Raw genomic sequence first — 442,122 nt, forward strand, 5'->3', positions numbered from 1 at the left:
AGCCCTGGTTAAACTAATTAAAATCTGAAAATGGATAAAGAAGAATAGGCTACGGAATATTATAAATAATAATATTCATAAGTCTCATTAAAGGGCTATTATGCTCTTTTACAAGGTCTTGATTTTGTTTTCGCGGTGTAGGCTACTTGTACTGGCTCTTATACCAGGTTGTTCTAAAAGCATTATTTTTCACATATTTTACATTATTAGGCTACACCTCTCTCCCCAGTCTGGCATGAACTGACCTGTATCATATGAAGTCCCGCCTTCTGAAATACGAAACGTGCTGTGACTGGTTAGCTGGGCCAGTGTGTACTGTGATTGACAGCACTCAGCGCCTGGTCAGGAAATGACACGCCCCTTACCATAGCCACCTGTGAGCTTCAGTGTAAATACCTAAATACTGCGTCAAAATTTGAGCGAGTTTCAAACCCGGATGATTGTAACCTTCTATGATTGTAATACGTTGCCTTCTCTAGTGCAGCCCAACCAGGTCTCGTTCCTTTCGTTGAAATATCACAAATCCCGGAAAATATGTATTATAGTTCAAACCGTCGTTCGTTGTAGGTTTTTTTTTTTTTTTTTTTTTTTTTTTTTTGCTTTCTGTTAAATAAAATATCTTCTTTTGAATTGGACTTTGAGCTTTGTAACTTTACAGATCTTTTTCTATGCTCAAACAGCAACACTATAGTCTAACTAAAACTGAAAAAGTGAAAAGGCATAATAGAACACCTGTTTGCATGTTATTCCATTACATAAAAAACGGATAAGCAACCGATGCTTATTATTTCTCAGAATTTACAGGTGCTTTGATCGAATGCTGTAATTCCTGCTGTGCTCTAGATGGCGTTTATTTACCAGACAACCGCCAAACTGCAGACGAAGAAGAAGAACCTCGCACATAAACAGAAAGAGGGATGCTCACTTCTTAGTGCACTTTGTGATGTTCTGCTGTCCAGAATGATTTATCAGAGCCTTCACTCATTCAGAGCCCATGTCCGATATATTCGTAGAGCGAGTCTCAGACAGATGTGAGCTGTAGTAAGTGTAGCGTTTGTGAAGCTAGAATCAGCTCAGATCTGTGCTGAATGATAAATGTTTAAACTGATTGACAATAATCACATTCACTACTTGTTCACTTACACAAGTCTAATAACTAAATTAAATTTGCAAGAATGATAAATATGGAAGACAGATTCCCAAACTGAGCTGCTTGGAAAGATTTTAACTATGCATATTGGTTTATAAAAAATAAATTCTGAACTTACAATATCTGGGCAGAATTAATCTAATAAAAACAACAACAATACTACTACTACTACTACTACTACTAATAATAATAATTATTATTATTATTTTATAATTAGAACACTGTCTCTTTAAATATCTAACCGCAAAGATGTATGTGTAAATTGTAGCAGATCTGTATATTTCTATTTATTTAATGAACATTTTATTTTAGCATCATATGTAACAAAATCAATTATAGATTCAGTTCAGAGGAACACGTTTATATATATATATATATATATATATATATATATATATATATATATATATATATATATATATACAGTTAAAGTTTTTTTTTTCATACTTCAGTGGAATATGTATGTAAATTAACTAAAAATTTATGGAAATCTGATGGAAATACAACTCTTTGTTAGCTTCCCAGACATTTACATTATGAGAACATAATCATTTATGTTTGGTTTTTCCTCAAATCCTTCAATTTTTTTTTCTTTAAATGTTCTTTACTTGGTCTTAAAAAAGTCTTTAATTCACCTTCATAAATAAAACCTGCACAAACCCTGTTTATACAAATGTTAAGTCTTGAGATTTAAAAAAAGAATAAAAGATCCAAAAAACACACTGCTTGCTATAGGATATTAAGCTGATTTGTCTTAGTGTGAAAGTAAAATGTTAAACAAAACTGCTATAATTTGAATATCCATTCTAATATGATGTGTGTTGTAGATGGCAGTCCCGTTCATGCCGTCAGGTTCATGCAGTCTCTACTGTCTCGACTGCAGGACAGTAACTCAAAAGAGGCAATGATGGCATCGTCTACACCAGGGGTCTCTAAACTCGGTCCTGGAGGGCCGCTGATTCCAGGACTGGATCTGGAGACCCCTGACACTAATACATAAATGTCTAATTAGCAAATAAAAGGTGTTATCCATTTAGTCCCATTACAGTCTCTTTGTAAAAATCTAATCAAATCTTTCTTGTCTCACAGAGGCAGTGGGGTTCAGTCATTATAAATGGAAGAATGTCTCATAAAAGCAGTTCTAAAGGAAATACTGCTAAAAGATGTTCGGAGGAGTGAATCAGTGAGGTAAGACTTTAGAAGACCCTGCTCAGGATGCTTTGATAGTTTAGAAACTGTCACTAGATGGAGCTGTTTGTTCACTTTGTAAGTGCTGTGTGCTTATAAGACCAGCTCCAAAGTTTGGAATAATTAGGATTTATATGTTTTTGAAAGAGTCTGTGCTCTCCAAGGCTTCATTAATTTGATAAAATGCAGTAAAAACATTAAAAATTGTAATATATTTGTACAATTTAAAATAACTGTTATAATAATATAATATATTGTCAAATGTAAATTATTGCTGTGTTCGAAGCTGAATTTTTTGCATCTTCACTCCATTCTTCAGTGTCACATGATCCTTTGTGATCCTGGCTCAATTATTATTGGTGCTCAATTATTAATAACGCTCCATATTATTAATGCTGAAAATTGCTGCCTCATTTTTGTGAAAACTAAAATACATTTATTTTTCAAGCTCATGTAATGAATATAAAGTTTAAAAGAGCATTTATTTGAATTATACACATTTTGTAACGTTATAAATGTATTTACTTTCACTATTAATGAATTTAATACCTTTTTGCATTTTTTACATTTATTTTTTTATTTTAAGTTCTGAATGGTAGTGTTCCCACAAAAAAATAAAAAAAATAAAAATAAATAAATAATAATAATAATAATTAAATAAGAACAAATGGTTCTTGAACAGCAAATCAGCATATTAGAATGATTTCTGAAGGATCTTTTGACACTTAAGACTGAAGTTTTGATGCTGAAAATTCAGGAATAAATCAATTATATTAAAAAATATATTAAATTAATATAATTATTTTAAATTCTAATAACATTTCTAAATAGTACCGTTTTTTTTTTTACTCTATTTTTGATCAAATAAATACAGACTTAAAAAACATGAACTAATCTTAGTTATTTGAAACAAATTCCTAACCCGAGGTATTCAATTGTGCATCTTTTGAGCAGCCAGACTTGCATTTTGTTTTATTTTTTCCAAGCGGATGATAAAACAAGTAAAAAACTAATTGTGGATTTATATTTGTAACAATAATCTGAGACACAATTAGAGAGAAAACATCATTAACAGTTGCATAACAGCACATTTTATATTTAGTATTTGTGTTTTGTGTTTGTATTGCAGACCCGTCAGGCCGTCTCTCAAGGCCGTCTCATCAGGCCGTCTCTGACCGAGGAGATCTTTCACCACACTCACACACACCAGGCCGTGGCACACACACCTGCTCAGATAACAGTCCCAAAGGAGCTGCACGTGGAGTATTCAGTTTTAAAATGAACAAACATTCAAACACAAACACTGTTCATGTGAACGGGACACCCAATAAGGTGTCCGAGACCCCCGGTTTCAAAGCCCAATGTCAATCTCCCTTATAGATTTGGTACGTTCTAGTGGGTTTGATAGCATATATGTTTATTTGTTTCAGATGGAGACCCAAAAGGGCATCAGATGCTCTTCTCTGCCATGATGAGAACCATACGGGCGCATCTGAAAGCTGTTCAGTCAAGATTCATAGAGGTACATCCATGTCTTAAGTATACGTACTATTTTATTCATAGAAATGTATTAATATTTAATAAGATTTATTTTTTATAGTTTTCCGATTGCATTCTATTTTCAGTTTAATCATTTTAATGCATGTTTTGGTTATTATTTTTTATGTTTTTAAACGTAATGTTTATTATTGTTATTTATTTATTATTTGCTTTAGTTAATTTTTTTTTAAGTTTTACTAATTTTAGTACTTAACTAAAATAAAGTTAGAAACGTTGCTTCGGAAATGTTTTTGTTTTATTATTTTATTTTATTTCAGATAACTTTTTATATTTACTACATTTATATTACACGCATAATACATTTATAGTACATACACAGTAGCACATTATTATTATTCATTTAGGTTTTATTTTTATTTTCCAATTTAATTAGATTTAGTACTTAAACTAAACGAAAGTTAGAAATATAACTTTGGAAATGTTTTATAACAATACAACCAAAACATTTATTGTAATGTTGTTTATTTCAGTTAGTGTGTGTGTGTGTGTGTATAAAATATTATTATTATTATTATTATTATTAATTTATTTCTTCTTCTTATTATTATTATTATTATTACTCAACTATTTATAAAACTATGGTGCTGAGTATTGCATATGCACACACCACTCACATTTTCTTCAGAAAACATGCAAATCTGAAATAAAATTAGCTGTATAAATAAAATAAAATAGTCAACTTCATGCTGATTCTTGCCAAAACCACAAACACAATATAGCATGACTATTCCTATGTAATTCAGAAAGTAAACTGTAAGAAACTCCATACTGTAGATGATCAAGAAGCTAATGAGGGAAAATGCCTCATTTTTGGCTTCACTAAGTTTCTGCATCTCTAAATACCTCAGTGATCAGCTTCGTCTCTCTGCTCTTTCCCTCTATTGTGCTTCAGGCAGTATGTGTAACATCTCGCAGCCGTCTCCTTTCCTTTGACCCTCCTTCACTCCCTGCTCTACATCATATTGGACGGCATCAGAGTTTTCCTGGCTTCGGATCGATGATAAATAAACAAATGCTTAACTTTATGGATCTGTTAAAATGGTCCTGCTGCTCTCTTTCTCATTGGCTTTCTCTCTTATACTCTGTCTAGTTCCACGTCTCCGGGGAATTGGGCGATTTAGCCCCGTTTCATGGCTGATGTGACCTCCACCGAGGTGGAGGAATGATATTTGGTCATTAAGGCTGTTTTATACGTACTGGGGACTGTGTTAAGAGAGCAAAAAAAAAAAAAACAGTTGTTAAGAGAAGGTTAATGTGCTGCTTGTAAAATCCCTGAGTTTGTTTATTATTATTATTTTTTTTTTTCTATTTCACGTGTGGGCTTTTCCATGAGGAAGAAGAAACAGAAGGGACACAAGGCCATTCTCAGGTGAAAGAGACACAAGGATCGTCCCCTTTGGAGGTCATGTTCACGTCCTTCATTTAAAGTTCAAGTATATGGTATAATATAATATACTATAATGGTAATTAAGTGATGTTGCTTTATTCTAGCCCTGGAGCTTCCAGTCATGCTATCTAAAGTGAAGTGAAGTAACGAGTCCTTCCTACAAGTCATACATATTGATTATATATTTCTGGTTGTGCTGGATCATCATACTAACTTGAATAATGTCTTGTTTCATAAAAATAAATTAGCTCACACCGACCAACCAGTCATGTTACCTAATACATATTCATGAAGCACACTTTTATCATAGAAGGACTTATAGTCTTGGCTCGTGAATATACAATTGGTTATATTGATGTTGCCTCAAAACCTTCCAGGAGAATTCAATATGTTACTTAATATTCATGATTTGAGACTTCACCATAGTAGGGCTCATAAATATTAATTAGTTCATAATGTCATCTGTACACTAGTGGTGCCTTTACAAATCTTACTATGGTAAATAGTTGGATCTTAAATAATAAGTAAGTATTATGTTGTACTATGACCACCCTTAGAGCATCCATAGTCACCATAATACAATTAGTACCTATTAATTTAGTCATACTGATGTTGGTACTGAAAATGTAAGATTTCAACTATGTTTAAGTGTTCGGTCATAAATATTAATGACTTTATTCCTAGGTTTCTTTGTACCTTTTCTGAAGTGTTTATGTTAACTAATTAATATTAAAGAACGGAAGCTTCTCCAGTTTTGGAAAGGGTGTTGTTTCACTCAGCTAGGGTTAGCTGTAATCTTTTTTTTCATTCCACCACTTCTCAAACATTCCTTTGAGTGCAAACTTGCCTTATTTAAATGTTCTTACCCTCCAGGGAGGTGGGTATTGCGTTTAACAGCTTTTATATGCTGTGTAAGCCAACTTACCCCATAAATGCTTAAAAAAGGGAACGTGCTGCCTTTGTTTTAAATGGAAGACTTATCTCTTAAAAAAACTGACTGGCAGAGGCACCAAACCTTGTTCTTGGAAATGGTCAGAAGGTCAATATAACTCAACCAGATCAACCAGATTTGGACATTTTCTGATAAAAATGTGAGTGGTCCTTGCCTGTGCAAAATCGTAACCACAGGGTGGTTTCCAGGACATTGCTGTGCAGTTGCTCACTGGCCCAAGACTAAAGAGTCCACGCTCAAGTCTGTAGATCTGGCCATCAGAGTCAGGGACTTCGAACCGAGTTTGGTTGCCCCCCTGCCCCCGCTGGACTGTGTTATCATTATATTATTTAGGCCTGAACCGTGGTTCGTTTACGTCATCAAGCCAGCAGCTGTTTACCCCAGAAGGCAGAAGGTGCCAAAATGCGTAGCATTGCTCTCTTCAATGTTACATTTATGTTTTTGAACCAATGGTTTTGTTTCCAAATTAGCTTCAGTACATAACTCAACTTACGTCTGTCTTACAAATGCTCTAAGAACTCTGAAAGTGAACAGAAATCAGATGTACAGGCCTGCTTGCAACGCATCAGTCACACTCATCAGGAAAGTGAGCTAAACTCACAAAAACATTTTTATTGAATAATACATCGTTAATAGTGGTTCAGTTCCATGATTTGGTAAGATTACTTTCACAATAAACCATACTGGAGATCACTTGAATCGTACCCCTTTTTAATTGGACTCGGTGCGGTTCGCGGATGTGCACGCGAGTTCAGAAGACTGCGTTCATATCATCCAAACTTAGCAAAGACGTCTGTGGACGTCAGTGGAACCTGGGTGTGCACCAAAAGTGCTAGTGTGAAAGCACCTTAAGTCACTGTTAGATGACGGCAGAGGTAATCCATATGTTTAAATAGAGGAAATGAGCATTCACAAATACATTTACGAGAACGTTATACCCCGCTTAATTAAAAAAAAAGAAAGAAAAATTATAAATCTGGATTAAGAAATGCAGATTAAGTATAAGTATAAACAATAATAGAGAGTGAAACTGAATTAACCCAACAGGTTACCAATATGGGTACAGATACAAAGTGCATCCCTAAATTAAATTTAAAAAAAACTCTCAATATTGGACAAAGTGCAAACTTGATTGAAAAATGCAGATGGAATGCGAACATAAAAAGAAAGTTGAAACGAATGAACCCAACATGTTAAAAAAGGAGTCTTTTTCCAAACCAAATTAACCAAACGTAAAAAAAAAAACAACAACAACAACAACAAAACAAACAAGAAGATACATTTTGCATCCTTAAATTAAATAATACACTTCCAGCAATGGACGAAGTGGAATCTGGATAAAGAAATGGAAACTGAGTGTAAACAAGAGATTGAAACCAAATTAACTCATCTGACAAATAGCAGCCGTTTCCATGGCTATATTTCTGTCCCATTGTTATGGAGGTGGCGTAGGTTCTTTGCTGTCAATGGATGAAGGATGTCCTTATAAAGATTATAATATCTAAGTGTGTGGTGTGCGGAATAGCAACATTCACTCTCACAATCTAGATTAGTGCAATCCTGACCTCAAGCTCTGGGTAAAGCCCATTACACCTCTGCCTGCTCGAAAGGAACAAAGATGTACCATCCTCCTCCTCATTATCAGCCGGGACTTGCTCATTCTAAACAGCTTATTTTCCAAGTACACACATTCACGTTATCCTCTAAAGTCATAGGACTGGCCGAAACTTTGTTCTTCAGTGATAAACTGAAAATTGATCCATTGAAAAGATCTGGCTCAAAAGAACTATTCATTGAAATCTCGCAACAACAACTAAAGTATGGCTTTGGAAAACTACGTTTATGGTGTTTTTGGTTCTTTTTCCATCCCTAAAACCTTCAGTTCCCATTCATTGTAGTTTTTCCCTGTATTGATGATCTGACAACGAAGATTTGATCAGAACGATTCGAATAGTTAACAATCGGCAGCTTGGTTTGCAAATATGTCCAATTGAAACCATTTTTAATGTAGCAAAAACAGATGGGCAGCATTGAATTTATTGTTTTCTGATGGATTGGTGGACAGGAAGAGGAAGGGAAGGAGGTGAAGGATGAAAAAAAGAGAGAGGATTACCCATGTCCCTGCTTCTCTCTCAAAGCCCATTATGGGACGACCCAGCCAAATAGAAGCCTCTGCGGCAGAGAAGAAGGGAAAAAGATAAATACATTGGCTAAAATTAACACTCATCAATCGCCAAATGCAAGAAAAACTGGACGATGGCTTTATTAGAAACATGATACAAGCAAGAACACAATGTCAAAACTAAATTTGACCCGCAATGATATTAATCATGTGAAGTTGTCAAATACACATACAAACTGTTTACTGAAGCAAAAATCTGTCAAGACCCGCGTTTACCTCACTGGAAAATGTAGCATCAGAAGTTTATCTAGAAGGCCTGAAGTTTGTTTTTCCTCCAGAACGTTTAGACATGTGCGGTACGGTCCAGACGTCTGAAACCACAGCCGAAAAATGCTTCTATTCTTCATTTGTTCCTAATTTAATATAAAAAAGTTCATCTCAAATTATATTATCACGCACCACCTGACGAATTTTGTTCCAAGGAACATCCTGTGCGCTTCCATGGAAGAACGTTTGACCTTTTGTACAAAGGCGTTTTAATGGATAGTTCTGATTGGTCAACACACATCTGTCTCTCTCTCCTTCAGTCGTGCTGTCCAGCCGATGAGATGAATGACGTGTCTGGAAGTTTGCAAGAGCAGCGGATCTCTGAGGGGATCAGGGACGCTCAGGTAACGGATACAGAATGGGGGTAGATTTCAAAAATATGCCCCTAATGACTACATGTCATAAACATTTACATTAATTCATTTAACACATGCTTTTATCCAAGTCAAATTACTAATGGTAAATGTTTAATGCTGTTTGTGGTTATACACCCACTCACTCGCCTTTATTTATTTTACAAATAATTTATTTTAATCAAACCAGACAAGATGCTAAACAAAAGTCATTAAATGTCACTCTGGACCACAATTATTTTATTTTATTTTTTTTTATTGAGAATTATCCTTTCCTTGAAAGCAGAATAAATAAGCTTTCCATTGATGTATGGTTTATTAGGGTCGGACAATGTTTGGCCGAGATACAACTATTTGAAAATCTGGAATCTGAGGGTGCAAAAAAAAAATCAGCTTTAAAGTTGTCCAAATTAATTCTTTGAAGTTCATATCACTGATCAAAAAAGAGTTTTTAATATGTTTATGTTAGGAAATTTACAAAATATCTTCATTGAACATGATATTTACTTAATATCCTAATGATTTTTGGCATAACATTTTTTTTTTTTTTTGGCTGTTGCTAAAAATATACCCCAGTGACTTGAGACTGGTTTTGTGGTTCAGAGTCACAAATGTGACATTTATTATTAAAGCTCAATTAATCAATGGCGAAACACTAGTTCACAGGAAAGTGGCAGAAACATGTGAAATTAAGTTAAGTCCATAAAGAGTGGGTAAACTAAATACATTAACATTGATAACAAAAATATATTACAAGATAAACCATGATTATTAAAATATTGTATTATTTGGCAGCCGTAGATATGATGAAATAAGTATTCAGTGGTTTATGTCCATTTTTTCTTTTTATTAATTACAGAGAACCATGCTAAACAAATGTTGACTCATTTCAACAGTCTTCATGCACATCTGTCTTTTGAAGTCTAGATTTGTTCAGTATGGCTGGGCAGTTTTAAGTTCGCCCTTGTTTACAAGTATTCATCAAACTTTTCAACGAATTTCCTTCGTCAGAATCATTAGTATTACTTGTCCAAGCTGGACACATCTTCAGTTTGCATTGTTTTTCGTGACAGTAGAACAAATTCAGTATTTTAACTTTATATTCATCTAAAAATGCTGAAAGAACGTATCATGAATTACACACAGCTATTAATTTGATTTCAACATTGATAATAAGAAATATTTATTTAGCGTATAATCTGTATTTTCTGAAGGATCATGTGACACTAGAGACTGGAGTTATGATGCTGAAAATTCAGATTTAATATCACAGGAATGAATTACATTTTAAAATATTTTCAACTAGAAATCAGTGTATTGATATTTCACAATACCACTGTTTTTAAGGTTTTATTTATTTTATATTTTTTAATCATATAAATGCAATTTTGGTGAGCGAAAATGATGTCCATAAAATCTGGGTGAAGTTGTTTTATTGTTGAATTACTGCATTTTTAAATTTCCAGTGCATTGATGTCAATTTGTGATTTCAATAATGTGGTAAATGTATAGTTTTCTTAAACGAGAAGTGACTTTAATATGTGAAGAATGTAGAATTTACTAGATTAACCATGATTAAAAAAAACTATTTAAGAAAAAAAGAAAAATCTATTTAAATTTAAATTAAATAAAAATAGTATGAATTCATATTTTTACTTTTAATTGAATGTGTTAATTATAAATAAATAAATAAATATTGAGAGTTTTGTCCCAAAAATCAGTCTAATAATAAAAAAAAAAAACATTTCCTAAACCAAATGCATTGTGCACCTCTACTTCGCTAAAACATGTTCTGTTTTATTTATTTTTTAAAAAAATTTTTACTTGAAGGATATTACTGATAACATCATTTCTAATCAAATTTAATTATAAAAATGGTTCAGTAGTGGCCACAGACTCCACTGTGTTTTACATCGGTCTTAAGATCTTATTTCTTGTATGTGGTCACATTGGATTAGGCCTCTTGGTTCCATCTCCTAGATCAGCATGGATGACTTTCCAACGTATGGTTCCAGCTCTTTCATTCAGCCAATCACGCAATTCGATTTTTGTTGTTGTTAGTATAATCAAGGACATCTGTTATTCCAGTATTTTAATTGGCCATTCCTGCTACAAACCACAAAGCAACAGCTAGCCGACATCGAGCTGCAGATGTGATTAAGAGACCAACGAAAGTTTGTTTGCCAAAGAAATTCCGAAAGTTAACCCCCAAACACTGCAGAGCGGCTGAAAGCCATGTTTATTAGAACAACAACAACAGCTGTAGCTTAAACTGGCCCTGACACGGAGTACAGCACAGCTTATCACTGTTTGTCCAGTAACACTTCAAAAGCACACAACGCACATAACGTGTTAGTTGCAGGTGTTTATATGTTCTTTTTACCAGCCGTTAAGCAATAGATCTGGTTTTGTGAAGGGGGTGCTGATTTAGGATGTTTAATGAGTGTAGCTGGAGGGACGCGTGCATAACGTGTGAATGTGATCAACAAATCAGTATATCTGTTTGCAAATATATATATATATATATATATATATACAAGTATCAAATATTTTCACTATATGTTTGAATATTTTGCTTGACGTGAAGTCAGTCGATTTATGATTCACTTTGGATTTTTTACTAAATGATTCAGTTTAATACACAATTGTGTGTTGCCTTCATTTTGCACATTATACCATTTTTATATGAGTTATATAATTCAACTTTTGTGAACTAACAAATCACATTTTTTTGCATTTTAAGGTCGTTATTGTCTGAGACGAACAATTCAACATTTACGTTTTATTTCAAGATTGATAAACATGAATGGTAGGCATTTTAATCAAGACACTGAATGCTGTGTTACAATCTATATTATATTGTATGCTTCACAGATATTTATTACACTTCCTTTGGTATATTGTGAGTATATCCAGTCTATGTAGACTGTTCCAAATTACCGTTATGAGGTTGATTTCGGTTAGGAGGCTGCCTTAGAAAAAACTGCAAATGTAGGCAAGTAAGAAAGCAGACTTTTTGGAACCGAGAGAAAGTGTCAAGTGTTTGTTGTCTTTATCGGAACATATCCCAGCAGGAACGTCCCCTGTTCTGGTTCGGGTTCATTAACCACTGTTTTATGAACTGTGTTCTTTTCTGATTTTCCATAATTATATATATATATATATATATATATATATATATATATATATATATATATGTGTGTGTGTGTGTGTGTGTGTGTGTGTGTGTGTGTGTGTGTGTGTATGTGCATTTAATTGTACAAAAAAATTTATTTATTTTAAAGTTAAAAAACTACAGATTTTAAAGTCAATAAACATTAATACCTTTAATAATAGCTAATACCATATTTAATAGCTAAAAAAGTATAATAACGTTTATATCTAATTATATAAAATATATATTTTATTATTTGAAAATAAATATATAAAAAACATGTAAATGTAAAATAATTTATCATATTTAATAATATACTACATGTAATTATACAGAATTAAAACTGTTAAAATAATTTTGATATAAATATTAGTTACATTAATTACAAATGTAAATAAATATCAATAATAACTTCATTGTTTAATAATATATTTACATCTATATTTTATATTTTTCTACATTTTAGTTATTATAATATTATAACTGTAAATATGAAATTATTTTCATACAAAATTGTAATAGTATATTTAATATATTTATATCTAATATATTTATCTTAGTTTACAAGGCCAGAAACATACTTAATGCAGGCATTGATTTGAACAACGAAATGTGATCAATTTGGTTTATTTCTCTTTATGAAGCCTCTCAGTAAATTGCTGAAAGTTAAAGCATTAACACAAGAATTAGCTCTAGTGTGTGTGTGTGTGTGTGTGTGTGTGTGTGTGTGTGTGTGTTTGAGACCATTAAAGGATTAATTTATTCAGTCTGGTGCACATGCTAGGAAGAACAGTGAACAACTAGACTCATTCAAACAGGTGTTTCGCGTTATGTTGCACAACATGTGCATGTTAGCGAGACGTAGAGCAATTTAGTGTGGTATTGACATAAAATTTGGACACCCAGTGAGAAAATCTGATCATTTATAAATAGTCTATGTATAAAATATCCAATGCTTTGCTGTGGTGCTGCCCCATGTGGTAAATATGTGTAATTACACCCGATTGGCTCATTAGATGGGCGAGTTCTTTGACCCTTCACCCTGTTTTGTCCCAGGTCACGGCTCTCCTCAACTGTCTGTGACCCTCTGTCTCTCCCTCCTCTCTCTTAGTTTCACCGCTAAGACGGCTCAGATTAACACTCTATTTATACGTGTGAGACAGAGGAAGAGCAGAGAACTTGTTTGCCTGACTTCAGTCATCCCCGTATTACTGAATGTGTTCAATAGAGCACCTGTGTGTGTATAAGATGCTTATGAGGATTTTAGACAAGCGTATTTATATTCTTATCTTTCTAGGGTCTAAGCTACCCACTCGAGAGACATTAAAACAACTCATTTGAACAAGGCCTTACTGTTTCAGAAGCCAAAGAGAGCATTTTATCAAGCCTTTGTGATACGTGTGTGGCTGTTAGCTACTAGCATTGATGTAGATATGTTTGTTTCATCATTTGTTGTTTTGTCCATCCATCCATTCATCCATCCATCCGATTTCTTTATCCATTATTTTGTTTATCCATCATCCATCCATTTCTTTCAGTCCATCCATCAATCTTTCAGTTTCTTCATCCTTTCATCTATTCTTTAGCGTTTTCATCTTTAATCCATTCTTTTTTATCCATCCATCTGTCCGTCTGTCCATCATTCCTGTTTCTGTCTATTTATTTATTTGTCCTTTCATCCGACCATCCTTCATTCTTTTGTTTACTTATACCTTCATTATCCATCCATCCATCCTTCATTCCTTTGATCATTCATCCATCCATCCTTCATTCCTTTGACCATCCATCCTTTGTATCCATTATTTTGTCCATCTATCTAACCATCTTTTGTTCCTTTGTCTATTTGTCCCTTCATTTGTCTATCTGTACTTCCATCCATTAATTTGACCCTCTCCATTGCTTCCTTTCACAGCATTCAATGGGTTGGCCAGAAATTGGCAGGAATTTGTGGTTCAGGCATGAAAGGGGCACCAGTGGAATCATGCGGCCCAATATAAGAGCAGGAGTGAGGATAGCCATGGTCCATGGAGGCTGTGCTGGTATGTAGATATGGAGCAGAGAAAGAAACTTGGCTGCTTTTATGGATAGTAGCTGAGCAGTTCCCCCTCTCATGGGTTCTGTTGAAGTGGCCGTTGTGTCACTCTCTCCAGAGTCTTTATGACATGGGTGGGAGCTCATGGCTGCTGAATTTTGGGGGTACTACAACTTTAGTACATATGTGGGCCTTTTTTGGGGCCCCATTTGCATGTGGGTGTCAGGACTCTTGGGGCGTGACACGTTTCAGTTCCAGCTGGCAGCAATGGAAGTAGGCCACCTCAGACTCATTCTCCTTTCTTTCTTTCGTTTCTTGCATTTTATGCGCTGCCTCAGCTCTCAACAGAGATGGAGCATGACTATCCATCCCAAAACAGGCAGCACATGGCGTTGCTCTTCTCACTTTTCATTTTTCTTCTTCTTGACCCATATCGTCCTCAAATCTACTGGCACTTTGAGTCCATCATGTTTGCTCTCTTGACATTTTCCCAACCTGTACTTACAATCCTCTTTCCAATAAAATCCAATGTAATTTGCACACTCAAACAGAAACCGTAGCCAATGAATGAGAAGGTTGATAGGTTTGGACACTCCAACCACAGCCTGCTGGTTTGATATCTCTAAATGTTTAGAATGTAAATGTCTAAATGTCGGACCTGGTTCACATCTCCCCAGCAGGAAAACACGAGTGAGACCAGCATTTGGCTAAGAGAGCCAAGAGTTAGAAGACCCTCCGGAGCCACAGCCTGCAACAGAGCTCACCACGCAGGTACTGGATTTGATGTTTCATGTCAACAAACCCAAATATGATGATATTGTAGCCCTTTCCCAAAATATAGTACAGCACCTTCTTCAGTTACCCAGATAAACCTGTATTATCAGCTTTTCCTGTTCATCATGATGACATTTAATGTCCCAAACAGCCCCTGTAGTGCCATTTAGACTCTTATTAGCAACCGCCATTTTCATTTTCACAAGTAAAACTTTAGAAAAATGATGTGGTATTACTGATTAATTTTATTTTGTAGAATAAAACGTGACCATATATTCAGTTTGTGTTAACCACAGAACTTCGGACATTAAACCAAAAACCAAAAACCAAAAAAAAAAAAAAAAAAAAACATATCCATTTATATTGATTGGCTTTGCAATGGAAAACAAGAAACTTGTTGTACTTGCCATTATTTTTGCAATCCTCTTTGGTGCCACTAGAGGTGCAGAAATGACACGTTTCACCTTTAATTTCATATTTGAAAGCAATGATTAAGCCATAAGCTCAGCAGTTGGAACCCAAACACTGACGTTCCCTGGCTCTTCTGAGTGGTTTCCATACCGCTAACTTTCCATCAAGTTGTTGAAGTTTCCAAACAGGCAGTGAAATTTAGATTTAATTTGTAAGTCAATATCGATACGCCATGATTATGCATAGGATTGTATTTTTGGAAGCTGAACTTACATTTTCTTTGAGGAGCTTGTTTGAACTTTTTCCACCAGGCTGATCCAGTACCCGCCACCCCATTACCGCGACAACCGAGGGCCTGGAGTGCCTCAAGGATGGCGAGTTTCTCAACGACGTTATCATTGACTTCTACCTCAAGTGAGTCTGAGAGTACTTCTGAGGGTTTCAGCTTGTTAAATTAGATCTGATATTTTCCCTAAAAATGAAATACTCCCTCCAGGTACCTTCTGTTGGAAAGAGCCGACAAAGATGTGGCTGAAAGATCTCACATCTTTAGCAGCTTCTTTTAAAAGCAACTTTCTCGAAAATATACTAGCTGTCCAGAAGAGACTAGCAGCATGTAACAAATCACCCTTTACACTGGGTTTAAAGAGATAGGACAACCAAAAATGAATGTAATATAACTATAACTATATATAAATATATGTGTGTATTGGACGGTAGTGTATGTTTATTTATAATAAATATTTCAAGAGTGTCACCTGTGTGAAATTCTGTCTTGGAACGGAACAGAACAAGATTTAAACACTGAAAATGAGACAAAATGAACCACCAGCTTAGTGCACTTTCAACGTCATAGCGCATCGTAAACCTTCGCAAATGGTTACGACATCTCAAACGCACTTTACAGAATGTCCTTTTGCTCAGTAGCCAGGATGCATGTTGAAGCCATGTGTAGCTGTTTGATATCCGACGACATCAGAGCATGTTGGATTGAGCACTGCAACAAGGTAAACGTCTATAATGCCAAACTGCGAGAAAGACTCTATGTTCCCATAAAAGCAATAACTACGCAGGACACACACTGTACGTGCACACACTCGCACAGTACGACATGGCACAGATGATTCACAAACTCGGGAATGTCCATCGTCCCAGTTCGAGGATTATCCTGTACTAGGACTTGGTGATAAAGTATTTTTATGATGATGTTGCTGGTGATTATGAATTGAAGCAACATTGAGTATTAATACGTTAACGCACTTCTATTTGGCCAGTATAAGGGTATCATTAACTTTATGTAAGTTGGTAAGTTTCCATGAAGTTTCCAAGGCTTTATCACAGATCACTGACTGTGATTTCCCGCTCTGTTTGCTCTCTGTCCAGGGCTCACTGGTACCTCAGGGTGATCTGTTTTCCCGGTCTGGAATGGCCTGAGTGTGTGCCGTGGAGAAACAAAGGCCTTGTGTCCCAGGATGAGAGTCAGACAGCCAAAGCGAGCTCTGCAGGTGACTGTCAAAGAGGTCTCACACACACATCAACAGGGTTCTTATAGGGAACTAAAACTAAAACCAGAAAACATATTTGTTACTTGAAATGACATATATATATATAAATTACCTGTCAAGGTGACATTTCGCTTTTTTTTTTATAAATTAAGTACCAAAAAAATTCTAACAAATCAATAAAACTTTAAAAACAGTAGAAACGTATAAACAAACAAACAAAAAAAAACATTACATTTTGTAATTAAACATTACAAAAACTAACAGAAAATGTAAAATAAAATTTATTAATAAAACCAAATTGTTTATCAGTAATAATGACACAGCATATAAATACACAACTTTTTATTTTATTTATGTGTGTGTGTGTGTGTGTGTGTGTGTGTGGGTATATATATATATATATATATATATATATATATATATATATATATATATATATATATATATATATATATATTAGGGCTGGGACTCGATTAAAAAAATTAATCTAATTAATTAGAGGCTTTGTAATTAATTAATCGCATTTTAATCGCATATAAATATTTGACCTGAGAACAGTGAGAAGTATTTTTTTTCACATGGATTTATTGTATACCACTGAATAATGACAGAATACATTAGCTTAAGCAACAAAATATTGTTTATTTTTGTTCAACCAAGTCTAGCAGACCAGTGCAATTTTTGCCATGAAGTGTAGCAATAGCATATTTAGAAACAATTTAGAAATAGTACATTTCAGAAATTCAGGAAACTTATAGGTGCTGGAACCTTCTGTGAAGAGTTTTTTAAGTAAAACAAAATACTGTCAATTACATTCAGAACATTGGAAACACTGACTATTAGAAAACATTTCTCTGTTGCTTCAGAGGCCATAACATACTAAGTCCAACTCTAAATAACCTTGGCCAAAATAATAAAGAGTTCAACATTAACTGTTGCAACAACAAAATAATACATAGTTCAACATAAAGTGTAAAGTCCACGCTAACTGCTATATGTTTTGCGTTGAGGTGATACTTGAGGCTCGATGTGCTGCAGTGATATGAGAAGCGAACGCTAGCTGGTGCTTCAGTATAATCGGTCCGCCATAACAAATCCAGTGAGAAACGTTCCGCGGTGCAAAAATAAGTTATTAAAAATGCGGGAATTTTTTTTTTTTCTGTAATTAATTAATTTTAGTTAACGCGTTATTTTTTGTGTAATTAATTAATCTCAATTAACGCGTTAAAGTCCCGGCCCTAATATATATATATATATATATATATATATATATATATATATATATATATATATATATATATATATATATATATATGTAAAACTTTAATAAAAGTGTCCCAAGATTGATGGATAATTGAAGCAATTAACACTATACAAAAATAAATATCTATTAAATACTTAAAAAATATTAGTAAATAAATAATTTTCATAAAAATATTTTATATTTTATTCTTTCAGATGTTCTTAGGTCAAACTTTAAAGGAAATTTGTGAAAGGGTTCCATTAAAATATGGAGAATGTGTTAATGTTTAAAAATATTTCTCAAAGTTAATTCTATAAAAAAGAAGCAATAATAGATCATGCAATATTTTGACTAATTTTGATATTAGTTTATATTTTAATACTGTTATTTTTATTTTTTTATCAAATATTTTTTGCCTTTTAAATTTAAAGTGAAATAATTTTTTTCTTTAATAAACCAAAAATGTTGAGAGATTCCTGCAGGTGCCTACATACAGGCTTGATAGCAAAATATTGGCCTTGTCCCGATACCTTGTGATCCATGGTACATTTTTTACCGGGTCAGAGCTTTTTTCGTTTCCACAGTGCTAAATGTCAGAAACGTTAGTCATCCAAGTTACCTGACATTTCACGGCCTGTCATTCAGTGGGATTTCCAGTAATGCAAGAGATTTGGATCTCCGGAACTCAAGTTACACCTGTTTGCTTTGCAACCTTTAGTTGAATTCTGGTTTGTATTAAATCACATACTTGAAATGCTAAACTGCATATTTTATGTATAAAGTCAGCTGGTATGGTTCTGTGACAAAAACAAAACTATAATTGCATTATATATATATATATATATATATATATATATATATATATATATATATATATATATATTATTATTATTATTATTATTATTATTATTATTAACCTGTCAGAGAAAACCATTCCTGGTGGAAACAAGATTCTGGATAGATTCCTGGATACAGACTCCAAAAGTTGAGTTCTTGTAATTAGACTATTTGACCTTTTGAAATAGTAATAGTGCCATCACTACAAAAAGCAGTTGAAGCATAGAAGATTTATTTAATCCATTAAAGAAAAAAAGAAAGATTATAAAAGCATCCCTTTTTCCAGATGTACTAGAGAACACAAGTGTAGAACACACAGCCGGACCCCTACTAAAATAATAATAAACGTCATAAATTTAAATATTTATCCAGTGCCTGGCATATTTTTAAAATGTTTTTTTATTTTTATTTTATTTTTTTACGTGCAAGGAAAGTAATAATACATTTATACATGCATTAATTGGATTGATGACAGTGAAGAATTAAGTATTTAGTGGTAAATGGAAATGTTTTCTAACTGTGGAATTTATGGGAATTTCATAGGAAATAAAAAAATACATAAAACACACACACACACCTTCCTTGAGTAGGGTTTCTCATGAACGCACTGGGATTTAGACGAGAAGTGGGAGTGTGTTTCTCGGAGCAGATGGGTGTTCTTCAGATGGGAATGGGATTTAAAGGGTCCTCTCTTTCTCTCACTAATTCAAATGTTGTTTACTGGAAGATTATTGCTCGGGATAGTGAAGGATTCCTTAAGGAAAATTAAGAGATTATTGCTGTACAAGACTGGCCAATTGTCATCTTTTTTTGTTTGTATAAAAATGTCCCCTAAAAGGTAGTAGACCTTTCCATTATTTATAGGATTTCTATTTTATTTAATTGTATTAATATTATTTTAAATCATAGTGCAAATAAGCTTTTAATGCACTTTTCATTCAAATTGGTTTGTTTCTATTATAATGTCTTAATTTAAAACAAATATATAACTTAAATTAGTAAATGTCAAATAGAAGATGTGGATGCCCACTGTATGTAGTGTATGATAAGTGTTTATTAATAGAAGTACTGAGCCTCCCGCAGTGTGTGGCCTTCAACTCTCGCCTGACTGGGATGCTGGGATTTAGGATCAGTGTTGGGTTTTCCCCTAATCACGTCTGACAATGGAAGTAGCCTGACTGAGCCGATGTCAGGCTCACTGCTCCAACTTTACACTATACGGCCCTAGATTAGTTCATCTGGACTAGACTCGGAGATCAGAGTTGAATTAGCCTCTGAAACGAGGAGATTTCACCCCCAAATGTGAATGCAAATGTGAATGGAAGTGACTGAAGATGAAATCCTTATCTGATTCTCTGGATAGTCGCCCAGATCTCTGCCGGGCGAGCGTCCTAACGACTTACCATTTTATCCAATAACTGACTTCTAACTATTAAACATTCGCAAAATATCGCCCTCACTGTCTAGCGCTGACTTGGATGGCAGATATAGTGTTGTAAAAAACAAAGCAGAAGGTTTGTTCAGGTCTGTCTGAATTCAATAGGTCAAGGTGTTGGAGCGCTGCCATGATGACCTGCTCCAACCCTTCCTTTCCTTTTCTAGCTATTTTAATTCAGGACACCAAATGATACACAGGCGGCGAAGCCAAAGTTACCTAAACGCTTACGCAACTTACTTCTGAAGTAAGGAGTTGTGATAACTGAACTTGTGAAGATGTCTATTTCCTGAATTATTCTTCAGCTTTTTAGCTTGATCATCATCATTTTTGAAAATCTTTAAAATTAAATAAATAACTAAATTAAGGTCACATGAAACCATTTTTAAGCTCCCATGCAAAAATCTAGCAATAATATTAAAAAAGTGTTCAATAATTGAAATAAAACACAGTATAAATAGTATAGTCTATTGAAACATTGATAAATATTGATACTGAATATTGATGAACATTTTAATCTTATAAAACCTGGTAACTGATATAAGTTAGAAGTTTAAGTTCTACAAATAAAATACAAGTTAATTAAATAATACAAAAATAGAATGAAAACTAAAACATAAGTTAATAAAAAATTATAAATAAAACATAGTGCTAAAATAAATATCTTTAAATTAACCATTATAAACTACTTTTTCAAAAGCGTGAAAAAAAAACTTCAAAAGATCTTGAGTTGATGTGTGAAGTAACAGAAACATCAAAGAAAATAACATTTGTCTATTTTCTTTTTCTTTTTTTTATATAACTTCCAGTCATTTACAATTGTCAAATAATTTAATTGCACACCTTTAGGATGTATCAAATTGTTAGTCTTAGCAAGACAAAGGAGTATGTTACTTTTTTCCCAATAACATGAACAAGAACAAGAACAAGAAAAAAATTTAATAAAATCATCACAGGATGAATAGCGATTTGAGATCTGGTGGAAATGAGATTTATTCCCGACAGCAGAAAAGCATGAGAAATATCTTCAGTTTTGGTGAAGAATACCGAAATGCATTTTGGTGTAGCTTGGGCGCTGTTCGTAGGATAAGTGAAAAGAATGAAAGGAGCACAAAGTGAAAAAGAAAGAGAAAACTAAGCTACAGATATGGCAGATGTCACACAGGGTTTGATCTGTCACATCCACTGTCTGCTTCCTGTCAAACACCCTTTACCATCAAACTCAACGGATTTAAACTGGAATCAGTCAGCTCAGTGTCTGAACCATCTGGCAGTCTTATCATTCAAACTTCCCATCTATGTAATCATTCTTAGTAATTTAATCTCATTTAAGCTTCCATTCTAGCTAATATTTCTATCTATCTATCTGTGACCAATGTGCTAAACTTCAAAACTTGCTTCAAACTGCCGAAGTATCCTTTGTAAACTGACCTTTCAGACAGGCCAGCATTACGATTTTCTCTTTACGAACACTGATTTAAAATGACTTCAACTCAATATATGTTGAATGAACACATGTTTGAATGATCCGCGGTTTTAATATCCTCCACCGAACCAGTGATACCTTACGAAACCTGGAATTGTTTGGCGCGTGCTTGTGCCATCTGTTCATACGATCCCTGCCACGGTGGAATGCAACCAAAACCCAATAAGGATAAAGTCCCTGTAAGCTGCGCTCTCACAGCACGTGGCAAACTTGTATACAAAGGGATAACCCTACAGGATGTCACATCTAGTTAAACACTTGGTCTTAGCAAGAGATCTTACACAGTAGATTGTGCAATTAATCGTGTGTAATGATATCACTGCAACTCTTCAAACTGAAATCCCATTACAACCAATGGCAGCAATGGAGACCAAAGAAGCCACTCTCATAATTGAACTCCTCAACGGATCAGACTGCAAATTACAGGACTGTATTCTGACATTTCGGCTATCCAGACGGATCGTACAGGTGGGAAATGAAAGAGTATCGCTGACTTCTCGACAAGCTTCCTCAGAAGAATTAACAAATAGGATTAGTGGGGAAGAAAAATCTCCCAAAGAGCTATCTGCTAAGCCGCATGAGGAGACGTCAGCTCAAAGCTACATGATCGCATCCCTCTGTGACAAGGAAAGGATGTTCTGACAATGCAGACTAATTATATCAACTCTCCACAACTTTTTTGGGGGGCTGTAATGAGGGATGCCTAACTTATATCAGTCGGTGAACTAAAAATTTAAGACTTATTTCTCTACAGTGACTCGGAATAAGGAATCATTATGCCTGATTTGTCTTTTAAATGCATTTGGTGGGTTTTGGTATTGTTGTTGACCGGACATTGTTCCTTAGATGCAGGTATGTATCTACTCTACATGAAGGCCTTGTGGAGTTTTGTGATGCTTGCAATCTTGTGACCCTGTGTTCTTTGTTCTTAATCAGATTCTGGAGCTCGCAAGGATTATTTACCAAATGGATATACAACTTTTTTGGACGCCAGTGAAGTTTCGAATCACTTGTTGCTGCCAGTTAAAGGGAAAACTGTGAGTTACGTGTCTAGTGAAGGGAAAACGGCTATTTCTAGACGGAAAAGAGACCTCCTGTTTCCCAATGGAGTTAAACTTTGCTCCCATGAGACGGTGCAACAGGCAATACAGAATCATCTCAACTACTTTCACCTGCGAGGTAAGAACCAGACATTTCAGTTTTATTCTGGATTCTGGGATAGTCGCCAAGAATGGTAATTGTAAGGTACAGTAGGCTGGAGATGATTTCTATAGTGCAAATGGATGCTCATTATGCGCGAAAAATGAGCTCATAGTTCTCTACTTTTCATCAATAATAAACTAAGCCAATCTGACTGATTCCATTAACGTCCAAGTAACCCCATATTTGACCGCAGTCTCGAAACGTCAGAAACACACTGTCTCTTTGTCTTACATATAATTGTGCGCAAATATTCAAACGCACTCAACACACTTTTCCACATCACGCTCTTTCTAAACTTCAGATATTAGCCTGTGGAGTTAGATACAATCAAAGTATTAAACTATTGGAGACCACCGCTGAGAATAATGTTTCTCGCTGGTGCATTAATAGGACCCAGATGACCCTACTGAATTGAATTACGACAACTTGAGAATCAAGTGTTGCTGTTTTACATACATTATTCTTGCAGTGTGTCAGTGGAAAGTTGATTACGTTTAGCCATGGAACCCTATTAAAGGGCATTCTGATGCTTTATTACATGTAGAGCGTGGTCAAAATGTCAGAGACTACTTGTGAATGTGTCTGTTTGTGTGAAACATATGGTGTTCCCCCACTGTATATGCCAAATGAATTAATTAATCCAAAAATTAAAGCATATATATATATATATATATATATATATATATATATATATATATATATATATATATATATATATAGCTTACTGTACACTCTTAAAAAAAAATGTTCCAAAGGTATTTTATTTTTTTTCGCAGTGATGCCATAGAAGAACCATTTAAAACCAAAAATCTAAAGAAACTTTTGTTCAATGTTTTTCTTCATGCAACCATAATTGGTAATACAAAAAATAAATTATATTAAAAAAATATATATTTTTAAGGGTGTATATAGCCTGAACATTCAATTCAATAACTCCTCTAGAGTTCCATGGATAAAGAGAAACCATATGGAAAATGATAAAGTAATTTTTATTTTGGGGTGAACTGTCCCTTTAAGGCTGTTACTGAAGGTGTGGCTGTCAGCAGAGGGCTTGAGATGTCCAACAAAGCTGTTAAAGTCAAATGCTGTCAACATGTATCGTTCTAGTAGGAAAGGCCAGAATTCCCATTTCTACCACATTGCTACTGAATCACTGTAGACGGTGATCAGATCCTTCGCTCTGCCAGGAAAACTTGTGACCTTTGCCCTCCTACACACTTGAGTTCTGTAAGTTGTCATACTGTACATAGTCGGTATGGCGGGCAGATGTAGGTGGAACATTTTGACTGGAGGCGGAAAAAGTTTAGCAAGGGTTAACATCCCGCATCTGCGCATTTAATTTTCCACTTGCAGGGTACATTGAGAAAGTATGCTGCACGTACTGAAATAGTAATTCTGGTTCACAAATTGAGAAATAAAAGAAACTATGTTTGTCTGGAACAACTGACGTGTGAGGATAAGGATAAGAGATGGTTCCATTATGTTAGTTATTGCTTATTCTTTATTTAATTTAGAAATGAAGAAAATTTCTGTATTTCTGTCTTCTAAATGAAAGGGGTATCCATTCAAAGTGATGTCAATTTCCACTACAGCAGAGTTCATAGCTGGTGTTTTGGCAGATTAATTCTTCTCCACTGTTTATAGTTCACTAGTTCTTTTCCAAAACCTAGCAAGCTGCATTACTGTCTGCTGTCTACACTGGCATCATCATCATAACTGCAAATAAACCTAATAAGTGGCTGATCTAGAGTGCACTCATAGACAGCAACTCTACAAAGTGCATGTAGTTCAAATTGCAACATGTGTTAGCATGTCGCTAAAGCTAATGCAGTGATGCACTAAATAAAAGACTGTTTTATACACAATTGTATTGATAATTTGTCAAAATATATTGTAAAGATATTGAGAATTGTCAAAAATAGGTCAATTTTCCTCAATGTTTTGGCTGTTACTGTTCCTGTCCCCCCCACCCCCCCCCCTACATTTACGAGGTTGTGTGTGTTTGCATATGGGTTGGAATGCTTATTGGTATCTGTAGATCTGTTTGCATTTGTGTGTGTGTCTTAGTGTGCCAGGAAACAGTTTGGGAGGCTTTCAAAATCTTCTGGGATCGCTTACCTGAGAAAGAAGAGTATCAGATCTGGATGAGGAAATGTCAAAACAGTAGTGTTAGCGTGTTTGATATTGGCCGGAGCTTTAGCCAGTCAGCCGAGCACCTTACTCTGATTTCAAGTGTAAGTATACTTGTTTATGTCATGATACTTAACAAATAGCTCTTAAATTAAAAGAGAGAGAGAAAAAAATACTTTATGCTATTTTGCAGAGGGTAGGAGTGGCTTCGGTGACATCATCAAGGTGAGAACTGCTTACAAACATTACCATCATAAACGCATTGTTTTCTGTAAAGCACTTTATGACATGCAGTATGATAGGAATATGATAATATTGCAGCAAATACCTTTTACGCTTTTACACTGTATTACATTGCATCACATTTCGCTCCCAAACTCGAGTCAGCACATTTATCTTAAATCCATATTTCATTTAATTATGTGCTATATAGAAAAATACAGGAACCCACATTACATTTCACTGTTTCTAAAGTAACAGTGTAATCACGTCATTCCTATATTTGTCTTATGATAGTGCGGCCACCAGCCCATGGCAACCTGAATGCAGGTAGGACTTCAAGCTCCCAAGCTACTTATAGGCATGGAATAACATAATTAGCATACAGTAGTACAGCCCTGCAGCCTAAATATAAATGAATCTGAAAATGTACAGTGTGGAGCTCAGATTGTAACATATGTAACATAATTCTAACACTATATAAATAATTGAAAACACCAATTCTTTCTTTAGCAAGGCAGCCAAGGTAGCTAATTCAGAGCACACACTGGTGCTTTGCAGACAAAACCACCTATTAATAATAAAAGCTGGATACAGAACTCTGGCTTCAGACTGCAAATATTTCAGTCATACCTTTAGTCCCTGCTCAAGCTAGTTTACTTTCCACTAGCTTTAGAGACATAGCACTGATTATGATTCAATTCATATCCTGAAGGGGGGAACTAAACTTTAAGAAAATACGTTAATATTTTGGGTATTTTCCTGGCCTTAAAAAAACATTCGTAATTGTTGTTTCTTTCGCAGACATCAGACAATGAATACTACGCCAACACAAGCAAACGTGGCCACAACCCAACAAGGTCAGTCTAGTTTACTACATTGTTTGAAAAAATATGCTTCGTAACAATGAATCTGTGTTTCCACTCCGTGTTTATGAATTCTTCAAAATAAGTAGCTAAAGTCTAGAAAGTATTATTTCTATTGACTGAATTTTGCAGTATGTTTATATAAGTTAGTCTCTGATTAATCTGTATTGTTAATGTCTGTATGAGACCCTGCAGTCATTTCAACAGAAACCTAGTGCTCTATGGTTCAGGATATACACTGCTATCAGAATTGACTAATTTTTAGGTATTCAGAGGCTTGTAATGCAGTAGAGGTGTCAGGATCATTAGTCAAGTGTAACTACTTATTTATGCATGGACTTAGCCTCAATGATAGGCTACATGTTTGACCCAGATATCCTGAAAACAAATGAGAGCATGCAAATAATGGATGCAATTATCAATATGAAACTCACAATTCATTCAAACCTCTTCTTATGACATACGTTTACCTTTTCTGCCTCTTCCTCACTCTCTTTATTTCTCTCTCCTCACCCAGGCGGTATTTTGGCTCCTAAGGCAGTAATAGACTCACATGACATCGCACCGCAGTCAACTACAGACCAACTCTTAATCACCACTATAAGTCCAGAGGTTCAGATGACAACTGGAATCACTCCTGAGCCTGATCTCATCACGGCCTTTGAGGACTTGACAGGGATAAGCACTAGTTCACCTAAAGAACTTACAAGGGTGGCCACTGTGAAACCTACTTCAGAAGCAGAACTGGAGGTAAAACTGGATGCTACTGACAGTCCCATCAAAATATTAAATTTTACCATTCAACAAGAAGATGCTGAAATAGTGTTAGAGTCTAAATTAATGACAACTGAGAGAACTCACGAGAAGTCTACTTCAAGAACGTATGATTTTGAGAATCCCACGACCTTCGAGGACTTGCTAGGAATAACAACTTCTCCAACAGTAGTCGCCAGTAATGAGGCTGATGTTGTCTCAGAGTCTACATTATTGACCACTGATAGAACTCTAGAAGATTATACTTCAGAAAAAGAGGCTACACCTCCACTAAGCACCAATACTCCTATGGTAATCATCAGCGAATTCACTGAAGAGCTTCATTCAGAATCAGAACTGGGGATAGGACAGGATGCTACTCAGGATCTGGTTAAGACAACAGGCGTTACAATTCAACATGAAAAGGTTGACATTGCCTCTGAGTCTACATTTATAACCACTGATAGAACTCCAGAAGATTCTACTTCAGGAAAATATGAGTATGTTATTCCCACATCCTTTGAAGACTCAATAGGGATCATCGCTATTTCGCCTACTGAGCTCACAAATGACACCCCTGTGAAACAAGACGTTTCTGAGGGTCCTGTTAAAACGGCAGATGTCACCATTCCACATGAAGAGTTTGACATTGTCTCAGAGTCTACTCCATTGACCACCGATAGAAATCCAGATTATTCTGCTTCAGGAAAATATAACTATGATATTCCCACATCTTTTAAGGACTCGCTAGGGCCAAGTACCATAACTCCTACAGAAATAACTAGTGAATCCACTGAAAATATTATTTCTTTAACTAAATTGGACACGGGGCATGGTGCTACTAAAGATCCTGTTAGATCAGTAGATGCTACAATTCAATATGCAGAAACTGATGTTGTGTCAGAGACTACATTGTTGCCCACTGGTAGAACTCCAGTAGTTTCCACCTCGAGAAAGTACGAGACAGGTCTTCCCACAATCCTTAAGGACTTGCCAGGAATAGGTACTAATGCTTCAGAAGTAGACACCAGCGAATCTACTGAAAATTTTATTTCAAATATTGAGGATGATGTTGGTTGGGGTGTTACTGAAAGTCCAGTTAATTCAGCACTTGTTACCATTCAGCATGTAGATGTAGACGTCTCAGAAGATACAATTATGTCTCCTGACAGACCTCTGGTAGATTCTCCTACAGAAATATCTCCTGTTCAGAATGTCTCACCTGAGGAACCAGTGCAGACAACTCCTACAAAACTCAAAGAGGTTTTGCCTAATCCCCCCACAGAAGGGTTTCCAAAAGCTCAGACAGATAAGGATGTTGTCGAAATCACATATATGACCACAGTGCCAGAAATTCTGTCACCCACTACTCCTGTAAATACCTCACCTGATGCTGTATCAACGGAGGATGGATCCAAAGACATTGAAACTGTTACATTACATGGCAAAGATGTGGAGGAAGAGACACCCTACACTAAACCTACACCAGAGATGACAACAAATGAAGAACTACTGGGTACCATGACAGAGAGCACTCATGAAGTGTTTAAGGAATCACATGAGCCTATCAATGTCTTAACTGAGTTTGAAGAGAATCATTCAGGTAAGGAAGAGGGCATTATAACTGAGTCCCCAGAAGCTGCTGAGGTCACAGCTGGAGAGACATCTAGATTTACACAGGAAACTGCAGGAGGTACTGAATCTGTGTTTACTGAGAAAGACATGCATGTTGATGAGGACTTAACTATCACTGTGAAACCTGGTGAGATGACAACAGAGGCAACACAAGTTGCTGGGGTTGAATTTGAAGACATTGGCTCAGACAAAGTAACAGTTCTTGAAAACACACTTGAAGATTTTGTTGGAGGAACAAGTGAAGCTACCGCTGAATTAAGTGATGTAACTGAAGCTTTCATCTTAGAAGAATCATCTGTGGAAAGTTCTGAAGAAAGTTATACTAGGAGAACAGAAACTACTAAGACCACAAGTCAGACCACAACTGGAATCACACCAGAGACCATGCTTGATACTTCTTTTAACATTGGTACCTCTGAAACTGACATTCTAGAGTTTGTAACTAAAGGCATGGAAGACAAGCTAGAAGATACAACTAAAATGGATGAAGGGGATGAGGAAACACTTTTGGAAGTTTTTGAAGGCACAATGCCAGATCTTACTATTAATGGGATGGAAAAAGACATGTTGACAACTGCCATAAAGAAGGACATACTTGAAGTTACAGAGCCACCCAAAATTCCAAAGGACACACATACAATTGCAGTGGAAATCACACATGAAGTCACAGATGGACATGAGACCAGAGACTCCTTACCTGAGACTCCTGAAGTTGCAACAGAGACACCTAAAGTCATTACAGAAGGTGATGTCATAACAGAGACAACTCATGTCATATCTCAAGCACCCAAAGTTATACTGAAGACAAGTGGAGCCATCTCAGAGACATATGACGTCACATCTCAGACACCTTTGTCAATATCTGAACTTTCAAAGGTACCTGAGAAATTACCTGAAACGCCTGATATACACGTGGTCCATCCAGAACCTTCAGAGGACGATATCCCAACACCTATCTTGAAAGTGGAGGATATCACAGTTGTACTAAATGACTTGACAACCACTATACAAAAGACTTACCACTCTACCACATTACAAAACTTGCCACAGGACATTTCTAATGATATTTTAGATGAAAGCAGCAAGGTGAGCACATACAGTTTATTATAGACAATTATTTAACTTTAAAAATACATTTGTGAATATATTTTTAACTCAGAAATTGTGGGTTCCTCTTAAACGTTTCTTATTTCTTCTTCTTATAATTATTTTTGTATATAGATTGGAAATGAAGTTGATGACATTATAGTCCGACCAGCACGTCCTGTCGGTGATCATATTGTGGAGTTGAGTATTAAGATAAGAGGTGAAAGCTATGATGATGCTCTGAGAGATCCATCAAGTTACTACTATCAGTATCTATCAGAACTGTTCATCGATAAGGTAAGTAGCATCTATACATTTATGTATTTGGCGAATTAAATAATAAAATAATTAGAATCCATAATGTCATGCCCATCAGGAAATATATATACAGTACTGAACATTTATTGCATCTCTTTTCTTTTTTGAAGATTGAAGACGTTTTTAAACGGCTCCCAGGTTTTAAGAAAATACTTGTCCTTGAATTCAGGTATGCTTTTTATATAATTTTTTTATATTATTTGGGCTGGGCAAATTAATCCGTTATTATTGTGTTAATGCATTAATTAATTAATGCCACCAATTATTTTTATTGAGCATTAATGCAGTTTATTATTATTATTAAAGTCTGTTGCTCACTGGCTCTAAATACACATAAGGCTGATTTATACTTCTTCGTCGGACCCATGCCGCAACCTTTATGCTGTAGGATATGCAACAGTTTTCATTTATACTTCTGCGTTGTTGTCCACGTCAACGTGCAGTACACATGCAGATCGCTAGTCTGCAGTGTCCACGGGCATGTTGCTTGTGGACCAGACCAGGGGTTCTAGCAGACCAATTCTTGCTCCAATTCGTGTATAAATAAAAAAAACCCACCTTATTTGTTTAAAGTGTTTGCAAACCAAATGTTACTGCACTTGTGTTCATATAGTAGTACAAGTGTGCAATAAACTACTTTCGAATTCATTATTTAATTTTGTGCATAATGAGATTTATTACGATTAGTCGCGTTTAGAAAATGTCATCGTTGCACAGCACAAATGATTATTTATGCAAGCAATAGCATATATATATATATATATATATATATATATATATATATATATATATATATATATATATATATATATATATATATATATATATATATTCTGTGTGTGTTGTTTTATTAATATCATAATTTTTTTTTCTTCTTCATAAAATATCTCAGGCCACAGAAGGATATTGAAGGGTAAGTGTCCTAAATTTTATTTAGCTCGAATGCTGGGTCTAAATACATTGCCATTAAAAGTCACAGTTAATCACATCTCAAAATGAAGAAAACAGACATTAATGTCATTTGGTCTATCACTACTAATATTTCTGCTATGCTTCACCCAGGCCTGATAAATCCATCTCACCACCCTGCCATATCACACAGCTGCGTAACCCATATCTTCTCCAAACATCTAATGAGAAATTCATGTGCCTGAATTTTCACTACCATATGTAGTGTTTTATAGAGCATTGCTCTGAAATTGATTTCACAACGTTTTCTTGGTAAGGTTATGTGCTTGCTGCTTCATTAACCTTGTGAAATCAATTGATTGATAGGGTTGTCACAATTGTCTTGGTGTGGCATATGTGTGTGTGTGCGTGTCAGTGGGCTATTTTGTCTGGCCAGTCGCCACCTTAAGTGGGATAAGTGCTAAACGCATGCCCAGTTGTTAATCATGATGGGATTAAATGCTAAATGTTCTTTGCTCTCAAATGTCATTGTGGCAATGTTTCCCAAGGCCTTGGTTAAACCACACAATGGATAACTGCATATTGTACGGCCCCTTATACAACCTGTGAATAGCCATGTTCTCCCTTAAAGCCATATAGTCAAGTCACCTTTATTTGAAGTGTTTTATACAGTATTGGTTGTGTCAAAGCAACATTATGTGTTAAACAGGAAAATAGTTTGTCAATAATGCAAGAAGACAATAGCAGAGTAATTTTCCAGCAAGTCAGTTCATTAGCATTTCTGGTGTACCAAAGGATTGAATCCACTTGTATATTTTGTCTGTCATAGGAGACACAATTGATCTGTTCATGAACGCACTAGGATTATTCTTATTTTTTTAACCATCTCAGAAAAATATGTCGCAGAAATAAAAATAAAAATCTGGTTAAATCATTGTCTTTTAGCCTATTCATGCTGATTAAGCTGTTTTGGTGATTTTAGAGAAATTTAGAGGTAACCAGCACATTACTGCTGGTTAGACATGGAGACCAGGTGGCTGATGAGTTAAACCAGCTTAACCAGGAGGCCAACCAGACAAGCGTGGTTGTGCTAGAAGAACAACTACACCTTAATCCATCTAAAAACACCAAGCCACCTTAGGCCATTTATGGAAAGCTTTACTACTCAGAATTTATTTTAATGTACAACTGGGCATTTGAATTATGTAAACAAAGTTGATCAAACACTATGATCAAATATGATAAACTGACAAAATAGATGGCAGGCTCCAACATGACAAACTCCTGCAGTACTGAAGGTGAAACTCCACTCTTGAGGCCAGTTTATACAGCCAGTAAGGCCTTTGATGAAGCAATTAATTATTAATAGCCTTATTATTTATTTATTTATTTATTTTTACTGCAAAGAGTCATTGTTTTCTTTGCATTCCTCAGTGGCCTGGCAGTGGTGGTGCACTATGCTGTGGTCCTTGAGGGCGATGGCGTGGGCATAAGTAATGAGACCATGGATTACATAAACCTACATTCCAACATGGTTGAGAACTCCTTCCCAGATCCCGATGAGCTACCTACTGTTGTCTACACCATCACTGACTTCCGAAACTACATCAGTGAAGCCCTCCACAGGGAGAATTTCATCAGAAACACCACTCTGGAAGTGGACCCTGATTCTTTACAACTGGAAAATGGTAGGACATTGTGAGGTAGAGACACATTGCGACTCCATTATAGGGAACCCAAGACATCAGGGTGTTGAGCCGAGTGCTTCTTATGGAAGTTTCATAGAGACATTCGGGTTCAAGTTTGTATTCTGTCACAGTGGTATATTGTAAATTGTAGCTGAAAGAACCCAAAATGCAGTGTGTTGACAATGTTGGTATATCCTCTTACACTGCTTGGCAGTATACAGTTTTAACAGAAGAATGGAGGCTTCAGGGTTCTTATCTTTGGTTTTGGCAGACTAATCTTGACGCCCTCAGAGCCTGTCTCTCTTGAAGAAATGCCAGCATGGGTATGAATGAACTGTGCTTGAGCAGTTTTAAGTATAATTTGATACGATTTGTCTTTGTTTTGGCTTCATAGTGGAGACATTGCTGCCTTCCAAACCAACCAGCAGACCACTTGACTCCAGTGACATGATGGTGAGTTAATGGTCATTGGTATGACTTCCCAGTAAACGGGTAACCACGACTTGGACAGATCTGCAGTTAGGGATTTAGGTGTTTTTCACCTGATTGCAGTGCAATCAATTAAAGTGTGAATGTGAATCCTTCCAAAGCTTTTAAATGAAAAATTAGTCACAGTAATGGCAATCACATGTAGTTTTATGTTGTTACATGATAAGAAAGATTACCTTGCGCGTAAAATTGGTTTTAATGGCATGCCATTAAAAAAGATTATAGCATAGCTTTGGGATAATACGGTAGGTCTGTAAAACTATTCAAGTCAATTTTCCAGCTCAAGTATTCTCTAGACACAAGTAAGCATACTGTTTTATGAAAATTGTTTTGCTCAGGCACTATGAAATATTGAAAAGAATCTGTTTTTAATCTCAGTATGACACATATTTATTCCAGAGGTCAGGCAGCTTTCTTCACAGTCTGTAGTTTAATTAGAAAGACACATTGGATACCGAACATATAATTAATCTAAGAATTTACTCTCAGTTTTTCCTTTTACATTTGACAAAACTGGCACTTTTCTCAATACCCTAATTAAGTAGATTTACTGTCTTGTTTTGCACTATGTCCATGTCTGTATCTGGAAACATGTGTTCTCACTCAGGTAATAGTATGCTTGCCTCCAAATACACGTTAGTTACTTGAAGTTGATGTGAGAAGCTTCATCTGATCTGCCCTGTTTAAGATGGATGTTTGTTCGTGTGATCAGCTAGCTGTTGATACAAATTATAACTATAAGAGTGCATAAAACTAGTTCTATGGAGAAATTGGTCTATCCATTTGTTCTATATTAAATGGTCAGTGGACCGAGTTCAAGAAAAACGAGCATAGCTAATTTCTGTGTAAAGTGTTTGTTAAACTATTCTTATGTAAATTGTCACACTTGATTAAAAGTGACAGTTTACGTAAGAATAGTTTTACAAATGATTTACACAGAAAGTCGTGCTGCTCGTGTTTCATGAATGAGGCCAGTGTGTGCAACTGACGTTGATCTAGTTTCAGTAGCACCTCACTATAATACTTGCATAAAAATAAAATGCTGTGAATAACTCATAAATGTATATACATACAGTTGTTATATATACAACACAACATATTCCAAATCTAAATGAAAGGTTAAATGTAAATATCTGGTGTATTGAATAGCTAAAAACTGTCTTCTCGTCAAATATGCATTAGTCAATACCCCATCTAGGACCAGAATGTCTATGCAATATTTCCACTGACATTTCTCTGGAAAAAGTTACTTTGTTTGATGGTCAAACAGTTAGACATAATTCTAACAGCTGAAACATTAGGGCATTCAGTGGACATAGTCCTTAGTATGGGAAGTTACAATGTCTTTTGGTTCATTTTTTTTTTGTCAGCAACATTTATGTAGACTTACCTTAAATATATTTGTCGTAGGATAATGTTCTTGCTTCTGAGAAACCACCAGACGTTACCAGGCAGGAATTATCCAACAATGACATCTTCATTACAAATCATGACTTCCTCGACCACATTCCCATGACAGATCCATGGATGGAAGGACAGAGTGAGGACACAAATGATGTAATAATCTTTGAGGAAAGTCCCACTCTGTCTCACACAGATGTATCTTTGAAGAACTTTGACATTGACCTTACCTCTAAAGTTGAGACATCAAGCAGTGCACCTGCTCCTGGTATAGAGAGTGAGTCTACTGTAATCTCTCCTGAATTATTTCCCACCTAAAGGCAGTAATATGGTTCTAAAATCATGTGTTCTTGTTTCAGACGATGGTATTATTGAAGAGGAGGGCTTTTTACAGACTGCAACTACAGTCAGTCCTATCACAGGCATGATAGCTGTAGTTGCCTTACCTACAGAATCACTTCACAAGTTGGAAGAGACCTCAGTTTCTCCAGTGGACCCTCCTGATGTAGAGTTGACTACTCAGAGTGACTTGATAGACCTGGGTTCAGGCTCAGGTTTCTCTGGAGACCATATAGGTCCTGACTTTTGGCCTTGGGAGTCAGGAACACCAGAAGAAATCTTGAAGGAAAGTGAGGTACACCAACCTCAGGATGATCAGGAATCTATAGTGGAACAGCTTGAGCATCCCCACCAAGATCTGACACCCGAGGAGCCATTCTTGGACAGGGTTCTTGTGACACAAGACATAAGTACTAATCCTCACTACACAACAACTGACCAAGCTCCAGTTTTTTGGACTATGGAGACATTGACTGTGGAGCTTTCTATGCAGACCCAAGTAGCTCCTGAACAATATGATGACTATTTTCCAGATGAATCTACCACTATGGTTACACATGTGACCAGTCAACCCTTACTTCATGTCTATAATTCAGCAGAAACCCAAGATGTGGATGCATCAAAACGTCCTGATACAATCAGTTCATCTGTTGATAAGGACTATACAGAACGACTTGTTACACCCACTGTGATCCCACCAAGCACAGCAGTGGACATGGATGACCAAACTACTTCATCAGAAAACAAGCAGAGTCAGGGAACACAGGACTCCACAACAAAGTCAAATGAGATGCCTTCAACCACCCAATTACCTGTAACCCTAGAAATTGATACAGTTTCTTTGGAAGGTCCTACCACTTATTCAGAAGCTGTTGAGCATTCTGTAACCCAAGTTATCACAGAGTTACCTGCACTCTTATTGTCAGAGGCAGAAGGGTCAGATGAAGAAGTTAATATTCTAGATGAGGAAATGGAAGGCATCAAGCTTATACCCACAGAAAGCCAAGTAACTGAACTTTCAGAAGAGGATTTAGCTGGGGATGAGATATTGGTCGCAACAACAGACCCAACAATAGCTACTGAGGAACCGAGTTTAAATCATTCAACTTCCCTGTTTCCCGAGAAGGACTCTCCGTTCACTCGGATATCACATTCATCAATAGAAGATGAACCATTGCCAGAATCAACCACAGAACCTCTACCTGCCCAATCATCTACTCATTCGACGACAGCAGAGACTCCAACTGATGTGATACACACTGATATAGCAACTGTTGCAAAGGAGCCTGTTTTATCAGAGAATGCTGAAGATGGAGTCTCAACTATAATATTTCAGTCATCCACAATGCCTGTCATTCCAGATGTTTCAGATCATTCAGAGTCCCTTAGTTCCACTACTGTACCATCATTTTATCAGCCAACATTCAAATCTACCAATCAGATAATTTCAGATGACTCTGTACAAGAGCACACAGTAGGATCAAGCCCTGACATCACAGGCCTCATCCTACCTAGCAAACCAGTGAACTCTGACAGTACCACTTTAAAAGTTCCTGTTCCAGTAAATCCCAGCATAACAGAGTTTGATGTATCATTTGATATATTCCCATTTGATGGGCCAAACCATGATGAAGACAACGGTAGCGGATTTGCTCGTGGGGCTGACTTGGCAAGTATTGCCTTGCCAGCCAGTCCTGGAAGGGCATTGATAGTGTTTTTCAGCCTCAGGGTCACCAACATGATGTTTTCTGAAGATCTGTTCAACAAGAGCTCTACTGAATACAAGGCTCTTGAGCAGCGATTTATGGAGCTGGTAAGATATATTTGTCACATGCATTCTTACTGTGTTGTAATTTTTGGAAAGCAACACATCATTAAGAAGGCCATAAGTTATTAATCACAACTATTTTTAAACATGTTCTTACTTAGGCACTAATTGAGCTTTAGGAACCCAAAGGGATATTAGACAGAATGTTTGGGACGTATCACATTAATTGAACTTTTTTTTCATACAATAGTAGTGATTGGTGACTGGTGGAATATTTGTGTTCCATGAAAATCTTCAATGATGATAAAATTTTCATTTTGGGGTAAACAATTCCATATTCAATACAGCATATTCTAAAGTTTCACCGAGGACACCGTCAGTTTATATTTGTTGATGTTTGTTGTTGAAGAACCTTTGTTTGTTAGGAGCTTTGCATACTATCCGTTAACTCCATTAGCAGCTGTCTTTATGAACACTAACTAATGAGATAATTGGAATGGAATTAGAATCTTCAGTCACCTTCTTGACTTCCATTAAGGTAACTAGGCATGTGAGGTTCTGGATTCCTGCTTATTGGAATATGCTTTAATTTGTTTCCCCTCTAGCTCGTACCATATCTGCAGTCCAACCTCAGCAATTTCCAGAATTTAGAGATCTTGAACTTCAGGAATGGAAGCATTGTGGTAAACAGCAGGATGAAGTTTGGCAAGCCAGTTCCCCATGGTGTAACAACAGCAGTGTACCTTATCCTAGAAGACTTCTGCAATACTGCTTACCAAACTATGAATCTTGCAATAGACAAGTACTCATTGGATGTTGAATCAGGTAACTCAAAGGATTTACATATACACAAAAAAACGGTTTACGGTTTAGTGTATTTTCAGTGTGCTACAGGGAGGCTATAGGACTCAAATATGTTACAGGAGCTAGACTGATTGTCAAAAGAAGCATTTCTTCAACTTATACCACTACTAAAAGGCTACTGAACAATTGTAATTAAACAGGCATTAAAATGGGCAAAACATATCCTAGACTTACTTAGGGATAAGAATATAGGAAATGTTAAGGAGACAGGTTTTTTGAATTTGCCATTATGAAAATAGCAATCCTAAAATTGTACCAGAAAGATGGATAACTACATTCACTGTGCATTTTGCTGGCGCACCTCCGAAACATTAGATCTCAAACGTTTTGAGCAATATTGAGCAGGCTTCTTCTGTGCTAGAGGACACAAGGTTAGGGTTTTGCAGTCTGACTTTGGAAAACATTAGGCCTTGTTAGGATGAGTGATAAGAGATTGATTCTGTACTGGAGACAGATTAGAGGTGATTTATTCTAGTGAGACATGCAGAGCTCAATGCGTCAGGCAAGTGAGTCATATTTGTTTGTGTCCCTGTGTAAATTCTTTCTAAGCTCCTTTGTCAACACATCTCTAATGACCAAATGCTGATGCCTTTGAAATCAGAAAATTATCTTTGTTTTGATGCCAAATTTGTAATGAATGGTAATAATGCTTATATTATAGCAATTGCAGCAAATGCAAAAATAGTCAAATTTATAAACTTCCATCTAAACTTGTAACGTCATTGTATTCCATCTTGATTATATATGATGGTGCTCAGGTTTGTATTATTTCAAAAGAATATAAAAATGCAGTTCATATAAACAATGATTTGATGAATTATTATATATTTTTTTTCTATAAAGTTTTTTTATTTGCGAGTGGGATTAATTAATTTACATTCACATTTAGTTTAGAACTACATCATGTTCACACAGAGCACGCAACACCTCCGTATTTCCAATTTTTCCCAATATGGGGACATAAGATTTGTCAGTCAATTAATGGGAAAACAAAGTAACTGCCATTACTTTTTTGGAAAAGTAACTCAGACATTTTCTTGTAAATTAAAAAGTAATGTGTTACTTTACTAGTTACTTGAAAAAAGTAATCTGATTACATAACTTGCATTAATTGAAATACATTACCCCCAACACTGCTTATTTTTTATATTATTAGCTTTTATTTTTTACCTTTTTTTTTTTGCTGTATTTATAATTTATTCTTTTTTTTTTCTGGTAGGTGACCAGGCTGATCCATGTAAGTTCCAAGCATGCAATGAGTTCTCCCAGTGTTTAGTCAACCGCTGGACAGGCGAGGCAGAGTGCGTTTGTAACGCTGGCTATTTTAGCGTGGACGGGCTTCCTTGTCAGAGTATCTGCGACATACAGGAAGACTTCTGCCAGAACGATGGGAAATGTGACATCATACCTGGCAAGGGTGCCATATGCAGGTGTGTACTGTAAAAAATCTCCTAAAGCAATGATACGGCCAAAACTGAAATTGACTTACCTTTGTTTTTAGGTGTCGAGTTGGTGAAAACTGGTGGTATCGAGGCGAACACTGTGAGGAGTATGTGTCAGAACCGCTGGTGGTCGGCATCGCCATCGCCTCAGTCGCAGGGTTCCTCCTTGTGGCGTCGGGCATGATCTTTTTCCTGGCCAGAACTCTGCGAGACCAGTATGACACGGATGATTCAGAAGACCCTTTACGGTACAAACTGTGCTTAATAAACTTACTCTTAATGCTCAACTCTTAATGTTCCTATTAAGAACAAGCAGAACTCCTTAGTGGACTACAGATCTGTTAAATGGATCATTAATAAGTTCAATTGAACAACTTGAATGGTGCATGTGTGATGTCTCAATGGCATTTTTAAAGCATTATGTCCGTTTTTTGACTGAATGCTGTAAATACAAGAACTCTGAAATGTGATTTGGCCCTAAAAGACAAATCAATGTTTCATATCCCAACTTGTTAAATGACATTTGTTTTTTGTACCGAGTTGAAAAGGAACCAAACAATCTCAGCTGTAATTGTGGTTGAAACCACTGCATTCTGGAACATACATATGGAGCACACTGCAATATTTTACAGCCCAAACATGCGTATTTTGTTTTTATGACCTTGTTGCACGAATGAGCCGGAACACACAATATGTTCTCTTTGGTCATTACGAAACAAATGCTGTTAAGCATGTGCAGGTTGAATCAATTATAATTTCTCAACAAGTTCTTCATGTCTTAATTTTCATTTTGAACAAACAAATTTTATATCCAATACACACGTGACATCCCTCAGCTCTAGATAACTTACATACACAATATTATACAATACTTAATTTATTTTGCATCTACACTTTTGTCTGTAAACTTAAACACAGCAGACTTAAACCTGTTTGTTTCGCCAGCACCAGAGCAAACAGGGAAATCCTGGCAGACGCACAATGACGTAACGTCTATGCAGGGGATCTATCAGTGATCCTGATCAACAGGTTATAGAGGAATGAATGCCAGGATGACAGAACATTGAGCCGCTCTCACTCGGCCTGAGATAATCCACTCACTTTTTCCGTGGCTCCACCCTTGGGCAGATATAAATAGATGGGACGATCTGCTACTTTTACAAACCCACGGCAAGGGCATGTTTGATTCCAGATACAACCAAAGGTTTATTTCATTGCTAATTTAATTTGGTGACATGCAGAGACAATAGAAAAAGATGACATTATGCAAGGAGTGAAACCTATTTTGGATGAGAATCAAACATGTCTTTCCAAAATATTCTTTTTTTTTTTCTGATGTTGCTGTCCAAAATCTGACTTTTAATTCCTGACGTTTTTCAACAGATATTCAGAGAACATGCCATCTCTAGAAAGAGCCACTAAGTACAATCCCATGTTTGAAAGTGAAGCTAATACAGGGTATAATAAATACTACCGCCGTTACCCAGATGCCCCTGCGTACAGCACTGCCAGCGCTGAGGCCTCCACGGACTTCAGCAGCGAGGAAATACGACACATTTATGAGAACAGTGAACTTACGAAAGAGGTGTGTTTGAGTGCATGTTAACCTCTTAGCATTCGAATTCGAATTAGACCTTAGAAGACACTAAATTAATTTGGACAAGAATCAAGGTTTTGTGGGGAAGATTTAAGACCACTTGATGTGGTATATCGTACCTGGTTGTTGATTGCTCAGTTGGCAAATTATTAAAAATACATCTTTCGGACCTAAAAAGACAACTTCCGAAAGTGGCAAGTGGCAGCAATGCAGAATATCTTATGTCAAAAAGAAAGCTAATATAAATGCAATTAATTTAACTGATTATGAATTGAATTGAAAAAAGTAAGCACTACCCCAAGCCTAACCATCAAATAGAGCGCAATTATTTTTACAAGGTGATGATTTCATATGAATAAGTACTATATTATTTATATGAAAACATATGCTTTTTATAAAAATTGTAAGCATGAGGGTCCACTCCAAAATGTAATGCCTGTTCACACCATGGACAATAAAGATAAAGATACAGATATAGTTCTAAAAATCTTTCTTAATATTAAAGTATGGCAAGTCAACACCACAGTCACAGAGAAACGCTATCTTTGGAATCACTTTCAAAACGATTGAATTTTTTCAGTTGATGAATGATGATAACTTTGACAGCCAATCAAAATCAATCCTACTATGATGAGCTTGAGAATTTAAAGTGCCAGAAGTGTGCGCTTGGAATGAACAGACGATATCATCCGGACACTAATATAGTTATCTTTATAGTTATCTTTCTTGGTGTGAACGGGCCTTTAACCGTCGAATGGGGGTAAGTAGATTGTACGACGACGTATGAATGTGATCACACAAATTAACATAAAAATGTCCACATACTAAACTGAACTGATAAGAAAGTGAATAGAGGTGGTAATTTTGTATAAAATTTTGAAGGTCTTACCCCTACACTTAACTATTAATTTGAATTTAAGTAGACTGAATGACGAATTTACAAATTAACATAAAAAAGCAAAATAGTTACGAACTTCCATGAGAGAGCGTTGATAATTCGTGAATAATTAGGTGCTCATGATACACATTGTCCGTAGAGCTGTACCGCTGTGTGTGTTTCTGCAAGTGGTCTGCAGCATTACTTAGTGTTTTAATGACGTTCACTGTGCCACATGTTTGCGTAGAATATTCCTAAAAATACATGTCCTTCAGCTTAAGCACTGTTCCCCGTGGCAATGAAACTGTCATAGCCTGAGATACTGATATATGGTCACAATGGAGAAAATTCTGGCAATGCTGAACAATGGAGAATTGTCAAGCATGTCCTCATTGGGAAACAATACTTTATGGGGAGATAAATCATATTTCTTATGTAATGGTCAGAACTGAATGCACTAAACTGTTTTTGAGGCGAGATGTCTTTTATTCACTTATTCCTGCAATCCATGAAACATGAAGTGGATTGTTGATGGATGCAGAAATACTACTACTATTACAGTAACAGTTACGCAATTATCTAAAATATGTAAACTGCAACAATATTTTTTACAGTGGATTTCATATTTTTAAAAATAATAATCTATGTTTCTGCCTGTCTCTGTGTGTGTTTATCTATATATTTATCCTATATAACTTTCTGTCCTATCTATATGTAGTCTATCTATCTGTCTCTCTGTCTATCTGTTGGTCTTTTACTCTGGATAAAAATCAATCCCGTAAAAGTGCCACATAAGAGTGCCTATAATTAAAGAGATCCTTCCTAAGATTCTGTGTTTCACCTTTGCTCTTGGTTTAAATTGCCAAGTTGGTCTAGACATCTAGAAGTAAAAGGAGGACTGGGGCAGAGAGGTCAGCTGATTTGTTATGTAACTGTCTTCTTCTCTCTCTTCCACCTTCCCGCTGTCATGACAGGAAATCCAGGACCGCATTCGCATTATCGAGCTGTATGCCAAGGACCGCCAGTTTGCAAATTTTGTCCGACAGCACCAAGTGTAAGTGTTTGGTGATAATAAAACCAATGATAATAGACCTGACACACACCATCACTATGTTCTAGTTTCCATAAAACCCAAACTCAGTGGACAGCATCTGTGTGAATATTGTCGATGACCATGAACAAAAATAAATAAATAAATAAATATATATATATATATATATGTATATATATATATTATTTATTATTATTATTATTATTTTTTTAATTTATGGATGTATAGTGAAAGTCTATAGGGCAAGATATCTGTCCATGATAAAAAAAAAAAAAAAAAAAAAAAAAAAAAAACATTTTCAATAAACCATTTCTGCATGGATGAATTCCATTTTAAGAATTATATGAGCTGCATGCTCCCCTGGAATGTCTTTCCCCGTCGACTTATTGCAAGTGTGGTACTATAAACTCCATTTTTGTTTGTTTAAAAAAAACTGACAGAAAAGTCAGCATCAATTTACATGGTAACTGACTGCATATCACAGATGCTGCAGATAGGGCTTAACTTGTTTTGAACACAGCACTTTTGTTTAGCATGCACTGTGGATGCCAGTAAGAGGCCGAGCCGAATAACCACTAAATGCACCACTTACTGGAAAGCAAACTTCCCTTGTCCTTCAGTGAAGTATGACCTCAGCTGCACATAAACATAAATCCATCAATTCTATAGAACAGGGGTCAGCATCAATCCATCCATCCATCTATCTATATCTATCTATCATCTATTCGACTCCAAGTCAGTTCATCCATCCATTGTTCTATCTTTCATCCATTCATCCATCCATCCATCTCTGATCAACCACACCTATAGGGTTGCTTGAATATTACATGCATTTTAGCCATTTTGAAACTCTGAAACCACATCATGTCAAAAATATTGCTTTTTGAAAAAGTTTTTGTATTGCCACATTGGAAAATATGGGACACAAAGTGCTCTGAAGTGTCATAAATGATCACTGACCAGATCTTATGAAGTTAAAATGTATTAAGGCAGTTTTAAACACTCAAAACTGGTGCCACTGCTCACATCCAGAAGCAATATTTAATACTAAATTGAAAATTATTTTCATGCTTTTGAAGGGCACGGATTTGTTTCTTTTGAATCATAAAGAATGTCTTTTCGAGACAGTCAATTTCTGGATATGAATTTAACTCCTTGTGCAGTGGTAGTTAATATGTCTTCAAAAGAGCTCAATGTTCTAAGCTACAATAGCAAGGCAAGACAAATCTAGACAGAAGGCCCATTCGTGGGTGTTCTATATGTGCCAGGTTCCGTATAGAGTTCCAGAAAGGTGGAGAGTACCAGACTGAAAAATGAACGCTAGGGCTGAGTAATGGTTAACTGTCATACCAGCTGCGAGCACAGGGCAGATCACTCACTGGAGTTTGGAGCCAAACCAAAACCTAGTGAGCTGCCTACGTAGACATTTTAAGTCTTGGTAGGTGACCTCCTGATGCGAGGGCTGTTCCAATTGGTAGTCAGCCTAAATTTGTTGCTGTATGTTCCTATTGCCAAATTTATTTATTTTGGCAAAATTCTATGGTAGCAGATTTTTTTGTGCATCATTAAGAAAGCTCCTGAAAAAAAAATAAAAATAAAAATAAATAATAATAATAATAGTATATATATATATATATATATATATATATATATATATATATATATATATATATATATATATATATATATATATATATATATATATATATAAATAAATTACATGTTTTATGTGTATTTATATATATCTTTGGTTCTTAGAATGAAGCCAGGCAAAAAAGTTTCAGTTCATAGTTCAATTCAAGCCAAAGCCTGACGTCTTTATTTGATTTAGTGTCACATTAAACAGACTGCTTTTCTCAATCAGGAAAGGCTGTCATTGTGATGAATGAAGTTTTATTGGTTTGTGTTCATTTGTGTTTTTTTTTATGTTGAATGTCTTCATTATAGGGCACTTGACAATAGACAAGAGAGCTCTTCCAATTAGTGATGCAACCCACAAAACCAAAGGTACATGTGATTCTTATTCTTATTATGCTTCTGCATTTTTTTTCACATTATAAAACATATATACCAATGTACTTCTGGTCATCTTTTGCCCAACAGACACATGCCTTTTTTTCTTGAATGCAATCAGAGGTCCTCTTCTGCCATGGTGGACTATGCTGGGAGATAGTTTGTGGAGATGAAAATGGACTTTTGATTTTATGTGCTTATGGATGAGTGTGCAACCATCACGATGATGGATTGACAGATAGTGATCTGATGTAGAAAAAATATGTATTTGTGATTATGTTTACTATTGTTACTGATGGCCTGAATTGTTACTGCATTGTCAAGGCCATATTCATAAACAATTGTAAGTGATACCTATCCGTATCAACTGAACATACCAGATAACGCAACTATATATACAGGCTTCATGTTGGTTCTTCTATTTTTTTTTTTTTTTTTGGAAAACCTATATTTCTTTCTTATGGTTTTGAATTTGTCAGTGCCTTCACTTTGATTGTTACTTTTCGTTTTTTTATTTGCGAAGCGAGACATAATTTCTTGTGACGTAAAATACGGACTGACTGAAGAGAGAACGTTTGACAATAGTTTTACTATTTTAATGAATACAGAGAAGAGTAGTTCTATATCTATATTTACAACTTTAGTGTTTAGCCCTCATGACTTTTTTGTTGTTGTTGTTAAAACAGCTTATTGACTAAGAATTTTCCTTATACAAAATATATATGATTTTAAATTTTCAATGTTTCTTTTAGTAATGTGTTTTGTGTTTAGTGACTGTCCTGAAGTTAATTTTTTCTACTTTTGTAAAACACTTGCCACACACAAGTTATTTGATCCAAAGTTAATGTCCACTATCATTACAGATTGTATTTATGTATATTTTTAATATTGTTGATTTCCACGATGATTTTCATCGTCGTCACAGCACAAGTTCTATTTTACGAATAAAGAATAGTGCACAATGTTGTGATTTATTGTTTGATTTGCAATTTATCAACAAATTAATCATCTATCAACAAATGCCTTTGTACGCACCAGAAAGTACATGTACAGTACAAGTAACCTCAACTGAGTGCAATTTGCTTTACAAGTTAGATTAGAACAGATTTTATTCGCAATGAATGTTCCGAGATTTAATTAGCTTTTGTTAAGTAATTTGTTTGTAGGCATATTTTATTTTCTATGAAAAGCTCTTTCAGACACTGTGATTCTTTGTCAGATTAGCCTCTGCGCTGTTCAGGTACTCAATATAACGTTGGCGTATTTGGCTAAACTCTTAAACTGTCTACTATATTAAATAATGTAGTGGCACATCAAATCCCTGCATTCTATTGATGACATATTGACACAAATTTTAAGTGATTTTCACTGGTCGCTTTGTCTCTTCCAGTGAAGACAGACTTCAGCTGTTGCAGCGCGGCATGGTGTAGACACGCTGTTACCGCTACTAGGCATCTGCAAGAAGTATATTATAATGACAAGTTGCCTTAACTGATGCTTATCCAATGGGATAAATTCAAAAATCCTATTCTGAAGCAGTCTTAACCTCAGGCGACATAACCACAGATTCCCCACAAGTTAGGTAATTGGATTTATGAAAGCTACTAGTGGTTAACTATAACTTTACCACCTCATGCTAGGTTATTTACTAATTACTTATTTGTAATTTAGTTAATATTTTTAACAAATGGGAAAAAATAAAAATAAATAATCCATAGCCCCCTGAGATCCAGTCAGCAGGGATGACCCACATAGAAAATTCTGGTCTGAAACCAAAATGTCAGGGTGCACTTGGCCAAAAACAGAAACAGAAAATGCTTTGTAATCATTATTTATTATTTTTATTAGCACCCACTTTCTTTTTGTAAATGCTTACATTAGTTTGTTTGGTTGTTCTCCGTATAACTATTATCTGAAGACATTAGGCTCCAAGGTTTTAACTGTTGGTACTTGGCCAATTCTTGGCCACATTTTGCTGCCAAGTGGACCAAACTTTGTACCAGTTGTCTGTGCAAAATTAACTTAAATTTGTGTGATGTGTACTAGGACATAATGTCGATAGTTCCTGGATTGCCCCTTGCAAGTTTAAACCTACAATGTTCCAAGAAACTATAAAAAGGCAAATAGCCTCTTTAGCAGGGTTGTCGAATCCTCTTTCTGGAGTTCCATTGAGTTTAGTTAAAGCCTGTTCCAAGACACCTTACTGTAATTGTTAAGCAGGGTTTGAAAACCCTAATCCAAAGCAACGTTGACTACACTTATTGGGGGTATTTTGACTGAAGTAACTTCAGTGCTTTGTTTAAGGGCACAATGGTGATGGAATCCCCCAAAAATACACGGATTTCCTCTGTCAGTAAAGTTCCCTTGATTCCTCCTGTTTTGGGCAATGTGATGCATAATAAACACAACTTGGTTCACAGTGTCAACTCACCAAGCCGAGGTTATGCAATATTGGTTTGAACCAATGGTCCAATTACTCCCGTTCCTGAGATGAACTGGAAAGTCAAGGTCAAGGAGTGGATAAGGTTTCCTCGTACACCTTTTTTATCTCCCATTTTCTGTTCATTTGTGCTGTCTAGCCTTCTTTTCTTTCCTCACTCTGCCAACTCTTTTCAAACGTTGTCCAGAAGACACTCAACAAGAGGCATCAATAAAACAAATCATTGTGCCAGTACCGGCGGATAAGTTAACTCCAGAATGGAACAAGTGACTTAACCTTTGGATGTACAATGCCTGTGATGTATGTCTCCTTGAGCTCAGCCCATACAGCTGGAGAAAAAGAGAAAGAGGGAATCACCCGCTTCTCAAGAGGAGAGCCACTGTTATGTGGAAATGGTGAGGCATCTTGGGATTTCTTATGAGCCAACACTCTGTCCTCATCCTTCATGAAAACCTTAAGTAACTCAGCTGTTGCATGATTCTGGAAAAATGGCAGGCCTTATGGTGTTGATCTGAGCCCTCACTCAGTGCTGGCCCTGCCGGCAATTGCCTCCAGTGGATGAAATGCAAGAAATGTTGCCTGGACCTCCAAAACCACAACACGTTTACAGTTAGCCCCCATCCAAGAAACGGCCTCCCCCTGTGATCCATTACAGCAGAGCCATGGAAACACATGCACAACACAAGCCGGGAGTGGCTGAGAAGTGGCTGCGTTTCAAATCAGGCACCGCTAAAAGTGGACAGTGACATCAGATCAGTGTGTGGGAAAGATAAATATTCACCACAGCAACTGGACGGGTGAATCATCCGTTTATGTGGCGTGAAAATGTTGTGGGGTGTAAGGCGAAGCTGACTCATCACGACCTTAGCGCTAGGATTAGTAGCCACATTCCCTCGGCTGTTTATTTGTAAAACTTGGAGATGTTTTGGCTTCTCATTTGTTGATTGATGTGCATTGTGCACATGTCTGAATCTTGACTCGCAGAAGTTAAGGTCGTGAATGCTGAGTTTGCTCAGCTGAGGATCCAGTGAAATCCTTGAGGCAAAAGATTTGCTTTTTGGGCCAGCAATCAAAACCTGGCTGCATGTGTGATTGATCCGTAGTCACTTTGCACAAGTGTGGACGGATATGTTTGCAGTGCACATCCCATGAGTTGATTTACTCAAACAGACACTCTTTAGCATTCTTCATGTATGTGGAGATTGATGTGTGATGGATTGAGCTCGGTGGGAGCCTCTGGAAAGTTTGGGAAAGCCTGTTCTGAATGGTGCCAGCATGTGGTGCCGAAAGATGATTTTTAATGCACAGGTGAATGATGTATCTCTCTCGCATCCTCTCCATCCTGTTTCCTCTGCTCTTGTGCTCTGCTGAGACTGAAGTTGATTTAGCCATCACTGCAAACCATAAATGGAGCGTAGCTTTTTCCATAACTTTCTGGAATTTTCTTAAAGAGCCTGGTTTTTAAAGGTGTATTTATGCAAACGTGTTTTCACTGCAGCAAAGCAAAGTAAAATAAAACAATGGTTGGAAAAAGTGTTAAATTACACAAACTGCCAATATGTATCCAAGATATTTTATTAAGTATAAGTATATTTATATACATTATTTATTTAAATTCATTAATTGAAGTTGATTCCATCATATTAATTTGCAATGTGCAAACAATTCTTGCCACCAGGGGGCTTTGTATTTACACAGTTTAGTGTGCAACTTACTGTACAACCAAACTGAATTAGTTGGTGTGCACCCATTATCACATGCTGAGCACTCAATACACTTTAAGTACAGCAAAAGCACAAAACCTCAGTCCACGTTTTCCAATATGAAAATGACCGCATACCTGATTTTTTTGTGTATCTGTGTTTAAGAGCAGTTACTGAAAGACGCGTCTCCACTCTGCCTGTTTTGGGTAGTAGTCATCCAGGTGTTTTCATTGCATGGAAGCAATTATCTCCAAGTACAGTTACTTAGTAATTTGGCACGCAAGGAACAGAGAGGACAGAGACAGACAGACAAAGCTATGGCAATAAACACAAGCTAATCTAATTGCAGAAATAAATATTTTTTTGATATTTGTTTGCCAACTGTCCCATATTAGTCGAGATGTCCCATATATTGGGCTTAATTGATGTGTCCTGTAAATGACCTCCCTTGTTCTGTTTATTGACTGCTTTTTTGACACTTATTCTTGAAATACAAAATGACCAATAAAAAAGTGTCAAAAACCCAAAAGCAGCCCATATTAAATCAATAAGCTCTCCTTAATTGAAAAATATTCATTTTCATATATACCATATAGCCTAATGTATATACATTATAAACCACAACTTGCCTGTATTTTCCTTTTCTGAAGTTGACAACCCTAATTAAAGAAAATGCAGTCTCTAGAAATAGTTCCAATGTATAGCTGTTTAAACGTTAGAAGATGGAAAGTGTTTCGATGGATGGACGGACAAAATGGCCATATGGAGGTATCATCTGTCGAGACGTCTAGTCCTAAAAAAGGAAGAAAAAGAAAGAAACAAGGAAACACATGAAAAAAGTACATATTTTCAGTTTGTGATATTAAGCAGATTTACAGTGCTGGGGCTGAGAGTGAGACGCAGAGCCAGACAGCAGCACGTGGCTGAACTATTTCTCTCGTTTCCCTCTCACGTGCCTGTGAAGAATCAAAGCTATGAGCCAGTTTACTGGGCGAACGGATCAAATGACATACAGACTTCCCTCCTCAGACCTTGGACAGGCCTGAGTTTTGTGTGTGCGAGATTCTCTTTGATTTGAGGAGGGACTAAACAGCAATGTCTGTATCCATCATTCAGTGCTGACATCCTTGTGGTCTCATGCAAATATGTGTTTGTGTGTACATCGCCAGCACAAATAGGTCTGTTTGTGTGAGCGCTTCAACCTGCTGTTGACATGTTACAATTGATCCGTCAAGGAACCATGGTGTGCCGTGAAGGAAGAAGTGTTGATGAAAGACTGCAAAAACATCTTTCTGTGTCTCAAACCTGCTGAAAGATGCTGTTTTGATGCCAGTCACCTTCACATCAGCCCATAACCAACACCACATCACGACCAATTTACCAAGAAGTGAGTATATAATGGAATACATTCGTCAACAAGGAAAAACTTAAACAATAGTTGAGTTGTAAAACACCCGGTGGGATTTATTGTTTTTCTGCCACTCAATACAGTAACAGGGTGAGCCGAGAAGGAGTTTAAATGCATCGCTCAAAAAGAAGGATGTTTTGAAGACCCGTGGGGACATTTCCTGTCAGTGTAGATTGTTCTGAAAGGCCTGCAGAACCTCCTCTGAGAAGTAAAAAAAACAACACATCAGGATCAAATGACTGTATAATTGTAACGTTGTCGAATGAAGATAAGTGACAGAGATTTACCCATTTTTTTTATTGTCGGAAAATAGGTTTAGTCATAAATAAACTCAGCAGAGCCCAGGCTAATGAGAAAATAATTTGTGCACAGCTACAGTAAGCTAGAGCAGACCTTCCGAAAGGCCTTGAATTTGTTTAATGGACTAATCGCACATAGTCACACCAGCGATCAGTCTGCGGTATAACGGCGGCGGCTGGGATCCAAGCAGGAACTCTTTTTTCCACCCTGGTACTCATTAGATCCCAGAACGATCTGCGTCGAGACAGTTTGGAAGGAATCCATTGTGACGGTGGCGCACGCGTTGGGAAGCACCAAATGTGCAGTTGTTTTACTACCTGAAATAAAGCAAGTGGGTCAATGACATGATGACCTATTATTTTATGAAAAATACGTTGTTTGTGTTATGAGCTTTTTTTTTAAATCACTGAATATAAAAGAATAAAAATATATAAAAAAAGAATAAAAACAGCTTTAACCAATTATAATTAAATCATATTAAAAATCGAAGTCTGTCGCAATTTGATGATAGCGATGTTGGATTGGGTTTTAAAATGTCATCTGGTGCGACTTCCCATAAACATAATTAAAGTTATAATATAATTCAAAAGATTTTTCCAAATCATCTCATGCCGCGTTTCCACCGAAAATTAACTTTTTTACCCAGGAACTTCCCGCCCCCCCGGACCTGTTGCTTTCTGCATTTCCAGCGCGGTCTAAAGTACCGAGAAGATTAGACAAATAGACTGGTGACGTAGGTATGTGCGCGTTCCTCAATGTACAAAGTACGCTAATTTTGGACGTGTATCCTTGGTAGTTCAGACTTTTTGCATTCGACTCGGGAGTGTGATGTCTGCGAAGACTCAAATACGGTAATTCTGCAAACAGCAGCGTACTTGATAACTTCAGTCAGCTCGCCTTGGCTACTACAATTTTCCTCTCTGTATATTTACAATAAAACAAATTATGATATCAAATATCACTGCCTTCCTCTGTTTTAATTTAAACAAAATAACAGCTGCAGAAATTTACTTAGTTCAGGGATATGTGTGTGTGTGTATATATATATATATATATATATATATATATATATATATTTATATATGTATATATATATATATATATATATATATATATATATATATATATATATATATATATATATATATATATACAGCTATTACAATGAAATGAAACTTTTTTATTTTCATTTTAACATATAGATAAATTCAATACAGACCAAAGATAACCTGTTAGATTTACCCAAAACAAATGATATTTTATGTTAAACCACTCAAGAGACATCAAAGCCAGCGGCACATATCAGAAGGTCTAGCCGAGGTGAGGCTGCTCTTAGCGGATACATAACCACTGTATCGCGTGGAGCTCACCGTCTCCGAGATCGGCGAAAAACATTTTTAAATAGGCGCTGTCTCTATAAATTAACCACAGATTTGAGTTTTAAATATCTACATTCTCGGCTGAAATACTTTAAAAATTACATTTCATGACACAATAACAGTAATATTTTGAAAATTATCCGAATAAATGGTGGTTGAACTCAACCAATGCTGCGTGAACTCAACCAATCAGGATGTTTAGCGCCCAAGTCCCGCCCCGAATGTTACTGAACTTTGAAAAAGTACGACCTCACCAGTAGGGACTTTCTAATGGGCATTTTTTTACCCGGAACTTTATTTAGTTCCTGCGGTGGAAACACACCAAGGCTGCATCCGAAAACTTAGGCAGGTGACTTGCTGCCTCGCTGTCGTATCAGGCAATGACTTTTACAGGCAGCATTTTTGCAATGAGGCACCTAACGATACTGATTTAGGACAGGCTTCTGAGGCAGTGTAAAGGTTTAATGATCTACAGCAATATATAGAGAGCTTTGGTGATAACTAAGTGGATATTTAATTACTGCAATATTAATTTCCCGCTATAATATATATATATATATATATATATATATATATATATTGTTTGGCATCATTCATGTTCATAGCCACGTGTGGGATCAGTTACGAGTTAAATTTTAATACTTAGAGTGTCTGGTTCAAATCCCCAACCATAAGAGCAATAGCAAAAGAATAAATTTGTTGAAGTTATTAATAAAAAACTATAAAGCATTACCAGTAATTGCTTTTCCAGATATATATCTGGAAGCTTTAAGAATTTAAATGCCAGGATGTCGAACTTTGGAATGGCTAAAATCCATCGTCTCATTTAATATGTCGGGTCTCTTTTCTTACTGTGAGCAATCTCTAGCATTTAAGCGTCTCCCTCAGAGGGACTGGTGCTGAGGTGTAAAGCTGCCAAATTCAGTAACATAATGATACTGCCGAATAGCTCCAATTGCAACCATCAGCTCGCAAGTGTATAAGAGCTTTGCTAGGGAAAACACACACAATCACACACCTCTGGACTGAATCTGTCCATCGCTCTGCCAAAGCAGGTGAATGTGTTTGAAACCGATTAAACGTGAAGTCTGGAATTTTCCTCCATGGGGCAGAGGGAAATTATGGGATGGGAAACCCATGGACCAAAACAACACAGGGAAAAACAAGAGAAACAGTGATGGAAGGAGAGATTGATTAATTTGGTGGCTCTTAATTTTGAAATCTCATTCACTTCCTCACATTAAAATGTCACATTGGTTTGGTATGTTCTTTTATTATTTTTTTTTTTTTTGGAGCCAGATGACTAGAATGACTCAAACTATAGTGCACAAGTCACCTACTTTATTGATTATATATGTGTATTTCTGATCATCCCTAATGCTCACCCTGTTGTGTTCCACAAATTAAACAAAAAATGCACCTTCAAAGACTTATCTGCATACATTTATAAAATCAACTTGTTACATTTTTTTATAATATATTCTCTTTCAGTCGGTCACCCTCGATGTCACATCGTTGACTGACAAAATTGGGATATCACTGCGATAGACCAATCTACTTCAAGTGTAAACTAAATGAGCCAATGCTCATTGGCATGCAATTATTGCATCCAGCTGTCGCTGATCACAGCGTAAGTATAAGAGAGAAGTAGGTGCAATGCATACCAGCTTTTTGCTTTGGAGCCGAGTGACAGTATCGTTCTGCTCAGCTGTGTCTACGGTGAACTACGAGTTCAGCATGATCTCCGAAGCTTTCTGTGTTGGCGAGACAGCGCTTCAGCGGCAGTCGTTCCAGTGTCAAGTGGATGGGACACTTCGGGCTGCACTACCCCTTGTCATTTTGCAAGTGGCCATCTCCCCTTGGCGCCTCAGCACTAAAAAAGCATTTCCCAGAGAGCAATTTCCTCTAAAAGTGCTCCACGGGTGCATCTTTTTAAAGACGACGGATTGTCCTTGTAAGGATGCCGTTTCACCCGTGCATTTCTGGGTGCAGTCGTTAACTGGCACCGGGTGATGGACATGATCGCTGCCTCACTTGTCTTAGCATCAAGCACGCTGAGGCGGCCTTAGTGGATGCATCATGTCCCCATTGCAGGAAGATGACCATCTCGGAGCTGCGAGTTTGCTGGGTCGTTTGATGTCCACGCTAGTGGTCCAGGAGCGCCAACTCTGGCTGTGTCTGGCAGACATCAGGGACCCCGACAAGGTCTGGTTTCTCAATGCCCCTGTGCCCCAGCCTGCTCGTCGCCGAGGGCAGCCCCCTGCATCCACCCCCACTCCCATGCCGCATCTGCAGCAGCCTCCAGCAAAGCAGTGTTGTGGAGCCGCACTCAACTATCTAGAAGATTGGCTGACACTAGAAAAATCTTGGGATCAGTTGTGAGAGCTCGGAAACTTGGTGCTCCGGCACCTCAGCCTGTTGTGCCTTCAGGTCAACTGGGAAAAGAGCAAACTCTCTCTGATGCAGAGAATCTCTTTTCTCAGTATGGAGTTGGATTCGGTCGGTGCTAGCCTGCTTGAATACATTCAAGGGCAGGACAGTGGTCCCACTGAAACTCTTTCAGGTGATCGTGGGGCATATGGTGGCTGCAGCGGCACTTACACCACTTGGCCTGTTACATATGAGACTGCTCCAGCACTGGCTTCATGGCCGAGTCCCAAGATGAGCGTGGAAGTGCGGCACTCACCCGGTCTAAGTTACACTGGCCTGTAGCCAAACCCTCACCCCGTGGTCAGATCTTACGTTCCTCCGGGCAGGGGTGCCCCTAGAACAGAACTCCAGGCATACTGTGGTTTACACAGATGCCTCCACCAACGGCTGGGGAGACGTACAATGGGCATGTAGTCTCAGCTTCATTGGCACATCAACAGCCTAGTGCTGTTAGCAGTGCGCCTTGCATTAAACTCTCTCAAAGGTCACTTATGAGGCAAGCACGTGATGGTCTGAATGGACAACACAGCAACCGTGACATACATCAACCGACAAGGTGGTCTGTGCTTCTCATACAGACACTTTGCAAAGTCCTGGAGCATTGGGCTCCAAACTAGTGCTCCTAGTGACAGCCCATCAAAATCATTCACGGCCCCCCTCTATACCTTCTAGGGACATGACTCTAGTGCTTAAATCACTATAGCAGGGCCCATTCGAGCCATTGCAGTCAGTTGAGGTAAAGTTATTTCATTGAAAACTCTGCTCCTGCTTGCAATGGCCTCCATCAAGAGGGTAGGGGACCTGCATGCATTATCGGTCGACAATTCATGCCTAGAGTTTGGGCCGGCTGACTCCCAGGTAATCCTGAGTCCCAGGCCCAGCTACGTGCCCAAGGTTCCCACTACACCCTTTATAGGCCAAGTGGTGAACCTGCAAGCCCTGCCCCTGGAAGACACAAAGCTTCAGGTCCTCAGACCAGCTCTTTGTCTGTTACAGAGGCTGCCAGAAGTGGAATTCTGTCTCTAAGCAGAGGATGGCCCACTGGATTGTGGATGCCATAACCCTGGCTTATCAGGCGCAGGGTGTGCTCTGCCCATTCAGATTGCGAGCTCATTCAACTAGAAGTGTTGCATTCTTCTGGGCGCTGGCTCATGGCGCCTCACTGACAGATATTTGTAGAGCTGCGGGCTGGGCGACCCCTAACACGTTCGCTAGGTTCTATAGCCTTCATGTAGAGCCAGTATCCTCCTGTGTCCTCAACTCAAACTGGTAGTGGCACTGAGAAGCCCTGGTTAGTGTCAGCTTTCTAAAACTACTCCAGAGTGTCCATACTGTAGACCCTGTTGTGATCCTTCATCACCCTAGGCAGCTGGACACGGCTGAACGTCTGGCGCCCGACCTTCATGATGAATCCATGAGAACCATTGAAGGCTGGGTTTCATATTGAGCCTTAAGTGTTACTCATATGTATATAATCCCCATATAGCCTTAGAGCATGTGTTTCCCCCGGCAGACTTCTGCCTTCCCAAAATGGTTTTAATCACCTCAAATTTATCCATATATGCGTAAAAGCATGCTGTATGTGTATTTGCCTCCGAAAACTCCTTTGGGAAGGATAGGGCTTCCACAGAGTCCCTGTTCCAAGCGGAATGGGTACATTTTCCCAGTGTTATCCAATCTTACCCAGTGAGGTAGTGCTTTGGTAATGGTGAGTGGAAATACTACAGTAGTTCCGAGCCCCGGCCTACACCGAGGGGCGTATGCACCACGCACAGGGCACTGGAAGGCGCAGCACCCATGAATAATAATAAAAAATTGTGCCTTTTCTGTTTTTCTACAGATTTTTTTTTCTTACAGTGTAATATAATTCCATTTCAGAAAATATAATTATATATATATATATGTATATATATATATATATATATTTATACAATATTAACTGTATTTAGTATAATTTTTATTAAAATAATATTACGTAATTATATTTTATATAATAAGCCTATATTTAATTTTTTTATTTATATTTTTATTATGCAATTTTATTTATTTATTTATTTATTGATTGTGAAAATGGAACTAAACAGGAAATGTGAACAATGTAAGCCCTAAACGGACACAACATTATGTTCTAAAAAAAACAAAAAAACAAAAAAAAACGCTGGTTTCATTATGACATCTTTTTCTGTTTATCCTTCAGTAATGTTGTTCTAGTTTCATGACCAAAAAATGGAGAATGGAGACTATTTTGGATGATTTTCAGAAAAGCCAGAAAATTTACAGTGTGTTGAAGACTCTTGGTGACATGCAAGAGCTGAATATTCCACTACAGAGAATGAACAGAAGACACAGTCCAACAGCGACACAATTTCAACATAAGGGAGCATAATAAATCATTCTCAGCCAGACCCGAGACGTGCACTGAAGTGTCGCTTCTCTCACATTATTGCCTAACGTCTTTCACAACAGGCACTTTGATTCACTATTTCTGAACCTCTGCTTTACCTCAGTGTGAGGTGTAGCTGGCGGCACAAGCGTTCAGTGAGTCTTTGTGTGTCACAGTTTCGCATTTCAGTTGTCAAGTCTCTGGGCCCCACTGCCCTTCAAAACCAGAGTTCAAAGTACAACATCACTCCGAGCTCTGCAATATCTGGATAAGAGAACAACTAATAGAAACCACATTGAACCGGAGCCATTATACGGTACGTTGACTCAAACAGCAGCAACGTTAGCAGCAGCTGGTAGTGTCACGTTTGTACTACGACCCTCTATCCAGATAAGGTAACAGAACAGCCTCTAAAACCACCTCCCAGCACAAATGTTTATTTCCATAGTGATTACATTTCCATACACTGATGGAAAGGTTGTTTCAATGTATTTAACCAGCTCTTAGCTGGGTTGTATCAAATGTGTGAAAAACCTGATCCCGTCAGAGAGCAGAGAGTGTAGGGCAATTTCGCCTTTCCAGCACAACTGATTCTTGAAGAGAGCCGGATTAATTATATATATATATATTTTTTTTTAGGTATTTGTTTTGTTTTAAGCGGCTGACAGCATTTAATGTTGTATTGTTGCAGAAAAGGGCTGGAAAATTTCACCGGATCCTGACTTTGCTACCTCTCAGACTTCCATGTTTGGCCATCTGCTCTAATCCAGTAACAATCATTCTTTTATAATAATGAGCAGTGAATATTATTACTTATGAAGTCTTTCTTAACAATTGGAGGTGCTTTAACAACAGTATGACAGAGTTTAATGTACTAATGGTGGCTATAAAGCCAAGATAGCTGTTTGAAAAGTACACTAAAACTAATGTTTTGAAGCTTGGTCTAAGCTTCAAGTTGAATACTAGGGTTGGAAATCGGGAAGAGTTTTTATTCAGTCTGATTCCACTTTGTAAAAAAAAATACTGGAACCGGATCGTTCATGATGTTTGGATCTGTTTCTGGTTCTACAGATGTGGACAAAACAGAACTAAAAATAGTCTTGACAGTATTTCCTGAAATGCTATTCAGTAGCAAAGCAGTGTCCAATTTACAGTGTCGGACAAAAGTTTGATTTATTTGTACTCAACATACAATGCAATATTCTAGTTTCACTCACAGTCATACTGTAGAATAGAATCACAATATATTTATTTTGACGGAATCTGAAAGAATTTGATTTACTCGATCTCAAGCCATCCTAGGTGTATATAAGAAAAATATCCATATTTAAAACTTTATAAACAGTAATCTCTTGCTTCCGCTTACTGACGTACATGCGTTCTCAAGAAAGTGGCGTCTAGTGGATGACATAGGCACATAGCGTAAGCTCTGGTGAGAATACGCTTAGTCTCACAAGAACCAAGTTTTGTTTACAACAAAGAAAAAAACAGTCTCCTTTTAGCGTTTATGAAATGGCACAAAAATAACTGTGTCCATGCCTTTTCAGCACTAATTCTTCACTGTGTGTCTTTTGTAAACCCTGACAGAACTATTGTTAGTATAACACAAAAAAGATGGTGCAAAATGTGCTGGTGCAAAATTTTTGAAAATCTAGCCAATAGTCATTAATTTGAGTCATGTTGATTGTTAATTTAAGACTTGTGAGGAATACTGCCTGAATCATTCTTTTGAGTAGGATTGAATGAATCAGTTTTTCTAAAATGTTACTGTCAAATGGGGTTTCCAACAACATGAAAGAAATAACATTTTTTAGTTATTTTCTCATTTAAGTAAAAAGATTCAGATGATTTGTTAAAGTAAACAGTATTTTATTTAAAATCAAAAATATATTATCAAATATAGTATTGTTTATAGCAGGGATGTCAAACTCAATTCCTGGATGGCTGGAGCCCTGCAGCGTATAAATTCAACCCCAGTTTAACACACCTGACCCAACTAATCAAGTCCTTCAGGTTTATTTGAAAACAACATGGTATGTGTGTTGAACCAGGATTGGAATTAAACTCTACAGGGTTCTGGCCCTTTAGGAATTGAAAACCCCTTGTCAATAGTATTTGTGGTATACAGGTGCTGGTCATATAATTAGAATATCATCAAAAAGTTGATTCATTTCACTAATTCCATTCAAAAAGTGAAACCTCTATATTATATTCTTTCATTACACACAGACTGATATATTTCAAATGTTTATTTCTTTTAATTTTGATGATTATAACTGACAATTAAGAAAAATCCCAAATTGAGTATCTAAGAAAATTAGAATATTGTGAAAAGGTTCAATAACTGAAGACACCTGGTGCCACACTCTATTCAGCTAATTAACTCAAAATACCTACAAAGGCCTTTATATGTTCTCTCAGTCTAGTTCTGTAGGCTAACCAATTATGGGGAAGACTGCTTACTTGACCGTTGTCCAAAAGATGACCATTGACACCTTGCACAAGGAGGGCAAGACACAAGAGGTCACTGAAAAAAGAGGCTGGCTGTTCACAGAGCTCTGTGTCCAAGCACATTAATAGAGAGGCGAAGGGAATGAAAAGATGTGGTAGAAAAAAAAGTGTACAAGCAATAGGGATAACCACACCCTGGAGAGGATTGTGAAACAAAGCCCATTCAAAAATGTGGGGAGATTCACAAAGAGTGGACTGCAGCTGGAGTCAGTGCTTCAAGAACCACTATAAACAGACGTATGCAAAACATGGGTTTCAGCTTTGGCATTCCTTGTGTCAAGCCATTCTCGTACAACAGACGGCATCAGAAGCATCTCGCTTCAAAAGAACCGGACTGCTGCTGAGTGGTCCAAAGTTATGTTCTCTGATGAAATTATATTTTGCATTTCCTTTGGAAATCAGGGTCCCAGAGTCTGGAGGAAGAGAGGAGAGGCACACAATCCATGTTGCTTGAGGTCCATTGTAAAGTTTCCACAGTCAGTGATGGTTTGGGGTGCCATGTCATCTGCTGGTGTTGGTCCACTGTGTTTTCTGAGGTCCAAGGTCAACGCACACGTATACCAGGACATTTTAGAGCACTTCATGCTTCATGCTGCTGACCAACTTTATGGAGATGCAAATTTAATTTTCCAACAGGACTTGGCACCTGCACACAGTGCCAAAGCTTCCAGTACCTGGTTTAAGGACCATGGTATCCCTGTTCTTAATTGATTAGCAAACTCGCCTGACCTTAACCCCATAGATTGTGAAGAGGATGAAGCGATATGACAGACCCAACAATGCAGAAGAGCTAAAGGCCACTATCAGACAACCTGGGCTCTCATAACACCTGAGCAGTGCCACAGACTGATCGACTCCATGCCACCAGCATTGCTGCAGTAGTTCAGTCTAAAGGAGCCCCAACTGAGTATTGAGTGCTGTACATGCTCATACTTTTTATGTTCATACTTTTTAGTTGGCCAAGATTTCTAAAAATCCTTTCTTTGTATTGGTCTTAAGTTATCCTCTAATTTTCTGAGATACTGAATTTGAGATTTTCCTTTAGTTGTCAGTTATAATCATCAAAATTCTAAGAAATAAACATTTGAAATATATCAGTCTGTGTGAAATGAATTAATATAATATACAAGTTTCACTTTTTGAATAGAATTAGTGAAATAAATCAACTTTTTGATGATATTCTAATTATATGACCAGCACCTGTATAAGGACCAATTACCAGGTCAAATATTTTCTCTAAAAGTATTGATTAGGAACTAGAATCGTTACACAGAATCAAACATTCAAAAACTTCCACATTTGCTACATTCATAAGTTATAATTAATGTCCACTTTTATCATCAAAACTCTTCTACAGCTCGTTTGGATCTGTTTCGCCCTCTCTTTCCCCTCCACTGGTTCTCTATTTGGCTTGTGGCAGACATTAACTCTCGTCTGTCTTCTTTGCAACATCCTATTTAGATTTTTTTTTTTTGAAGGATGCACATGGGCCACACCAAAATTAACTCTGCTTCCTGTGGAAAGAAACATTTGAGAGGTCTCAACTTTTTCCCTTTCTCTCTCGCACTCGTTTTTCCTACCCTACCCTTCACTGCCCCACCTTTGTCCACATGAGGAGACTGTTTATGAACTGTTGTGACACCCACAACTCTTTTGAAAGACAGCACAGAACTCTCGATTGGGAAAGCAAAAGTGTACATAAAGGCCAAAGCAACAGGAAGAACAACAAACTCAAATTTCGAACATCAAGGGCCTCTTGAATCTAACCGAAGGCCCTCAGAGTTCAAATATCCCTGAACTGCTTCCTTAATTGCACTGAACTGCTTTTTAATGACTCGTATTTGAAGAAAATTGCTTATGAGACTTTGATCGCACTGACTGATGTGTGCTATGAGTTTGTGCAGATAGCATTTCCACTGGACGGGTGCCTGTGGAAAAGACGGTGCAGCGTGACAATGGGGGCCTGCAAAAGCAATGTTCGCTCTACATGCTGTGCGCATTTCTTCTATGTTCCTTGGCTTCCAGTATCCTTGATTGGAGGGCAGCCGAAAAGTCCAGAATCCAACCTAAAGCATGCCATCACACTGGCAGCTTTATGAAAACTATTTATCTGTATCTGCTGCATATGCATATAAGACATGCCACTGTAAATGCCATGACTTGAAGTAACTGCTTCGTTCAGAGGAAACAGGATGACGATAATGTAAATGACAGCTGTTAAGCAGATGTATACTCAATGTTTTGTTAGATTATGTAATGCGTTACTGTTGTGAGGTCATGGTTTCAGAATTACATAAGATGACAGTATCAGGGTCAATGAGAACTCTTTTTAAAATCACATTATGTTCCTAGAAATGTACTCTGCATTAAAGTTGGTTTCTATTTTTTTGATTTCTTCTTTTTTTTTTTTTTCTTTTTTTTTTGGAAGTTGCAACTTTAAAGTCAAAGTTGAAGTTAAAATATATATTGACTTCATTCTTCCAAAAATACCACAATAAATTTAAAAATATATTTATATTACTAGAGTTGTATTCAAATCATTAAATGCATGAATTGCATTTGAATGTATGTTATTATTAAATCCACTCATTCATTGATCACATTGATCATCATTTTCCTCACGCAGGAGAATCAGGTGATTCCTGTTGCTTTGAGGTTTAAACAAGTGGCTCTTATTCAAAGAGGTGTTTTTATCAGCCCCTCTGGGAGAGTGGTGTCTTATGTAATGTCAGATTATACAGAGACTCAATGTAAACCTTATGGTGGGAACAGGGCACTTTTCATTCAGCAATCACTGTTGTTCATCACTGGTCCCTCAGTGGGTAATATCTGTGGTATCCCAGCATAAATTAGCTATGATCTCACTGCATACATTTCAGTGCTGGGGTTTGATGCTCTGTTACAACATTTTAGAAATTTCGGCAATCATACAGTAACTGACCAACCTGGTCTACATTAACAGCCCAAATGCATGATAAAATTTCAGACACAATTGTTCAAGAGACAAAAAAAACTAACAAAACAAATATTGTGAGGAACTTACATACATTATTGCGTAATGGTCTTTAATCTGCTGTGCATTGCTATTGGGGCCTGGCCAGTCCGGGGCAGCCATAATGGCTCCTGCAGACACCTCTATAAACTGGAAGCTGGAGCGGGCCAAACGTCTGGAGCTCAAGCTGACCGTAAAACCCACTGAACTGGCAGCACATTGTCCTGTCAAAAAGGCATAAATGATGAGAGAACGAGATATGGGAATTATGGTAAAGTAAAGATGTGAAAGGCAACAAAGAGTTTCAACTGATTTTCAACGTACGACGCCAAACAAAATCAGACATTATACAGGTCCAAGTCCACAGCCATACGTTTTCTCTCAAGATTGACACACTGTATGTAGATCTCATGACTTCAGAAAGCACGGATGCCTGGTCTATACTACCCGATACCCCCATAAATCAAGAATGAACACATCCCTGGAGAGACGTTTCAGTTTGGCACTGATCTGCTAGCTTCTCTTACACAAATCGTGACCTTAAAGAAACAATTCATCCAAAAATGAACATTCTGTCATCATTTACTCAACCTCATGTCGTTCCAAACCTATATGATTTTTTTGTGGAACATAAAAGATGATATTGTACAGAACTGTTTCTTCCATATAATTATCTATATAATGTTATAGAAATCCATGTATCTTCACAACGATTATACAAAGCTTAAGACAATTTCATGTACACTATCTTCTATCTGGCAAGCCTAACCCTCTTAATTCAAAACAAGCCTTTCTTTAGATCCTAGCACCAGAAAGGAGTTACACATCTTGAAAACGTTGTGTATGATCGTAACAGCTCCAAGAAAAGTCTAAAATAAGACTTGACCATGATCTCTAACACCTTTTGTTTCTGTTCTCTATTAAATCCAGACATGAATGAATTCATAACAAAACATCACACCTTTACACTGAGACTGCATGGAATGGATAATTAGCATGCTAAGCTAAGCTAATCATCATTTAAGTTACATTAGGGTGACCAAATGTTCCATTTTCCCAGGACATGTTCTGGCCATGATTTCTATATTGTCTAAAATATAAAAGTTTTGGCTTTGTTTGAGCTGCACAGACCAATTGTTGTATGACAAAGCACCGAGAGAGCGCTAGAGTGCAGACGGCTTCTTATGCTTTTGAAGTGCTCTCACAGTACTTTGATGTCATACACCGATCTGTCTGCTCAGTGCTGCTTCAAGTCAAACACTAATGTGTACATGTACTTGCATTGCTTTGACCGTTCTCTGTAGATCCCAACTTCTCCCAACTTTGGTCTCGACGCACCACGACTGGTCAATTACTATACGTACAATGTCTGCATGTTATTGGTCAAACCATTATTACCTTCATTGAGTAATCACTTTGAGGTTGTGAAATAGTATTGTGCAAATATATGCACATAAAAAAGCCTTTATTAATGTGCCCCTATAATAATTGTTGGTATTTTACTGCTACAGTAGTCATTTCAACTGGAAACTGCAGTGTATTATTGTATTATGAATAGGTATGTTTTCTCAATGAGCATATGTTGGATTGTTGGATTAGTTAACTAGACTTCAAGGGGGATATTTTAAAATATAGATCTATTATATATATATAAATTATGAGCAACTTGGCAAGCTACATTTCAAATTAGCTTCCACAACACTAATAGCTGTACTTGATAAACTTTAACTGAGTATAACATATACCTCATCCTGGGAAACACATTTTTTCTTGACTATCTTTAGATGGAAACCTGGAAATAACAATGAAAACCTTTTTGCACAGCAGCAGGATAATCTAAATCTCATAAGAAAACATCAGCTGTGTAAATACAGTACTTGCAGGACATCTCTGTGGAATGGAGGTATTACTAAAAGTTGGCTCCAGAGCAAATAGGCTTCTTTTGGAGACCACCGTTTTCCCCAGGAACAAGTTGTTTTTATTGGCATTTGAAATTTAGAACATTAACATCTTGTGGTTTCTCATATTATCATATAAGGTTGAATGGTTTTGGTATACAATACACCACCAAGCCTCTCTTAAAGGATATTACTGTCACTAACATAATAATCTTAAATTTGGATATAGCAACAGAGACAGTTACATGTTAAGAAGAATGTCAAATGGAAATGAACAGTTTGGAGTCGGTAAGATGTTTTTAAAAGAATTGTTTTATGCCCATCAATCAATGCTGCAGTTCTTTCATCAAAAATAAATAATACAGTAAAAACTGTAATATTGTGAAATAGCATTACAATTTAAAAATAACTGTTTTATAATTGAATATATTTTAAAAAGTAATTTATTCCTGTGATGCAAAGCTGAATTTTCAGCATCATTACTCCATTTTTTTTCAGAAATAATTCTAATGTGCTGATTTGCTGCTCAAGAAAGATTTCTGATTATTATTAATGTTGAAAACAGCTGTGCTGCTCATATGGATTCAGCTTTGTGGTGCAAGTTCCTGGTGTCCAGTTGTTCTGTAGCAAAAGATACAGTTTTTTTTGACATGAGTGGCTTTTTTAACAGCTTTACAGGTAATTAAATATGAAAAGTCACAAGACAACAAGCATCATGTCATTTACAGAACAAAATTCCCTCACTTACCCTGGTGTGTTTTGATTTCTGTGACCTTTCTGCTTGTCAAGAAACATCTTATAAACATCCAATCGCATATAAAGACTGTTTATCTTTGTTTACCTCCACTTAATGTGTATGTCAAAGTCTGCAAACACTCATTTCCATCATATTCTGGTCCAATAGACACATATATGTCCAATTGCCTGGTACCTGTAAAGTGTGGTAAGTCTTGTATTGATTGTTTTCCATTTTTCAGGTTTCACGTCTGAGATCACTGTAAGCATATAGTCTCCAGACCTACTTCATTAATGTTACGTAATACAAAATGGGGAGAAAAAATCTTGAATTGATTCCAAAGAGCACATATGAGAGAACACCTTCCATGAACCCAAATATGAGGCCTTTAAGAAGTTTGCCAATCAGCCACATCCATCCAAGTGAAACCGACAGTGGCTAATGTTCTGGTGTGACAGCCGGTTGAAACAGGATTGAGAATTTGTTTAAGTAAAAAGACAAAATCCACTGGCTGGAGCAGGTGCTACACTTGGACATTTCGTATCAATCTTACGGTGGTTGGAAACTATCTACCACTGGCAGGTTGTTCTCTTTGGAACAGGAATAATGAAACTGCAAAAACAAGCGTCCTTCTACATCCTCACCCTGGAGCGATGATAAAAAAAAAAAAAAAAAAAAAAAAAAAAACATGGATTTGGATCAAAACTGTCATCCAGCTTCAGCTGCATCAACACTTGGTGCCAAAGTTGAATAATTTCTTCTGAACACATTCAAACAGCCAGAGGGTCTTTCCCTACCAGGTCTTCTGTTGTTCATGAACACAATGTTACAGAGAACTAAACATTTGCAAAATGCCTGTTCTAATGTACAGAGCCCCGCACATGAACCGCAGGAAAAAAAAAATAAGGCTAAATCGTGTGCACGATTTATTAATTTGTTCTGTCAATGTACTAAAACGTGCACACGATTACTATAGCGTTCCCTTTATTTACTATTGCGTTTACTCAATTTATAAATTGTGCCCACAATTTACTAATTCGTTCCCACGATTTGCTAAATAGTGCGCATGATTTAGCAAATCGAGTGAACGCAATAGTAAATCGAGGGAAGGCAATAGTAATAGTTTACGTTTTAGTAAATTGAGGGAACGAATTTGTAAATTGTGCGCACAATTTATTTATTTTTTCTTGCATATCATGTGCGGGGCTCCGTATAAATGAGTATGTGCTTCTTCAGATTTATAAGCCAAGTGGATTTTAAAAAAAATTACATTAAATTAAGATATTAATATTGCAGGCAAAAACATCTTTTTCGAAAAATACTACGGGTGTAAACTCGCAATCAGTAAAATAAATAAGCAAATAAAAAATTGCTTAGTCATGTATTAGGTTGAGCACTAAATGATCCAGGACTGTGAAGCATTACATAACATAAAGATTTTCAATATATATATTTTTGAATGTTATAATATATATATATATATATATATATATATATATATATATATATATATATATATATATATATATATATATATATATATATATATGTATGTATAAAAATTTCATTTAAAAATGTACACCCACATTTTTCCAAAAGCAGGCAAGCCTGAAATAGCAACTTTACATAAACTGGACTGTAACGCAACTATTAAATTTGTCAATAATTCCAACTTCATCACAGCAGGCATTTAATAAGTGGCTTTGGGCTCACTCATTGACATCCACTTACATAACTTTCTGGGTGCACTGCAAGGAAATCTATGGTAGCTAATAGTAATCCAAGCCTTGATCCTAAAGTCTCTCTACAGCTGCTGAGGGGTTAGTCATGGCTATAGATAAGAAAAACACACATTGTGGGGTGAACTGTCCTTACTTCAAAAACACTTCAACATAGTGGGTTTCTGTTTCTCTAAAAGGAATATAATAAAGTGCCTCTATTATGCCATTTTTAAGGTTTCTAATATTGTTTTAAGAGTCTCCAACAATAGGTTTACATTCATGCAAGGTAAAAAAAAATGTTTTTGTTTTTTCAAAATATGCATTTATTATCAACTAGTTTTACAACGATTCTCAAACGAATTGTTCAAAGCAGTTCTAAGATTCAACCTCCTTTCTGTGAGCCTACTCTCCTCTGATTGGTCAGATGGCTCAGTCTGTTGAGATTGGTCTACTGCGTACAGCGCATGTCAGAAACAATACGCCCATTGCCATAGTTTTGTATTTTGAACGTTCAATAGGAAATATAAACATCTATCATTAATCATACTTACAAGATATGATTAAGTGAAGCCAGTTAGTCCAAATAAACTGGGTACTGAGCCATCTTTCAAGAGCAAGCATATCCTGCGTTAAGCTCACAGAGATTTTACTTTCACCGCATGGGACACAGCGTCTTCTTGACTTGAACAAGCTACAGTGTTTGAGGGCGGGGTCAAGTTGTTTGCGGCCGGCTGATCTGATCATATGTGGGTATTATGCAAATGTGTTACCACATGATGTGTACCCATCACAAAAGTGGGATTCTAATTGCTAACGACTCGTTTAGGCTGTTCAGAGTTTACTCTTTCTTTTGGGCGGCAATGACTTTATTTATTGTGCACTTTTGGATTTACAACTTTGCAGATCATTTAGATTCACATACAGCTACATTACACACTGCATGAAAGGCAATATTCAAAATGGCATAATAGGGGCACTTAAAAGGAAACCAAAAATGTCAATTCTGCCATAATATATTAATCCTTGTGTCATATAGAAGATATTTTAAAGAATGTTCACGCTGCTCTTTTCCATACAATGAAAGCATAACACAACATGAGAATGATTAAGTGATTAATGAATTTCATACACTAGAAATAGCATACTATAAATGCATAGCCACTGTTTTACTAGCAGTGTGCACAGAAGCTCAGCTTCATCACAGCTGCCGTTTAACAAGCTTCTGACGGAACAGAGCCCATTCACTGACGTGAACCTGCATCACTTACTGGATCCACCGCAAGGAAATCTATGATAGCTAATCGTAATCCAAGCAATGAACTACATCTGCAGATCAGCAAACAGCAGCTGAGGAGTTAGTCATGCCTGCAGATAAGAAAAACACACATGATAGCAATGAACCATCCTTTCCTCAAAACACTCCAAGATAAAAAGTTTTTAAAGTCGTGCCTGGATTTATGATGGTAAATAGATTAAAATCACTTCCTGATTCTGTTTTTCACAGAGAGATTTAAAGGGATAATCAAGCTAGTTACAGCTAGAGCAACTTTTTTTTTGGTGGTATTTGTATCTTGACAGGGAAAGAGAAACCCAAACACCCCTTAAAGTCTGCATTAAATGGAAATTCACCCTAAAATTATTCTCATAGATCTTATTGTGAACAGTATACTGTATGTGGATTTTTTTTTTTTTTTTTTATGATCTCATAACTTTTCTTTCTTTTTTAATAATCCTTTTCACTCAGATATACAGTATATTGCAATATGAAAGAACAGATCTGTTGCTACTTCCATGACATTATCAAGCGCAGAAGAACATAAAGTTTGCCAGAAGACACTAATATAGTTGGTTTGTTGTTTGTTGTTGACGGCTGTACTGCGTTTGAGCTCCGTCACTATATTCTTTTCATTGACTATTTTTAACTTAAAAATCAATGTTATACATCATCGTTTCCGTTTATATAGCGCGTGAATATATCCTCTATTGTATTCTACAACAAAAACAATCAGCTGAGGACGCGAGCTGGGTCCCGGGCGACGACTTCTCCCCCTCCTGCCTTCGAGATCTCCATCCAGAACCGCTTCGCTCCCCTCCGCGAGACAGGACGCGACGCTGTGATCATCGGAGACTCCATCGTCCGACACGTAAGTGCTACGTTAGCCGAAGGTAAAGTGCACACTCATTGTTTGCCTGGTGCTCGTGTTCTCGATGTTTCTGCGCAGATACCCGCGATCCTGAAGGACGGCGAGAGCCCCAGAGCGGTCGTGCTTCACGCCGGGGTTAACGACACCACGCTGCGGCAGACGGAGACGCTGAAGAGGGACTTCAGCAGCCTGATCGAGACGGTTCGCAGCACGACGCCCGCGGGTTAAACTAATTTTACTTTGTTGGATCAGCAGCTATGCTAATGATGTCTGTATTTTGTTTCTATGTTTCTATGTTTTTGTTTCTATGTTTCTATGGTAACTAGGATTTACACAAGCTCCAGTCTGGATCCAGAACACCTGAGAAGAGATGATGCTGACCCCTCAGAGGACCCCAGATGATGCTTACCCTGAATCAACAAACATAACTAACAATTATTGCTAAATGTGTGACTGAATCATATAATAACTTAATTATTAATATTGATAGTTCATCGTCTAGCTGACTACGTCTTTTATTATTATTATTTTTATTTTTTCTAAAATCCTGTCAAATGTGCACAAACTACTAGCTACTACTAAATATTGTAGAAACATAATTTTCTGTAAAGTTGCTTTGTAACGATTTGTTTTGGTAAAAAGCGCTATACAAATAAACTTGAATTGAATTGAATTGAAAGTTTATTAAGAGGAAACATTGTGCAACCAGACTACATTTCCGATAATTCTCTGCTGCAGCATGGAAATCATAGAATAAGACATCAGTTCCACCAAATGTGCACCTATTTATGCTGCATTAGCATTTTGGAAACGTTAAAATGAGAGAGAAAAGTATAAAATAGTCCAGCAAGCCCATTTTATTCAGACAAAAATCAATGAATGAACATCATGTTGTAATTTCCGAACTCGTAAGTAGGAACTTCCCTGGAGCACTTGGAAGATTACATGGCTTATTCCTTAATTCCTTGAATATGCTTTTTAATCTCTCTGCTGTCATAAGACTCAAAGGTGAAGTATGCTGGATAAGTAAAAGCCATTATTATTTTAATATATATATATATATATATATATATATATATATATATATATATGTTAATGTTTATTGCATCAGCAGTTTTTACTTTTCCATTGATAATGTAGGTTTTGCATATCATGACTGATCAATTGATCTTAATTTCAAACAAGCAGTATTGACAGTACTGCACATGTTCAAATACTTATAACAGTGAAAATATGAACTGTCCTTGGTCGTTTCTATATTCAACAGACATCACAAAAATAATTGATCATTATAGCTGCACTTTACATCCTTTAGTGTTTGCTTCCATAAAGCTCCAGAAAACTTTTGAGAGAATTCTTGGGTTGAGCGAATGCTACTCCACAAATTTAACTATACAAACTGATGTTCAGTGTTATTTTAATTGATAGAGAACTGTTCTGGTGTAACAAGACGTACCCAAATAATTCCTAGAAGTTGTTTCGTAGAAGTCATTGCTGTGTTTTTAGTACTGCTAGACCCTGGCGAGGAAATCTAAACCTTTAGTGTTTCTTGATTGTTAAGGTGGGAACATGGAAGAAAGTTGTCAACAGGCCATTGGAAACAAGAATCTTTAGCCAATGGAATATTATGACAGCTGGTTTGACTGAAACCAAAAATATGTTAGAAAGGTGTGTATCCTTCATGTTATATCCTGAATCAACAGAAGAGTTAAAATTACAAATATTAATTTTTTTGCTAGATTAAATAACATGATTGAAATTCTTCAGCATTCAGTATTTGTGTATTGTGTTTTGTAACATTTTTAGATGTATTCAGTATGTGGACCGTAGGGTTGGGACAGGGAACTTTGTAACTCTGGGTTGGGAGTGTAGGACTAGAGGGGAAATATTTGTAATTGTGAATGATGTTTGTAACATTAATGTTTTTTTTTTTAAATAACCAATTTTGCCTTGTTATTCAGTAAAACTGTTTAATCTTGTAAAACAAAACCAATTGACAAAATTAATTTGGTTGGCTATGCGCAAAATGTTTGAGTTAGTAAGAAAAAATGTTAATGAAAATATTAAGCAGCACAACTGCTTTCAATAGTGATAATAATCAGAAATGTTTCTTGAGCACCAAATCAGAATATTAAAGTGATTTCTGAAGGATCACGTGACACTGAAGACTGGAGTAATGATGCATCACATGAATAAATAGCATTTTAAGATATATTATAATAGAAAACTGTTATTTAAAATGTTAATTATATTTTATAATATTACATTACATTAGAAATGTCTTTAAAAAACATTAAAATAATAATAAATAATCGCTGATTTTTTGAGCAAAAGTATTTGCTGTATATATTTGAACTTTGGTTCCTCAAACAATGTGATTTATGACTCTCAGAAACCACTGCTAGCTGCTTCCACAGAATTAAGATGTTTTAGCAGCGGATCATAGATAAGGGATTTGCCAGCATTACAGGAGAAATGTGGGGAAAGTACAAATTTGAGGCTAGATTCTGTGTCAGTGCTTCCATGGAGTTGTTATGAAGCTTCTGTACAGTATGTGAGGTGGACTATTTAAACTTATGTTTCAGTAATACTGAAATCAAGATCTGATGATTACATAGCACTAAATGGCTCGGAAGTATCATGGGATGGCTGTGGCTTAGTGGTAATTGGTAATTGTAAGGTTGTTGGTTTAATCTCTAAGTGTGGTGCATGGGTTACAATCATTGTAGTCTTGTATAGCCAGACCTTTGATGAATGTCAAGAGGTCTGGTCCAAAGTGTATGTTATTAGGAAGTGCCTCACTCAAAACTCTTCAACAAAAATCATACTTAATTGTACATTATCACTTGCAGCAAGGTTGCTTAAAGCTATTTCCATTTATGTTAAGGAATAGATAATCTAAATGAAAGTATAACAAGTCCAGATGTTCCTCAACAAACTGTCCAAAATATTACTTGCAACTGGAGTTGTTGACAGGACCTACTTTGGGAGCATCTAGATGTGGTGTGATGGAGATTCTAGGTCACCACTAAATAAAAAAAGGCTGAATTTTAAGTAAACAAATGCTTCACTGCTCCAGTTTTGGTAAGAACAACCTCATCAGTGGTCTACCAACAGAGCACCACAAGAAAAGTCAATATTCAACAATCATAAATGAGGAGGTTGAAGCAGATTCGGACAAATTGTTCAAGACCAGACCATGTGGGTTAGCCTGCATCTGCAACTAAACTGAAAAACCAGTTAACCATGAAAATCATTTCCTGAAATTTGTTTCTTTTTATTGCCTGCTTACAAGATCCAGTTTTGTCATATGCAACCAATTCTTTAATTATAATATAAAATATTATAACATAATTATTTTATCTGATTATTATGACTACAATAGTTGATTAATATCTCTTCCTAAGGTCATTTACTTTAACTTATTTTTCTGACCCTACTGTAAGAGGGTTTTAACCACATCATATATATGTATGTGTGTGTGTGTGTGTGTGTGTGTGTGTGTATTCTGAAATGAGGTACCTAAGTCCTTTATTTAAAATCACTTGTTGAATCGTGGGTTGAAGCGACTCCAATAACATGATCTGTATCCCCTGGAATGTGTATTTTAGAAGGTGAACCCCACCAACGTATTTTACCCCCACGGAATGCAATTTTTAACTTGGGACCCCCTTGAAATATGACTTGGCTATAGGTTTGATTAGTGGGTTGGTTTTCCTGTGAAATCCTGGCAACCCTGCTAGCGGGCCAACTACCCTACTGAAGGTCCGGACTAAAAGGTTGCGCCCCTTGAGCGGGGCTCCAGCACAGGAGGTTGGGTGAGTATGTAACTCTCTCTGTATATACTTTTGTGTGTTAAATTGCTGGTGGTTATGTGTCTACTAATAAACTCTGTGAGTTTCCTTTATCCTGCTTCATGTTCTGGTATTAGGCGGCTGAGAACACACGTTTCTGCGGAAGCCTTCTTGATCATCAGGCCTGGCACAGCACTGCAGGGAATTTCATGGATGTCCGGACAGGTCACCCTGAGGGGTCTCCTGGCCGCTTAGTGGTGCTGTCGCATATAGCGGAGGTGGAGGTGGCAGTTACAGAAGTCTTCTTGTATAGGCTGCCTCAGATGATGCTCCCCTCGTCCTAGGTTTGTAAAATTTGAGATTGCCTCTCCCGTGCAATTTAGCGCCTCTGCGATGCTTAGGAACCTTTTGGTACACATGCTTAGCTATGTGTATTTTCTCAAAACCACATGGTTGTCAGTGTGCACGTGAACACTTTGCACACTTTCTAAAATCCACTTAAGTGGTAAGTGTGCATGCAAGAATCACTTTGCGCACTTTATGAAATCCTGTACGGTAAGGGTTACGTGCTCTACCTCATTGCCTCTCTTGAGATGATTAGACCTTGGTTCCTTGTGCTCCATTCTGCCAGTGTGTATTTATTTATACACTTCAAGCATCGCTTCCCTCAACATGAGGGGCTATTTGGGTGATTATCGTGGTAGTTAAGCAGCACTCCCCTTTTTCCAAAAAGGGTCGCCTAAGAGCACACTACTCTGAGCTCTGAGTTCTCCTCTCAAATGAGACTGAGATCTCTGTATTTTTCCGCAGAGCGCTCCAGTATTTTTCCATAGATCGAGTTGATGACTCTCAAGCATACTGTTTTGAGATGTACCATTCCATCTATGAGCTGCTCTATCAGAGTGCCACGAGAGCCCCTCCTTAGAACAGTATTTGAAAATCTATGCTATGTTAAGTGTGCATGTGAAGTCTCTGCACACTTTCTGAAATCCACACTAAGGTAAGTTTGCACGTTAGTATTCTGCGTTCTTTCTTAAAATCATATATGGTGAGGGCTTTGTGCGGTTGCTTCGTGCCCTTTCTTGAGTTGGTAAAAGCCCTGTTCATCTTGGATACCTATCTAAACAGGGTGTTGCTACTAGAGAACTGTTAAGACAGCTCTTTCAGCAAGCTTATGCGAAAGCTAGCAGTAGCCACTGTGTGACAGGCAAGACCTGGTATAAAATGCTAGGTTCTTAGCCGTATCCCTTTAAAGGAATCTTTCCTGATTCCAAGCCTTCAGCTCTACCCTAGGCCAAGGCCCTAACAATTAAGGTGGGTATTTAGCTTAGGCCTTTGGCCGTAAGGGGTACTGTCACAGACAGCCGTCTAAACATCCCAGGGGCAACTCCCGTGGAAATGGTAGAGTTGGTACTTAGTGTTCGCCATGATTCTGGCCTGCACTCCCCTCAGCATGGCGGTGTGGGTATACTGTTCCCCATAGCGCCCCCTAGAGGACGTTTGAAGTTCCCTTGAAAGGGAACGTCTCAGGTTACGAATGTAACCATGGTTCCCTGAGTAGGGGAACGAGATGCTGCATCCTCTAGTTCCCTGCTTGCGGCGTTGTTGCACAATGTTTATTTAGAAAAATGAGTGGTTTTTACACTTTTTAATGTTATATTTTGTAATCTTGTCATTGATTTAATTTTGTACTATGATTTTATTTTTCTCATTCAATATTTTTAGAAGATTACCTGCTTGGAGGAAACATGCCTGATATATGTGTCACTTGTATGTGATGTTAAAGGCTACAACTGCTACAGACCTCTACCTATAAACATACATTATACGTTAGTGTAGTTAATGGCAATAGGCTAAGGTTTTATGTGTCAAAATGATTCTCTCTTACCTCTTTCTGACAAATTTGGCACTTGCAGGACATCTTCATAAGACAACACGTCACCGTTCTTCACTGGTAATAACAACTCATAGGTGACATCTAGTTTTGCATATGAATGAAATGCACATTAAACCAGTGCATTTCAAAGAGGTGTTATTTAGTTGAATATTGAGAATGAAGATGAGTAAAGTGATAGAAACCATCTGTATTTCACTGCATGTGCACATGTTTGGACTTAAATCCCCATGAAACACCTCACATGAACAGGTGAATCTGAATGTGCTTAAAACTCTTCAGTCCAGTTTTTTTTATTTATTATTTCTGTCAAAGCGTACTTTCACCTGAATATTTCTTTCTTAAAAAAAAAAAAAAAACATGACCACATATTAAAGCCAAAGCCTTATCCTATTATAATTATGTATAGTTTTGTAAAGATTAATATGTATTTTAACGGTATAATGTGTGTAATAAATGCAAACAATCCTTGGGGGTTGGGAGTAATCTGTCTCTAAGCAAAATATATAATATAATATAATATAATATAATATAATATAATATAATATAATATAATATAATATAATATAATATAATATAATATAATATAATATAATGCATTTCTATAATTGTATAGAAAGTGTATGTTTTCTAGGCAGTATCTGGTCATTAATCATATTTACCATTTACCATCATAATTTTGTAGTTGATATAAAATAATCTATTTAAAATTTTTAAAGTGTTTTAGATGTAATCTTTCCATGAAATGTGTCTTGTCAGCTGGCCACAAGCTTGTTTTTACTGAGCACTCTCCTGTATAAAGTGTTAAGGCTGCTAAGAGTCTTGGTGTGATCCAGGCCCCTCAAGCGAGAGAAATTAGTCTGATGCACTGCAGCCTTTTTAACTATGAACATGTGGAACATGTAATGTCCACACATTTATGCACAAGATGTCCAGAGCATTAATAGGCATTAAAACCCAAAAAGTTTCATCTCATCTCATCTGGATCACTAAAGTTGAGCGAAAAGACGCTCTGACCTACATTCACCCAATGATCTTCTTTTCCTCTTAGACATGCAAATAAACTGGTGGAAAATACCCAGCATGCTGTTCCTGCAAAGGAGCTTGCGACGTTTCTCTTCTTCAGGCTCCAGATGTACAGCTGGTCCTCACAATGTTCACTGTTGAGAAACCCCATGAGACATTCGAGCACTGGCTGGTCCCTACAAAGTCCTCTCATTCTCATTGACCAAAACAAAACATTAACCTCTATCACGGCCTCTATCCGCTCACACAAAATGATTTATGTCCAACAACTTACAGCTAAAAAAATGTAACGGACTGCACTGTTCTAATCCTCACTCAAATCTCAGCAGCCCAGGGTGATCTCTAAGGTAACATATTATGAGTTACATGCTGGAGAACATGTCCTGTGATTCACTTAAGCAAAGAGAATAAAATGATTGATGGTTTAGGAATAGAGGTTAATGTCCATGAGCACATGCTGAAGTTCTTTGAGATCAATGTGCTTCTAGGTCAGAGAGGAAAACATAGCACTGGAGGGTAGGAACAGACAGATGATGAATGGATGTTACAAAACAGGTAAGTGTTTTTCCTCTGAGGAGGATGATGATGATGATGGGTAAGAAATTATGGTTCATGTGACTCAGCAGGGAATTTCAGAGGGGTTTTGGTTTTAAAAAGCCAAACGCGCACATTAGAACCATGCCAGATCATAAAAGCAAACTGTTTCCTGTTTTGACATCAGTGTTTGAACTTACTGGACATGTGCACTAATATTCAGTAAAAGTTCCCCTGTCAAATCAAAAGTGAGACCAGAAAAAAAATAGAAAAATAAACTTTGTAGCATTTAGCATTTAAAAGTCAGCTCTGCAGCTTCTCTTTTTTTTTTCTAGATAAATACATCTACTTGTAAACCAAGTGTCTGGAGTTTGATGAAAGTCAGCAGAGAGTGTTGTGGAACGTTTGCCCTGGTAATTCAGGGCCGCTTTGAGCTGGGCTTCATTTTAGCATGAAATGTTTCACAGATGGGACCAACAATGCTTCTATGTACACATATCAAACAGGCCTTGAAATCCAAGGAACTGCTTGATGTGTGCAAACCGAATGTCAGAATACAGTTTAGAATCAGAAACGTGCCATTAACTTGATGTGACATTTTCATTGGCCGTTTGTGCCGTAATATAAGCCACGCAGTTCAGATGTTTAGAGCAAAACCAGCTTTAACTTCTCATCCATGTGGAATACAATGGAACAAGCCCAAACCTGAGCAGCATTAATATGGCCTGTGTCAGTGATACCTGTGAGGAAGGCAATTCAGCCTGACAGGTAGGTCATGGAACATCTCATTTATATAATCTGTTAAATATGTATAGCAGGGGGTGCTGGAGGGGAGGCTTTAAATGTTTGTTTCCTTTTTAGAAAAATTTCATAGATTCGCGTCACACTCCTCTAACTGATGCCATTTGCTCAAGGCTAAAAGACAATGGCTGCATTGTGAAGCTAAGAATGATTTTCCCTTCTAAAAGGCTCAATTTGCAGGCTAGACATGGTGAAGCTGTTATATAAGCCGTGATTTCAATGACATACAAACTGCAAGGAGCCTGTCAAGTCTTTCCTTTAGTTTCAACACTCATCACTTTGATATTAAGTAGGAGAAGCCATGAGCAGATTGTGTGTCATATGTGTGTGTTCCTCTGTTAGTATGGACATGTACCAAAATTTTGTTCGTTGATACCAATTTCACTGTTCTTGATATCATAGCAAAGTCAACAACAACACAACTTGTGCTATGGAATTTATTTTTTATATATTTAAAATAATTTGATCAATTTTTGCATTATTTATTTTAGTAATTGATTTAATGAAAAGTAATGTATATATAAAATATGTTATATATTTTTTATCTGCAGGGGCTAGTATTATTTTGAAACATACTTTATCTTATGTATTCATTTAGGAGCTTGTGCGCAATTCAATTTGAGGATTCCAAAGATAAAATATTGTTATTTGCATTGTTATTAGTTATGCTGTCTATGCTGGTCAATCAATGAATGCTGATCTAGTTTAAGATTTCCAGTAAGCTTTATTTAATATGCTTTAAATGAACTGCATAACCAAGAAAGGTATTGGCATACCATGCATTCAAGCTGAAACATTGTAAAATCAATGGCTCAGTTAAAAGGTGAGCTGCTTGACCTCAGGGTGATGGTCAAGAAGTTAAAAGGCTGCATGACAATTTGAGGCATGCTCCTAGGGAGGGTTACAGGTCAACATGTTTTCAGGCATGAAAAACAAAGCAGTAATGAACTGATTCTGGTCTACAAGTCTTCTCTAATTTGTCCAATCCAGCTCTGTCTTTTGAAGTGACTCATTATGAATTTACGAGGCAATCACAGAGACACAGAGTAGTACCACCTGTTGAAACCATATATATATATATATATATATATATAGTATGTTTGTGTGTTAGTGTGTGTGTGTGTGTGTGTGTGTGTGTGTGTGCGCCTGTGCGTGTGTGTGTGTGTGCGTGTGTGCGTAGGGTTAAAGCTCTAGCCAAAAGCATCCCATGGCCTGATGAGTTAGTTAGTTTAGAGCTTTATTAATCCCTTGGGAAAATTAGTTCAGACTGTTGTGGTGCTACACAAATTCAATCAAACCTTAACAGGCACACATACAAATAATCAAAATACATTTAAAAAAAAAAAAAAAATCAACTAAATTTATTACATAAACATATTGCTTGATTCTGGCAACTCACTTGGTTGTAAACTGTTGTATTGGTAAAGCAAGCAGCTGTAGACATGTTCACAGCTATAAATGAGTGACGTTTTGTTTGAATCATGATAGGGAGTGGTTTTCCAAAATTGTTCTTTTTTTTCTCTCTTTTGAGTTTGTTTTGCTTGTTATGGTCTTTAAAAAAGCTCTTTTTGGAGCACGGGACGTCCTGGAGTAGAGCTCTTGTTTTATGGTGCTCTGTGCTGATGATGTAGTAGGAGACACATGCTAAGCTGTAGTTGCATCATTTTTAGGTTGCTTGATTCATGAATATGTCTTTGTTCACATCCTGTTTGTCAGACAAGGCTCACTGGAGTGAGTGCTTCCCTTTGCACGTTGCATGCAGTGGCACGTGTTGGAAGCACTTGTCATTATAATCACTTTCCACTCAACCACCTCCCCAATTTTCGCCTATGGCCCTAGAGGTGAGGTTATTTTGGCAGAGAATGTGTGGCTGGACACCCTTCTAGACAAGATGTAATGAACAGTGGTTAGCAATGGGCACAGGCAGACAAGTGCCGCTGTGATGATGAAATAGAGGGATACTATATCTGCACCAGGTTATTTCACTGGAGGAAGGGAAGTTTGTGTCATCTTCCTGTCCATTTCATGTCCTGCTTATGTACTTTATCAGTCATTGTCCTCTTGGTACTCAGACACTCTTTGGGCTTTTTGCCATTGTAGGGGTGCCCCAAGTCTGTGTACTAGGTCCAATCAAATTTTGGAGGGAACACTCTGACACAAGCACAGACTTGCACACCCACAAACACAAAAGCTGCAGGGAAAAATCCTTGATGGAAGAAAATGTGAGAGAGCGCTTGGTCGAGCAAGACCAGTAAATGAAAACCATGCTCACCCCCCGCAAATGTGTGTGTGGATTGGTGAGGGTGGGTGTGCTTGAGGCATGCATCAGCAATCTCCTCCCTCCCTGGTCACTATACATCCTGGAGGACTTCTCGCACTGTCTATCACTCAGCAGAAGCACACGGTGAGCTCAAGACGTCCTGACTTGACACTAGCACCAGCAGCAACAGACTTAGAGAAATCGGTCAGCATCCCTTCTCGGTTCGGAGCAGAGCACCATGGCAGGCAGCACTGTCCTTCACTTGGGCTTCCTTCTGAAGCTTGCAGGAATTCTCCTCCTCACTTGCAGCACAGCACAAAGAGTCAGAGGCAAGTTCAGCACCATGGTGCCGCATACTCACAGTGTCATGCCCTTCAGCACGGGGCACTCATGTCTTTTGGTGATCAGTGTGTTTTTTATGATGCACCTGTTTGTGTTTCTGAATGTCATGCATTTATTTCTGCAGTAGGTCTTGTAAAATTAGGATTGTAATGTGATCCTAAAAAAAGATTTCTGTAGAGTTGCAGGTGCATGATTAACCTGTTGCATTTGCATTGCAAGATGCCCTGAACAAGCCATTGGTTTTATTTTTCATTCATTTTTAGGAACATTCCATGCATTTTGCAGGTGCATTTGGGCATGCGTGAGCAGATTAGTAGCGAAATTATATGCAACATGATTACATTTGGGGTGTAGCGAAACTCTGCAAAGGGAAAAAATGGGGTTGGAGCCTGAAAAAGTACTGGAAAATGAGGCACGTGCAATTTGTCCAGTGTTGTCCAGAATCCAGCTTCAGAAACCAACCAGGCACTTGCGAGATGCAAAATGGCAGATAGACAAAAATTTAAAACAGTGCTAATGGTTACCACATGGTGTATGAAGCTGGCCAAAATCAAGTTGTATTACTTTTTTTTTTTTTTTTTATGTATGCATATGTATGTGTGTGTATATATATTCCATGATGGTGCTTGATTGTGTGTTTTAGGGCTTGTTGAATGAATACATTGCACCTAAGTATTCTGTTCATGGTGCATTTTTGTCTGTGTCTACATATGTTCCAGCACCTGCCTCCTCTGTGCCAGCAGTGTATGTGTGTATAAGCATGTATCTTTGCAAGATCTCTAGCTCCCAGCGTCCCTGAGTGCTTAGATTAGCTATGACATTAGTAATACAAGCTCTCGGTTCACTATCAGTCCTCATTTATCAGCTATTAAAAACCACCTCCATCTCCGGAGGGGAGGAATGTCTGCACTGGCTCAGATCCCTGTCTCTTGTACCGAGTTTCATTCAGCACAGCTAGTCAACCAGCCCAGGAGCGTTCTGTGTTTATCTTTCGTTAGCCAACTTCGTTTCTTGAAGACAGAGTTTAAATTACCGGGTGGGGCTGAGTTCAACAAGTGTGAAGATGCATTGAAAATTGATCTTCTCATCCCTGCTGTAAAGAAACACACTTATCTGGTCCGGCTGGTCTGGATTGCTGGTTTTAGGCTGGTTTTGGGCAATTTTAAACTGGTTCCGCTTCACTGAAGTAGCTGAACATCAGTTTGGTCAGGCTATGCAACCAGCTAAACCAGGTAAGACAAGCTTGATCAGGCTGAGAGACCCTCCAGACCATCTTAAACCATTTAAAACCAGCAAACCCTCTTAGGCTGGTTTAAGTGTTTGGGTTTTTTTTTTTAAGCATGGATGAACTTGATTGAAAATTGACGCCTTAAAAGCACACAGCAGTTCACGTGGCTCAGATGTAGCTTCTACTTGTTACTGTACTTCAACTTGCTGCAGGGCAAAGGTGGCTTAACAAGTCATGTGCAGGCAGACGTACTGTAAAAACAAGCACTGAAGGCTCACAATGCACACTCAGAACCGAAGCCAAACAGTATCAGAAAAAAAAAGAAAACCTTGAATTGTGAGAGAGTATGTGTTTAGGATTGGTGTTGACAATGAAGGGTTGTGTGTAAGCAACTAATACCGGTTGTTTTAATATTAAAATGTGTCTAAGTGAGCACCGGAGTAAAGTCAGAACAAGAAAAAGAGGATGAAAGGATTTGGGAGGTGAAAGGAAAAGGAGAGCAGCTGTTGAGTGCAGAGATCAGAACTGTTGTAAATGTGCCTGAAAGAAGAATGATTTGCAGAAGTCTGGGAAAACAGTAGATTTACACTCTCTTCGTGCCCTCAGGTGATTCGCTTCTTCTGAAGTTTAGTGCCATTTTTTTTTTTTTTTAAATCATCTCCTTGGATATTTGGGTCATGTTTATCGTGTAATGTGGTGTGCAAGAGCCTGGAGTTCTACATAAGGACTAGATTTCTGGATTTTCCATGAAAATTGCTGACTTAAAGGAATAGTTCACCCAAAAACAAAATCTGTCACAATTTACTCAACCTCATGTCATTTCTTTACTGCATTGTTTTATTATTATTATTATTTGCTTATCCTCTACAAATTAAGAAATTGTGAACCTCAACAGTGGAAATAATTGACATTCATTTTTTTACACTAAAGTCACTTGGTGGCTGTTCATTGTAAAGCCCAGAGATCTCTTCTAATTTTCTTGAAATTGCTTATTTAAAGTCTTAAACATGACAAAAAGTAACAGAGCAAAATCAAGTTTGATTTGATAAAGCAAATTGATTTTGAATGCAGACTTGGCAAGTGCTTTGTGTTTCATGGCATGTGTCCAGGAGAAATGCTGTGAATCAGACTGACCCTTCCAGAAACCAATGCGTTTGTAAATTATGTTTCAAGTGGAACAAGTGCCAGATGTCCACCTTATTCATGCACAAGCTAAAAAACGAACCATATCTGACAGAACTGAGCTTGGGGCAGGGCAGTGGATGGGGGCTGATTATTCGGAGTCTAGAAGTCATTCAACATCAGTGCCAGGAAAGAGCATGCATGATTACGCTTGTCAGTGGTGTCAAATGAGATATACCTTTGCCCAACCTTTGCTATTTATCCATCCTTCAGATTTTTTTTAAGGTACAACATCAAATCTTTGGATTCAAAAACCCAAGAAAGAATTACTGATTAAATGGATTTATTTTCTTTTGCATACATCTTCAATTCGATAATTTAGCAATAATTTTATTTAGTTCACAAAGTAAGGTGCACAACCTAACTTGTCTAAAAATCACAGTATTACCAAATAGGCAAACCAAAAACACCACTCTGCCGCCAATGTCAACCTATCCATGACTCACAGCCTTGGCCCCAGTCTAAAGCTACAATGACATGGTTAGGAATTGAAAAAGACATCTGAATGAATAGGTGAAGAAACAAGACTGTGCCTGCCTTTTAATTATAGTTAATCAAAGTGATACGGTGCACTGTTGTGTAGGGAACACCTAAAGTAGAGTTCATTTTCAAGTGTTCTTCACTGAGCTGTTTATTTTACAGTGATCCCAGTGATTCAGTGGTTTGTAGTTATTTCCCTCATACAAATCCAGCCGCTTCCCTGACCACACACGCTTCCTCTATTCTGTTTGTTTAACTGATTTCAAAAGATTAAGACGACGAGTTACTGAATTAGCCTGTTGACTTTCCACACGCCTATGCTTCAATGTTGTGTGATTCTTCACAGACAGTTCAGAAAAAAAATACAACTACAAATCAATCTGTCATTATTTACTCACCTTTGTGTCTTTCCAGACCCATATGTTGCTATGTTTTTCTTTTTGAACATGAAAAGCACTAGCACCCATGCATCTATTTTCCAAAAGTGACCACTGAAATTCACAAAACAACAGTAAAACACCAAATTATCATTTAATTATCATTCAAGTTGTCCAGGAAATTCATTTACTTAATACAAGTTTTCTGAAGTCATACAATAGTGTGGAACAGATTGAATTTAAATCATTATTTATTGAAATTCTTCCCCTCTGGTGTGCTGTTGACTCAAGAAGCACTGCAACTCTATCAGTTGTGTCAAGAACTGGATCAATTCATTATTATTATTATTATTTATTAAGGCTATATGTTTCATTACACTGGCTGTTCCGGTTCACAATCAGACTGAGTAGTTTTTGAATTGAATGTCTAGTTCATCCAAAGAATAAGCTCAAAAGAAAAATTCATTTTTTCAACTAATTGACTCAATGATCTGGTCACAGCAGTTCTTGAATTACCAACTCACTAAAAGACTTGACTTTCTTATACAAAGCTGTCATATGACTTAAGGTAACTTGAAATGTGTAATTTAGTGCTCTATCATGTGAACAATTTTACGATGTATATCGGTGGTCAATAGGAACTGTTGCTGTTCGAAAAGATTTGCATCAATATTTTTCAGAATCTTTTTTCTCTACCGACGTCGAATAGTTTTAGGTTGGCGAGTATGTTATGGATTTTCATTTTTTTGGCGAACTGCCTGTTTAAAGAGCTTGATTAATGAGAGCTTTGGCTGAAATGGTGCTTCGTCGAGACTTTGACAGATAGGGGCGATGAGTTTGACCTGCCAAGCTTGCAATTACTTTTAAAGTTAAACACCTACATCACTTTCCAAAGGCCCAGACCAACCAGTTTAAATCAGTTTAAGGAGGACGTCTTGTGGCCTCTTTAACTCAGCATTAAACTGTTCTGATTGATGGAGAAAAGGTGGAAGCGAAAAAAATCTCTGCTTAGCCTGGTGGCTTGTTGAATTTAGAATGGGCCTGAAACGGACTCGAGACATTTTCCATGCTGCAAATTATCCACTGAAATGGCAGTGAAAGACTACACTGCTAGAAAAGAAGCTAATTTATAATGAATTGATTGGTGTGGGATTGAATAGATAATGATCAGATAACTTTAAATGTGGGTCTGTGTCAAATTCTTGAAACTGTACAGAGCGTCAAATGCTCATAATTCCTCTGACTGTAAATCTGCGTTACTAGTCCATAATATTGGAGGTCCATATGCTACTGTGATTTGAGTGAAGTGATGGGAAGCTCAGCTGTGAAATCCATTGTCCTTGATTTACCTCAATGATGATTTTCATGGCACACAGTATTGTGCTCCTCAAAAGAGCCCTCCTCCGTCCCCCTTTGGCCTCAAAAATCAACAATCTCCATTCAATACCCGGAAAACATAAAGACTTACTCTTTAAGTAATTAATCATTTATTCATTGCGGTGTTCTGAAAGTAACTCTTTTTGTACATTTCCTTTTTACTGCCATTGAATGTAAAAACACAGAAACAGAAAACATTTGAATAGCTGCAGGTCTGTTTCTTAACCCAATTACAAGTGTTTCAAACACTTCTTTTTGCAGTAAGAAGACAGAATATGAAGGTTCGAATCAACGCGAGTGGGGATACCATAGTTCTGAAGTTCGTTCGACCCAACCCTGACATCAAACTTGAAGGCTACATTTTAGGATATGGTTCCAGCATGTTCTCCAAACAGTTCATTCAGCTTCCAGAAAATGGGGAACCCTATGAGACCGAGATTGGTAAGTCCGAGTTTAACCACAGGCAGCCATTATTTCACTTAAGAGCCCAAATGAAGCCCACAAAACAATCATTAATGTTGTTTTATGGGTTAGCATGGGAATGGAGGAGTAACCACAAATGTTGATTCCTTGCCCCTTTTAAACCACTGTCTTGATTTGCACACCCATGTTTGTGCCAGCTCTGCCATTATTTGAAAACAAAAACTGTAACTGAATCCCAAATTAATGCTATTTGTTAAAGGTTTGGTAACCACAGTGTTTGTCATCACCAAAAACCCACACATCACGCTTGACAAGGTAAAAAGGTCACATATTACTCCAAAGAACACTAACCACTTTTTTTTTCGTCTGTAAAATAACTTCCTGTTGTCCATACATCATGTCGTTCCTAGGAGCTACAATCCTGGAGTTCATTCTGAGAAGGATAGGGTCAGGTCAAAGGGACCCTAAAGCTAATGTTAGTTTTTAAAAACCGGCTCATGCCAGGTGTATCATTTTGCTTTTTCAGGTTTAACAGAGTGCGGTTGATTGTGGATTTCACTGGATTTTGCAATACCATATTGGTTATTTGTCAATATTTAAGAAGTTTGTCTAAATTCGGTATTGGCCGATATTGGATATTTAATTGGTCATAACCATTTCTCAAATTTTTACATTTTGGATTAAATTTGATGTTATTTAACATGAATTTAAAATTTATAAAAAAAAGAAAAGAAAATATACTAAAAAACAAATTAAACTTTTAGCAAATCTCAATATGAATATACATGTACAAATTGTACATTATAATGCTGTGACATGTAAGTTTTACCTGTAGCAATTGAATTAATGATTTTAGTTTTGGTGTTTTATTTGAACAAAATTGGATGGAATTTTACTTTTGTCTATTTATCGGTTATCGGCTATAACATGAAAATAATTATCAATGTTTTGTAGAATTTTTATATTAGCTTTTTATCAGTTATCAGCCATAACATGAAAATAAGAAATTTGTTATATGTCACCTTTTAATACTGACCAATTAGCTGTTAAAAGCAATTTTGTCTAAATAATCATCAGCTTATTAGTGTCGGACAGAATTTTAAAATAATAGAAAATGCGATTTAAGATTTAAGACTGAAGTGGACAAGGTCTCAAACTTTGATGTTTTATAAACAAGTTTCGGGAGGAGCATGCGCAGATAAATAACGCGGCCAATTCATCATCATTAATCACATCCATCTATCCAATCAGCGCAAGAGAGAACCCCTATAAATAATCAAACCAGTCCTACCTTCGTTATTCTAGATTTTCAGCATCACTCAACCACCCCAACTTCTCACCTTCAGCTCGTTCCTAACCTAGCACAGGGAAGAACACTTGGGGGGAGTACTTGGATCTGGGGTAAACGCCGAGCTTGGACCCCTCTCCCCGGTCAGGGGGAGTAACCCGGGCTCGTGAGTAAGTACCGAGTTTGGAGTCCTCTCCCCGGACAGCACGCCAAATACGCATAACCGTTTACTCAGTTTATTGTATGTACGTGTGAACTCGTGAAGTCAAGGTCTTTGAGGTTCAGCTCAATGGAAAGCACTGACACAAACAAAAAAATATAATTACACATTGCTGATTATGCACTTATCCAGAAGCTTGCAAACAAAGCATTTTTTGTTCCAAAACTAACAAAATCCTCTAAGTTGTTGGCTGCTTTACATACACAGTCCAACACAGGAACACAGAGTCACATTATTATTCAACATTGGCTGCAAGCAGTAGGATCATTTCACTTGAATTTACAGTGTGTGCTGAGATTTCAATATGATACATGTGCACAACAGATGGTCAAATGGCAAAAGCAGTTATTGGCATCTTCCCAACTTGACATGCCACACACACATATACTTATAAATGTCCAGACTTTTGTGGACTTTGGTACTGCCCATCAATCCAATGGGCTTTTTTGCCTAAATGAGTTTTCCTGTGTAGATATTCATAACTGCTAGAAAGGCATAATTGACAAACTTGTCACCCCAACAAATCAAATTTTGGCAAATGTGCAATCTAATTATGTTACAGTGGTAACACAGATGTTTAGCAACCTTTGTCATCATAGCTATAAACTGTGTGAAAAGCTTCACATTAAACAACTCAAGACATTTTACTGAACAGAAGTTTACCATAAACGTTCAGAATTGTGGGCCAGTGACAATCAGAGTGTTCTTGTTACAGAAAAAGACCATTTAAAAAAAATATCTATCTTAAACCACATGTAATAACTAATTAGTAAAAAAATAAATACATTATACCATTTTTAACAAACTGTTAAATTTAATGGCTCATGGTATAACAAACAAAACATTTCCCTAATACTTTCAATGTGTAAATATCCTAATAATTTTCAAATATATTTGTTAAAGTAAGTTTATTGTTTACAACCAAAACTAAACATGCCATGTCAGAAAACAGTGGTTCCCAATCCTGGTCCTGGAGAACACCCAGCACTACATGTTTTTGATGTCTCTCTTGTCTAACATACACACCTCTTGAGGTCTTGGAGTCTAATGAGCTGATGAGTTGAATCAGGTGTGTTCGATTATGGAGATATCTAAAATATACAATGTTTTTTTTTAGGTTATTTCCTTCATGTTGGATTGAATTTCTTGTAAGGATGGTTTTGTCTGAACCCTTAAATAACTTGAGATGCTTGCTTTCACAGATGCTGAGCCCAAGTATCTGGTAGCTGTTCAGCCCATCCCAACCAATGATGTGAAAAAGCACTGCACAGGTAGGGTGCAATATATATATATAAGAAAAGTATTGGCAATGGATTAAAAAAAAAAATAAAATCCATGACGGTATATTTAGTGGAAAATACACCACAGATGTGCTATTGAGCCAGCGGGAATCTTTGAAGACCTTCTGTTAGCATTGGTTTCTCATAACTTTGAATAAATCTGGGCTTGAAACAGGTAAGGTGAACCTGGACAAACCTCTTCACCTGGTGATCGATTCTGTCACACCGACATCTGTACTTCTGTCCTGGGGAACCTACTTAAAGACGCCCTACGAGGGAAACATCATGAACGACTGCTTGGAGGATGGGTGAGTTACACAAACAACATCTGGATTTTACTTTTTCCAAGATGTTCCATATGAATGTTCTAAATCCCAGAGGAAGACTTAATTTACTTCACCTCATATTTAGGGACCATTTAACCCAAAAAACATTGGGAAAACATTTTATGAAATATCATGGCACCCTGTCTCTAGTATTTAGGGGTCCCGTCCTCAGATGCCTTACAGTGTATTGCAGGTTTTTCTTCAATGTTCTCACTGCGCTGACAAGAGACTGGATTTATGTTGCTTAATCGAGAGACCCATTGCATGAGTGCAATGTTTTTCTACACAGATGAAGAAAAAAAATGTGTGGGATATGGAAACCTGCCACTGCAGGTGTGGTGTGTCTACATTTAAATGCTTTTTGAGGATTCAGGCACTGTTGGGATGCACTGACATACTCTCAGCCCCCCAACTCGCTCTGGTTTTCATTTGCAGAAGTATGTGAACATTTTTCTTCAATAAAGAGAGACTTTTAGAAAGGCCATTGGAAATGTTGACCTGGACCAAAACAATTGGGAACTAAAGTCATGAACCAGTACTCTTAATAAACTTAACATAAGCCCTTCTGTTTAACCCCTGATCACTGTTATGGTGACATAAAACCAGTTTACTAAAATTGTAGAACCTCTAACATGCCAACATTTGATATACAACATACTTTTTTATAACTAGCCAAAACTAGGGTGTAGAAATGATTCTTGAACTTTTTGTCCACTAAATACAGTACTTAACCAATGTGTCTTTGAACCAGGCATTACACCATCCGCTATAGAGAAAGGAACAGGAAGTGGATCTACCAAACCTGCCCCACCTCTGATACTGTGATCGACAACCTCAAGCCCAACACACCCTATGAATTTGGTGTCCGATCCAACAAAGACGACCGTAGTGGAATGTGGAGCAAACCAGTCATCCACAACACGAACATGGGAGGTAACATCCATTTAATTTTATTTATTTATTTTTTTTGATGAGAAATTAAAAAAGATGATCAAGTGTAACTTGCACTGCTATCATTTTGTTTTCAGACAAAAAAATGCAGACAACCTTCAAGTCCAACCGCCCCTTTGTCAAGACTTTGGTATGTAGTGTTGTTTCATGTCAACTACAGTAGCTGTATATACTCTAGTATAGAAGACTTACAGAACAACTGACTTTATCAGGCAAAACCACATGCCATGCACAACATTTAGTGTTTCTCTCATGTTTTTAATGTAATTTAGTAACGCTCTTTTTACAGGTTGCACCCCACAGCAGTCTGTTCCCACCTCGACATGGTAAGACCATCTACTACTACTTTTAAGAATTGCCCTATATGTAGTAAAGTAAACAAGATAATTCTGTCATCATTTACTCAGCCTCATGTCATTCCCAACCCGCATGACTTACTAACTTCTGTAGATCCCAAATAACTTGACAATAGCACACTGTTCTTTGCCATACAGTTAAGGCATATAGTGATAAAGGGCAGTCAAACTTGTCAAATGACAAAAGAGCACCTAAAAGGTATCAACCATAGTAGTTTTGGGACACCTGAAGAGGTTAGGTAGATTTGAGTGTGGGACATACCAAAATTTGAAGGTGAACTGTCACTTCTGCCATTGGTCAAATAAACGGATAACTCCCACCCAAACTCACAATATTGGTTGAGGCACTGTGCTATGCTAGGCTGATTGGAACCCCAAAAACAAACAAAGGAATGTTTTGATAGAAGAACCAAGTTTACATTGCAGGGTTAAGTAATTTTTGGCAGAATGTTTTTCTTTTAATCTTTGTGTAGAATGATTTTTTTTTTTTTTTTTTTTTTTTTTGGTCTGATCTTTTTGAAAGCATTTTCTGTCGGTTTCTTCCTTCACAATCATCTTTCTAGCTCTCCACAACATAAGCCAGCCAGGACCGCCCAAAAACACAGGTGTTAATGGAGGTCCCAAGACATCTTTTGGTAATTTTCCCTCTAACTCTCTCTGCACTCTTCTTTCATGCAGGATTTGGTTTTATTCCAGTCATTTGCTTTAAATTTGCATTTGAAGTCACAGTAAAGACATTGAATACTTTCTCCCTCTCAAGAGTCCTGTTGGGGATGCCTGCATGGTTTTTCTCAGTGTTTTTTTTTTTTTTTTTTTTTTTACAAAAAAACATTGCATTATTTTCCACAGTGCCACCAATGGTCCAGCAAGGAACTGTGGCTGCTCCAAGAGCCAATGAGCCAAAATGGCCTCAGCTCCCATCCGGTAACCAAGAGACGTTTTGTTTTAAATCGCTCTGCTTATGAGCAGTCAGTTGTTAGTTGCTTTGCTGGGCATGGGTGGGGATTAAAGACATCCACTGTTATGATTGGCTGCATGCTGGCATGCCTTGTAAGACATTGAGTTAGAAAGTCCTAATTCCACCGTGATGAGGATTCCTGACCAGTCGGCTCCACAGTGAGGAGCAAGTGTGAGAGTAAGTTTTCCCAGGGATGTGCACAGCAAAAGCCCCTCTGTGGTCACGCATGGTCACGCATTGGCGCGGATTCTGTAGGCCTGCTCACGCTCCACCCATCAGCACCATTCAGACTCTCTGTGTCCACCAATCAGCTCTTTCCCTGTCATGCTCATCTATGTCCATCCAATCCCCCATCATTTAATCACCTGTCAATCACATCATAACTGTTATAAATGTTTGGTTTCCCAAGTCCCTCATCTGATTTATTACTGTGGACATAAACGGCACTCTGCCTTTATTTTTGTCCTTTCCCCTCTTTGTCCCTCTTTGCCACTATGAATTCTTTGTTTATACAGTATGTAGTGTTATAACAGCAAATTATGTCTCAATTAAGGCTTATCACACTAAATAAAATAATATGACCATGATTTACGGTAAATGTGCTATTTACACATGGTTACCATAAGAGAACGTTTGCAAATATCAGAGTACCATAATGTAAAGCCACCACTGCACCATGGCAATGGCAGAGTACATTTTTTTTTAAAGTTCCATTTGTCGGTCATTATGTGGTATTACCAATTTGTAGAAATCATCATTACATTTTTTTTTTTTTTATCAACTTGGACTATTTTTTTATAGTTTAACAGTTTAGCCTCTTTTTCTTTTCTTACATTTTTTGATCTCTAATCTTGTTTTCCATCTTCTAAGCTTCAAACCCATCTCTCTTTTTTCTGATTTCATCAACCCTTTCATTCATTTGCAGTGTTTTTGCACTATGTTTTGCACCTTCATTCAGTCTGCATGAAGTCACTGCACGCAGAGAAAGAATCAGTCCCATGACAGTTCTGGCAGGGAAAGGCAGAATTCTGGGAGTCCCACCTCCTTTCCTGTCTTCCCCTGTCTCTGAACTCTGGCTAAGATTTCTCTGAGCTTTTCCACTTGGAGCCAAACTGATTATGAGACCAAAGTCATCAAGTTCATTCTCAACCCCCCTGAAAAATAAAATCATAAGAATAAACGCTCAGTGTTGGTAATAAGCACTCAAGCATACGTACCATCAAGAATCAATAGTATGAAACTCAGTAATTGTTACAAACGTGTTTACTATCAAACATTTTTTTACAAAACACTCTTAAAAATAAAGATTGTTAGAACTGATGGCTCCATGTAGAGTCTGTAACATCAGTGGAAACTTTCCATTCCACAAAAGGTTCTTGATAGTGAAAAAATATTGATCTTTATAATGTCCTTCAACATAATGTAAAACATGGTTCTTTTGAGAATTAGTCACTGAATGGGTCTTTGGATAACCTTCTATGACATCACTCCAAACCTCTCCCTTACCCATTTGGATCCTTTAGTTTTAGGAGTGCACAGTTCATCTTACTGGGACTCTTCTCCAGTCATGGTCTCAATAATCAGTCCTGCTGGAAAATCCAGATGAAACCAGTTTAAGGTGGTCCAAACTGCTGGTACAAGCTAGATGGATTCTAGATGGATTATCAGTGGTCCTACCACCCGGTGGGACCTCTAATTGACCTGGTTTGAGATGCTAGTCCACTTTGGCTAAGTTGCTGATCCGATTAACCATGTTCCATCTTCAACTGGTTGACCAACTAGACCACCTTGAGGTGTACTGACTTGGTTTTTCCAGCATGGAGAGCTCATCTGCTCATTTCTCCTGAACAGATTCAGACAGTCATGTTAGAAATGACTCCTCTCACCTGGTGGAGTTCCGTCCCATCCTTCCCCAATTCCTATCCACTAAGCCCTCCCATCCTTCAGTCACCCCTACCCCCTATTCCTTACCCAGCAGTGCCCGGACACCCCTACATGGACACCCCCAAACCAGGGCACCTAGTGCCACTCAGATGCCACATAGTTCCTCCGGTAATTACTATGTTTCCTTCTTGTTCTTTTTTAAAGTTCTTAAAAAAATACTTCTTTCAGGATCTGATGGTTGACAGGTAATGAGAAAATAAGATACTGCTTCAGTGAGTCACTTTTTACCAAATATATACTTGAGTATTTTTATTTTGCCATAAGCCGTTCAACCTTTGGCTTTGCGTTCTACCACTGCAAACTTAGTCTAAACACAGGAATATCAGACTTCAAAGCTTCATTCATTTGAATCTCTGCTTTTTGAGGTGGTTTTGGAGAAAAGTAATATGCGGGAAATTAATGGATGTTCAAACCGTGTTCCAATCGAATGAAGTAATTCGGTAACTTCAGCCACAAACAGACATTTTTTCACACTCCAGCTCAATGGATTACAGGAAGAGCTGTCTATAGTCTATGTGAGCAAGACCGCCAATAAAAACAGCAAGAACCGGTGACATCAGTTCACATAATCCTCTCATTTATTTGCTCTGTCAGGCAAGCTATCACAACTGTCCCATCGGTGTATATCATGTCTGTGTTACTGTCTGAAATCCGCTTTCCTGTATCCTCCTCTACACCATGCTTTGTCTTCACAGGACAGGAATGCACTGCTGCACTTTACTGTAATCATCAGCACATCAGATTTAGTCTTACCACAGTCAGAACAGACATTATGTATTGTTAAATTCTCACATCATTCGGTTTTCTATAAACAATAGTTTCTGTTCCAAACCTTGGAAGCTACTTATACTTATTGTTAGGCATCATAGGTTTTCCAAAGTGCACGTAACATGATTATCGAACGCATCCAATGTAGGAAAGCCAATCCCATTATGCATTGCTACGTATGTTCAGTAATAAATTTCATTCAAAGTGGCGAATAAAGCGGAGCAACTTTTAATTATAGATATAATTCTTCCAGTAGCAAAATGTATCAATTTAATTGTGAATTAATTAACTTATTTAATGTTATACAAAATGTTCAAGTGTTTACCAATTTTATGCCTATTAAAAATGTTGGGCTGTTAGTTTAACAGCATGCTAACACAAAACAATTGAGATTGGAGGAGCATTCTTTTGAGTTGCTAGCTACAGAAAGTGTTCCAAATCATTCACTCAAGAGGGTGATTTTGGTTAGGATGCTGCCTATGTATGCAGCAAGGCAGATAACTTGTTTTTTAAAAGAAGCTCTTACGTTGTCCTTATGGTGATTATACTGTACTGGTACTTTTAGTTCAATTTAGATATCAGAATTGTTACCTGAAACATGACTAGCTAACTTTGACATCTCTCATCAGCCCGCAGATGGCAAATCTTTTTAACACATAACAGTACCTGCCTCAGCATGCAATGCTTCCCAGAGTAACCAAAGTTGCTGCTGTTGTTGTTCTTTAATCTAGATAAGAGCATCCGGAGAGACTCCATCTCTTCTCTTCCACCCAAACCTGTCGATTCAGTCCTAACAGTGACCACAAGGAATCAGACGTCCATGGGCAGATACCATTTCTCTCTCTCTAATGGCATGAGACCTTCTTCCCCCAGGCTTGGTGGTGACTCGTCCAGAAGATATGGGGGTAAAAGACATTACTCTTACCCCTCTTGCTCCAGTCTTTTTCTTTCTTTCTTTCTTTCTTTCTTTCTTTCTTTCTGATTTTCTTTTATGTTGTATTTATTTATTCATTTAGAGAACTTGCCTCCTTTACATCAAAATAATTATATATATATATATATATATATAGTTTTTCAAACAAAAGACAATTTTATAAAATTGAATTTAAATAAATGATAATTAGGTTTAATTTCAGTGGATATTTCAGTGGATATAAAATTATGATTTAAAATATATTATGTATATTATGAATTTGTAGTATTAATTATTATTTTATTTTTTTTTTTACTAGAAAACAAAACAAACTAACTAAAAATACTTAAGATAATATTTTTCCCCTCTCTGTTCTCCCCTCTCAACTATATATATCCTCCCCTCTTAGCTAAGTAATTTTTGTTGCAGTTCTCTTGGGGCAGTTTCTCTTCAAGAGCCAAATTTTCTCCTTTGCAACATGTGGTTTGTGTGCAAACTGGCCATCATACTCTGTCACTACTGACAGTTTTACTGTCAGTGAAATATGTGTGATTTAGCCCCATAGGCACTCAGACCACCAACATTTGCACTGATATGATCTTGAAAGCCTTCTCTTTTCCTCAGGCAGTTGAACGGCAGCCTATTACTCTATGTAAACCCCCAGTTTCCTTCAGCTTCTGTGCACCTTAGCAAAACAACAATATGATGCTACCTTAGTCTTCCTTTTCTCCATAACACCCACTCTTTTCCCCTCCAACAGCTAATGGTGAGCTCCATAAGGGACTTTCTCTCCCCAAACCAGTCATGTGGTCCACAGCAAAAATCGGTAAAAAGAGCCAACTCGTCCTCTGTTTGTGTTAGCCATCATTAACCTGCAGAAAGTCTGTTTGTGACGCAGCCCATGTGCACATGTTGATGTCCTTCCCATCCATAATCTCCTGTAAACTCATATCTGTCCATCCATCCATTCATTCACCAGTCAAGCCATTTGCTTGCAAATCTGCCATGTTGTCCATTGACATTTGTTGTCGTTTTGCAAGCTTCTGCAGATCCCGTGCTGCCACGAGATTTGTGTTAAAATGGTCAAAGCTTTTCCCCAGATGGGTTCCTTTAATTTCTAAAACATCATGGTGCCGTAGGACATTTATTTTCAAGAGAAAAACATGTCTTTTTGAAGGACACACAAACCCACCCCATTGTCCTAAACTGTCTCATAACATTCTGTGGCTCTTTTAATTGTGCATTACAGCAATAATGTTTGAAACTTCTGCAGAGGACTGTAGCTGCTTCTGGTTAAAGTTCATTGTGTGCATGACAACTTGCATGCTTTGATATATTCTTGAGCTTCCATGCGGTATGAGGGCTTTTTAGTCTGCCAAATTGTTTATCTGTGTAGCAAAATCAAAAACAGCCTGAAATTATACTACTTACCATTAACTATTAATTCTCATTACTTTTCTTTTCAACAAAGTTGACATGGCAAATGATGCTGGAGAGCAGCTTACCGAGAATTGGTTTAGCATCATGAATAAAGCTTCAAAACAGAATTGATTTAGTGCCTAGATGACTAGCAAAATCATAAAATTAAGGTATCAGCAGAAAAACAGCCAAAGAATATGTGCTGAATCCGCATAGCATATCAATTCTGACTAGTTTTGGAAAATGCAGCAGATTCCACAATTTGGCATACTTTGTAAAGACTGTACAGCACCACTGCAGGTCAGATACTGAAGTGACACTTTACATTTCCAATAGGATTTTTAACTGCATTGAACATCTGGATATTTGTCTGGTTGTAACACTATTCCCTATTATTTGATCATTTGATTAATTATTGCTGCCGTGATCAGTAGAAAATCTACACAAATAAAACAATCACAGACAAAATAAAGTCTGCAAAATGATTGCCACAGCTTATTACTTACAGCTTGTGCAAAAATAGTGAAATAAAACAAAATTAGCACAAACTGTTTACATTCGTTTTCTTCTACTGACCAATAGTTGGAGATCCGAGGAGGCCATGGCTAGCTGGCTTTTACTGAAGAGAGATCCTATGGCAGATTTGTTTGACAGTGGCTGCCTGAAATCGTCTAACCACAAAAGTTTTAGATCACCCAAAACATCGGGCAACACCACCAAAAATCTCGGCTAGCTCTCTGGAAATTACTTTCCCTCTGCAAAAGTATGACATCTGTTGGTCCTTAATTTTATTTTGAGCAAAGTTTGGCTTTTTCGCCACCCAGCTTTGCAGTTTTGACTTGTCCCACAGGGTTTAGGGAGCTGAGCTTCTTTTGATTGCCCTGTGATGAACTTGAAGGTTTCACAACTGGTGCCTTGGATATAAATTGAATCAGTTTTCCTGGGAAGAGTCCACTTGCTCTAGCCTGTTTGCTTTTGGCTCGACTGCAAGATGGCACTGAGAACTGAAGCCTTGAAAGGCAGTTGAAGTGCCAATGTTTAGACTTCATCCATGCAATCAGAAAGAAAACAGGGAATTTTATTCAATTTGCCATTAACTTCACAAGTGAGCTTGACCTCTCAATTTGCTACTCTCGTTTAGAAAAACATCGAAATTGCCGGTTCACAAAAGTAAACAAGAATTTTGTTCAATTTTATTATTTAGAGTATGAGATGCTCCAATTCCCATAAATCAGGAGAAAGATTTTAAAACCTGTGTTTTCGTCTTAGGAAATTTTATGCTTGACCACATTGTGGTTCAGAATGAGGGCATTCCATCTATTGTTCCATATTTTGAGTTAAGTTAGAAACTTGCTGCTGTTTAATTTGGATGTATTACTTGATTGTTAGATATTTGACACTGTAACAGACATGGTTAATGGACAACTGGTATTTTTAAGGCACACATTTTAGGTTCTTCACTAAAATGTGAGAGAAATTCAACAGCAGTGATGTGTTCCACTATTTTTTATTTTTATAAAACTTAAATCATGAGTTAAGAGAACATGATGAAGATGTGGGAATATTATGAGAATGTGTGGTGTCTATTTTTGACCTATTATAGTGCTTTTGGTATCATTTTTGACTTACCGTGTCCATGTTAGTTAATAGTGGAAACAGATGAAGGAAATGGGAGAGTAGGATATCTGAATCTAGCAGGATTTCACTTCACGACTTTTGCTTCCATCATTACAGGTTCTCCAGCTGCACGCCTTCCTATTCCAGCAAAAAAGCCCAATCTTGTTGGCAATCCTGGAGGATTAGGTGGGTAAAATGTTAATTAAATGTCCATCTCTTGTAACCCCATAATCTGCCAAATGAAAACTATAGAAATATTGATGTAAAAATGTGTTTTGATATACTTTTCTCCCAGTTAACACTAAACAACTTGAGAAGATGCTATGTTTAACAAATATTTAATGAATTAATTTGTGTAAACAGGAGACAAGATAACAGACTTGAATCAGGATAAAGCTTCCATCTTGAAACCCAAGCTGCCACCTGTAACAGCAAAACCAACCAAACCAAAGACAACAACATCTCCCACAGTGACAGGTTTGTCTTCATGTGATGGTTTGTATTATTCTTCAATGTTATGCTGAAGGTTAAACATCTTTGGAATACATTTTTAGATGATGTATAAAACTATGCTGGTTGAAACAATCGGTTAACAATAGTTTTGATATAGTCGACACTGTTTGTTCATATGTTTGGTGTCTTAGCACCCCGATTTGAGACATGGGAGAACTCTTCAGTATTCAGCTCTGTTCCTGCTTCTAAAGTTGATGCCATGGGCAAAGAACGCTACATTGGTAATAAGACTTCTTAACTGCTGTAGCTGTACATTCCAAGGACTCTAAATGATGCAAATCTGAGTTTCCGAGCCAAAGCAAAGAAGAGCCTGTATTTAAACATAAATATGTTGTTGTCCAGCTCCACATGTGGTCTATAAGACGGATAAGAAGCCAGATGAACCCTGCTCCATCACCACCTCTCTGAGTTACTTCCCTGAGGCGGAGGCTGGAGAACAAAATGTCACCAACCCTCCAAGAACAGCCCCATCCAACCTCACTGTTGTAACCGTGGAAGGATGCCCCTCCTTCATTATTCTTGATTGGGAGAAAACAGATAATGAGACGACAGGTAGGATCGAGGGATGAACTGTGAAAGGAAAACCATGGTCTAATATCGATTGGTTTCTATCTGAGGAATGTAATGTGTGATATGTTGTGGTGTTAAAATGAAACTGATCCTTGTCTTCAATTAATCAAAGTGAAAGTTTAGGACATGACTCAAAAACCATTGCCTTTGATCAGTCAAAAAAAGAGTCAATCAAACACTAACCATTGCCTTTGATCTGTCAAATACTAAAGTTCTACTTTGAATACTCAACTACTAAACCTTGACTTTGGTCAAACACTGTCCCTTGACCTTTATCCGTCAAACACTTACCCTCTAATTTGACTGGTCAGCCTTGATTTTATTCAGTCAAACACTAACATTCGACCTTGATCAGTAAAACACTATTCATCTACAATGAGTGAGTAAAACTCTATTTCTCAATTATGATCAGTTGAACACTAAATCTCTACTTTGACTGGTCAACTTTGGTCAAATTCTTACCTTCTTCTAGTCAAGCAATACCTTTCAATACTCAGTCAATCAGTCCCAAATCCATTTCCTTTTCTTTCTTTTTTTCACAGAATATGAGGTTATCTCAACTACTAAAGGTCCTGATGGTGAACAGGTTTCCATTTTGACCACCAACCAGACTCATACAGCTGTGGAGAACCTCAAGCCAGAGAGAAGGTACAGTCTCAATAGAGAACTCCAATCTCTCTATTTAAGGAACCCTGTTGAATTTTGGTAGATGTATTTTAGTTGATGTGGGTGTCAAATACCAGGGGTGGACGAGGTGAAAAGGTGAGGTTTGGACACGTGCTCTGTGGTCTGGCTCATTTGCTAGCTTTTTAATGAGACTGAATTTAGGCTCAAGAACTGGTGACAGAATATAAACCAGTACATCCTATGGACTGCATCTCAAGGCACGTGGGCCTTGGTAATGTCTCTACATCACACATGGAGGATCCATTAAAGGGGGCCACAGACGTTGAGTCTTCAAACTGCAGAATAAATATATCAAGTGTCAGGGCTTAGAAGACGGGAAATGAGAACCTCATTTTGCTCAGAATTTGACAACATCCCACAAGGTTTCCGATAAAGAAATCTTTTTAAAATACTTTTGAATTAAGCAGATTCACTGCCTTGTCAGGGGCATATCAATAGAACTGAAATGAATATACCTAATGGTTTTATGTGGATCAAAGCAGAAACGTAATGTCCCATTACCTGTCTTTATCTTATCGTATAGTTATGAATTCAAGGTGAAGCCCAAGAATGAACTCGGAGAAGGGCCGTCCAGCGAACCAGTGACCTTCAACACAGAGTCAGGTAATGCATTTTATATTCTTTTTTTTTTCTTGTAGAATTACTTAGAAAAAGAAAAAAAAAAATGTGAAAACTTCTTTACTGCTTATTTGAAAAAAAAAAAAAAAAAAAAAAAAAAAACATTTATCCCCAAAATCAAAGTGATGTGGTGCAATCAAAACATGTAATGTGGTGCTTTATTAAAAAAAAAAAAAAAAAAAAAAAAAAATATATATAAATATATATATATATATATATATATATATATATGTTTAAAAACTCGATATGTGTACACTCACATGTACATTACGGTGTAAAATGTACATTTGTAAAATGTGCCATTTTTGGGCACATGTGGTTTAAACTAGAAAATAATTGAATCTTGAACTTATCTTGTCATAAACATTTTTTAAATATATGCTATTTAAATGTGAAAGCAAGGTCCTGGAGCTATCTGACTGTTTGTTTATTTTAGTCATAGTTCAACCATAAATCATTCCTATATTCTTACATCCCAAACAAATCCTAGTACTAACATAAAATATGTTTGAAAGTGACACATTAGGCATAAAATGCAAATATCCCCAGGGAAGAGCTGCAGATTGGGTTTGCATGCTGTCTGTGCAAGTCCACCAATATTTATGACCTCTTCTTTATCTCTTAGAGATATATCTAATGAATTTGTTTGCTGGTAATATAATGACTTCAGCATTGTTTGGACCTATCACTGCCTGCAGATGCACCCCTGGAGTGCTGTCACACAGCCAACCTTTTCCCGTCTTACAAGCTCACTAGCAACATATCATAAAAAAGGAACAAATAAAGACTCATATCATCACCATGTTTTACGGGAGGGGGCTTTAGTTTTTAACCTTGTCTGGCCTGCATAAAAAAGAGACTAGCGACATAATGGAAAGCAGGGCAAAGGCAATGAGGAATTAAAGAGAGACCATATGTGCGATGATGGGAAAGAAATAGAGGAAAACTGAATGATGAGCTGTTACCGCCAAAGCCCATGAGGCTCAGTCTCTCCCCTATAGCTTTGGCAGATCCGGCAGGTTAGTTCATGCCAGCTGATCTCTCTTCATAAGGGATATTCAAAATCCACTGGAAAGCACAGTATTTTCTGTCTGTTGGAATTTATTGTATTTTTTTTTTCACGTAAGGCATTCTGCCCACCCATGGATAGCCAATGCAGAGTTGGCTGATTTGTGTCAGCAACTTTCCTATGGTCCACAGATCATTATGATTGTCTCTACGACCAGGTGGCTCTAAAACAAAACCATAATTTTTGATTTCACCTCATTCTTGCCCTGTTTTCTCTTGCAGCGGATCCGCGTGTAAGCGAGAACGTTTCAGGTACGCATTTCATCTTTGCACACTATTGCTCTCAGGTGATAAATTCCTAGCTGTTGAATGAATGGATAATGTAACGAGCAGTCCTAGTAGAGGAAAGTAAGAAAAAGAATGGGTAAAGGAGCTGTGGAGACTTCCTATGAATTCACTTCTTCCATACCAAGTTCTCAGCCAGACATAACATTTACCCAAGAGTGGCAAATGGATAACACCATCCTCCTCCATTTCTGCTCTCAAATAAGGGCCTCGTTACTTTCTTGCGCTCATTTAGCTGCAAGAATAGGCCAGTTTGATATCAGTCTCCCTCGATTTCTTCCTGTGTATTTTCTTTTCCAGATGAAAATTATAGAGTAATGGAACAATTGATATAGGGAGCAAAGTTAGCCAATAGTAAGACGAGGTTATGAGAGGAGCTAATAGAAACATAAATCAATTGAGGAGCCCCTCAGCTCTTCATTCCCAGCAGGCCTTTGCTAATATGTGTATAAGCAAAAATGGTGCCTGTACTTCAGTTATCTTTTCAGAAGACCACTGAAAATAACAGTGTTTTATACAGCATGTGTCAGAACATAATATATGGCCTTGACAGTTGATAAAATAACATCTTGGGGTTTCTCGGCATGCCGTTCAGGTAAAGATGCCATTTGGACCCAGTTCCCATTCAAAACCGACTCCTATTCTGAGTGCAACGGGAAGCAGTATGTCAAGAGGACGTGGTACCGCAAATTTGTTGGCATCCAACTCTGCAACTCCCTACGATACAAGATCTACCTGAGCGACTCCCTTAATGGTCAGTCTTTCGAACACTGAAGCATACTATATATTGGGTTCAATTGAAGCTAGAATAGATCATAAATGGCCAACTCCTTTCATCCTCATCCCTTCAGGTAAATTCTACAATATTGGAGACCAGACAGGTCACGGTGAAGACCACTGCCAGTTTGTGGACTCATTCCTGGATGGAAGAACGGGCACTCAGCTCCCTGCAGACCAGCTACCAAACAGGCCAGGTATTTCAACTACAAGAAACCCCAAATATGATGTTATTGTGCTTTCAGTTGACATATGCAATAAATCTGATTATGTATTCAACGTTTTGGTGTTCCAACCCTAGAATGAGTATAAGTCGATCCAATGTAAAAAGCTATTCCAAATGATTCATTCTTGGATTGTATTGAGCAGCTTCTGAACTCAAAATCCACTTGTAGAAGTTAAGAGTGCACTATTCACAAAAATCTTATCGTATGATATATGTCATATATACTTTTACCTGCTTTTTTTTTGAAGCTTGAAATCTCTAGTCCCCATGTAAACTAATTGTATGGAAAAAAGCAACCGGCCAGATCAGGGGACATTGTAAAGGTTTCAAATACAAGTGTGAGTAAATGATTATTGGTTGGAGTCTAATGCTTTTCTTGATGATTTTCAGGCTTCTACAGAGCAATGAGACAAGAGCCAGTCCACTTCGGCCAGATAGGTGGAAACTCCCATATCACCTACGTCGCATGGTACGAATGCGGTACGCCAATCCCAGGGAAATGGTAGGACCGGAGCAAGTGTCTGCAAGGAACCCTTAAGAATAACTCTCATTGGTTGGGGTTGGTGCCTGCTAAGGTCACATGACAGGCTTCTTTTTTTTACTGTTTCCCCCCCACCAATGATGGTGAGTTTGGTCACTCCTCAGCCTACGTCACCAAAGTTAATACCATGTATATAAGTGTATAGGATCAAAGTCAGGGAATACTTTTGAGTGCATTTGTGACATGAAATAGCAGAACAGTGCCTCATATTGTTATTTATCATGCAATAATTAGAACAACGGAAAATAAATCAATAAATACTTAATTATGAGAAAAACACTTTGGATACATTGATGTGATGAACGAAACAAAACAATAAAAGAAAGAAAGGTAAACGTACTTGTTTAAATATTGGGAAGCTGGCTCCCTGAAACTATTTTGATATTTTGTGTAATATTATTTATCAAAGTTTGTGGTTTCTTCATTGGCCTTCTTCCAGTGAGAAAGGGCCAGGTTTTTATTAAGTGCTTTAAAGGCAGCCTGGGCTTTTGTCTACCACCAGAGGCAGCTGTATTAGTTTAGGTCTCTGATATGTGAGATGATATGTATAGCTGGGACTCTTTGTAATGTTGCTTTTATGGACACATTGTACTGGCTCAACAAGTCAGGTTGCCCACACTAGAATAGACACAATGGACTCAAGACAACGACACGTCTTTGTTTACAACGGGTTGGGATGAACATAATCATTTCCTTTACAAACACACATGCAAATACTATTCACTCAGATGCTTTGTACTATGGCTATAGTCTTCCAATGTAAGTCCTGGTATATTTTATGGTTCTAGATTGTAAGGACAGCCTTACACTTGCAATTTGCACAGCACAAATATATTTATATGTATATGGAGAGAGTATTTTTTTTCTGGAAACCTATGAGAGAATAAAAAATCCTTCCCCTTTAAGCTTGTGAACTATGATACAAGTTGAAAACATAAAATAAAAAAAACACTTTTTTTGAGTGTTATCCCACTGAATACTTCAAGGAGTCTTGAAGATCGTAATACTTCAAGAAGAGCTTATCTGGGTCCCATACTTTGTACAGTTGTGTTTTGAGTTTCTCTGACTTCTCCGTATTTTCATGGAATTTGTTTGTAAGATGAAACTGTTGGTTGTTGTTCTGGATTTGTTTTCTTCTGTATGTATTTTACAATAATAATAAAAAAAAAAACTAACTGAAACAAACTAAATTTGTCTCTTTTTTTATCATGTGCGTCTGTGCCATTGTTTTTTTTTCTTTAGATAATACAATGAAACAGTCTTTCAGGTGGGTCTGTTAACACTTGGGTCTCTTTGACCGCTGGGAATTTGACTACAATTAATCTCCACTTAAAGGTGCTGTAGGGAACTTTTGTAAAAAAAAAATATTTTTTACATATTTATTAAACCTGTCATTGTGTCCTGACAGTAGAATATGAGACAGATAATCTGTGAAAAAAATCAAGCTCCTCTGGCTCCTCCCAGTGGTCCTATTGCCATTTGCAGAAAGTCATGCGCTCCCGATAAAAAATAACCAATCAGAGCTGCGGTCCGTAACTTTGTTTGTGTTCAAAATGTAGAAAAAATGAACATAATAAGCGAGTACACCATGAATCCATTTTCCAAACCGTGTTTAGCTTGTCCTGAATCACTAGGGTACACCTATAATAAGTGTTTATATTCGGACTATTTTAGATTGCTTCGGGGATACCGCGGCGGAGTAACCCAGTACCTTTGTGATTCTTCATAGACATAAACAGAGAGAAGTAGTTCCGGCTACAATGTTCTTCCGCAAGACACAAGCAGTTCTGTTTATTAACCGCTAGAGCGTCAAAAGTTCCCTACCGCAGCTTTAACTTGCCTCTTCTCACCAACTCAAATGATAAAAGTAAACATCAATACATGCTTTACTGCATTACTATACTTTTCCAGAACTAGACAAAGAGAGGGGTTTGCCCTGCCAAACCAAATACAGGGACATTCTTCGAAAACCACAATGCTAGAAAAAAGAAAAAAAAAAGACTATAAAATTCAAAATCCCTCTTGGTGACTTTATTAGCTTTACAACCAAAAGAAAGAATGGGAGAGCGTATAAGAAAGCAATCGAAAGATATAAACATTAGTTTGGGTTGACAACATAATTAAAGAGCGACATACTGTGTCCAAATATGCACAAATGTCAAAACAATCTGTTTGGTCACAGTTTTCCACAACTTTTACATAAAAACAATGCCATTATGCAACCTAATGTTGTAGCCAATTCAATGAATTATGAGTGGATATATACTTTGTGGGGAAATGGGTCTAGAGTCCAGATTGGGATTTTAAGGGCATGAGATTTTACGATGATGGAAAGACTTTAAATGGGGTGACAAGGTCCTGAACAGAGTATGAGACGCTTTACCGAAACTCATTGATTGCAGGCCACCCTCACAACTTCACTTGGCTGTTTTAGACAGCAAAGCATTCACACAAATCAACAACTCTCTCTCTGCAGACTTTACAGCTTACTTTAATCTTCGCACAGCTGCATTCAAAGTAGCCATTGCACGGTCCATGTCTGGCGTGTCAGCAAGAATGCAGCCAGGAAGAATTAAGCTTCCTACGACAAGTCCAGTGTCCAATTTAGGTCCCAACACGTGCTGGGAGGACCTCGGGAACGTACACAAATGCACTTTGGTTTGTTGTTAAAGGGGCTCTGGGTTTACTGACGAGAATTTAGTTACAAATTTGATCATTAGTTAAGGTTGATCAAGTGCTAAGACCTTACAGGAAAATGCTAAATTTAGCATTGCTCTCATTTTATGTGCATATATATATATATATATATCACAGACATACATGCACATCCACACAATAACCAATTCAATGTATTTTCAATGATATTTATAAAGTCACATCTGCTTTCAATGGCTAACAAAACATGCAAACTAGCCAAACACTGACCCTTTGACACTGACTCCAAGACTTCATGGAAAACCAGTGGATTTGATTGAAGCCTTCAATAGGTAGCACATGGTCTATGAACCACAAGATAGATGAGCACTAAAAAGATTCAGTCCATAACACAGAACTATCCTTCACTAGTTTTGTTATTTATCCCATTCTCTTTTTGAACCCCCACCCCATTTTTTATTTCTTTTTTTTTTTTTTTTTTTTGGAGGCGTATAGTATCCATTTGTTTTCATCTTTTTCCTCTTCAAAGACTGAAAACCAGATGTGCATTTTGTTCACGTGATGCTTCAAAACCAAAATGATGATATTTAAGTGGAAGTGAGAGTGTTTTTTACAAAAAGTTCAAACGTTTTAATAACAGTGCTTTTTGTTTGTTTGGTTGGTTGGGTGGTTTTTTGCTCATAAGCACCACAGAAATTGTGTTAATTCCTTGGAATTAAATAAAAAAAAAAACAATTTAAGAAATGTTCTAAAGCCAGAGGAAAACATGGTGCACCACATAGTGTTTAAATTATATTTTCTCACTATTCTCCTAAAAATGTAACCCTAGTCAAACAAAGATCACAAACAAAGATGTTAATGTAATATTGGGAATTTGAAATAAATGGGTCATAATAATAAAATTCCTTGTATAATTATTAGTATTATAAACAAATGATTATACTACTACCACTACTATTACTACTACTTTTATTATTATTATTATTATTATTATTATTATATAAAAATGTAATTGTATAGCGTTTTTCACAATTTACATAACATTGTTACAAAGCACCTTTAAAGAAAATGCATGTGTCTACCTCAATTTATCACAAGTGAATGTTTATTTCGCAAATTAACAGTTCAAGATAATAGTCGCATGCTGCTAGCATGTTTCTAACATGATTATTATGTTTCTAATATGTCGTTAGCATGATTCAGCACACTGCTAACGTTTTAGCATGATTTAACACATTGATAGCATGTCCCAGGCTAGTGATAGATAGATAGATAGATAGATAGATAGATGGATGGATGGATGGATGGATGGATGGATGGATGGATGGATGGATGGATGGATGGATGGGTGGGTGGATGGATGGATGGGTGGATGGATGGATGGATGGGTGGGTGGATGGATGGGTGGATGGATGGATGGATGGATGCATAGACAGACAGTGGATGGATGGAAGGATGGATAACAGATAGAAGGATAAAATAGAAACAACAAATCTGTTAAAATACAATAAATCTGTACATCATCTTGTTGTTTGTGTTAATCATTATACTAATAGTAGTAGTAGTAGTAGTTGTAGTGAAAGAGTCAAATTTGAGTCCCTTCTGATATTCCAAATGCCCACTAAAGTAAATCATCCCGGTCAGAATCTGGACCTTGTAATGCTAAATGAACTGAGAGCTGGAAGAAATAAAAATAGCAGAGTGACTGGTATTACCATTACCATCCTGATGAGTGTAACTCACCAATAAGCAACAGAGACAAGCACCATCAATCTTGTTTCTTCTCTGTCTTTCTCTCACACGCTTTCTTGGGAGCCAGGCATCTTCTCCAAGCAGGCCGTGTCTCCATCCAGCTCCCTCACTCAGGGAATCCCAGCACCGAGAAGAGCAGGGTATTTCCTCCATGTGATTTGTCAAATCTCAACCCAGTGGGAGAGATACGTTGACCTCAAAGAAAAAAAGACAGTCAGTATTTCCAAAATAATGTCTTGAAATTCGCCTCCAGCAGAGAAACGGTACACACAAATACAGACGCAATGTTATTCGCTTTCAACACCAAACTTATTTCCATCGATCCACTATGTGATTTATTGAAGCCAAAACACAAACTCCTATAGCACATTAATCAGGTGAAAGAGAAAGACAAGGGAAACCGCTCTTTTTTCTTGTCTCTCTCACCTCAGATGTCTAATAGCAATATGCTAGCTCTGCGTTTAGCATCCACACTGAACGTCAGCAGATAAAGATGATTTGTGCAGTCAAATGGTACTTCAGCTATGGAATTAAGAGTGGTGGAAGTGACACTGTAAAATTATTCGGACTAAAATGCCTGCCATTGCTGTCTTGCTAAGGCTCATTTTATATTTAGCATTTTACACTGTGTATGCAAAATTGACTTACAGTTAACAATTAGCACTTTATGCCTAATTTGACAAAATGTCATTGTTTGCTACACATATCGCATCTCAAGTCTCTTTATGTACACTGTTGTCTTCTTTTTGTCTTCAAGTATACAACCTTTTTTGATGCCAATGGTTGAGTGTGGTGGAAATGACGCAACGACTGTGAGACGTGGTCTGAGTCGTGGTTTTTGGACAACGGATATCAATTATTTTCACACAATCAGTATTGAAATGGTTTCTGATTATTTTACTTATTCTGATTATTTTATTTTTGTGTGTTTTATATATGTAATAATATTTTATGATAGATTTTCATTTAGTAAAACTACAATTATTAAGGATTTTTTTTTTAACTGAAAGCTGAAATAAAATAAAATATAAATATTAGGTGAAAAATTTCAACAACTTATTTCATTTAGTTGCCATAGAAACAGTTATAATTTTCATTTAAGTATTACAATTACACTTCAAACTGAAATAAAAACTTTATTACAATTACAAAATTCCTTAAAAGTTAGACTAAAGTTAAACTGAAGTTTAAAATAATAATAATAATAATAATAATAATAATAATAATAATAATAATAATAATAATAATAATAATAATAATAAATACTATAATAGTATATAAGCAATACTTAAATTTATAAATAAAACAATAAAACAGAAAAAAATATATATCAATAAAAGGCATTTGAAAAGTAGTACAAATAAATAAAAACACAATAAAATAAATAAATAATAAAATATTATCTAATTATTCTTCAATAACTCAAAATATACAACTTTTCACAGTGAAATTTGATGTGGAGAATGCAATGAGGGTCCTTGTGTACCAATGGACGAGTGTTGAAAAAAAAAAAAAAAAAACCTTTGTCTTCCACTTGTCAACAGAGCAATATTGTGTTCATAAAGATCATTTGGTGACCTGATTACTGAGCAAAACAAAATTGCTTCTGACCATCTTTCCATCAGACTCTACAAGACGATCTTCATTTCAATTTATTTAGCTGACATGTAGGCCAAGAGCTGTCTTTGTAGTTTTTCCTAGCGTGCTTTCATTTAAATTACTTACTGCCCAAAGTATTCCCTGAAAGCTTGAGTGTCGAGTGTCCTGCTAAAAAGATCAGTTTTTATGCTAGTCCAGGTTGTTTATTTGATGCTTTCCATACATCAACATTTTAAAGCATTTCTGTCAAATTATCCAGGTAAATTTACTTTACAAAATATAAATGTACTAATAATTGTTACGATTACGTTTAGTTAAGTTCCTGTCTTGTCTGTTGTGAGCTCTCATTAGTTTCCATGGTTTCTTATTAGTTAATCCTTGTCCAGCTCTTCCTCCTTAGTGTTCTCATTGATCATGTGTGTACTTATAGTCAGAATCAGAATCAGAATCAGAATGAGCTTTATTGCCAGGTATGTTCACACATACAAGGAATTTGTTTTCGTGACAGAAGCTCCGCAGTGCAACATAACAGTGACAGAACAAAAAACACAATAAGGAATAAAAAATACAAAAAAATTCAAATAGGTGGGTAAGGAATGACAATATAAAAATCACAATGTATGGCAGGTATATTTCAATGAGCATTTAAGTATGTACATGTATATTATGTGCAAAAAATGTAAGTGTACGCTAAGTATGTGTGTTAGATAAATAAGTGTATGTGTATATAAATATAAATAGTGTAGTGTGTTCCACAGTTATTATCAGCTGTTCATAAGATGGATTGCCTGGGGGAAGAAACTGGTTCTGTGTCTGGTCGTTCTAGTGCTCAGTGCTCTGTAGCGTCGACCAGATGGCAACAGTTCAAAGAGGGAGTGTGCAGGATGTGAGGGGTCCAGAGTGATTTTGCCAGCCCTTTTGCTCACTCTGGATAAGTACAGTTCTTGAATAGATGGGAGGGTTGTACCGATGATTTGCTCAGCAGTCCGGACTACCCTCTGTAGCCTTCTGAGGTCCGATTTAGAAGCTGAGCTGAACCAGACAGTTACTGAAGTGCAGAGGATGGATTCGATGATGGTGGAGTAGAACTGTTTCAGCAGCTCCTGTGGCAGGTTAAACTTCCTCAGCTGGCGAAGGAAGTACAACCTCTGCTGGGCCTTTTTCACAATGGAGTCAATGTGAATGTCCCACTTCAGGTCCTGAGAGATAGTGGTGCCCAGGAACTTGAATGACTCCACTGCAGTCACAGTGCTGTTCATGATGGTGAGTGGGAGGAGTGCAGGGTGGTTTCTCCTGAAGTCCACGATCATCTCCACTGTTTTGAGCGTGTTAAGCTCCATGTTGTTGAGAGTGCACCAGACAGCCAGCTCTTTAACCTCCTGTCTGTAAGCAGACTCGTCACCATCCTGAATAAGGCCGATGAGTGTGGTGTCGTCTGAAAATTTCAGGAGCTTGACAGAGGGGTCCTTAGATGTGCAATCATTAGTGTACAGGGAGAAGAGCAGTGGGGAGAGAACACAGCCCTGGGGAGCTCCGGTGCTGATTGTACGGGTACTGGATGTGTATTTACCCAGCCTCACTAGTTGCTGCCTGTCCGTCAGGAAGCTGTTGATCCACTGACAGATGGAGGTGGGCACGGAGAGCTGAGTTAGTTTGGGCAAGAGGAGGTTGGGGATGATCGTGTTGAAGGCAGAGCTGAAGTCCACAAACAGGATCCTCACATAAGTCCCCAGTCTGTCTAGGTGTTGCAGAACATAATGCAGTCCGATGTTTACTGCATCATCCACAGACCTGTTTGCTCTGTAGGCAAACTGAAGAGGATCTAGTAAGGGTCCAGTGATGTCCTTCAGGTGGGCCAGCACCAGTTTTTCAAATGACTTCATGACTACAGACATTAGAGCCACAGGCCTGTAGTCATTTAGTCCTGTAATTTTGGATTTCTTTGGGATGGGGATGATGGTGGAGCGTTTGAAGCATGAAGGGACTTCGCACAGTTCCAGCGATCTGTTGAAGATCTGTGTGAAGATGGGGGCCAGCTGGTCAGCACAGGATTTCAGACAGGCTGGTGTAACACAATCTGGGCCTGGTGCTTTTTTTCCTTTTCTGCTTCCGGAAGACCTGGCACACCACATCCTCGCTGATCTGAATTGCAGGTGTGGGGGAGAGGGGGGATGCAGGAGGTGTGAATGGTGAAAGTGCTTGATTGGAGAGGTGTTCAGGGCGGGCTCCAGAAGTTGTGAGTGGTGTGAATGGTTGTTTGGAGAGGCATTCAGGGCTGGTTGCAGGACTTGTCAATGGTGTAAATGGTTGTATGGGGAGTCATTCATGGCAGGTGATGGGTGTTCTTTCAAACCTGCAATAAAATTCGTTTAGATCGTCTGCCAGTCGTTGATTCTCCACAGTGCTGGGGGGTGGTGTCTTGTAATTGGCGATCTTCTTTAGACTTTTCCACACTGATGCGGAGTCGTTGGAAGTGAACTGAGTCCTTATTTTTTCAGAATAATTCCACAATTTAGTTGAGTCTTTGTAGGAATACACATATCCTCACAGAAATTGATATATGATGTTACGGTCTCTGTGAGTTCATCCAGATCGGTGGCAGCAGCTTCAAAAACACTCCAATCAGTGAGGTCAAAACAAGATTGTAAATCCTGCTCTGCTTCATAAGTCCATCTTTTTACTGTCCTTACTACAGGTTTAGCTGATTTTAGTTTCTGCCTGTAGGATGGTATAAGATGAACCAGAAGGTGATCAGAACGTCCCAAAGCTGCTCGTGGAACAGAGTGAAATGCATCCTTTATTGTTGTGTAACAGTGATCCAATATATTACTGTCTCTTGTGGGACAAGTAACATGCTGTCTGTATTTTGGCAGTTCACGGGAGAGATTGGCTTTATTAAAGTACCCAAAAAAGGTTAAAGCAGAGTCTGGGTGTTGTTGTTCTGTCTCTGTGATCTGGTCAGTGAGTTTCTGTAAAGCTGAGCTCACGTGCGCTTGCGGAGGAATGTAAACACTGACCAGAATGAACGAGTGAAACTCCCGCGGCGAATAGAACGGTTTGCAGTTAATGAAGAGTGTTTCGAGATTGAAGCAGCACATCTTCTTTAACACAGTTACATCTGTACACCACCGTTCATTGATGTAAAAGCATGTCCCGTCGGCGCGCGATTTCCCCGTTGATTCTGCGTCACGGTCCGCTCTGAACAGCTGAAAGTCCGGCAGATGGAGCGCGCTGTCCGGTATGTTGTCATTCAGCCAAGTTTCTGTGAAACACAGAGCAGCAGAGTGAGAGAAATCCTTATTTGTCCGAGAGAGCAGAAGCAGTTTGTCCGTTTTGTTAGGTAGAGAGCGGAGATTTGCTGGATGGATGCTAGGCAACGGCGTTCGAAATCCGTGTTTTCTGAGTCTCACGAGCGTGCCAGCTCTTTTTCCCCGTCTGCGCATCTTCTTGAAGCATGTGATCAGCGCAGCCGCTCCGCCAACAAGAATGTCCAGCAAAACATCAGAATAGTTGAAAACCGGTGATATATCGGGAGATGTGTGTTGCCGAATGTCCAGCAATTCGTCCCTGGTGAAACTGATTGCAGGAATATAACTAAAGACAGGACAAACTAACAAAAACACAAAAACAACTGCAGAGCACGTCACGGTGGCAGCCATCCTGTATCAGTGCCAGCAAAGTCGAAGTAACCAACCACATCGAAACAAATGGAAGGTATGGACTCACCAGCATTACGCCTCCTCCTCAGACCTGAAAGCCGAAGGTGGCTGGAGTATCTGGGCTGGATGCTCCAGCAAGGCGGCCTCTCCTTCACAGTCAGCGAGCCCAAGACACCAACAGGGCACGTTCAGGAAACAGAGCCCACCGAAGCCAAGGAAGCGAAGCACGCTGATCAGTTTAACTTAAAGTCAGAAGCGGACATGAACCTTATAGATCTGTGGTCCGCAGATCCAATTCCCACCCTAGTACCCACCCTCAAACCTTTGTCTTCTTCGCCAGTCCCGTCCAGATTGTTAGAGGCTCCAGTCCCGTATGGATATCTTCCTCCCCCGATGTCCCCTTCAGGTTTCCTGGTCCCATCTCCTTCATTGGTTTTAGCGAGTCCCCTGGATTCGTCGGCCCTACTTGTGTCGTCCTGCACTTTGGCTCTGCCTCTGCTGCTATCTCCATGCGGCTCATCAGCCTTGCCTCAGCCTTCCCCTCCCCCAGCTTGGGATTGCGCTGAGTCTCCGGCTGCACTTTGGCCCTCCAGACCCATGTCTCCACCTCAGCCTGTCAGCCCGCTGGCTCCACTCCGGCTCTGCATTCCTTTGGCTCCACTGACACCTGTCTGCCCTAGGACTCCTCTGGGCTCCCTCGTACATCCGGACAAACATCAGTTGTTGTCGCTCATCTTCCGCCACGGACTTCCGGGTCTCCTGCTTTGCCTCGACCCTCCAACCCTTCGGCTTCACCAGGCTTCTCCCTTCATCCGGTTTCCCTGTCATCCTCGCTTGCTCCATCGTCGCCCTGGTCCGCCGAATCCCTGGCTCTGCCTCAGGCACGCGAGCCAGCCCGCTCCCCTTTGGGCTTCCAGGCCATTGTCGCCCTAGTCAGTCGATCTCTCTGCTCCGCTGGTTCCTCCATATACCCTGGTTTTGCCTCCGTGGATCAGCCTCTGGGTCAGTCTCTGGATGTCGCCCAGTCCTTCAGCCAAAGCTCCTCCCTGGTTCCTCCCACTGTCTGCTCCACCATGGTGTTGGCCTCCTCAAAATTCTCCACACCCACCACCTAACCTATGCCTTTATTTGAACAAAGGTACAAAAATATGAAAGCTTGTTTCTACCACAGGAAAAACAAAATGGTAATTGCGACTTTTTAGTCTCAAAATTCAGACTGTTTACTTCACGCAATACTGAATTTGTATCTTACAATTCAGACTTTTATTCTCGGAATTAACAGTTTATGTTTTGCAATTGCGAGTTAACTGTGTTAACATCTAGCAAATTTTGCGCATTTTCATAATTGATTATATCTCGCAATTTTCATTTTTATTTTTTCAAGAAATGGAAGGATCAGCGCAAGTTCTACTAGGAAGACTTTTGTATGTCACAATTTATTTATTTTAAATAACACAATTGCAAATATATATCTCAAAATTCAGATTTTTCAGAATTTGCAATTGTAAATTTAGATTTAACAATTCAGACTTTTCTTCTCAGAATTACCAATTTATATAGTTATAAACAACTGGGTTAACATCTCACTTTTTTTTTTTTTTTCACAAGTTTAATTGAGCAATTCTGAGGTTTATATGTAGTTTATATCTTTTATAATTCTTAGAAAGAAATTCAGAATATTGAGAAACTAATTCCAAATGGTGAGAATATATGTCATGAATGGGCCACAATGAGGGCCATATTCTTCAGAACTGTTATGGTATGGTTCGCCACTGATTCGAATACTTGATTGAATACTGATTTGAATAATGTCTTTGTGAAGAGCAGCAGTAAGATTTTTCTGATATTTCCAATCCACTGGGGTCATTTCAAAGTGACTGCATCAGTCATTTTCCTTCCTCCCTCTTTATTCGCTTGACCCCTTCAACTGGAATGAACGAACACTCCACAGATTCTCATGTATTTGGACACCTGCGGTTTTGAAATTACATTTGAGAGAAGGAATAGTTTCCATATTGCACTTCATCGAGAACATACGCTGTGTTCAAATCATTTAGAAAGAAGGCCTCCACTAACAGCTAAGTTTGGTCCTTTAAAAAGGTCAATGCTGTTAGCAAAGCACTGGCTTTTGGTATGATAAAAAAGGGCATTGGGTTCATTCATACTTCAAAAATGTTAAATCAAACATATGGCACAGAAATCACTGGAGAGAAGGAGTGAGAAATGTAACAATCAGTTTTAAGACCAGGCTTTGTGTCAAACGTTTTGTTCTGCGCAGGAATTTCCTGAAAGACTTTCTCCATCCTGTGCCCGTGTTGACCCAGCCCTGCCTTCACCTTCAGTGCGGTTCTGCGCGCCACATGGCTCATTTTCAAGTATGCAGAAAGCTAAAGAGAAAATAAGGCTGCTGGAGATGGCTTCACCACCTGTTATCTGGCCTGGTCTGAAGGACAAAAGTGGACAGCAATTCTTCACAGGACCTCTGGAGCCAGAAATCCAGAGAGGATGATGGAGAAGAGTGCTGGGTTACATTACACAAAGTGGTGGGAGTAGGTTCCGAAATAGACAAGGAAGCTGGAGTTATATCATCCAAGTCCAAAATGCAAGCACAGATTTGCTGGCAAATGCCAGTGGATGTAAAATGAAATGTTTCATGGTGTGCTTTAGTAAAATAAATGAAAAATCTGTCAAATTCGTCATCAAAATTGTATGACTTGCCATCTTCCCTGGAACACAAAAGGTGAAGTTTTAAAGACAATCTGGTCTTCTCTTTTCAAAATAATAAAAATGAATGAGCTCTAAAATAATATATAAAACTATCAAAAAAGATTTATACATGAGTGATATATATTGTTGTTTTAGGTCATGGTTTCTATTCGATAATAATTATTTGTTTTTATACTCAAATAAGAACTTCTCACGGAAATTACATCTGCCTAATTCACAACTCAGTTCAAAAGTTAACAAATGTTCTGTGCATATAAATAGCATATTCACATTTTATGCAGAGGAACCTCACAGCTACAGTATATAATGCACATTTTCTTTAATGCAAAATATCTTTGTGAGGCAGTCGTGGCCTAATGGTTAGAGAGTCAGAGTTGTAACCTGAAGGTTGTGGGTTTGAGTCTCGGTATGGGCAGGGATTGTAGGTGGGGGAGTGAATGACCCATGCTTTCTTCCACCCTCAATACTATGACAGAGGTGAGACCCTTGAGTAAGGCACACCGCTGCCAACTGCTCTGGGTTTGTCTTCACTACTCACTGCTATATGTGTGTGTGCGCACTTCCCTTACGAAAATTAACCATGGTTTTACTACAAATAAAACCAAAAAACCATGGTTACTGTAGTTAAACCATGGTAACCACAAATTAACCATGGTTTTGCTATATTAACCATAGTTTTACCATGGTATTTGTAGTAAATCTGTGGTTTTACAAATGGCAGTCAATACGCCAAAAAACCATGGGTTACTACAGTTTTACTATAATAAAACCATGGTTATTTTTCGTAAGGGTTGGATGGGTTAAAAGCAGATCAAGAATTCCAAGTATGGAAATTTTCCATTGCACAAAAGGTTATTTACAGTGGAAAAATGTTCTTCAGATTATTAAGAAAATGGTTCTTTAAGGAACTGATCGCTGAAATAATTTTTGAGGAACAAAAAATGGTTCTTCTACTACAACATTTGGATACCCGTTCTAAGAATGTACGCTAAAATATAGTATGAATGAAATTTTTGAAGTTTCCATGGCTACCCAGAAATGTGTGATTCTTGCGGGTATGTGGTTTTGACACTTCCTACATTTTTCATTAAACCGATGATCCAGCTGCCAACTGTTAACATCTGTTAACATCTCAATAGATTGGAAGACTATCATTGTACTGTATAACAACTCAAAGAGGTTGTTCCAAACCTGTATGAGTTTCTTTCTTCTGTTGAACACAAAAGAAGATATCTTGAACAATGTTTGTATTTTGTTTTCCGTACTATGAAAGTCAATGGCTACCATCAACTGTTTGGTCTAATGATGTCAAAATTTGATGACTAAATTTTTTAATCTTGGGTAAACTTAAGAATATCTTCTTCTTCTTTATTTTTTATTTCTTTATTTTTTGTTTACAAAAAGTTTCATATGGGAGATTGGGAATATAGAGTATGACGTGTTCTTGATAGCTGTATGGTGCTTTTGTGCATTTTTAGAAGCTTGAAAGGTCTGGGCCCATATTCACAAACCATTTTAAGGCTAAACGTAACTCATAACTTGTTGATTTATGAGAAAATCTTAAAAATAATGGGCCTGTCAGTCCTAAATTTAAGACTCCTACGCTTTTGCTTGAAAATACTTGAAAGAGTATTTCACAAAGTGTTTTAGCACTGAAACTAGCTCCTAAATCTGTGAACAAGTAGTGAAGAGGACTCCTCAGTCACTAAGATCAAACCACAAACTATCCTCTTAAGACCGTGCGGCCTCATATGAGGACATTATATTTTAGTTAATTTCTCTGAGACTGTACATGCCACCAGTTTAAGTCCAGATGTCTTGTACAGAGCACATTCAGGGCTTTTCAAAGATACCAAATTATTTGGATGTTTCATGACCACTCCCTCTCCTTGGTCTTCAAAAATGTCTGAAATTAATTAAGTGACAATCTTATGGAAATATGATCATGTTTTGTAATTATCATTAAAATATGTCAAATTTTTAAACTGTGTATCATAAGTCAACATCTCAGGAAAATTTTATGGGGTTTCAAATCAAAATATGACTTTCTGTTATGAAACAGGATGTTGATTTCATACATGTCCTCTTAGAGAAAAACAGGACTAAAAGCATTTTATATTATGCATTTTTTGAAGACATAAAAAATTAATAGGGATTAATAAATTCAATTATATTTCAATATTCTATGAAATGTTATAAATGACTCCCATTACTACACTTCTTTTTTCATTACATGTTGCCCCAAAACACATTAATATGAAAACTAGATTTAGTTTATACCGTACATTGTATATAATGAGAAAACCCGTTTATGGTAATTTTACAAACATTTTGCAGAAAGAAAAAAATTTTATTGAATCATTCTGTTATAACATAGGTGAAATCATCTTTATACAAAGTTGGGTAAAAAAAAAAAAAAAAAACTTGAAATCTACAAATTTATTTGTGATTTTTTTTTTTTTTTTTTACTATTGTTTTTGCCTATGCATGTTCATTCATGTCTTTTCATTTTCTTTTAAGGAAATTGAGTCCCGATGTCCTCTAACTTATTAATGAAATATCTTAAAAAAATAACATAAAATTACATTATTTTTAATGCTCTAAACAATCTAAAAAATCTTTTTACGCCAGTCTTAAGAGGCTATTTCTAAAATGGCTGTTGATGGCAATCTGCCTCTGAATGTAATTATTTTAGATAATGATTTAATTTGATGATAATTACCTTTTAAAAAGCTATCATCATGTTTGTGATAGTTTTAAATAGGGATTTTTTTTTTTAATATATTTTAATATTTTTTGTGCATCCCTGTCTTTTTTGTTGCTTGTTGTCTGTTAAAGAAAAGTCTTCTTTGTGCTGCCTTCTTGGCCAGGGCTCACTTGTAAAAGAGATTGTAATCTCATGATTTTCTTCCCTGGTAAAATAAAGGTAAAAAAAATACAATATCGTCTTTGGTCTTGGAGGTTATCCCAACTCAAAATTTTCCTTTCCCATGAGCCAATCACTGTATGCATAATTTGCAAAGCATGCTGAAATCATCCATAGCAACAAGTTCAACCCAGCCCTTACTCTCAGCTTAAGACTTCTGTCTATTCCTTAGTAAAGGTTTGTCTCAGCAACTTTGTGAATAGGTTTTAAGAGAAAGCTCTTAGCTAAAAACTTTTACTGCCATTTAGGAGAACTCTTAGTTGTAAGATAAAAAGTTTCATGAATATGGGCCCTGGTCTCTATTGTAAATGCACAAAAAAGTTTGAAACATGATACTGATTGAACTTTCCCTTTAAAGAAAAATCTCATTTTATTGCAGTCCCTGTACATAAAAAAAAAAAAAAAAAAATGAAGCAAACCTTCACATTAGCCATTTTCCAGCCATATTTAAATAGACCAATGAAAAAAATATTTGCATCATTTGGCTCTCTACAACTGAATCATTTAGACTCTTCCTGATCTATAAAGTAAAACATCTCTGGAAGCAGAAGCCGTAGATAATCTGACATGATTATTGGACTCGCGATTGACTGGAGTGCAACGCTGCAAGTTTCTTAGGTCGCAATAAGAAGGAAAAACACTCAAATATTCTGAAGGAGTTGGAAGATCAGCAGTCCGTGATGAGCCCTCTGAGGTTTCCTGGAGAAAACGTCTCACCTGTCTCTTGTTTTTACTCCTGCCTACCCCACCATCTGCTCTGGTGGAGATTTTCCTTGGAGCCCAAAACAAAAGAAATAACTAAACCGGCATCGGCTCCAAAAGACATCACTTAATCACGGCTGGAGCGGGATCTTACGCCAGGGACCTCGAAGGGGACTCTCGTCCAATTCTCTGTCATGTCCAGGCCTTAATTGTTTAAACAGACAAAAGAAAAGGGAAACGAACCCTCCGAATATCTTTCCACCTGATGAGCTCCGCAGTTGCAGGCCATCATTGTGCCCGCCAAGCTGGCGGTCATACAATCAGGCAACGAGCCCTTTGAGCGATTGTAATCTCAACTTTTGGCGCAAGTCATAGATTTATGCATAGAAATGACCAATTCGGCATCACTACAGGTGCAGAAAGGCATAGGGCTTGGTCAGGGTATCTCCACATATGTTTGTGATTCACCAGGTTGTTGGTTTCTGATCGTTTCCCAATAAAGAAAACAGATTTTCTAAATTGCGCTACTCTGGTCCGGTTCAATTACACATTAATCGAGAAAAGCTGCAGTCCGGTTCCAAACTGAAGATGGCTGTCTGCAGATCCAATTAGAGGTTTGTCAGATGGGAAAGAACAGGATGCTGGAATCATAAAACGTAAGAACAAATAAAGGATACGCAATCGTAGATTCTCTGCCATCGTATACAAAACTGAAGTGGTTGAGTTCGTGACTCGGGAACAAGGGGGGAGTGAATACGCTACCCAACAAAAACATGCTGTCCTGTGTTCGCAACTAGTCCTTGTAATGTTGAATGACAATGTTTATGAGTCCTCAACATCAGCGAGATTGCATACATACATTTGTGGTTCTCATTTGGCCACAGAAAGAGAGAGAATGACCGTAAGCGAGAGGGGCCTCGCAGATTGCGTGCTTGTGATGTAATGTGATTACTGCTGATGAATGGCCTGCGTTCACTGCCTCGCCATCCTTAGATCGGTCATCTTTTTAGTGCCTTGAATGTTTCGGATACCCCTGTGGTTGATTAAAGCAGCGTACATGAAATTTGGCAGAAACATTTGGTTATATGTAAGGCATAATGTCCTTACTGCAAAACAAACCGATCTGATTGTTTTGGATTCACACTAATAATAATTATATTTATTAAAAGCATTTTAAAATGGCGAAGATGATAATGCTGATAAAATATGTATTTGTTCATAATTTTCATTAGAACATATTATTATTATTATTATTATTTATTTATTTATTTATTTATTATTTTTTATTAATGATAAATTATTATTCTTATAAAAAATGTTTAAAAACTAGTATTAAATGTAATAATAATAATAATAATAATAATAATAAATATTTAAACAATATTTATTACACATTTATTATTATTATTATTATTAGTAGTAGTAGTAGTAGTAGTAGTAGTATGAATGTGGTAATAATACACATATCATAATATTATTACATTATAAATATTGTTAGAATATTCGATCTTTTAGACTAATAAATAACATTTTAAACATCCATAATAATAATAATAATAATAATAATAATAATAATAATAATAATAATAATAATAATTTGTAATAGCACTTTTTATTATTATTGTTATTAAAAACAACAACGCAATAATACAATTATAATTATTATTCTTACATTAAGGTTCTTATGATTATTGAAATATTAAATACTACTATTACTACTACTACTACTACTACTAATAATATATAGCGTACAACGCGCAAGTATTGCACTGGAGAGTAATGAGATGTTAATATCCCATTGGAGAGCATATGCAAACCTTGTCACTACTCTCCAGTCAAAAAACAAAACAAAACAAAAACAACAACAAAGAAAACTAAGTGAGAGCATGCAGGAGAACAGACCATCAAGCATTGCGTTTGGCAGGACGCATGGACTCTCAAACTGTTCAATGAAGGATCTCATTTCAGACATCTCATAGTCATATTGACTACTGGCAAGCAAAAAGCCATGTGTGTGAGAATTCAAAGTCTCAATTTACGAGGCCAGTAGCACTGAGGTGTGAAGGGAAAATGGTTTGTTGATATATACTGGCCAGTCTGATTCATTTAACCCTCCATCAGCCCTTTATCCAAACGTACAGTGAGAGAATCATTTAATCGAAGGTGAAGGGTAAAGTCCCTTAGCATTAAAGCGCCTTTGTTTCAATGTTTGCTATGAATGTCATCTTTGATTTCAAAATTATCCTGGTGCTTCACTTACATCTATCTGTGCACCAGATTAATGGGTGACTCTCTCAGGAAGAACTGAAACATTTGGCCAACTCGACTGTCTTCATGCCACCATAACCATGAATCAATTAAACAATCATTATCATAGACTCCATGCCACTCTACCACTATACAGGTGCTAGTCAAATAATTATAATATCATCAAAAAGTTGATTTATTTCACTAATTCCATTCAAAAATTGAAACTTGTATATTATATTCATTCATTACACACAGACTGATATATTTCAAATATTTATTTCTTTTAATTTTGATGTTTATAACTGACAACTAAGGAAAATCCCAAATTCAGTTTTTCAGAAAATTAGAATATTGTGAAAAGGTTCAATATTGAAGACACCTGGTGCCATACTCAAATCAGCTAATTAACTCAAAATACCTACAAAGGCCTTTAAATGGTCTCTAAGTCTAGTTCTGTAGGCTACACAATCATGGGGAAGACTGCTGACTTGACAGATTTCCAAAAGACGACCATTGACACCCTGTTTTAAGGACCATGCTGTTCTTAATTGGCCAGCAAACTCGCCTGACCTTAACCCCATAGAAAATCTATGGGGTATTGTGAAGAGGAAGATGTGATATGCCAGACCCAAGAATGCAGAAGAGCTGAAGGCCACTATCAGAGCAACCTGGGCTCTCATAACACCTGAGCAGTGCCACAGACTGATCAACTCCATGCCACTCCGCATTGCTGCAGTAATTCAGGCAAAAAGAGCCCCAACTAAGTATTGAGTGCTGTACATGCTCATACTTTTCATGTTCACACTTTTTAGTTGGCCAAGATTTCTAAAAATCCTTTTTTTGTATTGGTCTCAAGTTATATTCTAGTTATATTATTTATTATTATATAGTTATATTCTTTTCTTAGATACTGAATTTGAGATTTTCCTTAGTAATGAATAGTAATGGTAATGAATTAATATGATATACAAGTTTCATTTTTTGAATGGAATTAGTGAAATAAATCAACTTTTTGGTTATATTCTAATTATATGACCAGCACCTGTATAAGACGCAGTTCCAGACAAAAGGTTAAGGTTTTAGGCAGCCATTCATACGTAGCCATATTCGTTGTTTTCTTTGCCAAAATTTTGCGATCTATAGATTTTAATGAAGCACACCAAAGCCGGTGCGTAACTACAGATGTTTTACACTTGTCCAGTCCATCTCATGAGGGACTGTCGTAATGAACAGACCAGATCCTGTCACAAGACATCAAACTCAGTAAGGAAACCTTCAACATGACACGTCTCTCAGGAACAGCATGTACAGAGATGGAGAAAATCTCTGGACAACATAGAATATATTTTAAGACTACAAGGACCCAGAGCAAATCACTCCAAAATAATCCTTCATGTTGATACTGCAGACATATCTATCCAGAAATAAACACACATCTTGTTTAGGCCCTTGAGTTACAGAATAGGTACCGAGAGTCTTTATGTCCCTCAAATAAATCTAGGCAAAATGTACATTTTAGTTGATTTCTCTTATTTTTATTGAAAAATATGTTTGGCCTGTTCTCAACCGTGTTTAAATAATATTAACATTTTCTGTTCATGAAAACAAAATGTTGTCCTTATTCACTCTCTATATTTGAGAATGTATCATTAAACTTAAAAGACACTTAATAGATTTAAAGACTTATGTGTGTTACTACAGCAGGTTACGTCAACCCTTGGTGGTAAAAACAACATGTGGTTTTATTAACAAAGTTCGGGAGAAGCACGATCAGATAATCATCCAATTTGGCACAGGTGCATCTCGTTTAGCTAATCATCTTAAATAGCACACAAGCGTATATATATCCAGTCTTCTTACCTCCTGTCCCACGACAGTTTTTTTCGGCATCCCTCCTCCACCCCAGCTCCTCACTTCTAATCTATTTATCCTAAATTGGGGATAGGGGGAGTTATTTGGGTTCGGGCTGTGGTCCGGGCCTGGACCCCTCCCCCAGGACAGCACGCCAAAATATGCCTACTATTCGCCTTCAGATTAGATGTAAGGGTGAACTCGTGAAACCAAGAAAGGGAAAAGAAACCAAAAAAAAAAAAAAGAGTATTTCTGTTCATATCAGTATTGTATCAGTAACAGTATTTTATTTTATGCAAAATGCGATATTCACAGAGTTATTAGGTCATGTTTTCTCCCTTTTTTTCCAAACCGTGACAAATGCCAGTCTCCCTTTTTTGCTAAATGCAAACCAACCAATCACAGCGCACCATTCCATGCACTGTAAACGGTAACAGCTGATCACAGCGCACGATTCCACACACTCTACACACTAGTGGCAGAGCTCTGAATAAACCCAGCATTATTCATCTACTTTGTACTTTGTGATCAACTAACAAGAGCTGCATGATAAATTATGTGTGATTGCCATGCACATCTCATCAGTAAAGCTGGTTCTGTGATTAATAGTACCAATAAATATCCATCAAGTGTTTTCAGATGTAAATTATTCAGATGAATTTAATACACAGAGCTGTAGATCACTGACAAGCTACGCAATATTGCAAAATATTTATAAAAAAATATGTCAGAATTTTTCATCGACTATAACTAGACGAAAATAGTCATGGATAATTCTGACTAAAATAAGACTCAGATGCTCAGACTCTTAGTTGACTGAAACTTGACTAGACCAAAAATAGTATGAACATTTATCATTCCAATTTATCAAAATGGATTTATTGCGTTTTTGAACCAAACTCTTCATATATATATATATATATATATATATATATATATATATATATATATATATATATATATATATATATATATATATATATATATACACAGTATACAGTGTTCCAAAGGAGCTAGCAGGATGGCATGGTCCACAGTGTCAAAAGCAGCACTAAGGTCTAGGAGCACTAGCACAGCATGATCTCCAGAGTCACCATATATATATATATATATATATATATATATATATATATATATATATATATATATATATTATACACATACATACATACATATATATAATATATAAAAACATAAAAAAAATGTGTTATTAAATTTTGCAACTGACATCTGGAAGGTCGATATTTACAATGCAATAAATATTTGGCTTGAGATGGCACAATGCAATTAGATAGAAAATTGTTCATCTCAGAGAATGTTTAAAATCATTGAAAATGCACTTTTAAAACGTCACCTTTTTAAACTGGAAAAGATGCCCATTTCATCACCCGACATATGTTTCTTCAGACTGATTCTTTCCAAGGTACTAAAAGGCAAAAACTGTCTTTCTGTTCCTCTTCAGTCCTTTTGTCAGCTGCCAAAGAAAAGACAGGAGGACAGAAACAGAAAAACCTTAGTGAGCTGCTTAAAATAATATATTATAGACACGCAAAGCAAGCATGTCCTTAATAATGTGGATGGGAAAGCAAATGAGTTAACCAGGACATTTAATCAACACCTGTAGGACAAATTAGCATGAAAGTGGAATGCATTAATCGCAATGTAGGAGTGTGTCCATATACGCAGCTATACCAACAAGAAATCAGCGTTTTTTTCTGTTTTTTTCTATTCGTATTAAATGCATCAACTTCTTCCTATATGGATGTGTCCTCAATTAAAATACTGTAAGCATCCTAAAATTAACTCCTTATAGATTAATTTTAACATGTCACTGGGACCTTTTGTATACGGTAAATAAACTGCATGGAAACTGCATCTTGCCATTGGCAAGAGTACTACAGACTGAAAGAAATAAACATCATTTTTAAACCCAGTATGTACTTAATTATTAGCTATTTAAGTCAGTTAGCTGACACTTTCTTATCCAAACACTGGGATAAGAATATATCAGTCCCAGACTGAAAATATCAATTTCCTATCAGTTTCCTGTCAGTCACTACAAGTTATGTTGTGATGACATTAGGGGTCTAACTTGAGAGCTCAATCATTTCTGAGTTAAAGAGAAAAATGGCAATGAAAATTGGCTAGTGAATTCTGCATACTGACCAACTCCTAGTGCATACAAAGTATAGCGACAGCGCACATCCATTCATTAGATTTTTTCTTCTGAGCTGAGTGGCTGTATGAAAATCTGTTATACTCCATAAAGCCATTTGTCTGTTGTGAGTTGGGAAGCTTTTCTAGTTGGTGGTAAGGCGCAAAGAGTGGTGTTCCTTTCAACGTTTCCCCTGGGCGCTTCTGTTGCCACTGCTGAATTGGACCCAGAGTTGATGGCCATGGCAGTTATGAGCATCAGACTGAAGGTGAATACACCACCCACCCCTGAGTACTCACGGCTGGTTGATTGGTTTCTCGGTTCAGAGCGAGGCACACAACTGCATTTTCCTCTGGTTCCTTTCGATCCCGGAGGTGCATGAGGAAGTGATATAGTCGTGGACGGCCCCTTATATAGATAGAAGCCACTACACGATGGTGGAGTGATGAAGGGGTGTGTCGACATTCCCCAGGTAGAGGAAGTGGTTGCGATGCACCTGTTCCAGCAAAACGCCACCACTTGGACAAATTGCCCCCGCTCCCCCACCCGGTTAGTGGGGTTATCGAGGTGCTTATGTCTTGCACGAGTATATTGCTATCCTATTGGTGAAGAATGCAATTGAGCCTGTCTCCCTAGCTGAGATGAGGAAGGAGTTTTACAGCCCTAACTTAATCTTACCCACGAAAAGTGGTGGCCTTTGATCAATCTTGGATCTGCGAGTCCTGAATCAGCTCCCATTCAAGATGTTGATGCTCACAACTCACCTGCCATCTCCTCCTCTGGAGTCAGACACTGCTCAAGTTACTACATGGCATTCACAGTCCAGGGGAACTCAAGCATGCAGTCGATGCGCTCTGACGACAGCTGACATTCCCCAGAGAATGGCAAATCTATCTCCATGTGGTTCGGCTGATTTGGATTCAATTCTGTGAGTGATGTCACTTCCTAATACAAACACGCCTCTTAGTTTAGTCCCACACTGATTGACAGCTTTCTGTGTAAGGCATCAGCATCAGTTTTGACAGGTTACACAGTGAGAGTGATAAAGGAGACGTGGTAATTAATATTGCTTAAATATGGCAGTAACTGAACCAGTTACACTACTTATTACATTTTAAATAGTGTAACTTGTAATCTGTAACCTATTACCTTCCCCATAATGTGAACATAAATCATTTCTTAAAAAATCTGATAATGGAGCCCGAAACATGTATTTATAAAGACTCACCTAAACCACATCAACTTCTATGAAGCTCGCTGAGCTGACAGGGCCGTGAAGAATTGAACACAGTCACGATACAAGAAGAAAGCAATTATAATCAGGATGGAATGAACCTCACAGTCATGGCAGGCAACAGTTGAGGAGAGAAGGCCAAAGCCCCACCACAGTTTCACCATCATGGACGGCACAAGAATTATTAAAAACTTTGACAAGCCTGTCCAGAAATCAGACATTAGACACACGCAATTATGTTGCTTACGAAATAATTATGTTATTTCGATTCAATTAGGTTTTTTGGGTTCATTTTGATACTACAAATGACCCCTTAGCATTAGCACCCTTGCTTTATCTTCCTTTTTTCTTCTTTAACTTCATATGTTTATACCTGTCAGAGTAGGTCTGCCGCAGAAACCACTCTGGCTTTGGTCCTGCCATCCGACACTCTCCACATCGAGACTCCAGCTCATCAGAGTGCTTAGACAGCATTGAAACGGACAAGAAAACTGTAAGACAAGAACCACAGTGTCATGGCTGGAACATCCAAACAGTTTTTTGAAGACGAATAGTGTTTCCATTTCCATGTCAGGTACCAATCTTTGCAATTAATAGTTTTAAATGAATACGCTTTTAATCAGAGTCTTGATGTTGTGGGTTTGTTCTGGAGATCTCTCGAGACCACATTAATGTGACCGCGGTGGGGCTCTCTTTACTCAGTGTCTTGGTCTGGATCTGGGTCTCGGTTTGTGGTCTCGGACAAGACCGCAGTCTAATTCAAGGTGAAAATCACCTCAACAGTCACTGAAAGTCACTGAAAGAGTCTGGCATGTGGCCATCCATTGTGAAACCTAAAATATTCTAGATTTAAATCAGTGGCTCTCCACATATATAGATTTTATTATTATTACACTGCAAAAAAAAATGCTTATCTCACTTAGTAATTTTGTCTCTAGTCAAAATATCTTACAATTCTTAAATCAAGATACTTTTACTAGATAAGCCAATTGACTTAAGATATTTAGTCTTGTTTTCAAGGGGTTTTACAACTTTGTAGATCATTTGCATTCACATACAGCTACATTACACACTGCATGAAAAGCAGTATTCGAAATGGCATAATCCCTATTATTATCATCCTACTTTAACTCATTTAGATTTAACAGTACAGTACATTTTAACATATGTGAAAAAATAAGTATAAAATAAGACAAAATTTGATTGTTGAGTATTTGAAATGAACTGCATTTTCTTTTTTCGTTCAGTTCAATCAAACTGACAGGTCTTGGTTTGGATCTGGTCCTTAAGTGTTTTAGTTTTGATATGGATCTGGGCCTCGAGGGGTCTAATATTAGTCTGGGTCTTGGAGGCTCTGGTTTTGGCTCCAACTGCTTTTTAGCATACAGATGACTCCAAAAAGCCCCTCAATGCACAGATCGATGTTATCATGCTGGCCCGTGGGCTAGTTTTACTCTTCAAAGGTACTTAGGGTATCAAAATACACTGCTGTGTTGGGGTTTGGTGGTAAGTTTAAGTCTAGGCAGGGCTTTCTGGCCTCCTTAAAGATGATAAACACAGCCTGGGGTATGAATAAAAAAAAAAAAAAAACACCTTTTCCTGTTTGCTGAGATAAATGGCCTGTCGACAGCTGACACTCTGCGAAAAAATGTTGAGCTGTGCTTATAGAATCAGCAAAAACAAACATCTTACAGTCCTTATACAACACTCATAAAAAAAAAAAAAAAAGAAGATAAAAAAAAACGTATATTTTACAAGAAAATATTATTTCGGGTTTTCTACTTCAAAACTTAAATTAAACGTGTATTTTTAATTATGAAATTTACTAGCAGTTTCTGAGTGAAAATTGTTTCTATATCTTATTGTTTCTATAGGTTCATTAGCGTCATTTTTGATCTCTGAAGTCATATCAAAACTGTCTCAAAGAGATAAAAAAATATGATCCCTGTTAAAAAGCAGTGACAAGCACCATAAACAAGTTTATATACTCAATGTTCTGTCAGCCAAATAATACAGGGAAGTGTTCGCTATACCAGCCTCGCCTAACAGGGAATGCTGAATCAGTCTTCTATTACCAAGAGAAAACCCTGATGAAATATTATGTCCTTTTACCACAGCAATAGGCCTCGGAGACCCTCGTAGGCCAAATTAATGGGAAAAAAACATGGGCCTGAGGCTGTCCTGACCCTCCTGGTTTATGAGTGCATTACTACCTTGGCTTCAGACCCCACTGAAAACTCCTATAAATGAACAAACTGCTGCTATAACTTCATATGACTCGAACACAAACACCACTTCAAAATACATACCCCAAATGCTGGTTTTGTAATCGACATCCGATCTGCTGCCGAAGATTTAAGGTGCACAATTGGTGACATAAATGGATGATTTTTCAGTTAAGGGGATCTTTTCTGTTCCCCAGGATGGAATGAAATAAAATGAAATTAAGTGAAATAGTAATTTACATTTCGGGATAGATTATGATGGCTTTTACTTTAAAGTAACCAAATAAAAAGTATTAAAGCCAGTAAGTATTCATTTTAAATGCTAAAATTAAATATTTTTAAATATAAAATTTTCTTCATTTTAATACGATATTTTTAATGAACTAAGATATTTTCAAAGGGCCTTTTACTTTTTATTGGGTTTATTTAATTTTAAATGCTGAACTGAAATATTTTCATAAAATATTTTGTATTTATTTCTTGAAAATAATATATTTAATATGAACACATATGAAAAAAAGTGTTATAACTAGAAAAATTATACTTGAAATTTTACAATCTTACAAAATAAATAAATAAATAACTCTAAAGTACAAACTATATATATAATCTGACGCACACCGTATTTTCTAACAACACTTTACCTTTTCTGAACCCACTTAAGCTCTTAAAGTCCCTACTAATGAGCTGAAAAGTTGAATCGTCTGTAAGAAGAGGGAGACTGCATTTCAGAGACATGTTCTTAAATGTGACACATAGTAAATACTTGCATGCACAGATTTAAGCCAGCTTTAATGTTTCTTGAGCATCATATCATAACCTGTGTATGCAATACAGTATATATATTATTTCCCCAATCATTACTGAAGGGGCTGTGAGGTCCATAAGTAAAGGAAAGTTGGGAAACACTTTATTATATCACATGCAGTGACATTTCCTCTCTGTAACAGCTGGTGCAGGGTTTAACATGCCTTGGAAATTAATTTAATTTCCTGCTCCTGAAAAGTAATTGATCACAGTGCTCTAACTTAATTTGATATGTCTCCTTTTGGTTCTCACTGATATTTACAGGCGGAGCTGCTGAATTAAGGCTTTGTTTGTGTTCTGGTTTGGGTAAGCATATTGTCAGCCAGAGTTTCAGTGAGTATTAATCAACAGAGCAAGATGAGAAGTGGAGAGATTCCCTTGGCTAAAAGCACCTGACAAGTGATGGGGTTTAATTTCCTGGTCCCTATTCTTGTATATTTTGTAAATTGTTTTGTAATATGTATATATGTATACACACACACACACACACACACACACGCACACACACACACACACACACACACACACACACACACACACACACATATATATATATATATATATATATATATATATATATATATATATATATATATATATATATATATATATATATATATATATATTACAAACAAATTTACAAAATATACAAGAATAGGGACCAGGAAATTAAACCCCACAATATGCTTACCCAAACCAGAACACAAACAAAGCCCTAATTCAGCAGCTCCGCCTGTAAATATCAGTGAGAACCAAAAGGAGACATATCAAATTAAGTTAGAGCACTGTGATCAATTACTTTTCAGGAGCAGGAAATTAAATTAATTTCCAAGGCATGCTAAACCCTGCACCAGCTGTTACAGACAGGAAATGTCACTGTATGTGATATAATTAAGTGTTTCCAAACTTTCCTTTACTTATGGACCTCACAGCCCCTTCAGTAATGATTGGGGATTATTTTCACTGTTTTATTTTATATAAAATCATTTTCTAACTGTTTTTAAATTGATTTTAAGTAAACGTTTTAATCATTTTAAAAGTTTTAAAATTGCTTGTTCTATTTTTTTTTTCTTTTTTTCATGATTATTTTACTTTCTTTGATGTAAAGCATTTTGAATTACCATTGTGTATGAAATGTGCTATATAAATAAACTTGCCTTGCCTTGCCTTGGGGAAATAATATATAAATTTTACGCATCCTTTTTAAATAAAATGATTTTCTTTTGGATGGTTGTGTGTGCGTTTTATATTGTTATATATTATTATATTATTTATTAAAATAATACTTAAAATGTAAATGTTTTAATACAAATATTTGAAATCTTACATTTAAAATGTAAAAAAAAATAAAAATAAAATCATAACTACATTTAGTTTCATAACAACATTTGCTCAGACATGTGCATGAAAACAGCCATTGTGAAATATGAGCAACTCTGTATGTACAGTAAATCTAAGCAAATGCTAAATGCAATAAATTTGCAATAGGAAAGATTTAATTAACAGCCTAAAGAAAAAAATTTCTGGAGATTTTGATGACAAACACTAACCAGTACTTGGTGTTATAGCCAAATTTTCACTGCCACCCAGAAGAACCCCTGATCAGTGATGATTGATGGCTTTTCTCTGCATTTAGCAGCAACAGTCCTGCAGAACAGCTGTGCACAATTACAGCAAATTGCACTGCATCTACAGACTTATTCCTAGAATCACCTCAAATGTCCTTCAGGCTCGCAGGCACTAAAAAGAAAACAAGCAAACAATATGTATTACATTTTAATCTCTGACAGGTTTTCGTTTTTGTGCGGACAATTTTGGCTACCTGGTTGATTAATCTCTGATTTTCCCATCCCATTACTTTACATACAAATCAAAGCGAAATCTTGTGTCCAGTCGAAGAAAACACAGAAAGATTGTGTTGGTTTCCAAAAGGGAAAAACTGAGAGAGTGGTTTATCATTAAGCTGAGCTAAGGAAACCTTCAGAGAGAAAAAAGTATTGCTGCACTCGGTTGATGGAGGAAGCAGAAAAGCTGGCGGTGGGACAGTGTTGTGTGGTCTCAACTGCGGAGAAGGGCTTTGGAGCAAAGGGTGGCGTAGCATTACATCACATCCACAGGGACTTCATTCGCATGACATCATAAACAGAAGTGCTGACTACAGTACCTTTTGAAATTAGGAAGATGAGCTGCATGACATCATAGATGCCTGTTTTTGTCCATGGAGTCCAAAACACTGAACCCTACCGACCTAAAAAATTTATTATTTTTAACCTCAACAGAAGAAAGTAAGTCAGCTTTGGAATGACTTAAGTGAGTAAAGTACCGTTCACAATTATTTTTTAAAGGACTGGTAATATATATAGTTCAAGGTGAGAGATTACATGCAAAAACTTTTTCATGCACTCATCAATTCTGAGATTATGGGTTATTTGGCTTTTAATAACAAATAAACAAATAAATAAATAAATAAAATCATGCCATTATGCCATGTATTTTATTTTAGGAAATTTTAACAAATATGTTTTTATTTATTTATTTATTTATTTTTTCGTTTAGTAGCACATCTTTTTTTAATATGAATATAAATTATTTGTTACCTTCTTAAGACCCTGCGGCCTCATATGAGGACATTATATTTTAGTTCATTTCTCTGAGACTGTACATGCCACAGTCTGGATGTCCTGTACAGGACACATTCAGGGCTTTTCAGAGATACTAAATGATGGGATGTTTCACCATGACCACTCCCTCTCCTTGATTTAAAAAAAAAAATGTTTATACAATGTTTGGTAAAAAAAATAAAATAATTTATTGGTGATTTAAATAATTGTTTTTGCCTATGCATGTTTATTCACGTCTTTTTTTTTTTTTCTTTTTTTTAAGAAATTGAGGACATAGCATAACTCATGAATGAAATATATATATATATATATATATATATATATATATATATATATATATATATATATATATATATATATATATATATTTAATGTTTTAAACAATTTAAATACACGAAAAAAAAATAAAAAAAATAATAACTTTTCGCTAAAACTTTATTCTTGGGTCTAAAGACGGTTAATTATTTTCCTGTCTATATTCCGGAGGTTTTTACTGAGAGGTTTGTTCATATAAAATTTTGCTTATTCTATATATTTTATTCCTAAAACATGGTAAAATGTTTTTGTTGTTGTTGTTTTTATATGGTAACACAATGAAACAAGAATTTTGAACCAGATTTTATCCATTCTTCAGATTTTCATTCTGAAAATGTAAAAAAAAAAAAAAATTGTGCATATTTAATTGGATAGTCCTTCACTTGCTAATTAAAACTTAACATTTCAAAAACCTGTAATACAATTGCAAATCCTAATATAATCAAACATCTGGGTAAGTTAAGAGATATCTATTAGTTGATATATTTTTAAGCCATTTAAAAGTTATTAATTTATATTTATTTATTTATTTCAAAGTTGAATGTTAACTTATTCACAATGGGTGTGTTGTCTTAAACGCCAGTCCAAAAGAAGTGAAATAAAAAGTGCCCATCATTAATAAGAGTCTGACGGCTCCGGGGGGTGAACAAAGGCCTCCTGTAGTGAATCGATGGTTTTTGAAGAGTGAAGCACTGCAAAACCCACTTAATGTCATGAAATAGCTTGAAAGATCAAACACTCTTTTTTATATAACTCAGACTGGATTCATCTGAAAGAATATACGCTTAGGATGCCTTGAGGGTGAGTAATTTATGGCCTAATTTGAATTTTTTTTGGGTGCACTAACCCTTTAAGGATATTTACATAGATACATGGCATTTAAAAAAATAAAATAAAATAAAAACACCAATGAAAAGAAAAAAAAGTTTTTAACATAACCTAATTTAAAAGAAATGTGCTTTGAGAGAACGTGTTTTGCAAACCCAGGTTTTGAAATCACATTTCATCATGTGGAATATAGACAAAGAAATCATTAAATCCAAATAAATTGTACTTCTTCCCGTGACGAAGTATAACATAACATTAACTTAGGGTGCAGGAGACCTCCTCTGTTCCTTTCAGGAGAAACCAGATGAGAGAGCTGGACGAAACATAGCCCTGCCTATAGATAAACGGGATAACCTGCAACCAATGGGTGTGTTCGACTTGTGCACGGCTACAGATGTCGATCAACGAGAGTAGCCGCTTGCAGGCGGGGGTGGACTTGAAAACGGAGCCGTCAAGCTCTTTCTCGCTCTCTGCTCCCATTAGTGACACTCACGCGGTGTTTGCATACTTTATCACAGATAAAGTGAATTAAATGCAATATTTTTCATACACACAGACATTTCAGAAACATTTCCATGCGAAACATAAACACGTTTTATATACTGCTCAATATAATGCCATCTTTTCAAGAATAAAGTTCAACATAATCATATATACTATTTAAATTCTAATAAAGTGGGGGTATATATGCTTTTATCAGTGTTGTATGATAAACGTAAGTCAATACAACATTGCGACTACAATTCAACAATGCTTTTACTGCTCTAAAAACACAGATTTGTTGCCATTATTGGAACTGAAAAGGTTCGACTAACCCGAAACATACGTGATTGTTGTCATGTGGTGAATCTGGCCAATCGTGAAATCGGCCAATGTTGTCATCAGCGCTCCTGAAGTCGCTCTGGAGAAACTGCGGCGGCTGAGTCAGCCTTCTAACCACCATGCACTACTTCAAGTCAGATTGCGATCGGTTTGCGTAGCGCTGAAAATATTTTGGATAGACGTTTGTAATCTGCTGTTGGGTCTTTGCTCAGAGAACCTCCAAGAGAGACACAAAATTTATGTGGAAAAAACAAACAACAAAAACAACCAACAACAACATATGCTAGCATGCTATGCTAACGTTTCCATGGTGATTTCAAATACTATACAGGTTGCACAGTGCCTCTGCTAAAGTGTCACACAAATTTCACCTCGAAACTCATCTAACTCATCCTCACTGCCCGCCAAAATAGTCTTTAGAGGCTTTCTGAGCTAAAGAGCAGAAAACACAACCAGAGGTCTTATCAAGTGCACTCTCACATGCAGCGACAACGTGAGCTTTTTATTTTTTTGTTTTTCCTCTCGCATTGCCATTCGTTTACACACAACAAAAAAAAAAAAAAAAAAAGAAAAAAGAAATATAAAAAGAGAAATCAGGAAACTTGATGCTGGTGTTTATTTTAAAGTTAATTGATATACAGTATATCTGGATTAAGATACAGAACACTGAGAGGAAAACCACAGTATTAGCTGTCAAAACAGTGACTGAGGAAATTCAGAAGAATAAAAGAGCATTTTTTCTACCAAAAAAAGTCTATAAAACATGGAGATAGCAATCCGTTAACATTCCCATTCATCTCTATAGCAGCTGCATGGTTATTAATCAGTCATTTCTGCTTGTAGGACAACAAAACTTTGGGCCAATCACCTGAGCCGTGACTCCCATGTGATCATTCTGAAACCGAAGAAAAATGACCTCATGACATTGATTTGCTGATGAGTACTAGATAATAAATGACCTCTTTTTCCTTTTTCTTTCTGACACACTTTCTGACACACAGCTTTTCAGTTTCACTTTTTTTCCCTGTCCAATTGAAATATATTATATATATATATATATATATATATATATATATATATATATATAATCCATAATCTGGAAAGTAAATGTAGAAACTGAAGTTTTGGAGTTCTAATGGAATACTCTTGCTTTAAGGGATGCTCAACATTAAACAAACCTCTGAGATACTTCTGCTCACCTCAAAAATACTGGCGAGCGACCAGGACAAAATCCAGATGGAAGCAGCTATACAACGCACATGCTGACGGTCCCCTGTGTCTTTTATTACTTGTTCATCCATCTATATTTCCAGTGTGATCTCTGGCTCTCCCCTGATGAATGATTTGAACACATAAATTTGAACACACAAACATCTGCTTTTCTGTGTCTGACTTAGATATAACCAGCTTAAGCTTTGAAAATCTGTGAAGTCTTTAGGTTGACAGGAAAAGATATCTGTATTATTTCAAGGTAAATTTAATTCTTCCCTACATCATTTAAATATAGGGCTGGATTGAATGGAAAACCTATTTCTGTTAAACTGATGAAAAAAAAAAAATTGAATTCCATAAGTCATATCGAAATATTATGGCCTAAATGTGTCCATGTTGGTTTAAGTCCTATCGAACCAATAGGAATTTTACAATTACCCTGAGTGAATTTAGATAATTGTATGCCTCTCTTACATGTGGGATCCCTCAAGGATCCATTTTGGGACCTGTTTTGTTTTCATTGTACATGCTTCCAATTGGGTCTATTTTTAGTAAACACAGAATATCGTTTCATTGTTATGCTGATGATAAACAAATGAATGTACCAGTAAAGATGGAAGGCAGCTTCCAAGGGCATGCTCAAAGGACTTGAAAACATAGTTGGCTGTGAAATTTATGAATGTAAAACTGAGACTATTGTCTTTGCACCCTCCAATGCATCTGAGTCCACTTATATCAATATTAGTGGACTCAGATGCATTGGAGGGTACAAATTGATTGATTTAGGTCCTTTACCTATTTATGGTAAACCCATGGTAAAAAAAAAAAAAAAGGTGTCATTTTTGATGACGCCTTGAATTTGTCAAAAATATGAATGGTGCTGTCAGATAATTGTTATTATTATTATTATTATTATTATTATTATTATTATTATTTTATTTATTTATTTATTTATTTATTTATTTATTTATTTATTTTCAATTAAGAACATTGACAAATGTCAAGATGTTTTTATCCTTTTGTGATTTTGAAAGGGTGATGCATGCTTTTCTGTCTTCTCACCTGGACTACTGTAGGGATTAGCTTGTCCACACTGTCATGATTACAGATTTTCCAGAATGCCACTGCTAGACTGATGACAGGTTCTCCGAAATGGGACAATAATACTCCCATTTTGTCATCTTTACCCTGATTAATGGTCCGTTCTAGAACATATTTTAAAATGTTGCTATTTTTTTTTTTTTTTTTTTTTTTTTTTTTTTTGCTATTTGTGACTTTAAGTGGCCCATCTAATCTTTCTTATTTGTTACAGCCTTACTCTCCATCAAGATCACTCAGGTCTTTTGACCAGAAATTCGTGATTGTTCCTAAGTTGAGATGTAAACTGTGGGAGCACTGTGCTTTTGCCTTTGCAGATAAGAACTTCAGATGTCATTTAAGATTTTTTTGAAGACGCATCGCTTTTCCCAGGCTTTTCTGCAGAATGCTGTTGCAGAGTGCTGATTAGTTTATGAATTGTAGTCCATTACTGGTAACAAATTTTTATGGCAAAAAAATAGTTAGAAAGTGATGCAATCTACACGACTGTTTTTCCAGTACATTTGACTTAACTTGTAAAAAAATATAAAATAATAATAATAATTAATCCATAATGTAATACGTGTAATCAGTTACTACCTAGCAAATTCTATTTCTGGCACAGAATTTAAATAAATAAATCACAGTATTTACAGTGTGATCACTACTCACTGCTGTGTGTGTGCACTTGGACGGGTTAAATGCAGAGCACTAATTCCGAGTATGGGTTACCATACTTGGCAAATGGAATGACTTTCACTTTCACAAATACAAACCTGATTCCAAAAAAAGTTGGGACACAGTACAAATTGTGAAGAAAAACAGAATGCAATGATCTGGAAGTTTCAAAATTCAATATTTTATTCAAAATGTAACGTAAATGACATATCGAATGTTTAAAATGAGAAAATGCATAATTTTAAGGGAAAAAATAAGTTGACTTTTAATTTCATGGCATCAACACATCTCAAAAAAGTTGAGACAAGGCCATGTTTACCACTGTGCGGCATCCCCTCTTCTTTTTATAACAGTCTGCAAATGTCTGGGGACTTGTTGGAGACAAGTTGCTCAAGTTTAGGAATAGGAATGTTGTCCCATTCTTGTCTAATACAGGCTTCTAGTTGCTAAACTGTCTTAGGTCTTCTTTGTTGCATTTTCCTCTTTATGATGCACCAAATGTTTTCTATGGCTGAAAGTTCTGTACTGCAGGCTGGCCATTTCAGTACCCGGATCCTTCTTCTACACAGACATGATGTTGTAATTGATGCAGTATGTGGTCTGGCATTGTCATGTTGGAAAATGCAAGGTCTTCCCTGAAAGAGACGACATCTGGATGGGAGAATATGTTGTTCTAGAACTTGGATATACCTTTCAGTATTGATGGTGCCTTTCCAGTGTAAGCTGCCCATGACACACACACTCATGCAACCCCATACCATCAGAGATTCAGGATTCTGAACGGAGCACTGATGACAATTTGGGATGTCCTTGTCCTCTTTATTCCGGATGACATGGCGTCCCAGTTTTTCAAAAAGAACATCAAATTTTGATTCATCTGACCACAGAACAGTTTTCCATTTTGCCACAGTCCATTTTAAATGAGCCTTGGCCCAGAGAAAACGCCTGCACTTCTGGATCATGTTTAGATATGGCTTCTTTTTTGACCTATAGAGCTTTAGCTGATAACAGCGAATGGCACGGTGGATTGTGTTCACCGACAATGTTTTCTGGAAGTATTCCTGAGCCCATGTTGTGATTTCCATTACAGTATCATTCCTGTATGTGATGCAGTGCTGTCTAAGGGCCCGAAGATCACGGGCAACCAGTATGGGTTTCTGGACTTGACCCTTACACACAGAGATTGTTCCAGATTCTCTAAATCTTTGGAAAATATTATGCACTGTAGATGATGGTAACTTCAAACTCTTTGCAATTTTTCTCTGAGAAACTCCTTTCTGATATTGCTCCACAATTTTTTTTTTGGTGCAGCATTGGGGGAATTGGTGATCCTCTTCCCTTCTTGACTTCTGAGAGATGCTGCGACTCTGAGAGCCTCTTTTTATACCCAATCATGTTGCCAATTGACCTAATAAGTTGCAAATCAGTCCTCCAGCTGTTTCTTATATGTACATTTAAGTTTTCCAGCCTCTTATTGCTACCTGTCCCAACCTTTTTGGAATGTGTAGCTCTCATGAAATCCAAAATGAGCCAATATTTGGCATGACATTTGAAAATGTCTCACTTTCAACATTTGATATGTTATCTATATTCTATTGTGAATAAAATATAAGTTTATGAGATTTGTAAATTATTCGATTCCTTTGTTACTCACAGTTTGTACAGTGTCCCAACTTTTTAGGAATCGGGTTTGTAAATAAATAAATAAAAGATAATTGTGACTTTTTATCTTCTCTAAATTCTGAGGAAACATTTGGAATTGCGAGATATAAACTAAGAGTTCTGACTTATTTTTCAAAATTGTTAAATTTGAGTCTATTTTTTTACACCACAAAATAAAAAGGGTAATCAACTTACTTACTTTTTTCTCTTAGTATTGCAATTTTTTTTTCTCACAATTCTGAGTTAATTTCACACACAAAAAAGGTTTTTTTATTAAAAAGAGAGTATCTTATATCTTGTGATTTCTGAACTAACTGAGATAAATAAATTCAGTTTTGTGGAAAAATTCTGAGTTGTGGGATAAAAAGTTGCAATTACATTCTGCAAAACTGAGATTTTTTTTTTTTTTTTTTTCATTGATTTCATTATCAAATCAATCAAACAAGCTAAAGCTTATTTGCTACATTTTTGATCATCCATCATCTGTAAGACTGTTCTCCTCGGATCTTCACAGAGTGAAATGAGGTTTCTGGATACCTCATCTATTTTAGTAAATACAATAAGACTGTGCCAATTCATTGAAGCTTTCAGCAGAATCATACAGAAAATGAGATTGAGAGGAAGAGACTAGAAGTCATGTGTATGAGAAAACAAGAGGATAGATAAACAATTCCTGCCAAGAATATTTTAACACTTAGGAATCTTTTCCTTTAACCACAGAGGGCGAAGAGGACAGATTAATGAGCTTTATTTATGACCTAAAATTAACAAGCATGCTTTTTCTTCTCATTTCCAAAAGCACAGTACATCATTATTTATCCCTCCCATCTCTCTTGTTGCTCTGTAGATGTCATACAGAACCTGAATATATTTTCCTCAACTACAGACCTGGATTATCTGTGAATGTTGACCTATTTCTGCTGGAAATCTCACATGATGCATCAAGATTTAGGCTTGCAAAGGCCAAGCTGGGTGTAAGCACAAAGGTTTGCTTTCGAGACAGGATCTCTTGAAGGAATATTCTGGGTAGTGTTATTTTATTACCACTGAAATACTATTGCCGTGTTTATTAATATGTTATATATACATTTATTTTTAACTTAGATATTTAAAAAAAATATATTTTGAATGTGATGACTCACGATTAATTTTTGCCAACACCATGCAACAACAAAGAATTATTATTTTATTGTATTGTTTTTTAGGAAAAAAATTTCATACCGCTTTTCACGATGCAAATTGTTGCAGAGGAGCTTTACAGAAAATTGAAATGCAGAAATGTATGCTAAAAATCAAGAAGTTAGTTAATATCATGCAATCAAACAGACAGTGAAAACTATTAACAGCAATGATTATCTGTTGCAATGAAACTTATAGCAAAATTTGAGTTATTTATGTTGTCTGAGGGTTGGCATCATCTCAGGTCTTGCTAAAGGCTATTTTATGCATTTATAAAATTAAATTCATTACATTTACATTTTTAAATCATCAAACAACTGGCCCCATTCACCTCCACTGAAAATGTCTCACTAAACCTCCATTTTTTCCTTTAAAGGTGCTGTATGTAAGTTTTTGATTCTACAAAACCATAAAAATACAATAATATGTTTGCAGATAAAAAAAAAAAAAAAAAAAAAAAAACATTCTAAGTTAACATATGTTTATCTGAAAAACTATGCTACAGTCACACACACACACACACACTTAATTAAAATAAAAAAGAAAATCTTCAACCGTTTAATGGATGATCTCAATATTGCAACAATTCAGAAATCTCAAAATGAAATCAAGCATTTCCCATCAAACTCTTCCAAGACCAGAAGGTCTGAGCTGGTATCTACATACTTTTACTGTACTGGAAGTCACCATTTGTGTCTATTTTTGTATATCCTATAAAATGTAAGGATAAACATCTAATTGCCCTCTGGGCAACTCTTGTTGCAACTCCATCCTACTCTACATTAAACACACTTTATAATTCACCAGCAACCACAAATACACACTCTAACTATCGATCACATTTTATCAAGGCTCTAAGATCCAACACAACACGAAAGAGATGAGGCCATTAATCCACATCACAGTGATAAAGCTCCTGCCATCTAGGCCTTCCTTTGTCAACGACCCAGCACATAAAAATAAACTTAAGCTTTAACCACAAAAGATGAGCTCAAGCAGGTGCAACAGAGTATCTGTGGCAACACATATATCTCTTTGCATAAACTAGCTTCTCGAATGTCTACGAGGCATTGGATAATGGAATATATTTTAAGAGACTCAGCATTTTTAGTGAGCCAGAGCTTGTCTTTCACTGGGCTGCACATGGCATACTGTGTCCCAAAGGCTTTAAAGTCAAATCAAGGGATGAAAATAAAGCAAGGGATGATCTATCATCTCAACAGGATACAATGAAAGTGCACCAAAGGGCTTAGAGAAAGCTAATATATGAAAATGGGCAGCAGTTCTTATCCGAAATACAACTGTCACACATTTCCACTTCTTTGGCCTTATAAGGTACATTAAACCATGAGATTATGGTTTTCTTAAACAGACCTTGTTGAAGCTCACTGACCCTCAAAGCAGGATTGGAGGGGAGTCGCTCCTTCTATAGCCAGAGAAGGATATTTCTCTGTGCGCAGCTTTGAATCAAACGTCAAAGGTGGAGAATTAGCAGATCCTGCGAATGAACATCTTTGGTTAATTATCTTGCTAGCGCAAATCAGTTGAGCAGTCATCCATCTTGCAATGAGAAGAACCCAACCGATGAGATGGTGACAAAAAACCCAGTAGAGTAGTGTTCTTCTTATTGACGTTTGCAGATCTTGGGATATCCATCATCTTTCAATGCATTCCGATTTCCATTATTACATCCTGTGTAGCTCAAAAATAAAGATGACTCATTATTGTGAGTCATTATCATTGCTATTTTTTTTATTTTTTTTGTAATATTAACTAACTGGTCCCATATAAAAAACATACAAAACATTTAATGTCAGCCACAAATACATGGTTTTCATTCCCAGTACCATCGTCGTATTGAGTGCCTTAATTTAAATCTGGATTTAAAATATCAAGATATATTTTAAGTTAGATTTGAGTTAGTTGTTAAAGGGACAGTTCACACAAAAAATAAACTTTGAATAATTTACCCACCCTCAAGAACAAAAGAAGGTATTTTGATGAATGTTGGTAACACAACAGTTGACGGTAGCAATTTACTTCCATAGTATTTGTTTCCCATACTCTGGAAGTCAATACGGTCAACTTTTCGGTTACCAACTTTCTTCAAAATATCTTCTTTTGTGTTAAACAGAAGAAAGAATCTCGTACAGCTAAACGCCAATTCACACCGCAATGACAGATGCAGACCAATGCTGACAGCCAACCAAATACAGTGTGTAACTTTTCAGACCTTTAAAGACCCGACAGATGCCCAATCAACATGTTCAATCACTGAAAACCGGTGTTTGTCGGTGAAATGGCCTTCATTCAACAAAACCAGAACGCTCTTGGGAGGTCAGTGAATTTTCCGCTCCAGCTTTCAGAGTAAGCTCACACTGTCATGTTTCGTGGAACTCAACAGCTAAGAAGACCCAATTATCATTTCTGTGCTTTCGGGGAATTATTATCAATATTCAGACTCAGAGTCTCCAGAGTCATATGGTTTATTTCACTCCTCACTAGGCTAAGAATACTCTGAGAGATTCGAGCAGTTTCTGTCTTTCACTTTCTCCATTCCCCAGCATCTATCCGTGACATACCATTCATCAGCCTGTGCTCCGAGTGGAGGTCCATTGGGACGGAAGCTCCAAACAGACCAAACGTATCACTATCTGGGGCGAAGCAGGAGGACATGTCAATCAGACCAATGACCAATTGGGAAATAGCATGTGCTTGGCAACAACATCCAATAATAACAAATCCAACACTTCATCATCGCTATTATTTTTAACATTTTATGTTTATGTGCAGAACAGTGTGTAAACTGGAGTAAGCCCGGGAGGTCCAATTTCAACACGGTCAAAAAAGAGAGCAGAAAACGAAGAGTAAGTGTTTTTGTGTACAAGATGCAAATGTGACCCTTTAAATGTGACAATATTTGGCTGAGATACAACTATTTGAAAATCTGGAATCTGAGGGTGCAAAAAAATCTAAATATTGAGAAAATCGCCTTTGAAGTTGTCCAAATGAATTCTTAGCAATGCATATTACAGTAGGAAATGTACAAAATATATTCATGGAACATGATCTTTACTTAATACACTAATGATTTTTTGCATAAAGAAACAAAAAACCAACAACAATAAATTCTGATCCATTCAATGTATTTTTGGCTATTGCTACAAATATACCCCAGCGACTTGTGGTCCAGGGCTATCTCCACCAAGTCTAGCTTAACTAGCAAGTCCTACCGCAATCAACCAGCCTTACCAAACCAGCACTATCTATTACAGACAAGTCTGAAAATGCATAATTTTCTAAGAAAAGAGTGCATTGGATAAAACATTAGCATTAGCATTGCCATACATCTACGGAGCCCCGCACATGACATGCAAGAAAAAATAAATGAATTGTGCGCACTATTTACTAATTTGTTTCCATCAATGCACTAAAACATGCACACAATTACTATTGCGTTCCCTCGATTTGGGGAAATAATTAGTAAATCGTGCGCACAATCTATAAATTGAATTAACGAAATAGTAAATCAATAGTAATCGTGTGCAAGTTTAAGTACATTGAGGGAACGAATTAGTAAATCGTGCACACAATTTAGCCTACAATTTTTTTCCTGCATGTCATGTGCGGGGATCCGTATATACAACTCAACGGAACCTGAAGTTTCGCTCCAGGCAGACAACGCAGTCCTAATCAAACTTTCATGAATATGTTACCAGTTCAGATCTCTCCCTCTCCCAGTGTCCTGACAGAAGTGTAGTGGTCTCTCTTAGGCACACACGTTTTGTCTCCGTGAGCACATGTGAGGTCATCCTCCCTCCACGTGCCGTCAACCTTTAACGAAGCTGTGTGCTACAGAGCGCTAAATGTCTGGGTCAAACCAAATTCCTTGGTAAATGTTTTCTTTTTCCTCCCTTTACTATTTCACCACTCTTATTCTTATTCTTATTTTATCAAGATATTAGATGTTGGTTGAAAGTAGAGAAAAGTACTGACTGATCAGGAAGTGGAAAGCATTTGGGCTGACACCTGAGGTATGCCACTTTTACAGTGGGGTAAATACACTTTGCCTGCATAAATAACCCTAAAATCAACTGTTAGCCACAGCTCTGACCTTTGCTTAGATTTCACTGGTACACTAAAATCTAGGTCCATAACTTTGAGGTAAGAACCAAAGAGGCCACTCGTTTTTCATCTAGAGTTTTACATTACTGCTAGTTATGCCATATGACATTAGACATGTTAGATTGACATCTTATGTAAAGTATTGTTGAAAATTGTATGGAAATTATTAAAAAAACAACATAAAATTGTTTATTGTTAAATTATTTATCTTGGATACTCTTATTGTGTCCTGATACTACAATTGAGTAGTTGGGAATGTTTCAATAGTCTCTAAAACAATGAGGATTACTGAGGAAATATGGTTTGCTTCATCTAACTATATGCAGGCTGATGTCAAACAATATTTGGCCGTTCCTGGCCTGTCATGAATTATGGCATGGGAAAAAGTGCATTGAATCAAGGATTGTCAAACTTGCGGTTAACATACATTGCTTATTGGATAATTTATCAGATGGGAAAGGAGAAGAACAGCTTGAAAGAGAAAGACAACAAAGGTGGAAAGCCTGAATAAATGCCAGCATGGAACGCAGCAGGAGAGTGTCTTCCCATACCTTCCCACTGAATCACAAGCTCGGTGGGCCACAAATCTCAACAACAACATGCTGAACTACAGCCAAATCCACAAACGCATGTATGCACAGAAACATATATTTCCAGACATTCCTGTGAACACTAAATCTTATGATCTGGTTTTGAGCCCAGAGTTGGGCCCCCTGCTGAGCAACCAAAACAAACGCAGTGATATTTGGCCAAAATGACTGAATGACTCAGTTATGAAGAGGTCTTGTGTTATCAAAACTTGCTTATGGTTGACAAGTGAACTACTGGACACAATTGAAACTTGACATTATCTACCTAGCTAAATGTAGCTCATACACTTTACATAAGGTGGCCAAAACAACAGACAAGTACCAAAACCAGAATCTAATAATGTGCTTATTTGAAAGTGAATAATGACTTACAGTGACAGCCATAGAATAAACCAAGCCTCATCACTTCTTTTTCCCTCTGGTGTTATTTCGGTAGAACTTTATTTTTCAGTCCTCTTCCCCATGTACATACTATGTACTTCTTATAGTAATTACAGTAACTATGTAATAACTGGGTACTAACCCTGAACCTAACCCTAAACCTAACCCTACCCTGTGTAGTTACCTTGTATTACCAGAACTTTCTTAGATAAATACACTGTAAGTACACTATAAGTACATGTAAGTACACATACTGTAAAATAAAGTGCAACCGTTATTTCACCATTGCCATTGATGGTTTGAAACAAACTGTAGTATTTTGTCCAGTTGAGAGATGGTGAAGGCATTGCTCAGAAGGATTGACAGAAAGATTAAAGATTTAAAAACTTTTGAAGCATCTTTGGACAAAACAGACCTAAAACAGGCATCTCCAGCAATTATGCAATTAGAATTGAGTTTGCATGATGATACAGAGGACATCAGGGCTTTAATAAGGAACATGCAGATCATTAAGTAACAGCACTGGAAGTGTCAAATTAAAATCATCTTCAACTTAAGACCATCTGTGATTTTTTTTTTTTTTTTTCATTAACAATGTAATACATACAGTAAAAATCTGAATGAAGCAATTTTTAGTGTGAAGCTCATTTTTAGTACTGTGGTTCATTTGGTTTTAATGTTAGAATGCTTTCTTAGTATTTTCTCAGTTTAATATGCAAAGACAATTACATGCAAACCATTTGTAAGCTGATCTCACCTCCAAAAGTGCTTTTTTGTTTGATCCAACCAGCCTAGCATAGCAACACTGGCTCAGCCAATGGTATGCGTTTGAGGCTGTTTCACTGACCAATGGCAGATGAGAGGGAAACCTGTTTGAAAACAGTCCTTGTCTTTAAAATTACAATGGGCTCTAATGTACAAATTACACACTGACCTTTCAAATGTTTCAAATCAACTTTATAAAAAGTTTTCTCTGTTGAAAAAAAAAAAAAAAAAAAAAATCACCATATACTGGTTAGCTATGTTTTGACACTGGGATGCTGGTTTATGTTGGACCTTTGCTGGTTTATGCTGGTAATGTGTTGGTTTATGTGTTGGTTCATGTTAGTCATGTGCTGTCAAAGGACCAGCATAAACCAGTATAGACCAGCACATGACCAGCATAAACCATCAAAGGACCAGCATATACCAGCATCCCAGCGTCAAAACATACCTATCCAGCTTATGCTGTATTTCCAGCAGGGTTATAATGATAAAACTATAATTAGTTGTAAATATCTGCTCAGATGTTACTAATATCTCATAAATACAATCATATGACCAGTCAAAATAGCAGTCTTGTGACACTGATCCAAGTCAGAATCATTAAAAAGACTGCCAAAAGAACCACCATACTGACAGGAAATCCTCTGCCCTCTAATAAGCCATCAAAATGTGTGCCAACACAAATCCCTGACACAGAGGCCAGTATTTTTTTGTACGAGCCGCACATTTGACTGTTGAGCGTGACGCTAACAGGTCACTTACCGACATCAATTGAGATCACAGAGACACACGATAGCCAGGAATTCCCAGAACACGCTGCTCTCTTTCTGAAAGACACGTCAGTTCAGGAATGACGTAGGCCACGGAAGCCTAATCACCTTTGCAATAAATCATGAAGTGTTAACAAAACAGGCCGCAAGTGTGTTGTCAGTTGCTTTTGGAAACCGCTTGGCTATATGTACCCCAAAAGTGGTAAAAAACAGCAGACCAGAAAGGAGAACCCAGTACTCTGTACTCAATTCCAGACATCCTGAGCAGGATTTAATGTTAAACAACTACTTCACATACAGTAATTGCTGTTCTTAGCCAGTTGGCTCTTCAGAAACAACCCTGAAAGCTACAGGGCACAAATCTTGTGTGGCAGAAAAGGGAAAACGTCTGTTATTTGTATATGCAATTTAATATCGTACAGTTGTGTTTACCTGTTTGTTCAGCATCACATCTTTAATGAATGTGTTTAAGAAGTCAATTGAGATTAATATTTCCTCCTCAGATGTTGACTCGAACAGAATGTGGTTGCTCTCTTGTGGCGCATGAGAGGATTACGAGTGATATAGAGGGACCTTGTGACAAGGATCAGTTAACCATTTTCATTTTTTGCATTCAAATGCACATGACTGAACAGGCCAGAACTGCTATTACAATGGCCATGAGGTCATTGTCTAAAAAGGAAGAGAAAACGCCATTGTGTTAGGACTACCAACTATGAATAGTGAATTATGAGTTATACAGAACAGTTTAATTTAAATGCTAAAGTGTAGGACCGAATAATATTCCGACTTGTGTCTCTGTGAGGACAGAAAATAATGACCTGTGGTCATATTCTGTGGTCAGATATAACCTCTGTTCTAGTTTCATGCCTTCGAGCTAGTCTAACTGGTTTGACAGCGATACTTGGGTAAATAAAAACATGTTGCATAGCTAAATGATTAATATTAAAATGTTTAAAAGATTCTGGATTTCTCTGGACCTACCGGTTTTATTTGTTTGTTGGTTTTACCTTGTCTTGCCTCAAGGCAAAACGGAATAGTGTCCGACCGTGATTTGAATCAAAGCAGAACAAAAAGAGGAAATAAATATCCAATGTTGATACGTATGCAATGCAAACTACAATGAATTGCAGTTTATGTATATTATAGGTATCACAATTTTATTTTTTTGTAAATAGTTCCCTCTGGTGGAGAAGCTCTCCTGACTTGGCCTTAGAGGTCTGGGCCGTATTATGCAAAAACTCATTTAAATTTAATATTTAAAATCACCATGCTTACTTAACAGGTAACACAGGAATCTGGATTTCTGAGTCATTCATTTCAATTAAGCAATTTTAATTTGGTAAAGAAATGTATAAACACATATATCAGACCCAACAGTTCACGTCTTTCATCAATGTTTAATATATGTCAACAGTCAGTTAGTAAGCAATAAGCTAAACTCTTAAGATTGGTGTGTTTACAGTAGATTTATGTCATTTTACAACAGAGCACATCAATCAGACCTGGCATAAACTGGCAGCTGACAATGTGCTCACTGTGCCAAATTTTAGGTGTTATGCTTTGTTTAAACAGGCAGTAAAAATCTGACTGGCATTATCCACCTCAAATACTTTTAGTTTCTTTATTATGATCAGCAAATAAAACTATATAAAATAAGATGTTAACAAAGCTATACAGTATCTATTGTATTGTTGTTGTTTATTGAAATGTGTGTCACCCTCAGATCAGATTTCAAGCAGTTTTTATCATTATTTGGTAAGCTGCCCATTTTTGAATATCCTCAAAAACCCAAAAAATGAAAATTTGTTGACAAAATGCACTTAGTCCATCCAAGATTTTCAACAGATCATCAGAACTGATTTGAATAAATTTGGCATTCCATCACTTGCTCACGATAATGGATCCTCGGCAGTGAATGGGTGCCGTCAGAATGAGAGTCCAAAATGCTGAGAAAAACATGACAGCAACTTGAATGTAAATTTTATTAATAGGATAAACCCTTTGAGATGTAACATCTCGTTTTCGAGGGGGTCCTAGCATACAAAGTTAAGCAATTATACATCTTAGGTTCATACAAAACATAACAAAATTACTGTGGCGAGTGGGGCGGGGCCTCACTCCTCGTTCCCATACCTCTCGGCCCCGCCCCACTCGCCACAATTACAATTAACATTACAAACAAGAAACACACATGCTACAAAGCAATAACAAAAAAAAAATAAAAAAAAATAATCACAATTTACCCCACCAATATAAAAAATTAATCAAAAGATAAACAAAATATAATTATAAAATAACAATCAAATAAATCAGATCAAATACCAGTGACAATAAGTAATCCACAAACAAAAATACTAAAGTAATAATAATAACAATAACAATAGTGATAGTTTCAATGATACCATGCACAGTACAGTTCAGTAATCCACAAGTAATTCCCAGTCCATCAATAACGTCTTTTGGAGTGAAGAGCTTTGTGTTTGTAAAAGAAACAACAACTAATCAATCATTAAGATGTTTTAACTTCAAACCACTGTTTCCATTTAAAATACAAATCTTCTATTATCAAAAGTAATCTTGTCTGAATTAGTTGAGAAATATGCACACATTAAGGCCCATTTACAAGCCCCAAAACCAAATTTGTTATTTCTCCTTGTCTTCATTCATTTAAAGAGCCTTCACTGAATGATGTATATCACTCCTGAGGTGAAGACCGCCGTCTCACCAGTGATCTATGCCAGATCTAAAGAAGAGTTTTGACAAGGAAAAGGTGGTTTGTATATTGTATTGGTTTAGATATTATGATATATGTATTATTACCTTTGATGGCCTGTCAGGGTGAGTCACCATCTGTGGATCTGTAGCTTTCGTTGCTTTCTGGTGTCTTATTCTTCCATAAAAAAAATGATTTCTTGTGAAAGCCAATTTCTGGTGCGTGTAGAGAGTTAAGAATTGCTGGATTTGAGTTTAGAAAAGGCCTTAAAGCAAATAAAATGAATATCTGAACACCCTTTGGAAATAGAAAACTTACAGTGAGTACAGAAGCACTGAAAATCCATTATAAGTTTTTTTAATGTTTGTGCAATGAGCATTAACCCACCTGTGTTGTGTTTAAGAGACAAAAAACCACACTGAGAATAAATTTTAGATTTTTTTCTTGGGTGATCAGCAAAATGTAGCCTGTGACCCAAGACAAGCCAAGCATCACTGCCAGAGAACAACTACTCAACATCTTCTTCTTCAGAGAAGTTTTACCTGATCTAAACAGCAACAGTGTGTTATTGGTGAAATATATTCAAATAAAACTGGTGGATAACGTACTCGGTTACAAACATAATCTCAGTTCCTTTAGATACGGAATGAGCACTGCGTTGCAAGCCGTTTAGGCAAAGACGCTATGGGAAAAAAAACTAATTTTCTGTGATTTCTGAAGCTTTTTTTCAATCATGCAGTGAAACTGCATGGCCATTGGTTTGTGGAGTTGAATGAAAGCAAAAAATGATGGCACTGCCAAGCCAAGTAAGCCTATGGTTAGCAAGCTTGCCCAAGCCCACCAAAGGGGGTGGGGTAATGGGCTATAGGGGGGATTTGAGGCCTCAAAGGACCATGGATAGGTCCCAGGTAGAGACCATGAAGGGTTGAGGAGGGTTCAGCCTCCTGGACCCCTTGAGAAAATAAACAAAAAGATTGTTCTTAACCACAGACTGCCCGGCTATAGGAGCATGGAAGGCTGCTATAGCTGCAAAGTAGTCCTTAAGGGTAGAGGGAGTATGGCTCCTATCCATTAAGTCATGGAGCAAAATACATTATCTGAGATATGTTACAAGTGAATAGGTCTTCAACCCAGGCTGGGCATCAGGCAGTGAAAAACAACCACTTAAGGGTGTAGAGATGTTCCAACGGACTTAGCTCAGGGAGGCCTGCAGACTCCCATCGACAAGCCATACATGTAGAGACCGCAGCTCTGGTCTGGGATGCCATATCGTTCTGTTCGCTTAAGAGAGGAGATCCCTTCTCAAGGGAATCGGCCATGACTCTGCTGATGGCCACGATTGAATCCTACATAGAGGGGCTACCAGGAGGACCATGAGAGCACCCTCCCTGACTCATCTGATGATCTGGGGGATTAGAGCATTCGGGGGGAAAGTATAAAGGAGAGGACTGGGTCAATCGTGGACCAGGGCATTTCTGATCTTTGAGAAATAGATTGAGTAAAGATAGTTATCTTCGAGGGTGAAGAGGTCGACCTCTGCCCTCCCAAAGATGTCCCAAATTTCTGAACTGTATGGGGATGGAGCATCTATTCCTCTGAAGAAGGGAGGTTGCTCTGGGACAACATGTGTGCCCCCTTGTTCAAAATGCCCTGTATATGCACTGCTTTTAGTGAAAGCAGGTTGTGTTGGGCCCACTCTAGGATTCTTTTCACCAGAGTGAAGAGTGGTTTTGAGGAGAGCCCGCCATGGCGTTTTATGAAGGACTAAGACGTGGTGTCTCGCCAGGAGTCGTAGGAAAGCGTGGAGTGCTCGATGTACTGTCAACACTTCCAGGCAGTTAATATGAAGCTTGCTTTCCGAACTCGTCCAAGTGCTGAAGGCCAGATGGCTGTCACACAGGGCTCCCCAGCCCATCTCGGAGGCATCTCTGAAGATGACTTTCCTCCTGCCTACCGTCCCCACAGTCACACCATGTTCGTACCAGCAGGGATTCGTCTAATGGACTAGGGTTGTGGCTCGGTTGAGTACATAACTTTGTTTTACTGTGTCCAACACCCATTTTGAAACTCAGGTTTCTGAGATCAAGGATGGGCCTTAGGCTGCCTTTCTTTTTGGGGATGAGGAAATAGCGGCCTGACATGCATTGAGCTGGGGGAACTGCTTCTACGGCTCCTTGACCAGCAAATTGATCACCTCATTATGCAGGGTGTGTGTGTCCTTGCTCTGACCGAAGTGGAACACATGCCGCTGAATCACAGGGGTCTTCAAGCTAGATAAAGTTTAAAACTGTGTATTTACTATCCCCAAAACCCAGTCTGACTCTCCAGGATTGGCCTTCTGGGCCTCTGCCTGTGTGGCAAGGGGTTTGATTGGTTTGAACAACAGGCCACCTAGTAGGGAAGATAAGAGTAAGAGGAAATGTTTCTCTCTTTTGAAAATGTTTGTTTTATTTCTTTTGCTATTACAGCTATCAGTTGTGTGGGTGCTATTTGAACGGGCCAAGTATTCACAACAGTATTTATCACAAACACATTGGTGTCAGCACCCAGAGCTGAACGGGGTGCTTGGAGGCAGGACAGATCATTCGGGGACACTAGACTCAGCAGTCTTTTCTTTTAATATGTCAAGGAAGATCAAACCACTCATCAGAAGAAGGGTGTTGATGATCCTTATGTGTGAACACACCAGCGGATCATAAGTGCTGTATTCGTTCTCTCAGATCTGCTCATAGTGGACGAGGGGAGAGGTAAGTGAAAGAGCTGCATGGACAGTGAAATGCGGGGCTGTGCCACCATAAACACACTCAAGCTTGATCGCTCAAAACTGTGAGTTCACTGTTTCTTCTCCGAGGCAACTGGGAGGGGAGAAACACTAGAGCAGGAGAGGCCAACTTCATTGAAGAAAAGGATCCGCAAGCGCAACAGGGACAGACTGACACTTTCAAAGTAAAAGCAGCACTGGCAGATCAAAAAGCTGCGAGATGCACCAATCCTAAGTGTAAGGCTGTGTGAATTGTGCAGAGTGAAACACATGGGTCTATGCCAGTGTGGAAAAAAGTTCACTCAATCCTAAACACTCAGCTCCTCCTCCTTCTATCTTTTCTTTCTCCAAGGTGACTGGGAGAAGATAAATGTGAGTGTGATTTCGTGAAAGCAGCATGCCTGTGTAAGCACAACTTCAGCAACTTATATAGCCTGTTACCCCACCCCCTTTTGCAAGCTTCAACTCCACGAACCAATGGCCATGCGTCAGAGAAAAGAAGTTTTCCCCATAGCATCTTAGCCTAAATGACTTACGACATAGTATAAGTGTAGTATCGAAAGGGAACTGATATTTTCTGTTCCTAAAGTAAACACACCTGTTTAAGTTAGGGTTGGTCCTGCAGATTTGTTTTGAGAAGTGCAGCAGTATTGCTGTGCTTGAGATCAGCATGAGCAGTAAAGGGAGCACAAATCCCCAAACCATGGGTTTCTTTATACTGAATGTTTGTTTGTGGTCCAAGAAAGCCAGCCAGCAACTGCAGAAAAGAAAAATGACAACCGAACCAACATTTACAAAACTAATCTAATAATTTAAAATAAAACAAATACAGAAGATAAGTTAATGTTAAAGTGAAGTTAAAAGTAAATATATATATATACACACATATATATATATATATATATATATATATATATATATATACATATATACATATATATATATATATATATATATATATATATATATATATATATATATATATATATATATATATATGTTACTTACAACTCTTCTTGTCGATAACCTAAAGGCTCCTCCACACGGTAAGTGGAACCCAATGATATACCAACAATAACAGCAGGCAAACCTAAACAGGAAAAGCTTTATACACACTGATAGCATTGCAAATTGGTGACATTGTTTTATGGTTTCATGACTTCACAATGGCTGCCCAACTTAAAGAAGTTGGTCATAAAATAAACAATACATCAGTGTTTTGTGCACATTCAACGTCTCCTACCCCATCCTACAGCCATGGAGACCCTTGGAAACCATGAAGGTGTTCCAGACACTGAGTTTTTGAAGAGCAGGAACACATTAATGCCGTACAAAGTGTTCCAAGTGAATGTAGCCAACAGGAAGTACTGAATCAGCGCTGTAAATGCTGTACAAGGTCCCTCATCTGAGTACTTGTGTTGGTCAGACTCGGGAACTATATTCTCCCCAGACACTTTTGCCACATTCACATGTTGGACAGGGTTGTTTATGCCGAAGATGAAGAGAAGGTAGAAAACTGTCATACTTATACAGACATTCACTACCAGCAGAGTAGGGCTGCTACCTCTTGACTTCCTGTGGCATGTGTATGAATATGAGAAAATTACTGCTTCACCACTGCAAAAAGCCCTTCCTGTCAATAGCTGTTTACAGTATGCTTAACAGTGTTAACTATGAAAGTTTACCTGGTTATGATTTGGTACAATGCTGTGACAGACAGTCCCACCACAGACAGAGCACAGCCTGTGATGCTGATCCATTGCAAGGCTTCAGAATATTCATAGTTGATATCAAATGACTGCAGAAAAAAAAAAAAAAAAAAAAAAAAAAACGCAGCTCCATAATAATTCTAGTGGCAATAGACTTTTATTCACTGCATCATAGACATGAGGCTATATCTTTAGAATATTTAGAACAAATTTGGTGTGTTATGACAACCATGATCTAAGGTTGCCTGCGCAGTTTCAGCAGAGTGCCACCTAGGGGTCAGGATATAGGAAAAAAAATGGCTAAATTCACTTATGACTTATAAACGGTTTGACCAAAAATCACAACACTGTTCTCTTCATATTTGGAGAAGAATGCAGAATCAGGTGGTACCCAGTTTTCCCATGTTGGCCATCTATGCAGTCGTCCATTTAGAACTTTGAGAAAAAAAAAATGCTATATTTTACGAATGCATTGGCATATTGTTCCGAAACTTGGTATGTGTCTTCGGCACCATGCCCTGAAGGTACTCAAAAATTGTGGCAGCACCACCTTGTGGTCAAAAATGATAATGATATTCATTTCCCCTATAACATTAGGAAAAATGTTAAAATGTTCTACACTATAATAATAATAAAAAAATCCTTTTTAAAAACTTTACAATGAAAGGTTATATGGGGAACTTAAAACAGAAGCATCACTTAAAAAAAACTTTTAAGACCGTACTGATCCATATAATTCTAACATAAATGCTATTTACATCCTTTTTACAAATATACCTTACCATTAGAATGGCAAAGTTTACTTGTCCATGATTTTCAGGGTTACAAATGCAAACTGCAGGTCCAGAGGGGCTCTTCTTTTTAGTGCAGCCTTCTGTGCTCCAGTCTTTTTTAGTGTAACTCCAAAACACACATGCAAAGTCATTGAGGGATGTTGTGGAATCGGCCTGAAAGTACAATAATGTATTAATTCAAAACCACATAACTGTGCCCCATATACATATACGTAAAACCATCCAATAGCGGATCAATACAGGTGGAGCTGGGGAAGGAGGAGGGACTCTGAAGCTCTGGAGTGCTCACTGCAACGGCTACAGTATTTGAATTTGAATTTGAGAGTCCAGAGTTTCTAGAGTTTCATGACAGAACTTTGTATTTCTATGGCTTCCTACCAACAGCAAAGGCCTGAAAATGAGGGGTATTGATTACTTTAGAATTTCACTCAAATTAAATACCGAGAGAACTGTGATGTTGAACTAGCTGCTCACCGATGGTGTGACTGCAAACATGATCTCAAACTTAGAGTCTTTTTGAATGTTAGCAGACATCACTTTTCTCTTGGTATCCAGAGAAGGTTGAAAGCTTTTTGACTGGAAGAACTTGTCATTATCATAAAGGACAAACCCAACTTTATTAGAATCTACAAAAAGAGTGAGATTAACAGACTATTAACATAATAAAATTCTCAACAAATCAATTTCATGTGGAAAAATCACAAAATACAAATAGTGGAAAAGTATAGAGTTGAGTCTGAATCCAGTTTTACCTTCACTTAATGTGATATTTATTTGAAGGTCAACATTATCCCTGAAAATCTCAGCATGCGATGTATTCAGTTTTATTCTGTCAGGCAAAAAGATATCACTCTGCCCTGGAGAAATGAGAAAAGAAGATAAATATGACTGTTAGAAGTAAGCTAACTGTCCAAAACAATATTAATATTATAGTTGCATAATGATCATGATGATGTTTATAATAATATAAATAATTATTATTATGATTAATATGAAATACCATATAAATATTCTTGATTACACCTTCACCATTAAAAAAGTAGTGGTATTATATCATTACTATTATTATTAGTGGCCAAGCACTGAAAGTATGTAAACAAAGTATGTATTGTATCAATTATTCTTCTTCCTTTCTGAAAGTCTATGGCAGCCCATAGAACCATATGGTAAATACATCAACTCTAGTGCCACCACTTATTTTTACATCATAAAAACTCTTCAAACTCCTTCTAGACTCTTTGTCTGATTTTCACTAAAATAAAAATATAATTTTCAGGCCATGTTGACAAAAACAAAACAAAACATGAAAATCAAGTTGATTAGATGTTTCCAAATAACATGCAAACAAAAATATGAATACACTGCCACATTGTTACAAAGACTTGGTATGTGTCTTTGGAACCATGCCCTGAGGGTACTCCAAATTATATTGAAATTTCAAAAAATTCTTAAAACTTTAATTAATTTTGGCTATTGTCATGAGTCTCGTCATGATAGATGCCCTGGATTATGCCAAGAACATCAAAACCAGTTATGTCATAATCATTCCAACGTCATGTCCACCATTTTGATTTATATTGAAAACCTACTTTTTAAACTCCTCCTACACCTCTTGTCCTATTTTCACCAGATTGGCTAATATCATCTTCAGACCATGCTATCATAAAACCAAGGAATTAAAATTCATAGATTACAAATTTGATGGCATGATGTAAAACCTGAAATGAAGATGGACAGTTTTATTTATTTAATTATTTATTTATTATTTATATATTTATTTATTTATTATCCAGCTGTATTTAATCAGTGCCCTGAGATTAAACTAAATATTAAACTAAATATCTCAATTTCAAGTTGCAAAATGTGATCACACACACACACACATACACACACACACATAGTATATATATATATATAATTTTTATATATTATTATTATTATTATTATTATATAGCTGTAGGCTAATTGCAATATCACAAAAGTGCAAATGTGATAAGTTACTCCTCTACAACAGTTCATTAAGAGGTTAATATTTTGCTATTTTAGACACAATGTTGTCTGTTTTGCTCAATTTTGCCAACCAAAATATAAAGACAAAGCAGAACTGTTCATCTCCAAGCAACCCACAGCGGCCCTTTTTCAATCCACATTTTGCACAAATTTGCTGAACCATTTGGCGCATTGAACCGAAGTGGCGCTGCACAGACTGATCGGTGTATGACATCAAAGTACCGCGAGAGCAATTCTGAATCAATAATAGCCGTATGCTCTCTACAGGTCTTGCGGTTCTTTGATATCACACACCGGCCGGTCTTGATGGTGATAACCCGCTTCAAGTCGAACAAGCCTCATGATACAATGAACCATTCATAAAGAACCTTTACTTCACTCCTAAATGTATCAGCCTTTTGAACAAATGAAACAAATGAATGAATGACTCGATGACTTAATCATTAAGACATTTACCACCACCTACTGGCAGTTTTAGTTTATTATTTAGAGTATCATTTAATTAAAGAAATAATTTAATATTTTCATAGTAATAATAATAAAATTAAGAAAATCAATTATTCAAGTTATAGTTCACCCAACCAAACATGGCAATTATGTCATCATTTACTCACATGGTCCAAAAGAGTATATGTAATAAATAATAAAATAATAAATGTTATCAAACAAAATATTTATTTTTATTTTGGCTGAACCTGTTTGATGCTTTGAAAATTAATTAATTAATTAATTAATCACCACATCATAAAATTTATTATATTAAAAATGTTAATCACATACCAGTCCTAATATATTGGAATCGGGTGTATATATTAGGGGTGGCATGGTTCAACTTTTTCATGGTTCAGTTTGTTTCACGGTTTTAGAGTCACGTTTTTTGGTACAGTTCTTTGGTACATGTGCTATGTTTATTGAAAAACTATACTTTATAATAAAAAAAAGAAGTTCTATCCAACTACAAGCAACAGAACAAATAAATACTATAGAGTAAAGATACTAAACAATAAACAGTGATTTTCTGTGTTTTTTTTTATGCAGGTCTTACATAAGATTTTAGGTACAGAAATTGAATAAAGTAATCAATTGTAAAACAGCATTGCATATTGGACTATATAAATTAAAGATAATTCTTTATTAAAGTTACAAAAGATTTTTAATCAAGAGTAGTGAGTGATTTCTTTGTTGTTGTTGTTTCTATTAATATAAAGACTGTCACTTTATAAGAATACACTGATACAGTAGGCCTGTGTTCAGCCGGCTTTGTCTGATGTAGGATACTTAACAAAACGGGCATTTTGACCTAATTTTTCTGTGAATTTGTCCATTTAAGCACAATACTTCAGAGAGAGTTTATATTTGCACGCGTTCTGAGGCGCGGGTTTGCGCACTTTGGATGAGCGCATGCACAAATATTCATTTTATATATATATATATATATATATATATATAAAGCAAGCCACTTGGAACTATTTTTGGCACTGTAGGCAGGTGCTAAAGTCCTGCTGGAAAAGGAACCAATATCTCCATAAAGCTTGTCAGCAGATGAAAGCATAAAGTGCTCCAAAATTTCCTGTTAGATGGCTGCATTGACTTTGGACTTGATCAAACACAATGGACCAACACCAGCAGACATCACGGCACCCCAGATCATCTCTGACTTCGGAAACTTCACACTGGACTTTGAATTCTGTGCCTCTTCATTCCTCCAGACTTCAGACCTTGATTTCCAAATTAAATGCTAAATTTACTTTCATCTGAAAAGAGGACTGTGGATCACTGAGCAACAGTCCAGTTCTTTTTCTCCTTACCCCAGGTGAAATGCTTTGAAGGTTTTTTGTTGTTGTTGTTGTTTTAGTTTTTTTCTGGTTCAGGGGTGGCTTGCTTCTAGTAATGAGACAGCTGTAGCCATTTTCTTGAAGAAATCTGAGTGTGGTGACTCTTAATGCCTTGTCTCCGGCTTCAGTCCACTCCTTGTGACACTCTCCCAAGTTCTTGAATTGTCTTTTCCTGACAATCTTCCCAAGTCTGTGGTCATCCCTGTTGCTTGTGCACCTTTTCCTACCACACTTTTTCCTTCCAGTCAACTTTCTATGAACATATTTTGATACAGCACTCTGTGAACAGCCAGCCCTTTCAATAATGACCTTCTGTGGCTTACCCTCCTTGTGGAGGGTGTTGGACAACTGTCAAGTCAGTAGTCTTTCCAATAATTTTGGTTGCATGTTCCAAACTAGCACAAGAGGTACCCAGTATTTATACTCAAAATTAATAAAACTTATCAAACTCAGAAGGGTATTTTTTTTATATATATATACTGATTTTTTTATTTTCCTAAGTCGTAACCATCAGAATTAAAACAATTATTTTTTTTAATATTTCAGTTATTTTCAATGAATCTAGAATATATGTGTTTTTTTTTTTTGTTTTTTTTTATTCAGTTACAAAAAATAAAGACCTTTTCCATGATACTCAAATTTTTCTGTATGCACCTGTATTGTTTGACTAAAAATGTACATGAATTAAAATAAATTAATACATTCCATACTTTATAATATAACTTAACCCCTTATATACATAATTAAAATAACCTTTTCATATTCAACAGAGAGAGTTCTTCATTATACGTGTATATTCAAACTTAAATGGGCACACACTTGCCTTTAAAGGAGGTTAATTGAGCATTTTTGATTGGAGTTTCCATCTTCAGCGACTGCACTGCCATATTCGGTTGCACCAACAATGAATTTGAGTTCTCAAGCAGAGAGAGTTTCTGTAGAGTCTTTGTTAGACTGAACAAACACAATCTGAAGTCAGACAGCAAGTCAAAATGGGAATGCTTATGAATTTTGCATTTAAGATGTTAATGTATGTCAGTGGCAGTGTAGCGAGTGTGAAATGTTTTGTTACTCAGAAATTGCAGTTTGGTCAACAGAAGAGTACATCTCATGACTTGCACTCAGGAGTTGACTGATTGTAGCAACTGCTGATATGGCAATATCCTGCACAGTGAAGAAGAAAAGTTTCTCAAAACAACTTGTGAAAGAAAAAAAAAGACATGAACAAAGTAATAATAATAATAATGATTGTCTACAAAAAAGTGTAAAGTGCAAAAAAATTATGAAGACCAATAGGTATCACTTTACAATAAGATATCATTAGTTAACCTTGAGCAATAGCTACATTTGCAACAGAAGTTATAAATCTTTGTTAAAAAAAGTCCTAGTTCATGTTAGCTAATTAAATAACACAGTTGCAACTTAAAAATGTAACAACATGTTATTAAATATTGGAATACCTAAGATTAATGAAAAATGAAATATTTATTGGCAGTTCATGTTTACTAATTAATTAACTAATATTAACTAATGAAGCCCTAATGTAAAGTGTGAATGAACAATAAATAATCAAAACACTTTCAAACATCTAGGGCCCAGATTAAAATAAAATAAAATAAAACATTTGAAAATAAATAGCCTTTTAAGTCTAAATATTTAAGTATTTGGCGCTGTGATGAACACCATAGTGAATACACAAATCTGAGTGTCTATTTAAAATTATTTAAATTAGTTTTAGCTGCTTTATTTATGGGGTTTCCAGGATAATGGCTGCATATTCTGCAGTTTAGCACCATCTCCTGACAGAGAGTGAATGTGCTTTAATTCAATGCGTCTCTCACGCACTTCTCATGCGTGCTTGGTTACATCAGAGCACACCTTTTTCATGCAGCATAAGGCAGTGTTGTGCATTTAACCAGTTGATGGGAATAGTATTCTTAAAATGCATACCAAATTCTGAATAATTTCTAATATATAATTATATGTGGTATTTAGAAGTGCCCAAGACAACAATATCGTGCATATCCATTACCGTGATATATCACATTACCGAACACCGGCACATATCTAATACACACACACACACACACACACACACACACACACAAACACAGTATATGTCTACATCATTGGAATGCAATGTAATACAATGTTAACACTAATGAACAAAAAACAACAGGAAAAGTATGAACAAAAAGATATGTAATTCATGCAAACAGAGCAAAACATTTAAAGAAAAAAAAAAGACATGAACAAGTAATAATAATAATAATAATAATAATAATAATAATAATAATTGTCTTGTAATAAAATAACAATAAACATGGTTTTGCTATGTTGTTAGCCTGAATTGACATTTAAAAATAATATTAAGAACTAATATGAATAAGTCATATAATTAATATATAATACCATACATAACACCTATAATTACGCATTCAGCATTATAAAATGTATTGTCTTTAATACAAATAATATATAGTGCCTTACCTAATATTGTCAGTTATACTTAAAGCACAATGGCTATACACACAGTTTTAATAGAGGAAGTGCGGAAATGTCCCTCATGACAGGGGATTTTAAATGGTAAATTTAGTTTAAGGCTTACAGGTACTGTAGTTTGTGTAGATAGTTGGTCAGAAAGTAGGACGTTTGTTATTTTTGCTGCATTTGTGATGTTGTGGGGTGTTAGCCGTTCTGGTATGGATGTGAGGATCTGGGTGCTGGAGGCTAAGTTCTGTTTTTGTTCGGGAGTAGCTCCAGTAACCTTGATTAAAATAATAATAATAGCACTAATGATAATGAACAATAATAATAATCATCTTTGGAATCAGACCTTTTCTGATTTCATCTGAGCACAATTAATTTATGTTTTATAGGACTATATATTACAATCATTATACATCGATTACTTACATCTGCATTGATGGTGTCCAGGGTCAAACTACAATTTACAGTCTTTGGAGAATCAAATGAGCGAGTAATTTTATTACAAAGGGCCGAAGCCAGTGGGATGCCCTCTAAAACATCAATAACAAAAAAATATATAATAAAAAGTGTTTGTTTGTTAAATGAAGAGATACTGGAAGTACATTCATAAATTGAGTGTGTATTTTAAACACAAGAAGGTAATAGACTTAAGTACCATTTGTTGTTTTTGGGGGACATCGCTCTACGGAGGAAGCAAACTGGCCTAAGACAGTTTTTGGAAAGGTATATTTGCTGCTTTCTTTGAGGTTTTGTCCAGGGCAGAAATTTGCTGTAAAAAAAAAAAAAAAAAAAATTAAACAATTACAAGACTGCTAAAAATATTGAGTGCTATAACAAGATTATTCAGTCTACATATCATGCAATATTTTGAATGGGTTTTACAAATGTTGCAGGAGGCTCCAGTCCAATCATCGAGGCAGAGGCAGATCCCATTTTGTAGAGTACCAAGGTTTGCACACACCAGATTTGAATTGGTGACGTTGTTTGGTCCAAGGGTGGTGTTGGTATGGTTTTGACACCAGGTCTGATCAAAAACAGCTGTTTAGAGAGACAAAACATCAGACAAAAGTATTAAACTGTGACCACTTGCCTTTACTCTTGCTAAATCTGGTGCAGCTCGCCAACTTATTTTTATTTTAATACATGCATTATATTCTTTCACATCATTCAAATGATTCCTTTTGCCACATTGAATAAGCAGAAGGTAAAGGCTGCTTGAAATGCTTTGTTTGAAATTTCCATGCAACTGCCACCAAACTGGAAAGTCCAACCATCATATGCAAATGTCGTAGATAGGGAAAAGGTGACTTTACAAGAAGAATCAGTCTGACTACTTCCAGGTTCAGACTACACAAAATCAGCCCAATTTTGGCATGATCCATTTCCACCGTGATTTCACCCGAGTACAACATGTCCCTGGATCAACATCCTAATTCTCATCTCATTCCATGTACCCAAAAGCATCTGTTTTTCCTTTGGTGTCCTAAAGCAGCAGCAGGTCAAGTTGGTCAAGTCTGCATGCACTTTCATTAGTTTGAAACTGCAGCGTTGGCGGGTGTGAATGCAAATATTGTTACTGTGTTTAGTGTGAATGGGCCTTAAATAGATTGGTGCATCCAAAATTAAATACTTTCCTTCTATGTAGTATTCAAAAAACATTACATCAGAAGAGTAGTTTGTCTAAACTTCAGAGTATTCAAAAAAAACAGAAGGTGAAAAATATCCAGATGACCTGCTTCTTCCGCCAGAATTCTGAAGTGTGCATTTGATGGACACTTTATTATCCCATGAGGCAACAGCTAGGAGAGGGAGGAGAATGCACTTTCACAAATGCATTTTGTGGCAAATGGCAAAAGGCTCATCATGACCTTTGTTGCCAGTTGAGGAAAGTCTTTCTGAGAGATCCATAACTGGGTGGGAGGTCTTGTCTCACATAAGTTTCTGTATGTACTGTCAGTGCTAAAATCAATCAATCGATCCTGCTCTGTCACTGTTAAATTTAATCCATCAAATGCATTGTCTTTAAAGGAAAGTCAATAGACCTAATGACAGCAGCGTTCTCCTGCTGCATCACAGAGAAGCAAAAAGGCGCGTTTTAGCACATTTTAGTCTTACTTTTCTGACAAGCACAATCAGTCCGTTTTTAATCTGGCCAAGGATCTCGTGCCATCAGTACACAGCGCAATACATTTTTGCCCAGGGTTTGTCATGTTATTGAAAAAAAAAAAAAAAAAAAATTCACCAATTGCTTTGAAAATGAAATAGAAATTTCAGAGCTGGTTGTGCATTCAGGCAGCTGCAAACAAAAATTCTTCCTGCATTTAATTTCCATTTGCAAAGCGTACAAACACCATAAGCTGTGCATCATTTGTGATATATGTCTCATCCAGCTGTAATGCATAGGCGTCTGCCAGCTTCAGTTTGACTACCAATTGCACCTTCACATGGGATACAATTTTTTAATGGCCAACTAATGGTTGTATTCAACAATGAAATGGTTTTCGGTTAATTTACACACTTGTCATTCCCAAACATTGTTTTGCACATATCACTGACTGCAGGCAATATCAGATCTTTTACTATTTGATAGTTTATTTATTTTTTTACATTGAGCAATCCTAGGAGCCACCTGATTTGACGATTTCAAAGCAAGCTCACCAAATATGGCTGATTTTCTCATAATTGTCTATTGCCCTTTGAAAGATTTGAAAGTAGCTTGAAAGTATTCCAGTGGTTTGTCATGCTTTTTTTCATGCTTTTGTTGTACTATACAGCTGAACAAATAAAACATACCAGCAATTCAATGCCACCCGTGTCCTAACAAATTAATTCCTGCAAATGTTATGGGAATGTAGTGTAGCGACATAGAGGGAATATCCTATAGTAATGGTCCCCTAAACATTCCAAGAATGTCCTGAATTCTCCCTGAAGGTCCACCAAATAACTTTCTCCAATGGTTAAAAGAACTCTGAACTTCATGGAACATTTTGGGAACATTGCCAGGTGATATCCTTGACTCTAGTGGGGACATTCTGAGAATGTTCTGGGAAGGTAAAATTTATATCGTGATTATTTATTCCACCTTTTTCAACCTAATGTAATACAGAAGACACAACCATATATAGCTTGAAGAACACAGATAAACCATATATTGTCGAAAATTGCATGATTATTGTATTGCTGTTTCTATCTGCATTTTATTCGGCTACAGCTATACCTGGATGCCGTTGTCCATAATAAAGGATTTCCTGGAACATTGTAAGTTCTATTACTTCTGCGAGTCTCACTTGTGGTGTTTCTGCCCTCCAGCTAACCAGTATGAATAAAACAAACATTACATTATGTGTGTAATAATACTCACAACACCCTACTTTGGGCAAAATGGGGAAAATAACACATTTCTGTAAAGTAATTGGAAGTAAACATCCATATCCATACCGTTTTGTTTTTTCTCCAGCATAGAAAAGTGTACAGGAGTGTTTTTTTTTCTTTCTTTCTCTTAGTGAATGCATAAGATATCCAGTCAGAGTAATGTATTAGTACAGTGGTTCCCAACCTTTTTCATCTCGCGGCCCACACAATCAAACACATATGTTTGCGCGGCCCACTTCAAAAAAATTAACTGACCCCGCTATTGTTGGGTTAATAACTTAGTACTCAGAAGCTAGATTTTAAACTATATTTATTGAATAAACTAGGGCTGTGCGATATGGACAAAAAAAAAAAAACTATCGCGACTTTTTTGATCAATTTTGCAATTGTGCTTTTACAGCCATAAATGCATTCAGGATTAATTTGAAACATATTTCCAAAAGAAAACCAATCAGAGCACGTTTTTATTTCTAGCCTTTTACCGCAGTGAGAACGCTCTGATCCGTCAACATTGGCTCAGAAAAAGGCGCATCACAGACAGTGTGTGAACCTGGACTTAGGCATATGCGCACGCTCAAATCGTGATTTTAGGACGTTTCTTTTAATCGCACAGCCCTAGAATGGACTGGAAATGATCAGAAAATAATTGGCGGCCCACCTGCAATACCACCGCGGCCCACTAGGGGGCCGCGGACCACAGGTTGAAAACCACTGTATTAGTATATTATATATATATATATATATATATATATATATATATATATATATATATATATATATATATACATATTCCATCCGCTTAGTCTTTTCTCTGCTTGTGTTCTACATGTTGGGTTTTCAGCCTGGATACCTTAATTAGGTAACAAAATTTGAATTGTTATTTCTTCTGTATTTTTTTAATACAATGTTAGGTCCCAGCTTGACATTAAAACAGCGAGTAATAATTGCTAGTTTTAACTTATGTCAGTACATTGTAGTCAGTAGTCATCAACTTTTACTAGTCTTTTGAAATATGAGTATCGTTACTTCTACTTGAATGAAGGATGTGTGTTTTTTTGTCATCCATGACTTTACCACAATTGTCCTTTAATATTGTGAATGGCTCAGATATTGTAAATTTTTGCTACTTTTGGACGTAATACTGTTTTTACTTGAACAAATCGAAGAGACACAACCTGAAGGTGACTGTGCATGGGAAATCTTTTAGTCAAATGAGTACATATAATGTATCTACTTAACAAGACCTTTGGAAAATTAAAATGTGACATGCAGTGGGTACACAAAACTGTGATATGCAAACATATGGAAATGAACCCAGAAAACAAGCAAACAAACAATCCTAGGTGCGTGTTGTTCCAACAGAGTAAATAGAGGAACAAAATATTGTGTCTTGCCATCAAAAAATATACATTATTAAAAAGGAATAATAATTTAACCATTTTTTAATAATAATAATAATAAAAAAATAATAATAATAATAACAACACAGCGTTATTGTTTATAATATACTCATTATTAATAAATTTAAATTAATATAGTGGAAAATACATTTTTATTATTGTTATTAATTGTTAATCATTATATTGAAAGTTTTTCAATATATATTATATATTTAAGCATTCACTTTATCTGTAATTAACTTATATAACAATTGCAACCATTTCAAAAGTGTACCTTACCTGAGGAAATTGTTAAGAGCAGAACGTACTCCATTATACACATATAGGATACAAAAAAAAAAAAATATATATATATATATATATATAACTACTACTAATATGATCTCCTCTTGTTACTCTCTGGTTTATAAAGCAGAGTCAGGGCTAAATCATTGCTAGGGTGGGAAGTCCATCCGTCCTGGAAACAGCAATCTATTTTCAAGGGAACAGACATCACATAAAGCTAAATGAGGAAGTAAAAGAGAGAGAGAGAGAGAGAGAGAGAGAGAGAGAGAGAGAACAGTGAAGCCTTCAGGTGAGATTTAAAGTACTTTTAAAGATTACATGCAATAGAAAAAAAGTAGGTTATGAGACACTGCATCCTCTAGGGGTCGCTATGGGAAACACCTAGTTGTGACCCGTGTCAGAATGCACTAAGTACCAAGTCTACTATTTCCATGAGAGTTTCCCCTTGGATGTTAGACGGCTATCCGTGATATTATCCCTTACGGCCAAAGGCCTAAGCTACATACCCAAACTTACATGTTAGGGCAAGATTCCTGGGCCTGGGTTAGAGCTCACGGAATCAAGAATAGATTAATTTAAAGGGATACAACCAAAAGCCTAGAATCATATTAATCTTAGCCTGTCACACAGGGGCTACCGCATGCTCTCGCATAAGCTTGCTGAAGGAACTTTCTCAACAGATCACTAGTAGCAACACCCTGTTTAAATACAGGTGCATGCCAAAAAATTAGAATTTAATGGAAAAGTTCATTTATTTCAGTAATTCAACTCAAATTGTGAAACTTGTGTATTAAATGAATTCAATGCACAAAGACTGAAGTAGTTTAAGTCTTTGGTTATTTTATTTGTGATGATTCTGGCTCACATTTAACAAAAACCCACAAATTCACTCTCTCAACAAATTAGAATATGGTGACATGCCAATCAGCTAATCAACTCAAAACACCTGCAAAGGTTTCCTGAGCCTTTAAAATGGTCTCTCAGTATGGTTCACTAGGCTACACAATCATGAGGAAGACTGCTGATCTGACAGTTGTCAAGAAGACAATCATTGACACCCTTCACAAGGATGGTAAGCCATAAATATTTATTGCCAAAGAAGCTGGCTGTTCACAGAGTGCTGTATCCAAGCATGTTAACAGAAAGTTGAGTGGAAGGAAAAAGTGTGGAAGAAAAAGATGCACAACCAAACGAGAGAACCGCAGCCTTATGAGTCTTAAAATCAATTTAAGAATTTGAGTGAACTTCACAAGGAATGGAGTGAGGCTGGAGTCAAGGCATCAGGAGCCATTACACACACAGAGGTGTCATGGAATTTGCTGAACCACAGGCAATGTCAAAGGTGTCTTACCTGGGCTTAGGATAAGAAGAACTGGACTGTTGCCCAGTGGTCCAAAGTCCTTTTTTCAGATGAGTTTTGTATTTAATTTGGAAACCAAGGTCCTAGAGTCTGAAGGAAAGGTGAAGAAGCTCATAGCCCAAGTTGCTTGAAGTCCAGTGTTAAGTTTCCACAGTCTGTGATGATTTGTGGTGCAATGTCATCTGCTGGTGTTGGTCCATAGTGTTTTTTGAAAACGAAAGTCACTGCACCCGTTTACCAAGAAACTTTGGAGTACTTAATGTGTCCTTCTGCTGAAAAGCTTTTTGAAGCTGATGATTTCTTTTTCCAGCAGGATCTGGCACCTGCCCACACTGCCAAAAGCTTGACTGGTCAGTAAACTCACCAGACCTGAACGTATTGTCAAGAGGAAAATGAGAAACAAGAGGTCAAAAAATGCAGATGAGCTGAAGGCCACTCTCAAAGAAATATTGGCTTCCAGACCACCTCAGCAGTGCCACAAACTGATTACCTCCATGCCACATTGAATTGAGGTAGTAATTAAAGCAAAAGGAGCCCCTACCAAGTATTGAAACCATACATTCCAGAATGCCAACAAATCACTAAACGTTTTTTTTGTTTGTTTTGTTTTTTTAATGAAATATTCTAATTTGTTGAGATCACGTGTGTCATCAGGTGTCAAATAACGATGACACAGATGCACATACCCTCTAAATGTAGTTTATACTATAATTATACTATAGTCACACTGGTAGTTACGTCATGAGCTGATGCTGGCCAAAGTGTTGTTGGTGTTTTTCAATGTATGCTTCAGACATGAGTCATGAAGAGGTGTTTCCCATAACTATATATATATATATATATATATATATATATATATATATATATATATATATATATATATAACAGATAAACTGATAATTTTAGAGTGATCTCTATTTGTTACAAAAAATTAAGACACACACATACACGTACACAGACAGACACACTTACACACAAACCAATGAGCCAACTTAACAACCAATAGTAGGTCCTCCAATTTCTGTATATTATGGGGTGGTGGTAATATAGCTAAAATTCAACTTTCCAAGTTGAAAAACAAATGTTTGATTGGGTAAATCCGGGGCAAAGGCATTAACAGAAATTCATCATCATCTTCCTTAAACCATTCCTTGCCATGAATAGGTGCACTTGGTCCGCAACGATATTCAAATACCTGACAAGTTCCAGGAATTATGCTAATGTTTCCCATGTAAACATCACCTATAGCACAATCGGCCTGTGTCTGCCCAACAAAGCATCCAGAATTCATAGCCCCTGTTGACCATTGACGTGATGCACCAGGAATCTTGATTCATCAGACCAGGCGACTTTTTTCTAGGCATTCATGATCTCGATGATCCTGGGCCCATTTTATGCATTGTTTGAAATGGTATGCAGTTATTTTTCAGTCCATATGCAGAATACTGCAAGTAACTGTGTGCTGTGACACACTGCTGCGATAATTTGTCCTTTATCCAACTCTATCCAAGCAGCTTTTCCCATTTTGACACTGAACACTATACTGACCGAAAGCTGGTGCTCTGATAGTTTATATATAATGTCCGTCGTTTTCAGGACTATTTGGTGAATAGAAAGTTTGAACCAAAAGCATTTATTTGAAAATATAATAAAATAAAATATGCTGTAACATTAAAAATGTCCGGCTCCACGGTCACTTTTGACTAATTTAATGCATTCTTGTCAAATAAAAGTATCAATTGCGTTTTTAAGACGCTTCAGAGCATCTATCACAACAAAATATGTAAAAAAAAAAATATTTACATATATATCAAATAAAGGGGATGTGATTTCAAGTTTTCCTTTCTTTTTGGAGTGTTACAAGTTGCTTGTGTATAGATAAGATCCCTAAAGTTGTAAAGACTTAAGTCTCAAACCCAAAGAGATATTCTTTATAAAAGTTAAGACTCGTCCATGCACTCTTAAAACACCTCATTCAAACACGCCCCCACATCTACATCACAATGTGGGAAGATTTGCATAACGCCACCCAAATGTTCACACAAAGAAAGAAGGCGTAACTTTATTTCTGCTGCCGCCCCAGCCGCCATGTTGTGGACATGCGGTTTCGTTGTGAAAGTTAAAATACAGACACAACTAGAAATCAGTGGTTAAGTTGTGGCGTTGAATGTGTGCAGGCATGTGAGCATGTCAGATACATTATAGAAGGACAGAATGCCAGCTGGCCAGTTCAGATTCTTCTAGAGCGTGAATAACCATATATTTATTTGGTCTTAATATAGTGCCTTGTAATTAATCTTTTATTAAACCAGGTCAGACTCCAGGACTTTCTGTCTAGTCCAAAACAACTGTAACAATTATTTACTTTTCTGTTAATTTCTTTTTATGTCACTAATATATAAACCACACTGATACAACTGCATTCAGCCTCTCAGTAACATCATCCAAGACTTTCTTTACACAAAACATGACAACACAATTGTATTTATATATTTTATGATCAGGATATGGCAGCTTCTCTTTCACACATCACTTTTATGTTGTTCTCAGAAAGAGTGAGTTAATCTAGTGTTTGAATCCAGTGTTGTAGGCTTAGCCAAGACCGAGGCCAGGTAAATTGCAATGGTTTGCTGCAAACTTTGTCAGATTACAACTTTAAATATAGGAATTGGCTTGGAGCCTACTTGAATAATGTAATGTTATCAAAAACTACAACATACACACACGCACACACACACACACACACACAGCAGTTCAAATGCTGACCGACAAATATAAAGTACCTTGTTTTATTTTATTCTCACAGGACAGCAGCACTACAAAAATATGGTATTTTACAAGATTAAACTACCCAACAGTTTATTTAATAAGCAACTTTAAATTTAATAACCTTAGTATTTAGAAGTAAACTGCAACATTCGCAGTAGTTAAGTAATATTAATGTAATATCATCTTGATGAATCATTTTTCTGAACAATACTGTATACCTTTACTTCTACTCTCAATACATTAAGTATGTTAGAGTACGGAAGATAATACTTTTACTTAAAGGATAGTTGAGCCAAAAATAAAAGTTTTTACTAAAAAAATTTACTCACCCTTAAATTGTTCCAGGTTTGTAATTTTCATTTTTGGGCGAACTATACCTTTAGCTTAGGTTTTAAATATGACTAGTATTTCCCACCAATGGTATTGGTAGTTATTAAAAATAGTTTACTAAAGTGCCACAATCCAGACCTTGGTGTTTCTTTTCTGGCTGGCCAGTGGTCCATCATACAGAGTGGTCTTCAGAGTGTTTGACATGTGCCTCGTTCCACTGTCACTACATTAACCAAGAGATTGACCTCCTGAAGACCCCAGAAAACATGGAGGCAGCGCTGGGCTCAAACTGATGTTGTTTTTCTGATGTCAAAGCTAAGCTATGTTGTAAATGGCTGTAAAAAGTACTTGGTTGCGTATAGAACAATTTGTTTTAATGTGTAAAAAAAATAAAATAAATAAATAAATAACTAAATAAGCTGCATTAAAAAATTTAAATATTAACAATTTACATAAGTACTTTTATTTAGACGTTACTATACAAAAAATACAAAAATGTATAGAAAGTACTTATTTACAAATAAATTACACAAAGAAAAAAAAAAATAATCATGTACTGTATACAACTTGCATTTCATTTTTAACTTGCATCACAAAAATAAAGATATTGAAAAACTGCGATGTACCCCCCCCCCCCCCCCACACACACACACACACACACAGTTTTATCTTGGTTAATGAAGAATGTATTTGTTAAAGTGGGGGTGAAATGCTATTTCATGCATACTGAGTTTTTTACACTGTTAAAGAGTTGGAATCCCATGCTAAACATGGACAAAGTTAAAAAAATTAAGTTGTACGTTTGAAGGAGTATTTCTGTCCCAAAAATACTCCTTCCGGTTTGTCACAAGTTTCGGAAAGTTTTTTTTCTAGTATGGCTCTGTGTGATGTTAGATGGAGCGGAATTTCCTTATATGGGTCCTAAGGGCACGTTTGCCGGAAGAGCGCGCACTCCCGTCTAGCAGAGCACTGAGAGCACAGACATTCACTGATCAGAGCGAGAGCGTCGCGAAATGTCACAAAAGGAATGTGTTTTTGGTTGCCAGGGCAAGACAACCCTGCACAGATTACCAAAGAAAAAACAGCATTAAGGGACCAGTGGATGGAGTTTATTTTTACAGAGTATCAACGGAGTTGTGCAAGTGTTTGTGTTTGTTGCCTGCATTTCGAAGATGCTTGTTTTACAAACAAGGCCCAGTTTGACAACGGATTTGCGTATCGTTTATTTCTTAAGGATGATGCAATCCCAACGAAAAAGGGTCACGATCGTGTGTTGGAACCGCAGGCGGTGAGTAAAACTGCTTAAAATACCTCTGCCTCCTTGTTAGTGTGTCCACCTCCCATGCCGGAGACCCGGGTTCGAGCCCCGCTCGGAGCGAGTCGTTGCCTCTGCTGCTATCGTTCAGTTTCAGCCTCGGGATTTGATTCTGGATCATAAACAAACGGCTGAATCTGACTGTTAGCCATGGTTTGGTTTGGATGATGTTTTTTTCCTCAAGGTAATGTCACAGCTTCCAAACGCTCTCAACGCAAAAGCCTACTGGCGCTCGTGATTCTTTAGCTCCGCCCACACGTCACGCCTCCAGTCGGTCGTGTTTTTCCGGGAAAAATCGGTACAGACTATCTTTCTCTTATGAATATAATAAAACTAAAGACTTTTTGGAGTTATGAAGGATGCAGCACTACTCTATAGGTACTCAAGATTAAAAGGATATTGAGTGAAAATGAGCATTTCACCCCCCCTTTAAGAGTGCAAGTTTTCTCTTCTTGAGATAATGTTTTTCTCGCTCTCTGGAGTTTGATGTCCTCCCTGAGCAGCTCCACCAGCTTCCACTCACTCCCTCACCTGTCCCAGGACACTTAGCAAATAAACCATGCCTGTTAATAGCAGCACAATGAATTTCAGCAAAAACTAGTCTATTAACTTGATAACTTTGTATGTTTTAAGTCTTGCCCCAACAGGCTCACTTTCTCCAGAATAGTACTAAAACAAGATAAAATGGAAACACTTGTGAAAAATATAAAAGACAGTTTTGCAATCTTAACATTAGAAAATATGGCACAGCAGGACATGCATACAAAATACTGAAGTGCTTAAGTTTGGTTAAAACAATTGTAGACATCTCTTGCATGACAGCACTTCAAAAACAGCAAAGGGAAAGACCATAGCCTGTCTTATTGTTTGTGGGCTTTAGGTTAAAAAAGAAAAACACCTGGCTTTTTTACACTTTCGCTAGGTATCTGAGTAAATGAAAACACAATATTTACTTTTCAATGTTAATTCCTCCACAGAACTCTCACTTGCTGTGTTCTTTGAATATAAGCACCATTGTCATATGTGGCCTAGTGATTCTTTAATATGGTAGAGTGCAAAGTGTCCATAAGTACACTTCATTTTCTGTGGTGACACATCCACACTTCAAATGTGGTCTTCAGAGTGCGCATTCTGATTTCGGGAGAGCTTACGTTGTGACGCAATCGCACTTCACATCGATCCACACTTCGGAGTCCATGCACTTAACTTTGGGACAGTGCTATGGTCCCACTCTAAAAGAGTGTTAAAGTAACACTTCAGCAGTGTTAAAGTCAATGAGATAATTATGAATTATTAAGTGCTGATTGAGAATTAGTGATGAACAGCTGCTGTAAAAAAGCAGAATCACTGAAGAAAAGAGAAACAAGAAATACAAATGACTTCAGCCACAGCCTTAGATGAAATCAACTGAAATAAAAGACAAAATTAAATCTCTAAAGATCTCAGCAGAAGATAATGAATCATCTCCACAAACAGCATTCCCAACTTCACACATTGCTAAACAGCTTGAATTTCTGTTTGTCATGTGTCTATTAATGTATTAAGATTCAAGATTCAAGTTTCAAGATTGAAGTTTCAATTTTTATTCATCACAGACACAGGAGAGCATATATAACAAGCAGTGAAATATGTCACTTCCATGGACAGTGCAGTTATTAAAGAATACAACAGAGATTGAAATATACATAAATATAGGTATGAAAGAATTAAATAAAAGTAAACTAAATAAATGAATATAATGTGCATGAAAGTACAGTACACTGTAGTCTTAAATATTAAGATACCCAGGGTTGTACAAGAGGCAGTGTGCACATGTGCATTATACTGTAGTTTTAAACATACAAGAAGCAAATGTGCAAACAGTTTGACACTGTCAGTATATCAATATGAGGTAGAGAATGATGAATATCTTACTGATAAAGTGAATATTAAGTGGAGACATGTAGATGTTAAGAAGCAGGTTTTTAGTTTATGAGGTATCTTGTGGGGGAAGAAACTCCTCCTAAGGCTCTCGGTTTTTGCCATCAGTCTAATGAAGCGCTAACCAGATGGTAGCCATTTTCACAGGACATGTCCTGGCCAGGATTTCTATATTGCCTAAAATATCCAGGTTTTGGCTTTGGTTTCCTGTTTTCATACTTAATGACAGTAATGATGATTTGACCAATAACATGCAGACATTGCACGTAAACGACCAATCGTGGTGCGTGAGAAGGTGAGCTCTCAAGGTACTTTATACAACATTTGGTCTGTGCAGCGCAAACAAAGTTAAAACGTGGATAATTTTGGCAATATAAAAATCCTGGCCAGGACGGGTCCTGCGAAAATGGTACAATTGGCCAACCTACAGCAAACTGAAAAGATGGTTACTAGGGTGGATGGAGTCCTTGATGATTTTAACAGCTCTGCTTTTGCAGCGTTTGAGGTAGATGTCCTGCAGAGAGGGGAGAGCAGACCTGGAGATGCGCTAGGCAAAGTGCACAACTCTCTGCAGGGCTTTGCAGTGTTGACTGGAGCTGCTTCCATACCACACTGAGATACACTGACTCAATACATTTTCTATTTTCTCTGAAAATAGACTCTGAATTTCCTCAGCTGTCGCAGAGGGTACAGTCTTTGCCTGGGTTTATTAACCTGTGTTTGAATGTGGGTAGTCCAAGAAAGAATGTGAGGACAAAATAAATGTATATATTTTTATGTTTGTAGTTTATTTAGAATATATTTAATTTATTTTTCAATTTATTATTATCATTATTAATAATTTTGAAAATAGTTGAAAATATATATATTTTTTTAGTTTTTCTTTTGATAAATTGAAAGAACAGATTTTTTTTTTTTACATTTGTTACATTTACATTTATTTGTAACATTTATATTATAATATATTATGTTATATTATTATATATTATATAAACTTTCATTTCTTACAGTTCATTTTAATGACACATTTCTATAAGAAGATCACCGCAGACCAAGGCTGCAAACACTGCACCTTGTTTGTTTTCTTTATTTTATAAATGCAAAAAGTTTTGTTGTTGTTATTATGTGTGTATACAAATAAAAGTAAACCCTTTACAGATTTGATTGATGTATTGCTCTTATCTGTAAGATCAAAACTGAAAGTGTAATTTAAGTTATTTTCAGGGTTATACTGTCACACCCTCAGCTCGTTCCCTCAGCCCCAGTCACCATTGCCAGTCACCATCCACTCAATCTCCCATGCACCGCCCACGTGAGCCGTCACCTGAATACTAATTACCTGCACCTGCACCAGCAATCACCACACCTTTAAATACTCACCTCACTCACTCACTCACCGGCTGGAATCAAGATTGCATGGACATCTTTGTGGATCTTCTGCCTGCTCCTTGTGGACCGTATAGTGACTCTGTGGAGATTCAGACACAGCGATTAAGGGAAGTGACTCTTTGTTGTCTGGCCTAGCTTTGTGCTTGAACTCACCAATTGATCAGTGCTTGAAGATTCACCGTCTGTGACCACACTTACCTGCTCTGTTAAAGTCCTATGTTAATAAAGCTTCACGAAAATACTTACCCGTCTTCTCCTCTCCTTGTGTGGATGTGACAGGATTCCAGCCCCTAAAAAACAGAACTCAATCTCCCATGGATGTTAACGCTGCAGCTCAGGGAGCGGCTCCGGACCCGTTCACCGAAATGGTGACTGCCCTCCGCCAAGTACTACAGTCAGTTTCACCACCCACCGAAACTGGTGCTTCCGCCACCAACAGCACGCCCCTTGCACGTCCCACGTGCTATACGGGTGAACCGAGTGGCTGCAGTGGGTTTATTCTGCAGTGCTCATTGTTCGTCAACGCAAATACCTGTAAATTCCCCAATGAGGCCACCAAAGTCGCCTTTGTGATCTCTCTTCTCACCGGAGGGGCGCTACAATGGGCAGAGGCTCTTTGGAGCTCCCAAAGTCCAGTTCTATCCTCATTCGACGCCTTCGTCACCCACCTCCAGAAAGTGTTCGGGGTGGCTCTAACTCCTCTCTCAACCCATGATGAACTTTTAAATCTCCGGCAGGGAGCCGCTGAAATACACGATTACACTCTCCGTTTCCGGACATTAGCCGCCACCAGTGGTTGGAACCAAACTGCCCTACTAGCTGCATACCGTAAAGGTTTAAAACCCCAGATCAGAAAGCAAATGGTCATTTACGACGATAATGTCAGTCTAGAGACATTCATTAGAAAGACTATAAATGTTGCTCAGCACCTCTCGGCTTGTGCCTCCCCGGCTTCATATACCATCTCTCCATCGGCCAGAACGCCCTCGCCCCAACGTGACCAGGAGGAACCCATGATCACCAACTCCTACCGCCTAGATGCCTCTGAACGGAGACGCCGCATCCAGGAGCGGCTGTGCTTATACTGTGGCGAGGCCACTCACCTGATCCACGCCTGCCCGGTCCGTCCGCCTCGCCCAATGGTGAGTACAGTCTCAATTACCCCATCTGTATCTCACATACCTCATATCCAAGCCCAGATAACAATTAACTCACGTAATCTTTCCATCCATGTCCTGGTGGATTCCGGAGCCGCAAGCAACTTCATCTCATCTCACTTCGTAACCAAGCACCGTATACCCATCATCCAGAATGAGACCACTTACTGTATCACTACCATCCAGGGATCACCATTAGGCGGTGGCAAAATAACTAGAAGGACACACGAGCTACAACTCGTTCTGCCCCACGGACACCGGGAACAACTGGCCCTCCTCGTACTTCCTCGCGCTACCGTTGACGTCGTCCTGGGTAGGCCGTGGCTGGCCCAACATAACCCACAAATCAACTGGAGCACAGGGGAAATCCAGGCATGGGACCCGGGATGCCAGAGTCACATTCACCGTTCACCAGTCCAGAGTTCACAGTCTGCGCCACCGCACCTTCAATTGCACTCCACCTCCATAGGAAGACCTGCCCTTTACTCCTCCTACTCCGATGTGTTCAGCAAGGAACAAGCCACCCGATTACCGCCACATCGGCCCTGGGACTGTTGTATCGACCTGCTGCCAGGTGCCAAGCTACCACATGGGAAAATATATCCACTCTCCCGTCCTGAGCAGGTGGCGATGGAGGAATACATCCAGGAGGCTCTCGATCAGGGGTTCATCAGACCATCCACATCTCCAGCTGCATCCAGTTTCTTCTTCGTCCCCAAAAAGGATGGCGGACTTCGACCATGCATCGACTATCGGGTGCTAAATGACGCCACCGTCAAGTTCGCCTACCCGTTACCACTCGTTCCGGCGGCTTTGGAGGAACTGCGCGAAGCCAAGGTGTTCACCAAACTCGACCTCCGCAGTGCCTACAACCTGATCCGTATCCGAGAGGGAGACGAGTGGAAGACTGCCTTCATCACCCCTGCCGGGCACTACGAATATCAGGTTATGCCCTATGGGCTTGCTAACAGTCCATCCATCTTCCAGAGTTTCATGAACGAAATATTCCGTGATTATCTCCACCAATTCGTCATTGTCTACATAGACGATATCCTGATTTACTCCCGGAACATAGAAGAACACCAAACCCATGTCTGCCACGTTTTACAACGACTCCGAGACCATCACCTCTACCTAAAAGCTGAGAAGTGTGAGTTTCACTGCACTACCGTCTCCTTCCTCGGATACGTGATCTCTGCGGAGGGAGTTCAGATGGAGTCAGCCAAGGTAGATGCTGTGGCCAACTGGGCGGAGCCCACAACGGTGAAAGAACTCCAGCGTTTCCTTGGCTTTGCCAATTTCTACCGGCGCTTTATCAAGAACTACAGCCTGCACTCGGCTCCTCTAACAACCCTCCTAAAAGGAGGTCAGCGCCAGCTGCGCTGGACACCCCAAGCTCGAGAGGTCTTCAGCCATCTTAAACACCTCTTCACCTCAGCACCCATTCTTCGACATCCTGACCCGTCCAAGCCTTTCGTCGTAGAGGTTGATGCGGCCAATCACGGCATTGGAGCCGTGTTATCCCAAAGGTCTGGTGAACCTTGCTCACTCCATCCGTGTGCGTACTTCTCTAAGAAACTCTCTCCTGCCGAATGCAATTATGGAATCGGAGACCGTGAGTTGTTGGCCATTAAACTCGCCCTTGAGGAGTGGCGGCACTGGCTAGAGGGAGCTAAGTTTCCATTCACTGTTGTCACCGACCACAAAAATCTCCAATATCTGCAGAACGCCAAAAGACTCAATGCTCGTCAGGCTCGTTGGTCACTCTTCTTTGAAGAACACTAAAGCAGATGCCCTGTCCCGTATGTACTCACCAGAACCAGACACCAACAAGCCTGATTCGATTCTACCACCCTCCGTTTTCCTCGCGCCCATCCTCTGGCAGATCGACGAGGAAATCCGAGCCGCCACCCTCGAGGAGCCTGCACCTCCGGAGGTTCCCACGGGTCTTATGTACGTGCCCACAAACCAGCGACTCCCTCTACTGGAAAGTGCGCACACGTCACCTGGCTCAGGACACCCTGGCAGCAGGCGAACCCTCTCGCTCATCCAGCAGAAGTACTGGTGGCCAAACATGGTTCGTGACATTACCCGGTACATCCTCGGATGCTCGGTCTGCGCCGTTACCACCACACCTCGTCAACTTCCCGTGGGTAAATTACAACCACTGCCCATTCCTCGCCGACCCTGGACCCATCTAGGGGTGGATTTCGCCACTGACCTTCCCCCCTCACGGGGGTACACTACCATTCTGGTTGTTGTAGATCGTTTTTCTAAATTCTGCAAACTAATCCCTTTAAAAGGTCTTCCAACAGCGTTCGAGACCGCCGAAGCCCTCTTCACCAACGTGTTCCGGAATTATGGCACTCCAGAGGACATTGTATCGGACAGAGGTCCTCAGTTTATCTCCAGGGTCTGGCGAGCGTTCTTCCAACTCCTCGGAACATCCGTCAGTCTATCTTCTGGATATCATCCTCAGACCAACGGCCAGACCGAGCGGAAGATTCAAGAAATCTCACGGTACCTCCGTACTTACTGCTCCCAACACCAGGATACCTGGAGCCAGTATCTGCCGTGGGCTGAGTATGCCCAAAACTCCCTTCGCCAAACCACTACAGGCTTAACCCCTTTTCAATGTGTTTTAGGCTATCAACCACCGCTGTTTCCCTGGTCAGGAGAAGTCTCTGAGGTGCCCGCGGTAGATCACTGGTTCCAGGAGAGCGAGAGGGTGTGGGACTCAGCTCACATCCATCTCCAACGGGCAGTTCGGAGGCATACAGAGACCGCTAACCAACGCAGATCGCCTAATCCCGTCTATCTGCCTGGAGACAAGGTTTGGCTCTCCACTCGGGATATCCGCCTCCGACTGCCCTGCAAAAAGCTGAGTCCCCGCTACATCGGGCCATTCACCATCCATTCCCAGATAAATCCCGTCACCTACCGCCTGGACCTACCACCACGCTACCGGATTTCACCCACGTTTCACGTCTCACTGCTAAAACGTCACACTGATCCAGTTTCTCCTTCCTCCACAGAACCAGAACAGCCTCCCCCTCCAAACCAACCCGAGATCCTCGGAGACAACATCTACCAGGTCCAAGAGATTTTCGACTCCCGGCGGCGGAACGGCCACCTGGAATACCTCATAGATTGGGAGGGGTTCGGTCCCGAAGAGAGGTCGTGGATACCACGCAATGACATCCTGGATCCGGCTCTCCTCGAAGAGTTCCACCGACAACACCCGGACCGCCCGGCTCCCAGAGGTCGTGGTCGTCCCCGTCACCGCTCTAGGATGCCTGGAGTCACCCGTGGGGGGGGGGGGGGGTAGTGTCACACCCTCAGCTCGTTCCCTCAGCCCCAGTCACCATTGCCAGTCACCATCCACTCAATCTCCCATGCACCACCCACGTGAGCCGTCACCTGAATACTAATTACCTGCACCTGCACCAGCAATCACCACACCTTTAAATACTCACCTCACTCACTCACTCACCGGCTGGAATCAAGATTGCATGGACATCTTTGTGGATCTTCTGCCTGCTCCTTGTGGACCGTATAGTGACTCTGTGGAGATTCAGACACAGCGATTAAGGGAAGTGACTCTTTGTTGTCTGGCCTAGCTTTGTGCTTGAACTCACCAATTGATCAGTGCTTGAAGATTCACCGTCTGTGACCACACTTACCTGCTCTGTTAAAGTCCTATGTTAATAAAGCTTCACGAAAATACTTACCCGTCTTCTCCTCTCCTTGTGTGGATGTGACATATACATGGGGATCGACTCCAGAGGATTAATAATTAACAGAGATTTGTATGTTAATGTTTATTGAAAAAAAAAAAAAAAACAATTTAAGGTCACCTTCTGTGAAGATAAGCGTTTGCTTTCCTTGTGTTCTTGACCCTTGACTTTTTAACAATAGTTTTTCTCTGGGTGCTATAACTGTGTTTATGAAACACATTTGTTATGGTAAGAAAAACCAAGAGAAAATTTGTTCAGGTTATATTAGCCATTTTTTGGGGGAAGATAAGGACTTCATTGTCATGTGGTAGGCAGGTTCACTGATGTCAGTGGTAATATAGTTTAATATTGATTACAGCAGCATTTTAAAGAAATAATATGAAGAGCTTTAAAAACACGTTGCACACCAGTTAAGAACACCTGTACTGTGTACACACGCAGATATCAAGAATCAGCATAGGAATCTCAACAATAGTGATGATTAGGGCTGTCACTTTTGTGAAAAAATCATTTTCGATTTTTAAGACATAAGTGTTCATTGAATCAATTGTAAAATCGATTTTCCATGACCAAAAAAAAAAAAAAAAGACGTTTCCTTTTTCAACGTCAAATAACGGACGAGCGTAAAGAGAGCGCTGGAAACACACAAGGCAGCAATATTTCTTATTTATTGGCATAAAGTTTGTGCAGAATAAACAGCAACAGGACTGCAACATTCTCGAAAAAATATGTATGTAGAGAGGACGGCTGCCATAACAAAAGAAAAACATCACTGTAGGCTTTAACCCGGCTGCATTTATGAATTTGGCAATTATGTCATTAATAACACCCCCTCATGTCGTTCCAAACTCAAACTGTGTTCCGAAGATAAACCTGGGTCTCACGGGTTTGGAACGACATGAGGGTGAGTTATTAATGACATAATTTAGATTTTTGGGTGAACAATCCCTTTAAGGGTGCTTTTACCCTGGGCTTGTTTGCTGCGGTCCGAGCGCGATTGTTCCTGGCGCCGCCCACACCGTTGGCCTGCTTTCACACTCAACAGTATTAAAACCCAGGTGCGTTTGCAGTCACCTTGTGCCATGTGTTGAGGAAACAATGATATTGACAGTGTCACGCATGCGCGGGAAACTTTACTTCCCGAACAAGTGCACACCCTAGTCCGTGTTGCTTGCACATTCATGCGAACGGCGCCACAGTTCGGGAGCAACCGAACTCAGACCACCTTCTCCCGGTAGTCTCGGGTTAGGTATCCCAGTGCGCACCGGGGTCCGATGACAGTGTTCACATTCACATTTTTCATGCGAACCGTGCCCCGTTCCGCATTAAACTGCCAGTGTGAAAAACCCCTAACACTCTTTTAGAGTGGGACTATAAATACTCTGAGCAGTGTTAATTTAACACTTGGGAATTTACTGTGCAGCATTGTGATAATTACAATAGAAATATCAGAATGCCAGAAGAAATATCCAATATGTGGGGCTTTCGAATATTATGTCAACACACTGTGAACAAACTGTAAATTGCTTTAAATAGAATAATCTTTAATATATCAAATGTATAAATGTAATCAAAGCTGAAATAAGGCCACTGGTCACTTCTATTTTAAATGTGTTTTCAGAGACAAACAGAAAAAGGTGCAAATGTAAATATTTTAGTTTTTCAGTGTGTTTGTTGCCATTGTATGTAATAATTATTCTTAGGCACAAATACAGACCCAAGTCCAAAGATCTGCTTGTTTAGGTCAGCTGATGTACTGAAACAACCATTATGTTAAGACTAGAGCATTTTAATTACACGATTGGGGGATAAAATGAACTGAAATGTCTTGATAATGAGTTCTAATATAAGGGGAAGTTTGTAAAACTTCCATAGACAGTATACATATAGGGTAAGAGTGGAAAATATCAATAGAATATGTACAGTAAATGGCAGATTGAGAAGCAGCAATAAAACAGCACAGTAAAGGAGCAGTACACTATAGTACTTGCGGATAAGTTGAGTAACCATTGTAAATTCATTAAAAAAAAGAGCAACTTCACTCCGGAATCCTTCAGGTCTGCCTACCTAGCAAGACAACCTAGACAGAAAAAAGAAGCTTTCCAAAACACACAATTCTAGATAACTCTAATTAGTCAAAAGTATACCCCATTGAAAAGCAATAAGAACACCACTGTGATGAAGGGGTGTAACTGGTTTACAACACATGTTTAAGGTTTTGTATGTTAACATAAGTTCATCAGCATGAACTAGCAACACTGCCACGACATTTATTAATATTTGTTCCACTAGTAAATAAATAAATGTAAATGTAAGACTGGACTCAACAGAAAGATCATATACAAACATGACAACAAGATTGAGAATAATTCTACATTCAGTTGGGAAAAAAACGACATCTTCAACCCAGTATATTTGGACCCAGCTCTAGATCTTCAGCACAAAGAAGATGAACAATTCAATCAAATATGGTGACACTGAATGATCTTTATATTAAAAATATTTATTGAAGGAAAGAAAAGATGAGAAGGCAGATTGAAGAGCTTGTGCATATCAAATTTTCCATCCAAAAACAATTTCAGAAATGACCACAGCATTGAGAAAAACACAACAGTCCAACATACCACAGATAGATCTCAATAGTACTGAACATTACAAAAATGTTACTTTAAAAGCATCACTCAACAAGAAAGCAAGGCTGAGCTCACCATTCAAAGCATACTGTTGTTCAAATAAGGCAAATTCTTGATGCATGTACAAGTTCAGTTGCATGATGCACAGGCATAGATATATCCAGCTTGAGGCATGAGAATCACCTGATATATTCATAGCGAAACCACTTCACTATATTATCTTATGTACAGTATTCATTATATATGACAAACTGTAAGTGATGTCTTGAATATTTAATGTATATTTAAATAAATCTGTTCATCAGAACAATCATCAGAACAAGTTATGATAGCCACTCTGTAAATGATTGTATTTCCAACGACGAACTTGAGCATAATTTTATAATTCAATTTAGAAGTTAATGCACAAACTGCCATATATGCAACTTACATGTTTACATAACTAAATTAAATCAACACACTCAATAAAAATTTAAGTTATGAGAAGTTCATTAATAAAATCTATTTATGGCGTTATATTTGGCATCCTCAATTTACAGCATTTTTACACAAGTGCCTTAAACTTTGCACAGTACTGTTGCTTTGCAGGTTTATTGAAGCATGTTGGAGGTATTGCTACAGTTCTTCTCATTTTGTCCTGTTTCTTTGTGGCATTCCAGAGAGTCAGGATGATGATGAGATCAGATCTATGTGTGGAGCACTGGCTTCTGTCAGACTACTTGTGCAAACAAAAATCTCACTGGATTATTGCATTTAATTAATATTTATATGTATATATGCTTCTTGTAGATGTGTGTTCTGTAGCCGGTATTATGATTATTGCACACATCGCAAATTGAGCTCCTCAATGTTATGTTCTAAGGCCAATATTGTTTTCTACATACTGTTGATCGATTATGCACATTTCAAGGATCACTATCAATAAAATGCTCAGATATAATTTACAGAGTAATACACCATTTGGAGTCGAGTGTATAGCTTGTTGATTTATTGTGGATTATTGTTTTGTTTATATCAACTGTTTGGAATGTTTCATTCTTATGGCACCCATTCACTGCAGAGGATACTTTGGTGAGCGATTGATGTGAAGATAAATTTATCTAAACCTGTTCCCATAAAAAAAAAAAAAAAAAAAAAAAAAAAAAAGTAGCCTGAGACTAAGTAAATTTTCAGCATTTATTCATCGACCTCTGTGACATTCATTAGGCAATAAAGAGCAATAATACTTTTGGAATAAGCAGCTCATATTGAATAACCCGAGAAATTAATCAATACTATGTCTAATGTCTAAAATCAATACTAAACATTGAAGATTAAAACCAAATCAGATTGATGTGCAGTGTGAACAAAGCCCAAGAGGCTCCTAATGACAATTTCTTAAAATATCTAACTATCTAAATATTAATTTAGTCTTCATTCATTTAATGAGCCTTCACTGCATGATGTATCACCGTTGAGGAGAAGACCATAGTCTCACCAATGATCTACGCCAAATAAAAAGAAGAGTTTTAATAAGGAAAGGGTGGTTTGTATATTACATTGGGTTAGATATTGTAATATCTTTAACATTACCTTTGAAGGCCTTTTCAGATAGAGTCAAGATCTGTGGATTTGTAGCTTTCGTTGCTTTCTGGTGTCTTATTTTTCCATAAAAAAAAAGTTTTCTTGTGTAAGCCTATTTCTGGTGCATGCAGAGAGTTAAGAACACCTGGATTTGAGTTTAAAAAAGGTCTCAGAGTGAATAAAATAAATATCTGGACACCCTTTGGGAAAAAAAAAAATAATAAAAAATTAATGAATACAGAAGCATTGATAATCCATTATAAGCTTTTTGTGAATGTTTGTGCAATGTGCATTAACCCACCTGTGTTGTGTTTAAGAGACAGAAAACCACACTGAGAATAAATTTTAGATTTTTTTCTTGGGCGATCATCAAAATGTAGCCTGTGACCCAAGACAAACCGAGCATCACTGCCAGAGAGAAACTACTCAACATCTTCTTCTTCAGAGGAGTTTTAAGTGATCTAAACAGCAACAGTGTATTATTGGTGAAATATATTCTCATTAATCCATTTTGGTTGATAATTGTTAGTGCTTTTCTGGTACTTACTTGTTTAAGTTAGGGTTGGTTCTGCAGATGTTGTAAGAGAAGTGCAGCTGTATTGCTGTGCTTGAGATCAGCATGAGCAATAAAGGGAGCACAAATCCCCAAAACATGGGTGTCTTTATACTGAACTTTTTTTTGTGGTCCAGCGAAGCCAACCAGCAACTGCAGAAAAATGACTATTGAACCAACATTTCTGAAATCAATGAAATATTGTTAATTAAAAATAAATGAGTAAAGTTGATCTTTAAAGTTAAAAAAAATTTGTTACTTACAACTCCTCTTGTCGATAACCTAAAGGCTCCTCCACACTGTAAGTGGAACCCAATGAAATACCAACAATAACAGCAGGCAAACCTAAACAGGAAAAGCTTTATAGACACTGGTAGCTTTGCATATTGGAGACATTATTTAAAGATGAAGATTTAGTCATATGTTTGCTGTGCAATTAATACCCAGGATGTATGGGAGTGGGAGAACAAACTAAGCAATGTTTTGCAATATTCCTTAAAATTGTGGTTAATAACGATATAGAAGTGATTATAGAAGACAATATAGAAAACTATTAAAATTTATTTTGAGCACAGTGAGTGATTTGTAATTGTTTTTTTTTAAAGTAGAAATTTCAAGCTTTCTGGAGATATATTTCTCATGTATGTCAGGCACCCCGATTTAAAAAAAATGATTGGATCGCATCAATAATTTTCTGCACAAACAATTGAATATGAATAGTAATAAAACACATTTCCATTAGGTTTCCATTAATAAATCTTCCTAAGGCTACAGCCGAGATGTGCAGTTATAACATATAAGTTAAAGGCCATTTGACGTTTTTAAATGATCTAACTGCTGATGCTGCTCCAATTAGATGATTTTGATTGTTTTAATAAATCTCTTTTACATTAAATAAAAAAGATAAAAAAGCAGGTTAAGTTAAGTGTACAAATAATTATAAACGTCTCTAGGTTACGTATGTAAACCTAGTTCCTCGAGGGAACGAGACGCTGCGTCAATGCGCTTTGGGGAACTCGCCCAGCGTGCGCGACTCGTGTGAAATCAGACCAATGGAAGAGCGTGACGTCACCGGCGGAGTGACGTAAGCGACCAGGAAGCTATAAAAGCATGTGCCATGCAGCTGGCGTCAGCTTCGAGTACCAGCAAGCGCCGGCAGGGGTGCAGGGGGTATGGCTCCGAGACGCAGCGTCTCATTCCCTCGAGGAACTAGGGTTACATACGTAACCTAGAGACATTCCTCTTCAGGAACTTGAGCTGCGTCAATGCGCTTTGGGGAACGAGTACCAACGCCGCCAGACTACCAAACCCCTGCCTAGTGTGTATCCGAAGAGCACAGCTTAGGACAGGAGGACAGAAGCGCCTGGGATGACTGGCATGTCTAGGCCATAGAATTTAACAAACGTAGAGGGCGTGGACCACCCCGCAGCATTGCAGATGTCCAGCATGGGTACACCTGCTAAGAAGGTCTTGGAGGCCGCCATACCCCGAGTAGAGTGAGCCTTGGCTCCCGACAGCGGGGGACGATCAGAGGACTTGGGTTGATAGCCTTGACTATCCCACGACTAATAGTCTGCTTAGAAGCAGGAGAACCCCTCTTGGGGGGACCATAGCATACAAGCAATTGATCAGTCTTTCTCCACAGGGCAGCTCTGTGGACGTATGCGTCCAGCGCTCGAACTGGACACATACAATTTAGCTTCACCTGGTCGGGCTCCCAAAAGGGAGGAGGACAGAAGGCCTGCAGCACTACAGGTTGTGGTGTAACAGAGGGAGCCTTAGGAACATATCCCGCTCGAAGGTATATGAACGCTCTAGTCATGCCCGGTTTAAACTCAAGATAAGTAGGGGCCACAGAGAGGGCCTGAAGGTCTCCTACTCTCCGCAGAGAGGTGATAGCCAACAGAAAGGAGGTTTTAAGTGTGAGATGTCTGTCTGAGATATCTTGAATAGGTTCAAACGTGTAACTAGGGGGTGTCTTCCCAAAGACTGGCCATCGAGAAGGGCGTGGTAGGCCGCAATAGCCGCAATGTAGACCTTCAACGTGGAGTGGGTCAACCCTGCAGAGAGCATAGCCTGTAGAAACTCCAGAACTGTACCAACCGGGCAGTTTGCTGGGTCTAACTGGCGGTCTCTGCACCATGAGGTGAAGAGTTTCCACCTCAGGGCGTACAGTTTCCTCGTTGAGGGAGCTCTGGATTGGAGAAGGGTCTCAACAACCTCGGTTGAGAGACCGGCTGCTAACAGTTGTGCCCCCTCAGGGGCCACACCCACATCTTCCACAACTCCAGGCGAGGGTGAATTATCGTACCCTGCACCTGCGAGAGTAGGTCTTTCCTGATCGGTATCTCCCACGGAGAGCCGTTGAGGAGTGAGACTAGATCTGAGAACCATAATCGGCCTGGCCAGAACGGGGCTACTAACAACAGACGGACCCCGTCACGGCGCACTCTTGCCAGAACTCCCGGGGAGCAGAGCAATAGGGGGAAATGCGTACAGACAAAGCCTCGGCCAGGTCTGTACCATAGCGTCCAGTTCCAGAGGAGCTGGATGAACTAGAGAGAACCAGAGGGGGCATTGTGATGTCTCTTGAGATGCAAATAGGTCTACTTGAGCCCTGCCAAATACTCTCCATATCGGCTTCACTACTTCTGGGTGAAGTCTTCATTCCCCGGGCCTCGGCCCCTGCCTCGACAGTATGTCTGCTCCCATATTTTGTTTCCCAGGAATATATACTGCTCTTAATGAGAGGAGTTTGCTCTGGGACCACACCAGGATCTGGTGCGCCAGCTTGTACAAAGGGCGCGAACGCAGACCTCCCTGGTGGTTGATGTAAGAGACCACCGATGTGTTGTCGGTGCGCACCAACACATGGTGACCCCTTAGGTCTGGGAGGAAGTGCTTCAGTGCACGATAAACTGCTAGCATTTCTAGACAATTGATATGCCATGTTAGATGGCGATGGGCAGGGTGGCCACTCATGACTGCACCCCAGCCGGTGAGGAATGCATCCGTCGCTAGTGTTACACGGCGACAAGGAGCTCCCAACACCGGGCCCTGTTTCAAGAACCAAGGTTTCTTCCACATGTCTAAGGAGGCAGCACCGCGTGACCTTGATAGTGCGAAGTGGATTGCCCCTCGGGGAAAATCCCTTGGTCTTGAGCCACCACCGTAGGGGTCTCATGTACAGCAGGCCAAGAGGTATCACGTTGGATGCAGCTGCCATCAGACCCAACAATCTCTGAAATTGTTTGACAGTGAGTGACTGGCCTTCTTTGACTCTCTCGACTGAGATGCGGATCGACTCGATACGAGCAGGGGACACTCGTGCCTGCATCGTGGTCGAATCCCATACTACGCCTAAATAGGTGGTTCGCTGAACCAGAGAAAGCACACTCTTCTTGGCGTTCAGTCTCAAACCCAGCTCCCCCATATGTGTGAGGAAGACATCTCGATGCCGAACCGCAACCTGCTCTGACTGAGCTAAGATCAACCAATCGTCGATGTAGTTGAGAATGCGGATGCCCTGCATGCGCAGGGGGACCAGAGCCGCGTCTACACATTTTGTGAACGTGCAGGGTGAGAGTGCAAGGCCAAAGGGAAGTACTCGATATTGGTAAGCTTCGCCCCCGAAAGCGAACCTCAGAAACTTCCTGTGTTGTGGAAGGATGGATATGTGGAAAAATGCGTCTTTGAGATCTATTGTGACAAACCAGTCCTCGGACCTGATCTGAGCTACAACATGCTTGATTGTGAGCCTTCTGGATTTTAGTCTCATAACTGAACGATTTAAGACCCTCAAGTCTATAATCGGATGCAACCCCCCATCCTTCTTTGGAACTATGAAATAACGGCTGTAAAATCCGAACTCCCTGTCCTGAGGAGGGACCACCTCGATGGCCTCCTTCTCTAATAGGGTTTTCACTTCCTGTTCCATAACCAGACCCTGCCTGAGGCCGACGCAGGGGCGGCGAGCATCTCAGCCCCGCTACGCGCACGGGCGGTAGGTACTGAGAGTGATGCTCGCTGGGACCTGCTGCGCCCTGGAACACTGGCAGGGTTGGCAGACCGGCCCCCAGAGGGTGCTGAGGTGAGACGGGCACCGTGTGCTGCGGTGTGTACCGTTCTACCCCAGCAGAGGCTGCCCTCTGAAACCCTGGGCTCTTGGCGTCAGGGTTTCTTGGCAGAGGACTTCTTAGCTTCGATAACTGCCCTAAGATCTTGTTTGGGCTGGGAAGTCCTCGGCCGAGAGCGTCGTTGAGACTCTCGTTCCCGACGCCGAGGAGCACGAGAGGCAATGCTCTGTTTTTGGGCCTCACGGTACGAGGAGCTAATGTGCGGCTGGGGCATGTCCTGCCCAGATGCCCCGAGGGAGCGACGAGAGAGGAACTTATGGAACGCCGCCGCTTGTTTGCGGGCCTCCTGAAACCTGTCGACGACAGAATTGACTGCGTCGCCGAACAGGCCAGTCGCCATCATGCTCTTTGGCATGTCTAGGAGCTCTAAACTTGACAGACAACAGTAAATAAGACTCACAAGATAAACAGTTTGACATTCACACACAGAGCGCTTGCTGAAAGATGCGAAGCTGACGCCAGCTGCGTGGCACGTGCTTTTATAGCTTCCTGGTCGCTTACATCACTCCGCCGGTGACGTCACGCTCTTCCATTGGTCTGATTTCACACGAAATTCAGAGTCGCGCACGCTGGGCACGTTCCCCAAAGCGCACTGACGCAGCTCGAGTTCCTGAAGAGGAACTGATGTAGACTGCAAATAAGAGTGCAGTTTCACATTTTGCGTATGCATTACAAAGTTTAATTATTTTTTACATGCAATGATAAAAAATAAAACCAAAAAAGATTTGTAATGAAGAAAAAATATGTAGACAAATATTAATAAATGTTGTGCGTCGCACTCAGCATCATGTGCGACACAAATCTTGCACTCTAATATGTTAAGGATATTAGAATAGAATACACTCCAGCATTTAAATGTGGCTGCAATTTTTTTCCTCCCTGACTATTATCGGAACCCTGTCCTAAATCACTCCCGATAGGAGTGGGTGTGGGAGAGAGGAGGGCCGCTGGATAAGCCAGGGCTGGCGGCGTGTGATGGGGCACACCTAAAGGAAATGGGGTAACACTTTAGAATACTGTTTCTTACTTACTACATAACAAATAAGGAATTATTGAAGAACTAACAGGTGATTATTCATTAACACTTAACTCACTACTGTTAAAGGGGGGGTGAAATGCTATTTCATGCATACTAAGTTTTTTAAACTGTTAAAGAGTTGGATTCCCATGCTAAACATGGACAAAGTTTCAAAAATTAAGTTGTATGTTTGAAGGAGTATTTTTGTTCCCAAAATCCTCCTTCCGGTTTGTCACAAGTTTCAGAAAGTTTTTTTCGAGTATGGCTCTGTGTGACTTAGATGGAGCGGAATTTCCTTATATGGGTCCTAAGGCACTTCTGCCGGAAGAGCGCGCGCTCCCGTATAGCGAGGCTGAGCAGCACAGACATTTCACTGATCAGGGCGATTCACTGATCAGAGCGAGAACGTTGCGAAAAGTCACAAAAGAAGTGTGTTTTTGGTTGCCAGGGCAAGACAACCCTGCACAGATTACCAAAAAAAACAGCATTAAGGGACCAGTGGATGGAGTTTATTTTTACATTGCATCAACGGAGTTGTGCAAGTGTTTTTGTTTGTTCCCTGCATTTCGAAGATGCTTGTTCACAAGGCCCAGTTTGACGACGGATTTGCGTATCATTTATTTCTTAAGGATGATGCAATCCCAAGGAAAAAGGGTCACGATCGTGTGTTGGAACCGCAGGCGGTGAGTAAAACTGCTTCAAATATCTCTGCCTCCTTGTTAGTGCGTCCCCTCCCATGCCAGAGACCCGGGTTCGAGCCCCGCTCGGAGCGAGTCGTTTCTGCTGCTGCTTTCGTTCAGTTTCAGCCTCTGGATCTGATTCTGGATCATAAATAAACGGCTGAATCTGACTGTAAGCCATGGTTTGTTTTTGGATGATGGGTTTTCCCTCACGGTAATGTCACAGCTTCCACATCCTCTCAACGCAAAAGCCTATTCGCGCTCGTGATTCTTTAGCTCCGCCCACACGTCACGCCTCCAGCCGGTCGTGTTTTTCTGGGAAAAATCGGTACAGACTATCTTTCTCTTATGAATATAATAAAACTAAAGACTTTTTGGATTTATGAAGGATGCAGTACTACTCTATATGTACTCAAGATTAACAGGATATTGAGTGAAAACGAGCATTTCACCCCCCCCCCTTTAACTACTAAGGAAGATGTGTTAACTAATCAGTATGTAATATAATTTTATAATTGTGTTAAGTAACAGTTAGCTAATTAGTAACTAATATACTCTGTGATACCTCATAAAGAACTACTATTAACTAATTACTAGTTAAGGTTCAAGAAAAATAACTATGAAATAACTACTACTGAACAGTTATACTCAAAATTACTTGAGTAAAAGGCAAGTACAAAGTACTACTACAGTAGCAACTTTGTTACAGCCCAATTATTAGCCTATAATGGAAATGAAATATGGATTTTATTTGCTTCTAAATGTTTAACTTTTGATTACTATTTTGAAATGTGGGCAGTATACATGTTAAAAATGGAATAAAATATGCTGTATTAAGAAATGTTCTCATCTGAAATAAACAGATGAGAGTATTTTACAAAGTTTATGATTACTTTTTTAGGTATTTTTTGTCAAAATGATGTAGTTTATTATTATTTACTAATAGGTTCACTTTAGAATTCTGTAAGTCCTGCAAAATTATCTGATAATTCTGTATTAATTACTAATGGGTTCCCTATGTTTTCACTCTAGAATACTGTTTCAGATTCTAAGTAATTCTTGAGGAATTATATAATAATTATGTATTAATTACTAATGGGTTCCCAACGTTTCCACTTTTAAGTGAAGTGACATTCAGCCAAGTATGGTGACCCATACTCAGAATTTGTGCTCTGCATTTAACCCATCCGAAATGCACACACACAGAGCAGTAAACACACACACACACACTGTGAGCACACACCCGGAGCAGTGGGCAGCCATTTATGCTGCGGCGCCCGGGGAGCAGTTGGGGGTTCAGTGCCTTGCTCAAGGGCACCTAAGTCGTGGTATTGAAGGTGGAGAGAGAACTGGTCATGCACTCCCCCCACCCACAATTCCGTCGGGCCCGAGACTAGAACTCACAACCCTTCGATTGGGAGTCCAACCCTCTAACCATTAGGCCACGACTTCCCCTTTAGAATAGGCCTAATGTTTCAGGTTCAAAATAAGTCCTGCAGAATTATTTGATAACTATTTATTAATTACTAATGGGTTCCCTATGTTTTCACTTTAGAATACTGTTTCAGATTCTAAGTAATTCTTCAGGAATTATCTGATAATTCTTTATTAATTACTAATGGGTTCCCAATATTTTCACTGTAGAATAGGCCTAATGTTTCAGGTTCAAAATAAGTCCTGAATAATTATTTTATAATTCTTTTTTAATTACAAATTGGATACCTGTATTTTCACTTTTCCTCACATACAGAAATTGAATTAATAATAATGTGGTATATGCTGAGGAGGCACACATACAGTACTGTATATAAAATATAAAAACTAAAGTAAGATATCGCAAGGCACTGGAGCCGTGGTGGGGTTCCTATTGGAAGCTGATTTCTTATAAGAAATCACTGCACATGTCTCCAGACAAGATGGCCGCCAACCCAGAGCCACGGCACAAGATGGCCGCCAGCCCCGCGCCACTGCACATGATGGCCACCAACCCAGAGCCACTGCACAAGATGACAGCCACAGTTGACATTCCAGAGTCGAGTCAGGTTTCTGTTGACTTTCCAGAGTCGAGTCAGATCCCCGTTGACTTTCTAGAGTCGAGCCAGGTCCCCATTGACTTTCCAGAGTCGAGTCAGGTCTCTGTTGATCAAGTCCCCGTTGACTTTCCAGAGTTGAGTCAGGTCCCATTGATCAGGTTCTCCTTAACTTTCCAGAGTCAAGTCAGGTCCCCGTTGACTTTCCAGATTCAAGTCAGGTCCTCGTTGATCGATCCCCATTGACTTTCCAGAGTCGAGTCAGGTCCCTGTTGACTTTCCAGAGTCGAGTCAGGTCCCCGTTGATCAGGTCATCCTGTTCATGTTCTCTATTTCAGTCCTACCTGACCAGACTTGGTTTTCTGTGCCATCGACTCTGCTGTTGCACAGGAGAGTGTTGGAGCTCCAACACAACCCGCTCTGCCCTGGTGGGCTCCTGATACCGAGTTAAGCCCACGGCGGGCCCCTGTTCCCCATGTTAGGCCTAGGAAGGGCTCCAGTTCCGCCTGCTCCACCCTGGCTTCCTGCTCTGCTGGCTCTGCTGGCTCTGCTGGCTCTGCCCTCGTCCCCGGCCACTCCACTTCCACACGGACTTGGCCCTCCATCCCTCCCCCTGATCCTCCAACTTTCCACCTCCCTCCTGAACCCCTTTTTGTTGTTGTTTTTTCACTTCCTGTCCCTGTTCCCCTCCATGGACCTAGACGCCATCCCTCCCCCTGATCCTCCACCATTCCACCTCCCTCCTGGACTCTTTGGTTTGTCTAGTTGTTTTTTTTTTCAGATGAGCATCTGGAAGCTGCTCCTTAGAGGGGGTAGGTAGTGTCACAGTGTCTGGTTTGCATATCCCTGGATGTCCACAAGAGGTCTCACTTCCTCATATTGTCACCCCACTTCAGTACTGCATTTCACACAAGCCTTTCTCTGGACTAATCACTGTTCATTGTACACAGCTGTTCCCACTCACATTCTTTGCACCTGTCTATATATATACCCTGTTTATTTCTGGCATTGTTATGGAGTCCTTGTCTTATGTCACCCTGTATTTCGTGTTTCCTTGCCAATTTTTATGTTTCTTGATTTTGGACTGCTTACCTGGATTTCGACCTTTGCCTGACTGGATTATTGATTTTGAATACCCTCTTAAACACTGCTTTTGGATCTATCTGTTTGTGTGTGTGTTCTGTGACACAGAGGTTGAATAAGTAACTGCTTTGACTGAATTAAATTCATTCAGTGAAGACTCATAGCTCTTCAGCTGGTGAGTTTTTTTTTTTTTTTTTTTTAATTATCATTTAAAAGAACCAGCTCATAAGAGTTATTTGCTCATGAATCGGACCACACTTGCACTGTATCAGAGTACACACAACACTGGCATAACAGCAATACAAATGAGAACATTTATACCATTTAATACATTTAGCCTTATATTATTTTAACCCATACTGTAACCTATTTCAACAGAAGTTTACTAAGAAGTTTGTCATAAATTAAATAACACATAGGTGTTTTGTGCATGTTCAGTGTCTCCTACCCCATCCAACAGCCATGGCGACCCATGGAAACCATGGAGGTGTTCCAGACACTGAGTTTCTGAAGAGCAGGAACACATTAATGCCGTACAGAGTGTTCCAAGTGAACGTAGCCAGCAGGAAGTACTGAAGCAGAGCTGTAAACGTTGTACAGGGTCCCTGATCTGTGTACTTGTGGTGATCAGACTTAGGAACTATATTCTCGCCAGATATCTTTGGTTCATTCACATGTTGGACAGGGTTGTTAATGCCGAAGATGAAGAGAAGGTAGAAAGCCATCATACTCAAGCAGATGTTCACCACTAGCAGAGTAGGGCTGCCTCTTCTTGACTTCCTGTGGCATGTGTATGGATATGAAAAAAATACTGCTTCACCACTGCAAAAAGCTGTACGCAAACAGTTTATACCTATACCTGGTTTTGATTTGGTACAATGCTGTTACAGACAGTCCCAGAACAGACAGAGCACAGCCGGTGATGCTGATCCAATTCAAGGCTTCAGAATATTGATAGTTGATATCAAATGCCTGCAGAAAAATGAAACCTGCATTAGATTCTAGTGGAAATGGTTTTAATTCACAGCATCATAGACTCTTCTGATCCATTTAACTCTAATATAAATGGTATTTGCATCATGATGTAAATATATCTTACCATCAGAATAGCAAAGTTTGCATTTTTTAGTTTTTTACAGCTGCAAACTGCATGTCCCAAGGGACTCTCAGTTTTAGTGCAACCGTCAGTGATCCAGTCCTTTTTACTGTAACTCCAAGACACGCAGGCAAAGTCACTGAGGGACATTGTCGAATCGGCCTGAAATTTCAACAATGTATTAATTTATCAACACCATACTTGTACAGATCTGTGTCGACATATTTTTTTGATAATGAGGAGCATCACAGTACACAAACTGCCACTTCCAAGTTTTTTCCGTAGTTATGCGAGATCCCTCGCTAACAAGATGGATGAACTGAAACTACAGGTTGCATCGTTAAACGTTGTTAAGGATTGCTGCATTCAATCATTTCAATAGATGAATTCACTTCATTAATCTATTCCAGATACAGTTATCGAGCTACCAGCCCACAAAGTGCATTGCTATGACAGGACCAGAGACTCTGGTAAGAGCAGGGGAGGGTGGTTATGCATTTTTCTGAACAAAAATTGGTGCACTAACACCAATGTTCCCCAGACTTGGAGTTTATGACAATTAAATGCAGGCCCATAAATCCGCCTTGTGAATTTACTGTTGTTTTAATAACTGCTGTGTATATACCTCCGGACGCTAATGCTAGCTCGGCTCTTGGACTTTTACATGATAATATTAGCAGTCAGCAGAGGCTATTCACATTGTTGCAAGGGACTTTAATCATGCAGATTAGTTAATGGGGTGTCCCACCTGATTAGCTTGTTTCCCAATTTTTCCAAGTTATGTTAGTGGGCCCAGTTATCATTCTTACCATGAGGACAGGCACATTGACAGAACAACATCTGAGTTTTAGGGACTCTATCTGAAGAGCTCGTTTCCAAAACGTAATAAATCCATTTTGATTAAGTGTGTAAAATGTGTTTTCTTTAGCAAGAATTTGGCAAGATGAAAACCACAATTTTCTGTTTCAAACTTTCACATAGCATATTTAGATTATAATAACATTAAAACTTAAAATCCAGGTCTATATTTTGAAAGAATATACAAATGTATTATTTTTATCCCCAAATGCAATAAAACAATAAAAGTTTTTTTTTTTTTTTAAATGCATTAAACCCATTGAATAATTATAAAAGTTATTTTTCATATTGAAACTGACAAAAATACACAACATAGTATGTTTATCCACATATGATAGCCTCTGAATTTGTTCAATACTAATTATATACTATATCACATTCAATACTAATATAAAAGCACTGGACTAAAAATGCATCCATCAGTCATTGCTTCCAAAATGAATTCAACAGGTCATCTTGTTAGTGCTATACATTAATTGAAACAATAAAATTTAATTTCATCATGAACAAGAACATGACCAACATCACATTAGAACAAAGAAATTCCAAAATGACATTTCCCTTACATTCAACTTCCAAAAGTGCATTCAACTTTGCCATGTTAAATTCATTTAGTTGACTAGTGCTATGTGCTGTATTAACAAAAACATAAATGGCATTAATAAATACACTTACATTGACAAGTTACACAATATCGTGTTCATAATCGAATCCGATTCATCTAAGGAATGCAAAATATCGTAGCTTGTCAGTGATCTCCAGCTCTGTGTATTAAATGCATATAAATAATTCCTATCTGAAAGCATGTGATGGAGATTTACCGGTACTATAAATCACAAAACTGGCTGTTCTGACGAGATGCGGATGACAATCACATGCAATTTATCTTGCAGCCCTTGTTAGTTGATCAAAAAGTACAAAGTAGATGAGTAAAAGTAAGATGCAGAGTGTTTTCAAAGTGCCTCTATAACTGTCAAGAGTGCATGGAATAGTGTGATGTGATTAGTTGAGCGGATTTATGGCATTCTGCCATTTGAAAGAAAAAAGAGAAAACATGACCTAGTAATTTTTATTTACATATATATATATATATATATATATATATATATATATATACCGACATGAAACAATACTGATTTTGGCGGAAACTCAAATTATTATTATTATTTTTAATGAAAATTAAATTTAACCCATTTTGGAACCAAACTCTTCATCTAACAGCACAACGCTGTAATTAATGATGAAAAAAAAAAAAAAAACATTCAGAACATGGACCTTTAATTATGTATGGTGTTGATAAATGTTAAGAGGTTTAAAATTTGATAATTTTAGAAGGGCCGAAAAGAAATATTAATATTTTAAACTGGGGAGCTAGTTTTGAGTTGTGAAACTTGAAGTATTGTAATGTTGTATATGTGCAAATATAAACATTATTTTGATTCACCATTTCATGACCCCTTTTAAAGTAAAAGTTCTTTATTGGCTTTGATGGCTCCATGAAGAATTGTTTACATCAGTGGAAACTTACCTTTCCACAAAAGTGTATTTATAGTGGTAGAAGGTGGTTCTTTAAAAACTGTTCACTGAAAGGTTTTTTTGGGAACCAAAAAAATGGTTCATAAAATGTAACCTTTATTTTAAACAATGTAGAAAATGGCTTCCTACCAGCAGTAAGACCTGATATTTTAGGTGAAATTGGATGGTATTGCATACTTTTTAATGTAATTACATCCATGCTGAAAAGTAAGAAGTGTAATGTTGGACAAGCTGCTCACCGATGGTGTGACTGCAAACTGAACCTGATCAATTCCAGAATTTTCTTGAAGATTAGCAGATATCACTCTTCTCTTGGTATCCAAAGAAGGTTGAAAGCTTTTTGACTGGAAGAACTGATCATTATCATAGAGGACAAACCCAATATCTTTATCAAAATCTACACAAAAAAGTGAGATTGTTACAATTAAAATGAAAAGAATTACAAAATACAATAAAAGGTAAAGTAAAGTTGTAGAGTAGAATCCAGTCTCAACCCAGCTTTACCTTCACTGAATGTGACATTCATTTGAAGGTCAACTATTTGTTTGGAAAACTCAGCGTCTGTTATTTGCAGTTTAATTCTGTCAGGTAAAAAGTTATCATTCAGCCCTGGAAATATTCAGATAAGTATGTCTTTTAGAATCATGATATCATGCTAAAATTATATTTATAATAGTTTTACTCCTACAGTATATACAATACGATCAAAAGTTTGGAACAATTATAAAGTAATCTCTATGCTCACCAGGTCTGCATTATTTGATTAAACATACAGTGAAATAGTAATGTTGTGAAACATTATTGTTTTCTATTTTAATATATTTTAAATTGTAAATTATTCTTGTAATGACAAAGTTGAATTTTCAGCATTGTTACTCCAGTCTCACATGATCCAGTGTCGCATGATCCTTCAGAAAACAGTAACCATTATAATTAATGCTGAAAATGGTTTTGCTGCTTAACATATACATATATAATTATTATTATTATTATTATTATTACTCTAACTTCAAACACTTGCCTTTAAAAGAGGTTAACTGCACTTGTCGGATTGGCTTCTGTCCCTTCAGTGACTGCACAGCCATTTTCGGTTGCACCAACAATGGATTTTGTTCCTCACGCAGGGAGAGTTTCTGTAGAGTCTGTGTTAGTCTAAACACACACAATATGACGTCAGACAAAAATTTAGTGATTAAGAATTTTGCATACTATTATGGTACTGTCAGTGGCAAATCAGCGAGTGTGAAATGTTTTGTTACTCAGAAATTGCAGTATGATCAACAGAAGAGTACATCTCACGACTTGCACCCAGGAGCTGACTGATTGTAACGACTGCTGATATGGCAATATCCTGCAGATAAAGAAGAAAATATTTCTTAAGGCAATTGTGGATGGTATTCAGTATTTCATGACATTATGTGTTTTCATGACATATAGTGTTTTTTGCTGTACCTGGATTAGTCAAATTAGTATATCTGTCTGTATTATGTGCAGCTTAAAAAAAAAAAAAAGTTTTGACAATGATCGTTCATGACTCTTAAAGTGCTTGTCACAGACTCACTTGTTTTATATAATTGAAACTGATAAAAAAAAAAAAAAAAGAACTACTGAGAAAAAAATGAGAAAAAAAAATCATAAAGGCTGGCCACTGTGTGGCGCTATAACAGGACTAAAACCTAAAAATGGCTAACACTACACAGCTATTAGTTTGATTGACAAAAAAATAAAAAAATAAAATAAAAAAAATAACAAGCTGTATTTGTGTCCACATTGCCAAAAGTGAATCTCAAAAGGCATAGCCACCACTTGGCCAACAAAGTCCAAGCACCTTTTTAAAATGGGGTAAACAGAGGCTGATCAGAATGAAACTTGGTGGGCCTGTTTGACTTGCAGCCTTAAAAGTCTGTGAGAGTTTTGAAAGAAATTGGCCACTAAGTGGTAATATTACATTTTTAAAGTGTGTAAATAGTTGTACATTGCCTGACTTTCATATCACATGTTAGATCTCCTTATTCTGAACAACTCTGAATCAAGAATTACTGTTGTCAAGCAATTTCTTTGTTAATAAATAAAGATTACGAAATACTTTTGCAAACTAATCCTAGGTTCTTTGGACAGCATTTGGACAGCTATAACTGGGTCCTTTGAAAATGGATGTGGCCAAGTGTGCCTAAAAGCCTATTGTTCCTAGACAAAAACTCATAACTTTACGAAATCAGCTGAATGTATGCAATGTGACATGGCAAATCACATGATAGGGCTGAAAAATAACTTTTTCAGGCCCAATTTGTCCGAGACCTTCACCAAATTACCTAAGTGTGTTCCATTCCATTTCAAATAAGCATGCAAACTTTTATGGAGATCAACCCATCTGTGGTTTTAAACTGTCAAAAAGCTGCAAACACTGTATTTTTGTGGCAAATGACCTGTCATGTTTCACATATACACCCTACAACACCCTGTTGTACACCCTACAACACCATAATTTCAACACTCTTCCAGATCCCTCTGTTCCTAGCTCTATCTATCAGTGGATCACCAGCAGCAGCTAGTGAAAATGGGGAAATTCATTTCAATCAGCAGCACCATCAGCACTGGCGCCCCTCAGGGACGAGTGCTCTCCCCACTGCTCTTCTCCCTGTAAACCAACGACTGCACCTCTACTGACCCCTCTCAAAGATTGTACTTCCTTCGCCAGGAGCTCGACTGTTTTCAAAGAAGTATAAAGCTGTATCTGTCTTTTAGGAATCTTATACTAAAGATTCTTCAGAGATATAAAGGATGCAATGCAACTCTATAGGTACTAAAGATTAACATGAGATTGGCAGAAACTGTGTGTTATGTCCCCTTTAAAGACTCTGCTTGCAGCTATATTATTGTATTTTAAAATGTTTGTAACCAGTTTACAGTCAATTTTCTATAGATTACAAAAAAAAAGACAAAAGTAAAAATGAGTAAAATTGTCTTTACATGTTGTATCTTTAAAATCATGAAGCAACTTGAAGAATGAATATCTGCTTAAGGCTTATTAAGTACCGTAGTTTGTGTAGTTTGTTGATCAGAAAGCAGGATGTTGGTTATTTCAGCTGCATTTGTGATGTTGATGGGTGTTAGTCGTTCTGGTATGGATGTGAGGATCTGGGTGTTGGAGGCTAAGTTCTGTTTTTTTTCGGGAGTAGCTTCAGAAACCTTGATTTAATAAGTAAATAAATAAATAAATAATGACATTTCAATAAAATCAGACTGACTGACTATATATTACAAGCATTAGGCATATATTACATACCCATGCATTAATGACATCCAGGGTCAAACTACAATTGAGAATGTTTGGAGGATCAAATGAGTGAGTAGCTATATTACAGAGGGATGATGCCTGGTGCATGCCAGCTAAAAAAAAAACAAAAAAAAAACAATATTGTACAGTATTGCATTTTGTGATAAAATGGAAACTTGTAGAGAGACAACTACCATTTGTTGTTTCTGGTGGACATCTCTCTACGGAGGAAGCAAACTGACCTAGGACAGTTTTTGGAAAGGTGAATTTGCTAGTTCGTGTGTGCTTTTGTTCAGGGCAGAAATTTGCTGGAAAAAAACAAAAAACAAAACACAAGACTGTTAGTAAGCTTGAGACCTTTTACAAGATTACACAGTCTGTATATCATGTAATATTTTCAATGGGTTTTACGAATATTGCAGGTAGCTCCAGTCCAATCATCTGGGCAGATGCAGATCCCGTCTTGTAAGATACCCTTGTTTTCACACACCAGACTCGGCACGGTCACTGTCGTGGACAGGGTGCTGAATGTTGTACTGATGCTGTTGTTGGATGTGTTGGTGGTGCTCTCTGAAGTATATTGTGATGTGTTAGAGGTGGTGCTCTCTGAAGTATATTGTGATGTGTTAGAGGTGGGGCTCTCTGAAGTATATTGTGATGTGTTAGAGGTGGTGCTCTCTGAAGTATATTGTGATGTGTTAAAGGTGGTGCTCTCTGAAGTATATTGTGATGTGTTAGAGGTGGGGCTCTCTGAAGTATATTGTGATGTGTTAGAGGTGGGGCTCTCTGAAGTATATTGTGATGTGTTAGAGGTGGTGCTCTCTGAAGTATATTGTGATGTGTTAAAGGTGGTGCTCTCTGAAGTAAATTGTGATGTGTTAGAGGTGGGGCTCTCTGAAGTATATTGTGATGTGTTAGAGGTGGGGCTCTCTGAAGTATATTGTGATGTGTTGGGGGTGGGGCTCTCTGAAGTATATTGTGATGTGTTAAAGGTGGGGCTCTCTGAAGTATATTGTGATGTGTTAAAGGTGGGGCTCTCTGAAGTATATTGTGATGTGTTAGAGGTGGTGCTCTCTGAAGTATATTGGAATGTGTTAGAGGTGGTGCTCTCTGAAGTATATTGTGATGTGTTAGAGGTGGTGCTCTCTGAAGTATATTGTGATGTGTTGGGGGTGGAGCTCTCTGAAGTATATTGTGATGTGTTAAAGGTGGGGCTCTCTGAAGTATATTGTGATGTGTTAGAGGTGGGGCTCTCTGAAGTATATTGTAATGTGTTGGGGGTGGAGCTCTCTGAAGTATATTGTGATGTGTTAGAGGTGGGGCTCTCTGAAGTATATTGTAATGTGTTGGGGGTGGAGCTCTCTGAAGTATATTGTGATGTGTTAGAGGTGGGGCTCTCTGAAGTATATTGTAATGTGTTGGGGGTGGAGCTCTCTGAAGTATATTGTGATGTGTTAGAGGTGGGGCTCTCTGAAGTATATTGTAATGTGTTGGGGGTGGAGCTCTCTGAAGTATATTGTGATGTGTTAAAGGTGGGGCTCTCTGAAGTATATTGTGATGTGTTAAAGGTGGGGCTCTCTGAAGTATATTGTGATGTGTTAAAGGTGGTGCTCTCTGAAGTATTTAGACACCAAGTCTTCTCGAAAACAGCTGTTTACAGAGACAAAATATCAGACACAAGAATCGAACCGACCTTTAGTCTTGCTAAATCTGGTCCAGCTTGCCAACTTATGTTTTAACCAAGAACTGACTGACTTAGACAAGAAAACTCACTCTGACTAAAGCTCCGTTTACACTGCCAACAACATCCAGCGACATGATCCATTGATTAATTTTAGTGGAAGTCTGAACTATTTCTGGTGCTATGAGCAACAGTGATTGGCGACAGGATGTTGGTGACATATGATTAACCTTTTGCTAATTCTGAGCAACTTTTGAGAGCAACAACCAATAGGAGTGAAGGCTTTGTCAGAGGAGCTCAAGTCACTGTCTCAAGTGCTTGCAAAACAGGTCAGAGAATATATGGCACAGTTTCACTGTTCTACAGGTTTTGTCTGTAACATAATGGATATAATAAAATAATGATGGAAAAGAAAGTCTCAGCAGTCTCAGTGAGTTTGTTTCATACGTTGATAGTTATTGTTGATTATATGAAAGAATGAGCAGTTAAATAATGATGCAGATCATACTAAAATAGTTTCCCGGGGTGTAATATTCATTAATAGGCAAACTGAAAAAACTGAAACAAGAAAGCTGATTATTTTTCAAATCTGAATGATGTTTTGCCATTTTTCTTCAGTGAGTGAGTATAATAAAGCAATTCTTAGGCACGTGAATCATTTGACTGGAACTGTTTTCATGCGCTGTGTTATTTATTTAATTTTTAACACAGTATATGATATTTTCTCACACACATACATATGCAGGGTATCTTCACATTTTTTAACAGCAAATTTAATGACTTTTAAGACCTTTTTAAGTCCTCTAAAAGGAAAATTTAAGACTTTATCTAAACAAAAAAAAAGGGAAATGTTCAGTCCGACAACACAGATTGATGTGGCGAAGCATTAGTGTGGCACAACCACGCTCAAGACAGGTCAAAGGGGCGCAAAAACTTTTATACCAAGTGCTGATTGACCTTACAACCCTGACATGGTTGACTATGTATAAACTATCAGCCTTTAAGGTACTTCAGGTCATTTCTAAATTCTGGCCCCTCATAGCAGTTTGAAAAAGACATGGAAGACAGCCCCAGGACATTACAAAAGCCCATTTCATCATACTTGATCTAAATTATGGTTAAATGTTGCTGCCTAATAGCCTTGAGCTGGGTTTGGGGGTTCTCCCCCAAGAAAATGTTGTTCAGGGTCTGATTAGTGTTTTCTATGTCATTTCAGACACAGATAAATGCAAGCACATTCAATAATCTATGCATAGACCTAATGAATGACAGACAATTGTAGGAAAGATCAGGATCAGAAATTTATTGCATGTTCCAGTTGTAGGAGATCCATGACTTTCCAATTTACTGTGGATACATCCATTGACACAGAAAGCATGTTCCTTAAATTAAGTTCCTTGGTGCCCTCCTGAAATTATAAAAAAATAAAATCAAAACAAAGTCCACCTCAAGAATGATAACATTTTCATTCATGTTCACTCAGATTAAATTTATGCATTTAGCAGACGCTTTTATCCAAAGCGATTTACAGTGCATTCAGGCTATCAATTTTTACATATCATGTGTTCCCGGGGAATTGAACCCCCAAACTTGCTTGCTTGCTAGAGCTACAGGAACACTAGATTAGATGGTTTGTCTAAAGTAGTGATTCTCAAACTGTGGTCTGGGGACCACTGGAGGCATGCCAGATTACCAAGGAGGGTCTGTGAGCAAAAGTCATCAACCAAAATGACTGACATGGACTGTGACACCGTTGAACATTTCCAATTCACTTCTCATGACTTATTTTCTAATCATGCACATTATTAGCAGGTGAAGTTAGCCATGGTTTCAGAAGACTAAAATGGCCTACATTTTTACATGCATTAGGGATGATCATTAAGCCAAATATGTCAAGTTTTTTTTTTTTTTTTTTTTTTTTTATTGGCTAAGTGGTCCTTGATTTGAAAGAAAAAATGTTTGAGAAACAAGTTAAGCCATAATAGTGAATGCTCACAAATTGGGCCTATGTGATAGGGTTCAGTGTCAACGTTGTTAACCTAAAATTGAGAAGCACAAAACAGATATTTGGAGTCTAACTATGAACTGGGCTACATTATTTAATTCAATTCAATTTTACTTTTCACATAAAAAAATGCAAGAAGCATAATGCGTATTGAATGCTTTATACAATAAAGTTATTTACAGCTCTGCTTTCCATCCATAATGCAGTAGTCCTATGCCTAGATGTCACCCACCCACAACATTTTTTTAACTGATTGGCTGGGACAATATATCGATGCATTTTGAATCGAGAAATTATTCTGGATCGATTCCAATTTTTCTGAATGCATCGCGATTCTCTCTCGAATCAATTCTTAGTTTAGTTTTTAACAGCAGATGCCACTGCGTGCTTTAGATGCCTTACACACACCACTTGAACCTACTATAAAATAATAATTAATACAGTTCGAAAAGGTTGAAGCGAAGTACAAGGGTGTTTGCAGTGGGGCATTTACATTAATCTCGCGTCATAAAAGCAATATATCAATTACATAATCAGACTCAGCAGAACGCGCGAGCGCTCTTCGTCGTGAGCATTTGAGTGTTCGGTTAAAAACTAGCCTAGAGCGCAATGTGCAAAAACTAACCTCATAATCAATTCACAATGCATTCGGAAAAATTTAAATCAATCCAAGAATTGTGACGCATCGATATATTGTCCCAAATATTCATTAGGAAATAACAAAAACACATGAAGCATTTTAACATATTCAAATAATTTTAAATGATACTTTTAGAGTCTTACCTTAAAGTGCTACAGCAAGTCTTCTGCCGTTGAGGGGCTCAAAAACTGAGAACCAAGATAGCGAGACCTGACAATCGTGGTCTTGTCCACAGCTTTATCGTCTTTGCCCATGCTTGCGATTTCGCAAACTGCCGTGGTGGCGAACCATCAGCGCTACGCGTTCATCAATCACTTACTCGTATGTGACATATGGAATGATGCAGGTTGCACCCACGAAGTGCTGCCCCCAAATGTTACGCTGGTCAAATTGCGGTTGAAAAAATAAATAAAAATGACGAGTGGGACATGAAATTTAAGATCCCACATGAAATTTAAGACATTCATATGGAAAATTCCAGGATTCAAGACATTTTCAGACCTTAAAAATCGAAAATTGTATTTAAGACATTTCAAGACTTTTTAAGGACCCGCGGGGACCCTGATATGAGTACACATTTATAGTTTAAAACTCTGGTGCTGTTTGCATGGTAGTCAAAAGTGTCAACTTAAACTTTATTTCTGTTTACAACCTGAGCTGTGCTCCAAATTTGAGGTTGCTCACAATAGGCAATCTTAAAGCCTGGTTCATTTGACTAGTGTGATTGCTGCGTTTAGCAGTCCCTGGCACAGTTGGAAGAGGTGGGTTCAGTTATATATAGATCAGTGAGTGTGAATCCTAACCGCACCGGAGTACAGATCTTCTGATACGAGCTGCATGACTGCATGACTATTTCTAATCGACAAAAGCGATCGATGCGTACAGCAATATATTGTGAGAGGGCCGTCCCATATGACTCAATATAATAAGAAACAAAGTAAACTAAACATTGCACTCCATTGTGCCGAGCGAGCACTTCTCTGCAGTCTTCACGTGCTATCGTAAACGTACTAATTACGATTTATGATTACGAGCTCATTGCATTTTTGTTAAAAATAATAGTGGACAGTGGTTGGTGAATGCTGTTGCTTAGCCTAAATTTTCCCTAATAATTATAGCGATTCAACATTACAGTATAATTGAAAGCCATTATTTTTAACACTTGACTGACAGGCTCTGAAATATATAACAACTTTTTAATTTAAGGGATTTAAACAATTCTTCACATAAACTATATTATAGATTTATAAATTGTACATATTAAACTTTAGTCAAGCCCATAAAAGTCTGTCTAGAGTAAAATGAAGAAACAGAACGAACTGAGAAAGACTCAGTCCAGAAGAACTGTGGCAATGTCTCCAAAATGTTTCAATAAACATGCAAAGCTACAGTATTGTGCAAAGTTTTCCGCACTTATGTAAAGAATAATCCAATAAATAGATTTCATTAATGAACTTCTATTAACTAAATTAAATCAACATTTGGTTTGACCACACTATGTGTTAAAAAAAGCTTTTGCCCTATGTGCACTTGCACATTGTTTTTCAGGTAGCTTTTCATGTAGATTTCTTGAAGTGTCTTGGAGACATTGCCACAATTATTCTGGATATAGTTTGTCTAAGTTTGTTCTGTTTCTTCATGTTATTCCAGACAGACTGGATGGTGGTGAGATCAGATCTCTGTGTGGAGCACTGGCTGCTGTCATACTCCATGTGCAAACAAAACCAATGTTTGGAAAAGGAAACTGATATTTACTTCTGAAAATTCACACTACAGCAAAAGATAGGAATAACTGACTTAAAACCATAGACTGTATAAAAAGATAGACGTAGTGTCCGTGACGTCACCCGTAGACTCCTGAAGTGTGTTTTTGAAGCCTAAAGTGTGCAGAGCGGTACAGTGTCAGCAAGTGGCCACGCCCTTAATTATGCAGAATTTTAAGTCTTAATATAATTTAAACGGATGAGTTATAAAAAAATTCACCCCCTCACAGTTTTCATGAAGGGCAAAATTAGCTATTTAGACCAAAATAATTTTTTGCACCAGGCTGTAAACATGTTTTTTTTCTGCTGTAAAGTTGGGTATTTTAACATTGGGAGTCTATGGGACTGACTCCCTTCTGCAGCTAGTCTCAAGCGGCCAGTCGATGAATTGCAGTTTTAGTCACTTCCTTATTGGCTTCACTAGAGAGAGCAGGAGGTTATGGCTCGCTTAAACCCATTATGTTTTTTTTTTTTTTTTTTTGTGAAAATACTAGTGGCATAAGACTTTTGCACAGTACTACATACAAACATTACTAGTCTAAAGTCTAAATACAATTCTACAGATCAGCATGCCCATGGGCGCCCAAATGGGTGCAAATGCATTTGCTTTTTAAAGGTCCCCTTCTTCGTGATTCCATGTTTTAAACTTTAGTTAGTGTGTAATGTTGCTGTTAGAGTATAAATAATATCTGTAAAATTCTAAAGCTCAAAGTTCAATGCCAAGCGAGATACTTGATTTAACAGAATTCGCCTACAAAAAAATGACCCGTTTGGACTACATCCCTCTAGTTCCTGCAGTAATTACGTCACTAAAATAGTTTTTTGACTAACCACCGCCCACATGAATTCACAAAAAGGGGGTCGTGGCCTTGTTGCGCTCCGCCGGAGAAGGAAGAGCTGTGTTTGTGTTTGTCGCCAAGTCGTTTGAAACACTGTTGTTTTCAGTAGTTTAATGCCGGATTCGCACAAAGATTATTCTTGACAGATGGAGCAGTTCCCTCTTTGTCTGGAGAAGGTGTTGTTTATGGACCACAACCGGTAAGTGTATTTTATTATTTAAGTTGGTGCGTTTAACAGTTTCTGTAACTTATTACACAAAGGGCAACACTGTTTAGCTTTGTTAACTAGATGTTAGGGCTGTGCAAAAAAACGAATTCGATTTTCATGCTCATCTCATCAGTAAAAACGCTCCTTTGATTATACATCTCCAGCACATGCTCCTGCCAACTTGCTTCTCAAAACTACTCCAAAACTAGCCCAATCCCATTTGCAGGAGGACACCGTGCTGTAAGCTGGTGCCGAATCACAACACAGGAGCCGCTGGCCCAATCAGAACTCGTTACGTATTTCTGAAGGAGGGACTTTACAGAACAAGGAAGACATCAGCCTGTTTTTATGACAGTGAAAACAGCAGTATACAGATAAGTGAATTGTGTGAAAAATACTGTTTTTTTACATGCGAAAAATAAACACGTTATATTGCACACTGTAAACACAATCAAAGCTTCAAAAAAGCGTGTAAAACGGGACCTTTAAACAACGTGGCGCAGGACGTACAAAATTTACAACTGCATCGGGCTGAAACTAACAAAAACCATTAGCATTGCACCTGGCGTCACATTGCGTCAGGTGTATGATAGGGCCCTCAGTCTGACTAACAACTGACTACTGTATTGTATGCAAAAAAACAACAACAAAAAAACAGTATGCCTAAAGAGCAGTATGTACAAATTTGTTTTTTATTTTAATTATTTATTTCTTTTTTCACTAGTAAATGCAATGGTATGGTAAAGAAAGAAACAAAACACAGAAAGTGTCTTGTGGTACTGTAAATAAACTAGAAAGAAAAAAAAAAAAAAAAACATTACAAAAGAGAATCAATAACCTGACTATTTTTATATAATAATAATGACAGATAATTGATTAGAATATACTGATTATTAATTATCATTAATATACTGACATGCTGCTTTATCATTTATTCTTGGAGAGCTTTTTTTTTTTTTTAAGAAAATAAAATTTTCATCTTCAAAACAAAAACAAAACAAAAAAAGTTTATTTGAGTTATTTGTAACTATTTGAGAAAGTTACTAGCAGATTCTGAGTGAAAAATAATCCTGAGTTTCAAAATGAATCCTACACCAAAATGTTACGCCTTACCTGAGGTACAGATTAAGAGCAGCAGAGAGTAATCCATTTCACACGTATTAGATATGACATTTATAAAACTAACTACTAACTAACTCCTCTTGTTTCTGTCTGGTTTATAAAGCAGAGGCAGGGCTGGATCATTGCTGGAGTGGGAAGTCCATCAGTCCTTCAGAAAACAGCTATCCATTTACAATCAATCTAATGTTAATGAAAAACTAAAATGACAACAGCACTGCACAATAATAGTATATTACATATTGGTCTGTTATATTCACAGCGCACATACAGAGGCTAGACAAAATAATGGGAAACCTATTATTATGGGATATAATGTGTATATATATATATATATATATATATATATATATATATATATATATATATACACACACACACACACACACACACACACACACACACACGCACACACACACACACACAGAGAGAGAGAGACACACACTATATGTGTGTGTGTGTGTGTGTGTGTTTGTGTCTGTGTTTTTTTTTTTTTTTTTGTTTGTTGTTGTTTTTTTATCTGTAACCTTAAGTCTAATTGTTTGGTGTTTTGAGAACAACAGTCTTTATGATTATGACAGAGCATGACCAGATTTCATCTGCAGAAAAGAAAAGTGTCTGAAAACTGAAAGTGAATGAAAAGGACCAATGAACATTAAGAAGTAGTAGGTCCAACCAACAAAGAACAACTGAAGTAAAGTGACAGAAAACCTTCAATATCTACCTTGATAACGTTTCCACAAAAAAAAACTGACCCCAGAGAACCTAACAAAGCCAACATCCATATAAGGTCTGCAACTGCTAAAACTTTAATCCCAAGAGCTAAAATGCTGAAAAGGTGTTGTGATCATAAAACCTGGGGTCTCATTTATACAACTCTCTCTATGTATACTTTATATCATCCTAAAAGTGTACATATAGGCACAGAAGCTACATTTTGGCAGACCTGCGCAAAAATCCCTTTATAAATCCCTGTCAGGGGAAGATTGTGTGTAAGTGCTTCTCCATCTCGACTCCTCCCCGAAATCACCATATATGGAGCTTACAACGCCTAGTTCTACTATGCATAACCTCATCTGCATATCATTACCATGCATATTCACATCCACATGACACCATATTCAAAACTGTTTAAGGTTCAAGACATTAAGGAAATATGAGATATGGACTATAAATACTATTTGTGCCATACACAATTTTTATAGCTAAAAATCAGCCAGCATCCTTATGTTTTAGCATAAATATATAAAAATAAAAATCCCTAAAAACAAAACTGTTTAAAATAGTTCTCAGCTAAATATTTTAAAATATATTTGGTCTCATTCCTTTCTACTGGCCAAATAGTATTTCTGTTGTTTTAAACAATTAAAATCAAATTAAATTGATGCAGTTTTGATGATAAGGTGAACATCTTTTAAGCCGGCTGCCACATACAAAAAATCTGAAAGAATTTGCAGATTTCCTCTCAGACCTTCTAGTTACAGTTGATAAGGCGCTAATCATGGGAGATTTTAATATTCACGTTGATAATGCAAATGATACATTAGGACTTGCGTTTACTGACCTAATAAACTCCTTTGGAGTCAAGCAAAATGTCACCGGGCCCACTCATCGTTTTAATCATACACTAGATTTAATTATATCGCATGGAATCGATCTTACTGCTATAGATATTGTACCTCAAAGTGATGATATTACAGACCATTTCCTTGTATCGTGCATGCTGCGTATAACTGATATTAACTATATGTCGCAGCGTTACCGTCTGGGCAGAACTATTGTTCCAGCCACCAAAGAAAGATTCGCAAATAACCTGCCTGATCTATCTCAACTGCTATTTGTACCCAAAAATACACACGAATTAGACGAAATTACTGACAACATGGGCACTATTTTCTCTAATACATTAGAAGCTGTTGCCCCAATCAAATTGAAAAAAGTTAGAGAAAAACGTACTGTACCATGGTATAACAGTAATACTCACTCTCTCAAGAAATTAACTCGTAGTCTTGAACGCAAATGGAGAAAAACTAACTTAGAAGTTTTTAGAATTGCATGGAAAAACAGTATGTCCAGCTATAGACAGGCTCTAAAAACTGCTAGGGCAGAGCATATACACAAACTCATTGAAAATAACCAAAACAATCCTAGGTTTTTATTTAGCACAGTGGCTAAGTTAACAAATTACCAGATGCCACCTGATTCAAATATTCCACCAACGTTAAATAGTAATGACTTTATGAATTTCTTCACTGATAAAATAGATAACATTAGAAATACAATAGCGAATGTAGATTCTACAGCGTCTAACACTTCCGTTTCATCCATCGCACCCAAAGATAAACTGCAGTGCTTTACAACCATAGGACAGGAAGAGCTAAATAAACTTATCACTGTATCTAAACCAACAACATGTTTATTAGATCCTGTACCCTCAAAATTACTGAAAGAGCTGTTACCTGTAGCACAAGAAACGCTTCTCAATATCATAAACTCGTCGTTAACTTTAGGACACGTCCCAAAACCATTCAAGCTGGCGGTTATCAAGCCTCTTATTAAGAAACCAAAACTAGATCCTAGTGTACTGGCAAATTATAGGCCTATTTCAAATCTTCCATTTATGTCTAAAATTTTAGAGAAAGTTGTGTCTGCTCAATTGAGCACCTTCCTGCATAAAAATGATATGTATGAAGAATTTCAGTCAGGTTTTAGGCCCCACCATAGCACAGAAACTGCACTTGTTAAAATTACAAATGACCTGCTCCTTGCGTCAGACCAAGGCTGCATCTCATTTCTAGTCTTACTTGATCTTAGTGCTGCGTTCGACACCATAGATCATGACATACTCATAGATCGATTACAAAACTATACAGGTATTCAAGGGCAGGCTCTAAGATGGTTTAGATCCTACCTGTCCGATCGCTACCATTTTGTTTACTTAAATGGGGAGTCATCTCATTTATCATCAGTAAAATATGGAGTGCCACAAGGATCCGTCCTAGGTCCCCTTCTATTTTCAATATATATGTTGCCCCTTGGTAATATTATTAGAAAATACGGAATTAGCTTCCACTGTTATGCGGATGATACTCAGCTATATATCTCAACGAGACCAGATGAAACTTCCCAATTATCTAAGCTAACAGAGTGTGTTAAAAATGTAAAAGATTGGATGACACACAATTTTCTCCAATTAAATTCGGATAAGACAGAGATACTAATTATTGGACCAAAAAACACTACACAGAATCTTGTAGATTACAATCTGCAACTAGACGGATGTACTGTTACTTCCTCTACAGTCAAAAATCTGGGTGTTATATTAGACAGCAATTTGTCTTTTGAAAATCATATTTCCAATGTTACAAAAACTGCATTCTTCCATCTTAGAATTATTGCCAAGCTACGAAACATGTTATCTGTTTCTGATGCAGAAAAGCTAGTTCATGCATTCATGACCTCTAGACTGGACTATTGTAATGCACTTCTAGGTGGTTGTCCTGCTTCGTCAATAAACAAGCTACAGGTAGTCCAAAATGCAGCAGCTAGAGTCCTTATGAGGTCAAGAAAATATGATCATATTACCCCAATTTTACAGTCTCTGCACTGGCTACCTATTAAGTTCCGTATCAGTTACAAATTATCATTACTTACCTATAAGGCCCTAAATGGTTTAGCTCCAGCGTACCTAACTAGCCTTCTACCACGTTACAACCCATCACGCACCCTAAGGTCACAAAACGCTGGACTTTTGGTCGTTCCTAGGATAGCAAAGTCCACTAAAGGAGGTAGAGCTTTCTCACATTTGGCTCCCAAACTCTGGAATAGCCTTCCTGATAATGTTCGGGGTTCAGACACCCTCTCTCTGTTTAAATCTAGATTAAAAACACATCTCTTTCGCCAAGCATTCGAATAATGTATCTTTTTAATTGTGAGTGTAGTTGCATCTGTTCAAAGTTGCATTTTTATTCATTAGCTCGGGTTAAACTAATTTTACTTTGTTGGATCAGCAGCTATGCAAATGATGTCTGTATTTTGTTTCTATGTTTCGCCACGGGATTTACAACCCGTGTTAACTAGGATTTAAACAAGCTCCAGTCTGGATCCAGAACACCTGAGAAGAGATGATGCTGACCCTCAGAGGACCCCAGATGATGCTAACCTTGAATCAACAAACAGAACTAACAATTATTGCTAAATGTGTGACTGAATCATATAATAACTTAATTAATAATATTGATAGTTCATCGTCTAGCTGACTACGTCTTGTATTATTATTATTATTTTTTCTAAAATCCTGTCAAATGTGCACAAACTACTAGCTACTACTAAATATTGTAGAAACATAATTTTCTGTAAAGTTGCTTTGTAACGATTTATTTTGTAAAAAGCGCTATACAAATAAAAATAAACTTGAATACAAAAACACCACAGACCTCAGTTATTTTAGTTATTTTAAGTCTATATTTATTTCAGTGTAAATAGAATTGGAAAAGTGATCAAGCACTTCTACTAAATATGTCTAAATTCATAATCCATTTTTGTTTCAATTCTGCAAAAAGACTATGTAAGTTTGCTGCTTATCTCAATTAATGAGAGTGGAATATTTAATGTAAACGTGTACAATGAAATGAAAACAGATTTTAAAATATTGCCTTACTTCATTACTTTTCTCATACCAGGAAAAAAAGTTTGTACGCATGGTCTAGAATGTCTGGTAGGTGCGTACATATATACGCCGGGTTTATTTTTTATAAATCCCGATATTTATGTATAAAACGGCGTACGCAATTTCCTATTTTGTGCTTACGTAACAATTAGAAATGAGACCTCTGGACAGTTGGAGCACAAAGATGAACTTCAAATCACCTAGATTTAATATTATCAAGCCACAGTGGACAGTTTTACAGATAATTTTACTAAAGCAACTGGTAGATGCTTTTATTTTATAGAAAACATTCAATTGGAAACTATTCAGAAGTTGTATTGATTTTTTCTAAGAAGGTCAAAATCTGTACTAAAGACAAATGCGGTGAAAAGTGGCATACACCTTAATACAGTAAACCTTCTTATTTAACATGTGTTCACATTATTTTGTCCGATCACTGCATATCTTTGTTTTTTATTATTGTTATTATTTTATTTATTTTTTTCATTATGCTTAGTTTACAGCCGCAATTCAAGATTCACAGGAGTCATCTGTGTTTATGGTCTTTTATGTTGAGATTGTTTTCATCTTGTTCTGAGTTCCTTGTTCCTGGTTTCCTGCACTCTGGTTCTTTATGTGTAATAACAGTTTTTGTTTACCATATCGTCCTGAAAAAGCTTTTTAATGCTGAAATGGCTCTATGTTTTAGAGTATAGGATTCATTATTCCTGCTTTTGTCTGTTTCTGTTGAACAGAAAATAATATATTTTGGTGAATGTTGATAACCAAACAGTTGCTGGTAGCCACTGACTTCCATATGGAAGAGATTTAAAAGAGAATTAAAAACTTGAAATCATTTACTCACCCTCAAGCTGTTCCAAACCTGTATGAGGGTGAGTAAATGATGACAAGTTTTTAAAATTATTTTTGGTAAACTATATGTGGGCCCCACATGTCATTGCTGGCTGGGTGGTTTGTTATACGTTTGGGGTTTGTTGTGCTGTACAGGCCAAAAGTTTGGAAACATTACTATTTTTTATGTTTTTGAAAGAAGTTTCTTCTGCTCATCAAGCCTGCATTTATTTGATCAAAAACACAGAAAAAAAAAATAATAATAATATTGTGATATATTATTACAATTTAAAATAATTTTTAAAAAAATTATTATACTTTAAATTATCATTTATTTCTGTGATGCAAAGCTGAATTTTTAGGATCATTATCACATGATCCTTTAGAAATCATTCTAATATGATGATTCATTAGCAAAGTTGGAAACAGTTCTGCTGCTTAATAATTTTTCAGAACATTTGATACTTTTTTAGGATATTTTGATGAATAAAAGTAAAAAAAAAAAAAAAAAAAAAAAGCTATGTTTTTAAAATATAAATATTTTGTAATAACAATATACACTACTGGTCAGTAATTTGGGGTCAGTATTTTTTTTTTCTTTCTTCTTTTTAAATAAAATCAATACTTTTATTCATCAAGGATGTGTTAAATTGATAAAAAAGTGATAGTAAAGAAAATATATTATTAGAATATATATTATTAGAATTTTTATTTTTATTTTGAATAAATGCAGTTATTTTTAACCTTTTATTCATCAAATATATTAGACAGCAGAACTGTTTCCAACACTCATAATAAATCAGAATATTAGAATGATTTTTAAATGATCATGTGATAGACTGGATGTTACATGTGACACTGAAGGCTGGAGTAATTATGCTTTGCATCACAGGAATAAATTATTTTTTTAAAGTATATTCAAATAGAAAACTATTATTTTAAGTTGCAATAATATTTCACAATATAACTGTTTTTTCTGTATTTTTTATCAAATAAATGCAGGCTTGATGAGCAGAAGAAACTTCTTTCAAAAACATTAAAAATAGTAATGTTTCCAAACTTTTGGTCTGTACTGTATATACTGTTAGATCTTAGATCAGATTAGATCTTCATCTTGCCTTTTGTAAAACCTATCCATGACAATGTTAATATATAACAAATAGTACTTTAAATTGTGGTTACAGTATGTGTTGTTTCACATTGGCTGAACCTTGAGATCTATAAAGAATAAATAAAATGTCTCAGGTTATGAATGTAACCATGGTTCCCTGAGAGGGAACGAGACACTGCATCCTCTGAGGGGACACTATGGGGAACACCTCGTTGTGACCCGTGTCTGAAGCATACTTTAGAAAACGTCAACGTGTTGGCCGGCGACATCTCTGACGTCACTACCAACGCGACTATAAATAAGAGTCCGTAGGACCCGTCACTTATCTTCTTCGTGAAGCTTGCGTCCGAAGCATGGCAGGGAGCTAGAGGACGCAGTGTCTCATTCCCTCTCAGGGAACCATGGTTGCATTCGTAACCTGAGACATTCCCTGTCAAGGGAACTTCGAACTGCGTCCTCTGAGGGGACACTATGGGGAACAGTATACCCACGCCGCCATGCTGAGGGAATTGCAGGCAAGAATCATCGCAAACACTAAGTACCAACTCTACCATTTCACCGGGGGGCGCCCCTGGGACGGTTCGACGGCTGTCCATGACATTATCCCTTATGGCCAAAGGCCTAAGCTACATACCCAAATTACCTGTAGGGCCTTGGCCCGGGGTAGAGCTGAAGGCTTGGAATCATGAACGATTCCTTTAAAGGGATACGGCTAAGAAACTAGCACTTTTCTACTACCTAAGTCTTGCCTGTCACACAGGGGCTACCCCTAGCTTTTGCAAAAACTTATCGAAAGAGCTGTCCCAACAGTACTCTAGTAGTAACACCCTGTTCTAGATAGGTATCGGAGGATACCTGGGTGGAGTGGCGCCCAGGAAGAACGGGGCTTTAACCGACTCAAGAAAGGGCACGAAGCAACCACGCAAAGCCCTCACCATATAGGATTTTAGAAAGAACGCAGAACACTAGCGGGCGAACTTACCACAGTGTTGATTTCAGAAAGTGTGAAAAGACTACACGTGCACACTTACCATAGCATGGAATTTCAAATACTGTTCTAAGGAGGGGCTCTCGTGGCACTCCGATAGAGCAGCTCATAGATGGAATGTTGCATCTCAAAACAGTATGATTGAAAGTCATCAACTCGATCTATGGAAACAATACTGGAGCGCTCTGGGGAAAAAACAGATAACTCCTCATATTAGAGCAGATCTCCAAGCAGCGCACTCATAGGCGACCCTTTTTTGGAAAAAAGGGAGTGCTGCTACATTACCACGAGAATCACCCAAATAGCCCCTCATGTTGAGGGAAGCGATGCTTGAGGTGTATAAACAAATACACACTGGCTGAATGGAGCCCAAGGAACCAAGGTCTAATCATCTCAAAAAAGGGAACGAAGCGGAGCGCGTAACCCTTATCGTACAAGATTTCAGAAAGTTTGCAGAGTATTTTCTCCAGAGGGTTAAAAATCCCCAAAGAACTAGTAGATACCTCAGTATCACTCCGATTCGGATGAGAACGCTGCCTCGTCTAGATCATACCCCTTAGGTTCTGCTTACCTCACTCTTGCCCGCGAGTGGGGGAGGAGCGTGAGTTGCGACAGTAGCCTTCTGTGCCCATCTTTGATCCTCAGATCGAGACAGGCCAGGACCCCTATGTTGTTTGGGCTCAGACCTGGACCTTCGTGGAACGAAGGATCTGAAAGCAGCAGAGCGCGCCTTTGTCTCCCTGAACTTCTCAAATCGCCGCCTCAACGGAAATACCGAAAAGTTCAGAAGGCAAAACCTGAGCATCGAGCAGAAAGCATTTTCTTTCCTCCCGATGTCTGTTCATCCACAGATGTCTCTCCGCTGCCACCATGGCCACCATAGTCCTGCCCATGGCGGAGGCGGCCTGCTTGGTAGCACGGAGAGAGATCCGTGGTTCACGCATCACCTCGATGTTGGCAGATTACTTTAATGCCGAAACCGATAGATGCGAGAAGAAAATCTTTCATTTTTTTTTTTAATCTCTGTATGGAGATCATGCACAAATGAAAGGCTCACCTGAGCTGGAGGGCTATGGTCAAAAGGTAATTTTCGCTCAATAACCTCCAACAGCTCTACATACGCAGGGCAGGAGAATTGAGAAGGCTCAGTCTCAGCTTTTTCACCATCCTCAAATATCTCCAGCTTTTCCTCAGTAAAAACCCAGCAGAGCACTAACCTCAGTGTGATAAAGTGTTAAAAATATAACATCATCCTCCCAAGGCTCTCTCTTGTCCGCTACCGCCTTTTTTTTTTCTTTTTTTTTTTAAGATCGCGAAGGGGATTGTCCCTCTTTAAACCATTCAGACAGATCCACCTGTATTCTTACGAGCTCATTTTTTTCCCGCCTCAGCTTGGACAGACAGAGCTTTTTCCATTGAAAAAACGCTCACAATGCACGCAGATTGCCTCCTCAAAGACATTGCATGCCTGCTCTTCACCCAAACAAATGACGCAAAGATCGCGCGTGTCATCGGGTGACAAATAACGCTGACACGGATGCACACATCATCTAAATGCTTGCTACTGTAGTTGTCGCCATGATAAGAAGAGAGACGAACGAGAGCGGAGCTTTTTCCATTGAAAAAACGCTCACAATGCATGCAGATTGCCTCCTCAAAGACATCGCGTGCGTGCTCTTCACCCAAACAAATGACGCAAAGATCGTGTGTGTCATCGGGTGTCAAATAACGCTGACACGGATGCACACATCGTCTAAACGCTTGCTAGTTGTCGCCATGACAAAAAAAAAAAAAAGATGGCCTTTCCCGGTTCTTTCAGATGCACGCTTCAAACAAAACAGTCAGTTGAAGATGAAGAAGATAATGATGTGTTCTCCTGGTGCTGATTTATAGTCGCGCCGGTAGTGACGTCGGAGGCTGTCGCCGGCCAACAAGTTGATGTTTTTTCATTGTATGCTTCAGACACGGGTCACGACGAGGTGTTCCCCAAAGCGCCCCCTAGAGGACGCAGTTCGAAGTTTCCTCGAAAGGGAACATCTGTTTGCACACAGAACTACAAATAAAATTCTATGTATTTTTTTGTATGATATCCACATTACTTCCCTGATAGGACACGTACAACACAGAGTATTTGCTGTCTGCATTTACTTCTGTATTTGGTTATCTGCAATATATCTATAGGACGTTTCCTATCAGTTGTCAAATAGACGTTTAGAAGGTGTCTTTAGGATGTTTATGATTTAGAATAAATGTAAAACTGGCATCTTAAAGACGTCTATCAGATGTTTGTATACAGCAGATGCTTTAAAGATCTTTAACAGACATCTTGTAGATGTACTTGTGCTATCTGGGAAGAGTTTTTTTTCATTTACTGAATGTTATTCTTCTAGTTATTTAACTCTAGAGGATAAAAAAAAATGGAAGTCTTGCAGATTCACAAGAAAGAGCTTACTTCCACTGTGAAATATAAAGTGGATAAAGCAATAGAAGTGATTTTTTTACTTACAACTGCTCTTGTCGATATCCTAAAGGGTTCCTAAAGCTGTAGGTGGTGGACAGTGAGACGCCGACAATAACAGCAGGCAGACCTAGAGATATATAATATATGAATATGATTTTTCAGAATGATTATTATAAATGATATGATTATCCCTATGCTCCTTTCTTATTTTATATCTTAAGATTAGGCTACTTTTACTCACTTAAAGTTAATCTTTAATAATAAGAATAAATTAATAACTAAACTAAAATGCAATCTTCAGCTAATCTCAAAAGGAATATCCATTTCCATATTGTACGTAATAATGTTGTGAAGCCTTAATTCACATATATCATTTAAAACGATCTTTTATTTATTGTTATAGTAGTATATTAACTAAATAGTATAGAATATTAATATTAGCATACTATAACATGACATCAGTATATAAAGTTTTAAATAGCATTATTTATTTACAAGGTATGCAGACAGAATTAAAGTGTATTTAAATGTACCCCAGCCGACGGTCATGGCAATGGTGTGGAAAGCTCGGGGCGGACCATTGAGGGCATTTCTAATGAGGAAAAACACATGAGCTGCATACAAGATGTTCCAGGCAAACGTGGCCAGCAGGAAGTACTGCAACAGAGCTGTGATTGCTGTACAAGGACCCTGATCGACATTCTCCTGCACATCTGAAGAAGGATATATATATATATATATATATATATATATATATATATATATATATATATATATATATATATATATATATATATATATATATATATATATATATACATTAAATAGAATGAATGCATCTAGCAGACGCTTTTATGCAAAATGTTTACCCATCATGTGTTCCTAGGGGAATCGAACCCCCAACCTTGCGCTTGATAGCGCAATGCTTTACTCTATATAATATATAATATATTTTACATATATGAAATATATATACAAGCACACATACAAATACCTTTAATTTAAGGTTTTTTCTTTTCTTTTCTTTTTTTCTTTTTTTCTTTTTTTATCATGGTAACTTTGTTTTTTCCATAGCTTTGGTGAGCATTTGACATTTTTTTTTTTTTTTTTTTTTTTTTTTTTTTATAGTGCTGCTTGAAAGTTTGTGAACCCCTCAGATTTGCCTATATTTCTGAATAACAACAACCTAAAGAAATCATCAGATTTTCATGCAAGTCCTGAAAGTTGACAAAGAGAACCCAATCCAACAAATGAGATGGAAATATATGTCATTTATTTATTTAGGAAAATGATCCAGTATTACACATCTGTGAATCTCTAGGATTAGCTGTTAATTTGAAGGTAAAATTACAGTCCACCTGTTCAGAGGTGCTTTTAATCTGTGAGATGACAGGTGTCAGTGTGTGCCTTGTTTTATTAAAGAACAGGGACCTATCAGAGTTTGGTCATATTTTTGAAAGTGTATCATGGCACAAACAAATGAAATCTCTGGGCACCTCAAGAGAATTGATGTTGCTCACCAGGCTAGAAAAGGTTTCAGTGCCATCTCCAAAGAGTTTGGACTACAGTCAGACAGATTGTGTAGAAATGGCAGAAATTCAAGACCACTGGAGTGCTCCACCAACAAAGATCACTCTGATAGCAAGACGTGTAAAAGTCCAATAGGTTTTAAAGGACTGCAGGCTAACTTCTAAGCAACTAAAGGTCTTTCTCACATTGGCTAATGTTAATGTTTATGAACCCATCTTCAGGAGAACTCTGAATAACCATGGTCTCCATGGCAAGGAGAAAGCCACTGCTCTCCAAAAAAAAAAAAAAAAAAAAACATTGCTGCCCATCTGCAGATTGCTGAAGATCATGTGGACAAGCCAGAGGAATACTGGAGAAATGTTTTTTGGATGGATGAGACCAAAATAGAAAATTAATTAGAGTGGAATATTTAATGTAAATGTGTACACTGAAATGAAAACAGATTTTAAAATCATGCCTTACTTAATTACTTTTCTGACACCAGGAAAAAGAGTTTGTACGCATGGTCTAGAATGTCCGTAAGGTGCATACATATATACGCCAGGTTTATTTTTTTAATAAATCCCAATATATATGTATAAAACTGCGTACGCAATTTCCTATTTTGTGCGTACGTAACATTTAGAAATGAGACCTCTGGAAAGTTGGAGCACAAAGATGAACTTCAAATCAGCTAGCTTTTATATTATCAAACTACTGTGGACAATTTTACAGAGAATTTTACTAAAGCAACTGGTAGATGCTTTTATTTTATGGAAAACATTCAACTGGAAACTATCCAGAATTTGTATTGATCTATTCTAAGAAGGTTGAAATCTGTACTAACACCTTAATACAGTAAACTTTCTTATTTCCCATATGTTCACATTATTTTGTCTGATCACTGCATATCTTTGTTTTTTATTATTGTTATTATTATTATTTTTTCATTATGTTTAGTTTACAGCTGCAATTCAAGATTTAAATGAGTCATCTTTGTTCATGGTTTTTTATAATGAGATTATTTTCATCTTGTTCTGAGTTCCTTGTTCCTGGTTTCCTGCACCATGGTTCTTTATTTGCAATAACAGTTTTTATAAAAGCTTTTGAATTCTGAAATGGCTCTATGTTTTAGAGTATAGGATTCGTTATTCCTGCTTTTGTCTGTTTCTTTCTTCTGTTGAACACAAAAATAAAATATTTTGGCGAATGTTGATAACCAAACAGTTGCTGGTAGCCACTGACTTCCATATGGAAGAGATAGAGAATTAAAAACTTGAAATCATTTACTCACCCTCAAGCTGTTCCAAACCTGTATGAGGGTGAGTAAATGATGACAAGTTTAATTTTTTTTTTGGTAAACTACATGTTGGCCCCACATGTCATTGCTTGCTCGGTGGTTTGTTACATGTTTGGGGTTTGTTGTGCTGTTACTCATATGCCTTTCTTGTGGGAGAGTATTATATATATATATATATATATATATATATATATATATAGTAACAATGTTCGTTGTGAAGGAAGGAAGACGGCGGGTCGGCTGTTACTACTGACTGCTTTTTATTTAAAAAATAATAACAAAACAAAAAGGGAACGGAAAATAACAACAGATAACACAAATTCCTTAGCTTACAGCTTACAGGGAATCCAAAGTGCACCCAAACACCAGACCTGTTGGTTATTGGAGGATCTTCTATTTCTGGTCTGTTAAATGCATTAGACATTTTGCAACGAGCCTTCAGCGCGTGCTGAGTGAGTGAGCGCCTTATCGCGCACATATCGCGTCTAAAAACTAGCTCTGCTACTAAATTTATTTCAAAATTGTAATCCATATACAACTATGATCAGCTGTTCCTTCATCTTGGCTGAGCTTTCAACGTTGTTAAGGGAAAGGATGAAGCTGATTGGTTAGTTCTTGTCACATGACCCGCGGTGCGCTTGCGGCATTCTGAAAAGTTGACATGTTTTTACATTTTGCTGTATCTAAAACGTACCGAACCGTACCAAACCGAACCGTGACATCAGTGTATCGTACCGAACCGAACCATGAATTTTGTGAACCGTTACACCCCTAATATATATATATATATATACTGTTAGATCTTAGATCAGATTAGATCTTCATCTTGCCTTTTGTAAAACTTATCCATGACAATGTTAATATGTAACAAATAGTACCTTAGATTGTAGTTACAGTATGTGTTGTTTCACATTGGCTGAACCTTGAGATCCATAAAGATTAAATAAAACAAACCACATGCATTTCCAGATAAAGTTTTTTTTTTTTTTTTTTTTTTTTTTTTTTATGGCTACAATGTGAATTTAAATCCATAATTTGTTCTAAAGCAAGTCCAAACAAAATTAAAGGCTAAAGCAAAGGTTAAAGGACTGTCTGCATTGTAATATCTTAACTTTCTATCAACTTTACTTGTACAATATGATTATATGAGACTATGCATTTGATATTAAATTTAATCAAAATGAATGTCAACAGACAAATGGTTTTCTACCACAAAAATGTATATAATATTGTCTGTTGTCCTCTTTTTGTGTCCATTATTTTTAAGGTCCCCCCTTTGATTCATTCTTAGAATCCAGTTTATGTCGAGTCCTTGTCTTTAGATAAGACTGCAGTGTGAATAAAAGGAAAATCTGAACACCCTTTAAAGAACAGAAAATGTAGTGGTCAGTCACCAATCAATGCAAGACAGAGATATACCTAATATCTTAAAACATCAGCTTGAATAAATCGAACAAAAATATTTTCTGAACATAAAATACAGTCCTCAGTGTTAGTTTAAATTAAAAATGATAAGTATAGTGTATTAACGCACCTGTGTCGTGTTGCAGAGACAGAAGGCCACACTGAGAATGATGTAAAGTGTTTTGTCATGAATGATGAGCACAAAGTAACCAACGATCCAGGACAAACCGAGCACCACAGCCAGAGAGAAACTACTCAAAATCTTCTTCTTCATAGGAGTCCCCCGTGAGATAAAGGACCAACATTAACATTTAAATAATATAGAATATATGAACATTTAAATAATATAGAAAATATGAACTATTACAAAACTGCAAATGTTGCCACTCTGAGAGTTACACCTCAGATACTGCTCACATGAAATAATTCCAAACTTTTTTAACCAAAATTATATTTTAGTAAAGGAATGTTGTTAACAGCATCAATTAAGATTACATTAATCTTGAGCTTTGTTTTAAACATGGGCCATTCAGTTACGGTTCAGTTACGTACCTCTTGAGGTTGGGATTCGCACAGCAGATGGTTTGAGAGAAGTAGACAAGCAGAGATGTGTTAAAACACAACATGACCGCTAGAGGGAGCAAGAAACCCCACAACATCGGCCGCTTCGGATCAAACCTTCCCGCCTTGTCCAGAGACGCCAACCAACAACTACAGCAATAAGAAGAGAAATAAAGACTGAGAAAAACTGGGGAATGTGTAGAATGTGTGGGAATGTTTTTATACATTAAAAATATCTGTTTACACACAGAAGTACAAATAAAAGTTTTTTTTTATTATTATTTTTTTTTTATTGTAGGATATCCACATTACTTCCCTGATAGGACACGTACATCACACAGTATTTGATGTCTGCATTTACATCTGTATTTGGTTATCTGCAATATATCTATAGGACGTTTCCTATCAGTTGTCAAATAGACGTTTAGGAGATGTCTTTAGGATGTTTATGATTTAGAATAAATGTAAAACTGGCATCTTAAAGACATCTATCTGATGTTTGTATACAGATTCTTTAAAGATCTTTAACAGACATCTTGCAGACGTACGTGTGCTATCTGTGTTGTAACCTTAATGTGCAAGCTTCTGGTGTAAAAAAAAAAAAAGTTAGTTTAAAAGTACAAAAACAGTCCATTATGCTGCGTGATGTTTCAAACTGATGTGCAATCATTTTATTTTAATTAATTTTCATAATCATAAAATCTATGGTTTGTAGGTTTGTAGTGTAAACCCTGATAGCACATATACATCACTGAAACGTCTGAGACCTATTTTTTGAGTGTTTGCTCATTTGCAGTTCGTCTATAGGAAATTTAAAAGAAGTCTTTAGGATAATTATGGTTTAGGGATGAATGTATCATTACATTGAAATTTTGGATCCATGGCCATGCAACTCCCCACAGATCCAACCCATTCTCACTCCAAAGGCGTCAAAAACTGAAGCATGGTCAAGCTCCCCCTAGCGTCACTTTTATGAAGCCAAATGTGCCTCTCGGTGTCGAAATATCAATGCACTATGACCTTCATTGCTTTCAGTGGGAAACTTATGGCGTCAGAATTTCGACGCGAGGACATGAGATGTTTATCGCTATTAAATCACGTTCAAGAAGTCTCATTCAGCACACATCGCGATACTTGCCATCAGTCCCACAGTTTGGGTGATTAGTTGTAAATACGCTCTTTCAATGCCTTTTATAAAATGTATTCTGTCTTCTTTATTAATCAGATTAGTGCCATATGTTTAATCGCTGTATTATATCGGTAATCTGCGGCTGTCTTTGAGTTTTATTGTGTTTAAATAAATGAACACAGCTGCTAATTAGTGTGATTAAACTCTATCTGTCACGTGAGGTGCCATAGACCATCGATCCATTTTATATTAATTTCAGGTTAAATTATGTAAGTTGTATTTGTAGTAAAATCATGGTAATCACGACACTTGAAATAGTAATAAATGTTAAAACACAGTAAACGGGACATTAGTAACTGTAGTTTTACTATGGTATATTAATAATCAATACAACAATACAATAATCACAAAACCAGCTATGTTTGAATCACTGTAATGTTAGTGATTTATGTGCTTTTATATGACAGATATCACAGTAATCATATGCTCTGTACCATGCTTTTAATACCTTTCAATGTAAATCCAAAAAAATAAACAAATAAAACAAATTATAAATAAATAAATAATACAAAAATTATTGTTCCGTCTTGCAGTTCATTCATATCAGTTTATATCTAAATATTTTGCTCACAGATCATTATTAACATTCTGTATATAATTCAATTTTATTTTCTCTCCCTTTTTTATTATTTTTATTTTTATTTTGAGCTGAAAAGACGTAAAGGAAGCAGTCATCCCAGTGGTGTTTCTGGAGAGGTATTCCTTCAGAAATGGAGAAGGCAGAAAGCTGCGGAGGCAGACATTTGCAGCAGTATGTGATAGTTTGTAACTTTTATCAAATATTCCTGCTGTTATAATTTGTACAGCATTTGTTGTTTCTTAAACTGTTGCACTGTCCAAATACCCACACTTGCCATCTTTGCACTTGACCACTTGATTACTTATTTGACATCTTTCCTGTATTTGACCTAGTGTTCAACTGAGCATGATGAACACTTTTGACGAATGACAAACTTTTCATGACCTGATGACTGTGTTTCCCAATCCTGGTCCTGGAGAACCCAAGCACTGCACTGTTTTGGTGTCTCTCTTATCTGACAAACACACTTTTGAGTTCTTGGAGTCTTCACTGATGAGCTGATGAGTTGAATCAGGTGTGTTTGAATAGGGAGACATCTCAAATGTGCAGTGTTGGGGTTCTCCAGGACCAGGATTGGAAGCCACTGCCTTATGGGACGCGCTTATGTGTTTACAGAGATTTTTAATATCTAATTATCAATATTTCACATACTGTACATTGGACAGCTTTCCGTGACCTCTTGTGAGATCTCGGCAAAAAGTCTGACGATTTATTCCAAAACATGATGCATGATGGGATACACTAATCGTTGTATAGCGCTTCGGAGCAGTATTGGAGAGGTTTAGTGTGTGTTAAGGATGCTGTGCTTTGGCATTATTAAGATCAGGGACAGTCTTGTGCACACAGATTGAATTCATATGACTATAGCTTGCTATTAATGACTTGCTTTCAATAATGGATGCATTTATCATTTAATTATACAGCATCTTTACAGAGGCTGCTTTCATGGTCTAAACAAAACCCAGTGTAATGTATAAGTTGAATGTAATTTAATAATATTTCCTTCATTTCTGTCTTACAGGATTGTTTGCAAATAACACTGTAGTTTTTCGTATTGATAAAGCATTGTGTCCTCTTTTTCAAGCTTCATACAGTAAACTTTACTTGGTGTCTTCCTACTGCTTTTATCATAAAAAAAAAAAAAAAAAAACATCAGTTCTCATCAGGAGTTTTAGTAAAGGACATATTCACACACAGTCATCCCCTAGTTCCAGTCATGAAGTGAATTCATGATGTAATTGTCAAAGCTAGCAGGTGTTTGTTTTCCTGAACACTTTCTTCTTCCATTGTGCGGACAATCAGTGTTTATTTGATGCTTTTCTGATAGAGTTTTATAGATGATATTGCACACTTGATTTGCACGTCTTCATGGTGTTATTTTGTGAGTTTGAAACATTTACATTGTGTTGTAAAACATTTTGGTCAATTTAATTTATAAGAAAATGTATCGTTTTCCAGTGTTATCTGAATGACATACTGTATTTATTGTTTTGTTTTTTAATAAAAGCATTTTCATTTGCATACTGAAAATAGTTAATGTTTAGAACATAACTGCCTTTTTATTCTTTATGGTGGCAAAAACGAGCTTGGTGACAGAGTAATTTGGGTACGTCTTTAAATGAGTTTGACATATCAATAAATAATGGAAGATCCTTACAAAAATATGCATGTTCATTATGCTTTATGTATTTATTTGTTCATTCATTCATTCATTCATTCATTCATTCATTCATTCATTCATTCATTCATTCATTCTTTCTGTTTTTATTCCTAGAGTTCAAATGGTAGAGAATGGTAAATCAGAGAAACACAAATGTGAACAATTTTAACTTTAAAACACAATGTAATATACAATGTACATTTTAGAAGCACATCATTTGATTAGTAAATATATTTGTCTTTGGTCAAAAAGAAAAAAGAAAAAATCTTAAAAATGTGTCTTATATTTAATGAGAGGAATCTATCTGTTGGATACAACTGCGACTGCTGGGCATGTGCACATCACTATTGCCCAATTTTTGTCAAGCTGAACAATGGAGGAAGGTGTAGACGTTAATAAAAGAGAATCTAATAAGTAGCAAATTGAATCTATTGTTAACAGAATCTATCCCTTCAGCCGGAAAATGAAAAACATCTGTTATAAATGGATAAGGAAGTGTGATGCCACTGCTCAGATTTGATGTCATTGGCTGTGAATTTTCAGGAAAGTCTGTGGTTGGACTATCTTTTAACCCATGTTAAACAGCGCATCATGTTAAAAAGTATGTTTTGCTGCTATCATCACATTAGTAATATATTAAGTCAACAATGAAATGTTGCTATCTTGAGAAAAATGACATCTTTAGCGAGATCCTAACCCTAACCCTAAGCATAACTTCAATGAACTACAAAAAACAGCCCCTAGTTTTGCCTTTCCATAGATAGAACAACGGAGGCTTGTGGATAATGTAGTTTAAAACTTTTTATTAACGAAACAAAATAAATTATTTATTTTTAAGGAAAACTGGATATCAAAATATGTTCATTGTGCAAACCTCTATGATATATTTGAGAGGCAGGCTGAAATGTGGTATTTTACAGTGAGCAATATTTAAAATGCCTTTATGCCAGCTTTCCATTTATTTCTGAAAACTGAGCTCAACATTATTTTATCAGCATAGCACAAGTAATAATCCTGCCCATTTTCTCTTTGATATGTTAATTGGACTCTGATTTACAGCCATTTGAAATGTACAGTTTTGGGCTCTTCCGGGGGGTGCTACTGGACCCCTGGGGGTACAAGGGCTGTGAAACCTACATATATGTATTCTCCTCATCATGGACAACAAACTGAGTCATATTTATATCTGACAGTTTTCACAGTCCACCGTTTTCTATTCTTAAATCATGGCTATTATACCTTTTGACAGGACATTTTGAGGTCATCTGATGAAACATGGAAAAATTTGAAAGAAATTATTTAATAATGAAAATAATAGATTATTTATTTGATTTTTGAAGTAAATAGCAATAAATATAATGGATGAACCTGCAACAACTTGCCGTTATCTATTCCCCACTGTTAAGCAGTAATCAAGGACCCATTGTGATACTTCACTATTACACAAGGACAAATTAATGCAGTGCTAAGAATACTAATATATATATATATATATATATATATATATATATATATATATATAAAAGTGAAAAATAAAAAACAATCCAAATGAAGTTTAATGGACAGAGAGCTCAGCTTATGTTCTGCGTGATTTTAGCAGGGTGAGCAACTATGACCCTTGAAGTATTGTACACTTACCATTCTTCAAGCTGTTTTAAGACCTTTTGAGAAGCTTTTTCTTTGAAGACAATTTACCACATCCTCTTCTTTCAGTCCTTTCAAGAGCATCACTTGGTCAAAACCCCTCATTTGGCTGATGAGATCATCTGTACAAATGAAAATACTGCAATAACAATTTAATTCTACAAGAATTAAGAAAAAGTTACAGAGGCAAAGGACTTGCTCACGAGACTGCATTAGCACGTGTAGTTCTCAGTGAATGGAGTTTTTGCCTCTAGAATTCATCTATTGTTGCCGTAAATGTGTCTTTTTTTCCTCTAGAATCTTTCTCCAAAGTTCCTGACTTCTCTCGAAAAATGTGTTTTAGTCTGTGCAGTGCAAGTTCTTGTTTCAAACCAATCAACTATCAATACACAATTTATAACACAACATTTACAAAACAATGAAATAATGTCAATTGGTGTTTATATCAACTAAACCAATTTCATGATACTTTTCTGCTTTTAAAACAGGTGGTGTGTTTTTAAAAACATAAGATAAAAAATGTCCAGTCACACTTTGCTAACATGCTTTAATTGTAATAGTATATATATAAAAAAAAATATCAAGGCTGACATGAACAGTTCTGTTAGAGATCATCATAAAATGTTGTATAACACAGCATTGCTTCAATACACACATACCAGAGGACTTCTGTTTGTTTGAGCACAAGATGGCCATCTTCATTCCTCATCCTGAGCAAATCATTTCCTTGGTCTTCCTTCTCTTCTGAAAAACAAGATAATCTCTGTGTGCAATTAACACTGTTGGGAACGTTACCTTAAAAAAGTAATTAGTTATAGTTACTCACTACTTCTTCCAAAAAGTAACTGAGTTAGTAACTGAATTAACCTATAATAAAAGTAACTCGTTACCAGGGAAAGTTACTATTTGCGTTACTGTAAAAAAAAAAAAAAAAAAAAAAAGTTGCCCAAGATTTTTTTTTTTTTTTTAGAAGTTTTAACAGGTCAGTTGAAATTAGTAGAACAGACAGGTGTTCGTACATAACTTTCAATATTTATTGCACGTTAACAGACAGCAAGAGTTTTATCCTGCACTTCAAGTATTATCTTTGTAAGAAAAGTGTTTTTGGCCACTAGATTTGTAGATGCGTGTGTCACACATTACATGTACACATTACATGCACGTTCTTGCCTTTGAATTAATTTGAAGTAGTGCTTATATCTCCACCTTGAAAATGCCAACTTTTCATTGGATTGCTCCTGACACGCCATTTCTGCTGCTGCTGTGAATCTCTGTGTAGCTGTTGCGTGTGTGTGTGCAGTGTTGCCAACTAATTTTCAGAGAAAGTTGCTAAAGGAAGGTTGATTTTTTGCTAAAAGTTGATAAATGACGCTGTGAGGTCATTGCGTGATGAGGGTGCTATGTAATCACAATGCAAAATTGTGTTTCTGCATCAAATCTAAGCAAAAATACTTTATGTTAATTTATATTTTAATTTAAATAATAATAATGCATAATATAATATTAAAATATAAACAACTGTATTTTTTGAATTGTTGAACACTTACAAATCTTTTGAACAATTTCAGATTTATTTTTTTAGCTTGTAAGCTTGTAAAACTACTACACATTCTGAGCAATAGTTTTAAGTATTGTATAAGTTAGTATGCTCCACTCCAAAAATAGGGCAAAATCTATTATGTTAATATGAAGGAATTTTTCGTATAGATTTTTCACAGGTTTTTTACCTGCATGTTTAATTACGCATTGTATTAAGTGTTTTCCGTTTACAATGGATAATGTATAATGTCCTGAGAAAAATACTAGTACCTTTTACATTTTTCTAGATATTGTTCTTGCAATGTGATAAGTGGTGAGCAATCAGTTACAAGCTAACACGGTGTATCATTAATGAACAATTATTAAATTTTTATTATTATTAATAAATCAAACAATTGCAAACAGCAAGTAACTTGATTTACATTATGTGTACTCATCTTTGGTTTCCTCTTTTTGTGTATATTAGATGAAAATGTTAGCCTTTTTTTATCATTCAAGTCAAATTAAACGTTGCTAAAAGTTGCCAAATAAATGTAAAAAATTGCTAAATTTGTTGCTAGGTGCTTTTTGGAAAAAATGTTGCTAGTGTAGTCTGAAAAGTTGCTAAATCTAGCAACTAAATTGCTAAGTTGGGAACACTGTGTGTGTGTGTTTGGTGCCGCTGGCATGTGTGCCTGCATGTGTGTAAAAACACTGGCTCTGATTGGCTACCATGAAACACAAGACTCTGCCTCATCCAATCATAATCGCTTATCTCGTTATTAACCCACCTGTTCACTCGCTGTGTGAGCCGGGGTGCATTCGGATTGCATAGTTTATTAAATCAATGCATAGTAACGCACTGCATTTAACGTTCAGTAATATTAACGGCGTTGTAACGACGGGAAAAGTATTTAGTTAGATTACCCCGTTACTGAAAAAATTACGTCGTTACCTAATGCCGTTCTTTTAAACGCAGTTATTCCAAACACTGGCAATTAATATTGCTCATTAAACATATAATTAAGTTAAAGGGACAATAAGTAACTTTTTAGGTATTTTTTTATCTAAAATCAATATTTTTATTCATAAATATGCCCTCAATGGTGTACAAATACCTATGCCAATGTTTAAACTAACTAATTTTTTCTTTGCTTGGTTGTTATTATATAGATAGACAAACATTTATAGTTAAAAGTTAAACAGGCTATTTGATGAATAGCAGCTACTGAGTAATGTAGCGAAGGTGCTAAAAACTAGATTTGTAAGTTTTAGTTTTTGTAACCCAGAAATTCTATAGAAATATTTTAATAGAGCATACGATTTTTGATGAAAATTCATTGCTATTGCTAGACATAAATTGTACAAACCTCGGTTGCTTCTCTTCTCTGCCTTTGTAAACTTTCAATTCTATCAAGATCGTCTCTAGTAGCTGCCGGGCATCTTTGTCGTCGTGTTATTGACTCTCGCTCTCCTCCTCTTCCTCGTTCACCTCCTCGCCTAGATCCCACTGATCCACTGCCTCTCTGTCCTCTCCCTCTACCTCTACCTCTTCCTCTCCCTATTGTTGAATCATCTGATGATGATATCTAACAATGCACATAATTCAGAAAATAACGAATAAAAAAGATATAACTACTAATTACAATATTTCATGTTTTCCACAGTCAGTAATTCATACTGTAACATTCGTTTGTTAGTTGTCATGTTGCAGTTTGTTTGAAATAACACACCTGTTCACCTGAAGGAAAACTCGACGGAGTGCTATTAGAAAACATCCTGTCAAAGCTTTTTGGTACATATCGCCTACTGTTGATGCAATGCGCATTTGAAAAAGCGAGGCGCTGGAGAGTAAATTTAGTTTGAATGCAAAATACAATTTCACCACTAGATGGGAGTAATTCCTACTTACAGTCCCTTTAATTCAAAATAAGATTCAGACCAGAGCATTGGATAAGTAAATGTTGATGTTAAATGTTAAAAATATTCTAAAAAATGTACCTGGGAAGGGCTGATCATGGCAAGATTCACTGATTGAGTAATAGCTCTTTTAGTTTTTAGGAAGGTTTGTGAGGGTTGGCTCTTAAAAGAGCTGTTGAGCTCGATATTGTAGACCTGAAAAAGAAGAACAGCATTATCTGCAAACAATCCTGTAAAACAGAATGAAGGTAATATTATTAAATACTTGCAACTTGTAAATTACATTGGGTTTTGTTTAGACCATAAAAGCAGTCTCTGTAAAGATATTGTATAATCAAATGTTAAATGCATCCATTATTGAAAGCAAGTAATTAATAGCTAGCTATAATCATATGGATTCTTTTGATAGTGTCAGATGAGATAGTCTTGGGGCTTGTACAATATCATACAAGTGTTAAACTGAATTAAGCACTATACAACGCTTAGTGTATCCCATCATGCATCATGTTTTGGATAAATCGTCAGACTTCTGCCGAGATCTCACGAGAGGTCACATAAAGCTGTCCAATGTACAGTATGTGAAAATTGATAATTAGATATTAAAAATCTCTGTAAACACATTAGTGTGACCCATAAGGCAGTGGCTCACAATCCTGGTCCTGGAGAACCCCAACACTCCACATTTGAGATGTCTCCCTGATCAAACACACCTGATTCAACTCATCAGCTCATCAGAGAAGACACCAAGACCTCAAAAGTGTGTATGTTAGATAAGAGAGACACCAAAACAGTGCAGTGCTGGGGTTCTCCAGGACCAGGATTGGGAAACACAGTCATCAGGTCATGAAAAGTTTGACACACACTTGTGGTCATCATGCTCACTTGAACACTAGGCCAAATACAGGAAAGTCGTAAAATAAGAAATGAAGTGGTCAAGTGCAAAGATGGCAAGTGTGGGTATTTGGACAGTGCAACAGTTTAAGAAACAACAAATGCTGTACAAATTATAACAGCAGGAATGTTTGATAAAATAAACAAAGTATCACAGACTTACTGCTGCAAATATCTACCTCCGCAGCTTTCTGTCTTCTCCATTTCTGAAATGTAATTCAAAATAAATTGAATTATATACAGAATGTTAATAATGATCTGTGAGCAAAATATTTAGATTTAAACTGATATGAATAAACTGCAAGACTGAAAAATACATTTGTTTATTATTTATTAATAATAATAAAAAATGGTGGGGGGGGGGGGATTTAGTCTTTGCCCGGTACAGAACATATGACTATTGTGATATCTGTCATATAAAAACACATAAAAACACTAACATTACAGTGATACAAACATAGCTGGTTTGGTGATTATTGTATTGTTGTATTGATTATTAACATACCATAGTAAAACTACAGTTACTGTGGTAAAAACATGGTAAATGTCCCGTTTGCTGTGTTTTAACTTCCCATTTCATTTATTACTATTGTAAGTGTCGTGATTACCATGATTTTACTATAAATACAACTTACAACATTGAACCTGAAATTAATATAAAACGGATTGAAGGTCTATGGCACGTCACGTGACAGATAGAGTTTAATCACACTAATTAGCAGCTGTGTTCTTTTATTTAAATGCAATGAAACTCAAAGACAGCCGCGGATGACCGATATAATACAGCTATTAAACATATGGTGCTAATCTGATTAATAAACAAGACAGAACACATTTTATAAAAGGCATTAAAAGAGTGTATTTACGATTTCTCACCCAACCTGTGCCACTTGTAAACTGATGGCAAGTATCGCGATGTGTGCTGAATGAGACTTCTTGAAAGTGATTTCATAACGATAAACATCTCATGTCCTCGCGTCGAAAGTCTGACACCAAAAGTTTCCCACTGAAAGCAATGAAGGTCGTAGTGCATCGAAACTGCGACACAGAGAGGCACATTTGGGGTCATAAAAGTGACACTAGGGGCGCTTGACCATGCTTCGGTTTTTTACGCCTTTGGAGTGAGAATGGGTTGTGTATACTGTAGAATTAAATATAGATTAGAATATAATGTGCCTGAAAGTACAGTACACTGTAGTCTTAAATATACAAGAAGCAAATGTGCGAACAGGTTGACACTGTCAGTATATCAGTATGAGGTATAGAATGATGAATATCTTACTGATAAAGTGAATAATAAGTGGAGACATGTATATGTTAAGAGGCAGGTTTTTTAGTTTATGAGGGATCTTCTTGGGGAAGAAACTCCTCCTAAGGCTCTCGGTTTTTGCCATCAGTCTAAAGAAGCGCTAACCAGATGGTATCCATTTTCGCAGGACACGTCCTGGCCAGGATTTCGATATTGCCTAAAATATCCAGGTTTTGGCTTTGGTTTCCTGTTTTCATACTTAATGACAGTAATGATCATTTGACCAATAACATGCAGACATTGTATGTAAACGACCAATCGTGGTGCGTGAGAAGGTGAGCTCTCAAGGTACTTTATACAACAGTTGGTCTGTGCAGCAAAAACAAAGCCAAAACATGGATATTTTTGGCAAAATAAAATAATCCTGGCCAGGACGTGTCCTGCAAAAATGGCACAATTGGCCAACCTACAGCAAACTGAAAAGATGGTTACTAGGGTGGATGGAGTCCTTGATGATTTTAACAGCTCTGTGTCACGGTTCATGAATGCACCGTTTCCAGCTGTATTCATGTTACGTCATGTTGATTATTTCATGTGGGTGTTGCCGCTGATCGTCTGATCAGCGGCAGGTTCATCTCATTCCAGCTGCCTATTTAACACCCTGTCTTTCGTCTCTTGTTTGTCAGATCGTTGTTTGAGGTCCTCCGTGTTAGATGTCTGTTTCTCGTGTTCCTGCCTTGCTTTTTCTCCTGTTTCGGTTCGCTCTGGATTACTACCTTCACACACGGATTATCGTCACCTCACTCGGATCTACCACCACCGCCATCCCTACCAGCGCACTCAACTCACCAAATCACCAGTCTGTGCTGCCATCGATGTTCCTGTGTCACTCTTCAACCTTCCATCATCACATCTTGTACAATAAACTCTGTTTACTCGCTTTTGCCTCCTGTTTCATTTACCAAGCGTCACATTTTGCTTTTGCAGCGTTTGAGGTAGATGTCCTGCAAAGAGGGGAGAGCAGACCCGGAGATGCGCTAGGCTAAGTTCACAACTCTCTGCAGGGCTTTGCAGTCTTGACTGGAGCTGCTCCCATACCACACTGAGATACACTGAGTCAATACATTTTCTATTTTCTATAGACTCTGAATTTCCTCAGCTGTCGCAGATGGTACAGTCTTTGCCTGGGTTTATTAACATGTGTTTGAATGTGGGTAGTGCAAGAAAGAATGTGAGGACAAAATAATTGTATATATTTTTATGTTTGTAGTTTATTTAAAATATATTTAATTTATTTTTCTATTTATTTTTATTATTATCATTATTACTAATTTTGAAAAGAGCTGAAAACATATATTTTATTTTTATAAATTGAAAGAACAATATTGTTTGTTTTTTTGACATTTATTTGTAACATTTATATTATATTATATAAACTTTCATTTCTAACAGTTCATTTTAATGACACATTTCTAAATGAAGATCACTGCAGACCAAGGCTGCAAGCAGCGCACCTTGTTTGTTTTCTTTATTTTATAAATGCACAAAGTTTTGTTGCTGTTATTATGTGTGTATACAAATAAAAGTAAACCCTTTACAGATTTGGTTGATGTATTGCACTTATCTGTACGATCAAAACTGAAAGTGTAATTTAAGTTATTTTCAGGGATATACATGGGGATCGACTCCAGAGGATTAAGAACTAAAAGAGATTTAGATGTTAATGTTTATTGAAAAAAAAAAAAAACACAATTTAAGGTCACCTTTTGTGAAGATAAGCGTTTGCTTTACTTGTGCTCTTGACCCTTGACTTTTTAACAATAGTTTTTCTCCGGGTGCTATAGCTGTGTTTATGAAACACATTTGTTATGGTAAGAAAAACCCAGAGAAAATTGTTCAGGTTATATTAGCCATTTTTGGGGGGGGGGGATAAGGACTTCATTGTCATGTGGTAGGTAGGTTCACTAATGTCAGTGGTAATATAGTTTAATATTGATTACAACAGCATTTAAAGGAAATAATATGAAGAGCTTAAAAAACACTTTGCACACCAGTTAAGAACACCTGTACTGTGTACACACGCAGACATCAATAATCAGCATAGGAATCTCAACAATAGTGATGATCACCAGACAGATTCATGCTGCATTGCATTCTGGGTGCACCAATTTTAACTCATCCATGGCTCCCAGCAGGCATTGCGACATGAATAAATTATGCAGCATCATTTTTATTTTTATTTTTGGTGACTTTTTACTGCCTTATTTTGTTACTTTCAAAAATTGATGAGAATGCTGAGATTCACATGCTGATTCATCGTGTCTATGAGCACCGAAAATTAGAACCTTCCTATGAGCCATATTTATAAAAGTTGTTTATAACATTTTTCTCACATTAATATAACTACAACAACACTGAAAGCATAAAAGCACTACAGTTTTGGACAAATGGCAATCAGAGACTCAGATACATGACTTTATCATAAATTCCTTGCCATCACATGCATGTTTGATATACAAAAAAATTTAGACAACCAAAGATAAACTTTAATTTAAAAAGTCAAGTGTCAAGATGCAACTATAATAACCACCATTCCCAAAAATTGTAAGTTAAAAAAAAAAAAAAAAAAAACATCTAAACGTTAATTCTCAATAACTGGTTAGTAATGCATGAAGCTGGTGATGCTATTTGTGGAGATGATTAATCATTTTCTGCTGAGATCTTGAGAGATTGAACGTCTTCTTTTATTTCAGTTGATTTCATCTAAGGCTGTGGCTGAAGTCATTTGTAGTTCTTGTTTCTCTTTTCTTCAGAGATTCTGCTTTTTTTTACATCAGCTTTTCATCACTAATGCTCAGATCACTTAATTAATCACATACATCTCATTAACTTTAACACTGCTTCAGTGTTACTTTAAAGGGATAGTTCACCCCAAAATCTAAATTATGTCATTAATCATTCACCCTCATGTCGTTCCAAACCCAAACTGTGTTCCGAAGATAAACAGAGGTCTCACGGGTTTGGAACAAAATGAGGGTGAGTTATTAATGACATTATTTTGATTTTTGGCTGAACTATCCCTTTAAGAGGGCTTTTACCCTGGGCTCGTTTGCTGTGGTCCGAGCGCGATTGTTCCCGGCGCCGCCCACAGCTTTGGCCTGCTTTCACACTCAACAGTTGTATCAAACCCAGGTGCGTTTGCAGTCACCTTGTGTCATCACAAACGAAAACGCATGGAGAACACAACGCGACTGAGCTTAATTGTAATTTTTTGTTATTTCGGTGCTATTATGCGAAGCATAATAATTAATTTTAATTATTTAATTTAAATTAATTTAATTTGGACTTTTATGAGTGTATGGAATCAACTTCGGCTCTCTCGTGTGTTGAGGAAACAATCACATTGACAGTGTCACGCATGCGCGGGAAACTTTACTTCCCGAACAAGTACACACCCGAGTCCATGTTGCTTGCACATTCATGCAAACCGCGCCACAGTTCGGGAGCAACCGAACTCAGAACACCTTCTCCAGGTAGTCTCGGGTTCAGTACCCCAGTGCGCACCAGGGTCCGATGATAGCATTCACATTAGCGATTTTTTTAGTGCTCCGTTCCGCACTAAACTGCCAGTGTGAAAGCCCCCTAATGCTCTTTTAGAGTGGGACTATACATACTCTGAGCAGTGTTAATTTAACACTTGGGAATTTACTGTGCAGCATTGTGATAATTACAATAGAAATATCAGAATGCCGGAAGGAATATCCAATATGTGGGGCTTTCGAATATTATGTCAACACACTGTGAACAAACTGTAACTTGCTTTAAATACAATAATCTGTCAAATGCATAAATGTAATCAAAGCTGAAATAAGGCCACTGGCCACTTCTATTTTAAATGTGTGTTCAGACACAAACAGAAAAAAAGTGTAAATGTATTTGTTTTTTTTTTTTTCAGTGTGTTTGTTGCCATTGTATGTAATAATTATACCCAAAGAGTCCAAAGATGTGCGTGTTTAGGTCAGCTGATGTACTGAAACAACCAGTATGTTAAGACTAGAGCATTTTAATTACACAATTGGGGGTAAAATTAACTGAAATGTCTTGATAATGAGTTCTAATATAAGGGGAATTTATGCAGTTTGTAGAACTTCCATAGACAGTATACATATAGGGTAAGAGTGGAAAATATCAGTAGAATCTGTACAGTAAATGGCAGATTGAGAAGCAGCAATAAAACAGCACAGTAAAGGAGCAGTACACAATAGTACTTGTGGTTAATAATAATAATAATAAAAATGATTTGTTATCTATTTTTATCATCTCATGATGTTGAGTTGACAGTTTGGACTCTTTAGTGCTTCAGAGAGCAACTTCACTCCGGAATCCTTCAGGTCTGCCTACCTAGCAAAACCACCTAGACAGAACAAAGAAGCTTTCAAAAACACACAATTTCAGATAACTCTATTTAGACAAAAGTATACCCCATTGAAAAGCAATAAGAACACCACTGTGATGAAGGGGTGTACCTGGTTTACAACACGCTTAAGGTTTTGTATGTTACATAAGTTCATCAGCATGAACTAGCAATGAACAACACTGCCACAAAATGTATTCATATTTGTTCCACTTGTAAATAAATAAATGTAAATGTGAGACTGGACTCAACAGAGAGATCATATACAAACATGACAACAAGACAAAAGAAGATGGAAAATTCAATCAAACATGGTGACACTGAATGATATTTATATTAAAAATATTTATTGAAGGGAAAAAAAAAGATGAGAAGGCAGATTGAAGAGCTTGTGCGTATCAAATTTTCCATCCAAAAGCAATTTCAGAAATTACCACAGCATTGAGAAAAACACAACAGTCCAACATACCACAGAGAGATCTCAATAGTACTGAACATTACAAAAATGTTACTTTAAAAGCATCACTCAACAAGAAAGCAAGGCTGAGCTCACCATTCAAAGCATAATGTTGTTCAAATAAGACAAGTTTAGCAAATTATTGATGCATGTACAAGTTCAGTTGCATGATGCACAGGCATAGATATATCCAGCTTTAGGCATGAGAATCACAGCGAAACCACTTCACTAAATTATGTTGTGTACAGTATTCATTATATATGACTTAAACTGTAAGTGATGTCTTGAATATTTAATGTATATTTAAATAAATCTGTTCATCAGAACAATCATCAAAACAAGTTATGATAGCCACTCTGTAACTGATTATATTTCCAACGACAAACTTGAGCATAATTTTATAATTAGATTTAGACGTTAATGCCATATATGCAACTTACATGTTTACATACATTTTTATTGAGTGTGTTGATTTAATTTAGTTAAGTTATGAGAAGTTCATTAATAAAATCTATTAATGGCGTTATATTTGGCATCCTCAATTTACAGCATTTTTACACAAGTGTCTTAAACTTTGCACAGTACCGTTGCTTTGCAGGTTTCTTGAAGCATTTTGGAGGTATTGCTACAGTTCTTCTCATTTTGTCCTGTTTCTTCGTGGCATTCCAGACAGACTGGATGATGATGAGATCAGATCTATGTGTGGAGCACTGGCTTCTGTCAGACTACTTGTGCAAACAAAAATCTCACTGGATTATTGCATTTAATTAATATATATATTTCAAGGATCACTATCAATAAAATGCTCAGATATAATTCACAGAGTAATACACCATTTGGAGTCGAGTGTATTGCTTGTTGAAGTCGTGGGGAAGTCTTGGCCTAGTGGTTAGCGACTTTGACTCCTAACCCTAGGGTTGTGGGTTTGAATCTCGGGCTGGCAATACCACAACTGAGGTGCCCTTGGGTGAGGCTTCAAACCCCCAACTGCTCCCTGGGCACTGCAGCATAAATGGCCGCCCACTGCTCCAGGTGTATGTGTGTGTACACTTTGAATGGGTTAAATGCAGAACATGAATTCTGAGTATGGGTCACTACACTTGGCTGAATGTCACTTCACTTTCACTTGATTTCTTGTGGATTATTGTTTTGTTTATATCAACTGTTTGGATTTCATTCTTATGGCACCTATTTACTGCAGAGTATCTCGAACTCTGTGAGATGCATTAGGTAATAAAGAGCAATAATACTTTTGGAATAAGCAGGTCATATTGAATAACCTGAGACAATTGTCTAAAATCAATACTAAACAGTAAAAATTAAAACCAAATCAGATTGGTGTGCAGTGTGAACAAAGCCAAAGAAGCTCCTTAAGACAATTTCTTAAAATATCTATCTAAATATTCATTTAGTCTTCATTCATTTAATCAGGCTTCACTGCATGATGTATCACCGTTGAGGAGAAGACCACAGTCTCACCAATGATCTACACCAAATAAAAAGAAGAGTTTTGATAAGGAAAGGGTGGTTTGTATATTACATTGAGTTAGATATTGTAATATATTTAATATTACCTTTGATGGCCTTTTCAGATAGAGTCAAGATCTGTGGATTTGTAGCTTTCGTTGCTATCTGGTGTCTTATTTTTCCATAAAAAAAAAGTTTTCTTGTATAAGCCTATTTCTGGTGCACGCAGAGAGTTAAGAACAGCTGGATTTGAGTTTAAAAAAGGCCTCAATGTGAATAAAATAAATATCTGAACACCCTTTAAAAAAAAAAAAAAATGAATACAGAAGCATTGATAATCCATTATAAGCTTTTTGTGAATGTTTGTGCATTGTGCATTAACCCACCTGGGTTGTGTTTAAGAGACAGAAAACCACACTGAGAATATAATGTAATTTTTTTTCTTGGGCGATCAGCAAAATGTAGCCTGTGACCCAAGACAAACCGAGCATCACTGCCAGAGAGAAACTACTCAAAATGTTCTTCTTCAGAGGAGTTTTACGTGATCTAAACAGCAACAGTGTGTTATGGATGAAATATATTCTCATAAATCCATTTTGGTTGATAATTGTTCATGCTTTTTGGTACTTACTTGTTTAATTTAGGGTTGGTCCTGCAGATTGTGTAAGAGAAGTAGAAAAGTATCAGTGTGCTTGAGATCAGCATGAGCAGTAAAGGGAGCAAGAATCCCCAAAGCATGGGTTTCTTTATACTAAACTTTTGCTCGTGGTCCAGTGAAGCCAGCCAGCAACTGCAGAAAAATGACAACTGAACCAACATTTCTGAAATCAATGTAATATTAAATAGAGTTAATTAAAATAAATGAGTAAAGTTGATCTTTAAAGTTAAAAATATTGTGTTACTTACAACTCTTCTTGTCGATAACCTAAAGGATCCTCCACATGGTAAGTGGAACCCAATGAAATACCAACAATAACAGCAGGCAAACCTAAACAGGAAAAGCTTTATAGACACTGATGGCTTTGCATATTGGAGACATGATTTGATGATTAAGATTTAGTCATATGTTTGTTGTGAAATTAATACCCAGAATGTATGGGAGTGGGAGAACAAACTAAGCAATGTTTTGCAATAGTCCTTAAAATGTTTGTTTTCATTATCGGGGGAAAAGAAAAATTATTGCAAGGGTGCCTCCCTGTCATGCATGCACATGAATAATTTTCTGTACAAACACTTTAATATTATTAGCAATGAACCACATTCCTTTTAGGTTACAGTATAGGATCCAGATTAAAAATAAATCTTCATAAGGCTACAGTAGAGACGTAAAGTTATAACATGTAAATTGAAGGCTATTTGACATTTTTAAACGATCTAACGGCTGATGCTGCTCCAATTAGTTGATTTTGATTGTTTTAATAAATCTCTTTTACATTAAATAAAAAAAGATACAAAGCAGGTAAAGTTAAGTGTACAATTAATTATAAGAGGACAGTTTCACATTTTGCATATGCGTTACAAAGTTTAAATATTTTTACATGCAATGATACAAAAATAAAACCCAAAAACATTTGTAATGAAGAAAAAATATGTAGACAAATATGAATAAATGTTGTGCGTCGCACTCAGCATCATGCGCGACACAAATCTTGCACTCTTAATATTTTAAGGAATAGAATAGACTCCTGCATTTAAATATGGGTGCAATTTTTTTTTTTTTTTTTTTTTTTTTTTGGAGTTTTACTTAAATTGTATGAAAGCAAGTAAAGAAGGCTCCCTTTAAAATCACTGAAGTTGTCAATCAATTAATGCTTTTATTTACATTGTGTGTACTTTGTTGATTATAATGGGAGAACTTGAGTTTATTATTTATCCATTTATTTCCAGTTTCAGTGATTTAGCTAAATCTTGTTTTAGTTTGGCCTAAGTAATGGGAGCGAAATTATTTAGTGCCTCATCTTTTACTTAAATAATGGACACAATTTTGTAATTTGAAGACCGATAGCTCTTCAGCTGGTGAGTTTTTTGTTGTTGTTTTTTTTGTTTTTTTTTGCATTATCATTTAAAAGAACCAGCTCATAAGAGTCATTTGATCATGAATCGGACCACACTTGCACTGTATCGGACTACACACAACACTGGCATAACAGCAATACAAATGTGAATATTTATACCATTTAATACATTTAGCCATATGTTATTTTAACCCATACTGTAACCTGTTTGAACACCTTTACTAAGAAGTTTGTCATAAATTAAATAACACATAGGTGTTTTGTGCATGTTCAGTGTATCCTACCCCATCCAACAGCCATGGCGACCCATGGAAACCATGGAGGTGTTCCAGACAGTGAGTTTCTTAAGATCAGGAACAAATTAATGCCGTACAGAGTGTTCCAAGTGAACGTAGCCAGCAGGAAGTACTGAAGCAGAGCTGTAATTGCCGTACAAGGTCCCTGATCTGAGTACTTGTGGTGATCAGACTTAGGAACTATATTCTCGCCAGATATATTTGTAACATTTTGGACAATATGTTTGACAGGGTTGTTTATGCCGAGGATGAAGAGAAGGTAGAAAACCATCATACTCAAGCAGATGTTCACCACTAGCAGAGTAGGGCTGCCTCCTCTTGACTTCCTGTGGCATATGTATGAATATGAAAAAATTACTGCTTCACCACTGCAAAAAAGCTGTATGCCATCAGTTTATACCTATACCTGGTTTTGATTTGGTACAATGCTGTTACAGACAGACCCAGAACAGACAGAACACAGCCGGTGATGCTGATCCCATTCAACTCTTCAGAATATTGATAGTTGATATCAAATGCCTGCAGAAAAATGAAACCCGCATTAGATTCTAGTGAAAATGGTTTTAATTTACAGCATCATAGACTCTACTTATCCATTTAACTCTAATATAAATGGCACTTGCATTATGATATAAATATATCTTACCATCAGAATAGCAAAGTTAGCATTTTTTTGTTTTTTACAGCTGCAAACTGCATCTCCCGAGTGATTCTCAATTTTAGTGCAACCATCAGTGATCCAGTCCTTTTTACTGTAACTCCAAGACACGCAGGCAAAGTCATTGAGGGACATTGTTGAATCGTTCTGAAAGTTCAAAGATGTATTCATTTATCAACATCATACTTTTACAGATCTGTGTCGATGTATTTTTTTGATAATGAGGAACATCACATTTTAGTTTTATACACTCTTAAAGGGGTCATGGAATGCAGATTTTTATATTGTTTCTTGAGGTTAGTTTATAAAGTTAGCTTTGCTTCACATAAAAAAAGATTTGCTCTATTATGGCCCAATCCCAATCCTACCCCTTAGCCCTACCCCTTTCCTCTGTCTCGATTGTCTTTTGGTTGGAGGGGAAGGAGAAAGGGGAAGGGCCAGATAACCCTTCAAACGAAGATTTTTCGGGACCACACTTCAAACGAAGGGGTATGAATTATCTCGGAAACATGGCTTGCTACAGCGAACAAAAAGACACATAAATATAAGCATTTTTAGCATTAATAAAGATTTTAACGAAAAGTAATCATTTGTTTTATGTTACATTCAATTGTGAGTTCATATTAATGGTCATGTTACTCAATGAAACGTTTGAAAAAAAAAAAATCGCTAATATTTGCTAACATCATATCATTACAGACTGCATGATAGTGCCACAGCATATGTCTGATCGGGGAGATAACAGCCGTAGACATTGATGGGGGCTAATCCTCCCAATAATTAGAAATCGCTAAACCATTTTCTAAAATATTGCCCTATTTGAGAGAGAAAGAGAGAGAGAGAGAGAGAGAGAGAGAGAGAGAGAGAGAGAGAGAGAGAAATGGAAGTTGCGTGTAATCGCGTCTGTGCGTTTATCTTTTTAGAGTGAGTTTACTTTAAAACAGTGATTGTATCCTCTCGTCACTGGAAAATATAATGTAGCGATTCAGTATTTAATCTGTATTTAATAAAAGTCATGGGGCAGCTTTGACAAGTTTATTTTCTCCTGGATGTGTGAGCTGCACGATTTCCGATATGTGTGTGTCAGTAAGCAGCTCATTAATATAGAACGATAAAGGCTTTAATGCACACCAGTATATGTGTGTATTGTAAGAGTTAGATGACGAATGATGGCATGTGATGTCGTGGTAGTGGTGTCCCAATCCTTAGGGGAATATTTAGGGGAAAGGGTAGGGGTATAAAATAGAATTGGGATTGGGCCTATGTTGTTTGTGTTTATATTGTTATCTGTCCTGACGTTTTCATGTCGAGAAAATAACATCTACAGTAGACAAAATATGCTGGAAATAGGATCACATAGTGAGCAAGCAATTACGGCCAAGTTTCTCCGCTCTCAAGATATCCTGGCAGATATCGCTAAGTGCCCGGGCTCTCTGTGGATTACCCTCTCCGCAGGGAGAGGAGGCAAATGCGAGGCTACAGAGCCGGCATGTTAGTGAGACTATGGAAGCGGCCACAATTATTTTCCTTATTAATGTGAGATCCCTCGCTAACAAGATGAATGACCTGAAACTACTCGTTGCATCGTTCAACATTGTTAAGGATTGCTGCATTTAATCATTTCAATAGACAAATTCACTTCATCTATTCCAGATACAGTTATTGAGCTAGCAGGCCACACAGTGCATCGCTATGACAGGACCAGAGACTCTGGTAAGAGCAGAGGAGGGCAGTTATGCATTTTTGTGAAAAACAATTGGTGCACTAACACCAAACGTAAACACGAAATGTAAATAGTCAATGTTAATAGTCAATGTCAATCAAATTTAAAGTTTGGGCTCATAAATATTAGATCACTCACACCAAAAGCAGTTTTTGTAAATGAAATGATCACAGATAATAGTTTTGATTTACTCTGCTTGACTGAAACCTGGCTAAAACCAAATGATTATTTTGGTCTAAATGAGTCTACTCCACCAAACTACTGTTATAAGCATGAGCCCCGTCAGACTGGTCGTGGCGGGGGTGTTGCAACAATATATAGTGATATTCTCAATGTTACCCAGAAAACAGGATACAGGTTAAACTCTTTTGAAATACTTCTGCCAAATGTTACTCTGTCAGACATGCAAAAGAAATCTAATGTATCTCTTGCTCTGGCTACTGTGTATAGACCACCAGGGCCGTATACAGAATTCCTAAAAGAATTTGCAGATTTCCTCTCAGACCTTCTAGTTAAAGTTGATAAGACACTAATCATGGGAGATTTTAATATTCACGTTGAAAATGTCACCGGGCCCACTCATCGTTTTAATCATACACTAGATTTAATTATATCGCATGGAATCGATCTTACTGCTATAGATATTGTACCTCAAAGTGATGATATTACAGACCATTTCCTTGTATCGTGCATGCTGCGTATAACTGATATTAACTATATGTCGCAGCGATACCGTCTGGGCAGAACTATTGTTCCAGCCACCAAAGAAAGATTCGCAAATAACCTGCCTGATCTATCTCAACTGCTATTTGTACCCAAAAATACACATGAATTAGACGAAATTACTGACAACATGGGCACTATTTTCTCGAATACATTAGAAGCTGTTGCCCCGATCAAATTGAAAAAAGTATACCATGGTATAACAGTAATACTCACTCTCTCAAGAAAGTAACTCGTAGTCTTGAACGCAAATGGAGAAAAACTAACTTAGAAGTTTTTAGAATTGCATGGAAAAACAGTATGTCCAGCTATAGACAGGGTTTAAAAACTGCTAGGGCAGAGCATATACACAAACTCATTGAAAATAACCAAAACAATCCAAGGTTTTTATTTAGCACAGTGGCTAAGTTAACAAATTACCAGACGCCACCTGATTCAAATATTCCACCAACGTTAAATAGTAATGACTTTATGAATTTCTTCACTGATAAAATAGATAACATTAGAAATACAATAGCGAATGTAGATTCTACATCATCTAACACTTCAGCTTCATCCATCGCACCCAAAGATAAACTGCAATGCTTTACAACCATAGGACAGGAAGAGCTAAATCAACTTATCACTGTATCTAAACCAACAACATGTTTATTAGATCCCGTACCCACTAAATTACTGAAAGAGCTGTTACCTGTAGCCGAAGAACCGCTTCTCAATATCATTAACTCGTCGTTATCTTTAGGTCACGTCCCAAAACCATTCAAGCCTCTTATTAAGAAACCAAAACTAGATCCTAGTGTACTGGCAAATTATAGGCCTATTTCAAATCTTCCATTTATGTCTAAAATTTTAGAAAAAGTTGTGTCTGCTCAATTGAGCACCTTCCTGCATAAAAATGATCTGTATGAAGAATTTCAGTCAGGTTTTAGGCCCCACCATAGCACAGAAACTGCACTTGTTAAAATTAGAAATGACCTGCTCCTTGCGTCAGACCAAGGCTGCATCTCATTTCTAGTCTTACTTGACCTTAGTGCTGCGTTCGACACCATAGATCATGACATACTCATAGATCGATTACAAAACTATACAGGTATTCAAGGGCAGGCTCTAAGATGGTTTAGATCCTACCTGTCCGATCGCTACCATTTTGTTTACTTAAATGGGGAGTCATCTCATTTATCATCAGTAAAATATGGAGTGCCACAAGGATCCGTCCTAGGTCCCCTTCTATTTTCAATATACAAGTTGCCCCTTGGTAATATTATTAGAAAATACGGAATTAGCTTCCACTGTTATGCTGATGATACTCAGCTATATATCTCAACGAGACCAGATGAAACTTCCCAATTATCTAAGCTAACAGAGTGTGTTAAAAATGTAAAATAATTTTCTCCAATTAAATTCAGATAAGACAGAGATACTAATTATTGGACCAAAAAACACTACACAGAATCTTGTAGATTACAATCTGCAACTAGACGGATGTGCTGTTACTTCCTCTACAGTCAGAAATCTGGGTGTTATATTAGACAGCAATTTGTCTTTTGAAAATCATATTTCCAATGTTACAAAAACTGCATTCTTCCATCTTAGAATTATTGCCAAGCTACGAAACATGTTATCTGTTTCTGATGCAGAAAAGCTAGTTCATGCATTCATGACCTCTAGACTGGACTATTGTAATGCACTTCTAGGTGGTTGTCCTGCTTCGTCAATAAACAAGCTACAGGTAGTCCAAAATGCAGCAGCTAGAGTCCTTATGAGGTCAAGAAAATATGATCATATTACCCCAATTTTACAGTCTCTGCACTGGCTACCTATTAAGTTCTGTATCAGTTACAAATTATCATTACTTACCTATAAGGCCCTAAATGGTTTAGGTCCTGCGTACCTAACTAGCCTTCTACCACGTTACAACCCATCACGCACCCTAAGGTCAAAAAACGTTCCTAGGATAGCAAAGTCCACTAAAGGAGGTAGAGCTTTCTCACATTTGGCTCCCAAACTCTGGAATAGCCTTCCTTATAATGTTCGGGGTTCGGACACACTCTCTCTGTTTAAATCTAGATTAAAAACACATCTCTTTCACCAAGCATTCAAATAATGTATCTTTTTAATTGTGAGTGTAGTTGCATCTGATCACAGGTGCATTTTTATTCATTAGCTTGGGTTAAACTAATTTTACTTTGTTGGATCAGCAGCTATGCTAATGATGTCTGTATTTTGTTTCTATGTTTCGCCTAGGATTTACACAAGCTCCAGTCTGGATCCAGAACACCTGAGAAGAGATGATGCTGACCCCTCAGAGGACCCCAGATGATGCTAACCCTGAATCAACAAACAGAACTAACAATTATTGCTAAATGTGTGACTGAATCATATAATAACTTAATTAATAATATTGATAGTTCATTGTCTAGCTGACTACGTCTTGAATTATTATTATTATTTTTATTTTTTTCTAAAATCCTGTCAAATGTGCACAAACTACTAGCTACTACTAAATATTGTAGAAACATAATTTTCTGTAAAGTTGCTTTGTAACGATTTGTTTTGTCAAAAGCGCTATACAAATAAACTTGAATTGAAATTGAATTCAATGCTCCCCAGACTTGGATTTTATGAAAACTAAATACAGGGCCATTTATCTTCATCTTGAATTTACTGTTGTTTTGATAACTGCTATCTATATACCACCGGATGCTAATTTTAGCTTGGCTCTTGGACTTTCACATGATAAAATGTAAGTCAGCAGAATATTCACATTGTTGCAGGGGACTTTAATCATGCAGATTTAAAGCTAGTGCTCCCTAAATTCAATCAGCACATTGAATGTGCTACTAGAGGAGCAAATATACTTGATACGGTCTATTCAAACATTAAGCAGGGCTTCAGGGCTAAGCAATTAGCACATCTGGGCCAGTCAGACCACATGTCCCTGCTTTTATTTCCAGCTTATATCCCCCTAAGAAAGAGTGTTTCTACCACATTCAGAACTGTCAGGCTACACACAGGAGGAAGATGGAGGATTGCTTCTATAGGGAACTATAGGGAGGTGTGGAAAGGGGTAAACAACAGTACGGGAGCATGAGGTGAGATGCACATTGAGGAAAATCAACCTGACAATTGCTGCAGGACCTGATGGCATCCCCGGATGAGTGTTGAGGGAATGCGTGGATCAGCTGGCTGGGGTCTTTACCATTGGTTCTTTAACCAGTCCCTGTCCCAGGCCACTTTACCACTCTGCTTGAAGTCTGCTACAATAGTCCCGCTTCAAAATAAGACTGAGGATCATTACCACTGCCCAGAAGGTAGTTGGCTGTCCCCTCCCCTCTATGGAAGAGTTACACAGTTCCCTTTCTAAAGCTACATTTGTTACTGCACTGCTCAGCGCATTGGGAAATGTCTTAATAGTGACCAGCTGTGAATAATGTGTGTAACACGTCGATAGAATTGACCCGGAGGTAATATACCCTCGGTTGATGACATCATCGGAGCGTGCCTGCAACACGGGGCTATAAATATATAAGCCACAGGTGCATCAACCGGTCTTTTGTCTTCAGATAATTATGTGCATGTGTGCGTCAGGAAAATTCTTTCATCTGCTACAGATCTTCGTTAGGATGATCCCTTTCCATGTCTTAACTGGATACACACATTATTACTGTTTTGTTTGTTGGGGAAGAGCACGTGGTTCTGGCTGTAGAGAAAGGCGAGTGCGAGCATTGTGAACTGTTCACTTTCAAGAAAATGCTTTGCTCTCGTCTGAACTATTCCCAGACCGCACCCACATTGTCATCATGGGGCTCTCGTAGGGATCTGCATTGACCAACGAGCGATGGGTCCGTCCCTTTCGCTTGCTGCATCACCTGATCCACGCATCCCTTCTCATGATCTCGAAGCGCGCTCCAGTGCTTCTTCAGTTCACGAGGGGGATGATATACCTCTTGGACTTACCAAGCTGCAGGTCAGGGCACCAAGCTAGTGGCTCTAGGTGCACAAGGAAGTGTTCGCTGAGCTTCGTCGAGCCACAGATTTGTCTCTTTGTTTTGGGCACAGCTGTCTCCCGCTCGAATCGAGACCATTCGGCAGACCATGAGCGAGGTCAAGCTAGACCAAGATCGCACTGTTCATCAGTACCAAATGATGTTAGGTTTCATGGCTTCAGCATCTATGGTGATTCCTCTGGGGCTGTTGCACATGAGACCGTTTCAGTTGTGGCTAAAAGCCAGAGGATTTCATCCAATAGCCAATCCTCAAAAACAACTAAAAGTGATGCGCCGCATTCTTCGTACACTTTCTCTGTGGCTCAGACCCTGGTTCCTTGCCTTAGGTTCCACTCTAGGGGCACCGTGTCATCGCAGACAGCTAACGACGGATGCCTCCCTGATGGGCTGGGGAGCAGTCTTTGTTGGCCATCCAGCTCAAGGGGAATGGGAGGGTCATCAGCTCTAGGGGCACCATGTCGTTGCAGACTGCTAACGACGGATGTTACTCTGATGGGCTGGGGAGCAGTCTTTGTTGGCCATCCAGCTCAAGTGGAATGGGAGGGTCTTCAGCTCGATTGGCACATCAATTTCTGCGGGATGATGGCCATATTTCTGGCTCTGAAATATTTTCTCCATCAATTAAGGGGCTGTCATGTCCTAGTACGGGTGGACAACACAGCAACAGTCTCTTATAGAAATCACCAGGGAGGTCTGCGCTCACGCAATCTGAACAGAATAGCGAGGCAGATTTTTCTTTGGTTTCAGGACAAGTTCCTGTCAATCAGGGCTTTTGACATTCTATGTGGGAGCAGATTTACTGTCCAGACAGACACTACAGACGGGGGAAAGGAAACTCCCACTGTAAGTAGTTAAACAGATTTGGAAAAATTTTACAAGGTGGACCTCTTAGCCTCCCAACAGACAGTGCAATGTCCCCTCTACTTCTCTCTGGGTCACCCAGCCCCCCCTGGTTCTGGATATGATGGCGCACACATGGCCCAAAATGCTCCTGTATGCATTTCTCCAGTTTCTCTGCTCCCAGGAGTTCTAGCCGGAGTTCGCCAACAAGGGTTTTGCCTCTTGCTGATATCACCACGTTGGCTGAACAGAGTGTGGCTCTCAGAGATAATATCTCTCCTCGATGGCTCGCCATGGGCAATTCCGGAGAGGAGGGACCTTCTTTCTCAGACAGAGAGCACGATATTCCATCCCAGGCCCGAACTGTGGAATCTTCATGTTTGGCCCCTGATGGGTACCAACTGAGAAACACAGGGCTTTCACCGATGTTATTGAGACCATTCTAAGTGCTAGGGCTTCCTCAACTAGATACATTGTACAGAATGTAGATCCAGTAAACAGCCAGATTGCTTCAGTTCTGGACTTCATGAAAGAGAAGTTATCAACAGGCACATGCCCTGCCACTAGTGCTGTAGCAAGGGGTGCCCCCTTCTTGTGGTTTTGTAGCTACCTGCACTGTTATTTTCTATTTTCATTAATGATTTGTCTTTTGTTTTGCGGTGTGCCACTACTGCCATATTCAGATGACTTGACTATTTTTGTTTCTGATTATGACTCTGCCAGACATAATTATGTATTAAACAATGAATTAAAATTGATAGAAAATTGGAACATAGAAAATAAGTTAGTTATTAATGTTGCGAAGAGTAAATGTATGATGTTGGGATCCAATCATCTTTTAAAAGATACCCCTGCTTTGAATTTATTAGTTGGTGGTTTGATCATTGAACAAGTGGCCGAGACCAAATTGCTTGGCGTGATTGTGGACAGCGGGTTTTGGAAGCTTTAGAATAAGTTCTGCCAGGAAGACTCAATTGTTAGCGTCACCTATTACCTTCTCAATTGTCCAATCACGTTCTAATAATAAAAGTATAAAAGAACCTGTGCTTACACTTGTCTGAGTTTGCAGATGCTGAACGCTTCACTCAGTTGCTCACGTTCAGTTGCCGACCAAAAAATGTCTAAAAACTCGCAATATATTTGCGAATACTCCGATTCTGACAATGAAATCGTCCTGCCATCTCCTTTTACCGCTCGCCGAAGTGCGCGTTTGCAGTGCCGCACTTCACCATGGGCTCAGTGTTCTTCGGAAAATATATCCAAAGCTCTCGAAAATGCCGGAATACCAATAAGCCAAGGTCTCTCAAGAGAAGACATACTTTCTCTCGCCTATAACACGCTGGGCTATCCCCCAGTTCCTACCCAAATGACTCCAAAACCTTCAACATCGACAACTCAGAAAAAACAGACCGGAAAGAAAAGAACGGCTAAATCATCTTTACCAGTTCCCACAAAAAGAACATCACAACCTGCCAGAGCACCATCTCCACCTCAATTCATCCAATCCACCGATATGAATTTCCATCTCATCTCTGCTGTTCAAAATCTCTCCAAAACAGTCAAAGAACTACAATCAAAAATGAACATTCTTTTACCAGTTCCCACTCAAGTACAGATCTGGCAATACACTCCTCAGCTATTCCTCAGTCTCTTCCTCCCCCTTCTGGATTTAGTAACTATCAGAGCATGCCATCGACTTCAGCTTCCTCGCCACCTTCTCAGCTCACTATCCAGACACCTTTTCAAAATGTCTCCGCTTCACCGGCTTCCTCAAACTTCAACCTTTCCACAGCAACTCCAGCACAAGCATTCGGTAGACGTTTTGTTCCACCAGCCGCCGCAACAGTGTCTAACCATTTAAGAAGCAATATCATCCAAGGTAAGGACATCAACCTTGCTACCTCACTGCTTCCTTCGCCTGCTGCCGACAGGAAAATGGTTGACTGTGGTGACGTGGCAGTACTTCTTAAAACTTCCGATCCCCGTTTACAACAAAATCTCTCGTTTGGCGAATTCGTCATTGCATTCAGTATTTACAGAGACATTCTGTGTCAAACCTACCCCGAGAGAAGGGAAGAGCTAGATCTTTATCTATCAATGATGGCGGACTTCAGTCAAAGATACGGGGGAACTCTATTTTACGAGTACCACAAGTCCTTCTCAGCGAAATCTGCCTCCTTTATTTCACTTTTTAATTCAAGACTAGACTGGTCAGTTACCAACACCGAACTGCTCGTCCGACATTTCGGAGGCCAAAAAAGCTTAACTTGCGCCATTTGCAGTGCTCACGGTGACAAGGCTTCATTTTGCCCTAAAGCGTTTGCTACTAACGATCCAGCTGCTGTCCAAGGTCCTGAAAATGTAAGCCTCTCTTCAAACTCCAGAGGTCGCTCTACTGCGGCAGAATTCAATAACGTACCTCTTTGTTTTCAATTTAATGAGGCCATTTGTTCTTTCCCTAATTGCAAATTTGATCATATTTGTAGTGTTTGCAAGGATCCACACCCGAAATCTGTTTGTCCACGCGGGTACAAACCTGCACCCCGAGGGAAAGCCCTAATTCGGAAAAATTTTGAATAAACACCCATCTACTCCTATTAATATTTCCAACCTTTCAAGCTACCTCTCTTCTCACCCCGATCTGGTATTTGTTGATTATTTAATCACCGGTTTGTCCCAAGGGTTTCGGGTGGGTATCCTTTCTCCTCTTTCTGCCTCTTTTGTTGCAAAAAATTTGCAATCTGCTAGACACGAACCTGATGTGGTTTCAGTTCTTTTAGATAAAGAGGTTAATAAAGGATATGTTATCGGCCCCTTCACTTCTCCTCCTTTTTCTCCATTTCGGATTAATGCCATCGGCATCGCAACTCGCAAATATTCCGGTAAAAACGTCTAATCTTTGATGTCTTCCCCACATTCCTCCAACGTAGCTAGCGTTAACGAAAACATTCCCCTAACACCTTTTTCTCTTCTCTTCCTTTTTCTCCCCTAACACCTTTTTCTCTTCATTTCTCTTCATCACCTGTAGCTCAACTGGTAGAGCGTTGCATTAGCAAACAAGCTAGCGCAAGGTTGGGGGTTTGATTCCCCGGGAACACATGATAGGTAAAAACTGATAGCCTGAATGCACTGTAAGTCGCTTTGGATAAAAGCGTCTGCTAAATGAATAAATGTAATTTTAAAATGTACATTTTCATTACGCTACGGTGGATAACGCCATCCAGTTAATTAAATTAGCTGGTCCTGGTGCTTGGTTAGCCAAAGCTGACATTACCAACGCTTTTAAAACTATGCCAATTCACCCATCTGATTGGCCGTATTTTGGAGTGAAATGGAACTCAAAATTCTACTTCGCTGTGAGGCTCACGTTCGGTTGTAGAAGTAACCCGCATATTTTCAACAGTCTCTCAGAAGCTCTGTGTTGGATTCTACTGAACGTCTGTAAGCTTACTTTCATTTGCATTTACTAGACGATTTTTTGCTAGTCGACTTTCCATCTTCACAATCTTCCATCCTTAAACAAATATTTAGCGATGTCGGTGTTCCACTCTCTGCCGAAAAAACATTAGGCCCTTCTACTTCGTTAGAATTCTTAGGCATTTCCCTTGACACAGTCAAAATGCAAGCTTCCATGCCACAAGAGAAACTCCTAAGGATCAGGTCGTTTCTGGAATCTTTTTCCTCTCTACGCTGCGTCACGAAACGAGACATGCTCTCTCTGCTCGATCACCTCAATTTCGCTATGAGCATCATACCACAAGGCAGAACATTTATTTCTCGGCTGTTAACTATGGCCCATTCCATCCAAAAATTAAGCTATCCGATCCAGTTAGATGACGGATGTCTCCCCGATATAAAATTTTGGACTCAGTTGCTTAATGATTAAACGGTATTTCTTTCTTTTACAATGACGCCTTTGAATCCTCCGCAGACCTTCATTTATTTACCGATGCTGCCCCATCTATCGGCTTTGGTGGGTTTTTTCGAGGGCAATGGTTCGCAGAGAAGTGGCCAAATGAATTCCCTAAGAAAGAATCAGGTCCTGTGTCTTCTGCGCTCTACGAGATTTATCCTCTAGTAGTTGCTAGTGTAATCTGGGGTTCAGCGTGGTCAAGGAAACGCATTTTGCTGTTTTGCGATAACGAAGCCACTGTTGACACGCTCTCCCGCTTTCGTTTTCAGACGTTCAGACGGCTTTGCCCTTCAGCCAATACAGAACCAACACCCTGCCCTCCCCTATCAGCAACTATGTTAAATTAGACGATTTGCAAAGATCAGCTAGGCATTATATGTGTCACGGTTCATGAATGCAGCTGTATTCATGTTACGTCATGTTGATTGTTTCATGTGGGTGTTGCCGCTGATCGTCTGATCAGCGGCAGGTGCATCTCATACCAGCTGCCTATTTAACACCCTGTCTTTCGTCTCTTGTTTGTCAGATCGTTGTTTGAGGTCCTCTGTGTTAGATGTCTGTTTCTCGTGTTCCTGCCTTGCTTTGTCTCCTGTTTCGGTTCGCTCTGGATTACTACCTTCACACACGGATTATCGTCACCTCACTCGGATCTACCACCACCGTCATCCCTACCAGCGCACTCAACTCACCAACTCACCAGTCTGTGCTGCCATCGATGTTCCTGTGTCACTCTCCAACCTTCCATCATCACATCTTGTACAATAAACTCTGTTTACTCGCTTTTGCCTCCTGTTTCATTTACCAAGTGTCACAATATGTCTAAAGGAGTTGCTCCTTCAACTTTCAAAGCTTACACTTCAGCTTGGTCTTCTTTTCTATTGTTTTTCTATTCCTTCCAGATTCCTTTATTTCCTATTCTGGTTACCACTGTTTGCCCGTTCCTTGTTTTTAATTTCGAAAATCGCAATTTAAAAATTTCCTCAATTCACAGATTGCTCGCTGGGATTAAATTTTATGCTAAATATTTTAATCCCGATTTTCCAAGTCTCTTCACTGATTCTTCCGTTCGATTACTGCTCAAAGGCTTCGTTAAATCCTCTACGAATTCCCCCGATAAAAGGTTGCCTTTCTCTCTGCCTCTGCTGCAAAGATTAATCCTTTCCCTACGCAATGGGCTTTTTTCCATATACTCTAATATTCTGCTAGAAGCAGTGTTCTTAACTGCTTTCTATGGATTTATGCGCCCAGATGAATACACTTCAGCATCTAAATGTTTTGATCCTGTCCGTGGTCTCTGTATATCTGACTTACACTTCTCTCCTAACTTCTTGTGACGGTTGGGTTTAGGAGAAACACAAGGAGAGGGTAGGATCCAAATGCAAGTATGGTTTATTGTAACAAAAAGGTAAATACAAAATAAACAGTCATGGGAGACAAACAAAACCAAAACAAAAGAGGAAACCGGATGAAACGGGAACTCGGAGGAAGCGAGAAGGTAAGGGGAAGTCTCGGGAGACGAGAACAATTCACACATAAGGTAAGGACTCCATACAGACAACAGAGAAGGACAGCTCTATATAGGGAGACTAATGACAAAGGATTGTCAACACCTGTGCGATTTAATTGGAGTGCAATTACTGTGAAGACATGACCAGACTAGAGGAATTAAAGTGCCTATGGTGAAGTGCCTAAGGAGAAGTGAGCTCACTAGGGAACACCCAGGAAAACAGAGACTGACAGCGTGACATTACCCCCTCCCCTACGGAGCAGCTCCCAGATGCTCCACCTGAAACCCCGGAAAACACAACAGGAAAAAGAGGTAGGAGGGAGGTGAAGCGGTGGCGGACTAGGGGGAGGGACGGAGGGTCAGAATACAGGGACAGGAGAACCAGAAGGATGGACAGACAGAGAGCCAGGTAGAATGGAGAGACAAAGACAGGACAACCAGGTAAAATGGAAAAAACAGAGACGGAACAACCAGAGGGAATAGAAAGGCAGAGGCAGGAAAGTGTAACACAAAACAAGGAGTCCCGGAGGGTGGTGGACCGGCGGAGGATGAAGGGGAGGGATGGAGGGCCAGGTCCAAAGAAGGAGATAAATAGAAAAACAAATGAAAACAAAAACACAAAAACATGGGTACATGGAGGACATCAAGTGATGCCCATCCGGGCAGAACAGAGGGCCATCACACCCATGTGGTCAAGGCAGAAGCCCCCCCAGGGCGGAGCGGAAGACCACCACGTCCTCGTGGTCAAGGCCAGAGTCCCCCAGGGTGGAGCGGAAAACCACCACGTCTTAGTGGTCGGCCCAATGGGAGGATGAAGATCACCAGTGACTTGACTCAGTCCTCGAAGATCACCGGTGACTAGCCTTGTCTCTGGAAAGACCATGGTATCTAGTCCGGACTCTGGAAGGTCATCAGTGACTAGCCCTGACTCTGGAGGGTTCACGGGAACCTGACTCGACCCTGGAAGGTCAACAGGAACTAGCCCTGATTCAGGAGGGTCAACGGTAACTAGCCCTGATTCTGGAGGGTCCACGAACACCTGACTCGACTCTGGAGGGTCAACCGGAACCTGACTAGACTCTGGAAGGTCGATAGAAATCAGACTTGATTCAGGAGGAACAACTGGAACATAACTCGACTCTGGATGGTCAGCAGGAACTAGCCCTGACTCTGGAGGGTCAACGCTAACTAACCCTGATACTGGAAGGTCAACGGTGACTAACCCTGACTCTAGAGGGTCCATGAACACCTGACTCGACTCTAGAGGGTCAACCGAGAACTGACTCAACTCTGGACAGTCAATGGGCACCTGACTAGACTTAGGAGTGCCTGTGGAGACGTGAGACGCCTCTGCTTCGGGCAACGCCTCTGGAACGGCCTCGGGCACTACCTCGGTCACCGCCTCGGCCTCCGGAACGGCAGCGGGCACCGCCTCCGCCTCCGGAACAGCAGCGGGCATCTCTTCGGGAACTGCCTTGGTCACCGCCTCGGCCTCCGGAACAGCAGCGGGCACCGCCTCGGCCTCTGGAACAGCAGTGGGCACCGCCTCGGCCTCAGGAAAAGCAGCGGGCATCTCCTCGGGAACTGCCTAAGACACTGCCTCGGCCTCCGGAAAAGCAGCGGGCACCGCATCGGCCTCCGGAACAGCATCGAGCATCTCCTCGGGAACTGCCTTGGTCACCACCTCGGCCTCCGGAACAGCAGCGGGCACCGCCTCGGCCTCCAGAGCAGCAGCGGGCACCGCCTCGGCCTCCGGAACAGCATCGAGCATCTCCTCGGGAACTGCCTTGGTCACCGCCTCGGCCTCCGGAACAGCAGCGGGCACCGCCTCGGCCTCCGGAACAGCAGTGGGCACTGCCTTGGTCACCACATTGGGAACGGCCTCGGGCACCGCCTCGGCCTCCGGAACAGCATCGAGCATCTCCTCGGGAACAGCCTCGGGCACCGCCTTGGCCTCCGGAACAGCATTGGTCACCGCCTCGGCCTCCGGAACGGCCTCCTGGACGGCAGCAGCCCGCCCGGGAACGTTCTCTGGGTCTTGAGGAACGGTAGACGCCTGTCTCCTCCACCCTCTATGATGGAGAGTCGGTGGCACCTTGACTGGCGACTCAGGCGTTGACACCGTTGACTCAGGGAACACCCGGGAAAACAGAGACTGACAGCGTGACACTTCTTTACACTTTTTCTTAAACAATCTAAAAATGACTCTTCTGGTTCTGGTGTTTCCATAACAATATCCAAAATAAGCAATAATTTCTGTCCCTTCTCATCTATGATTAGATTCCTCAAAATTTGCCCTAGATCCTCAGATCACTCACCCCTATTCTCATTCTCTAATGGAGCTCCTCTTTCTAAAACCTGGTTCAGATCTCATCTAGTTTCCATCCTTAAAAACTGTAGCCTATCCTCTTCCCTGTATACTGGACACTCATTTAGGATAGGAGCAGCTACTACAGCAGCCGAACGCTGCATTCCTACAGCAGCTATTAAGATCCTGGGAAGATGGTCTTCCTCCGCATTCGAGTCTTACATAAAACCTGACCTTAAGACCATCCTCGATGCTCAGCAAGCTCTGCAATAATAATTCACGTAAATTCCTATGCAACTACTGGTGGTGGTGCTCTATCTATCTGTCATAGTACAGTTTTCATAATTCATGCCACTCGTCTGTGTGTGGCTCAAGTGTGGCCTTGTCTATGTGTAGCTCAGCACGGCTTAGTCTATGTGTGGCTCAGCGTGGCCTAGTCTATGTGTGGCTCAGCGTGGCCTTGTCTTTGTGTGGCTTAGCGTGGCCTTGTCTATGTGTGGCTCAGCGTGGCCTTGTCTATGTGTGGCTCAGCGTGGCCTTGTCTATGTGTGGCTCAGCGTGCCCTAGTCTATGTGTGGCTCAGCGTGGCCTTGTCTATGTGTGGCTCAGCGTGGCCTAGTCTATGTGTGGCTCAGCGTGGCCTAGTCTATGTGTGGCTCAGCGTGGCCTAGTCTATGTGTGGCTCAGCGTGGCTCGTTACATGTTAAAAAAATAAAATAAAATAATCAATAAATAAATAATAATAATGTTTATATATATTTAAATTGTATTTTAATTAATAAATGGAACCCTATTATAAACCACGAGTATTGAAGTTTTCATGTCTATCATGCTTGTTCTTTGCTAATTATTTTATTTTTATTTTATTTTAGGTACGTCAAGGTAGACAGCTGGCAAGTATATTAATTTTCCATTTCTGGGGGTAGGCTCCATTCCAATAGAATTATTCTTCCACTAGTTTTGGGGGGTCGGCAGCACCCCTGCCTTCATCTTCAGGCAGGAAATACTGAATCCATACCCTCGGACAGCTATTTACGGATGGGACCTACGCCAAATACAACCATATAGCTTGCTGGGTCATAAATAAATGGATGAATTGTTACAATATCTTCTCTGAGTCTTTCTGGTAGAAATGGAAGCTTTAGCATAAGTTCTGCCAGGAAGACTCAATTGTTAGCGTCACCTATTACCTTCTCAATTGTCCAATCACGTTCTAATAATAGAAGTATAAAAGAACCTGTGCTTACACTTGTCTGAGTTTGCAGATGCTGAAGGCTTCACTCACCACCACCCACCCCTCCACCACCAAGATGGGCTCCTCCCTCACCAATAACAAGCATCTTCTCTCCATCTCCCTTACCACCACAGGATGTTCTTCCCCTCCAACCATCCCACCACCACCAGGATGGTCCCTCCTAAAATGTCACGGGGGTTTGCGGCGCCCCTGCCTTCATCTTCAGGCAGGAAATACCGAATCCGTACCCTCGGACAGCTATTTACAGATGGGGCCTACGCCAAATACAACCATATAGCTTGCTGGGTCATAAATAAATGGATGAATTGTTACAATATCTTCTCCGAGTCTTTCTGGTAGAACTGCTACCTTCGGGTTCTAAAAAGCTGAACAAACAGATTAAGGAATAGTTTTTATGCCAAAGCTATTTCTGTTTTGAATACTGTAAAAATTTAAACTAAACATACTACATTTGTGCAAGTAACTAAACAACACCATGTGTTGAATATTACTGTTGCATGTGAGACGTCTTCTGTGTGTAATGTTGTGTCACAGATCCAGTCATATGTGTACTGTTTATTAGATTACAGATTTTTATGCACCCAAAGTACTGCACTCAATTTCGTTGTGCTTGTACAATGACAATAATGTCATTCATTTATTCATTCATTCAAAAGGTTCAATATTTGTAAAAATAAAAAAGACAAAAATAAGAAGAATAATTTTCCATCCTCACAAAAAAAAACCATGAAAGAAAAGTGAAGATGTGAAAAGGGTGTTATCTCTTGCAGAAACAAAAGAAAAAGCCTTCTGCTGTGATTGGCTAACTCAGGGGTCCTCACTTATCCCATAATGTCACAGGCGGTTGCCCGGAAGTATCATAGGGCACCTATCGAACACATCATAGACTTTTGTCAACTTCAGGAATCATTTGTTTGACAGTGCGTGTAAAGGGCATTATGAAGAAACCAAGGCAAGTGAGCATTTTGGAAAGTGTGTTCCTCTGCACCGAGTTTGCTGACACCCGATGACACATTTAATATATGCATTATTTGTCTTGGTGAGGAGCACGCGTATTCAGTGCTTGAGGGCTCTGAATACACTTGTTGTGCGAATTTCCAACGAGAAAGCTCCATTCACCTTTGTCTCTCTCCTCAAGGGATGAGGGACAAGCCTCTGCATCTCGTGGCTTTTGTGCTACTTCTGCTTAGGCATGGCAAAGGTTCAGATAGTGGGGTTTTCAGGTTGAGCTTGCAGAAAGGTTTGAGAAGGTTACGGACCTGCAAGCTCGAGTACTCAGCAGGATCCTGATGTTTTTTCTCTTGGGTTATCGGATATGTGGATAGTGCTATATTGAGTTCATCTAGTGAGAGTCAGGAAATGGATGTGGTTGATGATGGCGATGATAGTGTGAGCACTGAATCCTCTCAACCTAATTTCAGACACACATGCAGGGAATGCTGGGAGTAATGGTGCTGCCACTAAGAGAATGGATTTAGTCTGTTTACATGAAAGGCAGATGCCTGCCCATGTCAGATTAGGTGAGAGCTTTTTGGCCGGTCATAACCTTTCTTCCCCCAGGAGTCTCCTCTTTCTTCCTGACCTGCACATGGGGTTAGTGAGATCATGGGACAGACAGTATTCAGCTCGGCTGCATCTTTTTCAGCAAGCAGATTATGCTAATGTTGAGGGTGTGGCTGAGCATGGATACGCAAAGACACCCCCTTTGAAGTGGAAGCTGGTGAGTATTCTCTTTCAGAGTCAGTTGTCTTCTTTCTGCCCTGCCATCCAGACCACTTCTGGGCGCATATTGATGGCAGGTCACATTTCAATCTGGGAATCATAGACAGAAGACTAGCATGGTCACACTTGACCCTCCTCTCTCTAGGAGTTGGGTGCAAAAGCAGGTGAGCACAAAGAGATGCTGCTTACATCAGGCTCGAAACACTTTGGACTATTGTAACATAGCCTTCAGATGATATACAGTATGTGTTCTTAGCTTAGCTTAGTTAATGAGGTGTCCCACCTGATTAGCTTGTTTCCCAATTTTTTATAGCTATGTTAGTGGCCCCAGGCATCATTCTCACCATGTGGACAGGCACGTGCTGCGGCATGGCTGAGTGGTAGGGATGGGATAAATGATTATTTTTTAAATGATTAATCTAGCGATTATTTTTTCGATGCATGGATTAATCTAACGATTACGATTCGATTTCGATTATCTCCCCATTAATTGACTACTAACAATTTATACATGTTGATTTACATATCTGAATGAAAAAAAACATGAATTCCTTAACATTGCAATGTAACCAATGTAAACTTGAGGGCTTTAAGCTAATACAGAGAGTGCTTTTCCAAAAAAAATAAAATAAAAATAATAATAATAAAAATAACAGTGGGAGCCAGCAGCCTGTCATGGAGAAAAAAAAAATCTCTGAATGCTCCATGTGAAACTTTGGCGTTCCGCCCTTTTTCTATCGTGTCTAATGATTTTGGTTTACATGCACGAGGGAGAGAGAGAGCAAGAAGCGCTCGTGTTGTTTGAAGAATGTGAGTGCGCGAGCACGCTTGAAACTTTGGTGTTTCTCCCTTTTTCCAGTGGTGTCAAAATTATTGGCATTCATTACTCAAGTAGAAGTATAGATACTAGGGTTTAAAAAGACTTGTAGAAGTTGAAGTATCAACTCAAGCTTTTTACTCAAGTAAAAGTGTAAAAGTACTGGTTTAAAAAACTACTTAAAGTATAAAAGTAAAAGTAATGTAAGGAAAAAAATGCCATTAAGAACAAAAGCTTGGGCCGTGCCACAAGGGCCTATTGTGCACTACCCCACCTCCTCAAAAAAAAAAAATTTCTTAAGGCCATAATGACTATAATGTTATATTAAAATGTTCATGTTGAAAAATTTGGGAGGCACTAGGCTACCTGTTTCAGCCACATATATGCCCATTGAAAATGAACTCATTTTAGTACAATGCAAATACATTAAAGAGCTAGAGATATGATGACTAGTTGCCAATAAGTATTGTTATGGTGCAAAAAGTCAAACTTCAGAGGCATGTCATCAATAACCTTGAATGGAATGTAAATGTACATCCAAGCTTAGCTGCAGGACTCTGTGAGGGCAATGGACAAGAACATTGGTGCAGGCTAAGAAACAATTACTCTTGTGTGGTTGACTATTTACAATAAATATTATAGTGCTGTCAAAATGAATGATTAATCTAAGTGATTATTCAAAAACTAAAAATGAAAAATAACTCATAATCCTGATACCTTCTTGATTGATAGCTTCTTGTATTCGGTACATACGTCTGCTATGTCCAGTGTTCAGAGGGTAACGAGTTACAAAGTTGATATAGAGCTTCACAGTCCCACCCACAGCCCGAGAGAGCTCTGGTGCCGGAAGTAAATTTCCCATTCATTTCTCCCATTCACTTTCGGAAAAATCCGTATCTAAAGAGTTTTAGAGCATGTGTGAGGATAACCAGCTACGGCTGAACTCATAAGCATATAACATATCATTTCAAGTGAAAAAATTAAGACAAAATCCAAAAAAAGTCAAAGGTACAAGACTGTGTACATATTTTCATTTCGAGCGCAGGAACTACTCATCCCATAAACCACCGCGCCCCATTGAATTCGACTGAAGCCACAACTGCGAACGAGGCAACGAGCCTTTTGAGCGACATCCAAATCTGATGACGGCCGCTCGCGCGAACTTTTTCCTCCAGTGAATTTTATTTTATATAGTGAATGTGCAGTAATAGCAGTTCTTTCAGTATTAATCGTGTAAATAAATAGTGTTTTATATATGTATTGTGTATTGATTTTTATTTTATCATCGTGTATTTTATATTGTGTGCGTGTGTGAAAGTGGTTAACGATAACGTCAGCAATGGTGCAGTGCTTTGTATCTGACTGCAATCACTGCTCAGTTGTCAACACATGTCGTTGCCATTACACAAATGTTCAGTAAATGCACAAAAAGGTATGTCTAGGCTAAATATTGTTTTGACAGTGGCATTATAAAATGCTTGATATGACTCATTTCATATGGAGGCTACAGTAGCCTAGCTAAAGTGGACGATAATGCTAACTAAAGTTACCAACCTCCCTGCAAAACTCTCAATGGCAGCCAAGGAGATCATGATTGCACTGATAAGTCTACCGTGCAAAAACGCAATACAGGTTTTTATTTTATTTTATTTTTTTATTAATGATCTTCAGTCTTCACGGACCTTCGAGGGGTTTAACCAGACGGTTATACGAGCTCCACCAATCAGATGCATCACTGTGGGATTGTGGGATTGTTCAGGATTGTGGGTAATGAAGTACTTAGCCAAGACATAGCGAATAAAAGGCATTTAGATCAAAACAAGGTTAGTGCCCCCATGATCTTTTTACGTTTATATGAGCATATACTGTTGCTTAGTACAGCCGTAGCTGGTTTTAAGTCTACCATGTATGGTTACGTTTTAATGGCTTATACCCCAAATGTCAATGCAGAAATTGCATTGAATTTTTAGTTCCGGCACCAGCTGTGGGTGGGACTGTGATGCTCTATAGCCTAGATATCACAACATTGTCATTTGCGTCATTAATCGCAAACGATAATTTATTAAAACGTCTCACTACCCAACTACCTACAGTAGCTTAATTTGTGGAGGACGAAGAGAAAGCACCCATTTGGCAAATGAGCCAGTAGTGAGAAATAAATAATAACTTTTAAGTAGGGTCCAGTGCCTTTTCGATACTTTTAAAATGGTACTGGTGCCTCAACGTGCCTGAACCGATACTAAAAAAAAAAAAAAAGAACTACAAAAAAAACTATGGATAACATTAAAGAACATTACAAATATTTAAAATAAATCCATAGCTTTCACCTTGGATGCTCTCATTTCCCAAGTTGTGCTTCCCTTAATCTAAGGCTAATAAATGTATTTCACAATCTGGGTCATTATTTAATACAAAAGTACACATAATGTTTCTACTGTATCTCTGTCACTCACTCTGATATTTAGTTAAGATGAGTGCTGTCTGTCCCTGTCTTAAATCAGTTCTGTGAATGGCTGTATGCTCATTCTTTATAAAGTAGCAACAATCTCGTTTTTAAAATACAGTACTGTGCAAAAGTCTTATGGAAAAGAAAGAATAGTGTTTTCACCCCAAAAAAGGGTTTTAAGCCAGTTACTTATATCTTTTGCTGCAATGTGTCAGTAGGACAGTAGTTTGCCATTAATTTTAATAATAATCTAGCGCGATTTTGAATGCACAAGCAGTTTGACGATGGCAAAATGAATGTTTGGAATTGTAAACTGATATTTTATACTGACAGTGACACTCTACAGCAAAATATATAAATAACTGGCCGAACACCATTCTTTTAAGTGAAAATACTGCCTAAGACTTTTGCACAGTAGTGTATGTACGTATGATTAAATGAAGTATATTTAAATAAGTGTAAGGAAACAGCTGTTTCGTGATTAGCGGTGACAAGCGAAAACTTTACACTAGATGAGAAACCGACTGATCGTGACCTTTTGTAAGCTGTATTTATGACAAAGAACTTCACAGATACAGATATTCTAACAATCTATCGGTAAACACACACCTTGTGTCCTCTGTCTCTGTTTGAGCTCGCGCTGCTCCACTGTGGTCGGCGGATTGAAGAGCGCGCTGAAAGACGGGAGGAGACCGGACTGACGCCGGTTTCATTTGAAATTTAAGCGGACTGACTCTGAGGCGATCGGATACTACTGGTTCCAACCTACTTTTAAGAAATATATTTTTTGATAAACGAACCCAAAACTGTCTATGCAGTGTGATGTGACTTGTGTCATGTTCAGGTGTGATGGATCGCGTATGGACCAATAGGGTGTCGGAATGGTATATGTGTATACTTCTCATCCAACCACAATCAAATTCACTCCATCCTGATGGCGCGATTTATCTGGATAGGTTTTTTTTCTTTCTCTCTCTCTGAACGATAACAATCCGGAATGAAATAGCAGTAACGAAGCTATTTTTTTAAATGTAAGGAGTAGAAAGTACAGATACTTGCGTGAAAATGTAAGGAGTAGAAGTAAAAAGTCGGCTGAAAAATAATTACTCAAGTAAAGTATAGATACCCCAAATTTCTACTTAAGTACAGTAACGAAGTATTTGTACTTACTTGACACCTCTGCCTTTTTCTATCGTGTTTAATGATTTTGATTAATATGCACAAGGGAGAGAGAGAGCAAGAAGCGCTCGTGTTGTTTGAAGACTGTGAGTGTGCGCGTGCAGCCGGGGCTCTCTCTCGTACGCGCCCTGTCATACGCAGTAGTCTATTCTACATCACTCACCGATCAAATAAGGCTTTGACAGCCGCCAAAAAAAAGATCAATGCAGAAAAACCCATGGATTGGTTATATAACGTTGGGCAGAATGTTGATCCGGCCATCGCGTATATTGAGCGCACATAAGGTAAACGTTTTGCAAACGTTTTTTAGAGATATAAAAACCGGTCGACGACCGGTGCGCATATTTTGCGTCTACGTATTTTTTGCGTCGACGCCATCGATGACCTCGACGCGTTGTTCCAAGCCCTACTGAGTGGGCATTCTGTTCCCCAAGGTTTCTGCTAGAAGATGCAACGTAAGTTCCCTAGAAGGGGAACGTCTCAGTTAACACATGTAGCCATGGTTCCCAGAGAGGGAATAAGACTCTGTGTCCCCTTACGATGCCTGGCTCTTGCCTATTTTCAAGTTTCAAGTCTCCCTCAGACAACCAGGTTGTGCCCATTTATACTTACGGGTGCCTGCCTCACACGTGCTTCAAACACCAGTCCTTCTGGCAGCATTACCCAAAGTGTCCGCTACAAGATGCAGCGTGTTGTTCCCTCTTGGGAAAATATGTCTACATGCATAACCCGAGACATTCTCTCTCTCTCTCTCTCTCTCTCTCTCTCTCTCTTGCGGTGTGTGTGTGTGTGTGTGTTCATCAATGAAAGCAGTGCATTAACATAGAGTGGGGATTAAACTTAATGGTTGAACTGCTGTTCAGCAGAGTCACACTGTAAATCTATTATGCAAAGTCTAATTTGCACATTCAAATAAAGAAAGTTTTTAGCATTTTGAAGCATTGCACTTCTAATGCCATTTCAGCAATGCATTTCTAAGTCTTAGATCTTTAGGAAGGCTTTGCAAATGTGGCAGGATGGGCAACTTCCCCTTCCTAATTTCATGATTTGAGGTTTAGCCAATGGACTGGGGCCATGGGTGTATAAGAGCACAGGTTGCAAGTTGCAGGTGTGTGTCATTTTCCGGGGCTGTGACGTTGATGCACCTTGCTGCTTGTGTTGAAGTGGAGTGTTGATGGGTATTGTTAGTCATTAAGACTGCTGGAGCTTAACTACTGACTGTGTCATTTACTGGTGTTTTAAGGGTTGGAGAATTGAATGTGGATGGTTGAGCCGGTAAGGAAAACATGTATGTACAATGTTTGTGTAATGAGGTTGCTTCAACTGAGCGGCTACTAATTTGTATGCTTTACAATAGTTTAGAGTCTATATGCACTCTCCGCTGGCGAGTTTATCTGGGATATCTGGCCACATGAGTCGCGAGAATTCGGGATATTAATCCCAGTGCAACATTCTATCATGAGTATACTTCATCAAGCCGGAAGTCAGGAGAGAATAAATGGCAGTGTAACACTTTCTGTTTGTTTTTAGGCACGTGATAAAGGCAATGGCGTCATTCTGATCAAGTGCGATGCTCCGTGCATTCTCAAAGTTGCTTTCCTGTTTCCATTGGGTTATTCCATGTTTAGTACGGGACTGATATGCTTCCAATGAGCTTTATGTTTTTAAGTGAACTTCTCGTGCTTCCCAAGCTCTGTGTATAAGTGTGTCTTACTGATATTTTTTAATTTTTTTTTTTTTTTTTTTTTTTTTTTTTTAATCATTTTCAAATGGTTTTGTATTTCTGACTTTGTATTTTTGTCTTAATTCATTACTGTGATTTTGAATACTGACTTCATTTAACCATTATTATGGTTGAGCTATACCGCCAAAATGTAACTATTTGATTGTAGTTGTAACTATTTGATTGTAGTGGTTTATGAAGTTGGAGTTTGTTCATTCTTTGTGTCTTGTCAAATAGGGTTTTGATTCGTGTAGACTCGGGCGGGACCGAATAGTTGGTTCCTGCCTGGAACTACAGTTAGTTTAGATTTTGTATTGTTATTTGTTTTACTTGTGTATATCTCTACCTCTAAATGTCCATTGCTCTCTTGTCGTTGGCAGGATCTGGGTACGCGGGGGCAGACGAGTGACCTTCTTTGGGTGGTGGCATCCTTCACTGTGTGTTGTGCTTTTCACTGACATTAGTCGGGCTGTGTGTGTGTGTGTGTGTGTGTGTGCACTGTGATTTTAGTGATTTTCATTAATGGTAATCTTCTATCTGTGACTGCCCCTGTTGGGCGCTTTAACTCCTTGGGTGAAATTCCCAAGGTGGCGTAGTAGGAAAGTGAAATCAACCTGAGTGCTGAGCACGAGTGCAATTAATGCTCCACCTCACCCCATAGTTCTCGCTCTGCCACACAACGTTTTTGGAGTTACTTTCCATCCAATGACAGAACAACATCTGAGTTTGAGGGACTTTACTGTATCTGAAGAGTTTTTCCAAAACGCAATAAATCCATTTTGATTAAGTGTGTTTAAGTATGTAAAATGTGTTTTCTTTACCAAAAATTTGGCAAGATGAAACCACAATTTTCTGTTTCAAACTTTCACTTAGCACCTTTAGGTTATAATAACATTAAACCTAAAATCCAGGTTTTTATTTTGAAAGATTTATTATAAAAATATATTATTTTTATCCCAAAATGCAATAAATCAATTTTTTTTCTCAAAAAACAATAAACACATTGAATAAATATGAAAGTTTTTAATGCACAATCTAGTATTTTTATCCATATATGATAGACTCTGAATTTGTTCAATACTAATTATATAGTAATCAATGCTTGTAAACAAGCACTGGACTAAAAATACATTCATCAGTCATTGCTTCAACAATCTTCAATCTTTTTAATGCTATAAATTAATTGCAACAATAAAATAAAATGTTATCATGAACGAGAACATGACCAACAAAACAGAACAAAGAAGTTGACTAGTTCACTAGTGCTATGTGCTGTATTAACAAAAACATAAATGCCATTAATAAATACACTTACACTGACAAGTTACACAATATCGTGTTCATAATCGAATGTGATTCACCTAATGAATGCGATATATTGTATCTTGTCAGTTATCTAAGGCTCTGTGTATATGCATCTGGATAATTCCCATCTGAAAGCATTTGATGGAGGTTTACCGGTACTATTAATCACAAAACTGGCTTTTCTGATGAGATGCAGATGACAATCACATGCGATTTATCGTCCTGTCCGTGTTAGATGATCAAAAAGTACAATGTAGATGAGTAAAAGTAAGATGCAGAGTGTATTCAAAGTGCCTCCATAACTGTCTAGAGTGCTTGGAATGGTTCACTGTGACTGGTTGTTACTGTCAAGAGTGTGTGGAATGGTGCGCTGTGATTAGTTGAGCAGATATATCACATTCTGCCATTTGAAAAAAAAAAAAAAAAAAAAAAAAGGGAGAAAACATAACCTAATAAAACTGGCTTTTTAATACTGACATGAAACAATACTGATTTTGGTGGAAACTCTTTTTTATTTTTTTTTTATTTTTTTATGGCGTTTATCCCGTTTTGGATGAAACTCTTCATCTAACAGCACACCGCTGTTATTATTGATGGAAAACATGAGCTGTTCAGAACATGGAACTTTAATTATGCATAGTGATGATAAATGTTAAGTGGTGTAAAATTTCATAATTTCAGGAGGGTCAAAAAGAAATATAAATATTCTAAACTGGGGAGCTAGTTTTGAGTTGTGAAACTCAAAACTAATGTGCAAATATAAATAATATTTGGATTTCCCATTTCATGACCCCTTGTAAATTAGAGGTTCTTTATTGGCTTGAAGAATTTTTTTATGTCAGTGGAAACTTTTCATTCCACAAAAGTGTATTTATAGTGGGAAAAGGTGGTTCTATTCGGAAAAAGCTCTTTTGGGAACCAAAAAATGGTTAATGAAATGTAATCTTTCTTTTAAAAAGTTCAGAAAAGGCCTGACATTTTTTGGTGAAAATCGGAAGGTACTGCATACTTTTCACTGTAATTATAACCATGCTGAAAAGCAAGAAGTGTGATTTTAGACTAGCTGCTTACCGATGGTGTGACTGCAAACTGAACCTGATCAATTCCAGAATTTTCTTGAAGATTAGCAGATATCACTCTTCTCTTGGTATCCAAAGAAGGTTGAAAGCTTTTTGACTGGAAGAACTGATCATTATCATAGAGGACAAATCCAATATCTTTATTAAAATCTACAGAAAAAGTGAGATAGTTACAGTTAAAATAAAAATAATTACAAAATACAAGTAAAGGAAAAGTTGTAGAATAGAGTCTGAATCCAGCTTTACCTTCACTGAATCTGACATTCATTTGAAGGTCAACTGTATGTTTGGAATACTCAGCCTCTGTTACTTGCAGCTTAATTCTGTCAGGTAAAAAGTTATCACTCAGCCCTGGAAATATTAAGATAAGTAGATAAGTATGTATTTTAGAATCATGCTAACATGCTTAAATTATAATATATATATTAATCTCTATATGCTCACCAGGTCTGCATTATTTGATTATACATACAGCAAAATAGTAATTTTGTGAAACATTTTTGTGTTCTATTCTATTATATTTTAAATAGTAAATTATTCTTGTGATGACAGTCTAGAGTAACATGATCCTCCAGAATCAATGATATAATCAATGGTTTTGCTGCTTAATATATATATATATATATATATATATATATATATATATATATATATATATATATATATATATATATATATATATATATATATACACACACACACACACACACATTTTCTTTAAAACTTCAGACACTTGCCTTTAAAAAAGGTTAACTGCACTTGTCGGATTGGCTTCTGTCCCTTCAGTGACTGCACAGCCATTTTCGGTTGCACCAACAATGGATTTTGTTCCTCACGCAGAGAGAGTTTCTGTAGAGTCTGTGTTAGTCTAAACACACACAATATGACATCAGACAAAAATTTAGTGATTATGAATTTTCATACCATTATGGTACTGTCAGTGGCAAATCAGCGAGTGTGAAATGTTTGTTACTCAGAAATTGCAGTATGATCAACAGAAGAGTACATCTCACGACTTGCGTTCAGGAGCTGACTGATTGTAGCGACTGCTGATATGGCAATATCCTGCAGATAAAGTAGAAAATGTTTCTTAAGGCAATTGTGGATGGTATTCAGTAATACATGAAATAACATATAGTGTTCTTTGTTATACATGCATTAGTCAAATTAGTATATATGTCTATATCACGTGAAACTTAAAAAAAATAAATAAAAAAAAATTACTGATCAAAAGTACTCCTCGTGACTCACTTGTTTTATATCATTAAAACTGATTTTTGATGATGTTTTTCTTACCTTTCTGGACATGGACAGTAGACCGTACATACAGTTTCAATGAAGGGACTGAGAGCTCTCAGACTAAATCTAAAATATCTTAAACTGTGTTGCGAAGATAAAAGGAGGTCTTACTGGTTTGGAATGACATGAGGGTGAGTTTTTAATGACATGATTTAGATTTTTGGGTGAACTATCGCTTTAACAATTCCATCAACTCCCCTCTGTTAGCTTGTCTGGAGGACATTACTGAACCCCCTGCAGTTTTGCTTATCAAGTAAACAGGTCTGTGGATGATGAGGTGAACAATGGACTGCACTTCATCCTGCAGCATCTAGGCAAACCTGTGACTCATGTGAGGATCCTGTTTGTGGACTTCAGTTCGTCCTTCAACTCCATCATCTCAACACTCTTCCAGATCTCTCTGTTCCTGGCTCTGTCTATCATTGGATCACCAGCAGCAGCTAGTAAAACTATGGAAATTAATTTCAAACAGTAGCACCATCAGCACGAGCGCCCCTCTGGGACATGTGCTCTCCCCACTGCTCTTCTCCCTGTACACCAAAGACTGCACCTTTACTGACCACTCTCAAAGTTTGCACTTTCTTCGCCAGGAGCTTGACTGTTTTCAGAGACGTATAAAACTGTATCTCTCTTTTAGGAATCTGATACTAAAGATTATTCTGTGATATGAAGGATGCAATGCTACTCTATAGTTACTAAAGACTAACAAGATTGGGAGAAACTGTAACCCTTCAGCAACTGGAGCTGCATCCAAAAACAATATGTGAACGACTTATGTTTAATCAGTCTTATGAATGGCGTGACATCACAGGCTGGTGACGTAGCGACCAGGGAGCTATAAAAGCACTTGTTTTGGAACGAATGTCAGCTATTTGTCATTCAACGAAGCTCAGTGTGTGTGTCAGTCACTATATGTTTATGAGTCTTTTTTAGTGTTGTTTGTCCACTGATAAGCTCCATTATATCAAACTTCAGTCAAGAGAAGTTTTTAGGGCTAAAGCAGGTAGCGTTCAGGCTGTGTGTTTTCCCTGCCCATGATAGGAAAAAATAATATTGGGGTAGGGACACATGCAGTGTGTTGTCTGGTTGAGAGCGAAGCACGCAGAATAAGCTTTAGAGGGAGTTGACAGCTCTCTCAGAAGGCTCTCTTTGAGGAGGGAGCCTTCACTAGCATTTCTCGTGGTGCTGGTCACGCTTTCGCCGAAGGCGGAGCAGTGGTTGTGCTCGCGGGTTTCGCTGGCGCCCGCTCTCAGGGTTTTGGAAGCCTGCATTGCGGTCCATCCCCCCAAGGAGAGGGCACAACGCTCCGCCTGTCTTTCTCTGAGGAGACTGACACTTGGCATTGATGAGCTCACAGTTGCACAAACATCAGATGCATAAACATCAGTGGCACAAGCACCAGTTACATAAACATCAGATACAAAACTCCGGCCACGTGCTGAGGAGTGTGTCCATGCTTGTAATCTTATGATTCCGGTCCTTCTGTTGCTGAGGCTCGGCAGGACTAAGTTTGCGGGGATTGGACGTGATCTGCCGGATAGGTTGGAGATGGTTCTTCCTATCTCCGCCTGCATTCCCTAGATCTAGAGCTAGAGCGGTTTCTTCGACATCTGACAGTGAACTCGCAGGTGCAGCTATTTATCACAGAGGAGATTAATATTGTTTATATGACTAAGGGTCTCACAAGGCAACGCGTGTGTTACATCATTTTCAGTTTTTGATGTGAAACACCACACCAGACACGTGTTTACTCGTTTGGTTGTTTGGCTCTATTTAATAATGAGGAATTACATTCAGTATTTATCTGACTATGAAAAGTTAGATATATCATTTTTGATTCATGATATGAATCTTACCAAGCCAGACCATGTATACTCATCTGGTTGTTTACCTGCATTTAATTCTGAGGAATTAAATTCATTATTTATCTGACTATGATAAGTTATATATAACTTATCCATCCACTTATCCAGGGTCCATGCCCCTCACATTTTTATGATTTTGATCTGCGAGCCACTCCCATCTCTTCTATTCTTCTATTCTCTTGCCTAAGCTGTGCTCCTTGTATACACACTAGGTAGGGACTTGCAGGCATTCTCGTTCCCATAGCATTTTTGGATGCAGCTCGAGTACCTGAACGGGAACGTCCCAGATTATGTATGTAACCATGGTTCCCCGAAGAAAATGAGACGCTGCATCTCAAGGCCATACTTCCGGCATCCCTGCCAGATTTCATTCCTAGAAGTTGACGCTCATTCCACCACACATGCTTTCATAGCTTCCTGGTCACTACGTCACCCACCTGTGATGTCATGCCCATTCATGAGACTGATTACACATATTATTCAGAGCTGGTCACGCTGAAGGGCGTTCACATGGCCTTTTCGGATGCAGTGTCTCGTTCCCTTTGGGGAACCATGCTTAAATAAATAACCTGCAACGTTATGTCCCCTATAAAGTCCTTAAAATGCTTGAAACCCAAAAATCGCAGCTTGCAGCTATATTATTATACTTTAAAATGCTTGTAACCAGATTACAGTTACTTTTCTATAGATTACAAAAAAATAAAAATAAAAAAGTAAAAATGAGTAAAATAATAATGTCTTTACATGTTGTATCTTTAAAATCTTGAAGTAACTTTGGAAATGAATATCTGCTTAAGGCTTATTAAGTACCGTAGTTTCTGTAGTTTGTTGATCAGAAAGCAGGGTGTTGGTAATTTGAGCTGCATTTGTGATGTTGAGGGGTGTTAGCCGTTCTGGTATGGATGTGAGGATCTGGGTGCTGGAGGCTAAGTTCTTTTTTTCTTCGGGAGTAGCTCCAGGAATCTTGATTTAATAAATAAATAAATAAATAAATAATGACATTTCAATAAAATCAGACTGCCTATATATTACAAGCATTAGGCATAGATTACTTACCCCTTCATTAATGGCATCCAGGGTCAAACTACAACTGAGAATGTTTGGAGGATTAAATGAGTGAGTAGATATATTACAGAGAGATGATGCCTGGGGAATGCCAGCTGAAAAAAAAGAAGAAAAAAAAAGAAAAGACAAAATATATTGGTATTGCATTTTGTGATAAAATGGAAGCTAGTAGAGAGAGAACTACCATTTGTTGTTTCTGGTGGACATCTCTCTACGGAGGAAGCAAACTGGCCTAGGACAGTTTTTAGAAAATGGAATTTGCTAGTTGGTGTGGGCTTTTGTTCAGGGCAGAAATTTGCTGTAAAAAAAATAAATAAAATCTGTTAGTAAGCTTGAGGCCTTCTACAAGATCATACATTCTGCATATCATGTAATATTTTCAATGGGATTTACGAATGTTGCAGGTAGTTCCAGTCCAATCATCTGGGCAGATGCAGATCCCGTCTTGTAAGATACCCTTGTTTTCACACAACAGACTCGGCACGGTCATTGTCGTGGACAGGGGTCTGATTGTTGTACTGATGCTGCTGTTGGATGTGTTGGTGGTGCTCTCTGAAGTAAATTGTGATGTGTTAAAGGTGGTGCTCTCTGAAGGATATTGTGATGTGTTAGGGGTGGTGCTCTCTGAAGTATATTGTAATGTGTTAGGGGTGGTGCTCTCTGAAGTATATTGTAATGTGTTGGGGGTGGAGCTCTCTGAAGTATATTGGAATGTGTTGGGGGTGGTGCTCTCTGAAGTATATTGGAATGTGTTGGGGGTGGTGCTCTCTGAAGTATATTGGAATGTGTTGGGGGTGGTGCTCTCTGAAGTATATTGGAATGTGTTGGGGGTGGTGCTCTCTGAAGTATATTGGAATGTGTTGGGGGTGGTGCTCTCTGAAGTATATTGGAATGTGTTGGGGGTGGTGCTCTCTGAAGTATATTGTAATGTGTTAGGGGTGGTGCTCTCTGAAGTATATTGTAATGTGTTAGGGGTGGTGCTCTCTGAAATATATTGGAATGTGTTGGGGGTGGTGCTCTCTGAAGTATATTGGAATGTGTTGGGGGTGGTGCTCTCTGAAGAATATTGGAATGTGTTAGAGGTGGTGCTCTCTGAAGTATATTGTAATGTGTTAGAGGTGGTGCTCTCTGAAGTATATTGTAATGTGTTAGGGGTGGTGCTCTCTGAAGTATATTGGAATGTGTTAGGGTTGGTGCTCTCTGAAGTATATTGGATTGCGTTAGGGGTGGTGCTCTCTGAAGTATATGGGAATGCGTTAGGGGTGGTGCTCTCTGAAGTATATTGGAATCCGTTAGAGGTGGTGCTCCCTGAAGTATATGGGAATGCGTTAGGGGTGGTGCTCTCTGAAGTATATTGGAATGTGTTAGGGTTGGTGCTCCCTGAAGTATATTGGATTGCGTTAGGGGTGGTGCTCTCTGAAGTATATGGGAATGTGTTAGGGGTGGTGCTCTCTGAAGTATATTGGAATCCGTTAGACGTGGTGCTCTCTGAAGTATATTGGAATGTGTTAAAGGTGGTGCTCTCTGGAGTATATTGACACCAAGTCTTCTCAAAAACAGCTGTTTACAGAGACAAAACATAAACAACAGTCCAAACAAACAACCTTTAGTCTTGCTAAATCTGGTCCAGCTTGCCTACTTATATTTCATCCAAGATCCGACTTCTTAGACAGGAAAACCCAGTCTGAATAAAGCTCCACATTGCCAACAACATGCACCAACATGATCTATTGATTCATTTTAGTGGAAGGCTGAACAATTTCTGGTACTATGAGCGACAGTGATTTGCAACAGGATGTAGGTGACATATGATTATTTTTTAGTAAATTCTTAGCAACTTTTTAGAGCAACAACCAATAGGAGTGAAGGCTTTGTCAGAGGAGCTCAAGTCACTGTCTCAAGTGCTTGCAAAGCAGGTCAGGGAATATATGGCACAGTTTCACTGTTCTTCAGGTTTTGTCTGTAATATAATGGATATAATAAAATAATGATGGAAAATAAAATCTCAGTAGTCTCAGTGAGTTTGTTTCATACGTTGATAGTTATTGTTGATTATTTGAAAGAATGAGCAGTTAAATACTGATGCAGATCATACTAAAAGAGCTTCCTGGGCATAATATTCATTAATAGGAACAAGAAAACTGATTATTTTTCAAATTTGAATGAAGTTTTGGCATTTTTCATCAGTGATTGAGTTTAATAAAGCAATTCTAAGGCACATGAATAATTTGCCTTATCTGATGCAGCTCCAATAAACATCAGAAACAGAAACTGTTTTCATGCACTGTTATTTATTTACTTTTTAAGACAATATATGATATTTTCTCCCACACACACATCAGCTTATCTCTCAGCTGAGTACACTTTTATAGTTTAACACTGGTGCTGTTCGAATGGTAATCAAAGTGACAAGACTTTTGCATTTCAATATAATATTTACTGTATATGTTTGTTAGATTTTTTCATTTTTGTATCTTAAGAGGATTTTATGGCACTAAATTATATTTATGCAATAGTTACGATATATTTATTACCTTTTGTATTACTTTTTAATAACTTTTAGAGCATAGACCTAAAAATGAAATTTCCAAATTAAACTTTAGTTGTGTTTCCAACCTGAGCTTTGTTCCAAATTTGAGATTGATATCTCAAAAAAAAAAAAAAAAAAACATTTCAGAAAGATTTTGTTTAGGTTCAGAACCAAACATTAGATGAAATTTGCTTCTCATTAATTTCCAATATGGTAATTTTTGACTGCGAACAAAAACAAATGTGACTTTTGTTTCAGGACAATTTATCTTCGAATAATGTCCAAGGTTTTTTTATTTTTTATTTATTTATTTATTTATTTTTATTCTCAAATCCAGTTGCACTCTCACCGTGGCAGATTCACTACATTGTGAAATTTGCAAGGGGACATTAATTTAAAGGGGGGGGTGAAATGCTCGTTTTCACTCAATCTCATGTTAATCTTGAGTACCTATAGAGTAGTACTGCATCCTTCATAACTACAAAAAGTATTTAGTTTGATTATATTCATAAGAGAAAGATAGTCTGTACAGATTTTTCCCAGAAAAACATGAGCGCCTGGAGGCGTGACGTGTGGGCGGAGCTAAAGAATCACGAGCGCCAGTTGTGTTGACAGCGTTTGAAAGCTGTGACAGCTGTGAAGGCTGAAACTGAACGAGAGCAGCGGCAGCAAGGACTCGCTCCGAGCGGGGCTCGAACCCGGGTCTCCGATGGGAGGCGGACGCACTAACAAGGAGGCAGAGATATTTTAAGCAGTTTTACTCACCGCCTGCGCTTCCAACACACAATCGTGACCCTTTTTCGTTGGGATTGCATCATCCTTAAGAAATAAACGATATGCAAATCCGTCATCAAACTGGGCTTTGTTTGTAAAACAAGCATTTTAGAAATGCAGGGAACAAACATAAACACTTGCACAAACACTTGAACTCCGTTGATGCTCTGTAAAAATAAACTCCATCCACTGGTCCCTTAATGCTGTTTTTTCTTTGGTAATCTGTGCAGGGTTGTCTTGCCCTGGCAAACAAAAACACACTCCTTTTGTGACATTTCGCTCTCTCGCTCTGATCAGTGAAGTCTGTTGTGCTCTCAGTGCTCTGCTATACGGGAGCGCGCGCTCTTCCGGCAAACGTGCCCTCAGGACCCATATAAGGAAATTCCGCTCCATCTAACGTCACACAGAGCGATACTCGAAAAAAACTTTCCGAAACTTGTGACAAACTGGAAGGAGTATTTTTGGAACAGAAATACTCCTTCAAACGTACAACTTAATTTTTGAAACTTTGTCCATGTTTAGCATGAGAATCCAACTCTTTAACAGTGTAAAAAACTCAGTATGCATGAAATAGCATTTCACCCCCCCTTTAAGGAATTTCAAAACAATCTTCACATAAATAATATTATAGATGCATAAACTATACATATTAATCTTTATTCAAGCTAAAAAGTTAATCAGCGACTAGAACAGTCCAAGGATAATATATAAGTTGACTCAAAATAGCAACGTGCCAGCAACCTAAACACTATTAGTTTTCAGATCAGCATGCCCATGGGTGCACAAATGGGTGCAAATGCATTTGCTATTTAAACAATGTGGTGCATGACATAATATTTTCTGACAACTGCAACGGGCTGAAACTAAAAAAGAAAAAACATTAGCGTTGCACCTAGTCACATCGTGTCAAATCTACATAACTAAAGATAATCAATAACCTGATTATTTTTACATGATAATAAAGACAGATAATTGTTTAAACTATACTGATTATTAATTATCATTAATATACTGAAACTTTATTGACATGTTGCTTTATTCTTAAAGAGCATTTTTTAAGAAAAAAATAAATAAATAAAAAAAGTTTATTTCAGTTATTTGTAACTATTTTAGAAGGTTACTAGCATTTTCTGAGTGAAAAATAATCCTACACCGAAATGTTACACCTTACCTGAGGTACAGATTAAGAGCAGCAGAGAATAATCCATTTCACACGTATTAGATATGACATTCATAAAACGAACTACTAACTAACTCCTCTTGTTTCTGTCTGGTTTATAAAGCAGAGGCAGGGTTGGATCACTGCTGGAGTGGGAAGTCCATCAGAAAACAGCTATCCATTTACAATCAATCTAATGTTAATGAGAAACTAAAAAGAAACTATCACTGCATGATAATAGTTTATTACACATTACTCTGTGTTATTCACAACGCAAATACAGAGGCTAGACAGAATAATGTGAAACCCATTATTATGGGTTTAATACAATTTTGTAGGATGGTCTAATTGTTTAGTGTTTTGAGAACAACAGTCTTTATGATTATGTCAGAGCATGACACAATTTCATCTGCAGAAAAGAAAAGTGTCTGAAAACTGAAAGTGAATGAAAAGGACCAATGAACACTAAGAAGTAGTAGGTCCAACCAACAAAGAACAACTGCAATAAAGTGACAGAAAACCCTCAATATCTACCTTGATAATGTTTCCACAAAATAAATAAATAAATAAATAAATAAATAAAACTGACCACAGAGAACCTTACAAAGCCAACATCCACATAAGATCTGCAACTGCTAAAACTTTAATCAGTGCTAAAATGTGGAAAAGGTGTTGGACAGTTGTAGCACCTAGATGAACTTCAAATCTCCTAGCTTTAATATTATCAAACCACTGTAGACAGTTTTACAGAGAATTTTACTAATGCAACTGATAGATTATTTCATTTTATAAAAAAACATTCAACTGGAAACTATTCAGAAGTTGTATTGATCTATTCTGAGAAGGTCAAAATCTGTACTAAAGGCAAATACGATGAAAAGTGGTGAACACTTTAATAATTAACTTTCTTATTTCCCATTTGTTCAGATTATTTTGTCCAATCACTGCATATCTTTTTTTAATTATTATTATTTATTTTTTTTATGATGTTTAGTTCACAGCTGCAATTCAAGATTCACAGGAGTCATCTGTGTTTATGGTCTTTTTTATGTTGAGATTGTTTTCATCTTGTTCTTAGTTTTTTGTTCCTGGTTTCCTGCACTCTGGTTCTTTAGAGTTTAAATCTATTGATCGTTTCAGTCATTGTGAGTCACGTATCTTAGCAATGATGACGACAAGTGACAACAGCGGGAAATGTAAAAATGACTAGCTCCGAGCAGCCGGCGAAAAAGAAAAGAGCACAAAAATATAGTATTGAATGGGAAATAGACTACCCATGGCTGGAATGTGTGAGGGTCAATGAATACAAGGCCAATCGTACCATATGCCATCACGTTGTTTTTGTTTGTCACGGCGGAGAGTGTGATATTAAGCAGCACACATCATGCGATAATCACAAGAGGAGCGAGAGGGAGCGATGTCAAGGTTCCTTGTACGTCAGACGAATCCAGAGGCTGGTATGTATGGAATTACATTTGTTTCAATAATAATGAACGTAACTTTATAAAACTGAACGTAACTTTTTCAGACACTATCCAAAATATTCTATTACAAAAGAAGAAAAACACAATGAAAATGACAAAAAAAAAGGAACTCAGTCGCACAAATTGAACAGGCTCTTCAAATATGCTTCATTCTTTGTTAATGTTTTTTAAAGATTCATTTTCGCTAATCGTGGATTCTGAATTCATTGCCTCAGATAGACTGTAAAACTGCCATAGACTGTAAAAAATTATGGACGTAGTGTCCGTGACATCACCCATAGCCTCCTCAATAGCAGTTTTAAAGCGCAAAGTGTGCAGAGCGGGCCATCACCATCTTGGCAGCGCATCACCGCGCGACTCTCCCGGAGAATAGAAAATGGGCAAAAAGGCGGGAGCTGATTGCTGAAGCCACACCCACCTAGCGCGACGGCATTGTCAGCAGCGGCAATCCACCTGTCACTCAAGTGGCCATGCCCTTAATTATGCAGAACTTTACGTCTTAATATAATTTAAACGGATGAGTTTTTAAAAAATTCACCCCCCCCACAGTTGTCATGAAGGGCAAAATTTCCAATATAGACCAAAATAATTTTTTGAACCAGGCTGTAAACATGTTTATTTCTGCTGTAAAGTTGGGCATTTTAACATGGGGAGTCTAAGCAACTGACTCCCTTTTGCAGCCTCAAGCGGCCAGTCGATGAATTGCAGTTTTTGCCACTCCCTTATTGGCTTCACGAGAGAGAGCGCGAGGTTGCCGCTCGGATTTTGCTTATGTTTTGCTGTTTTCGTTTGGTGTTTTGATACAAACCTCTCGTGGGGGCGGGCTTAACAGTCATCTAATCTGATTGGATAGTGAGCTTTTGATGGACAGGAGCTCTCTGACCGGGAAGTACAGAAAAATTATTTTTCACAGACAAAGTGAAAGACATTTATTCTGACATCTGACATTGATCTTAAATGCTCTTTTTGTTTGAGTTCTGAAGAAACTGTACAATTATTTCGGTCATGTCACTACACTCAGAAACTTTGGGATGATATTGGTGTTTGTCAAGTGTACGATATTGCCAGGCTTCTCAGTACATATGAAAAACATTATATTTGGGTGTTATGACTCTGACCCCACAAACGAAAATAACAGTTTTGTCATTAATTAAAAACATTTCCTAAACACATTTCACATTCGCAAATTCTCCAACTGTAAACCTGTCTCCCGCTCCCTCATAATGTGTCAATAATTTCTGATGAGTTTCTTAATAAGTTAGAGGGAAATTATTGTTATTTAATTAATAATTGTTTTTCATGTATTATTGTTTTGCACTGGAAAGAAAGTTAATTATAATGAAAGTATAACTATATAAAGATATTTGCACTACACTAAATGTTGTCTAATTAGTTTGCACTTGAAAGAATATTCTAGAAGTCTAATTGTATTGAAAAAGTTTGCACAAGGCTACAGAAAACTGATGTTTATTTTTCTTCAAATGCAGTCTAAGCCAATGAGTTTTGAATGTTATATGTTGTATTTAAGTGAAAATTAAAACGTATTATAAACTAAACAAATCCATGGTTCATTGTTGGCAAAAGGATCATGATGGCCTTTATATTTCACATCGATGTGGTTCAGTCTTGTATATTGATTGGGCCTACTTTGCTATTCTATAAATATATAGGCCTAATAAGTTTTATTATAATATGATATAGCCTAATGTATTTAATATATTTATCTAAATGTATCAATTAGTTTCCACAATATTCACCAGAAGTCATAATTTCAGGAGTTATTTTTCAATGTTTTTTCTGGGGCATGTCACCGGGAGATAATTCATTTTGTAAATGCTGGTTTTGAGACCATTCTGAACTTAAGATGGTTTTGCACAGGGCACTTAACTTGAGTTCAGAACCTGAGGTCTTAAAGTTACATAAGCTACTAATAAAGCTGCTGTCGCCATTTGTGTCAATGTTAATCAAACATCAGAAAGAAAGCAGTTTACTGCCCTTGACCCAGACTGCTGTAACTCTACACCTGGTTTGTTAAGGATATTAACTAGGTTTGGGGTTGGTTTATGCTGTTACTCATATTATTTTCTTGTGAGAGTTTACATTTATAAAAAAAATAAAAAAAATAAGATCAGATAAGATCTTTATCTTGCCTTTTGTAAAACCTACCCATGAATATGTGTTAATATATAACATATATTACTTTAAACTGTAGTTACAGAGTACAGTATGTGTTGTGTCACACTGGCTGAACCTTGAGGTCCATAAAGATTAAATAAAGCAAACCACATACATTTTTGTGTTATTATTTTTAAGCCTCCTCCTTTGATTCAGTCTTAGAATCGAGTTTATATAGAGTCTTTGTCTTTAGATATGACTGCAGTGTGAATAAAAGGAAAATCTGAACACCCTTTGAAGAACAGAAAGTGTAGTGGTCAGTCATCAATCAAAGCAAGACATAGATATGCCTAATATCTTAAAACATCAGCTTGAATAAATCTCACAAAAATATATTTTGAACATAAAATACAGTACTTAGTGTCAGTTTATCAAAAATGATAAGTATAGTGTATTAACGCACCTGTGTCGTGCTGCAGAGACAGAAGGCCACACTGAGAATGATGTAAAGTGTTTTGTCATGAGTGATGAGCACAAAGTAACCAACGATCCAGGACAAACCGAGCACAACAGCCAGAGAGAAACTACTCAAAATCTTCTTCTTCATAGGAGTCCCTCGCGAGCTAAAGAACCAAAATAAACATTTAAATAATACAGAAAATATGAACTATTACAGAACAGCAAATGTTGCCACTCTGAGAATTACACCTCAGATACTGCTCACATGAAAGAATTCAAAGTATTTTCAAAACAAAATTATATTTTAGTAAATGAATGTTATTAACAGCATCAGTTAAGATTACATTAAACTTGAACTTTGTTTTTAACATGGGCCATTCAGTTACGGTTCAGTTACGTACCTCTCAGTGTTGTAGTCGAGACCAGCTCATTCGAGTCCGAGTCCAGATCGAGTCCAGAGATGGTCGAGTCCGAGTCAAGACCGAGTTCAGAAAGGGTCGAGTCCGAGTCAAGACCGAGTTCAGAAAGGGTCGAGTCCGAGTCAAGACCGAGACCAGAGAGATTGGGTCTGAGACAAGACCTAAAGAAATCTTCAAGAGTATGTCAAATGTTTGGTGGAAACAATAAAGGTTAAAAGGGCCACATAGTATGTGGTGTAAAGGTAATTTTATTAGTATTATGAAGTGTTACTTGTCAATATTAAGTGCTCATTTTCACATAACATCGTTGTACCACTATACACATCCATATAACCTTTCTAGTACACATAATATTACTGTACGACTTTATATTGTAATTCTACATAATACTTCTAGTACAAGTAACATTACTGTACCACTATACCTGTAAATGTTCAACTGTAACAGCTTTTACATAACTTTTAACATTGAAGCTTAACTAATGACTGCTAATATCCTTACAATGTATTGGATTATGTGCACTTTAGATGTTGTGAAGATTACAGATGGGCATAATTACTTTTTAAAAAAATAAGTGAGGAGACCATCCAGCTACCCAACCACGCACGATGTGGTCTCATGATCAATCCACCCCAACTAAAAACTCTCTCTACTGGCGCAGAGGAAGAGGGGACTGACAACAGTCACCATTTTATCACTTTCTGTAACAGCAACGGATAATCTAATGCTAATTTCCCTGGATGGTGCGTTTTAATGCAGGGTAAAATACACACTTTTTTTTTAGTTACGGAGGGCATACACACAAGAGCCGAGTGACTGTCCAGGAAAATTTCATCCAAAAGTGTGTATGTGCCAGGGGAAGAAAGCTGGATCAAATGCCATATAAGTTCAACGCATTCTGTCAGACATTGTTTTTGAGGGGGAGATGTTTAGTGTTGAGACAGTCAGTCTGTGTCTGTATTCATTATATAATTTAATTAAACAATATTTGTTTTTTTTCTGTGACCATTTTGTCCTACTTTGTAAAAATAACACAGTTGAGAGAAATAATGTAGCAATGTGGCTTTCTGGAAAGCGGGATCACTACAGGCGGATGGCAGGAGGGTAACTTAGGCCGGTGACACACTGGCTGCGTGGCGTCTCTACTGCGTGCCAGAAACGTGGTGGCTGCTTCGCGTTTTGTTTACACACCAGAAGCGTGCCTGCACGCGGCGATTGGCGCGCTGCTGCGGCTGTAGGTGACATAGAGGGAGGCCGCCAAAAAAACAGGCTCTTGTCTTCATGACAACAATATCAAATTAATTTTTTTATTTTTTTTACACACCTACTAATAAGACACCATCAACAGTATTGACGGCAAAATAGAGTATGTTTGACAGGTGCAATATTTGAAAATCGATCATTATTAATTTATTTTTAAAATTACATTTATATATGAAATTTATGTCAACCTATAGACTTTCAATTATCAAAATGTCATGAATTAATATGTATTTGTGTACAAAATGACATATAAACATATTTTCCTAGTATATTTTGCCTGGAAACGCTTCCAACATGCACGCGTGTCGTGTGAAAAATAGGCCTCGGTTCTATTTCTAGCATGCATGGGTTTTCCGCGCGTCTCACGCAGGCAGTCTGCAAGATCTAACCTGTTAACATGGGAGCCGAATTAAAAACAGACACGCCACGCAGCTGAGGCGCTTGCGCCACGCATCCAGTGTTGCTGGCCTAACGTCTCACGTCAAAAGAAAATCACCAGTCATTGGATGTGTCAATCATACATCAATTTAAATAAACATTAACATACAGTAATAATCATGAAATATTTTGATTGGGACTCGAGTGGACTCGGGCATAAGTCCGATTCCTAATATGTTCGAGTCCGAGTCAATACCGAGTCAAAATGCACACGAGTCCATGACAAGACCGAGACCATTAAAACACGGTCTCGAGACCGAGTCCAAGACCGAGTCCGAGTCTCGAGTACTCAACACTGGTACCTCTTGAGGTTGGGATTCGCACAGCAGATGGTTTGAGAGAAGTAGACAAGCAGAGATGTGTTAAAACACAACATGACCGCTAGAGGGAGCAAGAAACCCCACAACATCGACCGCTTCGGATCAAACCTTCCCGCCTTGTCCAGAGATGCCAACCAACAACTACAACAATAAGGAGAGAAATAAAGACTGAGAAAAACTGGGGAATGTGTAAGTAATGTACATTAAAAATATGTTGTTTGCACCCAATACTACAAATATGTATATATTTTTGGGGATATCCACATTTCTTCCCTGATAGCACATGTACATCACAGAGTCTATTTACAGTTACATTTACATCTGCTAGATGTATTTTTTTTTTTTTTGAGTATTTGCTCATCCACAGTACGTCTATAGGACATTTCCTATCAAATGTAAAATAGAAGTTTAGAGGTTTTGAAGATGTCTTTAAGATTTTATTTACAATAAATGTAAAACTGCCATCTTAAAGACGTCTATCAGATGTTTGTACACAGCAGATGCTTTAAAGATCTTTAACAGACATCTTGTAGACGTATGTGTGCTGTCTGGGAAGAGTTTTTCCCATTTACTGAATGTTATTCTTCTAGTTATTTAACTCTAGTGGATAAAGAAGTGGAGGCCACGCAGATTAACAGGAAGTAGCTTACTTCTACTGTGAAATATAAAGTGGATAAAGTGATAGAAGTTATTTTTCACTTACAACATCTCTTGTCGATATCCTAAAGGGTTCCTAAAGCTGTAGGTGGTGGACAGTGAGACGCCGACAATAACAGCAGGCAGACCTAGAGATATTATATATGTGATATTTCAGAATGATTATTATAAATGACATGATTATCCTCATGCTCCTTTCTTATTTTATATTTTAAGTTAAGGCTACTTTTACTCACTTAAAGTTAATCTTTAATAATAACAATAAATTAATAACAGTTAAATGCAATCTTCAGCTGATCAGCTGAAGGAATAACCATTTCCATATTATACTTAATAATGTTGTAAAGCCAAAATTCACATATATCATTTAAAATGATAGTTTATTTACTGTTATAGTAGTATATTAACTAAATAGTAAATCATTTTACTATTAACATACTATAACATGAAATCAGCAAGGTAAGCAGACAGAATTAAACTGTCATGACTTTTAATATCAGTGTGTTTAAATGTACCCCAGCCGACGGTCATGGCGATGGTGCGGAAAGCTCGGGGCGGACCGTTGAGGGCATTTCTAATGAGGAAAAACACATGAGCTGCATACAGGATGTTCCAGGCAAACGTGGCCAGCAGGAAGTACTGCAACAGAGCTGTGATTGCTGTACAAGGACCCTGATCGACATTCTCCTGCACATCTGAAGAAGGAATAATGTTCTGCTCTGAAACAGATGCCTTTGAGCTCCGGACCGGGTTGTTGATCCCAAAAATGAAGAGCAGGTAGTAGGTGGTATATCATACATACATACATACATACATATATATATATATATATACATATATATATATATATATATATATATATATATATATATATATATACACACACACACACACACACACACACACACACACACACACAGGTGCTGTTCATATAATTTGAATATTATCAAAAAGTTGATTTTACTTATTCCATTCAAAAAGTGTATATTATATCCATTCATTATACACATATTGATATATTTCAAATGTTTATTTCTTTAATTTTGATGATTATAACTGACAACTAAGGAAAATCCCAAATAAATTTTCGTTATCTCAGAAAAATAGAATATAACTTAAGACCAATACAAAGAAATGATTTTTAGAAATCTTGGCCAACTAAAAAGTATGAGCATGTGCAGCACTCATTACTTAGTTGTGGCTCCTTTTGCCTGAATTACTGCAGTAATGTGGCGTGTCATGAAGTCGATCAATCTGTGGCACTGCTCATGTGTTATGAGAGCCTAGGATGCTCTGATAGTGGCCTTCAGCTCTTCTCCGTTGGGTCTAACATATTGCACCTTCCTCTTCACAATACCCCATAGATTTTCTATGGGGGTAAGGTCAGGCAAGTTTGCTGGCCAATTAAGAACAGGGATACCATGGTCCTTAAACCAGGTACTGGAAGCTTTGGCACTGTGTGCAGGTGCCAAGTCCTGTGGGAAAATAAAATCTGCATCTCCATAAAGTTGGTCAGCAGCAGGAAGCATGAAGTGCTCTAAAACGTCCTGGTATAAGGCTGTGTTGACCTCGGACCTCAGAAAACACACTGGACCAACACCAGCAGATGACATGGTTCCCCAAACCATCACTGACTGTGGAAACGTTATACTGGACCTCTAGCAGCCTCTCCTCTCTTCCTCCAGACTCTGGGACCCTGATATCCAAAGGAAATGCAAAATGTACTTTCATCAGAGAGCATAACTTTGGACCACTCAGCAGCAGTCCGGTTCTTTTGAAGCGAGATACTTCGGATGCTATCTGTTGTACGAGAATGGCTTGATACAAGGAATGCGAAGCTGAAACCCATGTCTTGCATACGTCTGTGCATAGTGGTTCTTGAAGCACTGACTCCAGTTGCAGTCCACTCTTTGTGTATTTCCTCCACATTTTTGAATGGATTTTGTTTCACAATCCTCTCCAGGTTGTGGTTATCCCTATTGCTTGTAAACTTTTTTCTACAACATCTTTTCCTTCCCTTCACCTATCTATTAATGTGCTTGGACACAGAACTCTGTGAACAGCCAGCCTCTTTTGCAATTACTTTTATGTCTTGCCCTCCTTGTGCAAGGTGTCAATGGTTGTCTTTTGGACAACTGTCAAGTCAGCAGTCTTCAGAGAGACCATTTAAAGGCCTTTGCAGGTGTTTTGAGTTAATTAGTTGATTAGAGTGTGGCACCAGGTGTCTTCAATATTAAACCTTTTCACAATATCCTAATGTTCTGAGATACCGAATTTGGTATTTTCCTTAGTTGTCAGTTATAAACATAAAAATTATATATATATATATATATATATATATATATATATATATATATATATATATATATAAAGAAATGCACTCAAATGCAAAATTAGCATATTGTGATAAAAGTTCATTATTTTCCATAATGTAATGATAAAAATTTAACTTTCTTATATTTTAGATTCATTGCACACCAACTGAAATATTTCAGGTCTTTTATTGTTTTAATACTGATGATTTTGGCATACAGCTCATGAAAACCCAAAATTCCTATCTCAAAAAATTAGCATATTTCATCCGACCAATAAAAGAAAAGTGTTTTTAATACAAAAAAAGTCAACCTTCAAATAATTATGTTCAGTTATGCACTCAATACTTGGTCGGGAATCCTTTTGCAGAAATGACTGCTTCCATGCGGCGTGGCATGGAGGCAATCAGCCTGTGGGCACTGCTGAGGTGTTCTGGAGGCCCAGGATGCTTCCATAGCGGCCTTAAGCTCATCCAGAGTGTTGGGTCTTGTGTCTCTCAACTTTCTCTTCACAATATCCCACAGATTCTCTATGGGGTTCAGGTCAGGAGAGTTGGCAGGCCAATTGAGCACAGTAATACCATGGTCAGTAAACCATTTACCAGTGGTTTTGGCACTGTGAGCAGGTTCCAGGTCGTGCTGAAAAACAAAATCTTCATCTCTATAAACCTTTTCAGCAGATGGAAGCATGAAGTGCTCCAAAATCTCCTGATAGCTAGCTGCATTGACCCTGCCCTTGATAAAACACAGTGGACCAACACCAGCAGCTGACATGGCACCCCAGACCATCACTGACTGTGGGTACTTGACACTGGACTTCAGGCATTTTGGCATTTCCTTCTCCCCAGTCTTCCTCCAGACTCTGGCATCTTGATTTCCGAATGACATGCAAAATTAGCTTTCATCCGAAAAAAGTTCGTTCTACAATCTTCCTCAGGGTCCGGTCACCTCTTCTTATTGTGCAGCGTTTTTTGCCCCACTTTTTCCTTTCCACGTACTTCCCACTGAGGTGCCTTGATACAGCACTCTGGGAACAGCCTATTCGTTTAGAAATTTATTTCTGTGTCTTACTGTTACGTGAGACAGAAACAGGATGTAAATGCAAAGCGTAGTTTATTATATTTCAGCACAAAGATCAGATGTGACGAAGTAACACAGCAGCACAGGCGGGCGGACACAAGGCAGGGATGGTGACGCGGGGACTTCGGTGGACAACGGATGGTGGTGCTCAGTCCAGTGATGATCCCTAATATATCCCTAAGAAAAATAACTTAATTTCCGGTGAGTGAATAATCCTTGTGACGGTGCTCGGTGATCCAGTGCTGAGTGGAGATCCAGGGAAGAACGACGACAACACAGGGACTCCAGCTGACTAATATAGACACGGGAACAGGTACAGGAACACACCAGGTAGAACAACGATCTGACAACATGAAACACAGGTTACTGAACTTATAAAGGGAACAAACAATTGAAACCAGCTGGCGCTGCTGATCATCGCTGATGAGTGACCACGCCCACAGACACACACACAACAGCATGCTAGACGAGAGAGAGAGTGTGAGTGAATTCATGAACCGTGACACTTACCCTCTCGCTTGAGGGTGTCAATGATGGCCTTCTGGACAGCAGTCAGGTCGGCAGTCTTACCCATGATTGCGGTTTTGAGTAATGAAACAGGCTGGGAGTTTTTAAAAGCCTCAGGAATCTTTTGCAGGTGTTTAGAGTTAATTAGTTGATTCAGATGATTAGGTTAATAGCTCGTTTAGAGAACCTTTCATGATATGCTAATTTTTTGAGATAGGAATTTTGAGTTTTCATGAGCTGTATGCCAAAATCATCAGTATTAAAACAATAAAAGACCTGAAATATTTCAGTTGGTGTGCAATGAATCTAAAATATATGAAAGTTTAATTTTTATCATTACATTATGGAAAATAATGAACTTTTATCACAATATGCTAATTTTTTAGAAGGACCTGTAGTTAGCTAATTAACTTGTTTTATTCCTAATTCATTATATCCTAATTACATATTATTAAAATGATTATTTTAAAAAGTGTGTTGAATTGTTTCAATATATATATATATATATATATATATATATATATATATATATATATATATATATATATATATATATATATATATATATATACCATAATTATATATATTTTTATGTGTCAAGATTTAAGATTTTCAATACTTTGACTTTTAATATATCCCTAAAAATGAGAACAGAAACATAAACAGTACCCCAGTCATTCTTGGGAATCATTCTGTAGTTTTATATTTAACAGGAGATCAACGGGACGTCCTGAAGAGGATGCCATGTTAGCAGCGTCTGCACCCAGACCAATTCTTTCAGAAGAATACTCTGACAGTCCTAGTTGAATGCAGCTTAGTTTAGTTTAAGAAGTAGAAATGTCTTTCTGATATCATCACAGATATAATAATTGTATAATAATTACACTTTATATGAGCTTTATCTGAGGTTTCGACACTGACCTGTTGCAGAGTAGAACTGCACTTGTGGGGTCCAATTTGGCAATTCGATGCTTTGCACCACTAGGTTTGGTTGCACCAGTACATTAGAGTTAATTTTACACAACCGAAATGTTACCCAAAATAAATTAATTTTAGCATGGTAACTATTGTTTCTGAAATTAGTTATTTTGTTGTAATTTCAAAATAATTTTATAATTTAATAATAAATACAATTAAGTGGGATTTTGTCTAAAGAAAAATACATAAAAATAAAATAAAATAAATAAAAATAAAACACACAAACTTATACATTTTGAAGGAGAGGATTGAGTGGATGCCGCTGATCATATCCTTTCTTCAATATATATATATATATATATATATATATATATATATATATATATATATATATATATATTCCCTTTTAGAAGTGTTCAGAAGTAACAGACAGGAGCAATGTGAGTGTATTCCTTCTCCTAGGGTCACAAGGTCAGCTAAAAGGGTCAGGGGAGGCCCTTTCTCTACGTGCGCTGCGAGGGACAAAAAGAAATGTAGAACTGTGACATTTAGAAATGTATACTAGATATGAAGAATCCTGTTCTATCCTGTATTTCTATTCCTCAAGATTAATGTCGGCCTATTATGTGTGTGTATCCAACCATAGTGCTAAGAGACTTTGCCAGTGCTAGAGAACCTTGAATTGTAGATATGGGCTTTGTGTGTATGTGTGTGTGTGTCAGCACCTATGTTCTGTACAGAAGAATAGTTTCTGCTGACATTGCTGACATCTGGACCTGAGATGAGGTGTCTTCTTCACCCGTGCTGATGCCGGCTACAATCATTGGAGATATGCTGAAGATGTTTATGCCCATATCTGAAAATCGTCCAAGTTTATCTAGGTTTTGGAACCAATCAGATTGCTGCTGACCAGCGCTTAGAAGCCACTAAAGTCTTCTGTCTGGAGTATAACTGTGGTTGATTTTGTATTATACAGGGGCGGCCTACGAACTCCGTTGAGAGTATTGAAGCCGACTTCTGCTTATGTAAAATTAATATTATTAATTGAACTCATCTCTGACACCTGGTCTTCATTGTGACAACACTTGGTCCTTGAGTTAAAAAGTAAATTCCCAATTTTTACAAAAATTGCCAAAACAATTTTCTTGCGCAAAAAAAAAATAATTTTACCATGGTAACTTTTGTTTTCCAAAGCTTTGGTTAGCATTTTCAATTGTTATTATATTTTATTTATAGTTATGCTTGAAAGTTTGTGAACCATTTAGAATGGTCTATATTTCTGCATAAATACAACCCCTCCAAAAAATCATCAGATTTCCATGCAAGTTCTGAAAGTTGACAAAGAGAACCCAATCAATCAAATGATATGGAAATATATACGGTGTCATTTATTTAACAATTAGTCTAGTCTAATTGTTTGGTGTTTTGAGAACAACAGTCTTTATGATTATGACGGAGCATGACACAATTTCATCTGCAGAAAAGAAAAGTGTCTGAAAACTGAAAGTGAATGAAAAGGACCAATGAACACTAAGTAGGAGGTCCATCCAACAAAGAACTACTGCAGTAAAGTAAACCCTCAATATCTACCTTAAAGATAAAAAAAAAAAAACTGATCACAGAGAACCTAACAAAGCCAACATCCATGTGATCTGCAACTGCTAAAACTTTAATCAGTGCTAAAATGTGGAAAAGGTGTTGGACAGTTGTAGCACCTAGATGAACTTCAAATCTCCTAGCTTTAATATTATCAAACCACTGTGGACAGTTTTACAGAGAATTTTACTAATGCAACTGATAGATTATTTCATTTTATTAAAAAAACATTCAACTGGAAACTATTCAGAAGTTGTATTGATCTTTTCTGAGAAGGTCAAAATCTGAACTAAAGGCAGATGCGGTGAAAAGTGGTAAACACTTTAATAATAAACTTTCTTATTGAACATGTGTTCACGTTATTTTGTCCAATCACTGCGTATCTTTTTTATTTATTAATTTATTTATTTATGATGTTTAGTTTACAGCTGCAATTCACAGGAGTCATCTGTGTTTATGGTCTTTTATGTTGAGATTGTTTTCATCTTGTTCTTAGTTTCTTGTTCCTGGTTTCCTGCACTCTGGTTCTTTATTTGCAATAACAGTTTTTATTTACCATATCATCCTGAAAATGTTTATTTACCATGCATCCTGTTAATGCTGAAATGGCTCTTTGTTTTAGAGTATAGGATTCGTTATTCCTGCTTTTGTCTGTTTCTTTCTTCTGTTGAACACAAAATAATATATTTTGGTGAATGTTGATAACCAAACAGTTGCTGGTAGCCACTGACTTCCATATGGAAGAGATAAAGAATTAAAAACTTGAAATCATTTGCTCACCCTCAAGCTGTTCCAAACCTGTATGAGGGTGAGTAAATGATGACAAGTTTTTAATTTTTTGGTAAACTATTCTCTTAACTGTCTACACCTGGTTTGTTAAGGATCTTAACTATGTTTGGAGTTGGTTTATGCCAGGATTATTCAAATCTTGCCCTGGAGGGCCAATGCGGTGCAGAGTTTGGCTCCAACCCTAGTCAAACACACCTGAGCATGCTAATCAATGTTTTTGGGATCATTAGAAAATCACAGGCAGGTGACTTTGATCAGGGTTGGAGCCAAACTCTGCACCGCATTGGCCCTCCAGGGCAAGATTTGCATAGCCCTGGTTTATGCTGTTACTCCTATTACTTTCTTGTGAGAGTTTACATTTATAAAATAAAAACAAACTGTCAGACCTTAGATCAGATTATATCTTCATCCTGCCTTTTATAAACCCTGCCCATGACTATGTGTTAATATATAACATATATTACTTTAAACTGTTGTTACAGAGTACGTGTTGTCAGTGCTTTGACACAATGTATTTTGTTTAAAGCGCCATATAAATAAAGGTGATTGATTGATTGTTGTTTCAAATTGGCTGAACATTGAGGTCCATAAAGATTAAATAAAGCAAGCCACACACATTTCCAAATAAGTTTTTTTTTAATGGCTACAATGTAAATTTAAATGCAAAATTTGTACTAAAGCAAGTCCAAACAAAATTAAAGATTAAAGTATAGGACTGTCTTCATTGTAATATCTGAAATTTCTATCAACTTTACTTGTACAATATGAATATATGAGACTATGCATTTGATATTAAATTAAATTAAAATAAATGTCAACAGACAAATGGTTTTCTAACATTAAAATATACATTCATTTAAATTCAAATAAATATAATAATAAAATCGCTGTATATAATATTGTTTGTTGTCCTCTTTTTGTGTCCATTTAAGCTTCCTCCTTTGATTCATTCTTAGAATCCAGTTTTTGCCGAGTCCTTGTCTTTAGATAAGACTGCAGTGTGAATAAAAGGAAAATCTGAACACCCTTTGAAGGACAGAAAATGTAGTGGTCAGTCACCAAATTATGCAAGACAAAGATATACCTAATATCTTAAAACATCAGCTTGAATAAATCTCACAAAAATATTTTCTGAACATAAAATACAGTCCTTAGTGTCAGTTTATCAAAAATGATAAGTATAGTGTATTAACACACCTGTGTCGTGTTGCAGAGACAGAAGACCACACTGAGAATGATGTAAAGTGTTTTGTCATGAGTGATGAGCACAAAGTAACCAACGATCCAGGACAAACCGAGCACCACAGCCAGAGAGAAACTACTCAAAATCTTCTTCTTCATAGGAGTCCCTCGTGAGCTAAAGAACCAAAATTAACATTTAAATAATACAGAAAATATGAACTATTACAGAACAGCAAATCTTGCCACTCTGAGAGTTAAACCTCAGATACTGCTCACATGAAAGAATTCAAGCTATTTTCAAAACAAAATGATATTTTAGTAAAGGAATGTTATTAACAGCATCAGTTAAGATTACATTAAACTTGAACTTTGTTTTTAACATGGACCATTCGGTCAAGGATCAGTTACGTACCTCTTGAGGTTGGGATTCGCACAGCAGATGGTTTGAGAGAAGTAGACAAGCAGAGATGTGTTAAAACACAACATGACCGCTAGAGGGAGCAAGAAACCCCACAACATCGGGCGCTTTGGATCAAACCTTCCCGCCTTGTCCAGAGACGCCAACCAACAACTACAGCAATAAGAAGAGAAATAAAGACTGAGAAAAACAAGATACAAGATATTGTGGCACATATATATTACAGAGTCTATATGACGTCTGCATTTACATCTGCAAGATTTTTTTTTTTTTTTTTTTGAGTATTTGCTCATCCACAGTACGTCTATAGGACATTTCCTATCAAATGTAAAATAGAAGTTTAGAGTTTTTTAAGATGTCTTTAAGATTTGATTTAGAATAAATGTAAAACTGGCATCTTAAAGACGTCTATCAGATGTTTGTATACAGCAGATGCTTTAAAGATCTTTAACAGACATTTTGTAGATGTACGTGTGCTATCTGGAAAGAGTTTTCCCATTTACTGAATGTTATTCTTGTAGTTATTTAACTCTAGTGGATAAAGAAGTGGAGGCTTCGCAGATTCACAAGAAATAGCTTACTTCCACTGTGAAATATAAAGTGGATAAAGTGATAGAAGTTATTTTTCACTTACAACTGCTCTTGTCGATAACCTAAAGGGTTCCTAAAGCTGTAGGTGGTGGACAGTGAGACGCCGACAATAACAGCAGGCAGACCTAGACATATTATATATGAATGTGATATTTCAGAATGATTATTATGAATGATATTATTATCCTCATGCTCCTTTCATATTTTATAACTTAAAGGGGGGGGTGAAATGCTATTTCATGCAGACTGAGTTTTATACACTGTTAAAGAGTTGGATCCCCATGCTAAACATGGACAAAGTTTCAAAAATTAAGTTGTACATTTGAAGGAGTATTTTTGTTCCCAAAATACTCCTTCCGGTTTGTCACAAGTTTCGGAAAGTTTTTTTTTCGAGTATGGCTCTGTGTGACGTTAGATGGAGCGGAATTTCCTTATATGGGTCCTGACGCACTTCTGCCGAAAGAGCGCGTGCTCCCGTATAGCAGAGCACTGAGAGCACAACAACAGACATTCACTGATCAGAGCGATTCACTGATCAGAGCGAGAGCGTCGCGAAAAGTAACAAAAGAAGTGTGTTTTTGGTTGCCAGGGCAAGACAACCCTGCACAGATTACCAAAAAAAAAAAAAAACAGCATTAAGGGACCAGTGGATGGAGTTTATTTTTACAGAGCATCAACAGAGTTGTGCAAGTGTTTTTGTTTGTTCCCTGCATTTCGAAGATGCTTGTTTTACAAACAAGGCCCAGTTTGACGACGGATTTGCGTATCGTTTATTTCTTAAGGATGATGCAATCCCAAGGAAAAGGGTCACGATCGTGTGTTGGAACCGCATGCGGTGAGTAAAACTGCTTCAAATATCTCTGCCTCCTTGTTAGTGTGTCCCCTCCCATGCCAGAGACTCGGGTTCGAGCCCTGCTCGGAGCGAGTCGTTGCTGCTGCTGCTCTCGTTCAGTTTCAGCCTCTGGATCTGATTCTGGATCATAAATAAACGGCTGAATCTGACTGTAAGCAATGGTTTGTTTTGGATGATGGTTTTTCTCTCAAGGTAAAGTCACAGCTTCCACATGCTCTCAACGCAAAAGCCTATTCGCGCTCGTGATTCTTTAGCTCCGCCCACACGTCACGCCTCCAGTCGGTCGTGTTTTTCCGGGAAAAATCGGTACAGAATCTTTCTCTTATGAATATAATAAAACTAAAGACTTTTTGGATTTATGAAGGATGCAGTACTACTCTATATGTACTCAAGATTAACAGGATATTGAGTGAAAACGAGCATTTCACCCCCCCCCCCCCCTTTAAGTAAAGGCTACTTTTACTCTCTTAAAGTTAATATTTAATAATAACAATAAATTAATAACAGTTTAATGCAATCTTCAGCTAATCTCAAAAGGAATAACCATTTCCATATTGTACTTAATAATGTAGTGAATCCTAAATTCACATATAGCATTTAAAATGATTGTTTATTTACTGTTATAGTAGTATATTAACTAAATGGCATCAAATTTTACTATTAACATACTATAACATGAAATCAGCAAGGTAAGCAGACAGAATTAAACTGTCATGACTTTTAATATCAATTTGTTTAAATGTACCCCAGCCGACTGTCATGGCGATGGTGCGGAACGCTCGGGGTGGACCGTTGAGGGCATTTCTAATGAGGAAAAACACATGAGCTGCATACAGGATGTTCCAGGCAAACGTGGCCAGCAGGAAGTACTGCAACAGAGCTGTGATTGCTGTACAAGGACCCTGATCGACATTCTCCTGCACATCTGAAGAAGGAATAACGTTCTGCTCTGAAACAGATGCCTTTGAGTTCTGGACCGGGTTGTTGATCCCAAAAATGAAGAGCAGGTAGTAGGTGGTCATGCACAAACAGATGTTCACCAGGAGCATAGTAGAGTTGGCTCCTCTCTGTTTCCTGTAGAGTTTATGAAAAAATAAAATAAAAAAATAAATCAAGAGTATTGTCCTAAAATAATAAATACACTTTAATTTTGACTGTTCCACAAACCAGTTCTATAAAATTAATATTAGTTTGGTGGAAATTACACAATAGAAATACATAATCTGCATTAAATGTTGCAAACAAATCTGTGTTTTTGTCTTTTTTTTTTCCAATAAAAAATATTATTGATGCACTGATAATAAATTCTGGGCACTATGCTGATAATGATTTGCTTTATATGGTGAATAACGGACACACACACAAAAAAAAAAAAAAAAAAAAAAAAATTTAAAAAAAAAATTATATATATATATATATATATATATATATATATATATATATATATATATATATATATATATATACAGTTTTGTCCAAATAAATTGAAAAATAAACACTAAAATAAGTTCAATATTTTTAAATGCTGGAGGTAAATTATATTGTACAGTATGAAACATTAACATTCACTGATTTGTTAAAGATTACATTTAACAATGTTGTAAAATAGTATTAAAAAAAAAGAATGTTCAATTATCTCATATAGATATGGTCCCAATACACTGGATATCCCTCAAATAAAATATAATTAATCACAATGAGTAAAATTAAATAAATACTATAACTAGAATATAGAATGTATTTTAATTGTATTATTTAATATTATCTTACACTATTTGCAAATAAACAAGGCTTATTTTCCTCAGTGTAGTATGGTAATACCATGGTATTCTTTGAAATAGACAACAATACCCTAAATACTGCAACATATAACAGTAACATGGTTCGTTTAGTGAAATCAAGGTAGGGCTGGGTTATGAAAAAAATAAAAATAAAATGTTGATTTATTCCCTTGAAAGTGTAATTGCGATTATTAATTACGATGATCACAATTTATATTAAATTATGATTTTGAATAGCAATATACCTCTATGTGAAGGAACTTCCCATATTTTTATATTAAAATAATCAAGCTGAAAATACTTAAACTGAAAAACTTGAATTGCTTTTCTATAGTATTAAGCCTCAGATGACAACTATACAAGCCTCAAATGACAACTATATATTGGATTGGTTTCTTCTTTAATTAAATAATGCATAATATTATAATGTTATAATAAAACTAAATGAAAACAATGGAAGAAATTAATTAATTGGCGTTTTAAACGATTATGTAATCGGAGCATTCATAATTGTAATTGCGATTAGAAATTTGCAGCCCTAAATCACAGTTTACAGTCACATCTTAAATGTATCCATTGCATTTACCTGGTCTTAATTTGATAAACTGCGGTGAGGACCAAACCCACAATAGACAGACTGCATCCCACAATGCTGATCCAGTTTAAAGCTTCAGAATAAGTGTAGTCTGCTCTAAAGCTCTAAAAAGACAGAAAAATCTCTATAATACATATTTATAGTTCACCTACATTCACCAAACATTATAATGCTTTGTGTATTTTTTAGTGCTGTCAAATTTAGCGCGTTAACGCATTCGATTAATTTGAAATATTTAACGCGTTAAAAAAAAATAACGCAATTAACGCGGTTGCAGTTTTTTTTATTTCCAGTTGTGGCCTATGTGTGTTCAACGTGCAAAGAAATATGGATAAGACCAAGGAAGGACTTTTAGACGGAAAGTTTCAGTATAAAACTCTGCCGGATTACTCTTCAGTCTGCCACAAGAAACATTACTCTTCATTAAGTCTGCCACAAGAAACAGCAACATTAAAATCATGAACTCAAATGTCATTGTTTAAAAAAAAAAAAAAAAAGACTGTAACAGTGCGTAAATCAGACCTTTCTGTAACGCAAACGTTAATAAGCTTAAACGAAAATAAAGAAATAATTGTGTAGCGGAGTATTTTTTGTACACAGTGCCGCGAACTGTCAATCACTCCTGTACGCGTGCATCACTGTCCTCCCCGCAGCTGCAGCAACTTGCGCTCTCTCTCTTCATCAAGCTTTAAAACAAAAAGGGGACAAAAATATCATATTGTCTTTGTGCATAGGCTATAGATTAATTAGATAAATTAATATCTAAATTTGTGCCTTGCCGTCTACGGTATTTTTTTAGAACTTAGAAAAAAGATGCTGCAGCCAACGAACAGCCAGCGGGGGCTGCAGGACGACTCAACCTCCGCAGACAGTTTTTAATGTTTATCAGACAATAAATACTCAAGATTTTGCTTTAGTATAACTCACAACGAGTTTCACACACCTTCTCCGGCCACGTTGAGTTGTTGACACTTAACAGTGGGAAAAGCGACACATGCGCTATTCACTTGTATAACTTAAGGGTGAATGGGTAATGTAGTTTCTGCTCTGGGTGGGATGAATTAGGAAGCTTGCATTGTGAAGGGCGCTCTGAAAATCGGCAAAAAGATTAAAACCTCTATTAAAACAGATGTCCAAATGAGCGTACCGGTACGCTAAAAGCACGTTCTGGGCGCACGGAGAGGTGGCGGTACGCTCAAGAGCTATATTTGGAAGTGGCGGTACTGAGTACTGGTGTGTACCGGCCCACTTAAAGCACTGGTAATGACTATACTTTGGAATTTTTTTGCAGTCCACTTAGAATTCAACATGGAAATCATTTTTGTTTTTTATTGGCATTGATTGTTTTGAAATTCAAATGGTACTAACATGCCTGTGTTTTTATTTCTGTAATAAATATGGCTTTCAAGCCAACAGTTAATTTGGAGGATATTGATGGTTTATTGCAGGTATGTTGTTTACATGAGAAAATCTGTGTTACAAGTTAAACAAAAATTCCAATAAACAATCATACTTTGTCTTGAGTTTACATTAATTATTTACATTTTACATTTACATATCCAAAAAGTTTCAGTCTTTTAATTGCGATTAATCGCGATTAATCGCGATTAATTTTAAAAAATTGTGCGATTAATTAGTTAATTTTTTTTAATCGATTGACAGCACTAGTATTTTTATGAACTACCACATTAGGTAAGCTAACATAACAGATGAAGTTAGCTTAGCATCATGCTAATGACAGATTCTCTTGAAATCAGTTACGAATCGTGTCTTCTGTGCCCTTAACGCAAGTAACATCCTTTACTGCATATATAGAGAGTTTCTTTAGGAAATTATGTTCAAGTATGCTGCCTATCTAGGTAGCTATAGCTTTTAAACACGTATTTTGTTTAAACATGTATGTTAAACTAACCACAAGAACTGCAAAGTTGGTGGTGTGGTTACATTCACAGTGCATTCCATTGGGAACACGTATTTTGACGCAGCCCTCTGTTCTCCAGTCTCTGTGAGTGTAGTCCCAAAACACACATGCAAAGTCGTAAGATGTTGAGCCGGATGTATTCTGGAAACATGAAGAAAAAGTGTGTGTATATATATATATATATATATATATATATATATATATATATATATATATATATATATATATATATATAATTAGAATATCATTAAAAAGTTGATTTCACTAATTCCATTCAAAAAGTGAAACTTGTATATTATATTAATTCATTATACACAGACTGATATATTTCAAATGTTTATTTATTTAATGTTGATGATTATAACTGACAACTAAGGAAAATCCCAAATTCAGTATCTCAGAAAATTTGAATATAACTTAAGACCAATAACTAGAAAGGATTTTTAGAAATCTTGGCCAGCTTACAAGTATGAAAATGAAAAGTATGATCATGTACAGCACTCAATACTTAGTTAGGGGTCCTTTTACTTGAATAACTGCAGCAATGCTGTGTGGCATGGAGTTGATCAGTCTGTGGTACTTGCTCTGATAGTGGCCTTCAGCTCTTCTCCATAGTTGGGTCTGACATATTGCATTTTCCTCTTCACAAAACCCCATAGATTTTCTATGGGGTTAAGGTCAGGCGAGTTTGCTAATCAATTAAGAACAGGGATACCATGGTCCTTAAACCAGGTACTGGTAGCTTTGGCACTGTGTGCAGGTGCCAAGTCCTGTTGGAGAATAAAATCTGCATCTCCATAAAGTTGGTCAGCAGCAGGAAGCATGAAGTGCTCTAAAACTTCCTGGTATACGGCTGCGTTGACCTTGGACCTCGGAAAACACAGCAAACCAACACCAGCAGATGACATGGCCCCACAAACCATCACTGACTGTGGAAACTTTACACTGGACCTCAAGCAGCATGGATTGCCTCCCCTCTCTTTCTCCAGTCTCTGCGACCCTGATATCCACAGGAAATGCAAAATGTACTTTCATCAGAGAACTTAACTTTGGACCACTAAGCAGCAGTCCAGTCCTTTTTGAAGCGAGACGCTTCTGATGCTATCTGTTGTTCAATAGTGGCTTGACATGAGGAAAGCGACAGCTGAAACCCATGTCTTGCATACGTCTGTCCATAGTTGTTATTGAAGCATTGACTCCAGCTGCAGTCCACTCTTTGTGAATCTCCAAATTTTTGAATGGATTTTGTTTCACGGTCCTCTACAGGGTGCGGTTATCCCTGTTGCTTGTACACTTTTTTCTACCACATCTTTTCCTTCCCTCCGTCTCTCTATTAATGTGCTTGGACACAGAGCACTGTGAACAGCCAGCCTCTTTTGCAAAGACCTTTTGTGTCTTGCCATCCTTGTGCAAGGTGTCGATGGTTGTCTTTTGGACAACTGTCAAGTCTTCCCCATGATTGTGAAACCTACAGAACTAGAATGAGAGACCATGTAAAGGCCTTTGCAGGTGTTTTGAGTTAATAAGTTGATTAGAGTGTGGCTCCAGGTGTCTTCAATATTAAACCTTTTCACAATATTCTAATTTTACAAGATACTGAATTTTCCTTAGTTGTCAGTTATAAACATCAAAATTAAAAACATATACATTTTAAATATATCAGTCAGTATGTAATGAAATAATATAATATACAAGTTTCACTTTTTGAATAGAATTAGTGAAATAAATCAACTTTTTGATGATATTCTAATTATATGACCAGCACTATATATACTATAGATACTCCTTCAAGACTGTTGGAAGACCATTTCAGGTGACTACCTCTTGAAGCTCATCAAGAGAATGCCAAGAGTGTGTAAAGCAGTAATCAAAGCAAAAGGTGGCTACTTGAAGAACCTACGATATGACATATTTTCAGTTGTTTCACACTTTATGTTATGTATATAATTCCATATATAATTCCACATGTGTTTATTCATAGTTTTGATGCTTTCAGTGTAAATCTACAATTTTCATAGTCATGAAAATAAAGAAAACTATTTGAATGAGAAGGTGTGTCCAAACTTCTGGTCTGTACTATATATATATATATATATATATATATATATATATATATATATATATATATATATATATATATATATATATATATATATATATATATATATATATATATATATATATATATACATACATACAATGTACTGTACTTCTATAAATATAAGAGAACAAATATAAAAATATATATAAATTATTATAACTTTAAATTATTATAAATTATTATAACTACTAAATTATTATAAATTTATATATATATATATATATATATATATATATATATATATATATATATATATATATATATATATATATAAATTTAATCAGTAATTTTAACTAGTTAGCTAATTAACTTGTTTTATTCCTAATTTATTATATCTTAATTACATATTATTAAAATGATGATTTTAAAAAGTATGTTGAATTGTTTCAATTATATATTAATTTATTAAAATATTCAGACGTATATATATATATATATATATATATATATATATATATATATATATATATATATATATATATATACATAGATATATATATATATATATATATATATATAATTTGTGGGGTCCAAGTTGCTGCAAAATTTGCAGTATAATACAGTATAAGAGCAGTATAAGATCACTTCACCTTGACAGTGTTTATTTTGAAGTAACGACTGACTGTATGTTAAATCATATGTATATGATTTAGTGACCAATAACATGAGTAACTGAGAAGCAGCAACATTTTATGTAATCATCATGACTTTACAGTCATTTACCTCTGGCCTGATGGTGAACTCCACGTTATCAAGCAAGCTTCTGTCTGACAGACTGGCCGACACCACCCTTCTCTTGGTATTGAGTTCACTATTAAATTGTTTTGAGTTGAAAAACTGATCATTTTCATAAAGCACCACTCCAATACCTAGATTTCTGTTACCTATGAGGAAACAGAAGCAAAAGATTTTCAATACTTTGACTTTTAATATATCCCTCAAAATGAGAACAGAAATGTAAATGGTACCCAAGTCATTCTGGGAATCATTCAGTAGTTTGATATTTAACATGAGATCAACGGGACGTCCTGAAGAGGATGCCATGTTAGCAGCGTCTGTACCCAGACCAGTTCTTTCAGGAGAATACTCTGACAGTCCTAGTTAAATGCAGCTTAGTTTAGTTTAAATGTCTTTCTGATATCATCACAGATATAATAATTGTATAATAATTACACTTTATATAAGCTTTATCTGAGGTTTCGACACTGACCTTTTGCAGAGTAGAACTGAACTTGTGGGGTCCAATTTGGCAATTCGATGCTTTGCACCACTAGGTTTGGTTGCACCAGTACACTAGAGTTAATTTTACTCATGTTTAAAGCAAAATCCTCCAAAGTCTTCGTGAGACTACAGAAATTACACATGCAGAAGTTACACATATTTATCTTAACAACTACAACAACAACAATATTAATAATAGTTGCCTAACAATGATATTAATAATACAATTCTTAGTCATTTTCTTCATTATTTTAATGTTTTACACATCAAGAATTTAAGTTTACCATGGTATCTGTTTTTCTGAAGTTTTGTTGAGTAATAAATATATATAAGTGTAAATGTTGACTCTCACACCTTACAGACTGTTACACATCACCCTGGAATACATTTTTCACATGCTCCAATCCACTAATCACAAGTTCATCTGAAACCAATCATACACAGCTGCAACCAATAAGATACAGTAAACAAATCTGTCTCACACCACCATTCACTGCTGAGTATTGTTTTGCGTTTATCCCTCATTCAGCCATAGCTATTCTATAGAGCAGCTAAAGACTCTATAGTTCTTGTTTAGTCTCACCTTGCCTGTTTTTCTGTGTTTAGATTCTTGCCTGTGATTCTGGATTACCCTTTTGTCTTGCTGTTTCAGACTCTGTTTTTCCCCCTGCCTGGACTATAGTTGTTATTTGTATTTTCTCATTTGCTTCGCCCTCAGGATATTGTTAGCCACTGATAGACCACGCCCATTTTGGAATCCTTTTTTGTCTTGCTCTCAATATACCTGTTTGCCATTGTTTGACCCTCACCTGTTATGACCACATCTTTGAATAAAAGCTTGCAAATGGATCTACTCATCTCTCGTCCCTGACCCCTCATAACAAAATACTTGGCCACACCAGTATCTGGTAGCTTTTCATGTGGACACTGGCCAGGTATGGATATTGCAATATATTTGGCTCTTTGTTTACTGATCATCGAAGAGGAATGCGACACTGCACTCATATGTGAAATGGTGGCCGCATTAAATTATGTTCACAAAATGGCAGACACAACAATACATCAAGACAAGACACAGCTGATCTTCCTGAACCAAGTCAAGACACCACTCATCTTCCTGAGTCAATTCAAGTCATAACTGATCTTCCTGAGTCAAGTCAAGTCAGAGCTGATCTTCCTGAGTCAATTCAAGTCACAACAGATCTTCCTGAGTCAAGTCAAGTCAGAGCTGATCTTCCTGAGTCAATTCAAGTCACAACGGATCTTCCTGAATCAAGTCAAGTCACAGCTGATCTTCCTGAGTCAATTAAAGTCATAACTGATCTTCCTGAGTCAAGACAAGTCACAGCTGGTCTTCAAGAGTCTCATCACATCACAGCTGATCATCCAGAGTCCCGTCACATCACAGCTGATTATCCAAAGTCTGGTTACTTCCTGTCTGCTGCAACCAGAAATCAAAAGTCAGTTCATCGTTACTCCCAACTGGTATCCAGTGTGGGGGATCCACCGCTGGTGTCATTACGCACAGCTGTTATCCCCAAACCAAATCACTCTAGTCCTCCTGCCCATGAAGTCATTCTCCTGTCTGCAGCACTTGCCTATGGGGAGTTGCTTTATTGTGTATATGGGCCCTGCACACCACCACCGATTTGCTAGAGCTGGCAGCACTGGCTACAACATCATTAGAGGTGGCAGCTTAAGCTGCAGAGGTAGCGGTATCTGCTGCTGTGCCCCCAAAGGCCATGGTGTCCACTGCAGTCTCTTCAGAGGTGGCGGCGCAGGCTGCTGAAACTTCCGAGATGGGGGCACATGCCTCAGTTCCTTATGCGGTGGTGGTGCCCAGTGATAAACTCTGTGAACTATCTGTTCTGGCCAAGAATGTCATTATTAAACTCTCCTCCTGTCCTTTCATGACTATGGAGGCTGTCCGTGAACTCTCTCCCTGTTCTGTTCCGTACGAGGAGGCCATCTGTGAACTCTCTACCCATTCAGTTTTGGCCAAAAAGGCTGTCTGTGAACACACCCCATGTCTTTCTCATTAACCCTGTCACTTCCATCGAGACCATTCAGGAACTGTCTGCTTGTTCTGTTTCCCCTAGTGTGTCTAATTCTAAATTATCTGTCTATCCACTAATTTCAAGTGGTCTTATGTTCCTATGTGGTGGTCTTCTTTTCAGTCTGTTTCTTTTTAGTCTGACTGTTACACATCACCCTGGACTACATTTCCCATGCTCCATTGCACTAATCACAAGTTCACCTGAAACCAGTCACACACAGCTGCTACCAATAACAAACAGAATACAAATCAGTCTCACACCACCATTCACTCACGAGTATTGTTTAGCGTTCATCCCTCAATCAGCGATAGCTACTCTACGGAGCCAGTTCTTGTTTAATCTCACCTTGGCCTTTTCAATTTTTATTATATTTTATTCATAGTTATGCTTGAAAGTTTGTGAACCCTTTAGAATGGTCTATATTTCTGCATAAATACAACCCACCAAAAAAAAAATCATCAGATTTCCATGCAAGTCCTGAAAGTTGATAAAGAGAACCCAATCAATCAAATGATATGGAAATATAAACTGTGTCATTTTTTATTCCTGAAATTTATCCAATATTATATATCTGTGAATCTCTAAGAATAGCTTTTAATTTGAAGGTGAAATTAGAGAATATCTGTTTTAACCAGTGAGATGGCTATCAGGTGTCAGAGTGTGCCCTGTTTTATTTAAAGAACAGGGACCTTTCAAAGTTTGGTCATGTTTGTGGAAGTGTGTCATTTCCAGACCCTTAATTAAATTGAAATTTTGTGAAAGGACCATAAACAAGCAGTTCATAGAAGGAAACCCACCAACATCAGAAAGCTGAAGTGGTTCTATGTTGAGGAATGGTCTAAAACTCCTTCAAGATGTTGTGCAGGACTGATCTGCAGTTACATTAAACATAACGATCCCGACTTTTAAAAGACTCGATCAGGAATGGGTTAAACAACATAAAAAGGATATGCAAGCCAGGAGATCAATTTAACCATTTATTCTTGGCCAAACAGCTTCCGGGTCACATTAATTAACCAACAGCAGATAAAAAAAAAAGAGTTAAATCAACTAAACTTAAGCAAAACTTACTGCTGCAAAAGGGGGTTACACCAGAGACACCAGATTCACATACTTTTGCCACTCCCAAATATTTAACACCCTGGATTATTTTAATAAATAAATGACAAAGTATATGTTTCTGTCTCCTTTGTTTGATTAGTTTCTCTTTGTCTACTTTCTGGAATTGTGTAAAAATCTAATTATATGTTGGGTCAAATGTACGCAGAAAATAAAGGGTTCACAAATTTGCAGCACTATATATATATTTGTAATTGCTTTACACAGAAATGTGTGGTTTTGTTTCTGTAAAACATTCACAGTGTGTTGTGTTTGTATGTGTGGAGTGTAAATACTTCTCGAGAGCATTGTAAGTGTCTTCAGAGTATCTGTCTTTATCAGTGTTCATGAGCTGACTGATGGTGGCCACCACTGACTCTGCAACTGACTGTATAAAAGATATATCATCATTATTATTACAAAATTATTAAATTTCTATAAAATGATTTTAATCTAGTCACACTGTCAGACAAATGAAGATATTGTATTGGTTGTACATTTTTACCTCATTTAACATGCTGGCAGACAGTAGGTTGTTGACAATTGTAGCAGCTGAAGTGATGTTCTGAGACGTCAGCTGCTCAGGTTTGGACGTGAGCATCTGGACACTGGAGGCAACGTACATATTCTGTTCCACAGTTGCCTAAAACAAAATATTTTTTTCAACCAAAACAAAAGCACTCAAAATGCCAGAGTTCAAAACAATAATAATAATTACTACAGTAACCCTGAGGCAGCTGTAATATTTTTTTACTATTTTTTTTTTCTTTTTTTTTTACATTTTGTTTTACATTTGACGACAAAGAAATCAACCAGATTTTTTTGGCATAAGTAATGTGTTTGCAAACAGGAATTAAACTCTTAATGAAACCATTAAACTGCCAAAAACTCAAAAAGCATTATATGTTATACAAGAAATGTATGGAATAGGATGAAATTGTAACATAAAAAATGGATAATATAATAATAAACAGTGCTAAATGAAAAAAATTAAATGTAATTAAAACTAATTCAAAACATTAATAAATGCTGATGATACTAAAGTAACACCCGGATCAACTTTTCTCATTCAAAATGAATGTGAATTTGTTCAAATTGTCAACCAGTGTCCCCTATTGAATTTCAAAGACATAAATACAAACATTGACTTTGCTTTCTAACACCTCCAGGTTCAAGCCACAGTCCAGAAGTTTAATTCCACCAAATGCAGGGAAAAGTGGTGAATTCAAACACTGAGCTGAGCCCATTGGAAAACCAGCTACAGAAGACACGAAAGACACACAAGAAGAGTTAAACATGCTTGCTTCAAGAACACAAACCAAAAAAATATCAAACCCCGACTAAAATAATTGCAGTTAAACATATGTTGCTATGCATTTCTGACTCAAACAACTTCTGACACAAATTAAGTACATTTACTATTATTTTTTTATTTTATATCCCTCAGTAATGCTAATATATCATTTTTTTGTATTTATGACTGTTTATTTCGTAATACTACATACCACTGGCTGTTCCTGGAGGGCAAAGCTGTGTTGAATAGTTAATCTGACCAATCACTGTCAGTGGGAAGATCAAACCGTTGAGTTTTTCCTCTGGACAGGTATTACCTGCAATGAAACTAATAAGTCATCCTAAACAAAAATACTTGAAACAGTTTCACATTACAGCCCAGAATTTAAGAGAAATCTGAAGTACATACCTGTAGGTTGAAAAGTGGTCAAAAGCTGGTTAGGGATGGTAGTTGATGTTGACGAAGTGGTTGAAGTGGGAGTAGTGACAACAGTGATTTTAGTAGGATTGGTAGTAGTGACAACAGGGATTTTAGTAGGATTGGTAGTAGTGAGGATTTTAGAAGGATTGGTTGTAGTGACAACAGGGATTTTATAAGGATTGGTAGTAGTGAGGATTTTAGTAGGATTGGTAGTGGTGACAACAGGGATTTTAGAAGGATTGGTCGTAGTTAGGATTTTAGTAGGATTGGTAGTGGTGACAACAGGGATTTTAGTAGGATTGGTAGTAGTGAGGATTTTAGTAGGATTGGTAGTAGTGACAATAGGTATTTTAGAAGGATTGGTAGTAGTGAGGATTTTAGTAGGATTGGTAGTAGTGACAATAGGGATTTTAGTAGGATTGGTAGTAGTGAGGATTCTAGTAGGATTGGTAGTAGTGACAACAGGGATTTTAGAAGGATTGGTAGTAGTGAGGATTCTAGTAGGATTGGTAGTAGTATCAACAGGGATTTTAGAAGGATTGGTAGTAGTGAGGATTTTAGTAGGATTGGTAGTAGTGACAATAGGGATTTTAGTAGGATTGGTAGTAGTGAGGATTTTAGTAGGATTGGTAGTAGTGACAACAGCGATTTTAGAAGGATTGGTAGTAGTGAGGATTCTAGTAGGATTGGTAGTAGTATCAACAGGGATTTTAGAAGGATTGGTAGTAGTGAGGATTCTAGTAGGATTGGTAGTAGTATCAACAGGGATTTTAGAAGGATTGGTAGTAGTGAGGATTCTAGTAGGATTGGTAGTAGTATCAACAGGGATTTTAGAAGGATTGGTAGTAGTGAGGATTCTAGTAGGATTGGTAGTAGTATCAACAGGGATTTTAGAAGGATTGGTAGTAGTGAGGATTCTAGTAGGATTGGTAGTAGTATCAACAGGGATTTTAGAAGGATTGGTAGTAGTGAGGATTCTAGTAGGATTGGTAGTAGTATCAACAGGGATTTTAGAAGGATTGGTAGTAGTGAGGATTCTAGTAGGATTGGTAGTAGTATCAACAGGGATTTTAGAAGGATTGGTAGTAGTGAGGATTCTAGTAGGATTGGTAGTAGTATCAACAGGGATTTTAGAAGGATTGGTAGTAGTGAGGATTCTAGTAGGATTGGTAGTAGTATCAACAGGGATTTTAGAAGGATTGGAAGTAGTGAGCATTTTAGTAGGATTGGTAGTAGTGACAACAGGGATTTTAGAAGGATTGGTAGTTGCAGTAGGAATAGCAGATCTTTGTCCATTGACATACAGTAACCTCTCATTAATAAATGCTGTTCAAACAGAAGAAAACAATTCAGTTTAGATCAGCACTATATTTTTGGTACAATACGGTATCATATATTGTTTTTAAACAATATATCATTGTCCTATCAACAGCTACACTCTTAAAAGTAAAGGTTCTTTATTGGCATTAATGGTTCCATGAAGAACATTTAACATCCATGTGAAAAATTATGTGTATCTTTAGTCAGATGCATTTACATTGTGACTTTGTCTCAGATGCTATCAACTCAAGCCGTTTACAAAAATGTGGCCTAAATGGTCCATATAATTAGCCCATTAGGTCAGCATTACGTTAGTGCATCATGGGCTCTCCATGGGAGATCAGGTCATCATGAGGTTACACTATCATTGGCTCTCCATGGGGTGTTGTATTGCTTAGCCGCGTTTCTACCGCAGGAACTTTACCCAGGAACTAGGGACTTTGGCCTGGTACTTGGTGTGTTTCCACCGCAGGAACTAGGAACTAAATAATGTTCCGGGTAAAAAAATGCCCCTCAGAAAGTCCCTGCTGGTGAGGTGGTACTTTTTCAAAGTTCAGGAAGTTTTGGGGGCGGGACTTTGGCTCTAAACATCCTGATTGGTTGAGTACACGCAGCATTGGTTGAGTTCAACCACCATTTATTCAGATTAACATTTTCAAAATATTACTGTTATTGTGTCATGAAATGTAATTTTAAAAGTATTTCAGGCGAGAATGTAGTTGTTTAAAACTCAAATCTGTTGTTTATTTATAAAGACAGCGCCTATTTAAAAATCTGTTTCGCCGATCTCTGAGACGGTGAGCTCCACGCAATCAGCGGGAGCTCAGTGATCATCTATCCGCCGAGAAGCAGCCTCACCTTGGATAGACCTTCTGATATGTGCCGCTGGCTCTGATGTCTCTTCAGTGGTGAAACATAAAATATAATTCAGCTGCGGGGTAAATCTAACAGATTTTCTTTGGTCTGTATTCAATTTATCTATATGTTCAAATGAAAATAAAAAAGGCAAGTCTATATAATATTTTCTTTCATTGTAATGGCTGCACATATCCCTGAACTAAGTACATTTCTGCAGCTGTTATTATGCTTAAATGAAAACCAAAGGAGGCAGTAGTATTTGATATCCTATTTCGTTTTATTGTAAATACACAGTTAGGAAAATTGCAGTAGCCAAGACGAGCTGACTGAAGTTATCAAGTACGCTGCTGTTTATATTTTTACCGGACTTGCGTCATTGTGGACATCACACTCCCCAGTCGAATGCACAAAGTCTGAACTAACTACCGATGATGCACGTCCAAAATCAGCGTACTTTTTTTTTTTTTTTTTTTTTTTTTAAATCAGCGGTACTTTGTATTGAGAAACGCGCGCAGACCTACGTCACCAGTCATTTGCCTAATCTTCCCGGTACTTTACACCGCGGTGGAAACGCAGAAAGCAACAGGTCTGGGGGGAAAAAGTTCCTGGGATAAAAAGTTCCTGGTAATAATGTTCCGGGTAATTTCGGTGGAAACGCGGCATTTGTAGCACATGTGTTACCAGGTATAAAGGTCTGGTCTTACAGCCAGTACTTTGGGTTAAGATTGTTCGGAGGATGGCATACTAACATCACTGCTTAAGACCTGCTACACTGCTACCTTTAATACGTTCTTCTCCACACAAGAACTTTGATCAAGCTTACTTATTTTATTTATTAGAGGAGGGGTTTCCAAACTTTTCCATTACACGACCCACCTAGACAAGTTTAATTTATTTCACGCCCCACCAAAATAAAAAAAAAAAAAAAAAAAACGGTTGAAATTACTTTAAGCCTATTCCTACTTGAACGTTTGATGATAGAAATTAAGTATTTAAGAACCACTAATAATTAATAACCATTTTATTTTAGAGTACAACTGAAAAATTTCACTACCAGTACTTAAGTTGTATTTTTTGTGTACAGACCTTAAAATATGAAATGTCCATAAAAACGTGAAATAAGCTCACTCCAGTGAACTGTAATCTGCACTGCTGTGTTTTGTTGCAGAAAATGGATTCATGATCCTTCCGTGTGTGTCGGCGAGAATGGAGCACAATCCAACACTCTTTTAGAAAAGCAATATATTCAAAAGATTTCTGAACTTTGGCAAATTTTTCTCTAAACAGAGATGATACATCAAGGAAATATTGCAAAATTTTGTACATTTTGTTATGTGGAAATGTTTAAATCTTGTAGTGTTACAATTAACCCTGCGTTTGTGCCCTACTCACCCTGTACATGTGAAATGATTTTTACAAACCGTTTCCCGAACGAAAACAGTGCAGATTTCAAACAGACGATAGAAAATAAATTGAACATGGCCTACCTAAAACCGTTTTCGTAACATTAGAATTTTCTGGTGTATGCAATCTCATGCAGAATAGTGTATTGAAGTGAAAAAATTGTTTCTCTTTAATAATGCGGACCGATTGAACCTTTTAATGATATTGCTCTGATACCTTCACTGTTATTACAACTCGTGCACGCCCGCGCTTCAAAACACGCAATGCACGTGGACTTAATTGCAATTCGAAAATCACACTAAGGATGCAGTTCGTAATTAATGTTGGTAGGCTACATCGTGCAGCCCAAGACTGAACTGTGTCAGTGTGTGTGTGTCATTGAAACAAATTTAGCTGCAGCCAAGTGACTGTGCGACCCACCTTGTTCCATTCTGTGACCCACAAATGGGTCGCGACCCACAGTTTGAAAACCCCTGTTTTACAGAAATCTAGTACATTGGCGAGCCACTGGAAACTACTGTTTAGCCAAATATAGCTTAATCTAACACATGAAAGTTCCAAAAGTGTGTTTTTGCAGTATACTATAGAACAGTGATTCTCATTTCCAGTCCTCGTGTACCACCACTTTGCACATTTTGTTTGTTTCTCTCATCGCTTAATTTGTTCTATTCTACCGTTAGTGCCCTGAGAAGTGGACATCACAGGATATTCCACCATGATTCCAGTTCAAAGGGAATGTATATGTTCCATTCAAAGGGCATTAAAGTGTGCATGATTTGAATTTAAATTTTATATATTTATGAAGGTATACTATGTCACACTTCTCTTGTAAGTTTTATCTGTGTGTGAAGACGCTGCAGGAAATGGTGTAGTGCAAATCTGTGAATGAATGTTCATGTTAATCAAAACACAGTTCATTCATGGAGCTCTATTCTAACAAGCTGGTTATCTGAATCAGATGTTAATTAAGAGAGACATGCCAAATGGTGGTTCACAAGGACACAAGGACTGGAATTGAGATCCACTGCCATAAAAGAACCATTATGGTTTCTGCAACCCTTTATTGTTCCCAAAATAATCTTTCAGTGAGTTCTTAAAAGAACCATTTTATTTTATTTTATTTTATTTCAGTGAGGAACATTGTAATAATCTAACAAATATTTCCCACTTTAAAGAACATGTTGTGCAATGCAAAGATTTAATGGAACCAAAGCTGCCAATAAAGAAATTATATTTTTTAAAGTGTAGATTAAAAAATAAAAATAAAAACATCATACCATAACATAATTGTTTTTTTTAGAGTTTTCACAGGGAGGTTCTTGGGAACCGAAATGGTTCTTCTACAGGTTGTAGTCAGTTTATTTGCAGTCTATTTATGCAGTTTTATTGGTTCTGCTTAATTATTTGGACTTAATCAAACTTAATTTATTTTTTGTATTAAAATATATGTTAACAGTGATAACTTTACTATTGACATAAACCACACACACACATACACACACACACACACACTACATATATATATATATATATATATATATATATATATATATATATATATATATATATATATATATATATATATATATATATATACCTACATCTAAAAAGATAGAAATAACTCATCTATTTTTCTGAAAGTTAATCTGTAATGTTACAATAATCCTTTACCTGAAAGAAATATGAACAGCAGCATGGAGCGATCCATCATCATCCCATTAATCATCCAGATCTGAAAATGTCTGGTTATGACTTATGTAGGAGGATCTCATATGTTGAGTTTGGCATGATGTATTTGCATTAAAAAAGAGCTATGGACACGATAATGTGAAATGTTTTGTAAAAACCAAAAATGACAAGAAACATGTTTGGTCGGGCAGGTCGTATCATTTTCCTAATTGGCAGAAAGTATAGTCGTAATTATGAAAATGTAGGCTATTTTAAATGGACAGTCCAAACCCAAAATTTTTATAAATCGCCATCACAGATATAATTGACTTTCTTTATTTAGAAGAAAAACACCCTCATGCTAAGAAAGTCTATACATCTGGAGATGGCATGAGAGTATATTATTTAAATTTTTGTGCCAAATGTGTGTAGATAGGTAATGATATTTTGTGAATAATTTACATTTGTATACACAACCTAAATATCTCTTTACATAAGATCAAATCTTTGTTGAATATTCTGGAGAGATTCAAAGCAGGCGCGCGCACGCGATTAATATCACAATACGACTATGCGTGCGTGCACTCTACTAATGTGCCACTGCCAAACAAACTGATTTCATGTCCAAGTAAACACTGCATTGTGTAAAAGATTGGCATGTGTCACGTTTAAAGATAAATTACTCAACTTAATTTTGTTATTCAAAGTGAGCCTTGTATTAGATGCAAATTGCTTTCAGGCAAATTAACGGCACATCTCAACACTGTTAACACTAACGGCCAAAAGCACGAACTCCCAAAAGCAGTAAACCATTATGATAAATAAACGCTTCTGCCTTTATAGTAAATAAATATATTAGACTATATGCAGCCGTGCACGTGCTGAACATTCAGACAACGAGATGAGAACTTTCATGCCGAGAGTTTAGTGTTTTTTTTCCTCAGCATCCTGTCAGAACTACTTACATAATTTCTCTCTCTTTTTTCTCTCTTCAGTAATTGTTTTAGCTTGTGGGTAGAGCTGTTAAAAGTGACATACACTGAACCCAGCTGCCAACATTAAAAACGACTGTTCTGATGAATGTTAGTAACCAAACAGCTGCTGGTAAAAACAGCCTTCGACTTCCATAGTATATAAATATGTTTTTCTTACCAATATAAGTCACTGGTTACCATCAATGTTTGGTTACCAACAATCTTCAAAATATCTTCTTTAGTTTTCAACAGAATAATGTTTGGAATATTTTCCATTCAAGGACAGAAAGCTCTCGGACTTAATCTAAAATATCTTAAACTGTGCTCCAAAGATGAACGAAGGTCTTACGGGTTTGGAACGACATGAGGGTGAGTTATTAATTATATAATTTTCATTTTTTGGGTGAACTAACTCTTTAAGTGAAATATAAATTGTATTTACATCTTTGCATATATTTTTCTTACCATCAGAATAGCAAAGTTTGTTTTTTTTGTGTGGTTTTTTTACAGCTGCAAACTGCATGTCCCAAGGTACTCTCAGATTTTGTGCAACCATCACTAATCCAGTACGGTTTACCATAACTTCAAAACACGCAGACAAAGTCATTGAGGGACATTGCTGAATCGGCCTGAAAGTTCAACAATGTATTAATTTATCAATACCATACTTGTATGGGCCTGTGTCTATGTATTTGATAATGAAGAGAATCACAGTATAGTTCCATAACAGAGGTCTCCAACCCTGCTCCTGGAGAGCTACCGTCCTGCAAACTTCAGTTCAAACCCTGCTCAAACACACCTGTCTGTAATTATCCCTGAACACCTTGATTAGCTAGTTCAGGTGTATTTGATTGGGTTTTAAGCTGAAATCTGAAGGACAGGAGCTCTCCAGGAACAGGGTTGGAGACCACTGTTCTATACACTTTTAATGGGGTCATGAAATGCAGTTCCAGATTTTTATATTGTTTCTCAAGTTAACTTATAAAGTTAGTTTTGCTTTACCAAAAAAAGGTTCAATATTTAAAAAAAAAATTATAATTTTCTATCCTCACTGGGGGAAAAAAAAAAAATTATATGTAAGAAATGTGAAGATGTGAAAGGGGTGTTAACATGTGCAGAAACAGCGGCAAACACCACTGCTGTGATTGGCTCTTCAGGGGTCCACACATAGCCTGTAATGTCACAGGTGGTTGCCCGGAAGTATAATACGGGACCTACCGAACACATCATCAACTTTTGTTTTCTTTATGAATCATTTGTTTGACAGTTCGTGTGAAGGCATTACGGAGATACCATGGCAAGTGAGTATTTTAGAAAGTGTGTTCCTCCATGTCCGAGATTTCTGATTCTTGAATACACACTTGATCTGTGCATTATGTATCATGGTGAGAAGCATGTGTGTTTGGTGCTTGAGGGCTCTGAATATGCTTGGTGTGACAATTTCCAATGAGAAAGCTCAGTTTATGTTTGTCCCTCTTCTCAAGGTATGAGGGACAAGCCTCTGCATCACATTTAAAATTGGGGGAAATATCATTATGAAATAAAATACTCGTTGGACACAATTATTGCCCCCCCTAGAAATTCTTATGAGTAAAATATCTCTAAAGTATACACCCATTCATATTCACAATTTTGAGCTCTCCGGCGTGATTATACACATGAAACTATCCAACCATGGCTACCTGTTTCACAGAAATATTAAGAGGAGGGAAAACAAAGCCCAAATTCCCTTCCTTAATCATCCATCACAATGAGAAAAACCAAAGAATATATTTCTGATGTGGAGCAAAAGATAATTGAGCTTCACAAATTACTGAAGTGGCTTTACGAAAAGAGCTAGAGCAGTGAAACTTCACATTTCCACCATCAGGGAAACAGGGAAACAGATTGCAGAAAACAGTTGAATCTCAGGTTCAGAAAACCTTAAAAAAAACAAAAACAAAATATAAACTACAGTGCATCACCACATGTTTGGGAGGGTTAGAAGAAAAATTATCACAGCTCATTCAAAAACATACTAAAGCATATTCAGTTATCAGACACGACTGGAACTCCAAATGGGACTGGCTTCTATGATCAGATGAAACTAAAAATTAGCTTTTTAGCAGTAAACACTCAAGATGGGTTTGGTGAAAACAGGGATAAAAAGTACCCCATGTGTACAATGAAATATACTGCTGTATGTTTGATGTTGTGGGCCTATATTTCTGCTGGAGGTCCTGGACATCTTGTTTAGATACATGTCATATTTGATTATATCAAATACCAACAGATAAAAAAAATCAGTAAGTGACTGACTCTGTTAGAAATCTTATAATGGACCATGTTTGAATCATCCAACTGTACAATAATCCAAACACAAACCTCAAAAACAACACAGAAGTGGCTCACTGAGCTCAAAACCAAGCTTCTGCTATAGCCATTTCCAGTCCTCTGACCTGAACCCTACAGAAAATGAGAGGAGTGAACTGAAGAGGAGAAGCACCAACATGGTCTCTGATCTCTTGTCAGGTGTTCTCTAACCACATCAGGCATTATAGGAGAAAATGTAGACATGGCAAATGGAGGTTTCAAAAAGTATTGAATAAAAGGGGGGCATTCATTGTGGCCAATGTGTATTAGAGAAAAAAAAAAATCATAATGATATTTCCCCCCATTTTGAACTCTTAATTGGCTCAAATTGGCTTTTGTCCCTTCAGTGACTGCTCTGCCATTTTCGGTTGCGCCAACAATGGATTTTGTTTCTCACGCAGAGAGTGTTTCTATAGAGTCTGTGTTATTCTGGACAAACACAATCTGACGTCAGACATAAAATAGAGTGGTTATGAATTTTGCATATGCTATTAGATGGTACTGTCAGTGGCAAATCAGCGAGTGTGAAATGTTTTGTTACTCAGAAATTGCAGTATGATTAACAGAAGAGTACATCTCATGACTTGCGTTCAGGAGTTGACTGATTGTAGCGACTGCTGATATGTCAATATCATGCACAATGAAGAAGAAAATGTTTCTCAAGACAATGAGGATGGTATTCGGTATTACATGACATTACATTATGTGTAGTGTTCTGTGCTGTACCTGAATGTAAAGTTTTTAAAAAATTGACTCTGACATGCAGTGTTTACCCTACATATGGAAATGAAAACATGCAAATTATGGAAAACAGTCAGACATACAAGTTGTACAAACAGAGTGTAAAGAAAATGAAAAAGACATAAGTAAATAATGATTTGCTGTATTTTTTTAGACTAATCATTTACATTTAAAAATGGTAGTACCCAACCCATCTGCAACATCACAAAGGCTCACCTCAATCGGCCTGACAGAGGTACAGTGATCAAAAGTATAAAATCGCTCATAACTCGTAAAGTGCTCGTCACAGATTCAATTGTCTTATATCATTGGAAACTGCCAACATTTTCAGCTATTCTAGATTGTTTGTTTTGTTTTAAAAAACTCAGTCTGATGTCACATGAAAAAAAAAAGCCAAGGCACTTTGTGAAAAATGCCCCTGAGCTTAAGGGGTTAATAATAACAAATATTACTCTAAACTGTAGTTACAGTATGTGTTGTTTCACATTGGCTGAAACTTGAGAGCCACAAATAATAAATAAAACAAACCACATGCATTTACAGATGTATTTATTTTTAGTTTTATTTATTTATAATTTGTTCTATAGCAAGTCCAATAAAATACTAAAGTAAAGGTTAAAGGATTGTCTGCATAGTAATATCTGAAATTTCTATCAAGTTAACTTGTACAATATGAGTATATGAGACTATGCATTTGACATTAAATTAAAATACACTTCAACAGACAAATGGTTTTATATCACTAAGATACACAGCAGTTTAAATTTAAATAAATATAATAATAAAAGAGTTGTATATGATATTGTCTGTTGTCCTCTTTTTGTGTCCATTATTTTTAAGGTCCCCCCTTTGATTCATTCTTAGAATCCAGTTTTTGCCGAGTCCTTGTCTTTAGATAAGACTGCAGTGTGAATAAAAGGAAAATCTGAACACCCTTTGAAGGACAGAAAATGTAGTGGTCAGTCACCAATCAATGCAAGACAGAGATATACCTAATATCTTAAAACATCAGCTTGAATAAATCCAACAAAATCTTTTCTGAATATGAAATATCATCTTTTGTGTCAGTTTATCAAAAACAATAATGAGTATAGTGTATTAACGCACCTGTGTCGTGTTGCAGAGACAGAAGACCACACTGAGAATGATGTAAAGTGTTTTGTCATGAGTGATGAGCACAAAGTAACCAACGATCCAGGACAAACCGAGCACCACAGCCAGAGAGAAACTACTCAAAATCTTCTTCTTCATAGGAGTCCCTCGTGAGCTAAAGAACCAAAATTAACATTTAAATAATACAGAAAATATGAACTATTACAGAACTGCAAATGTTGCCACTCAGAGAATTACACCTCAGATACTACTCACATAAAAGAATTCAAACTATTTTCAAAACAAAATTATATTTTAGTAAAGGAATGTTATTAACAGCATCAGTTAAGATAACATTAAACTTGAACTTTGTTTTAAACATAGACCATTCTGTCACGATTCAGTTACGTACCTCTTGAGGTTGGGATTCGCACAGCAGATGGTTTGAGAGAAGTAGACAAGCAGAGATGTGTTAAAACACAACATGACCGCTAGAGGGAGCAAGAAACCCCACAACATCGGCCGCTTCGGATCAAACCTTCCCGCCTTGTCCAGAGACGCCAACCAACAACTACAACAATAAGAAGAGAAATAAAGACTGAGAAAAACTGGGGAATGTGTAAGTAATGGTCTACATTTAAAATATTTTGTTTTCACCCAGTACTACAAATATTTTGTTGTTGTTTTTTGTGGGATATCCACATTACTTCCCTGATTGCACATGCACATCACAGAGTCTATTTGATGTCTGCATCAGATGCATTTTTTAGAGTATTTGCTTATCTGCAGTACGTCAAAAGGACCTTTCCTATGAAATGTCAAATAGACATTTAGAAGATGTGTTTAAATATGTATGTTTTAGTGTTAATATAAAACTGGCATCTTAAAGACGTTTATCAGATGTTTGTATACAGCATATGCTTTAAAAATCTTTAACAGACATCTTGTAGACGTACGTGTGCTATCTGGGAAGAGTTTTTTTTTTCATTTACTGAATGTTATTCTTCTAGTTATTTAACTCTAGTGGATAAAGAAGTAGAAGTCTTGCAGATTCACAAGAAATAGCTTTCTTCCACTGTGAAATATAAAGTGGACAAAGCAATAGAAGTGATTTTTCACTTACAATTGCTCTTGTCGATAACCTAAAGGGTTCCTAAAGCTGTAGGTGGTGGACAGTGAGACCCCGACAATAACAGCAGGCAGACCTAGACATATTATATATGAATGTGATTTTACAGAATGGTTATTATGAATTATATGCTTATCCTCAAGATAATGCTACTTTTACTCACTTAAAGTTAATCTTCAATAATAACAATAAATTAATAACAGTTAAGTGCAATATTCAGCTAATTTCAAAAGGAATAACCATTTCCATATTGTACTTGATGTTGTAAAACTTAAATTCACATGTAGCATTTAAAATGACTGTTTATTTACTGTTCTAATAGTATATTAACTAAATAATATAATTTTAATATAAACATACTATAAATGAAATCAGTATCAGTCAGAATTTCACAATTAAATATAAAATATTTAATACCATTTATTCTTTATTTACAAGGTATGCAAATAGAATCAAACTGTCATGACTTTTAATATCAATCTGTTTAAATGTACCCCAGCCGACTGTCATGGCGATGGTGCGGAAAGCTCGGGGCGGACCGTTGAGGGCATTTCTAATGAGGAAAAACACATGAGCTGCATACAGGATGTTCCAGGCAAACGTGGCCAGCAGGAAGTACTGCAACAGAGCTGTGATTGCTGTACAAGGACCCTGATCGACATTCTCCTGCACATCTGAAGAAGGAATAACATTCTGCTCTGAAACAGATGCCTTTGAGTTCTGGACCGGGTTGTTGATCCCAAAAATGAAGAGCAGGTAGTAGGTGGTCATGCACAAACAGATGTTCACCAAGAGCATAGTAGAGTTGGCTCCTCTCTGTTTCCTGTAGAGTTTATGAGAAAAAAATAAAAACAAATAAGTCAGGGGCCCATTTCACAAAGGAGGTTAAGTGAAAACTCTGAGTATGTTAACCCTGAAATGAGGGAAACTATAGGTTTTCTGTTTCAGAATGGAAGGTTTGTCAAACCAGAGAAAGCAGGGTTAGTCAAGCCCATTTCTGGAAAAAAGCTAACTTATACTCAAAGTCAGTTATCGTAGTAACTTATTCTATGAACCTAACCTGGTCAGGAGCAGGTTTTCTTTATCTTCGATAAACCCAGAGTTTCGACACATCGACACATAAGATTAAATATGACACATGTGAATAACGGCTTCAGTGTTGTAGGCTGTAATGTTTTGGGCACGGAAAACTAGCTTGTAACATGATTGATTGGGTTAGACTCTGGCTTTTGCAGAGCTCGTTCTTCTCACTTTTCCCATCACATGTAACATTAGAATTTATTTTAAATAAAAATGAACAAAATGTTCTAAAAGTGGAAGTGCCTAACGAGTGTTTAATAATGATAGAACTTTTTATAATTTTAATAAATATAATCATTTACAATCTGTTTTTATTCCATCCTATTAATGTATAACAATACTGAGGTGCAAATGTATCTGCCAGTATAGAATAACTAGCATCTAATTATTATTTACACTTAGCCTGTTGCAAAGAACTGCTATTTTACATGGTAAATAGAATATATCTGGTGGAGGATAAGGGGGAGGGACGGAGGGCCAGGTCCATAGCAGGAAACAGAGACAGGAAGAGAAAAAACAAAACAACAACCACAAGGAGACCAGGAGGGAGGTGGTCCGGCGGAGGACCAGGGGGAGGGATGGAGGGTCAGGTCCATAGAGGGAAACAGAGAGAAAAAAAACCCCACCACAACAACAAAACAAAAAGGCCAGGAGGGAACAGAAAGTTCAGGGGCCCAGGGCAGAGCCAACAGGGCAGGAATCCAGGATGGAGCAGGTGTAACTGGAGCCGTGCGGTCAAGACAGAAGCCCACCGGGGTGGCGCAGAAAACCACCACATCCGTGCGGTTGAGACAGAAGCCCAACAGGGCGGCGCAGAAGACCACCACAGCCGTGCGGTCGAGACAGAAGCCCACCAGGGCGGCGCCAAAGACCACCACATTGGGATCGATGGCACAGGAGAGCAAGTCTGGTTATGTAAGCCTGAAATAGAGAACATGAACAGGTTAAGGCTGGCCTCCGTGGCCCTGAGGAGATGGTCTACATGGCCATGACAGGGCAGGCGGTGAGTTCCTGGATGGCCTCCATGGCCATGACAGGATAAGTCGAGTGATCAGGAAGTTCGGCTGAGATGTGACGAGGCTCTGGAAGTTCCGCAGAGACGTGGAGAGGCTCTAGTAGTTCAGCAGAGACGTGGAGAGGTTCTGGTAGATCCGTGGTGATTTGACTGGGTTCAGAAAGATCAATTGAGACTTGACTTCGTTCAGGAAGATCAACGGTGACTTGACTTTGCTCATGAGGATCAACGGTGACTTGACTTTGCTCATGAAGATCAACGGTGACTTGACTTTGCCCATGAAGAACACCTGTTACGACCTGATTTTCCTGCTGTGTGTGTGTGTACTTTCTCCTCCCTCTCATCCTCATCTGGTTTCTGATAGGATGCCTACTGATTGGATGTACGATCGCCATTGGTGGTGGAGACAAGGCGGGGACTTTAAAAAGGACGCTGCCGGCATTCAACGGGGAGCTCATTATTGGTTCGGACGCGGTTGGGTTGAGAGCTCCTGGATCCCTTCTCCGGCCGATGATCAAATTTGTCACTTTTGAGTAGCAAGTAAATGCTAGTGATCACGTTCTTGCCTTTTCAACCATGTGTGTTTAGAACGTGGAGCAAAGGGGTGTCCTGCCGATTTGTTTTGGCTATATTGTTTGGGTTCTGTTTTGTGTTAGGAAGTTAGGGAAGTAAGATGTATTTTACTTTAATTATCTGAGGTTAGTTATTACTCTTTTCCTTTCTAGATTTGTTTTGTTTGTTATTTTGGCCTTTGGGACACCCTGGAGAGATGCTCTTTGTTTCACTTGTTAACTTTTAATAAATCTAATAACTTATACTGATTAACATCTTGTACTTGTTTGATTATCGACCGGAGTGACTCGTTCTTGGGATTCCATCACCACAACCCAGTCTAATTACGCCCTATTTAGAGTTTTCTACTACCCTTAGGTGCAGGGCGTAATAACACCGGTGACTTGACCTTGCCCATGAAGATCATTGGTGACTTGTCTCCTGGGGTCTAACTGTGGTAGTGCTTGACTCATGAGTGTTAATGGTGACTTGACCTTACTCGACTCTGGAGGGTCAACGGGGACCTCACTCGACTCTGGAGGGTCACCTGTGGCGGCCATCTTGTGCAGTGGCTCTGGGCTGGCAGCCATCTTGTGCAGTGGAGCTGGGCTGGCGGCCATCTTGCGCAGTGGCGCTGGGCTGGCGGCCATCTTGCACAGTGGAGCTGGGCTGGCGACCACCTTGTGCTGTGGCGCTGGGCTGGCAGCCATCTTGTGCAGTGGCGCTGGGCTGGCAGCCATCTTGTGCAGTGGCGCTGGGCTGGCGGCCATCTTGTGCAGTGGTGCTGGGATTGTGACCACATTGTGCAGTGGCACTGGGCTGGCGGCCATCTTGTGCAGTGGTGCTGGGCTTGTGACCACATTGTGCAGTGGCGCTGGGCTGGCGGCCATCTTGTCTGCAGGCACCGGTCTAGAGTCAGCCATCACACCTGGAGAGACAGATGTGGTTGGGGTATCCCACTGAGACCGATGTTGCAGGTACATTATGAACCCCCAAAAATCCATGATCTTCAGCTCATTCATTTCCCATTCCGGCACAGGGTTATCCAGACAGGCGTTGAATAAGTCTTTCAGTGCCGCATCATTATACCCCATTCCTACTGCCATGGTCCAGAACATTTGCGCCAAGCCACCCACCTCATTCCCCTTTTGACGGAAGGTGGTTAGGTTTTGGAACCTCGCCCTCTGCTCCTCCATACTGGTTGGGGAACGGATACGAAGTCCCACACCGCTGGATCTGGGCATGATAAAGTCCTTCTGTAACGATTGATCACAGGAAACGAGAGATCCAAATGCAATGTGTTTAACGGGGTAATCCAAAATCAAAATCCAAAACAAGCTAGAGGTCAATAACGGGGAAAGCAGTCCAAAAACAAGAAACACAAGAAACAAGAAAACACAAGGGAACGCGAGAAAACCGGGTGATGGAAAACAAGGACTCCATGAAAACAGAATGAGGCAGGCTGGTATATATAGACAGGTGATAATGAAGAGAGTGGAGACAGCGGAGTGCAATACAGGTGTGCATTGACTGCAGGTACTGGTCTAGAGTCGGCGATCACACATGGAGAGACAGGTGTGTCTGGGGTATCCCACTGAGACCGTTGTTGCATGTACATTATGAACCCCCAAATCCATGATCTTCAGCTCATTCATTCCCCATTCCGGCACAATTAACAGTGATGAAGGGACAAGACTTTGTGGGAAATGTAGTGCCTGTAGTGTGGTGCCTATGGGGAAGTGAGACCACTAGTGGACACCCAGGGAAACACAGACCAGACACTGTGACAAAATAACATCTAAAGCTACTTGCACTTAGCTTACTGTAAATAGGATCTATCGCTAAGAAATTATGTTGATTCCACTTAATGTAAATAGCCACTGAAGTATTTTTCTTACTCTATTGGCAGATCATTTGTAAAATAAGAAAAATGCACTTAAAATGTTATTATTAATATTATTATTTTAGTTTTTTTTTTTTTTTTCCCATGAGATACCAGAAAATGATTAGCTATTAGTTCATTAATCTAATGTTCTGCCAGTTTTCACCTGTGATATTATAACAGTCTGAAGTATGCAGACATCTTTTTGGCGCTTAACTCAGTCTATTTAGAATTGATTAAACCAACTAATTTCAGCTGTTCTGTAACCGAAAACTTTCCCATCTCAGGGTAAGTCAACTCAGAGTTCAAGTTTAAACTCAGAGTTGGTTGAACCTCCTTAGTGAAACAGGCCCCAGGAGGATTAATCTAAAATAATAATAATTATTATTATTTGGTGGACATAAAACAATAGAAATGCATGATCTGCAATACATGTTGAAAAAAAAAAAAAAAAAAATTTTTGTCTTTGTTTTTTTGTTTCCATTAAAAATCATTATAAATACAATAAATTCTGCGCGGTATGCTGACAATTATTTGCTTTTTATGGTGAATAATAACCATCACATGGGAACAATTATAAACTTCTATACTGTTTTGAATATTTTTTTATATTAAAAAAGTGAAATAATTTTAAATTCTAAAGGTAAATTTAAGCATCACAACATTATACTGTACAGTATGAAACAATAAAATTCATTGATTTGCTAAAGATTACATTTAACAGAATGAATGTAAAATTATCTAATATAAATATGGTCTTAATATATTTGATATCCCAATATGTATATATATATATATATATATATATATATATATATATATATATATATATATATATATATATATATATATATACTATAACTAGAATATAGAATGTATTTGAATTTTATCATTTAATTGGATTTTCCACTTTTGGTAAATAAGTTTTTTAAGCACATATATCACAAAAACTTGCTAGAATTATGTGTAAAAATATAAATAAATAAACTATGGACTTTATTTCAACATATACTATGGTAACAAATTAGCATGTTTGTTTCTAAATACATTCACTGACATTGAGAAGGTTTTAGTATTTTTACTGGAATATAAGACAAAAAAATGCTGATTGTCAATTATTCCCTTGAAATTGTAATTGTGATTATTAATTACAATGATCACAATTTGTATTAAATTATGTTTTGAGTAGCGTTTATTCTTCAATGTATCCATTGCATTTACCTGGTCGTAATTTGATAAACTGTGGTGAGGACCAAACCCACAATAGACAGACTGCATCCAACAATGCTGATCCAGTTTAAAGCTTCAGAATAAGTGTAGTCTGCTCTAAAGCTCTACAAAGAGAGAGAAAAAATTGATAATAAATATTTATAGTTCACCTACATTCACCAAACATTAAAGTGCCCTGTGTATTTTTTACTAACTACCACATAAGGTCAGCTAACATAACAAATAAAGTTAGCTTAGCATTATGCTAAGGCAGATTCCCAGTTATGAATCTTGTCTCCTGTGCCCTTAACTCAAGGAACATCCTTTACTGCATATATAGAGAGTTTCTATAGGAAATTATGTTCCACTATGCTGCCTATCTTAGCAGCTCACTAGCTTTTAAACCTTTTTTTTTTTTTTTTTTTTTTTTTTTTTTTTTATGTGTATGTTAAACTAACCACAAGAACTGCAAAGTTGGTGGTGTGGTTACATTCACAGTGCATTCCATTGTGATCACGTATTTTGACGCAGCCCTCTGTTCTCCAGTCTCTGTGAGTGTAGTCCCAAAACACACATGCAAAGTCGTAGGATGTTGAGCCGGATGTATTCTGGAAACATAAAGACACAATGCTATGCACTTAAGCTATTTATTTCTAAAGAAAGTCTTTAAGTCTATGATAACAAAAATACAAAAGTAATAAATTCTTATAACTATGAAAACAAAATCACAATAATTTTAATAAAAATGCAAGCAGTAATTATAACTACTTAGCAACTTGTTGTATTCCCAATTTATGATTAATTTATTCAAAGTATGGTTTTAATTATGTGTACAATTATTATTATATTGTTTTTTTATATATTCATATAAATATATATATATATATATGAAAAATAAATAATTTATAACTCATATTTTCTGTGTCAATATTACATCATTATTGTCATTATTTCATTATTATTATTCATTTTTATTTATTTATTTAATTTCATTTCATTTCATTTTGTTTGGTGGTTGGTGTAAAATGAGCAGTACAATATACAAACCGGTCATACCTGATCCTCATCATCTTGACCAGTTTTTATTTTGAAGTAACGACTGACTATATGTTAATTCATATGTAGATATTCTATTTACCAATAACATGATTGACTGGGAAGCTGCTATATTTTCTGTAATCATCATGACTTTACAGTCATTTACCTCTGGCCTGATGGTGAACTCCACGTTATCAAGCAAGCTTCTGTCTGACAGGCTGGCCGACACCACCCTTCTCTTGGTATTGAGTTCACTATTAAATAGTTTTGAGTTGAAAAACTTATCATTTTCATAAAGCACCACTCCAATACAGAGATTTCTGTTCCCTATGGGGAAACAGAGGGAAAATATATTCAAAACTTTGACTTTTAATTATATTCCTCAAAATGAGAACAGAAACATAAACAGTACCCCAGTCTTTCTGGGAATCATTCTGCAGTTTGATATTTAACAGGAGATCAATGGGACGTCCTGAAGAGGATGTCATGTTCGCAGCGTCTGCACCCAGACCAATTCTTTCAGGAGAATATTCTGACAGTCCTAGTTAAAATGCAGCTTAGTTTAGTTTAAGTAGAAATGTCTTTCTGATATCATCACAGATGTATAATAAATATATGAGGTTTCGTCACTGACCTGTTGCAGCGTAGAATTGCACTTGTGGGGTCCACTGTGACAACTTGATGCTTTGCACCACTAGGTTTGGTTGCACCAGTACACTAGAGTTAATGTTGCTCATGTTCAAAGCAAAATCCTCCAAAGACTTTGTAAGACTATAGAAATTATACACATACAAAAGTTAACATTAATAATTAATAATAATATTTTTATTAATAATTAATATCATTATTATTAATAATAATAATAATAATAATAATAATAATAATAATAGTAATACTAATAATAGTTGCATAATAACAATAGTACAATTCTCTATATTTTCATGTTTTACACATCAAGAATTATAACTATCTATTTTTTTTTTATCTTAATGTGAATTTTGCGCATTTAGGGACAAATAAATATAAACTACACCTAGTAGTGGTACCTTTTTTTTTCAAACTTTTAGTGTAGTAATATTTTATATATATATATATATATATATATATATATATATATATATATATATGTGTGTGTGTGTGTGTGTGTGTGTGTGTGTGTGTGTGTGTGTGTGTGTGTGTGCAAAATATGATCATATATATATATGATATACACCTTCTACCCCTTGGTTATCTGATGTTCTACGTGAACACCGTTCTAAGCTTAGAGCTGCTGAAAGGGTGTGGCGCAAATCCAAAAATACTGCTGACCTTAATATGTATCAGTCACTCTTATTTTCCTTCTCTGCTAATGTGTCCACTGCTAAAATGACATACTACCATTACAAAGTTAACAATTTGTCTAACTCTCGTATGCTTTTTAAAACATTTTCCTCACTTCTTTGTCCTTTTCCTCCCCCTCCTGCTTCATCTCTAATAGCTGACGACTTTGCCACATTGTTCATTAATAAAATTAAACACATTAGTGCACAATTTTCCACACCACAATCAGTCAAGCTCATTTCACCAGCAAACTTACACTCATTTACATCCTTCTCTTCACTCTTTGGGGCAAAAGTCTCAAAACTCATCCTTTCTAATCACCCTACTACTTGCCCGCTTGATCCTATTCCATCTCATCTCCTTCAAGCCATTTCTCCTGCAGTTGTACCTGCATTCACTCACATCATCAACACATCCCTTCACACTGGTGTTTTGCCCTCATCATTTAGACAGGCTTGTATAACTCCACTGGCAAAAGACATCTCAGGAACCCCACTTCAATGGTTTGAGTCTTACCTATCAGATAGGTCCTTCAAAGTATCTTGGAGAGGTGAGGTGTCCAAGTCACAACATCTAACTACTGGGGTGCCTCAGGGCTCAGTTCTTGGACCACTTCTCTTCTCCGTCTACATGGCATCATTAGGTTATGTCATTCAGAAACATGGCTTTTCATACCACTGCTTTGCTGATGACTCACCTCTACATGTCATTCCATCCTGATGATCCGACGGTAGCTATTCGCATCTCAGCTTGTCTAACAGACATTTCTTGCTGGATGATGGACCATTGATCTTTGCCTACAAAACTACTACTGGCTCTGCACCCATTTACCTAAATTTGTTACTTCAGACTTATGTGCCCTCTAGAAGCTTGCATTCTGAAAGTGAACATCGCTTGATTGCGCCATCCCAAAGAAGCATAATGTCACTTTAAAGGAATTTTAAATGAATTGTTCCCTCCTGTTGGAATGACCTCCCCAAGTCAATCCGAGCAGCTGAGTCCTTAGCCATCTTCAAGAATCGGCTTAAAACCCATCTATTCCATCTTTATTTGACCCTCTAACTTTAACACTCACTATTCTAATTCTATTCTTTAAAAAAATCTTACTCATTTTTTTACTCATCAATTTTGGATATGTGTGTGTGTTTGTGTTTGTGTTTGTGTGTGTGTGTGTGTGTGTGTGTGTAAAGTATTTTCTGTCTTAAAAAAGTTTACACACAATTAAAAAAAGTTAATATTTCCTATTCATGTCCTCAGTTATATTAGTCCCAGGTGTTCCCAGTTTATTTAATATGGTTCCAGCTGTGTGTCATTAATTAGTTAATTTGTTCCCAGGTGTGTCCCATTGTGTCACTTGTTTAAATAGTGTTCCCTGTGTTGAGTAATCTGTCTGGTATTAAATGTTTTCTTAGGTGAGCCCCGACCCAATTTTGTTCGCAAGGACATTTGTGCCACTCGCCCTCACCAGTTCCCTCAAGGGGGAAACCCTAAAGATGCTGTTCCAGATTGGGATGACGTACCATCGCCCCGCAGAGCTCCCAGACACCACCAACCTTGGCTGGAAGGTGGCAGTCATCCGGTGTCTGGAGAGTCACTGATCCCTATACGGAACCAGTCAGCTGGTAATTTCCAATCCCCAGATAAACCCAGGAGTGGCTCCTGTTGCCGAGTATAGCCCACGGAAGGTTTACAATCCCCAGATTAGCCCAGGAGGCACTACCGATCCCTGGTTCAGCCAGGAAAGGCTCCCATTCCTGAGTATAGCCCCAGGAGGGGCTCCTGACCCCAGTATAGCCCAGGAGGGCCTCCCGGTTCCTGAGTCAAGCATGGGAGGGGCTCCTAGTTTCCGAGTCAAGCCCAGGGAGGGCTCCCATCTCCCCAGTTAAGCCTAGGGAGGGCTCCCAGTTCCCCAGTTAAGCAGAGGGAGGGCTCCAGGTCCCCAATTAAGCCCAGGGAGGGCTCCAGATCTCCAGCCAGCACCAATGTTGGCACCAGCCCCAGAGCTCACTCTCTTGTCGGCGCCCATCAAGATGCCTAGTTGTCCCCCCAATTTTATTTTTTTGAGGGCCATATGCCGGTAGCTGATCCAGCTAAGGTCGCGGAGGATCCCCCATAGAAATAGCTGTTAATTTGAAGATGAAATTAAAGTCCATGAAAGTAATGACATTTGCCAAGTATGATAGCCCATACTCGGAATTGGTGCTCTGCATTTAACCCATCCACCTGCACATACACAGCAGTGAGAAGTGAACATAACGTGAACACACAGCCAGAGCAGTGGGCAGCTATAGACCCAGTGCCCGGGGAGCATCAGGGGGTTCAGTGCCTTGCTCAAGGGCACTTTAGCCATGTATATTGAGAGTGGAAAAGAGTGCTGTTCATTCCATATGTTCAGAGGAGTTTTCAGTCAGTTAGATGACTATCAGGACCTTATCCCATCTGTGAAACGTGGTGGTAGTATCATGATTTGGGCTTGTTTTGCTGCATATGGTCCAAGATGGCTTGCCATTATTGGTGGAACAATTAATTCTGAACCAGCAAAATTCTGTCCGAGAACTGAATCTTAAGAGAAAGTGGGTCATGCAGCAAGACAACGACCCCAAGCACACAAGTCGTTCTACCAAAGAATGGTTAAAGGAGGACAGAGCAAATTTTTTTGATTGTCATTCAAATTCCGGACCTTAATCTAACTTTTTGAAGGACCTGAGCAAGCAGTTCATAGGAGGAAACCCACGAACATCAGAAAGCTGAAGTGGTCCTGTACTGAAGAATGGTCTAAAACTCCTTCAAGACTGAAAGTAAAGATTCACATACCTTTGCCACTCACAAATATTTAACAGGATTCTGAAGATCTTGTGTGCTTTTATTAATAAATAAATGACATCTATAATAACATAAATAACTATATAATTTGTCACCTTTGTTTTATTGGATTCTCTTTGTCTACTTTAAGGATTTGTCTGAAAATCTAATTATGTTTTGTTTCATATTTATGCAGAAATATAGAAAATTTAATAGCGTACTGTAAATACATTAAAACCTTTAAAAAAAATTTATTTATTATTATTTGTAATATGCATTGCTAAGAATTAATTTGGACAACTTTAAAGGTGATTTTCTCAGTATTTAGATTTTTTTGCTCTCTCAGATTCCAGATTACCAAATAGTTGTATCTCGGATACTTAAGACTCGTTTTGTGGTCCAGGATCACACACACACATACACAACCAAAAATACACACATATATATGGTGGTGTTTTTTGTGCAGGACAGGTATGTGTGGAGTGTAAATACTTCTCAAGAGCATTGTAAGTATCTTCAGAGTATCGGTCTTTATCCGTGTGCATTAGCTGACTGATGGTGACCACCACTGACTCTGCAACTGACTGTATAAAATATATATTATTATTATTATTACAATATTATTACATTTCTACATGATGAAGTCTCACTGTCAGACAAACAAATGAACATATTGTATTGTTTGTACATTCTTACCACATTTAGCATGCTGGCAGACAGCAGGTTACTGACAGTTGTAGCAGCTGAGGTGATGTTCTGGGACGTCAGCTGGTCAGGTTTGGATGTGAGCATCTGGACACTGGAGGCAACGTACAAATTCTGTTCCACAGATGCCTAAACAAAACAACCAAAACCACACTGTGCCAATGTTTGTTTAATCAAAAGCACTCAAAATGCCAGAGTTCAACCCATTGACTAAATAATGACTACTGTAAACCCGAGGCAGCTGTAATATTTGTAAAAAAATTTTTACATTTTACACAGTTTTTTGGTGTAAGAAATGTGTTTGCCGACAGTAATCAAACTCTTAATTACATAATTAAACTGCCACAAACTCAAAATATTACACATTACTCAAAACAAATAATATTTTATATAAGAAATTTATGGAATGGGCTGCAATTTTAAAATAAAAATGGATAATATAATACAATAATTAATAATGGTAAATGAAAAATAAAATGGAATAAAATGGAATAAAATGGAATAAAAACTCATTAAAAACATTAATAAACACTAATGGTACTAAAATAACACTACCATCAACTTTTGTCATAAAAAATTTATGTGAATTTGTTAAAATTGTCAACCAGTGTCCCCTATTGAATTAAACAGCCTGATCTCACAATCAAAACGTACATGTTTAGACGTAAATTAAAATTGTCCAATACGTATGTGCCTTTACGTATTTATAGTGTCATATACGTATTATCTGGACGTAATTACAGGGTTTTTTTGATAAATGTAAGATCCCTATACCCCACCCGAACCTCAACCTACCCATTTTATACAGAATGTTAAAAGAATAAAACATAATAAAACAATTTTAGTAAAAATATAACATTAAAACGTTATTTTGTACCACTAACATTAATCCTACACCTACCCCTAAACCTACCCATAACCATTTCTTAAAACTACATAACGTTGTTATAAATAAACAAATAACAGACAAACAAACGTAACATTTATCATTTATTTTTTGCGAAAATGTGGCACCAAAAGTAGTTCAAATGATAATGAGTTCCAGTCGCAGTCTTCTCTGGAGGTAATCGTTTTTAGGGTTCAGAGCAGAATTTAATTTATGAATCCGTGAAATTATGTATCTGTCTTCTCTTCATGAAGGCGCACTAGCGCAGTACCAGTACTGATTTCAAATTTTTCAAAAGACGACATGTGGGAATCTGTGACGAATTAGGTGAGAACCAATGAGCGTTCGATATCAGTGCCGTAAACCAAGTCGTGAGCACTGGCGCTATTTTCAAATTTGAATCATAACAAACGCGGACTTTGATTGTGACAGTCGCTGATGCTAAGAATGAAGATGAAGATCGATTGATAAAGGGCTGAATTTGGATATGTTCCTTGCAAACATCTGGCTTCTAAAGATATGGAGTACAGCAAACAAATAAAATGGACGTGATTTGTAATTTTATGCTGTGCTTTTGTGTATCTATGGTTGTATTGCACAGAAATGTTATTTCCTATTAAGTAGATGAGTAAACTGCTTTAAATAAATTCAATAAAAACATGTATTGATATGACAATTAAATACAACAGATTTAAATCATTAAAGCCACGATTTTTATATTAATACATGGGAATTCATATTCATTCACACTTTACGTTAGATTATTTAAGTTTTTTTTCGCTGCTAACACGTAACTATTTGTATGTTTTACTGCTATAAATACGTCAGAATTGTACGTTTTTATGTGCATGAAAACGTAAATAAATGTACGTGTGGTAGAACCACAATTAACGTAAAAATACACACGTATTCTCATGAGATCACGTTGAATTAAAATAAATAAATACATACATACGTTGACTTTGCTTTTTTCTAACACCTCCAGGTTCAAGCCACAGTCCAGAAGTTTAACTCCACCAAATGCAGGGAAAAGAGGTGAATTCAAACACTGAGTTGAGGCCATTGGAAAACCAGCTGCAGAAGATATAAAAGACACACAAGAACAGTTAAACATGCTTGCTTCAAGAACATAAACCAAAAATATGGGGTAAAACTGACACAGATTAAGTTAAATTACTATATATTTGTTTTTATTTTATTTATTTTTTACTAATGATTATATATAATGTTTTTTTTGTATTTATGACTATTTACTTTGTACTACTACATACCACTGGCTGTTCCTGAAGGACAAAGCTGTGTTGAATAGTTCATCTGACCGATCACAGTGATTGGGAAGGTCAAACCATTGAGTGTTTCCTCTGGACACGTATTACCTGCAGTGAAACTACTTAGTCATCATCGACCAATACTTGAAATGATCTTACTTGTATTACAGCCCAGAATTTATGAGAACTCTGAAATGCATACCTGTAGGTTGAGAAGTGGTTAAAAGTTTGTTTGGGATGGTAGTTGATGTTGATGAAGTGGTTAAAGTGGTGGTGCTCATAGCACTTAATTTAGTTGTTTTAGGGGTGGTAGTAGTGATAACCGGGGTGGTAGTATTGGAAACAGTGTCTCCTGTGCCCTTAATGCAAGGAACATCCTGCATATTAACTGCATATATAGAGAGTTTCTACAGGAAATGATGTTCAATTATGCTGCCTATCTAGGCAGCTGTAGCTTTTAAACATGTATTTTATTTAAAAACATGTATGTTAAACTAACCACAAGAACTGCAAAGTTGGTGGTGTGGTTACATTCACAGTGCATTCCATTGGGATCACGTATTTTGACGCAGCCCTCTGTTCTCCAGTCTCTGTGAGTGTAGTCCCAAAACACGCATGTAAAGTTGTAAGATGTTGAGCCAGATGTATTCTGGAAACATAAAGACACTTAATGCTATGCACTTAAGTTATTTATTTCTAAAGAAAGTATTTAAGTCTATGAGAACAAAAATACAAAAGTAATAAATTATTATAACAATAATAATAATAAAAAAAATCATAATAATTTTCATAGAAATGTACGCTGTAATTTGAACTACTTAGCAACTTGTTGTAGTCCTAATTTATGATATCTTTATTACATATTAATTTATTCAAAGTCAGGTTTTAATTATGTGTGTACAATTATTATCATATTGTTTTGTTTTTTTATATTCATATAAATGTATATGAAAAATAAATAAATTATAATTCATAATTTCTGTGTCAATATTACATCATTATTGTCATTATCTCATTATTATTATTAATTTGTATTTGTTTATTTTATTTTATTTTATTTATTTATTTATTTATTTTTTGGTGGTTGGTGTAAAATGAGCAGTATAATTTACAAACCTGTCATACCTGATCCTCATCATCTTGACCAGTTTTTATTTTAAAGTAATAACTGACTGTATGTTAATTCATATGTAGATATTCTATTGTCTAGTAACATTATCGACTGGGAAGCTGCTATATTTTATGTAATCATCATGATTTTACAGTCATTTACCTCTGGCCTGATGGTGAACTCCACGTTATCAAGCAAGCTTCTGTCTGACAGGCTGGCCGACACCACCCTTCTCTTGGTATTGAGTTCACTATTAAATAGTTTTGAGTTGAAAAACTGATCATTTTCATAAAGCACCAATCCAATACCGATATGTCTGTTCCCTATGGGGAAACAGAGGGAAAAGATATTCAAAACTTTGACTTTAAATTTTTATTCCTCAAAATGAGAACAGAAACATAAACAGTACCCCAGTCTTTCTGGGAATCATTCTGTAGTTTGATATTTAACAGGAGATCAATGGGACGTCCTGAAGAGGATGTCATGTTAGCAGCGTCTGCACCCAGACCAATTCTTTCAGGAGAATATTCCGACAGTCCTAGTAAAATGCAGCTTAGTTTAGTTTAAGTAGAAATGTATTTCTGATATCATCACAGATGTATAATAAATATATGAGGTTTCGTCACTGACCTGTTGCAGCGTAGAATTGCACTTGTGGGGTCCACTGTGACAACTTGATGCTTTGCACCACTAGGTTTGGTTGCATCAGTACAGTAGAGTTAATGTTACTCATGTTCAAAGCAAAATCCTCCAAAGACTTTGTGAGACTATAGAAATTATACACATGCAAAAGTTAAACACATATCCATCCAAACAACAACAACAACAACAACAACAATAATAATAATAATAATAATAATAATAATAGTTGCCTAATAATAATAGTACAATTCTTAATCATTTTCTTCTCTATACTTTCATGTTTTACACATCAAGAAATAAGTTTACAGCTGTATCTATTTTTCCAAAGTTTTGCTGAGTAATAAATATATCTAAATGTGAATTTTGTAATTTTTTCAACATTTTAGTGTAGTAATATTTCCTTTTTTTGTGCATTAGTGGTGGGCCGTTATCGACGTTAACGTGCTGCGTTAACGGGAGACTCTTATCGGGTGATAAAAAAATATCGCCGTTAATCTATTCTCAAAGTTGAGTTGGGAGCTGGGTCTTTACTACGCAAGCTATGATGACTTTCACCTTGATATTTTAGCGCCGATGTATACCTAGGCAAATCTGTAGGGGGCGAGAACGAGTCTTTTAAACCTTTGTGTATGCCTACTGTGAAATTACCACATCAAATGTGATGTGCTAACATGGATGCAGCTGTGCAGCTGAGACGCCGGGTTTGCTTCTGGGAATTTCATTTTTTTTAAAGAAGCTTCCCAATCGAAACCTTGACAAGACGCACGACTGTTTCACACATTCCCCATCTGCAGTGCATCTGCAGTCCGTGTGCATTTCGAATGTGGTGCAGAAGCAGCACGGAGTCATTGTGCTTTCACACAGGACGCGTTTGCAGTCCGTTACTCGGTACGTGAACGATCGCTGCACTGCTGCAGACGCAACACTCCTGGAACGTACTGACGGACCGCAACCACATGAATAATGGAATCTGTTAACATGGGTGCGTAAAAAAAATACCAAATGCATACGCACTGCAGACGGATTATGTGTGAAACAGCTTTAAGGTTGTTTGCATCTTGTGATATGTGGAATTAGTTTACAGTTTTCTCAAGAAGTTTGTCATGCATTTTGGAAACAGGAGATGAGCCCCTGGTCTAATGCACCACCTGTCTTGAGAAACCCGTTCTCAAAAACTTAACGTTACTTTTAGTCATTATTTATTTGGGTAGCACACATATTCTGAATGCCTTCGGCAGAATTCAAATGAGCCATTTTAATCTAGATTAAACTAGATTAATTCCAAGTTACAGCAAGATTAATCTAATTAATCTATGCCCACCACTTATTTGTAATTACGAAGTAATTCGAAAATTGAATAAATCTATATATATTAGGGCCGGGACTTTAATGCGTTAATTTAGATTAATTAATTACACAAAAAATAACTCGTTAATTAAGATGAATTAATTAGAGAAAAAAAATTCCCGCATTTTTTATAACTTATTTTTGCACCGCGGAACGTTTCTCACTGGATGAGTTTCGGCGGACCGATTATACTGGAGCACCAACTAGCGTTCGCTTCGCAAATCACCGCAGCACATCGAGCCGAGAGTATCACCTCAACGCAAAACATGTAGCAGCTAGCATGGACTTTACACTTTATGTTGAACTATGTATTATTTTGTTGGTGCAACTGGCAGTTTATGTTGAACTCTTTATTTGTTTTTGTTTTTGTTTTATTGAGAGTTGGACTTAGCATGTTATGGCCTCTGAAGCAACAGAGATATGTTTTCTAATAGTCATGGTTTCCAATGTTCTGAATGTAATTGACAGTATTGTGCTTTACTCAAAAAATACTTTACAGAAGGTTCCAGCACCTATAAGCTACCTGAATTTCTGAAATGTACTATTTCTAAATTGTTTCTAAATATGCTATTGCTACACTTAATGGCAAAAATTGAACTGGTCTGCTAGACTTGGTTGAACAAAAATAAACAATATTTTGTTGCTTAAGCTTATGTATTCCGTAATTATTCAGTGGTATACTATAAATCCATGTGAAAAAAAAAAAATTCTCACTGTTCTCAGGTCAAATATTTATATGCGATTAAAATGTGATTAATTTCGATTAATTAATTACAAAGCCTCTAATTAATTATATACATTTTTTTTTGTCGAGTCCCGGCCCTAATATATATATATATATAGTTTACACACAATTAAAAAAAGTTTATATTTCCTATTCATGTCCTCAGTTATATTAGTCCGAGGTGTTCCCCATTTAGTTAATTTGGTTCCAGCTGTGTGTCATTAATTAGTTCATTTGTTCCCAGGTGTCCCATTGTGTCACTTGTTTAAATAGTGTTCCCTGTGTTGATTAATCTGTCTGGTATTAAATGTTTTCTTAGTTCTTGTGTATGCTTGTTGATGATTAAATTCTGTATCTGAAGAATTCTCCAGCGTCTCCTCTCTATTCTCCAGCGTCTCCTCTCTGCTTCCCGAGTGTAACGTGAACGAGAACAGCAGACCTCACCTCTCCTCGTTTTTTTGCAGTTTTTTGAATGGTGTTTTGGTTTAGTTTTCCAGTGTGTTCCTCCACATACCATAATGGAAGAACTAGTAATGTTCATATTCATATCATTGAGTCAGACGAACCCCGACCCAATTTTGTTCGCAAAGACGTTTGTGCCACTCGCCCTCAGCAGCTCCCTCAACGGGAATACCCTAAAGACGCTGTTCCAGATTGGGATGATGTACCATCGCCCCGCAGAGCTCCCAGGCACCACCAACCTTGGCTGGAAGGTGGCAGTCATCCGGTGTCTGGAGAGTCACTGATCCCTATACGGAACCAGTCAGCTGGTAATTTCCAATCCCCAGATAAACCCAGGAGTGGCTCCTGTTGCCGAGTATAGCCCACGGAAGGCTTACAATCCCCAGATTAGCCCAGGAGGCGCTCCCAATCCCTGTTTCAGGCAGGAAAGGCTCCCATTCCTGAGTATAACCCCAGGAGGGGCTCCCAATCCACAGTACTGCCCAGAAGGGGGTCCCGGTTCCTGAGTCAAGCATAGGAGGGGCTCCCAGTTTCCGAGTCAAGTCCAGGGAGGGCTCCCATCTCCCCAGTTTAGCCCAGGGAGGGCTCCCAGATCCCCAGTTAAGCCCAGGGAGGGTTTCAAATCTCCAGCCAGCACCAGTGTCGGCACCAGCCCCAGAGCTCACTGCATTGTCGGTGCCCATCAAGATGCCTAGTTTTCCCCAATATTGTTTTTTTTTTTTTTTTGAGGGCCATATGCCAGTAGCTGATCCAGCTAAGGTCGCGGAGGATCCCCCATAGGGATAGGTGTTAATTTGAAGATGAAATTAAAGTCCATGAAATTAAAAGTCATGACATTTGCCAAGTATGATAGCCCATACTCGGAAGTGGTGCTCTGCATTTAACCCATCCAAGTGAACACACACAGCAGTGAGAAGTGAACAAACCATACACACACACACACCGAGCAGTGGGCACCTATGGATCCAGCACCCGGGGAGCATCAAGGGGTTCAGTGTCTTGCTCAAGGGCACTTTAGCCATGTATATTGAGAGTGGAAAAGAGTGCTGTTCATTCCATATGTTCAGAGGAGTTTTCAATCAGTTAGATGACTATCAGGACCTTATCCCATCTGTGAAACGTGGTGGTAGTATCATGATTTGGGCTTGTTTTGCTGTATATGGTCCAAGATGGCTTGCCATCATTGATGGAACAATGAATTCTGAATTATACCAGCAAATTCTGCAGGAAAATTTCAGGACCTCTGTCTGAGAACTGAATCTCAAGAGAAAGTGGGTCATGCAGCAAAACAACAACCCCAAGCACACAAGTCATTCTAACTTTTTTGATTGACTGATTCAAATTCCGGAGCTTAATCTAACTTTTTGAAGGACCTGAAGCAAGCAGTTCATAGGAGGAAACCCACCAACATCAGAAAGCTGAAGTGGTTCTGTACTGCAGAATGGTCTAAAACTCATTCAAGGCTGAAAGTAAAGATTCACATACCTTTGCCACTCACAAATATTTAACAGGATTCTCAAGATCTGTACTCTGACTTGTGTGCTTTTTTCAATAAATAAATGACAACTATAATAACATAAATAACTATATATTTTGTCTCCTTTGTTTTATTGGATTCTCTATGTCTACTTTCCGGATTTGTGTGAAAATCTAATTATGTTTTGTTTCTTATTCATGCAGAAATACAGACAATTTTAACCCCTTACTAGTAACCCCCCTTTTTTGACATGGAGACCGAAATTACATACCCAAAATAAAAAGGTTTCTGCTCATGATTCTTTCTGACTAGATACATAATCAACCTTTGTTCACAAAGCTGACACTTTAAAGTTTACTGTTCAGGAATCAGAATCACTCAGACTGTTATGATAATAGAGATATGTAAGCTCAAACATAAAAACAAAAATAAAAATATTAAAAACATATGTTTTAAATGTATTTTAAAAAATGTTGATGTAGGAAATGAGTTTGAAAACACAGTGTAGCTAAGGCCACAAGTCTTCCAAGACTTCATAAAAAATTTCATAATCGAATCTGTAAAACTGTGAATTTTATGAAATATTTTCTAAGGCCATGTCATGTGTGTTTTTAGAGAAGGCTAATCAGATTGATTTATGGCCATTGTCATCTCTGTAAGATCTCACATGTAAACATTCATGTGCTCTTTGTGTATGTTTCACTGTTGAAAACTGCCCGAATCATGATTGTATTGTTCTCACAAAACGGTTCTTTCACACCTCCCCCAAGTATGACACATTATCCGCATTATTCTTTTATCATTATTCTTTTGTTTTTATTCCACCTTTATTAGCCTTGATTGTGGTTTTTCAGGCTTTACAAAGCAACAAAGCAGCGATCTCACTTCAGTCTCTCTTTACATTTAGCCCTTATTTATCAAAAGTCTTACTATAAAAATACAACAAAACATTTTCTTACGACCTTACGTGAATTATTGAGACAAAAATGCATTATGAAGAAGAAAAGCACCTGCTATTAGTAGCATTGGTGCTAACGTTAGCATCAAGCTACATCTGACAATTTATGAAATTATTAGTACACTTTTACTCAAAACTCACTTTAAACCCCGATCGAGTGTTTATAATAACTTCCTTTAGCGATCAGGGGTGGAATTTGGTCGTTTACTGTTGTAAAAATATGTTATTTGTAGCCTTTTTCATCGCTGCACAAGTTAGCATTTCCGATGTACATTTTCGATTTTTTTTTATAAAAACGCCCCAGATCTCAAGAAATTCTCATACCAAGCTTTACTATCGTAATCGCGGGTTTATTATTCGGATATTTTGTGTGTACAGAGGTGTTTCAGTGTTGTTTTGGCCAGATAACTACCAGGAAGTGTGCAGGAAGCATGTGACACGATGTGGCGGTGTCCATATATGACACATCAAAATGTACATCGGAAATGCTAACTTGTGCAGCGATGAAAAAGGCTACAAATAACATATTTTTACAACAGTAAACGACCAAATTCCACCCCTGATCGCTAAAGGAAGTTATTATAAACACTCGATCGGGGTTTAAAGTGAGTTTTGAGTAAAAGTGTACTAATAATTTCATAAATTGTCAGATGTAGCTTGATGCTAACGTTAGCACCAATGCTACTAATAGCAGGTGCTTTTCTTCTTCATAATGCATTTTTGTCTCAATAATTCACGTAAGGTCGTAAGAAAATGTTTTGTTGTATTTTTATAGTAAGACTTTTGATAAATAAGGGCTAAATGCAAAGAGAGACTGAAGTGAGATCGCTGCTTTGTTGCTTTGTAAAGCCTGAAAAACCACAATCAAGGCTAATAAAGGTGGAATAAAAACAAAAGAATAATGATAAAAGAATAATGCGGATAATGTGTCATACTTGGCGGAGGTGTGAAAGAACCGTTTGGTGAGAACAATACAATCATGATTCGGGCAGTTTTCAAGAGTGAAACATACACAAAGAGCACAGCAGTGTTTACATGTGAGATCTTACAGAGATGACAAGGGCCATAAATCAATCTGATTAGCCTTCTCTAAAAACACACATGACATGGCCTTAGAAAATATTTCATAAAATTCACAGTTTTACAGATTCGATTATGAAATTTTTTATGAAGTCTTGGAAGACTTGTGGCCTTAGCTACACTGTGTTTTCAAACTCATTTCCTACATCAACATTTTTTTAAATACATTTAAAACATATGTTTTTAATATTTTTATTTTTGTTTTTATGTTTGAGCTTATATATCTCTATTATCATAACAGTCTGAGTGATTCTGATTCCTGAACAGTAAACTTTAAAGTGTCAGCTTTGTGAACAAAGGTTGATTATGTATCTAGTCAGAAAGAATCATGAGCAGAAACCTTTTTATTTTGGGTATGTAATTTCGGTCTCCATGCCAAAAAAGGGGGGTTACTAGTAAGGGGTTAAACTTTCCATTGATGCACAGTTTGTCCAGATGAAGTAAGACAGTGATGTTTAATGTGCTGTGAAAGTGAAACAATAATAAACTGGGGCCGTCAGCGATGTTTGCACGTAAAGGGGTTAAAGCATTCACATACGGGTGTGTGTGTGTGTGTGTGTGTGTGTGTGTGTGTGTGTGTGTGTGTGTGTGTGTGTGACACTTGACCACAAAACCAGTCTTAAAGGGTTAGTTCACCCAAATAGCAAAATTATGTCATTTATAACTTACCCTCCAAACCCGTAAGACCTCCGGAACACAGTTTAATTTTAATTTTAGATTTAGTCCAAGAGCTCTCAGTCCCTCCATTGAAGCTGTGTGAATGGTATACCTTCGATGTCCAGAAAGGTAAGAAAAACATCATCAAAGTAGTCCATGTGACATTTTTTTGAAGCATCGAAAATACATTTTGGTCCAAAAACAGCAAAAACTATGACTTTATTCACCATTGTCGTCTCTTCCGTGTCTGTTGTGAGAAAGAGTTCAAAACAAAGCAGTTTGTGATATCCGGTTCGCGAACGAATCATTCGATGTAACCAGATCTTCTTGAACCAGTTCACCAGATCGAACTGAATAATTTTAAACGGTTCGCGTCTCCCATACGCATTAATCCACAAATGGCTTAAGCTGTTAACTTTTTTAATGTGGCTGACACTCCCTCTGAGTTCAAACAAACCAATATCCCGGAGTAATTCATTTACTCAAACAGTACACTGACTGAACTGCTGTGAAGAGAGAACTGAAGATGAACACCCAGCCGAGCCAAATAACGAATGAATGTTTGACTTGCAATTTTGCTATTTGGGTGAACTAACCCTTTAAGTCACTGGGGTATATTTTTAGCAATAATAAAAAAAAAAAAGGAAAAAAAAAAGGAAAAAAAAAAAAAAAAACATTGTATGTGTCAAAATAATTGTTCTATTTTTATGCCAGAAATCATTAGGATATTAAGTAAAGATAATGTTCCATGAATATATGTAGAACATTCACTACAGATTTTCTCAGTATTTAGATTTTTTTACTCCCTCAGATTCCAGATTTTAAAATAGTTATATTAATAATGTTAATAGTTAATATACATACATATATATATATATATATATAAATATATATATATATATATATATATATATATGGTGTTTTTTTGTGTAGGACAGGTATGTGTGGAGTGTAAATACTTCTCGAGAGCACTGTAAGTGTCTTCAGAGTATTGGTTTTTATCAGTGTTCATGAGCTGACTGATGGTGGCCACCACTGACTCTGCAACTGACTGTATAAAAGATATATCATTATTATTATTACAATATTATTACATTTCTACATGATGAAGTTACACTGTCAGACAAACAAATGAACATATTTTATTGTTTGTACATTCTTACCACATTTAACATGCTGGCAGACAGCAGGTTACTGACAGTTGTAGCAGCTGAGGTGATGTTCTCGGACGTCAGCTGGTCAGGTTTGGATGTGAGCATCTGGACACTGGAGGCAACGTACAAATTCTGTTCCATAGATGCCTAAAAAAAACAACCAAAACCACTGTGCCAATATTTATTTAATCAAAAGCACTCAAAATGCCAGAGTTCAACCCATGGACGAAATAATGATTACTATAAACCCGAGGCAGCTGAAATATTGTAAAAAAAAAAAAATAATAATTACATTTTACACAGTTGAAATGTGTAAGAAATGTGTTTGCCGACAGTAATCAAACTCTTAATTACACCATTAAACTGCCAACAAACTCAAAATATTAGATTATATAAAAATATATATTTTATGTAAGAAATGTATGGAATGGGCTGCAATTTTAACATAGAAAATGTATAATATAATACAATAATTAACAGTGGTAAATGAAAAATAAAATGGAATAAAAACTCATTAAAAAACATTAATAAACACTAATGATACTAAAATAACACTCCCATCAACGTTTGTCATTAAAAATTAATGTGAATTTGTGAATTTAATTTGAATACAGACGTTGACTTTGCTTTCTAACACCTCCAGGTTCAAGTCACAGTCCAGAAGTTTAACTCCACCAAATGCAGCGAAAAGTGTTAAATTCAAACACTGAGCTGAGGCCATTGGAAAACCAGCTAAAGAAGATATGAAAGACACACAGGAACAGATGGGGGTAAAACTATAATTTTGCATATGTATTTCCAACACAAACTTCTGACACAAATTAAGTAAAATTACTATAAATGTTTTTTTTTTTTTTTTTTTTTTTTTACTTATTCTTATATATAAAGGTTTTTGTATTTATGAATATTTACTTTGTACTACTACATACCACTGGCTGTTCCTGGAGGGCAAAGCTGTGTTGAATAGTTCATTTGACCGATCACAGTGACTGGGAAGGTCAAACCATTGAGTGTTTCCTCTGGACATGTATTACCTGCAGTGAAACTACTAAGTCATCATCGACCAATACTTGAAATTATCTTACTTGTATTACAGGCCAGAATTTAAGAGAACTCTGAAATGCATACCTGTAGGTTGAGAAGTGTTTAATGTAGTTGTTGTTGGGGTGGTAGTAGTGATAACAGGGGTGGTAGTATTGGTAATAGGGTTGGTAGTATTGGTAATAGAGGTGGTAGTTGTTGCTGTAGTATTTGATACAGTGGTCAAAGGAGCAGATGATGTGGTGTTTAGAACAGTGGTGGCAGTCGTATTAAGCAATGTTGTGTTTCCAGTAGTCTGTCCATTGACATACAGTAACCTTTCATTTATAAATGCTGTTCAAACAGAAGAAAACAATGAAGAACTTTTAACACCCATAAAACCTTTCCATTACACAAAAGGAACTCTATTCTGGAAAAATAATATTTATAATTCCAAAAGAGGGTTTTTGCGGTGATGCCATATAATAGTGGTTCTCAATTCCAGTCCTCGTGTACCAACGCTTGGAACATTTTTTAAGTTTTTCTAATCACTTTAGATGTTTGTTAAATTTGACCATTAGTGCCCTGCGAAGTGTACATCACAGGATATTCCACCATGATTCCAGTTCAAATGGAGTGTATATGTTCCATTCAAAGGCATTAAAGTGTGTATAATGTGATTTTAAACTTTATTTATTTACAGAGGTATAATTATGTCACACGTCTCTAGTAAGTTTCATCTTTGTGTGTAGACGGTGCCGGAAATGGTGTAGTGCAAATCCATTGAATGAATGTTTGTGTCAATTGGAACACAGTTCATTCATGGAGCTCTCTTCTGGTTATCTGAATCAGGTGTTAAATAAGAGAGACATGCAAAACATGCAGAGTGGTGGCACATGAGGACGGAAATTGAGAACCAATGCCATAGAAGAAACATATTGCATTCCGCAACCCTGCAGAGAATATTTTTAAACTAATTTTTGTTCCCAAAAGAATGATTCAGTGAGCAGTTCTTAAAATAATCATTTTATTTTATTTATTTTACATTTTCTCATATAGCGAGAAACATTTGTACTTTGTAGAACATTTTGTGCAATGGAAAGATTCAATGGAACCAAGGCTGCCAATACAGAAATTATATTTTTAAGAGTGTAGAATATAAAAATTATCAGGGCTGGACCAGATGACGTGTTATTAACACATTGACACAATAATTGATTAATGCTGATAATTATAATGTTAACAGTTAACAGTTTTTATTATTATTATTATTATTATTATTATTATTATGAAAGTCCATTGCTCACTGTCTCTGAATACACATACAGACAAATCATGGGTCTCAGGAGGGGATGCTCCCGATCACATTATTTAGGCTAAGCATTAGCATTCACAAACCACTGTCCAATATTATTTTTAACAGCAAAGAATGCAACAATCTCGTAATCACGGCTTCCTAAATGGTAATTAGGAAGTTTCCAATAGCACGTGAAGACAGCAGAGAAGCGCTTGCTCAGCACAAAGGAGTGCATTGTTTTGTTTACTTTGTGGTTTATTATTTTGAGTCATATGGGATTCGCTAATACACTGCCCTCTCACAATATATTGCTGTACACATCTAACGCTTTTGCCACTCATATTCATGCAGTCATGCAGCTTGTATCAGAAGATCTGTACTCCAGTGCAGTTAGCGCTCACACTCAATGATCTATACATAACTGAACCGAGCTCTGGCCCACCTCTTCCAACCGAGCCAGGGACTGCTATATGGAGCGATCACACTAGTCAAATGAACCAGGCTTTGGGGGTTAAGATTGCCTAGTGTGAGCACACCCTATTTATTCTTCCACAAAATAAAAAATATTTTCTATAATAACGTTAAAGGGGAAGTGAAATGCTATTTCATGCATACTGAGTTTTTTTACACTGTTAGATTCCCATGCTAAACATGGACAAAGTTTCAAAAATTAAGTTGTACGTTTGAAGGAATATTTTTGTTCTCAAAATACTCCTTCCGGTTTGTCACAAGTTTCGGAAAGTTTTTTTCGAGTATGGCTCTGTGTGACGTTAGATGGAGCGGAATTTCCTTATATGGGTCCTAAGGGAACTTCTGCCGAAAGAGCGCGCGCTCCCGTATAGCGAGGCTGAGCACTGATATTCACTGATCAAAGCGATTCACTGATCAGAGCGAGAGCGTCGCGAAAAGTCACAAAAGAAGTGTGTTTTTGGTTGCCAGGGCAAGACAACCCTGCACAGATTACCAAAGAAAAAACAGCATTAAGGGACCAGTGGATGGAGTTTATTTATTTACAGAGCATCAACGGAGTTGTGCAAGTGTTTGTGTTTGTTCCCTGCATTTCAAAGATGCTTGTTTTACAAACAAGGCCCAGTTTGACGACGGATTTGCATATTGTTTATTTCTCAAGGATTATACAATTCCCAACGAAAAAGGGTCACAATCGTGTGTTGGAACCGCAGGCGGTGAGTAAAACTGCTTAAAATATCTCTGCCTCCTTGTTAGTGCATCCCCTCCCATGCCGGAGTCGTTGCTGCTGCTGCTCTCGTTCAGTTTCAGCCTTAGGATCTGATTCTGGATCATAAATAAACGGCTGAATCTGACCGTAAGCCATGGTTTGTTTTGGATGATGGTTTTTCCCTCACGGTAATGTCACAGCTTCCACATGTTCTCAACGCAAAAGCCTACTCGCGCTCATGATTCTTTAGCTCCGCCCACACGTCACGCCTCCAGTCGGTCGTGTTTTTCCTGGAAAAATCGGTACTGATTATCTTTCTCTTATGAATATAATAAAACGAAAGACTTTTTGGAGTTATGAAGGATGCAGTACTACTCTATAGGTACTCAACATTAACAGGATATTGAGTGAAAATGAGCATTTCACCCCCCCTCCCTTTAATGTGCTGGCAGTGACGAATAGCTTGTTTTATATTTAATTTAATTGCATTATTCTTAAGATTTACAAGACATATTTTAACTGCTACTATGTAAAAGGAATACTGCTGTAAAAAAGCACCTTATTGCTTTATTAATATTATTGCACTTTTGTTCATATAGCAGTACTTTTAAATTAAAAAGTGCACAATACACTACTTTTGAATGTATTATTAATTTTGTGCATAACAATGCGATTGATTGCGACTAATCACAGACAATCATGTGATTAATCATGTTTTTTTATTTTATTTTATTTTTTTATTATCATTGCCTAGCACAAAAAATTATATAAATAGATAAAAATATCACACTAATCTAAAATTGGTTCTTTTAAGGGTGTACTCACACTAGGCACGGTTGCCATGAACCGGGCCCGAGTACGATTGTCCCGTGACGCAACGCGTCCTTTTCCGTGCTCCGGCACGGTTAGCGCTCACACTGCATGCGAACCGCGCCCGAGTCCAACTGAACCGTACCCTGGCCCACCTCTTCCAAGCGGGCCAGGGCCGGCCAATCGAGCCGCGCCTGAGCACGATTCGGAGCACTCACACTAGTCAAACAAACCGCGCTTTGGTGGTCAAACGCACCCGGGCACGGTTCAAACTGGCTAGTGTGAGTACACCCTAAGAGTATTCACTGGAAGTTGTTTGGGGAAATAAAATGGTTCTTCTACAGAGTGTAGTGAGTATATTTGCAGTTTATTTCTGCACGCAAAACAGGTCTAAGACAGTATTTTATGGGTGGTCTGCCTATTCCCTGGACCCAATAGGTATTATAGGGACTTATTATTATATGGACATTTCCAAACTTATCCTGTCCAATCATCCTACTACTTGTCCAGTTGATCTGATCCCCATTCACCTCCTTCAAGTGATCTCTTCTTCAGTCTTGCCTTTCACTTACTCATATTATCAACTCCTCTCTTCACTCTGGGACATTTCCTTCAGCATTTAAGCAGGCAAGGGTAAGCCCACTGCTTAAGAAAACCATCTCTAAATCCATTGCTTCTAGAAAACTACAGTCCGGGAACCCTTCTTCCATTCATTGCTAAGACACATGAGAGAGCTGTGTTCAATCAGCTCTCTATGTTCCTTGTACAGAACAACCTCCTGGACAGCAACCAATCTGGCTTTAAAAGTGGCCTCTCAACTGAGACTGCCCTGTTCTCGGTTACTGAAGCCCTGCGACTGGCAAAAGCAGCTTCAACATCCTCAGTACTCATCTTACTGGACATGTCTGCTGCTTTTGACACCGTTAATCACCAGATTGTCCTGTCCACCATTAGAAAGATGGGCATGTCTGGAACCGCACTCCTGTGGTTGAAGTCCTACCTCTCCGATAGATCCTTCAGCGTGTCTTGGAGGAGTGAAGTTTCTAAGTCACAACAACTTGCTACTGGGGTTCCTCAAGGCTCAGTACTGGGACCACTTCTATTCTCCATCTACATGACGTCATTAGGATCTGTCATTAAGAAGTATGGCTTTTGCTAGGCTGATGAGACCCAACTCTACTTCTCATTCCAACCAGATGACCCCACGGTAGCTGCTCGAATTTTAGCTTGTCTGACTGACATTTCTAGCTGGATGAATGACCATCACCTTCAGCTCAACCTTACAAAGACAGAACTCTTGGTGGTTCCAGCTAAACCATCGTCTCATCACAACTTCTCTATACAGCTGGGTCTGTCAACCATAACTCCTTCCAGGACAGCCAGAAACTTAGGAGTTGTGATGGATCATCAGTTAAGCTTCACAGTCCATATTGCTACAATGACCCAGTCCTGGAGATTTGCCTTACACATCATTAGAAAGATTAGACCCTTCCTGTCAGAGCAAATCACCCAACTTCTTGTCCAAGCTCTTGTTCTCTCCAGCCTGGACTATTGTAATGCTCTCCTGGCAGGCCTTCCTGCATGTACTATCAAGCCTCTGCAACTGACCCACAATGCAGCTGTGAGGGTTGTCTTCAATGAGCCAAAAAAAAGCTCACGTTACTCCTCTCCTCATCAGGTTACACTGGCTATTCAAGGTACATTCAAGGTACTGATGCTTGCCATACCTAAACTCACTAGTTTAATAGTTGAACCCTCCCTCTGCAAGTGAACGACCCCTTGTGGTGCCATCCCAAAGAAGTTCAAAATCTCTCTAACTGACCTTTTCCTGGACTGTGCCCAGCTGGTGGAATGACCTCCCAATTTCAATTTGTACAGCTGATTCTTTACTCATTTTCAAGAAACATCTAAAAGGTCATCTTTTTCGCCATCACTTAACCAAGTAATACTAGCACTTTTCTTGTCTTTCATATAGTAAAAAAAAAAATAATAATAATAATAAAAAACCTGGCTATGTGTTCTGTACTAGACTGAGACTTGTAATGGCACTTGTATACTGTTGTTTTTCTTTTGTTGATATGATTGCTTCTGTTGTTCATATTTGTAAGTTGCTTTGGATAAAAGCATCTGCAAAATGATTAAATGCAAATAAGTACTCAGTAAGTACACCATAAAGACAGACCACCCGATGAAAACGAGTTAACTTAGTCATATATATATATATATATATATATATATATATATATATATATATATATATATATATATATATATATATATATATATATATATATATATATATAATAAATAAGGTATTTAACCAAAAAATTAGGTTTAATTTTTTGATTAAATATAATTTTTAAAATATAACTCATTGTGTATATATATATATATATATATATATATATATATATATATATATATATATATATATATATATATATATATATATATATATATATAACCTGCCCTACATCTAAGAAAAAATAAAAATACAAAAATAAAATCAATTTTTTTCTAAAAGTTAATCTATAATGTTACAATAATCCTTTACCTGAAAGAAATATGAACAGCAGCATGGAGGGATCCATCATCATCCCATTAATCATCCAGATCTGGTTCTCAAAAATGTCTGGTTATGACTTATGTAGGAGGATCTCATATGTTGAGTTTGGCATGATATATTTGCATTAAAAAAATAGCTATGGACACGGTAATGTGAAATGTTTTGCAAAAAACTAAAATGACAAGAAACATGTTGGGTCGGGCAGGTCGTGTCATTTTCCTACTTGGCAGACATGATAAGTACACTTATCTAGGCTTTGGTAACTAGTCTGAAAAAAAAAGTGTAGTGGTTAGTATGAATATACAGGCTATTTTACATTTATAGTCCATCTCAAAATTCAAATTACTCACCCTCCCAGATATAATTGACTTTCTTTATGTAGAAGAAAAACACACTCATCCTAAGAAAGTCAGTCCTGTCCTGTACATCTGGGGATGGCATGGGAGTAAATTATTTAAATTGTGGGGTGTTCTATCCCTTTAATAATAATACATAATAATAAAATATGATAATAACAATAAAGAAAATGCTGCTGTTTCCCTTTTATTTTAATGTGTTCAACCTGTCAAATGTGTGGATAGGTAATGATATCATGTGAATAATTTGAAATTTGTATACCTAATTATCTCTTTACATAAGAACAAACCTTTGTTGAATATTCTGGAGAGATTCAAAGCAGGCACGCGATTAATTTCACAATACGACTATGCGTGCGTGCATTCTACTAATGTGACACTGCCAAACAAACTGATTTCACGTCCAAGTAAACACTGCATTGTGCAAAAGATTGACATGTGTCACACGTTTAAAGATGCATTGCTCATCTTCATTTTGTTATTCAAAGTGAGCCTTGTTTTAGATGCAAATTGTTGTCATTTCAGATATGCCATTGAACAACAGGCAAATTAACAGCACATCTCAACACCAAAAGTCAAGTCAAAATGTATTTATATAGCACCATTTATACAGACAAGCTGACCAATGTGCTTTACAAAACAATTAAATATCACACAACAAACAGAGCCATAAAAATAAAAAAAAACACAGGTTACAATTATTAAAAGCAATTGAATAAAAGTGTGTTTTCAAGCGTGACTTGAAAACTGACAAGTCAGGTGCAGAGCGAACATGATTAGACAAGCTATTCCATAGTGTCGGGCCCGCAATGGCAAAGGCACGATAACCTCTGTGTTTTAACCTGTACCGTGGTAAAGATAAAAGTTTCTGTGTACTTGACCTAAGATATCTGGTAGGATTGTAATGCTCTAGGAGCTCAGATAGATAGAGGGGAGCTAGGTTATTTAGGCATTTATAGACAAATAAAATAATTTTTAAATTGACCCTAAAGCGAACCTGCAACCAGTGAAGGGATGCTAAGATCGGGGTAATATGTTCACATTTGCGAGTGCCTTTTAAAATCTTGCTGCATTTTGGACTATTTGAAGACATGTTAGAGTTGTTGGATTTATTCCATAGTATAGAATTACAATAGTCAAGTCAAGATGACAGGAATGCATGTATCACCCATTCAAAAGCTTGGGGACATAGAAAAGGTTTAACTTTAGTCAGCATCCGTAGATGGAAAAAACAAGATCTGACAACAGAATTCACTTGCTTATCCAGTTTCAACAAACTATCTAATGAAACGTCAGCATCCGTAGATGGAAAAAACAAGATCTGACAACAGAATTCACTTGCTTATCCAGTTTCAACAAACTATCTAATGAAACACCAAGATTTTTCACACAGGTATTTACCGGCAAAGAAAATGTATATGCTTCAGGGAGGTGGTTTAAACTACTTTTAGAAGGACCAAAGAGTATAAGTTCCGTTTTATTTTCATTTAATTTTAGGAAATTTGCAGACATCCACTTCTTTATTTCGTCTAGGCAAGCCAACAGGTGCTCAGATTAGTTTTTTTCCTGCCCATTTAATAGGGACATAAATATGAATTTTATCTGCATAGCAGTGAAACGACACATCATATTTTTTTAAAAAATATGGATCCCAGAGGGAGCATATATAGGGAAAAGAGCGTTGGGGCCAGAATTGAGCCCTGGGGAACCCCCCATCAAAGGTGAGCAACAGAGGACATAGAAGAGCCAAAACGGACAGAGAATCTTCGATCACTTAAATATGAACTTAACCAATTTAATACTGTTCCTGTCAGCCCCACATCATATTCGAGTCTCAACAAAAGAATATCATGGTCCACCATATCAAAAGCAGAGCTAAGATCTAAGAGCATTAATATTATAGAATCTCCAGCATGAACCCCCAAAAGTAGAAAGCCATGATAAAGAAATGCTTCTGCCTTTACATTATATAAATATATTAGACTATGTGCAGCCGTGCAGGTGCTGAACATTGAGACAGCCAGGGTTCTCCACAGCACCCTGTAGGAACTGAAGTTTAATAATGAAGCGACAATTTCTCTCTCCTTATTTTTTTTATATATTTTTTTTTTTTTCATTAATTGTAGCTTGTGGATAGAGCTCTGAACACTGATATACACTGAACCCAGCTGCCAACATTAAATGTGAATGAACCTTTTTAAATAATTTAAACATTAAACTAGTTGCATTATAATATAAAACCAATACTAAAATGTTCGGGAAAACATCCCTGTTATTGCACAAAGCTGTTTTTGGAATGACCATTTTATGTGTTTTATAATAATTGTACAACTTTTAATGGAAGCAATAATGTAAATCCATTAAAGGACAACATCATTTGATCTAAAGGTATCAAACCAACTGTAAAATGTTATGCACACACACACACACACACACACACACAGACACACCCATGCACATATACATACATACACATGAGTCCTTAGCCATCTTCAAGAATCTGCTTAAAACACATCTCTTCCATCTTTATTTTACCCTCTAACTTTAACAATCACTATTCTAATTATATTCTTAAAAAAAAATCTAACTTATTTATTATGCAATTGTGTATGTGTGTGTACACACACACACACACACACACACACACATAGATACACACACACACAAAAAAAAAAAAACACTAGCTTGCTCTATTCTTTTTTTATTCTATCTGTTTTAGTTGTATTTATTATATTATTTAAAATACCATGCTACGTGTACTGTGTTAAACTAACTGAGACTTGTTATAGCACTTATATATCATTGCTCTTTTTGTTGTTTTTGATTGCTTCCACAGTCCTCATCTGTAAGTCGCTTTGGATAAAAGTGTCTGCTAAATGAATAAATGTAAATGTAATGTAAATGTACACATACAAAACAAACTACACATCTAGAACTGTGGAATTTCAGCAGCCATCTAGCAGCTCAACATCGTTTCTACATATTCATTTATTTATTTTTTTATTATTACTGTTAAAAAAAATATTTTCGTTGATTAGATGTGTCAGATATTATTACAACCTCAAACAAATTTATGTTTTGATCTATTCCAAAACAGGCAAAAATAAATAAATTATTAACACTTTCTGATAATTGTTTTAATAGATGATTAGTGGAAGTAACATAAAATCTGACATACACTGTTTTAGTACATGGACTTTTACTGTGGTTCTTCACACACTGCCTGGTTCCTCATCATTGAGGTTACATTTTCCAGATATGCCTAGATCCCGATGAATCCCTTTATGACTTGAGGTATCTATTAAACAGCATTTGGAACTGGGGTGGAAACAGTGAGAGATTACAAAAGCCTGCAGTCCAAACACAAGCCGAAATGGACTTCAGTGACGTCTTGATCTGGGACGAGAGCCAGTGGATGAGAAGCTTGACACTGAACATCCTGGTTTTACACATCTGATAGTTAATCATAAAAACGTATGTGATCGAAGAGCCCTCAGGAAGAGAAAATAAAGACACACATAAGCAGCTGAAACTATTATTCTCCAGCAGTCTCTTATTTCTTCTTCTTATCTTGTGTGCTGATCTCGGGGTGTTTGCACTTTGTGGTGAAGTCTGTGTATTTCGCGTCTGCACTGATTAGTTTGTGGGCATCTCCGCTAATTGTCATCAGCAACAACTGTCACTCATTACTCATTCCCTATATATTGGCTTGTCTCACGTCTTGTGTTTTGTGAGATCGTCGTTTAATGTTGTGTATCCTGTTTGTCAGCTTCAGTGTCGCATGCGTTTGATGTCTGTGTTTCCCCAGTACCTCATACACTCTATGCACCACCACTCAACTACAAACACTTACCTTCGGCTCTATTCCCCGCAGTTCCTGTGCCATCATCTCCTGCTGCCTACTCACCGTCATCATCCGGATTCCTCACCACCATCTCGGAGTGTCGTCTTCTCAGCTGTGTTGTTCCCTTGTGTTTATTTGTTTATTCTATTTCATTAAATAAACATTACTTGCAATTGCTTCCTCCTTTCCTTCATCCCACCGTCACAGAATGATCTCACCAAACATAGAAGCAGCGAGCACCAACACCCTCACAGACCTCATGCACCACAGCGTTAAACGTATGGATCAGCAGCAGGAGAGTATCTCGAACACCGGACGCGCTGTCCAAGCACTGGTGGCACAGGTGTCCGAGCTCACCCAGCAGATCCATCAGCTCACATCTCCCACTGCACCCATTGCACCGCCTGTGCCGTCCGACCCCCCAGGACCACTTCCGGCCAGAGCCGCGACAGAGAACCATTCTGGTGAGCCAGTATTTTGCAGAACTTTCCTAACCAAATGTTATATGCATTTCCCTCTACAGCCCCGCACCTTCACCACCGAGGAATCTAAGGTGGCCTTCACCCTAACATTATTATTGGGCAAGGCTGCCCTATGGGGAATGGCGGTGTGGGAGAACCAACATCCGTGCTGTGCCTCGTTCCACGCCCTCTCAGAGGAGATGAAGAGAGTATTCGACAGCCGCGGCTAGCAGGGAAGCCACGCATCAACTCTCGGAACTCCGTCAAGGCTCATCGTCAGTGACTGACTACTCCATCGAGTACCGCACCCTGGCGGCCGCGTGCCAGTGGAACGAGGCCGCGCAGTGGGATCGATTCCTGCATGGGTTAGCCGACCATGTTCATAAGGAAATCTTCCTCCTCGAGCTGCCCCCCACTCTCAATGGACTCATAGATTTGGCTCTACGAGTAGACGCACGGATTAACCACCTGGGTCGCCAACCCAGTCCTACACGCCCTACCATCTCCCCTGCCAGGGGGCGCTTGAGTCGAGAGAACACGGTCGGTCCCGTCGACGACCATGAGCCCATGGAGGTGGGTAGAGCTCGGCTGTCCCAGAGGGAGAGGGAATGGCGGAGGTCCCAAGGACTGTGTTTATACTGTGGAGGCTCAGCTCATAACATTGACTCATGCCCGGTTAAAAGAGCCAGCCCGGTAGTAAACCTGAGGCTAATATCGGGTGGGATCTCTGCTAAGAAGTCCTCAACTACATCATCGACCCTCCTTCTGGTGAAACTGCGGTGGAGGAATCAATCTCATGAATGTCACGCCCTTCTGGACTCTGGAGCCGAAGGTAATTTCATTGATTCTTCACTTGCACATCACTTGAACATTCCTGTCCTTCCTGTTTCTCTCCCCATCCATGTCACCGCACTCAATAGCCAGGAACTGCCTCACGTCACTCACCATACTGAACCCATTACACTGCTCACGTCTGGAAACAATCGCGAAACCATATCCTTTTTTCTCATGGACTCCCCTGTTGCACCCATTGTGTTAGGTCACGCCTGGTTAACCAAACATAATCCACAAGTGGAATGGGGTTCAAACACTGTCACATTGTGGAGTGAAAGTTGTCATGAGTCTTGTCTGGTTTCTGCTTGTCCTGTTGTCCCTGTTTCTGTCTTTCAAAAGGAGAACATGGTGTTGCCAAACGTGCCCATAGAGTATCTGGACCTGAAGGAAGTGTTCAGTAAGTCACGTGCTGCGTCTCTTCCTCCGCATCGTCCCTACAACTGTGCCATAGATTTAGTGTCAGGTAAGTCTCTGCCTCAGGGCAAGTTATACTCTCTGTCTATTCCTGAGAGGGAGGCCATGGAAAAATACATTTGATTCCTTAGCCTCTGGGTTCATCCGTCCTTCCTCTTCTCCAGCAGGGGCGGGATTCTTTTTTGTGGGTAAGAAGGATGCTTCCCTGCGACTTTGCATTGATTACCAAGAGCTGAACAACATCACGATAAAGAACACCTATCCTTTGCCACTCATGTCTTCAGCTTTCAAGAGGTTGCAGGGAGCATCCATATTCATATTCCCTAGAGGGCACTTTGAATACTTGGTGATGCCATTCGGGCTCTCCAACTTGCCCAGGGTTTTCCAAGCGCTCGTTAATGACGTGTTGAGAGATATGGTTTTCATGTATGTTTACCTGGATGACATACTGATTTTTTCTTAATCTCTCCAGGAACAGGTTCAAATATATGAAATGTTAAGCTTGAATCAGGAGCTTTACTTTCTGATATAACTGGTCATTACCCAATAATATTATACTTTAATCTTGATTACAAATGTTTACCTTTATGTCAACCGGTGAAAATTAAAGTAGTAAATGATAAAACATTGCATCAACTTAAGGCAAGTCTGCAAGCTAAAGCATGGAAAACTGTTTACTGCTGCTGCGATCCTGACACTGCATATGATTCCATGGTAAATTAAATAACAGATTCTATTCGCTGCTCCATTCCTATAAAAACTGTCACACGCAGAAGGGCACAACACAAACCCTGGCTAACAAGGGCAATCTTTAACTCCATAAAACAAAACAAAATAAACTCTACCAAACATATGTTAAAAAACAAATATATACAATGTTTATAAGAATAAACTGGTATATTTAATCAGGAAAAGTAAATATAGTCACTATTCTTAACTTATAAAAACCTTGCAGGGAGACTCCAAGAAATCATGGAAAGTGCTTAATAATGTTTTGAATAGGGGCCATAAAGACACTGTGCTCCCAGACACAATTAATAAAAACTGATCTTGCAAATGATTTTAATAATTACTTAGGGGCTAATCTCTCAAAAAAAAAAAAAAAACTCAACCACACAGTGTCTCTTACAAACAATATATGTCAGGCAACTATCCAAATTCCTTCTTCCTAAAGCCTACAGACGCCACTGAACTGCATAATATCATAATGGCTCTGAAGAGCTCAAATCCTGCTGGAGAAGATGAAATTAGCAGTAAAATATTAAAAAGTATTGCCAAAGAAATAATTGAACCACTTACACACTGTATTAATCTCTCACTGTTTACAGGAACTGTTCCCAAAATGACAAAAATTGCAAAAATAATTCCGATTTTCAAATCTGGTGATAAAAATGACATTACAAATTATCGTCCCATATCCATCTTACCAACTCTTTCCAAAATATTGGAAAGAGTGGTTTATAATAGACTTATTTATTATCTTAATACACTGAACATACTCAACCCATCCCAGTATGGCTTTAGAAAAAAACACACCACCTGTATGGCGATCCTTGATCTTACTGAAAAGATCAATGATGCAATTGAAAAGGGGAAATATGGTATTGGTGTATTCTTAGATCTTTCAAAGGCCTTTGATACAATCAACTTCACCATACTACTGTACAAACTGCGCCATTATAGAATTAGAGGCCAACCACTGAATTGGTTCAAGAGCTACTTACTCCTGAGGCAACAATATGTAACTATCCACCAAAAGACATCAGAAAACAAATACATTAAATATGGTATACCACAAGGATCCATATTAGGTCCTCTCCTCTTTATTATTTACATTAATGACCTGGAAAATTCCTCAAAGACCCTCCACAAAGTAATCTTTGCAGATGACACTAACTTGACAACACAAAAATGAACACACAAAAATGAATTTGAACTTCAACAACTACTCAACAAAGCTTCAGAATGTGGATAGCTGGTTCAAAGTAAATAAACTATCCATAAACGTTAGTAAAACCAACTACATAATATTCTGTCCAAATAAAAAACAACTTAATTTCGAGGATTCAAATTTCAAGATCAAAATAAGGGGAGAGGAGCTAAAAAGAGTGAAGATGACTAAATTCTTGGGTGTCTTTATAGATGATCACCTAAACTTTAAACACCATATTGAATATCTAGTCAAAAAGCTATCAAAATATGTTGGTCTGTTCCTTAAGCTTAAACATCTGCTTCCCCACGCAATACTACTTACTCTTTATAAAACCCTCTTTGTACCACATTTAAATTACTGCAATATTATATGGTGCAATACTTATTCTACTCACCTAAAAAAAAAAAATAATTCGTGCCATATCATGGTCTGATTTCAATGCTCCAACTCGTTCTATTTTCTTTAGGTATGGACTAACTGAATATAATATATTTCACAATGCATGTACTATGTATCAGGTGGTCTTTGGTTTGAATAACAGTCTATGTGAGCTTGTTCCCATCCGCTATCCCCGGCACACTTACCTCACTAGAAACACGCATATCATTACTGGTAAAAAACGGAGATTAAAAAGCACTGGTATGAGTGTAGTGTGCCGGGGACCGCAGATCTGGAACGAGCTGGATTAAAATTAGAAAAACTCAGGCTCTATTTCTTCTTTTAAACAAAACCTCAAGAAACAATTACTAAACTTGTATACATCTTCCTGATGTACGTACTATTTCTCACTCTGCATGTATGTCAGTAGAAATTTTTCAACCTCAAAACTGTCACGGTTGGTAAACCGTGATCTTGTGGTGTTTGCACTTTGTGGTGAAATCTTTGTGTTTCGCGTCTGCACTGATTACTTTGTGGGCGTCTCCGCTAACTGTCATCAGCAACAGCTGTCACTCATTACTCATTCCCTATATATTGGTTTGTCTCACGTCTTGTGTTTTGTGAGATCGTCGTTTAATGTTGTGTATCCTGTTTGTCAGCTTCAGTGTCGTCTGTGGTTCCCCAGAACCTCATCCACTCTACGCACCACCACTCAGCTACAAACACTTACCTTCAGCTCTATTCCCCGCAGTTCCTGTGCCATCCTCTCCTGCTGCCTACTCACCGTCATCATCCGGATTCCTCACCTCCTCACCACCATCTCGGAGTGTCGTCTTCTCAGCTGTGTTGTTCCCTTGTGTTTATTTGTTTATTCTATTTCATTAAATAACCATTACTCGCAATTGCTTCCTCCTTTCCTTCATCCCACTGTCACAGTGAACCAGGCATCCAGCAGCTTTTTGCTGTTGTAGATCTGCAAGTCATGTACTTGAAGTGAAATAATCAAAAACTAAGTACATTATAGACACAGCAGAGAAGCAATGTTCAGCTTCTTGATCTCAGACTTCAGAGTGATACTGAGGGGATTGAAAAAAGGATTCAGAGGAACTGCATTTTTTTTATGTAAGGGATAATCAATGGTTTGCCGTCTATTAAAGGATTTTAAATGCATGATGTGAAGGCAAAGAACCACCCGAAGCAAAGTGCATTTAAAATCCTTTAATGCATGGCAAGCCGTTGATAATCCTGATTATTTCATGTCAATTTGCCAAGTTAAAGACAAGTTAAAACTAGTATACAATTGACCAAATGGGTAAAAAAAAATGACAGTTATTCTCGTCAGTTACGGCACGGTCCCAGATAGCACATGTATGTCTACAAGATGTATGTTAAAGATTGCTTTATCTGGAAAGCATCTGATGTGTACAAACATCTGATAGATGTCTTTAAGATGTCAGTTTTACATGCATTCTTAATCATAAACATCTTAACAGTCATCTTTTAAGCATCTATTGACATATCACAGATGAGAAAAACACTCTTGCAGATGTAAATGCAGACGTCTAACCTCCTTTTTGCTGAGAACTATAATGCAGAGATCCAGAATCTAAGTGGTTTTATTAATAAAATAATTTTAAATAAGTTTATGTTGGCCTACTCCTGAACATTTCTGTGTGCGCAACGGGTTCCTCTTCAAGCCCTTCAGCATGACCGGCTCTGAACCACGTGTGTAATCAGTCCAATTGATGGGCGAGACATCATTGGTGGGTAACGTCAGAGACTAGCATGTGTGGTGTAGCCATCATTTGGCATTCTGTCAAACAGCAGTGCTGTGTGTATGTGTGTGTGTGTGTGTGTGTGTGTGTGTGTGTGTGTGTGTGTGTGTGTGTGTCTGTTTCATTTGCTATATGTTTGTGAGTCTTATTTAGTGTTGTTTGTCCACTGATAAGCTCAATTAATTCAAAGCTTCAGTCAAGAGAAGTTTATGGCGAGAGCAAGCATTGCTCAGGCTGTGTGTTTTTCCCTGCCCATGAAAGAAAAAGATATTGAGTAGGGACAGACCCAGTTTGTGTGTTGTCTGCTTGAGAGTGCAGCACGAATTATCAGCTCTCGTGGGAGCTGATGACCCGCAATGCGAGTATTTGTTACTGTTTTGCTTCACTCTCAGAAGGCTCTCTTTGAGGAGCGAGCTTTCACTGGCATTTCTCGAGGTGCCAGCCCTGCTTTCGCCGCGTAGGAGGCTGTGCTCCGGGTTTAGCTTTCGGATCCGGTGGAAGGAATGTAGACGGGTGAGTCTCTATCTTCTTCCTCAACCACCAGATCCAGCACCCGCTTTTGGGTTTCGGAAGCCAGTGCTGCGGCACCTCCCTTCTTCTCCAAGGAGATTTAATAATATTTGCAGAAGGTTTTTGGAACTAAAAGCAGAAGTTATCGGCTTACTCCGAAACTTACCCGGGTAAGTCACAAAAGCTGCTTTCTGGAATACACCCCAGGCCAGTAGTTGGTGACAAAGAAACACAACACAAAAATTTAATTCACAAATTCATGTTTTTGTTGATTACATGGAGATAATACAGGCATCGTGTTCAAAAGCTTATGTTTTCAAGCCCCCAAAACAGAGTTATTGAAGACACCTGATGTTAACAAACAGAATCACTGAAGACAGAACATAGACAGATTTTTGGTTGCTGTAATTGTGATGCAACAGCTAGAAAAGCCAATAAACAATGAGATCAGGTTCTGTTGTTTGTTTTGACATAATTTGAGTTGGTTGTGTTTCATCAACAACAGGCGTCCTGTGGCCTTATAGTATAAGGTCTTGCATTTTCAGCATAATCAGAGAAATGCTTAGAAGCATTTCTGATCAAAATTTTTAAAAAGAAATCATCTTTCATTTAGGCACACATATATCAAGAATCAGCCTGAGAAGCCCAACATTGGTGACCATCAAAAAGCATCTGTGCATTCTCGGGCCACCAACCAAAACTCATTCATGCATCCCATCATAAGTATGTTAACCCTGAAATGAGGGAAACTCTAGGTTTTCTGTTTCAGAATGGGAGGTTTATAAAAAACCTGAGAAAGCAGGGTAAGTCAAGCCGTTTCTGAAAGAGAGGTAACTTATACTCCGAGTCAGTTAGCGTAGTAACTTGACCTAACCTGGTCGGGAGCAGCTTTTCTTCGATAAACCCAGAATTTATTTCGGTCTCCTCCCCCTTTTTAAACACTTCATTAATGCATGCTGGAAAAATGCTCTTCTTACTAAGAGTTTTTTTCTTGTTTTTTTCTCCCCCGAAGTACTAATATATATTAAAAAAAAATAATAACATTAAGATTATAATAATAATAATAATAATAATAATAACAAATCAGATTTGTGTGCAGTGTGAACACGGCCCAAGAAACTCCTAATGACAATTTCTAAAAATATCTGTCTGAAGCTGATATCCATCAAGCTGATATTCATCTTCATTGATTTAATGAGCCTTTACTGCATGATATATATCACTACGGAGGAGATCACAGTCTCACCAACGATCTGCACCGGATCTAAAGAAGAGTTTTGATAAGGAAAAGGGTGTTTTGAATATGTTTAGATATCGCTGATAAATGTATTATTACTTTTGATGGCCTGTCAGGGAGACTCAAGATTTGTAGCATTTTATGAGCATCGCTTGCTTGCTCACTTGCACGCTTGCACAGAGCAGCTATTTATGCTGCAGCACCAAGGCAGCAGTTGGGGGTTCAGTGCCTTGCTCAAGGGTACCTCAGTCGTGGTATTTCCGGCCCTAGACTTGAACCCACAACCTTAGGGTTAGAGATCAAACTCTCTTACAACTAGGCAATGACTTCACAACTTTTTTTTTTTTTCCATAAAAAAATTATTTGTTGCGAAAGGCTATTTCTGGTGCATGCAGAGAGTTAACAATAGCTGGATTGGAGTTTTAAAAAAGCCTCAGAGCGAAGAAAATGAATATGTGCACACCCTTTGGAAATTTAACAAAAAATTAAATTGTGGGACATTGTTGAATCAGCCTGGAAGTACAACAATTTATTAATTTATCAAAACCATACTTGTGAAGAACTGTGTCAATGTATTTAATAATGAGGAGCATCAAAGTATAGTTCTATACACTCTTAAAGGGGTCATGTAGTGCAGTTTCAGATTTTTATGTTGTTTCTCAAGGTTAGCTAATAATGTTAGTTTTGTTTCACCAAAAAAAAGGTTCAATATTTGCAATAAATATAATTTTCCATCCTCATGGGGAAGATAAACAAATAAAAACGTCACAGGCTTTTGCCTGGAAGAATAAGAGGGCACTTATCGAAAACATCATCAACTTTTGTTATCTTTAGGAATCATTTGTTTGATCTGTGCGTGTGAAGATTTTATGGAGAAACCAAGGCAAGTGAGCATTTTGCAAAGTGTGTCCAAGGTTTCTGACACACTCAATGTACGCATTATGTGTCTTGGTGAGGAGCAAACGTGTTCTGCGCTTGAGGGCTGTGAATTTGCTCATTGTGAGAATTTCCAATGAGGTAGCTCCATTCGCATTTGTCCCTCTCCTCGAGGAATGAGGGGCAAGCGTCTGCATATCTCGGTTTCAGTACTATTGCTGCTGAGTCACGGCAAAGGCTCAGATCACTGGGTTCTCAGCTTGAGTTTGGAGCACGGAGCACGGATGGATATTGCTGGAGGGAGTTTTCCAGGACTGATGCAGATACTGTGTTCCTCAAAGTTGCTGACACTTAAGCATCTAGTTGATGTGGCTGGACCCGACATGAGCAATATAAATGCAGTTGCTGCTTTCTTGGGTCAGAAGTCAGCTCGTCACACAGGACTCATGTCGACTATGTGGAAAACTAGGTTGAAAAATGAGGAATTGTCATTATTAAAGGGCTTCAAGAATGGAGATATAGCTTTGGATATAACTGATGCGTTTCCAAGACTGGGGATTACACCAGATTTGAAAGGAATGTCAGTTCCTTTGTTGGATCTCAGTGAACTGGACAATTTAGAGTTGGGCGAGGTGAAAGAGAAAAAGATATATGAATGTTTTGTGAAGAACTTTAATAAAGGGACCTTAGATGGGAGGGCTGATACAGTGTGGAGGGATAAACTTGGGTTGAATGAGGAAATGAAGTCAGTTTGGAGAGTGCTGTACAAACCAACATTGATAAAGCGATCTGGTGACTTACAATGGAGAATATTACATGGGGCTGTGGCTGTTAAGGCATTTGTTTCAGTCATTAATCCAAATGTTGATGATAAATATGTATTTTGTGGATCTAGAGAAACAATTTTTCACTGTTTTTTAGAATGTGCAAGGCTTCAAGTGCTTTTTAACTTGTTGGATTTGTTATGTGGTAATTGTGGGGAACAGTTTACACCGGTTGGTTTTATTTTGGGGTTGGGGTATAATCAGAAACAGAAGGTGAAATGACAGTTGCTCTGGCAGTTGTTGGTATAATTATGATTGAATAAAGTTTATTATTAAATAACTCTCTCTCTCTCTCTCTCTCTCTCTCTCTCTCTCTAGTGAGTGAAGTTCGTCTAGAAACCCTGAATGTAAATGGTGCTAGAGACATTAAGAAAAGAGGAATGATAAATGAATTAATGAAACAGAAGAATCTTGATATTTTATTGTTACAAGAAACACATAGTTACAGGGGGAATGCAGCAGATTGGGAAAACGAATTTGAGGTGTTAACTGTTTTAAGCCATAACACTTCAATAAGTGCATGAGTTGCAGTAATTTTTTCTAAGAGTTTTAATCCAATTTCTTATGTTATTGATGAAGTTGTGAAAGGAAGATTAATAAAAATCAGAGCACTAGCACTATCAGAATACTACTTTACAAAATTGCTCGGAAGAGGAATATTTGTTTTTGTTTTTTTGGGGGGGGGGGGGGGGGGGGGGGATTTTAATTGCACAGAAAATATGATGGATAGGAACCACGTCGAACCCCATTTGTTGTCTCAGAATTGTCTTATTCATTTCATTAAGAAGTTTGAACTATGTGATATTTGGAGACAATTAAACGGAAATATAAGACAATATACATGGTTTCAAATGAGGGAAAACACGGTTTCCCTTGCCAGATTAGATAGATTGTATGGTTTTACACATCAGTTTAATATTTTCAAGAATTGCTCTATAATCCCAATAGGTTTTTCTGATCATAGTATTGTACAATGTAATTTTATTTTAAATTCATTTAAACCTAGCAGCGCCTATTGGCATTTCAATATTTCTTTATTGAGTGATAGTTTCTTATTTAAGATTCTTTTAAATATTTTTGGCAGAATTATAGAAAATCAAAGACTAATTTTAGATCAATACAGCAGTGGTGGGACATTGGTTAAGTTAAAATTAGACAGTTTTGTCAACAATACACTCGCAACGCCACTATAGAGTTTAAAAAAATCTCTGGATTAAGTGGGTGTCAAAAAATAGCTGATTCAACTGGGACAAATAATCATTTGGAAATATTTTTCAAAAAGATAGCTCAGTTAGAGGATCTGCTGGAATACAGAACACAGGGCACAGAAGAGATTGTTTAAAGCCTTGCGATCGAAGAGGGTCAGTTTTTGTTGAACCCTAGTGATATTCGAAAGAGAGCAGTTGATTTTTAAAATGTCATAAAGAGGACGCATTCTTGTTATCCACAACCTGGTCGCATCTTCACAGTGGCATAAATTGGCGTGTGTTGATCCTCCTCCTCAACTACTGATGAAAATACAAGCGATTATTGTAGACTTTTTTTGTGATAAACTACACTGGATTCGGCAGAGTGTTCTTTATCTACCGAAAGAAGAAGGAGGACAAGGACTGATTAATTTACAGAGCAGAACTGCTGCTTTTTGTTTGCAGTTTCTGCAGAGACTTGTAGACGGTGCATCAGATGTCAGCTGGAGAGTAATGGCCCATATTGTCTTGCAAAGCTTTGGAGGTCTCTTTTAATAAGAGTCTTTTTAAAGTTTGGTGTCTGTTTTCTATTCAGAAATCTGAAAACCTGTACTCACTTCACTGACTTCTGGAGGAACCTTTAATTCTTGGGGCTCGGCTAGATGTGAATGACAATAATTGTGGTTTTAAGCTTAAAGAATCAAAAGTGATTATTTTAAGACATTTGCTGGGCATAGCTGGAGAGAAATTGGACAATTCTGTAAAAGTAGCTGATTTTTTAGGCACTAGATCTGTTCGATTAGTTGCAATTAGTTGCAATTTTTTGTTAAAGTTAAAGTCTACCCTCACAACAGTAATAATGTTAATAACAGTTTAATGTTGATTATTAAGCTTCAATATAAGAGTTTATTTTTCTGGAGTATCCATTCCTGATGAAAAAGATTTTTTCCCTTGTTTGATGTTCTCACCAAAGTTGGATGGTTTAATGGTTTTCCTTTTAAAACTTGGGAATCCCAGTGGTTGGATGTAATATCTACTAGAGGAAAAATACTGTATGGAGCCTGTGTAATGGGTTTTAATAAGAATCATTTGGCAAGAAAAACAGATACACCGTGAAGATTTTTTTTTTTGCTTAAAGGAAAATGTAAAACCAGAATGCAGAGTTTTATATAAACCGCCATTATCAAAAAAGGTTGGGGATTTGCAATGGAGAATTCTTCATGGAATTTTAGCTGTTAATTATTTTGTTTCGATTTTAAATGTGGAAGTTAATGATGATTGTCCCTTCTGTTTACAAAGAGAAAAAATGTTGCATGCATTCGTACAATGTGCTAGATTAATATCTTTATTTGTTTTTTGTTTTTTTAGAAAAATGTTTTTGTGGTTTTAATGAATTGTTTATGGAAACTGTGTTTATTTTAGGTTTTAAATATAGTAAAAAATAAGTACATTTGTCAGTTACTGAATTTTATCATTAGTGAAGCAAAAATTGCAATATATATTACTAGAAAGGATAAATTTAAACAATGTCATGGGCAAAACATCATTGACAATTTTTTAACATTGATGAAATCAAGAGTGCTGATTGATTACAAGTTTTATAAAAATATGAATGATTTGTTTACTTTTAAGAAAACTTGGTGTTGCAAGGGAGTTTTGGGTACCATTTTTGAAGATGATTTAATTTTTCTGTAATTTGTATTTTCCTGTTGTAAGCTTGTTAATGTTGTGTGTATTTAGATGATTGTGAATTAAAGTTATTTTTTCAAATTCAATTCTCTCTCTCTCTCTATCTATCTCTCTCTCTCTCTCTCTCTCTCTCTCTGGGGGTATGTGTGTTTTCCTCAATGAAAGCATTGACATAGAACGGTGATTAAACTGAATAGTTTAACTACTGTTCAGTAGAGTCACAATTTAAATCTATTATTCAAAGTCTAAAGCACTATTCGGACGGGACTAGTTTTCTAAACTACGTTTGAGTTTCGATTCTTACCACCTGACGTCTGTGATTTTCATGTACCAATTCGGACGGGACTAGTATCTCCGTGTTTATTACAGAGATGGGAGGGTCTGATTTGTGAATCTGGGCGTCACAGAGATCACGCGGTCTGTATGCGTGCATTTAATTCATTCAGAATGATTGCCTTAGTATTATTACACAATAAATACTAAATGGCTAGTATAGCAAAACCATGTTAATGTGTGGTTCCTTTAGTTTAACTTGTTTTTCTTTTTCTTTTTTTTAATTAAATGTAATTAAAACATTATGTAACTGAGTACATAAATGAGCGTGAGTAATCTTACCTGATGCTGATATTACAATAGCCGGTATTAACAGTTTACGCGATCTTGCTCTTGATTTTATTATTTGTATTATTTTTTTATTATTATTTATTTGCCGCTAAGCAAATATATCAAACATGCGCGCGGTAAGAGCATCTACGGTAATTCACGTTGGCCAAAACACAAGGAAACGCGTTGTGAAATAAAATATCACCGGCAATCACAGACATTCGCATTCGGACGGGATTAGTTTTCTCAGAGGATCACTGAGTTTGCTGAAAAACAGTAGGTAATTTGCTCTGGAATTATCACAGAGGTTGTGTGAGAAAAACACAGACGTGGCAGATTCGGATGGGATTAAAATCACCAAGTACATCTGTGAAACGCAGATTTCTCTAACGACCCCCTGTAAAACTAGTCCCGTCCGAATAGGGCTTAATTTAAACATTTAAATAAATAAACATTTTAGGATTTTGAAGCAATGCATTTCTAATGCCATTTCAGCAATGCATTTCTAAGGCTCAGGGCCCGGTTCCCCAATAATGCTCACTCTTAGCGCGCTAAGAAGACCTCGAAAGATATATCTTACCAAATTTTTTATAAGTGTGTTCCCCGAAGTGTCCCTTAGGAAGCTTATTAGCATGCTGCCTCTTACATATGACGTTAGAAGAGTGCTGTCCCAAGTAATGGTGCTGAATTAGCTGGCACCGATTGCTCAGGAATCGATTTTCCACTTCACGTGAAGGTGCATTACAGCATTAAGAAAGACAACAAAATTCCTCAAATTATTCCAGTAACATTTATTTTAACATATTTTAAGTTATCAGTAAAATATAGACTATAAATTAAATTATCAAATGGTCAGTAATATGTTCACACAATATGTTGTGACGGGGAGACGAACCAGGTATCCCGCGCTAATCATCCACCCTCCTTATCCCGTTGTGCCACTTGTGCCGCTTCTTGACATGGGTTTAATGACTTCTAAAAATTATGTAATACACTTTTATATTAATGGTAAGGTACTTTACAATCAGAATTGATTGGCAAGCAGCTGCAGTTACTTCTGTTTAATGCGGTATTGATTGGCATTGGTTAATGTTTTCAATAAAAAGCAACCTATCTACAATGAACAGAGAGAGAGAGTTAGATACAGAATATGCTGGGGAAGCAACATAAAAAAGGGCACCAAGCTTCTCGTCACCACCAGGTCGGAGATCACACCACTATGGTCCACTATAACCTGCACGTTTATGGCCACGTATCCCTTTCGCGATATGTACGCCTGATCAATCACTGATGGATTGGCGATAGGGATGAGCGTGCCATCCACCAGGATGTAATCCCAGGCATGGCGCAGAAGGGAGTTGGTGACCGTGTGGACGCACCTCCACACAGAGGTCTTGATTAGGCCGTAGCCCTGTCCCACGACCTCGATGAAGCTCTCTGTACTAAAAAAAAAAAAAAAAAAAAAAACCTAGCGCTGCAAGCAGCTGGACTTCAGGGTTTAAAGCGAAATTCTGCCACGTTAGCCTGGCAAGCGCAGGTCTGAGAATGTCCAACAGCTCCATAAGGAGTTGTCTTGGGAGGCAATTTTTATATATATATATATATATATATATATATATATATATATATATATTTACATATAGCCGCGGCAGGTAAAACGTCAAAAGGGCTTAAGTTTTGCCGAATTAAAAAAATTGACATGGCCGGCACCGTCTTTGATTCAATACAAGGACACGTTGAATCGCTGCCATAGTTGTTTGCTTACACTGTAAAATGTAAAAAAAAATTGCCGTTAAATAACAGTAATTTTCTGGCAGCAGAGGTGCCAGTAAAGTACTGTTAATTTACAGCTCTTAACCATTAATTTTCCGCTCTTATTTTTTAACAGTATTTTACCGTAAATTCTACCATGGAAATTAACTCCACTCCCACTGCTTCAAACAGTTCGAGTTTTTAAAACTAGCATTCCTACGATGTTAGTACTATGAACTTATTTCATTTGAGTCCACTGAGAAGGAATATTTCTTAATATAACGATGCAAACACTTAATGTGCAGTAATAAAGTAACTAAATACATGACTTTTACTCAAATCACTGCAGCTCATTGTCAGCTATAGCACACATGTATGTGCTGAAGTACTTAACACAGAGATCATCACTGTATCAGCGACTCCACATTTACTGTGTTTATATAATGCAGCAGAAGATCAGAATGTGTGGCTCATCATTGACTGAAGCACAGGCTCTACTCTCCAGCACAATGGTGAACAACCAAACTACATTAAACTAAACGATCTCTCTTGTGCAAACACACATTAATACAGTCAAGTTCAGTATTTACTCTCATTATCAGTGTATGACTTTGCTTAATTTTTTTTCTATGGATGTTCACAAATATTTTAGTTAAATTAACTTTTTTTTTCATTTGGTAAATCTGACGTTTAAAATTTTACAGTATATTACTGTTTTTCCTTGACTTAACGGCAACAAACTGTAGAAAAACACTTTTTTTGCTGGCAAACATTTATTTACGGCAAGAAACAGTAGAAAAACAGTCATTTACTGGCAGCAGGGGTGCCAGTAAATAACTGTTTTTCTACAGTTTGTTTCCTGTAAATTAATTACAGTTTATTACTGTTAAATTATGTTTCATGCTGTTTTTTCTTCATCTTAAATCTTTAACCCTTTAAACCCCACAAGAAAATCCTCAGTTTTAAATGAACACTTATAATGTGTGCACACTACAGAGTGTTAGAGTAACACCGAATCAGTGAAGTTAATGAGATAATTCTGTGATTAATTGATGATTGAGCATTAGTGATAAACACCTGCAGAATCACTGAAGCAAAGAGAAACACAAGAACTACAAATTACTTCAACCACAGCCTTAGATGAAATCAACTGAATAAAAGAATACATCAAATCTCTCAAGATCTGATTAAACAACTACTAAAACAGCTTCACCAGATTCACATTACTTACCAGACTGACTTTATTTCTGTCAGATGTCTACAGAAGAACTTATGGAGAGTTAAATAGGTTTAGGTGTTTTTTTTCACTACCATGATGGAGATCAGTGTTTACTTTAGTTGGGCTCTTGAACGTGACTTTTCAACAATTAAGGTTTTTTTGCAGTATTGTAACATTGTATATATGTAAATATCAAGAATATTTTGATACTCCATTTCATGACCCCTTTAAAATTAAAAGTTATTTATTGCCATTGATGGTTCCATGAAGACTTTTTGACATCAGTGGAACCTTTCAAACACTTGCCTTTAAAAGAGGTTAATAAGATTTGTCATTTTCAGTTGCATTTGGCTTCCCACACAAAGGGAGTTTCAGATTGTGTAAACACAGTGATGAATTTTGCATATACTATTAGATGGTACTGTCAGTGGCAAATCAGCGAGTGTGAAATGTTTTGTTACTCAGAAATTGCAGTATGATCAACAGAAGTATACATCTCATGACTTGCGTTCAGGAGTTGACTGATTGTAGCGACTGCTGATATGTCAATATCATGCACAATGAAGAAGAACATATTTCTCAAGACAATTGTGGATGGTTTTCAGGATTACATGACATTATGTATAGTGTTCTGTGCTGTACCTGGATTAGTCAAATTAGTATATCTGTCTATTTCATGTTAAGTTTAAGAAATTTGACACTGACATGCAATGTTTATACTACATATGGAAATGACAACATGCAAATTATGAAAAACAATCAGATACACAAGTTGTGCAAACAGAGTGGAGAGAGAGTGAAAAAGACATAAGTAAATAATGACTTTTTTTGACTAATCATTTACATTTAAAAATGGAAGTATCCACCCCATTTGCAATGTCAAAAAGGCTCGTCCCAATCGGCCTGACAGGGGTGCTACAGAGATCATAATACAAAATCACTCATTATTCCTAAAGTGCTTGTCACTGGCTCAAATGTCTTATATCATGTATATTCTGGCAAATTTGTCAGCTATTTTGGATTTTTCTTTAAGCTACTAAGACCTCAGTCCGAGGTCACATGAGAAAGCATCTAAAAAAAATTATTTTTTGCATTTTTCAAGTTTGTAAATATTTGTATATTGCATGACTTCTCACACATAAAATATTCATATCATATGATAGAGTTATTTATTCTGAACAACTTTGAATCAAGAATCACTGCTGTCAATCAAATTGTTTGTTAATTAGATAAAAAAAAATACTTTTGCGAACTAGTAGTTTTTTTTGGACAGCATTTGGACACCTATGACCGGGTGCTTTGAAAGAGGATGTAAGTGTGCCCAAAAGCCTTTACTTTGCTTTTACTAACTTTATGAAATCAGCTCGACTGTTTTCATAGAAGCATAAAGGTGTATCTGTCTTTCAGAAATCTTGTACTAAAGACTCTTCTGAGATATTAAGGATGCAATGCTACTCTATAGGTACTCAAGATTAACATGAGATTGGCAGAAACTGCTCCCTTTTAAAGACCTTAAAATGTTTGAACCCTGGTAATCAAGTTTCAAGTTTTATTTGTCATATGCACAAGTGTCAATGACAGAAAGTACATTGAGTCTTATGCAATCTACAGCAGTACAAGAATAAAAACATAAATAAATAATCAAGGGGCAAGCAAGACAGAAGTTTAAGTAAAAGAAATGTAGAATAATGATTACAACAGATTCAAAATGCAATACAATACAATAACGATTAAAGTAAAAACAAAAAGTGCGCAGGTTCAAGGTTGAGGTGGAGACTTTGCTTTGAGGTATGTAATGTAGTTGTGCAAAGTATGCAAGACTCAAACGACATAATGATTTATAGTCTTTGATATGATATGATATGAAGAGGGATTATAGTGCAATTTTATGGACAGCTTTACAGTTCATCAAGGGTTTTGATGACCTGCAGGTAGAAGCTGTGTTTCAGTCTGCTGGTTCTGGACTGAATGCTCCGGTATTGCCTGCTTGATGGCAGTTTGATAAACAGACCAAAGCTTTTGAGCTTCCATAAGAAGTAGAGCCACCAATGTGCTGATTTAACTACTGGTTTGGCGTGCAGAGACCAGGATAGGTCATCAGAGAGGTGCACACCAAAGAACTAGAAGCTCTAAACTCTTTCTACTGCAAATATAATGGGGCATGGCTGACCTCCTTTGTCCTCCTTTTGTCCACGTAGTTTCAAAATGAATCCTACACCAAAATGTTACACCTTACCTGAGGTACAGATTAAAGGGATACTCCACCATGTTTTCATATTAAACTATGTTTTTCCCTTAACTCAGACGAGTTGATACATACCTCTCTCATCTCAGCGCATGCACTCAATCGCTTTGGCGCGCAGTGACACTTTGAAAGCACTGAGCTTAGCCCATTCATTCAATATGGGCCAAGCAGAGAAGCTACCAAACACCTCCACATTTTCCCTATTTAAATACAGTTATTTGCATAGTGTAACTCGACCTAGGACGGTAGCTTGTAAGCACTTCGTCTTGGCGCACTTGCCGTGGTATTCCGCCATACAATATAGTTATCCATTTTACACGCTTAGAAAAGCGCAACGTTTTGTTTTGTGTTACCGTCCTAGGTCGACTTACACTAAAGCAGAGGCAGGGCTGGATCATTGCTGGAGTGAAAAGTCCATCAGAAAACAGCTATCCATTTACACTCCAACTAATGTAAATTAGAAACTAAAAAGACTGCATGATAATAGTATATTACATATTACAGAGGCTAGACAAAATAATGTGACAAACATTATTATGGTATTTAATCGAGCACAGCGTCAGTTCAGTCAGGCCACGGAGGCAAGGCTGTGAACAGCTGATGCGGTCAGCTGTCAAATCGCTCCAATCACCACATCTCTCCTATTAGACTCGGGACATATATATACGTGCCATTACTGCTCGGTAAGTATGCTCAACGACTCGCAAGGCTCAAACTGCTCACGAGAGCCTTTGCTCGCTCAGGAACTATCAGACGGCGAATCTATCTCCATACGAAGCGTCAAATCAGGTTTGGCAGGATTCCCACAGAATATCTCACCAGATTTCAGTCGCGAACTTAAGCGAATTCGCCGTGTTGTTTGTCAAGCAACAGACTGAATTGATACAAGTAAGCTTGATATAGACTTTCGCACGCGATTCATCGTCAGTGTGTACTAATACGACCGAATCACAACCTACATGAGATCTGCTCCTCGCTGGAAGAAGCTATATATTCAACAAACCAAAGCATCCACGAACAACTGACCATTTCCACTATAATTCATCTTTGGACGTCTTCACGAAGCTAAGCAAAGTATTTCATATTTACAAACTAGTGCTATTTTGCGAACATGCTTCAGACATTGTTTATTGAAAGGCTATTTTTCAGTTACGTTGTGAGGCATGCTATCATATTACCACACCGGTAACACAGTTAATATACCCACGAGCCTCGTTAATCTGTGGTCAATGCTGTCGATATGAACGGCTGCTGCTTCAGGGATGCTTCATCAAACTTCTCTGACAACTACAACACACTGGGTTTAATCCGCGATTTGCTGTTGCTCAACACAATGAAGTGCTTTATACTACATGTACAGATCGTATTTCTGGTCATATAAATGCTAAAACGTATGCTGTTGCTTAAATTAAAGTCTGACCATATATAAAAAAAAAAAAACGCTGATTTTCAGCTGTTTAAAGAGCACCCTTCGCTACTCCTATTTCCGGCTGCGGGCGATCCCGCCCCACTCCACACACTAAGAAGATATTGGTTTAAAGCTATCAAGATATGGGACTGCTTGCTTGTGAGGTTTATATATTGTCCAAAATCACGTGCTAGTCCTGCTGTGCATCGGAGGGATTAATGCTTTTGCCGGCTCAACTGCGAGCCTCTGCTGACTGAGTGCGCACCTGATCAAACGCTTTGCTAACTCTTTGGCTCATATGCGTCACATTCGCCATTGTACAGGGTCATAGTACGGGTGTCGAATCCTCGAAAATGCTGAAAATTAATGCAGTGTTTTCAGGGTTAATTGTATAAGCGCTTGGATTCAATAATTGCCTGGAAATGCGCATATTTGAGTTAATATTTGCTCTTATGGGTAAACATGGTTCATTTTATAAGCAGCTCCGCTCGAGTCTGCACCTGTGGCTGTGGAGTGCTCTATTACGCAATAATAAATAAATAAATAAAAAATAATCCCTGCTAGGTTAAACTACATTCTAAGACTGCAATGCATACAATCATATGCAGGGTTCCACAGCATCAGGGTAGGTATTATTGCCATTTTATAATCACACACTGTGTTGAATGCTACAGTCATGTCAGATCATGTCACTGGACTGGACTCTCTCGAACATCGTCATCACAACAGCGGAATAATGTAAACAAGAATTAATTGTGGCTAGTCCGCGAAACGCAGTGGAATCGTCAGTCATCAATCAGGGAAATGTGCAAGTCTGTAAATTAAATCCCGAACGGATTAACCATTTGTTATGCTACAAATCACATATCGAAGGACGTATAAACATGATGTGTCATTCTCCCACAAACATTAATCGTTTTTGGGACAAAATCCAAGGACATCATTATTGTAAGGACATCGAACCGCTGTACCGGGCCAAGTGCGCAACCTGTTGGCAATTTGATGATTTGTCTAGAACAATAAAATTGCTTATGCACCTTAAAATCCAAACGTTTTACAAGTAAGGGTGTCCGTTTGGTTTCTGTGCATGTGCTTAACTAAGGTAAGAGTATTTTTGCAGCAAAAAATAAAAATAAATAAAAACAAAAATAAAAAAAATAAAATAAGGTAATTTACCCAGTCTAAAGTGCTGGAAAATTAAATGTCTCGGAAGTGCTTGGATTTACTCAAGGCCGCAAGAACCCTGGTGTACCTTCTTGGAAAAACAGAGGGCGACGACTAACCATCCTCCGAAACCATCGGGAATCATTAGTGAGAATTACTAGCTGCATCCAATCTTGAGCAGCTGACTCGATGAGCATCAGGTGTTTTCGAAAATGCAAACCAACCGACTAAGACTTCGCCGACGCACATGACCGTCACGCGTGTCATCAAGTATCACGAGAGTGTTCGAGAGCAGCCGGCTGATTCAGCCTACACTTCTCCAGAGTGACAGCTGGAGCACCGATGACATACAGCTGTTCACGATTGGCCAGACTCACCACATGACTACGTTCACGTGTGTTTCGGGGTTTATTCAACATTTCAGTCCAAAAAATGGCCACAAATCTGCGTTAGAAGGTAAGAGCGTTCATGTAGTCAGCTGTTGCATTGAGTCAAGTCATCAAAAAAAAAAAAAAAATCAAGTGACCTTATTCTTGAAATACATGTCACCGTATTAAGTAGTGTTGAGTATCTGTGCTCACAAAATGTTCTGAAACGCCTGCGTATTTGACAATCTGGATTTTATTACTTCATAGTGATAAGTATGTGATTATAGTCATGTCTGTTTCTCCTCATGAACTGTTTTTGGACAGGCTTCTGAAGCAGAGTAATGTTTTTAGCTGATCTACAACTAAATATAGGAGCGTTGGTTATAACCAGTGGATATTTTGTACTACGTACATTCAATAATAATAAAATACGACACTGACCGCAAGGGAAAAAGGAGAATGAGGAGGAGGAGGAGGAGGATAAGAATAATGAGGAGGAGGATAAGAAGAATGAGGAGGACGATGAGAAGAATGAGGAGGATGAGAAGGAGATGAAGAATGAAGAGGAGGATGAGGAGGAGGAAATGAAGAATGAAGAGGATAGTAAGGATAAGGAAGAGGATGAGGAGATGGAAAATGAGGAGGATAATAAGGATGAGGAGGAGGATGAGAAGAAGGAAATAAGGAGGAGAAGAATGAGGAGAAGAAGGAGATGGAGGATGAAAAGTATGAGGAAGCGAATTAGAAGGAATGGAGAATGAGAAGAATGAGGAAGGAACTGCTGCTTAGAGAAAACCCACACTGCTACGTAAAAAAAATGGGGACTGCTGTTCATCCTTCAGCAGAGGATGAACACCCCTGCTACTTAAAATAAGAGGGGTCTTGCTATTCTCTCCCTCGCTTTAGACATGAGAACACGCCTCTCCTACCATAGGCTGCTTAAGGACTTCTCCATAACATTATCTTTCACTTTTGCAGGAAGGAAACAAGGAAACGCTACTCTCCTACCACTCATACCAAGCTCAGGGACATGCTGCTCATTTGCGGTTCTCCCCCTGGAAAAATACCTCGCTGCTATTACCAGCTACCTTAATTATAGAGAGCTCGCTATTTTCTGCCTCATAAGAAGGGAGATACCCCTTCGCTAGCTAGTAGGTTACATTAAGGATATCTCAATAACACTGTCTTTTCTCTTTGCAGGACTGGAACAAGGTTGGTTTTGGGGGTTCTTCTTCAGGCCGTAATACTCTCATTATGTTTTGGGGGTTAATGTTAAAGCTCTTGTATGTTCAATTATTCTGGGAGCAAGAACCCCCATAAGGAACCATACCGCCAAAGATAAATTGTGTTCAATAAACTCAAGTAAATTTGCAAAAGTGGTTCCTGTCTGAAATCGAGCGCAGCGTCAGTTCAGTCAGGCCACGGAGGCAAGGCTGTGAACAGCTGATGCGGTCAGCTGCCAATCGCTCCAATCACCACATCTCTCCTATTAGACACGGGACATATATATATACGTGCCACTACTGCTCCGTAAGTATGCTCAACGACTCGCAACCCTCCCTCCCTCCCCATTATATGAATGAGCACATTACTGGGTACCTTCTGGCTGTTGTCTTGTTTGTTTCAGATCATTAAGGCTTCCAAAAATCTTAGCTGGTATGGACCTCTTTGCGGAGAGACACCCATCTTCATAACCAGGCTACAGGATAGACGTACCACTGCCACATCTACATGATTATCACTGTTTGCTTGAAAGACTTTATTAAAGTCTTAATTATTATGTATTTCTAAATTCATGGTTCCGGGGGGTTAATGTTAAAGCTCTTGTATGTTCGATTATTCTGGGAGCAAGAATTATATATATATATAAATTATATTATATAAATTATAAATCAGTGGTGTGCAGTGGTTTTCTAAAGTAAGGAGGCTTTTTTTTTTTTTTTTATCAGATGTAACTTCATGTCCCAGTCACATTTTCTTAGTTAAAATTTTTTTTTAAAAACCTTCAAAAAATTTTACATTAACAATGTAATGAATATAACATTTATTAAAGTCATGTATGAATCCCATCAATTTAGTGTTTTTAGGCATTTTACATTTATTAAAAACAATAATAAAAAAAAAAAAACTCAAGACAGAAACAGTTTAAACAATATATTTTATTGTGAACTTATGTTCAGCTATTCATTTTATTAATTAACTTTTGACTACGTTTTAATTTTTTGGTAAATAAATTTAACCAAGCCTATTACTCATTTAAAACTCCCACAGATCAAGTTTTCAGCCCATGTAAGTCTTATTTTCACATAACAACATGGTTATGTTTAAGTGTGTGAGTTGTTTACATGCTAAATATGCAGAGGTTGGGGATGCAAGGACCGGAATTGAGAATCGCTGGTGTAGAGGAGGGCTTGTTGTTTGTCATTTCTCCAATCAAATATGCAGACATGGTTTATGTTTCCATGGCGTGATGCAACGCAACACATAAAAAGACAGCATCAGTCATTATAATCAGTAATAATGTCCCTATTAGATGCAACAAATGCCTCATTTGTAATGTGTTTTATTTGTTCTGTCTTGTCGCGCGTGTTCTGACTGGAACACAGCATCACAGTAGGGGTGTAACATTTCCGTCACACGCTTGAGGCATTCGGCCAATCAAAACACACTGTATAGTTGGCCAATCAAAGGACACCTCACTTTTGAGACCAATGAGCTCTGTAAGAAAAAAAACTATGCGTTTCAGAAAGGCGGGGCAACCTTAAACCACATAAACACATTTCATTAAAATAAATACACTAAATTATGTTCTTTTTAGCAACATCAAATGACCCCTTTACGGATCTCGTCTATGTTTGGGGTTGGTTTGTACTGTTACTCTTGCCTTTCTTGTGGGAGAGTATAGAATTATTAAAAAATAAAAATAAAAATAAAACAACACTGTTAGATCTTATATTAGATTTGATCTTCATCTTGCCTATTGTAAAAACTACCCATGACACCAATGTTAATATATAGCAAATATTACTTTAAAACATAGTTGTGTCTTGTTTCATAGTGGCTGAACCTTGAGAGCAATAAACAACAAATAAAACAAACCACATTAATTTACATATAATGTCTTTATGCCTAAATGTCTTTATGTTATATCGTAAATTTCTATCAAATATACTTTTACAATATGAGTATATGAGACTATGCATTTGATATTAAATTTACTTAAATGTCACCAGATAAAAAGTTTTCTACCACAAAAATAAAGTAGTTTAAATTGAAATAAATATAATAATAAAAGAGTTGTATATGATATTGTCTGTTGTCCTCTTTTTGTGTCCATTTAAGCTTCCTCCTTTGATTCATTCTTAGAATCCAGTTTATATCGAGTCCTTGTCTTTAGATAAGACTGCAGTGTGAATAAAAGGAAAATCTGAACACCCTTTGAAGAACAAAAAATGTAGTGGTCAGTCACCAATCAATGCAAGACAGAGATATACCTAATATCTTAAAACATAAGCTTGAATAAATCTCACAAAAATATTTTCTGAACATAAAATACAGTCCTTAGTGTTAGTTTAAATAAAAAAAAATGATAAGTATAGTGTATTGACGCACCTGTGTCGTGTTGCAGAGACAGAAGACCACACTGAGAATGATGTAAAGTGTTTTGTCATGAGTGATGAGCACAAAGTAACCAACGATCCAGGACAAACCGAGCACCACAGCCAGAGAGAAACTACTCAAAATCTTCTTCTTCATAGGAGTCCCTAGTGAGCTAAAGAACCAAAATAAACATTTAAATAATACAGAAAATATGAACTATTACAGAACAGCAAATGTTGCCTCTCTGAGAACTACACCTCAGATACTGCTCACATGAAAGAATTTAAACTATATTCAAAACAAAACTATACTTTAGTAAAGAAATGTTATTAACAACATCAGTTAAGATTACATTAAACTTGTACTTTGTTTTAAACATGGATCATTCAGTTCAGTTACATACCTCTTGAGGTTGGGATTCGCACAGCAGATGGTTTGAGAGAAGTAGACAAGCAGAGATGTGTTAAAACACAACATGACCGCTAGAGGGAGCAAGAAACCCCACAACATCGGCCGCTTCGGATCAAACCTTCCCGCCTTGTCCAGAGACGCCAACCAACAACTACAGCAATAAGAAGAGAAATAAAGACGGAGAAAAACTGGGGAATGTGTAAGTAATGTACATTAAAAATATGTTGTTTGCACACAATACTATAAATAAAATGCTATATATATATATATATATATATATATATATATATATATATATATATATATATATATATATATATATATATATTATTATTATTATTTTTTTATTTTATTTTTATTTTTTTTGTGCCATATCCACATTACTTCAAAAAAAAGTTAGTTTAAAAGTACAAAAACATTCCGTTGTGCTGCTTGATGTTTCAAGCTGATGTGCAATCATTTTATTTTAATGTATTTTCGTAATCATAAACACTATGGTTTGTAGGTTTGCAGTGTAAGACCTGATAGGACATATACATCACAGAGTGTATTTGATGTCTGCATTTACATCTGCTAGTCATAATTTTTTTAGTAGTATTTCTTCATCTGCAATTTGTCTAAAGGACGTTTCCTATCAAATGTCCTATATATGTTTAGAAGATGTCTTTAGGATGTGTATGATTTAAAATAAATGTAAAACTGACATCTTAAAGATGTCTATCAGATGTTTGTATACAGCTGATGCTTTAAAGATATTTAACAGACATCTTGTAGATGTACGTGTGCTATCTGGGAAGAGTTTTTCCCATTTACTGAATGTTATTCTTCTAGTTATTTAACTCTAGTGGACAAAGAAGTAGAAGTCTTGCAGATTCACAAGAAATAGCTTACTTCCACTGTGAAATATAAAGTGGATAAAGTGATAGAAGCGATTTTTTCACTTACAACTGCTCTTGTCGATAACCTAAAGGGTTCCTAAAGCTGTAGGTGGTGGACAGTGAGACGCCGACAATAACAGCAGGCAGACCTAGACATATTATATATGAATGTGATATTTCAGAATGATTATTATGAATGATATTATGATTATAATGATATTATCCTCATGCTCCTTTCATATTTTATATCTTAAGTTAAGGCTACTTTTACTCACTTAACAAGTTAATCTTTAATAAAATAAGAATAAATTAATAACAGTTAAATGCCATCTTCAGCTAATCTAAAAAAAAAAAACGATTACCAAATTGTACTTAATAATGTTGTGAAGCTCAAATTCACATATAGCATTTAAAATGACTGTTTATTTACTGTTCTAGTAGTATATTAACTAAATAGTATATAATTGTAATATTTACATACTATAACAATAAATCATTATCAGTCTGGATTTCACTATTAAAGCTGCAGTACGTAAGTTTTTGCCTCTTTGTCGCCATTTCTGTCTGAAAAGCTGCAATTGCCGGTGTATGCTAAATTATCTTCCTTGCATTGGTTGTGCTCCGGCATGGCTCAAGTGCCGATTAATCTAATGTATTGAGGTGAATATTTCGAGGCACACTGGCAATCAGTCACCACACCAGTGTGGACATTTACTGTACTTCGCAATCAAAGATTCTCTCCTATGTTTGGGAAGATATGACCCAAATAAGAATTTTCACCATATATATATTTATCTGAACAAGTAAGTTACAAGTCTGCCAAGTTTGTTCTGACCAACTGAGGCAATAAATCGTGCTACCAATGGAGATTAAGTGTAACCCTCGCTTACCTCATATCACATCAAACCGTGCAAATTATTATTATTGTTAAACTTTATTCTCAAATTCTTAATAGTAAATACATCAGCATTGCATGACTATGTTTATCGGGGTGTGATTTCAGTTTCATATTAAGAAATTATTTTAACCCAAAAAGCAAATTATGTTCCCATCTTTAAAATACAGATCTTGTGTATCTTAGGCGATCTGTAATCAGATGCGTATTTGAATTTGAAATTAGAATATAATTTCATTTCATTTTTATAAATGTTTCATAAACACATCCGCCATCAAAATAATAAAATGAATTATTCTAGCTGCTGTGAGAAAAGGCAATAAATGATCAGCCACCTGCAGGATTCTTACATGTGATAGCCTAGTAGCTGGGACAACTTCTTTATGTTTACAGACGTGAAGTAATGACGCAGCAACATTCTCGAATTTCCCGCGAAAACCTTACCCTACAACTCAAATTAGAAAACATTATTATAAGCTTATCATTGTGAAGCGAGATAAAGTAAGGCAATTGTTTTGAACACTGGCTATACATGTACTTGCTCAAGTATTGATTTCAGATCATTTTTAACCAAAAAAAAGTTACGAACTGCAGCTTCAAATATAAACTATTTAATACCATTTATCCTTTATTTACAAGTTATGCAAATAGAATTAAACTGTCATGACTTTTAATATCATTGTGTTTAAATGTACCCCAGCCGACTGTCATGGCGATGGTGCGGAAAGCTCGGGGCGGACCGTTGAGGGCATTTCTAATGAGGAAAAACACATGAGCTGCATACAGGATGTTCCAGGCAAACGTGGCCAGCAGGAAGTACTGCAACAGAGCTGTGATTGCTGTACAAGGACCCTGATCGACATTCTCCTGCACATCTGAAGAAGGAATAACGTTCTGCTCTGAAACAGATGCCTTTGAGTTCTGGACCGGGTTGTTGATCCCAAAAATGAAGAGCAGGTAGTAGGTGGTCATGCACAAACAGATGTTCACCAAGAGCATAGTGGAGTTGGCTCCTCTCTGTTTCCTGTGGAGTTGATGAAGAAAAAATGTATAATAAATAAATCAGGAGGATTAATAAAATAAATAAAAAAAATAAATAATGAATACACTTTGTTCCAAGAACCAGTTGTATAGAATAACTATTAGTTTGGTGAAGTGAAACGAGTCATTATCTGGCTCGGCTCGGTGTTCATCTTCAGTTCTCTCTTCACAGCAGTTCAGTCAGTGTACCGTTTGAGTAAATGAATTACTCCGGGATATTGGTTTGTTTTTAACTCAGAGGGGGTGTCAGCCACATTAAAAAAGTTTACAGCTTAAAGGGGGGGTGAAATGCTATTTCATGCATACTGAGATTTTTACACTGTTAAAGAGTTGGATTCCCATGCTAAACATGGACAAAGTTTCAAAAATTAAGTTGTGCGTTTGAAGGAGTATTTCTGTTCCAAAAATACTACTTCCGGTTTGTCACAAGTTTCGGAAAGTTTTTTTTCGAGTATGGCTCTGTGTGACGTTAGATGGAGCGGAATTTCCTTATATGGGTCCTGAGGCACTTCTGCCGGAAGAGCGCGCGCTCTTTACTAGAGAAGAAGAAGAGTGCGCGCTCCCGTATAGCACAGCACTGAGAGCACAACACACTTCACTGATCAGAGCGAGAGCGTCGCGAAATGTCACAAAAGAAGTGTGTTTTTGGTTGCCAGGGCAAGACAACCCTGCACAGATTACCAAAAGAGAAACAGCATTAAGGGACCAGTGGATGGGAGTTTATTTTTACAGAGCATCAACGGAGTTGTGCAAGTGTTTGTGTTTGTTCCCTGCATTTCGAAGATGCTTGTTTTACAACAAGGTCCAGTTTGACGCCGGATTTGCACATCGCTTATTTCTTAAGGATAATGCAGTCCCAACGAAAAAGGGTCACGATCGTGTGTTGGAACCGCAGGCGGTGAGTAAAACTGCTTCAAATATCTCTGTGTTATTAACTTAGCTATCCGCGTGTAAGCACATCAAGTAAACAACATGCGATGTTGTCATCAAACTGCACGAGTAAAACTGCTTCAAATATCTCTGTGTTGTTAACTTAGCTATCGGCGCGTAAGCACATCAAGTAAACAACATGCGATGTTGTCATCAAACTGCACGAGTAAAACTGCTTCAAATATCTCTGTGTTATTAACTTAGCTATCGGCGCGTAAGCACATCAAGTAAACAACATGCGATGTTGTCATCAAACTGCACTTTCCACATCTACAGCTTAAAAGAAAAAAAAAAGACGACAAAGTAAGTGGAACTTAGTCATTTTCCAAAACCGCTAAGCAAATATATACAGTTTCAGTACATACCACATAGAGACTGATTGCTGATGCTGCTCTTGTTCAATTTCAGCCTCTGGATCTGATTCTGGATCATAAATATACGCTGAATCTGACTGTTAGCCGTGGTTTGTTTTGGTTGGTTTTGTCCTCACAGTGTCACAGCTTCCAGACGTGCTCAACACAAAAGCCTACTCGCGCTCGTGATTCTTTAGCTCCGCCCACACGTCACGCCTCCACCCAGACAGCAACATAGTGTTGGCCCAGATCCGGCCCACATCTGGCCCGCATGAAATCCATGTGGGCCAGATGTGGGCCAGACCTGGGCCGAAACTGCTTGCTGTCTGGGCAGGCACTCGTGTTTTTCCGGGGAAAATCGGTACAGACTATCTTTCTCTTATGAATATAATAAAACTAAAGACTTTTTGGAGTTATGAAGGATGCAGTACTACTCTATAGGTACTCAAGATTAACAGGATATTGAGTGAAAACGAGCATTTCACCCCCCCCCCCCCCTTTAAGTCATTTGTGGATTAATGCGTATTGGAGACGTGAACCGTTTAAAACGATTCAGTTCGATTTGGTGAACTGGTTAAAAAAAATCTGATTACATCGAATGATTCATACACAAACCGGATATCACAAACTGCTTTGTTTTGAACTCTCTCACAACAGACACGGAAGAGAAGACAATGCTGAATAAAGTCATAGTTGTTGCTATTTTTGGACCAAAATGTATTTTCGATGCTTCATAAAATTCTAACTGACCCTCTGATGTCACATGGACTACTTTGATGATGTTTTTATTACCTTTCTGGACATGGACAGTATACCGTACACACAGCTTCAATGGAGGGACTGAGAGCTCTCGAACTAATTCTAAAATATCTTAAACTGTGTTCCGAAGATAAATGGAGAACTTACTGGTTTGGAACGACATGAGGGTGAGTTATTAATGACATAAATTTCATTTTGGGTGAACTAACCCTTTAAGCACGTAGAATACCATAAAGGGACTAACGATTAATTGCTACTTTGAATGTTTATTTAATTGTAGAATCTGTAATTGTAATAAGGATTAGAAATGTCCAGGATTAGAAATTGTCCAGCCCTAAATCAAAATATACAGTAGAATGACAAAAAATTATTCTACTATAGTAGAGTACGGTAAAGGACCATTTATTCGTATCCAGAGCATTTACCTGGTCTTAATTTGATAAACTGCGGTGAGGACCAAACCCACAATAGACAGACTGCATCCCACAATGCTGATCCAGTTTAAAGCTTCAGAATAAGTGTAGTCTGCTCTAAAGCTCTACAAGGAGAGAAAAATCTTGATAATAAATATTTGTAGTTCACCTACATTCACCAAACATTAAAGTGTCCTGTGTATTATTACTAACTACGACATGAGGTAAGCTAACATAACAAATGAAGTTAGCTTAGCATTATGCTAATGGAATATTCCCTTAAAATAGGTTATGAATCATGTCTCCTGTGCCCTTAACGCAAGGAACATTATTTACTGCATATATAGAGAGTTTCTATAGGAAATTATGTTCCATTATGCTGCCTATCTTGGCAGTTCACTTGCTTTTAAACATGTATTTTTTTTTTTAAACGAGTATGTTAAACTAACCACAAGAACTGCAAAGTTGGTGGTGTGGTTACATTCACAGTGCATTCCATTGGGATCACGTATTTTGATGCAGCCCTCTGTTCTCCAGTCTCTGTGAGTGTAATCCCAAAACACACATGCAAAGTCGTAGGATGTTGAGCCGGATGTATTCTGGAAACATAAAGACACAATGCTGTGCACTTATTTATTTATAAAGAAAGTGTTTAAGTCTATGAGAACAAAAATACAGAAGTAATAAATTATTATAACTATAGTTTAAAAAAAAAATCATAATAACTTTAATAGAAATGCACGCAGTAATTTTATACTACTTAGCAACTTCTTGTATTCCTAATTTATGATTAATTTAGTGAAAGTATGGTTTTAATTATGTGTGCACAATTATTATTATATAGTTTTTTTAATGTTCATATAAATATATATGGAAAATAAATAACACAAGTTACTGGGAAGCTCCCATATTTTATGTAATCATCATGATTTTACAGTCATTTACCTCTGGCCTGATGGTGAACTCCACGTTATCAAGCAAGCTTCTGTCTGACAGACTGGCCGACACCACCCTTCTCTTGGTATTGAGTTCACTATTAAATAGTTTTGAGTTGAAAAACTGATCGTTTTCATAAAGCACCACTCCAATACTGAGATTTCTGTTCCCTATTGGGAAACAGAGGGAAAATATATTCAAAACTTTGACTCTTCATTTTTATTCCTCAAAATGAGAACAGAAACATAAACGGTACCCCAGTCTTTCTGGGAATCATTCTGCATTTTGATATTTAACATGAGATCAACGGGACGTCCTGAAGAGGATGCCATGTTAGCAGCGTCTGGACCCAGACGACTTCTTTCAGGAGAATACTCTGACAGTCCTAGTTAAATGCAGCTTAATTTAGTTTAAGTAGAAATGTCTTTTTGATATCATCACAGATGTATAATAAATATATGAGGTTTCGTCACTGACCTGTTGCAGCGTAGAATTGCACTTGGGGGGTCCACTGTGACAACTTGATGCTTTGCACCACCAGGTTTGGTTGCACCAGTACACTAGAGTTAATGTTGCTCATGTTCAAAGCAAAATCCTCCAAAGTCTCTGTGAGACTATATAAAATATACATATGCAAAAGTTAAACACATATCCATCCAAACAACAACAACAACAACAACAACAATAATAATAATAATAATAATAATGGTTGCACTTTATTTTACTGTACGTGTACTAACATGTACTTATAGTGTACTTACAGTGTATTTATCTAAGAAAGTTCTGGTAACGCAAGGTAACTACACGGGGTAGGGTTAGGTTTAGGGGTAGGTTCTGGGTTAGTACCTAGTTATTACATAGTTATTGTAATTCCTATAATAAGTACATAGTATGTACATGAGGAACAGGACTGTAAAATAAAGTGCTACCAATAATGGTTGCCTAATAATAATAGTACAATTCTTAACCATTTTCTTCTCTATTTTTTCATGTTTTACACATCTATTTTTCCAAAGTTTTGCAGTGTAATAAATATATCCAAATGTGAATTTTGTAAAGGGACAAATAAATATATTCTACACCTAGTATTTTTTTTTTTCAAAATTGTAGTGTAGTAATATTAACTTTTTTGTGCATATATATATTCACACATAAGCAGTCTGTGTGTTTCATATGTGGTGCAGAAGCAGCATGGACTCATACTCATTGTGCTTTCACACAGGACGCGCTTGCAGTCCACTACTCGATATGTACACGATTGCTACACTGCTGCTGACGCAATGCTCCTGGAACGAGTAAAAAAATATGAAACGGGTACGCACTGCAGACGGATTATGTGTGAAACAGGTGTAAGGTTGTTTGCACCTTGTGCAATGAGGAATTCATTTACAGCTTTCTCAAGCAGTTTGTGATGCATTTTGGAAACAGGAGATGAGACCCTGGTCTAATGCACTACCTGGCTTGAGAAACCCGTTCTCAAAGACTTAACGTTACTTTTAGTCATTATTTATTTGGGTAGCACACATATTCTGAATGCCTTCAGCACAATTCAAATGGGACATTTTAATCTAGATTAAAAAGTTATATGTTAATATTTCCTATTCATGTCCTCAGTTATATTAGTCCCAGGTGTTCCCCGTTTAGTTAATTTGGTTCCAGCTGTGTGTCATTAATTAGTTCATTTTTTCCCAGGTGTCCCATTGTGTCACTTGTTTAAATAGTGTTCCCTGTGTTGATTAATCTGTCTGGTACTAAAGGTTTTCTTAGTTCTTGTGTATGCTTGTTGATGATTAAATTCTGTATCTAAAGAATTCTCCAGCGTCTCCTCTCTATTCTCCAGCGTCTCCTCTCTACTTCCCGAGTGTAACGTGACAGAACCAGAGACCTCACCTCTCCTCGTTTATTTGCAGTTTTTCGAATGGTGTTTTGGTTTAATTTTCCAGTGTGTTCCTCCACGTCCCTTAATGGAAGAACTAGTAATGTTCATATTCATATCATTGGGTCGGGCGAGCCCCAGTCAGGGGAGCTCCCGGTTCCCGAGTCAAGACCAGGGAGGGCTCCCATCTCCCCATTTAAGCCCAGGGAGGGCCGCAGAGCTCACTCCATTGTCTGTGCCCATTAAGATGCCTAGTTTTCCCCAATATATATATAGATATATATTTTTTTTTTTGAGGGCCATCTGCTGCTAGGTGAACCAGCTAAGGTTTTGCTGCATATGGGCTTGCCATCATTGATGGAACAATGAATTCTTAATTATACCAGCAAATTCTGCAGGAAAATTTCAGGACCTCTGTCTGAGAATCTCAAGAGAAAGTGGGTCATGCAGCAAGACAACGACCCCAAGCACACAAGTCGTTCTACCAAAGAATGGTTAAAGCAGGATAGAGACCTTTTTTTTTTTTTTTTTGATTCACTGATTCAAATTGTGTGTGTGTGTGTGTGTGTGTGTGTGCGTGACATTTGACTACAAAACCAGTCTTAAGTCACTGGGGTATATTTTTAGCAACAAAAAAAAAATATGGGTCAAAGTATATATATATATAGTGGAGTTTTTTGTGTAGGACAGGTATGTGTGGAGTGTAAATACTTCTCGAGAGCACTGTAAGTGTCTTCTGAGTATTGGACTTTATCCGTGTGCATGAGCTGACTAATGGTGGCCACCACTGCCTCTGCAACTGACTGTATAAAAGATATATTATTATTATTATTACAATATTATTACATTTCTACATGATGAAGTTACACTGTCAGACAAACAAATGAACATATTGTATTGATTGAACATTCTTACCTCATTTAACATGCTGGCAGACAGCAGGTTACTGACAGTTGTAGCAGCTGAGGTGATGTTCTTGGACGTCAGCTTCTCAGGTTTGGACGTGAGCATCTGGACACTGGAGGCAACGTACATATTCTGTTCCACAGACGCCTAAACAAAACAACCAAAACCATTGTGCCAATATTTGTTTAATCAAAAGCACTTAAAATGGCAGAATCCAACCCATTGACTAAATAATTACAGTTTTTTGGTGTAAGAAATGTGCTTGCCAACAGTCAAATCAATCAAACTCTTAATTACACCAATTAAACTGCCACCAACTCTAAATATTAGAGTATATAAAAATTATATTTCATATAAAATTTTAACATAAAAAATTAACATAAAAAGTGAATAATATAATATATTAAAATAATTAACAGTGGTAATTGAAAAATAAAATGGAATTAAAACTCATAAAAAATATTAATAAACACTAATGATACTAAAATAACACTCCCATCAACTTTTGTCATTAAAAATTAATGTGAATTTGTTTAATTGTCAACCATTGTCCCCTATTGAATTTAAAAAAAAGAAATACTTAAATAAATAAAACAAATACAGACGTTGACTTTGCTTTCTAACACCTCCAGGTTCAAGCCACAGTCCAGAAGTTTAACTCCACCAAATGCGGGGAAAAGTGGTAAATTCAAACACTGAGCTGAGGCCATTGGAAAACCAGCTGCAGAAGACATAAAAGACACACAAGAACAGTTAAACATGCTTGCTTCAAGAGCACAAATCAAAAATATGGGGTAAAACTATAATTTTGCATATGTATTTCCGACACAAACTTCTGACACAAATTAAGTCAAATTACTATATATTTTTATTTTATTGTATTTTTTTACTAATGCTTATATATAATGTTTTTGTGTTTATGACTATTTACTTTGTAATACTACATACCACTGGCTGTTCCTGAAGGACAAAGCTGTGTTGAATAGTTCATCTGACCGATCACAGTGACTGGGAAGGTCAAACCGTTAAGTTTTTCCTCTGGACATGTATTACCTGCAGTGAAACTACTAAGTCATCATCGACCAATACTTGAAATGATCTTACTTGTATTACAGCCCAGAATTTAAGAGAACTCTGAAATGCATACCTGTAGGTTGAGAAGTGTTTAAAAGTTGGTTTGTGATGGTAGTTGGTGTTGATGAAGTGATTAAAGTGGTGGTGCTCTTAGCACTTAATCTAGTTGTTGTTGGAGTGGTAGTAGTGATAACAGGGGTGGTAGTATTGGAAACAGGGGTGTTAGTAGTGATAACAGGGGTGGTAGTATTGGAAACAGGGGTAGTAGTAGTGATAACAGGGGTGGTAGTATTGGAAACAGGGGTGTTAGTAGTGATAACAGGGGTGGTAGTATTGGAAACAAGGGTGGTAGTAGTGATAACAGGAGTGGTAGTATTGGAAACAAGGGTGGTAGTAGTGATAACAGGAGTGGTAGTATTGGAAACAAGGGTGGTAGTAGTGATAACAGGAGTGGTAGTATTGGAAACAAGGGTGGTAGTAGTGATAACAGGAGTGGTATTATTGGAAACAAGGGTGGTAGTAGTGATAACAGGGGTGGTAGTATTGGTAATAGAGTTGGTAGTATTGGTAATAGAGGTGGTAGTTGTTGCTGTAGTATTTGATACAGTGGTCACAGGAGCAGATGATGTGGTGTTTAGAACAGTGGTGGCAGTCGTATTAAGCAATGTAGTGTTTGCAGTAGTCTGTCCATTGACATACAGTAACCTCTCATTTATAAATGCTGTTCAAACAGAAGAAAACAATAAAGAATTTTTAACACCCATAAAAACTTTTTGTACCAACACTTGGAACATTTTGTACATTTCTCTAATCACTTCAGACATTTGTTCAATTTGCCAATAAAGAAATTATATTTTTTATTTTTTGTAGATTATAAAATTATCAGGGCTGGACAAGTATAAGAATGAGTATAAGTCGCATTAGTCAAAAAATACGTCATGATGAGAAAAAAAAAAAAAAAAACATATATAAGTCGCTCTGGGCTATAAGTCGCATTTATTTAGAACCAAGAACCAAGAGAAAACTTTACCATCTAAAGCTGCGAGAGGGAGCTCTATGCTGCTCAGTGTATGCTACAGGAGCACTGAGCAGCATCTCTGGCAGCATAGAGCGCAATCTCGTGGCTGTAGGTGGTAATGTTTTCTCTTGGTTCATTTCTCTCGATTCATGTCAAATTAATTTTGATAAATAAGTCGCACATGACTATAAGTCATAGGACCAGCCAAACTATGAAAAAAAGTGTGACTTATAGTCCGGAAAATACGGTATTATTATTATTATGAAACTCCATTGCTCACTAGCTCTGAATACACATACAGACAAATCATGGGTCTGAAGAGGGGGTGCTCCTGATCATATTATTTAGGCTAAGCATTAGCATTCACAAACCACTGTCCACTGTTATTTTTAACAGAAAAGAATGCAACGAGCTCGTAATCACGACTTCATAAATGGTAATTAGGAAGTTTCCAATAGCATGTGAAGATATCAGAGAATTGCTTGCTCAGCACAAAGGAGTGCATTGTTTTGTTTACTTTGTGGTTTATTATTTTCAGTCATATGGGATTTGGTAACACACTGCCCTCAAAATATATTGCTGTACACATCTAACGCTTTTGCCACTCAGAAATATTCATGCAGTCATGCAGCTCGTATCAGAAGATCTGTACTCCGGTGCGGTTAGCGCTCACACTCACCGAAACATAACTGAACCGAGCTTTGGCCCATCTCTTCCAACCGAGCCAGGGACTGCTAAATGGAGCAATCACACTAGTCAAATGAACCAGGCTTTGAGGGTTAAGATTGCCTAGTGTGAGCACACCCTAATTATTCTTCTGCGAAATAAAAAATATTTTCTATAATGACGTTAATGTCCTGGCAGTTACAAATAGCTTGTTTTATATTGAATTTATTTGCATTATTGTTAAGATTTACAAGCCATATTTTAACTGCTACTATGTAAAAGGAATACTGCTGTAAAAAAGCACCTTATTACAAAATATTATTGCTTTTGTTCATATAGCAGTACTTTTAAATGGAAAAAGTGCACAATACATTACTTTTGAATGCATTATTAGTTTTGTGCATAACAATGCGATTGATTGCGACTTATCACAGACAATCATGTGATTAATCGTGGTTTTAAAAAATTTAATCATTGCCCACAACAATAATTATATAAATAAAAAAAATCACACTAATCTAAAATTCATTCTTTTAAGAGTATTCACTGGAAGTTGTTTGGGGAAATAAAATGGTTCTTCTACAGAGTGTGGTGATATTATCCGGGTTCAATCCCGGGACGTGGTTGCTTTCACACAGAAGGTGACCCGGCAATGTTCCGGCAATATGCCGGGTCTGACGTGCAGTGTGAAAGGGGCTTAAGTTTCTTGTATAGAACAACCTCCTGGACAGCAAAATAATCCGGCTTCAAAAGTGGCCACTCAACTGAGACTTCCCTACTCTCGGTTACTGAAGCCCTGGGACTGGCAAAAGCAGCTTCACAATCCTCAGTACTCATCTTACTGGACCTGTCTGCTGCTTTTGACACCGTTAATCACCAGATTCTCCTGTCCACCCTTAAAAAGATGGGCATCTCTGGAACCACACTCCTGTGGTTGAAGTCCTACCTCTCCGATAGATCCTTCAGCATGTCTTGGAAGGGTGAGGTTTCTAACTCACAACAACTTGCTACTGGGGTTCCTCAAGGCTGAGTACTTGGACCACTTCTCTTCTCCATCTACATGACGTCATTAGGATCTGCCATTCAGAAGCATGGCTTTTCTTATCACTGCTATGTTGATGCCACCCTACTCTTCTTTCTTATTCCAACCAGATGATCCGACGGTAGCTGCTTGCATTTTAGCTTGTCTGACTGACATTTCTAGCTAGATGAATGACCATCACCTTCAGCTCAACCTTAATAAGACAGAACTCCTGGTGGTTCCAGCTAACCCATTGCTTCATCACAACTTCTATATACAGCTGGGTTTATCATCCATAAACTTAAGAGTTGTGATAGATCATCAGTTAAGATTCACAGACCAAATTGCTACAATGACACAGTCCTGCAGATTTGCCTTACACAACATTAGGAAGATTAGACTCTTCCTGTCAGAGCAAGCCACCCAACTTCTTGTCTAAGCTCATATTCTCTCCAGACTGGACTATTGTATTGCTTTCCTGGCAGGCCTTCCTGCATGTACTATTAAGCCTCTTCAACTGATCCAGAATGCAGCAGCGAGGGTTGTCTTCGATAAGCCAAAAAAAGCTCACATTACTCCTCTCCTCATCAGGTTACACTGGCTACCAGTAGCCGCTTGCATCAAATTCAAGGTACTGATGCTTGCCTACAAAACGACCACTGACACGGCACCAACATACCTAAACTCACTAGTTCAATCGTGTGTGCCCTCCAGAAGTTTGCACTCTGCAAGTGAACGGCGCCTTGTGGTGCCATCCCAAAGAAGTTCAAAATCACTCTCACTGACCTTTCCCTGGACTGTGCCCAGCTGGTGGAATGACCTCCCAATCTCAATTCATACAGCCGAGTTCACTCATTTTCAAGAAACATCTAAAGACTCATCTTTTTGCCAGCACTTAACCAACTAATACTAACACTTTTCATGTCTTTCATATAGTAAAAAAATAAATAAAATTAAAGCTGCAAGCAGCGATGAACGGGCCCTCGCACCCGGGCTCACCGGCAGCGAGTGGCTTTAGTTAATAGGTGAACGGTGAGAAATATGCGTTTAAACTCATAAATATAAGTAGAATATATCAATGTTTATTCCATATATGTGCCAATCTTCCTGTTGCCAGCAGGTGGCGCTATCATTATAATGGAAAATTGGCCTTCAGATGTGTTCAGGGCAGGACTTTTATCGAACATGTGAGGTTTGGGGAGGATTGGACATTTTATGCCTGAGTTACAACAACATCCTATTTCATGGCGAAACAATGAAATTTGTCAGGCCGCCATGGACACGCCCTTTAACGAAACCTCAAGATCTTCGCAATTTAAGATCGCAAAAGGCTTTAGATTACACTGACCAAGTTTGGTGTTGATCTGAATAAATATCTAGGAGGAGTTCGTTAAAGTACAACCCCTGAAAATGGCCAAAACAACACTAATTTTGCAGAGAAAATTCCAAATAACTGACTTCCTGTTGGGATTCGGACTTCGTACCAAGAGACTTTTTCGTAGATATTGGTGTGTTACATGTGTGTACCGATTTTTGTACATGTACGTGAAACATAGCTCAAGGCGCACTCCGTTTAAAGTGTATACGCACTCCGTTGAAAGTGTATAGGTGGCGCTATTGAGCCATTTTGCCACACTCGATGGAATATTGGCCTTCAGATCTGTCCAGGCCACGACCCTTATCACACAAGTGAAGTTTGGGCAAGATCGGACATTTTATGCCTGAGTTATAACATCTTTTATTCCCACGGCGAGACATTGAACTTCATCACGGCGCCATGGACACACCTTTTAACAAAAACTCAAGATCTTCACAACTAAACATCACACAGGTCTTTAGATTAGACTGACCACAAAAAAGACATTGATGTCATAAAATTTCTAGGAGTAGTTTGTCGCAGTGTAAAATATGTAACTTCCTGTTGCCAATAGGTGGCGCTATGACTATAACTGAATATTGGCATGTAGATCTGTTCAGGTCAAGAGTCTTATCCAACATGTGAAGTTTGGGGCAGATTGGACATTGTATGTCTGAGTTACAGCAACTTCCTTTTTCATGGCGAAACATCGAAATTTGTCAGGCCGCCATGGACCCGCCCTTTAACGAAACCTCAAGTCCTTCGCAATTTATTATCGTAAAGGGCTTTAGATTACACTGACCAAGTTTGGTGTTGATCTGAATAAATCTCTAGGAGGAGTTCGTTAAAGTACAACCCCTGAAAATGGCAAAAAACAACAGCAATTTTGAAGGGAAAATTCAAAATAACCGACTTCCTGTTGGGATCCGGATTTCGTACCAAGAGACTTTTTTGTAGGTATTGGAGTGTTACATGTGTGTACCAATTTTTGTACATGTACGTGAAACATAGCTCGAGGCGCACTCCGTTGAAAGTGTATAGGTGGCGCTATAGAGCCATTCTGCCACACCCGGTGGAATATTGGCCTGAAGATCTGTTCAGGCCAGGACTCTTATCACACATGTGAAGTTTGGGGAAGATCGGACATCTTATGCCTGAGTTATAACATCTTTTATTCGCATGGCGAGACATCGAACTTCGTCGGGGCGCTATGAACAAGCCTTTTAACGAAAACTCAAGATCTTCACAACTGAACATCGCACAGGCCTTTAGATTAGACTGACCACAAAAAAGACATTGATGTCATAAAATTTCTAGGAGTAGTTCGTCGCAGCGTAAAATATGTCACTTCCTGTTGCCAATAGGTGGCGCTATGACTATAACTGAATATGGGCATGTCAATCTGTTCAGGTTCGGAGTCTCATCAAACATGTGAAGTTTGGGGCAGATTGGTCATTGTATGTGTGAGTTATAGCAACTTCATTTTTCATGGCGAATCATCGAAATTCGCCAGGCCGCCACGGACACCCCCTTCAACGAAAAGTCAGGATCTTCGCAATTTAACATCGCAAAGGCCTTTAGATTAGGCATACCAAATTTGGTGTTGATTTGAAGAACTCTCTAGGAGGAGTTCGTTAAAATACAACACATGGAAATGACCAAAATTACACAAAATATGCTCATAATATTAAAAATAACCGACTTCCTGTTGGGTTTAGAATTTCGCTCCAAGAGTCTTTTTTGTAGGTATTGGTGTGTTACATATGTGTGCCAATTTTCGTGCATGTATGTGAAACATAGCTGGAAAGCTGTTGATTTTCTTGGTATAGGTGGCGCTGTCGAGCCATTTTGCCACACCCTCTTCTGAATCCTATATCAGACGAAAATTTTCACCAGGTTTGACGAGTGTGCAAAGTTTCATGACTTTTTGAGCATGTTAAAGCCCTCAAAAATGCGATTCATTCGGGAGAAGAAGAAGAAGAAGAAGAAGAAGAATAATAATAATAAAAAACAAAGCAGATACAAGAGGGTCCTCGCACCTCGGTGCTCGGGCCCTAAAAATCCGTGGCTATGTGTTCTGTACTAGACTGAGACTTGTCATGGCACTTATACTGTTGTTTCTCTCTTGTTGATCTGACTGCTTCTATTGTAATCATTTGAAAGTCAATTTGGATAAAAGCATCTGTAAAATTATTAAATGTAAATAAGTGCCCAGTAAGCATACCATAAAGACAGACCACCCGATGAAAACTTTTTTTTTAAGTGTAGTTAACTCATATATATATATATATATATATATATATATATATATATATATATATATATATATATATATATATATATATATATATATATATATATATATATATATATATATATATATATATATATGAAATATATATATACATTTAAATGATGATAATAATAATCATAATAACAATAATAATAATAATAATAATAATAATAATAATAATAATAATAATAAATAAGTTATTTAACCAAAACAATAGGGTACATTTTTTTGGTTAAATATAATTTTTACAATATAACTCATAGTATATATATATATATATATATATATATATATATATATATATATATATATATATATATATATATATATATATATATATATATATAAAACCTGTCCTACATCTAAGAAGAAAATAAAAATACATAAATAAAATCTATTTTTCTGAAAGTTAATCTGTAATGTTACATTAATCCTTTACCTGAAAGAAATATAAACAGCAGCATGGAGCGATCCATCATCATCCCATTAATCATCCAGATCTGGTTCTCAAAATTGTCTGGTTATGACTTATGTAGGAGGATCTCATATGTTGAGTTTGGCATGATATATTTGCATTTTAAGAAAAAAAGAGCTATGGACACGGTAATGTGAAATGTTTTGCAACAAAAACAAAAATGACAAGAAACATGTTGGGTCGGGCAGGTCGTGTCATTTTCCTACTTGGCCGACATGATAAGTACATATATCTAGGCTTTGGTAACTAGTCTGAAAAAAAAGTGTAGTGTTGAGTATGAAAATATAGCCTATTTTAAATGTATAGTCAATCTCAAAATTAAAATTACTGGCCATCCCAGATATAACTGACTTTCTTTATGTAGAAGAAAAACACACTCATCCAGTCAGTTTGTACATCTGTGGGTTGGGAGAGTAAATGATTTAAATTTGGGGGTTTTCTATCCCTTTAATAATGATACATAATAATAAAAAAATTATAATAACAATAAAGAAAATACTGCTGTTTCCCTTGTATTTTAATCTGTTAAACCTGTCAAAAGTGTGGATAGGTAATGATATCATGTGAATAATTAGAAATTTGTACACCTTATTATCTCTTTATATAAGAACAAACCATTATTGAATATTCTGGAGAGATTCAAAGCAGGCGCGCACACGATTAATATCACAATACGACTATGCGTGCGTGTGTCTACTAATGTGACACTGCCAAACAAACTGATTTCACGTCCAAGTACACACTGGATTGTGTAAAAGATTGGCGTGTGTCACACGTTTAAAGATGCATTGCTCATCTTCATTTTGTTATTCAAAGTGAGCCTTGTTTTAGATGCAAATTGCTGTCATTTCAGATACGCCTGAACAACAGGCAAATTAACAGCACATCTCAACACTGATGACGCAAATGAATGGCCAAAAGCACAAACCCCCAAAAGTAGAAAGCCATTATGATAAAGAAACTCTTCTGCCTTTACAGTATATAAATATATTAGACTATGTGCAGCCGTGCACGTACTGAACATTCAGAAAGCCAGGCGTCATCAGTGGGTTTTCCACAGCATCCTGGCTGAACTGAAGTTTACTAATGAAGCGACAATTTGCGACACACACTTGCATGCACATATACATACATACAAAGTAAACATCTTTAAAGAACTGGAATTTCAGCAGCCATCTAGCAGATCAACATCGTTACTACATATTCATTTATTTTATTATTATTATTACCATAAAAAATATTTTTGTTGATTAGATGTGTTACATATTATTTCAACCTCAAACAAAATTTATGTTTTGATCTATTCAAAAACTGGCAAAATATAAATTATTAACACTTTCTGATCATTTGATTGATAGCTGATTAGTGGAAAAGAACAGAATAACTGACATACACTGTTTTAGTGCATGGACTTTTGCTGTGGTTCTTCACATACTGCCTGGTTCCTCATCATTGAGGTTACATTTTCCAGATATACCTACATCCCGATGAATCCCTTTATGACTTGAGGTATCTGTTAAACAGCATGTGGAACTGGGGTGGAAACAGAGAGAGATTACAAAAGCCTGCAGTCCAAACCCAAGCAGAAACGGACTTCAGTGACGTCTTGATCTGGGACGAGAGCCAGTGGATGAGAAGCTTGACACTAAACATCCTGGTTTTACACATCTGATCACCTCTTAGGCTCAAAGTACTTAGTCTGATCGAAGAGCCCTCAGGGAGAGAAAATAAAGACACACATAAGCAGCTGATAAACTTTTATTCTCCAGCAGTCTCTTATTTCTTCTTCTTATTTTGTGTGCTGGTGAACCAGGCATCCAGCAGCTTTTTGCTGTAGTAGATCTGCAAGTCATGTTCTTGAAGTGAAATAATCAAAACTAAGAACATTATAGACACAGCAGAGAAGCAATGTTCAGCTTCTTGATCTCAGACTTCAGAGTGATTCTGAGGGGATTGAAAACAGGATCAGAGGAACTGCATTTTTTAAGTAAGGAATAATCAATGGTTTGCCGTGCATTAAAGGATTTGATGTATGATGTATGTATTGATTGCATTGATTATCCTGCTTATTCCATGTCCATTTGCCAAGTTATAGACAAGTTAAAACTAGTATTGATCTTTGGAGCACAATATTTGACCAAATGGGTAAAAATGTTTGCGGCTCTGTCCCAGATAGCACATGTATGTCTACAAGATTTATGTTAAAGATTGCTTAATCTGGAAAGCATCTGATGTGTACAAACATCGGTAGCCCTTTATTTTACAGTCCTGTTCCTCATGTACATACTATGTACTTATTATAGTAATTACAATAACTATGTAATAACTAGGTACTAACCCTGAACCTACCCCTAAACCTAACCCTACCCCATGTAGTTACCTTGTATTACCAGAACTTTCTTAGATAAGAAAGTACACTATAAGTACATTTACGTACACGAACTGTAAAATAAAGTGCAACCCAAACATCTGATAGATGTCTTTAAGATGTCAGTTTTACATGCATTCTTAATCATAAACATCTTAAAGTCATCTTTTAAGCATCTATTGTCACGATAGGTATTGGGGAAAAACACAACGAGAGGGTAGATCCAAATGCAGGTAAGGGTTTTATTTAAACAGAGGGGTAAATACAAAATAAACAGTCATGAGAGACAAATCAAACAAAAAGGGAACCGGATGAAACGGGGAACTCGGAAGAATGGAAGGTAGAGGAAGTCTGGTGGAACGAGAGAATGAGACACATAGGGTAAGACAAAGCAAGACTGATGGACCTGAAACACAATGACATCAGACAAGGACTCCGTGACATAGACTAAGACAGACTGGGTATTTATACACAGAAGGATAATTGGGAAACAGGAGACAGGTGGGGTGAACAATCAATCAGGTAACAAGGAGGAAGGTGACCATATAAGGGAACAGGAAGTGATCTGGGACAGGCACCGTGAGAAGGAGGACATCTAGTGGAACCCCGGGGAACAACAACCCAGACACTGTGACAGTACCCCCCCTCTACGGAGCGGCTACCAGACGCTTAAAGACAAAACATGACACAGAGACCAGGAGGGAGGCGGACAGGTGGAGGCTCAGGGGGAGGGACGGAGGGCCAGAAAAGGAACACATGGGGGACAAACACCAGAAATGATACATAAAACCGGGAGATCAGGAGGGAGGAGGACCGGAGGAGGTACAGGGGGAGGGACGGAGGGCCAGACTAAACTAAAGAGAACAGACAGAAACAGAACTCAAAAAACACAAAACATAAGTCCATGAAGGACATGTTGAGGCGTCCACTAGGACGGAGCAGATGACCACCACAGCCGTGTGGTCAAGGCCAGAGCCCTCCAGGGCGGAGCGGAAGACCACCACGTCTCTGTGGTCGAGGCCGGCGTCCACCAGGTCGGAGCAGAAGACCACCACGTCCTCATGGTCATCACCAGAGTCCCCCAAGGTGGAGCGGACGACCACCACGTCCTCGTGGTCACCGCCAGAGTCCCCCAGGGCGGAGCGGATGACCACCACGTCCTCGTGGTCACCGCCAGAGTCTCCCAGGGCGGAGCCGAAGACCACCACGGCCTTGTGGTCACCGCCTCGGGAACTGTAACGGACACCGCCTCGGGAACAACATCGGCCTCGGCCTCGGGAACAGCCTCGGGCACCGCCTCGGGAACTGCATCGGGCTCCGCCTCGGGAACAGCATCGGGCACCGCCTCGGAAACTGCATCGGGCACCGCCTCGGGAACTGCATCGAGCACCGCCTCGGGAACTGCATCGGGCTCCGCCTCGGAAACAGCATCGGGCACCGCCTCGGGAACTGCATCGGGAACTGCATCGGGCTTCGCCTCGGGAACTGCATCGGGCACCGCCTCGGGAACTGCATCGGGCACCGCCTCGGAAACAGCATCGGGCACCGCCTCGGGAACTGCATCGGGCACCGCCTCGGGAACTGCATCGGGCTCCGCCTCGGGAACTGCATCGGGCTCCGCCTCGGGAACTGCATCGGGCTCCGCCTCGGAAACAGCATCGGGCTCCGCCTCGGGAACTGCATCGGGCACCGCCTCGGAAACAGCATCGGGCACCGCCTCGGAAACAGCATCGGGCACCGCCTCGGGAACAGCATCGAGCACCGCCTCGGGAACTGCATCGGGCTCCGCCTCGGAAACTGCATCGGGCACCGCCTCGGGAACTGCATCGAGCACCGCCTCGGGAACTGCATCGAGCACCGCCTCGGGAACTGCATCGGGCACCGCCTCGGGAACAACCTCGGGCACCGCCTCGGGAACAGCATCGGGCACCGCCTCGGGAACAGCATCGGGCTCCGCCTCGGGAACTGCATCGGGCTCCGCCTCGGGAACTGCATCGGGCTCCGCCTCGGGAACTGCATCGGGCACCGCCTCGGGAACGACCTCGGCCTCGGGAACAGCATCGGGCACCGCCTCGGGAACTGCATCGGGCTCCGCCTCGGGAACAGCATCGGGCTCCGCCTCGGGAACAGCATCGGGCTCCGCCTCGGGAACTGCATCGGGCACCGCCTCGGGAACTGCATCGAGCACCGCCTCGGGAACTGCATCGAGCACCGCCTCGGGAACTGCATCGGGCTCCGCCTCGGAAACAGCATCGGGCACCGCCTCGGGAACTGCATCGGGCTCCGCCTCGGGAACAGCATCGGGCTCCGCCTCGGGAACAGCATCGGGCTCCGCCTCGGGCACCGCCTCGGGAACTGCATCGGGCACCGCCTCGGGAACTGCATCGGGCACCGCCTCGGGAACTGCATCGAGCACCGCCTCGGGAACTGCATCGAGCACCGCCTCGGGAACTGCATCGGGCTCCGCCTCGGGAACTGCATAGGGCACCGCCTCGGAAACAGCATCGGGCACCGCCTCGGGAACTGCATCGGGAACTGCATCAGGCTTCGCCTCGGGAACTGCATCGGGCACCGCCTCGGGAACTGCATCGGGCTCCGCCTCGGGAACTGCATCGGGCACCGCCTCGGAAACAGCATCGGGAACTGCATCGGGCTTCGCCTCGGGAACTGCATCGGCCTCGGCCTCGGGAACAGCCTCGGGCACCGCCTCGGGAACAGCATCGGGCACCGCCTCGGAAACAGCATCGGGCACCGCCTCGGGAACTGCATCGGGCTTCGCCTCGGGAACTGCATCGGCCTCGGCCTCGGGAACAGCCTCGGGCACCGCCTCGGGAACTGCATCGGGCTCCGCCTCGGGAACAGCATCCGGCTCCGCCTCGGGAACAGCATCGGGCACCGCCTCGGGAACTGCATCGGGCACCGCCTCGGAAACTGCATCGGGCACCGCCTCGGGAACTGCATCGAGCACCGCCTCGGGAACTGCATCGGGCTCCGCCTCGGAAACAGCATCGGGCACCGCCTCGGAAACTGCATCGGGCACTGCATCGGGAACTGCATCGAGCACCGCCTCGGGAACTGCATCGGGCTCCGCCTCGGAAACAGCATCGGGCACCGCCTCGGGAACTGCATCGGGAACTGCATCGGGCTTCGCCTCGGGAACTGCATCGGGCACCGCCTCGGGAACTGCATCGGGCACCGCCTCGGAAACAGCATCGGGCACCGCCTCGGGAACTGCATCGGGCACCGCCTCGGGAACTGCATCGGGCTCCGCCTCGGGAACAGCATCGAGCACCGCCTCGGGAACTGCATCGGGCTCCGCCTCGGGAACAGCATCGGGCTCCGCCTCGGGAACAGCATCGGGCTCCGCCTCGGGCACCGCCTCGGGAACTGCATCGGGCACCGCCTCGGGAACTGCATCGGGCACCGCCTCGGGAACTGCATCGGGCTCCGCCTCGGGAACTGCATCGGGCACCGCCTCGGAAACAGCATCGGGCACCGCCTCGGGAACTGCATCGGGCTCCGCCTCGGGAACTGCATCGGGCTCCGCCTCGGGAACTGCATCGGGCACCGCCTCGGGAACAGCAGCTGCCTGTCTCCTCCTCCGCCCTCTACGATGGGGAGTCGGTGGCGTTGAGTCGGCCATCTTGTGCTGTGGTGCAGGGCTGGCGGCCATCTTGGGCTGTGACGCTAGGTTGGCGGCCATCTTGGGCTGTGGGGCTGAGCTGGCAGCCTTGTCTGGACACTCTGGTGTGGTTGTTGCATTCCACTGGGCACGATGGTGCAGGTAATTGGTAAACCCCCAAAAGTCCAGTATCTCTAACCCCTTCATCTCCCATGAAGGTAAAGGATCATCCAGGCAATTATTAAATAAATCCTTTAGTGCTGCATCATTGTAACCTAGCCCGACTGCCATAGTCCAAAACAATTGCGCCAGGCCACCCACCTCACTTCCCTCTTGATGAAGGGTGATTAAGTTCTGGTATCTCCCCCTCCGTTCCTCCATGGTGGCTGGGGAACCGATTCGAAATCCCACACCGCTGGATCTAGGCATGACGGAGTCCTTCTGTCACGATAGGTATTGGGGAAAAACACAACGAGAGGGTAGATCCAAATGCAGGTAAGGGTTTTATTTAAACAGAGGGGTAAATACAAAATAAACAGTCATGAGAGACAAATCAAACAAAAAGGGAACCGGATGAAACGGGGAACTCGGAAGAATGGAAGGTAGAGGAAGTCTGGTGGAACGAGAGAATGAGACACATAGGGTAAGACAAAGCAAGACTGATGGACCTGAAACACAATGACATCAGACAAGGACTCCGTGACATAGACTAAGACAGACTGGGTATTTATACACAGAAGGATAATTGGGAAACAGGAGACAGGTGGGGTGAACAATCAATCAGGTAACAAGGAGGAAGGTGACCATATAAGGGAACAGGAAGTGATCTGGGACAGGCACCGTGAGAAGGAGGACATCTAGTGGAACCCCGGGGAACAACAACCCAGACACTGTGACATCTATTGACATATCACAGATGAGAAAAACACTCTTGCAGATGTAAATGCAGACGTCTAACCTCCTTTTTGCTGAGAATTATAATGTAGAGATCCAGAATCTAAGTGGTTTTATTAATAAAAGAAAAGTTTATGTTGGCCTACTCTTGAACATTTCTGTGTGCGCAACGGGTTCCTCTTCAAGCCCTTCAGCATGACCGGCTCTGAACCACGTGTGTAATCAGTCCAATTGATGGGCGAGACATCATAGGTGGTGATGTCAGAGCCAGCATTTGGCCTTCTGTCATTCAGTAGTGCTCTGTGTGTGTGTGTGTGTGTGTGTGTGTGTGTGTGTGTGTGTGTGTGTGTGTGTGTGTGTGTGTGTGCATGTTTTTGTGACATATCAGGACACAACTCTGTATAATGACATGGGTATGACACAGGTATTACAAGGAGAGGGTGACTTATGAGGACATAAGCCATGTCCCCATTTTTCAAAACGCTTATAAATCATACAGAATGAGTTTTTTTGAGAAAGTAAAAATGCACAAAGTTTCCTGTGAGGGTTAGGGTTAGGGGTAGGGTTGGTGAATGGCAATAGAATATACAGTTTCTACAGTATAAAAACCATTACGCCTATGGGATGTCCCCACTTTTCACAAAAACAAATGTGTGTGTGTGTGTGTCATTCGCTATATGTTTGTGAGTCTTATTTAGTGTTGTTTGTCCACTGATAAGCTCAATTAAGTCAAAGCTTCAGTCAAGAGAAGTTTTTGGCGAGAGCAAGCAGCGCTCAGGCTGTGTTTTTTTTTCCCTGCCCATGAAAGAAAAAGATATTGGGTAGGGACAGACGCAGTTTGTGTGTTGTCTGTTTGAGAGTGCAGCACGAATTATCAGCTCTCGAGGGAGTTGATGACCCGCAATGCGAGCGTTTTGTTACTGCTTTGCTTCACTCTCAGCAAAGCAGAAGGCTTTCTTTGAGGTGGGAGCTTTCACTGGCATTTCTCGAGGTGCCAGCCCTGCTTTCGCCGCGGAGGAGGCTGTGCTTGCGAGTTTCACTTTTGGATCCGGTGGAAGGAATGTAGACGGGTGAGTCTCTATCTTCTTCCTCAACCACCAGATCTGGCGCCTGCTCTAGGGGTTTTGGGAGCAAGCGCTGCTGCACTTCCCTTCTTCTCCAAGGAGATTGATATGGAGGGCATCAGTGAGCTTGCCAGTTGCACAAGCATCAGTTACACAAGCACATTATGTCTGATATTATTATGAGCAGCAATGTGGAGTGGAGCTTGCACAGTTGGCTCTCGGGGGCTGATTGTGCTTTTCTCGCTGTTAAATGCTCTGCTATCGCTGAGTGTGTCTGTGCATGTGGTCTTGGAGAAGGATCTTCTTATCTCCACCTGTGTTCCCTAGATCTAGAGCTCATTCTCGAGGCTTGGAAGCCCACACTGTGGTTTCTTCCCCCTCTGAGTGAGAGCTCACTGCAGAGGCCATCTTTCTCTGAGGAGTGTTTACTGTGTTTACTCGTCTGGTTGTTTGACTACATATATTCTGAGAAATAAAATGAAATATGTATCTGACTATGAGAAGTTAGATATACAGGAGCTCTTAGGATAAAATTTCTCAAGTGAAAGTACGTGTTTACCTCTCTTCCTCTGAGGAGGTTGAGGCGGTCAGCAAGGGCTGCTGGACGGGAGCAGTCTCAATCCTACAGTGTTCCAGCCCCTCATGCTGGGCATGTCACTTCTCAGTGTCTCTAGAAGAGGCCATCAACACAACAATGGATTCCACCAGTGTGTGAGTGAGAGACAGGTAGAGATGTACCCATCTAAGGCCCTCCAGGATTCCGTAGTTCTCTATCTACACAGCTCTCAGCTTTAACAACTCACTCTTTCAGTCTCCTCTCTATCCTGGGTTTCTCATGTCACCAAAAACAGCATGGAGGATCAGACCAAAACACCCATAGGACCAAAACACTCCGCCTCAATTCAACAGGGCCTTTTCCACACTGGTGGGCCCCGAGCAGGCTCTGATAATGAAACAGAAGTAGACACACTCTGAGGATGGAGGCCATCGAGATGATCCCTCCTCGCATTGCAGAGTCCAGGTCCTACATCCAGAACTTCATCTTTCCTCATCAAAAGAAGTTCCTGAGATTTGCTTTTAGGGACAAAAGCCTACCAATACTGGATCTTTCTCTGGCATTGCACTCTCACTCCACACTTTCACGACTCATCCACATAGATGATTGGTTTATATTAGCTCAATCAGGGCAGATGGCAGTTCGGCATCGACGTGTCGTTGTCGCTCACACTAAAGAGCTGGGGTTAACGCCAAGAAAAGTGTGCTTTGTCCAGTACAGAGAACCACTTATCTAGGCGTGGTTTGGGATTCAACCACGATGCAGGCATGTGTGTCTCCTGCTTGGATTGAGTCGATCCTTACCGCAGTCATGAGAGTCAACTAAGGCCAGAATTATATTGGAGAAGGCGCACTCAACTCCCATGTCATTTAGTCGGTGCGAGTAATAAAGTTATCCAAAAATAAAATAAATAAAAAAAACACTCTCAAGAAATCCTTTTATAAATGTGTTCGTACCATGTCTTGCACAGGCACGTTTCGGCCTAAGCCATCATCAGTGTGTACCAAGAAGCAGGGTGGTAAAAGTATTCAAAGTTATACTCAAGTAAAAATAGATGTATCTAAATAAAAAATGACTCCAGTAAAAGTAGAAAGTCCTCCATTCAAACAGCACTTGAGTAAAAGTACAAAAGTATCCGATTTAAAACATACTTAAGTACTGGAAGTAAAAAGTAAATATTCAAATGAACTGTAAATATCAATAATTAAGCAGATCAGTTGTTTTGGGAGTGATATGCAGTGTTTTAATTGAACAAATTATGAGATTAGATACTTTAGAATTGGTTAGATTTACAACCAAATGAGGCAATGAATTAATTTGTTTAAAATGAACCCTATAATCATTGCCATTGGGTCCCTCTGGCATTGGACGTCGCCTCCAGTTTATACGTGGCAATCTAAACACAACGTGCAAAACGCTGGGTCTCAACAGTGGAGAAAACTCAGGATCTTCAGTCAGGCAGGTGTGTGATGCGATACTGTCAGTAGCCCCATTTCCACTGTCGGGCCAGTGCGAGTCAGGGCTTAAAGTGGGCCGGGCCAGGCTCATAGCCTCAAGCCAGTAGGACTGAGGCCAGAATAGCGCAGGGTTTCCACAGTGGAGCCTTAAGCTCCGCTACGCATCACTAAAACACGCCCTTTACACGCCTCTCAGAACAACGTCATGCAACCTCATTATTTCACCAACAAAGAGAAGTTATCAGAAAAAGTCACTGGAACATGCTCGATCACAAAACGAAGATGATAAAAGCGGCCGTTTGTTTGCATGCTTTGTTATATATTCACATTCAAAAGCATCGATGTAGAATAAGTGATACATTAATCATAGGCTATTGATTTAATTTATCAGGACTCAAAATTAATCACACATAAATACACTTATTTCTATTTTATTTATTTATTTTTAACGCTTATGAAAATAGCCTGCTTATTAAGTCAAGTCTGTTTCTGTTTATTAGCCACAGTAGCAGTCACATTTAGAATGAATGATAATATCTCTATTTTTATAAAAGCTCCCGAACAAAAACATTAGGCTATTATATTTTTTTATGACGTGAGCTAAACTCCCGAGATGAGGCTTGTGACAGATAATATACGTTAATAAATAAATACACGAGAATAAGAAGCTGACGTCTGATTTCCTCAAACGGTCATATTTACCATGTTTACTATGGTAATGTTAATGCCTAGCGTGCACAGACTTTTGCATCGCTTATAAATATTTCTGTCTTGTATGGTGATTGTAATACACATTGGATGTGTATGTGGATGTGGAAAGTTATTTCAAAGACTCGCTGCTGACTGAAAATGAGTTTTGAGCTTGATTTATTTAAAAAAGTGTTTAATGCTGGTGTTATAGCTGTTATATTTCCGAAATAATCAGCAGCGCAGACTCTCTATTTTTATAAAAGCTCCCGAACAAAAATCATTATTATATTTTGATGATATGCAACGTGGAGCTAAACTTACGAAACGAGACGACAGATAAAATGTTACTTAATAAATACACAATTGTGATAGAGAATAAGAAGCTGACCTCCTGGGCAGCGGTGCTGGGCCAGGTGGCATGCTGGGCAGTGGCACTGGACTGGCGGCCATCTTGTGCTGCGGCGCTGGGCTGGTGGCCATCTTATGCAGAGGCGCTGACTCGGCAAACGTGCGCCTCTTAACCCCTCTCCGTCCGCAATGGTGAGACGACGGCTCCGATCCGTCCCTCACGAGCCCAGGGTTGAAGGGTGGCCATGGTGGAGAGCGATGCCGGACTCACTCACTCCTCTGCAACATCCCCTGGTCTCACGAAACACGACCAGGCGGGTTCCCTCAAAACCACTCCTTCTCTTCCACTCAGTGGCTGGGGAGGAAACATCAGAAAAAATACTGCTGGATCTTGTCTTGATGGAGTCCTTCTGTGATGTTCAGGACCCATAGGCTAGTGACAATGCCCCTGAATTTTCGAGATACCCCTACCGGAGGTAGAACTAAACCCAACGATGTTTTTCCTCATCTTTAAGGTCTCCCATATATGAAATGGATTCTTGGCTAAAAATATTTTACTGCTAAGATTGTTAAATTAACAGATATTGTTATACACCACAAAACCAATAAAGGACTAAAATATAGCCTGTCCGTATGGGAGTTAAGGCATATAAACTAATGCAGATCAATCACACAAGCTCTGAGAGCTTTGAAACTTGACATGTTTGTAGTCAGGAAGTTGATTTAACTACTAGAAAAGACTGGATGTGAATATCTTGATGTATGGAATAAATAGACACATGTAAACACATATCTAAAATAAGCGGACATGCACAAATTTAATATCTATGCAGAATGTTTTCATTTACTTTGTGCTTGCTTTGCCTGGCATTATCATAGAAACACATATGATGGCTTGTTGGAAAGGTGGGGTTGTGCTGAATCCAGCAATACCAAATATGTAAATATATAATAAAAGAGAAGTGTTCTGTCACTCAATGTATGAGGTGTCCAAAATGAATGAAAATGGAACACTGACATAATTGAGTCCAAACCCATTCATTATCATTCATTATCATTCATTATCAGTGGTGAGGAGAATGTTGAGAAATTCAAATATAAGAGACATCAAAAAATATTAAATATGGCACCTTGTACTATATGGAAACAAAGATTGAAATCGAAAGATAACACCTTACCATAGCAGAAACAGGAGACCAGGAGTTTTAACTTAATGAACTTTATAATAAAACTATAACTTAACTTCACACAATACAACTATATTTATGATACATTTAATAATGATACATTTCATAAGGCACAGTATACTATACAATTCATATGAACCACAGATCCAATTGAATCAGGTTAACATTGGAATGGAACACCTTTATTAAAATATCGTCACTGTCGGGCAGAATCCTCGCATGTCCAAATTTTGTCTATTTCATATTTTTTCACAATTCAATGCTATTGGTCAAACCCCACGTGGTAAACAATCTAAAGTGTTGAAAATAGATTGAGAGCGAATCTCTTAACTCCATTGGACACTTCAACTGTCTGAGAATCCTCGTAACGCCACCTCTTCTTCACTCCACGGCAGGAGCTTCCACGCCATTTTGTGTCCTCAGGATTTAAAGTCGCAACGATAGAGAAATCCTCGTCAAGCAACACATAAAGCAAGCCTTAACTCTGATTTTACCTGTTTTAAACTATGATATCAGTTATTGATGTATTTTAAATGTCTACTTATTACTAGGCAAGGCAAGGCAAGTTTATTTATATAGCACATTTCATACACAATGGTAATTCAAAGTGCTTTACATAAAATAAAGTAAAATAATCATGAAGAAAAATAATAAAAATAAAGACAAGCAATTTTAAAACTTTTAAAATTATGAAAAAAAATACTTAACTAAAATTAATTTAAAAACAGTTAGAAAATGATTTTACATAAAAAAAAAGTGAAAATATAGTGCAATCAGTTCGGACATCGCACAGTGCTCATTTAATAAATGTACAGCTAAACAGACGCGTTTTGAGTCTAGATTTAAATGTGACTAGTGTTTTAGCACATCTGATCTCTTCTGGAAACTGATTCCAACTGCGGGCGGCATAGTAACTAAAGGAGGACTCCCCTTGTTTTGTGTGAACCCTTGGTATTTCTAACTCACTCGATCCTAATGATCTGAGTGCTCTGTTAGGTTTATATTCAGTGAACATATCTGCAATATATTTCAGTCCTAGGTCATTTAGTGACTTATATATGAGTAAAAGTACTTTAAAATCAATCCTAAATGTAACTGGAAGCCAGTGTAAGGACCTGAGGACTGGTGTGATATGCTCAGATTTTCTGGTTTTAGTCAGAATCCTGGCAGCAGTGTTCTGGATGAGCTGCAGCTGTCTAATGGTCTTTTTGGGAAGGCCGGTGAGGAGCCCATTACAATAGTCCACCCTGCTGGTGATAAAGGCATAAACAAGTTTCTCCAAGTCTTGACTGGAAACAAAACATCTAATTCTTGCAATATTTTTGAGATGATAGTATGCTGATTTAGTTACTGCTTTGACATGACTACTGAAACTAGGTCTGTCTCCAGAATCACACCAAGATTCCTGACATGATTTTTAGTTGTTTGACCCCTAGAGTCAAGGTATGCATTCACCTTGAACACTTCATCTTTGTTTCCAAATGCAATGACTTCAGTTATTTCCTTGTTTAGCTGAAGAAAGCTCTGGCACATCCAACTATTAATTTTATCAATGCACTGGCAGAGGGAGTCAATAGGCGGATCTTTTGTGACGTCATTGTTTATGTTTGTCGCGTTGCATCATGGGAATCGTGTGGCAGGAAACACCGCTAGATACCTGTAATTTGATTGTTTTGCACGTTTGGAGGAGGATTTAGAGAAGAGGATGGTTCACTCTTGCTGTGTGGTCGATTGTACGGTTAGTTGGGGGCCTGATAAAAAGTTTTTTCGAATTCCCTCCGAAAAGGATATCGAAAAATGAAAGAAATGGTTGCGTGCAATTAGGCGATTGAACCTGGACGTTCCAAAGAAAGCCTGCAGCTTCTGATCGAGTTTGTGAGGCACATTTTGTTCATGGTAAGTCTTAGTGACTATGTATTTATAGAAGATTGAATAAAAATAAATAAAACTGAGTCAAATCAACCGAGTCATATGTTTTCGCTTTCTGATTCAGGTGTCCCAAACCGCAATCCACAGCACCCAGACTATGTTCCTCACATCATTCTGTAGCTGTGCTTTGCTGCAAGCCTCACTAGTACATGCAGCATTTGTAAGTCCTATCCTGACAGCTGCTTCTACTTTAAACATTAAAGCTGCTACACGACTGCATGTTTCTCCAAGACTGAATTTGAAAGAAGGAGAAATGTGTAAGCTGTGATATACAATTTTTCACCATTAGTACAGACACCATGGAAAGTCTCACACTGAAAACAATTGAATTGGTACAACAGTCACTACATTTTCAGTAAATAAATAAGTAAATAAGAACACTGATCAATGAAGACTTACCCGGCTTTGCAGTCGCAGTGAGCAGTGATTATTTCGCCGTTCTCTTTGGCGATCACCCACGGGAGATGCGAATCATGCTGTGACTCTGCTTGGCCAGGTCTAACCTCTGCTTTTAGCACGATCACTGCTTTCTGTTTGGCAGAAAAGATTGGCCCAACTTTTCAAGAAACAAAATAATCATAGGCCTTCAGACTTTTGAAAGCCTTTAATCTTTCATGAGTGAAGGGTCCAGGGGTTTCTATTAAATAAGAATAAATGTCTCCCCAGCAGATTGGTGGCCAAGACACGGGCGAGTCGGACCAACGTTTTTTGTCATCCCAGATCTCATATGGGCTTTGAATAGCTTCGATTTTGTCACCAATACAAATTTTGAGCTTCTCTCCAAACCTCCTCCGGTCTTCAGATGTTAAAGTGCTTATATATTGAGGATTTTGCCCGCTAAAGGCCCGTTCACACCAAGCACAATAACTATAAAGATAACGATAAAGATATAGTTCTAAAAATCGTTCTCAATATTAAAGAATAGCAGAGTCCACACCATAACTATAACGATAAAGAAACGATATCGTTGGAATCACTTTCAGAACGATTTTTCCCCCTGATGAACGATAAAACATTGCCAACCAATCAGAATCAATCCTGCTGTAATGAGCTCGAGAATTTAAAGCAGCAGACATGCCGCGTCCGCTTAAAATACACAGACAATATCGTTCGCTGGTGTGGACGCTAATATCGTTATCTTTATAGTTATCGTGCTTGGTGTGAACGGGCCTTAACTCACTTGAAAGTGTTCGTTGCGTCTTTACAGCCTGCCATACTGTTTGTTTTGTTGCCACATAACCACTCGCATATGTGTACAAAGATGTCATCAAAGATCCTCCTATTGGGCTGTAGTCATTTGGAGATAAGGCTAGGTAAATCTGGGTATCATCAGCATAGCTGTGATAGGCAATTTGGTTCTTTCTGATTATTTGACTTAGTGGAAGCATATACAGGCTAAACAAGAGCGGTGCAAGAATTGACCCTTGTGGCACTCCACATCTCATGGACGTCCACTTAGACTTATGCTCTTCTAGACTCACATAATAGCCTCTCCCTTCTAAGTATGATCTGAACCATTTGAGTACCATCCCAGAAAGCCCAACCCAGTTTTCCAGTCTCTCTAGTAGTATGTTATGATCGATAGTACTAGGGTTATTATTACTAGGCTTATTATACATGTGCATTGAAGTTTTAAAATGTATCTAATTTCTAATTCTACTTGTATTGAATTAAATGTTTTGGATACCAGCATTAAATTATTGTTTTTATTATTATTTTACTGACTCAAAGTTGGCACTGTGCTTGTAAAATGCACCAAGTAGGCTAACAGGTTTTATTTATGGGAGAAAAAAGGTCTGTCTACTAAGTAAGCAAGTAAGCCTATCTTTGCATAACTCTTTTTCATTTCTTACAATAACGAATGAAAATCGTTAGGTTAGATACATTTGAGTAGGCTTGTTTTGTTAAAAATCCATAGCTGTAATGCTTCGGTAATGCTCCACACAGCTGTAATGCTCCACACAGCTCACGCTGAAAAGCGACGCAGTGCCTTACTCGGAGACTGGCCCCATTCTCTCTTGCACGGCTGCTTCGCTAGCATCATCGGATGCCTATCAGAATCCGGGAGTTAAGACCGCAGTTTGAGCCAGTGGCTTGAATTGATATGGCTCAGGCCCTGGCCCTGTGTCCTCAGACACCTCGACATCCTCCACTTCAGGTGAAGGTAGGGGAGAAAAGTCCTCTACTTCAAATGAACGCTCTGTTGCAAAACTACTTGCATCATTACAGTCACTCTCCATTTTAGCGACTCTAACAGCAGCTGTCAATTAATCTGTCACTGAGGGTCTCAGGTTCACGCCCCACCCGCTCAGCCCTGCCCTTGGTTTGTCCCCTCTATCTGATGACAATGTGGATGAGTGGTGTGTTGCAGTTGTAACATCATGGGGGGTTGACCCCAAAATGTTTCAAGAGGGTCTGGCTGCAGGCTTGTACTTGCACTCTCAGACTTGCACACTCAGACATTTGCACTTCCGCTAGTGACATCACTTGCAGTCTTTATTTTTTATTTTGTTTATTTTTTTTATTACTTTTCGTTTGAATTTCCCAACATTTTATAAAGCCAGGTTGTGAAGACAAGAAAAAAGAAACTAAATTTCAATGTCACTTGCAATTGCTACTCAAACTCTCCGCTACCTGTGACGTCACTTGCAATCAACACATCTTGCATGTTGCCAATGGAGACAAGACGCTGTGGTGGTGATTAAATTATTAAAACTAATTTAGTACTATAACGTACAGGGTCCTGCAAGAAAAAGACAAGACTGGCAAATCCATGGCCAGAACACCAGAATATGAACATTTGCACAAAGTCTCTAGCTAAGCATAGAAAAAAACATTTATCATGGCTTAATATATTAAGATGCTATTAAATTATCAAATTAAATATACAGTTCATTAATATAAGGAATATGTATATAGTATTTTCCTCACATACCGCAAAATGTGGCATAATGGGCATAGATGAGAAAGGCCAAACTCATGCTTCTCTACTTTATTAAAATACATAACTAATATGTACAGGCAAGCAGGTGAGCCCAGAATAAACGAAACACGCAAAGTTTCACATTAAGCATTTTTCCATATAGAATAAACTGTCTACAACTTGTTTATATCACTGTCTTTGTCCATTAACCTACATTATGTGTTTTATTTATAATGATTTTCTATAGGAGGAAAACGTTTAACGCACTGCGTTCTGTACTCGTCTTCTTGCCTGTACGGAGTTGATCCTTTTAAAATCACTTAATGCATAATGCCCGTTCATATTTGCTGGTCTGTATGTACTTAGAGTCAACAACAAGACATATAGGCTAGGCTAGGCCTACTAAATTGTCTTTATCATCTTAGTCTGTTATTAGGCCACATTAAGCGTTATGTTGTATGGGAGGACAAAGTTTGCACATTGTGTTCATAGCCATCTGCTTGACTTGCAGTACATTGAATAATAACTATATATCGAATTTGATCTTTTAATTGAACTTAATGTGTCTGAATGCATTATGCTATATGCCATGTTAGTTTTTTTCTACAGGAGGAAAACGCTTAACGAAAGACTTTGTGCACTGCGTTCATATTCTGCTGTTCTGTGGCCAAGGTCCGTGCTTGTCTTTTTCTTGCAGGACCCTGTACGTTATAGTACTAAATTAGTTTTAATCATTTAATCACAACCACAGCGTCTTGTCTCCATTGGCAACATGCACGATTTGTGTTGATTGCAAGTGAAGTCACAGGTAGCGGAGAGTGCAAGTAGCGATTGCAATTGACATTGTAATTTAGTTTATTTTTTCTTGTCTTTGCCACATGGCAACTGTTATAAAATGTTGGGAAATTCAAACAAAAAGTTATCAATAAATAGAACAAAATAAAAAATAAAGACTGCAAGTGACGTCGCTAGCGGAAGCAGTGTCTGAGAGTGCAAGTGCAAGTCTGCAGCCAGACCCTTCTCCAACGGTTCCCAAAAGCAGTTGATGTTCCAAATGTTTGCTGCTAGAAAATAAACTAAACAACCTGAGAAGCAGGACTCATTTCCCCGAAGAGTGTTTGTTTCTTTAGTTAGATTGCCATTTGTTTTATTTAAGACAGTAATTTAAGTTGTATTGTGTGAAGTTAAGTTATAGTTTTATTATAAAGTTCATTAAGTTAAAACTCCTGGTCTCCTGTTTGTGCTATGGTAAGGTGTTATCTTTCGATTTCAAATTTTCAATCTTTGTTTCCATATAGTACAAGGTGCCATATTTAATATTTTTTGATGTCTCTTATATTTGAATTTCTCAACATTCTCCTCACCACTGATAATGAATGATAATGAATGATAATGAATGGGTTTGGACTCAATTATGTCAGTGTTCCATTTTCATTCATTTTGGACACCTCATACATTGAGTGACAGAACACTTCTCTTTTATTATATATTTACATATTTGGTATTGCTGGATTCAGCACAACCCCACCTTTCCAACAAGCCATCATATGTGTTTCTATGATAATGCCAGGCAAAGCAAGCACAAAGTAAATGAAAACATTCTGCATAGATATTAAATTTGTGCATGTCCGCTTATTTTAGATATGTGTTTACATGTGTCTATTTATTCCATACATCAAGATATTCACATCCAGTCTTTTCTAGTAGTTAAATCAACTTCCTGACTACAAACATGTCAAGTTTCAAAGCTCTCAGAGCTTGTGTGATTGATCTGCATTAGTTTATATGCCTTAACTCCCATACGGACAGGCTATATTTTAGTCCTTTATTGGTTTTGTGGTGTATAACAATATCTGTTAATTTAACAATCTTAGCAGTAAAATATTTTTAGCCAAGAATCCATTTCATATATGGGAGACCTTAAAGATGAGGAAAAACATCGTTGGGTTTAGTTCTACCTCCGGTAGGGGTATCTCGAAAACTAAAGCACTTTTTGACCATTTGTCACTAGCCTACCAGTGAAACACAGGGACCGATAGATTCAAAGGTAGTAAGTTTTTATTAGGGTAATCCAAATCGTAATCCAAACAAGCCAGGGTCAAAACCAGAAAAAATCCAAATAAACAAACAAGGAAGGGACAGGAAGGGAACAGGAATGGAAAAGAAAACAGGAACTCGGAATGCGAGGAACTCGGAATACGAGAGGACTGGGTACGACAGGAAACGGAAGGAAGGACTCCATGCAGACAACAGGAAAAGACTGGTAAATATAGGGAGGCTAATGACTAATAAGTGAAGGAACCTGGTGCAATTAGCAGGAGTTCAATTACTGTGATGAAGAGACAAGGCTAGTGGGAATTGTAGTGCCTATGGTGAGGTGCTTAAGGGGAAAGTGAGCCCACTAGTGGACACCCAGGGAAACAGAGACCAGACAGCATGCCAGGTTATCCTCTGAGAGTCAGTTGCTATGGTTACTTACATAACCCGAAAGTTACCTCCATTCTTGGAACTGAAAGCAGAGGTTATCTGCTTACTCCTAAACTTACTCGGGTAAGTCACATGAGCTGCTTTCTGGAATACACCCCAGGCCAGTAGTTGGTGACTAAGAAACACAGCGCAATAATGTATTTCACAAATTCATGTTTTTGTTGATTACATGGAGATGATACAGACATCGTGTTCAAACGCTTATGTTTTCAAGTCCCCAAAACAGAGTTATTGAAGACACCTGATGTTAACAAACAGAATCACTTAAGGAGGATAATCTAAATTTTGGTTAACATTACGGTGGTCAGTGTTTGCTTTAGTTGGGCTCTTGCCCGTTAAATTTTTAAACAGATATTTGTTTGCTGTAATTGTGATGCAACAGGTAGAAAAGCCAATAAAGAATGAGATCAGGTGGTGTTGTTTGTTTTGACATAATTTGGATTTCTGAGTTGTGTCTCATCAACAACAGGCATCCTGTGGCTTTACAGTATAGTATAGGTCTGGTATTTTTTGTATAATCAGAGAGATGCTTAGAAGCATTTCTGATCAAAACTTTTAAAAAGGAAACATCTTTCATTTAGGCACACAGATATCAAAAATCAGCCTGAGAACCCCAACAATGGTGACCATCAAAAAGCATGTTGCACTGCATGTTCGGTGCTACCAATCAAAACTCATGCATGCCTCCCGTCATGCTTTGCAGCATGAATAAATTATGAGCTGAATTGCATTATTTTTATTCTTACTATTTTCTTTAATTTTTACTTTTGTATGCAATTTTTATTAGCTTGTTTTGTGATGCTTACAGTTCATCTGTTTATCTGAATATGCTGTTTGTCACCATTCTTGAGATTCAAACGCTGGTTCTTCATGTCAATGTGTGCCTGAAAGAAGGTTCCCTGCCCCTCTGCAATTTTTTTCTTAATCAGATTTCTTAAACTCTGGATTTTACTGAAAACTCCAAGTCTTCTATTGTTGAATGACAGGGGCTGTTATAATGAGTTTTATTTTTACTCAGAGAACAGACCCTAAATGAGTTCAGACTTTAGGGTCAAACAATGATCATGTAAAATCATAACCAACACCACCTGAACATCTTTTCTCTTAGCATGTCTAGCTGTTATAGTTCAGTTACAACAGCCATAAAACATGTAATGATAAAAAATCAAGGGTCAAGACCTCAACTAAAGCAAACACTGACCACTATAATGGTAACCAATAATTTACCCTTTTCTCCTTCAGTCATTCTGTTTGTGAACTTTGAATACTATATTATACATACTGGCCTTGCATGTATAACATAGTATTCTTTAGCATATTGATTTGTTGTTGTTGTTGTTGTTTGTTTGTTTGTTTGTTTTCAATGAAACCAATATGTGTGTGTAAATTTTACTTAATTGTTTCATGTTATTCTCATTTTGAATGGTTGCTTGTAAGAATCTAATTTGATTATTTGAATTTTGAAACAAATAAAGTGAATATTTTTTACAGTGTATATGACATTCATTAGCGCTAATACTTTTGAAATAAAGTCCAATAAACTCCTAATGAACATTTCTGAAAATATCTGTCTGAAGCTGATATTCATCCTTGTCTTCATTCATTTAATGAGACTTCACTGCATGATATATATTACTACGGAGATGAAGACTACAGTCTCACCAATGATCTACACTAGATCCAAAGAAGAGTTTTGATAAGGAAAAGGGTGTTCTGTATTTGTTTAGATATCACTGGTATATGTACTATTACCTTTGATGGCCTGTCAGGGAGGCTCAAGACCTGTAGCTTTTGTTGCATCTTATGAGCATTGCTCGCTCGCACAGAGTAGCTATTTATGCTGCAGCACCAAGGGAGTAGTTGGGGGTTCAGTACCTTGCTCAAGGGCACCTCAGTCGTGGTATTGCCGGCCCTAGACTAGAACCCACAACCCTAGGGTTAAAGGTCAAACTCTCTAACCACTAGGCCACGACTTCACAACTTATATTTTCCATTAAAAAAATACTTGTAGTGAAAGCCTATTTCTGGTGCATGCAGAACGTTAAGAATAGCTGGAATGGTGTTTTAAAAAGGCCTCAGAATGAAGAAAATGAATATCTGCACACCCTTCGGAAATTTAACAAAAAATACAATTGTGGGATATTGTTGAATCAACCTATTGTTGAATCAATCAAGTACAAAAATGTATTAATTTATCAAAACCATACTTGTGAAGACCTGTGTCGATGTATTTGATAACGAGGAGCATCACTATATAGTTCCATACACTGTTAAAGGGGTCATGGAATGCAGTTTCAGATTTTTATATTGTTTCTCAAGGGTATTATGGAAAAACCAAGCCAAGTGAGCATTTTGGAAAGTGTGTTCCTCTGTGTCCAAGGTTTCTGACACCTGAGGACACACTCGATTTATGCATTATGTGTCTTGGTGAAGAGCACACATGTTCTGTGCTTGAGGGCTCTGAATTTGCTCATTGTGAGAATTTCCAATGAGAAAGCTACATTTGCGTTTGTCCCTCTTCTCGAGGAATGAGGGGCAAGCGTTTGCATATTTTGGTTTTCATACTATCGCTGCTGAGTCACGGCAAAGGCTCAGATCACAGGGTTCTCAGCTCGAGCTGGCAGAAAAGCTTGATAAGGGTATAGACCTGCAAACTTGAGTGCTTGCAGGATCCAGATGCTCTTTCTCTTGGGTTATTGGATCCCGCCGATAGCGCTATATCGGGTTTATCTAGTGAGAGTTAGGGCATGGATGTGGTTAACAATGGCAATGATAGTGTGATCACTGAATCCTCCCAACCTAATTACAGCCCCGCATACGGGGAAATGCTGGGAGTAATGTTGCCGCCACTAAGAGGTTTAATTTAGTCTGTACACATGAAAGGCAGATGCCCACCCGTAGCAGATTAGATGAGAGCTTTCTGGCCAGTCTTAACCTTCCCTCCCCCAGAAGTCTCCTCTTTGTTCCTGACCTCTACATGGGGTTAGTGAGAACACAGGACAGACAGTATTCAGCTCGGCTGCATGTTTTTCCGCATGCAGTGTGATTTCACCAAATACAACATATTCCTGGATCAACATCCTTGTTGATCCCAGAATTAGTTATCTTCTTTAAAGACTCCTGCCCTGCCATCCAGACCACTTCAGGGTGCATCTGGATAGCAGGGTTTATGTGATGGCAGGTCAAGCTGGTGGAGCCTTGCACACAATGACTGCATCACAAGCTTACCAAACTGACTTACTCAGAGACCTAGATTAGGGCAAGCGTTTGTCCCCTGAGGCAGTTGAGGAACTGCGCTGCACCACAGACTTGGCTCTTCACACCTTTAAGCAATAGTGACTTCAGAGGAGCATGTGTGGTTAAATTTTGCGGATATTGGGAGAGAGGTGAAAGCCTATCTAAATGATCCTCCGCTGTTGTCTTACGGGCATTTTGGCTCCTTCGTATTCCCTGCTATCCGAAGTCTTCTTCTAAAACCTCTGAGTGTGCTGCTCCATCTCGCATGGCAACGCTTGGATTAGGATTGTAACGGTATGAGATTTTCCGGGTATGATAATGTCTCAGTAAATACCACGGTTTAACAGTATACGGTATTAAACAATCAAAACAGGTTTCCTTTTTTTTGTGGGGGGAGGGGGGTGAACAAATGTTTGAAAGCATGTGTTTATTAAAATTGTATTAATCAATCATTAATAATTCATACAAATTCATAAATTCTGGCCTGACTTAATTTTATCTGGATTCTGTACTTGATTTAATACAAATATACTATCAAAAATAGTAGTAATGAAAATGCATACTAATTTTACAATTTAATTGATGTTTTAAAACCTTTATTCTTTTATGTTTTCCCAAAGGGCTGCACAACAGAGAGTTATTATTATTTTAGAAGTAGGCTACATTATAGTACAATTGTAATTTCTGTCAATTTCTTCGAGTTAAAAAGCAGACTTTTATTTGGACAGGTTGTATTGAAGAGTTTTGAGTGTCAATGTATTTGTTTTTGACAGTGGTTTTCTCAAATAAAATAATGTCCCACCTCATTAGCCTGGTTCCACGTTTTTCAAATTTATGTTATTTGCCCCAGGTGTCATTGTCACCAGGTGGACAGGCAATTGCCATGGCATGGCTGAGTGGGCGTTTTGTTCCCCAAAGTGTCCGCTGGTAGATGCAGCGTGAGTTCCCTAGAAGGGGAATGTCTCGGGTTATGCATGTAGCCATGTTTCCCAAAGAGGGAACAAGAATCTGCATCCTCTTGCGATGTCTAAGGCTTGCCTGTTTTCAAGTCTACTTCAGACAACCAAGTTGGTGACGTGTTCGGCAGGTGCCTACTTATACTTATGGACGCCACAGACTACATGGGCCAATGGAATTGGAGTTGTTTCACATGTGCTTCAAACACCGGTCCTGTTGGCGGCATTACCCATAGTGTCCCGCAAGAAGATGCAGCTATTAAACTTAATAGTTTAACTACTGTTCAGTAGAGTCACACTCTAAATCTATTATTAAAAGTTTAATTTAAACATTAAAATAAATAAACATTTTAGGATTTTGAAGCAATGCATTTCTAATAACATTTCAACAATGCATTTCTAAGGCTCAGATCTTTAGGAAGACTATCTACTGACTATCTCCATCTACTGACAGAACAACATCTGAGTTTGAGGTTCTTTATCTAACAGCACATCCTTGTTATGATTGATGAACAAACATGAGCAGTTCCGAACATGGATCCTTGATTACATACTGTGATTATGCATGTTAAGAGGTGTCAAATTCATGCTTTTCAGTTGGGTAGAAAATAACTATTAATATTTTGAAATGGGTAGCTAGTTTTGAGTTGTGGAATTTGCCTTGCAGTATTGTAACTTTGTATATATGTAAATATCAAGAATATTTTGATACTCCATTTCATGACCCCTTTAAAATTAAAAGTTATTTATTGCCATTGATGGTTCCATGAAGAATTTTTAACATCAAGGGAACCTTTCAAACACTTGCCTTTAAAAGAGGTTAATAAGATTTGTCATTTTCAGTTGCATTTGGCTTCCCACACAAAGGGAGTTTCTGTAGAGTCTGTGTTATTCTGGAAAAACATAGTCTGACGTCAGATTGTGTAAACACAGTGATGAATTTTGCATATTCTATTAGATGGTACTGTCAGTGGCAAATCAGCGAGTGTGAAATGTTTTGTTACTCAGAAATTGCAGTATGATCAACAGAAGAGTGCATCTCATGACTTGCGTTCAGGAGTTGACTGATTGTAGCAGCTGCTGATATGTCAATTTCATGCACAATGAAGAAAAAAATGTTTCTCAAGACAATTGTGGATGGTATTCAGTATTACATGACATTATGCATAGTGTTCTGTGCTGTACCTGGATTAGTCAAATGAGTATATCTGTGTATTTCAAGTTAAGTTTAAGAAGTTTGACACTGACATGCAATGTTTATACTACATATGGAAATGACAACATGCAAATTATGTAAAACAATCAGATACACAAGTTGTGCACACAGAGTGGAGAGAGAATGAAAAAGACATAAGTAAATAATGACTTTTTTTTCTTCTTTTTGACTAATCATTTACATTTAAAAATGGTAGTATCCAATCCATCTGCAACATCAAAAAGGCTCGCCCCAATCGGACTGATGGGGTGCTACAGAGATCATAATACAAAATCACTCATTACTCCTAAAGTGCTTGTCACTTGCTCAAAATTTTCTGCTATTTTTAATTATTTTTTGGATTTTTCAGTCTGAGGTCACATAAGAAAGAATCTAAAAAGAAAAAACATAGCCATCATCGGCCAACAAAGTAAAGGCACCTTTTAAAACGTGGTAAACGGAGGCTGAGGGAAATGAAACTTTGTGGGCGTGTTTGACTCACAGCCTTAAACGTCAAAAAAAAAAAAAAGAAATCAGCCACTAGGTGACAATATTGCATTTTTCAAGTTTGTAAACATTTGTATATTGCATGACTTTTCACACATACATACAATATTCATATCATATGATAGAGCTATTTATTCTGAACAACTCTGAATAAAGAATCATTGCTGTCAATCAAATTGTTTGTTAATTAGATTAAAAATACTTTTGCAAACTAGTCCTAGGCTTTATGGACAGCATTTGGACAACTATGACTGGGTCTTTGAAAGAGGATGTGGTTAAGTGTGCCCAAAAGCCTATTATTCCTAAACAAAACTCCTAACTTTATGAAATCAGCAGATCACATGCAATGGACATTACAAAGCAGCATGTAAACTTTTATTCAGATCGGATCGTTGGTGGCACATTAACCATCAAAAAGCCTCAAACACTGTATGTCTATGGCATATCACATGATAGGTCTTAAAAATAACTTTTTGGGTCCAGTTTGGCCTAGACCTTCACAAAATCAGAGTGTGTGTGACATGCCATTCCAAAGAAGCATACAAACCTTTATGGAGATTATCCCATTAGTGGCTTTATAACAGTCTAAAAGCTGAAAACACTGTATTTTTTGTGGCAAATGAACTGAAATGTTTCACACATACACTTGATCTTCATATAATATGATAGATCGCCTCATTCTAAACATTTTTGCCTCTAGGACAGCTCCTGATTTAGCCAGCATTCATTCACTATTGTGTTCACACTGCACGATGGATCAGCGACAGAAGGTTTCATTCTGCATGACTTTACAATAGGAAGAATCGCCGTCTACTCTTGTCTGGCACGCAAACTACATTTCACAAACAAACACGCAAGATGTGACAAGAAAACAATGTGATATCACGCATGCAAGACTGGAGTTCTCTAGTGAGACTGGGATTATTATTAAAAATGGTAGCCCGCAAGAAGCTTGCAGTAAGAATTGCCTTTGCGCTGATTTGATTTGATTTGCAAAAAATAAATAAATAAAGAAAAGAAGATTTTGGAGGAGGAAATGGTTGGGAAGACGCGAGTAACAAGGATTGCGTGTCCTTATATCATGCTTGCTGATATCGTGGTCTATAACTCCTCCCTACTTCTCTGTATCTTGCTCTCCCATTGGCTGTTGGTTATCACCGATGTAGTTTTCAGTCAGAACAATTTTCACACAGCATGGTTTTGAATCGTCGACAGGTCCAGATATTTAGCATGCCAAATATCTCATGGGCATCTGCGACTTGTCAGGCAAGGAGAAGATAAGAGAACAGCTGTTATTATCTGCTTGCAATTTCACTGCAGGGAAGGTGTTGCTATCCTCAAACAGTGTGTAGAAAGCATTCAACTCATCTAGCAGTAAGGCAGACAGATCCATTTGTAGGTTTTTCCATCCTTTTTTTTTTTTCAATGTGGTCCGTGATTGAGTGTAAACTGTTCCACAAGAGCTTGAGATTTGATCCCTGAAAGTTTTCCACCATCTTATCTTTAGAGGCTCTTTTTGCAGACCTGATAGCTCTCTAAAGATCGTATCTAGCCCTTCTGTATACCTCGGTGTCACCAAAGTTTTAGGCTGAAGTTTGAGTTTGGTCCTGACATCAGCATTCATCCTTTCAACCAGTTTGGAAAGGTTTTAACATATTGATTTAATCAGTGACAGATATTGTATATTCCTCAATGTCTGTGCCAGCTGCTTTCCGAACGATCTGCCAATCTGTTGTGTGAAAGCAATCCTGAAGTGTGAAGATGGATTCCTCCCACCATTGCTGGATTGTCCCGATAACAGTTTTTTCCTGTTTTAGCTTTTGTTTGTATACATGCAGAAGAAGAATGGATGTGTTACAACAAGACAAGTAATACGAGAATGGATGTATCACAATACTGATAAAACAGGCTTTTACTGATTTTCTCATCATTTGAATTATACTTATAAATCCTATTTTTATTATAATTATCATTAAAATAATTAACAAATTCAGATCAGGATTAGAATAGAATTCTATTTTAAATAAGACATAAATATTTTTTTTCTACAACAACAACAGTAGTGTTTAGAACAGCAAAAACACCACACCCTGTAAACCCAATAATAATAGTAATAATAATAATAATAATAATAATAATAATAATAATAATAATAATAATAATAATAATAAATATTATTATTATTATTATTATTATTATTATTATTATTACTTTTAAACTTAAAATGGCCATTTCTGTTGTCTTTTTCAAAACTGCGCCATGGCATTTGCTGCTGTATACAGAAGCATCTGTATTGATGCACGTATCAGCAAGGGGAACAGCCCTATTAACCCCTTACTAGTAACCCCCCTTTTTTGGCATGGAGACAGAAATTACATACCCAAAATAAAAAGGTTTCTGCTCATGATTCTTTCTGACTAGATACATAATCAACCTTTGTTCACAAAGCTGACACTTTAAAGTTTACTGTTCAGGAATCAGAATCACTCAGACTGTTATGATAATAGAGATATATAAGCTCAAACATAAAAACAAAAATAAAAATATTAAAAAAATATTTTTTAAATGTATTTTAAAAATTGTTGATGTAGGAAATGAGTTTGAAAACACAGTGTAGCTAAGGCCACAAGTCTTCCAAAACTTCATAAAAAATTTCATAATCAAATCTGTAAAACTGTGAATTTTATTAAATATTTTCTAAGGCCATGTCATGTGTGTTTTTAGAGAAGGTTAATCAGATTGATTTATGGCCCTTGTCATCCCTGTAAGATCTCACATGTAAACTCTTCTGTGTATTTTGTGTGTGTGTTGGCTTTGCAAAACTCCCCGATTCATTGTTCTATTGTTCTCACCCAACGAGTCTTTCACACCTCCGCCAGGTATGACACATTATCCGCATTATTCTTTTATCATTATTCTTTTGTTTTTATTCCACCTTTATTAGCCTTTATTGTGGTTTTTCAGGCTTTACAAAGACACAAAGCAGCGATCTCACTTCAGTCTCTGTTTGCATTTAGCCCTTATTTATCAAAAGTCTTACTATAAAAATACAACAAAACATTTTCTTATGACCTTACGTGAATTATTGAGACAAAAATGCATTATGAAGAAGAAATGCACCTGCTATTAGTAGCATTGGAGCTAACGTTAGCATCAAGCTACATCAGACAATTTATGAAATACACTTTTACTCAAAACTCACTTTAAACCCCGATCGAGTGTTTATAATAACTTCCTTTAGCGATCAGGGGTGGAATTTGGTCGTTTACTGTTGTAAAAAATATGTTATTTGTAGCCTTTTTCATCGCTGCACAAGTTAGCATTTCCGATGCACATTTTTTATTTTTTTAATAAAAACACCCCAGATCTCAAGAAATTCTCATACCAAGCTTTACTATCGTAATCGCGGTTTATTATTCGGATATTTCATGTGTACAGAGGTGTTTCAGTGTTGTTTTGGCCAGATAACTACCAGGAAGTGCACAGGAAGCATGTGACACGATGTGGCGGTGTCCGGTTATGACACTCTCAGATTGACATTGGGAAGGCCTAATCGGAGTCTGAGTGACACACAGCACGAGCTCACACCCCTGCACACACGCACAGATCGCTGGGAGAGGCTGTTTATCATCAGATCGCGTAATTCCGTGGAAAATGAATAGAAATGACGATTCTGTCTGAAGAAATATGAAGTAAACATCAGTAAATAGATCCATATATCTCCGCAGATATGCATCTTTGGTCTATAAATCCTTATTGACGGTGTTCAGTGAGTCTATGTGAACACAAATAAACCGCTGCTGACGTGACTGAATATGAGTGAGTGGTGAATTTCTATTCAAAATGTGGCATAATACAGATTTATTATTTTGCACTCCTGACATAAATCACTAAATATCTGTCACTGCAACGTTTTATTAAAATATTGGTCAAATATCAAAGCTAGAGTCTTTAAACTTTCAATTGATGCACAGTTTGTCCAGCTGAAGTAAGACAGTGATGTTTAATGTGCTGTGAAAGTGAAACAATAATAAACTGGGGCCGTCGGCGATGTTTGCACGTAAAGGGGTTAAAAGCCATGCTCTATTGCCCCTTTTATACTCTGAGCACCAAAAGGTCTCTGAACGGCCCTGCTCAAACTTGATTGACATGTTGCTTTATTCTTGGAGAGCATTTTTTAAGAAAATGCAATTTCTACTTCAAAATTTTCAAAAGTTTATTTCAGTTTCTTTGTAACTATTTGAGAAAATTACTAGCAGTTACTGAGTGAAAATAATCCTGAGTTTCAAAATATATCCTACACCAAAATATTACACCTTACCTGAGGTGAAGTCAAGTCAAGTCACCTTTATTTATATAGCGCTTTAAACAAAATACATTGGGTCAAAGCAATTGAACAACATTCATTAGGAAAACAGTGTGTCAATAATGCAAAATGACAATTAAAGGCAGTTCATCATTGAATTCAGTGATGTCACCTCTGTTCAGTTTAAATAGTGTCTGTGCATTTATTTGCAATCAAGTCAATGACATCGCTGTAGATGAAGTGTCCCCAACTAAGAAAGCCAGAGGCGACAGCGGCAAGGAACTGAAACTCCATCGCTGACAGAATGGAGAAAAAACCTTGGGAGAAACCAGGCTCAGTTGGGGGGCCAGTTCTCCTCTGCCCAGACGAAACCAGTAGTTTCCAGATTGTGCAGAAGAATCATCTGTTTCCTGTGGTCTTGTCCTGGTGGTCATCTGAGACAGGGGATCTGTATCTGGGGCTCTAATTGTCCTGGTCTCCACTGTCTTTCAGGGATGTAGAGGTTTTCTAGATGCTGATCCACCATCTGGTGTGGATACATACCGGATCCGGGTGACTGCACTGACCCTCTGATCTGGATACAGACTGAATCTGGTGGCTACGGTGACCTCGGAACAAGAGAGAAACAGACTAATATTAGCATAGATGTCATTCTTCTAATGATGTAGCAAGTACATCGGGTGGTATGGGAAGTGTTCCCGGTTCCAGTTTACCTAATTAATGCAGCCTAAAAAATCCTTTAACTTATTTGGATATTAAAAGCATATTATTATGTATGTGTAAGCCAGGTTAAAGAGTTGGGTCATTTTAAAACTTTTTTTTTTTTTTTTTTTTTTTTTTTTTGAGAATGTAGCGGACGTAGAGGATTATAATATAAAAGGAGCTCATTCAAATACTGAGGTACTAAACCATTCAGGGCTTTATAAGTAATAAGCAATATTTTAAAATCTATACGATGTTTGATAGGGAGCCAGTGCAGTGTTGACAGGACTGGGCTAATATGTTCACACTTCCTGGTTCAAGTAAGAACTCTTGCTGCTGCATTTTGGACTAGCTGTAGTTTGTTTACTAAGCGTGCAGAACAACCACCCAATAAAGCATTACAATAATCTAACTTTGAGGTCATAAATGCATGGATTAACATTCCTGCATTTGACATTGAGAGCATAGGCCGTAATTTACATATATTTTTGAGATGGAAAAATGCAGTTTTACAAATGCTAGAAACTTGGCTTTCTAAGGAAAGATTGCGATCAAATAGCAAACCTAGGTTCCTAACTGATGACGAAGAATTGACCGAGCAGCCATCAAGTCTTAGACAGAGTTCTAGGTTATTACATGCAGAGTTTTTAGGTCCTATAATTAACACCTCTGTTTTTTTTCAGAATTTAGCAGTAAGAAATTACTTGTCATCCAGTTTTTTATATCGACTATGCATTCCATTAGTTTTTCAAATTGGTGTGTTTCACCGAAATATAGAGCTGAGTATCATCAGCATAACAGTGAAAGCTAACACCATGTTTCCTGATGATATCTCCCAAGGGTAACATATAAAGGGTGAAGAGTAGCGGCCCTAATACTGAGACTTGAGGTACTCCATACTGCACTTGTGATCAATATGATAAATCTTCATTCACTGCTACAAACTGATGGCGGTCATATAAGTATGATTTAAACCAAGCTAACGCACTTCCATTAATGCCAACAAAGTGTTCAAGTCTATACAAAAGAATGTTGTGGTCAGTTGTGTCAAACGCAACACTAAGATCCAATAAAACTAATAGAGAGATACAACCATGATCAGATGATAAGAGCAGGTCATTTGTAACTCTAAGGAGAGCAGTCTCAGTACTATGATACGGTCTAAATCCTGACTGGAAATCCTCACATATACCATTTTTCTCTAAGAAGGAATATAATTGTGAGGGTACCACCTTTTCTAGTATCTTGGGCAAAAAAGGGAGATTCGAGATTGGTCTATAATGAACTAGTTCTTTGGGGTCAAGTTGTGGTTCTTTGATTAGAGGCTTAATAACAGCCAGTTTGAAGGTTTTAGGGAAAATACCCTAATGAAAATGAGGAATTAATAATAGTCAGAAGAGGATCTATGACTTCGGTAGGGTCTAACATACCTGTTGTTGGTTTAGATGATTTAACAAGTTTATACAATTCTTCCTCTCCTATAGTAGAGAATGAGTGGAACTGTTCCTCAGAGGGTCTATAGTGCACTCTCTGATGTGATACTGTAGCTGACGGCTGAATGGTTACAATTTCATCTCTTATAGTATTGATTTTAGAAGTAAAGCAGTTCATAAAGTCATTACTGCTGTGATGTTGGGAAATGTCAACACTTGTTGAGGCTTTATTTTTCGTTAATTTAGCCACTGTATTGAATAAATACCTGGGGTTATGTTTGTTTTCTTGTAAAAGAGAAGAACAGTAATCGGATCTAGCAGTTTTTAATGCTTTTCTGTAGGATAGGTTACTTTCCTGCCAAACAATACAAAATACCTCTAGTTATGTTTTCATCCAGCTGCGCTCCATTTTTTGGGCTGCTCTCTTTAGGGTGCGAGATCTGAGGTAAAGATTAAGAGCAGCAGAGAGTAGTCCATTTCACACGTATTAGATATGACATTTATAAAACTAACTACTAGGGATGCACCGAAATTTCGGCCACCGAAAATTTTCGGCCGAAAATGGCCTTTTCGGTTTTCGGCCGATAGACTTTTATCACCGAAACAACACGGCCGAAATGTTGTGATGACGCAAACAGAAACCGCGACCTGCACGTGCACCTGCATAGCAAAGACCACGAGCTCCCCGCGACATTCACTTAACACCAGTGAGAACATTCTCTCTCTTCGTATTCCTTTATTCGCAGCACTAAAGCGTCTCCTAACAAAGAAATTAAGACGGACCACGAAGTGAAAACAAAGAAAAGTACAGTCTTATAGAGTCTGTTAGCACACGTCTCACTGAGATCTTTTCGGATCCTCTGTACCTCATCGCGAATGTGCTTGATCCGCGTTATAAAGACCATTACTTGGATGCGGAAATAAGGCAGCGCGCACGAGAAATGATCCAGGCCGCGCTGGATGCGGAGAACCCGCGTGGAGACGGAGAAGCGCCAAGCGCAGGAGACAGATCAGAGCGCAGAAAAAAAGACTGGTCTCTGCACCAGATGAGTGGCATGCACCATCGTTGTCTGATATGTTCAGTGGAATTCTGCAAGAAAGTGCCTCAAATAATAATAATACGTTGGCTATTTTGTTCTTATACACACACAAACATATATACATACATAATATCAGATTGTAGCCATATTTATGCTTGATTTTCTGCTAGATTTCTGCTTTAATTTGATAAAAATGTTTATTTATGCCCTGGCCCTATTTAAATACACTCTCAAATATTTCTCAAATGTCAGGCAGATGACAAGCTCAACTGCTCAACAACTAGATGGTTAACTGTCTGAAGTCTCCATCCCAGAAGTGATAACAGTCTTGCCAACTGGAGAAGTAATGCACTTTCTAGTCCTACATAGAAAAATTTCAAATGCACTTCACCTAAATGCACTTTGTTTTTATGAGAGAACTGTTCATTTTAAAACCTTTCTGCAGGCCAGTAGGCCTGTACATTATTATTAAATATACACATGAGTGGGATAAATTTTTAGTTTGAATTTTATTTTATACTGTGCATTGTTGCAATGTGCTTAATAAATATTTGCATCATTTGTAATTATGTATTTTTATGTTTTTTTTTTTTTATAAGTTATGTAATTGTAATTATCTTTGAAACTTTAATATTAATTTATGCAATTGCAATGTCTTAATTTTAGTAAAGTTAGTACATGGTCATAGCAATAAATGCAATGGTACTAATAATTGGCATAATTTATTTCGGTGTTTCGGTTTCGGTTTTCGGCCTTGGTTTTCTCTTTTTCGGTTTTCGTTTTCGGCCAAGAATTTTCATTTCGGTGCATCCCTACTAACTACTAAATAACTCCTCCTGTTCCTGTCTGGTTAATAAAGGAGAGGCAGGGCTGGATCATTGCTGGAGTGAGAAGTCCATCAGAAAACAGCCATCCATTTACACTCTAACTAATGTTAATGAGAAACTAAAAAGACTCCATGATAATATGATAATAAGTATATTACATATTACTCTGTGTTATTCCCACAGCACATACAAAGGCTAGACAAAATAATGTGACAAACATTATTATGGGATTAATACAATTTTGTAGGATACAGTGAAAAAACAAAAACAAAACACTCAGAATAAAATCTCAGTGGTGTGCAGTGGTTTACTAAAATAAGGAGGCTTTTTTTTATCAAATGTAACTTCATGTCCCGGTAACATTTTCTTAGTAAAAAAAAAAACACTTCTAAATTTTTACATTAACAATGTAATAATTATAACATTTATTAAAGCCATGTATGAATCCCATCAATTTAGTGTTTTAGGCATTTTACATGTATTAAAATTATTTTTATAATAATAAATAAATAAAATAAATCAAGACAGTAACAATTTAGACAAAATATTTTATTGTGAACTTATGTTCAGCTATTCTTTTTAATAATTAACTTTTAACTATGTTTTAATTTTGTAAAAAAAAATTATATATATATATATATATATATATATATATATATATATATATATATATATATATATATATATATATACTGTTAGATCTAAGATTAGATTTGATCTTCATCTTGCCTATTGTAAAACCTAACCATGACACCAATGTTAATATATAGCAAATATTAGTTTAATGTCTTGTTTCACAGTGGCTGAACCTGTGAAATTGTTATTAAACAATAAATAAAACAAACCACATACATTTCAATATAGTGTCTTTATGGCTAAAATGTACATTTTAATCAATAATTTGTTCTAAAGCAAGTCCAACAGAAAATAAAGACTAAAGTAAAGGTTAAAGGACTGTCTGCATTGTAATATCTGAAATTTCTATCAAATGTACTTGTACAATATGAGTATATGAGACTATGCATTTGATATTAAATTTAATTACATGTCACAAGATAAATGGTTTTCTACCACAAAAAAAAGAAATAGTTTAAATTAAAACAAATATAATAATAAAATAGTTGTATATGATATTGTCTGTTGTCCTCTTTTTGTCCATTTAAGCTTCCTCCTTTGATTCATTCTTAGAATCCAGTTTATATCGAGTCTTTGTCTTTAGATAAGACTGCAGTGTGAATAAAAGGAAAATCTGAACACCCTTTGAAGAACAGAAAAATGTAGTGGTCAGTCACCAATCAATGCAAGACATAGATATACCTAATTTCTTAAAACATCAGCTTGAATAAATTTAACAAAATCTTTTCTGAATATGAAATACCATCCTTTGTGTCAGTTTATAAAAAATGATAAGTATAGTGTATTGACGCACCTGTGTCGTGTTGCAGAGACAGAAGACCACACTGAGAATGATGTAAAGTGTTTTGTCATGAGTGATGAGCACAAAGTAACCAACGATCCAGGACAAACCGAGCACCACAGCCAGAGAGAAACTACTCAAAATCTTCTTCTTCATAGGAGTCCCTCGTGAGCTAAAGAACCAAAATAAACATTTAAATAATACAGAAAATATGAACTATTACAGAACAGCAAATGTTGCCACTCTAAAAATTTCACCTCAGATACTGCTCACATGAAAGAATTCAAACTATTTTCAAACCAAAATTATATTGTAGTAAAGTACAGCATCAATTAAGTTTACATTAAACTTGAACTTTGTTTTAAACATGGACCATTCAGTTCAGTTAAATACCTCTTGAGGTTGGGATTCGCACAGCAGATGGTTTGAGAGAAGTAGACAAGCAGAGATGTGTTAAAACACAACATGACCGCTAGAGGGAGCAAGAAACCCCACAACATCGGCCGCTTCGGATCAAACCTTCCCGCCTTGTCCAGAGACGCCAACCAACAACTACAGCAATAAGAAGAGAAATTTTTGTATTTTCGTAATCATAAACACTATGGTTTGTAGGTTTACAGTGTAAGCCCTGATAGCACACATACATCACAGAGTCTATTTGATGTCTGCATCTGCTAGTCATAATTTTTTAGTAGTATTGATGTCTTTATAAGTATAAGATATCTTTAGAATGTTTATGATTTAGAATAAATGTAAAACTTGCATCTTAAAGACGTCTATCAGACGTTTCTGTACAGCAAATGCTTTATAGATCTTTAACAGACATCTTGTAGACGTATGTGTGCTATCTGGGAAGAGTTTTCCCATTTACTGAATGTTATTCTTCTAGTTATTTAACTCTAGTGGATAAAGAAGTAGAAGTCTTGCAGATTCACAAGAAATAGCTTACTTCCAATGTGAAATATAAAGTGGATAAAGGGATAGAAGTGATTTTTTACTTACAACTGCTCTTGTCGATAACCTAAAGGGTTCCTAAAGCTGTAGGTGGTGGAAAGTGAGACGCCGACAATAACAGCAGGCAGACCTAGACATATTATATATGAATGTGATATTTCAGAATTATTATTATGAATGATATGATTATCCTCATGCTCCTTTCTTATTTTATATCTTAAGATTAGGCTACTTTTACTCACTTAACAAGTTAATCTTTAATAATAGCAATAAATTAATAACAGTTAAATGCCATCTTCAGCTAATCTCAAAAAGAATAACGATTACCAAATTGTACTTAATAATGTTGTGAAGCTCAAATTCACATATAGCATTTAAAATGACTGTTTATTTACTGTTATAGTAGTATATTAACTAAATAGTATATAATTTTAATATTAACATACTATAACATGAAATCAGTATCAGTCCAAATTTTACTATTAAAGCTGCAGTACGTAAGTTTTTGCCTCTTTGTCGCCATTTCTGTCTGAAAAGCTGCAATTGCCGGTGTATGCTAAATTATCTTCCTTGCATGGGTTGTGCTCCGACATGGCTCCAGCGCCGATGAATCTAATGTTTTGAGGTGAATATTTCGAGGCAGACTGGCAAACAGTCACCACACCAGTGTGGACATTTACTGTACTTCGCAATCAAAGATTCTAGCCTATGTATGGAAGATATGACCCAAATAAGAATTTCCACCATATATATTTATCTGAACAATTAAGTTACAAGTCTGCCAAGTTTGTTCTGACCAACTGAGGAAAAAAGCATTACAATAAATCGTGCTACCAATGGAGAATAAGTGTAACCCTCGCTTAGCTCATATCACATCAAATCATGCAAATGATTATTATTGCCAAACTTTATTCTCAAATTCTTAATTCTAACTACATCAGCATTGCTTGACTATGTGTATCAGGGTGTGATTTCAGTTTCATATTAAGAAATTATTTTAACCCAAAAATTTAATTATGTTTCCATCTTTAAAATAAAGATATTGTGTAATCTCAGGCGATCTGTAATCAGATGCGTATTTGAATTTGAAAGTGAAATATAATTTCATTTCATTTTTATAAATGTTTCATAAACAGATCCGCCATCAAAATAATAAAATGAATTATTCTAGCTGCTGTGAGAAAAGGCTATAAATGATCAGCCATCTGCAGGATCCTTACATGTGATAGTCTAATAGCTGGGTCAACTTCTTTATGTCTACAGATGTGAAGTAATGACGCAACAACATTCTCGAATTTCCTGCGAAAACCTTACCCTACAACTCAAATTAGAAAACATTATTATAAGCTTACTAATGTGAAGCGAGCTAAAGTAAGGCAATTGTTTTGAACACTGGCTATACATGTACTTGCTCAAATATTGATTTTGGATCATTTTTAACAAAAAAAAGTTACGAACTGCAGCTTCAAATATAAACTATTTAAAACCATTTATTCTTTATTTACAAGTTATGCAAATAGAATTAAACTGTCATGACTTTTAATATCAGTGTGTTTAAATGTACCCCAGCCGATGGTCATGGCGATGGTGCGGAAAGCTCGGGGCGGACCGTTGAGGGCATTTCTAATGAGGAAAAACACATGAGCTGCATACAGGATGTTCCAGGCAAACGTGGCCAGCAGGAAGTACTGCAACAGAGCTGTGATTGCTGTACAAGGACCCTGATCGACATTCTCCTGCACATCTGAAGAAGGAATAACGTTCTGCTCTGAAACAGAAGCCTTTGAGTTCTGGACCGGGTTGTTGATCCCAAAAATGAAGAGCAGGTAGTAGGTGGTCATGCACAAACAGATGTTTACCAAGAGCATAGTAGAGTTGCCTCCTCTCTGTTTCCTGTAGAGTTTATGAAAAAAAAAAAACATATATCAGGAGGATTAAAAATACACATTCATTTTGAGAGTTCCACAAACCAGGGGCCCGTATTCATAAAACAACTTAAGTCTAAAGGTAGCTCATCACTCGCCGATTTATGAGCAATCTTAAGAATAATGGACATCATTCCAAAATTTAGGACTCCTAAATTTTTGCTCTGTTCTTGCATCCTTCTTTTTTTTTTTTTTCATTTGCATGTACTGATATCAGTCATGATTATTCTAATCTGTTCATCAAAAGGCTGTTTTTATGCATATTCACTAATTGTTTATGAGAGGCACACATGTAATAGGATGAAAATTAGCTAAACATATACTGTGTAATTAGTCACACTTAAGGCTGATTTATAATTCTGCATCAGACCTACACCGCAGATTTTACGCTGTATGCTATGGGTCAGTTTTCATTTATACGTCGTTGTCTGCATCTACATGCAGTACACATGTAAACCACTAGAATGCAGTGTGCATGGGCATGTTGCTGGTGTATCCCGCGGTACCACGACTAAAGCCGAAGAAGCAGATCATCGGAGAATCATTATAGCCGTGATGGTGGCAAATAAATATCAAATCATTAAATCATTCTTTAAAACTACAAACGGAGACAACAACGGAACAGGAGAAGAGTGTATTCTTTCCATCTCAACAAGGACTCGTACCACGGCAGATCATCATTGTTTGTCAACTATGAACTGATGTATAATGCTATGTAGTATAATAAATGATAAGACACTTGTTCTTTGTTTTATTTTATATAAAATGGTGTAACATTAAAATATATTATAGTGCACATAAAAACACACGAATACATTATCTACAATAAAAATGGCAAAAAAACAACAACAATATTTTTGTCTTGCTCTCCAGTAAAAATATTATTAATGCACTGATAATAAATTCTAGACAGTATGCTGATAATTATTTGCTTTTTTATGGTGAATAATAACTGACACATGAACAATAATAAAAGTCACTAAAAATATCACACTAAATAAAGTATGGAGAACTTTAATTATTTCAATATATTCTTTTTCTCATTTTTGTTTCTAAATACATTTGCCATGATTAAGAATGTTTAATTTTGTTCAGTGGTAATACCATGGTAATATTTGAAATAGACAAAGTTACAATAAATATTGCAACATATGAATATGGTTCATTCAGTAGTATGAAATTTGTATTAAGTATTAAGATTTTTTTTTATCATGAAATCTGCATGATTATGACAAAAATCATAAATGTTGATTATTCCCTTGAAATTGTAATTGCAATTATGATGATCAAAATTTTAATTAAATGGTGTTTTGAATAGTGTTAAACCACTGTTTGAAGGAACTGCATGCCATATATTTATATACAGGATATATATAGCTGTATATGTCTTTCTTCTTTCAGAACAATCCAGTTGGAGTTATATTAAAAATTGTCTTTGATCTTTCAATCTGTTTAATGCCACTCAGTAGGTGTTGCAGTGCATCAGTCCAAAAGAAGTTAAATAAAAAGCGCTCATCCTTAATAAAAAGTGTCTCACAAGGCTTCGGGGGTGAACAAAGTCCTCCTTTAGCGAATCAATGCATTTTTGTAAGAAATAATCAGTGAATAATCAATTTAATCTAGCTAACGCTCACTGTTGTATACTGAATCAGCAGATAACGTATGGTGGTCAGGTTTGCACATTCGTCGCTCAGAAGTGAGGAACGCCGAAGCACAGTGGAGAGATAAAAAAAAACAAAAAACAATTGTCATTAATTAAAGTACAAAGGAATTTGCAAGGAGGAATTTGTTCAGTCCCAGAGCTGTGTGAGACAGTTCTTTTTTTAATGGATGGGCCCTTTTTGGGCTGTGCAAAAAATCGAATGCAATTTTCATGCGCATCTCATCAGTAAAGGCGCTCATGTAATTAATAGTATATCTCCAGCATGTGTGTTCAGAACACAGTGGCCAGGTTTTCACAAAAAGCCTGCCCAGTCGCTTCTCAAAACTAGTCCAAAACTATCACAATCACATTTCCAGGGGGTTCCCTGATAAAATTTGCATCACAGGGTTAAAGTACACATTTTTTGGCAGGGTTGTCTTGGTAAAATTTGCATTTCAGGGGCTAAATATCACATTATTGTGATTGGGGCCACTTCAACCGGCAGACATGAAAACCAACTGTGGACTTGGCAACACTGGTTCAGGTGGAGCGGTGGAGCATTTATTACACAGAGCCGTAGTTCACTGACAAGCTACACAAAATCACTTTCAAAATAGGCAGTGAATAGCCTGCGATTTTGAAATTTTGAAAAGTCGTTACAACGCCATTACCATTACTGAAAGTTAAATGCGGTGCGTTACTATGATTGATTTAATAAACTATGCAATCTGAACGCTCCCCTGGCTCACACAGCGAGTGTGGAGGTGTGTTAAAAATGAGATAAGCGATTATGATTGGCTAAGGCAGAGTCATGTGTTCCATGGTAGCCAATCATGTAATCTGTACATGTAATGTGTGACACACGCATCTACAAAGCTAGTGCCCCAAACACTTTTCTTACAAAGATAATATTTGAAGTGCAGGATAAAACTCTTGCTGTCTTTTGACGTGCAATAAATATCGAAAGTTATGTACGAACACCTGTCTGTTCCACTCATTTCAACTAACTTGTGAAAACTGCTAAAAAAAAAAAAAAAAACTGCTAAAAAAAACTTTTTTTTTTTTTTTTTTACAGTTACGCAAATAGTTACTTTCCCTGGTAACGAGTTAGTTTTATTATAGAGTAATTCAGTTACTAACTCAGTTACTTTTTGGAACAAGTAGTGAGTAACTATAACTAATTACTTTTTTAAAGTAACGTTCCCAACAGTGCTTGTCAGTGAACTACGGCTCTGTGTAGTACAAGTCCAACCGGTGTTGCCAAGTCTGCGTTTGTTTTTCATGTCCGCGGGTCGAAACGACCCCAATCCCAATAATGTGATGTTTAGCCCATAAATGCGAATTTTACCACGGGAACCCTGCCAAAAAGAATGTGTATTGTATGTGTATAATCGAAACGCGATTGGGCTAGTTTTGAGAAGCAATTGGGCAGGTTTTGTTTTGAAAACCTGGCAATCCTGATCTGAACGCACGTGCTATTTAACTTCTTTAAAACTGATGCACTGTATAACACTCCCTGAGTGGCATTAAACAGCTTGAAAGATCAAAGATAATTTTAAATATAACTCCAAATGGATTCGTCTGAAAGAAGAAAGTTATATACACCTAGGATGACTTCAGGGACTTCAGAGTAATTTATGGGCTAATTAAAATTTTTGGGTGAACTAACCCTTTATGCGTGGTATTATAATGTTATACTAAAACTAAATAGAAACAATGTATGGGAAACACATCGTACACAGCACGCACAATACAAGAACTGTACTCACAATTAATTGCTGCTTTGAACAATTATGTAATTGTGGCAACCATAATTGTAATTGCGATTAGAAATTGTATTAATTGTGTAGCCTTAAATCACAGTTTACAGTGACATCATTATTTTACCATGGTACAGTACAGTAAAGGACCATTTATTCTTAAATGTACTCAGTGCATTTACCTGGTCTTAATTTGATAAACTGCGGTGAGGACCAAACCCACAATAGACAGACTGCATCCCACAATGCTGATCCAGTTTAAAGTTTCAGAATAAGTGTAGTCTGCTCTAAAGCTCTACAAAGAGAGAAACATCTTTATAATAAATATTTATAGTTCACCTACATTCACCAAACATTAAAGCAACAATTTTTTCCCTTGAAATCAGTTATGATTTGTGTCTCCTGTGTCTCGTAAGGAACATCATTTACTGCATATATAGAGAGTTTCTATAGGAAAGTATGTTCCATTATGATGCCTACCTAGGAAGCTCACTAGCTTTTAAAGCAGCTTTTTTAAAACATGTATGTTAAACTTACCACAAGAACTGCAAAGTTGGTGGTGTGGTTACATTCACAGTGCATTCCATTGGGATCACGTATTTTGACGCAGCCTTCTGTTCTCCAGTCTCTGTGAGTGTAGTCCCAAAACGCACATGCAAAGTCGTAAGATGTTGAGCCGGATGTATTCTGGAAAAAAAAACATAAAGATACAATAATATATATATTGTAATTGTTTTTTTGTTTTTTGTTTTTTTGTTTTTTAGTATTTCATGATTATTGTCATTATTTGGTTTCATTATTATTATTCTTATATATATATATATATATATATATATATATATATATATATATATATATATATATATATATATATATATATATATATATTAATTTTATTTATTTATTTATTTTTGGGCCAAGTTGCCACAAAATAAGCAGTAAAATATACAAACTGGTCATACCTGAGCCACATCACCATGACCAGGGTTTATTTTGAAGTAACGACTGACAGTATGTTAAATCAAATATAGTTGTTTTATTGACTATAACACGAGTGAATGAGAAGCTGCTATATTTTATGCATTCATCATGACTTTACAGTCATTTACCTCTGGCCTGATAGTGAACTCCACGTTATCAAGCAAGCTTCTGTCTGACAGACTGGCCGACACTACCCTTCTCTTGGTATTGAGTTCACTATTAAATAGTTTTGAGTTGAAAAACTTATCATTTTCATAAAGCACCAATCCAATACCGAGATTTCTGTTACCTATGGGGAAACAGAGGGAAAATATATTAAAAATTTCACTTTTAATTATGTCCCTTAAAATGAGAACAGAAACATAAACAGTACCCCAGTCTTTCTTGGAAACATTCTGCAGTTTGATATTTAACAGGAGATCAACGGGACGTCCTGAAGAGGATGTCATGTTAGCAGCGTCTGCACCCAAACCAGATCTTTCAGGAGAATACTCTGAGAGTTTAAGAAGTAGAGAGGTCTTTCTGATATCAGCACAGATGTATATTAATTACACTTTATATGATCTTTATATGAGGTTTCGTCACTGACCTGTTGCAGCGTAGAATTGCACTTGTGGGGTCCACCGTGACAACTTGATGCTTTGCACCACCAGGTTTGGTTGCACCAGTACACTAGAGTTAATGTTACTCATGTTCAAAGCAAAATCCTCCAAAGTCTTTGTGAGACTATAGAAATTATACACATACAAAAGTTAAACACATATCCATCCAACAACAAAAACAATAATAGTTTAATAATAAGAAGAAGAAGAAGAAGAAGAAGAAGAAGAAGAATACAATTCTTAGTCATTTACTTAAGTAATAAATAAATATATATATATATATATATATATATATATATATATATATATATATATGTTATTGCTTTACACTGTGTGTTGTGTTTGTGTGGGACAGGTATGTGTGGAGTGTAAATACTTCTCGAGAGCATTGTAAGTGTCTTCAGAGTATCGGTCTTTATCAGTGTTCATGAGCTGACTGATGGTGACCACCACTGACTCTGCAACTGACTGTATAAAAGATATACCATTATTATTATTACAATATTATTACATTTCTATACATTGATGAAGTCACACTGTTAGACAAATTATTATTATTTTTTTTTTAATTGTTTTTACATTCTTACCTCATTTAACATGCTGGCGGACAGCAGGTTATTGACAATTCTAGCTGCTGAGGTGATGTCCTGGGACGTCAGCTGCTCAGGTTTGGATGTGAGCATCTGGACACTGGAGGCAACGTACAAATTCTTTTCCATAGTCTCCTAAACAAAACGACCAAAACCATTGTGCCGATATTTGTTTAATCAAAAGCACCTAAAATGCCAGAGTTCGTACCATTGACTAAACAATGACTACTGTTAACCCAAGGCAGTTGTAAAAAAAAATTATTTTATTTTTTATTACATTTGACTATTACTAAAGATTTATAAACCTGGGCTGCATTTCCCAAAAGCTTTGGAAGCCTAAGAAGTTCGTAAAAACGATCGTACGACTGATCTTAATATTACGATCCGTTTCCCAAAAGCATCGTAACCTAAGTAGCACTTGAAAATCATTGTAGATCTACAAGTGCTTTAGAGTAATCGTAAAGCCATAAGTGCATCGTAAGAAGACAGATTTATGCTGTCACCTGCAGGACAATTGGCAGATTGCACCTTTAACTTGATTCAAGTGCCATGTGATTGTTACGTCCAGGACGTTTTGCATGCTGTGGATGTGTGTCACGGTTGGTAAACCGTGGTCTCGGGTTTTGCACTATGTGGGTGGAGTTGTGTGTGTTTTGTGTCAGCACTGATTGTTTTGTGTGGGCGCCTCCGCTAATTGTTCAAGATCACCAGCTGCTACTCATTACCCTTCCCTATATATTGGCCTGTCTTGTGTCTTGTGTTTGTCAGAGTGTTGTTTGTCGATCTCAGTGTTCTTATGTTCTACCGGTCTTGTTTATGTGCTTCTTGTCGTTGGATTGTCCTGTCTCCGGAACCCCGTCCACTCCTCCTCATCCCCGGATCTCACCACTCACCTTCATGGCTCTTCCCCTGCAGTTCCTGTGTCACACTCTCCTGCTGCCAATGTTCTAAACCCGCACTTGCGTCCTCACCTTATTGAACAACCATTACAATGTGTTCCCTGTTGTCTCATCTCTAACAGGTTTGGTCCAAGGCTAAATGAGGGACTGCCAGTAGTTGGACCAGAAACGGGACCTGTACTATAAACTCGCTGGAGGGCGTTCTCCCTTTTTGCTCTCGCCTTTGTTTTTGCTAGACATTATTAATGTGCTGTGTGTCTCGTTTTGATTGGACTATGCTGGCTCCTGTGTGTTAAACAGTAGTGAAAATGCTGTCAGATCTTAAGTCTTTAACAGAGTGCTGTTAACCACATGTTTTTGGAGAGCTTTATGACTTGAACTCCAACATTTCAGTGTTTGTTTGTGAACCATATTTGAGGCCGTAGGGGGTGAGTGCCTTTCTTTGTTTTTGTAGACCATTCGGCCATTACCCCTTTCTCCTGTTTTTGGATAGGTGAGTACTTAACAGCTAATCATTGTGGTGTCATGTTGCGGCCCTGACCTAGACTGGGGCCGTAACATAAATTGGGGTTCTTTGTCACGGATGGTCTAAATTGGGTCTGTGGCAGATAACACAAATTATAGGGATTCGTTTGGTGCTGGTAATAAATTGTGGGGATTCTTTTTTTGCATATCAGTGAAGGGCAAGATGAATTGGAGATTTGTTTATGGCTTGTTAATGAAGGTACCCTATGTTGTGGATTCATTCAGTACGTATCAATGAATGTATTTTGCAAATTTAACCATGCGTTTCTTTGCCTGGTAATTTGCTTGTGGTGCGGGATGAGTTAACGGTCAAATATGGAATTTGATTTAACATAATTTACGTTATCTCCTACTACAGACGAATTTAATATGTGTCATGAGGCTGATTTGTTGCAGATTACAGATTTCTTTAATTGTCCTGTTCTTAGGGAGGGGCCAAAACAGGTAATTAAAGAGAAGTTGTATAACACATTGGTAGAGGCTGGAATTTTACCTGATGAAATTGTGGAAGGGTTACCACAGAGTGTCGAAGCTGAAGTAAATGGAGAAACTCTTTCTTTTCCTAATATAGATCCTAGTCATTTGCGTTTTGATCCTATGTTAGCGATTAAATTGAAGGAGTTGGATCTACAGTTAAAGAAACAGGATTATGATGCACAGCTGCTTCATTTTTTAACTTTGGAGTTGCGGGTTGATAGTAAGTCTAAATTGCATAAACTGGAACTGCAAGCCAAAGAGCAATTTAATGCACCTGTGCCTATACCTAGATCAAGACCTCCATCTCCTTGTTCGCCAGTGAATGTGCCAGTTTCAGCTTTACAAGAGCAAAGTCCGCCACACGCTACTTTGTCTGTTGGTGATTCCGTAACTAGTCTTGATATAAGTAAATATGTCACACCTGCTCCCCAGTTTAGAGAGACTGAGGTAGATTCTTACTTTGTCGCTTTTGAGCCTATTGCAGCTACCTTACGATGGCCAAAAGAGTTGTGGTCGTTGCCTCTGCAGTGTAAGTTAGTGGGTAAAGCTCAGGAAGTGTGTACAGCTTTACCTATTGAGCAGAGTCTGGATTATGATATTGTCAAAGCTGCTGTGTTGCAAGCATACAAGCGTACAAGTTAGTTGTACAAGTTAGTACCTGAAGCATATGGTCAAAGATTCTGAAACCATCAGAATATATCCAGTCAAACATTTAGTGAGTTTGCTCGTGAGAAGACAGTGTTGTTTGCGGCACCAGGCCCCTCCATCCCCGCCTTTTTCTCGCTTTGCCCTGCTACTCGTGTTTTGACCCTTTTTCTGGATTCTGGATTGTTTGATTAGGGTTTGAGCCAAACTTTGCAGGACAGTTGATCGCCAGGAGCAGGGTTGGGCACCCCTGCCCTAGGATTATTCTTGTGTCTTGCCCTCTATATACCTGTTTGCCATTGTTTGACCCAGGCCTGTTATGACCACGTCTCTGTCCAATAAAATGGACAGAGGTCTCTATGGTCATAATGGGCAAATGGCGGCTCACAACCGAACCCCTGCTAAACGGGAGCCCACAGTGGAGATCGCTGACGGACCTCCTCTCGACTCCTTGCTCCGGAGCGGCCTCCCCTGGTTCCACGGAACACAACTTGTCATTGTTATGGGTTGGCAGCTATCTTGTGCTGTGGCGCTGGACTGTCGTCCATCTTGTGCTTTGCCGATGAGCTTGCGTCCATCTTGCCTCTTGGAGCTGGGTTGGCAGCCATCTTGTGCTGTTGGCGCTGGACTGGTGGCCATCTTGTGCAATGGCGCTGAGCTGTCGGCCATTCTGCACTGTGGCGCTGGACTGGTGGCCACTTTGTGCTTTGACGCTGTGCTGGCGGCCATGCCGCGCAGCGGCGCTGGGTTGGCGGCCATTTTGTGCAGCGGCGCTGGCTCAGCTGATTTGCGTCTCCTCTCCCCTCTATGGTCATAATGTGGAAATGGGGGCTCCCAACCGAACCCTGGGTAAACGGGAGCCCACAGTGGAGATCGCTGCCAGACCTCCCCTCGACTGCTTGCTCTGGAGCGACCTCCCCTGGTTCCACGGGACACAACTTGTCGAGTGCCCTCAAAACCATTTCTCTCCTGCTTGATGGCTGAGGAGTAAATAGTACTTGTCATGTCTCAGCTG

General features: G+C 37.7%; 6 protein-coding genes and 1 long non-coding RNA gene across 12 annotated transcripts; 2 read left to right on the forward strand and 5 right to left on the reverse strand.

Moving 5' to 3' along the window:
• Window positions 1-22,270: 22,270 nt before the first annotated feature.
• impg2b (interphotoreceptor matrix proteoglycan 2b) lies at window positions 22,271-45,526 on the forward strand. Its single transcript, XM_052538188.1, has 20 exons — window positions 22,271-22,535; window positions 22,763-22,768; window positions 22,853-23,095; window positions 25,187-25,353; window positions 25,443-25,474; window positions 25,766-25,798; window positions 26,273-26,328; window positions 26,852-29,808; window positions 29,944-30,105; window positions 32,405-32,723; window positions 33,118-33,176; window positions 34,623-34,890; window positions 34,973-36,765; window positions 37,326-37,545; window positions 38,804-39,014; window positions 39,086-39,274; window positions 40,410-40,611; window positions 42,475-42,554; window positions 44,499-44,558; window positions 44,655-45,526. The coding sequence occupies exons 1-19, from the start codon at window positions 22,271-22,273 to the stop codon at window positions 44,533-44,535; spliced, it is 7,299 nt and encodes a 2,432-aa protein (XP_052394148.1). The 3' UTR covers window positions 44,536-44,558; window positions 44,655-45,526.
• Window positions 45,527-84,169: 38,643 nt separating this feature from the next.
• Window positions 84,170-102,837, forward strand: LOC127942503 (target of Nesh-SH3-like). 4 transcript variants are annotated; one of them, XM_052538221.1, is made up of 20 exons: window positions 84,170-84,345; window positions 87,038-87,106; window positions 87,291-87,423; window positions 88,193-88,374; window positions 88,470-88,522; window positions 88,682-88,718; window positions 89,312-89,383; window positions 89,598-89,672; window positions 91,558-91,758; window positions 93,150-93,323; window positions 96,485-96,553; window positions 96,731-96,844; window positions 97,012-97,101; window positions 97,223-97,432; window positions 97,993-98,098; window positions 98,661-98,740; window positions 100,046-100,075; window positions 100,704-100,862; window positions 100,960-101,082; window positions 101,502-102,837. In XM_052538221.1, exons 1-20 carry the CDS (start codon window positions 84,180-84,182, stop codon window positions 101,615-101,617), a joined length of 2,259 nt encoding a protein of 752 aa, XP_052394181.1. In that variant the 5' UTR covers window positions 84,170-84,179; the 3' UTR covers window positions 101,618-102,837. The 4 variants fall into 4 exon arrangements, with proteins under 4 accessions (XP_052394181.1, XP_052394182.1, XP_052394183.1 ...); XM_052538222.1 differs by lacking the exon at window positions 91,558-91,758 and adding an exon at window positions 94,092-94,157; XM_052538223.1 differs by lacking the exons at window positions 89,598-89,672; window positions 91,558-91,758 and adding an exon at window positions 94,092-94,157.
• A 49,088-nt stretch (window positions 102,838-151,925) lies between these two features.
• On the reverse strand, window positions 151,926-153,303 carry LOC127942475 (adhesion G-protein coupled receptor G7-like). Its single transcript, XM_052538189.1, has 3 exons — window positions 153,188-153,303; window positions 152,382-152,494; window positions 151,926-152,271 (listed from the first exon to the last, which is right to left on the reverse strand). The coding sequence occupies exons 1-3, from the start codon at window positions 153,188-153,190 to the stop codon at window positions 151,926-151,928; spliced, it is 462 nt and encodes a 153-aa protein (XP_052394149.1). The 5' UTR covers window positions 153,191-153,303.
• A 27,747-nt stretch (window positions 153,304-181,050) lies between these two features.
• On the reverse strand, window positions 181,051-273,504 carry LOC127942648 (adhesion G-protein coupled receptor G7-like). Of its 3 annotated transcripts, XR_008149365.1 has the most exons (17): window positions 273,248-273,504; window positions 273,039-273,152; window positions 272,846-272,949; window positions 272,600-272,752; window positions 269,599-269,690; window positions 269,363-269,493; window positions 268,872-268,976; window positions 268,618-268,775; window positions 242,067-242,225; window positions 241,827-241,939; window positions 241,409-241,746; window positions 240,016-240,097; window positions 239,741-239,899; window positions 239,496-239,655; window positions 239,217-239,407; window positions 238,095-239,128; window positions 181,051-181,643 (listed from the first exon to the last, which is right to left on the reverse strand). XR_008149365.1 is itself a non-coding variant. In XM_052538504.1 (16 exons), the coding sequence occupies exons 1-15, from the start codon at window positions 273,342-273,344 to the stop codon at window positions 239,231-239,233; spliced, it is 2,109 nt and encodes a 702-aa protein (XP_052394464.1). In that variant the 5' UTR covers window positions 273,345-273,504; the 3' UTR covers window positions 237,511-239,128; window positions 239,217-239,230. The 3 variants fall into 3 exon arrangements, 2 of the variants coding, with proteins under 2 accessions (XP_052394464.1, XP_052394463.1); XM_052538504.1 differs by lacking the exon at window positions 181,051-181,643 and having other exon boundaries at window positions 237,511-239,128; window positions 269,632-269,690; XM_052538503.1 differs by lacking the exon at window positions 181,051-181,643 and having other exon boundaries at window positions 237,511-239,128.
• LOC127942476 (adhesion G-protein coupled receptor G7-like) lies at window positions 181,651-200,849 on the reverse strand. Its single transcript, XM_052538190.1, has 17 exons — window positions 200,805-200,849; window positions 199,443-200,667; window positions 199,274-199,339; window positions 199,041-199,144; window positions 198,791-198,943; window positions 197,014-197,105; window positions 196,776-196,906; window positions 196,259-196,363; window positions 195,994-196,151; window positions 193,364-193,522; window positions 193,124-193,236; window positions 192,713-193,044; window positions 183,581-183,662; window positions 183,312-183,470; window positions 183,066-183,225; window positions 182,774-182,964; window positions 181,651-182,685 (listed from the first exon to the last, which is right to left on the reverse strand). Exons 1-16 carry the CDS (start codon window positions 200,847-200,849, stop codon window positions 182,788-182,790), a joined length of 3,261 nt encoding a protein of 1,086 aa, XP_052394150.1. The 3' UTR covers window positions 181,651-182,685; window positions 182,774-182,787.
• Window positions 221,342-384,856, reverse strand: LOC127942477 (adhesion G-protein coupled receptor G7-like). Its single transcript, XM_052538191.1, has 10 exons — window positions 384,754-384,856; window positions 384,533-384,661; window positions 384,286-384,446; window positions 383,790-383,939; window positions 383,353-383,465; window positions 380,540-380,868; window positions 379,017-379,098; window positions 318,028-318,186; window positions 317,631-317,790; window positions 221,342-221,516 (listed from the first exon to the last, which is right to left on the reverse strand). The coding sequence occupies exons 1-10, from the start codon at window positions 384,854-384,856 to the stop codon at window positions 221,418-221,420; spliced, it is 1,485 nt and encodes a 494-aa protein (XP_052394151.1). The 3' UTR covers window positions 221,342-221,417.
• Window positions 384,857-430,126: 45,270 nt separating this feature from the next.
• Window positions 430,127-431,192, reverse strand: LOC127942651 (uncharacterized). Its single transcript, XR_008149366.1, has 3 exons — window positions 431,110-431,192; window positions 430,501-430,659; window positions 430,127-430,279 (listed from the first exon to the last, which is right to left on the reverse strand). It is a non-coding gene; the product is annotated as an uncharacterized LOC127942651 (long non-coding RNA).
• Between the last annotated feature and the right edge of the window lie 10,930 nt (window positions 431,193-442,122).

This window comes from Carassius gibelio, chromosome A22 (assembly GCF_023724105.1).
Source record: "Carassius gibelio isolate Cgi1373 ecotype wild population from Czech Republic chromosome A22, carGib1.2-hapl.c, whole genome shotgun sequence".
Classification (NCBI taxonomy): domain Eukaryota; kingdom Metazoa; phylum Chordata; class Actinopteri; order Cypriniformes; family Cyprinidae; genus Carassius; species Carassius gibelio.

Bases quoted from the DNA above. Each gene is read 5' to 3' on its own strand.
- impg2b (XM_052538188.1), top strand. From the start codon at position 22,271: ATGGCAGCAATGGAGACCAAAGAAGCCACTCTCATAATTGAACTCCTC. The intron at 34,891-34,972 runs GTGAGTCTACTG...TTCTTGTTTCAG, and splicing joins ACCTGCTCCTGGTATAGAGA to ACGATGGTATTATTGAAGAG. The intron at 36,766-37,325 runs GTAAGATATATT...TTTCCCCTCTAG, and splicing joins AGCAGCGATTTATGGAGCTG to CTCGTACCATATCTGCAGTC.
- LOC127942503 (XM_052538221.1), top strand. From the start codon at position 84,180: ATGAAGGTTCGAATCAACGCGAGTGGGGATACCATAGTTCTGAAGTTC. The intron at 88,719-89,311 runs GTAAGACCATCT...TCATCTTTCTAG, and splicing joins TCTGTTCCCACCTCGACATG to CTCTCCACAACATAAGCCAG. The intron at 89,384-89,597 runs GTAATTTTCCCT...TATTTTCCACAG, and splicing joins AGGTCCCAAGACATCTTTTG to TGCCACCAATGGTCCAGCAA.
- LOC127942475 (XM_052538189.1), bottom strand. The intron at 152,272-152,381 runs GTAAACTTTCAT...CACATGCCACAG, and splicing joins TTGTACCAAATCATAACCAG to GAAGTCAAGAGGTAGCAGCC.
- LOC127942476 (XM_052538190.1), bottom strand. From the start codon at position 200,849: ATGTCGCTGGATGTTGTTGGCAGTGTAAACGGAGCTTTAGTCAGA. The intron at 199,145-199,273 runs GTCAGTTTGCTT...TTTTTTTTTTAG, and splicing joins CTTTCCAAAAACTGTCCTAG to CTGGCATGCACCAGGCATCA. The intron at 193,045-193,123 runs GTATAGGTATAA...CACATGCCACAG, and splicing joins TTGTACCAAATCAAAACCAG to GAAGTCAAGAAGAGGCAGCC.
- LOC127942648 (XM_052538503.1), bottom strand. From the start codon at position 273,344: ATGACCGTGCCGAGTCTGTTGTGTGAAAACAAGGGTATCTTACAAGAC. The intron at 268,776-268,871 runs GTAAAGCTGGAT...CTTTTTCTGTAG, and splicing joins GAATGTCAGATTCAGTGAAG to ATTTTAATAAAGATATTGGA. The intron at 239,656-239,740 runs GTAAGTACCAAA...GTTGCTGTTTAG, and splicing joins ACCAACCCTAAATTAAACAA to ATCACGTAAAACTCCTCTGA.
- LOC127942477 (XM_052538191.1), bottom strand. From the start codon at position 384,856: ATGAGCAACATTAACTCTAGTGTACTGGTGCAACCAAACCTGGTGGTG. The intron at 383,940-384,285 runs GTAAATGACTGT...TTATGTTTCCAG, and splicing joins AGTTCACCATCAGGCCAGAG to AATACATCCGGCTCAACATC. The intron at 317,791-318,027 runs GTACGTAACTGA...TTGGTTCTTTAG, and splicing joins GCGAATCCCAACCTCAAGAG to CTCACGAGGGACTCCTATGA.